Source organism: Rissa tridactyla, chromosome 8 (genome assembly GCF_028500815.1).
Source record: "Rissa tridactyla isolate bRisTri1 chromosome 8, bRisTri1.patW.cur.20221130, whole genome shotgun sequence".
In the NCBI taxonomy this organism is placed as follows: Eukaryota; Metazoa; Chordata; class Aves; order Charadriiformes; family Laridae; genus Rissa; species Rissa tridactyla.
Window position 1 is genome coordinate 3,676,360 of NC_071473.1, and position 526,088 is coordinate 4,202,447.

Consider the following 526,088-nt stretch of genomic DNA (forward strand, 5'->3'; position numbering starts at 1 on the left):
AAAGGATTTAGCTTTTTTTTTTTTTAGAGGCTTTCTGTACATTGAGACTAGCAGGACTGCTTTTTAGTGGAAAAAAAAGCATGTCTGTTTTGAAAGGGTCCAATTAGCAAGTCTCAGGATGCTCAGCTTACAGTGCTGAGTGAAATTGGAGCTGGACTTCTGCAAAAAAAACCTCCAGTACACTGCATACTGGAGAGAAAATGTAGTCAACTGAGAAGCAGGAAATAAGAGGAACAAAAAGAAAAAAAAAGTGGATGATAAAACCCATTCTCTCCACATGTTTTCATTTATAGAGTATCATGAAAACCTACTTAGAGGCTTTTATTTACTCTTAACCCGGACACCGGAGTGTTCCCTCAACATTCAACATTCATAACTAGAAATATTTCCTCTTAATTTTTATGACATTCCAATTTTTTACCTATTTGAAATGATGCACGGGTTGATGAGTAGTCTGGGGATCTCAGAACACATAGAATTACTTTGTTTTCAAGCAAAGGAGAGGGAGAGGAGAAAAACATGCAAGACTGGTTAGTATATGAAAACAGTCCAGTCGGTGTCAAAGAAGGGAAATGACATCACAATTAAACTCCAGTATTACAAAACAAAGAAAATTCTAGCAAACTCCATAAAGTTATACTAGGTAAATCCAAGCCAAACTCATGCCAAAGTTTTCAGTTGAAGTACAGACACAGATCCTCCCAGGGAGGTGGTGGAGTCACCATCCCTGAATGTGTTTAAGAGTGTTGGGGGATATGGTGTAGGTGAGAACTCTGTAGAGTGGGGCTGATGGTTGGACTCAATGATCCCAAGGGTCTTTTCCAACCTGAATGATTCTATGATCTATGCGATGACCTTTAGAGGTCCCTTCCAACCCAAACTATTCTATTATTCTATTAATCAATATATCTCTTAAACTCCACTTTCATATTAATATTCTTCCTTCTACAAAGGCAAAGTTTATAGCATTTTTTTTTTACCATATCAAACAATGATCTTCAAGGTCCCTTCCAACTCTAACCATTCTATGATTATATGACCAAGGGAAGAAGCAAGCACTGGGGCACAGAAGAGCCTTCCAACATCAAAACCACTCGCAGCTGCACGATGTGGGATGGACAAAGTACAGACTTCGTTCCACTGGAGAGAAGGCCAGTCTCCTTACGGGCCAGGTGCTTCCAGTAGCCTCCTACTCCACACTACAGCTGTGTAGCAATAAATCAAAGGCTCATTCATTCCATTCATTGTACTGATCTCTCTACCTAGTGCCAAATTCTCCTCCTTTTCCTGATGAAGGCAGGTGATCATTTAGCAAGAGGTCTCAGACATGCTGTGTTTTGTTCTGCTTTTATCTTTTCTGTCTCATTTTGAGCGGGGCACTGCCTACTGATAGCAGTGTTGGGCAGAGTTGTCCTTTCCCTAATGGAAGGGAAGACAGAGCAGAGGTGTCATCTGATTTCAGATGCATGCATATCTATATAGAGGACAAGTTAAGTGTACAGAGTCATATATACCTAGCTATATCTACAAATATGCACGCATTACATATGCCATATATAGGCTGTCTTTATAGATTAGACATGTATGCATAGACATGTATGTATATCTACAAATACGCATTCATACATGATTTATATAGTAGGGAATGAAAGAGTTCATACAGACTTTTTAAATGGAACTGTTCTCCCATACAACTTTAAAAAACAAAACTTAAAAGGATCTACCAACATGTATTTTCTGTTTTGCAGTAGCAAATCATAAAACAGGCCTACATATTACGGGCAGTACGGTGACACAGTTAAAACACCAATTTCAATTATAAGCCTGTTCACTGTTGTCAACCCCTCTAAGCATTTCAGCAGCATCTAATATATCCTGAGATCTTTAAATAGGGTACGATAAAACACATTGCAGAAAAGCGATCAGAAGATTGTGTATGAACAAAAAGCAGCTAGGCAAGAACAAGCCATAAATACCAAGCAGAGCCGCAGCCGGGGGCTGCCTTGGTGCCTTGGCACAGGGACACAAAATGGAGAAAACCTGTTGGGAGCCTTTGGTAAATTACGTCCCCGAGGGATGTTCCCCAAGACAGCACAAAAGACACAGAGCAACCTATGCACCTTTATGAGACTGTCACATGGAAGGTATTATAAAAGTGAAAAGCAGGATTGTTATTACCACTGGTACTGGCAGCTGTGCAAACATAAGGAACCATCTGCTGTCGTTTTATAAGTGCATGGGTGATCTGGGACAACAATGGGCTAAAAACACAATCTTCCAAAGTGAGTGAAGTTGGCTTAGTTTCTAACATTTCTGTCAACAAATCTGTGGGCTAGGATCATACTCTTGAGACATTCCCAACTTAGTTTCTGCATGTAGGTGTTTTATCAATGGTTTTTATGGCCATGATATTTAAGCCCTCAGGACAATAACTGCAATTCATGGATCTTAGGGGATGATGTGCTCAGACATGACTTTGTGGTAGATGCTGACCACCTCCACAACAACCACTATAAAAAGATAATGCACAGGAAAAAAGAACAAATAGCATATTTTTGCAGCCTAATCCACAGCAGTATCCCATCTAAAATTCATAAACTGTTTTGGGGTTTTTCTGCTTGCATTATATGTCACGGCAACCTATGTTGTACTAAAAGCACACAACGGTCTTACAGCACATAACACAATGTCGCAATTCCTACAACAAATACACGGTTATCTTGACCTGACTATTCACTGCCAACTCACACGTAGGGACTACAGGTTCCCGAGGAAGAAAAGCAGCTCAGCAACATATAGAAAATGGAGGTTGGGGCTCTTTATTACATATAGCAAGAAGCTACTTAAGTACTATTATTTCTTGTCAGTGTTGTTTTCTTGTGGAGGTTACAGCGAACTCTGGCTATTTGTTCTGAAAACAGACTAAAAATTGTGGTACATAATGGAAAATCACATCATACAAATGAAAGACTACTAGAGGCAGGAACTGATTTGTAGATCTCAGAAAACTAAAATTCATGGCTTAATACTGTGACTTGATACTTCCATGAGGCTTCGTATTTCCAAAGAACAGTACAAACATTGCCTAATTGATCCTCATGAATAATTTACTGTTGGAGATGACACTATAACCCTTGCCCTTTCAGTGCATCACCGTATCTTCTGCCTTATTTTTAAACTGTGGATTCTGCAAGGCATCCACATAAGCATGTTTTAATAATTTCGTAGACTTTCAGTTGTGGAATAGTCCACTACAACTTAGTGGAAGCTGCTTATCACAAAGTACTCGTTGATTCCTCCCCATGATGAAGTGTTCTGCTCACATAAATAAGTCAAACGCTTATCTAGCTACCTTAAATATGCTAGCTTTGCATGTGCACTGTATCCAGATAAGTATGCATATAAAATGCACAAAATCCTTTAATTTTTAAAAAAGCACTTCCCCAATAAAGTGTTGTGAACCTTTCAGTAGTCTCATTAGTGACTTTTCCTGAAAACACATGGAAATCATTGCTACAATTAATCATTTGCTACACAAACTCATTTCTACAAGAAATCAGAGGCAACAATTTAAGTAGAATTCAAATAAAGGATCAGACATTTATAGAGAAACACCCATAATTACATCAGATAGACTAAAACTTAGTATCAGGCATACAAACTCCCATGCTTCAGACCTTAAGCCAACTTTGTGTCTATTAACACAAACACCTTATGTTGGGTGGGTTTTTTTTCCAACCCGTCACCAATATGGTTTATACTTGCAAATGTCAGATAGAATAGAGCCTTAAACGAACAGCCACTTTGATCTGTCACGGCAATTCTTAGCTTCTTAAAAACGTAGAAGAGATTTTGCAATATTCACTGTGAAAGCCCAAATCAACTGGAATCAAGTAGTAGCACAGTAATTATTTTCGTTTTAAATGAATGCAAAATAGCATCAATAGTGTTAACAAGTTAATTGAATTTCTAATCCAATTTTTTTATTATTAAACGTGACAATTGTGTGCAACACACTTAATTCACTTTCACTTAATTGGTACCTAAAATGTAATAATCATGTTACCACACAAACCTTTTTATATGACAATCATTAAATGTTCTTTAGCGTACTGTATATTTTTTGAGCTACATGTATATTTTAATAAAGCTGAGTGAAAAATTTATAGGAAGCCTTTTTGCATCTTTTCAAGCATGAAACTGCCTTACTACAGATGAAGGACTACTCTGCAAAAGTGCATAATGCTATGACGGCTCCAGAATTATGCAGAAAACAGTGCACTGTACAAACAGGGAATAAAAAAAAAAAAAGAGGGGCATTCTACCTTATGTTCATATACTTCACAGGTTTTTCCATTAAACTAAAAAAAAGCCTTGATGTCTGTCTTTCTCCCTCCTCCCCTCCTTCATGCACAATAGCACAAACATGATGTGGCACACACAGAGTTTCTCGAAATATAAACTTTTTCCACCTGCAAAGTAAATTATAAATTACAGCCCCTGGAGGCTAACTACTGATATTCCCTTAACGCACAAGGCCAATAACAGTATATAGTTTCATGGCTAAATAGTAAGCCTGTAATTTAATCATAGGGTCCTGCTGCCATTTATAAATTGCTCCAGCTTTTATGATGTCAGCATCGCACCTTCTTTTGAAACGCAGAACAGTATTCAGACATAAAACTTGTATTATTCTAAATGTACAAGGACTGTAAGGCAGTATCCACATAAACATTAACCCAAAGGGAATATATTCTTTCTGGTCTGAGTTGCTGATGCAGTTCACCGGGTTGAGACCTGTTTCCTGAAGGGTGGCAAGGCAGGTAGACTTACCTTATACTTAGAGGCTAAGACCTAACAGAAACCAGACAAAATACATCTTAGATCAAAGGCCACCTTCCTCTTACAGCTCTTGCAAGATCTTGGGTTTTGTACTGGGAGAAAAGGGTGTCTGAATTCTAGTTAGCCTTGTAGCGTAAGCCAGCACCTTTCCCATGAAGCAGTGTTTTCATGTGACATATTTAATTTTCATATCCGGCATAAAGTTACAGTTGGAAAACCATATGCCCACAAGTTCAAGGAAAGCCTAAAGGAACCCAATGGAAAAGAATTAGGTCAACAAGGAAAAGAAGAAAAGCAGTGAAAAGAGGGGGTAGGAGGGAAGACAAAAAAGAAAATTTATTTCCATTGCTGTGGATTTTTTTTCCATAAGAAGAAGTACTCAAACAGTCAAAGTTCAGCAAGTGCAATGTGCTGTATTATGTGTAAACATCAGCCTCCTTCCAAATACATCATGGTATTGCCAGCTGACACCATAAGACTACTACAGAGGGTGGGGGTTTCAAATTCTTTCAGAAAGAATGTGGTATCTTTATTACAGCTTTATACATTTTGTGCGTTTTTAATAAACATTAGGTTTGCTAGACTACTACCATAATAATAATTTTTCTAATGAGGAACCTCTAGTGAGAGGGTTTATGGGTTCTTGCTACATGAACAACACTACTTAGTCTTTTAACAGTTAGAGGAGACGAAAAAGATGGCATTTGGCACAGTTCGATAGTTCCACTGTTTTCTTTATTTAGGAGTTTGCACTGACATGCTACTGCTCTTCAAGGAATTTTTTTCCAGGTCAATTCCAACATAACACTTCAATAGCAGCAGAATTAGCATTGTCTGTCTCTCACCCTCCTTTCCTCAGTGACCTTGGACGCTGGTGATAGAAGCTGCGAAATCTAAAGAAAGGGGGACTACCCTGAGAACTGTGATGCCCAGAGCTTTAAAGAAAGTTTCCCTGAATATGAACTGATTCTTACTTCAGATTAATAACCAAGGAGAATGTATGATGAATGGATATTATGACTCTTGCAACTGAGAAACTGAAGCATAACTAAAAAAGATAATAAATGAGGTTAACTCCACGTGGTTAGCATTGTGGCAGGAGCAGTGGGAACCACCGCCTCATTCTAGATAAAGTATCTCTGAAGGGAAAAGCATTAGTCAAACTTTACACTCAGCTCCATCCATCTCGGCTGTCTTTGAGGAGGCTGAACATCTGACCCACCATTTGACATACTGAATTGTAACTGGAAATACATATCTCTGCTTAATTTTCTGTGAGGTTATCTATTCAAGAGTCTCATATTCGGTCCTAAATCTGAAGACCGTCAGGATATACATTCTGCATTTAAGTATCCAAGGTATTCCACGTAAGTAGAATAAATTTGTACCTAAATTAAGATAAAATCCGATTCTAAATAGCTTAGACCTCACTCTCACTGCCTGCCACATGGGTGCAAAAAGGATTGTAAAATGCTGCTACCGGGATTCCACTGAATCTCTTTCTTTCTGTAGACGTGTTTATTCCACACAGGTGTGAATGACTACAAAACCAAAATACAACAATTCCAAAGAACTTGTTTAGTTACTATTATCTGCAAATATCTTTCCTGCTGCAATTCTTGTATTCTTCAGAAATTACTCCATTTGTACATATACTCATACATATATAGCTGATAGAAACATAGGAGAGAAAAGCTTTGTTTACTGAAATGAATCTCATTTTGAAGCAGAGTCATAAGGCAGCAGTTGTACTTCTAGCATATACCAATGACACAACTTGCCATATTTCACAGCTTCATCAACATACAGTAAAGGTCTTTCAGCTTTATGTCTAAAGTAACCATAGAATCATAGAATATCTCAAACTGGAAGGGACCCATAAGGATCATCGAGTCTAATTCCCTGCTCCTTGCAGGACTAACTAAAACTAAACCACGTGACTAAGACGGTCGTCCAGATGCTTCTTGAACTCTGACATCTCTCCTCCCTTTGACATATTTTTGGTTTTTGTGTGAACTAATATTTTTATTTTCTTCCAGGCCACTGCAGAAACAAGTCAAACCCCACTGCTTACATTCTAATCTAATGCCAGCTGTTTTCATGTAGACTGGCTGTCAGCCAGCCTCCTGACGGATTCTTCTGTGGTTTATATGAACAGAGGTCACAGACTGAAGTTCTGCGGAACTCAACGTACTTCAATATATGCTTAATAATATAGCTCCAAGATAACTGTGCAAACATTTCTCTTTCCATGTTCCTCCAAGACAATAAAAGGTGAGTTGGCCTCAGTATAAATTCTGAGGTTTTAGATGGAATGGCCTAGGTTTAGGTTTTCCTCAGAATTTCCTCACAATTTCAGAATAGCTCCCTGCGTCTGTTAGTACTAAAATCCTCCGTTACTCACTTTAAGTATATGGAAAAGATCCTTTAAGTCTCTGATGATTACAACACTTTTTAACAATGCTCTTTTTCTTGCTGCTTCTTTTCTGATTTAATCTTTTTGCCCCAAAATGTCTTCCTGAAGGATGCAGAATGAACAATAGAAACATCATTCAATCCAGTTTGCATACAAAGATGATTTGACTTTGTACCACTGACACTTTAACAGGTTGATGTCACTAAAATTAATAAATTCCATCCAACAGTTGGACCCAAGCCACAGAAAAGTGTTATGAAAATGAATGATGTAGCATATGTCATTCATATATCAGGGTAGGAAGAATCATTGTTTTCCACTCTACAGAATGTCCAAGTCTAATCAGATAACATGAGACTTCCTATTCCGGGAAGGACATCAGACTGTCAGGAGATTTTCAGTGCATGAGAAAACTGGACAACGTGGTCAAAACAGGCAACTTATCCATGTCTTTACATTTATAAGAAGTATGTTTGTAAGCATATTCTCTCTCTCCACAAATACCATCAACCTGCTTTTCATAAACCTTAGGAAGCCAAGCATTACCTTAATGATACAAATACAGAATCCACCAGTTTTGTTTCCTTGATTAGCTAAGGTCAGTGGGAACACAAGGATACTAGGTTAAAACTAAGCCTTAAAAATTATGTTAGAATCCATCTTTATGCATAAAAAAAAAGCATAAGGAGTAACTATCTCTTAAAAAATTCTTATAATAACACATGCTTTCAAAAAAATATAACTGAAATGGGCACGTAGATTATTTTCTGTAGCTGGATTTTTTGGACTTTAAATATAAAATCCAAAAAATATAAACCCACTATAATTATAAACCCAGTAAATATTCTCAGGTTTGCTCTACTTTCTGAAGTATGGAGTCATTCCATTCAACTGCATCTGAGCCATTTAAAATATACATACTATATTATTGTGCTGGGCCATTTTTGTGTCAGTAAATTATTTACAAGTAAGACAATTGTAAACACCAAATTATGGCCAGAAGAACAGGTAAGTCAGAGTTGCATACAAACACTACTTTATATACTGAGTTTATGCAACGTGTCTCCTTGTCCCTGTAGTGACACGCCAGAGGGTTAGAGGAAAGATACCTGGTGTTTGCTTACTGTACAAAGAACTCAACAGTATCATATGAAGGAACTGCTTAAGCTTCACTGGTGAAAGAAATGGAATCATTTTACATCAGAACACCAAAACATTCAAGCAGTCAAAATTCTGGGTTTTTTTGTTTGCTTCTGGTTTTTTAAACTGGGAAAAAATGTTCATGCTTGATGATCCTAAATGTCTTCAATCTCTTTGCAATGAAATCACCCAAAGATATAAATAAACTATTCTAAATAAAGTTCAGACTGACTGCAGCATGAGATATGTCTACTAATGTATGTGACTGTCAGCCAAAATAAATTAACCTCCAATAGAAGTCATTTTCATAAAATTAATTATTCCAATGTCAGCTAAAAGAGACAGGTGCACTCTCACTGTTCCTTCACCTAGACTTTTCAATGAACTTCTCAAATAGGCTGCAGTTACAAAACCTTAAGAACAGATCTATATTTGAAGATATTCTTTCATTGCTTTTTTCTGGGCTGTGAGGTTGGTTGCTTGGGGGATTTTTTTTAGTAAACTAAAGGATCTAGAAAGAAAAATAAAAGCTTCCTGAGCAACTTATATGTAGTACAAGTTGCTATAAAAACATAAGAGGAAACTCAATGACGGAATGAACAACATTGAGCCTCATGCACTAGAACATGGAACGGAGATACTGGCAAGCATCACGACTCACCTCAGAGATTTGGCTCATGCCTCTCTTCTGAAAACTTGCCCAAATTTAGTTACTGGAAATCTTTGAGAAATGAGTTTCTGTATCTCACCAGAGACTTTTATTTTAGCTACCAATGCCTAGATTCAATCCACCTTGAGAATAGGATAATTCAGTTGGAAGGGACCTGCAATGATCATCTAGTCCAACTGATGGATTGCACACACTACAGTCAAACCTAAGTGGACTCCCCAGTGCAGTTGCAACTCCTGGCTGCTATGAACCGTCTGCTTCTAAGTTGAGGCATAAATGCTTATTCAGAGCTTGCATGAGAATTCCTGCGTACCAAGTTACCGTGCTATCCAGACATACACTAAGCAAGTATGACCAATCCTCTGCACTGAATGGAGCATGAAGCCCATGGGGAAAAAAAAAACCAAAAACAACAGGCATGTAGCTGAAGTCTGTGTTTTGTGGAGCAAAACATATGGATAACTATTAATTATAGAGAAGCAGATCACAGTTTCATAGTTAAGATGGAGTTGTATTTTGCACTTGTAAAAAGGATTCCAGCTGCTTGCTACATCTAAAAAAACGTGAATTCTAAAATTTGCAAGTAGATCTATTTGTTATTTTCTGAGGTAGAACTGATTAAAAACAATTAAAAACTGAGTTCCACATTAAAATGTAATTCAGACTGTACACACCTACTGCTAAATTACAGGTAAAGCTCCAAACTTTTAGAGAGGAATTTCAAATATAATGTCCAGTGTTATAAATCTCAGCATTAATAACAGTACAGAGCAGACCCAAATGAAATACAAACGTGTTAAGAACTGGATATGTATTGTTAAGGCATCAGAACAGTTTCGACTGGGTTGCTGCGGCAGTGACAGAATGCTGCCGGAGACAGCTGAGAAACACACACAAGTACCTGAGCTGGTGCCAATCCAAGCTAAAACAACCACGTGGAGCAACCATTTCAGGTCCTCAGCTACTTCTGGTTCCAGAGATTTCCTGGCCTTTCCTGCTGTACCGGAGGTCTCTGCTTCTCATTCCATTTCACGGTGTGGCATGCCCTGAAGTAGAAGAAAATATATTCAAAAAAGAAAAAAGAAAAAGAGTATGCTTACAACTCAGGTTTATCTAAAGTAGTGCTACAAACATATTTTCCTTGTAATGATGTACTCAATGCAGAGGTTCTTAACTTCTTTATTTTTTGCTAGAGTGACAATGCTAGGTTTCCTTGCTGCATACCACTCTGAAGTAGGCTGCAAAACTCTAGATACATTTTCCTCTGTTGGCATTCTTAAGTTCCACTGAATGGCATTGCTGACAGGCTGTTCAGTCCTCTAACTCTGCTTCCATGCCTCATAGATCATTTTAAGCCCAAATATACTGATGTAATTTTCTAGGTTTGTAATTCTTGTTTTTGGAATAACTCTTACATTTTTCTGGCATAAATACGTACCCTTGTTTGTGTGTATTTTAAGTATGCGAATATGTATTCTCAAACTTAGTTCCTTCCTGGCTTAGTGTTTTGTATGGGGGAGGTGTGTGTGCAACAAAAATTGCTTGATCAACATAATGACAGTTTGCAAGGGATAGCTATAAGCTGCTTGTGGAGGGTTTGGCCTAACAGTAGTTTGTATATAGGAACATACATTAAACATATGGGTAGGGAAAAACTGTAATGCTCTAGGCAAGGCTTTGCTACGGAATAAAGATCCATCTCCTTCTGCACAGAAATACAATAGTTTCCTAACATCACAACATTCCAAGAGAGAATTGAAGCATATAGTATTCAATTTTACAAAACTGTTGAATTGTGCACTTGAGACAGTAAATATGGACAGCACGATAGACAGACTTTTTACTCCAGCAAAACTATTTTGTGTTGATATTCTGTGTCCGTGATGCATCCAAATAGCTGCCCTGGGGCAAGACCCCAGTGTAATCAAGCTGTCAAGTTTAACACAGTTATTCTATGAGAATAACTTAAATAAATTAAAGATCATGGCTACTTGCAAAGTAGGCTATTCACTATTTTACAGGCAGTTCAGGCATTTTTTTTTATCTCTAGAACAGCAGGCTGCCATCATATATTTAGAGGGTTAGTTTCACCACCAGCAGGATAAACAAAACAATGCTCCCCAACCTTTAAATCCCTTTCCTGTCTATGTCTTAACAAATTCAAGGCAGAATGAACTAGTTGTACTGTCAGCATACTAGAGGGGGTATGAATCCTATCAATTTGTTGGACTAAACCACTCTGTTCAGACAGACCTTAGGATACAGCTTCAGGTTTACTTCATGCACCTGCCTGCTTCATTATTTGGAGAATAAAAAAGGCTTTTGGGAAATTAATATCTAACTTAGCAAAGTGTAAGTTGCAGGCCATAGAAATATTATTTCCTTATTTTAAAGCATTTACATGCTCTTAATTCATTTGCATCCCAAAGGTTTAACATTATTAAAGAAACAGTCCCACAACCTCTTAATGTGCTGGATTCTGCTGATGTTCTGCCTAAGCTGATACAACTTACTTGGAAATAAAATGTTATTTACAAAAGAATATTTTTATTTCTTGGTTGCTATAATTTTGAAGCAACAGATATATAGCTGTATTGTATTTCCCTGAGCACTCAAAGGAGAACAAAGACCTGAACTGTAAATGGTATGTAAGAATTTCCCAACACTAGGTATTTTGGTTGTGTTGTTTTTATAGGTGGGAAAATACAGACAGCAAATAGTAGTAAATTTTGTTTTCTAGAGCAAAATGTGAAGTCAGCTTCCCAAAGCACTTGCCTTTCTCAGAGAAGCAAGGAAATCAGGGTAATAGCCTGCCACGTCCTGTTGGTTCAATGGACAGCAATGGTACAGAGCTTTCAGTCATTTCGATGTTGTTATGGGAACTACAGAATTAGAGATCTGACAATTGCAGGTATCAGTAAAAAAAAATATACTATTTTTCTCCAAATTCATTTTGGTTGGTCACTCTTTTCAACACTCAAAACCAATAGGTACTTGATATAGAAGTCACACCCATTCCTTTCCGTGCGCTGCAAATCATGGCTTATATTTGATCATAAAGACTAATATAAAACCTTATTTCCTCTTCTGTGTGATACTGTCAAAACATTTTAATTCTAGGCTTGAACACAGCTTGCTAAATAATGTACATTTCTTTTTTCTTGTTCTGAGATTAGAATGGTATATGTCAAAACAGCAGTCTATCGATTAAGTCATTACTCAACATCAATAAGATTGCAAGAATCAGATCCTTAGTATGTCTATTTGAGGCATGAATTTGAATGAAGGGGAATAAAAGAAGCAACAGTTCAACAAAACTGCTGAACACATACTTAACTTTAAACTTGTTCTTAATTAATATATGGCACACAGGCCACCAAAAATATAAGCAAGTCCTATTCTGCAGCAATATCCGGTTTACAAGTGAGTGTCCTACATAAATCAAACTACAGTAGGAGGCAGTCATAGTAAAACACAGGCAATATAGAGTTTAATTAAAGCAAGTCTCTAATGATGTCATCAGTAAAGTTTGTGCTTTATAAATAGCAATTTACAGCAATAGCAACCAGGACTGCAGAATTATTAACTTAATCCTATTCATCTGCTCCTCAGTATAAAGCTTTCCTATTTAAGTTGTGCATTATAGTCCATCATGATTTTAAACAGCATAAACATAACAGGGATAATATACCTGAGTGTCAATACATAACAAGGTTTTAACTGTGATATTTGTATTGAAGGAAGAGTGCACCTGAAGGATATCAAGTTGTTACTTCATGGACAGGCATTACAGGGTTCTGAGTAAACAAGAAATCTAAACTAAAAACTATATTCACAAAACAGTCATAGTCATTGCAGTGCTCATCTCAAGTTTTAATTTTCAGAAACCAATAGAATCCATAACTGCACAGTAGGTGTTTTAACTATTTATACAATGTACAGAAGAAAATCGAGCACCTCAACATAGATTTCTGAATAGCCAACAAGTTGCCAGCCAGTTGAAAATATTAGAGAAAGATGCACGTCTCAAATTTCATTTCTTTACAGATTTTTGACTTCTGATTGCGGATTCTAGAATATGCTCATCTTGGTTTAGGATTGATAGCCTAGAGTATTTCCCTAGCTTAACTTCTATTCCTTTTAAAAAAAGGGAACAGATGCCCCTGCTTTTCTTAAAGAAGAATGAAGTCTTGTAAAAATTTGTCAACACAATGCAACAGGAGTAGATCAACAAAATGAAACAACTGGCACTAAGGACCCAACATCTACACGTGTTTCACAGGGATTTACTTCAGATTGTTTTTGTCTGATCCGATTAGTTGAACACTTGAGCACCTCTTTCTGTTTAGTTTTATCTGAAATAAATCCCCCTCACATGAGCTAAGACTACCCCATAATGCAAGCCAAAACATATTAAATACGGACAGCTGGTAGATTCACTTCAAAAGCCCACTCCTGATTCAAGTGAAAATCCTACTGGACATAGATACCAATGCCACCACAAACTAATGGGTGAAGCATCTACAGAAGAATTAGCCTGAAGGAATCCAAGGCTTTTTAAGGTTCCAAGAGTTTTATGGGCAGCATTCTGCTTTGCTGTTGAAGCTGCACAACTTTATAAGAAGGATCATCTACATCAGAGAGAAAGAGAGGGCAACACGGAGCATGATTCTGCACCCTCGTTACAGAATTTGGCACTGATTTGGAAATGTGAATTCCAACCTCTGCTCCAAGGAATGTTTGTGAATTTCATTCAATGGACATTTAAACATAAGAAGCAGCCTTTGGAAGTTTGAAATTGTCCCTTGTCAGAGATGACAGCAAAAGAAAGATCCTGATCAAGATCAAGCGTGCCTACTTCTGGGCATATGTAAAAGACAACTTTTAAATGCCTTGCAAATCTTACTGCTGAAACCTCATGCACTTCAAGTGAAACTTTTGAAGAACACACTTCTAAACTGGACCATCCAAGGTCTGCACAAGTTCCTTTTAGGCATTTCTTCTGGGGTCTTGGGACAAAAGCATAGCTATGAAGCATGTAAGCAGGAAAACAAGTTCATGTAGAATTTATTAACTTGGAAGCCTACAAATATCTGAAGCTACGCTTTTTAGTTACTTCATGTTTGTGCATATTTATATCTCCTCTTTCAGCTCCATGATGTCTTAGAAAGTAACAGAGCAGGAACTGCCTTTTCATGACACCATTTTTACACTAGTGAAACTCCACTGAATTTAGTGAAATTATATTGGTAAATAAAATGGAGACTAAGGTCCAAAAGGTAAAATCCTGGGCCAGCTGGTTTGAGTGAGTTCTCCAGAACAGTTGAAATCCCTATAAATTGCATGAGAGAACTTAAATTCAATCATACGTTAAAAATAAATAGAGGCCAGCTTACTCTATGTTGGTCACATTGTAAATCTAGAGTAACTGAGTTCACAGGGACTAGTTGTAGAAGGAAGAACTCAAAGCACACAGAATAGCAGAATTCTTATTAATTGCTATTACCCTTAAAACAGCATTGATTCCAAATGTTTAAATACATTGAGACACACCTATGGATGAAAATGCGCTGATGTTCTTTATGTGTGTGAACATGCGTACAAGCTTTGCACTTTGTTAATTTTGTGTCTGATTAATGCAAAACTTGCAAACCCATATTTTGTAATTGAAGTTTTTTGTCATTAGAGGCACACTGCTAAGACACTTCACAAATATGTCCAATTTCATCTGTGAAGAATGACAGACTATAAACAGCACATTAAGCAATTTGAAAATCATTTGGGGAAAAAACTCAAAACTTAATTATGGAGTTCAAATTATTGAAATTGCTCATGCCAGTGTTAAAAAAAAAAAAAAAAAAAAACACAAAAAAACCACCACTAAAAACAAAACAAACCCCCCACAAAAATCTTGAAACTCTCCAATAGAAATTATTGACCCATTCTTGCGAAGCTAATCTAAGAAATACAATTTGTCTTGAGGCTTTTCTTAAGAAAGTAATAATTTAAAACTGTGCTGGTCTCCAATAAGTAAGGCTCCAAGACAGTTTTGATCCATTGATGAATTCTTCCTAATATATTCCCTGAGGAACAGTTTTCCTATATCTATTAGACATTTACAGTCTTTCAGGATGTGCTGCCTGAGATGCTCTATCACACTGTATTAACTTGACAAGGTAATGCGGCGCTATCTTTTATTTTCATAGAAAGAACTGTGTTTGACCTTGGAACTACTAACAACAGTTTATTACCCCTAACCTCACTAGAGGGACATTCTGATATATTACCGCGAGTTAGTACACTAGACATACGATATGCATAAGATGCTCGTAGGAAGTTACAGGGAGGTTTACTCAGGACGAGATCCCACATGGAGATTATTGTTTCTACCTAACAATATTGCTAGGTAGAAATATTGTTTCTACCTAATCCCCAGTTCTCCAAAGAAAGGCAAAACAAAACAAAGGCACTCCATAATGATCTAGCCATTTATAACATACAGTTAACAGCAGAAAAAAACAATTCTCATTTGTTGCTTAGTGGCTTCTCCATGCTGTCCCTATCAGCGTGGAATCATGGTACTAACTCCTCTTGCTATCATAAACGATCTTGAACCCTAGATACAATTATTCTTCTTCCAGTATACACACTTACACACTTGTGGTGATAAAACAAACTCCAGGCTCTCCCCCCTTATCCTGCAACAGCCTCTGGAAGGGTACCTTGAGTATTACTGCACTGATTAAAAGATCACAGCTACACTGGGCACAGTTGTAAAGCTTCCTGTGCAACAGATTTTGTGAGTTTATGCATCACAGTAAGCTTCCAGGAATAAGAGTTATTTGTGCATTAATCTTCATCTTAATAACCCCTTTGCTCCAAATAAATTAGCTATACTTAGCCGTGTCATAAGACGATATACTGCAATGTGCTAGAAGGAAAGCTTCCCTTTCATTTTTCTTTTGCAGAATTACTCTCCACCTAAACGTTTATCAGGGAGCCAAGGCAAAGCGTAACTAGTCAGCACAGGAGTACAACTAAAACAAGGGTTCTTTTTTGCCCTTTTGATGTTCTTCTAGGGACATATTTATGCACATTACTTAAAAATATATATTAAAGTAACTAAAAATAGAATAATATAAAATGCTTTGTACTTGAAAAAATATACATCTGCAATATTTTAAGCAGCGATTTAAGATGTATTGCCCTTTCTTTTTTTCACAATTTTTATGATCACCTGTGTCACAGCGTATTTTAGGATCCTTTTTAATGAGTTTTTGCTGAAATAATGAACGCTAAGTGACTGTAAGCCCCTGTGACTTGTTAGAGAGATCAAGCAATAACAGTAAGCAAGGCACAATGTCTCCAACCACGGCACAAAGTTCTGTTCTAGGTGACATTCACTGAAACTCAGGGTGTCTGCTTAAATTAAATCCTGCAGAGATGTGCATCTGCTGGAAGTTAAGCATGTATATATTACTGCTGTAATACATAGGATTTGTCCCTTGCCTGAAGTTGAGTACGTGTATTAAGTTCTTGCAGTATTAAGGCTTTAGTTTGGATTTATATCATAACGACAAAGGGCAGAATTCTCAATATTCTTTAGAACAGATGTATGTAGTGAAAGTGGAAAGGCCACATCTATGAAGGTTTTTCTTGATCTACTGCAACTCCCTGAGACTTCAAACACCCATAGCAGGATTCAGACTCTATCCAGGTATCCAAATGATTAAAGCTACTCATTTTGTAAAAAATTAATTATGATCGAATGAGAGAACTCTCTGAACATATGGTTTTGAGATTTGCCAACATCCAAGGCCAATTTATTTTTTATTAATCCGTGTTTGTAAGATGTCTGAGATATTGTGTAAATCTCCTTTTGAAAGGCTGAAGTCAAGAGTTGAGAAAGAAAATCAAGATGCGGGCATTGTTCAAAGAATGCCACAGAGCAAAGTTTCTCTTGTCAGATAAGAGAAATATGGAGATTCCAAATTACCTTTTTTTGAATGCATTTTACAGATTAATTTAACTGGAAATTTGGTTTTTTTAAGATTTAATTGTAAATGTACTTCCTTGCCAGCTTTGCTCTTGTCCCCAAAGCAACTATCTTGTTTTTATCTTGACAATTCTCTCAGAATTTTGCATTTTTTAGTGTCTTGTTTTCTTTCTTTGTTGCATATTAGGTGAATTCTTTGGGTGCTACTGTGATCAACAAAGATGGCTGGATTCAGGTGAAACAGAGAACAATCAAGTACTGTGCAATGGCAAGTTCTTTTCCTCTCTTCTCCCTGGAACTAATGGCTGAGCTCCCATTAATAAGGTCAGAATTTTACTCCAGCTGGTGAGGTGACAGTTTCTCTAAGGTTTGATAAAACAATGTTAGTATATATTGCAAACTCTCACTAACTTTTAAAGATAAAAAATGTACACAAACATTTCTTATTATTTTTTTCTTTTTTTTTGAGTTAGAATACTAACACAACTATTATTTTTATTGGGAAACAACACTGAACATCGAGAAATGTCTAATCAGGAATAGCAAAGATTCTACTTACAGATTATTTTCTAAACAAGTAACAATGTCTTCTACAGACGTTGCATTTCTAGGTAAAGTATTCAAACATCAGTTACCAATTGGAATGGTCCAAGTGGATAGATCGGGAAAGCTCATCTGGCAAAAACTGACAATAAATTAAACAGGTTAAACTCAATGTAGATTATTTCATTTCAGATGTTAAAATCCCATAAATTCTGAACTCCAGCATATTACAATTCACATTACTCAGGAATGATGGCATCCACAAAGGGGTTTATAATTCTTCAATTTATGTTCTCTAATTTCACACTTTCAGTTGCCTCAGCTGAGCTTTTTCTAAGTGTCACCGTACAAATGCAAATTTACTGTTGACAATCCCTGCTCTTATTTGTAGTCTGAAATAATTTAGCATCATTTTTCAACTGTGGGCTTTATTTTTTACCTTCCCCCCAAAGCATGCTTTTCCTGACAGATTAAAGATCTATCGGAATATCATTCTCCAGGAAGGATCCTGAGTAACATCAGGACAAAAAATACCTCCGACAAAGTTCCCACATACATACACTTCTTCCACACACGTTTCAACCAGATGATGATTTTCTGAAGTTTGTTTCAGTTTATCATTCTAATCTAAAAGGGTGAACATCAGATAACATGCCTTTTTAAAAAAAAAACATAACCATGCAAGATGTTGTGGCCAAATGACAGTGCTGAAGTCAAAGTACATCAAATCAAACAATGGTAGATTATCTGTCAACCTTGCAATCTCATCGAAAGCACCAGCATGCTGGTTCAATATCTGTTTTCCATAAAAATCATATCAATCAGCACTGATTGTTAATTGTGTTTCTACTGTTTTCATCTTAACCAGCCTTTCAGTGCATGAGAGCTGATCTTCAGTTAACGTCTAGGCATCATGTTTAACCTTAAAATATTTACACAACACTGGGTTTTCTTTCCACTCTTCTGGAACTGAAAATGACAGTTCAAAAATCATTAAAAAGAATGCTGCGAGTTCTCAGAACTTCTCAGGCAATTCTTTGAAGAATCCCTCGTATATCCAGGCATTATATTATAGTATCCAAGCATTATAAAATTGAAGGTATTTTGCATTTTTCCTTGTAACTGTTATAAAGTATTAATTTTGACAAACGAAGAAATACATCACTATTTCTTTCCAAACACAGATGAAAAATACACCAGAGTGTCTCCGTAAGGGGTAAGGACCTCCTCAAGACCTTCCTTCAATTTGTTTAACACTAGTTATTAATATTTAGGCTTCTATACGTTTTTAAGGTTATAAACTTCCTAATTTAGTTCAGTTCTGAGTAAATGAACCCTAGTTACAACTCAATGTTGAAGTTGAACCCTTATCTGCTTAATTTTTATCCTTGAGAGGAGACTTTAAAAGCTCCTTTATAAGACTGGTATGAATAGCAATGATACACATTCTCAGCAAAACGAAGTAGCCCTTATTCTAATCTTACATAGGGACTGATCTGGAATCCACTATAGTTCTGGGGGAAAAAGTGACATAAATTTCCATGGTTTTTTCACCTTACCAGTATAGACCAGAAGTAACAACACCAAAATCTGTAGAGTTGCATCAGTTCAACTAACACGTTAGATCAGAAGTAAGTTCTATTTCTTTGTAGCAATCCAGACTGGGCTGAGCTTTACTTTATTTCACTGTTAAGGCAACAGGAGCCCTGTCCTGATTACCAAGTGCTTTATATAGCATGTCGTCTTGCCTTGTAGTTTGTACTTACAATTTCCTCTTGTACCTATGAGAGCACTTCCCAAAGGAAGGTCATATTATAGTCATCTTGAAATACTTAAAACCTGATGATGATATGCATACAAAGCCAGGAATGAGATCAGATTTAAATATTAATGTGAAGATTTACAGAGGGTTTTTTACAATATATTCATTAAAAAAGACAAAAAAACTGTAACATTTATTGTACTGCAACCATCACTTGGTTTAAGTTTCATGAAGTTTTCTGTATCTTGCTAAACTCATTACCAAAAGAAAAATCTCCAATCTTTTGCTGTCCTGAATCCTTGTATTAGTAGAATCATATATATGTATAAACCGACTACAAGAGTTAGATCATATTATAACTCACTAACAGTTATTTTAAAAGTGTATTTACATTCATCCCATATAAGCGTAGCAGGTTTTTTTCCATTACTGTGAATTATTTACATCAGAAGTGTTGATTCATGAAACCTAGGTTTCATCAAACTTGACCTATGCGAAATGCATGCATCTGATGTAGTTCTCTGAACTATTGATTTTTCTGCATCCATCTGTCTTGCACTCACTCTGTTCTGAGTACTCTCTGAAGAATAATGCTGGCATCTGTTTTAAGTATAAGCATTCCAAATTACTGCATAGATGCGTTACAGAGTAGTTAAGAAAAATCAGTGGTTCCTATGTAAATAACCCCAAAGCTTTGCTACTTTAAGACATAAATTTCTTTTATAAAGATTGTTTTATTTTATTGTACTCCAATATTTCTCCTTTACTTCAGCTACTGCAGTCAAAACTATCATAATATTCTGCTGCTGTTTAAATTTACCACTGGTGTGAATTCCTTTGTTGTGGGTGGTTTTTTCAAGGAATATGCATTTCATATTGTGTTTACTACTGAAAAGTGAGAATTTTAATCAAAATCAAGTAAAAAGACCTTAGTACACTTTTAAATACATTTTCACAGCTTTCCTAAAAATGGTGTGAGGGTGTCACCCAAGTGGATCACTTAGAAAATATTTCAGATTAGCCTTTTAAAATAACATTTAATTGCTATGGAAATTAAGATAAAATTTCTGTAATTAGTATGCATTCTTCCCTTCTGAGCACAGAACAGCAATAATAACCTTGAGCTAAAGCTATGAGACTGGTAAAATGTACTGTCCGTGTCCACAGCCTGGATTTCTACAAAATTAATTTCTGTTAGTAGAATCACGATAAGAGACCTGTGGAAAAGAAAGCTCTTCAGTGTTAATCTGGACCCTTGTCCTATCTTGAACAGATTCAAAGATATAATATAATTGCTTTTGATCATCTTCTTAAAAAAAAAAAAAAGCGCTCCTAAGGAAAGGAAGAATTGCAGTGCTGAGAAGAACCAGTCGTGAAAAGCAGTGAAGCACTGATTAGATGCCAGTTGAATTACAGACAGTCAGTCAAGAGAAGGGGAGAGTTGACGTACACAAGGATGCAGCCAAGGAGAACAGTGGTGACAAATAAATTATTTTAGCTGCTAAAGATAAGAACCTGCTGGTGAAGATCCTCTGCACCAAATAACTGGGGAAAAATGTTTTGGGACAGCTTTAATTTTATGCCAAAATAGCAGTACTAGTAAAAACCAGCTGGCATGCTGTCTCACTCACATTAATCCTCTTACTTCATCTCCCTGAACTGACACAGTCTGGTCCATTTTTTATTTTTGCAAACCAGAGTTATGGGATCTGATGTCTCAACTTCAGTCATCAATAAATCTGGAAAATTCTTGGGATTAATAAAGCCAAAATGTCATTAAAAGACAAGCAACCGTCTCATTATGGCAGAAAACTCTCTGACGAAGTCCCCATCGTGGCAGATTCTTTTAGATTTGAATCTTAATTTAAAACACTACTAATCAATAACTTTTCATATCCTATGGAGAAAAAAATAAAAGAATTTTTAACTACAGTGGCCAACGCTGCAATCACTGTAAATACCTTCTCTGTATTCTCTAAAGCTTACTTTCTCATTTCATGACCTGTGTATTTTATATGATGGGCAAACTGTAGACTATGACAGCAGTAATATGGCTGAGATGTTCAGCTACATCTCCTTTAGTAAATATGATTGCTCAAGCCCATGTGGTAATTGTTCTCATCCTCCTTCTTGTTAGTTATCTGTTTATCACATTGCAATAAATGGGATTTTTCTTTTAAGGTTATTCCACTAGAATCATGTTGATCAATTCAGAACAAGGCAGGATTGTAATAATGAACTAATTCATCACATGTATTACTTTGCATTTCTCAAGTAATTACAGTATCTCAAAAATATGTTATTTTTGGAATATGATCTCCATGTATACATTTAACACTGTTCTTAACAGTAATAATGTAATCCCATCACAAAATGTTCAACAGATGTCTTTGCTTACTTAAGACAAGGTGTTTATACTGCATCTGAAAATAACCCATGCACTTGATAAAAACACAATCTTCTATAACACTGTTCAGGGACTGCAAGAATGTAGTTTAAGTCTTCATAATATTTCTGTGAGTAAGCATACAGGAGACAATAATCAGTTCACTAACCGTTGAACTAGCATCCTCTCTGGGCAAAACCACGGTCATATTAGAGTATCTTAGTACAAGAAGATCAGGAAATTAAGAAAACTGTAACCAACAGAAATCACACTGGATCTTGCATGGTATACAATGACTTCAGTCTTTTGTTTTGGCTTTTTTTAAGTATCAAAGTTACCGCTTTGAAAAATGGAAAACACCATGAAATCTAATCTCATTTCCAAGTGCTTAACATTTTATGTTCTACCTGAAACACGTCCTGCAGAAGCACTACCTTTTAGTGTTGCAGATGGGTTTTAATTCAGTTCTGGAAACAAAAAAAAAAGGGGGGGGGGACGGGGGGGGGACAGGGGAAGCAGCTAACACCACACTCCCTATAATCTGGTGGTGTTCTCTGACAGTCTTCTAGCTAGTGTGATGAAGTCTAAGTTGATGCATTAATGCATTTCAGAAGTGATATTCATTTGCAATTTCATAGATTTCTTTTGTACTTACAGTTTCCGGTTCTGCTTTATTTTTTTTTCCTGATTAACTAGAAGGTTGAGAAAGTTACCAAGATGGCACTCATAAGTATAAAGGTTAGGTACAACCGAGTGAGTTAGTCTTTATCCAAAGTCCTCCCTAGTATTTATGGGCAATTTCAGACACTCCTCAAAGTGCTCAGGTCACTTATGCCTGGGGCATCATCTGAATCATGAAAGGGCAATCCCTGCAACCCATGGCTGGATACCCAGACCAGCTGGTGTTTGAAGATACAGACTTCTTAAAATAAGATCTCTCTCTACATTCTAGCCAAACTTGTCTAGAGTAGAATCATTACAGCCCCTGTAGTCTTCCTCTGGGAGGCTCTAAGAATGTTTTCAAACGTTGACATTTCAAAAACGCAGAACCTGTTGTCTTGATCCTTTATGTTACTTCGCTAACTCTCTACTCCATAAAACACAGCAGGGCAACGTGGCTAGGTCATTGTGAATTTCTTCTGATAGCTAAATAGGAAAGGCTGTTGTTACATTGGGATAATACAGAAGATGGGATAATTCAGAAACTACACTAGCCCCTTCTCCTGACTGTACGGACAGCATCCATATCAGCCTAACTGTTTTTGAATATAAACACAGCCGTGCTTCAGCTCTATCAGGGTAGCTCTTAGACTCATAAAAGCCATGCACCATACATTTCAATCTATTCACTCTGCCCTCAACTTTTACCACTGTGCCTTAGAAGTGTACCTTGTCTGTTCCCAGACTCCTAAGCACAATCACATTAAGCAGCAAGTGAAGGAATTTAACTCTGAATTTGCTACCATTTCTGAATTTAAAATCAGACCTAAGAGGTATATAAATCTAATTCTAATTTCTTTTATGTAAATTCAAACCACATGGAGAAAACAAAAATCTGTCATTCTGTTTGTTTTGGGGCTTTATAACTGACACCCTATTAAGTTATTTAAGCCCAGTAAAATTTAATGGGAGTTATTCTTGTTCTTGCAACAGTGTTCACTGCAGAAGATAGTTCCAGAAGTGTGGTGAAGTCATTGTTTAATGTCTCCCCTGAGACTTCCAGCTATGTAATGTGATATTTTTTTTGCTTCTCTTCCAATGTTTATTATTGATGCAGAAGCATATTTACACCATAAAAGCAAAGCAGCTGGCTAGTGACCCTTGGGAATATACCCTTGTTAAGGAACATTTTAGCCCCCTCCCAATAGTTTACCGCACTCAGGTTGATTTTGTATGCTGAAAAACAATTCCATTTCAACGCAAGCTACCACATACTCATTGTTTTCTAATGCTCTAGCCCTCTTGGGAAAAAAGGAAAGGCAACATAACAATCTTCTGGGACAACCATGTGGTAGTCAAAGCAATCACTTGCCCTGAGTTTTGCACTTTAAGTTTTTGAGTGAAGGAAAATAGAAGCGTAAGAACAAACCACCAAACAGTGTTTTCAGGGTATCCACGCAATCTTTACCTTCTATAGAAAACACTTGTACCTATAAATTAAAAACGTTAATTGTTCTATGCTACTTATGATTAAGATCTTCCCAGAATATTAACTTTTAGGTTACAGGAGTATGTCGTGATTTCCCTATTAAAGTGTTCATCTCTCTCTATTTAATTTTCAAAGATTTTGGTAAGGGTTTTTTCTTTACCAGTTAAATTTTTCAGGTAGAGTAAGTCATCTTCCAAGAAAGTGCACTGGCAGCAAATATCACAGAATACAAAATTAATCGGTGATTTTTAAATTTTTTTTTGGTAGAAGAATCAATGCAAGATAATTACTTGACTTATACAGGACTAAAATAGGTGAGCAAACCACAGCAATTACCTTGGCCTGGTTCAGTGTGGAGGAGAGCCAACTTCCTTTTCAGGGAGAGGCTCTTGCTTATACTTGTGGCTGTGGCAGCCAGGGTCAGCTAACCCAAACTGACCAATCGTGTGTTCCTTCTCAGCTGCCATGCTCAGTATAAAAGCTGAGGGACCAAAGGGTCCACTCTTCTTCAATGGCCCTCTTTCTTCAATGACTGACAGCCAAGGAGGACTCTGTCTGTTATCTGGAATCCAGTTCCCATCCATTGCTGAGTCTAGTCTGGAACTTCCCCAGTGCCTGCTGGTAACATCTTCCTGGGAACTTGATACGGTTTTTTTGTATATATTGTATCTATTTCATTATTTCCATTTTATTATTAATATTTCATTAGTTTTGCTTTTTCTAAACTCATAAATCCCTCTAATCCTCTTGTTCCTCTCCTTGGAGTGAGAGGTGGGGGAGAGCATCTGTTGCCTTGTCATTGGCTGGCCCAGCCCAAACCACGGCATATCTGATTGAAAGAACTTCATGTTTGGTATAATCTACCCCCCAGCTGAGTACTAACCATCGGTGACTACAAGAACCAGAGGCTACATCAAGAGACACACTAGATCAAAACAACCTGCAGTATCTCTCAAAAAATAATATAAAATTACTTGTACATGAGAAAGCTCTCTCTAAAGGAATTTAGATAAATGCAAAATGCTAGAAACAGTCAATAAGCTATACTCTAGAAGATATAAAGTCTTGTAAAAGGAAACTAAGAATTAAGGTTTTACAACATTGGCAAGATTTTCCTCTGGAAGTAATTCCACTATTCCATTTTCTTGGCTAGAAAGCTATCTTTCACTATATGGCCTGTCTTGAGTAGCAGACTCTACTATTCCTTTCTCTTTTGTCTCACCACTTATGTAAATAAAATGTCCCACCATACTGTACTAATTATACAAAAGTTTGCAGCCTGTAGCATACTTACCACATTTACACCTCACTGCAGAACACAACAGTCATTGGAAAAAACCTCAACCTCGTTTTTTTCCACCTTTAAATGAAACTAACTACCTTACTGCTTTTCTTTTAAAATTCCTGAAAACTCATCCCCTCCCTTTTTCTGTCTTTATGAGCATCAGATTTGTTGGATTTACTTTTTCAGGTGGGAGAGATGGTCTCCTACTAGTCTTCTTGCTTTGTATTTAACAGTTTAGTTCCTCACTTTTTGAATGCATGCAGGAGAGTGAAGAAGCAGGTACAGAACAGAGGTAGTAAAATGATGAAATGCTTTTACCAGTCTAGATAACAAGACTTCAGATATTTTTTTTCTGGTTTGACCACTATTAAGTACAGTTATTACAACCAAGGCAAATCAGGGAAAAAAAACCACCACTACAAATGTTGTCCTCTGGGGCATGTCAAAGGGATATGGTTATTGTTTAAAAAAAAAAAAATTAAAACATTTCAGCCAAGATGTGGAGTTGGCAACCATAAAAGATAGTACCATATTTAAGTAATTTTTAAAAAGCAAAGCCTGAATGATGAAAACATGTTAGCTTCCTATTCTTACGTTTGCAGGTTGAACGGACTTAAAGTGCTACAAGGAAAAGGTATTAATTCCAAGAGGAAACAAACTTTCACTAAAGTGAAACAAGGTAACAAAAATCTGTATTTCTTTTCTGTAGCATCTTGGTTTTAAAACTTAGCAGTTTCATGATGACTCTCTCAGCAGACTTTAGACATTAATAGCATAACCACTGCAAATTGCTTCCCTTAGAACTGATAGGAAGCACTGAGCACTTTCTTAGAGATCAAACTGAATTTGAAATCTTACACTAAAGTTTCCATCAGCAGCCCTATGATCCTTTGTTTACAGTAATTAAAAAAACAAAACCAAACCAACCACCCAACACACAATTAAATACTTTCCATTTCCAGTGAAGCTAAATCAGTCCCACCCAAAATTACTGCTTAAATAAAAAGTTTCTTCATGCTGCAGTAAATTAGCTGCTAGTAATGGCACAATGGGGGTTACAAACAGATTGTTACTTCCTTGAGGTCAGTTCCCAGCACAGCTGAAAACAATCTAGGTTCACTTTGCATTGTTCTCAAAGCGGACATATTAAAGGGAAAATCATAAGCACTGGGTCCTGATATCTGTAGATAATCATTCATGTGGTCTGCACACAAAAAAAGGAAAGTGTGATGTGAGAGATATAACAGAATCGCTATTTACCCTCTGATGACCACAAGGAAGAGAGAGTTGCTGAAGTACAGCTTGTATCTTTGAGTTACCAGGAAAAGGTGACGGAACAGGCGAAGAATTTAAGTTCAGTAATTTCTTGAGCATAGGAACAGCGGGCTTTCACACACAGGGAAGCAGGAAAGGCAGAAAATGGATGTCATAAACCTTAACCTATTAGAAAAAGCAGGCACCAGGGTAGGTGAGAATCTGGCAGATGGGATTTACCTGTGAGATGCAAAGTGAGGGTCAAGAGGAAAAAGGGACTGGCAGTTTGTGTGGGTTTGGTGGTTTGGGTTGGAGAAGGTGCGACTCAGGGGCGCGGGGCTGGTAAATGTTGTTCGCCTGGGCTGGGGCGGTGCGGAAACAGTGAAGACACTTTACCTTTTTTATGCTATGAAATAACAGAGGCGTGAGAAAAAGGTGATTTCTTGAATAATATACCTCAGTCAGAAACCCATAATGTCAGCCGTTAATAACATGAAAAAATGACCTTGCGTTTGATGCGATAATTTACTGTGTTTGCCTGCAGGGCTCCATTATAAGAGACAGCTTGTCGAAAAGGAGAGAAAATAAAATAATAAAAAAAAAAAAAAGCAGAAGCCGGCTGCCAACCTTCAACTCAAACATTCGCTCAACTCATCGAACAAAACCACACCGAGCTCAGAAACTTTGCTGTGCTGCCAAACCTGGCGGGGCTGAATCTACCGCAAGGAGCGGGAGGGCGGGTTGAATTCGCACCTCCGGGCCTCGCCGCGTACCTGCCGCCTCCCTCCCTCGCCGGCTGATGGAAAGGGTAGCCGCCGGCAGCGCTTGTGCCGAGGCGGCCGCTCCTGGCCTGCCCCCTGCCCGCCGCCGCCGTCAGCCGCCGTGAGGCGCTTCCCAGGCCTAGGGGGCGCCGCGAGCGCGGGGACGCGGCGGAGCGGGCCGCCGGGCGCGCACGCGCGCGGCCGTTAGCGCGGGCGCGCGGCGGTGCGTGCGCGCACGCGCGCGGCCGTTAGCGCGGGCTCGCGGTCAAAGGCGGGGGGGGGGGTGTGGGGGGGGTGGTTTGAGGACGGGCGCTCCTCCTCCGTCTGTCGGTGGAGAGCCGGTAACGAAACCTGTACTGAACCCCCCGCCCTGCCCGCCCTCTCCTGTCAGTCCCACAGACAAACCCTCCGCCCGGCAGCCCCCTCCTCGGCTCGGCGGAGGGTGTTCCCCCCCTCGGACCCCCAGACACAGCCCCGCGGAGGTGTAGGTCAGGGGAAGGTGGGGTGAGGCGGGGCGGCGGGGAGTGGGTGTGTGTGAGGGAGAGACGTGGGGGGAGCCGGGCGGCGAGGAGCGCGGCTGCCGGCCGTGAGGGAGGTGAGAGGGACGGCGGACGCGAGGTGGGCGCCCAGGGGGGTGTTAAACCCGCCCTTGTGCTGAAGGAGGCGAGAAAAGTTGAGGCTGGCGTGCGGGGAGCGGAGGGGGGAAACCGACGAGATTTTTATTCGATCAACTTCGCGCGTAGGTGCTTTGTTTTTAACTTGCGTTGATCCTGGGTGCGCTTCTTTTATAACTACTCGTATTCTTTCTTTTTAATAAGGAGGGGGGAGGGAATCTCCCACGAAACTTTTCCCTTTACGGAAGGCGGGACTGAAACAATACCCGACGCATTGTTCAAATGTAAAACCTTCAGCGCTTGCTTTCTTTTTTTTTTTTTTCCTCCTTTTCTTTTTTTTTCGGTGGGGTTTTATTGCCGCCGCTGCTGCTGTTGTGATAGCTCTTTCCCTCTTGTGTTTACAGCTTCTGTGAGGGAGAGACGCTCAGAGGAAGAACCACGATCCCTGGGCTGCATAAACAAGGAAAGCAGGAGTCCATCCGAGCAAAGCGGGAAGGATTTCACCTTGTTGCTGTTTGTTTCGGGAGATTTTCCCTCCCCCCCCCACCCCGGACACTATCCAGCTGAGCGTTTGTTTCCTCGCTGCGTCCGCAGCCGGCCAGAAGAAAAGCGCTTTACATGTTAGAGGTGATTTTTTGTCGTGGTCTCCCTGCGAGAAAGAGATCAGCACCAATCTTCGAGGAGGAGGGAGATACGATCAACTGAGCTTTTCCCTACCTCCGGCTGAACGTGAGAGTTCAAGTGACATCGCCGCTGGCCTGTGGCTGACTGACTGCACAGCAAGCTGGAATCACAGCCAGAGATGCTCAATTTACCTGCTCGAGGACCCTTCAAACCCTTCTATTGACGGTAGAGATTTGTATCCAAAGGAAAATCGGATTAATATAAACTATGCAGAGCTTTGCGGGGATATCTGGAGACTACCCTGTCTGCATGGCTAATCTTGAAATTGTGTGAAATAAATCCTTAGCGCAAGGAATAGCGAGATACTTTCAATTAGGTTTGTTTTTTTTTTTCCCTGGACGCTTCCCCCTCCCGCCCCCCCCCCCCCCCCCCCCCGAGAATTTAACACTTCCATCGCAAGGTTTTTACAGGAGAATGGGACGCATGCTGGAAAACTCACTACGCTTCATAAAAATCACAGGGGTAACAGTTTCCATCATCGTTGCGGTATGAAAGGTACTCTTTGGATTGTCTGCTGGTGGCTAAGATGGATCAGTCTTTCTCTGTTTCTGTTAGCAATGTGCTGAAGGATCCGGATTTACTGAAATACTGACGCCGATAAACTTACCCCCTCTCTGTTGAAGGCATTGGATGTGACAGTGCAGAGAAACATGTGTTTCACATTTCTGACTGATTGTTTTGGTGCAATCAATACCTCCACAAGAAACATTGACTTAAGTGGCGATTATCATACCGGGAGCCACACGGAGTGCTCCTTTCGGGTTGCATGCAAAGTGAGCACAAATCAAAGAGTCCGCCGTTTCTGGGAAGTGGGGGCTTCAGATCCCCCCAAACTCCGGGGCAAAGGCAGCGGGCGATGTTCCCAGCCCACCGAAGAGAGCCCGGCCTCGGGGTGCGGAATGAGCAATGACCAAAGCGCTGTCAGGAGTGGCAGGCAGTCGGATCGGATGGGGATCAGTGAGGCAATAACCGTTGGAAGAAAGGTGGATCGCGAAATTATTGCCCGAAGGAATAGCAGGCGAGGCGGAATGATGATAAAGTTGAACTTCTGTTTCATCTTCTGTCGGGGATGGTGGGCGTTTCTGTTGCTTCAGCTCCACATGTTGCAAGTACTGGCACAAGGTAGGGCTAGAGACATTTTTGTTTATAGAAATGCTGCATCTGCCTTCTAAGAGGAAGGGAATCTCGCTCGGGTGCAGAGAAACCCTTTTACTTTATCCTTATCAGAGGTAAACTGCGGAATTCGCACTGAGCTGATTTCATGTAGGAATGGTCGTTTCTTACACACAATCGTTTCTTTATGGAACAGGGATTTGCAAACTGTACCTACATGTTTTTTTCCCTTTCTCGTCCTATCCTCCCCCTATCCCCACCTCCCACTGGGAATCAAAAACCCTACCGGGACCAAACCTGCTTTTTTTATTTACTTAAATACGTCCGTACATTTATGTTCCTTTAGGCAGCGAAAGAGTTAACTGCTGGTTGTGTGTGTGCGCGCTTAAAAACACTGTGCACTGAGATAAGTTATTAGGAGAAGGGGAGTCATAAATCCAGCGACTAGAAGTAAATCAGGCATGTAGGAGGAATTCTTTAAACGTATGAGTACTATTCTATGTGAACCTCGGTTCGAGCATTGTTCGTTTCTTTTGGATTGCCAAGTAACATTTACCAGAGACAAAAACTGCAATTGATTCCTATCTGAGCATTTCCACATCAGAGATCCTTGCAGTCAAATGAGTCACTTGTAAACGAAGGGTCAGAGTCGACCAATAGACTTTAAATATCAAGTGTCAGTCACTTTGCATGTAAATTCCCTTCTCAAAAAATTGCCAAATGTAGTCTAATTCTTAATAATCCTTTGACAGAGTAAACAATAAATGGCAGGCAGAAGCATTACAGTTGGCTGCGCCAAATAACATGCTGAACAAATGCAGCTTTCACTTTTCTTTGCTGGGTTGAGTTTTATTGCTGTGTGCATTGTCTGACTGAAGTGGTATGTGTTGGACAATGCAGAACTGTATCGTGTGGGACGATGAGTTACTTATTAAAAACGGAAGTTAATACTCTATGAAGGGGAATGGTCTTTGTGTTTTAGTTCTTTGTTTTCAAGTATTTCATAAGGAACAACGGTGCATTCAGTTTTAATAACTGGATGGGCTTGTGTGTTGAGGAAGAGGGGTTATAAGCCAAGTCTGCTGTAGTTTGTCTGCTCAGGATTTACTACTGCATCCTCGGAAAGTTTGGAGCCGCAGGATACAGAAGAGTTTTAATCCAGTGTTTAATAATGGACTCCACCCTCATAAACCTTTTCCAGTGCTTTGTTTATGCTGTCGCTGCTATTCCAAAACTACTTATGCTGAGGCCTGCAAGCCCTAACAGGGTATTGTTATTCTGAAACAAGACATACCTGAAATAATTCTCTCTGCAAATTAAAATTCACATCACTTTTCTCTTTCTTTTGGTAGTTGGTGTTGATAGATTCCAACATGATGCTTCATTTTGGAAGACAAATGCTGATGATTCTTGCTGTTTACATTAAAAATGCAAAAATTTTTCATGTAAGGCAGTTTTAAGTGCCAGTGTTTCAGGAATCAATTTAGATGCCATGTAAAACAGTTTTCTCTGGTTTAATAGTAAACTAGCCATCTTGTTGGATTAAAAAGTGAATTGAAACTTTTATTTAGCACATAGTACAGAAAAAATTCTCCATAGCATGTTTGAGATTACTAAGCGTTCACAGTGGTATCAGTTTTAGTTTATATATTGCTCATGGAGTTATGTAGTGTTTACAAACTCTCCTAATGAAATGTCCTAACACCAAGTTAGTTTTACCCATCGATATTTAAGAGGGGGAGGGGAAGCAAAGAGAATAAGATACGCTGTTTCTGAGAAATATTGGTGCAGATAAAGGTATGGGGTTTAGAAGACATTAAGCAATGAAAGATAAAACAATTATATACAGCGGAAACAAAATACGTTTCTATTTTCCTATAATACAGAAAACACAAACCACAGTTAGTCCTGTAAAAATTCTTTGACACGTAAACCAGCATGGAGGTCTTAATGCAGAATGCTTCTATTAGGTTTTCCCAAAATTTGTATTCATTTAAAACTTACAGTTCTTTTTGCACTTTGAATTCTAATGGATTCTAATACATTAATCATTTTTATGCAAAAATTTACTTTAGAAAGAGATGACAATTTTTATAAAAGTCGTTCATGAAAATGGAAATTCCGCTACAGCCACAGAAAGTTTTTAATAGAATGATGTGGTCGTATGCATGAGAGAATTACATGACTCCAATCTTTTTATGTGATAAAAAAATGAACATTCTAAATATATGGGTCATGGATATTTTGAATGAATCATAATACCTATGCTATAACCGGCTAATGCTTCTATAACAGCTATTTAAGCATTAAAGAAATAAGAATTATTTTGGGCATACTGAAATGCACGCTCTTATTTCATAGGAAACAGATTAGATAAAGTCGTTGAGATTATTTATTTTATGATGTAAGGTGAATGGAAGAAAAGGTTTTCAACGGCAACAGGTTGGTTGAGTATTCTCTAGACTTGAACGATCATCCATGTAAAAGCAGATCTAGAAGCGAACTGTAGATAAAACCACTTGTAAATTCATTTTGTACTTAGCTCTTCAGCTTTTCTGTCTTCTCGTAGTTGTGTTACATAATTAGATATAACGATTTATTTGATTTTTTTTTTTTTCCTTTTCTAAGTGAATTTAATTATTATGAAACATACAGCGGTTTATTGCACTGAATAGTAAAGCATTCTCTTCAAACCTTAGTCTTGTTAGTGCAGACCTTCTCGTGATGGGAGTGATTTTCTGGGTGGAAGAAACATACAGATGACAGAGGTTGTGGCCTGTCCCATGAACATAGCCTGGAGCGCTACCACCGCTTCTCTTATGACTGCAGATCTGCAGGGACTTGGTTCAGACTATGTTTGTCTCTCACCCGGCTTGCTACATTGGCCCATCTGTGAATGGGAAGCTTGTCAGAAAAATTAACCTGTAAGAGGATGAAAACTGTTGGACATTTCTGTTTACTCAGTTCTTTATGCCTCTGGCCTCTGCTATGATGCCTCTTTTCATGGCATTTTTGTTAAATTTGAGTATTAGGTGCTAGTTAGCCTCAAGCCATTGTGTGTCTTCAAATAGTGATGAGATGCTAATTGATAATCACTGTAATTATCAAATTAGAATTTGCAAGGTGATGGTAGAAGTGAATCATTTCGACACAGTAACTAACTATTGTACTTAGGGGAACATTATCCTGCAGTGACCTCCAGCTCAGTGGTCTAGCATGCCTGGGCATAGTCCTGTTGAAAACAGAGCTCGTTGCAGGATTGGAATTTATTAGTTATGTATGAGATTAACAAACACTGATGCCTACTGAGGTACAAAATGTTTACTAAAATACTAGAATATTTGTATGGAAATAGAAAAATCCTGTTTATTTAAATAGGTTGGAAGTTGCTAGCGGCTACTGTAGGTGCGTCTTAATGGATTTAAGTACCTTCCCAATGTCTGTCTTTTGTTGAAGAGTGAAAGAATACTTAGAAAATATACTTCTTCAGATTGATGGCTGTTGTTCAGAATGATTTTAAAATAGATAAAAGCAGTGCAAAGCTTTAAGCTTCTACAACAGGAGATGGGTATCTTTAAATATTAAGAAAGAGAAGCTTGTCTGATTTTTCTTAGCTTTATATCAATGGAAGTGTAATCTTTTTATGCTACTTGATCAAATCTGTAATTCGGAATTCTACATGTACCGGAATGTGCATTTAAGGTGATATTCATATCTGTTATGCTTTGACAGAAGCCCTGACATGGAAGATAGAAGAAAATATTTCTGGGGTCCAACTTTTTCCATTCAAATATTTGATCTAGTGTAACTTATAAACATGCTAAGTGTAGTAAGTGTTTTCAAGCAATTTTCAAACTGCATTAGATGCAGAGATGATAAGCAACTTGCATAGAGTATTTAGTTGTTGGAAGGACAGAGAGAAGGTTAAATGTGAGGGCAATACTTATTGGAGTGCAAAAAGCATTCTCAATTAAATGTAGAATGATGCATTTCTAATTACAAAAGATTCTGTTACTGTTTATTGGAAACTCATTAATTTGTATTGGATTTACCTCTTGTGTTTTATGTATGTGCTAGTTTTTAAACAGGTGAATTCTTTGTGTATATAATTATAATAATTAAAAAATTATTTGGAGGAGTAGAGACAAGCCTAGTCTAAACAGAAATAGGGTGGAGAGAGTGGGCTTTGTCTGTGGCCATATCACGCGACTTCTAACTCTCTCTACTGTGGTAAATCTGTGTTTGGCTTATATGCTTAGGTTTAGCTGAAAAATGACTTATTCTCAAGACTTCTCAAGGCAAGTTCAAAGAGATATGTATACATGCCCATTAACATTTTAAGTACAGTGTTTCAGATTGTTTCTTGAGAGTGCAGTGTAATAGCACTATTAGAGGTGAAGGAAGACCATATGCAATAGGTGTTTATCAACTTTGTCTTCATGCATTACCAGAAGATGCTTAGACCAGGAATTACCTAGGTATGGAGAGAAAGGTTGTGGCAGTTCAGGCTCAGAGTTACGCTGTGTGACTTTCACATCACTTAAGAAGAACGGAAGAGAATCTATGTCTGTGGCTTATAATCCTTGAAAGGTTGTTCTGAAAGGTTCTGTCATCTCTGTGCATAGTCATATATTTTGAATGACCAAGACAAATATTGGCTAATATTTTAAAGATTGTCTGACTGATTAAACTAACCATAGAAATTTTAATAAACAATCTTAACGTGAATTATTAGGAGAGTGTTAAGTGAAGGGCTTGCACTTTTGTATGCCTCAGAGGGGTTTTTTTGTTGTTATTTTATTGTTCTTGCCAGCATATATGTACAAGTCTTGAACACGCTCTTGATTCAAATAAAAGATTTTCATGCATTTAGCAACTCTGTGTACAGCTTTACCTGAACATCCCATTCTGAATGGATTAATTATTTGGTGCACTTGGATATTTTTGCAGTAATGAATCTGTGGGCAATTAGATTCCTCATGGAGCAAAATCTTGTTCATGCTGAGTTCATTGCAGAAATAGACATTTCTTCCTCCTTCTGCATATATACATATATAATATATATTTAAATAGGTTTTAACAAACAAATTGATGATTTGTTGGTCCTTTCAAAATTGTGTTTTCTTGAAGTTATAACATATGAACTAGAACAACTTTTATAGTATTTGTGCAGAGATTAGAAAATGCCAGAACTAAGGTAGTTTGTGCATCTTTAATCTGAATTCTTTATGCATGTGCATTATGATTAAGTTTAAATGGATACATATTATTTTACTGTTTCCCCTAGTCAGAACCAAGACTGAATACTGCTCACTGAGCAGTTTTTCAGTATTTTGTTTTCTTGTCAGTGCTTGGCTCCATCTTTCATTTACTTCAAATTTTTTAAATTCAGCACAAGAAGACTGTGTGGACTAAAGAAAGAACTGTTAGCAGCTATAGTGGCATTGGATTAAAGTACTTACTTACAGTTATTACAGCTGGAAAGCAGGTGATTGGTGAGACTTGGTTTCTGTTTCTGACTATTGAGTGAGTATTTTCTAGTGAATAAAGACTCTTTGCTCCATATGCCTCAAAGACGACCCTTCACCACCCATATAGCTCATGCAGAACAAAAATATAACTCCATGAAATGTCTGTTTGCAAAGAACTTGGGGTTTCTGGAATTACGTCTGCTTGTGATGTTGTTGGACTTGTTACATACCATTTCAGACAGTTTCATAACTTTCATTCCCTAGGATTCTTCTGATAAGTGGCCTCACATGTAGCCTAGTTAAATTTATTAAATTGGAGATGTGTAGTAGTTGGCATACTTTCTTATGGGAAGTGTATTGTTTTCTCAGTTTATTGGTGCTAAATAGATGCAATGAATTTTTTTTTCCATGTAAGTAAAACTTTCTGATTCCTTTATGGACATCATCTTTGAAACGTCACAGCCCTGGAAACTTCCAGTAGGTTCTATAGGAATTAGTTCATGTAGCACTTGCAGGTCTGAGTTCAAGGGGTTACGTGGCTGAGAAGAACCTTTTATTTTAATGTGCATACTAACTTAATTGCTTTTAAATGTATATGACTGGGTTTGTAAGATTTATTCATTCTACAAATTTGTGGTTTCTAGACATACACAGTATTTGTATACTGTATCTTGAGCATAAGTATTTTTGGTTTACTAAGAGGTTTTTTTTTGTTCTGCCCTTGTCAAGAAAAAGAATAAATATATTGCTAGAATAAATACTAATCATACATTTTATTTGTGAAATGCCCCGAGGTGTAATACAAATGGCACTCTCACTAATATTAAAAATGTAGATCTAGGCGTTTTAAGGGAAGTGTTTCTAAAGTTAATTTTCAGCTGTTTAGCTCCCTGAACTAGCTCAAAGTGCGGTCACACGAGCATCAGGGACAATGCAAAAGAGGTGATGAGATTGCATGGCTGGGGGACATGACCCTGTCAACCATCACTAAGATCAGGTTAAATTGTTAGGAGAGTTTTCAGGCTCTCTAGGGAATGTACACTGCCTAACTTACAAACATGTAGAGGCCACTGTTCCTGGGTAGAACATAGAAAGGTTAGTGCCTTCAAAGGGGTGGTTTAGAAGACTTAACTTTGGATCTCTTCTCTGAAAGACCCTTTCAGTGAGTTTCTCCCTCCTTTAGATGGAGTCTTCCTAAAGAACGTCTTCCTAACCTAAGCACGTGAAGTAAGTGCTAAAGTTAGGTAAAATGAATATTCCCCTTAATCCTCTTATATCTAAATTCTCGAGACCAATAATGGAAATAATATTTGTTTCCTAAAAAAATAAATTTTGTAACTTAAGTTGAAAATGCCACAGTTATTACTTTTTAACATTTGTATCTAGTATGCAGATTCAGCAGGTAAAAACGGTGGTATGAGTTCCAACAACACTGATAAAAGGAATTCTTTAACACTACTTCATGCAAAATGTGGAAGTGCATTGTACAATCTTATGTCACACCATCCAGATAACTTTTGAAGTGTCATTTTTGATAAACGATAAAGCATTTGCAGTTTTTAAGCAGATAACTTGAATCTTTAATCCTGTTTTTCACATTTCTATGCTCTACTGTGGCAGCCTGAAGAGAAAGTTGATTCTGGTAGATAAATTATTGTCCCTTAGGTCTCTTTAAACCACTTTATGGTCTTTCAAGCCATAAGCCATATATTTTTCTAATAAACTCCTAGGTCTAACAAGTTATCTAAAAAATAATTTGTTGGGTATAGCCCTCTTGGACCAGAAGGTAGAGAATAACGATACATAGCTCCAGTACCTGTTGCCAAAACAGACCCATATTGATTCCAGGCTGAAATTGAAGTTTGTAACTCATTATTACACAAAGAATCAGAAGATCTCGTAGACGCCACTTTTATCCTCAGATTCATATTTGTCTAACTTTGTATATTTATTAGCAGAGAATGTTGTGGCTTTGATGGATGTTTTTGGCATTGAGTTCATAGGAAATCTACTCAGTAGCAATGCCACCTTTTAAAGGAAGACACTAAGAAAATAATGGAACTATAATGCAAATATTTAAATTGTTCAGACATTTAGAAAAAAAATGCATTTTGTTATACTGGTACTGTTTGCTCCCCTAACATTTGTGTTAAATACAGACTCAGTACAACACAGGCATTGCTATCTTCCTTGCACATTGGGGAATGTCACTTGTTTCTTATTTCTTATCTGTCAAGAAGGGCAAAGGACATTCATGACTAAATAATTCTGAAATAACTAAATGGTATGAGGTGATTGGAAAAGAAATGTATGGTGCCATGGAACACATGGCAAGTGGCACACTGCTGTAGTATTGAAGTGGGTCGGAGGAGGTAAGGGGAATTCTGTCAGTATTTCTAAATGTGTGTACTGATTAATGAAATTTAAGTCCTCTTGAATCTGTGCATGTAGAGGTACAACTAACTCTTCTTGCAGATTGCTTGGGGCTGTTTTCTTTCCTTCGGTATTAAGAGGTTGAATAAACTCAGATTCTAACCTGTCATGCTAACGTAATGTTTGGAAAATAGCACCCTTCTGATATCTTCCCTGCTGTCCCTGTTGTTCAAGAGAAACTCTTTGTCCATGAACAAATATGTCTTTTAAAGTCTTCATCCACTCTTTTTTTTTTTCTTTTTTTTTTTAATGATGCATAAAAACCTTTTACAGTAGCTCAGCTAATAATGCACTAGAAATACCGTTGTCCCATGATGAAGACTGTCCCATTGTTCGCACGTATACCCATCTGTGTGTCTCACTGTTGTCTTCTATTTGCTTTATCTTTTTGTCCCAGATTGATAGAGCTTCTGCCACAATGTGCTTCTGGTCTCCGATTATTGCTCCTACATGCTATTGTAATACAAACAATGCCTACTGCTAGTAAAAGACTGAGGTGATACTTTAAAACCCCTGTTTCTATATGCGAAATGTAGAACTGGTACCTTAGTTATCCTCTAACTGGACAAAGTATAGCTTTTCTAGGACACTGGTGTTATCTGAAGCAGGGCTTTTATTGTGCTGGAAGACCTTGTTCACAACAGATAATCATAAAGATTGTTTAATGGTAGATTATCCCAGGCATTGTGTTTCAAAAATGTTAGATAAGACAAGAGGCAAGAGATCAAGAATAGTAACTCCTGTGTTTTACCTTTTGCTATTTTTATTGCCATGAAAAAGTTAGATTTGTTTTTGAAGAGGGAGTAACTGAAGTTACTTTTAAAATTCCTTTTAATACATGCCCCTTCAAAACGCCAGATTTTAAGGTAAATGCTACCAAGTAATTTTCCATTTCCCTTTATATTTTTTTTTCTTACAAATGTAGCTAGTTACTTCTTTATCACGAGCAACACTGGACATGTCATAAATAGAGAAAAGTATGTGGATTATTGTTAAAATCGTTTCCTGCATTGGCATGTGCAACCATCATTTTAAAAATAATATATTTTAAAAAGAAAATAATATTCTTTCTAGTTATGTTAAACTTTTTTTTTTACGTTCTGTGCCATCTTCTTGCTTGGAACTAGCGTGCAAGATTCTTAGCTTTCAAGAACTACTGAGAGGTCTGTGGGTTGTTTTTTTTCCTTTTGAAAAGAATACAAATTTTATATAATAACTTACTGAAATTTGTAGACTGAGAGAAGGTGTTTCCTATTCACAGTGCCTAATCATGCTAGTGCTCGTTATCCATACGACAAGGCTAAAATTTCACTTTTAAGCATTTCTGTTAGTGAAAATGGGAGAATAGGTTAATTGATTCTACCTTAATTCAATTAACAAAATAAGCTGGTGATGCTATTGTTTACTGAAGTCATCAGCAGAAAAATTTCAGGTGATTCTGAGGATAAATCTCCCACTTAGCCACAAGTTTGAAGTAGCAAAGAATAACAGCAAGGTTGATTTCATACCTGTGTTGTTTGAAAACTTATCTTGAAGTCATTTATGTAGTACCTAACATCTTCATTTCAAGTTCTTCTATACTAGTGTTGATAGCAGTCTTCCTCAGATTTAATTATTTTAATTATATATGATTTATTATTAGCATTTAATGGGTCAAATATTTATGCATATTTTTCTGAATCTTCAGTTGAGAATTCTGAGTTAATGAGAGTCATGTCAAATTCCAAAGTTTTAAGTGCGGGTAATTCAACATTACATTCACTATGTAAATGTATCATAATTAAAATGATGCCTTGTCAATCCCATTCAGGTTTCTCATGAGTATAATTTTCAGCTTTTGTATACTGGATATAGCTATGTTTTCTGCTATCTAAAACATGAACAGACCTATTTATGGAATACTGGTGTCAATAAAAATCTGCAATGTTAACTGTTGTGCCTGTTAAAATTGGAAGAGTGCAAATCTTATTAATTCTGTTAGGGAAATCCATGTATGATCTAAAACCTAAATTTTTGACATTTTCAAATTGTTGAGCTCCACTATTAAAAAAAAATAATTAATGGAGCCGCCAATGAGAAAATGTAAGATGGCTCTACAGTTGGACCATCCTAATGTCATGGGCAGATGGATACTTTTCATCTCTAACAATGCAGAATGTGAGCTTGATGCCTGCAAAATAGCTTTCACCAACAAATGTGGTATCACTTTCACCTTGACTAAATAGAGAGATAAAACTTTTTTTCAATTTATTTTACACATTTGACATTATGCTGAATACATCTGTTTTAATATTTCCTTTCTATAGGCAATTTCCTCTGTAAGTTGGCAGTCAGTGAAGAGAGACATAAACACCACTAAACCACAGGCAAATGAAACTAAAAACTCATCAGAGCACTAAAAACTGTAGGCAGATAGAGCTTTTAAAATGACCTCAGAAACAGTGGTGGCTTCTCCTAAATGGCCGAGTCCAGAGGAAGGATATTCTTTGGTCTAGGTTCTACTGTCACTAAGTAGGATTGTGTTTTCATTGCCCTTGAAATTGTTAGTTTCATTGTGATGGTTAATAAATCAATGATTAAATCAAAGATCAGTAAGCAGGAGTTATTTTTCTATACTTAAAAATGACAAAATACAAAAGCTTTCACCCACTGGCAAGTATAGCAATAAAGGGAAGTGATTTATCAGTTAGAATTGGTGGCAGGTGAATCAGGAGACAGTGTCTTTAATCTTCTAATTTTAATCTATGGCTCAGTTACATCAGTGCCAGCGTAAACTCTTCAGTTTGGGAAGAACCCCTCTGCTAGAGCGTGTTCTCATCTCAGCTAAAGTGACATCCCCAGAAGTTTTCAGTCATCACGTGCTAGTGCAGCTGGGTAATAACAAAAAGCTTAGCTCCTCTTGATCACTCTGCTGACTTGGCAAACAAAAGAAGAGAGTAACTATCAGTTAGTGCTTGTGCAGTCTGGTCAAAAAGAGTTATTAGTTTAGCAACTGATCAGTGATATTATTTAACATCTGTCCTGACGGTTTAATACGAATGAGGTCAAAGTTTTCATATGGTATATAAAAAAAATAAAGTGCTGAGTATTTTTGGATTTCCATGCTTACATGTGGACAAATGTTCTTACACGTAAGAACAATTCTTACAAGCATTCTTAGTGTTCCAAATATCTTTCTATAGAGCTGCTGGACATTTTAAATACTGATGAGCCAGCTTGTGTGCAAATGTTCTCTATAGTGGAGTCAGAGTTAGCTGTCACTTTATTAGAATTAATGGCATAACTACTCATGTTTACTTGAAATTCATTCCAGCATGAAGTTATTAGGCATAGGTGCTGTGGTAAATTATGGCATACTGTATATTTTTTTAATAACCAATTAGTGGGTGTTGGGCACATGCAATGCATCTAGTTGTCACTCACACTTGAGATGAATTTAATTAGCATCCGTATCTGTTTACCAGAAGAGTTCTGTTGGAAATATTAACATCTGACAAAGACAGTGGATATTATCTGACTCGGGAAATAAAATGTTTGCTATTGTTTGTTTTATTACAAGACCAGATATAGTGCTGTTCTGAGGACATGACTGCCTTGACTGAAAGAGCTCCCAAAACCAGTACTAGAGTTGCCAGATATGGGTTTCTCATAATTCAGTCAAATCTTATATTCTGCACAAAAGGTAAATGTCAATTTCATACATATTTGCAGCTCTCAGTCATTTTTCCAGATATCCAGCAGTCTCAGTTGCCTTGAAATTCTGGAAAAGTGGCCACATGCTGAATAAAGTGTGCATATGCATCCTTGGCCAGATGCTGCCTTAAGGCAAATAGAACACAAGATGTAACTATTCAAAGATCACATAGTAAGCTGACAAGTAGAATGTACTGTACATACGAAGAACTGTCCATAGTGATTGATACGTTGGGGATTTTTGAAGGCTTCGGTATCTTCAAGCTCTCTGAAGTCCTGTTACTGTTGCTGGTCAGAAGTTCTTTTCTGATTTTTGTAGACAAAGTATTACATCTGTATAGAAAGAAGTTTTACATTAACATATTATTATTGGGCATATTAGTGCTTTGCATAATTATATTCTCCAAAATTACATTTTAATGCCTCTGCCCTATTTTTAATAATTCTTTTTTAACAGGCTATTTTAACGTATCTGAAAGAATGTTTTGTGTCAATTGGCACTGAGTTAAATAATTGCACTCTTAGAGTGTTTGGAACTGTGACCCTCAGGGTGCAGTGTAAGAAGGAAAATATTGTTCTAGCAGTAATTTCCACTCTCAGTTCCGTCCACCCTACTCAGTTGCCTTTACCTGCCTCTCTAAATTCTGCTGGCAGAAGCAATGGGGAGATAAAGCAAAGAAAAAAAATGTGGAGCTAAGCTACAGAAATAGTATGGATAGCGCCCAGCCTTAACTAAAGTCATCTAACAACATCTCAGTTCTTAAAATGCTCGTTCTGGAGGCCACCGCCTTCCTTTTGTGAGGTTTATTTGTTCTTATTTCACATACATTTATAATAATGCATTTAAAAATGTTTATGATATTTTAAGTCGAAAGTTTAAACTTTGTACAGTGTTTGAGTTTTAAAAAACTCATTCTGCTATGTGCAGTCAATCCACATTTAATTATATGGACCTTTCAAACTTTTTTCTTCCACAAAATTATTTGGCTATTTGCTCTATATTAGAGAAGAACTGGAATATATTTTAAGAATTTTAGCTTCACATTTAGATCATAGTTGTTGCTGTTATATGCATAATATTCCTTTATAATCTTTTGTAGTTGTCTAAAACTATGTGAAAACAATGATATTGAAGTAATTATCTAAAACGTTGTGACCTTGTGTCTCTTCTTAAGCCAAATACAAGCATACAAAAGGGTGGAATGTTTCTTTTTTGTTTCAGATAGAGACATTAATGTCAGTATCTTGTATTATGTGTGATGCTGTAATTTACTGGAGGGGGCTATAAAATTAATTAATGTGATTTAAATGCATATATTGCAGAATTTTAGATCTCTAAGCATAATTTCTGTTTATGACTCCATCTAAATGTAGTTTCATTTTGTACCTTGTATATTGACTGAGAGAAACTATGAAATTGCATGATCTTAAATGGAGATCTCAAATCTCATAAACCTGCATTGTGAAATGTAATCATGTTAGAGCCAAAACACTCGTGGTTATTCAATTACTTAGTCGTGCTTTTTCATTTCACTCTGTGTGCAGCAGTTCTGTCAGAAACAAAGAGTTCGGATCTTTCAGACGTACCATCTTTGAAGAAACAGCTAAAGGCAACAGGTTTCAAGCGCTTTGAAACCTTTGCTCTTTGAGTTCTTTGTAAAGTATGGTCTATCATCACTACTGGTTGTTTATTGTGTGCTTTTAAATTTGTGGGGAAAAAAAATGAAGTGCATTATTACATATTCATGTCGCACAAAAAGGTCTTTTTTTTTTTTTTTTTTCCCCCTTATATAGTACCCTTCTCCTGTATTTTAGAACCTGCAAATGTTATTGGGCTAATTACAATGAATCCTTTTGGTAGGAGGAAACTAGTGACCGTCTAAACTAATATCATAAAAAGGAAGGTTAAGATTTGTGTGGCTTGTTGAACATGATAACTAATGTAGTTTTACTAATATAATAACGTGTTGTATAAATGTACATGATTTTAATTTTAGCCTATATTCAGTAAAGCTTATATGTTAGAAACATTCGCTGATATGGTGATTCTTACTTTAAAATATTTTGAAAGGTTATAAGCTTTCAACATTTGTATTGCTATTATAAAATTATTAATAATTTCTCTTTAGGCATTTAAAAAGCTTCAGTTGTGTTGGGACGGTTTTAAAACTTTTTTGGTAGAGGAATTAATGTGTACAGTAGGATTTACTAATAAGCATTACTGAAGTTATACAGATTAATTCCAATGAAGTTCTTTACTGTCAGTGTGTAGATTGCTCTCCTCTTCTTACTGTCACCCTGATCTAATTTTTTTGTGTATAAGTAAATGTGGGGGATTTTGTGTGTGAAAAAGGATGTGCTTCAGCAGGTTTCAGGAACTGAAAAATTAGGCTACCCACTCACTCAGATTGGCAATGGAAGTAATACATTTTACAGGTAAAAAATTAGTTTAGATGTAGGGATTTTATGATGCAAATATTTGTCTTTTGGGATACATAGTTTTCATAGCAGTTCATAATAAAGCCAAGGAGTCCCATGTTTTGGTTTTGTGGGTTGGTTTTTTTGTTGTGGGTTTTGGGTTTTTTAATGTTATGTTTTGGCTCTATGTAAGAGGCTTAAGAAAATAAACAGTCAGGTTGTTGCGAAGATCAATACCGTGAAAGGTTTTTAAACCATGAAAGGTTTTTTAAACAGAAATTTGGTTTGAACCCGGAAAAGACATGAGACTGTATCTTCATGAGTATGCTAAGCAAAAAAAAATTAGTACACTTTGACAAATGTTGCTTAGCAATGTTCACAGAGCAGTTTGATGTCTCACCAAGTTAGTAAAAGACAGCCATAATCTTCAAACTTCCACTTGAGCATGTGTCACCTATTTAATAACATTAGGTATTTTTCCCAAGTCTTAAGTCTTAAATGGAGTTGCTTGTGAAGGTATTTTAGACAGAAACAGCAATACTGAATTGTCAGTTGCATTTTACTGTACTTGGTTATTCCAGCTCTGTAGATCCCCAATCATACGAAGGCAGTATTTATTCTAAACTCTCTCCTTTCCTTTCACCAGATCTAAAGAAAAGATGTGTGTTCTCAGTAACTCAAATATTTAGATTTATCCTGCTTTTAGGTGTTTCACACTGCAAAAAAAAATATAAGTTAAGCAAAAGGATCTCCTCTAATTGCCATGATTTTAAAAATCACTACTGTAATTCAAGAAACCTTATTTCCTTATGTATCTTTCCCCTTTCTGTAGAAACTCCTTCTTATACAAACCAGCATCCCATATTCCTAGAGCTTTCCCTTACCCTGGCTCCTTTTTTTGCTTTATTTAGTTTTTTGTTGGGTTTTTTTTGTTTTGTTTTGGGTGTGGTTTTGTTTGTTTGTTTGTGGTTTATTTTTTTTTGTAGCTAGTGCAGGGACTTTTGTGAGCAGAAAGGATGTCCTGTGCAGGAGACAACAGAGATACAGCATAAATGGCTTTTTCCACACAGGAAGATGCTGGATCTTTCTTGAGTTCTTATCTATAAATTCCCGATACTGTCCATTGGGGCAGAGAATAGAATACATATCTCAAACTGTGAGTTACAGGGGAAAAATGTTCAATAGGAAAACCAGCTAACAGCTGCTGGCTCTTGCAGAGGGTTTTTCTTAGAGCAACAGCCTCTGGGGACTCCAGAGGGAGAGCGCTCTGCTGCAACCCTTGAAGCCTTTGCAGTTACATCTCTTGCGCCCTTCAGCATCTCAGGTTCCACATAGTCTAACCTGTTTATCAAAATGGACATCGAACCTTTGGGTCTGCATGTAAGCCACAAGTTAGTGTGCATCAAACAAGGATTAGTGTTGTGACGGTTAAGTATGGGACATTCCCTCACTTTTTTGAAAAGGACATGTACTTACCAAATACCGTCTCCTGGATCCCCTCTGACCTGTATTGTTTATAAGACTGGAGATAGGTAGAAGAGTTTTATTTGACTGCTGTGATTAGCATGGCGGAAGAATCCTTCATCATTTGTCGTCTTTAGTGTCTCGATGGCTGTTTGACCATCTTGAATCCTATTTCTCCTCATGCATCATCCACATAATCGTTTATTAAGTTCTGAATAATTAACCTATGCAAACTCTTTCAAGGCAAAATAATCTGAGCAAGTGCTGGTGAAGCACTTGCACAGTATCAATATTGTATTGATATTGCAAATATAATTCATTCATTCACTTTTTGTATCAATTTGACAATATGACATAATTTAAAGGAAGAAAAATAATTTAATTAAGCATATTTCTGTATTAGTGAACAGCTATTTAGGGAAATTAAAGTACTTTCTTAGCTATGAATAGGTCGAAAGAACTGTGGAACAAAAATACTCTTGTAGCTGTACTGCTTGCTTCCTGGAAACTATCCTATTAATTCTATTACAGATTATTAGTAGAGCATCATAAAGTGCGTATGAAGACAAGATTACTCTCAGTCTAAGTGAAGAAAATTGTAAAGGCAGAAGAACCAAGCTTTTGAAGATGGTTTGATCAGAGTTTACTAAAGACTTTATCATATTGACTCGTTCATATGGCAATGTTAATGATATAAAAATATGCTACTCGCAGCTTTGGATTCTTTAAATGAAGGCCACAGTAATAGGAAAAATCATCCTCATCATCAAAAGGAGGTTTATAATTTTTTTTGGTACTTTTCATTATTAATCTAAAGTTATTTTTAGTCAGTTTTCACATTTTGAAAACTTTGTCAGAGAATTGTAACTATTTGTGAGGATTCTTAAACTATGTTCCTACTAGGCAAAATATATATTTAACTAGCATACAGTTTCCTCTGGCAAGCTATTTTGATATTGACGTTAAATTAGGTTAGCTAAATTATATATTATCACCAAAGGCAATATACCAAAATACATGTGGAATACATTGAAGTATAAGTTAGTCCATCAACTTTGTAGAGAACTGAGTCTCTGGGAGGCAGACAAATATTATTCTGACTTTATTGGTGCTTTGAGAGTTAATGACCCATAATAAAGGTAAGTATAGCTTGCTAATTATCCATTAGTTTTGTTTTTAATAACATTTTAATTTGCATATTGGTCTTCTGCTGAAAACACATGCTTTTAATTGTTCATCTTCAATTAGCATTACTTTTCAGATTTTTAAATAGGTTTTTAAAAAGTGGTTTAAAAAATTTGTCTAAATGAATTGACGGCCCAATCAGAAATGTGCAAAAGTAAGCTCATGTCAAAAATACTGGATTTAGCTAGAAACTGAGAGTTATATATTCAGTTCTTGTCCTACGTGCTTTTCAACTTGGAATGTTTTGGTCCATTATGGCCGTGCCCAAATTGACTGACTTTTCCGTCTTATCTTGGACGAAACGGATTATTGTTTAGACCCTAGCATTACAGTTTGAAAGGATAAATTATTGATTGTTGACATTTTGCACAATATCAGATGTTACTCTCTCTAAGATCTTTCCTACAGGATGGAATTTAATTTCTTTGATCTTATAAAAGTAAAGTAGAAAAGCATACTTTAAGTTGATTTGGAAAAAAAAATGCTTTTACAAATAAAATGATTTTTTTCATATTTGCATTACTTAAAATGCATTTTTTTGTCTTATAAATATGCTAATCTTTTTAAGCTGCTTCTGGTATGACATATGGTATATAATTTTGTTTCAGTTCTTTGACATCAACCTAGTTACTGTTACATAAAAATGTACAATTGGCAGGGAAAATTAGTATGTTCAGTGGCATGATACTTGTAAGACTTTTGAGAAGTATCTGGGGTATTCATCTGTGTTAGAAGTAGACAGCTGCTTGAAGAGGACTTGTAGATTCTGTTAATTGTATGTTTGTTCCTTTTCAGATGGCACTTCTTTTGGGCCCCTTTGGTCTGATGGAAAAACTGCAGATAAATACTTAGGAATAAAAGAGCAAAGCTCAGTTAAACATATGTTTATTTTTTAAATAGTTTTATATAAAAAAAGGATATTTAACTTAGAAGAAATTAAGATTATTTTCTTAGGGGGATGGAGCAGTGTCCAGAAAGACTTGTTTTGTGGGGTTTTCTTTTTTTCTAAAAGATCAATTGAAAGTGCTCCTTAATCTATCAGTCAAGGCTTAGCCACATGTAAGCACAATGTTGTCTTAGGAAATGACGCAAAATTAAATTATAAATTCAAATTTTGGAGCTTTTTACTAGTGTAGAGCCAATGAATAAAAAACTTGAACCAAAGGAACAAAAAAACTCCAGGAAAAAGAAGCTGATTTTGCCACCATGCTGCTGTTTACATGGAAGGAGATTTGTTTTTTTTTTTTGTTTTTTTTTTGAAATTTAGTATATTCTAACTGTCTGTTGATCTACCTCTGTTTTCTATTTTACAGGGCTGTGCAGAGATAACTTATTTCTGAATTGAAAAGCATTTCAGGCATTTATGTATAAGCAAATGATTCAGCATTGTAGACAGGAATCTGAGTCTTGCAGAACTAGGATTTCAAACCTGCCCTTTGTTAACCTTTAGCTCCAGCTAAGCTTACATCTAACACCTTCTACACCTTGTTGATAGTAGCTGCTGAGAATCTCAAGTACCCAGCTCTTCTCAACTAACACTGAATCTGGATTTTTGAATTGAACTGCACAAAGCACATGTGAAACAGTTAGGTATAGCATATGTACCCACTTGTTACATCTTGAATGTTAGAATATGTTAAAAATAGTTGCCTCATTGTTAAGTGCTTTCTGTTCAAACTAGAAGCCATTAAGTATTGTTACGTGGATACTTTTGCCTTTTCTTACAAATGTTTTCTCCATCTTAGCAACAAGAGAGATACTTCATAAGCCAGAGAAAGACAACTATAGGTGGTTTGACTTGACTGTTGGTGTTAAAGGGTTCTTTGCTAGAAATGGATACTAAAGAACATTTCCAAGAACTAATTCATTATTCTTGGTTTTGGAAGGTCGGTTTGATTATGATTTTCATTTAGCTAAATTCCATCGTTGAGCAATGATTCCATACAATTTTATTAAAACTAATGAAATGAATACTCTGTTTATAGGCCAAATTCAGTACAGTACTTCAGCAAAAGCTTAATTTCAACTACATGAGAAGTGATATTATTGATGTCAAGCATGCTTTATCTCACCAAAGTTGCATCATCATTTGTATAAAAAACCCTCCCACTTATTTGAGTCCTTTCATAATGAAAAGTTTCTGTAAATTATTCTTAGTAAATGGAAAACATCATATTAGTCTTGCTTGGCTTTGTTTGCTCTAGAATTTTGGGGTAGTTGAGTAATTTTGAGTAGTATGTAGAAACTCTTATACTTTTGGGCCATTAGTTTAACGTTAGCTATGCAAAACGTGGCAGAAGCATCACTGAAGTTTTACCTCATGTTTTGGCTCCGTAGTCAGGGAGTCTTTTCTTTTTGTACTAACATCTCTTGTCTTGTTTTATCTTAACACGAAGCGATCTGCACTTAGTAAGATATAAGCCTCAGCTAATCAGAATTTGCAGCTATCTAGAGTAATAGACTGTTAAGGTGTGGCTGTCGTTCACCTGTCAACTTTGGCTCTCTCAGCTTAGGTGAAGATCAAGTGTGCTATCTGTCAGGGCCTTGAGGATATTAGGTCTTAATTTCCCTGACCAGCCTCACCAGTACCTTCCACCCAGACCCTCAGCCCCTGGGCCCAGGAGCTCCATTTCAGCTCAGGGCTGGCTGTTCAGTCCCTGCCTGAGCCCTGTTAAAGGTGTGCCTGCATCCTGCCCTGCCTCTTGGATAGACCTCTGGCCTCTGTGGTAGGTGGCTTGTCTCCTAGGTGGGTTCCTCAGAGGTGCTTTATAACTTGTGTCTAGTGCTACAGACGCTATCTCTGTCCCCATTTTATTTTGCTTCTGGCTGGTCTACCTGGGTATCACTGTCTCGTGTCTTGTTGGGGACTGTCAATGGATTATGTGACCAGCACCTCCCTCTGCCTGCTGTGTTCAAGTGTGGTGGGGCTGCACCCTGGGTGGGGAGGGACACCCCTGTGCTGGGGTCACACTTGGCTCCTGGGAACAGCCAGCCCTGGCTGCTGCTTGACACTGCTGCACATTCAGTATCCTGTTCTGGGGTGAAGGCTATGGTAAAGAGACTTTCTTAGCATTGGCAGCCAATGTTCTTCTTCTTGTCCTTTTTCCTCAGTGGTAGGAACACCAAACACAGCGCTCTGGCTCGGATACGGTTCCCTGGCACCAGTTCACCTTTCCATCTCCTCACACCTGCTCTGAGCCCCTGCCCATCAGCCCGTCTCCCTACCTTGCCTTGTTGAAATCATGCTCTTCCAGTCTAACCCTTCCCCACCGTTGCCATAAGGCTATGAGCTTTTTATGATTATCTGCTGCTTCATGACTGAATTAAATATGATTAATTTTGAGTGTGTTTTTAAAAGCTAAATTAACTAAAATACAATGATGCAGATGCTGCAATTCACTGACTCAAAGAGAAGAAAAAAGCAGGAGGGCTGGAAAGGGATTCAAAGGTTCAACAGTATATTCTCCTGGGCTATGGCAGGATCAATCACACCAACACATTCCTGACAGATATTTATTTAATCTGTTTTCCAAGCACTTCAGTAAGGGAGATTCCAGAGATTCCATTGTCAATCTGTTCACTATTTAACTATCCGAGCTGTAAAGACAGAATTTTCTTGAGTTCAGAGTCTAATTGCTTTTGCTGCTACCAGTACTCCAGATTGCTAAAGTAGATGGTATTTCAGACACCTGCTATACGTAATCCTTTTCTGTTTCACGGCTTTGATGAGCCTATGCTTCTTGCATGGAGATTTGAAGAGAACTGAAGTGAGCTCTCTCTTGTTACTGAAGTAAACAAATATCCAAACGGTGTCCTCAGCAGATTACTCTGCCAAGTTTTGGGAGACTGCTTGGCAAGTCATAAGAGTGCTGAGGAAGAGTTAGCAATTAGGACTGTCATTTAAAAAAAAAAAAAAGAAAAAAAAAAAACTACTACAAAACCCCAACTTTCTGGAGGCACTTGCACTTTTGCAGCCCTTGGTCAGAGACTGCGGTGATGTTTTATGCTCCTTTCAGACTTGATTCTTTTCAGTCTGTTGTGTTCTCAGTATATCCTCGTCTTTTAGGTCAGATATCATTCTGGGATATCTAACAGGAATCCTTTAGTTCTGAACTCATTTGCTAAGTATCAGGCATGCCCCAGCCCCAGTATACCTCAGGGCTGCTCAGCTGTGGAGGCAGCACCAATAACTTGTTCCTTAAGGTAAAATTAAGATGTAAAATTTCAGCTTTTAGGGCCTGAAATCTAGCTTCATTCTCCTTGCTGTGTGATAGTTGAATTAAGCATTGCCTGAATGCTTCCAGGCCGGCTATAAAGTAAATATATTGAAGTGTAGAGAACGTAGGAGAGTTCAGTGTTTGATGAAATATTATGTGTGTTTCAAGTAAAATTACACTGTTTTGTTCCTTTGGCTTGTAGGTTGGTATTTTTTTTTTTGCCAAGGAAATGCTGAAGATATTTAATTTGGAAGACGACTGTTTGGATGTTTTTATCTGCAGGGAGGAGGAGTAATTTGTATTGGAGGAGGAAAAAAGGTATCAGAGTGGGGTTTAAAAAAATGAAATGGAGCGAAAGAGAAGAGCAGAAGTGTAGTCTTTTAGAATGGGATGGGGTTTTGTTTGTTTTTTTTTGTGAAGTAGAAAGCTATTTGGAGAATAACTGGAGTCCACTTTCAGGAGAAGCCAAAAGGTCTGAGACCCAAGGCAAAGTCTGGGATCCCAAATTCTGGAGAACACTCAAGAGTAGGAGAGTGCAAAGGAACCAACACATGGAAGATAATTGTTTGCTTACATATTCGTATCTCATATACTCTTTTCAGAGTGACTTTTTTTTAAACCGTGAAGTTATTTTGTGCTTCAGTTGTCCGCTCTAGAAGAGTTAGTGAGCTGTATATCAGAACAGCTACAGGTTTGGAGCCCTGGAAGAGAACGGTGTTAGTTTCTGCTGCTCACGGGAGGTCTGTGAGGGCTGGGGCTCCGTCAACCACGGCGCTCTGCTGAAAGTGTCGGAAAGTTCGGAAATTGGAAGGAAATGAGCACCCAGCGCTGGAGCCTGACCAGCCGCGGGGGACCCGCGGGGTGCGGAGGTCGGAGGCGGCGGGGCCGGGCCTGCTCGGCGCCCGGAGCCCGCGCCGCCGCTGCCCGCGCCTGGGAGGCGGAGGCGGTGTGGCACCGGCGCCAGCAGAGGGCGCCAGAGCGCAAGGCGGGCGGCGGCGCGGCGGGGCGAGGGAGCGGCCGGGGCCGCGCCGTTCGGGTGCCCTTTAAATTGGGCGGTGTCAGCCGGGCGCTCGTCTCTGCGGGGGCACTTGGAGGGGTAGGGAGTGGAGGCGGGTTTGGTCCAGCCCAAATGACCACGAGATCCTTTCGTGTACTTGCAGGTGGACGTTTTGATTAATAACTACATGGTTACTTTGAACAGAGCGTATGAGGCTATGTATGTTTAAAGTTAGGAAGATGAACGATTTTATGTAGTCGAATGTATGAGTAGGAAGTCAAAATTTGTAAGAGAACCCTTAAGACAATGTTTTAAAATTCTTTGTCCAGTTGTGAACAAGATTTTCTTCTCCCTTCAATCCAAGAGCAGTATAGACTAATCCAACAAATGCAAGATTATCATAATCCATTTGATTTTTTTGTCATAAAAACACGTTTGGTTTGTGAGAAGAGACGTTTAGCTTGTTGAAGGATTTGGTGAGCTAAGAATTATAGACAGCTTTTTGGGATAACCGATAACTTGTTGTCTATCCAGTTATCTCCTTAAGAGAAAATGATCCTTGAAAATGGTCTTTACATTTCAAGGAAGGCAATATTTCATGCAAGATCCTGTACTACATTCAATATACAGCTGAAGTCTCAGTAACTTTAACAGGGTCAGGGTTTTATTGGAACTAGTCTTTCCTATTATCCTTCATAGATCTCTGACTGTCTGGAAGAAGCAATGAAGGATATACAGTGCAGGTTATTTCCCTGCCTCATGGTGTCTAAGTGAGCAAAGCTGCTGTTGTACTTGGCAGTTCAGTTCAATTAGTTTAGAAAAGATTTTGTTATAGATGGACATCAAAGCTGTAATTTTAAGAGAAACAACCACGAGGAACTATGCATTTACCCAAAGTGTATCTGTTTTTCTAAATATCCTGTGTTTCCTCAGTATTCACCATGTATCCGATCTGATTACCTACCTCCTGCCTCGTACTAAAATTTATAATTTTTTTGATGTTAAGTGAGATGCTTGAATAGAAGTTTCAGCCCACACCCTTTTCTTTCCTCCTATGCCCCCACAAATTATGAGGGTTTTTCCTTTCTGGTAAATAGCATCTGAAGCACTCAACTCTAGGGACTTCTAACAGGTGATAGACCTTAGCATTCCAGCTACTGGAGGATGAAACAATACTTTGTGTGTGGTTGGTTTGGTTTGTTAACAACAGTAATAGATTAGTCACATAGCTTTTGTAGATAAGGCTTGAGTAATTGAGCCTGCTGGCAGGACCTTCCCCTACAAGAAGGCTTGTCCTGTTTTATATATAACAGACAGTTTAGTTTGCCTTTATCTTGGTAGGGGGTATTTTTCTTAAGGTCCTCAGTTTGTATTTTAAGGGATTTTCTCTTTTTATAGTATCCTTCTAATTTTATTAATATTTAATTAAAATAATGTTTCAATGTTTAGTAATTCCAGTTGCCTTCTTTTTAACACACAAAGCTTTCACTTTCTTGAATCACTCTTTTACTCTTTTTTTTCATGTATTTCTTGGTATATCTGCCTTTAATCAGCTATTTGAGAACGTACTGCTGTATCTCTTATGACCTTTGAAGGGATGTCGCTTCCTCCCTTTCTGTACAGGAAACTGACGTGTTAAGGCCACTCTTCTCATAGCTATATACAAAAATGGTCAAGCGTATTTTCACTGTGTCTGGCATTTAGCGCAACTAAAGTGATTTATTTCTTTTTGGAGTTTGGGCACGTATTTTACATCCAGCTGTAAATGTTATTAAAAGCACCGGTGATGTTAGAGTCGTACCTATGGAGATTTTGCCTCCTTGGTAGACAAATTGCTGCTGCAGTGTGGGTAAGCTGGTTTTGGTCCCTGTTTTGGTTGACAACTCAAAAAATTCTGCTCATAATGTAGAAACCTTTGATAACTATCACACTTTATATGGTTTCTCTTTGGGTCAGATTTTTCAAAGTTTAACTTGACGTTTCAGCAATATCTTGTCTTTCATTGCTGCTTATGAGAATTCCAAAAAGTTATCTTGAGTCTACAGTTTCCCAGACACCATATTCTCATCTTCTGAAGTAGAAAGCGTGAACTGTCTTTCTGGCTGTTTTCAAGAAAGAAATTTATGGCAGCAAGACTTTGATGTTTTTGAAATGTTATAGAATTCTTTTACCTTCCTGAATAAAGAGAGGAGTACTAATAGATATCTGGTATTCATGATGCAAAGATGATTTATGTAAGGTCATTCTGCATTTTTACTTCACAGTCCTGAAACGGGCTGTAACACCTATGGAAGTTCTGGATAAGATTTTTTTATCTGCCTTGCTTACCCTCTTCTAAATAGCTTGTGTCAGCAGACCATGTTCCATAGAATTCAGCATCTCAGATGCATATCATGCTCTGCCTTTTTTATCACATCTTCTTTGGGTATTATATTGGTGTGAGACCACTGAATAATTTGTCACGAATCAACACGATATTTTTTTTTTCTTGAAATTTAAGAAAGAGTGCTATACCAATTAAGAGTCTGTAAAATAGTAAGCATTTGAATTTGGAGCTGTGACAGATAGAAAGCATTATTTCATGAAGAATTAAGATTTAGCAATTCAACATCACACACTTTTTTTTTTGTCTAAAAAGTGTATATTTCAAATACAATACACTGTTTTCTTTGTTTTGTCATCTCGTGGGGTTTCTTTGTGTTGTGATGGGGTTTGGGAGCTTTCTGTGAGTTTTAAACTCGTAAGCTTCTCTCTTATGTACTGGACATTGAGAGTGGATCTGACAGTATTAATGAAGTGCAAAAGCTAATTTACTATATTTTGTCTGAATTTAGCCTGGTATCCACTCAAGTGAAGAATTAATCTTGGATATATGATGATATATAATAGTCTTGCACTTGGGAGCGGTGCAGTTACATTTCTCTTATTTAATTATCATGTCAACGAGAGGAGAGTTGTCTCCCTCTTCATATGGTGTGGTAAGGTTATATCTTGAATTTTTCATGCATACAAATCTGAGCGTATTACTGCTGTAGGATTGAGAAATCAGAGGACAGAGCACATACAGTGTTGGAGCAGGAAAATTAAATATTTCAGTACCAAAATTTCCACTTGCTGTTTGAAGATGAAGAAAGGCGGATAAAAGTATGTTGCCATAGGATGGATGCAGAGGTGAAGATGAGAAGAAATTGTCTAGAATAGCATAATAGCTTGTAATTACAAGGGGAAGGAAAGATAAGGAAAGAGATTTGGTTTATAATTCTGGGATATTTTTCATACTGCATGTTAGAATTGTGCTAACAGTGCCATCTCAAACTAGGTGGGACAGTATGTTGGGATAAGCACTTGAGAAAACATCCATAGTAGAAAATTATTGACTAAAACCCACTTTTCATACCTAATGGCTGTTTATTTGTCTCCAATTAGTAGTTGCAAGGATGATATTTTTATATGTACAAAGGGTTGCTATTTTTGGAAAAAAAGAATTCAGCAATTTAAGGAATGAGATCAGACTTTTTCTCCTTAAACTAATGCCTCCCAACACTTTGTTCCAGGGTTCAGATGGAGAATTAGCTAATCTGTATTGAAGCCCTTCAAAAACCAAATAGTGCTATGCAGTCTCTATTTCTTTTATTTATTTATTTGTTCTGAGGAATCCTGCTTGAAATATCCATTGTTCGTATGGCAAAGAAATAAAATGGAAAAATAGCTTTACTGCTTTTTGCTATGCTCGTCATACTGCTATTCACCCCTGGTCTATAGGCAAACAATTTCAGTGATTTTTTTTGTTGTTGTTGTTAAATTATGATTATCCTTTTAGTTTATTTCAATTTAAGAATTGTCTTGATGAGTGGAAAACTCTTGCACAGCTAAATGATGTGGTGTTTTTCATTCCCATTCAACTAATCACTGAAGAAAGGTGAAGGAGTTTGCGACTTTCAAATTTCAAGACGGTCCTGAAGAAAAATGGGATAACAGTTTAATTGTGTGATTAGGTCACAGAAATAGTTATACATATGTTTATACGATGTTAGTAGTTGTCAACTGTCTCTTGGAGTTAATGGGTATATTGGGGACACAGGGGTTTGACAGTGCTGGAATAGAAGCTGAGCCTTTCCCAGCTGTAAGCGGTCATCTCTTCCTTCAGTCCAGTGGTATAAGGAGGTTAATGTGCATAACGTATCCAAACTACGTGTATCTGGGAAGATTTCTTTAAATGGTCATCGCAAAAGCTCTTGACTATCTGTGGTTGTGTGTGTAAAAGAAAACAGAAATCCTGGGTACAAGAGGGAAATAGTCGTAGAAGCAATATGGCTGTATCCCTGGCAGGAAGTTGTTTGGGGGAAAAAAAAAAAACTAATTTCTGTTAGACAGAGATGCTATGTAAGGAAATGGTTGCTTTCGTTTTCTTTCTGTTCTGCCCAAGGGAAAGTTATTTGGTATATATACACCTTTCTTAGAAACATATCTGACTCATCTCAACAGTTACTTCCCCCTATCAGAAACAAACAGGCAGGAGAGTTGCTCAACCATATGGGCAAAGGGGGCACCAATATACTCTCTTTTATTGGAACAAACATCTGCTTCGAAAGAATGTAAACTTGTTGTGATTTAATAAATATCTTAGTTCCCTCTGACTGACACTGTGCATGATGACATAGCTTCTGAACACAGAAATCTAAGAATTTGTAATGTGTCCAATTTAAAAATCCGTAGCAAAAGACATGTCTGGCTCTGTTTCAGTCTATCAAGCAGAAAAGAAAAAAACAATAATCTTGCAATAGCCTTTACCAAGATTATCTACAGTTTTCTGAACTGGTATGCAAGCATAATAGCCTATTTATGGAAGTTTTGATTTCTGATACTTAAACAGATTAACTTTAAGTAGTATTTCATTCTAAACTTAATTTACCTGAGAATACATGAGGTTATCCTAAAGCACTAATATAGAGATTGTTTTAATAAATACAGTTGCAAGCCCTTTTCCTAGTTTCATAACCTTTCCAATCATAAGGTATTATTTGGTCATTCAGGCTAAGTGAGGGAGTCATTAGTACCCTCTTTAATGATAATTGAAACAACAGAAAACACTGCCTGAAGTACAGGCCTATGTGAGGGGTTAGTTTGAGAGCTAAACTGTATGTCTCTGTGGGTTATTTTTTTTTCCTGGAATTTGGAAAACATTGCTTGCTAACGAGTTTTAAAAAGAAAGGCCAAAAAGCAGGCTTAGTTCAGTCTTAAACTTAGTGAAGTGTAAGAGCTGAGAATAGCAAGGCTTCGTACAACTAATGTTTGAGATCTTCAGAAACAAGGGAGTTGATTGGATCCGCCATGTCCAATTATCCTGTGCTACATAAGAAAACAATTTTTCCCATCCCCTCTCTCAAAAAAACCCTAAAATTTAAGCAGAAATATGATCAAAAATATTAAAAATAAAGCCATTTATTTAAAGATATTTAGGAACATCTACATAATTTAGTATTCTCTACTCTCTCTTGAATTGATCTGAACAATAATTGTAGTGTTTGGAGAAAAATAATGACATCAATTGTTTTAAGTTATTTACCCAAGAACAGAGTTTTCTGATAATCACTCTGTAATATGTTATTATTACCACTTTATAAGATTTTTATTGTATTAATTTTTACACACCAAAATTGTTATTAAAATACCATACTTATATCACTCATTCCTTGGGAGCATTCATAGCAGTGCTGGTAGTAATCAAGAAAACTGGAACAACTGCGTTAATCGAGTCTTTTTAATGTAGTTACTCTATTTCATGAGTCAAATTGCAAAACTTGCAACTCCTAAAAACTAGTATCCAATGGAAAAGTAAAGAAAAACACTGGAGAATCACACCCAAATTAAAGTTTTGGTGTTTTGTATGGCTTCCAAAGGTGTTGCTTGGTAGCCTAGTTGTTAGCTGGAAGAAAAGTAAATCGGTTTTGGTAGTGCATGGGTTTTGCGAAATGTTTATTTTTCAACAGGGGAATTATCAGACAGGGCTGGATTCCAGACAGCTGGGCAGATGGTTCTTTCTTTTCAAATGGGGTTGTGCCGACAAAGAGAGACAGCTATATAAATGTTAACCCCTAAGGGGTAGAGAAAATGCTGTCAATCTTCCCTCTCCAGCCACCCCCCACCCCAACTGTCCATTTGAAAAGAAAAACAAAATAGTGGTTTTGGTATAATACTGAAAAAAATATGTTTTTCAAATGTAAGTTTTCAAACTTTGCCTCTTCAAAAATACCCGTGTTTAGAAATGTAATGCAGTTGATTAGCTGGTGTTTAACACGTGGTTGTGTGGATAATGAAGCATGAAAAAAACAACTCTGCCTCAGGTCAAGTACGTATCAATTGCAGCATCATGAAGATGCTAATATATATTTAAGAGAAGTGGTTAGTAACTTGCTGCAAAAGTGATTTGTGCATGGATTGTAAGTAGATTTATTTTCTGATGTTTGAATTAATTTGTTTCGTACACGTGACCAAGACTGAAAGTTTGAAGTTTGTTGCCTAAATATAACTACTTTAGGAAATAGACCTAAAAACTCGTGATCTTGGAAGAAGAATTTTAAGAATTGCAGAGGTTACCTCTAAGTGTCAGGATTTAGTTTTCTTTGTAAGGCCGTTATTTAAAAACAAAACTTTCATTCTTTGAAATTCTTTGACCTTTAAAATAAATTTCAGATATTATTCTGTGCCCATTCAAATAATGTTATCATTTTTTCTAGTTTAAAAATAAAGCATTTTTCTTCTTATCTGGATTTTTTGGTGCACTTTTATTTAGATAATAGAGGCTTGACTAACAGGTGTAGAAGAGAAATTTAATTTTTTGTTGAGAAAGAGAAGTTTGAGATACTGCAGACAGAATAAGCAGCTATTGTTTGTCTTTATTTGTGAAATAGAATGAGAGAGGAAAATTATTCAGACAAACGTTAATGCAAAGTTTAGTGGTTCAGAACAGTGTTTTGTATACGGCAGTTGAAAAATAAATAGATAATGCTTGTTCGTGTTTTTTAACATTGCACTCATTTTGATTGGCAATAAGCAAACTGCGGTGCACTCCCAGTGTTCGACTGAGTCTGAGCCCCCCACCTTATGCAAAGAAAAGAAAGGCAGGGTAGGTAGTCTTTAACTCTCCCCACATATGTGTCTACAGTACATATTTATATGGGAAAATGTTAATGAGATCTGTGGACAGGGTAGTAGCAAAAAATTAGAACGATATTGAGAACAGAGCATAACTATCTGGCATATTTCAGAATATTTATTAATCTGCAGTAATAACTCTGAGTTTTATGCGACTAGATCTGTATGTTTTTGAGATCATGGGGTAACTTACTGCATCACAAGACATAACTTCACCTTATACTTGTGGTTTTTCTCTATGTACATGTTAATTTTGTCTCTTTAACCACTTATCTATTAATATGGGTCAATGAGTAACAGCTTGGAAAACACTAGGAATCTGGTTTTTTTCCCCAATGAGACAAAACTTCAGAAGTCAGAATGAAATGTGAGAGTGGTTAGGGTTGGATGGTGTTGCAGTCATGGTTCCTTGGTTTTCATTTCATTTGAGTAGGTATCAGCCTTATTACCAGACAACTTGCATAGTAAGAAGAATTCCATATATTAGCCTATTCAGTTTCCATTCTTTATATGTCTCCTAGAGCGATTGCTTATTAATTCAGATTTTTGAAAGATAGACTTCATGGGATGGATAAGTTATTTTTGTATTCAGGCACTCATGTCATGCCTTTTTATTTATTTATTTATTTACCTTTCCAAATGTTTCTAATCTAAACTTAACGCCTGGACTTTTAAAACAAAAAAAAGTATGTTGATGAAGAAGAAAGTTAATGCTTTATTTGGTTTCAATGTTCAATTAATTGAAAGTGGAAATCTTTGATGTGCACTGCTTAGATCAGTTTGGAAAATGTTTTTGAGCCAAATAGCTAAGGAAAACTGTAGCTGTTGTGAAGCTTAAAAAAATAGCTGCAGCTAGCACTTCAAGGTTGTTTCACAGTAAAAAGCTAAATTTGGAATGCTAAAAAAAATTAACATGGTGTGGAAACATCGCAAAATAATCTAACATAAACATTATTTACTGTTAGTATAAGGAGGAGGAGGGTTTATTGTCTAAATAATGATTTGGATGGAAGCTTAAATTACATTATATATGTATGCAATGAAGTTTTCTTGAAGGACAAATTAAAAAAATCTAGTTATTATGGTTTTACTTACAGAAAATATAAACAGTACAGAACATAGAAGGGAATGTTCTAGTTTTAGCATTATGTTTGTGAGTTTAAATGTCATCCTCACTAATACCTAGGTTTAATGTTTCATTTATGTTTTCTGTCATTTCATTGAGCTGTTTTTTTGGTATCTGGATTCTGCTAGCCTCGCGAACAGCATACTGTCTAAGAATTAACATTATATGAGTTATAACGTGGTATTAAATGAAGATAGCAAGGGTAGAATGTGAAATCTAGCCAATTACTTAAATATTAAAAACATTCTATATTAAAGTTCTTCTGCAGTGCTTGCTTTACACCTCTTCTTATGCTCTCTTGGCTTTGTAGCAGAGGAGTTCATCTTGTAGCTTTTGGGTTGTTCAAATGTCCCTGGTGTGAACTGTAGCCCTCGGATTGTCCAGCCAGCTCTTGGATAATCTGAATTCCTGATTTTTGAAGAAAGTGAATAAGCGCAGACTCCTGAGACTTGGATTCACTTGGAATCTGCCCACATTTCATCTTTGCGTTTACACCCTCCTATAACATTTTACTAATTTATTTTCTTACCAGGGCTTCTCTTACTCTGAGTGGCACCAATCCCCACCAGAACTTTATAACGTTCAGTAAATTCTTTCTAAAATTTCCCTCTGTTGCTAAGCACGAATGGAATGGTGCACCTATGCAGTTCTACCTGCAATGGCTGCATCCTTAATATCCTTTTCGTTATTTCACCTTCATAAATTAGCTTTTTTTAATTTATGTCTTTGATTTTTTTTTATTATTGTAATTCTTTTTTTTAGTGAGGAGTATTCTGCTCCAAAACAAACTTGAAGATTTGCTTACATAGCTTCAGAAAGGGTCAAAGTGGGAGAAGTCCCGAGTATCTCAGAGACTATGCAAATGCTCTGTTGTCAGTCCAGTTGTTCCAGTTCTTGCTGCAGTGTCTAATACTCCCATTAGAGTATTAGACACTAAAAAATAGGAGGAGAAAAGGACACCAAGGGAGGGTGAATCACCTTCTCAGGTCCTTTTCTTTAATACAGTAAAAAAATGCCCCAGAAAATATGACATGTATCTTATATTGAGGTAAATATAAGCAATTGGTTTTTTACACTGTTACCACAGCAGTTACTGTACCTTTTTAATTTGCATATTTTTAATTTACTTGAGTAGAATGAATTCTGAGAGTTGCATCAGCTCATTTCCAATTTTATTTGGTTATGTTAGTTATAACTGTGTGCTTATATTTAATGTAAGACACACCATAAATACTAATAGATTTGTTCTGCTAGCAATATTTCAAGTCAAAATGTTTGCATTTTGGATATAATTATATTCTTTTTTGAATATGTAGGAACAACTAAATGAATGAGACTTGTGAGTACAAATAAAATAGAATTTAATGTAATATCAAACATTATAGAACATCATTCTATTTTCAGATAGCCTTATAGTCTTAAATTACTTCAACAATCAGTGAAGCTTTTCTTATTCTGGACATTGCTGCTTGACTGTTTTTATTATTTAAAAAGCCACCTTGACATTATTTTTGGCCTACCCACTCATTTCTTTTATTGCACAAATTATTTCTGCAAACTGTTTGTCAGCATGTTACGGTAGCATACTCTGAATTTAATTTAACTCATTGTACTAGTAACCAGTAGCCAGCACTCTCTATTCCTCCTTTGTTTTCAATCAGTTTTTCTTCTTATATCCAGTAGACCTCTTGGCTGTGAAAGTGCCTTTTTAAGATCAAATTGTATCAACTCGCTTACACTTGAGCTTTTCTCTCCTGGCCTTGGTCTACAGTAACGTACAAAGTCAGATGGAATGACACCAGGTAGCATTTTTTTATATATGTATGTTTTTTCATTTCAGACTTAGACCGTGGTTCTTATGCTTCGACGCTGCAAATATACAGGGATCATTTCATTGCTGTAGGAGTAGAGTTTAGGCCAATTTTCTAGTGAAATAAGTTGGCACAGGGCAGTGTATAGAAATTTGCATTGGCATAGCTTTCTGTACCTGGAAGAATAATTTTGGCACCTTTAGCAATTACTATGTATATTGTATTTGGAAGAAAGAGCAAACATCTTCTTCCTAGGTTATCTTGGTAGACTCTTTGCTCTCTAGACTTCCACTTGTTTTCAAGTGTTCCCTACTACTTGTAAAGTAAAACATTGTTTTACTTTGTTTTGCTGTGTGATTGTTACCAAGAGTCTCTCGATTTTGATTTCTTTGATCTATCCTAAAATATTAAGAAGAAACACTTGTATGTTCTTAAATAGAGAAACTGGAGAATTCATCCTAAGTTTTGTTGTTTGGTTACCTACAAAACTTTGGTTGGAATCAGGAGAGAGGTGTTGGGGTGGGTTGGTTTGTTTTACTTAAGATCAGGAAAAAGGAGATGCGTGTTTTGTCTTCAGTGTTAGTAAAATTGTCCCTTGATTTTGTGAATGCCTGTATCTGGCTTGGTAACTTTTAAGTAAACATCTGTTTCTTAACTTTCTGAGACCCCATTCTCAGGGCTTATCCTTCGCTTTATCCAAAGAAACAGAATGCTCTTCTTGGGTTAACTTTTTTTGTATGCAGTTCCCAATCCAATTAGTGACCAATTAGAAATGAGAACACTCTTTCTTTCAGACTTTTAGTTAAAAATAATCGATAGGATGTATGTTAAAATTTCAAGTCACATTATTTTGATACATGTGTAGGTCTTCTGTTTCTTATAAAGGTGAAGTATTGTGGCAGCAATTGATGGTTGATTGTATAGAATTTAAATCTATTTTTTTCACATCTGAACACAATATGGAATCACGACTGTTGCTTAGAAAAGCTTTCAGTATATTCTGAATGAGCGAAAATGTAGTTTACTTGATGACTGTACTAGTAAGTCAGTTAGCAGAAAAGCTAAAAAGGCCATACCCTCCAGGAAGAAGGCCTGACCTTCAACCAAACCAGTGTGATGTCTTTCAGCTAACTTGATAACTGGCAATGCACTAATGAAAGATTTCTCCAGTACCTTTATTTTTCTGTAACCAGGTTGTCAAATAGGCATTTTTCCTTTATTTGTACAATTTAATATTATTTCTCCCTTTTTTTGTGCTGCTTTGTTTAGGGCTCTTGGAGCTTCGAGAGATGATGAACTAACTTCTTTGTTGTAAATAGACCAACTCTTGATAAATGTAGAGGGAGTTCATTTTTTTATTTTATTTTTTTTTATTTTTAAATAAAAAAATGGAACTGAAGAGTAAAAATGCACCACATTCTCACTGTGTACAAATAGTAACCCCTTGGGCAGGGGAAAGGAGAATTCTTGTCCTAGGGTGGTTTTCATTGAATACCTCTGAACATAGGAGTCTTGAAAAATAGTGTCAAGTCAAGAATCAACTACACTTTAAGAAATATACTTGTTTTCATTTTATGTTAGCATAAGTTCATGCAAGTTGTAATCTACAATGTGTACATTCAGAATTCTTTGATTTATCAAACTGGCCAACTATGGATTGCTTTCAAAAGGATCCAAAAATTTGAGCATCAGATATGTTTAACAGCAGATAGGCCAAATTTTTCATCTAAAACCTGTATCTTAAAAAATAAAAATAAAAATTCAAACTTCCAGAGTTTTGTTTCTTGGCAATGTTGACTTTTTCAATTTTGCCATGGGCATGATTTTTCTCTCTCCCCCTCCCCCCCTTTCTTCATTTTCAGCGAGGGATAGGAAAGTATGAAAATCCATAGAGTTTCCTAATTAATGAGCTTTCACTTCAGTGATGGAAAGTGAGGTAAACCTTACTATTGTGTGGAAATGTCATTTTGTGCTAAATTTCTGGAGTTTTGACATTACACAGAGAGAAACGCTTTTGGGGAGAAAATTTTCCTACTTCAGCCTGTCTTTTGAAATGTTAATGGTAGAAGTAAGGCTGTTTCTGAGCAACAGTTGACCTCTTAAAAATACAGCTACTTGGAAAAAAAAATCCAATGAAAACATCTTGTGGAGAAGCTGGGCACATCAGAAAATACCACTGGAGTAAGTGAAAATGTCAGTTCTATTAGTCCTTTGGTTTTACTGGCTCTAGGTCCCTGCGCTTGCTCCTGAAGTTTTATGCTGAATGCTGGAGGCACTGGGTGGGAAGTGAATGTTGCTCTGAGGTGTTCCTTGGATGAATGGCTTGGGGCAGTGTTCTCTGAGGACACAAATTTCTCAATTACCTATGCAACATTCTGATTTGTCCCTAAATAATGAATAGTGCATGTCGCCCTTCTTTGGGTGTTTCATCAGACTTCACTTCAGCTTTAAAAAATGTAAATATTGTTATTAAGTGTGCAAGCAGTCTGGGGAAAAGACAACAAAAGCTGAAATGAGATAAGGCAAATCAGAAGCCTAGGCAAGGTTCAAAATGTGTAATTATAGAGAGTGTCCTCCCTCTTTCTTTGAAAAGCCTTTTATTTGAGTGCAGTATTGCAAAATTTAGGTTTGAATGAGTAGTTTGTGGCAAAAAGTTGATTTTATTAGTTAGTGTTTAAAATATCACAGGTTTCAAAATGAAAACACTTGTTTTATTCAAGTAACAAAATTAGATGAAACTGCTGCATCTTAGCAAAAGATACAATGATACTTGCAGAAAGATTTCCTCTGAAGAGCACAAATGGACAAGAAAATGAATTCATCCCTGAGAAGGAATCATGAGACTTTGGCAGCAAAGTGTCTTAAAAAAGAGAGATCTTGAAGACACTTCATTTGCAGGCAGTCAATCTGTTCACCTGGGATGAGTGCTTTGTTCTTGCAATCACAGAGATCCTTAGAAAAAGGAAAGTAGAAGGGAGAAATTCACTGACTGGGAACAATCTTGCTAGGCAAAGTCATTTTCCTTTCTGAAGTGTTTGACTGTACAATCGGGGGAAGAATAGTCCAAGAAATATATTTTTGATCAATAGAAACACAGGAAAGCTGTCTGAAAAGTCTTATACCTGTTTCTCCCACTTTTCATTCCCTTCTATTAGTTCATGAGAAGACAGATACAAATTCTCAATTGCAGAATTTCATTAAACTTGTTTCTGCCAAGTAGAAGCTCAGAACCTCAGTAGAACATGTGAAAATGTCGTTGGTCAGCAAGTTCCAGACGTAATGGAATATCTTGACTTTATAAATTGTGGTATCTCACCTGATTTAGGAGTTGTGATTTCTGCTAGCCTCTAAACATAAAGTAAAATGAATCCGTGTAGCCAAATGGAATAGTGTTATGAAGATGTTTTGGGATTGGCAGGGGCTGTAATACTTGATTGAAGCCCTCTGATCTTCTGTGAATCTGTGATTATTTGAAGGTGGTACCAAATAAATGATGAACATTTTTCTACATTTGAGTAAGTCATTTAGTTTTACGTTGATGTAAATTACATGAAAATATGTCCTGAAGCGGTTTAAAGATGCAAGAAACGGGACCAATATTTGAGTTTAGTACAATCACAGTAAACAAATTGTTGAAAGTGTTTGTTCTAGAGTGAAGTAGTTAAGGATTCATAGGAGTATGAAGTTGCTGATTACTGCCCGCTGGCATTGTACTTTGTATTCTAAGATAATAATGAAATAGGCTTTCTGCCTTAGCATTCTTTACATTTATGAATATATATAAATGAATAAATTTCATCAACTTCTACAAGGACAGTGAAGGGGCTATGACAGCACTGAGCCAGGAACCTCAGAGGTTTACATAAACATCAGCTGCCAATAAGTGATTAAAAAATGGATCTTAGGGCTAGAGTCGAGGGGGGTGGAGAGAAAAATCATGTTGCAAAGGTATAAGAGCTTACTTTAAAATCTACAGTGAGTGTTTTTTCTGAACTTAGTTACTCGTTTTTCCTCACTCATACTTCTAACTCAATGTTATGAAAAAAATGTGTTAAACATATCATTGAATTATTGTTGCTTATGATATACTAACACTCAAAACACCATCTATCAGTCTTCAAAGGAAGATTCCAGTACTACTTTATAAGAAATTTCTGGTTTATATATTTTATATATGAATATTTTGCATATTTTTAAATAATTTTTTGTTCAATCTTAAGAGATGGAGGATTAAGTTCTTTTTGACTCTTGTGCAAAGAGTCATTGCTGCTTAGCAAGTATTTGACCTGATAGTATGCTGAAAACATAAGTAAAAATCATGGGATTGTAGATGTCAATAATACGAATATGCATTTCATCGTATAAGTGGACCAGGGCAAAGGCCGAAGACATGGGGAGGATCAGATCTGGTTGTATTTGTAGCACAAAGAAAATGGAGGTAACGAGCTGAGCAGATGTAGGCAAACTATAAAAGGTCACAGGATAAACTTAAGTTCAGAATATATTGCCTTTCAGCAAAACATTTCACAGAGTGTTCACTGGAAGAAAATTTCCCTTGTTCAATTTGAAATATAGTAAAGTTATTTGATATTAACTGTATCGTGCTAGTTTGTAACTCCTTACTTGTAAAGTGATTCTGTGGCAGTCCATCAGTTTGCAGCACCTATGTAAGGAATGGTCCCTAGAGGTACATCAGATTACAGTGTGGTTTTAATTACTTAAAAAATTTGGAAGGAGTATGTACTTTTAAGTTTGAAAGAAACCTGATGCCTATATACCTATCATATTTTGATCTTATAATCTTAACCTTTAAATCATCAATATAACCAGTGAAATGTAAGACAACAGTCTTTGACCTTTCTGTATTCTGTTAGTCTTTAGGGCTTAAAAATCAACATACCACAGTATGAAAATTAGCTGTATTATATTGGTTTGTCTGAGCAACCAAAAACTGATAGCCAGAAAGCTGTAAGAGCAATTTAGTTCTTTTTAATAATAAAAAAAACTACAAACAACACTTTTATATTACGTAGGATAAAATGCTTAGAATAAATCATTGACCCTTTATTTTCTCAGGTGAATGTTTGTGTAGTTGATGCTTGAATTTTAATTATAGTAACACTTAAATATTTTTTTTTTCTTACTGTTATTTTAGTAGTAGCCTAATCTTTTTCTTATTCCTGTAAGGTAAAAAATGCTGTTAGAATCTATAATTTAAATTTCTGCTACATTATTAAAAAAAAAAAAAAAAGTCGTCTTTCTTGAAATACTTTTCTAATGAGGTCTAAGCAACTCTTGTTTGTCTCCCTGGTGAATTTAAGTTTTGTAGAGAATCTTGGAGAACGGCACTTTGAATATGGAAAGGCGAGATCTCAATTGGTTTCTTTTCTTATAGGATTTTTTCCAATTTTTATAGTATCAGGTCTTCCCTGTCAAATTTAAAAAAAAAACAAAAACAAACCAAACCAGAAAGTCTCCCCAACTCCCCCCGACTTGTGAAAATCTCTTGAGCCTGAAAGATGATGATTTTCGATGAAGTGGTGAGGTGATGTGGCTGCCCTCTTGGTGCCCTTCTGCTGGTTGAAAATATTTACTCATAGTTTGTGTAAAAATATTTACACATATTTTGTGAAAATATTTACACATATTTTGTGTTGCTGAGCTGGAGGGTGTGAAATGGTCAGTTTTCAACTGTTGGCGGTTAATTCACATTGTATAAATAATTCCTTGTGTTTTGGACAAGTATCTGCATACATCAGTGTGCACTCCTGAAACATTTAGGTCATGTTTTTTGTGTCATTTAACCCTTACTAACAGACAGGGATAACTTTCACCCAGTATTTGCTGTACTGAATAATTCTGACCTTTTGGGCCCCATGGATGTGTGAAAATAGGTTTTTGCCTGTTAAGTATTGACACATTCATCTACTCTGCGATTTTTTTGACTGGGAAATTTTGCTTCCTTTCATATGCAGTTCTTGACAGGACTGCCACTCTCCTCTGTTTCAGTATTTGTTTCAGTTCAGTTGCAGAATGTTACAGAAAACATCGTAGTTCTTAAAGCTTGGAAAAGTCTTGCCAAAGTTTTGAAACATTTTTCCAAAATTTGCGTGTTACATCAGAGATCATTTCAGCCAATGCTTATTCTGTGGAATAAACTTCTAGTTTAATTTTATAATTCTTCCAATAATTTAAATTTCTGTTGTCTCTACCATTTGAAGGAGGTAGATACTACAGCGATGCTAGTGTATAGTAATAGCAGGACATCTTGGGTAATGGTAAGGGAGCAAGAGAAGGGAGACAGTCATCAAGAGAGTTTAATAGAGTCCTTCCCACTGTTCCTTACCAAAGGAGTTGAGCTGGAAGTCAATGTTGTGGCTTTATTCTCTATTTGTACTGACGAGGCTGGTGCTCGAGTCAGGGAGAGGGAGTCGGCCAAGGTGCAGTGCCCGGACTAATACCTGAGGACGGTCACCCTGAGCTAAACTTCTCTGCATTCATAGTTTCTGCCACACAGCAGTGAGCGTATTGATTTCATATATTATTTTTCAGAATAGGTAACTCTGGTTTTTATTTTCCTGTTTCTAAACTATTTTACTTCTAACACAGAAGCCATTTAATTTTCCAGAGAAAATCTGCGTAGTTCTTGTTATTTTATATTGTCTTCAAGTCATTTAATGGAATCCAAGTAGCCTGTGCCACCATATTGCCACTGATTGTTTTCCTTAGCTAGCTAGACTAAACCTAACGTTGTGTTCTTATGTGCTCCACAGTCATGCTTTATTTTCCTGTGTAGTTATTCCTAATCCTCTTTGGGCCACATTATTTATGAAAAGAAGTAGCTACACCATAATTTAATGTGCTTTAAGACTGGCTTTTGAAAAGTGTGATTTTTAACATTTTTGAGTATTTGTTTGCAGAAGTACCTACAAAAACGTGAGGTGGTCGAGTTTTATCCGAGCTGTCTACCATTGAAGCTACATTTAGTGTGCTGTTTAAACTTTGTGTTTGCCGATCTTTCTAACACTCAGTGCTTCCACCAGGGAGTCCCATTACATCTTTCGGATAATGCTCTTTGTACAATAGCAAACTTTATACTGAAACATAGCCACATTTTTAATAGATCTCAAAGGCAGAATTTAATTATGAAGTTACTATGTGCATCAATAAATGAAAGAAAAATATAAACTTAATAGAAACTAATAGTTAGGAAGGACAGCACAAAACTTAATGGCTACTTTTGTGACTGTTTCCAGTCTTTCCATGTGATCTCATTGATTTCTCTCAAATTAGTATCTCCTGCTATAGAACCAGATGTTATCTTCGCGTAATTATGTATGCAGCTTCTAAATTCTTTTTGGAAACCACGCTAACGACAAGATTTAGTTCTTAAGTTTTACTATAAGATGTACTAAATTATATATTCATAGAGATATTAAATTTAGATGAACACTCTCTCTGGGTTCCCTTACCCTTGTTTAGACATACTGACTGCTCTAGGGCCTTGAAGGAACTTAATTCAGCTCTTGAGCAGGTGCTAATTCTCAGAAAACAAATTGGCAAGTAAGCATAAATTTAATTTACTATATTAACTGCAGAGGGTAAAAGTCTTGCTGATGTAAATACAGTGCTATGCATGATCAGGATTCCTTAGCTTGTCTTCCTCTTCCTGGCTTTTTTTTCCCCCCAGAGAGATATCTATCTATATATATGGAAAAGTGGACACATATTTATGTGTGTCTCTATATATGTGTGTGTGTCTGTCTCTTGCATTTGCCCAATATTCCTGGACACGGTTACTCCTTGGTAGCCGGAGCTGGACTGCTGCATACTGGACAGGCCCAGGCATGTGAACTGTGCTCATCGGAAAAGTTTACTAAATTTACTTTGGGACACCACTGGACATTTTGTGCAACTTCAGTATTTGCTATGTAGAAAGTCTAATATTTTAGGAAACTATTTTATGCACTCCTGTCTATATTTGAGTCATGCATACTGAGCAAATGCAGAACTTCTGGGAAGCTTTGAAATTATTGCATTTATTTTGTGCAGTGCAGTGGATGCCTGCATCTTTCCATCTGGAAGACTCTGTGGAGCTTAACTGAGCCAGCTGTGCGCCGTAATCTAAGTATATGGCCCACATACTTTACATCTTATATTGTTAATCGAGGTGAAAGATTATTATGAGTCATGGAAGACTTCTGTAGAGATACAATATAATTGTATTAACTTTGAACCAGTACTTCTATAGAAAAGTTGAATCTTGCGCCTTCAACTAGACAGCTCAGTAAGCACGTACGGCATGAACAGTCAAGTCTGGGGAAAGAAACATACTTAAAGAATTTCTGGTTCTATGGCTTGTTTCTTATATTTCTGCAGTGAACCCTGTTTTATAGCGCTTCTGTGAAGACCATTTGCGTTAGTATTAACTTTTAATGGTCCTAATCAACCATAATAGAAAACTCTTGTGTGGTACATATTACAGCAGTCTTGGCAACATCATGTTTTCAAAATTCAAAGGGTGAAGCACAGGGTGTTCTGGGTTATGATAACTTTGCCTTTTGTTTTGAACGTTTGTTCACAATTGTTCCATAAAAGGTGTTGTGTTTTTTTTTTTTTTTAAAAGGATGGTGTTTGCATTACTGAAATGTAATAACTACAGAAGTCACAATTAGAGCTGCACAAGGTTTTTATAATCAATGCATAGAAATATACAATAAAGCCATGATAAAATATATGAATGCCTTTGTAGAGTCACAGTTTTGTCCTTCTAAATATTAAAATATTAAGTTTCATATTCCTGCTTTCATAGCAAATTCTAATAATATTCTGTAATTATTTTTTATCACTTTAATATTAGCATTTGCTGAAATGTCAATCCTCTCTAGAAAGTAAAGTAGATAAACAGTAGTGTGATAACAGTGATTTTGGTCAAAGACAGGAACTTGGTGAAAGCTTTCCATACATTGTAATCGATTTTATACGGTTTTAATAATTTGGGAGGGGTGAGAAGTGGTCTTAAGCTGTGTATGGCTATGGAAGGAAGTAATATTAAAAGATGAGATGTCTTTAAGAAATATTCCCTTCTAGTACCCCTTTGCTGTTCATATGATGCAAACATACGGGTATTTGGTTTGAGAGGATGAGAATGTGGGTTTTTTAGTATAAAGAATAAAGGGCAAAAATATTGTTTTGTTTTTTTTTAAATGATTGATATGGAAAAAAGATAAATACAATTAAAATACTGGAAGTTTGAAAGGTAGAATTTCTGGAATGCTTGTTTTAATGAGTAATTTTACTGTAAGTTGAACTTAGTAACGCTTGCTTAGGATATTACTATCCATTCTGCTTATGCCTGCCGTTACTCATCTTGTTCTTTTAGGTGTGTTCCTATAGCTATTTCTGGGAGTACGCTCTGAACTGAATCAGGAAGCTGATTTGATTTAATCATTCCCTCATTTCTCTTTTTTTTTTTTTTTTTCCTCCTTCCCCTTTCCCTACCTGGATTAGTTCCCCAGTCACATTCACAATGCAGCCCTACAAAGAGTTGTGCAGTACAAGTGAAGGGCAGGATGGGGACAAGGATGAGTAGTAGGGTAGGAGGAATGGAAAACCCTTAAGTCAGCATTGCTACTGAGGAAAAGGTATGTGGAACCTTACCCTTATTTTAAATACCACAGGTTCTTTCAGTAATTACCTCTTCTGTAAGCTGATTCACAAGACTGCAGTACATGTAATGTAAAACAGGAATTATCAATGAATAAGATTAACAACAGCTTTTTCACACTGTCATTCTGGTAAAATGTGAAAACCGTAAGCGTAGGGCAGTATTTATCAAAACAGAAAGATTTTTTTTTTTTTTATTACAGCAGTGATTAAAAAGCTTACAATAGCTTAAACTAGTTTTTCCTCATGATTTTTATGGAGATTCACAGATTTATTTTTCATTTGAAAAAATGGTTTGAAGGTTATGGAAGCCCTTAGAACTGTCAGTCTCTGATAAGCTAATATACAGAAGAAAAAAATATTTTGTAATAATTAAGTATCAGTTAGCTGTAACTTAAATGAGTAGTGTTTGACATAACACAATGGCCATAATGTTAATGTCTTTAACATGACAGTGTTTTCAGTACCTTACTCTGCCTATGATTTCTGTACGTTCAACTGCCTAAAAGTCAAATCTAATATTAATTTGAGAGGTGGAATAGCCTAAACTAAACATTTGGTAGAATTGCCATTGTTTATATGAATTTTTGAAGTTTCCTATTTTGGTTTTCCTGAAGTAAGGTTGAATGTTGTGTGGAAAGAAATTACCAGGAAGTTGTTACTGAGCTATGACAAAGAGGCTGTGAACATCATAAATAAAAATATTATTATATTTCTTCACGTGAAACAAGAATATGCCTTGTTAAGGCAGTTTGAAGTGTATTTTTTAATATGGGGATAGTTCATGATGAAGATTCTGATTGCTAGAAGAATGAAACGGATTGATTTTGTTCTTAAGCCATTTCTTTCCCCTGTCATCTGTTCTTTAATTATAGAAGTTAGAAGGCTCAAAACTTAGCTCTACAACAATCTGTTCAGTGGATTCTGCTGGACGTTCCAAGAAACGTGAAATGAATTTAACCGATACCTTGGAATCCTAATTTTCCCCTTATTATCAGCTGTACTCTTAAGAAAAGTGCACTTTTTTGCCCCACAGAAATGCCCAGAGGAGACTAAGATTGCACTCTCTGGGAAGCTTTTATTTCAGGAAAACATATTTTGGGTACTAATTATAATCTAGCAGAATTTTGACTTATAGTATTTGGTTATGTTTGCACAAAGCATAATGTAGACTAGCTTTGTGTTTGTACTCTTAATTTGCTAAATTCTGATGACCCAACTCAAGCGGAGTTATTACAGGTAGTACAGACAGAGAGGGATCAGGATTCTGCAGCTGGAGGTTCCTCCTGTATGTAAATAGTACTCACTGAAGATGCTTTTATAACTAGATAGTCTGTGATTACAGTTTAGGAATGGCAAATTGAATGGTGAAATCCAAAAATGGGACAGAAAAGTGACTGTTCATAGGACATTTGGGGTTTTTTTTATAGACTCAGAAGGACGATTGCCCAGTTCACGTTATTATTTAAATTTGTACTTAAGACCAGCTTTGGAATTACGGTGGAGCTAAAGGCACATAAACCTTCCAAATTAGTCCCTGCTTCCCATTTCCTTGCCCTTCAGCACTGTTCCTACTGTAGCATTGTGGCTGTTTTCCAGCCCTACCTGTTTGAGGGAGCAAACTGCTGTACAAGAGCTTCTGGAGGGGGTCTCGTACCCCAGATTAGAGCCCTGAGCTGAAGGTCTGTTCCTGCTGTGTCACGCATGACACTGTGGGCAAAGCTGAACTGGCATTAGGACTGTGTCTAGTGATGCCTGAGTCCTGGGGAAATCAACTGGACTTTAATGAAAGGCTTTGCTGAACGGACAGACTTAATAATGTATTAAAGTATATGCTTAGAGTATTACTGAATTTGCATCTTTAAAAATGGCTCTATAAAGAACTCCTTGGAATTTCTTAGCATGCTCTTCACCCACTGTCTTTTGTTGTGATTTTACACAGGGGGGCAAAGTCCCTTGCCTGTGGTGGGGCATTGTATGTGCCATGATAATGTAAGTTACAGAACCAATGAGGAAAATGGATCTCCTCAGGTACAGAAAGCAAGCTCTGTTCATATTTATGTCTTAGTCAGGAATTGAATTTCTTAAATACTTGTTCTCATCTATTTCTTTTGAATCATTAAAACTGATAATTATTTTTACTTAATAAGCTGGTGAACAGTTTTTATAAGTTATGGTAATTTTTATAGAGTATTTGTGTAACTGGTTTTGATCGCTATTTAGTGTAATTCAGAGGTATATATTCAACTATTCTTTGCTTATTTGCCAAAGATGGAGAATTAGTGTCTGATTATGCTTTGCACCTATATGAAATAGGTGAAAAAGAATACTAAATTGAATTGTTGGGTTTTTTAATGACTGAACTTGCATGTACTTCACATAACTGAAAATAGCTACCTAGTATGCAAGTCAGTGGAAAATTCGCTCTGTTATTCCAGTGCAGTTTCAGTGCAAACTTCAGTACATCCCTAATTATGGAGTCACATAATATTTGCCATCAGATCCATTTGTCAACTCCATTTGTGGTTCGAAGTTACAGATGTCAGAAATTTGTACATGTCATCAATTCATTTGTCATAGTTGTTGTATGTTAACATTAAAATCAAGTTAGCTAACGTTGACATCTAAATTGCTATCTTTAGGTTTCAGAGTCAATAACAGATTTCAATTAATTTTGTACTGATCTGAGATGTTGTGTCAGAATGATGCAGATATAAGGAAGTCAACCCTGGTTTATACTTGCTTCACTTGTTGGTTTTCTTCAGAAATAAATCATGATGAAAGTGTAAAACAAAGGTTTCCCAAATGTAATTTTCGTGATCGAAGGTTGATGTTGATGCTGGAAGGCTAAGAAAGAGCTCTTCAAGTTATAGCATGAGGTGGATTCTGACTGGGAAAACAAAAAAGAAAAAAGGGAAAAGTGCGGGGGAAGAAAAGAAACAATTTTACCTATAATGTGTTATTGTAAGCTTACCAAATCGTTACTCTTTTTGTAGTGAGTGTATAGTCATTTAGATTATATAAGCAAGAAAGCTAACAGTTACAATTATATGTTTCTTAATTTTTAAATGTAGATTTAAGATTGTTAGCAGGTTATTACTTGTATTTATGTCTCAGTACAAGATAGTATTTTAATTACACTTTAGGGTATTGCAAAAAAACATTTTGAATCATGATGTTTTGAATGAATGTTATATTGCTCAAACAGAGGACAAGCAAAACAAATTTAGTAACTTGTATCTGTAAGATTCATAATGAGCTTTACTAAAATTTAACACACAATGGAGTTTTATGGTGATGCTTTTCTTTGTTCATTGTAACCAAAGTAACATGTGTGCAACTGGAAGAAAGGTACTGAAATGGTAAGAGACTGAGAGGTGGGTTTGCAGGCTGAAAAAAAAGCTCATTCTTGTCAGTGTAATTACATGACTGGGATCAATAACTGCAATATCAACAACTGCACACCTGGTAAATGGTCTGAATTTGACCAGTCACACCATGTCTGAGTCCTTTAAGTGTTGAGATAATTATCACTAATTTTTTAAATCAGAGGCAAATGTAAAAGCTGTGCTAGAATTTTGACAGAAGAGGCTTAGCGTGGCTAACCTGCTGATCTCTCTTCCAAGTGTAAAAATGTTGAGCTTTCAGCTTGATTGTTTAAGAATGTACAGACAAATTAATAGATTTACTGTACTGTACCTTTCTCAGGAATAATGAGGTCAGGAGTTTGCAGAACATCATGGTTTCTTTTTTTGTGTTCTGAATATAATTCAACCAAAGTAGTTATTTATGTAAAGCTTTTCAGAATTCCAAAAAAAGAAGTGTGTCTTTGGGAGTGGGGTGGAACAACCAACCAAAAAATTCCCCAGAATGTCTCTGATGTGCAGGGAAACATGATATGTATATGGAAACTTGAAGTTGTTTTAAATATATTAACCTTTATTTACACTTAAAAAATACATATATGCATTTGTGAAGTTACCATAAATTTTCTCTTCTGCTGGAAGCGCAGGTGTTCCTTTCCCTGATCATTGAGCTCTTGGTTGAGTTCATAGAGCACATGTTCATTCTATTACCCAGTGCCAGGCAATTCCTCTAGCAAACAAAAGTGGGCGCCCGTTTTAGGTGTCACCAGTATGGCAGAGAGCCCAGCTCATGAGGGTAGCTGCTAACTAGCTCTGCTCCTTCGCCATCCCGTTATGTTCTGGCTGTTGACGTAGCCATGCTGATTTGGAATGGGGGTGGAATCCTTTTGTGTGTATTCCGACTTGTACCAAAGCTGATCTCATTACTGCTCCTCATTTATATACTACCTGCGTATTAGTTTTTTTTTTTCTTTTAGTGGCAAAAAAACCCCCAAACCAAACCACCTAATACTTGATGTGTGGTCTACAAAATATCTGCTAGCGCGAGAGGAGAGAAGGTCAGTCATCTCGTTCCAATTCTTTTTTTTCTGCTTCTTAATACATTTACTTTCCTACCACACAAGAGGTTTCTGTTTTTGATCCTGGGATATTGCATAGTCAAAAACTGGATGGGGAATTGTCTGGGAGAGTTGTCAATAAGATGTGGTACTTGTTTTAAAAATAAATAAATAATGTAATGAATGATGTAGTAAGTCTCTTAATTGGGAATTAGAATCTATGTATCTGTCAAGGCCCGTCCCTGCTAGCAGCACAAATGAGTAGAGCAGACAGCTGAGGGAGGAAAAAACAATTTGAAAACTACAGTTACGATAAGCCAACATGCAACTTTGTTAAGTAGAAATTTTGTTGTTAGTTTTAGTCACACATTCTCTCACACATGGCTACGTGCCACTGCAACTTCCACAAACAACTGCAAAGAGAGGAAGACAATCCATGGATAATCACAATTTCTGTTTTCAAATGTGTCTTATTGGTATAGAATTCTGCTGAATACGTACAGCCAGTTCCAAGAGAGAGACACTTAACACTCCCTGGGCTCTTGGTGTACCATGGCGGATCAATGTCAATCAGACATGCCTTTTTATGAAGCAAGACAGCTTGGTCCTACTGCCACAACGTTGCTCCCACTATTTTATAGTAAATCTATTGCCCTCTGTGGAAGCAAACTAATTTTTTCACTTCTTTTGTAGTCTGTTTTGCCATCCAGAGTGGGATGTCTCTTCAGGAGAAAAAAAAAAAAAAATTTAGTTTTTTAGGTTGAATGTTATAGAAAAGTTTACAATAGTTGGTTTAAAAAAACCCAAAAAAGTACACTAGCGCTGGATGTCCAGGAGTTTATGAGGTCGCTTGTGGTTTTTCCAAATTGCAGACTTGAAGAAATATTCTGCTCAGTAACCTGGAAAGAAAAAACATATTTCCGTATGGATAATGAGAGGTATTCCTATGTAAAAAAAAAAAAAAGTATGTCTTTTACATACTCAGTAGCAACTGAGTAGGGCTTGGGCACTTTTGTGGGGGAAGAAAGGGAAGGAGAACACAGAATTAAGAGGTGCTGGTCAGATAAGATAGCCGAGCCCAATAAATTGAGTGAATTACAAAGAACTCTTAACATTTGAATAGAATTATCTATGGAAGACAGTTACCAGACATTAACTTTTAGCAATTGTCAGCCAGCAGGGGGAATTCACATGAATTCACTGTGATTCAACTTGAAAAAGAACTAACGTGAGAAAATTCTGTTAAATACTTGCCCTTCCAGTAGAGTGAAAGAAATGAAATCCAGGACCGTGTGGGCGGGAAGGCAATACTGCTAATACCCATCTGCATTTCAGTTCTCTATTCTGTAAGAACATGAAAATCCTGCATTCCAGACAGATCATGTGTGTTGGTTTGAAAAATGTCCTGAAATGGATAAATTTTTGGTCAGAATTCAGATTCTTTTCTGAATCCGAAGAGCCAGAAAGGAAGCAACTGCTAAAGACAAAAACATTGACTTGTGGAGTCCTGAGTTTTCGTGACAAAAAATCATATGTGGGGATAGATCCCGGGTCTTGTGGTGCACACTCCCTGTTTCTATGGTGTACGCATTGTGTGAGGCACAGAGCTGACACATCCACCCTTCCACTGTCCTGCAATGAGACAGTGGGAAAAAGAGGTGCTGTTCCAGGTACACGTTCTGTTCTCTTGGTTATAGAAGCCTGGAATTCCATCTGTGCACAAGGGGCAAAAGAAATAGAAAAAAAGACTTTTTTTTCTAATTGTTAAGGTACCCAGACATTTTACAATGTTAGGATGCTGATATGGAAAAAAAAATGAGATATCCATCAACTGGTGAAGGAAATAAAGGGTGAAAAAAGTAAAAATTGCATTGCATGCCTTAATGTGTCTTCCTACTTGTGTTAGAAAAAAGTTAGCTTATATCTAATTAGAAGTTAACATCGCAATAATTTTGTAAGGCAAGCATGTGCACGCAATGAGCTGATGTCGCAGGAAGGAAATGACAAGTGCAGAAGAGCATAAATCAACCTCTAGCTGAGATCTCTTGTTTTTCAACAGTGCGTGAAGGCTCTATAAAAATTTTAACCCTAAAGTAGTTCTTAGTTTTCAGATTTTCCAAGAGGATGTTCGTAGCTTTGGAAGTCATGAATTGGCTCAAAAGTAATTCAAGATCTTTGAATCGATCTAGGACTTGGTGATATTACATGCAGTTGATCTGCTTGAAGCAGAGGATTTGTACTCGACTGAAGTCAAGTGAGCAGCAGCTCTGCACTGATTTAGTGAACAAAGGAGACCTTGCGTGTTAGTAGCAGCAAAAAATATCAGTAATGTAAAAAATATGTATGTCTTCAATAAATGTCAAGTTTTAAATTATACTTTCAGTGAATATTTTAGTATTTGTCTTATCAATTACTTTTGTGTTAAGTCTATAATTTTTGAACTCTGAGGGGTGTACCTTGAATTGACTCTTTGAACTTAACGAATTTTAAACAAACAGAGCTAAAGGGGACTAGCTAGAGTAGTATTTACTTTTCTGTTTGATGAATTGCCAGGACTGGGGTGCTAAAGGGCATCACAAAGCAGGTGGTTTCAATACCTTTGTGTTCTTTCTGTGTTTTTATTTGCAACTCATTAGTTCCTGTTAAAGCAGTAATACTTTTTTGGATGCAGCTGAAGTTCTTCGTTCTTAGTCAACCTCTGCTGTGGTTTTTCTGCCTATTTTAGTGTATTTTAGTTTTATTACAAGTCTTGACAGCCTAGTATTTATCTTGTGTTTGCTTAGGCTTCAAATTCCGTTGAAAATGATAGGTCTATTTGATTTGAGAGTATATCTTACCTTTCACACAACTTATTGTGTGGGATGAGAATGTGGAAGGTTGGAGTACTTTTACAATTCATGTTGCTGCAATATCTTTTCTTCTTCATTTCATATGAAAAAGTTCATGCCATTTGTGTGGCTTAAAAGCAATTGCAATGAAAAAGGTGAGTCTCTGCAAGAGCTTGCCAAGATTCATTTTTCCAAGTACTCTTGTTTTTACTCATATACCATTGTTTTATAATCCTTATTGGAGAGAGCAGACCAAGGCCATATGATATAAGTACTGGCTTTTTTTTGTGCTTTTCCACTGTTTTATATTCACTAACAAACTATTCTAATATACTGGTAAGATCCTAAAGCCCAGAAATCCTTTTATCCCCTCTTTCCTCTTTCTTTGCGTATTTTTTTTTTTTGGTTTTTGACCTATGCTAAATTAGTAAATACATTGCTCTTTGTCATCAGGTAGAATCTGCTTTTTCAAAAATGAGGAAGAACGTTCTGGCTGATTTTTTTTTTTTTTTTTTTTTTTTGCAATGCGGCTTCATCTCATTTTTACCTGAAACTCGCAGAAGATTCTCCAAGCAAATTGTGTTTGGCACAGATTTAGCATTGTGGCTGCCAAGATTAGTCATGAAGGAGATGGAGCGCTACACTTTTGCCATTATTACACAGTGAACTGTACTTTAATGTTAGTAGCAGTCTACTGCTAATGTTTCTAAGGACATGGGTTGAGTTTCAGACAAAAATGTTGTTATCCTGTTTAAGCAAGCTGAAAAAACAATCTGCCTGTGAAAATACCTTGGGAAAACTCTTCATTTGAGAATCTTGATTGCTGTATGTTATAGCAAAGATTGGTTGGTTGATTTTGATTTTTTTGTTTGTTTTTTGCCTACCATAAACCCTTTAAAGATTTTTTTCAAAATATTCTTTATTTTTCTTTGAGAGAGAAATAAAACTAGATTGGATCCCAAGGAGTTACACATTACATATAACAAAAAATACTTAATATAAATAGTAAAGCCAGTTTAAACGCTTTCCTCATGGTTACTGGGCCATAAAAAACTATAATCAGAACAAGCATACTGTAAAAGCAGACTCTTGTTCAAAAGAATTCTTTCAGTTCAGAAGGAAGCCATCAGTAATTGTAATACTTAGCAATTATAGGGAAATCCCTTTTTGTTTGAAATGGTTTATAAGCTCGAGCTAATCCTTCAATGGTCTGTGGAAATAAACTGAGGCAAAAAAAAAAAAGGTCAATTCAACCAAAACTAGAGATTAACGACAGTCAGAACCGACAATTAACTCAGAATTCTTAGTCTTATGTCTCTGGTAAGACTCAGAATCTCTGGTCTTGTATACCATTCTTCCGTGTTTTTAAAATTAATATTTGGTACACGTTACTAACAGGATTAATAGAGAAAGGTATGAGAACTTGTGATTTTGGTAGACTACCTGCTGGCAAGTCTTGCTCTTAGACAGGAGGCTATGAACGAACGAGTGTACTTTGTGTTGCACAAGTGTATTTTATTTGAGTTTTTGGTTGAGCGGGAGGTTTGCTTGCCAGACTGGGGAGGCATTGCTAGTGATGATTAAAATGTCATATAATATATTTTATAAGTCACTTCAGAGGGTACCATTATGACTAAGATAAACTAAAAAATAGGGGCATTTCAGAGAGTTAATGTATAACACTATTGCATTCTCTCAAGTCAGTAGATTCCACACAATATTCTCAAGCATATATATAAATAACTTAGACTTATACTGTATGTCATTGTACTCTGATGTGGGCATCTCACTGCAGTGCTGACCAACCTGGCTTCCCCCAAACTATTAAACTGAAATATTGCTCGGCTGAACATACCTCATTAGAAACAGAAACCACATTATTTAGATAAAAATTTACGACAGGAGATGACTGAATTTACTCTACTACAAAATTGTCAGAAAGTTAATGATAGCTGAGATATCATGAGATAAATTAAGATGATAGTCTATTGAAACAGATTAACAGGCATACCATATAAATATCTAGAAAATCTGTTTTCTATATAGTTATGAATTAGTCTCAAAAATGCTCCATACACTTCTAGTATTCATTAAGAGAGATCTTAAAATGGTTCTGCCTTGTCATTTTTAGTATTGAGGGGTGTTATAACTTGGTCATGGAAGTTAACCTTGTGTATTTGTTTATCTTTGTATTTACCTTTCCACTGAATTTCATTATGGTTGCATGCTTCTCTTCTTAAAGCATTGAATTAGAGCCTAAATGGGAATAAATAGCAAGAACTTGAAACAGTTCACTTCTCTTTAAAATAAAGGAAGCTTGAAATCATGATGGGAGGCCTCTTATTGGATCCAATATTGTCAGAATGCTCTGGAGCTGTGAAGGGAGAAAAGACTGCCTGAAATTTCAGAATTGGTGTATAAACCTGCCGGTGTAAATACTGCCTACAGCCTGGCAGCTTTCACGCAGGCTGTGTTGGACAGGTGAGATCATGAATACAGTGAAAAATAATGTTTTTGAAGTCTGTTGCACTCCATCTGACAGCTGGCTCAGTATTGTTTCTAAAATGCTACAACTTGTGAGTGAGACTACACAGCGGCCAGAAAACTCTATCTATTTCCCAGGCCAACCTTTCTGGTTGCTGTGCTCCCCTCCGACTGCGGAATCTGACCGGTTATATTTAACATGCTATGACATGAAAAAAAAATAAATTTAAAACCTCATGGTTACAGTTGTCCTTGTGGAAGCAGACTGATGCATTTTTCATAGTTTTTAATAATCTCATGAAAAACTGAAATTACCTCTTAAGCTCTGCGCTGTCATATGGATCAGGTACTCCCCTTTTCCAAGCAAATGAAGCAGGTCTTGGCCTCCTCTGGCAGTTCAGTGCTTGGGTCCTTTAGATCTGCAAAGTACTGAGTAGAAAAACATCTTCCCCAGGAAACTGACAGTGCTGATGCATGATCTTTGATCCTTTTTCTCTCTAACCACTACAAGATGTTCTGCTAAAACATATGCTTCTCTTTTTGCAGAGCCAGGTGTTCTGCATTCCATTGCTACTTGATTTTTCTGCTCATCTTCCACAGATAATGCTGCCCACTTCCTAAAATAAAAATAATAAATACTGCAAAACTTTTTGTTGTTGTTTTTGCATTTTCTCTTTCTGTTTCATGGTAAGGGATTGTGGGTTTTTTTGTTGGTTTTTTTTTCTTTTTTTTTTTTTCTCAAAACCTCTTGCGTGTTGTCCTCTCTTCATATCGTCTTCCTTTCTGCAAAACAGGAGACTTCAGGAAATTGGTATTTGAGGAAAAACATGGCAATGGAGAAAAAGCCAGGTAAAAGGAAGTCCTGCAGGTGGTCTGGCTGTGCTATAACTCATTGTCACTTCATTTTCATGAAGAATGCTTGTTTGAGTCTTTATTCTTAAAAGAATAAAAATAAAATAAAAAATGTGGACTTGTGTGCAGTATCTGCCTGCCTTCTGGGCAGCGCGCAATGTCCATTTCTGCTCTGATGGAGTTTTGTTTTCTTTTGTAGAAAGAAACTCCCATCTCGGGTCTTGGTTTGTTTCTGCCGCAAATGCTGCTGGCAGTTTACAATCTGTGGCTCTTTACTAATTCCAGGCGATGTCCTTTAACACTTCAAATCGAAAGGATGGAGATATCTGACCTATAACTTCTTTTTCCATTTTAGTTTGGTTTATGTGATGCTTCTAATTTCCCTCTTGTTTATGAAAATTGGTTTTCAACTGGCTGCTTGTAAGTAGCAATGGATTCTGGAGTATAAGGTGACAGAGGGAGGTAATAAGGCTAATTTACTCATTTGTAATGTTTTTTTCTTCTTCTCGAAAGAATGTTCTCTTACTAGTACTTTAAGAGATGTCATACTGACATCTAGCATTTTAGATTTCCAGTAGGACAAGAAATATCTGGATAGGTAGAAACGAATGGATGGAAAAGATGGAAAGATGGAAAAGAAAAGATGGAAAAGATGGCTTCCCCCCTCTCCCTCCCCAAGGAGAGTAAGAGGAAAACTCCAATGACACCAAGAGATTACATATATAATACTAATAATGCAAACCCCTGTTTCTTTGTGGGTTTTTTTGTCAGTTTAAATTATATTTATTGTATTTCTGTGCATTCTCAGCACAGACCACAACACGTGGAAAAAAAAAAAGGTGGTTCAACTGGCAAGAGATTTCAGCTCCTGTTTTGCAAGTAAATGAAGGGGAAGTTCAATTGAAAACCTTCCATTTATTAAGTCAGTAATGTGGTATTAGTTTTTTCATTTGTATTAGGTTTAGATGAGAGAAATTATTATTATTGGCAAAATTTTTTTTATCCTTTGTAGAATTTGCATTTATTAGAAAAAGCCACAACCACAATGTTTTTTAATGTTAATACAGAAAGAAAGGCAGTTGTAAGTAGAGAGGTGGGCTTCCTCAATTTTATTTAGTAATCTTGTTACAGTTAATGGAACTACTTTTATTTTACATCAACTACTTGTGTTTCGAGATTGTTCCATTTGTTATTGGTCAGACCAGATAGTCTACTTTTATGTTTGAAGTAGTAATTACATTTTTGTGCCTCAAGGCTGTGGTAGGATTTTGGCATCACTGAACCTGAGATGGTTTATATCTGTGTACTTTGACTTTCATGTTAAGAAATTAATCAAGTATTTTTGGATTTGTTTTTAAGATAAAATTTCTCACTTATTTAGTGAAAACACTAGTGGAAGTATGCTATGTATACTGTACAAGTTTTACATCTTGTTTTATGGAGCAGTGTGATTTCATTTAGAAATGAATTTGTTTTACTTTGTGTTTATGCAGGATTAGCTATATTGTGTTCCGTTGTCCTTTCACAGTTACTTTCATAGAAGGTCTAAAAGATAAATCTTGTCACGGATATTTGTGTGTATGATTATTGTGATTACTCCTTTGAAATGTGGTGATCCAAAAAAAAAAAAAGTATTCTTTGCAAGTGCTTTGGAGCATGTGAAATTAGTAGGAACTCTTAGTCAAATTGATCATAGAATAACTTTAATTTATAGAATAAGGCACTGACTGTGACATCTAAGCTATAACGGAATTATGGTGATCACTCAGAGAATGTGTAGTACTGGTTAATGTCAGCTATAGTGCACTTCGTATTCAGTTTGGTGTCATAACGTTCTTAAAATGTTGCAGTACCAGTGCTGTATCATGTCCCTTCTTACCCAAACAGAGTATTTTAGAATTTTGTTTAAGACCACGGCTTACCAGCAAGTTTGTATTATTTGGTGACTTTTTAATGTGGACAAATGAATATGATAAGTCGTCTTCTTTCTGTTGTGGCTGAGGATTGCATATGGTTCCAGCTTTTCAGCGCATGTTCACATACTAGCTTTTCATTTTTATCTTTGAATTTTTGAGTCCTATTTATGACACTGATATTCAAAGAGTGTCTTGATGTTTGAAGATGTGACTTCTATATATAATCAAATAAAAATTGGCTTCCAAAATTTCTATCAGTGAAGAAGCAGAGTAGAAATGACTTATTTATATTTAATCATAATAATCTAAAAGATAACCTGAATAATATTACTTTAAACTACTGTAGTGATATGTGTTGAGTGTGCTGAATACAAAGAGGGATATGAGGGGCATTCAGAATATAAGATACTTTTAAGCAAGACTTTTTGAATGTAGAGCGTACTGATCTGGAATGGGTGGGTTTCACTTCTCAATGACATCTGTGGGCAGCATCATTGTTAATTACTAAGTACTTAATGGAATCCTTTGGTCATCTCTTTTGTAAGGCCCTCAAATCATGTCTTTCTTGTCATAGAAGTATTCTGTGCAATCAGCTCCTTAGGGGAAAAAAAAATATCCCTACAGAAAACAATAAAAAGTAAATATACTGGTACTGCCATTAGTTCTGTTCTTTGGGCTTGGATACAGAAATAGATCTCCGTGTGCTAAAGGAAACTTTTTAGCATATTAATAAGCTTATGTTGCTTGTTCTCAAAACATAAGGCCTCTCATTTTGAACACATTGAGTTATTTACAATGGTCACCACATCTAATCCCTCTCTGTCACTTTGTAGAAGTTTCTGAATGTGTACCATGTATTCTATGACTCCACTGGAAATGTGTGCAAGTGGTGAAAAAAATAGTGTTTTCTAATGAAGAAAGTTATCTCCTGCTGAGTAACAGGGGCAAAGTTGAAAATTTTGAAATCAAATAGTATTTATTGCTATTAGTGTACTTAATCCCTCAATAAACTCCACATATTAAAAGAAAAAAATCTCTCTAAGGGATCACTGTGTTTCTGTTTAAGGTGCAGTTACATCTGTTTGAGATGAAAGTCACAGAGGTTTGTTGTTTCTGAAATATGCTTACAAATAACTGACCCATAAATTACCGTAATCAATACAAAATTTCTTGGAATGCTGTTCAGAGAACATTATGTATGTAATCATGACAGTCAAGACTTATCCAGTTGTTCTGCAGAGCAATATTATTAAAGCAGAAGGTGTAGGAAGTTAGGGCATATTTCAATCTGCTCCCCCCGTGTGAAGCTGCCTGCAGATTATTATCTTTTTTTTCCTTTCACAGAATCCTTTGTGGTTTTCAACCTAGAGCCAGGAATGCCATGGTAAATAAGAATTCGTTAGCCTTCACACAGGTTATGGCATAATATAAGTTGATAGCAATAGCCCCAAATTCAATTAAAATATATAATTTCATAAACAAAAATAATAGGCTGCATATTGCTCAGTTTATTATTAATAGCATTCTACTTTTTCAACAACAGCAGCCTTAATCTAATAATAATACATAGCAATCTAATATATAACAATCTAATATTAATAATAAAATATTACAGAATTAAAGTGTTCAAAAATATATATTCAGATACTGTAACCATGCCTGTGTGGGCAGTTCATTATGTCTATAACAAGTTCAGGAATTTAGATATGATTTCTTTTGATCTTTAGTATCCCACTTTGGATGGAGAAACTCCACAGTAATCAGCTAGGTAGAAAAACAGAGGAGAGTGCAGAGCTATACGCTTTTGAAACAGATTGATTGTGAAGCAGCGCAACTTTTGAATCCTGTTTTAGGATTAATTGAAAAAGCAGTAGAGTTGTATGGGAGTGTAGAAGTCAAAATCGACCTAATAATTCTCAATGCAGCAATAAAAACAAACACAGGTAAGTAGATGAGAACAAGAGCAGTTCCTGAGATTGGTTGACTTGTGTTGCACATTATTATGGTAGAAGAGAATGGAAATAGGAAAGGCAAAGACAAATGTACGTTTTTTACTCTTGCTAATATAGTGAAACAGCTTCAACCTAGTTTTTGGAGAGTATTTTTGCGGTTATAAGGTTAGAAAGATTTATTTTGAAATGAAAGCTTTAGAATCTGTAGAAAATACTTCATCTTTCAAAGTACAATTTTGGGGTCATGTCATGCATTTGGAGTGTGAAAATTCTTGCTAGCAGGTGTAATTCTTACACAAGTAACCCCACTTTAATTCTGCTTTGGCTTTATCGCTGCCATTCATATTTGGAATTGATGTACATTTCTGCCATGTCAAAAATAGATGAGAATAGTTTTGCAGTTTTTCTGGGAATAGCTGATCTGTGTTTCTGAAAATAATGCTGATTGTTGTTAATCAACTTGTCAGAACTGAATAGTTTTCTTCTTTATCAAACTGAAGAAAATTGGGACACTAAATAACAGTCTGTGCAGAACTAGGACACTCTGTTTGGAGACACAGCTCCAGACACTGTAGAGGATTTTTTTGACAGATAAGCTGTGTGCTTAAAGAGATAAATGTTAATCTAATACATTGGAAAACAGGCAGATTACAGTGTACTGCGATGCATTCAAATAACAAGACTAAGTTCTATGCACCCGCTAAGTCTGTTTCATAAAACTCCGCAAACTTACTGTGAAGACCACTGCAGCAGCTGGTAAACTGTATCTCATAGACTCTTGATATGGGATCCAAACATCAGTAGAATAAGCAACAGCTTGACTAGCATTTTTACTACAGAAAACTAAATTATTTTTTGTATTGATTGTAGGGCATTCAAAGATGATCAACATAGTGCCTTTGTTATCTGTCTTCTCAGTTAGGCTTCTCTGTCACTTTGTTTTTCCAGTTTCCAGAATATATATTGTCTATCCCTACTATGTCCAGAATACTGATGCTTGATATAGTTGTATAAGCTGATCATTTGTATCCTGTACAGCATGTGATTTCTTCAGTAAAAGGTTCACATTAGCGCAGACGCTGAGTACAATACCCATAGCAAACTCAAACTTGTAAAATGGTAGTTTAATACTGTATTGCCTCAGGCGTATATGATAGGACATGTTAAAGAATGATGGCGATTCAAAAAGGAATTATAGAAGCTTCAAGGTGCAAGAGCTGTTCTTGTCAGAATAAGACATGTTCTTTTACGGTTAAAGCCAAGGTAAGGAACAGTGAAAATGAACTCACTCAATCAAGTTATCTGGTTCTCTGGAATTATTCTTAAATGTTATTAACTGAATATAGGTTTGGAGATGACTTTTCTTTAAGAGTTTTGTGGTTTCTTATACATAATAAAATGTGTTTTAACTTCTATATATATATACACCCCTGACTACAAAAGAAGATTTCATGTGGAACTAGCTGGTGGAGGGAAAAAAAAGTGGCAATCTCCAAAAGCAAGGATACACCATGCTAAAATAATTACTATCATTTAAACTGTGGAAGCAAACCCAGCTATTTTTTTGTTCACTATTAGCTGTGTGACAACTGATACGTGAAGAGAACACGTGCAGGTTCTCGTGCAGTCATTTGTCCTTATGTTCTGGCTCCAGAATTTGTGTGGAATGTGTTAATATAATATGCAAGTACCGAGTTAGTGTACCACTGTACCTGAGCTAACAAGGCTGCTGAAAGTCTGCATTGCCTTTGTCTGCCTGTGGAGTTCCCAACTGGAACTGGTTTCTGTTTGGCTCAGAACACTGGTGGAATACCCGTACGTACCGAGGTAGCCTCTGTAGTCATTTTAACATTCCATCTTGTTTACCAGACAAGAGGCAAAATAAAGATCCATGGTAAAATCCACTGTCTATTAGAATACTAGGTGTATCTCAGCAAGACCGGTCCCACCTATAAGAATAACAAGATAAATAAAAATAATTGATAAGGTAACTAGTTCTGTCCTGTTCTAAACTGGATCTATTGATCTGGAAAAAATAGAAGTCTGCTGGAAGTAATAACCGCTGAACTTTGATCTGGATGTTTTAGTTTAATACAAGAACATACCACGATCTTGTGAAGATTCCTGCTATAACTGCATGAGAACCAATTAGAGAAGAGTCATTCGAGCCCCCAAAAGCATTATCAATCCAGGCAGGAGTTTTTAGGCTTTTCCAAAGACTGTTGGACAAAAAGAAGCTGTGGAAGCAGTTGTCTGCTTGCGTTCCTCACAAAGAATTTTCTGTTTTTTGTTTGAACGCACTTACGCCTTTATGGCTTGACACAAGCATTAGCAGGGGAGCAGCCAGGTTGTAAATGCTCTTTCAGAGCTGCACAGCTTTTGCGAAGGTGATACCAAACTGCTACAGGGAGAGTAGAAAGATTGCTTGGTATGTTTGGCTGTTAGATTGAAAGGGTGATTTCAGATGCTAATGGTGTCTTTTTATATCTCTTGGCCCAGCACCAGAAAGGGTGTGGTGAAACCGCTCCGTAGGTGCTGAACCTTTCTTTACCATGTGCTGCTGTCATAGCTGGAACCTCCTGTATAAACCAGCTGAGAAAAGGCGCCTTACCTGTGCCGCTGTTGCAGCAGCAGGGGCACTGGGAGCCTGGGCGCTTCTCCCCATAAACCGGTGCCTTCACAGGTTTTGTCATCCCAGGGTACCCGGCACTGAACTTGCAGTAACTTCGCATCGAGTGAGCCTGCTTCCGTGTCTACCTTATAAGACAAACCTAGCAGCTTTCCCGTGAATATTATTAAATGGTAAAAAACCCTCCATTGAAAACTGAAAAGAAAGATAGAGATGTTCTGCCTTTTGGTTTCTGCGTGAAGATGTGGTAAGAGTCTGTATGTCTTTTGGTTTCCAATAGAGTATTCTACAGCGCTGGCTCTCTCTTTTATCTTATTTATTTATCTGTTTTTATTTTTTGTAAAGAGTAGTCGTTTTAAGAAATGGGAACTTGGTTGCTCTAGCATCGTAGAGGGGTACTGTCTCTCATCTTTTCTGGGACGATTTATGAACACATGGAAACACAAAATACAGCAGATCTTTTTTGTATAAAATACAGGTCTGTTGTGACATATAAAAGGTGCAGCACTTCTTAAATTTTGACTGTGCAGCATCTTAGAAGCAAACATTGCGGAGATAAATTATAATGTTCATATAAGTATATACCTGTCTAAATTTAACACTGAAATAAAGATACAGTTGCCTGAGTAAGTGACTGGATTTTAAAGATGCTGCACACTGAGAATTCACCTTGACTGAAGTGCTGAACTGAAATCACAGCCATCACCACTTTTGCATTTCCTCATCTTATGTACATACTTCACTTCAAGATGATCACTCTCAGATAATCAAAATACTTACAGAAGTATTTGGAGGAGTCGAGGTATATTTCTTGAGCTTGGGCACAAGTGTTTGAAAATCCTGGCTGGGTTCATGTCAGCAGTGAAATAACCAAAGTACAGGTTACAAATTCGGGTTGGTTTCTAATTCTAAAATTTCTAATTTTAATTTAATGAATACCACTACAACACTGAAGTACTACTGTTCTATAGTTTCTTCTTAACTTTGCTATGTGATTTTTACCAGTACTAATTTCGTTTCAAAAGTTTTGTTACATGCAAGATTCTTGGTAATTTTAAAAGTAATGTAATATATTAGAATTTACAAAGACTTTGGAAAGTTAAGTGCTTCTCCAAGTAGCTTGTGATTCTGTTGGTAGCGTAAAAATTATGTTCAGATCTCCTCTTGAAGGTTTCTCATTAGCATTTGTGAAATAAACCAGAGGTAAACATTATTGTGTCACTTTTCTACAAAATATTTGGTGAGCATTTCTAATTTGTAGATTCATAGTTTCCCATTTCTACCTGTAAATGCTTAGTTGCAGAGAATATTGAATAGAACCTTTACAGCTGAGAGATTTTCGCGTATCACAGATAAAGATCTCTACATAGCCAGCACCAGCATTTCATCTTAGTACATAAATCAGGGAAACAGTCAATATACTGAATAAATTTAAAAGATGTGAGAAACTTCATATGCCATTCCAATTTGATCTTTACCAGATGATGTATATTATAAAATAAAACATACGGATATTACTTCATGCAACTACCTTGGAAAAATGGTTTTGACTTACAAATATTAGTTTCTGTCATAAATTATATTTATTTTTCCTGCAGGTAGAACTCAGGGTGCCAGGAATGTTCTGGTAAAAGTTAAAATTACTCCTATGATGACAGCAAGTGACAGACTTCATACTATTGCCTTTTTTAAAGATTTGAAGTTTCAATTTTAACAATGCCTAGAATAGGCTTTTGAGGAGTGACAAAGCTCCAGTTCTTTGCTTGATGTAATTTTCAGGAGAACGTTTGACTCCAACGTGTGGTTTCAAAGATGCAGCTCGATTTTTCTCTAGTGTAGTGGAACAGCCCAGCATGGTACAAATGCTGCCGTGGCTACCTTTGCTTTATTTCTGCAGCATTACACTTCCCTGTTAGAGGAGTAAAGTGATTTAAGGAGGAGGGAAAAAAAAAAGTTTTAGCTTCTTAAGACAATGTATGTATTTTTGGAGCAAATATGTCAGCGTTTTATGTTTTCACAAGGCATTGTACATTAATTATATTGTATAAAGAACAGAAATATTTAATATAGACATTTATTCTTGAGTGAAAATACTTGTTATATTTTATTGCCAAAGAGATTCATGGTAACTGACCTTGTCTGAATGCTGACAAATAATATCTAAGAAATTATTATTTGGATCTGTGCATCCATCCTAGACTGGAAAAGCTTATCTTAGAATACATTATTTTAAACTTACTTTCAATTTTGAATGAGAACTAATATACTGAGTATATTTTCATTTCATTGTCGGCATGCTAGATAAAAATAAAATATTACTTGTTAGCCTGAATACTGTCATATAGCCGTTCAGATTTAGTATTCTAATGGCTGCTGACCCTCCTTGATGAGAAACGGAGACTGAGAAATGTTCTCAGACTATTCTTCAGTAAGTGGCTGCAGATTTATTTAAATTGTTTGAAAGTCATCTCTAATTACAGGTAATCATAAAGCAAATGATGATAAGAAAAAGGTAGCGTTTGGTTGAATTATCAATCATTCTTTTCTAGTGCATTCTAATTAGATTACCAACTGTTCTTTCAGAAGAAGTACTTTCTAATAGGAATAAATATCTATAAAATTACATGCTTGTTTACCTGTGTTTGTATCTTTACTTCTCTTGTTTTTATATACTTAAACCACTGCATTATTATTTAAAGGCAATGTAACATAGGCTACTGGAAAATTAAAAAATATGTGATATGTTAATTGTACCTTTTCATGTCAAAAGAATTTGGAAGTCTCTCCCACATTCTGTGGCTGGTTATTTACCCACAGTAGGCAGGAAGCTTGGAATAGGTAACTGTGCTCTGCCACGATGAGGAAAATGACTAGTATTTTGGTAGTTTCTACATTTTTTGAAGCGTTCACTCTTTCAGTTATTAAAGCAAATAAAAAGTGTTCTCCCCAAAGAATTAACACTTCCTCTTGCCAAAAAAGCCAAACAACCAAACCCAAACCAAAAAAGCCCAAACGAACAAAAAAGAGCCACCAAACTTGTTCAAATGTCTGCACTGATGTTTTGCTGCTATAAGAGACCATGGGTGGTGATTGATTGTACTGTATGGCCCACAGAACTTCATGGTAAATATTTTATTGAATAAAGCTTTGTATTACAAAGGTACTATTCTGGTTGCAATTATCAAGCTGAAATCAATATCACTTTCCCAGACTGGAGCCTTATATGTAAGGGTATTCTTAAATACAATAGTATAATCAATAAACAACCGGACATTTTCTATTTTCAGTAATTAACTCTGTTATTTTTTCAAGGGACCTTCTGCTTTCTATGCTATTAATAAGTGTTCTACTTCTTCCCATCGTACTTACTAAATGGAGCCAAAAAGCCTGGACAAAATTACGTTCTGGTTTTGAATACATTTAGTCATCCACTCTTCCTCTTTTATTTCCTTCGGTGGCAAATAAATCTATCAATGCTGAAATGAAAGTATTAGTTTTTCTTTTAAAAAAGATAAATATCAAATGAATTTTTGGACAGGAACTGGAGAACCTCCTCCTCCACTTTGAGAGAAAGCCCTGTTTATTAATGATCCCACTGAAGATCAAGTTTATTAACCTTTGTGGCTGCTGAAAGCACACACAAAATGTTTGCGTTTGCGTTTCACACATATTAGGTAATATACACTCCGAAGCATTAATTTAGCTGCTGTTCTGGGAGTGACTGTTCAAAAGGTTAAGGCATAGCTGCTTTATGATATTGAAGTCAACACTATATACTCTTTAATTTCACTGCGTCAGCAGATCTGACTTTTTCAGGAATTTTGCAAGTGTTGCAGCTGGTGCTTCTAGCACAGTCTGAAGCCTTTTTCAGGGTAGTTGCTGTTGGGTACTTGAGGAAAGCAATCACATACCGTCCGAACCTTCTCTTCAGGTGGTACAACAAATCCAGTTTCCTCAGCCTCTTCCCGCACAGTGTTTTCTCTGATTTCCCACTGTCCTGGTGGTCCCTCTATTGGACTTGTGCAACTTGGTCCATGACTTTTGTGTACGAGGGAATGAGAAGGTGGATATGGTGCTCCAGATGTGGCTCCCAAGTGCTGACTAGAGAGCAATGACCATGTCCCTTGGCCTTCTGGCCAAGCTCTAACCAGTAGTCTTCATTTGCACTTGGTACTTCTCCAGTAAAGGGCTCCAGCTGTATGGAAGGATGAGACATTTCTCACTTTCCACTAGCATAACCAAGACTAAACAGGTTTAAACTGTCTATGTTGTAATAGCCTCATATTCTTGATGAATAGGCTCAGCAGGATGTCTTCTCTGCCTTGATAAAGGGTGCATCTGTTATCATTCTTGCTGTGATTGTTTAAGAACAAAATTAAAAACTTGACTTCATTTTAGCGTCTAAGAAAAGGATGCACCAATGACGGAGATATTGTTTTTGTTTAAAAACTATATTTTTAAATATTTTGATATAAGACAACCAAAAGTAATTTCTTACTTTGACCTTTATATCAGTAAATGTTGCCATTGCTCTGATTATTTTGTTTTAATCACGATTTATTTTAAAGTGAACAAATGTGAAATTATTGTTTTGAAAAATGGAAAATATCTATGGTAAACTTATATTCACCAAAAATAATATTTCTTCTATAATAAATTACAGATAATCCATACATTGTCTTCGAACCTGGAAGAAAATTGTTAGTTCTGAGAATAAACTCCCTTTACTTTCCAGGAATGACAAAATAAATAGCAAAACCAGAAAATAAAATTTCTTTAGAAAGTAGTGCATCTACAACTTTTAAAGACAAAACCAAACTCTCGGGTTTTTTGATCAGTTAGTGAAACTAATTGAATGAAAACTCAGATTAAGCATATATGCCCACAAGTGCTCGTGTGATTTGTAATAACCTACAGGAAAAATGTGAATTTCAGCAATTGTCTTTGTGACAAAACCCCATCCTTTATGTAAAGACCAAGCCACCAGCCTGGCAGAACTTTCCTGGCGGATACAGCCGCCAGTGCAGTTTCTGTAATCAACGCCTTACACGGGGTAACAATCATTTTACAGATTCTGTGTAAGGAAATGATGCTGCTCTGCTGAGTATGTTAAGTAGCAGTGCTTTTCTCTTCCAAATGCACTTCTCTAATTTGAAAAGGATGTTCTGTTACTTGGCAGGGTGGTTGAAATTATACAGTTCATAAAGAAAAGATATATTTTGAGACATTGTGAATGTTGCTACCGAAATTGTTCCTCAGATCTGAACTCAGAATATGAAAAGTAACTATAGTACTTCATAAAGAATATATTTTTTTGGTCTGATTGACTGCTAACTTGATTTAGTAAAATGTTTTAGTATGTTTTGTTACTAATATATATGTTTTTCTGACAGTAAAAATGGTTACAAATTTACCTTAATCATTTACTTAATTTTCTCATTGGTCTTTTCTAGTATATTTGTTCAGTTCCATTTAACCACAAACCAAATATATGGTACTTTTGAGAGCTGGTAAAAAGAATTATTGATGCATTGTATACCGATAAAAGATATTCTTCCATAATGAATGGACAGAGGAAAAGAAAGAAATCGTATTACCCAAACAGCACTCCCAATTTAAGATCTCTGATGCAATTTCTTTTAAAATGGTCAAGTATCCTACACTGGATGCCAGTGAAGTGTATTAACAAATGTTTTAACACATACCAGTCACCATGCTTAAAGTACTCAAGTACTTAATTATAAACCTCAACAGTATTGTCAAACTAGCCAGACTTTGATAAAATAGCGTTCTGTAAATGATTGGCTTTATGGATTAAGGTAGTTTGGTTGATGGCTTCTACATACAGGTTAAAGTGAATTTTTGCTTATAATTGTGGAAATAAGTTAAATATAACTATTCTCAAAGTCTTTCCAAAACCACTGTCTATATGAAATTATTTAAATCATATTGTTCAATAATATGTAATTATGGCTTTTTTTAAATGGGCAGAGCAGAATCAAGAGCATGATTTTCAGTATTAGTGGAAATCACCAGTTGTGTTTTGAAGGAACTTTTGTACCACCCTTTACTTGAAAGGATCATGTTGTAAAACGTGCTTTTCTCAGAGCTAAGAGGGTGGTTTTCTTGTTGGTTTTCTTTGGTTGTTTTTTGGTTTACGTGCTTGACTTTGACAGTAGACATGTGGGGTGTAGTTAAGTGACCTAAGCACTTCTGTCATCATTTCTGGGATTTCTGTAGGTAATGGTGATCTACTCCCGTTTTATTTTCATTCACATAATAATACATCCCTAAATTCAGTTTAGTAACCTCATCTCTCTCACTTCTTGTGTGTGTGTGTGTGTAATCTCACTAAAATTATTCATATTTTATCCTGATTTGGGGATCCTGCTGTCTATATCTGACTGCCAGTCCCTCAAATCCCTGGTAACATTCTCTGCCTGTGCTGATTGTTCCCATCTGTGGCGTGGCACTAGACTTTTATACCTTGGATAAAGCATTGTCCCTCAGTCTTCATGGAAACCGGGTGACGCATCTATTCAGGAACCTGCTTAAGTTTTATCATGGCCTTTGCAAAAACCTGTTTTTCGTATTCCTGTTCATATGGAGAACCATATGAACATATCCTGGCTCCAAGGTATTCAAGCTACTTCCCAAGAGCTAGGTTCTCAACTGCTAGCCCACCTGGCATATGAAATTATAAATAAAAGTGCTGTGGATGTTTTTTTGGAAGAACTGTCTATGCCTATTAATAACACTGAGGCACTGGGTGTGTGAGGCCACGAGGGTGTGAAAGTCCAGGTGATGCGCTGTGGGTCTGTGTCCGTGTGACACCTGTTTGATGGTGGCCTCTGTGTTGTCATGGGGAGATGGCTCCAGAGTAAGGCCATTGAGACTGTGGGCAAGGAAATCCGAAAGGAATTGTAAAAACTGGGAGCTTCCAACGTTTCCTTTGCTTTTCAGAAAACGCTGATATAGTCAGCGAATATGCTTGCTCTTCAGGACTGTACTTGAATTGTTTTAATGCTGAGTTAGTTGAATAAATCTTAATACAATGTACCTGTATCCCTTAATGAAGTTTTAAACATCCTTATGAGTCGTTCCGTTACTTGTACAACCGTTTTCTAAGGATGTGCTTAACTGAATTTATGTCAGATGGGATTTAAAACTTTCATAATATATGCAGAATAAGTGTAATAGGTTTTGCTTTGGAATATGATAACCAAGGGACATTTTAATTCCTCAAGATAATCCAGCGTATATAATATTTCTGTCTCAAACTGGTGATAGAATCTTCAGTTCCTCTCTCTTCCACCAACCAAGAAAAAGATGAGAAGTGCAGAAAATGAGTATTTTACAGTGGATACTCCATTTACATATATTTCCTGCATATAGGAGCATAAAGTTTTGAAATGTGTAGGCAGGTAGGACACTTGCAGAAATAAATACTGTAAATGCTTTTTAATGGCTTAACATAAATATGATGTACCTGACTTAATACTGTAGTGTCCACATTTCTTTTGCATGAATGTTAAATTTGTGGGTACCCTGGAGACGAGACAGAATTTTATTGGTGTTTTTTGGGATACAGAAATAAATTAATATTTGTAATCTACATTGCTAGGAAGAGGGATAACAGAAAGAATTCCTGAGGTTTTTAAAGCATTTTTAGCCTTGAAGGTTGTTATTAAAATCAGAGAATATTTTACTTAAAACTAAGAATTTTTCTTTTCAGACTTAAGAAATTCTTATAGGATTTGGCTATGACAAGTGGAGTTCACAGCAAATACTGACATTTTTATAGAGAAGGCAGATGGAAAGAGGATTTTAAACAGATCTATTCTTATCTTTGGTATTATATATTAATAACTTCTGCCCCATCCTTTTGGGTAGTGGGATGGAGTTAACTTTCTTCATAGTAGCCCATATGGTGCTGTGTTTTGAATTTGTGACTAAAGCGGTGTTGAGAACCCACCAATGTTTTGGCTGTTGCCGCGTGGTGCTTGCCCAGTGTCAAGCCTTTCTCTTACTCTGCAGACTGGGGATGCAGCTGGGACACCTGGCCCAAACTGGCCAAAGGGACACTCCATCCCATAAATCGTCATGCTCAGCAACGAGAAAACCAACCCCAAACCTAAAAAAAGCCAATGTTGGGGGGTTCAGCCTTCCAAGGTAATTGTTGCTTAGAGACTGGGGGGCATCAGTCTGCTTGTGGGAGGTGGTGAGTGGTTGTCTTTGCATCACTTGTTTATTCCCCTTCCCCATTTCCCTCACTTATTAAACTGTCTTTATCCTCACCTATGAGTTTTCTCACTTTTGCTTAATTCTCTCCCTCATCCTGTTGTGGGGGGAGTGAGCAAGTGGCTGTGTGGGTGCTTAGCTGCTGGCTGGGGTCATCCCACCACAGCGACTCACTCCATAACCTACAGAGAGAACAGAAAAATAAACCAGTACTCTTTGATTTTTATAAACAGAATAAGCAAGCATCAGAGAGATCACATGTGATATATTTAGTCCACTATCTAGTTCGCTGGAGTTGCCCCAGTGGAGAAGCTCAGGTCTTGCAGCTGGCAGGATCTGGTTTTGTTTGAAACAGAAATGTGTGCCTTAGTGTGTTTTTTATCGGTTATGAGATCTTGCTCTTTCCCTAGGAAGTGGGATGTAAATATCATAAATCCAGTTTACAAGGAGAGTGAAAAATCTGACCCTAGATGTGATGGACACTAGACATTATTGGCTTTATTGGTATTGAAATAAATTGTGCGTAAGGCGTTTTTTCTGACAAAACCTTTGCGTTAAAGAAACTTGCATTATTTCTGTGATAAATAAACTGGCTTTCCCTATTTTGTATTCTACTGTTGATCAGTGCTTTGTATTGTTTCCCTTTTGTTAATAAGTAGGTAAACATCTCCAAATCAAAAGCTTGGTGCTGAGTTCATTGATCTTTGGGAAGCCTTTGATTCCTGACAAAGGAATCTTTCTAGCTACAAGATGTTTGGAGCAAAAATTCAAGTGAATTTGAAGTGTGTGTGCCTCATCATGCAGCTCAGACAAGGCAATATACTGTTAAGAATTAAATTTAATTTTTTAACCAAAATGGTTGTTGAAGAAATAAGAATGTCTTTTCTTTCCATTTCTAACCAATTAGAAAAAACACAATTAATACACAATATTGAAAGTATGAGAAATTCTGGGTCTAAGTATTTTGCGCACTAAGATGCATTCGGGTTACTTGCTGTTTCTTGTTCTGTCTCACTGACATTCAGACTATTGGCCTTGCATGCCGAATTAATTAGGCTGTACATAAGAATGCATAGTTAAACTCAAGTGGCTCCCACTTCTTTTGATCATAACTTAATGTAAAATAGGAATATAAGTGTGGTTATGCCTGTATTTTATACATTGGTATAAGGCTATTTTTACTACAATTGATCTTGTGTAAGGTTTAGCAGTGATTTATGAGAATATTTGTTATGATATTAAAAAGAATAAAAAACATCCTCACCTTTTATGAATGTGCATGCATTATAGAAATGTACAATTTATCTATCAGACTCGGGGCATTATTTAATATCTGTATGAATTATAAGGAAGAAATGTGGTGACATTGGAGGCAGTTGTGGCTTGCAGAGCTCTGGGCTGTAGTGACAATGAAGTGAAAAAGGAATTGCTTCATCCTTTAGTCCTACTGTTATTCATCTTGCACATGTAGCAGTGGTTGGTATAAAGAGGGAATAAGCCGTTCCAAATAAAATAATAGTGCTGGTAATGGCAGCCAGGAGAGCAGGCGTTTATGGGACCTGTGAGCTGTAGTCCCTGCTCACAAAAAGTGTCACAGACAGCCTTGGTCTGAGAGCAGCCTGACCTTTGGTCTAAACTACTATGGCAGTGGTGTGTTCTCCGCAGGTTTTGCTTTTTATAGGTTTTAAAGTTCAGAAGTGTTAAGTTTAAATGAGCCAGAGGGATCCAAGTTGGTGCAAATGAATTATTTGACAATTTCATGGGGCTGTTATGACTCCTCAGACTTATGGCCTGCCATTAGAAACTCATCAAAATGTATTTATGAATCTTAATTTCATTGAACTGTCTTGTGTTGTTTTTCTGCTTTTTTCCTCTGAGAAATATTAAGCCTTGATAGTTTCTTTTGTATTAGTAAAATGGCATATATTAATGTTTGAGCAAACTCATTGACACACAATGACAGATTAAAATGTGCAATTGAAATTCTAGTTTTTAAACTTGCTATTTTCCTGAAATAAATATCTGACATGTTTACTAGACCAGTGGTTCTTAGCTGTTCTTGTTCCTTTCAGAAATGACACATGAGTTGCTGCTTAGTATGTGCTTTTCTCTTGCCTTTTTCTGGACCCCATGAAGTATTCGCTACACAAAGACTGAAAACAGCTACATACTCTTTGGGGTTTCAGGAGCTGAGTGATACTTTAAGAATGTTGAGGGGTAAGGGTTTGCAGTTGCTTGTGGATTTGGGTTTTTGTCTTTTTTCCTGTACTATTTCAGTATTTTGTCTGTTGGGGTTTTCTTTTGTTTTGTCTTGTTTTCCTTAGACTCCCCAATGGCTTGCTGTGTCCTCGCACCCAGCAGACTAGAGGAATGCTCGCTAGAGATTGAGCAAAAGATGGATAAGTTTCAAAAAGAGGTTTAGTCAAGCCAGCTGAGATCTGTATGATCTGAGAGCTGAATAACTTATATCCAGTTTGAAATGCACGTTGTTGTGACAAGATGACATTACAGTTGAACTCTTAAAATATTAAGATCGTTTGTTAAAACATAAAAGGAAGTACCTGCAAATTCAAACTACTGTAAAAATATTTATAGTGTTTACAAACAAACTTACCAATGTTGCTTTGACTTTTCAAAAACTCAGTTCATCATACTTTATGTTGTTGGAGCAATTTTAAAACAGAACATCATGGAAAAACTCCCGAGTTCCTTTATTTTGTAGCCTGCCTAAAAACATGGCAGAGAATTCTCCTAGGAACAGTAAATTCCACTCTCATGCTATATTATGCTTCCTTTCTGTGATTTACTTTATGTATTCCTGATTTATTTATTTATGCTTATCTAAAAAGGGCTGTGAGCTGACAACTGACTCAGCAGTAATGGGACAGCAATAATCAGAGTAATTTAGTAAAATACATTTTTTGTTTTTCAATGTAAACAAAACAAGGTAATCTAAGGGGAAAAATGTGAGTCATCAATGTGAAGTTCATTCGCTAGCAACCTGTCATCCCACTTTCTCAAGAATATTTGTCTGTGCTTCTTCAAAGGATTTTTTAGATCTTTTCCTTTCTCTGCTGTACTGGAGGTCAGGGCAACAGCTAATTTTCATTCAGTTGACAGCGGCCCTAGCACCTGCCGCAGGTATGGAGTACTAGAAGCTAAATCAAGCTCAGTTCCCTGGGAGACAGTAATTCAAGTCCTTGTATTATGCTAAGGAGGATGAGTGATGGGATACATTATCAGAAGGGGATTATGAATTTGTATGTTGAAATAAGTTATTGAAAGCTCCTGGTGTCTCCTCCCCGTTCCCCCAGCCCGGGGAGGATGCTGTCCCAGCTGAAGGCTGTGCCATCCTTTCCCTCAAGACTTAGTCCAGTATTTGAATGCAGAGGAACAGACCAAGCTTGGAAGGACAAGGAACCTCTCTTCTATGCGTTTCCTTGCTGTCTTGATTGTCGTTTGCTTGTTTTGGGAATTCTGTAAGTGAGCTGTTGCTGATTTTTTTTTTCTTCTCTTTTTTTGTTTTTCTGTACTCATTTGATCCTGGTAAAGATGGTCTGAAACCCCTAAAAGATCAGCTGTCCTGTATCGGTTATTTAACGAGATAATTTTTGCATCCAGTTGTTTCCTAATCTAGCTACAGAGTGTCTTTTTTTCCCCCTGCAATTTCTCTATGCTGTCATTTGCTCTTGCTCTTTCATGCTCATTCTCTGATGTGCTTTTGTTCTCTTACACTTGCTGTCTGCCTCTTGCAAGTTGAGTTCTCGGTTGAGATGTGATGTAGTGGGGTAAGTGCCATCGATTTTGGGGGAGAAGGAGCTGTGTGACTGTGACTGGTTCATACTGGGCTATGAAAAAGTTGTTGCGTGGATTAATGACTGGATTGGGGAGCAGAGAAGGGGGGCAGATGACACAGGGCTTGAAGCATGCATTTCGTAGAAAGCACTGTGACTTGGAAGGGGGATGGCCTGCAGTGAACTCACAATGAGAAGCCAGCAGCTGGAGAAAGCAGAGGCGCACGCCTACATGTATATATTTTGCTATTTTAAACTACCAGTCTCCAGAACCAGAGAAAAGGTAGAATCTCAAGGATTCTACTGGGTGCCATGTTAGTTTCCTCAAGCTTCAGGATAGTCCAAGATAACTTTCTTGCCTGTCGCAAGCTCCAGCTTGCTCTGAAGCTCACAGCATCCCCGCTGTGAAAGACCAAGTGCTCCACACCCTGAGGCAGCTACAGCTAGGGAACAGTATTTGGAAGGTAAAATAAATATCAGTGGTGTCCTTGCTGAACTTGAGAACACTCATTAAGCATCTGCTTTAATTTCTCTTTTCCCTTGCTGGCATACAAACAAGGATGCAAACTGTCTTGGAGAGCTGGTGTTAATGTACAACATTAAAAAGTGAACAACAAAGTCAACCCTGCATATGGTACAGGTTCTTTTTGCTCAAAATGTTGGTTAGTCTTGATAAGAACCTTTCAAATGGGGACACCCCACTGGTTTCCCAGTGCTGTAATGCATAGCCAGTGAAAATTCTGTGAAGTATCACTGAAGACAATGAATGTTATCTTGTTTTTCATCTTGGATATAAGGAATATTTTAGAAGAGAAGTACTGAATGCTGGATACATGAAGAAATTTCCTTTCAAAGCTGACTGAACAGTTAGGAGTTACAGAGTTTGTGCTTTGTGGATCATGCTTGAGATTGAGTGCTATTCCAGTAACGAGGTTAATCTTGCCATTAAAATTAACTGTGAAGCGTGATATTTACTTTGGGTCTATTCTGAAATGTAGGAGTGCATCTACGATGAAAGTGATGTGTTATAAATAGTAGTTCTTACAATTAATTCTGAATCATGATACACTTTTTTTTTATTTCCCCAGTAATACTTACAAGCAGGGTTTTTGTTTAGATCTTTTCTTGCTTCTGTCCTCCCCACATTGTGCCAGGCTTGGTTTGTCCTGAATCACTAACACAACAGAACAAAACGCAAAACAACAGTCAAAAACCCCTCACATCATGTCTTTATTTCAAACTTCAAGCAAGCAAAAATGACTTGTGTTCCAGGTCCTAAAAGCAATACTCTGAAATGGTTTCACACACTTTGACCAGCAAAAATACACAGAAAATTATATTTTAAAGCATTTACAGTAAACCCATGGAGATTCAGAGCCCAGCAGTATGGTACATAACCCTTCTGCTCTTGAAATATGTTGTGATATGAGCCAGGCTGTGTCACCTTCCTTCAGGGCTGTTGTCCCCGGACCATTCGTACTTCATAGTATAGCCAGAAAGTAGTCCTGGCCCTCTGGTTAAGCTCCCAGACATAAGTCTGGCTGGATTCTACTGTTACAGTCAAGTCTTCTGTTTTTTCTGAAGACTAGAGTTTACAGAAGCTGTGTAAGCTGTTTACATGGTTGAGATTCATCAAGAGTGTTATATTAATGCTCTGTTCATCTCTAAAGCTTGTATGGGCAGTGGAATGAAGGGAGGAACCGCTGTTTTAAAGCTCTTGAGGTAAGCTTAGCAAGTTTCATGTGAACCTATTGTAACGGAGTATTTTTTACAATTTAGTATTAATGTAAAGAACTGCGACCTCATCAAGTACACTTTGGCCTATATACAAAATAGTTGAAAACGCCCAGGTATTCTTAGTAAGCACTTTGCTTTGTCTTCCTTTGAAACCCGTAGTACAGAGTCAGGGATCCCGTAGAGCTCTCTCCTCCCATTTATCAGTTTCAGTGGTGCTATAATAAGTACTCTGCTCATAATTCAGGTATTACTTCAGTGTTCAAAAAGTAATTTAGGTGTTTCAATGAAAAACGTGCTGCAGGACCCTTCCCAATACATCCGAACAGGAAAAGGGCAGCGGGGGGAGGAAGTTGGAAGTGCTCGTATGACTGGTGCTAATATGACTGTGGTGCTTGCTGCGCTGATCCTGAAGGTGTAAGGTCACCTTTCATCATGACAGAGCTTTAGAGTAAATCATGGGCATGGATGTTGTGTGAACTCACTTTGGGGAAAAGAATTATGTAAAAACAATGAAATCTTGCAAATGGTTTCAGTTAAGGAATAAACATACAATAAAACATGCAATGCAGGGAAAGCTATTAAGCTTCTTAAGCGTAATCTCAATGTCATTTGTTTGTTGGCCGCGTACGAAGGGCAAGGACTCATTCTAGTGTTCTGCATGCTTGGTTGTGCTGCACTGGTTGTCTTCTTCCATTTGGAAAGGATGGTTTTGGTAGAAAAAGATTTTGGCAGGTGTCCATACTCAGTTCGACTTCATGGCACATGCAGATCTGATTCAGAACTGCTGTGTGTGACCAGGCCATTAACGCAGTTCAATTGCCGTTGGCTTTTTAAGTTTTAAAAGTTTGAGATACAGAGAAAATCATGACAAAAGTGTTACATAAATGCTCACGCAGAAATCCTGCCTGGAAATGTAGGTAAACAACACACGTGAGCCTCCGAAGGATAAATGGTAGTGCAATATCTATGAGATAGGGAAGAATAAGATCAGCTCAGATTCTAATAGTGAATATGCGATTAGAATTAGTTTGTTAGATTACCATTATACTACAAAAAGGCAATTTTAATTGATTATTATGTAGCACTGTATATTTTTTTGGTAATTGTTTATATTAAATGCATAGTGAGGTTAATCATCTGCTCAGTTGATTTCTTAATATCCTGAGGGATTTTTGCTGTTGTTCTTTAAGTATTTGCTTAAGCAGTAGTGCTAGAAATAAGAAACAAAAAGCATTTTATCTTGAACAGAAACGGTGCAGTGATTTGAATTTTTTATGTTTCTTGTCCTTTCTCAGCAGTTGTTACTTACGTTAGCACATTTCTTTATTTTAGGGAAATTACTGACAAATATGGCTAAATTCCACAATTAGCAGTTAACTCCAGGGTAGTGGAGTTAAACAAAAAAAAAACCAACCCAAACCCCCTAAAAGTTAATAGTCAAGATTTTTTTTTTCCAAATCCATTGACCTTTTTGAAGGTTTTTATACTCTGTTCTGCTGCCTGATTACTTAGGGATTCACTGAGCAGTTTCCTTGAAGGCTATTCTTTCTGCTAGCCATTGGCATGAAAATGCATCTGTCTGAGCAAGACCTCTTTGATCTTCAGAGAGCTTTGTAAAGATAGATTAAAAAGAAAGCTATCAGGCATTTTTTCCCAACGAAAATACTGCCTATGATTCCAAGTCAGATAGTGTTTTGGGGGGTTATGTTTGTTTGTTTTTAGGGAATTGAGATTTGCAGCTGTGATCGTAGCTTTTTTTTTTTTAAAAAAAAAAAACCAAACAACACAAACCTGAAAATACAGAAATGTGTATGGTGCCCTTTGGAAAGAAAACAGAAAAAAACAAACCAGCCCTCTATGGAACATTTTATGTTAGTTAAAATCCAGAGGGATGATGAATCTAGTACCCTCTGGGCAAAATTATGTTTAAAAAGACTTACAAGGGACTTGATTCCAATAAACTAATTAAAACAGAATATGTCTCTAAGTAATCTGAGTTTAACTTTATATCGAGGTGCTGATGTTCATATAAATCAAAATTTGCTCTTGGAAGTTATAAACAGATTCTGCTATGCTTACAGACTGTATTATAATCCCAAAAAATTAAATGACACAGTAATTTGCAGCTGTGTAGCTCCAGCGCCTTTAATTTGAAAATGTGCGTTTACATTTTTGATTCCCTTGAGACTACATATTTGTATTGAAATTTGAAATAACCCGTGTTCCTGTTTTACGCCCCTGAAATCAGTCACTCCTACTCAGTAGTTGTGAATATCTGCTTGAGGGGCGGGAGGGGAAGGATTTTTAAAGTAACCTAACCGTTTGTGTGGTGTTCAGCAGGGGTAGGCAGCAGAAATGCATCGTGAATGATTGCCGGAATAGTTAGAATTTTCAAATAGGTATTTTTCTTGCAAAAAATCTTGACATTTTATTGCAGCCTGTGTACTTCGGACATGTTTACCTATTGTTGCAATGTAGCCACTACCAGTCAGATACCAGTCATGAATTTCATTTGAGTGTTGGTACCTTCAGTTGTGCTGTTCTGAGACACTTGGTCTGTGGAACCTAGAGTGTCTTTTTTTTTTCGTTTTTCAGATTCTGTAGATGCCTTTTTTCATCACACTGTCTTCGTTATTGCTTTTTACTTTAATTACCGATGAGATCACTATATCTGTTGCTGCTTTGGCTCGGAAACATAAATGAATCCAACTTCTTGAGTGTAAAGACAGGCACAAGAACTGTGTTTAAGGTTTACCAAAAGGGACAGGTTAAGACAGGATACAAAATCCGTGTGGGTGCTTATAGACCATACCATTTCATCCAGTTCTTTTCTGAGTGCTGATATATCAATTCAGTTTCCTCATCTTCCAACAGAATGCCTTAGGCAACTAGCTATAGGCTGGTTTGGTTGGTCTCATATTCCAAAGGTTATTTTTGGGTCGCTTTCCTGGAACGTGTGTGCCATATAGCAGGAACCGTCTCAGCAGAGCTACACAAGGAGATAAATATTACTCAAAGATATTAGGTTTTGTCTTCCTGCTATGGAGTTTAAAAATATTCTCCATTTGTTTTTCTGACAAAACCAATGTAATTTAATCAGTGAAATTCATCAACTCACTAATCACTCCCTCTAAGTCATTAATTACTCAAACAAAACACTGGTTTCAGAACTAACTTCAGGGTTACTAACTGTTACTAACATTTTCCATTTTGAGGAACAGCTCCTGAGATTTTGAAAAAGAAATAATTTTTTATAAACTATAGCTGTATTTTGCTTTCATTTCTCTGATTTTGTTATAATGCAATTGCAAGTTAGGGAAATCTGCAGATTATTACTCACTAAAAGGAGTTTTTATTACTTCTGATGTATTACAGGTTTTATTGTCATTAGTATTACTAATTAGTTAACACAACTATTTTGATTTTTGTGTATAAGTGCTTATTAATTATTTTATCATGAGAAAAATGAGTGGGGTCCAAGTGCCCTATTAATTCATTTCAGCCTGAAAAATTTTCTTATAATTAGTTTGGCAAGAGGAATGAGTGAAATTAGCTACTAATGAGAAGGTAAGTATAGTAATCTTTTCATGATATAAAACTGTGATTGTCAGTAGGTAGTAATAGGAAACGAGAGAATATTTCATGGGACCTAACTTCATTGTGTGAAATCATTAACATCATCTGATATCGTAAATTGGGTTATTTCACACCTGTATTTCTATCAATGACTGCTAACCCTCCAGCCACAGATACTGATAAGTTTTTGCTAATTAGAGAGTCATTAATGAAGTAAAGAATATGAGCAATCAATTATGGCTTGTTTTGGTAATCCAAACAAAAACTTAATTGCATAAATTTGTCTTGTACTTTCAAGTTTTGACAGTATATTTGTGAAACATGGCAAGAATGTCAACACTTTGTGAGTAGCAGGTGTGACCTATACAAGTTTTTCTCATGTTCAGTTGCAAATTGCTCGACTTGGGATATGCAATGATAGATTAATGGCTTGTTAAAATCCACTTCTTTATGTAAACAACAGCTTCACATTTTCTGATCTAGTTTGTTCTATTTGCATCATTTATATGGTTTTTGTGAGAGATAACTTGCTTATGATGATGATTTACAAGTTAAAACAATAGTATTTAAACAAAGTTAAGCATTTCCTCACAGACACCCCCTCCCCCAAATTCAGAAGTATTGTTCTTATACGTAAGAACTGCACATCTTGTGTTTTCTTGCTCCTTTTCTGTCTAGGTCTCTATGGTAAAATAAGGTTTCATGCAGATTGCCTTTTATTTACATTTCTTTAAATTTCCTCATGTTAAAAAATAATAATAAAAGTTACCATTCCAAGAAATGGAATTGTGATCAATTCTTTTTAGCTCTGTTAGCTGTGCAGTGGTAACTCAGCTGAAATGTACCTTTCTGTACAAATAAAGCTCCGTTATTTCTCCTAGGTAGTGCTGAAGTGACGTTTCTTCATGGTGTACTTCACTCCCACTAAAGTCTCTGTTGACTAGTGAAGTGTACAACTGCTAATAGGTAATGCAAAGTAGGAGAAAGATTGTCTTTGGGTAGGACCACGTTCAGAATACAGTGGAGCTTTTTGTGTGTAGGAGCAGCTCTGAAGTAGCTTTGAAGATGCTGCTCGTTGTAGGGTGCTGGCAAGGCAGCTTATGGTATCAGCCGCAGGAGCTGGTTGAAGGAAGAAGTCGAATAGGGATTTGTAGCTTGAATAGGGTGCTCCGTTCAGTATTTCTCTCCATGTACGATTTGTGTGCTGTCTAGAAATCGGCTTCAGCCCACTGTATGCCAAGATAATAATGCCAGCCTCCTCAAATGAAAATAGCCTTTCTGATGAATAAACATGACGTGAGAGAAGGTTGCTGTAAATATATTGCTTGATATTAAGTTGGTTGAATTTGTAATTGTACTTTTTCAATTTATCTTGGAGATAAAAATGAATAACTTTTGTATCACGTTACCAAGTGTGACTATGATGTGAGTATATTCGGGAATGGTGAGAATAATTGCAACTTTTTCCCATACTCAGAAATTTGTGGATATCTAGGTATATAGTCTCAAATGCATCTTAATAATTTTCTAATAAGTTCTTTCTCCCCTAATTTGGGTGCTTGAAAGGCTTGCAGTAAGGGTGTGTGTAGGTAGGTAGGTAGGTAGATAGATAGAGAGAGAGATAGACAGACAGACAGACAGATAGATAGATATTTTGAGGTCATGATACACTGGTATTACTACTACCATCTGGAAGATATTTATACAGCTGACAACACTGTATTGTAGTGGAATTTTTAACCTTACTTTTGTTATTAACCGATTAAGACTCAAGGGAGGAAGATGTTCTTGTCATTGCACAGTCTTTTTTCAGAGCAGGATTTCATACTAAATAGCTCAGGTAAGAGCTTGTTCTGAGGTGAATGCCCAGAGCTGTCATAGGATGCTGGTAGTGTCCTTGAGAACGTGTCTTAGGCATCAGTCCCTCACTTCAGAAGATCTCTTTCCAAATAGTACTGTACATATTGTGTCTGCTAGGCATCACCACTGGAACCCCTGACAAGGAGTTGGTTGATTTGAGGGTTATTTTGGTCAAAGAGCTAGTAAATCTTCTTTCTGTTCAAAAAATTGTTGCACCTTTACATTGTTCGGAGTTTGAAAAAATGGATTCTGAAAATTAATGTCTAAATATCTAATAGTTTTTCACTAAGCATTTCATAGTTTGAGGATTTTGATTGTTAAACAACAACTTTTTGTTGAAATAAAAGGTAGGGACAATTCTAGAAAAGCAACTTCTTTTTTAATGAAGCCATATCAGTTATTTACCTGCTAAGTGTAAACTGATGAAGAGTTAAGGGGTATTAAGCCCCTTAATATTAGACACTGAACTATGTCTTAGCCAGAGATGCACAAGAGAAGCTTTTGCAAAAGTAAAAAGTCACAGAAAATGTTTTGTAACATGAATATGCTTAGCAGGAAGCTTGAAAAACACTCTTCCATTAAAGCCAATTATAACCATTGGGTATGAAACAACAAAAAAGGTTAATATACTTGAAAACCCAATTGCTAGATGGTTTTCTGTAAATGCTGTTATTTTTTAATTTGTATTGAAGGAAGAATGCTGTATTAACGATATATATTTCCTTCTTGTTTGTATTCTTTCTTCTAATATTTGGGTTTAGGCTCCAATTAGCTGTGAAATCTGCCTTCAGTGAAATTACCACCAGCATAGCGTGGGCTCCTCAGTAGCTGCTTCATTCTGTTGCCACTGGGCTGCCTTAGCTGGGCTTAGTAACTGAGATACTGAATGTCTCTTAAAGGGACTAGGATAATTTAGGTTAATATTCCTCATCATCAAATGTCAATTAGAGGAAAGAGTAATGATTCTGTTTACTTCCCCCATTCCTCCTTATCTTTTAGAGGACAGCTGTCTCTCCTGCTGAGGTGTTTGTAGGTGTTCGCTACTTTCTTGTGTTATTACATCCCAATGTGAAAATAAGCGTTGTATTACTGTTTTTATAGTCTGATTGCCTGCTTAATTGGGTCTAAAGAAATAGTTCTAGGTTGTCCTGTTTTCTTTGCCATCTGGGAAGGACCTCTTGTAGATCCTGTTTTTAAGTCCTAATTCGTTTGCTCCTAAACACCAACAAAGTTCACGAGCACTTATCCCTACAGAAAATAAATGTCTCTGTGCCATTAAGGGTCCCGATTGTATTTATCAAGCTTCGTATCTCAATTACAGTCTGACATCCCTTTCTCCCGCAAAGTAAAATACTCAGAAGAGCTGCTGCTTTTAAAAACCTAGCCTAGAAAAACCCATAGGGATGGGAAGGTCTCCAGAAGCAGCTAGAGCCAAACTTTTGTCTGCCAGCCATTCAAGAAATATCATGCTGTTGTCCTCTGCAGATTGAGCCAAAAGAAACCCTGTTCAAAGCAAGGCAGTGCAGTATATCTTCCAATAATCCCCTCTGGAAGCTACAGAGCCGATTGATGAATAAATACCACAAGGTGAATATCAAAGATGTCCTTTATGTTCAGTTTACCAGACACAAATGGAAGGTAAGATAAGGATATGCCTATGCTACAAATAGGATCTGACCAGCGTCACAGCCTGTGAAGGCTTTTTGGGTCCAGTTTTAAAGTAGCTAACTTAAACCAGCACTAGATTAGCCATCAATGGCTATAGCAGCCCAATATTCTGCATAAGATAGCCACCAGAGTATTTCATCAAGTTCTTCCACAGATTTTCCAAATCCCAGCCACTTTGTGCTCCTGTGGGTTTGCTGTTGTTGGTACCCGGGCTTGCAGGTTAAAAGGTGTGCGAATATACCCTGTATTGTCAACGTCCTTTGGCATTTCAATCACAGCTTGTAAATCACCTCTTACATTCCAAAACTGAGAGATGGAGCATGGAGAAGCTCCTTCAGTGCTGCTGGAAGCCCAGTCTCCTGCCCAGCCGTGTGCTGCTTCGGCACTGTGAGCTGTGCTGTGCCATGCCCACGCTCAGGCCACCGGCCTGAGACCATGCTCCTTGCTTTGTCCCATAACCTTTCTCAAATTTCAACATCCCATCAGTCTTTCAATATGATTAAGTTGCTGATTTACCAAGCAGTGTTTCAGGATTATACCTGCTGAATGTAAGGGAATAAAGTTATTGACTCTAGAAAATACTCTTTTCTTTTTCATTTCTGTCTCCCCTGAATACCTTACGTATCTCCAACCTCTCCATTTATTAAAAGTTAAACTATCTTTTGTGTATGAACCTCATCTCTCCACCTGTGAATGAGTACTAAAGCATTTTTCTTTGTTCTTGTATCACAGAAAATATTTTTTTTTCTTAAATTCCTGCTTCACTTCTCAATCCTGTGGAGAGAACTATATTAGGAAAGCAACTCTGAAAAGAATAGCAGTTGCCCTCTGAAAAGCTTTTTGTGGTTAATACCTACGGAGGAGATGAAATACTTCTAAGATTTTTTTTTTCCAAGTATAAACTGGCGTAAAAGTAAAACATATTTCTACCTTTTAGTTAGGTGCTATATCTTAATACTGACAATTTGTCTAGTACTTAATATCCTCTGACCGTTATGTACCTTAGGCTGTTATTTAGAACTCTTTCTTCCGGGGAAAAAAATTTAACACTGTATTATATTATTATTCCTTTTCTTTTTTTAACAAGCTAAAATGGGAGAAAAATGGTGGTAACTATATAGAAGTAGAAAAATTTTGTTTTATCCCTGATTTATATTGCATTTGATGATTAACGGAAATAAGAAGTGGAATAATAACTTTATATGTAAGATTGCCAAATTATGAAGTAGCTATTTTATGTTTTTTCCAAAATAATAGGAGACAAGGTTAAATTGAAACTTTATCAAGATCAACTAAAATCAGTGGCCATAATTATATGGACCAGAAGTTTCATTTTGTAATATAAATCAGCATGAAAACTGTTTTTCATGTTTTCGGATCTTAAGCAACACTTAACGCACGTAAGTGGCAAGAACGTCTCTCGTGCTTGCTGCAGGAGACCTGCCCTGTCTGCAGCCCTGAGCGCATTATCCACTTTGTTTAGACTTGAAGTTTACATTCCAAAGCTATGAAATCGAAGGAAAACCTTTCCACTGAATTTAGCAACCGGGTTGTATATTCTGCTATATTTTTCATAAATGCCTCTGAGTGACTTTTTTGCTCTACGTACTTGCAGTGCTTTCCTAGGATGTCTGCCTTTGCTTAAGGGAGAGGTTAGTGAGGCATCCTCTGTTCCGTATCCTCAGTACTTCATTTGTTAATCTTCTCTCCCTCTACCCTGCTCCCATGAAGACACAGAATAAGATTTAAACAATAATTTAGTCTTTGAGATTACAACATACAATGAATACCTGTTCCTAGCTCACGTTTCCTCTAATAGTGTTTATTATGAATCTAATAAACTTGCAGTATCTGAAAAATCTGCAAAATTTTGTATTGCAAACACATTCGGTATTGAAGGTGCCTACTTTGCTATTAAAACCATATCATTCAATAAATATATGGCAATAGGTAACACAGATAAAACATTCTCTATTAGCTAAGCAGAGATAGACTTCTATGTTTTTTAAACAGTAATATTACACCCATAGACTTATGAAGTGTAGCTCTAATTTTCTTCACATGTGGTGAGAACATTTATTAATATCAAAGGATGTATAGTTCTAATTTTTTGTTTTCATTGTTTCTTTTGTTCTTTGAAATAATGAAAAAAAGGACATGAATGGAAAAACATTTTATTGAGTTATTTACTGTATGTAAGTTATGGACTAAGTGTCCCATTCAAACAATCTTTTAATATTATAAAGTGTTTCTGTAGTCAATTATTTAGTAATACTCAGGCCATTAAACAACACAGAGCTACTTATTCTAAACCATATCTTAGGGAAAATTCCCAAATACATCAGTTTCTTTCAGTTGAGTCACATCAGTTACGCTATTTTTCATTATGGTATTAGGGAAGCAAAGCAAGACTCTAAGTGAGGCCATTAGGAATAAAAAAAAAAAAAAGAGCAGCAGATTTTACTTTGCTGCAATTTGGTATATATAACCAAAACTGACGTTTAAACACCAAAGAAAACATCCGAGTATTTTCAAACCTTACTTGAAGAGAGTTTGTTTTAGTACTTGTTTTTAGAAGTGTTTAACTTTCTCTTAATTTCTTTCCTCCTAGTGAAACAGTGAGTGTATTACCATCTCTACAGTAGCAGTAATGATAAAAGTAATGTAGCTTGGTAATCATTGCTATTCTAGAGTTTCTGGAGCAGCAGGAGAGATTATTTTACAAGTGGCTGTACAATGCCAGTTATGATATAGCAGGAACTTGCAATTTCTGTCCCCTTCAAAGAGATGACATTTAATTATGGTAATAACTTTACTGATAGCTGATACACAGTATGGTGTGCATTAAAATTATACCGCCTGTGAGAAATTACATCAAAATGTTGTTTGAAAACACAAGGAAAGAAAATACCTCCCCACGGGAGAAAATTGTTAGAAATTTCTTTTGACTAAAGGGGTAATATGGCAGTTTTATTTCTTGTATCTTTTTGCAAAGGTGGCAAAAGATAATTTGACAAACGCTGTCAAATGTGGTAACCTCATCTAATTCCTTCACTGCGCATCTTAATCCCTGGTGCTCTCTCCTGGGAGGGACGGGCTGGGAGCGCGGGGAGGTTCCCATGTGCCGCCTCTGCGGCAGTTTCCCGCTGACAGATGCAGTGACCTTCTCAGCCAGACAGCCCCGTCCGGCGTGACAGGCCAGCCAGCTGCCTTCCATCGATCAGCATTGATTTAAAGAAAGTGATCCTCCAAAGCTTGGTGCTGCTAAACCCCCTCGGCTAAACAGGCATTTCATTTGGACGCTCGAACCTTTAGGGTGTTTTTTCTCTCATTTCAATCTGATTTGTAAAACATAATCTGAAAATGTGTCTTCTGGTGGTAAAACGCTATTGTCTTTCCAAAAGATAGCCTTAAATATCTGAGGCAACTCAAATTCCAGAAAGGTAAGAACAGAACTGGAGTTCACTGCGGTTGAGATAGCAAACAACTGGTCACTGGTCCTGAAGAGCGACAGGATCTTTTCAACAATTTTCCAAATAAAAAATAAATATTTTACCCAGTTCTCCAACTGGCACTATTTTCATGTAAATATCGAGCAACCTGGCGTAGTGGGAGGTGTCCCTGCCCGTGGCAGGGGGGTGGAACTGGATGAGCTTTAAGGTCCCTTCCAATCCAAACCATTCTATGATTCTATATTTGTAGATACTTCTGTCTACAATATAAAAATATCTTGTAATATTACAATAGCTGTAACTAATAGGCACAAATTTGCTGTATATTCCTGTGTATTTTTCTTATTTATTTTTCAAACAAGAAGTAAATAAATGGGTTTTTAGTTGTAATGTTCTTTACGTTTACAATGTATTTGACATTAAAACTTGATAATTTATTTCACCTTTTACATTTGTAATTTAAATATGTTACTTAACATTTCATTAAAAAGGTATTGCTTTTAATAAAGTATAAATCCTACACTAGAAATTCTGCAGCCTATATAGTACAGAGACAGTCATGGAGAAACCTTGTAATGCTGAATATATAAGTTCTCTCTGGTCTGAAATATGCCTAAGCAATAAATAAGAATCGCTTCAATGAGAACTAAAAATCTGCCATCTCCAGGGGCTGCTGCTCCTGTAGGGTGATGCTGTACCAGAGAATTTGCCACAGACTCTGGTACCTGGCTGAAGCAGCCGAGCAGCCAGCGCAGCTCAGGAACTGAACGGGCAGGGGCTGAACTGGGTTTTCGTTCCCAAGGATCATTTCCTCAAGTTCACCAGGCGGACAGTCCGAAGGAAGACGGCATTTTTTGCTCTTTGTACCTCTTTTGAGGATGAAGCGGTTTAACATCCAGGGGTGTCAATTCAGCACTTTGCAGGAATTCTAGAGGGAAGATTTTCAGAATCGCACAGGGAAGACCCAACTCTCCTTCCTATCTTCTGAAAATCTGTGAGAACTGGGGAGGGACTTGAGGTATGTGACACTGTTGGGAGTGTGATAGAACTGTCGAAAGGGAGGATGTTTGTCTCAAACAATTTAAAGCAGAATAACTTAATACTATGTGTCATTTGTCTTAATAGTGTTTTATGTGTGGTCTCAATGGAAAGAAGGCAGCACATAAAATATTACATGAGTAAGTATTTATGTGATGAATTATATATTTTAAAGGAGCCATTAGTCAACTATGTAGAGGGAACAGTTCAGGTTGGATGAGGAATGAGTGGCTCCAGGATGAATTCAAATAGAAATGAGATAAGCATTGGTGGCCCCCTAGGTTCAAGAAGAATCTAGAGTCGTAGCGTCCACTGATAAACCTTCCAGTTGGTACGGTCCTGTGCAGATCAAGCCTGACTAGGAAGGGAGGGAGTTTGGTGGTATCACTGTTAAGTATCCCGGATGCCTGGCTTCAGGCAAATCCATCGCGGAGTTATGCTGAGCACTTGACTACCCGGGTTGAATGACTGGAGCACATGTTGAGAATTTTAAGTGAAAGTAATTAAGCAAGCATTAATTTTACGTTATTAGGCTGTGGACGAATCTGGATGAAGGTGACAATTACAAAGCACCCTCTAATCTGAAGGTGATGAGTCTGAGTATAGCAGTTCTTGCAGACAACCCTGAGAGAGTTGTGTCCTGAGCCTCAGATAAACCCTGAAGTGTGAGACACACCAAATATTAATTCACTAGGATACCACCCTCTTTCAAAGACCTCCCCACCCCATGTGTTACTTTATGGGTATCAATTTCTAGGGTTTAATTTTTCAGTCTCATCCAAAAAGTGACAACACAGTCCTTTTATTGTTATTTCATGTGTTCCTTGGGGAAAAGAGTTATCTGGGAGATCTCTGGAAACACTGTTTATCCTAACCAATATGAAAACAGAGTGGATAGTCCTAAAGGACAACATTTTGAGAGCTGTCTCAAGGCTTCTCAGAAGCTTAGGCAAAATATGCGTGTGCAGAAAGAAAAGTTCTTTGCAAGAGTAAGGTGGGTAATAGGAGGTAGGTGATCTCCGTGGAGTTTTAGAGTGGGTGTGAGGAGTCAGGTGGGATATTAAGATGCTCTCGAAAGAAGAAACATGGGAAATGAAGAGTCAGGTTATGGAAACAGTGTGAACAGAATATTGTGCCGCATTTATTAGTGTTCAGGAAAGTACATACCTCTACTGCTGCCTCTTGCACAGGCAAGTGGTCAGGGTATCACATACTGAAAATATTGTACTTTTCCCCGAGCACTCATTTGCTAGATGTCAGTTACCTATTTTGCCTAGACCGAAAGTCCTCTCTAATCATAATCTGTTGTACTATATTATAGTTTTGCCCCTTGCCCCCCCCAAAAGATGCAAAAGTCTTGGTGCTATAAATGTATTTTCACAAGAAAATGTGTAGACATCTGAAACTTTTAAAAGGAGATAACTGAAATCTGCAAACTGTATTTTCAATAGGGATGATATCAAATAGAATGGTGTTAGAACAACTGCAGAGTAGAACTTGCAAGTAAAATACAAAAAACCCTGCAGAACAATGAGCTAGTATTAGTTTTGGAGATGGCATGGATGGCTAGACAAAAAGCATTTATGTAACTACAGTGAGAAAGGTTTTAAGAAAGGAGATTACATAAAGCATGAAAGGCACGGAATCAATGATGATACAAAAGTAGACCAGACACCAGACTCCTCTGAAAGTCTGTTAATTGTTTAGAATTTTTTTCCTTTTTTTTTTTCCTTTTTTTTTTTTGGGAGGGGGGAGGCAGGGAGTGTCTGGGGGGGAATGAAGAAGCAAGACCTGAGGAAAATGTAGCTCTGGGTAAGGAGAAAAGAGAGCAAGTTAAGGTGTCCACTTTCTGAAGAAGGTTATATATGCCTCCTTGTGGAAATTACTGACATTACTCATTTGTCTAAATAGAGTTAATGAGCATGTAGGAAGGCATTCTTATTGTCCTCAGTGGCTGATAATTGCCTGTACTCAAGGTTCTCTGGTTCTGTAAAGCTTGGAACTAATACCCCCATGCTGTGACACTTTGTTTTGATTGTGCTGTATCATCAGATTAACCATTAATTTGACTGTTGAAAAAAGAGTAGAAAAATGCAGAAGAGCATTCTTAGTCACAGTGATTGGATAATTTAAACTAATATGAAATTCACGTAGGTTATGCAATGGTAGTCTTAAGTTAAATAATCAAAGTATTCCAATTTGCCTGAGAGGAAGAGGGTATAGATTTCCCCAGACTGGTTTACGATGTTTGTGTTATGAAGTTTTTTGCGTACAGATGATATAGAATGGGAAGTTCAGGGAAGGATGCATCTCTCCCTGAAATAGGCCCTACAGTCACCAAACGTGAAGGTAAGAGTTTTAATCTTCTCTGAAGTGAGACGCTTACTTGTAACGTGCAAGGATAAAGCCATCAAAGTATCTTGAAGATCTTACGGAATCAAAGTTCGGAAACCATAGCTCTGGGAAGATGGTATTTTTCAATTACTGTTGAGTCAACTAACATTTGCCATGAAAATCAAATGTTTTCATACTGATTAGAATTACTTCCTGGAGAAGTTTGTATTAGGTATTAAAAGTATCATCAAATTTTGATCAATATAATAATATTGACCAAAAAAGCTTTGCTTGTTTGAAAATTAATATTGCAGTTTGCTCTTACTTTTGCTGAAATCTGCAATGACCTCAAAGAAACTACAGTAATTTGTATCACTGAATCACGCGATTCTAAGCGATAACCTGAAATCCCACAACAGTTTGTGGGATTCTCCAAACTAGTGTGATCCCAGACATTTCAAGAGCAATTCTATTTAATCGCCCGACTCTGGCTGAATTTCAAAGAGAAGTTCACTCTGTGTGTGTGTTGCTTGATGTAACAGGTGGGTCTTGTCATCCTGCTGATCTGATTATTTGTGGAAAGCTACTGCATAATTGTTTGAAGTAGAAAATTAACAGTTAAGAGAGCCCGTTCCTGTCAGCCTTCCCACTCTTCAATTTTAGTTCCCAGGATTTTCAATTTTCTACCCCACTTTTTCTGCCAGATACAATATTGCTACATATCTTAAAAATTAGTGGCTTTTACTTCTCAGACTGAACGCACTGTGAAGTACTTTAAAACTAGTAAGAGTGAAAATTATTAGCTAAAAGATGATGCTTCTTGAGATCTCATCCTTTTAAAACGGCTTTTAGTAAATTCAAATGTGTACTATTCAAAATGCAATGCATTTTGGTTTTGAAAAGGCACTTACTGGGGTTTACAGTTTATTTTTAGAGATAAATAAGTATTGATAATGTTTAATGACGATTACACTGACTCACTAAATGTGCCTTCACTTTGATAATGGGTGGTAGGTATTTTTGGAAACCTGGGGCACGTCTGACTTTCTTCAAAAACACTGAGAGCAGCATGTATTGCGATCCCTGTTTTGGGATCCCTAACTCACCCTGGTTTAAAATACATTCTTTGTCTGCACAAGAAAAGGTCTCATCACAGGTGGTTTTTTGGGTTTTTTTAGTCTTATTATTCTTCAGTTGCTGATTATCTGGTCCAGCTGAGTTTTATGAAATTTTTGAGTAATGAGTAGTATGAAGTCTCCTAAAAACTAATAAGTTCTTGACAGTGTGTTGTATTTAAGACTTTCAGGTTTGTTATAGAATATATACTGACTAGAAATTTAAAGTTTTAGGCATGGATATTTTTTGTTTTCTTTTGTTTGTTCTTTTTAATGTAAACTTTTATGTATGAAATACAGAGTGCGTGAAGACATATTGTTTAAAAACCCCCACATATAGCCTGTACTATATTTTCCTGTAATTCCAATGTTGCTGGCCGTGTTGAATGCTTTGTTTTAGGTATTGATGACATTGTTTAACCTACCGTGTTGGATTTCTGGTAATTAAAATTACATAGCATTGTTGGGAAGCTTATTGCAATCATGTCCTCACTTGCAAATGATGAATGCATATAAACTAAAAATATTTAAATGATACGTAATTGCTAGGTTCTTGACTCAACAATTTAGTTAGCTCTAGGGAGAGGGAATGAAAAAGGAAAAATGTTCATTAGGGCTTAGGGATTCAGCCTGCTGTATTAGAAGGAATTGGATTATTCGGTTTACAGTGTTCTTAACAGATTCAATTTCAACCAGAGATAATTGAAGTGTCGTCAAAGCTGTGTGCATCACTAAAACATACAGAAAGACATACTCCCATGGGTTCAGTAAAACAATATAGAACAATGTGGAGTAGCTTTTCAGAGATTTAACTGCCATTACGTTGAGCCTGCTTTTAAAGTATATTACAGCAAACTTAGATGAATGCCTTCCTGTGTAGTTTGCAGAGAATGAATATGTTTAGGTTGTTTTCTTTCATTGTTGAAGGAATCTGTTTAACAAATTATTGAATCTAATGCCAAAACTTCTGACTTTGTAGTAAAATTCAGTCCATGTTTCTCATCATTATATTTCTAAAATTATTCTAATTTCTTTCTTAATATTCCCTATAAAGGCAGCTTTGTATTTTAAAACTATATTTTAACACGATGAATGATGCCATATATAAAATGTAGTTTAGTTACCGTTTATTGCTAGATCAAAATACATGATTATTGAAAAAGATGTGTTACCGAACCCTCCAGTCCACCACCTTTGCACAGGGGATTGCCTCTGATTTCAACCAGCTCCCTGCCCCAGTCTCTGCTGTGAATACACCACTGCCCTGGCTTGTGCGCTCTGCGGGTTGTTCTTGTCAGCTGGCCAGATTGTAATGCGGCGTCATGACCCATAAACTCCTTTCATGCTGTAGTTCAAAACAGACTTAATCATATTTACTCTTGTTTGTATGCTGGAGGAGGTTTGAAGAGGACTATGTAGGCTAACGTGTAGCAAAAAAACAGGAAAGGAAATTCCATGAGGTCAAGGTGGAATTAGGGTACAACAAAAAGTTGGCATTTCATGACCATTTGTAAGGGTCTTACTGATGCCAAGGTACTGACGACCAAGGCCTAGATGATGTGAGCACAGAAAAACTCGCCTGTTCATGCAGGAATCACAAGAATTCTGGGAGAGATGCAGGCAGAATAAGGTGTGATAGAAGTGAAAGAGAAGTACTAAAATGTTTAAATAAGCTTTGGAAAAGTCATCTACTCATTTGGATGCTTGCTTAGCCCATGAAGTTTCTTTCTAGCTGGTTGACTGTATGTATTGCAAATGTTGGGGTTAATTGTGGATTCTTCCCCCGTATTTTATTGGGTTTTATTGGATTTCACATTCTATTGGGTTTGTTTAAAACAAATGTAATACAAGTAGTTCTTGTGAAAGTAACTTCAGGTTTTTCTAGTCTTTTGACCTCACGCCAGAACATAATACTTCTTGTGAATTCTAAGCTTTTTTTTTAAACGTTTTTTTAAATCTAACAGATTCCCACTGTATTTATTTATAATGGACATCAACAGCATTTTAGTAAAACATTGATTTTTTTTTTGTTCTTTAGCTCTGAGCGTGAAGTCATTAATTTTTATAGAAACTTGTAAAATATTTTACATTTTGTAGTGATGCCTAAGTTTATTAACAAAACGTTTTATCTTCCATAGAATTGAAGTACTTAATGTGTTTTTTGCCTAAAAGATGTAAGGAAAAGCTTTTCTGATATCGACAGAGAAAATCATCCACTAAGGCCACTTATTAACAAAACCAGATTATTTTCATAACGAAACAGATTATTGCTTTTAGAAGGCTCCTTAAACACCGTTCATCTCCATGGAGAAGGCCAGGGAGGAGAAGCCGTTGGAAGTGTTGAACACAACACTGGCACAAGAGAAATGCAGTGTGTAGTATCGCAGTACATATTACATCTGTAAGGAGAGAAGTCATACGTGTTGGTTTATTTTGTTTTTTATAATTATTGAGGTAGGCAAGGTTATTATTGCAGAAGCTATGCTAATTTAAATGATCATAGTTAATATGGTATGAGCCTGACAAGGTAAAGGCAATAAGAAATGGATTCACAAGATAAAACTTGGGGCTTTCTGCTGTTTTCAATTCAGTGATTTCAAAGCACTTTACCAGGATTAATATTCTAAGCCTCCACACAATTCCTGGGAGGAAGTTAAGCATTATTCACGTTTTAGAGATGGGTAAATGAAATCCAGAGAGGTTATAACCCGTACAAAGTCACACAGAGGCACTGGGCCTCTGGAGAACGCGGGAACAGACACAGAAATTTTTGCATCTTGTTACCTGCTGTTACCGTGTGAGTAAAAGATCACCTGGCAGATACAAAAAACCCCTCTGAGACTCAATAGTTTAAGTCACTTTTAACCCATGTAATGGATTTGTAAGTAAGAAGCAGCAGTTATTTCATGCAGGTCTTTAATTCCTAGTGAGTTATGTCATGTCTGACCTTCAGTAAAGTTGTTTTCTGTGTGGCAGCGTGCTCACATTATTGAATCATATCTACAAAGATAAGACTGCAAATACTGGAGTATCCTGGTTCATTGGCGCTCAGGTGAAATGTCATTTCTTCTGGCACTTTGCTCTGTAAGGAGCAGCGAGCTAGGAGATCAAAAAGCCTCTTTCGAACTCGTCCTATTACACTTGGTATGTCTCAAAATTTTGCTTCACTATGGGGACAAAAAGACTAAAACAATGAAGAAACTGGGACAATTTCTGTCTCTTTATTGTAAGATGCAAAATAAATAAGATCGTCGGTACCCCCATCTGCTAATTAGTGAGGCTGGAGTAATCAAACTGCAGACTTTGGCAAGAGGGGTTTGCGTGGCTGTTGTTGTTTGTATGCTTGACAGAAATTACCTATTTTCCTGAACGCGCTGGTTTGCTGTGTGCTGACTGTGTAGTTTTCTGGCTGTAATGCAACAAATCTATTTGTTTATATATGCCTTTCCCAAACACAGGCACTTTGAGATTATGCATTGATATCATACTCTGGTATTCATATAGGTACACTGTAATTATATTCTTTCAGGTACGTGTTTGAAAAATTAAAATTCAGTTCTGCATGAAAATGTGCAATATTATTAATGAATATGCTTTTGTTATAATTAGTGATGCTCTTCAGACATATTGATTCACCTGCTGGGGAGATCAAATTGCCATAGCATTATAGTTTTTCCTAGTCTGTAGGAAAATCAAATAAATGGGATAGAAGCCTGAGGTATTTTGGACAAGGTAGGATCGTGCTTAGAGAAATGAAAAAACAGAGATGACCTTTGAAAGTACTCATACGGAGGAATTAATGCTTTCTTAATATCTCCTCATTTGTGTTCTTGTTACAGGCTCGTTATTCATCAGAAATGTTTTGATGCTGTGTGGTATTGCTTTCAAAGCTGAAATATACAGAAGTAGCTGAAATTAAATAATAATAATAATAATAACCACCCACTTTGCTCTGGCAAAGTGAACCTTTTACAAATGACATAATGCTTCCTTGGTTACCTTTGTGTTTCAGGATGTATAGTATGTTATTTTTGTAGCTGGAAAGAATAAATATACCTGCATTAGAAAGCTTTCCTTGAATCTCCGTAAGGATTCTTTTTGTACAATATCTTTTTATTGATAATTCTGTCGTTAGTTACAATGAAGTGATCACTGGAGGTTCAGCTTAGCAAAGTACATATGAGTTGGCCAACTGATTTAAAGAATTATTTATTGTGCTTTTCAAACTATTGCATAATTGGCTAAAAAAGAGAAGGTATGCTATTGAAATCAGCTCTTACTCTTACAGAGGGGCAAGGAGTGCAGCTGATGCTTATGGAACAAGGGGGCCACCTTGAAGAGCAGCACCTTGAAGATAGGGGTCTCGCTAATGTGCCTGAGCGTGGTGTCAGGCAGAGGTAGGAAGGTGGTGGCTGCCCTGGGGAGATGATGATCCGATTTCAGTGGACAAAATTACAAATTTTTCAGATGGCAGAACATTCTCTTGCTCAATGTCATTCATATAAAAGGCATTCTAATGAGAAGAAAAACATGTTAAGTGAAGTGTGCAAAGTCTTGAGCCGTGATTACTGACTCTTGCAGTTTTCTGGCTGATGATATCCAGGTTTACAAACCCGTGTATGTGATCAATAGCCACTGCCAGCCATTAAACTCCAATGTGTCAGAAGCAGCAAGTAACATCAGAGGGTACAGTAACAGTGGATCGTAGCCATTTCTTGCTTTTGGGGATCGCCGTTTCTGAACTGACATTCAGACATGATGCCCGAGCTCTGGTGCTATGTCTGAGTTCAGCTGGAGCTTCTCACAAGTACTTTTCCAGGGAGGAATCAGGGCTTCCAGCTCACACTCGGCTGCTGCGTGTGACCATGTGCCTGTTCCTTTTGTGTACAAACTGGTGCAATCACATACCCTGCAGGTGGTAGCACTACTGCGTTAAACACCCCAATTAATGAACTAAGGGGACAAAAGGTGAAATTTTCAGCTGTCATCTAAAAATTTGTTGTGACTGGTTCTTGTGTTTGTCTTGAGCCAGTATTTTATTGAGTGCTTACATTCATTGTGAGTATAGCTTTATACATACATTTTATTGCATACTTTCATAATGACACATAGGTCTGTTCATCTAATTCTTGCTTTTCGATTAGTGATTATTGCTAAGTTTTGAGAGGTAGGATTAAAAAATATTTGCCTTCATTTACAAGGTCAGTGATTCGTGTTTAAAGCTGGCTCTTACACTAGTGCTTCAGCCGTACTTTTTCTGGTACTAACTTATGGCTAGTCACTACTGACTTGGCTATTGCAATCAGCCTGATTTTTAGGTTGTCTGAATCGGAAGATAAACATTGTATGTCACAAAATATGAAGTTTTTTCAATGAGCTGACCCGTCCAGCGGCGGGGCAGGGGGCGAGTGATCTCCACGCGTTATAACTGAGCAGCAGTATTGCTTCAGCAGCCTTGCTTCAGAACTTGTAATACCCTTTTTAAAATATGGGCTCTGATAGAATAGGATTTGTTTCAGTCATGATGTGGTAAATTTATCCTTGGGGATATCAGGCAGGAGGAGTTCCGTCAACAAGTGTCTGCCTTTCTGTCAAGATCTGATTAGTTGTGAAATTACAAGCAGCATTTTAGACATGGTTACAGTAAAGGTTACAGGCACACGTTGGATCTGAAATTTCATTTTAGAGCAAAAGGTCCCCAAGGGCTGGTTTAATTTATTTAATTATATTGTACAAGACTTGGGTAATAGTTTTAGATCAAAGTATAAAAAACCAACTTCCAGGCGAATTTGTAATATAATTCGAAGTGGGTAAATTGCTAAACACTCCGACAGTTTTGCTTCATAGGACAGAATGATACAAGGATATGGATTGCAATGATATAGTACAAGTGCAAGCCTTATATTAAAATCATAAATAATAAACTAGGAAAAGTAACTTGCTTAATTATAATGGCAGCAAATCTTCCTTGAAAAGATTGTGCTACAAAACTGAATTAAATTGGCCTAGGAAGCCCCCAGGCCTTTTTAAGCATTTCTTACCCGCCTCGGTAGCTTGAACGGGGAAGATGGGCTTTAGGTCTAGTATTTTCATAAAATAATTTTATTTCAAAGGGTTCTCTATCTGTAGCGCAGAAGGAATTATTTCATCAGTTCTAGGTCTTTCCATATGAGGTGTGTCATGGTGATGGGTGAAACTTTCTTAGACTTCCATATTTCCCTTGTTGCATACCTTGAGTGATACTTCTTTTCAGTGTTCCCGCTTTCAGCTGAAAGTTCTGTATCCATTTTCCCAGACATGATGTTTTAGACGTTTTTTCTAGCTATTTTGCAACCACATGCCCAGTTGTACTGGGCATCTGCAAGCTGTTCGCTTTTAGCTCTGTGGTTAGCAACATGATGAAAATGACTCAAAACCAGCATCACCAAAGCAATGCATTAATTACTCATTTTTCTAAAGGTACAAAGTGCATACGCTAAGAACCAGAAAGCATAGAAAAATTTACAGGTCCAGATCTTTCTTACACCATAATCTTTCTTTGCCAGTTCTTCTGATTTACCCTTAAGCAAACTATTTTCAACTCTCTTGCTAGAAGCAGTAAACCGCTTGGTTGGGGCATGCCGTTCTCTGCATGTTTCCTTTCTAATCAGTCAACATTGAGTGTCACGCACAGCGTCATGTCTGATTACTAATACGCTTTCAAGGCCAAGGCTTCACTAATGGTTGTCATTTCTAAAACTTGACAAAGGAGATGGATTATGCGGGTGGAGGCTGGCGATAAATCTCAACTGTTGTATCTGGTGTTTGCGAGTCTGACTGTTAACTGAGTTACTGTTTTACAGTTCTTACATTAAATCTTGTGATCCACAAGTGTATGCTACATCCATCAGAAGTTTTTCCAATTCATCACGCATGGTCTTACAGCTTCTTTTTATAATTTTTAAAAAATAGACCAGCAATTTCATTGAAGCCTTGCTTTAAATAAAAGCACTAGTACACTTTGCCGTCAGTGTTCCTAAGATCAATATCCCTCTGAAATATAGTGCATTTTCCTCTGTTTCATATTTAAAGGACAGTTCTGTTTGTTTCTGTATTGATGTGCTACTTTTTCATGGATTTCCATCCTGCTTTTTTAATCTACTTGGCAATACAGCAGTGTTAGCTTTTGCTCAGCTGAGGTAAAAGTTATGACTCATCTAAGAGCTGTCTTCCTAATGATATCTCCCACTTCAAATTATTCCACCTCAATAAACTATAAGTACATTGGATTTTAATATTGAGGTTTTGTTCTTGGAACAAAAAGAAGCAGCATACACAAAAATTACATCAGCTACTGATAGCTTTTTCTAAAATAAACTTTATGACCAGTTTCATGAAAAAGGTTAAAAATGAAAGAAAGTAGTTGCAAATTGAGGAATATTGCCGAACTTGGTTTTCTCCATGGTAACTCTCAATGCAATACTAAAATTTTTCATATGGATATATTAATTTTACAGCAGAAATAATAGTAACTATAGAGCTACAGTAGAACTTCTTTATGCTAAAACAGACATGGCTTTTCTCTTGGAGGACAGAGTGAAAAACTGAAGTGGTACCATCTGCTCCCTGGCTTCTGAGCTCGTCAGACAGTCTTCGAATTATCTTTTAGTTCTTTTGGCCATTTAACACTAAAACCATTCCCGATTAACACAAAAAGTTGTTTTGTTGATTCTCTGTGTTCACTGGATCAAATAGTATTCACTAAGCTTCTTGCACAAGCCAAACAGCCGCCTTTTGTTTAAATTTTGCGATATCATGGCAGATGATAAAATCTACTACAGTTTCCAGATTTATAAAATTCTGGAAACATCACACTAAGCCTAGAACAGGAGAGTCTTTTTGTTGTTCACAGGCACAAGAGTTTAAATCTGCAGATGGCTCACCAATTTTCAGATTTCTTTATTTAAATAACTCTCTTAAAATATTTGCTTAGTCTTGCAATATGCTGTGTAACATCAACGATTTAGTCAATGGTCATGATTATCATTTGTGCTAAAGTCCCTTTTCATTATAAAAGAAGCATTAACTGGTGGTTAAATGGTCTGTTCTGTAATATATATATATAATTTCCAAATGGATGTGAAAAACTACATGTGGTTTTTTGCTAGTTTATTTTTTTTTTGTCCTTATGAAGTTTTTCCTGAAACTTTTTTTTTTAAGGTGGTGGGTGGGGTGGGATCCCCTCACTGTGTTTTTTTTACATTTACCACACAAGGCTTTATGTTCTTTTTTTCTTTCTGTCATTTGAAATTCAATGTTTTGAAGGACCTTTTCTTACTACTTTTCTCTATCCTGCTGCTTAATCTTTCTGTCCCTTTTAATAAGCTGCTTTATTCTAGGCAGTTCCCCCTCTGAAGCTAAATAATACCATATTAGATTTTCTCATTATTTTGATAATAGTTAAACTTCCGAAATCTTGGGTTAAAGTAGATGATTTTATAGAAGCAACAATATCCAAATTGTGAAAAGAATTCCATGCTGCTATATTAAACTGTTAAATCGTCAATATCACTTGTGAAGTATTACAGACTATGTTTAAATGTTACTAGCAGAAAGCTGATTATTTTAAGGATAAAAGTTTTCATAGTAGCTAGTTTGAAAGAGATGTTGAAGTGGATGGTCCAGTTAATAAAATTTAGTTAAATAATTGGATTTGTTTAAGAATAACCTAGAGACAGGAAAATAATTTGATTCTCATTTGTTTGAGGTAGAGGCTTCAATTTTAATTTTCCTTAAGTTCCTGAAAATCGGTAGCCAGACCCAAATTACTGCTTCCATTAAATATAATCTCAGCAATTATCTTTTGTGGTTGACGCAGTGGCTCACCAGACAGTTGGCCCAAGAGCAAGTAGGAACCTCCTGCTGCATCTCGTGATTTCTGTGGGCTGCCAAAGTGTCAAGGGGAGGGACTGAGGGTTGAGACAGGGCAAACTGTGGGTTCGATGAAGAAGGAAGGCAGAGGGATGTGGAGGGGACCTGGTCTTGTGTGCAGGACTGGACTAATGGTACTGAGGGAGTCATGAATGACGGGGAAGACTTCGGGGTTATTGGTATTTGAAAATGGGGGGATTTTGTAGACACAATCGTGTCCATAGATAGTTGGATTTTATTAATTCCCTGACTGACAGAACAATGTGCTTGCTTTGCAATACTTTTCGGTGTTGTACTTGAGATACTGGAGGATGTGTTTGGCTCTGTGTTGTTTTGCTCTTTTTAATTTATATCAGGATTTTTTGCTTGCTCTAATGAACGAACTCCAGCTGTTGGATTCCATATGGGAACTGAAGCCAGCATAGCTCTTCCTGACAACTCGTGCCTGTGCTGTGGAAGCTGAGAATGAATCAGCATGAGAGATCTGGGAATGACAGTCTAACATAAACCAGATGACTGTCATCCATTATTTGGGTGGCAAGGAGAGATAAGAGGGAGGAAAGTTTGCTTTTCAAGCGGGGTTAAAGAAATGAACTTTTTATATCAGTGCAGTTTGTGGTTCTAATTTGGAAACAATTTACAGTCACTTGGGAAATTCTGTCTTCAAGGGTGGATTTGAAGGTGTGTACTAGGGGAAAGGAATGGTCATAGTAGCTTCCAGTGGCTATGGTAGCTGCAGGAGGAGGGGAAAATAAATTAAAAAAGGGGTGAAGAAACCAAACAAAAAACCCCCACCAGCCTGCACTTAGTTATCACCGTAATTAAAGTAGTTACTAATGGATGTCTGTACATATCATCTGACAGTCTGTAAAGTTTGAAGAAATAAGTAGCAAATAAAAAAATAACTTAGTTTTGTAAATACATATTTTCTATTTCATGCGTGCTTATTTTTCTCTGATTTTAAAGACCTGCCAGTTTTCACCATGTTTAAAACCAGAGACACCATGAAGAATGTAGTTGAACCAGTGACTCTATTTGGATTTAGGAATTTCCATGCAAAGTTCTGGGTCTCAGGTTAAAGCAAAGAGAAATTGTCTCATATATTTTGTATTGTAGAATCATAGAATTGCCCAGGTTAAAGGGACCTTTCAGATCATCTAGTCCGACCATCAACCTAAGTTTGACAAAAACTGTAGGAGAATTAAAGACTGTACATATCACAATCAAAATTCTTGTGAAAATTTACCATGACACTCCTCGCTATTTTGGAGTATTTTCAGTATTCAAGCCAATGTTCCTTTAAGAATTCAAGTTTGATTTCTTGATCTTTTTTCATCTCAGAGATGAGTGACTCCTCTGGGACACGGTCTGCTTCTGATCCTTCTCGTTCTGTTTTCCATCTCTCCACTGATTTTGAGCTAACCTGATTTCACCCAGCGTATTTCCCAGTCACCCCCTTTCCATGCCTTTCTTGTGTTAAACGTACGCGGTGCCTCTGCTGATCTTCTCTTTCTTTGCAGTTTAAATTGACGGAGCTGGTTTCCCTACAGCTTCCCCACGTCTTCTCCAAAGCATGGGGATCTTTTGAAGCATCTTTTGTTCTAGTACTGATTTCTTTCAGGCAGTGGCAGTACTACATGCTGTGGACCCTGTTGATCCATGCTGATATATTTCTTTATGAATTCATGTGTAATTTCAACCCTTGATAGTAAATGGATTCATAATGTTTCCATTGAGATATATGTATAGGTATACATGTATGTAACTTCTAATCATTGTATCAGTGAGAGAAGGATGAACTGATACACTGTTATTACATTTTCCCTTAAATAGCCTGTTTAGACTAACAAAGGTTCCCAGGAAAGAAATGATTAATTTTAATGACATTTATAATTTAGTAACTGGAATGTCTAATTTTCCGAGAGAAAAAAAAGTCTATTTTCAGTGTTGGGTAATGAATAGAGAGCAAGTGTTAAGAAGAATGAAAGCATTAAATGTGTATCTTGTTACATAAACCTATATCATTATCATGGTCTAGCTACTGCAATTCATTTTGCCTACGTATGTTTACTTTTTATAGGGCATATTTCACTGTGGAAAACTTTTTCTTAATTGCTGGAGTTTTGAGCTGAAATATTTTATGCTGATCGGTGCTTGAGGGTAAATTTTTTTTGAAAGCTTGAACAAGAATTAATAGTTCAAGTCTTTTTGCATGGAGACATATATAGCAAACCCATTATTGCCATTAAAAATGAAAAACTGCATCTATTTAGATGAATTATGACAGTTTAAAATAATGTGTATACAAAGATTTATTTTGAACTCATGAAGTTTATTTTCATTAATGATCCAACACTGTTTATTAGAACTGTGCAATATAAATACTTTATAATTCTTATCCCTGATGACACCTTCAGAATAAAAGAGGTCTTTTTATTCGCATAGTTGCTATGGGTATTTTTATTTAGGCCTGTGAGATGTCTGGTACCTTCCGTGTCTCTTAGTTCACTTTCAGAAGTGTTCAGTAAGCAGTGAAATGCAAAGTGGACATCTGTTCTCAGGTGGTTGATGCTCAGTAGATGAAGCAAGCGCAGTTATTTGATACATCCTGTAGCTATACTGATGATTGTTGGTGTCTGAAGGCACAGTCGGATTACAAAAAGCATATTTGAGTTAAATAGATCCAAACGAAAATGCAGAATCACTGATGCAGTATTTTTTCCCTGAACAATGAGGAGAAAATGTAGATTTGAACGGTTTCTTAATTTAGATTTTCAAATTCTACCAATGTGGGGACTTTAGCAACAACATTCACAGTCAGGCCACCCTGAAATGAGTTGTGTTCCCCTGAGGGAGGAAGGGGAGGAGAAAGGTGATCCATTGAGGTTTGTTTCCTACGGGATACAGATGCAGATGTAACCATAACTGGTCATATTTCCAAAAATTTTTTGTCAATAGATGGATGCCACAAATGGAGTCCTCCAAGTGGGTTTTGTAAAGGAAGGAGCTAGTATGTGGCCTTCTGCAATGGCTACCAGGAAAACAATTGATCTAGAATCTACTCATGGGAAATGTAATCATAAATTAAAAGAAATTGCTAAGTGTGCCTCTCTTAGTTTAGATTTAAAGATCAGTTGTGCCAATATCTTGACCCACTGAGAATGAGAAACACGCCATATTTCAAAGCTGTTGCTCTTCTCTCTCTTTCTGCTTATTGGGTATATTTTATATTTGTTTACTGTAAGAGGGTGGGGAACATATGGTTTTCAGTTTTCAGCAGAGTTTATAATTCCAAAGAATAAACAAACAGCTCAACTTCCTTGACTTCCAGAATTTTGGGGTTTTGTGCTTCAGTAGCATTTTATTGTTTCACTTCTCTTTACAAAAAAGTATTTCTCTTATAAATGTGTTTGATAATATCAAAAGGTGAGTTTCAGTTTTAAATCTTTTGGGAGAATTTAGAGCTCTCAAATTCTCTTGTACAATTTAAAATAAATTTTTACCCTAGAAGTCCACGGATTCCATCCATTTTGGCTTCCAAATAGTATATAGCTGCCAGAATTGAATTAATTAATATTTCCTTTGAACCTTGGTGTGCACTAGAAACACTCATTAGAAGTAAAAGGCTGGAAGTTGTGTGGTAGCTGCCATGGATTTTGTAGTTTCTTTATCTAGTATATTGATACCCAATTTTAAGGCTCAAAAACCCCTCTGTTACTGATGCGGATATTCTTGTGACATGTGAACAGCTGTTATCAGACAACGATTTGCAGTAAACTGTTGTAGTAAACCAAGGAATTCACCAAGATTTTTAAAAAGTCCGTATGGAGACTGGCTTTCCAAAAGGAAACCCCAGGTCAGAGTTGCACAGGACTTTCTGAGTTTTGTGAAGTTGATACAAACCCATTTTCACTCAATAGTGTTTATTGCTACTTGCTAAGGTTATGTCAACACAGAAAACAGAATCCTTCACTATTATGCCCTGCTTTAAAGAAAACCAGCATTTTTCCCAGCAATGACTCTTTCAAGACTTTCAACTTGCAATGAAAAATAGGATTAATTACCTTGGAACAAAGACATGTACCATTAGTCATGCAATGTGTGCCATTCTGCTTTTTACTGGTTGCTTCTGACTTTGACTCAGATTCTTTTCCTCTGTGTAATTTGTATTTGTTTGTTTTTTCCATTTTTTAAATACTAGACATTCTGACGGGAATTCAGGAAAGCTGAATTTTCTTATTTTTTCAGAAGAATTCCAGGGTGCTCAGTGGAAACCACATGCTGCTAAAATCAAATAAACATTGTGTTTTGTACATTTAAGAAATACTGTGTGCACAATATAAACAGGACATTTATTATAATCTATCTTTGCTATTTTTTCTCCGCCAACTATGCAAGCAAAGCAACAAGGTAAAGGTCCCTCATCCATAGATTTAATCTTTCTTCAGTTCAAAGCTTTGTAAGTAAAAGCAACCATCTGTACAGGACAGCTGTTGAAATCCCTCTCTTACAAGCATTGTATTGGTGCCAAAGTGGAGCTTCTTGCCCTAATATCATTGCGCCCTCATTAAAAATAAGCAGCCCAAACCCCTTCTGTGTTATCTTGGAAATCCATTAAATGATACGGTAATTCCTGTTACAACAATAGTCTTCTGCAGCGGTTCTTTATGTCGGGCCTCAGTGCATAGGGTTCATTGCATTTGCAGCCAGTGTATGTTTAATAGGGATTTGAGTGGGTTTTTTTGATGTTTAAATAATTTTGTGAATATTGTTTTTATCAGTTAGGTCAACTAACCATGCATTCATTCATTCTATGGGCAAATCATAGAACTATACAATTCAAGCAATTGTTTTTTAATCTCTGTAATACATTTGTTCTCTCTATATAAATTTCAGTCAGGAAAAGAAAGAATTAAAATAGAAAAAAAATACACATGTAAGAGCATGTATTTTCATGAAAGAATAGGCTTTCACTAAGAATGCGAAAAAACCTTATTCAGGTATTATCAAAGAGAACAAAAATAGAACATGAACAATATGTAACAGCAAAGAATTGTTTTTAATATATTTGGCTGGTATTCATTTCAAAGGTATAAGAATAAGGTTCAGATATATTTAAGAATCTTTAATGGAATTTTCTTTCAGTTACTTAATAATGCAGAGTATTTTTAAGTACCTGGGGCAGGGGAGAAGCTAGGACTATACATTTGATTTTCTCTTTTACAGTGCTTTTCTTATGTCCTTTTCTGTAGTATTCTTACCTTCTCCAGTATCTGTCTTTGAAATCAATTTTGGATGTCAGGAAAAAAGTTAAAGATGTTGGCATAGTTGTCACAGATCAGACTAGGATGTCTCATTAAACAGAGCAAAGAGAGAGTGCGAATCACCTTTAATTTTCAGATTGGTTGGTCTTTAATGTTAAACTGAATGTGATTGATGCCTTGCAGAGTAATATGTGAAAATATTTACTGAAACTTCTCCTAAGTATTTGAAGGTAAATTTCTGGGTCTTATTGGTATGAATGATTTTGGTTTCTTGTGTTCTCCTTTCTTGGCTGATGGCCTCTAAAAGTGAACTTTTAGAACAAATGTAGAACAAGTCAGGCATGCCCCCGTTGTGTTGATAATATCAACTTGACAAATGTATTCTGAATTTTGCCTCCAGCCATTAAAATGGAAAGCGAAGTCAGAAGTGTTTTATGGGAGGTTTTTTTTATTGCTTGTACCAGCAAGTATTGTACTGATTTTGTCAAAGGAAAACGTAATTTTTATAAAGCACTTGCCCTATTGACTCCCAACTAGAACAATATATTTTAATCTATCATCATGCTATTTTTACTGCTTCATTGTTTTATTTGCCATAATTGCACTTTTTTGGTTTACTTCTAAGCTGATATAAACTAAAGGCCAAAAGTCTGAACTAAATAAATATTATGTTAATGCTAATTTAGGCTGACTGTTTATTAATAGGACTTGTTTTCTATTCATAGTGAAGAGAAATAACAGAGGTTATTGTTGAACTTTGTATACACAATTTTGATTATTTGGTTGCGTAGACAGAGGAGCAGGTCAACTCTGGTCATGCTTTTTGTCATGTATACCATTTTTATTAATTTTATTTACTTATTTTAATAATAAATTGTTTTTGAGGTACATTGTAATACGAAGAAGAAGGATAGACATCATCAGCTTTTGTCATATAGAATGGGTTTGCAAGAAGCACGTGTAGAGAAATCTCTCACTTAATTTAATGTATGTTACTTTAATTTAGAAATCATCATTTTTGTTGTGAGGCTGCTGGATTGGCCTTTGTCCAACAAATGTTTCCTGTAGCCATGGAACATGTCGATTTAATATGTTTTCACATTAAAACGGTGTCAAAATAAGTACCTGTTGAGTATGGCTAAACAAAGAGAAAAACAACTAATTTGCTTCTTAATGAGCCAGTAATAATGTGCCAGCATTTCAGTCTATTTACTTTTAAGAGTTTCTGGAGCATGTATCCAGAAGATCTACTCTGTAAACAAGCCTTTTAAAATCTATGCTAGGAAAAGACATTTTCATAAACTACATCAATGAAAGCTCTGATTGTGAAAAATGTATGAATAGGAGTTATTTGATAACCCCTTAAAATAACAACTGTGGGGAATTTGCAATATATCACAGAAAGTTACGTGACATTTGGCCAAACTGTTCTCTCATTTTTTGCCATTTAGATGCTAATTCCTTTTAGAATAAGAACAGGTACGTTACAGGCATTTTTTCCTTCTTTTTCTCTTGGTCACACCCTGAGGGACGTGCCCAGGAGGCTGCCCGCTAACTTCGCTGGCTGGGATCACTTTAATTTCTGCCCTGCAGAGTGTGTGTGTCCTGCCTCGCAATTAGAACTTGCAAACGGAGCTTTGTTTGCAACGTGTATCAGAGTGTCACTAAAGGATTACAACTCTGTTCTGGTTCGGTGACCTCCTCCAGAATAGCTAATCTATAAAAATCTGCGTTTTGTGTGTTAAGCAAATAGCTACAGGCTTTCCTTTCTCTTGTAAATCCCCTTTTGATATTTAGGAAACCATTTTCCAGGTATTTCTAGAGGACTCTATTTCTGTAATTTGCTTGTACATTTTTTTTCTGTTAGAATTGGAACGTGTTCGTATGCGCTTCAGATAAATGATTTTATTGTAAAGTTTTAGGTTGGAAAAAACTGGAAGTATACATAGATATTTTTTAGTCATGTATCTAACTATGAGAGGAATTGTAGAGTCAGAAGAGGGAGAGCCATAAGTATTATTTGTGAATCTTGAACCTCAAATAGCCCAGGCTCTTTTCCAGCTGGGTTGGCATTACGTGTCTGGTGAAAGGTGAAGCTGACTTTGTTGATCTGGTCTCACCCATTGCTTTCCTAAAACAAGTTAGCGCTGGTGTTAGACAAAGAGCTGCTCTTTGTTTAAAAATAACTTGAAGTTGCCAGTCCTTTCAGAGAATGTAATTATTTCCTCTGGGGAAAAAAGAATAACATGCCTTATCTACTCAAGGAAAGCATTTAGGATGCCCTTTCCTGCTTTCTTTGTCCTGCAATAATTTGCTTTTTATAGGAAGAACATTTCTGCTATCAACATTTTTCTCTGGTGGAGCCTGGTGAAAATAACCTCAGTCTGTATTGTCCTGTCGTGCTCGTCTGCTAAATACGTGTAATATGTCAACTATATTTGTCCCTTTCTCCCACGGAGTTTAATAAAGGAAATTATTTTGATTATTAGCTTTTAGATTTAACAAACAACGCTGGTTTGGGTTATACATCCATCTGGTCTGGTTTCTAAATTGTCAGCTTGATGATGTATGTGAATGTATACAGCAGAAACAGATGACTGGAGGGACTTGTGAAATCCTGCAGAGAATTAAGTCGGCAGATTGTTTCCCTCAGTGAGCAATTTTATACCACTTGTAAACCTGCCCAGGGCTTCCCTCTTACAGGATACAGGAATTGTTGTGGATCGAGGTTCAGGCTTGTTCCATATTCCTTTTGAATACACATCTTCAGTATTGCCAGGTCGTCAAGGTCCAAAAAAGAGTAGAGGTTTGCTCTTCATTTCTCCAATGCTGCTAAGCAGGATTTAGCAAGACTGTGTATTTCTTTGATTAGGCTCCATCAGAAAAGATTGGGTGCTTCTGAGTTGGATTACATGAGAGTAGGCTTATGATATAGTATTATAAGCGTAACATGGAGGAGTGAGGTGGTTGTTTTCTTCTTTGACAGCTTGCATAGTATTGACCAGCGAGATGGGCCTAAGCCTTGTGTTGTGTTTCTGGTGGTAAGTGGGGCGTGTTAGAGCTCTTGCCCAGTCACTCACAGGCTCTTCCTGTCCTCTGGCTCGTGGCTTCAACTTGGACACAAAGGTTACATGTGCAGAAATCTCACATTTCACTTGGATAATATTTTCTCATCTCTTTTAGGTGATTGAGGCCTTGCACAAAACTCCACCAAACTTACAAACCCAAACTTCACTTAAAGCAGTTGGGTCACTTTCTCTTTTATACCCATACTCCTTTTAACAATTTAGGAGAATGATTTTTGTGAAGGGAAGTCTTTTGTCTGATCGTATGAGACAAAATACTCAAACTCTGAAGGCAATCTCCTGACTTTTCTTGCATTAATTGGCAGTCTCATTAAAAGTATTACACTGTCCTCCAAGACATGCCTTTGCTAGTAAACTAAGTGGTTTAAGTTTTATTGCTTTAAAAATTTTGTTTAAATAGAATTTCATCTTTTTCCAACCAGCTTTGAGGGAAAGTTTATTATTGATACTTTTCCTTTGACTTAGACTCAGCAGTTTTTTTCAGCCGTTCCGTTTTGTTAATTATTTCATAAACTTGCTAATGTGACTAGTAGATGGTAGTCATTACTTGGTGCTCCTCATGAGTATTGTCCAAAGTACTAGAGCTAATGAAGTAGCGCCTACTTGTGCTAAATTTAACGTTGTGGTGATACAACACAGAGTTGTCTTTTTATTTTCTAGTCAGATAAATTGCACTAAAATATAATGGTTACATTAATTACTTCCAACGGGTAACACTTTTTCAAGTTTACATTTCTTAACCTTTTGTAATTTTAAAAAGCTCCTCCTGATGACAATTTTTTTTTATGTAAAAGGATTTTATTGTCTGTTCTGGGATTTGGACATAATATATTGGGTAATTATTACTTCTGTCCTGAGAAACCTATCCATACTAGAAGGAAAACAATTTTCCTTCTATTTCAGTACATAATTATACATTCTGTACATATACACACTTCTGATAATGGGTTTTAACCAATATTTTATTGATTTGCTGTTGTTACATACAGAGTAATAGTTTTCAGTTCTTTGGAATTTCCTAATTTTAACGTACTTAATGTCTTCTTTTACAAATGGCACAAATAAATAATGAATATTAATAACACTGTGAGCTGTATATCCCTTCAAGATGTTCAGGTGCATTAGTGTGAACTCTTAGAATGATTTTTAACTGAGTGGTTTCTTTTATTACAGTTCATAGTGCAGTGAATGCAATCTTCGAAGTTGATTTACAATCACAATTTTACTTGTACATCTTTTAAAATATTAAGCACATTAACCGTAGCATATTTGCAAATAGTGATTATCAACTGTGCTTTATTTATATGTGATCACCTAGTAGCATGTTTAGATAGAGTTACTATGTGCCAAACACAGGAATATGGTACTTCAGTAAAAATATACTTAAAGTCTGGGAGGTGCTCCTACATCCTATAGGATACACGGAGTTATTATAATAGTTCTGTACGCAGAGCAATCTGCTTATGATAGCTTCAGGCCTTGGTGTTAAAAGTGAAAAAAAAACCCCATCAAACTGCAAAAAACCCCAAAGAAGAAACCCAACCCCCCAAAAAAATCAAAACATGAAGAAAACCTCTCAAAGCTTAATAAAGTTATGCCATTATTTACAAAACACTATTTAAGTTCCTCTCTACCTAACTGGGGTTTAACCCTGTCTGACTTACAAATAAATCTTTTATTTTTCCTTTACATATCCTTTTGATGTATGTCATCCATCAACGTTAGCAAGAACAGTAAATGCATTGATCTATTCCTACTCTTGGCAAGTTAAATAACACTTTATATAAGAAGTATTGATTTATAAAATCCAGTACATGTAATTAACATTAGAACTGTCAAAAGTTGAAAACAGTATTAACTCGCTGCTTATTTATAACCCAAAGAAAATTAAATAAAATATCCAGATTAATAAACTAACGCCTTTTTTTGCCTTCGGATATGTCAAGCTGAGTTATGTTTTCAAGAACAGTGATATGTTTCTTCCAACTTCTGACAAGAAGAAATTATGTGTTTGGTCCGTATTGTTGAAAATAATTCTGTAGTCTCTAGATCTGTGTATTATCCCTGAGGTGGTGACAGAATTCCACTTGGATAGTTCTGAAAAGGCTTAGTGTAAAAGACGCAGAAATAAGCGACGATATTAGAGAAACTTAAGGTAACCAATTTATGCCAGGTTTTCAAAGACCCTTTAACCTGGCCGTTGGTTAGTCCAGCTCCTGTGCATGGCGGTGTGTGAAGGTGTGGCTCCCTGTGCGCTGGATTAGCCACTTGTCCACACAAATTCTGCAATGAGATACTTGGGGAGCTCTGCGAGGGTCGCTTCATGCTTCTCTTCTGACTCAGGCGCTCACCAGGTGCCTGCTCCAGAGTTTGCTTAAGACAATGGGAATATTTCGGTTGAGTTCTGTGACCTTCTGACTGTTCTTTGGCTGTGTTTTTTGTCCCAGTTCAGCATCAGATAAGGATATGAACAATCCTGTCTCTGTTGCGTACAGTGTACGAAGCTGTGCTTGCCACCCTTGAATTCAGAACCACCACTGAGGTCCTTTGAATTGACTTTGTTGAGGCAGGCCTTATCCAATTTATAAACCTATTTACATTTTTCAAGTTTAAAGGGCAAAAAAAGAAAATTACATGTTACATGTAAACAAAATAACAATGGCAGTAAGGAGTGGGCGTTGTTTTTTAACAAAGGTTTCTGCATGAATCATTTTCCCGTCGGTCCCCTTCATCAAAGGAGATGTGTGTTTATATCTTTTGTGGATATTCATAGCTGCTTTGCTATTTAGAAATAATTCTCTCCTTGAAATAATAAGTAGGTGGCCTTACATGGCTTTCAAGTCTGGCGGTGCCTTTTCTGTGCCATTATTTCCTCCTGCTGCACTCGTGTTTCTCTTCTGGTACTTCCAGACACTCAGCAGCTGTTTACCTTTTAGATTTAATTTATCTTCTACAAAATAACTGAGAATGCCTCTTATACCAAGGACGAACTTGTGGATAGCACTTTTGTGTTTTTTTTCTGTTCTGTTAAATGTTCAGTAGGGTTTCATCCTGCCTTTATCCTCGTGTCGGTTGGAATATCCGGTGGCTGTAGGTATCGATGGATAGACCAGACTGGCCCGAGAGTGCCTGGAGATTATAGATTATGTCGTAGCAGCTTCCTTGGTGTTAAGAGAATGAAGGAAATCCTGCTATATTGGGATTCTCTTCCTGTAAGGCAGTTTTGACTTCCACCTGCCGTGTGCCGAGATTTGAACAGTAACAACTTGTTTCCTCGAGAGCTCAGCAAGTCTCTGTAAACATGATGAGATACGAAGAGAATATAAAAAGCATGGAAGTTATGCTTGCTAATAAATTCACCCCAGAGAGGCTGCAGGTTTCTTTGGAGGTTTTGTCTTGGTTTTGATAGCTAACAGGTTCTCTATTCTTTGCCCACTTTGTACGCTATCATGCCTTTTACTCTCAGTGCCTTTACAACTTTCTTTAAGATATCGTCATGAATATTTCCAAAAATAATTCTGCAGCCTTTTTCGAGGACAAGCTACAGTAAACATAACTTAAGAACACCATCTGTAGCCTCGTGATTTTCACTCTTACTGCAGATATTCCATGAATTCATGAAGCTATGGATCATGATTGCCTTCTGATATACAACAAATCAATATTTATTTTGCTCCGACTCAACTGAAGTATTACAGGAGGTCAGAAAGTGGAGCCAAAACATGAGGTGTAGAAATTAAATGGGAAAAGGAAACCTTAGTGGGACTTTAGGTTAATACATCAGGAGCTGCTTGAGGCCCAGTTAAAATGATATCAGCTCTTTTTTTGTTTTGTTTTGTTTTTCTCTGTGGCTGGTCTGCTAAAGAAATTGATTTTAAGAAAAGAATGATATAAATGCATGTGCAAAAAAATTTCTCAGCATATTTGGGGATAACCAAGAGGGTTTTACGTTGAATTTTAAATGGATTGATGTTACCAAGCGCTGTCTTTTTTTCTGTCAGAATCCAGGTCCTGTAAAAATTCTCTTTTGCACTTCTGTGGGCCCTCCTCCTTTCAGTTCTGTTTTGAGAGTTTCTAATAAAACTCAGGAAATCTTTTCTCAAAGGGGAATTCTTCAAGACGTGATCCTGGAGTGATTGAAAGGATTGTCTTTAAATAGATGACAGAGCGTTAGGGAGTAGATTTTATGAATGCAAAGAATAAGTTATGTTTAAGGAATTTTAAACAACCAGTGATAGTAAGATTTTCTTTTTTATCATAAAAAAACTGCTCTAGCTTTTTTTCTGGTGTCTTGTCTCAGACTAATGTGCAAATATATTTTTGTGGTCCATCTAAAGCTGTTTGTAGGGAAAAATAGAAGGCAGCAAAGAGATATAACAGGAAATGTCTGTGTCTTAAAACAAGGTGGAAATATAAAAACAGGTTTTCCTGTAGTGAGTCATTTTGTGGTGTGTGCCTTAGAATTGTAGAGTTTTCTAAGGGAATGAATTTTGGTGTTTGTGCTTTCAAACAATAGTATGTATTAGTCAAGCTTTGGGAAAAACGTTTTATCTGTTTGCGTCAAGAAATGGGGAGCTTAGAAGCAAAATGGAACCTGCAGTGCCATTTTGGTAGTTCTGAAACGGACATCTGATGCTTCAATTGAAAAAGAAAAAAAAAAAAAAGGAATTTTTAATTAAATCTACTTAACTACCAATGTGAAACACTCATTCTCGCCACTTGGGACTCCTGTTCTATTGAATTGTTGAAAGCTAATCATAACTATACATTACAGAATGTTTAGTTTGCCTCTTGGGATAGCGTGCAACAGCTATGCAATCTTAAGTTCAACATTTCTTCCATCCAAATCAAATGTATGATTGACAATTACCCAATAACTAACTTGCCAATTAGTTATTTGACCTATTCAAGGCGAAAAAAGTTACCCATTGAAATCTTGTCTCCCAGTGACTGTGCATTTAAAAGAAATAAATGTCACTTATTCTAGAAATATGTAGGTTTCCTCACAGAAATTGCTGACGCCTAAAACAATTGAATTCCATCCTCAATTAAACCTTTAAAAGCACTATCCATCAACCTCAGCTGATACTGTATTTGCATTTAGAGATTACAGTAGAGGTATCCAACAAGCAGGTTATCTTTCTTATCTCTAGGAGGATAAAAATGGGTAGTGTGGGCTCATTTACTTGACTTATGAAATTGAGGAAGAAAGACTGATTTAAATACAGTTGCTTCAGTATTATTCCAATATAAAATCAGATATTGTCTTTGATAAAAGTTCAGGAAATCACTTTACGGGAATGCTTTATACCATTGTGTGAAAATTCTTAACTATGGTAGTATATTTGAAAAATAACCTGAAATTTTAATGAAATATTCACTGTGATGCATCAATCCTTTCAAATCCAGGCTTAGAATGAAGTAAAATGCAATTTAAATTTAATTGTTGTACTTGGTGATTTATGTCACACTTTCAACCAAGAAAATTTGAATCTCAAATATCCAATATTTTGGGTAGAATAGCCTTCCTGCAAATCAATATGGTTAAAGTGACCGAATGCTCTAATGTATGTTTGACATTGTTGACAGTTTTTGAATAGATCATGTACTAACTTTCACAGCATCTCACCAATGCATTTTAGAAGGTTTGAATTTAAAACAAGATTGATTCAAATATATCTGAGTTCAATCTGACTTCCTGGTGCATTTCCCAAGATTTACTATGTAATAATTCCTCTGCTATTCTTATGCTACAGAAGCTATTGAAGTTCATTTCCGCAAGAGAATACAACTTGCATCCAGACCTAGCACATGTATGTATGTGTATCAGGAACTAAGATAATAAGATTAAAAGGTCCTTTTGAAAACGAAAAAGAGAAAAATCTTTCACATATCCAAGTTGGGAATAAGAAGAAAATGGTCCCAATTCCCCCAAAGGCTGCAGTTCCCGGCGGTCAGTCGGTCCAGAGCAGCTCGTTCCCGACTCTGAATGTCACAGCTGAACTTTAATCTGTTCTTGATGGGATTCAGCTGTCCACACTTGTACCTACTTTCATTGCATTACTGAAAAGATTCTTCCTGTCTTTACTTTGGGTTTCCTGACTCTAGTTTCCTTTTTAATTTAACCAGGCTTCTGTATTATGCATTCAATCCCCTAGGTAGACCTTTTAAAATAACTCTTTTTATGGCAGTTATCATTAACCTACCTGAAGATGGCTCACATCCCTTTTCCTTGCAAACAGGGAGAGCAAAAGCATTTCTATATTGTTGCTTTTCTCCTGAGCTGATCTTTCAGCCTCTGTATGTAATTTATTTATCTTGTCTCATTTTCCTGGAAAATTCCTCAGAGATATTCTGTTCTTTATTTTTCTGTGTCAGTTGATTTAGACATCCATATGAAGAAGGGGCGATACGAAGAAAGGGTGATGTGCATCATGCTTTGACTAGGGACTAATAAGATAAAACAACATAGGTGTGGTTTTTAATAAACCAATTGTATTTTTGTTTGGATTTATTGAAAAACATATCTCAGTCAAAAATTTATTTTCGAAATCGTATCTGTTGGGTGAGCTGAGCAATGGAAAGACAGTTGCTCAAATGATATTTAATAGTGATGGAGCTATATTTACTCTGATTTGCTCATTTATGAACAGGTTACTTTTAATATTCAATATTGGCTCACCTGAAAATGACTTAAAAGTAGAGATACATAGTGAAGACAAATAGCAATGGCATTGGGGATCTCTTAGCCTGTTCTCTGCACTCACTGCTTTATTCTTCCTCTGAGTGTGTTCAGGAATACAGTAAGTGATTTTCTCAAGATGTGAGAACGTGATTTTACCTGTAACTGTTGATATCTGACGTTTATGGTAAAAAAAATACTGAGATTTTAAGGGGGTAGTTGCAGTGCTTTTCACTGCTGAAGGTGATGTGGTACTTCTCTGGCGTATGGTAACTTTCCTTTTCTCAGTAGGATAGAGGTGTTCTGGATCAAATTGCATCTTTAATTAAAATACATTAATTCCTGAGGGATAGGACTGCGGGACTGCTTTCAAGATCTTGTAGCACCTTGTAGTAATTGAAAGGTCTATTTAATCTGACTTTGGTTTATGTATTGTACAAATGTAAGCTGTTAGACGGCTAAGAATCATTAGCCAAATTTCGTTAATGGGTTTAACAGAAGGTATGTTTGAGGTCCCTGAGGTGGTTCTTTCCTCAGTTTCTGAAGTCGTGTTCATTCACGCTGTCCTTACAAGAATAGGTTCCCATGGTTAACCAATGAGTAGCAGCTCTTGGAGTTTTTGTTTTCATTCCCTTCAGTACAGTCAGAACTGCCTTCTCCTTTCACAGATTGTATTTGTAAGTTCGTGCCTGAACATGGCTTTCAGGGAGAAGAGGGTACGAGCCAGCTCTCAGCTTTGCTGTGATGCATCTCGTCTCCTAGGGCTGGGCAGAAGCCTGGAGTAGATAACAATTGCATACAGCACCATTTTTATATTTAAATGGCAGCATTAATCCAAACAAAAGTATATGGGCATTGTTGAATTAGGTCCTGAAACTATATTTTGAGATAAGATCCATCTAAGCTTTGCATGTACCAAAGAAAGAAAATAGACAGGCTAACCTGGCAGTATAATGGAACTCTTGCAGTTTAGTGATGCACAAAAGCAAGGCAGACATGTTTTGGAGCAAATTTCCAGATAATTTTGGGATATTCGATCCTATTTTCCTTGAGATTTACGTAAAAATAAATCTGCACCATTCTTTTACGGATACTAGTCAGGACAATAGTGAGTTTGGGAAGCAGACTTAATGAAAATTTGTAGAAGCTTTATACATGTGTAGATATGTATCCTTTCACTCATCCTTGCACTCCTCAGACAATTTTTTTTATTATTATTTTTATTTTTAAATCAGCATAGCTGAATAGCCAGAGAGACTGGAAGTGTTAACACGTTTAGCGTTTAGAAGAAAGCAACAGTGTATAGCACAAATGCTTGCTTTTTTTTTTTTTTGGTAGGCAGAAAACTATTTGAGCTGAGAATATTAATTCCACTATTTTATTATTCCTGTTTCTTTTTAGTAGCTTTTTGCTCCATCCTTCAAGAGAATAAAAACTTGAAATGCATTCATGGCTTCTAAACCCTTGATTGGCCAAGGTTAGCCTTATGGCGAGCCCTTCCTATACTTAATTAATAAAGTGCAAGTATCTTGTACCTATTAAATGACCCCCTTGTGTCTTCCATCCCTCAATTCCAGTTCTTTTTGAGACGGCTTTCATTTTTCCTGCCAATTTTCCTGTTTCCCTGGGATACTCTAGAACAACCAAACTTGTCCTTGTAGGTCCGGTATAAAATTCTGCTTCCCATTACGGTTTCAGGATGTTGAAGCTCAGGGTGACCCCCCCTTTCGATGGCATGGCTGAGGTGGGAGCAGCCTGTGCAGCAGAAATGCCAAAGTCATCAAAGCTTTACTGCTGCCTCTCGTCATGGAATCTTTGCTCAGTATTTTATTTTCATTTCTGCTTTCAGGGAATATTTAGTGAGCTCTGATTACATAATTGAATTTGATAAACTGATGGTATGTGATTGATGAGAAAGTCAGGAATAAAAGATTAGAAGATAAAATTACTTCAAGGGTTTAAGTAAATCTTCCAGAGAGCTGGGGTAATTTATAAAGCATGCTATATTCTTTATAAAAATATTCCCGTGGGTCTATTAAATTTTAGCTTCTACCAGAATTGGATTGAGTTTTGAGAATCGTTTTCATGTAATACCAGCTTGATTGTGATACTTTAAATGGGAGATAGCTCTGAGTGGGTTGTGGCATCGCTGGGTTTGGAATATTGGAGTAGGAAATGTAGGGCTGAATGACAGACTTGTGGGCAGCAGTCTTTGTCTTTCAAATAAATCATTTGTTCTTGGAAAGACGTTAGGCAGAAGCAGTAAGTGGATAATTCAGAGTGAAATAATGAAGGAGGTTATGCTGCTTGAGTCTTTAAATCACTGAAAAACAGGATCAACAAATTACTCGGGTAGAGGTTTATAGTGCAGATACTGCTTTCATTGTAATCTCCCTGAATGGCTCAACTTTCTTCAGGAAGGAACAGTTTAACAGGCTCTATATGAGCCTCTATATACCAGCAGGCAGATGTCATTGTTTTCAGGGGACGTGTCCCTGATCGTTTCCATTTACCAATTGGGCTCTGTTACAGCCCCTTCCCCTAAATACCAGCACAACTCCCTGCCGCTGCCTTTTCATCTCCCAAGGAAGCCTGACACCTTTAATCTTCCAAGGGTAGAATGTCTGTCTCATAACTCCTGCGGAGACTCCTGAAAATATATGTGAGGCCTCTGAAAGGATTTAACATTTCCTCACCTGTTTAGAAATATCTTTGTAAAAAATTGCTTTTTGCTCTGGGTAAAATAACTGTATTTCACACTAACATTGTCTAACTCTGACTTAACGTAGTTTTAAAATATTGGTTTATTTTACTAGTTAGGAGAAAATGGGAATTGAGAAGACTTCTTCACAATATTTACAGTCATTAAAACAACAAAAAGGATGCTTTGCAACTCTAACTATTCTAGGATTCTATGAATATAATCCCAGTCATGTAATAGAGTGGAGAAGTGTAAAAAAACATCTTTGGTTTGCCTGGGACTCCCTGGTAGTTTGGAACTGTCCCTATTTTCTCATACGTTGAATCGTCATAGCTTCCTGTATATCCAATTTCAAGAAAATATTACTGATCTGCACTGGCCACTAATCAATTTATTTGAAAAACAAATCATTTAAAATGCTACGAAGCAGAAAAGGGCCTTACCTGAAAGTATGTTTTTTAATTCAGTCTGTTAGGTCAGATTTTGTGTAACAAGTATTGCTTTAAGATGATGTGCTTTTTGTCTGCAGAAATAGAGCTTTCGGAAGTTAAATTCTAAAAACTAGGGAGACAATTTGTCAATACAAATCATCCGATGTGTATGCAGCTGATGGTCAACTTTAGAGCCAACTGTAGCAAATAGTTTGGCGACCGGTGACCTGTGACCAGAGTCAGCCCAAGCGCAGCTGCTCCCCTGGGACCTGCGCGTAGGCTGATAATGAGCCTGTGTTGCCATGCGGCTGCTGAGTAATAAAAGTTCCCTGATAAGAGGCAAAGCGAAAGATAAGGGCTTAAAGGGGTTGCCATCCCCAGGCTGAGCTGCATACCAGTGCTGTCCCAGCCTGCGGTGGGCACCTGGAAAGGGCACCTTGAGAGCCACCGACACCCCTTGCCTTGAGCTCCTGCTTCCCTAACGCCTGGGGGTGCTCCCTCGTGGCTGTCAGCTATTACAGATCCCAGTGTGTCACCTGTGGATTCAAACATTTCAGCCAGCCTTGAATAGTACGTGAGGTCACTTCTCCATAAGCTCTAAAAGATAGTTTGAACTCTTTAAATAGTAAGTATAAAAATACCCGAGCGTAATCTAAAATAAGTTTTAAAAGAACAATTAGCAATTTAATTGAACGGTTAGTTGCACTGGGACAACTTTTGTGTATCTTTATTTATTTATTAATTTTATATATAAAATGCACACACACACTGTACTCCTAAAAGGCAGAGTGCAGCAGCATCTACCTCATAAATATTATTCCCTATTTCGCTTTAAATCTCTGACTTTGAATGTAACGTGTGTATTTTACATATCTACATAAATATGTTAATTTTGATTATAGAAGGTATTTGTAAAGTTCTCAAATTAAGTCTGTGGTTCCTCAATAGTTACAAGTAGAAATTTGATGCGTAAAGTGTGAAAACCTTCATCTCGCGGAGGTGACAAGGGGTGGGTCTCCAACTGCTGTAGACTTGTAATAAATCTGCATTTGAGTGGAGCTTCGGTGATTTACTAGTTGAGAATTTTGCTGCCTGGAGTATTTTGAGCATTTGTGATCCACGGGAGTACAAGAGTTTGAGACTACGTGTGACCCTTGAACAGTATTGAAGTACCCTAATTCAAAATCTGTTAGTGGTTTCAGGTAATGTAATTTAACACATTTTAGCTGGCAATAACGTTGAAAAACACATTAATCTTGCGATTTTGTGAGGTGTTTTTTTCTAAACTCTTTTTTCTATCAAAATTCTTCATTTACCCTGAGACTTCTCCTGCTGTGATAATCATTTCTATCCAAGATTACTCTTCTGGTTTCTATTCAAGAAATAAAAAAAAAAAGCTTTGAGTGGATTTAATCCTCACAGAGGAGAGGGAAAAAAATAAAAAGCCAATGGAGCCGTTCACGGCCTGCCACAGTAGACAATGCTGAAATTCTTATACGTACAGGCGATAAACATGGACAAAAGCTTGTCTGCATGGGCACTTGTCTTCTAAAGAACTACCAAGGACAAAGGGTGTCAAGGTCTTGTGAATTCTGCCTCTGAAGATGAACCTTAGTTATGAATATAACAGTGTAAGCCTTAACTGCGGAATCACGTTGTCTCTTGTTTTACAATGGTCGTTTTGAGAAGAAATGAGCTAAATATCGGTAGCTTATACTGCACTCACTTAAATAGCTTACAGAACTGTTTTCTCTCTGTTTTTCAGATGATGTTGCACCATACTTCAAGACTGAACCAGGCTTGCCCCAGACACACTTGGAAGGAAACCGGCTCGTCCTTACTTGCCTTGCCGAAGGCAGCTGGCCCTTGGAATTTAAGTGGTTACGGAATGACAGTGAAATAACCGCCTACTCCAGTGAATATAAGTAAATAAAAGCTATATAATAGCCTTCTCTAAGTGTAATTGCAAAAAACCGATCAAAACAAGACACCACCACTCCCAAATCCCCAATACCTCAAACCAGCTTTGTAGATACCGATACCTTGACAATGTTTTTCATCACGAAAAACACTGGGTTTTGTAAACATATAAGATCTCTCTGAGACAATCTCCTTTGCTAAAAAAGATACGGCACACTTCAAAACAAGGGTCCTAACATACAATTTTAAGTACCAACAACGCTTTTTGCTGGAGGTGTAGGCTTACATGTATTTGTAATAACTAGCAGGCATATTCCTTAATTAAATCTTACATACCGTGTGCTGCTCATCCTTGAACAAAGCTAAGCTCAATGGGACTATGCTTTTCAATAAGAGCTAGAAGAACATGGTCTATCTTAAATTGCATATGAAACTTTTGGTTCCATTTCTGAGAATGCAAAAATTAACTTTAACAAACTGTTCTATGATTACGCATTTTGCTCCCAGGACCTGACTGACTCCCTCCCCCTTCCTCAGGACATCCCATCAAGCAAGAGAAAAACCAGACTCTGGCTAATCAGAGCTGCGTTTCTGCCAATAGGCAGCAGATGGCTGGGCAAATACCAGTGTAAAACAGCCAAGTTTTGGTTGCTTTTCTTTAACGGGAGCATTAGCTGGGTCTCTCCCTGTGCAATTCACAATTTTAATAACCTTATAGAAATTCAGTATTTATGCAACTTATTTGTTGCTTTCAGATGTTGTTGAAATTACCTAGGGAATTCAGAAGTTGTAAGGGGTGGGTATGTGACAGACAGAGCCCTTGTCTAACACTTCTATCTTTGGCAAACCACGCTAAATACTGCACTTTTGAAATTACATTGCTTAAGGTAGGGAAAAGTTGTGCTCCATCACTACAGACAGAAATTACAATATAGATTAGTATGAAAATGCAGATAATGATATCAAGTTCTGTATTGTTACACAAGAGAATCCATAATTACTTTTCTCAAAGATTTTCAAAATTGTAACCTAACGTTATTTCTACTTTTGATATTATTTACATTTACCAGAGCAGAAGGGAAAAAAGTTCCTTAAATAATGGTTTAAAATTTTTTTGGGTCATTTAGCACATAAAGTATTTGGCAACTATGTTTCCAACCAAACATATAGTTCTATGTGAACTTTCCTAGAAATTCAAGACTTTTGATTTACATGAGACCACTTAGTCCTGAGTAATTGCATCTATTAATGGTTGCTGTTTTCAAGCGTTGAGATACACTGATACCTCAAAATGGGCCATATAGAAGAGATTTGTGAATACTTTCTAGAAAATAAAAAATCTTTAATAGCACTATTAGTCACAGAGGGTTTGAGCGTCACTTTGTCTAAATGCCGCTTGTTTTGATCAACAACAGCAGAGTTTGTTGCAGTTTCCTGGCAGAAGGAGCTGACAACAGCTCTTAACCGCGTACAATGCTGAGAAAGAAAGACAAAGAAAAGAAATGCTGTGGGAGGACAAAATACTTGAACAAAAAGCGAAGGTTAGAACTCAAGCTTTGTAGATGTGCTACTCGCTGAGAGACTTACATTTCAGGATACTAGGAGAAACCTGAATAAGAACGTGTGGCATTTTGAAGCTAAGATTAGAATGCCATGGTATTTCTTAAATAAGTGCACAGACATGCAAAATTGTAATTGTACCGTGTATTGTGGGATAAGTTAGAATCGGTGTATTGGAACACCTTTCCCAAGCTGTGTGTAGATGTTTCCCTATACAGGACCTTATTTCTTATCATTGGATTTAGTTTAATCAATGTAGGGTCATGATACAACTGTATTTATTAATTTTACATTTTTTATATTGTTCTTGTTTCTATTTTTAACTAAAACATCTGCTGCAGAGGTGATTAAGAAGATGGGAAACTACTGGTTAATAATAATAAAATAACATTGATAGAAAATATTAATTTAGAAGTTGCAGTCCTACTACTGCTACTATTCCACAGTCAGAGATAAGCCAAACGGGATTTCGATTCTATAGAAATGCAAAGCTTTAAGCTTCCAAAAAGGATTATATGGCATAGGTACATTAGGATGAATGAAAGCAAGGAAAATATATGCTTAGACATAAAAATTCCAGTTGCAAAATTTAAACTTTGACCCCATAATAGTTTGCTCTGCAGTTCTCTTGGGTAAATATTCTGTTTAAATGCATGAATCTTTCCTGTGTAAGTGACTTCTGCTGCAATTTGAATCATCAATCAAAGGTTTTTGGCAATTACTATTACTTGGTGTGTCTCAGTTAAAGCAATGTCTATATTGTAACAGGCTGAAAATATTCAAAGCTTATTATAACACACCGAGTGAGTAAAGAACTAATTGGAGTCTTTGAATTTTGACATTGGTGACCCTGAATGAACAGCTTTTCTTTGTATAACGATGCTGATTATGTGCACAGCCTGGCTTTTATAGTGACTGTGCATACACTAGTTTGTATTAAGAATTTATGAAACAGCCTTATAAATTCTTTGTGATCTGAGATACAGGTAATGAAAACAAATCAATATTGCTGACTGCAGTAGCAATTTCGGTTATGTCTATAACTTAAGAGTCTTTAAAGTTCAGGCAGTCGCGTTTTTTCCTTTTTTTTTTCTTCTTTCTTTTCTTTTGAATTAAGGTCTGGACCAGGTGTGGCTTCCATATTTGCTTTTGTGGCCTGAAGATATTAATTTATTTGAATTTAAGAAACTAAGGTTACGTCTAAGCAGCAGAACACATTTTAATTTTATTCTGTATAAAATAAAGTTGTATCGGTTGATGTGTTAAGTCCCCTGTTAACAAGTTTGAATAGATAATAAGTGATATGACTCTCTAACAAAATATGTCTGGTTTTAATTCTGTCTTCACAATTATGACTATTAAGAACCTGTAGCCTATAGGTTCCCTTTTAATTCTTAAAGCATTTAAAATTAAAATGAGAGTGTAAATTTGAAATTAGGAATGAAATATTGGGAAGCTTTAAGAAAGCATTTACCAGCATTTCCCCTTAGGTGTTTAATACCACTGCATCCTTACGCTCTAACTCATTGCAGTCCTGGTCATGGAGCTTCTTGTGCCCTGAAAGACTCCCCATGAAGGTTTCTTTTATGTCACTTTACATCTTTCTGTAGAAACTTTCTAAACAGCCAGTTTCTGGCTAGCTGTACCCAGAGAAACTGTCTGGTCTGACTTTCTAAAGTATGTGCACAGATCCCCAGAAACCTCAAATAGCCTCCTGGCACCTCTACAAGGGGAAGATCTTCTGCCTTGAAAGTTAGAGTGTAGACAAAATTAAAGCAAAACTATGTCTTGTCTCTGTAAAAAAAAATGTATTAAGGTTTGATATAAATTCATTCCATGGAAGAAAGTCTTAATTTGAATTTAGAAATTACTATTTGTATCCTTTCTTGCCCATCCAAAAATAAATAGAATGGTGAAAGCATAGGACAAAAAGCAGTATTTTGACTGGTATGTCAATAGAAAAGTATATTTAAAAAAATAATCAGGCATACCAGGTGCATAAAGACTGTTTAAAATTGCAAAGACAGAATTAGAAATTCCATTAATATCTATTTATCTCTTGCCCAGCTTTATAATTTTCAAGTTAGTCTCAAATAAGGTAGATGTATGTTCTATCCCTCTTTTTTATTTTTGTTATTTAATTCTTCTAATTTTGCTTTCCCTAACTGCACATTGTTACCCTGTAGGTCCCCTGAGAATCCAGCTGCTCAGTAGGTTTGGGCTTTCTTGGAATTTCCAAGGTAGATGGGATTTTCACTGTAAGCTTTTAAAAGGTTTTCATTTCTTCAGGCAACATATTAAGAATCTTTCCTGCTGAAACATTAATAAGTCAGAAAAGAAAACCAAAGTAGGACACTTCTGATCTAATTGATTTGTTTTGTCCTAGTGGCAGAAAAACTAACTCTGCATTGCTCTCCTAGCACAGATGAATACCAAAGAAAGAAGCCTTTAATTTTGGCTCTACTTAATAGAGAAGCAGAGGAAAAAATGTTAGTCAAGTACAATACTAAATCTTTATGGGAGGACGAAAAGCTTGCTAAGCTATAAACTATTTGGTGAAATGAACTGTAAAAATGAATTGTCGATATTTATTTGTCAGAATCTTTAAATTTTTTTTTTTTTTTGGTAATGATGTTTTGCAACAATCATCTGCCTGTCAGAGAAGGAAATTATTCTGTAAGGAACTAGAGAACCCTTATGTCCTATTGATTTCTATCTCATGCTTTGTATTTTCACCTATTTTCTCCCTCTATTTCCTATGGCACCCTCACCAGGCAAGAGGCAACCGGGCTAATTCAGAGTTATATACTCACTGGCCAGCAAGTATTTGTGTGCTGATCGTTGGGTTTACCGTAACTCCCAAACAGAGCACAGTTTTGAGTCTTCCTTATCTTCCCAGTACAAATTGTCATAATCCCTGGAGAAAATTTGCCCGTTGCTCCAAAGGAGGTCAGGAAGAGTCAGCTTCGGCCCCACGCAGTCAGGCAGCACCATCGCCTGCAACCGGTGTACGGAGGAGCTGGTCTCTCCTGGGAGACACAGCAGATTGCGAAAATTTGTCCCTGGTGTTGGGCTCTGTTTTAATTCACTGTTTTAAGTTGTCTGACCTATTTGCTATAGTGTATTTGATTGTAATTATAATGCAGTGATTATAGTCTTCATTTATCACTTAAACTAGATTTCTTTTACCTCCTTTGTTTTTATGCTGTCTGATCCTGCTCAGATATTAAGCTCTGCATGTGGGTGTGTATAGTATGTGTGAGTATGAGAAGAGATGCTTTCTTCAGTGGAATTAAATTTTGGAGATTAAAATTCAGCAGTATTATTTTTCCTTATCTTTTCATAAAGACTTTCATTAATCCTACCATAATATCTCTGGAAGGTGACCGGGGGAATATGCGCTTTGATTAATGTTTGTTTAATGCAGGATTATCTATAGTATTCGTGTGTTTTATTCCCATTAAAACTGTGCCTATCAGCTCATTTTCATGTTGATTAATCAGATATAGTTGAATGAGGAAGGTGAGCATTAGTGGACTAAGTGACTTTTTAAGTATAGTGAAGGACAGAACAAGTACAACGTCCAGTGCCCTGCGTCTGTTCCAGTATTATTCTGAGTTACCGCGGTCACACGGTGTAGGAAACATCAGTTTGTCATTGGAGAGCTTTGATGTTTCTTGCGAGTCTTCCTAATGCCTCCAGTTAGATTGTAGTCGTCTCGAGCCACCTCTGGACAAAATACCAGGTGTCTTTCCCTTGTGAATGAGGGCAGATATAACTAAGGAAAACATTTAAGTCTGTATTTAAAGAGATTTTGTGGAGAACTAATTAGTAATTACCAAATGTAGATATTAAGACTGAAAAATATTTTATGCATTTCAAGTATTTTTTTTCTTCTCTATAGTGCAGACAATATTGTAGTCAAAGACCAGAGATTATATGAGAATGCTGTTTGTAAGAAAAAATACAATACAATAATACAAAAATACAATAAGCATTTGAGTCGATGTGTAAAATATTGGAGGAGAAATAAGAAATGCCATATAAAGGAGCATTGATCTGCCTTTAGGAAGAAGTGGCCTATAATTGTGCATTTTGCTTTATAGGTACATCATCCCAGCTCTGCAGAGGTCTGATGCTGGCTTTTATCAATGTGTCGTGCGGAACAGGATGGGAGCATTGCTGCAAAGAAGATCTGAAATTCAAGTAGCATGTATGTATGAAGGGAAGTTATTCTGTGATTCGTTAGCTAATCGATTCTTTTTGTGGGTAAAAAAGCAACATACCAATAATATTTGCTAGTCTGAAAAGTTATCAGATGTTATTTTAATACGTTTTAAAATTATTGCATCACAAGACGTTTTCCCACTTCCTCTAGTCTTCTGGGAAACAGTTCAAAGCTGTCCAACGTTCAGTCCTTAGAGCAAGCTTTGAGCCGTTTGGAGCCAGCAAACCGGGATCATCTGGAGATAGCTGTAGCATGAGGAAACTATTATACCTTTTCCTGAATACGCAGGGATTAAAAAAGGCCATATAGCGCAAAATAAACAATCAATCAAACCAAAGCGCAAAAGCCCAGAGGACAGCAGAGGATATCTGAAAGCAAACCCTATGGTGGAGATAGCTCAGATCTCAGGTCATAATTCTTGCGATACAAAAGAAGCAGTTGTTTCCCAGTAAAAACCTTGCTAACGGAACTTTAAAAGTCTGTCTTCAACACCTTTCAGAAACAAACCCTCCAATGTTTGGACCTCCTTAGTTTGTACTACAGATTTTTCAGAGTTGTCCCATAATTTGGTGTGTAACTTCCATTTGGAAATGTTAAATTGATTTTCTCAGCAGTTAGTGCTAGCTAACGTGACCTAAAAAATGACCGCATACTCTAATTTTCTTCATTTTCAGTTAACATATAGAAAAGATAATCCAAATAACTTGTTTGGAAATAATAATAAAATTAGACCTTATTCTTTTTTCAAAATAAAAACATAAAATTAAAAAAAAAAAGACAGATTTGTGTACTGCATGTAAGCAATCCGATACATAGATCAAATTTCTCTTCCTCAGGGTCAATAACTGGAAATTCAGTAGTCGTAAATGTCACTTGATAAGTGGAATTTAGATAAATTGAATTATTTATTACAAACCCAATTCCAAGTAACTGAATCAAGTTAATCACTATGTAATGAGGGAAATTACATGGGATTTCTTGTGGTTTTTTTTTTAGAAAAAAGACGGTTGCAAATAATACTGTGTAAGTTTTAGTACCATGTTCACCACTTCACTGTATTACAGTAAATTATGTTACTACATCTGTGCTGTCAGTCGTATCAGCAATTTGAAGTTTGATCTCTCAGTGGTACTGTTTCACAGATGCTGGGAGCTAATGTAAAAATCCACCACTGCTAAAATGGGGTTTTTCTTTCCTGCCTTCTACCAGCCCTTATGTCCCTGCTGTTTTCTCCTCCTAGCGATGCTGTGCTCATGCTGACGCATGTCAGACCCTTGCAAGTGCCCTTCTGGCTATTATCCTTCTATTTTAGTGAATTTTATCAGGTCACAGAGGATCTAGTGAAACTGGTGCGAGTGAGAGTAACTGAGTGGGGTGGGGGACCTCCAGCCAAGCGAGCAGGGGAAGGTGGAGCAGGGGAAGGGGAGGGGAAGATGAGCCAGCGGCGTGCCCAGGTGGCCAAGAAGGCCGGGAGCATCCTGGCCTGTATCAGGAACAGTGTGGCCGGCAGGACTAGGGACGTGATCGTCCCCCTGTACTCGGCACTGGTGAGGCCCCACCTCGAGTGCTGTGTCCAGTTTTGGGCCACTCACCACAAGAAAGACACTGAGGTGCTGGAGCGTGTCCAGAGAAGGGCAACGGAGCTGGTGAGGGGTCTGGAGCACAAGTCCTGTGAGGAGCGGCTGAGGGCGCTGGGGGTGTTCAGCTGGAGAAAAGGGGGCTGAGGGGAGACCTTCTCGCCCTCTACAGCTCCCTGAAAGGAGGGGGCAGCCAGGGGGGTGTCAGTCTCTGCTCCCAAGGAACAGGCCATGGGACAAGAGGAAATGGCCTCAAGTAGCACCAGGGGAAGGTTTAGGATGGATATTAGGAACAAATTTTTACACTGAAAGGGTTATTAAGCATTGGACCAGGCTGCCCAGGGAAGTGGAGGAGTCGCCATCCCTGGAGGTTTTTAAAAGACGGGTAGACATAGTGCTTAGAGATACGGTTTAGTGATGGTGTTTGTCAGAGTTAGGTTGATGGTTGGACTAGGAGATCTGACTCAAGACTTCTCTGTCTGAATTAAGCAGTTTGTTTATTTGTTTGTTAGTTTATTTATTTATTTTCACTGATAAAGATATCGAGACAAAGCAAAGCAGTTCTTACATAGACTTGGGAAACTTTTGGTATTGAACCTATAGTGACCTATGTGGCTTCTCTAGTGAAACTTCTCGGTCAGACTTGCACTTTATTCCCACAGAAAAAAGTGTTCTACAACTTTGAAATACTTTCTTTCTCCTCTCCCCAGGGTGGCTACCGATGCCCTGTGATTGTTTTCTGTATTTTTGATCTAAATTAATTGATTTAAGCTGTGTGGACATAAAGAAGTACCTGATATTTTACCATAGTTTATTTTTGATTATTCTTGAAAACGTATTGGAAAGCAGCATTCCAAGGGGTTACTAAGGTCGCCTTATCCAGTCATCAGGAGTTAGGGGGAACAGAATGTAGACGTTTAACTCAGAAGGGTTCACAGGAAATGAACTATTTTTGCCACTGGATAGCGGCTGCTTCCCAGGACGCTTAAACTCAAGATCTCTAGTGAAAAACTGAAAGGCACAATTAGAGTGGGCTTTGAGAAAGATCTGAGGTATTTTCCATGTCGAAGATCTCTGAAGTAGCAGGGAACTGCTTAAATAATGTAAAAAATGTTCTCAACACATGCTAACGTATTACTTAACTTAATGGGAACAGATATTTGTGAGAAAACTGCTGAGTAAATCTTAATTACAGAATGGGCTTAAAAACTCTTGGATTGTGAAGACTAAAATAATCATATGACAGTGAAGTTAATTAGATCCACCTACGCGGTTTGAAACTTCTTTCAAGTAGATGATCTGATTACAGATGTAAGAAATACGGAGCAACAGAGGAAGTACAATGCTGATTATGTCTGAATAAATAACTTGAAAATCACAAAGATGATTAAAGCTTCTTTAAAATACCATGTGTTTTTAATTTCTGCTCTTGTTCTGTCTCTTCTCATCTCCTGCCATCCCCAGACCTGACAGTAGTCTTCTGTGTTTCAGTGTGCTTTGCATCCCTCTCTGCAGCACAGAACTTGTGAAGAACCCTGTGCCCTGTGGTCTTTAAAAATAAAAAATGGGGGAATTCAGTGTCAGAAGCCAGAATAGTTCTCTGTGTGTGTCGGTTTCTTGGTTTAAAGCAAATTAAGATGCATACAAGTTCTTTGGAGGGTGAATAAGTAGGAATGGTAGGAATGTTTATTTTATTGGTAGGAAAGTGATACAAAATGCAAAAGAAAAATGAGAAGAAAATGTTAAACGTTTACTGAAATTTTTAGAAGGACTCCATAGATATGTAAACTTGTCTATGAAATAAAACCTTCAGCGACGGAGGTTCTGCAACTGGAGTTTTCTTTCTTCCATTAAAATTTTTGTTAGGAGCTGATGCTTTTGTAAATGTCAGAGATCTAGATGCACTATTGAAATCGTAGTATAGTGCCAGGAGGACTAACAGCTACCAGCATGACTCCAGCCTTGTTATTTTGAGAGCCATTTGGTTTACTTGCGTAGATCTGACTGGACATTGGTTTGACTGCAAGTGATACAGCTGCTTGTCTATTTGTGTAGCTATGGACAAAAGGATATAAAAAAATTGGTGACCAAAAAATTGATAAAATTATATACACCATTTGCATTCCTTTGCATTGCACAGGAATTTCTTTTATATTGTGCGAGGATTTATTTAAAAAAAACAACAAACAAACACAAAACCAAACACTAAACCTCAATTAAAATGTCATTTTCAGCTAAAACCAGACTCAGTTATTGCAAAGGAACGCTGAGGCCATGCAGTACTGCTGACCGATGCACTTCTTGTGTGCACCAGCAGCACTTGGCTTTGCCTTATGCCTTACTGCTCATAGAAATCTGTATTAATCAACACTGTCTCATGATCCATAGTGTCATATTGACTAATTATAGCAATGCCAATGACTATCGTAAAACACAGTTGTTTTTTGGGGGAGAGAGACAAGAACTTCCAGGACTCTTAGTATCATTTTTTCTTTGCAGACATGGGAAATTTCATGGACACAAACCAGAGAAAAACAGTGACTCAAGGACAAGCTGCAGTTCTGAACTTCCTCCACATACTCAGCTACCCAAGACCACAAGTGACATGGTTTAGAGACGGGCACAAGATAATACCAAGCAGCAGAATGTAAGTCAATTCAAAGCTCAAAATACCCCCACCCTAAAATATGATTAATTACATTTGATAACGCAACTTACATTTTAAGTACACTAATTAAGGTTTAAAGAGAATAAAGTAGCCTTGTTCATACTAACTTTGTGATAAATGACTATTTTAAGACCATCTCTGAACTTCCTAAGCAGTTTGACAAAATAATTCATGTGATTTTAATGGTCCTGGTGCAGCATAAGGAAGTAGATACACAGAATGTCTGCACTTCCTTCACGCTATTCATTTTCGTGATACGTTTTGGAAAAGTAAATGCTCATCTCTCAATTACGTTTACTTGAGTGGACTGACTAAATGAATACTGAGATTTTTCTTTTTTAATATATGAGTCTGATTTTTTTTTTTTATGTGGAGTTATGCTTAATACTATTTTCCCCACGATAAAATTCTAGATATTGCTTATTTTTTCCTTATCTTTTCAGCCTGCAATGATAGTTTTATTTCTTTTTGACTAATTAGCTGCTCACCCACTAATGGCACAGTACTTGCACTTTGATTAGTTATTATCTCAAGGTGTGCTCATTTATCCTTTCCTGAAACAGCTATGAAGCCATCCTGTGTTTTTACCTGCACAGATTTATTTAGAGACTGAAGGGGTCAGCTGTAATATTAAGAAATGTAGATAAAATCTTTTTCTACTTGCCTAATTTATGAGGAAACTATTGAAATGCCAAGAATGTTGGTGGTTATTTTTATCTGCATATTATATTTTCATGTGTTCAAAGGGATAGATGTGCTTGCAACTGATGGTAATGGGATATTGCTAAGTTCCAGAAGGATGGGGAGTCTTAAGAGGGAAAGAAAGGGAAAACTCTTCTTGGATTTTAATTTTATTCATCTGTACTGTACATTTTACTGCTGCTTATGTGCATTTTTTAAACCTGAAAGCTAGTATTACAGGCTTTTTGAAACTGTTAAAATTAGTATTGCAGGGATGTGAAGCAAATATGTAATAATTTATGAATAATTTAAAGTAATTTGAGGGGAAACAAGCTGGAAGATGAAACAATGGGTTTCTGGGCAATCTCTTGAAGAGGGCTAAGTGACAAATCCTGAGTTATTAGCCATTAAGAATCTACTTTCTCCACTCCTGCCACATTACAAATTTTCTTTTGTCAGTGCTGAGAATACACAAATCAAAAATTTGCAGATGGTAAAAAAGCCTTGTTATCCAGGTATCAGACACTTTCTTGGGAACGGCTACTGGGGAACAGAACAGAGTGACCTAGGCAAGCATGCAATGGCTGAAAATGACATTTATGTGAGTTCTCTTACAGTTTGGGAAAACTGCAAATGTATCTTTAATATAAAATCCTAATATTCATATGTTATGCTTTATCTTGTGGGGAATGCTGGGGTAAAATCACTTGTAATTCATAGCTCTTACAAATGGGAACATTGTAAAACTCTGTTCTATGGTAGGGGTCAAATATACCTAAAGTTTTCCACATATGTTTTATTTCTCTGGTCACAAATTTTGTCTGAAAGGAATTTGAGGATATTTGTCTGGCCTGTGTAGGAATTTCTGAACACTTAGGCAGTAGAAGTACACATGCTGAAAGCCTGCACCTCTTTGGAAGTTTGATATATATCGAGTAGTGAGGCTGATAAGTTCAGGAAGTGACAGGTTTATGGTACGCGCACCAATCATCAGTGCAGAAGGTCTGCTGCTCCCTCCAAGTATTGGAAAAACCATATAGCATCCACTCACATAATGCTGCCCGTGAAATTCGGGAAGCAAATATGGCAGCCCTAAAAATCCAGGAAACCTGAGACAAGGAGAGGGTGCCTATAAAACTGTGAGAAGTGTAAAAATATCTTACGGGAACTCCGTTTCTTATCTGTGGAGCAATTTGTGCGTTTAACACCATGTTTTCAGTACACAAAGAGGTGTCTCAATTTAACTGATCAGTTTAGCACCTGATCCAGTTAGACTGATGCATCAATCTGACCGGATAACCTGCTAAACTGGTCAGTTAAATTGATACAACCACCTTGTATGGATGCTCTTTAAACTGATTAAAAGTACCTTATATTGCTAAATCAATATAAAGCTTTTTTAATCCTCTTAAACAAGCTTACAATGATTTGGCCAAATCAATCAGCTAGCCTGTCAGCTCTAATAATGATTTCAAAGTGTGACATCGCTGCGGTGTATGCAGACTGGGGAAATCAGCGGTGCTACAAATGAGGCCAGCAGTGGTGGTTATGGTACCAATAACTTCTCATCAGTGCCTCTTGAATACAGACAAAGTTGGCATTGGCCCATATTTTATCTGCAGCAATTTTTAAGAGAACAATTCGTTTAAATAGTTGGTCAAGTTAACTCTTACTCGTGCAAAAGCCTTAATGTTTGGGTCGGAAGGGACCTTCAAAGGCCATCCAGTCCAACCCCCTGCTGTGAGCAGAGACATCTTCAACTAGATCAGGTTGCTCAGAGCCCCGTCCAACCTGACCTGGAACATTTCCAGGGATGGGGCAGCCACAGCTTCCCTGGGCAACCTGGGCCAGGGGCTCACCACCCTCAGCATAAAAAATTTCTTCCTGAGATCTAATCTCAGTCTTCCCTCTTCCAGTTTGAAGCCATTACCCCTCGTACTCTGGCTCCCCTTCCTGATCCAGAGTCCCTCCCCAGCTTTCCTGGAGCCCCTTTAGGGACTGGCAGGGGCTGGAAGGTCTCCCTGGAGCCTTCACTCCTCCAGGCTGAACCCCCCCAGCTCTCTCAGCCTGTCCTCACAGCAGAGGGGCTCCAGCCCTCCCAGCATCTCGGTGGCCTCCTCTGGCCCCGCTTCAGCAGGTCCACGTCTTTCTGATGTTGGGGGCCCCAGAGCTGGAGGCAGCGCTGCAGGGGGCTCTCACCAGGGTGGATATTCCTGAATCCCGATGACCAGGTGTAACAAACCTGTAACTTCCGCTTTCCCTTACTGATCATTGCACTGAATAAGGTCAGTTTTTTAGGCTGGGAAGAAAAAAAAAAAAGATTCAGTGGGTAGTTTAGGTTTCACCTTTTTTTAAAGTCAGAATGGTAATCCTGCTCTGTGAGTGCGCATGGCTGTGATATTTTCTAAGAGAAAGTTTCCTTTGAGACATAGGTAATTTTTTTCAAACTGCATATTCTGTTTAATTTAACTTGTAGTGCAACTCATGGTGGAATTTTTGCAGCAAATAACTATGTATTAATTCCCATTTTAGTGGTGTTGGTGCCATAATATTTTGTTAAAGCCCCCAGATAAAAACAAGAATAGCATGACAAGTTCTTCCTAAATGAATGGGCATGTAATGTCAACAAATCCCTGTATAATGTATGAATGTGAAGCAAATGGCCTGCATATACTCATGGGGTTGTTGCCATAGTTTATGACTTAAGGCAACTAACAAATCTGCAGCAGAGCTAGTGTGACATGATGGTGTGTATTTAAAAATTTAAGTCTCAAAATTCCCCCCCTGCTTAGTACAGTGTGCATTTATATTCATTTTGGCTTTTGTGCATTATCTGTCACCGAAGCCTCAGCTTGATATTTTCAAGGGCTGTTTCTAGAGCATCGGGAGGAAGCTGTGCACATGCTAGAAAAGTATGAAGTGGAGAATCAGAAAAGACCAACAGAGAGAAGATCAACAGCAAGAGAAAATAAGTAAGGAGAGGAACTAGTGTTTGGGATCTTTTTTATTATCATCTTACATGAAAATTTCCCAAGAAGTTTTAGAAAAGGCTTCACGTCACACCGAGACAGATTAATGTTTTCCAAATAGACCAGTAGACTAATGTGGAATTGCAACTGCACTGTTATCCAGGGTCTTGACCGATGGGACGATTTTGCCTGTTCCTCTTCACATCTTACGGAAAACAATAGCCTCTCTAAAGGTAACTGCATCAAAAGAAATTGCTACTCTGAGATGTCAGGTCTTCGGCTCGCCTTGCCTGGGTGTACTTCATCAGGCTTAAAAGCAGAGCGCATTTAACTTTCTTTACACGAGGCATGTACAGTACCTTGAAGAGGCACAAAGGACGGTAGCACTGTCAAGGTCTACAATTGCCTTTCAGTTGTGGTATTGAGAAATTAAATTCTTAGTACTCTTGGAGGATTTTTTTACCTTTTTCGAAGTGAAGGACTTTTTCACTGAAAAGGTTCACTCTAGCCATCAATTCATTTATTGTTGGTTTCTTCTTTAAGAAGAAAACTTCTACTATGGAGACATTATTACTGTCTTCATTAACTTTCTTACAGTGAAACTATTTTTTTCCGCTAGTAAGCTGCAGTTAGATGAATATTAACTCAGGTCTTATGTTAGTGGAATTATGTCTGCCACAAAATAGGAAAGTTAATCTTTGGCATATAAAGGCATTTCTGGGTGTCCCTTTCAGCTGGGTGGACATTTTGTCGCTTAGTTCACTGTTAATGAACCAAAACACCTTACAAATGCACTTCATCCCACCAGACAGGGAAGATGAATTGCCTTGCATTTAGGTATACATGAGTTTAATATCTATTTTTTGCAGTAAGAGTGATTCATTTTGCATTTGAATGTGTATGGTCATTACTAACTCTTGTAGAGACTAAATGCGCTGACAGATCCTGGAATCAAAGTCCGTTAGGCACAAACTACTGTCAAATACGACCTGCTGGGGTTTTGAACACTCACAATACCTTGCAAATAAGCAAAGCTGGTGCAGATTTACAAGTCATTTGTTAAGTAAAATTTTAAATATATTAATGACAGTCTCAAAAAAAAAAAAAAGTAGCTGTGGCTAAATAGGCTTTAAAAGATGAGAAAAATTAAAGTATCTAAGAATAATATGTCAGATTTGGGGCTGACGTTAACATTAGATTAGGTTTTGCCTTGATGACAGCAGCTCACTTAACGTGCCATGTATACATTTGTCACTTTAAAACAAACACCGCTTCATTTTCTACCAGCAGTTCTAGTGACAGCAATGCATTTCTCTGCAAATACTAGCCCGTCGTACAACTTACGTTAGTTGCACATAATTACTTTTCACATACACAGGCTAATACTTTAATTAAAACGGTGATGATTAGCATTACTGAACAATAAATTCAGAGACTGTCAACTCTGCAGTGTATTAGCTGAGCAATACTTTAAAAAAAAAAAGTTTGCAGATCTCTTAAGTCTGCTAACTTTATAAAGTGGAGTGACACCTCTCAGGAGGAAGAGACGTGACAAAAAATCTATAAGCTGTTTTTATCTGTCTGTAGCTTTTACAGGCTCCATCTTAATTTTAAAGTCAGTACCTGAAAAAGAAGAATATTTTGTAGAATTAAATTATTTCCTTAAACTGAAAGTCATTAATATCCTGTTATTCATTTATTTAACCAAACTTCTCCATTGAGTAATTTCAATTTGAAGGAGCAGGCGGCACTAGGAATCATCTTACGTGAAATTTTACTGTTATCCCCAAGGCCCCTGTGCGTATGAAAGACTGTAGGGAAATCTCCCATCATCTCTTCAAGTGCTCAGTTTGAGCAGTCCTGGATGCTGTCAGTGGACTGTTTTGAATGTTATTGTCTGCTGTGTTCAGCAGAGGGAAACGTTAACACCTCAGGGTAAGCAAATCCCAGGATTATTTTCTAAAGCTGTTTGTCATGTCTAGCTTCAGCCTCACTGTTTTTCTCTCTGCTCATAATTTGTTTGCCACAGGTTTTAAACATATGTTTCAAAGATGAATTTATTCAGACATCTTAACTTTTCGGGTGCAATCTCGTGTGTTGGTTTAGATGAAGGGGGAGGGAGGCTGAGTCGTATTTGGGGACCACGTAGGAGCAACACAGCCCGTCACAGGGTGGAAGAGGGACAGCAGAAAAAACCTGCTGCCAAAGAACACGCCTTTTATCGAGGCTCATTTGGAAAGGGATTCCTCCCAAAAGAGGTGCTCCGACCGATGAGACGCGAGGCACATTTTGGGATTTGACCAATATGTTTCATTACAAATTTGGACCACAAACCACAGAGGGTTTTTTAATATATATATATATATATATATATTTTTTTTATAAGCCAGGGGAAGAAGTTGCTGCCATTATGCTAGCACTGTAAAATCCATATGTTTTGATAGAAAAAGAGTGGACGCGTGGAACTACTGTTGTGTTTTAATGGGCCTCAGCTGCTCACAGTATCTTTCAGCACAATCTTCAACAGCTGTAAATTTCAATAAAATTTTAAAGATCACCATCTAACAGGAAAATCTGACTGTTGGATATTGTTTTTCCTAAGATGATCACATTTAAAGAACAAAATCATTTTATGTGCCACTACCTTTATTAATCATAGATTTGGAATTTGTAAAACAAAGGGAATGGAAGTGTCACTGGAAGGAAACCTTTTCTTGCTAAGTATGATTTAGTTATCACAGCTTGCAGTAGAAATTGATTTATGAGCTTGTTGCTTTCTGGGGACAAATGTACTTTAAGAGAGAAAATATGGACTACAAAAAGTGTTATTAGCATTACTCTTTGAAAGTGAACTTACACCGTTTTTTAAAAATCATATCCAATTTAGAGGTGGGTAAATACGAGGACTCCTTGTCATCGTACTTTTGGGCTCACTTCTTGCATCTGCTGCATTTCCTCGTCAGAACTAATTATGATATTAGGGACAAATCATTAACATAATCCTTAAACAACTAACGTGCTTTTCTGAAAAAACTTTTTTCTGTCCATCTTTGAAATACTCTGTCTACAAATGGAAATATTTTAATATGCAGCCAAGATAAGACTATTTAAAAGCATTGCGGTCATTCTTAAGAGCAAATATGCAAAAGAAAACCATTGCTTTATGCTCAACAAGTGACAGTTGTTCACAAATCCCTGGGGAAAAAATACCTCCTATGACACCTCACATATCTCTGTTTTTATGGAAATAGATACAAAATCCTTGTGACTTATCAAATATAGCGGAAGATAATGTCTTATGTTTACCAATTAACTTTTATTAATCAAAACTGAATGAAGTAAAATGTATCTGTCAGTACTTCTGGCTGTATACTACAAAGGATTATTAATTTTCTTTCTATGCAGAAATGGACAAATGCTGTCTTTCCTCATGATTCTAGTGGATTTTTAGATGATGTGCAAAGGTGTTAAGACATATAAGTTTGTAATTTTATAATACAGATTTATGCAGAGTAATTTAAAAAGCCTACCATTTTGTCAGATTTAGTTTCCTATTGAAAACTGTTGTGTGATTCAGGAAGAAAAAAAAACCACAGAACTTTGCGCTCTGGGGATGTATTGTGGCTTTTGTGGTTGATTTGCATCAAGTCTACTTTGTTAACAGTATTCAACTTGAATTTAAAGAATTTGGTACATGGAAGCAAATGCAAAGCAGACCTTACATTAATTAATGTTGCAGAGAAAGGAGGAAGCTGGCAGCCTGCCTATGGCTTATCTCTGATCCGTAGTTGTGAGTGGAATCTTTAGCTGGTTTGTATTTGGCCTTCATCTAACAGATTCCAAATGAATTTAAATGAATTGTAAATGCCCTGTCTGGGGTTCCATGGGTCTATCTGATCTGTGTGGGAGGGGTGGTTTTTGGAACTGCTGAAACTCTGTGAAGGCATCTTGTAATTAGAAGTGAGAAAAAGCAGGCAAACTCTGCCAATGTTCATATGAAATCTATTTGTCTGCTGCGTGTTAACACTACCTTTTATTTCTTAATATATGCCTCTGGCTATTTTTATATAATACACAAATCTGTTGTTTTACATGTCAGGACCGATTCCAGACATAGACAAACAAGGCGTCTGTTTACTGGGGTGACCACAGCCACCACTTGCTCGGCTTTATTCTCCTTGCTTTTCCCTCCTAACTCCCGTCACTAAAGCAGGGAAAGCGTAAAAGAGATCAACCTACTTTTCATCATAGCAGTGGCCAGTGGAAAGGATAAGAAAGGGAAATGCTGGAGGAAATCCATGCCTCTCCTTCCCTTCCACCTGGCTGGTACATGCTGTCAGCACAGAAATGAAGGAAACCATAGTTGGGTTAGGACAGGTGCACGTGTGAAGTCTGCGGATACCGGTGGGAGGTGGATTGTGTTGTTCAACCCTGATGGAGGAAAGGAAAGGCACAGAGAGGAAGTTAGAAGATGCCATGGCCTGGAGAAACGGTCACAAACCCTAGGAGGAGGAGAGGGTGGATGAGGAGGAATTGGGAAGACTGTGATGTGGGAGTGGTGGTTTTCCGCCTCCACTCACATGGCAGTGCCAGTGTCCTGAGAGCGTGGCCTGTGCTCGTGCCACTGTCTTATTGTGAAGCCCCATCGCAACAAAAGCCAGCCTCCCCAAAAGAGGGAGGCTGGAGGCCCCAGAATCTTACTGACTCTCTCAATCCAAACTCCCACCACAACCCCCCATATTGCCACTGATCCCCCCCAGACATACGTCCCCTCTGAACCTACCCTCCAGTCACTGGAAAACTGAACATTGCCACATTTTGTCTTTGTTTGTAGTGGCTTATTTGTAGGATTGGAACCTAATGTGTAATTGACAAATAAATTCATAGCTCAAAAGGCGGAAGTATCATCCAGCAATTTCTAGCTTGTATGTTCCTGGCTACTTGAATTCTCAAAATACAGGTGTAAAGGAGACCTTATTTAGGAAAAGCACTTGAAAGCTTTGAAGCTAAGATCTGTGCAACAACATTTTATGTATTTTTCTCCAAAACCTCAAAGGCTATTCACTTTTTAAAATAGAGTTTTGCTAGCTTTTGCTCAATGATTTTTCAAGAAACTGCATTTGCAGTTGTCATTCAGCAACTGATACCATTTGCAAGAATTTTAACAGCTCCGTTGCTGTCTGCCAGCTGCCATGTGTTCTTTTCCTACTCCCAGCATAATACCTCTTCACTGGAAGAAGAGTGCAATACTTTCATAATAATCACCAGTTCAAATCACTGATTATTTTAAAACATCAAATTTCATTTTTGGCAATCCATCATCCGTTTCCATGGGAACGGAAATCGGCCTGAGCAGCGACAAGAAGCAGAGTTTATTGGGATACTTATAAATTTCAATGGCTGTTGTTAGACAGCTGCATTTTCTGTTTACCCAACAGATATTGCAGCGACAACCTCCTAATACACTTCTAAAATTCTATGTACATTTAATTTTAATTTATTTATATTTTTATTCACATTTTTCACAAGTTAGCAGAAATGTTATGATCAAGGAGAGCGAAAATGTCAATAATCTCCAATATATGCAGCCAATATCGGATGTTTCCATCAAGTGTCCTTACTACTTTTTTAACTGGGACTGTGATAAGGAAGAATGGAAAAATGCCCTGCCTTGAGGGGGCAAATGGTATGTGGAGGCTCCCGCTTTTAAGGGTGTCAGGTATCGTATTGTCCCTTGGTAATCTTATCCCAGAGTTTCTGCTCGCCAAAATCTTATTTCCTCACAAACTGTGTCTGTCCCAAATCTGAAGTGTGTGGAGGTTAGTGGAAGTGCCTCAAAAATTCTCAGTTCTTCCTTCTGCGTGACACCGAGCCTAGGTCATGTAATCCACTGTTGCGATATTTATCACAAACCCACTTTCTAAACTAAATATCTGCCCTCACATCTTTGTGTTGGCTTGTTTATCAATGTTTTATTCACGTTTAGCACAATTGTGAAGAAATCAAGCTGTATTTTCAAAGAGATGGACTTGTCTGCATACATACGTGTAGCTAAAACCCTCCTGCAAAGAGGGGGGTGATAAATAACCTGGTAAGTGGCAACTAAGGGTGCAGAGAATATTGCGCAACCACTTGGCTGGGTCCTAGATCTGGCATTGAATGGACCCAACTATGGTTTCAACAGCATTATCTGAAGAATAAATGAATTTATTTTCAAGAAACCTTTTAGGAGATGTAGTGAAAATACCTTGAAGAAATCTTGTAAATAGGCCTTTGTTGTATGTTGATGATTTTAAAATTCCAGTACAAGAAATAAGCTAATATGTCACTGATAATTTAATAAAAACAGGGAGTTATCAAGATCTTCTTGTTTCAGTGAAATAAAGAGAAGTGGCGGTTTAATATTTTAATGCCTGATAGCTTCTAATCCATAGCTGTCAGTGTTAATTTCACTACGTAAAAAACTTTATGGTACTGAAGGTTCACTAATCAAGATTCATAAAGGTACAATTTCAGCTGTCATCCTCTTGTCTCTTTGGGAAGCCACTTTTATTCGGGAAACAATTCCAGAATGGAAAAAAATACCAAGCATGAAGTTGAAAAACTAGTGGGTAAAATATACCTTACTTTCTCTTATGAAACGTATAGAGGAAATACTGGATGAATAAAGGATCTGAATGTAATTTCAGATGTTTTTAATTATTTAAGCAAAACTATTTCATTGGTAGGAAAATCTCTGATTGAGGAACACCTTTTAGAATTCTCTTTTTCTTGCTGGGAGATAGTAATGAATTATGGGGTCTCTGAGACTGCTGTCATCTGCTCTGAAGCCTGCTGCACCCAACGGGGTATTCACTTAATCTGTTCTAATATATTCTGTGACTGGTAGGTGTGAATTTTAATCATTTCTATAGTAAAATGTGCATGATCATCAAATGCGGTACTTACTTTTTTGTTCTTTTGATGGGTTTGTATTAGCACGCACAGATTGTTTTACACCAGAAGCAAAGGGGACACGTTGTATTTGCTGCACTTTGTTTCCTATATAACTTGTGTAATATAAAGAGCATATACGTGATGTAAAATGGTCAGACAGTAAGACAACAGATCTAAGCTACCCAGCCAGATGACAGATGATTTGCTAATAGTTTAAATTTAATTCCCTAATACTTCATTTATGCCTCTGAAATAACATACTCATAAAACCTTCCTTTGTATAACATCAAAGTACTTGCCAAAGGTTTGCATTTTCTACTCGCATGCAGACCTTAAAAAAAAAAAGCCCATTGGGTCTTTACTCACATGCAAATGTTGGATATCTTCTTTTATTAAACTGCAAAAGGGATTTACCAGAGTTATGAAAAGGACTCTGAGCTTGTGCTTTATAAATGCTAATATAAAATCTAGTATTTTAATAAGGTTTTTAAATTTACATTTTTAAGTGTAGTGCATTGGGTGAGCTTTGAAGGTGCACCCTCTTCCTTTGACATTTACTTTCTGTTCCAACAGTTACTCCTTTAATATAGTCACACTTAAGAAGCTCTTTGTACTTTAATCTTTTAACTATTATAGATTATTTTACCCTGTGTTATGCTAGCCAGAACGCGGAGGGGAAGGTATTCCGGGCAGAGGCATGGAGAGGCTGGAGCATGTTTGGGTGGGGAAACAACAGTCTTTAGAGCAGGAAAGGTTTGCCTCCCCAGCTCGTGTTGTGATAGCAACGAGCAACCTGTGATAGCAACGAGGGGCTCCTTGGCAGCGTCCGGGGTGAGCGAAGGGCCCAGGTCTTCCGAGTCAGTCTCACTTCAGTGGCATCGGTGGCATTTTAACTTAAGTAATTGTAGTGAGAAGAGTCAGTGGCAATATAACTGAAGGGAGTAAAAATGGAAACCTTTCTAGAATAGCTCAAAATAGAACAAACCAGAAGAGAAGATTTAGTTGCCTACTCATTTATATCAGAATTGTTCTAGGTCATTTTGGCACGTGAATGGCTTATGCTGCTCTTTCCAAAAGCCCAAGTTAATGCTTGTTTTTCCTTTCAGCCTTCTTCATTCACTTGTCATGAGTAGATAAATACTGCTCTGTGCTTTGCAATTTTGCCATATCACAATTTAATCATTCAACAGCAGCCAATTATAGAAACATCAGGATAGTCCAGAATTAACTCTGCCAAACTCTGAATCGACCATTTATATGTAATGTTTATTTTTATCTCATTCAAAATTCGATTCAATCTCATTATTTTGCATCTTATTCTATGAGAATGCAGTTTTCTTAATACCAGCTTATTAGAGTTTTTGAAAGTTCTAATGTAGAACCATTGTACGTCATCCATTGTAGTGGATGAAGTTTTCCTTCATCCGCTCTTTTGTTGATACAACTTAGTAAAATTAATAAGGGTATTGTATAAGTTCATTTCATTTTTTAATTATCGTGAAAACTCAGATTCTCAGGGAAAATTTTGCGGTATTCTTGGCAGGCTTGGGCACTGAATGAGCCCTTGAGTCATTTTGCTTACTGTACTGCAGGCGTGATCCCTGCATAGTGTTTTCATGGAAGAGTGCTAAACCGTTTACTTCTCTTTAAGCATGGGATGAACTTACTGCATTTATTTGCATAAATATTTATAGGATCTGATCTCCGTTTGAAGATCTAAAAAACATATTTTAGTTAAGCATTGTTTAATTGAATCAACAGTTTTTGCAAAATAACCTCATTCCTACATGCAACATTTGAAAAAGTTGCTAAGTAGTAAAGAAAAGCAACACAGCTGGATTTTAAAGGCGTTTACAACACAATCACTTGACTGTACTCTTACTGGTACATTAAAAATTTAGAAGGTCTTTTACCTTTTTACAAATCTCTCAACTTCCCTTCAAGGTTACAAGATAAAAATAATTGTGTTACAAATATCAACTGCTTAAAACTGAAATTAGATTTATACTTTCGTAAAATTCAGGCCACTGCTTCTACATCAAGAAGTCTTATTTCTGTAATGACTTCTGTGTAGAGTGGTCAAAGATTTGTGGGACTGGAACCACGTACCTGTGTTTTCCAGGTAACGTTTTGAACTAAATGTTGTAATGAACAAACTATTTTCCTATTCAGAATACCGAGCAGGAGTGAACTGTATCACTGGAAATCTCTGCTCTGATTTCCTTGATTTATAATGTAGACATCTGCCCATTAGTGTTGTAAATAGTGAAGATAGTATTAGATGCCCTAAATAAGGACAAAAAATATCATAATGCCATTACAGATATCTATTTGCATATACTCATATAGAATGGTCAAATATAATTGGTCAAATCTGTACGGGATACAGATAATCCAGAGAATGACAAGGAAAATGTCCTAATATTTTTAGAATACGCAAAGACAATTGTGCCACTTCTTGTACTTTGTGCATCTTAGTTATCTTCCTGGCAACTGGAACAAAATTTGCAGTCATTTGCGACCGCATTAGCAAAGCTTTATGGAACACAGTGTTCGAATCATGAAAGACATAAAGAAAATATCTGGAGCTTGGGTTTTGGTTTTGTTTGGGTTTTTCTTTACCATTAGTTGTATCAGTGATATGTTCAGTCAATTTACATAGATGTTTGTTTGTGTGTTTGCACTCAAGCTTTGGAATATTGCAGCTCCTGGAAGATTTTCAAATCAAATGCTCTAGGGGCAGGTAACCACCTCTTTTTCCTTTGGTTCATTCTGTGTTACTGTTAACACTTATCTTTATGAAAGCTAAAATAATGGTAAAGGTAATGAAATCTCACGCTTCAGGGCGTATGCTAATACTTACAAATCTATTTCACGTTTTGTGAGATTAATTAGTTAATATGCATACAGCATTTAGAACACGAGTAATTTTAAAGTTATGCCAAGAATTGCTACAGACTGATTGTCTGTGGAACTCAAGAGTTAATTTCTTCTGTATACACTCCAGAAATTAAGAGCTGGTTTTTTTAATCATCTATATTTTTTACTGACAAATCATTTGTCCCGAAAGAGTAACATATGCTTCACTTACTATGTTTAAAAACCAAATAGTCCTGGTTAGTTTGCTCATCATGGCACAACTTGAAGTTCCGTGCTGGCTGTGTCCACCTGAGATGATAGCCTTCTGGTGGTCTCTAGGAAGCACCTTAAATGCTTTATATTCATATTTCACCTGCACACTACACACTAGGAACCTTCACGCAGTAGTCTAGACCTCGGACTCGGGCCCTTCAGTGGGTTTTCTTGCAAGGGAGCGCTTGTATCCATCAAGAGATCCAAAGTGGTTTAAGATGAACGCTGTGAAATTTCCAGAGCCTGGAAAAGGGGATTGGTATTTGAAAGATGAGAATTGAAGCTGGAATATATACGCAGAATAAAAAAAGTGGGTGTCTACAGGGAAAGGTTGGAGTGGTTATGGTAGATCGGTGGTAGGAAGTCAAAGCCAACCAGTTTTCACTTGGTGCTCGTTCAATGGAGAAAGGCTGTTCTCAATGCACTAGTAAATAGAGACAGAACAAGAAAAAATGCATTGAAAAACTCATTAACCTTTACTGAAATTAGAGGAAGGGTGGGATGTTTTAACTGATCACTTTAGTTTTTCCTCCTGAGAAGGTGCATATAACTTAGCTTTGTAAATCAATCTGTGTGGATTTGCACTTGAAAAAACACATTCATAGGAAATTTGCGCACCGTTTTATTTTTGATTGGTAAATAGTTCAAAATTAAATTTCTAATTGCGAATTGGCATCAAGTTTAAGTATGTTGAAACAAGCATTTCTCTACAAAGCTTGTTTTCACTGAGACTGAAATGGCTGATACTTGCCTTGCACGTTGTGCTGGTTTGTTTTATTATTTTTCCTGGAACTGTGTTTGCTGTCATTCGCAAACAAGAGAGATCAGTCTGTTATTTACTGAGGCTGAGTGAAAACACAGCATATTATCCAGTTAGAAGACACAGTACACAGAGTAAGCAGATCAGGAAAATGTATTTCAATGCCAGCTTCATTAAGTCGATAATCATCTCAATATATTCCCTTACAACTTCACCAATTAGTAGCCATAGTTTTCTTTTCGTGATTATCTTTAATCAATGGTAGAAAAAAATCCACAAAAAAAATTCTATGGCAATTGGAAGCTTCCAGAAAAATGTTCTCACATGTGGAGCGTTGAAGCAGTAAGAGGCACAGGACCAAAATTTGCTCGTTAGTTCTGGATTCTAAAGGATGGGATTCAGGACAGGTGGTATAACAGCAGCTCACCTCCAAGGAATCACACCTGAATTTCTGTCAAAAACCGTATGTTTATTTGGAATATAATCTTGTTTCCTCAACAGCAGGACATGGCCACGTGCAGAGACTTTGGTGGCCCAATTGGACTGGTGTCAGAGTTTAGTATTCTGCGACTGTGCTTATCTCCCCTGGCAAGACCATGAAGAATTGCTTCTGTTCTTGAAAAGCAGTTAGTGTGTTATTGACTTTGCTCACACGCTAACTTTTATGCTGGGGTTTCATTTTTGGCTTCTGCCATTTTAGTCTAAGTTTCTGAAGGCATTTTTCATTAAGCTTCTTCAGAATTTTCAAAAATAGATTTTAAAAAAACCAATAAATCTATGATTTAGAGAATTTGTGATTAAATAATACCATAGCGAGATCTCCATGGAAGAAATACCCCCTTGTGAAGTCCCCCTGAAGTGGAATACAGTCACAGAGACCTGCAGCTGGCTCTCACCTCTACCGATCTCCTCCACACCTCCTACAGATGCTCATGGACCAGCCGTTCCCTTGTTGTACCCAGCCCGCGGGCGCGGGGCTGCAGCGGCTCTGGCAGGTCTGTGGCTGTACTGGGTAGACCACTTGATCGAATGGTGTCCTCCTCTGCAGGAAGAAACTTGTCTTGGGCTTAAGGAATTTAAATAGATGAAGTGTCCAGAAAGGAAGGGAACAGGCAGTGCCAACATTGCAGTGCTATTGTTCTAACCTGGGTGTCAGTTATCACGATAAATTGATGGGATGTTACGTTAAATATTTTTATTTCCCCACCCCCCCCCTTTTTGTTCCTTTCAGGAACTGTTTTCCATAGTGCTTATGAATCTTGGCTAGAGATCCCTTGGTGTTCAGAGAAGCATTCCTGCCAGGAGTTTTCTAATGGGAAACCCGGACTGTGATACACATGCCCACGCTCGGTGTTTAAGGCAAGCAGCCTCTTACCACACAGACTGTAGAAAGTTTTGAAGGAAGGTAATGCTGCCCTGAGGACGAGCTCCCCTCCTCAATAGCAGTCTGAATTTTGGCCTTGGATGCCTTTATCATGTCTGAAGAAAAGAGAAAAGAAATGCTGAACACTATTATCATGTCAGTAGATTGAATATTGGATATCTTTGAAAACTTAATGAAACAACACCCAAATCTGTGAAAACGTCCTTTTTTTCAAAGAACAATTTTGTTTTATAAGTTGTTTTCAAAAATTATTGATGAAAATATTTTTGGCTAACGTATTTCAGTCTAACGTATTTGCAGTTTTATTCTGAACCCAGACAGTCATCTCTGATGGCATTGCTTAAGTAGAGAATAATGTGTCCGCGGATCAGCGACAGTGGAGACGAGACAGGCTAATAAGTATTCTTGGAAGCATTACTGGCTGCTATGGCGTCCAAAATATGGTGTGCGAAAGCCAGTTCTGTATCTCGTGGGCAAGACTCCTGGCTTCGTAGTTGCAATGTTAAACATCTCTTGTTTTGAGGAATGATAACTTGCAAGGACGTTAATTTCAGAAGAAAAATTCAATGGTACAAAACTTGCTATTCACTTTATTCCTGTCTAGAGATGAGGAAGAACCTCCTATTTCCTTTTATTTATCATAGAGGATCTCATAATTGAAGACAAAAAAAAGTCAAAGGTGTCTACAGCTGTACATACCACACGCATTAGGCTGATTTGAATAGAGTAGATGAATTATTGATACTACAGTCTTGAACATCTTTTATTCATTCTATATAGCTATTCAAGGTATATTATTATTTTTAGATGACTTTTATCAATTTTAAATAAATGTTTATATGAGATAAAGTGTTAACAGTATGTTTTGTAACGTGTCATAAAATTCGCTGAGCATCATCTGGATTGATTCACACCCAGTATGAAATATACTGATAGAGCGTTTCCTTCCAATTTCTTGTTTTTCCGATCATGTCTTTTAATTCTCTCTTCCTAATATATTAGACAGGTTTTCTCACTGTGGTGAGCCGAAAGGCTCATGGACTACAAGAAGCTTCAGCATTTTCCTATCCTCCCTGCTGCTTTGTGTATTCTGTCACTGGCATATTCACTTAATTATATGACAGGCAATAACTGCTCTCTGAGGGAGTAAAAACAACTGTTGAATTCATTTTTAAATTATATCATATTGCTCTGTTTGAAACCGATTTTAAATAAATGTTGAGGATAGAACTATTGATGTGGTTTTTAAACTTTAAATTTCAGTTAGTTCAGATCATTTTGAATAGTCCTTCAGCAAGAATAAATCAGTTTTTATAACTTATAACTTTCAATTACAGTCTTCGGAGAGAATAACAGCGTGTTTCAAGGAGCTGTAAAGTACAACAACAAGGAAACGTTACTGTTTCATTTGTGCAGGCTTTAAGCTCCTGTGGAACCTAACAAGAGTTTTTCATAAGGAAGCACATCCTAGAGGGATCCTTGCGTGTGTCAGTCTAGGTGTGGCTTTGATCTAGTGTTTGAGCCTTCACTTTGGGAACTTCCTCATAAACCTTATGGGGGGATGACGCTGACCTACTTTGCCGCATTTTAACTGTTCAGTAAAAACGGACTGAGAATCACAAGCTGTTAAGAGTCTTCACTGGTGTGCCACTGAATTGCCTGAAAAGATGTTTCCTCTGTACGAATTGCGAACTGGTGGCTCCGATGAAGGAGAAATTTCAGGCTTAAGTAACAGCTGACTCTATTGCAAGGTACTGGACAATGCAAATGCTTTAAAATGTAGCAAGACCAAATTTAAACTAAATCAGGTATGGATCTATTGTTAGATGCAAGCTAGAAACACTTATTTAGAACAGGCAGAAGTGTCCTATATTTAGAATTTGGAATTAGATAGATGGATAGGTAGAACACACACAATAGTGTGGCTTAAATAGAGGGTTTACCTGGTAATTTATTCTAAGTGTGTTAAAGGACCCAGCTGATTGGTTCTTATCTGTGAATGTTAGTTTTTAACAAATTTTAACGATCCAAAGGCTTATATGACTGCCAGTATAATTCCAGTCCTTCAAAAACACCCAGAAACAACGACTGGAGTGGCAATCTCATTAGAGTCCCTCAGCCCTGGGCAGAGTAGCTGAATGGCTCAGTTGGCACCGCAGCCGCAAAAAATGGTAAATTCACCCTATTTTAGTTCTTTAGAGTGTCGTTTACTGATTTGCTTCTGCCTGAGCTTTGTTTCTGTGTATGCAGATTTAGCTAATAAGATAGACTTTAGAAATAATATGGAAGTACTAGAGTCCTTTTTCTCTCCTCTTTTTGTGATCCTTTGGCCTGACGTTGGCACTGACTCAAACAGCACGTACCGGGAACTGAGCACGTGTTGCTGTCATTGTATTTTTTTTCTGCTGGACCAGGGCTATTCGAGGTAAATTACGTCCCCTTAAGAGTCTCCCTTGGTCCAACTCTAAGATGACGGGTGCTAGGAGAGAAAAGAGTAACCACATTCATCACAGCTGCTTATTATGTAGGTTTTCCTCTGACCCATGGGACAACTCGATTGTTGAAACTATGGTACCTGGATTCATTGCTTCCACCATTGCTCTACTGGTGAAGCAGAAATGAGGAAGCAACTGTTTGAAAATGTTGTCTGAAATGTTTAGTATTAATACTCCTCTGAAACACCTATTTTTTCTTTGCATTCTCTGGCCTCCTCTGTAGCATTAAACACTTCAGTAACTATTTTTTTTTCCTGTTGTGATAATGCCATATTCTACTACCTAAGGATTTTTTTTTTTCTAGAAAGCCCTTATGTCTTTTCTTTTTCTCACAGACACAAAGGGAGATCAATGGAACTTATGAAAAGTTACTAAATTGGCATATGCAACGTTAATTCCAGGGTAACTGTGTTAGAGGTTGACCTGATATTTTTTGATTTTAAATTAAGAAAAAAATTAGCATAGATAGCAATAAGATGTGTAAAGGATAATATTTTCTCCAGTGAAATCCCATTCAAATTGTCAGGCATACAAATTTACTTAAGAAGAAGGTGAGAAAATATTGTCCTTTAAATCAACTTCAATGAAATGGTACGGATTAGAAAAGCAAAGCCGTGAACAGTAGAAATATGATGAATTTCCTAATACCAAATGCAATTTTTTTTCCTTCCTTCACTCCTTTTGCCTTTCTTTCCCTTTTTTCTCTGACTTGCAGTGCATGCGTTGTAGGGTTTCATTATTTAGTGCATAAATAAGTATTTTACCGTTTGCAGGTGATTTTCAGAAATTTGCTAGCTTAGATTCATATCATGGAATTCAAATATCGGTACTCTGCTACTCCGGCAGCCGGGTTGCTATTCTAAGGCTTCTAGTGCTTTGCGCTTTTACATGGCCCTTGATGAAGGGGGGCCCTTTTGTTTCACAGATCTTACTCCCCTTTTCTGAATAACGAGTTGGGAATTTTAGGATGTGTTTCAGATAGTTCAGTAGAATGGTACCTGAAGTAGGGTGACATATATCCCATCTCCCCACAGGCCTCAGGAGTTTCCCACATCATCAGTGTGTTCTGCTTTGCAACCCTACTAGGTAAAAAAAGACCAGTTCTCCACCTCTGTGTGTCTATTGTAATAGTCTTTGAAATATAGACTATGAGAGGGCAAGTTTTGTACGTGAGTTTGAATTATGTAACATGAAAAACTAAAGAAAAAAATATGTAAAATGATATAGGGAAATCCAATCATTTCACTTTGTCCAAATTTTCAAATGATGGACTTCCATTGAACACTAACTTCTAACACACTGTCTCTTATTGCTCAGTATAATCCAAAATAATTGCACATATAATTAGCATTCAATTAACATGAGTTACATTTCTCCAACTGCTACTAACTTTGAATCTCCATTTACAGATTGTCCTAACTTGATAATAATATCCGTCTTTTATGGTGTCTAATTGGCTTTTAGAACAGATAAATTAGGTTTTCCATTAGAACATCAGAAATGCCCTATTGGCTGAGACTAATGGTCCATCAAGCCCAGTATTCTGTCTTGCCACCAGCAAAATGAGGAGCTCTTTAGGGAGAGGATGCAGCTGTTTCCCCTTGTTCTCCTCCAGCATCCAGAATTTTTTGGATTAGGGATGCTGGAGGGTTCATTCCTGCCCAGTTCTTTCAGTATCTGGTTACAGACTTGCTGTCCATGTGTTTGTCTAATCCTCTTTTTAAACTGATGATACTGTCCGCCTCCATAATTTACCAGTTTTTTGTTTTTATTAAATATTCTTAAAATTATGTTACAGCTTTATGTAATCATAAGTGTGATTTCTTTGGCACAGATTACATAAGGAACATTACCAACAAACTAGAGGATTGGATGTACCTTGCGCACTTACAAAGCAGGAGGGTAGCGTATTCACAGCATTATGATTTTTTTCTTTAAAAATTGAGACTTAGTAAAAAAAAAATGGAGGAGAATTTAATGTAAACAGTGAACTATTTCAATATGACAACACAGATCTATGAAAACACCTTTCCTATTGAATATCTGTAGAAATTGTCTAGGAAAGAGACTGAACATAATACCACTGTGGTAACATTCACAGATTATGCTAATTTTGATGGCGTGCTAAAGAGCTGAAGCAAACATCTGGAGATGTTAGACAAGGTAAATACAGGATGGCATTTGGTTGAAAAATGGAGGCTCTCTCAAAAAAGGAAAAAGAAATCCTTGGCCAGTGATTTAATGATCAAGAGGTAGCACTTTCTCTGGTAGAGGAAGAGCGTTTGCGTCCAGGAGTTCTGCAAGGAAAAAAAAAAGTAAAAACTTTTTGTATGATCTTTCAGGGTATTCATCTGACTCTCTAAACTTGATTCACAAAGAGGGCCATATATGTTTCTCTTATTGCTTTCATCATTTCTTCTAGGCTGTTTCACAAAGGGCTAAGTTCGAAAAGGTTTCCCGGGTGCGGTGCTGACAGCCTCTCCTTATAGATACGGCTCTGCATCAGTAATGTGGGAATGCTTATACCTGCATCTTGAAATAAATTGTCCTTTAATCACTAAAACCCAGCCTTCTTTTCAGAGTTAGGCTTCGCCTGTCCCTATGCAGATATTACTGATATAACTTATACATCACAGCTTTTGCTGATACAGAAATGCCTTTAAACCTCTAGCTGAATTTACTGTGTTGGCAAAAATTCTAAGCCTTTACTAATACAAGTGGAAGAAATTTCTTGAACTCTCTAACTGTACTGTACACCAGCTGAAGCGTTTTCGCAATCTGCCCTATCATCACTGCGTTGAGCTGATTAAGGATTAATGTGTTATAAAGACATTCCACTTGGGAGGGGGATTAGCTATGCCTCAATCCATAGCAATAACTCATGAATCATCAAAAAAGGCACTGAAGAGCCATGTTTAGCATGGAATATTTTCTTGGGTTAAAACACCGTTCATCAGCTTCTTCCTCTACTAAAGAGATTCAAACTCTAGCAGTCTCCTGGGTTATTTGGCTGTCAGCTACAGGACTGGTGAGTATTGAAACCGCCCTCCTCAGTCATGGAAGAGTAGTTTACAACAGAAAACTAAACAAAATGCCACTTTTCTTATCAGGAATTTATTGAATACTTCCACACCTGACGATTATCTTCTGTGGTAAACAGCAGAGACATCTAAGATATTATTAGGTAAACATTTCTCGGCAATGTTATATTTACTGTTTTCCTCAGGAGGAAGCCTTTTGGGCCATGAGACTCCACTGAATTACAGTTTCTTTAAAAACAGGGCTTGTAATTGCAATTAAGTATCTAAAATTACAGCAGTCAAAATCCAATTTCATAAAACATTAAATTGAGTCTGCTTTAGAATGTACTTACGCAACGCTAAGAAAGAGAGTGGAATGAACTATAAATTTTCCCTTTTAACTTGCCAGCAAGAAAGCTACAATACAGTACATTTGCAAGATCTTGCACAAAAAAATTCCACAGCATGTGCTTGTATGAAATCTAACTCCAGCGAGTGTCATCACTTCTTGTTCCTGCGAGGAGCAGGCTCACGCTAGCAGCGAAGATCTGGAAGGTTATGATTTCCAAGTGCCCGTACGAAAAAGGGTTTGGATCCATAAGACATTTAGCAAAATGTATATTGATCAACATCTGGAGACAAATAGGGTCCCGCAGGAGGATGTTAGCTGCAAAATAAAAGCAAAGAGGATAATAAATGCAGATTATAAGTAAACAATAAGATTAGAGAAGACATTTCAGCTGTGAGCTCTTCTTAGGGCTATGAGAAAATATATTCTGTTTTTTTTTTCCACAGCCTAAAGATGGTCTCATAGCCCAAGTGTCATCTCTTATCAGGCTCTCTCTGCTAGTGCAAATTAACCCTTCATTCAGTGTTTTTACATGTTATATCAACGATGAAAATTATATGAAATTGTTAGTTTTTAATCTTAGCAACACTTGGTAGTTTTCTGAACAGTCTTAAGTAGTTAATGACTTCAGAGATAAATGGATTGGTTTACACCACTCGCTTACAAGTGTAGTCAGGATCAGCAAGATGTACAACAGAACGTAATTACAGTCAGTGGCAAATGGGCATGTTCTGTAGCTTCTGTTAAGCCCCAAATGCAAGATTTTTTGGACAAATTTGTTTAAATAACCTGAACAAGTTTATTTCTGCCCCTCTCGAAGTCTCAAATATCTTGGGAGTCCTCTCAATGGATCTGAGTAACATTATTTTTTAATAAGAAATAAGGATGAACTGTATGATAAAACTCAAAGAAATCACAGATTGAAAAAATGGATGTAAGATTTCCAGTGAATTTTGGTGGTATCAGTGTTTTTCATATTTATATACTTTTTACTTTTAACTTCCTGATAAAACAAACCCATCAATGTCCTTGGAGATTTTCTGGATGTGTGAGTAGAACACAAGAACTGTTTGTTAAAAGCTTTATAACCTCTTTCCTGGCGAAGGATCATTAAAGAGGTTTCCTCTTCTGACTGACATTCCTGGGAATGTGTTTTTTAAGCTTTACAAGAGTGGCATGGCTGTGATAAGGAACAAGAACGGGTCATTTACTGTGGTTACAAAGAGACACTGATGCTCCCTCTGTTGTAGGACATTGATTTTTTCATTCTGGCTTGCATCATAAATAGACATTGAGAAAAAGTACCACTCAATGATTGTTTGCATGGCAAAAGAGAGTTGAGATGCTTTTCATTTAAAAGGGAATCTTGTTGCTGCATTGATTTTATCTGACTGCTGTTTGTTTCTGTGTACAGGTCTAATGTATAATCAGAACCACTAAGCAGGGAACCCAGTTAGTAAATCGCATTATATGTTGTTTTACAGTAGCAGAACATATAACATCTGTTTTTAGAACTGTAACGTAGAATTTGGCTTCAATTTATCCAAATAGCCATTGAAAACGTTAACAGTTAAACAGATGGTGACCAAGAAGTGAAAATTCTGAGGTACATTCTTTTCTTTTTTTCCCCATTAAAGACTGGGTGCAAAAGATTTCTACGTCTTCTCTTCATGTCAAAAATGTCTGTTAAATTAGGGAGACGTTTCATCTAAATACTTTAATCATTGTAAGTGTTTGCATTATAGACAGAGTCATGCTCAAATTGTCACATGGAATTACACTGCTGAGAAAAAACAACTTCCCATAAAATGTCTTAGCAATTTGCTATCTCATCCAATTTTTCATGGTTTTTTTACATCTCTTGGGAAGAATTTTCACTTATTAAATAACACGTTCTTTCTGGTGCACCAAAAATGGTGGGTCTGCCTTCATTGAGAGCAAAATTATTCCTACTCAGGAATCCGGAGAGTATCTAGCCAGTACAAATGTGATAAGTGTGCTAAATTAATTGTCATTCAGTTTCTTCTAATACAGAAAAGTCCTTGAAGCAGAGTGTCACAGGAATAAAGGAATAAAGAGCTGAAAGTAAGCAACCACTTAAGAGAGATGAGAGATGCATTTCTCACCCGGATAAAACAGATGAAAACCTGTTTGCAAGGCTTCATTGACATTTAAGGAGAAAAGCCCAGAGTTAGAATGAAAGATCATGTGCTAGAAAGACTTAAAGAAATGGAAAATATTGAAAAGTGCAATAAGAAATACTAGGATTGATTTCTAATGCTGATCATTTTTACTTGAATAGTCTCCACCTTTTTTTCCAACCTTTTTATATTAATTCTTATTACTTCCTTATCAATTCTTTCATGTCTCAGTTTTCCTTTATTTGCTTTTCCTTTACCTTCCACGTATTTTCTCTATATCGTTCCATCTATAATTTCTTCTGTTCATCTTCCCCTCCCATTTTTTGAGCACGATCCATAAATGTGCCTTCCTTTCAGACGGTCTTCTGGTGGATCAGATCGTATTTGCAGTAATCAGCCCAGAAGGAATGCAAAGGCCCCAGCTCTGCAGGGATTCCCTGGCATCGTTTTGTTTTCCCGCAGACCTCTGTACAGATTTTTTGCTTTCCTGAGCTGCTTTTTTTTCCCAGCTAAGGCAAAAGAAGACCAGATCATTATAAGACTCCTCATCGTCGTGGTACCTGAGTAGTGATGTTCCAGCTTTTCTGTCAGTCATCCCATTTCCCCCAAAAGTGCTTTTATCCACGGAGCTGAATTCTTCAAAGTTTGCGCTGAGTTGGTCCATAGCGGCAAAGCAGCCGTGGGGTTTGTGTAGCGGTTAGCAACTTGGTCTCCAGAATGTAAGCTTTCATGTTTATAAAAAAAAAATAAATAAAGAGCCGCCAAACCAAAAGCAGTCTCTCTTTCCTGAAACTTCTCTTCACTAGTCATGTCATTCAATTTATGGCTGATCTTGTTAACTCACTGACAAGCCAGACGCAAAAGCCTCTCAAAACTGTGCTGTTGAGGAATTGCTTGAGAGCTCGTACAGGCGGAGACACGGGGCAGACCTCCACCAGAAACCATCCCTCAAGAGCTGTTTGCTTGATCTCATTTCACATTGCAGACAGATTAACAGCGTGCCATAATCAAGGGCTGCTGGTCTTCCAGTGGCTTCTTCACATCCTTCGGGACACGCCATTCTGTGACCCCACTTGACATCCCTCTGTTACCGGTTCCTGAACAGTCCCAGTGGCCGGTGTTCCGCTCTTCCCTCTGCCTGGATCCCAGAGCCAGCAGCACTTCTGCTACAGTGTTCTCTGACTGCTGGGAAATCCCTTGAAAACCTCTCAGTTTAGTATCTTACCAGCAAGTCTGAGTCCAAAACTGCGAACACACTTCCCTTCTAGAGGCAGAACAAAATCGGAACTGTATGAGGAAGACCGTGCCTGTTAGGAATCTAACATAGAAACTGAAGGTTGTGAAATTTATTAACTATTGTGTTTGTTCTTTCCTCACTCCTGTTACAAACTAAGGCATGTTAGCTTAAATCCTTTCTGTTAGATGTAATTATAAGCCTCTGATGAGCACCCTGAAGTTAGATAAGTTCATACGTTTTGCTTGGTAAGGAGAGGAGATTAAAAGAACAGACACAGTCAGCTGTCGTGGCTCAGGTGACTAGTGGAGACTCTCTAAGCTGCAGTAATGAATGCGGGTGTATCAATAAAGATGAAAAAGCTATTGGTAGCTGTATCGGCATTACTGGAAGACTATTCCAAGCTAACAAGTTGTTTCTGGTTTTCTAATAGGTATGTTTATGAATGCTGTTTGATATGTTTGGAAAACAGAATCCTTCCTTAATGCAGTCAAATATATTGTATTCTGAAACAGGCCAACACGTAGGTGCCTTTACCAGCTGTTACAGGATGCACGTGAGCCATCAGTGAAATGAAGGCAACCATTTTCTGTAATTTTAGAGGTCAATGTGGCACAATCTACTTGATTTAGATTTTATCAGGTCCTCAGAGTACTTACTATTTGGAGAATTTCTTCCCTCATATTCGTTTTCTGATGGTTAATGTGATGAAATGAAAAGAAGCCCCTTTGAGGCTTACAGTTGTCATGATGACAGGTTTGCTCTTCCCTTTGCATATTCTGATATGTTCAGTCGCGATTCTGTTGTGCTCAAATGCAGTCTTTTAATTTACTTTGTAAGTGAGATTCCCCTTCCTCTGCATCTTCACAAAGGGCTTTATGTAGATAAATTTCGCATCTTGCAGTCAACCTGTCATCTCCTACAATCAGAAGGTAGAAATCAGAAGAATATCACTTGAACAATGCATCTTTAGCTGATCTAAATAAAAGATTGTGGAGATAAAATACGAAATTTTTACTAAGAAGTTTTTCTAATATTTGTTAAATAGTCTTAGAAGGAGAAGTAGGCTTGGAGAGTTGTGGGCAGGTTGAGGATAGAGCCCAGAGGTGGATTCTAAGGAGAATGAAGGTGCGCGTGAATTGTGTGCGGTGGTGCTGACCTGTATCAAATAATTCTCAAATTATAGTAACATCCAATAGGAGAATAACTGCTTATGGCATGGGGCTGGTGTAACCTGGAATAGATTTCATGGTGTGTTGAGGACTATTCATGAGTGAGGTACTTTTAAACACGAGAATAGAAAGCTGGTTCACAATACAGCTGGTATTAAACAGGACTCCTAAAACACAAGACTGAACTGTATCAGTTATTCATTTATGCCTTTAGTCCTTATCTTATTCATGCTTAGTATCACCAGCTTATGGTGGCAAATAGTTCGACTTGACAGAAATTAACAATTTCCATGTTGTGGCCAGAAATATATAAATTTCCGCTTCTTTTGCAGTGCTTCAATACAGAAATTCTTCATAAGAGTCTACTGATAAGCTTACAGTAGAACTTGAATGCTCTTGTTCATGTGAAAAGACATAGAAACTTCCTGACTTTAACATTGGTTAATTTAAGCATAAACAGATGTAGTACTTAAAGATTTTTTTTTGTGTTGGTTTTCCTTTAATGGCACTCATAACCCTTGGGAAAGGATGGTAATTTTTTCATCAAAAATTCATCGTCATTCAGAATAAGGAAAAAAAATTAAAAATCAGTTTTTCACTGTATGCTTTCTTTAGAGTGGTAGTTGATGAGACTGTGTTTATCAGCAGCACCCTTTGCGTGTTATTGCATCTTGTAAGAACATTGTGGCTTTTGCTCCAGGTAGTTCTGTTCCGGTACAGTTTTAAGGTTAATGCTTTCTAGTTTGAAGCAATCGTAGAGCACTTACAAACATTTATCTGGTGGCTGTTCGTTGTAGGCCACTCCTACAAGCTATTGAATGCTTTCAACTCTGTCTAGAAGTTGAGGGAGCTTAGGAGTTCCCCGTGTAGGACTCTTTATTAATCAGGTTAATAGAAGAAAAATAGCTTTCATAGAGTTGCTCCAGGTTACTAAAGGGTAACAGAGCAGGTCGTTAGTAATGATGTCAGATAATGGAAAAATATGTTCTGTGCATGAAACTATGTATCAACAAAAAGGTCAGTATATTATAGTAGTTAGTATATTACAGTAGTTACATCTGGGCACCAGTAATATAATCAGCAGGAGTTAAATTGACTGAAGTAATGGATTAGTGTTCAGTCAACTGAAGCGTCATAGGAAATCTCACCTTTGCTCTTTCTCATCCTCCAAAATTCAGGATCTGCATACAGAAGGGACAGTTGGCTAGAATAATTACTATCTCTTAAAATAGGGGTGTTCTTATTTGTTGCTTTTATGAAATATTTGTTATGCTGAAGTTTACATCCGACCTTTCTTTGGAGCAATTTTCGCAGGTAAACATGACTTCTCAGAGGAAGACAGATGCTTCAGTGTCCTGCCCAGATTCCCCTTAAAGAGAAGATAGCAAACACTGACTACTTCAAAAAATATACCAGGGTCACTTAGGGCTTAGGCTTATGTTCACTTTCAATAGGTTGACGTGGTTTAAGAAGTTACTATGCCTTTTGGTATCAGTGTCCCTGCTCAGCTAAAGGCTGCCATCCTAGCGCAGAGCTGGCCGTAGGAACACTCCCCAAGTGCCTAAGGGCAAAGTCTGCTGTCCTGGTTTAAACCACAGGGAAAGATCTGAGCTAATAAGTTTGAATTGACATTGTACAAGCAGAGAGCTGACCTGTGGTTTAATAACCTCTGCCTGGGAGGCAGGGGAGGAGAAGTGGCGTGTTCAGCCAAGCTCCGGAGAGGCCATCACGCTCCCAACTACTTACCAACCACACAAAATGAATCCAGGAGCCTCTCTGGCATGTGATATTTTGCACCCTCTTATTGCTGCCTGTAGCTGTTCAGCTACATTTTAACTTCAGGTTACTTGCGTTATGTTCCAGCATTCTCTTATGTACTCAATTCCCATCTTGATATCATATCAACAACAGCAACAAAAAATAGCAGTAAATTCTTAGTTTTAGTAGAAAGTAACTCTGAACAGATTACTTGGCTCACAAGGATGCTCAAGCCAGAGGCCTTTTTAAACAAGTGAAAGGATAGAATACAAACATTCTCTGAGCTAACAAAACAATTCAATTGATGCTTTGAGATAGACTTCACGAGTTTACCTGCCTGTTAAAAGAATGTTTACATGCAAATAGGGTCTGGATTAATTCTGCTACTTGTTGTAAAGACTCAACAAGTGTATCTAGCATATATTTACAGGAAAAACTGAATTATAGAACAAAATTTAGAAATTATGACAGTCTAATGTCATTCTCTGCTACTAGTGGAATCCCTTCTATACTTTGTTAGGCTCGGACCTGCCGCATTGATTGAGGGAGCCAAGGTGAATCTACCTGACACCTAGAAGAATATCATCTAAGCAGCCATCAGTTCTTCAGTACTTTGTGTCTCTTGCCATTTATTTCCAGCTTCTCTGGTTTTATGAGTGTTGACAGTGACTCGAGTTACGAGTCGGTTGCCTGAAGGTAGTGTCTGGTGCCATTTTAGACAATCTGTACTGTCCCACTTGCCTCCGGCTGCAGCTCCAGGAGGACCTAGGTCTCCATTATGTCTTGTGTTGTGTGTACTCTACCAAGTGGAGTGTTGTATCCCCACTCACCTCGCATGGTACTAGATGTCTGGTTTTAGGCAAGTGCTTCAAATCTTGGGAGGAAATCAATTTAAAACAGGTTAAGAAATCTAAATCCAAGTGTCTGGATGTATACATAGAAGTATAAGCTCCTATTACAGCTGGTGAAGATGTATTCTGTTACCAAGCTGGCTTGAACAAGTGAGCAACTAAGGAGCTAATTAAAGAAGAGTATGAGAACAAACAGTGAGGGTACTAACTTCCTTAATCAGGCATTTAATTTACCTCTTCACATGTGCATGTCCTGCGTTACAACCATGTTATACTCTTGCACATCTCACAAGGAACAGGGTGAGGTAGAACTAAGGACTTAAATTAAATCTAAGTGGATACAATTTACACTATGTTACATATAACTTCTGATTTGTGCACAAAGATACTGAATTTGCTTACGGAAAAGAATGTGTATGACCTGGTATAGGGCTCATACTGAATTGAATGCTTTAAAAGACTCTGTGGCCTCTCAGTGTACAAAGAAAGCCTGAACTGGCATAATAACATTAAAAAGAAGAGGAGTTATTATCACACCAACCATCTGTTTCTAATTCAAACCAATAGAATGTATTATGTGACTAGACTGAGCCTTCATCCAAATTCTTGCATTTATTGAGAGGCGTTGTGAGATTTCAGAATTTTGTCTGTTTTAGACAAGAGCCTGATAACCTTATGAGCTGGGAGAGTAGGAGAACATCGACAAAGGTAGAATGGACGTGTTTGCTGGTTTTTTTTCCGAATCAGGACCTATGATATTGATTTCTTGACACAATGCAGTAACATCTAACTAAACAATAATTTTCCTCATATATGTCATTTTAGGCAAAGGCTATAGGTGTAAAAGGCTGGAAGACAATTTTTTTGGGGTGATGGGTAGCACATTGGTACTGATTACTCCTGATACCTTTAAACTGTTTCAGTCTATATGACGTTGTCTTTGGAGAGAAAAGAGCTTAGTCATAAGGGTGCCTGGGAGCTACTCCACAGAAGCACGGAACAGTCATCGTAGAGGCATAGTTAGCGTGAAAGTATCAACAGTGTCATTATTCGTTTGCATCTGAAATAAACTGTATTTGCTAATTTCAGTGGTAGTACCAGAGTTTCATCAAGGATGCTGAGAAATGTTAGAAGCTTTTACTTTATTTACTGGTATAACTGCAATATACAGAAAGGATTCCTACACCATTCCTTTCTCCCGCAGTTGTTCTTCCATGCGTCTCCACGTGTGCGTATTAATTTGTAGTGCAGAGAAGCTCTAGTCGCCTTATCATTTTCAGCTCTTATTCTCTGAATGCAAGAGAAGAACAAATACAATGTTTACAAGTAAGTTGGTTAATTAGTTTAAATATATGCATTTCAAATTGACCTTATGAGACAATGTGCGGGTAGCAATTGAAATAAAATCGCTACATTGTTTTCCTTCCAGCTTCTACAGACATTTAACAGTTTTATGTTCCTACTTTTCTTTACCATGGAAACCTCTCGGCATCAATGACATTGTGATCCTGTCAAGGGATTTATTATTGTGGAAACAAGAAAACAAACAAAACATAAGGCACAATGAAAAAAATGGGTAAGGAGAATATTTTGTAGGCCATAGTTTTATCATTCTGCACCTTAGTCGGATAGTCTCATGTAAAGCCCTGGTACAGAAGGTCAAAAAGGAGGACACCACTCAGTATCAGAAATGGGGAGAACAAAGAGGTTGCAATCTAAGAGAAATAGTGAGATTTTTGCAACAAAGTTGATAAATAGAATACCTCTTGCAGCACAGACGGTGATTTCATGCCCTTTACAATTAAGAATCACCTTGTTGGACCAGCTTTCCTATAAAAAATTATGCAGGGAGGTTTGAGAGATGTCAGACGTTTTGTGAGAAGGAAATGGTGAATTCAAGTGAAAACCCTCTAGATGAACAGTGAGAGCTGTGAAGAGGGTTACATACCCCTCAACCGAACAAAAAACTTCTGCACTCTGTTGTTCATCTGCCTGTGTTGACGCTGTTTCAGTGTGCGCTCTGAGAGCTTCAGAGTGACGTAAAAAATGGAACATCTTTGGGAGAGCGATTGCAGCGCCGTAATTGAGCTCAGTCCTTTTTGCTAGGATACATGGCCCCCATCTTCCTGTAGAACGAAGTGAAGAATTCCTGAAGCCGCATGATACATGGATGCCACGGCGGCAGGTAATGCCGACAGCCAAGCTGCGATGCCCCAGGTGCGACAGGTTGTGTATTCCCAGCATCGCCTCTAGGTCCCTGGTGTCTGGAAGCCGTTAAACTGAGAGGGTTATCGAGCATTGGAACAGGCTGCCCGGGGAAGTGGTTGAGGCACCATCCCTTAAAGTATTTAAAAGAGGGGTAGGCATAGTGCGTAGACATATGGTTTAGTGATTGTGTTTGTCAGTGTGAGGTTGATGGTTGGACTCGATGATCTGAAAGGTCCCTTCCAAGGTGGGCAATTCTATAACTCTATGATTCCATGACATGCACGGGCCGTGAATGGAGAACAAGAAACTGAAATTCAAAGCAGTGATTCTGAGAAATCTTGATTTTTACTGGAGCTGACAGGGTTTTTGTTCCCCCCACCCCTCCATCCCCAGTTCTAAACAAAAGTGGAAATTATAAAAACTACAATATCTTCTTATTTCTTTCTTGTCTTTTAAATTTTACAGTTAAATTATGTGTTAAGAATGCTTTAAAGAAATATATTAACATAAGGTTAAGGTCACCATAATGTAATGTAGATACATAGAAGAAGCTGTGTTAAATTCCAAATACCTTTAATCTGTAATGTAATTAGTTTGATTAAGACTGGTTATCTCTGTTAATTAGCATATCTATTAGAAGCATTCACTGAAGTGCTTTTCATGATCACAACCAGTTCTTTATGAATTTAGAAATTCTTCGTTGTGCCCGTTGCCAGGTTAACTGGAAAAAGATCAAATCTCCTGAAAGACGTGAGGCACCGTCACTGTGGTGTAAGCAGCGCTCCCAGAAGAACTGGCAAATGATGAAAAGATGAAGGAATGGGATTTGTTTAGTTTTAGAAGATTAGGAAGGAACATGATAACATTTTCTAGCACATATTAGATTATTAAGTGGATGATGATCAGATTTTCTGTTTAGCTGGTGGGGAAAGGAGATAGAACAACAAAAATCATCATAATTTATTGTAAGGAAAATTTAGGTTAGGTAGATTTTTTCTATCTGAAAAAAAAAAAGGATGCTAATACTTCCCTGCGAGATCTTTTGACATATCCTTTACAGGTAATTCTTGTAAGTGTGATAAGACAAATTTCTCTTTGGAATAATTTAGGTCTTGCTGTCATGCTCTGAACTGGAGGATGTGCCTAGGTGGTCTCTTATGGTTGCTCTAGAAATAGCTGGTTCTGTGATTCATGGTTTTGTGGTGAGGGGGAACAGGTTATTATTCATAGGCAGTTCTTCTGTCAAAAGTTGGGACAGGAAATTTAGGAAGGTGCGTGCTTCCCAAAACCGGTGAGTTTCTGAACTTTAGTTATTTCTAATGAATAAAAGGCCCAACAAGCCAACTAAAAGTAGGAGAATAAGTAGATAATTTTTATGTAGGAATTTTCACATACTGCGAGCATAATTAAACAAGTGTGTATTGGAAGAATTGTATATTTTGGGTTTTTTTGTTTTATTAAAAATGGCCGAGCTAGGAATGCTTAGCAAAAAGCAATGCAGGAAGGTACTTTGTAGATTTTTGCTTGAGGTATTTAGCATGTATAGAAAGTTTTTAATTTTCTTCTACAGTATTATTGAAAGAGTTTATGAGGTGCTTTACAAGTTTCTCATGGTTGAAAGGCTCAAATTGACTCTGCTAACTTACCTCCCGTGAGACTGATTCTATACTGCATAGTGTAGTAAATTTTTACAATCAATTTACTTAATTAATTTAGTAGATCAATTTATTTTTTTCTGTGATGTATTCCTTCAAGGGCTTTAAATTTCTTTTTTTTTTTTCTTTTCTGACTGTATTTTTTTTCTAAAGCTTTCATGACTTTCACTTTGATATTTATTTACTGAATGTACAGACTTATCACTTTAATATATTATTCCTTTGTGGTTCTAATGGATTAAATTAAAAATACATGTTAAAAAGTGTTGCAAGTCTCATGCCTATTAGTATTGCCCATCAGGGGCTCAGGGAATTTTATGGCTCTACATGAGTCATGGGTCCATGTTCAAAAATCTGGACGACTTTGGGGAGCAAGTCACTTGATGTGTACATTTTCTTAAATATTTTCTCCTCCCAGTTCGTTTCCATTCCGAAAATATGTACTGCTACGCTTTAAGGTTGCATCATCCCTGTTTTCTCTCTGTAGGCTTTTAGTTATCGAGCTGTACAGGAGCTATAGGAGGAGGCTGCCTCTTCTTTTGACTTCTCTTTCTGAATGAAAGCGATGCAATATTTCATTGGAGACATAAAAATAAATATTTTTTTTTCTGAACAGTTATCAGTTCCATAAGGATTGAGATTAGTGAAGTAATCCACTAACTGCCTTGCAATTTCTTTACATTAACACATTTAAAATCACATCTATTTTAACTTATTTGTTCTATCATTTCATTTTGTGTCATTCTTTGTTTCTGTCCTTTCCGCCTCAAGCCAGCTCTCTTTCTTCCTTTCTATCCCTTCATTCCCTCCCTCCCTGTTCCTACACACTTCCTTTTTGTATCTGTTATAAATTTAATTTTCTTATGATACCGAGGACTCAAAAGAGGTTTTGTTTGCTTGTTTGGAAATAATACATGTGTTTAATTCTTGCATATTACCTCGCCCCTTTTGCATCTTTTTTTTGTTTGTTTGTTTTTTTGCCAATTGCAGTTAGCAGCATTTATCTATATTTTTTAATTGCTGTGTTTAACAATTACTTTCTTGAAGGTACTCAGAAGATATGTTTTAATTAGCAGACCAGATTGACTGAGTGCATGGCTGGACATATTTTTCTCCATTTCAAAGCAGGTGGTTTTCCTGACTTCTTCAAACCCTGCCTGCCCAAAAGCAGCAGGGCATCGTCCAAGAAAAACTCGTTAGTTGGCTAAGCCTGCCTTGTTCTGAACTTGTGTGTGATAGATGATGGCTTCCCTATAACATTAGCTTAAAAAATTAAAGGCTCAAGAAGCATCTCAATCAACTTCCATATTTCAATTGATACGCCTGAGCAAGCTGCCAAAGTGCATTATTTAGGTGAAACCTTTTTATCTGGCTCCATGAGAATGAGCGCCATTGACTGAGTAAGACGGATTTCCCCGTTGCCTATGTCTTCAGAAGTGAGGCGATTTACAATTTGCGTGTTGAGAGTCTGAACTATTTGAAAAATCAGTTGTTTTAGGGAATTCAGTCATAGATTTTTAGTGCAGGAAATGGCAGGTGAGGTCGGGCATTCTTCTGTCTAAAGTGATACTGTCAAAAACCTTCCTCTCCCAGGACAGGAACAAGATGAGCCTCCAGCACCTCAATGGAAAATGAGGCTTTATAAATAAAACTTCATTGCTACGAAAAACAGAAAGCAGTTTGCATAAAATAAACCCTCCTCTATAACAATCTTTCTGCACGTTATCGTGTTTACAGAAGAAGTTCCTGGGGAAGTTTAGGCAAGCATGTGGCTGAAAAACATTTATTTCTGAAAGCCATCTGTCATAAGAAATATAAAGAAAACTCAAAACAAAAATCTGATTCAACTGAATTTAACTACTTTTTTCAGGTAACTCTAAGTATTTCTCGGAACTGGATGGTGCTGGCGGCTCATGTGGTATTCATAACTGAGGGGGGTGGATACTACATGTCTTGCTTCCTCGGGCAAACTTTGTTCTACTTTTCTGTCAGAATAATTTTAAACCCACGTCAGGTAATTTAGCACAGATTAATCTTTCCCTCTATTTAGGAATCTAGCAGACTGTTGTAAGTAGTGAGGAAGAAAAGCTTTTAGAAATGAGGCTAGAAATGCTAGCTTATTATAGAGTGAATCATTTTAATCAGGTGCTGGAAGAATTCCACCAGCCCTCTCTCCACAGCCCTCTGAGATAAGCTCGTGGAACTTCTTTTGCGGGGAGGACGACATATGGGAATAAAACAATTCTTTTCCACGCCGTTCCTCCCCTCGCTTGCTTCTCACCAAAAAAGTTTGGTTATGCAGAGATCACTAGCCGTTATATCGGCATGACCTGGTATCCAGGCAACCCAAAACCTTGTCAGCGGTAACAATACACAATGAATAACTCCGGGATGATGAAAGCGGGAGAGTCTCGTTTGACAAGATAGCACCTGTTTCGCTCTGAACAGCCAGTGTTGAAATAATGATGGCATTAGTCAGGGGAATACAAGAGGTTCAAAAGGGTTTTTGTGACTTTGAAAGCGAATTGCAGCACAGGGAGCCATCACCAGCTTCCTCTTCAGAGATGGGTTGTTATGATGTCTCCTGTTTATTTGGTAGCCAGTTTTTATGATTTTATTGCTCTTAATCTCTTTCTGCTCTCGGCTACGGCTAGTTGCGGACGTGCAGAGGCTTACGTCTCTGAAGTAAACTGAGCCTGTTCTATATCGAATGTATCTAACAATGTGCATTATTAATAAGCTACGTGAAAAGTGCGATGTGTAATGAGAAAGTGATTACATTGCTGGCCATGATTTTTCAGTTAGGGACTTTTCCCCAGGTGTGCCACACAGCACTTGGGTCATCTCGGTTAGCTGGGACACTGACTTTTCTCCTGCTGAGTATGACCGCTTACCTGGCAGGTCAGGAAATCCATAATCTCCTGGACTGAAGAAAAAAGAAGTAAGAGGGGTTTCTCACGATACAAAAGTGGAACATGTACAGAGGGGACTGAAATGATTCAAAAGACTGAGATCTGGAGGAGCAGTGGGAAACATGAAAGCAACGTACAGCAAAGGAACGGGAAGATGGGAAAATTGTAGAAGCAACTCAGTGGGGAAGCAAAATATGTAAAAGTGAAATATTCAGATGGTGGAATAAAGCAGGAGCGGTACACTACAGTGGGAAATGGTATGAAAATGAATTAGTCAGGCAGCAGCAGTATTACCTTAATGGAATTTAATTCGGGAGACTGGACGGCCATGAAAGAGGTTTGGTGGCTCACTGGCCTGGGAACCAGGGGCTCGGAGGGCATCTCACTTCTTGCCATTCACTGAAGCCTCATCAGGGCTCTGAGTGACCAAATTCATATACATATGATGACAGATTGGTAAACTGTAAGAAACAAGTTTATGATGTGGGATATCTATAACAGATAATGCTGAAGAAGTTTGGTTTTTTTTAACTCTTACTAGCAGCTATGGACACGTAGGAAAAAAAAACCAAAACAAACAGTAGTGAAAAACACTATATTCCATCCAGATATAATCTATCTAATGGCTTTTTTAAATTAAAAAAAAATAGGCAAAATGACAAAAATTAGTAATAGGTAGTGTATTGAATTGCAAAATAAATGTGGGATGGAAACACGCATTGAACAGAAGAGTAAATAAGGAATAATAAGCTGCCATCTCTTTCCACTTCACCTCCGTTTAATGTCTCTCTTACTCAAAGAAGTTAATTAAGGAGAAACTGTTTTATCTAGGCAACTTGAAACTGGAACCTTAAGTAAATTGACTTTTGACTTGTGTTTGCAATGCAAAAGATGAATGTTAAACTGGATTTTACAATCAAAAGAACATTGAGAATAAATAATAATAATTAAAGAAACACTCCAAGATTTACTTCCCCTCTTGTTGTCTGTCATCTCAATTTGGTTTCACCCACTTCACCACCCTTCTGTCTCCTGACACTGGCTGCTCTTGGCCTCCAGAATGCCTCTGGGAGCTCATGGCTGATTTCAACGAAAAGTTGACAAGAGGGAGAGATGTCTTGAATTCTAACAAGTTTTGATGATAATGTGAAGCTGGATGGAAGCAGGAGACCGATAATGCATCTAGTGTGAGAAAAGCTACAGCCCTTTTTAGACATTGGAGAATCCATGTGGGAGCCCAGCCTGGAGGTACAATCTGAGAAGGGACAAGGCTTTATTAGTTCTCTGCCCATGGAGCTGATTATTCCCTGTTAACCTGCTACCTAGGCTTTGACTATTCTACTGTAAAGTATTTTCTTTTTTTCTCTGTTCTCTGTACATCCTAAACACAAGTTGTCTTTCATGAAACAGTGAAGAAAACATAGGTTTTGGACAACCAGAAATCAGAATGGTCAAAAATTCGACATTGGCAGCCCAGAAGGCTCAGGAAGGTGAACAGAAGCAGCTGAAATCCACTGAAACCACTACATCAGGAACTGAAAGGAGTTTGGAACAAAATGATCCAGTGACTGCACATATGCATGAATGTCAGTGATTCTATCAGTTTTTGAAAGTTAGAGGTAAACATAAGAACGGGCAAAAAATGTACAAAACAGATGCTCTTTTCAAAAATGTGCTGTCATTTTTTCACCCATTAGTACAGCTCCTTATGACCAAATGACAGATCTTCTGTCACGTTCTGCCACTAGAAAAAGCAACAACCCAAAGTATCATGTGTAATGCTTCAGCTTTGTCAAAGGAAGTACAGTAATACCACTCACCTATGTCGTCAGGGACTCTCCCAGCTCGGGGCACAAAAAGGACAGTGCAGAATGCGGGAGGTGTGTTTGGTGTTTATGTCTCCGGGGACACGTCTGGACTTCGCGTAGCATTTCCCGTTTCCAATTTTAGTGCTAGATCAGAAGGTTGTGACAGTCATTGGGTCTGGAGGAATAAAGGTGAGGTTGCATGACAGTGGGGTCCTCTTCAAATTAGCAAAAATATGTTTTCTTGCAAGAATTTTTTCATATTGTCTTGTCAGTGACTGAAGGAAGCTTTAAAAATCCATTTGCCACACAGATATTATGGTAATTAGTGGTAAAATACTTCTCCAAACTTTAAAGGAATTGAAATTTCAGTATAGAAAGATAATGTAACATTTAATATACTAGAACTTTTAGGAGGAATAAAGGGATGGATATGAAACTGTTGCTTTGGAACCGCATGATGTAGTAAATCTCGGTATTATACTCATTGATACTGAAGATTTCTTAAACTGAGCAAATGGTAAAGATTGACTTTTCTCCTAGAGGGACTGGATTATGTTTGTCTGCTATTTGGAGCCGAAAAAAGCTGAACAATTTCAGGGATAAGCAAAGAGAGGGGATTTTGTCGATGAGTTTGCAAGCACTTCTGTCTTTAGTGGACTCAGTGGAGCCACAGGAGCACAATTCTTTGCAGTGTTGTGAGCTTCGAGAGTAGCTTAGTATCCAGCCAGCTTTGTGAATCTGCATTAACTTTTTTCAGATAGAGGAGACAATGGAGAAGCCTTGTGGTAAAAAGGGAATTAATTTAATCTATTTGAAAAATCGAAGTCTCGCTAAAGAAACTGAATATTATTAATAGAACAGTCTTTAGAATGATCATTGAATTTATGGGATGTAACAAAGAGAAATGCCAAAGAACCACAAAAAGAAAAGGAAATTTGGGTTTTTTTTAAGAGGAATCCAGTGTTTCCTCTGAGTTGGAACTGAGTCAGTCTCCCGACAGTATTGATCAAATAGCAGATGACTGAATTTTGCTCACTCAGATGAATGCAGTGTGTTATGCATTTTGGTAATATCAAAGGTTGTCTCACACATTAATGTGGGGATCTTTACTTTATTAAAATTACTAAATTATTTTCAATTAGAGAAAGGTCAGCTGCTGAGTTTCAGGATTTTTCTGCCCGTTTGTTTGCTTGTTGGAGATGGGATTGTTAGAACAGTTTTTAATTTTCAGCTTTTATGCTTAGGAATGGATTCTCAAAATTTATGATATAATTCCATTTATAGTAGTCTAAAACTTGAATATGTCTCTAAGATCTGGAGAAGTGCCTTTTTGTCTTTTTTTGGTGACATTTTCTGGCATAAGAGTGTTTTTTCCACTATTTACTTATAAAATCATAACGATCAAATGTGAAATCCAAAGGAGAAATTGTTGAAGTAAATCTTCTTTACTCCTTTTCTGTAGACCAAAGAACAAACACATTAGTTGACAATTAGTAGACTATAACTCTCAAACAATCAACATACATAATTTAATGACATTACTTCAAGAGGGCTTGTGGGTGTTTGGCACCTCCTAGGCTTCTGGTGACTGTATAAAAGTTACTCGCGTTGATATGTGTTCAGAGATCGACATCACTGACAAATTGCCCCGTTTTTCAGTGACGCGGGTAACGTTCTGTACGTGAAGATTGGCTTCGTGCACTGTACGAACAAGCTAACCAGAACTTTCCATGTATGGAAAGTACTGTCAGGGTGTAGTGAGATCGGCTTTCCCTCCTTATTATTTCATATACATTGGTAATACAAAATATGCAAACTAATTTTTCATCCCTCTCAGTTTGAATGCTTTGTGAATTCACACTTTAGTAATCTGATCCGTCTCAGACATAGAGTCCAAATATCATTACCTGCAAACTGCATGTCCTCCCGTTCCTTCGACGTTGCATTTTAAAGATTTGAGATTAGAGAGTTAGCTGGTGCTGCGGGGATGGAGAAAAATGGTTTTTTGAAATTCAAACAGCTTTTCCCAGTGCAGCTGATGAAAGCTTTTTTGGAATCGGTTCTTTCTGCAAACTGCCTTCCTGTTTGCCTCACCTAATTCACAGCGAGAAAGGACTAGAAACGTCTGACCCAGGAGTTTGTTAACTATGCTTTCTGCTAGTTCTCTTTTGCACAAAAATACCCCGGAAAAAGGTTATCGGGTCTTTAAATCTGATCATTGAATTTAGAAACTTGTCTGCTCTTTAGGTGTTGCTTCCTATTGGCTACATTGTAAACCGCTGGAGAGAAAAGATTTGTCTATCTTTTGGGTCTTCTGACCCAGTTTAAAGTCTGATTTTTTTAAGTTCAAGAATTTTGTACAGAACAGCTAGAAGCAGCCTGGGCAGTACAGAAAGAGTGATGTTTCACAAAGATTTTACTTTTGTTGTTAAATGGTCAAAAGTCACATGCAGACCACAAAGAAAAGCACCTTCTCCTTGGCTTGTGCTCTTACAGCCAAGATTTTGGGGGTGGGAAGAGGAACTGTCATTAGAATTGTGAATTTTGAGGAAGATCTTCTGAATATGGTTCTGGGTTCTCAGGAGATAGAACCCGAAGCTTAAACTTTATCTAAAGCTTTACTTGAAAGACTAATATGTAATTTCACATATGATGTATGTTACTTTGTTGGGGTTTTTGTTGTTGTTGTTTTTGTATAATGCACAGAAACGTTACAAATGCAATCACCCTATTTTTCTATTCGCCTGTTCTCGTAACTGTGGGTCCCAGTTGGTACGGTGTGCTAGATTCCTTCCACGCACATCAGTGACCTGTACTGCAAGGAAAAAGCCACTTCAGTTTAGCGAGCGTGCTTATTAAACTCAAGGGTTTGTGCTAATATTTTGGTGCAGTTTGCAGTCCGTATGGGGGAGAGGAGTGGTGGATGGTGCCCACTTGCTCCTGCATTCTCCTTTTGTGAAATTCTGTTGCGCATAAAGAAAAAACAGGAAAGTATTTGTTTAATATGCTTTTCTCTGCTGATAAAATATGCCTGAATATGTAAACGGGAACTCTTGAGGGTGTACTATCTTATCTACAAATATTTATTTCAACCTTAAAAATCCTTTTCTTCTTATCCTTAAAGCCTTTTCCAAAGTACATTGTAGTCTTCAGCAGTATGTTCTGATGAGCTGTCAGTTAAAAGCTGGTTTCTGTCTTTTACCTTTCCACCCAGTTCTAAATAAATTATACTGCTTTTAGTGATAGTATGAATTTATTCAGAAGCGATCACTGAAGAGTAAGACTAAATAAATCTTTTTTTTTTTTAGCTTTCCCGAAAATGTTCGTCTGACCCTTGTAGTTTAGTCAACTATTGATTCTGTCTTCTCTTTTGTTATCTGTATGCATTATTCACACAGTGCATAAATCTCTGCCTATACGTTAATATTATTCATAATTAAACTCTAGAGAGTTGATGAAACTAAGGATGTCTAAATAGACATGTTTTTCCCCAGTTAATATTTTCATCCTGATTGACAGTGATAAGATTACTGTGAGGATGCTGATTACAGGCAAAAACAAAGAAAAAGACACTTTGGAAGGTAGATACGGTAGATACAACGTCGGCAGGCAAGTCAATTTAAGTTACTCTTTCTTAAGATTTGAAACTACTAAAGTAAGCATCCTCCAGAGACTGGCTGGGCTTTTTTAGAAATCTTCTTGAGTGCTAAGCTGTGCTGAAAAGACACACGAAATATAAACTGATCTTAAAAATGGCTGGAATATAAACTGGATCCATTCTGCTGTTTATGAGACAATGGGACTGGTTAGGGAACAAGACACTGGATGACAAATGATATCCACAACTGGAAAACATTTTTTTTTCTATTTTATTTGAACCTAGGAACAGGAACTGTATTCAGGAGCAGTAAAGCCATTATGACACATTATTTTCCAAATGGTACATTTTTTTAATCTGTCTTTGTAAATATTGCAGAAGAAAAAGAGAAATTTGGACCCATAGTAATGATTAATAATGCAGTAAGGCCATTTACTTTTAAATAGCAAGTTAGGTATCTAGTTAGATGTACCAAAGATTGGTATTTTGGCTATTTATTGGTATTTATATTTAAGAAAAATATTTCGGGACATATAATGTTTTTAAATACAATCGTATGTCCCAACATATTTTGATGTATCAATACTACATATACATAAACATATGTTTCAGTTATGTCTAGCAACATGGTTCAGTCTGCTCATCCAGTGACTGAAAATTAAACTTCCATCTAAAGACCTCCCTCTCTTCTTCCACCTTTCTTCCATTTTCTTCTCAAGGCCCAAAGTCCAGATGGAAGCAACGGAAATGTCTGAGCGCCAGGTTCAGCAGGATGGTTCAGATTTGGTGGTATACAGTTGCCCGAATCTATTTGGGAAAGGCTGGGGCTGTTTTCCTCTGTCTGAGGTCTCTCCTACCTGCAGGTTCTGCCTAGGAGGCAATGAGGCAAGAATGCTGTATCTTGTGTCTTCATAGTTTAGCATTTCTTCCAGATCTTGAGCCCTCTGCCAGAGCTACCTATTTAAAATCTGAGCCTTTAACAGGCACAGTGACATATGTGTGTGCGTCTCATATCCTTACCACAACGTGAATTATATTTGTCTGGGATTAAAGACATTAAATGCTAATTTTGCTTTATGTCCCACACATACATTCTTTATTGCAAATTGCTTCATACCATGATCTCCAGAACACAATTCCGCATGACACTGGCAGCAGAAAACTGATCTTTCCATCGCAACAGTGCCATGCATTTGGAGCAAGCGCAGCCTTTACCTTCAAATGCTCAGTCATTATTGAAGGGACCTGGGGGCATGGTATAAAAATGGAAATTTGATTAATTAAGGTGTGAGAGGTGAGGCAGTTCTTTCTGATCACTTATGTCCTTTCCTGCACTGGATTCCCGTGCTGTCTTAAAAAATAATTGTATCTGCAATATAAAGAGGGGACGTGAAAGCCAGGCGGAATTGGGAATGTGTAGTTTGACTTCCCTCAGGACGTCGGTTTCAGAAGAAGGATGACTCTGCTGTGTCAGAGTGGGACCAAGATGACGGTACATTACTGTCTGAATCCCTCTTTAGCAGATACTTGTAATTTTATTAACCATTTTTTCCCAGTTGTAAATACCGTCATTGTCACAGCAGCTGGAAGTGTGAAGAGTAGCAGAGGAAACATAATATCTTCTGGAGTCTGAACAGAAAAGCTGTTACTTTGAAACTCAGGAGAATACAGGCTTGTATTGTATAACAGGATTACTCTATATTAACTGGAGTGTAGAACCACTCAGAAGCAGTACTCCACAGAACAAAGGGAACATCATAAAAATAAACTGCTTTAAAATTCTTGCAAGAGAAAAGCTTTAAGGTAAAGAATGATAGTAATATGAGAAATCATGTATTGGTCAACTGCATCGTTTTCCCTATTTCTTCACTGAGACTCACCATCAATGTGTTTTGACAGCAGGTTTAAATAGAAAAATTACATTGCTGGATAATAAGATCTTGGTTCAAGGTACTAGGCACAATATACTTATACCAAGATACAGTCTTGTCTCACAAAACTTAGTGTCAAAAAAATAAATAATCAGTGTTGGGTATAGTAATGGTGTACATGTAATTTAAATTCCATTCTTTTGTGTTGTTATCTTACACATATAATTTGTTCCTAGACAAACCTTTGCTTCACCGCAAGTAGCTTTCAGCTTCTTGGAAATTTACAACAAAAGTGTTTTCTCCTTGCATGAATGAGTAAGGATTTCACACGCCGGAATCCAGCTGCCTTGAAAATAGATTTCCTAGTGCTGGTACGTCTTGTAGCATTGATGCAGTTATCTGTGAGGCAGGGAATATACTGCCATGCATGCAGATTCCATTCTTCATCTGTTTTGTTATGCAATACAGACCTAGAGCACACTGAGATTCTCCTCCTGATGCTTAACTACCGTAGTAATGACTGCGGTGGTGACTGTCATAGTCATTCTTCTGGCAAAATTACACAAATGATAAGAAATCCCAGTGATATGAAGCTGTTCTTCTAATAGTGACTGTAATGAGGAGAGATAAAAGGGACTAAACACAGTCCTCAGAGTTTTGTTCACTAATTTATCCAAAATAACATAGGAAACGCCTATAAGCAGCATATAGTAAAACGTAAGTGAAAAGTAATGTACATTTGCAAAAATAATTTGAATACATACATAGTAATGGGGCTTTAAAGTTAGCTATTAATACAGGATAAGGGAGGACAGCAACCGGTGCCTTTAAAATATGAGTTCTCTGCTTGGGACTGGGATGTGAAGAATTACGAGGGGTGGCAAAGTGGTGGCTCAGTGGTTGTGCTGACGTTGATTTTGGCATTCTGTGCAGGCAGTGATAGTGCGCAGGGTTCAGTTATCAGAAAGTTTATTGCTAGTGAGGATGAAAAAAGAAGCAGAGGAAGAGCTCAGCTTAATTTTCAGCTTAATTTTGAATTTTGCTATTCATGATCATAAAAAAACCCCAACCTTTTCCATTATAAACAGAGAAGTTGGCATCAGAGTGTAGTTGACAGATAACATGTTTGGTTTGCAGAGTTGACAGATCCGTTTGCTATATCTTGTACCATCCTTTTTTTAGATCAGAATGGCATTTTGTATAAAAGTAATGAGTTTATAATTATATAACGTAAACAGAATAAGGTTGAAGGGTCCATTGGGTTTCATTACTTCAAAGTGCTGCAATGCTTGCACATTATAGACAAAATTTTACCACTAAAAACAATTCACGTGAGGCATTAGCAGGCAAGAACACAAAGTAGATAAATGCTCTCAGACTAAGGTATCTGTTTGTTTTGTAGGCTTAACTTCCTTGACAATGAGAAGAATTTAGCCTCCCTTTTGAAGAGGTGCTTTTAGTACATGACACTTTAATAGAATACCTCGGTGTAATATTAAATTAACAAAGACAATGCTAAATTATTAATGTTCTTTCCCCCCTCCCTTTCTCGTCTGTCCTTCTGCCCAAAGCTACCCTGTATATTGACTTTTATGAAATAAACATCCAATCTGTCTTGCAACGCGGGTTGACGTCCATTGCTGAAGTAGATTTTGAATGGAAAAGGTACCGATGTTGAGACTGCCGGGCTGTCCGTCTTAGGCTGGAGCAGAGAATTGCATTAGGGCTGCAGTTGTTTAAAATGAGCCTGTAATAAATCCCTGCTCTCGTGTGGGCGCGTGCTGTAGGCAAATCTGGCTGCGTGTTACGGTCTCCGGGATTACAAATGATCCTGCGGGGCAAAAAGTGGGGATAACATCAACTGCTCTTGTCGGTATCAAAAGTGGTGTGTAGCTGGTGATTTTGGTTGTTTCAATGCAGTATACTGAAAATTTTTAATTCAAGCTAGGCTCTAGAAGCTGTAGCTGTTACTTATGTTCTGGAAGAATATTATACAGTACTGGCAATTTTGAAAAAGTCTCAGCAGTATCTTTCAGATGCGTAATCTATGGTCACTTGCTAGTAGTGTTTTTTGATTATTGTAAAATAGTTACATGCAAGAGATAAGCCACGTGTCAGAATTCGCTAAGTATTTGATGTCTGTGAACTCAGTAAGACCTTTTAGACTACGCCAGAAGGTGAACAGTCTAACACTTGTGAGAGGTAATGTGTAAAAATAAAATAAAAGCACAAAGTCTTTTTCCATATGAAACTTCCTTACTTTAGTAGGTTTCAAAGCGAGCGGCTTTGCAGTGTTGCTCAAGCTATTTTCCATAGCTCAAGCTGCACCATGCTATCAAATAGGGTGGTGACTTTTCATCACACATCATCAAAATACCACATTGTAGTGACGTAACTCATCAGCGACAGCTGTTTCGTCAGGTTTAGCACAAAAAGAGCTTTTTAAGTAGATAGAGCTGATGCCAACAGCCATCTCACATTCTCCTGCTATGTAGAGAAAAAATTGTTTTCCCTTAAACATCTGGATTTTTTTTTCCTTTTTAGGTGGGTTTTTTTTTGACCTAATTAATTGTGGATTCTTGTTACTACTTGGAATTGGAAATTGCGTAGTGGCCGTTAGGGCTTCTGAAACTCTTCCTCAAGATGTCTCAGACTTCCACTCTTATTGGATTCAAACATCACCTTTTTATTTATAAGAATGTAGATCTCTAGATGCTGTTTTAGTTTCTGAAATGGAAATTTAATTAAATGGCCATATAACTTATTCAAGATTATGATGTGAAACAATAAGAGGTGGTTTTAACAGGAAGCAGGGAACATGAGATCATTGTGCTTTGGGATCCCCAGGATCTAGGCCTTGCCAGAAGACATCGGTAACTGCACTCTTGTATTTATGTATTCTGGGTCTGTAGAGTGTGGGTATGTGTATAAGAAAAAAAATCAATGATTTTTTGAATTAAAATTAAAAATGAGAAGGATATAATCTTTGAGTCTAAGACGTGCTTGAAATATCTGGAGTTTATGCAGCTTATTTGTTCATTCATTGCGATGCACAGAAATGTACCTTTGATGAGCAGATACTTTGAAACCACAAGGTCTGAATCCTTTGAATATTCCTTCCTAGGTCAGGCAAGGGGTTTGGTTTTAATAGAGCTGCAGTAAGGATGCAGAACACAGCCCCTGGTTTCTCATATAGGATACAATCATCTCGTATCGGTTTTGTTTAATATCCTAATTGTGCAAAGTATTAAATCTTCTTGACTTCCTTTAAAGTCAGGAATTGTAGCATCTGTCAACATATCTGACAACATTTTCAGAATTCTTGTCACATTCTGCTTTAAAGAAATGATAGTTTATAATCAGCTTTGGATAAAATGTTTACTGAGTCTACTTTGCCGTTATCTTCTTATAGTGTCTATAACAACTCCTGTTCCCTTCTTGCACCTTGTCTTAGGAGACTTAATTTACATAGAGAATAGCAACTGCCTGCTGCCTGGTGCGTGTGCTGCGTACGTGTAGATGTTGTATGAATGGATGAGGTAAGTAGGATAGTGACTGCAGGAGTAATTCTCATTCTGAAACATCCCAGGAAGCCAAAGGATGATCTAGGAACCCTGGCAGCAATTTAGGTAAGTTCACGTGCTGTGCCTCAGGCAAACACTGATTAATGAAATGGCACAATACCCAAGAAGCTTCAAAATCTGCTGAGGGAGGCCATTTATGACAGATACATTGCGCATTTGGACATTAATTGTCTGCAGCAACAACGCACCGGAAAGTTCCTTATACTTATGTATTTCTAAGGCATAAACACACATGCAAGAAAAGCCAAACCGTGTTCTTTTCTTTCCATGTGGAGCAGGAGGGGACACAGGTGAAGTGATACCCCTCAGCCCTAGTTTCCCAGCCCTGCCCCCTTCTATCATCGTCTATTTATCTCTACTCCCAGGAGCCAGCCTGGCTGGCCATCATCTCTTGGAGTCAAGCAGGAACGTCTGCTCTTCAGACACGTTCAGGGGACAGACAGGCTTTTTGGGCTTCCTGGCAAGATTGTTGAGGCACAGTTACTTTCAAAACAACAGTAACGGGGAAAAAATAAATGTTAGAAGAAGACAGAAAGCTTGATTTATTGCAATTCATTGCTTGGGTCCCTTAAAAGCAAAAGCTAAAAGGCCTAGCAACTGAGGGAACTGTGATACAGGATTTTTTCTGACAAACTCTGCATCTGTAAGAAGTAGTTCCTAAATCTGTAGCAGTCTGAGCTTTTCCAGAGGCAGGGGAGCTGATTCAGCAACGGGCTTAATCCTGCGTTTAAACTGAGGAGAGAATTTACTTCCAGTTCTTGGTGAAATGATGAGAATCTGTACACTCCATACTTTTTGAAGTATCTAATTAAAAAGTGGAAAAGGCAGATAGCTTGATTTTGTTACAGTAATAACATTCTGGCTCATCTGTAAGACCAGTTATGTGTTTGCCTTTCATCTGCATGCTCTGATCGATATCTGTAAGCCAAAGCAGTTACTCCAGTCTCTGCAGAAATCCCCTCTCACGCCTGATATTTCTGCTGCCCGTCTTGAAATTGAATTCCTCTCAGCACCTCTAATAACTGTATCACAGTGGCTGCATGTGGATACGGGTGGTCTTTTGCCTCTTTCCTTAGAGACTTAGGACTTTTCTTTTGCAGGCCAACTTCCACAGAATTTCCAACTTGTAGTATGTGCATTTTAAAGTCTATTTAAATCCTCATTAATTCATTCTCCATTTTTCATATATAGCTACAACTTCCGTTTTTGCTATCGGAAAGCAAGTTCTATATGGCATGCTCTGTGTTTGCAATACTAATTTAAAAAAAAAAAAAGTGCTGGGCGGAGATTTTGGGAATATCTAGGTGTTTTTCTAGGCTGACAGAGAAACACAGAGGTGCTTGTTTGTAGCTGCAGACCTGTTGAATGCCGTGTAGAAAGTGTCGTTGTTCTGTACTCCTGTAACCCACATTTGCAGAAATCATTTCAACTATTAAAAACCCCTCAGAACTTCTTCTGAAAAAGTGTAAAGCTCAAAGCAGAGAAAGCAAAGAAAGAAAGTGTAATGAAAACATTAGGACTTGTCCCGGGAAAATTGATATTTATAAAGAGAATACAAAATGGTCTGCTACTGGGCGTGTCACACTTTAGATCTATTTATGCAATTGTTTGAATCTTATGAATTTTGCTTCTTTATTGAGTGGCCAAATGAAGCTGGTCCACTATCAGTTAGGAGAACCAAAATTTAGCTTTAATCAGAGAAGATACAATTGGTATTTTCCCTACTTGACAAGAAACGTATTGCAGTTTTCCATTTTTATTTCTGTTTTTCTCGAGGGATTAGATTAATTCATGCAATCATATAGAGACTGCATACATATACATATTACTGTCAGCTTGTGTGCATAATAGAAGGCGGCACAAAAGCCTAAAACATTAATCATATATTTGCTCACTCTGATTTTGAAAATAATTATGACTTTGTTAAATGCTAGATAAAGGTTCATAATTCAGGAACAAAACAATTATTCTTCCATATTAGGAAAAAAAAAAAGATACTTTCTCTCTTCAATAGTTGTTCCGGAAGAACTTTTTATATCCCACTTTGGTGAGCTTTCCCTGTAATACTTCATAGCAAATCAGTTAACTCCTTTCCCGTGGAAAATTCCCAGCGATGGCCCCCTTGTGCATTGCTGATACAGTTGTTTCAGAAGGTGCGCAGGAATACTTTGACCTTGGGGTTTCTAACAGAAATCAGTGTCTGTAATGAGGAGTAATAGTTCTTTTGAGACAAAGTTTGCAAAGGTGTAATTTTTTCTAGTTGGGGCTTCACTCTCATCAAGTAGAATAACTTCGGCAGTATTACAGAGTCGGATTTGGATGGAGCCACTAATTTACCTTCAGATTTGTAGTACTTCCACCCTACTTTCGAATTTATTAAATCTAATATGTATTGCAAAATGCTACTGAGAACTGCAGTATCATATCTAAATTTAAACTTTTCTAATGCAACCTGTTTTTCTTCTGCCTCTTCTACGTGTGTGACTTAAAAATAATATCTTCCCATTTGCCCTCATTAACATTGCATTTTCTTAATTCCAAGTTAAACCAGCCTGTGGTTTTTATAGTCACAATGCTTTGTTTGTATATTGGTGCTAAAAATAAATTTAAAAGGGGAACAACAGAACAGTGGCATTGACTGTATTAAGGTAAGTAATTTTAAAGAATAAATGCAGAAGAAAACTACTTAGTCAAGCCCTTCCAGAAAATGAACTATTTAAATTTATTTCCCACAGTAAGAATCTTTGAGTACTATCTTTTCAGCAGCTCAATTGCAAACACCAGGAATTGGAATGAATTGAATTGGAATGCTTCCACTTATGAAAACTAAGAACGGTCTTATCACATGAGATGCTTTCTATGGAATGCAAATGTTTACCATACATCATTTGAATTTTTCTCATCTGTGAAATATTTCATTGAAAATAAAAAATCCCCACTCATCCAAATCCTTCTTTTTGAAAACGTCTAGAAGGACCAGACGAGCAGTCTGGATTACGGCCGTACACCATTGCTATTCAGTGGAAGTCAAACTGCAAAGACTGCAGTAAACAAAAAGTTATCATACGACCAATGCTAATATCAGCAGTATCTAAACCGTAGGAAGTTTTACAAGCTTTACAACTGCTAGTTATCTAGTGTATGCATTCATATTATTGCCCTTCGTGGCGTGGGTTTAGAATTGCTTAATTGATTCATCGTCTCCATAAAGCAAGCAGCTAATGAAGATTTGCTTATCTCACGGAGCCAGTGCTTTTGAAGAAGAAGGATCCCAATTTGGTCTGTCCTGATGCTTTGAAGTTCTGAGTGGCAATGGAATGCTGCAGAGTGACAAACGGGATATTTTAGGTGACTATAGATTTTTTTCATTAGACTTGGAGGCATAAAAGAGGCTGGAACGAAGCAACAAGTTGGAGCTGTTAGTTTCAAAATTGGGGGAAGGAGACAAATCAAATGCAAGGCTTGGTGAAAAAACCAGCTTTTCTATATTCTTAATCAAATGGATTTCATATCAGTATACTGCATAATCTAAGAATTAGTTCTCCCTTTCTGCATCTACTTCCTGGAAAACCCTGATAACAGAGATATTTTTAGAGCACTACATTCTCGAATTAGCAGATTTTTTAGAGTTCTAAAATAATATTTATGCAATTCAGTCAGGTATAAGAAAACTTTTTACAGAAAGAAACAGTGAAGATATGTAATTGAAAGTTCAATATTCTACTATTACATATTGTAAGAAGGATAATGATGCCATTATTTTGTCAAAGGTATGATGAGAAAAATCCCTTTTCCATTCTGTTTTCTTTTAATTTACAAATATATTTACAAGGAAAGTATATATGAGCTCATAAATGCACAAACATGTAGTACAACTCTTGTACTTCTTAAGGTAATGCTTAGATCTGTTAAACTTTTATGAATGGTACAACAGTGCACCAGGTAATACATATTTTATGTGAACAGTACACACATTACCAAGTAACGTGCAAAATAGTCCACAATTATCTGCAAGCCTTTAAATATCAAGTGGTAGAAGGCCATGTATTGGGCTAACCTCAAATGCTACAAATAGTACCGTTAGAAAATGTTAAATCGTTCATTGTGTTGCAAAAAACCTACCCACCAAAGCCAATGCCACTGTTGTGACCCCCGATAGCGGAGCTGACTGGGAAATGGGGAGACTTTGCAAATAAGATTGCTCTTCAGTGCCACGTTCAACATCCTTTTTTTAACACAGAAGCATTCCCATTCTTGGCCCTAGAGCACTCCAAACTTTATTGTGTGTCATTTGAAGAAATTCCACAAACAACTAGGCTCCTGTAAACGGCCTCTTTATATGTGTTTCGTTACTTTAATTAGTGATGCAATTCTACTGAATGATTGTCTGCGTGTGGAATTTGCATTAATATTTAGCACGTAACTTACCTAGGTGTTTGGGGGGGCTGTGCTGCTCCTGTGCTGCTGCCCTTTGCTGCTGTTCTTTCCTGCGAATAGCAACAGCAGAGGTTTATCAATGTTTTAATAGTTTTCATAACTCTAAAGGAGAACATCAACAGGCTTTTTTAGTTCGAGAGAAAGAAATTGACAGTCAAGAGACCTCGGGCAATGGTATGGAGCACGTTCTTTGTCATGTTCTCCTGCTGTACCGTAACTGGAGAAAACATTCACAGATTCTCTTCAGATTTCTCCCTCCTTCCCCACATTTTCTAAAGCAGGGAAACAGAGACTCTGGCTTCCAGACGTGGGACTTGGTGTGTCATCATCTTCTGGCATCACCCGGGGCATGCCGAAAACTCTCCCTGGTTTTAATGTTCCTATCCCGTCTGTCCTGATCTGGATGTTAGGAATCATGGGATGAAGAAATCTCTTCTTTCTAGCAGCTACTCTAGCAAGCATCTAATTTACTTTCTCAGGAGCTCCCAGAGTCAGAGGTTTGCCTTGGGACTCCTCTTGAATGGCTGGAGTCATCCAGAGGGAGAACTGTGGGCAGGTGCAGCAAAGAGCACGCAGCAAACGCTCACAGCACCCATAGCTGGATGGCTCGCAGAGACACAAAAGCCATGGAAGCATTATCAAACATGATTTAACTTCAGTTTAAAGACGTAAGAGGCTTAATTTAGTTCATATTAATTTTCTTTTTAACTCTATATCCTTCCAAGGCCACAAACCATATCCTGAGGATCAGAAGTGCTCTCCAGCTAGCTAGAATGATAGAGCATTCAGTGTTGCTGAGATAATAAATCGGAAATAAGTAACAATAAAAACCATGAGAACACCATGGTGCTTTTGAAAACAAGCAATATTTCATCTGTATTACATATATAACCATCCCTTTTACTTGATGTCATACCTTAAATATATCTTAATCGTTGGCCAGGTGAAGTTTTTCTAGGTTATGTAGAGAACCTAGTGAACAATTTTGGAACTGGTAGCACTTGTCCTGGGGAATAAATGCAGAATGAGAGCTTGGGACGCAAACCACCAGGAAATGTCATGCCTATTTTTAGGAAGGGGAAAATCAAATCTGGAAATTAAATGTCAGTCAGCTTACCACTCATTGCTGGAAAAATACTGTAATAAGAAACCAAAGAAACTAATTCTAATCTCCTAAACAAAAAAGAAAGGTCATTTAACAACCAACGTATATATGCCAGAAATGGATCGTGTTGAACACTTCTGCGGTTTGGCAGCAGGCGCCGTAGGTACGAGCGGAGCAGCAGATGTCACGCATCTTAATTTCGGCAGGGCTTTTGATACTGCCTCGTAAGTTGTGGGGAAGCCTGATCTGCAAGCAGTTACTAGGACAGGGGTGGAAAACTGGAAAATTGTACTTTGGGAAGAGAGATCAGCAGTTCGCTGCTAACGTGAAATAAGTTGTAAGTGCAAGATTCCCATCCTGAGACGATGAGCCGACCAGCAGCCTTGGAAGGTGCTTCTCCTCCTTTAAGTTTGCAGTGATGAAAAGGTTAATATTTGGACAAAGTCAAATTTTGAGCAAAACCGTTAGCAATCTTACAAGAGCCCAAGCTGCGGACAAAAATTTTAAATAAGCTGTTTTTAAAATACCTGTCTTTTCTAGTATAAAAACCAGATACATTACATTGTAGCGCTCTCCATTCAGGTAAAGATGCACCGTGCAGAATGTAATAAATCCATTGCCAATATATACTGTACTAAAGCCTCAATGCATACGAGAAAAATCGAATAATTTTTCACCTTTATCTTTATGCCACACTGAAAACTATATGTCTGGCCCCTGTTATACTACGTTGCATACTAAAATCTGTCTTCTTTATATGGTTGCTGGCTGCATGGTTTATAGAAAAGTAGTTTAGTAGAAACGACTATGTTTTATGCTATGCTGACACTTGGTGAATCATGCTTCCTGCTATTTCTTATTGCAGAAATGTATCTTTTGCTTGTTACTACTGAAGGATGTTTGCGTGTATCTGAAGTTTTTTAGACTTCTTAGAGACCTACTACAACCAGTGTAATTGGAGGTAGTGATTTATCGGTAATTCTTACAGATGATGATGCAGAACACAGCCGCAATTGACCGCTCAAAGGTTACGTTTTGCTTTCTTGAGGTCACGGTGGTGGATTATTGTTTCAAAAAGTACTGAAAATTGATGTGCGGTGGCTGTAAACGTACACAGTTTCCAAAGCTTTAAGATTTAAATTTGCAGAAGACTCACAGGATGTTGTCCATCTATTTCAACGGCAGATCCTTAGGAAAAAAATTATGTGTAATTTCTTCTTAATACATGAAAAATACCTGTATTTTAAGGACATTAAGGGCTCTGAGTAAGCATATAATCATTAAATATTCACAGTGTACAACGTTTAATGGGCACAACATTGAATACGCCCAAGAATAATGCCATAATTATAGCTCCTGTAATAATTATGTTTTATTGTGGCTTCCTTACTCTTTTTATCCCACAGTTGGTATAAGCTTTTAAGCAGATGCCTTGGTTTTGCCCTTTGCAGCTTCCAGGCAGATCACTGCTGTGTTGATTCTGCAGTCACTGTCAGCTATTCAGCAATCTCATTTTTCTTTTACTGTTTTGGCAGAGTTGAAATGCAAAGTTTTTAACCTTCCGCTTTCCTGCTACTTGTTTGGCTGTTGGAAGCAAAGCTTAAAGCTTAAATTAGGAGAGCAGGCATATCCTCAACTGTAACATGTTTTTCTTCTCCCTGGAGCTCTTGAAGCAACTGACTATTTAAAGAATGAAACGCAGTCGGTGTGAGGACACAAATAAAAAGACTAGAGTAAAATATAATTTGAGTGGTGTCTTTTTTAAATAACAGTAGCTTAGATTCCGTAACTCAAACCTCCAAACAGAAAATTGTCTTGTAGTACAGAATATATTATGTATTTCTTATTATAGATAGAGGTTATATAGAGATATATTCTACAGATATAGATATCTTTCTCTGTACCTATTCTACAGACATAGAATAGAGATGTATATCCAATATATATTGCCTATATGTCCTGGAATCAGACGTTCATGTGGACCTGTATCCGGACCGTGTAAGCATGGATTTCAGTTCTGGATCTTTCTGCTCTGAGATGATGGGAGGACTGGAATTGGTCATGGAAAGATAATTATCCACAGGACTCAACGCAGTGCTGTGCAAAGTAGTACAGCCACCAAGAATTAATGGGATCTGGCATGGCGTGGACATCTTTACAAAGGTTCCTCCTAAAAGACTGAAGCTTATGTGGTATTGTTTGTTCTGTTTGCCCACACCTGCCATCTGGTTTGTTCCTGCAAAATCTTTTTGATTCTGTGGTACGAAATCACACCCACGGTGCAGAGGGTACAAATAGAAGTTTCCACAACAGTTGTGGGAACTGGGTGCTGGGTTAGAGGAGAAAGGCCCAAAGAGGAACCCTGCTGGTGGAAATCCTGCTGCCAGCTGGGCTCACCTGGGCTCAGCTGCTTGTCCTTATCTCCACACGAGCTGCAGGTGTGACCCCTCGCTCAGCCCCACGCCCAGAGGAGGGGAGGAACCTCAGAGCTCAGAGGGTTTGGGCTGGCTGCTGGAAAAGCTTGGAGAGAGGATCGGAGGCAGAGTGGAAAGTCTTCCAGGGTGTTTTGTGGCTGGTGGTGATGGAGGAGGTAGTGGGGCTGTAGCATCAGATGTTACCGGAGGTAAGGGCTCTGCTTGGTTATTATTTTTTGCTGGTGGTGGTGGGAAGATTTAGGGGCGTGAGTTGCAATTTGTGAGAGAAAAGGCCTTGTTAGTTCTGCTACTCCAAAATGGCGTGTTTGTCTGCCGAGTGTCAGGTGCCGCTTTGCGATGCAGGCTGGGTTCGTGCTCTCAGCGCGGTGCGACGGAGCAGCTGGACGTTCAGGGCTGACTGCTTGGCCCCTGCGCCACCCTGCCCTGTCAGGTAATTTCGGTTCAACAACAAACACGCATAATTTTGCATTTGCTGGTACTGCAAGTAAATGTTTGCGAAAAATAAGGCAGATGTGGAAATGTTAGGCACATAGAATTACAATTGTGTTTCAGCAAATATTTTATGTCTCTTTTTTTTTTTTTTCTTAAAGTATACCCTTGGTTGAAAGCAGTCCCAAGGACCTGTTTTAAACCTACATTAAGTGGATGAAATATGGTTTAAAGTAATAAAGCATTGAAATTCAGAGCTCTGGGGTTTGCTCATTCATCTTCACAGGTCATCTTAACATTATCCTTTACATATTGCTGCAGGCTCCCGTAAATGGGTTCATTGGCGGTTTGTCTCGGGGTTGGGACATGTACCGTAGGCTGAGCATTGTGGGCTGTGTGTTTACAGAGTCACCACAGTGTCACGGGCTGGAAGCGTGTCTAGCAGAAGATGCTGATGGGGTGGGAGAGCAGGGTTTCAGGTGGCTCAGCAGCTCTAGTAAACTTCCAGCTGCTTTACATGGGAAAAAGAGAATTGGGTTTCTTAGGAAAATGCTTTACCTCAATGCTATTCCTGCCATGGAGATTACAAACAAATATTATTCTGATACATCCTTGAGGCATCGGAGATTCCTCTTCTGAGTGGCAATGGGAACGTAGAAAAAAATTCCATTACTGAAGGGTTTGATTTTGGTGGAGTGTTTTTTCCCTTCTGTTTCCAGTGCTATTAGTGAGGAATCTCTTTAAACTGACAGTCCCTCTGCTGCTTTTGGAGTGAAACCATTGAGATGGTGCTAGTGGTGTTGGTGCTCCTCTGCTTTTGTAAGATAGCTCTCATTCTCCTCTCAATTATTCCTTTTCAGTTGCCACTCCAGTGACGGGTAAAGAAAGAGGGAGGAAAGGGTGCGACTTATGTTCGTGACCTTTTAGGTGAAGTCATCTAAACTGAGAGCACTGAAATTATCTGTAGAGCAATATCATTAGGTCTTAAAACTTGATTCTGTGATTATAACAATCCCTACCTTCGTGGAGGCACTACTAGCTCATTTAGGCACTGGGGAACAGAATTTAAAGCATCTACTTCAAAAACTCAGGCTGTTGAATGAGCTGAAGGAGGAACTTCAGTGCTTCAGTTGACAGAGGGATCAATGGAGAAGCAGCTCTGCCAATCTCCTGAGACACGTGGATGTGTGTTTTAGTGCAGATGTGTGCCCTCTCTCCTGCTCGTTCTCATACACAAATACTCAATTAGAAATGAGCCGTGCCATGACTTTCTCTTTCCCAGTGGTCTCTGACTTTGCAGGGAGTGTATTGAGCTGGAGTGTAGATTTATATATAGCGAGTAAGTGTGGGCCTGCGTTCCTGTGTAATTGTTTTAGCTCTAAGAAAAGTTACAGTCCCTGGGTATGGATGTGTTCAGCTTCTGTTCTGGGTTAAATATTAAGCACTTGCACAACGTGCTTTTGCTGCCTCAAAACAAGGCTACTATGTGAACTTATTTCTCTCCTTTGTATCAAGATTCTTGTCGACAAATGAGGATTCATCTTATTAAGTAGTACAAACCTGCAAGAAACTGCCTTTCTGTTCCATTATTATTAATAAGTTAACGAGACTTGTTGCAGATGGTAACTTTTCTTATTGTATTACTTGATTCAGGTAGGGCCGCAGGATAACCAAATACATGTTTTAGCTATTATTTTTTGGCTAAAGAATATTGGCAAGAAAACAAGCCTACCTAACCATCCTGCATAACATTCCTGTTCCGTATCTCCTGTCCGTTAGCTCTGTTTCCAAGGTCTCATTCTGCAGTTTGTACATCGCTATCGTTGGCCTCACTGCTCTGGCTCTCTCACGACCCTCTTTTGTCATTCTCTTGTACCATAGTTTCATCTTGGGAGATAAGAGTTTAATTTTAACGTTTCCTGTAGCCAAGCAGCCTGCAAGGTTTATTTGAGCATTGTTTCTATTTTCCATCTTCTGAGTTCAGTAGACAGGATTAAGGACTTGGAAGTTAAAAATGTAGACGTCCGTTTAATTAAAGGGTTTGGCTGTCGGCGTTTTATTTTTCTTTCTCATTAGCATTCCGTTCGTTCTGTTTTCTCTCCCTATCTCCCTGTTCCCTACACAGTCAGCTCGTAATAAAAGTTGGTTCTTGAATGTAAAGAAGTGTGTTTAATGCACCTGGGAAAAACATGTACAGGAAGGAATTGAATTTGTTTCTATCTAACCTAGGTAAGCTATAATGGAATGTTTCATTGTTTATCTTTACAGTAATAATCAAAGCATCCTTTCAATGCTCATAAGGATTATTTAAGAAGAAAATTAAGTAAATGTATTTATTTGGTTGTTTTCAACAGAAAAACAATCTCCTATTTTAAGTTTATACCCCTGCAGCCAAGTGATAAGGGCATTTTAATGTTTTCCTGCATCTATCTTTCCATTTTAATGTGTTGCAGGATTAGGGGATAGCTGATGCTGCCGTTACCTAAATGTGAGCAAGTAGAGATCCTCATTACAGGGCGAAGTGGATAAAAAGAGTCAGTAACTGAAGGTGATGGAACTGTTGTGTCTACTGTCCATTAAGTCGGTAATAGCACTTCTTCTCCAGATGAGGGGAATCGCAGGGAGCAGCATTTTGCTGCGTTGCAGGAGCAAATCCCTAAAACCTCTGCAGCAGAAGTGCCTGCAAGTGAGGAGATAAATATGTGGAGACAGATTGCAGCAAGGACTTTGGGGGCATCAGAGGTTTTCTGTTGTGGTCTAACTATTATGTAACGTCGGCAAGATGTTGAGCATGCTGTTCGCAACCCTGGGAATATAAGCTAGGCTGGTAATACGCATGAGCGTTTTCCAGGATTTGTGAGTTCTTTTGCCATGTAACTCATAGCTGAGTGTTTCTTCAGCACTGAAAATAAAAATGCTCTGCAAAGCATATTGTAGCCATAAAATCAAAGAAACCAAACTGCATCTACTGACACTTCAGGGTTTCATTTGCCTGCCCAATAGGCACAGTGTTTATGGGCCATCCAGCAAATGTAAACAAGGCAGTCTCTCAGATGCATGCTCTCTATTGCTCTTCATTAGAGGGAACTCGTAGTGCTTATAGCTTCAGTATGGGAGGGAAGGGAGTTGAAGTTCTTTGCCTTCTATGTTGCCTCTGGGAGTATTTCTGAAGTAGAAGTTGTTGTCATCCTACCGGAGGACTGCCAAGATTTACTACGCAAGCTTTGGCCTTCTGACTTCCTTAAGCTTTACAACCGGGAGTCCTGAATATACGTCGCTGCTTCACCGCCAGGAAACTTGTGTCATTAGACTCAGAAGTCAAATAAGTAGTAAGTCATACAAACGTACCCATGCGTTGATTTCAACTAATTTAAAAGTAAATGGAGTCGATAGGTTACCTAGCTACCTGGTTTTGGCAACACCACCCAAGTTGAAAGCAAAAAACCCCCTGTGGTCTGTTGCTCCCTTTAATCACGCGTTACATTTTAGTTGGCCACTGAAGTGTTCTTTATGAGTTTTGGAGTCAAAGGCTGCAGCCGGGTTTCAAATGCAACATACAAATGGATCCCAACAGGGACCTATGCTTCTGAATGTCTAAAGGCTGTCTTCCAGGATGCTTTATTTTAAAAGACGCTAATGTTCACGCTGAGGTTTCATAGATTTTAATATACGCCGTATAATTTTGCCTGCAAAAGGGATGATCAAATGGTTAGGTTTAGATATTACCATCTCAGACTCTTACATTAATCCTCCCGTAACTTTGCGTTCCACCTTTTGGAATTCTGTAGCTTTGCTACACAACACCTTTGTGTTTCCCTCATCTATTGGAAAGAGGTATTTCTCCTTTTCTTTCTGAAAAATTTTCAGCTTGTATTATTTTTGACTGGTAATGTGTACCTAACTGAACAGATAAAATGCTATTGATACAGCAATATTTTCCAGTTGTTTACTGTGCTCTGTTTCAAAGTATTGACAGGAAACCCTGTTTGAGTAGAAACCGTAACACAAAGCACTGCTGTGGCGTTATACAGCTTTCCTCTTATTACGAAGTTTCCAGTGTTTGGCTTTGGATGTATGTTCAACGTATGGCTGAACGTACCCAACCTGGCTTTGCTTTTATGCACTGCATGGCCTTTTTATGATAAAATAGGGAATCACTGCTTCCTTTTCAATTTCTGCTGAAGTTCTGCTTATTTGTTTGGCTTTTTTCAAATTGATGTTTTATGTTTTACTGTCACTACCTTGAAGTGCTTTGAAATGTGTGCATTAGTGGCATTAAAAAAAGTCTGTGATTGACTGGCTTCAAATTTCTTCCGCTGTATTGTTTTCAATAATAACCAGGAATTCACTGAGTCTGTGGTAGGTGTGTTTGTTACTGAATGCACCCGTACTCGGTACGAGGGGATTCTGCTAAAAGCGGTGGTGCAGCACTGTGGGTTGGTTGGTAGAAGGCTGGTCTTTGGAAAGCGGTGCTCACCTGCCCGGTGTGTACAGTTCGGGGGATGTTAAAGCAGTTGAAAATCAAAAAGCAAGAAGTTGCTTTGCCTGAAGTTGGAACAAAATGCCTGATAGTCACACTGAAACACGAGGGGGGAAAGTAAAGAGTATTAAGATTTAGCGCTTACATAATCCTCTCCATCTTTTGAGTGCTAGAGGTATTAACTATTTAAGCCTCTAGATAAATATTTCAGCATAAAAAGAAATACAGACACGTATTATCCTTTTTGTCTCTTGGCAAAACATACAACCCAAAAGGCTAAATAACTCGCCCAAGGCTACGTATCGCTAGCAGAGCCTGGGTATATTTGGCTCCTGAGCCTCTGCCTACCAATAGTATATGTTTTAATGGTGTGTGAGTAGAAATAGCTACATAAAATCCCTATTTTGACTTAGACAGCAAACCTGTATAATAACATTGTACAATGAATTTGCAGCAGTAACACAAACGCTAGGCTCAGCAAACTGCAGCCCTGTACATAGGCAGTGTTAGCTGTTGTATTGATCCAGGCCACTAAATCTTTAATTATCTTTCATAGTAAAACTTGTCTAAATAAATTACTCTATTGCTACCCAGTACGGGCTGCTCTTTGGCAGCAGCAGAGGTTGATGCTTGGGTCATTTGCTAGCTTTTACCATATCCATGCTCTTTGTTTAAAGATTTGGTACCATTAACAGGAGAAGTAATGCATCGAAAAATTAATGGACTACCAGATTGTTAGTTCTGGAGCATGGCATTCCCTACTACTCCTCAAAACAAGTGTGTAATAAGTTATGGCTGTACAAAATTTCCTGTCCCTTGAAAGTCTCCCATTTATTTCAGCATACTTGTATTTTTGGGTCACCTAAATGAGTAGAGCAGCTAGTTCGGTCCTGTTCTTCTCACTTGCAGGGCTGGAGTGGTAAGTTTGGGTGTAGTGTTTGTAAGATGGATATATATTTTTCTGGCACTAGAAGAAAAACAAAGTCTTTGGCTCGTGTGGTAATAAACAGTGGCTGCAGGTGTCATCCTCTTGAGGTCTTCTGCAATGTGGCTGTTTCGCCTTCACAGATACGCAGCTGCCATTAGGTTTTGTGATGGTAGCCAGGTGATTTCAGTCAATGCTCTGTGCTCTCGGCATGTCGGTTTTAAATACACTCATGTGCGTGTATTTAGCTGGTGACGAAAGGCTTGTTTCAGCTGAGAAAGCTGACCAAACATATTGCAAAGGGATTTGCGTTGACCCATTGGAGATTTGAAACTTTATTTCCAGTGTGGATATTGCAGTTGCTGTGATACCTGGTCTCGGGTCAAAAAAAAAAATAATCTGTGTGTTTACACAGCAACAGCAGGGCCAGATCTTACTCTCAGCTACACCTGTGCGAAAATGGAGATGGTTCCCGATGAGACGTGTGTGGAATCAGGAACAAAACGGCAGAGCTGGTGCCGAGGCAGACTCGGGAATGCGAATAAACAGGGGCTGGGAGCATCTAACTAGGCAGAGCTGTGGCGCATCTAAATGTATCTCTTAAATATGCTGGTAAGAGGCTGAAGTTTTCTTTGTCGCTGTTGTATAATCAATTACCTCTTCAGTGCGTTGCCCTGTGACAGGGCCGTGCTGCTGCTAATTTGTTTTATAGTTAGTGCAGTTCACAGTCATGCCTTACATTCGGTTTTATTCTGTAGTATAGATCTCGGTGAAATAATGGGATGAAGATGCAATATTCAGGAGGAAGCTCTCTAATACTTGACTACAAACCACTATTACCACATACCATTATGCTGACATGTTTTATCAGAAGGGAAGATATAATTTAATAACAGAAGTTTTCCTTTCACAGTGTAGGAAGCGGGGGGGGGGGAATCAGTGTTTAAAAAAAAAAAAACAACACCACATCACCTTGAATAATCACTTCAGGAGAAATATCATAAAGTGGAGCAATCTTCATGTCTGTCTGTGTCTGAAAATTGAACTATAAAATCCCAAATGATTACAAATAGTCTTTCTGCTTGCTGTCGCTGAAGTCAGCCACCTGTGTACATCAACAACCTATAATACTTTTTAACTGCAATGTTTTGTGTAGATAACCCATTTGCATTAAAAATTTTCCACGATTCTTCTTTCCAGTGGTTGCTAGCTCTGTCCATAGCAACAGGTAGTGATGTTGCACGTGGAGTTCAATGGCTTGATTATGCGATAAACTGGAGAGAGACAAGAAAACAGATCCTCTGTCTACAAATCCCGTGAATGCAGCGAGAGTTTTGTAAGAAGAGGAGGCTGGCAAAAACTGACTTATTTTATTCCAAGTCTTTGGTTTCCGTTGTTGACTGAGACATGTATTTTTATCTTGAAAGTCTGGATTATTCTTCTAGTTTGAGAACTGCTGTTGCTGGAGTAGCACACCCAGGCAAGCCATCACTGGGCTTCAGTGAGGTGACACCCAAATGCTGTGATTTCAGCTTACGTAGCTTCTTATATCAGCTCTACTAAGTTTTATTGCTTAAAAGGTAACAATAATAAACACTACCACCACAACAACAAAAAACCCCCAACAAACACCCCTCTTCCCCCCTCCCCCCTTCCCCCCCCCCCCCCCAAATACCCCAAAGGGATGGAATTGTGTGATAATAATTAAATTGCATTGAATAAGCTGCTGAAAACCCGGGGGGGATGGGGAGAACATTTTAACATAGTGCACTTATGAATATTATTCCTTAGTTTGTTACCGGAATTGCTTGTTCTGGATTGCTAGCTTTGTGTCTCACTGCGAACATCGCTTCCATGGTCAGTTACGTAGCCGTTATCTTGGGGTTTGTTTTGTGGCTTTTTTTTTTTTTTTTTTTAATCCTAGACCAGTAATTGCTTGATACGAGCATGATTTTAAATATATATTTGGGATAATTCATCTGAGTATCCTTTCTGAGAGCCGCTATCTCCAAAGGCTAAAAACGAGCTTTTCTGAAGGTGAACTGCTAAGATTTTTATAACAAGACTCAATATTCAATGATTCTGCTTAAGTCTGAGATACTTTTTTTTTTTGTAACAGTCCTGTACATATCTGAAGACACCTGTGACAATTTTTTTCAGTTTTTGAGCATTCTCCTGCTTGTCACATTTTCTAGATTAGCCCTTGGGCTGGGGGGGGGAGGGGAGAGGCTGGTTCTGATGTGGTTTTGGGGTTTTCTTTTTATTTTTCTTAAGTAACCCACATGTTTAAATCTGATAGCCGAAACTGAGTGGAGGGCCACACTGAGTGAGAAACAGCATCATTTTTTAAATTTTCCGGTGATAGCCCCTTGTGAGGTTTGTCCTTTTTGCAGTCAGTTATTCCTTCTCAAATATGGTGTTTTGAATTTTTCCATTGAACTGCAAACCTCGGTCTTGTGGAGAGGCTCCAACAGAACTTCTGCATTTGGAATTCTAATTCTGTTTTCCAGAGTCTCTGGGACTTTATCTGCAGATTCAGTTAGTGAAATCTATATTCAGTCAACAAATACCAATGAAAATATTAAATAATGCCAGGTGAAAGACAGACCCTGTGGGTTTTTACCTGATGTAGCTTTCCGGTCAGGTAGTGGATCACTGGTGACTTGTCAAGTACAGTTTTCCATCGGCTTCTGTTCCAGCCTTATATTCGCTTTACGCAGAAGAGAGTTTGTGTAACGTGATCGTGAGCAAACATGGGGAATGACGCCTCTAGCCTCGCTAAACCAAGACCTTGCAAGCTCTAAAGCTAGTGCTGGAGAATAGGGAAGCCAAGCTTAAAACATGGGAATTCTGCAGCTTCTCTCATTTCTTCCTGGAAATACATCTGCTAACTCTGTCTTCCTTCATTTCGTGATGGCATTCAACCTCTGCCTGCCAATTAGGGCTGTCTTGGTTGTTCTTGTGTGACCTTGGGACGCTGTCGTGACTAGAAATCCCAGTCGCTTCCCAGGAGCATGTGTTGTGCCATGGCACAGCTAGACAAGCGATCCTATAAACTAGCATCCATTATAAAATCGATGCATTAATTTGTGTAGTTATACTTAATATTCAGCGGCTGTGTAAGTGTAAAATTTTTATTAATAGATGGTCGATTTGCAATAACAATATACCTGGAACCTGAATAATATTTTGTGAAACTGGCATCCAGTCGCACAGCTCTTAGTACTTTGTTGCCATGGCCGTGTTGCTCTGTAGAACACGGGCTGATATTTTGCTCTGTGATTGAGTCCTGGAAAACGGGGACTGGTTTTGGGAGACGTGTGTTTAAATAATTCCCCACCAGAATTGGAAGATGCATGGGTGGTGAAATGCTCGCTCTGTTAAGCCAGGCGTGCGCTACTCCGAGTCAGGATTTCACTCGAACAGCTGTGTTTTTAACCGCAATGTATCTGTATGTTTTTCTAAAAGGGGAAATCCGTGGGGGAAGTCTTTCAGTAATTATGTTGTTATTACTCCATAATCTCTCCCTTTTCTGGGAACATCGCCGTTACTGCGAGGTGTCTGGCTCGTGGAGAAAGATCGGAGCTTGCTGTGTAACGTGGACAAAAGTTTTTAAAAAGGGGAACAGAGTTTTTCTGGTAAAAAATATCTCGTAAAGAGGGATTGATACTCATTTTAGCTAGAGATAATATTAGAAAAGAGGCTTTATGAAGGTCTTTGTACTAAAATATTGCACGCGGGTTCAGGAGCAGATGGCAGCCTTCTAAGAGAAAGCCTAATCAGGTTACTCTGATTTTCACTTTATGATGTTTTTATAAACTGGTATTATCTATTTATTGTGTAATCTGGTAGACTAATAACCTAACAAATATCTGACTTTTGGGAATTATCTACTTGTAGAAGACTAGATATTGGTATTTTCACATAAAAGCTGTTATTAATGGAAATCCACCTATTTAAGGTACTGAAGAGTTAATTTGCAGCATTTTAATAGATGATGCAATTTTCAGCGCGGGAAAAATTTATTTACCTCCAAAACCTTTGTCTTAAATGCCTTAATAATGGTATCCTCTTTGGAAAATTCTTTTTACTTGCAAAGGCCTGACTCGTGTTCCACTGCTGTTAACAGAATAATTTCTGTCAGCTTTAGCTTAAATTTAGAGATTATTTTCACCAAAAGTTTTTACATTTAAAAGTAAAAGCCCTACTCGTCTTTCATATCAATCCGCGCCAGGCTCTGGCTGCTTTTGTGGTAAAGGTATTGCTGAGATTCTTGTAGGACACCATAATACTGGCTCCACCGTCCCAACTCCCCACCACGCGGACGTGCGCGTTGCTGTTTGTATATCGGCTGCGGTTCCCTACGGGCTTCCACCGAGCTCCAGAAAAATTTAAAACATTCTTCTATTAAAACATCAGATTTAAAATGCTCCTTTCCCTGTGCTTAAGGAATCCCGAAGGATCACTCTGGTTAGTTTACTTGCCGGTTGCTCCTGTCTTGAAAATGTTAGATTGTGTTAAGTTTGATATTTATATTTCTCACGAATTCTGCGCCGGGTATGAATTACTGACAGGTCCGCTCCATCTGCTGCAGTCATCTTCCTCAAATATGCTGCTAAACTGAGCAGCCGGGAATCAGATTTTCCTTGGAACATTAGAGTGGTGCTGTCATAATTTAAAAGTTATATCAGACAATGAAAACAAAAAATAAACCCGGGAAAAACATGTTAAGCCAATTTTAGGGTGCTCCGTGCAGCTGTTGCGCAAAAAGTGGCTGCAACCCTGGCAAGGGCCAGGGCATGAATCTTCAGATGGCTTAGAAACATTGGAATTAATGAGTCCTTAAAACATGACTAATTGATTTTCCTGATGCACAAGGCTCATCCTTGATCTAAATAAAGCTCCCAGAGCCTGCAGCCTGTGAAGGCTCATGTCTTGCTCTATACCTGTCTTTGGTTAATGGAGTTGAAACATTCCATTTTTCACAGAACTATTAAGATATCAATAACTCACTTTGGGGGTTTTAATTCAAGATTAATTTGACTATGTAATTGATGACCCCAAAGAGTGGTCTTCAGTAGTTACTTTGTCTTCCAATTCTTTTTTTTCTGTACAAATGAATGTCAAACTTTTTGTGCTGTTTTGAAGATGTGATTTATAATGTTTAGCCCTTTCGCACTGATCTCTTTCTGTTCCATTATACTTATGTTCATTTAATCCTTAAAACTTATTGCATTTTGCTCACAAATGTTACATTTTTCTCACATTCCAATGAAGATTTGTGTATTTCAATTTAAAAAAAAAAAAAAAATCTTCATTTTGAACAATTATCTTAATAAATACATCTTAATTTCCTCTGCTCTCGATTAGTATGCAAGGAGTATAACAGTTCAATTGTCAGGATTTCCAGTCAGGTTGGTACAGAGAGCAGCAGCGAGCACCTCGCCAGCCTTTGAGGATCGCCTTTAGAACTTAGGGTGCAGTTGCAGCTGGCATCAAAGCAGTCTGAAATACATTTCAGTATTTTCAAAGAATGTTTCTAATGCTTTCTTTAGAACAAAAGTGGAAATGACTGTAAATGTCACTGTCTTTTAATATTCAATTATTAGGGCTTCATTGGAACTTTATCTTTATTTGCTTTATCAAATGTCATATTAATTGCATTTTATATCCCCGCTCTGTAAATCTATCACAGTTTCTTTGATTAATTTTCTAAGTCAATTAAGCTAGTACAGGTTCATTGAATAAAGAAAAAAGTCATACTGTGATTTTTTTTTTTAACAGTTTTTATAATAAAAACTGTCAATAAAGATAACGTAAACAGGATCTTTAGCTGGTGTGTGATCAGAACTGAAAATATTGCTGTATATATTTTTCGGAGATTTTTATTTATTGGTACCTACTGGTAGCTTTATAGACGTTCTTTGTATCCACATTAGAAAACTGAAGTGATATGACTAAAACACACACAGCATTTGAACACTGCTGTGTTCTCGCTGTCGATTTCTATGCCCCCTCCCCACGTGTAAAAGCTTTGTATGCTACAGTAGGGATGTGTGATTTTCCCCTATTGCTTTAAGTGCTTTTTCAAAAGCAAAATAGTTGTGAATTATTAATGTTAACCACACCATGGCAAAACAAGAGGCAGAAATGTTCATTATTGGTTGATTAGCGTATGGGTACTTTGACTTAGCACTGATTCTTTTGGGGGCCTATTGATGTATGAACTCGTTTCATCCAGTATAATAACTTAATGTGTCGTTTCAACCTCATGCTCAAGGATGTGACTAATAGCACAGCTGAACTCGGTGGGGCTTCTCATCAAGTAGCACAAGGGAAGGTAGGGCTCTCTTGCTCCAAGTCTTGCACTCGAATTTCCAAGTCTGTGCCTGGCCCAGTCTGCATTAGTGCCAGCTCTTTGCTCCACAGCCTTTCCCTGGAACTTTACCTCTTCTTTTATTCTTATCTGGTATTTGAGCTTCCCGTCTCCTGTTCAGTTAAGCCCTTAAATTTTTACGTTGTTTCTAGATTAAACCTTTATCTTGTATAGTCAAGAAAAGACCGTCTAATACCTGTAAAATGTAAAGTAACCGACCCTATTGCAGTGCAAATGGGTAACGCTGCCTACAGGGGAGTTTACGGGGACGTAAGCAAGCAAGAATGCAAACAATGCTTGCAAACAGCCCTAAGCAAGAATAGACTTGTGTTAGACAATGATGTTTATGGACCCCTTCAGGCCCACACCAGTGCTAACAAACAGGGTTGTGCTTTCCTACCTGCTTTAGAAAAAACAAAAACATTTCCCTCCCTACCTACGCAGGGATCAGCTGTGTACATCAGTTAGGCTCTAACTTGCTGATGTTCTTGTCTGTGATGCTGTGATAAGTGGTGATGCCATAAATATGGAAGGTTTGCCTTCTGAGGGTCTGCTTCCTTTGATTTTTACTTTTTTTTTTTTTCCCACTAAACTAGGCAGTGTTATTCCCTGAGTGTCAGTCCTTAATAGCATAGCTTTCACTTGTTGAGAAGGTTTTCAATAAAACTGACTTTGCGACATACTGATGTTTTCCAAGACTGTTGTCAACCCATAATGGTGCAGTTCACAGGCTATTGGTCTCTGTTGTCATTTGCCATGTCTTGTAACTTCTTATTGCCATTTAAATTGTTCTTGTTGCTTATGTTGTAGCTTTCTGCATATCACCATAAACATCTTACATGATCTAAACAGAGAAAAGGCCTAGAGACATCAAAGATCTTAAGTACTACTTGTGAATGTGTTTGGCTTTGTTTCTGCAACATCTTGGTTTAGATGACTAACGAACATCGGATCAGTCTGTCAAGTCTGAAGCGTTGTATGATTTTTGCATAGTGGAGATCATTCTTCTGGTTTCAGTGGGATCTTTCTTTTTCCTAAACAGAGCCATCACACTGGAGAATCAGCTGGTCATCCTTGCAACATCGCTGACCGACGCAGGAGGCTACTATGTCCAGGCAGTCAATGAAAAGAACGGGGAGAACAAGACAAGTCCATTTATTCATCTCAGCGTAGCAAGTGAGTACCCGAATTCCAGAGAACATGCTGTCGTACTGGGTTTGCAGGCAGTATCCGCAAAAGTCTGCCCTAATAAAAAGAGGCGTGCTAACAAAGCATCGGACCTTTAAAGGAGGTCAACTTTTCCTGGTTGTTTTGGAGCACGTTGAGCTCCTTGTGCAATAAGAGGGACCTAAGAGAGTACGTGCCCTCCACAAATCACCCTCAGAGCCTTTTGTCTGATGGTTTATTTTGTGCGAGGCAGGTACATGATGATATCCCTCGCTGTTTGTTGTGAAGTTGTGATCATAATTTCTTTTTAATGCAGGGGTTTATAATGTATTGTTTTCCATTGTGAGCAAGTAAACAAGTCACTCTTCTGAGCGCAATTTTATTAATGAGCCTATTCCCAGGCTATGGCATTATTTTTACCTGGAGTTATCACAGAGTCCCAGGGAACATGCATTTCATTGTTATTACTTATTATTTTACATTAGGCAAATTGTATTAACAGCTACCATTACAGGGGCATTCCATGAGTAGATTTTACAGCAAAGGGGAGGCAAAAGCAGCGGAACGCTGGGGTCAGAAAGATGACTGCACAGTAAATATACTAACGTACACGTCCAGCAAAAATATGCATGTGTAAACTACTGCAAAACACTTAGTAAGTGGGTTTGTATGAAAAAATAATATTCTAAACACTTAGGATGGTTTGACTCCTTTTCTGAGGGCGCTTGGTAAAGGTGTGTTTAGTGTAGCAGCGAGAGAGGGAGCGCGTTCGTCTGCTGTGTGGATGCGGAGGGTTCTATTTCCGATTGTAGAGCCGAGGAAGAGATGACCGGGGAAAGTGGTGATGACACTACCGGCTTCGCTGACAGGCCGCTCTTATGGTTTGGGCTTCTAGAAGGTGCCAGACTCGTCTCTAGATCAGTTGCCATGATGAGATGCCCCAAATCTCTTGAGCTTGGATACCACTAGATTTGAGACAACCCCTATGGCTCGTTTCCTTCCAATAGCAGAACTTGGGAGTCCGGGTCTCTGGGAGGGAAACCTGGCAAACTGCTTTTGAAACATGCTTGTGTTTGTTTGTCAGCAAATCGTCAAAAAGATCATGTTCCTGTGAAACGTTTAATGTCTAAGAAAAGATGATTTTTCTGCTAAAATTCCTAATTGGATTTCAAGGAAAGGTGTTCTTGCACAAACGATGGAAGCCCCCGTTGGCGGGACCGGGGCGGCTGAGGGCAGAGGCTGTGTGGTAACAGACAGCAGCAGAGACAAACCTGTGCCTTCTTCCCGGATATGTTTTTAAATTAAATGAACTTCTCGGGGGGTTTGTTTTATGTGTATCTTTCTGAAGTGGAAATAACGTTCCAAATCCACTTGTGAATTCTGGCTGTACTGTGGCATGTAGATTGTAAACATTATTATTTCCGACAGTATAAAGAGGTTTGCTAGCACTTTAGTAATTTCATTTTTAAAGCAAATTTGTATTGTTTGTATTATGTGACCAATATTGTACTTCCCACTTTAATTTCATATCTTAATTAATGCTAGAAATAGTCTGTGATCATGCATGCATAACAAGTGCTATGCAAAGCAGAAGGTAAAAAAGAAAACACTTCAAAATGCGTACTGACATGATACCATGAATGCAAAGTCTAGCTGGAACGTGAAAAATAGGAAAGATTAAACTGGATAAAAGAAAATGAAGGATGAGGCAAATCCAAAAACGGATTTGCTTGTTGAAATGAATATTAGCCAATGAGGTTTTTAAATTGTCGTCTCGGTATCCGGGGCTATTAATGCTGTGTGTGTGTCGAAGGCAGGCGCTGGCCATAAGGCATCGCGGTGTCTGTAAAGGAACCGAGGTTAACGTGCTCCGTCTGAACTTTGATCTGAGGAAGAAACGTATGTGTGATGCGTTAGATAGAAATGAATCAACCTTTTTGGTCCCGTAACAGAAAATAATCAGGCAAAAATATAGCCCTGAAGCAATATGCAGAGAATGGTCGCAGAAAACTGATGTATTTTGGAAGAGCAGTAGAGAATTCCAGCAAGTGGTTGGAAACAGACTGTTAAAGGTACGTCCAGGTATGGAAGGTATCACATTGAATCATCACCGTCTGAATCTTATCAGATGTTAAGAGGGATGATGCTTGTCACTTTCCATTAGGATATATATAAAATTTAAAAACAGTTTAATCAAAATCAAATAAACCACAAGTAAAGTGGAACATCCAATCTCTGTGTGAGTAGATTATATATTAATTATTGAGTACAACCTTGCTACATGACTCAGCATACATATTGCCGCTTTTATTGAGGGCAAAAGGGAAAAAAAAATAATGGATAATTCCCAGGGCAGTCAGCCACTGAGAACAGTGTTAGATATGCATAGCTTGTTATTCCTTGAAGGATATCGGTGTCAGAATTGCTCCAGCTTGTAGGAAAAGCACATTTGCAGACTGAGTCTAAGAGCTGAGAAAGCTGTAAGCTGTCCTGTTCTGGTCTGAAGTACAAGACTTGACAGTAGGAGAAAGATACAGCCCTGAACTAAGCAGGAGAGGAATTATAGGACATTATATTGCAGGTTAAAGTCAATGCCTGGAATTGCGGCTGAAAGTAAATGGAGTTTGAGCGATGTCTGGAAAACATACTAAATTGTCCTTCAATTAATACCTGCATTTAATACGTGTTGAATAAGAAAATTAGGGGATGTAGAATGTGTTTCAAAAATACAGTCTAAAAGCCCCAATCACGATGAATTCTCTCGTAGCGCTCTGAGTATTAAAGGTAAAGACAGTTTGTTTCTTGTCGGTCTAACCTATAGCTCCTTGAGTCCCAAGCGGCATGAAGCCTTACATCCCCCCATCGCCCCCTGATTACAAACATAATGCATGGAAGTTGGAAAACGGCTTCAGAAGAAAGCCTTCTGGCTTCTCCGCGTTGCTTGGGTTTGCTTTTCTCTACGTTCTGAGGTTGGTCAGGTTGAAAATGTAGGCGTGAGAATGCTTGGGTTTAATGAAAATTAACAGATCTTTAGGATATCTTGGCGTGTTCGAGTAGGTACCTGTTACGCGTTACTGTGTGACAGTTTGTTCTGTAAACACGCCTGGCAGTAAGGATGAATTAGCCAAGGGATATGGTCACCCCCTGGGAAGATCCAAGTACTCGAGCAGTGTTTTGCCTTAACAGCTGAGTCCCTGCTTGGTTAAAAACCACGTGTCTTATTTTGGTGACCCAGACTTTCAGATTAGTTAAGCTCACAGCGTGAGGTCCAGTCCAGCCGCGCATGAAAACAATGGTCATGTCTTTCAAGTGGACGTATTTGCCCTGATTTCAAGGGGATTGGATCATCCCAGATGTGACGGGCTCCGGTGAAATAAAAATGATGTCCAGCAGTCAGCGTACTGGGAATAACGTCACATCTGAAATTAGTATGAGATGCCATAAATTAGTCCTAAATATAACATTTCTTAAAATCAGTTGAACTGTATGTTAAGCTAATAAAAATCTTGCCTTTTTATTTTTTAACCAGGTGTCCCATCTTTCATGTTAATAACACAAAGTTTTGGCTAGGAAAATCAGAATTTCTGAAAGTCAAGAGTTTGGCAACAGAAAGAGTAACAAAACTCAGTTTGCGTTTTGACTCAAACCCATCGTTTACTCCCTGTTGGAAATTCACTGTGACTGTTTTGGAGGATTTCAGTATTAACCCCTTTGCTGGAACTTCCCAACGTAACCAGAGAGGTGTGAGTCGATCTATCACTGAGCTGTCACAAGCTTCTTAGACACAAAGAGTACTTTTCAATAAAAACTACTGGGAAATCCTTCTTGTTCTCTCCTGTTTCCATCTATTCAACAACAGATTTGGTGATAATATCTTAAACCAATCCTTAATTCTTCAGGCTTTTTCTTTTGTCTGTGTTCTGCCACAGACAGACATACACTGCAGCCCAGACGGTCAGATCTCTTCCGAAAGACTCTGGCTTGTCAGGGGGATAAAGTGACGTTCTTTTGATCTTCCCAGTGTTGGCAGGACACTTAAAGATCGAAGTGTTCATTAAAGTAAGGCCATCATAAAACTCTTTATTTCCTTGAAGGCCATACTCTGTGTATCAGCTCAATTTCTCTGACACTCTGCAGCAAACCTCTTATGGTTGTATATGGGGGGGAAAAAAACCCAAAACCCCAACAAAACAACAAATAAACAGAAAATACTCATAGACGGTGCTCTGCTGTGGGCTGTGTCACTTAGGCTTGAGGTGGTTTTGGGGGGAAAAGGAGAGCAGAGGCGTTAAGAGCTGCTTAATCGTAAGAATTTCTTATAAGTCGATAACTTAAGAGGTGGGTTTTTTAGAGGGGAAAAGAATTCATGGGGAGCTTTTTATTACTGTGAAGAGGTGGCTGAGGTATGCCACAACGTACACACTGCGTGTCCTTGTTGCTTTATTACATGACGACACGGCAAGACTCTGTTGCCACCTCAGAAGAAGTTTGAAAAGCCCTGCTGAGATTTTTCTATTATCACCTTGAGTGCAACGCCGTAGATGTGAGCACCGTTTACTGGGCCAACCACCGTAGATGTTGGCCCAGTCTTAGAAACTCTTACCAGTACGCGCCGCTATTTCTGAGGTTAGCTGGAGTGTTTTCTGAAAAATTTGAGTGTCCCCCGGTAAATGATTTAAATGGCAAGTTTGCCAAAGGTGGGTATGGGTAAGCTGTTCTGACAGCTCAGATACTCCTGCTTCAATTGGTTTTGCAGCGCTAATCATCTGGAACTGCAATTCAGGGCCTTGCTTCTGGACCTTCTTGTTAAGCTGTGAAATATTGAGATGCATGTCGCTTCGATAGATTTATTAGTAAATTAGATAGTCTCAAGATCTATTCATAACACTGGGAGATACAGAGTGTTCTGCAGACTGACGTCTTTTTCTGATGCAGCCTTTGTGAAAACAGAAAACAAGATTGATGAAAATTTTAAAAACCTTGCCAGCTAGCATTTCTGAAGAGTCAAAGATAATAAAGCCAATTATCATTTAATGAAGATAAATTTTTCCCTTGAGCACTGGCAATGCTTAAAAAAAAAAAAGGCAAAAAAAAAAAAAGTTGGGGACTGAAAATTAAACTCCTGGCTTCGTTGCATTGCAATTAATTTAAAATACGAGAGTGTCACGTTGCTTTGCCCAGCTTCCACTTGCAACAAGAAGAACATTATTCTGTTAGGGCAGACATAAACAGGAGGCTAAATAGGCCCTGTTTGTCTCTGGTTGGTGCCTATTTTGTTCTTCAATTTAATGTATCAAAACATAAATTTTACAGACGGGAAGAGTCCCATTTCAGACTTGAAGGGTACTGATTTTGCACTGAAAGTTTTTGTTCGCTCTTCTGTTATAAAGAAAGATTCTCATGATAGCACAAGATGCTTAGGTCACTTTCAGTGTCTGTAAAAATAAAATATTCTTTACGTTGTTAGGAAAGAAAGTGGGGCAAAAAAGTGCCATATTACCTGTAGGTGCATTTGGTAGAATACTGCTTTTGACATCCTTTTGTCAGGTTTGTTAAGAAGACAAGTTTTCGGGAGACTCTGAGCAGACACTTTCCTCTCTGGAAGAGAGCATTTCACTAACATAATTTTCCGTATTAGCCATCAAGGATTGCTCAAGTCAGCAGACGTTGAGGATCCTTCATGGATATGCTTGAAGCATATTGCTGCATGAATCTTTCATAGCTAGTTCCAGCTTTCAGGTGTAGGCAGGAGGGGGAAAAAAAAAAAGGAATGGGCTGGCACCCCCAGGGAATAGATATTTCTGTCCTGAGGTCAAATGCAGAAAGTTGTCAAGCTGTTTTTAGTTCATGCTGAGGGAATGTACTTTGCTTCGCCTCTCTGGGTCAGTGGTGTTGAGGTGAAATAAGTGCTTCAATTATGTTTGCCTTTTTGGGTTTTGGTGGGTTTTTTTTCCCATTTTGGTGGCGGAAGGAGAGGGAATATGGGATGAAATGAAATTACATTTCTGTGCTGTGATGGTACTGTACATGCCCGAGGTTCTGATCAGATACTGAGGAAGTCCAACATAGCACAGCTCAGCCCTCTCTGCACTGGTTTTGAGTTACTCTTTTGAAGTAACAACACTTCTTCCCTTTCCTGTTTTCTACACAGGCTTTGCTTTCTCCTTGGCAAGCAGAGTTTCTAGGAAGGAGACCTTAGTGGCAGTGTCACGGGTGCTTTCATGAGTAAACGTGTGCTGTTTGCTGTGACGGCCACTTCAGGTTGTTTTGTTGTCCAAAATGTTAATTTGAAGGAGGCTGTAGAAGTGTTTGGGATTTTAAACTGAACCTTAAGGATAAATTCTCTTGTAAATGCCACCTTTAATACCCTGGAAAAAGACTGTCTTGATGCGTCTTCTTCAGTTGTAGCTCTAATCTGCTCTAATACTAAAGGGCATAAATGTTTAAATGGAGATGTCTGTTTCTTATTATTTTGAGAATAGATTGAGTGCAACTTGACCATGCTTTTGAGACATATATATGTATAAATTTAAAGCCAAATACATTTTAGTAACAATTATAGCTATAACAAAAAGGACTAAATTGACTTGGTGGTAAGCACTTGGTTTTGATAGATTGGAACAGATTTTAGTTTAATCTTTATCCAGAGCTAGGAGTTTCAGTGAAGGCTGATATTCTCAATGGTTTGCCCTATTATCTGCTGCCAAAGGGGTGCTGTATTGCAGTGCAGAATCTTTTCATATGCATTACCAAGAAATAACAGCTGATGTTCAGGATTTATCAGCGTTCTTGGACTCCCGATTTCATTGTTTTTTGTTTGGTAGTGAGTGTGTGTGTTTGTTTTTTAAAGCTTCAGCCAGATTTTTTTCACAATTCTCTACCTTTCTTCTTAAAGGCAAACTTTCCTCACTTTTAACTGTAGTGATACAGAGGGGAACCTGTGGTTAAAATGATAGATTGCTAAACGGCAGGAATAATAAAGATGAGCCGAAAATCCTCTGTGGCAGCTTGAGCTTTTATTTGCCCTTACCCAAATATTCTATCAGTGCTCTTTCTGATAAAAGAAAAGTTGGTCTGCAATTTCTGCTTTGTCTGGGCTAACTTTCATAGCGCTTATTGGCACGCTTCTGCATCTGCGGCACCCTCTGGCCCAGGCAACTGGTGTCTCCTCTGCTAGTAGCTTTTTGGAATGGAAAGATAATAAAATAAACTTTCCGTAAGATTTTTTTTTTTTTTCAATCTTACTATTGAAGAGCACCTAAACAGCCAAAACTGGCATAAAACATATTTAAATATCTGGCACGTAATTTTCATCATGTTGCATCAACAAATGTAATAAAGCTTTAAATACATGGTTTATGGAAAGAGTAGTTCCTTCCTCCTCTCCCAAATGCACCGGTGCAACCCTGTTGTTATGGGGACTCATCGCTAACTGGTGAAGCTGGGGAAACGCACCCAAATGGAGTATATGTTCCTTCAGCATATGTACATACATTATGCATACTGCTCTGAAAAAAAAAAAAAGGCAAATGCAAAAGTTTCTAAAATCTAACTCATTATTTTAACATAGCTTCTTGTTCCACTTGTCTGTTCATAAGGTTTGGGGGTTTATGTCTGTAAGAGGTCTGGAATAGACACACGCGCGCTCTCAAAATGCTGGTTTGTCTCCTAAACCCTTTATTTATATCTGACACATGCAATTAATCTCTCCCTATCTCTAATCACTTTTGCTGTTACATTCATCGGAGTGATTTGTATCCTATCTCTGTCACGGCTCTGTAATTGATATGTGGAGATAAGAGATTCTTAGAGGACACAAACAAGGAAAAGAGAAAATTGAATTTACCTTGCAATCATTTTATAAAATGTGACATACATCAATTATACATGCCATTCAGGAAAATGCCATCTTGAACAAACTGTGATGATTTGTTGGAAGACCAACATAAGAAAAATGCCAGAAAACTTTTCTGGACAGAAAAGTATTGCTTGTTCAACGGAAAGACTTTCCAATCTCACTGATTCACCTATGATTTTTTTTTAAGTAATACTGTAGAATTTACAAAGACAATATCATTTTTGATCAGTGTTTTTCCTCAGTCTGTCTTATTCCACGCTAGAATGTTAGTACAAGATGAAAGGAAGCTGCTGAAGTAAACATTGTTTTGATCAGACATAAAAAGATGATGTTGGTTACTCAAGATTGAATCATCTTTCGTTGGCAAAAATGGCAGTATAGTCCAATTCCAACTTAACTGCATTTTGCCATCAAAATACTTCTCTTTAGTTTCTCTTTTCAATTTCACTGCAGAGAAGTGAAATAATTTTCTAACTCTTTTTTTAAATACTTTGTGCTCATGATTAGTTCTAATTGTAGGCGTGAGAGTAATAGCTCATGTCCGTAATTATAAGTTTAAGTAGTACTTTGGGATCTTTGAAAAGCTTTTTAATGTGTACTGATAATAGTACAAAAATTAATATCTGGTATATAGATATGTTAAATAATATGATAATGGTAATAGAAATCATCAAACTCAGAAGATTTAAGTCAAGCAACAGCCAACGTTGGCCGCTTCCTGGGACTGTAGGACTGGCAGAAACAGTCTTTTCCCCAGAACTCTTTATTTCTTTGTTATCGCCCAAGATAGACTGTTCTTTCTAAAATCTTGCCGAGGAGACGGAAGTATAGCCATTTGTAGGCATTTGTAAAGGGCTTTGCATTTCGGTTTGTGCAAGGATCATAATTCTGAAGCTTTAAAAGAAAGAGCTACTGGAGACTCGCATATCGATTCACCCCTTTTGAACGTTGTCTTTTGATCTCTCGTGAGTCCCGTTCTGCTGTGCCCTGCTCCTGGGGGCTTTTAACTTGCTGCCTTGAAATGTTTTGCTTTGTTTCCCATCTTCACAAAGTTGGACTTATTTAAAGTACGATTTTCATTTGTGTAAAATTGCTAAACCTTACTGAAGGTGCTTCTTACCGAGAAAGTAAGAATCTGTAACTTACTGAAAGGAGCTTTAGCCTAAACATGCTATTTTAAGAAAAAAAAAAAATGTATCATATTTAGAGAAAAACATATAATATAGGGCTGTGACAGCTTTGTGCTGCTGTGTAAGGAGACAGGTTGTACCGGCTGGTCTGTGAACAAGAAGGTGAAAAGACCCAAAGCTCTTGCTTGGGACAATATTGAGGAGCGTACGATTTGGTATGAATTGGATAAACTTGCAATATGTCACTTTTTTTTATTTGTAGGAGGACGACTCACTCTTCAATGTAGAAAATAAGTAATTTAGGAACTATTTGATGGTGTTCTTTAAACTGGCATTATGTTAGGCAAGCTTGAAATGTCTTATAGACGATATAGGTAAGGAATAATAAATACACTTAGAACAGATGTTTATTAGAATAACTTTTGCACTTACGCAGTTACTGCAAAAGCCTAAATAAGTCTAAAGATTTTATTACAGATGCTAAAGGTCTGCATGGCAGAACCCCCCCGCCAGCACATTTACAAAGACTAATTTTCATCTCAAACGTATGGTTGCTTGAGGGCTATGATTTTTAAAACTCTTCATATTAAAGATGTTTTTAATTTCTTCTCAATATACATCACAGAACAGGGAAACTGAATAAGGATAGAAACCCCTCATGTGTCTGTGTCATCGTCCTGCCAGATAGACGTCTTGTGTCTAAGTAATTCCGAAAGTGCACTCAATATCCTGCGTATGAGCAGAAGTCAAAAAAGCAGTGGAGAGTCAGGATGTGCAAGATTCAAGGTCATCTGTAAAACTTTAAATATTCTTCTTTGTAGAGAAAAGTTACGATAAGGCATTTAATTTGATTTGTTGCCGTTTTGTTCAGTAGAAAGAAATTTTAACAAAAAAGTCTAGTATTGGAAACCTTTTTAGATTTTAGTAAGGACTTGCTATGAATTTTAAAGTAATGTAGGATAGTTGGACTTTGCTACTCCATTCGTAATAGGAAGAGAAACTCAGACTTGACTGTAACCCGGGTCGCTTCACCTGATGGATGTAAAAGCTGCATCGATTTCTTGTCCACTTGGTTGTACCCTGGGAGCTATAAATCGCCAATCCGGGTGCTCGTTATCCTTTGCTTTCCTACTACTTAGTTTCACGCATTGTCATTTGCATCTGGGGAGTGGTTGGGCATCGGAGTAATCCAAGTTCTGGGGCTTTTTTTCCTACAGACTGTGCTGTAAAGTGATAGAAACACCAATTTCTTTTCATGTGCAGACTATTGTCTATGCTTTTAAATCCCTTTAAAAATAATCCATAAACTGAAACTATGCTTTTTTTTTTTTATGGTGGATAAATCATTTTAGCTATGGAACGTGGGGGGAAAAAGTTACAACCCCTATAATCTGGGAGAACACCATTGTTAAATAGTGTGTCTTTAAAAGACTGTAAGCTTTCGGTGACAAACCTGAAGGAGTACGGCAGCTGGGAAGGTGCGGACAATACCCTGGTCTCTAAGGCCCTACTCTCTAAATTCTGTCCAGCTATATTTGCTGTTAAATATGTTTACAAGCTGAGAACAAGTAGCTTACTACCGCTGTGTGTAGGGAAAATACTGCAGTGGGCAGTCGATTGTGCTAAGAAGGAAAGACAAGAAGAGTTGAGCACGGAGGGTTTTTTCTTCCCCCCCCTTACACGCTAAGGAGGGATAAAAAGAAAACGTTGCTTATTTGCTGCGTGTTGGCTATATTGCGATCCACTCTGCAAAGCCGTGTGCTCATAAACCAGGCTTGGTAAGGACGGTGAAGGCTTAAAAAGCCAGAAATGTTGTGTCTTCTGTAAATACTGGGAAAGAAACTGCACACCCAGTGCCGCCTTCCCCGCTCCTTGCGGGTTTATCAGATGGCTGTGAGTGATACTGTCAGAGCTATTAAAGAAAGTAATTGGTAGTGAGTGATTAAAATTGCAGATGGCCTTTTCAAGGTGATTATGACTATTAAATCAAGTCTGTAAAAGCTAGCTAAAAAGGCCCATGAAACTGAAAAGTGAATATGCTGAGGATAATTGCACAAAACGAGGATCTCGCAGGCGTGCTATGTTCACCCAACCCCCCCGACCAATCAACCAACCAACCAACCACAAAAACCCCGAGATGCAAAATAATTCAAGTGGACCTATTGTATCAAAGGAGCTGGAACTAAATACCTGCCTCTTTCGGCTGGAAATCCCGCTATGCAGGGAACTTTACTGCATCGCGCTCCTCTCACACGGAATGTTATCCCCGGTCCGGGGCTGTCAGCCCTGAGCAGCGATGGGTCTGCAAAGTCCCCTGCGCCATGCGACGCTCTGTCACTAGCACTGATCCTTTCCTCTTCTTTTCCAATTACAAGTGATTATGACAAATGTTCCTTTCCATGTCACCCCGGAACAAGGCCAAGAATTACTGGGGAGTGACTTAATTTCATTTGGTGAACTTTATCTCACAAAGGAAAGGCTATGTGGGAATTTTTTTCTTTTTTTTTTTTAGCTGAAAAATCTAAGGTTCATTTTGTTCCGTAATTTAAAAAGGAAACTTGACATGCAAACAAAGTTAAAGGTAGAGAAAACTGAAACATGAATGTCTTTGTTTTGAGCCCTGTTTGTTTACATGTATATTTTAATTCAAGTGCGAAGAGCTTTCACGTACGTCTAAATAGCTGGTGAACTTAGAGCCTGAGGGATTGTTTTCTTGTGCATATTGTGATTACAGACCCATCACTTTTGGACCAATTCCGTGCTTACAAATAGAAGAGTTTTGTACGGTTGCTTATACTTCAACGTATTACTGTTGTATTGATCTCAAACCTCATGCTGACCTACGTAATCTGCTCTTAAACTGTAAAACACCGTGGGATTTACTGTGAAGATTTATATAAATGTGTTTTGCAATTGTTGTTGATTACCTTTTGGGTGAGAGGAATCATTTGTTTAATCATTTCAGGAGCTTCTTCCCCTTCAGACAATATTTCTGCTTACCTGAGTTTTGTGGTCGTTGTTACGTTACTGGTTTTGCTGCATATTGATTATTCATCTAGATTAATGTTATTTCACTTATGGATATTTCCTTGGTAAAATTGATAGAGAATTCTGCTTATTTCACTACAATAACACTTATTTCTAACCATATTGGCTTAGGAACTGGTCTTTGGCCTCCTTGACAAAAACGTCTGTACCATGCAAGTGTTTTAAAAAGCTATTCTAACAATAGTACTCAAATTAGGTTCATTGCTAGTCAATGCAGCAGGCATGTTTGTAAGGGATAGGTGGTGTAAACGGATGCTCAGCACTGCGGAAAGACAAGTTCCACCTTGTAATGCAAATAGACAATACCAAAGAACGTGTGAGGAATTAAAAAACAAAAAAAAAAAGAGGAGGATTTTTTCTCTTGAAAGAAGCAATGAATTAGAATATGACTATGTTATGTTTTTTCCGCCCTCAAGACAACATGTGAGTTTTAACTCTTCAAGAAGTGTCTGGTATGAAATATAAGCACAGCAAATGTGGCAGACTGCTATTGAAAGAATCTTGATGGAATTTGGGTTATTCACTGCCACTTTTCTTTCTGAAAAGGATATGGGGGGGGTGGGGTTTGGGTGGTTTTTGTTTGGTTTTTTTTTTTTTTTTTAATATGACTGACATGGTGTGCTGCAACTCTGAGGGCCTGGGACCCTTTGAATCCTGGTGCTTTTGGCCATGTCATCAGCAAGCACAAAGGCTGGCGTTAGGCGTGAGGAGGAGTGAAGACCGTCTTTGGTTCAGCTCTGCCTGACAGACCTGCTGGGGTCTTCCAGCAGTGTGAGACACCCTAGCGATGTGCTCACGGAGGAGAGGGATGAAATGCCACTCTTTACCTGGAGTTTATGGCCAGCAGATGCAGGTAGATAGTGTTATTCTTGGCTCATTCTTTCGCTGCGCGTGCCGGAGGATAAGTTCTTAATTTTGTCAGAATATTTCTGAGTCCTGAAACGTAAAATATACAAGTTATGGATTTACTGTGAGTATTGACAAAGCTGTCTTCCTACAAGCCTTTGCAAGCACTGTTTCTTTGAGGTGACTTCTTTTCAGAACTCTATTTTGCTACTTTTAAAGCAGTAAAGATATTTTCTGGAAAAGGAGACTGTGTTTAAAGTAGAGGTTTATAAAGTCAGCTGACAGGACTTTAATGCAATATTTAAAAAGTTGGGGTTTAACAGGTTGGTTATCCTGTTTCAGTTGTGTGAATCACGTACTTCATTTCAGTTTCACTTCATAATGTCACAAACAACCGCGATGGCTTCCTAGTCTTTACACGTGCTTCATAACACAGTACACAGTGGAATGGCAAGTACAAAACTCATTTGTGTGTTAATGCTGAAGGTACTTCGTTTGTCATAAATGTTTATCCTTACCTGGGTGGTATTTTTTAAATATTCATCAGAAGTGAATGTGATTTACCCACGTAATATTGGTGCTGTAGAAGTTTGTCAGTCATTTCTTTGAATAAGAATTTTCAAAAGTAAATTTAACCTTCACGGTGCAGCTGGAACAGGCTGTGGCTGCCCCATCCCTGGAGGGGTTCAAGGCCAGGTTAGACGGGGCTTGGAGCAACCTGGGCTGGTGGGAGGTGTCCCTGCCCAGGGCAGGGGGTGGAACAAGATGATCTTTAAGGTCCCTTCCCACCCAAAGCATTCTGTGATTTATGGAACATTTTGTGAATGAGTGCAAACAGCAAACTGGCTGTGCTGACAACCCCTCCAACTCCAGAAGAAACAGTCTCTGGAAAAACACTGGTCTGTAATCAAATGGCTCTGCAATTTAGCTCATTTTAGCAGCCTGTTATGTTTTTCAGACATAGTTATTAAAAAAAAAAGGGGGGAGGGGTTACAGTTATTATAGACAGTGTGTGTGTTGTAAATAGGATGTTTTGTGAAATCTGGCAGCTTTTGAAATAGATGACAGAATCCCCCTTTTCTAGGGGTACAGAGGTGTGTTTGGAGTGGTCTCCACATCCTTAGCTGTAGTGGGCTTGTGGTTTGAATGAGGCAGTGGTGAGCCGAATTGAACAGCTGGCTCAAAAAGGGAGAGAGGAGGGCATCGAAGTTGTCTTGCGTTTACTCTGCCTTCTGCAAATTCAGCAATCTGAAGGGAGGGGGCTCGCCTCTCGAGCCAGCGTTGTGCCTTCGGATGAGCCCTTAAGAACAGTGTAAGATATCTCTGCTTTTCATCCTTGGTCACCATGGGAACTCTAAAATCCGTGTTTTGGAAAGGAATCCTGGGTTGCAGTCTGTGGAAACGTGCAGAGCTCACCGAAACTGCCCGATAGGTGACACGAAATCCCGCTGAAAAGCGCAGCTGGGGATGGAGGGCAGGCGTGCGCCGCAGCACAGGGACACGGCGGCTTTGCCGGCGCCGCTTCCCTCGGGTTGTGGATCGCGGTTCCGTGAGCTTTGCAGAAGATGGGGATGGTTTTTTGTTTGTTTGTTTTCAAGTATGTATCGCGTGCAATCCATTCACAAATTACAAAGTAAGCTTAGGAAAGAACAAGAATCCTCTGTAAGTCACAGCAGGTTACTAGTGTAAGTCATTATTGTTTTGCTCTGAACTTTACCAAACAGAATTTTGAAAGCAGCACAACCAAGTCATTTATGCAGTTAAGGATTTATGGGAATGTGATTCTCACTCACAAGGGGAGTGTGTGTGTGAGAAGTCTTCTTTACAATACGCCACCATGATCCTGAAGTAATTCAGAGATTGATTTGTAAAACATTCTGAATCAATTAAGGCTTTAATCAGCAAGCGGCAAACTTCAGATGGCTTGTGGACTAATTTTACCATCTCCCATCAACATGAACCTAAGCTGGAAAAAGAAAACAATTAAGGGGATGTAATTATCTGTCCTGATTACTGAATTAGAAGAGTTTGTGTTTATTCCATCGCTACGTAAAAGGAGAAATCTGCTTTGAAAAATAATTTGAGACAGCTACTAAATTGCCGAGGGTTTGCAGGGTTCAATGTAGCCGTTTGCTAGGACAGTTTTGGAAATAGTTTGTAGTCGACAATGATCACACAAGTCCTGGGTATCGAGCTTTGGAGCCTGACAGCTCCGTACCGTGCTACACGAGGTCCAGTGCTGGGTCTTTTTCCTCCCTGTGCTTAAAATGAGTTTGGATTTTTCAAGGCAGAGTCTCATCCGCAGTTACGCATCCAGGTGTCTGTCTGGTGCTTATAACTTGTGATCACAAAAAATCTTGTTATTTCTAGAAGCCAGGAATTAACGTGTAAGTTCCCATATGGTGACAACCGTTCTAGAAAGCAGGGAGGGAAAAGCATCTTTGCACGATCACATTAGCGGTCTAACCGTCCTGTGGTGGTGTCTTCCTGCTACCAGGTGGAATTACCTGAAGTTATTGGTATTTTCCTTGACTTAAAATGAGAATGGCCTATAGAAATATACCGAACTTATTGCCTAATTCTTTCTCAAACCAGACTTCTAGGTCTGGTAGGATTTTCGTTTTCAGCTTAGCAGAGAGATAAATGCAGATTTGTGACAGGTTCTTACTTACCCTTTATATCGTCCCAGATCTGATCGGAATCCACAAATTGCATAAAACCTCTCGTAAAGCCCCAGCTTACAACGCTAGTGTAATTTCTGTTTGAATATTTAGCAGAATGTTAATCCCGACGTATTTAGCTGCCACTCTGAAGGATTGTTGCTGCATTCTGTGCAAAGTTCAGAGTAAACGCCCAGAACTTGGTGAGTTATAGGTCAATTACAGTAATTGGAAGGAAAAGTAAACAAGAAACCTTAGTAGTATCCAGCAGGAGTGATACCTCTATTTTTTTATTAATGAGCAGCCAACAAGCCTGTCAGCAATCACTGATGTTGAAAAATGTGCCATATAACGTACTCCTGTAAATGGTGTCATTTGTACATAGTGTGTGTGTCTCTTGATAGTACGGGGTTTATTAGATGCTGTTGGATGAAATTTTCAGTCAAATGAGATCAAAACTATCTCCTTAAGAAAACTAAACTTTATTTAAGCAGCAAGAGATAAGGCTTCCTCATCCACATTAACTTTACAGAAGGCTGATTTTATAGTGTTGGTGATACTCAATTAATGGCTTAGTATATTTTGAAACTTAAGTTATGCTATTATGAAATAAACTAAAAGTACAGTCACTGTACAAATGTAAATTACATCCTATCTGCTAGAACACACTAGTACAAAGGCCCAACCAGTCTCTCATTTACACGGTATCACGTAAATTAGAGTTTAATAGTATTGTAATTTATGCAGATTTAATAAATATATTTGACTTTTGGAGCAATAAAATGGGTTATGGCATTATCATAAAGGTAATTATTACTGGCGTTGTCTGCTGCATTTCATTTTTAAATTAAGAAAATCCGTAATGGTAGGTAAGTCTGGGAGAAATATATGATGCTCCCTGCGGACCCTTAGTGTTAATATTTGAGACGCGGTGCTGTGTGCTCTCTGGAGTTGCTGGGTTATGTTGCTTCTGGCCAGATCCTCCATCAACACCACCTTCCTCTCCAGAGACTAGAGTTGCCGTACTTACGCTATTTGCCTTGGTTACCTAGGCTGGCTAGATAACTAAGTAAATCTTTGCAAGGAAAAGTCTTTGGAGACATTCAGGTTGCCAAAGCCAGCCCAGCGCAGGGCAGGAAGGGGAGAAGATGGCTGCCTTCTTCTGGAGAGTGTGATATTCTGAAGAGTCAGATGTTTCTGTAGGTAGAAGAAATGACCGCTCGCTTTACTGCAGCTATGTAAGCTTACGGAGTGCCGCAGAAGAGATAACCATCAGTGTCGGGTTTCCTTGTATGGCTTCACAAAATCTAACAGAGCGCTTGTTTAAAGCTGGGAACTCGTTGCATTTGTGGAATGCTGTGTAGAGTGCTGAAAATGGGAAGATAAGGCCAGGGACATATCTCTAGGCTTACATAAACACATCCCACAAAGAACAGTTTTGTGAGTAGGAGACTGGAGAGAACAACAAATCACAGAGTAAAATAGGAGTTCCAAAACAAAGGTACGCTCTTATCTGCAAGAACGTACAAGATAGTTTAAATTAAATTCCTTTAAACTCGTCTGAGGCTTTAAGTGCTCTTGACGAGCTGTGTATCTGCTTATTGTGCACTCTGAGGTCTAACTGGGCAGAGATTTCTTGACGTATTTGAAGGACTGAACAAGACGCCCTGTTTGGCATCTACAATAGAGATGTGCTTCCTTCCCGGCCCACTTGAGCAGCATGGGTGTCAGCGTGCTTTTGTCAACGGTATCGTGAACAATTATGAAGGTATCACGGAGTCGCTGTGAGAAGAGAGTCAGGAGTTCCGTGCCTGGAGTAATGTTCTTGTTTTAGTGTCATCCAAAGTCCCTGTTCGGTGTCGCAACGTTCAGGTACATACGTTGCTGTGGAATTGTTCTGTGAAGAAGGCAGTTCACGTTATTCTAGCAGTCTTCCACACATGTTCTTAACAAAGGAAATAGAGTGTCTGAGTAATCTTATTTAAAAAAAAAAAGAATTCAGTTTCTCTAGGGATGTATCTATTGCGTGTTTTTTTGGGTTATCAACCTGGAATTCTTACTGATCTCGACTATCTTTACAGTATTCCAAAAAATTTCTCTTTTCATAGCTATCGCTTCTCAGAGGATTCTGAAATTATTCATGGAAAAGTTCTATTGGAGCAGACTGGCCGCGGTAATGTTTCACATAGACTGAAGCGTGGAAGGAGAAGACATCTGTGGGAGATCAGGAAACATCTAGAGCACATGTATGTTGAGGAAGAGAGTAACTTGCAATAGGCAGAGAACTGGTGGGAGGTAGGGGCTTCTCTTCTGCCAGAGCTGGCTGCCTCTCCTGTGGTGACGGATAGACAGCGTTTTGGACAAACGTCACATCAAGAGATGAAAGAACAAGTTTCTTAGGGAAAGAGGCGTGGGAAGGCTGCTTTGCTGATGACTTGGGTAAAAAGGACAGTCTGCAGTCAGTCTGCTCCCCGAGTAACCAAAGGGCAAAGAAATGTTAAATCTGACTTGCCCCGGAGACAATGAGCAGATTATTGAGAACGGGGAGTTTGTGCGGAGTTACTACCTCACCCGGTGAAATAGTACTAGTGGTACAGGTTTTATGCTTATCATGACTCTCACAAAGTTTCTTTATTTACTAGCTGGGTCCTGCTGTATGTCAGCAGACGTCTTGTCTACAGGAAATCCAGATGGTCTCCCTTCTCTTCCCTCTTTTTCTCCTACTAGATGCAAAAGGTCAGAAGAAAAGCAGCGATGGGAATTCTTGCTGCCAGCACAAAACACTCTTGACTCTGCATCAGTACCACAGACTTTAATTTCCTTTACACTGAACTAAGGTTAGGCTCACTTAAAGGTCATCCTCTGTGCAATAGGGTTTGTTTTGTTTTGCCATTTGTTTTATTTATTGAAAACAGCATCTTTCCTGAGAAGCGAAGTTGTTTTCCCTGCTACTGCCTCCCTTCTTCTTAAGTTGCTTTTGAAAGGTGTTTCATTACTTGCTAAGCTCCAAAGTGATTTTTCTGATAGTGACAATATCAACTTGCAAAATCTTTGAGCTGGGAGCGTTTTTATATTAGAACTGCAATAGCGCGTGTTGCATAAAGGGACGGTGACATTTGGAATTGACCCTGCCCTTATTAACTCCAGTTTTGACAGAACCCTGAAATTATCCCGTTATCTTTCTGTCAGCTCCATCAGATTCTGGAGATAAAGCCCACCATGCATTGGACGTGACCAATGCTCTCACGTACAGTTTTCTTTGGAAAAGCAAATGTTTGGGTTTATTTTACTACTCTCCTTTTATTTTATTATTTTATCATTATTTTATTTTATTCTACACCTTTTGGCATCCTTTTTCAAACTTGATGAGACAGTGAGAAGCCATGGTGTCTTTTACGTCACCTTTGGTACCTGGATGCTCAGTAACTTGTTAGAAAAACCTCACTCTCTGTCTGTGCAGGGGAAGAGGCAGTTCCAAAGCGACACTTCCAGAGCTAGGTATTTCTATGAAGGTCAGAGACCTGGAACTGTCTTTAGGAATAGGCATAGGAAACTTTCTCTGAGTCTCCTTCTTCCTTCCTGCTTCCCAACCTCCAAAACATGTGAATTTTTTGTTGTTTGCTTGTTTGGATCAGACCAGCTGTTTTCCAAGGTAAAATGTATATGTTTGTGATTATGAATAAAAAATGGGGCGGGGAAGTAATTAAAACACGGGCTTTTTAATGCTGCAAAATCACATGGGAAAAAGCTGGGAGCACAAGAACGTGCCAGCCTTAGGATTAAGGATGAGTTGGTTTATTGGGTGATGGAGTTCTCCTCTGGGCAGGCGTGGGAGGATTTTGTTAGATATTGGTCTTATTATGTAATTGCTAAATGTGTTCGTAGCTCCAGATGGCTGGATTTAAAAATAAAATTAATGAATTATCTTTACACACTTCTAAAGTCCCCTGTTAATAGCCAGGTATATCCAAAGCACTACATAGAGAATAATTGATGGGCTGCTATGAAGTAAGGGGAAATAAATTAATTGTAAGGGTTCTCCTTGCTCGATAAAACACTGCAGAAGCTTTGAGTCCACAAGAATTGTTGAATATTTTGGATGTTTTTGTTTAAAAAAAAAAAAAAAAAAAGCTTCTTTGAGGCCAAATGATATTGTTGGTGTTCTGCTTTCTGATGTAAAAGTGAAGTACCCTGAAAACTGTATTTGGCAGGGAAAATGTACGTGGCCTTGTATTAAAATGATGTCTGGTATGTGAAAGAGCCTTGTCATGAGGGTGAGTTTGGCTTAGAGATTGTATTGTTAAAAGTTAGAACCCATCCATGTTTGACGTTTTTTTCATGTTGTAATAGATGTCGGCTGCTGGAGAGAAGGCTCTCCTCACACCACCCATTCCGAAAATATCTAAATAGAATATAACAATGTCTCTGTGTGCTCCGAAGGCAACAAAGGCGTACTTCTCTCTCCCACTTCATTCCAAGGATGGCACTTCCTCCCTTCGTCCTGAGGGCCAATATTCCTTAATTAAAAAAAAACCCAAAACAGAGCCCTATTCAACTCTTTCGTCTCAAACCAAATGCCCGTAAATGAGAGATCTGTCTGCGTAAGATGCAAGCACAAAACGCTGAATAGAGCTTAATGGTCACAGCAGAAGTTTTAAAAGGAGCGGTCCTTTGTTCCTGTGTCAGAGTAGAGAGCTATGACTCCTGTGATTTCCAAACCCCTAGTTACGTCTCTCTTAACGTGGCTTTTCCTCTTACTGTGCAAATATTCCGCTTGTTTTTTGTCTGCCATTGCTAGAGTAAGGCTCTAAAAGTGGAGACAAAGGTGGGGAGAAGCATGAAGGTTATGTGTGGAGAACGTGCTTTGTTCCAGAGTCTCGGGAAGCTATCTGGGTATATCTCTAAATTGGAAAAGGACCTGGCGTCCTCTGTTTGACCGCTCTGTGCCATTCTGCCTCTCTTCACACAAATGACCGGGCTTAGTCCTCGTGTTCGGTCGATAGGTTCTGCACCGTCTCTTTGTTAGTGGTTAATGTAGCGTGTTTCCTCCTCTTCCTCCCCCTCCCCGTGTTTAAAACAAACATTGCCATGCTTGAAGTGTTTCTCTTGCTTTTAGAAAGTTATAGCCTGAGATGGAGCAGAGCGGAGATCTGATTAAAGTGATTAAAACTATATACAGAATGGATAATTAACCTTTGCCCTGGCTGTCATGGGGAGCTGATGCATGGAGCTGATACTGTATCTCTCCATGGCAGCAGGCGTATGCTACATGACTTATTTTTTTATTTTTTTTTCTAGAGAACTTAAAATCGCTTGAGATAAAGAGCCAGGAGAGAGAGATCAGGGCTGTATTAATCCTCTCAATGGCTTTATAATTTCCCCACTATTCTGCTGCTGATAATCAAGAAAAATAATGCTGGCTTAATCCTGGACGCCAAGGTCAATCATCCCTGAGCCTTTTGATAGTAAGGATGTCATTATGAAAAGATTTCTAATGAACGTAATTTTCCTTGCATACTCCAGGGCTGGCAATATGTAAGAGATTTCTTGTTCCTGGAGGAAGAATATTTCTTGGTTGGAGTAGTAATTGGTCCATTTTGGTCATTCTAACAGCTGTTTAGGGCAGCAGGATGGCCGCAGCAGACAACAGCTATTTTGGAAAATGCTGGGGGAGAGAAAGTGCCACCAGTCGGCCAAGGCTTGGGCAACAGCAAGGGAGAGGCTGTGCCTGGGCAGCGGTGGGTGAACAGGAGGGCAAAGGGACGGCAACAAGTAACAGTGAAAACATATCCCGATTCTCGTTAGGTCTTGATGTGCTGGATAAACGCGCAAACTGGAGAGGGGCTACCGGCCCCTGGAATATGTTTTCTGGTATGACTTCAATCTGCCACAATTTTAGTTCTCAAAAAAACCAACCCCCCAAAAACCCAACCCAAACTTCAAAAATATCTTTTTGTTGTTTCCGAACTAGGCTGAAAAAGCTTTTAAGCTGTTTTTTGAAAGCTGACATTCTGAACACCTTTAAAACGCCGACTCTGTAAATAATGCTGCTTACCATCACATTTAACTTAATTCTGCAATGCTTTCAAGGTTAGAAATGGTGAAAGATACGTCTGTCACTGAGACTGGAGTCTAAAAGTGCTAAAAAGCCAGAGCTGACACTCGTACAAAAGTTGATGTTAACAGTGGGCTCATCTCGGGAGAAAACGTATCAGCTGTATTTGTGTTTGGAGAAAAAAGCGTTAGGGGGTTTTCAGTTTTGTCCCTGTGGCCAACATTTCGGTTATTCCTATGAGATTATTCTGTGTTCTTGCTTCTCACATTTATGCTTGATAACATCTAAAAGTTAAGAAATGTGCCCAGGATATTAACACTTCTGCAAAGCAAACCCTTTCTTCTAGAAGCATCTGCCAGGACTTGCTAACTTTTGACTCTGGTGCAACCCACAGCACCCAAACCATGAAGCCTCCGATTTAAAGTCAACGGGAGTTTAAAAAACAAAAAGAAAACCCCGGGGCATCCTCCATTTACTCTGGTGCAACCCACAGCACCCGAACCATGAAGCCTCCGATTTAAAGTCAATGGGAGTTTAAAAAACAAAAAGAAAACCCCGGGGCATCCTCCATTTCGCACGGATCCTCAGCGTGCCAGTCTCCATCATCGCTAACTTCTTACAGCAGATTAGCTAAATGCAACATGAAAAGCCAAATGCGCGCTAGAGCAGAACAGGGTAAAATCCATGTTAAGATTTTCAATTAGTCCACTAAAAGCCAAGAATTCAAAGGAAAAGGCTTTTTATTGCACAGTTCTGTTGTGTTTAGTGCTATTGGGTGAGGGTTGTTCTGCCCGGTGGGGTACCTGGGCCGACCCGTTCACTCAGTAACTGCTCATCAGGTCTTTAAAGCACAAACTTTCAATGTACAGGTGACAAACCTCTTCTTTCTGGAAGTATTAGGTTTTATAATATTGCATAATTTGACTCTTCCTTATGAGGACAAAAAAAAATAAAATCATTATTCGAGATACTATTTGGGATTTAACCATTGGGTTTTAGAGAAAGTGCTGTCAAGGAACTTAGATTTTTCTGAGATAACGTACATTGTTTTATCTCCATGGTGGAAGTTCTCGGGTTGTTTCATAGCAGTCATTTCATCCAGGGGCAAGATGAATTGTACATTCTACAACGTCACCCTTTTTTTTTTTTTTTTTTTTTGTCTGAAGATGGTGTTTTGCAGCATCACAGCCAAAAAAAACCACCAAAAACCAAAAAACCCAAAACCTAATGGTTTTTTGAGTGATGATTTTGATTTGGCCAAACAAACGGTAGTTATTCTGCACAATACGCTTTGAATGCAATGTTTTGTGAGTAGATAGTCTTTGAAATGAACCCAATTACATAAATAGCTGAAATATTTACAGTGCCTGAGAGTGGCTGCGCCATAGCCCTTTTGTTTTTTAAATAACGCGCTTCTCATTGTCCATAACATTCTATATGGGAACCTAGGTACTGAAAATTATTCTTTTTTCCACATATGCATGTTTTTTAAATTTGTTTTAGAAAATGAAATGGATGTTAGCAGTACTTATGATCTCATGTGTGGTATAGAGTTGAAGCCCCAAACAGCAAGCCGTCCTTATTTGATTTACTAGTTTTGTTGTAGCAGCACCTTCAACCATAAAAAATGTGCAAGCTCTGAACTCCAAATCATTTCCATTGAAACGTAGGAGTTACACTGAACAGAAATGACAGGTGCTTAGTGTCATGTCACAATCTTGATAAGTGACAAAAAGGGGGTTTAATTATTATTGTTTGATGGGGGGAAAAGATTTCTTTTATCCAAATTTCTCTGTTTAGCTATTCTCACTTCCTTCCCCTTTGAGAAGCAAATACCGCTGGAAATTAGGCTACTCATTTAGAGACCTACCTCCTGGAGGAGTTTTGCTTTAGGCCATAAATGCCAGTTGCTCGTTAATTCCCCAGAAGTTCCTCGGAAGTGCCAGGGGCCAAGGCCATCATTGCTAATCTAATTGATTTGTTTTGTTATTAAACAAAACAAAAACGTGTTACTGTTTTCCCACGGAGTTCTCATCACTTCTGAGCAGCGTGATGACGAGCTGTCTGAACGTGGCACCGGGCAGGCAGGGATTCCTCAAGGATTAATAGAGACTTGGGCAACCAGTGAGGTTTCCTCTTCTCCTTTTCAGCCTGGAATCTGGGTTATAATGAAGAAATAATGTTCCTGGAAGGGAACACCGTTGTAAGGTAATGGTGTCTGGCTAGAGAACTTTTGAGGAAGAGAGAGATTTCTGAAATACGAAAAATTTTAGTTCTGGCCATATTAAAGCAGGTATTAAACTGCACAAGTAATAGAGCACTCTGCATTTGGTCTGATAATTTCTGGTGCAAAGTGAAAGGTAATTAAGTCTGTCATTGTTATCTTGCCAGTATTAGGATGGTTAAAAGAGCCATGTTTATACTTTATTTCACTCAGGGGGAGGATGGGTGAACAGGAAAAATAAAGCTTTCTCTGCAGGGTTTCATAAGGGGGTGTATTCTTACAACCAGTCAGGCTTCTAAGTGTTGGCAGCTGCTCTCTTTAATTGCCAGTAGCGAATACAGGTCACCTGCCAACAACCCGGTGATCTCAGAAGAATTAATAATCATGGAGTCCCAGGATGGATGAGGCTGGAAGGCTCCTCTGGAGTCCAAGCCCCTGCTAGAGCAGGTCACCTAGAGGAGCAGGTCGCTCAGGACCCTGACCAGTTGGGTTTTGAGCATCTCCAGGGATGGAGAGTCCTCAACCTCTCTGGCCAACCTTTTCCAGTGTTTGACAAACCTTTCAGTACAAAAAAAAAATAATTAAAAATTAAAAAATTCCTATGCTTAAACAGAATTTGTTATATTTCAGTTTGTGCCTGTTGCCTCTATCGCTGGGTACTGCTGAGAAGATAATACCCATTTACAGTTGTTTTCTCTGCAGCTCATTATGGAGACAGTGGGTGAAGCTCACGTTCAAAGCAGACCGAAGCCAACGCTGCGCTTGTTTTCTTATTGTCATCACGTGCTAAATTCTGCTCTCCTGTAGCCCGGATGTTATTGGCAGCATTCAGCACTAAAAGCAAAAAAAGAAACATAATGAGCTGTGCCCTGCAGAGTACTTATGTTGGATAATTGCACTAATAGACACCGTGGATTTTACAAAGGCTTTTGCGGATGAAAATATAGGGCACATTAGTGAATAAATCAATGGCAATACATTAATAGACTATGGCTCTGTTCTCCACTCGCTCAGTGAAACTACTTGATAATGACATTTTGTTCAGTATATCATTTCAAAACAATAGCGGTCTCATCACAATTGTAATGACTTTGATAAAACGTTGCATAAATGGAAGGCTTGAAGTTTGACTGTTGACGGATTTGGGGGATTTCAGTATTTGTGGAGAAGATTCCATTAATACTGAATATCCCAACAGCAGCATAAAATTTGGACGTTTGCCATGTGAGATCTTCAGCAGTACAAAGTAGGTGTTCTAACGCCTCGGAAGCTGCAACAATAATATCATAGGGGTTGTAATATCCTTGTTACACTTGGAACTTTGTGTATCTGCTGCGAAGTAATTTGAGTTCGATTTACCTGTCAGTGTGTGCGTAAGTAAAACTGGGGTAGATCTGAAAGATGAAGCAATTAAAGTACTAATATTTTCTTTGAATTTAAATAGCACTTATCATTCAAAGATTCCCAAAGCAATTTACTGTTATTAATAATAAGGCCTGATTCATATCTAATGCTTTTCATCAGTATGCCTCAAAAGTCTTTACCAAGGTGCATGTCATTAATTCCAATATCAAAATGAGGAAACCGATGCACAGAAAGATAAAGGTGATTAGCCTGAGATCACTTAGTTAGAATCAGGGCCAGAAACAAGGTTAGAAATCACATTTTGTAATTCCCAGTCCCATGCTCTTCTCACTTAACAAAATTGACTCCTATATACAACACAAGGATAATTATTTTATTGAATTTTTAAGAGCTGTGTCAAATAATTTCTATTAAAATACCTCAGTATCTGTCATCTTTAGGGGACAGGGGTATAATAAAGTAAGGCAGAAGCACTTAACAAAGCAAAATTGATCTGCATTGGTCTGTTGAAGGATGATTATCAACAGTGGTTGTGATTTGATCTGGGCGATATACTTGAAGACCAGTTGTACTCATTCTGAAAGATCAGTGAAATCTGCATGTACAATATATTATCTTGAATTTTTTGTGTTCCCATCTTGAAAAGCATCTGGTGTTTTGGAAGTAATAGTCCCTTTGTCCCTGATCCAGTAATCCCTGGCATATGACACAGTGCACCGGGCGTTCTTATAGAATCTATTAATCAGAGGGTTAAATTGTTTAAAAATAAATACATAAATAAAGTGAAAAATGAATGGTGTTCACAGATTTCAATGTAGACAAAATATTTTTATTATGGATATTCAAGTGAACTGTGAAGACCATGTCCAGCGTGCTGTCCACGAGATCACCGAACAACTTATCTTGACGCTAGAGAGCAAGAAGAGAAGTCAGATCTTGCTTTATTTCCCCTTACCAGAAAGCAATAGCGTGCATACAGATCTTAGTTCCTTAGTTTTCAAGCTGGGGACGGCTATTTTTGGTGACTTGGAATCATACTCTTTCCTTAGTATTTTGCTGGTAATGAGAATGTGTAGTAGAATATCTATATTTTCAGGAAGTATTTGAATCAGCTTATTTTTTGCAGTGTATTTTCCTCATTTTTTTTTCTATTGCTGGACTGCATTGACTGGTACCAACCAATTATGGGAGAAATAGATATTTCTAAGTTCATCATAGTGCTATTTACTTGCAAGATGCAGCTAGCACACAATGATGCTCTTTGGCAGAGTCTAAACACTACATTGGAAATCATAGGGAAGAGAACATAAACCAGAAAAATAGCGTGCTGGAAATTACCTAATGAGCAAAGAAAAGCATCAGTGACCAGAGTTTTTATGGATGCAATTCCCATCAATGTTAATGGGAATCGCTGATATAAAACCCATCTCTGACCTCCACCCTCCCGCTTTCCCTACACACATCAGCCTAGGTTGAAATTGCAAAATAAGGATAAATTATTAAGGAAGAACAATTTCTATGTGCTACTGAAGTATTGGCGTTTTGATTCGCAAGCAATTTTTTAATTGTTTTTAAGAAATGTGGAGAAGGTAATGATTACTGTTCAAGCTCCAAATTAGGCAAATAAATGGCATATTTTAATATGTCGTGATAATGATATTGCAATGTATCAGATGATAGCAGTGTTTAATATTAAACTTTTGGGGCAAGAAGTCACTCTGTGTCTTTTCTGTGTTGACCCCAGCTGGTCTGATCTGACTGTGGAAGCCGAGATTGCCCCGTGGAAGTTTCAGCCCAAATCTCAGAGAAGTTTCATATTCCAGCATAATTCCTTTTCTCCTCTGGTTCTCCTCTAGGATCCACAGATCCACACAGAATGACAATTCTCTGGTGTAGCCCTTTGCTGGGGAAAGGGGAAAGACATGCCGCTCGCCCTTCTTCCCCGCTCCAATGTTGGTACCAGTGGGGCCAAGTGGTCTGGTAGAGCACACACCGTAAGGGCTACGGGTGCCTTGGTCGTGTTGGCTCCCCATCAGTGTTGAGAATCCCTCACATTTAGGATGATGATAATCTCATGGTACTAGTTGTCATTAGTTCAAACTTTGAAGTTTCTCATAAAGGTGAGAAAGTTACCTCAGATAGCTAGATGATGCTCTAGAGAAAAATATGCAAATAGCCCCTTGTGGTGAGCATGCTCTATGAGACGATGCCTCTGAACATGCTCTTCATATACGTGCTATACACCAGGCAAATATGAGAATGGAAAGAATAAAAGGTGAGAAAATATCACTGAAAACTGCCTGAAAGGTTTGGCTGACGTAAGGAGGACAGCAAGGAACTGATTCTCCTATTTCTTGTACCAGTTCAACTTGTTTATCCTTGTTTGAGTTACTTTTTAATTTGATAGAGAACATTTTTGAACTCTGTTGTTTTGAACTACCTCTTCAAAGGTGCCCTTTGAGGCTGTGTGTATCTCTCCTCTAGCACCGGGGGTGAAAATCAGCATCAGGATGTGACTCTCTTAGATGACCCTGGGTGAGTATAGGTCACCATTTCTTTTTTCCCTTTTTTTTTTTTTTTTTTTTTTAATCGAGTCACTACCATCCAGCAGATATGCTGAAGCAGCCTGGACTACCTGAAATGTCTATGAAATTTCCACCCCATTCCTTGCAAAGCTAATTACATTGAAGTAAATGTATACAAATGAAATAAAAGATTAGAGAAAAGGGGTGACTGGAGGAGTGCTTTTGTTTTCCTGCTTCCGAGGTATTTTTGCTCCGCAAATGCGCATAAGGAAGAAGACCCATAGTCTCTAAGCTGTTTATCTGGAGTGAAGTCATCTTTGCTAGAAAACCTGACAACTGGTGTTTGTTCCCAGGCGCTCCCCTGGTCCCTCGCACACCCGTCACCGATGCAAAGTGTCTGCTCCTAATTGACATCGTAACTTGTATCCTGGACAGATTTAATTTGGCAGGTTTTTGGTTAGCATTTGGAAACCACAGCAGCTTGTTTGAGTATATATTGCACTTCTCCCCACAAAGCATAACAAACGCGTGGCTATTAAGGCCGGGGTAGTTTCTAAGCAGGAAGATATAGTGTGTGTGTTTGGGCACCGGGGAGAAACAGGATGTGTGGGGATTCTCAAATCAGAGAAGCAGCAAACGCTCGCAGGTTGCAGTGACAGACTCTGCAGATGACAAGAACACCAGTTCCAATGAAACCTTGCCACCATCATTTGTGGAAACCCTGATTACAAATTTCTACACGAAGCCCTTGCTGTGAACATTCATAGATTAAACTAGACAGCTCCTTTTCCAGTTTTACTTCATCTTTGCTGTGTTTGCTCCTGGGGCCATCTACAGCACATTTTCTGAGATTTAGAGAAAGAGTGAGAAATTGCAGTGCATGTAGCGCAATAGGAACATTCTTCAAGATACTGATTTTTATGAAAAAGGGGAGAGGATGGATTGAACGCCGGTCTAGTTATAATTGTAACCACAATATTTTTCAAACTAAAGGCTATTGATTGTGTCCTTGAACCAGCAGTGATTGTTTATATGAAGCTTTATGTTAACCATTAAAACTATTTTAATATTTCTTGGTCCAATTAGATTCTTCTATAGATGGCAATTAAGCAAAAGGGTTGCAGTCAGTTATATTGATGTTAGATCAAACCTGCAGCGGTGCTAATCTAAAAATTATGTGCCTTATTTATTGTGTGGCTTGTGTGTCACTTGTAATCCAGAATTGCCCTAATTATACTACGAGATTATGCGTAGGGAACATTTTACCTTCTGTTCTGTACAGTACAGGTACTTTTGTAATTATATTTTTAGTGATCTGTTTCATAACAAATCACACAATAGTTAAGGGGTGAAATGAAAAAGGATTCTGCATCTCATTGAACTTCCATGTAGACTTTTAACTAACTGTGTAATATGTACTGATTAACATTAATGCTAGAGCAAGTAATCTTGTGGAAAATACAATTAAAATTATATCATGAGCTGCAATTTTCTTTTCAATCTTGGACTTTACTTCCTGGATCCCAAAATATCATCCAGGGTATGGGTTCAGTACTCATTCCGTAAAATATCTGAACCTCCTGGTGTTCCTGAGCTATAGTTCTGTTGGCTTTGCTACAGGTCAGTTAGACACCAGTAAGTTTTATTTTGCCTTTGCCGTTAGTATTAAAAGATTTTATTTAAATTAAGAGTTTCTGAAAGTTGTTCTTTTTATGCTATCATCCAAATCTTTTGAAATAACTTCACAATGTTTTAAAGAGTTGAACTAGGCCTTTTTTTATATTTGTGACTGATGTTATCAAGTAAAGTATGTACCAAACTAGTCTGTGAACAGAAAAAACGGAATTATTTTTTTTGTTAAAGTAAAAAAAAAAGTAGGATAATGTTTAGGGTATTTGTAGAATGTTAATCTAGGAAAGAATTGTTAGGCATTTACAGCTGTTGGACAAAGTTAACGGGTTGAAAGGGCGACCCGAGTTGGTCATGAGAGTGAGAAGCAGCTTCTTTTCTCTCCCAGGGTACATCAGTTTGAAGTTGTGGCTTCAGCTTGGTACTGAGAATGGAAACGTGTAAGATCCTCTCTTCTGAGCACCTCAGGGAGAGAATGTCATACACACGTGAGTACACTGGGAACAGGAGCGTCAGGTGACAGACACCGGGCTGTGACAACGGTGAGAGAAGGGCGTTGTTTCGGACTTCATGAAAGGGTAAAAAAAAAAAAAGTATGGTTCAATTGTTCATCTCATCATCAATATGGTTCATCTTAAATGATGACAACTAAACACTAAAGAACCATTTTTGAGCAAGGACACGTTTTTCTATGTTGACAGTGACCTTTTTAAATTAACTTTCACCTAAAGAGTGTGGAGGCTTAAAAAAAGCCTTGGCTGTTGCATTTGTTCCTCAAAACACGTGTCTCTTCAGCATAACGAGGGCTTGGCTATCTCACTGTCTGTATTTGGCCATTGTATTGAGTTGTGAACCTTTTCACGCTTGATAATCAAAATGCTGATTTTTCTTATATTCTGAGATGTAATTATACTTTTTCTTGTTCCTTTATATTTATTTGTTAACAACAAGTAGAAGCTAAGCATGTTCTTTTAGTTATGGACGTCCCTCAGATGTACATCCCAAATTGCACCTCCGTGAGCTGGGAGGTAAAATTTCTTTGAAAGCAAAATAAGAGAGCAAATTTGGTTAAAAAAAGGAACGTAAGGCATTCAGAAGCTGAAAAGCTGTCCAAGAATGTTGTTTGTTTATCCTAAAAGTAGCAGTGGAAGAACTATTTTGCGTTGTAGGAAATGCCCGGCACGCTGCCTGCCTGGCTCTTTGGCTGCAGCATCAGCAGGTTTCTGTGGAGCACGCGGCACTTTGTGTCTGCGTTCAGCAAACAATGTGCAGAACTGCAGGATTAGGTTTTTTTCTTACATTTTCAAAGGCAAAACAAAAATAGACTGTCATACCCTACTGTTACGTCACTCCCCAACAATAGCGTTTCATAGCCATCTCTTGTAAAACGATTGTTTTTCAAGCAGAGTTACAGAGACCCAAATTGTTCTCTGCCTACAAAGGCGTTGTCTGTTTTCGGGTGAAGTGACTTTGCTGGCAATATCTCTGCCCGTTATAACGCCAGGCAGCAGCATTAAAATACAAGGCTATGGGAATGGAAACTTTAGATGCCTTAATTTTTTCATAGCGTTAATTTCTATGTTGTATAATGGAAGTATTTCATTAAGTTTCTCTGTCACCCCGGTCATGTTTCACCTTTGACGCTTCGTTAGCGATTCGTTTTTGCACCCATCTCAAAACTGAGGTCTTGTGTTTCAGCCCTTTCCAAGGACTTGCTTTCTGTACCTTTCTTCTCCAAAGCTTTTATGTTCCTCTTGGTTTTCTTAATACTCAAATGCCGAAATAATAAAGGGGAATTTTGTAAATTTCTTGGTATTTTGAGTACACATTTTATCCAAGATATTTATTTTTATTAGTTTTATGTAAAAGTTGGTAGTGCAGAGGCTCATTTTACCTGAACTTTTGCTTTTTGCTGTCGGTCCTTGACATGAGATCAAATAACCAAAGGAGCAGTAATCTCTTCGTTGCTTTATGCATATCTTCCTTAAAATCTTGACCCCTTCTGCTTCTTTGACACCATCCTTGCTTGATTTCTTATCAGTTTAATCACTCTTCCAGAGAGCTCCCACCTTACCCCAAGAAAGCTGAAATAGGCATATCTTTTTTTGCCCTTCCTCCTAATCTTTGATATTTATCAACTATTTGTCAACCGCTTTTGAAAACTCAGATTTATCTTGCCATAGCAGTTCTTGCAGATCCTGCCACACCTCTTCCTCTCATTCTTTTCTGATTCCCCAGGGAATGTAAACACGCTGCTTGTCCCAAAGGATGTCATTGCCTAGAAATTACTTTGTCATCTTTCTAGATCCCTCGTATTTGTTGTAGCTATTATTTACAAATTTCTCTTACTATTAATAGACCTGTGATGATACAGCCTTTCAAATAAATCTAAAACTCTTTTGAAAGCTCTCAACAACTCATATTTCAATTACTGCAATGCCTTTTTTTTTTTTTATGTCTAAAGACTTCCGAAAGCTGATCTTGCCTATTGCTTCGAAGTTTACACTCACGTTTTGTGTCCCACAGTTTATCTCCCCCTTCCCCACTTTTGAGGTTGTTTATGACCTTTCCCATCCTGGAGGCAGCAAGGGGAGATCAGCTCCTGGCTCCAGTCAGCCGTTTGCCAGCCCGTTACCCTCTTGTTCTGTTTTCAGAGTCCCACCTGTGCTAATTCCTATGCTGCTCCTGACTTATACTCAAGAAAAAACCTGAATCCTGTGAATCTGCCTCATTAGTACTACAGAAACACCTTCTGGAAGTGTTTCTGTGCTGGGATGCCTACAAGAAACTTTGAGCATGATCCAGCAAGTTAATATGCTGTCAAATAGAGTTGGGTCATTTCCTTCTGCTTTCTTGTTTGGCTATATCGTCTTTGGGAGTCTTATACTTGCTCTGCGAGATCTTTGAGACAGTGACAATCTGTTTCATTTTGTTTAATGAACTGTTACTCCGTGAAGTCCTGGTCCATGTCCTTGACAAACTCCATTCCAGTTTGAGTCTATTCTGTGCCTTGAGCTGGAATTTCCAATATTTGGGGAGCACAACTAAGAAAGTGGCTCATCTAGATAAAACTTTCTTTCACTCAAATACATAAATCATTTAATTGCTCGTTCTCTGCAAATCCCACCAGTACAACACAATACTAATTATTTTAGGTTTGTGATTTACATGAAGCTTCATTTGTCTTTGTATTCTCATGTTCCTAAATCCTTTCTTTCCATTTTTAATCTGGTGTCCAGGAACGGCTAGGTGTGCTACTTAATGCTTTGAATTTTGTTCATTTATACATGCATCTGCTTCTTGGTATTGAGTGTAGCTTCTAGTACAAACCCAATTTTTTCAGAGATTTCTTGCATTTACTTTCTAAAATATTTTCTGGTGTTTTATCTGATGGAACATTATGTAAAAAATATGACTTGAATAGATTGTATGCAGAAGTAAAGAGAAAATATGAGGCTATGACAGACTGCAAACAGAACTTTGCCAATTTAACTGAATTTTTACAGTTTTATAACTCAAGAAATGCTTTGAATCTCAAAACGGAAGCATTTTGAATAGCTCCATAACAGCATCTAATTGCTCAAGCTATTTATAAAAAAGAGAAATTGTAAAACATAGAAGTTCAAAAACTAGCGATTGCACATGCCCAACAATCTTTTTCAACAATAATTTCATAGTGATTTTTAGCTTGAGGACTTTGTGCTGTGCATTTGTAGCAGCCAAATTGACACGATGGAGTGTAATAGCTCCAAAGCAGCTATTACAGTCTGTTGGGTAATTAAAAGCTAAATGGAACGTTGAGAAATGATCCGTACAATCGGATTGGCTAATTTCTTCACTTTTGTAGATTTAAGTCACTCAAGATGATGTTATCATTTTTTTAAAGTGGGTTTATATTGTTTAAACCACCATGAAACTCAATTCAGCCTCAATATGATGTTAAGGAAGGCGTCAGGCTTTCTTGGTTTTGTAAATTTTATATATATTATCTTCACCTCATGAAACGCTTTCACACTTTTGTTGTCCACTGAGCTCATAGTAGAGAGGATATTTTATGTGGAAATTCCTAAAAATATGACACAGCTTGTTTGCCATTACTGTCACTAGAGGGGCAGAGCAAAGATAACAGACTTTCCTTCAGAGTGATGTACCTGTCGACAGAGCATTCCCCACGCTGCTCCGGAGTGTGCCCTGCGCTTGGGCTGGGCTGAGAGTTGGACAGGTAGACGTGGCACCCTCACTGCCACTTGCTTTTCTTGTGCTTAGTCTGTCTCCAGATGACCATAGTGCTAAATGGTGAGGTTATTGTAGCGTTTATTTCCATCGATATTTGAAGCATTTCTTTTGATGACAGGTTTCTTAATCTGAAGTTATATGAGACCTTATAGCAGCATTCTAGCACCTAAAGGGACTACAGGAAAGATGCAGAGGGACTCTTTACCAGGGAGTGGAGCGAAAGGACAAGGCAGGTAATGGTTTTCAACTGAAAGAGGGGAGATTTAAATGAGATCTTGGGAAGAAATTCTTTGCTGTGAGGGCAGTGAGCCCCTGGCCCAGGTTGCCCGGAGAAGCTGTGGCTGCCCCATCCCTGGAGGGGTTCAAGGCCACGTTGGACGGGGCTTGGAGCAACCTGGGCTGGTGGGAGGTGTCCCTGCCCAGGGCAGGGGGTGGAACTAGATGATCTTTAAGGTCCTTTCCAACCCAAACCATTCTGTGATTCTATGAAAGTATGCAATGGTTTGATCTGACCTTCTGTATATAACAGGTCAGTATATTTTGCTGAGATATCCTATGCTAAGCACAACACCAAAGTACTTCAGTCTTTCAGCAATTAACTGGGAATGCGTCACAGGAACAGAACATGAGACAAGAGACGCCGGAGTACATTTGAGGACCCTCCAATGGTGGGAAAGTAATTAGATTTGTGCTACAGATTCTATTCTTGCAGAGACTTTGGCTGACTTCTACCTTTTATTTAAGTAGATTTAGATATATTTTTCAACTTTCTCAGTTCTCAATTAAGGTATTGAAACAGGGAGACAACAGGTTTCATTTATAAAACCCAATTTTAAAAGAAGATAGTGGTCCATTAGAAGTTACTTCTCTAGTTGCTCTTTTTGACCAAGAAAGAGCAAATGTACAATAATAGGAGTCATGTTGGAAAGAGTTCCCCTTTAGAAGGGCTGTCTCAGGGGATGAATGAAAGATAATCGTGGCACCAGAGGTGAAAAGGATCTTAATGCGATCACGGTTACAGTTACTATCTTACTGGTATTAAACCTTGTTGTCAAATTAGTGAACATCAAAAGAAAAGAAAGGAGTGGGCGGGGGGGTTGTGTGATGCCACTGAGCAGGTTAAAACACATTTCTGCATTGTTCAGCCAGTTGGTATTTTCTTAGCCACAAAATTATGCTATAATATGAACTCTGAAATGTATTTTTATAAATTTATATGGATTTTATATATATAGTCAACATAATTATAGCAGTGATTCTCAAAACGTTTTTGGCCATAGGAGAAGAGATAACTGCTGCAGGCAGGTCTAGTCCCTTTGGACTTTATTTTGACTTCAATTTTATTTCCTGTAAGCCATGAACCTTTAGTTGGAAGTTGGATTTATACCTTAAGATAAAACCTGTGGTTTCATGTCCTGGCTTTAATGATGCTGCTGTCACCTTCCAAAGGTGACCCTTTCTGCGGCAGGTAGTCTTATGGGTCTTCACCAACTTTCCCCCTTGGGAACTCTTCCGGCGAAGCGGCCGCTTGTGACTTTTAGCCTGAAAACTCCAACCAAGCATTAATGCTCATGAGCTTCCCCTCAAACCATGTTCTCAACAAATCTCACCTCTGTCAGGCATTACTCATCCAGCAAACAATTCCTTCACTTCTAGACAACCACGTTTCTTTAAGAGATGGAGTTATCATGACTGGATTTATATACAGATAGAGAATATACACCAAATCCTAAGATAAAATGTATTATTTTGTCTCCTGAATTTAAATGGATCAGTACCAAAACACGCTGGCCGAGGATCTGACCCGTTATGCCTATATTTAGTAGTGCCGTTTTAAACCTGTATGCAGACAAAGAGCAGATCTTGGCTTCTGTACAAGGGTGTGTGTCTGCACATGAGAATGAATATAGTCTTGTGAGCGCGGGTTTGAAAATCTATCTTTTAATTGCGAATTGGAAATGCAGTTCCAAGGTTTCCTTTTCTATCCCAGGCACTAAAATAATGATTGCATTAAAGACTTTTGTTAGTGCGTGGGCAGACAGAGGTGGTAGACAAGTTGGTGGTCGGGTCTGCATTCGGTATCTTTGGAGGTTTATAATCCCAAATATTCAAAGAAGTGTCCTAAGGAGAAGGATTTTCCTGAGACGAGGATGGATTGGTTTTGAGACTTAAAAGTCCAGCGGACCTCCAACACGAGAATGTCTTTTTGTTGTAACTTATTTTCTGAATGAAGCACACGAAAGTACCAGCAAATACTCTACAGGTATTAAATTGTGAAATCTTCATTCTATTTCAACCAAATCTTAACTTCTGTAGAAATAAATAGTTGAGGGTTTGGGGTTTTTTTTTGAGATCTTGCTTAGAGTGGCTTTCTTTTAATTATTTTTGAAATAACATTAGGTTATACGCTTAACTTAAATCTCCTTCCAATGAGTATCTGCTCCTACAGCTTTACTTCTCCTAACTAAGCAGTTCTTGCCGGCTGTTGTCAGTTCATTTTGTGGGTCTGTCCATCTTGACTCTACCTGATGGAGGGCCGCGTCATTTCTTTTTTATTGATTCTAGGGTCCCCTGAGGCACGCTCACCCTTGTAGTTCAGCAACAAGTGCTCTGCAGCTCCATCAGAGTTTCCACAGAACGAGCTGTTTCTGTTTTATTAGTCTTTATTAAGCTACATATTTTTGCTGATCCGTAGGTTGGACACTTCAAATAGGCATCATGGTGATGCTGCCAGAACTGTACTTGACGGGTATTTTTCAACCTGTCTAGACTTAGCTTGGTTTTAGTATCATTTCAGACAGCTATTGCAGCCATAATTATTCTGCAACACAGGCTACCGGTTAGACAACCCATATTTCAGGATGTAACCATGGTAGGTGTGCATTCAAACTTGTTAAAACTCTCTTTGACTCTAACTACATTTAAAAATGGTTTCAGCCCCAGTTGCAAGCCCCAGAGGGAACCGGGCTTTGCTGTCTCTCTCCTCCAGGACAGCACGCACTACCTGCTTCCCGAGTTCTTGCTAGCCTACAGAATAAATGGTGAATTAATCTTCTGTGACTGAGAGAAACTTACGGTACATGAAATTTAGAATGCTGTCCAGACCCTTTCAAAGAGGCTTCCATCTCTTTCAGACCTCGGGCTCTAGAAAATTGAACCAAAAGAATATATGTTGTACCTCTGACAGAGCTCCTGTTATTAACTATTTCTCATCCTTTAATTTCTCGGAGTCAAAAACCTAGTGCTGATGCAGTCCAGTATTCTGCTCAGAAACCCGCTCTGAGGAGCGCTGCACCCGCGCTGCTGAGAGAGTCACCTTCAGCAGCCTGGCCGTGACCTTGCACGAACGCTTGCCTGGAACTTCTGCTTCAGCGAGGACTAAATCCCTCCATCTGCATTATTATCCCTCCCTAACCCGAGTCCTTGACAAAGCTTTGTGTTCAGACAGGGAAGGACAATCTCACCACTAAGTAACCTGCTTGTCTAATTCTTCAGTCTTACTAATTGCTAAAGTTGTAATTTTAAATCCGACTGCTGGTATCAGAAGGCCAACTGCATGGGGTTAGGTGGGTCGGGACCTGCAAATTCCAGCATCTTAATTTGACCTTTGGCAGTTGACTCAGTGCAGTTTTTTTCCCCTGTCTTTTCTCCTTAATTGCAGTTGCAGCTGGGTGTCTAAGTGCTATTACAAGAACTGAATTAGAAAAATGGAAGAAGTTATTCCATGGTGCCTTGGCTCTAGAAGTAGCTATTTAACCCTGTGATTTTGTGAGAGCCATGCATGAAATCCATGCCTCTGATGTCTCGTCTGTCATATGTACTTATAATGCTGAGAAAGAGCACTCTCAAAACGATGATAAAAGGAAAGCTTCAGAATTGTGATAATTTTGACACATCATTACTATGATTGACATGATAAATAAGTCAGGTCATAAGGAATAATGCAGTTCTAAATCCCCAACCACATAAGCTTGCTGAGAGGGAAAAAAGGGTCTATTAAATTTTCTGTATAGAGATTGCAGTCAGCGGTGCATAAACAATACATTCTATAGCAACCTGTTCATTGCTCAAGTTGTTATTGGCAGGCACTGTGGCATTTCTACAGTCATTAAAAGAAGCTATCACTATTAATCTCCAGTCTCAAGGCAGACAGGTTTAACCTGAAGCTGATCATCAAATAATGGTAACACATATTTGTGCTTTGTTGAATGTGCCCTTTCATCTGTGGATGCCTTTCCTGTAATGTTATGAGAAGGGTTGAGGATTCTAGCCTTCATTATAAAAGTTAGTAAGTTAATAACATGTCTTTTTAGAAGACTTTCCCCCCCGAAATGAGGGGTATTAATGCAGGGGAGGAGTTTTTATGAGACTTGGCAGCTCATTCTATCCATCCCCAGCATTCAGTGTATCGCTTACCTCTGATTTTCTCAGTCCTTGGTCAAGTTAAAAACCAACGCTCTAAAGCTGTCCAAATATACGCAGATGTATACGTGTGTGTGTGTTCAGAGAGACAGCTCGGAGTGAACTCTGTCAGCGAGCGGAGGAATAACTCAGTGGCCCAGGAGAACGTCTGGAGAGGGCTGGAGAGCATCTAGATCGAATTCATGTTAATATTCCTCCACTACAAGGTATAGTTTTTTTGATGAATTGCTGAATCGGGTCTTCAAAGGTATGTCAGAGCGTAATGTACTAACTAGTAATGTAACCCTTTTCTTTTGAGTGGCCTAGGGAAACTAATCTCACCCTACAGATGCATCTGTAGGTACGAGATCCCTGGGAAAGGGCAGCTGTATGGATGAATTCATCACTTGGTTCCTTAGAAAGCAGTCCTTGAAAGAACCAAAACATTTTGATTGCCCTTCTCTTTTGCTTCCCCTTCCTCAAGGAAAATTGTATTTTCCTCTGGGAAATACAGGAACCTGTCACCGCAGACAAATGGGAAATTGTGATTTATAAAGGTTACAGAGAGAAAATTCAATTTATTTTTCATTCTTTCTAAAGAGAGAGTCATATTCCTTCTCGAATATCCCTTAACATCCTCTCAGAAATGGGATGACATCTGTCGTTTAAGCTCCCTAAGTACTCTTGTCCCAGTTCCAACTTTTGGTTGTGGTAATCAAGTGATTAGGGAGAAACAAACTCATCCTAAGTTATGTCTTCAGAAGCCATTTTTATGTGCAAATAAAAAAATTGAGTTCCTCCCCAGGAGACTTCCTTAACATAAATTATCTTTGAAGCATCTCGTGTCAGCGGTGCACGTGGTCCAGCAGCGCTGTGCCCGCAGCCCCGTCCCCCTCGGCGTGCTCCGCCGGCTGGGGACACGATAGGCTCAAAAGCTAAGCAAAGCTACAGCAGCTCACCCAGCGTCCCGTTTAACCCTTTTGGTTTGTGTCACTGATCATACTGACGGACGTAGGCTGGAAAATAAATTTAAAATTAACTATTTTGACTCCCATCATTTTCTTGTTTAGTTTTCAGAAGAATGCTCTTTGAGGCAAGAGATATTGCTTGCCATTGGCTAGCAAGGGTCAGTCTTAGGCTTTTTCAGGGGTCAGGTAGCTGGTCCTGATGCTAATCCTGGTTTGTTTGGATGCTGCTGTATTTCCTTTCATCATCTGTACTTAATTTTTTGGAGCTTCTAATCCATTGCTATGTCTGAGCAATAAGTTAATGAGGTCTGAGATTTTAAGAAATACATTCACCTGCCTTGCTACCATGTGAAAGTCACAAATCCTGAGCCTGCTGTTATGTACTGGCTGTCAGGGAGCAGCAAGGGCAAGCTGCTCCGCAAGAGCCCGGAGCTGAGAGTGACAGCGAGGTCCTCCCTGACAAGGGACACAGACCTGCACTGTCTGAAGAAGAGTTATGCCCAATCCTCTCGTCGCCACCAGATGAATCCATAGTGACAAGGCAGGTCCAAGGTAAAGCCAGGAGGTCAAGTCAACAAGGTACAAGGTTGGGAGCAAGTCATACCTCCCACATAGCTCAGGCAAGGAGCAGGCTCCTGAGTTGAAATGTCCTCTGTCAATGGGTGGAGGCCCTGCATTGAGGTATCTCACAGCTCTCTCTCATGCAGCTCTCACAAGTTGGCAGTTTCCCCGTCAGCCTGGCCCAAGGTTACACAGCTGCACCCCATCAGAGGTGACCTTGGCCACAGGCAGCAACACCCAGGAGGGAGGAAAAGGCTGCAGAACCCGCTGGCGGACTCTGAGCGCCAGTGCTGGCTCTCTGGCAGCACTGGCCCACGTTCCAACTGGGGATGATGCTCCTCCAACTGCTCTGTGGAAGTAAATGGCAGCCAGGAGTTGATTTTGAGCATTTGATGCTGAGTGCATCTTTGTTCAGAGGAGAAGTGGGGAGGCAAAGAGCTGCTGGTGGTTTGCACCTTGGAAGGACAGGGTTCAGAGGCTTGAGAAGAGCAGTCCCGCCTGCCCTGGCCTCCTTTGCTGGCTCACTCTGAGGGCAGGCAGGGAGGCCAAGTGCTCGCTAACAGCAGAATTACACAGCAACTGAATGTTCTGCAGTGTTTCAGGCTGTTTCCCATTTTGGCATTTTTATTTTTAAGTATGTTGAACATATACATTTGATCTCTTTGGAAAAGTATAAAAGACAGATATGGCAGAAAGTTACTGTAGAGATTGAGGAGAGGGAAAGCAGATTTTTAACACTAGAATGTAACCTGCTGTTTGAATGGCCTTAACATAAGCTATGATCTAGGGTTTAGACACTCATTTGTAATGCTTGTAATAGCTAAAGCTCAGTTAAATTGGCGTGATGACATGCGCCAGAGTCTGCAGGCAGCTTGAAACTATAACTCTGAGAAATGCAAATTGCCTGGTTTATTCTCACGCTGGCATTGCCTATGATAAAACCTGGGAGAATAGACTGTCTTTTTTCCCCCTCTTCTGTCTGCTATTGACCAGAGATGCTATGAGTAACCGTCCAGCGTTGTCTGAAAATTTGCAGTAGAATTTAATTTAGGTTGCCGTATCACATTAACAAATCTTTCAACTGAGAAACTGCCTTGCGAAGGGAGCGTGAGAAGAGGAGACAGCTTCAGAGCCTGCAGGATCCCCATGGATATTGTACAGCATCTTCTTCTTCCGGTTGGAGATTGGAAAGAAAAGAAAAAGTTTTGCATCCTGTATTTGAGTGTAGCCTAAGACGTCAAAAGGTCGTAATAAACAGGTCAGACTTTTGCCTGCTGTAGCCTCATCTCGGTAGTGTTTGTCCTTGGCTCATTTTCACCACACGAAAAATGGAAATAATGGTCCCTACGTCTTCCGTAGGGGTCTCTGGTGTGCTGGTAGAAGCAGTTTTTATTTTTCAAGAGCACTTTCTACTTCTTACGCTTCCTGGTGGTAGTAAATTGTACTGTTTAATGTTAGGAGTAAAGGTTTTGTGCAGATTTAAACCAGCTTTTTTAAATGTTCCACTTTCCCTCTTTGCTGGGTTTTACATTTTGTGCATTTGTACGCATAGAGGGGCATGAGAAACAACAGAAAAATCTCTGGCCTCTAAAAACATTTGCTTTAAAGCATTTTCAGTGACTCCAGTTATCCTATGTGGGATAATAGCATCTTGCGAACAAATCTATGTTTATTTTTTCACGTTGTCTTTTGCATTGGTTATTGCTACTAATTGTGGTGATCGATACCTGTAAAATACACAATTTTATGTCCATCCTGCTTGCATTAAAAGAAGGTTCAACCATTGGCCCCTTTCAAAGACAGCTTTGAGTATTTGAAAACGGTTTGCAGAAGATTCTTAATGCCCGTCAGAAATCTGGTCATTTTTAGCCTGCCCATGGTCAAAGTTGAAGCTTTTGAATTTTTCCCTTTATGTTATTAAAAAAAACCCAAACAAACAAAAAAAACAAACCACAAAAATTTCCAAACACACCAAAAAAACCCTCCAAAAAATCAACAACAAAGCCCCATCCTCAATTTGTGCGTCATTGCTTGCTGGGTTGAGGCTAAGCGGTAAGCAATGAAAGCATGAACCCAAGGCAACTTCCGTGTTGTGTGAAATAAATTACTTTATTAAACATATAAAATCCTCGCTATATCTATGTGTATACCACATGAGAGCACGAGGCAGCCCCAGAACACTGCAGGTATGTAGCCTGGAAATGCTACTGGTACCAGTAGCCGCTCTGCCGCTTTACACTGGGAATTATGGCCTTGCCTGTATTCCCTTCCAGGTATCGAGTTCTGGCGTGCAGTAAATGCTTGAGTGTGAAGAGCTTTATTTGTAAGTTATGTTGGGCTCTGTTACAAAGCTGCATTAAAGCATTTTGCTGAAAAACCAAGTAATCCTTTTCTTTTTCAAAAGCGCTAAGTGAAAATGCATTGATTTTTATTTTCTTTCAGCAACTTCAATAGCTCAAGATTATTACTTGTTTTAAGAGTGATAGAGAAATGTCAAAAATGCTTCAGTTGTACTTTCATTTTTATATATCACCAGGTTTTGGTTTTTTGGGCAGGTTTTTTGTTGTTGTTTGGGGTTATGGGCTTTGGCGGCAGTAGGAGGGAGAGATTATGGTTTATTTCAAAAAGCTGCTTGTATTTCTGAGCTTTCTCAGAGATTGTGCGGTTGAGTAAGTAACGCATTTTATTGTCTTAAATTTGGTCTGTGCTGTAAAACTCCTTGGCTCCTGAATAGCCAATTGTTCTGGCACACCTTAATCTCTTCTTTATAATTACTCGTGAAAGAGCAGAGGGGAGAGATCAATGATGTGACACTGCGTAGGGCGTTTTCAGTAGCCTCTCTACAGAGAGGCCAGCGCTGGCTTTTGGTATTACGTATGATTTATTAATTTAGTGTTTTCTTTCACTGAAGATAGGTACGGAGGCACTGAGTTTGCAGAACTAGTACCACAGTCAAAAAAGCTGGATACAAGTCCCAAAGCAGCACAAGGCAAACCTGGCTCGGCAGCGGAGGCTGGTGGCCATCGCCTGCAGGACTCTGGGTCCAGCTGCTGGCTACAGCCAGCTGTTCCCATCCTGGCCTCCAGTTTTGATTTAGCTGCTTGGTATAATTTTAATCCTTATCTAAATGCATCTGATGCGTGTGTATAAGAGATCTGTCCTTCTTCACTCGGTGTAAGTAGTTTCAGGAGATCGTATGTCTATGAGAGAAACCAAGTGACAGCGTTGCGTTGCCAAGTGGACCCCGCAACATGTTCTTGCTGGTTTGGGTGCTCCGACGTTTGATAGTTCTGCACTAACACAGCCCGTTACCATCCTGATAGCAGATCTGAATAAAATGGGTTGATAAAATCTAAACAGCGTTGCTGTGTTCTGCCTAATCACACGCTGCCAATTAATTTCGAACTGATAACCCAAGGACATTTTGGAAAGTGACAGCATGTTTCTAAACCTAGGGGTGAATTTGCTTCTTTTTAAAACAAAATGAAATAGATGTCACTTGTATCTCAAGTATACATATTCATGTACAATGGTGCGTTTCCTAATGTACCATTTTTCTCATTTTATCTTTCATTTATTCCCTCTAATTTTCCTTATTAACTGTAATTCTGTTGTGACATCCTAGTGTCATATTATGATGATAGAAATTTCAAATAAGAAGCAGCAGCACGAAACGCAAAGTTTCGTATGAGCTGGGAGACAAGAGCACCCTGTGGAAATAAGCTTCTGGTTTTCACTATCAAGGCAACGAGCCCTTGTCACGCGCGGGAGAGGCTGTTTCCCACCCGCGCAGCGGGGAGCAGGGAGCCAGCCCTCTTCTGAGAGGGGAAGGAGCCAGTGCAAGACCAAAAAGACATCGTACTCTTAAACTCCTCTCTTATCTGGGAGCCACAGATAGGAAATCATAAGTACATTAATGCAAACAACATTTGTACTGGCCAAGTAAGGTACGACTAACAATTTATTTTTAACAATGCCAACATTGCCCGCACTGCAGAAATACTAACAAAGAGCCTCGAGTAATAACTTCCCCTTAGATTTCTTTTTACAGCACTTGCAGCATTCTCTGAGCGTGCATTTAGGTACTGTGTATAAATAGGCAGATACAAAAACCTATTCCATCTTCCAGAGAAGAGAGACGTTGGTTTATTCTCACTTCAGAAAATTAAACGCTTATCCATCTGCGGAATTATTTTTGAATGAATAAGTTTGTAGACTGTCTTTAGCTGGGTTATTGTTTGCTCTTTTGGAACATTCTTTGCTTTCACAGTTGTTTTGTTCTTGCTACAGAGGAAATACAGCAATGTGTATTTTTCTCCCTGCTGAGGTCTGAGGCAACCTTATATTATGAAATAACCAAAGATTGATAATCACAAAGGTTTCAAAGGGAAAGCCTCGCTTTATTTAGAAGAACATCTGTGCTATAAAGAGGAAGAAAAATTCTTTCTTTTGATAGAGAAATATTTCTTCGGATCCTGAGCTCTGCTCTGTGCATCGTTTTGCCCCACTTTTTTATTTTACAGTACTCTAAATATATAAATGAAATTTCATTTGCTTCTGAATCTCTGTGACCTGAACAACTCTGCTTTTATTAAGGGTTGTATCCCTTTATAGAAGAAAGCGGAAAAAGTAGCATGTTATGGTCAGGGGGATGGAGAACTTTAGACCAGATGGAGCGGACCTGAGGCCCCTGATAACCTATTTCTCAAAACATTGTTTTGACAAGTCATTCCATATGTTTGCTTGAGTTAGCTGTTGGAAGAAGGCTGTGGGGTATCTTCTTGTTTTTTTCAGATCTGCTCTCTTTATGTAAAGACTTGGAAACAGCAGACCTTTGGGAGCAAGGTAGCAATCTGGATCCCCAAACATGTTTCTCATATATATAAATAGAACGCAGGAAGGGTTGACCTTGAGCTTAAAATGCTGCTCAGCGAGTGCATCTTGGTTTGAGTAGTTCAGCTGCAAAGAACAAACCTGCCTATTTAGTTCAATGTTATAAATATCCGTAGAAGTGCTCTCCTTTAAGCCTCCATAAATTGTTCCGTGCCCGTAGCATCTAGGATCTGAGGACGGGTTTTTAAATTTGGTTAATTTTTTTTTTTCCTTTTTTTTCTTTTGAAGTTCAAATGACGTTTATATGTAGCAAATTGTAATCCCTGTTCTTAGACTGGATCTGCTGGAGAAAGAAAGCTTTGATCGACACCTTGCTTACCCAGTAACTGCGAAAATGTACTTGCATGGCTTTAACAGAGCGTCTCTTGAGTACGCTTTTTAGATAATGATGGCTGAGTTGGTGGCCTTACATGTTTGCTGGCACCAAATCCCTGTGACACAGAAGCCCTTCCTTTCATTCTGAAGGATAAGTCAACTGTGGAACACTTTCAGATCCGTGGAACGCTTTCGGATTTGTCTTTTGCTTATTCTCAGTGAGGAGAGGCTTAAATTCTTTTTTTTAATCTTTTGGGAAGTTCAAAGATTTTTAAACAAGCAGCCAGGTACAGTAGGTATCCAGGCATAAAGAACGCTCTAAAATCCAATAATATTTATTATTTTTCATGTATTTGACAGGTATCCAACAGCATTCTCCCAAATCGAAGTTGATGCTAGAAAACCGCAATTTTTTTTAAACTTAGAGCCCAACTGAAATTTAGTATTAATTTTAGCTTCTAGCAGGACCATTTGTCAGATGATCAGTATATATGTGCAAGCGTCTGCTTCCAGTGGACTGCACCACAACAGCAGCTTCATTTAAAAAGATGCTACAAAGAAATAGATTTTAGAAAGTCACATGTGATCAATTGTACGTATTTGTTTTATGCTCTACAGAGCATATTTAATCTTAAAGCTTCCCTGTGAAAATAGTGCTTCAATTATTGTTGTCATAAAATAAATTATAATTTCCCCCAAAGTCACTGGAGATGCTTTTCTTTATTAAGTCTGGTGAAGGATAGATGAGAATGTCTCTTTTTCTTTCTTTTTTCTTTTTTTTTTTTGCTACCACCCTTTCATTTCTAAGTAGATGAGTGTTAAGAGCGTTTAAACTTGTTACAAGTAGGAGAAGCAGCAAATAGATTGTTAGTTGTGTCATTTTATTTGTGCCAAAGTAAGGAGTTAAGACACGGATTTATTAAAAAAAAACAATGAAGCCACGTATGAAGATATAGTTGAAAATAGACGGCAGCATTTTATTGTCTCCCATTTCTCTTTCTTTCCTGCTGCTTGACAATAAGCCAGAGTCTGCTGGTGAGAACTGCAGTGTCTGAAATAGCCGCAGTTCTCTGATTTGTGTGGCACGGCCGCGTCCCCAGCTCCGCTTTCCTCCTTCATTTCTTCTCTCGGCTCTTGTCTCACCACTGAATTTTGCATTTCTGGACGTTATGATTAACTGACAGTTCTGGTTTATTTAGCATCCAATTGCTGGTGTGTGGTTTATTAACTTAATTTACCTTTATTAAGAAAGCAAGCAGTAAATATCCAGATACGTGAAGCGCCAAGGCTGTAAGACGTTAAAAGTTCCCTTTTGTCCTCCAGAGAAGGCGACTCTTGCCGTCTGCTGCAGAAACCCATGAAACCCCAACCTGTTTCCCTCTCCTGAGTACGCGCCTGTTTATATTTAAAAGGACGCTTCTCTTACCATGCACTAAAATACATCGCAAAAAAATATATAGCCTCTTCAAAATCATTTCCACTGGTGAGTTATTTCAAAATCTTTTTTAAAGGTAGGCGTGTTTTGGGTTATATCGCTAAAACCCCAAAGGTTCGGATGCTGGCGGCGGAGGCGCCGCTCGCCACTGCTCTACCTGCCGCCTCTCGCATCGCTGTGGAGCTGACGCTGGGGCTAATGGATCCACTGCCCGACCGCGGATATTTTTTTGTCCCCCTCTTTTAACTGCTGTTGAATAAGATTACACACTCTATCCACTTATATAGCCGATATTAAAGCTATCTGGTGAATTGAAAAGCCACCTGAGTGTTCTTTAGCTAGGATAGCTCGAGGCTATATATTTTTTTTCATGTTAAAAGCTCTAATGATGTGCTGGATGATAAGGTTCTAAGCAGAAAGAAACCCCTCACTGTGCATGGGGGAAGGTCGGGTCAGTGACAGAGACTGAACTTCCAAATTGCTCTTTTTGCACGAGGAGCTGTGAGAAGGGAATTGCAGAGTGTTGGAGCAGAAATTTGGTCTGCTTTTGAATTTAGCTGCTGAATCATCACAGGGGCCTTGTGTAACTAAGCAGTGGCTTAATTTCCTTAAAACTACATGGGACAACAGTAGAAATTTATTTCTGGAGAAATATAAAGTGGGTTTGTCGACCTCGGGTCATAGAAGAGCGGAGGAACAAGGCTGTTTTGTGGAGGGCTCACCCCCAAACAGCAATTGCTGGGTCACCTGCACTTAATGGCTGTAGAAAAAGGGCAAAACTGGGGAAAAAAGCCAGATCTGCTATCCCTGCCCCAGTTTATGGACCAGAACTGGTGAGAGACAAGCTGGAGGGACTGGGTCGCCGTGGACCACCCTGGCCACGGTGCCTCTCCTCGGGCGCTGCAGTACGTGTTATTTACAGAAATACATTTTCTGTTTGTAAATCAACCGTATTTAGGCCTCTGTCTCTCATTATGCCCAGGAGCAGACCCTAAAAACTCTCTACAAGGTTTTAGGAGCTTCTCAACCTGTATTTTAGGCTCTGTTTTATCTTCTAAAATATATAAAGCTCCTCTTTGCTGTAGTATCTACACAGAAAAGGGTATAAATCATCCTGTGGATAGAGTTGAGCTCTCCTTTAATCTTTCACTAGGGCTAGAACTAGCAGCTCTTGCAGTCTGTGTGGAAGTCCTTACAAAGGGGGAAAAAAGCTGTTACAAACGCAGCTGTTATTTGTTTAAACATTTGGAAACATTTATAGTGTGATGCTAGCTTTTTTTTTCTACCCTTGCTCCTATTCTTTTGTTTGTATATACTTCAGTGAATCCTTTCAAACTTGTCAGACAAGAAAAGTTTGGCTTGTTTAGCTAAGTAAAATTAAGACTGTGAAGGAGTACGCTAGTTTTCTGTAAATGCTTTAGGATGTAAACATCACAGAGGGAGAAAACAGCTCTTTAAGCAAAGGGACAGCTTTGGCAGAGGAACAAATGGGGTACATTGGCCATGAATACATTTAAGCTGGAAATTAGGAGTGTTTTTAGGGGGTTGAGCAACAAAGCACTAGGGAACTTTCCAACAAGAAAAGTGGAGATAAAAAAACTCAGTATTTTTACCCCAGGCCCCAGTACATTCAGAAAGGTACGTATGTATGTACAAATGTATGCATTCAGGATTGCAGGACAGGATGTCGGAGAGAGGGAACTGGCCCAGGATGTGTTTCTGGTCCTCTGCTTCAAACACAGTTAGCAGGAGGCTCCATACACGTAAATATCTCCTTGCCAACATTTTGCATAATTAATGTATTTTTCCCATTTTCTCCTTTAAAGCTCCGCTTCTGTAATATATATTTACTTAAACCAGGAACGTGACCATTTTCACTCTCTTCAAACCGACCAGCAAGTGCCCGAAGTTAAGTGCATTTTGAACTGCTTGCAGAATTGCAAGCTGGTCTGGGTAAATCACACATTTTGTAGGCTAGTTTCTTTGGGTAATTTTATTTTTCAAAGTGAAATGCATCAGGAGTGGTGTTGTAACGTATACGGCATCCCCCACGGGCCCGGGAGGGGTGGGTGGAAATGGAAGGAGGGCAGGTTCTCAGGCACTGCTTTAGGACAGGGGCGATTCAGCCAAGATTCGTTTATGAAAGGCTTCCTCAACAGTTCTCGATGAAATCTTTTGTAATTGCTTCTCTTTACCGTATCTCCCCCCTTGTACACTGGGTATTTTATTTGTGATCTACTTGCTGTATTTTATTCTGTTGTTTTGTTTTGTTTTGGTTTTTATCCACTTATTTTTGTTTGGCTTTTTTTGGTTGACTTGACTTGCGGTGGGAGTGAGTCATGTGTTTGATCTGATGCAGGCAAAGCTCAGTCACGTTGACAGAGTGTATTGAGTCCCTAAGTGTAAATGACCTAGATCATTCACTTGTTTTGCTTGTATTGTGTTTTGTAAACCTTTTTCATGTCTGGTGTTTTATTCATATGTCACGATGTCTGATGTCGAGATGAAGACAAGGACTGTATATATAAGAATCCACTTGCTGTGATTGATTCAAACAACTAGGCCATTTTCACTGTGAATTTGATCCGCAAAGCTAAGATTTTGTTTTGTTACTTATTTACTCTTTTGAGTGTAAAGTCTAGTTTCTCAAAGGTTCAAGATCAGAAATTATGTTAATATGTACACGTTCAAGGAATCTTCAGATATCCTCAGGTAGTGAAAAGTCATTATTCTTCATACACCAGCTCTGTACCATTAGATTGCTAATTATTTTATAAATACATATTTTTGACTCAAACTCCATCTGGAGTTTTAATGTTATTCATCAAACTAAACAAACGTGACCAAGAATCCTCCCAGGAAAGTCTCTGTTATTTTTCTTTACATCTAGAGATCTGTACAGTGCACAGGAGTGCACAGCAACACCACGTATTTCCCTTTTCTTGAAAACAAATAAAGTCCTTGCCACAATAAAACTGAAAAAATGAAATTGTAACTATTATCTTGACGCTTTTTTTGTTGTATAGCCTGTTAATCATCATTCTGATATGTAGGGAACAAATAGACAGGCAATGTTTTAGGGTAGAGTTTTATGACTGAGAAATACGCTTCTTTTTTTTTCTTTTTCCCATTATTTGCATAATGCTGCTCTCTCGTGCCCGCAGGTGGTTGTCAGCGTTTGCTCGCCCGTTGATCAGGTTCCAATTCCTGTTGTGCATCTTGTACTGCACAGGGGAAGGGAAATTAATCTATTATTGATCAGGATCCAATTCCTGTTGTGCATCTTGTAATGGCAAGGGGCATTAATCCATTATGGGTTCATAATCCAAACCATCTCCAGGTTGTACCTGAAAAAAGTGAAATGTATTCCATTAGTTTGTACTTGGAAGGTTGTGGGTTGTTTTGTTGGGTTTTTTTTCCCCTCAAGCAATCTTGAGGTGCGGTGTCATTGTCATTTCTCCTCTTTTCTCATATTCTGTGTTACATAGGCAGAGATTGCACATTCTTGATGCCATTATGTTGAACTATTTATCTGTAATATTTTTGCTATTTATATTGGACTCTTGTCTCCTATTCTGCTTTTTTTCTAATATAGGTATCCATAATTCGGTACTATGAAGCTTTGCACGTGTCCTGCATAGTAATTGCGAAAGCATTTCTGCATACTGTGCAAGTCTGAAAGTCTGTAGGAAGTTTATGGTGAAGGTTTTCTAATCTTTTTCTCCCAGGAAAACTTATAAATGGTTTCGAAGTTTTGTTCAAATATTCGGTTTCCCCATTAGCTTGAGGGTAGCGTGCTGGTGATCCTTTCTGTGAAGTGTTTTTCTCCCATAGACAAATTTCATAATGTGAAGAAGTAATTCCGTTTTTGGATACTGATTCCTGTGGGATTCCTCCTTGACTGCAAACAGGACAGGGAGAAGTAATTGCAGCAGGAACTAACGCTAAGGGTAGGGAAGACTCGCAGTCAACAGCGCGTGCCAGGCTCTACCCCGTATTAAGGAAACCAGGGTGATCTGGGTGACTCTTTAGGCGATACTCCCTCCTCCTGCTCGTGGTCACCTGGTTGTGGTAAGTGTCTCTGAAGACATTTAAGGGTTGGGACCTATAAGCAAGCCTCAAAAATATGGCTTGTCATTTTTCTCAAGCCTGAACTCAAGCTATTACTTCTTTTGAAGAGATAAACGCTTTCTCTCACGTTTTATTAAGGCTGGTTTGCACTGTATCTCTCCAAGATGAATTTGAGCATCCATTGAAGTAAAACTCTTAATATTCTGCACCACAAACACAGATATAGATAAACTTTGCATGCCATAATGTAAAATCTGGGAAAGAACGTAACGTTTATACATTTCTGAAGGGGAAAGCACCTTTTGTATCTTCAGTCATATGGCCTGAGTGAGATTTCATCTCTGTTGTGAAAATTAAGCACCCAAGTGGCTTTGATACAGTCTGTGATCTTTATAAGCTGTAAATTATAATATTTAAAATTCCCTGTACCTTACATAGCAATATATGTAGCGAGATAAAAAACACTGTCTTTTCAGAGATGATAGGGCAGTCTACATACTTATTCTATTTAAAAAACAGGTTAAAAATTCTACAGCTCATCAGTATTAAACAATTAGTGTTATAGACCACTTGGGACAGGTTTCATTCTTGGTCAGAGGGCAGGAGGGAAGGGGGAAGAGCAGTGTGACCCAAGACCAGCCTTGTGCAGTCATATGTACGGCCACTGGTGATAAAAACAAATAGACTGTGCAAGAGGTGTTCACTCTTTCTCTCTTCCCTCGATATATCTCTGTGCAGAATTGCCAGATCCTTGAATGCCACAGTCTGGAGAGTTTATGTTTAGAGGACAGAAAAACCCAAGATCTTTTCCTTTCCATGTTCTTTCTTTTTTCTAAATTCTTGGCTCTTTTTTTATTTCCTCTTTTTTTAAAAAAAAAAAAAAAAGTCTAAAATGGAAAAATAATACTTGTGCCGATTTACCTTAATATTTTGGGTGGTAAATGGAAGCAGTTCACCAAGTACTTCATGAGCAGCTGGGGTTGGGAACCACCAAAACAGCTGCAAGATAAGCTCCCTCCACTTGTGTGCCAGAGCCTTTGGTGTTATTATGCTCGTCAAGTAGACACTGATAATAATGAAGGCAGTGTCTGATGAGAAGGTTTAGAAGCAGTGGGAAGACTGGAGATATTGTGGGTGCTGTGGCTAAAATAGACACAATGTGAAATAAAGGCGAGCGCGCTCTTTTTTGGAGAAGACTCTCTGTTTAGGTTAGGACTCTTGCTTGTGGCAGTCCTTCTGTCCAGTTGTCCATTTAAGACTAGCATCAGATTAAAAGCACTTCCCTTAAGTGTTCTTCAGTGCCGTTCATCCTTGTCTCTGCAGCTCCTGGTGTCCCTTGGCTACAGGTCTGGGGTCCGTGTTTTCACCTAATGTTGCTTCACTTTCTCAGCTGAAAGGAGGGGTTCTTTTCTTTCAGAAAAGATAGAATACGGGTGGGAACAGTGGTTCCCTCTTAGCAAATTCATCTCACTGTAACTGTTGTATGCATTTGTATTGCCCTCCCATGTCAGTGCCTTTTATAAATATTTCCTACTAGTGGATGTGCATTGGGGAAAGCGAAGCTCAGTCATTGAAACAAAGGATACATGGGAAATCGAGCAGCTCTTAAACAATGTGAAACATCTATAGGGACCATGGGGTGGCAGGGAGGGGAAATGTCCAGTGACGAATGCAGAGAAGCTGCCTGAGGGAGGGAGGCAGGGAAGGAAGAGGTGGTGAAAAGCCAGAAGGCAACAGCGGATGCCTAGAAAACTGGGACAAGAAAAAGTCTGATGAAGTAAAAATGGAACAGTGAAAAGAAGAAAAAAAAAAAAATCAATTGTTTTCTACAAAGGATTTTCAAAGATAATATCTGTTTACTAACAATGACATTCTCCATTGCAGTTTAGCGTAGCACCAGTCAAGTAAAATCACGTCAGCGTACTGCGTTAGGAGGTAGGAGAGGGATGGAGTGGCTTTATTGACAGGTGGGATTAGAAACTTGGAAAGTCTGGGTAGTTTTTCATTATGCGATTGTTTGAATAGCTCTCTACCTTCCACAGCCAGACTGAAGTCTGATTTGTTGCATCACATCATCAGAACAAAATCACAGGGTTACTCCTTACCTAAATTAGGAGCCTGGCTACTCTGACACTCCAGCCTGTGGGTTTCTTACCAAAGGGTGAAGTTCTGAAGGGATGGGGTGGACACGCAGGTCCCACGTTACAGCCCTATTGAGATTTTTTGCTCAAAAAGAAAACTAAATTCCTCCTTTGATATTTTGAGGAGCCACAAAGCAAAGCTGCAAACTACACCCTGCAAAAGGAACCAAGGGAATGTCTTTGTTGAGTTTTATTTGGCGGGATCAGGGCCAGAGCGAATTATGGCAAGTGGTTTCTTTGTGCTGCAAAGGGAAACTTAAGCTGTCTTTGGATATGAAATAGATAATACTTTGAAACGTTGTTGTTTACTACACATGCTTGTTATATCTGCAGCTGACCTTTGCAGGGATTTGACTTAGAATCCGAGCCCTGACCGCTTTGCTGAGCCCTCTGTATCACATCTGTATTAGTTCCCCCACTCAAAATCTTTATCAGCAGCCTGCTTTTAATAGCTTTGTTTCAGGGACGGTATGAAATAAAAATAAGCACTTTCTGTGTTTATGTTCTTGTTACTGTTAGTAATAAAGTCAAAAAATTCTTACGTTTTCCTGGTCGCAGGCAGATCAAGGTGCACTTTTCCTTCCCCCGCTTATCTGCTCCGCGCACAAAGAGCCATTCGCGTAGGGTGAACTCCTGGAGGTTACAGCAAAGCTGCCTTCTGTTCTTCGGCTGGTTTTAGTGGGCTTGAGCCTTTCTTCAGGGGAGCTGATAAGCTGAACAAGTGGTTTTCCTCTTTTCCAGATGGAGAAAAGAAATGATTATTGCCAAATTAGTAACTTGTGTGTTGATCTTTTAGCATTTACTGTTGCAAACCTTCATCTTGAGCAGAAGCAGTGGTGAGCGGTAACGCTGAGGCTATTTCTGCTCATCAGCAACGAGCTACTAATCTGATGGCCACTTCTTTTCTATTTTTTTAACTATTAGCTGGAAAATTCCTGCCATGAATACCTATGAGACTACCATGGAAATCTTCTTAGAAAGTACATTTCCTACCTGGTAGCATCATATTTCCAGGAATGTTGTTGAGCAGAAGTAAAATCCACTAAAACCTTGGGTTTTGAGGTCCCACGCGAGTTGCATACGTTTGCTGTGTCAGGTCAACAGAGCATATTTATGGGAAGAAGTAAATATGTGCTTACCACTTCCTTAAGTACTATTCTTGGATGCTTGAATTTATTCAGATGTGCACATGGTATTGTTAAATATTAAAATTATGCTGCATGCTTTTGTCTCCCACAGTACGCTATTTGCTATCAATTACAAAAATGTCAAACGGTAAAAATTTTATCATTCCCTATTCAGAAATCTGTGAACATTGTGAACTTTCTGAGCTCTGTTACCAAAAACTTTGTCCATCCAATAAGTGAAATCGAATGTCAAATGGCTTTGGGCGTGCTGGGTACGAGACAAGCAAAGAATCTTCGGTTCATTTTCTGTTCTTTAGGGAATTGTCTTAAAAGAGAACGTCAGGGTTCAGACCTTGCACTTGCCAGTTTCCCTTTCTGCTTAATAAGTGGGGGTTAGTCTCCTCTGCAGAAAACATTTGATGAACTGGCTTGCTTTTGCATCGGTTTAGTTTTATTTTCATTACTTTTCCCTATAATTCCTTTATTGGATTCTGTGTCTTTAGAAAATTTTATTACTCTGTTATTCAAGCTAAAAAATAGCTAATTTTTCTTTCCCAAATGAGTTGCTTGAAGCAAAGTACCTATGAATACATGGGTATTTTAATTCACTTACTAAATGTATACAGAGAAAATTTACAAGCGGCCTTTTTACCATTTTTTTAGTGTCTGCTGACTGTTGCATAAGCTAAATTATTTACAGTATGATGCCTCACAAAAGAGTAGCAGATTTGGGTTATTTACTTTCCTGATAAGAAAAAGGGATTGAAGTTGCTGTGATATGCTGCTTTGTTAATTTTATATTTGTTCCCCAGTGTGTAAAATCTTTTTAAAGAACTAACACGAGTATTGGCAGACTCTTTTGAAATGGTGTGGAAGTGGGAAGATTAAACAAAACATGAAAAGGTCTTAAAAATATAAGTCAGCAGAGTGTTTGAGAAAAATAAAAGTGCTCAACAATAGAAAACCTTTAGGATGCTTAATTTATTTGCTCTCTGTTTGAGAGTGGCCCCTGCGCTCCATCTGGGAGCAGTTCCTGTGAGTTCCGTGTTGTGAATGATCCGGGCCGAGAATGTTGGAACAGTGTGTTTGTACAGTATAATGAAAGCCATCGAAAATGGGCTTGCCGAAGATCTCCCCTTAATGAGGAGATTAAAATCCACGGTGAGGTTGAAGAGTGAAACTTGCAGCTGTGTCGCTTGGTGAGATCCTTCGCCTGGAACGCGTCCGTCCTCGCTGTTTGTAGATGTACAGAGTCTTCACAAGGTTTTCTTCTGCCCCCGCAGGTGCCACAGACCCGTCCGACACCGTGGCTCCCGTCATCGTCATCCCTCCCCAGAACACCAGCGTCGTAGCAGGGAGCGGCGAGATCACGCTGGAGTGTGTGGCCAACGCAAGGTAAAAGCAGCGGGGTTATAAGGAATTAATTTTAATGCACTGTCCTCTACTGAGAAGGACATAGGAAGTTATTTTCATTATTTTTATTATTTTAATGATTGAAGCAGAATGCGGCGTGTAGCTTGCTCTTCAGAGTAACCTCACGAATAATCTTGTTTGTCCAACATTACTGGATTAAACCTATTGATTTTTCTGGCCAAATACCGATAGAGGCAGAGTTACTCTCCCACCTGTTACTCCCACAGCAAGGAAGGGTATAGCGGTGTTCAACCAGTGGACATTATAAGGAGAAAGTTGTGCTAAGGGTTAATAATATTTCAGCTGTCCTGCCTACTGACATGAAAGGTGATATTGTTGAACAGCCTGTGCTTCCTAGTGAATAAATTAGGGAGGATCTCCTACGAAGTAATTTATTACAGATGCTCTCATTTTACAGTGATTATCGCTCAACTGTTCGTAAGGCACCATCATCCAGAGTTCACAGCATTCCTCCTGCGTTTGCATCTAGTTGGCCTTGAATAGCATTGAATTCCAGTGGAAGTGAATAGTTGAGGTCCTTGGATGAGAAGACGACCAACTGATTCACCGTCCTCTCTGAGGGCAGAGATGTTCTTGATATGGTTAATATTGTTTTTGTAATTGAGTTATAATGAAAGCACTTCCCGTGCAGCTGATTCCCATAGCACTATTTACTCCTTTTGCTTAGAGAAATCAAATTATTAGCACTTAAGTTCTATTGCTGTATGAATTAGCTGTACTTGCGTAATGCCACTTGAGTAGTCTGCAGTCTTGCTGCGTAGAAGTTATGTACGCATTTACTGCTTAACAGCGAATGTCGGGATAGAGCAAAACTTAAAGTTTTATAACCTGGATCTAACTGCCAACAAGGCTGTTCTCTAATATATATGTTTTATTGTTGTATTTTTGTTGTGGTTCTGTTTTTAAACCTCGGCAGACCTCTGGAGCGGCTAAGCATGACCTGGAAGAGAAATGGAGTAAAAATAACCAGTGGCATCAGCAGTTTTGGGAGACGGCTCACGATCACCAACCCAACCTCCGCTGATGTGGGGATGTATTTCTGCGAAGCGAAACTGAGAGACAGCACGGAGGAGCCGGCAAGAGCGAAAGCCTTCCTTTCTATAATGGGTAATTCTCAAGGCAATGTGTTTTTTAGTAAAACAGGCTCTGGACTGAGGTATAATAGGAAATAAAATTGATATTTTAATATTTCATTGACCTTACATTTGAACCTTTCTTCGGAGAACAGAACAAAGGAGATGAAGGAGGGTTATCTTCCAAATTAATTCAGCTGTTCTTTCCCATGAATATAAATTCATCAAATAGATTTTTTTATGTTTTTTTTTTAAACACTGATGTGATTCTGAATCCCCTGTGAAACTATACATTTAATCAGAAGTTGGCGAAATATAGTAGTAAAATCCTTATTGGGCAGCTTCCACATCTTGGCTTTTAGACGCATTAAATCCTGATTAACTCCCAGCTTGCTTACATCTAGTTTTAATATGTCAAGTGCCTGTATTTCCGAAAGAAGCCTTTTAGGAGCACTTCTGCACGTTGTCTGTTGCGGGTGCCAGTCAGGGGGCCAAGGACGTTCCTGAGTGCGCAGGCAGGCAGATATCATCACTGAGGTAACAAAAGGGAGAAGAAAATGCCATTAAAACCGGCGGCACGTGCTAGACCTTCGACTCCAAGGAAACTTTGGATTTATTCTTCCTAAAGGGGCATCGGTGCCCGTTCACTCCCTGTTTCCACCATCGTCTCTGCGCGGGGTTCCGCTGCAGCAAGGCGGTTGCCGTTTGGAGATGGTAGTGCCTGTGCGTGCCGTATCCTGATGTAATAACACAAAATTGTCTGGAGTTTTTTAGGACTTTCAGAATATCAGGGAAGTTTTAGAACAGAGACATTTAGGTGCTGTGAGGCAGAGCTGATTGTGCCAAGTCTGGCTTTTATGTAATAGTCCCATAATAACTGTGCAAGTGTCCTGGAGAGGTTATTGCTCTGGCAATGGTACAAGCCTCGGCGTCGATCGGAATTCATGCACACGCATTTCTGTAGTGCATTGCAGAGGGGATTCGGCACACCATTCTCTACACTCTTCTAGCCTTCTGAAAATACGATTTTAAAGACTCTGCTGTATGGTCTGTATTCTACTAAAGCAATTTATAGCGGTTCATGCTAAATGGGGAAACAGCCCTTCTCTCTGCAAAGCTGTGCTCCAGGTTCATTTGTAGCGCTGTGTCTCTATTATATTTATTACCTACTGGATGAAGTTTGGTTCCAGTCTCTTTCTTTGTGCTCTGTTTCTCAGAATTATTACCTCGCGGCTTCCCTTGCCTTTAAGGAGCAGAGACGGATTTAACTTATTTATGGGTTTGGTTTAAACTCTTCCTTATTCATAAGATTTTATTGTAACTAGTTTAACTTTGCTGCTATGCTGTCAGATCCAGCCTAATGCGACACTTAAAGCAGCCTCTCCGTTAACGTAGAAGGTTCTTAAATACAGTTACAATAAAACTGAGAAACAATCATTGGGGAATCATATTAAACCAGCAGTGCTGCCTTTCTTTAGTAGCTTATCTGCTCTCTTATTTTTAAATGTTTTATTTATTTCTTATCCAGTTTTAGGGGGCTGTCAGGGAATGAAGTTATGAAAAGGCCTGTAGATAAGAACAAGCAGATGAAAGAAAGCAGAAACAAATTGGTTACCAATTACTTTTATTTCCTTCTGATGGAACAAGACACTTCAGTTGCAGGTGTTTACTCAATGTGTCAGCAAAGCCTGATAGATTTCTTTATTTATGAGTTTCATGAGCTGCAGGATGGATCTCTAATTCTAAACAGGAAGCCAAATCAAAGGATTAGTAGTTAATGCATAACTTCTATTCAGCCTTAGCACTCTTGGATGGATCTGGCCATTTTTTAATTAGTCAAGGGACTGGTTCTAGGAGGAAAGTGCAGACAAGATTCAAACCGAAGGATTTTTGCAGTGTTTCCCTCCTAGTCTGTTGGAGTAGCTTTGCAGAGGATCAAGTATGCTTGTCCATTTGCATGCATAAAATTATTTGTAGCGCGTACGTGTTGATGGTGGCCTGATAATGAGCTGCACTTCTTGAGAGAATAACACAGTGTGGACTTAATAAGCCGTCTTGACTAACAGGGAAAGGAAATTGTGGTAATAGAAGAGGTTCGTTTTCAAAATGATTGGGATAAATCAAATGCAGACCCTCAATAGTATGGTAATGAGAGCTTTCGTGGATTAATGGAGAAAAATATTTTGCTATTAACAGATAAAATAGGGGTAGTGATAAAAAGGTGCATCAAAGATGAAACAAATACTGAAGTAATCAAAGCTTTTTTACAAATACGTCAGTCCTTGCTTTTCCTAGCTAATGGAAGTCACACAACTTGAGCGTGGGCTCAGATGGTGACAAGAGCTTTATTAGAAGGCAGCGAAACTAAGTACGAAAGCACATACTCAGTTCACATTATGATTTGTGACCTACAATATTGTCTCTGGATTTTTTTCCGAATATTTCTGAGAGTACATCTCAGTTTATAAATTAAAATCACAATAATATTTCAAAAAATCTGAATCCCTAATGTAATAAAGTAGCATTGCATAAGGAAGAAGAAAACCCTCTAGTCTTGTGCTGCAGTGCAGTTTTCTCCTGACTGTGGCACAGAGCTTCCTGACATCTTCATATCGTTCCAGCAAAGATAAACTGAGGTGGTTCCAAACCTTGGTTTTATTAGCTGCAGTTGTTATAAATTTTTAAAGGGTAGCATGTTCCTCAGTTGGCAGAGTAACAGTTTGGGAAAGATTTGTTGCAGATTAGATAAGAGCACATTTGTTTTATCACTAACAGTTTGAAGATTAAGTAATTTAAGGAGTCTTCTCATGAGCAAACCAATTTGAAAACTGAGCTAATCTTAAATTCTTTTGCTCCCGTTCCGCAAGTTCTGGTAGCGACAAATTGCGATGGTCATTTTTTAAGTGATTGTTCTATGGGAAATTATGAATTTTAGAAGCTTAAGAGAATGAGGAATGAAACCCTTCCACTACATGAAATCCGTACTGCTCTTTAAATCAGATGCAGTCAAAGTAAAACCTTGAACAAACTGAGGAGAAAAGCAATTAGAAGAAAGGCCTGGTGTGATGAGGTATTGCGCAGAACTGAGTGTTGAAGCCCTGGTGGCCTGTCCAAAGGAGTAGGATGGAATAAATCAGAATCACAATTGACAGCTTCCCTTCTTTTTGGAGCGGTTCTGTGCCCGGAAGAACTGCATTAATAGACATTTTATTCTCACCTTGGTGTTTCCTAGGGAGAATTTTTACATCCCAGCTAGATAGATTTCTTTCTGAAAACAGGACAATGGTTCTCATCAGGTATGGACACAGCTTTATGGGGTTCAGGAACACGCCAGAAAGATGATAACCTTAGTATGGAGGCCCACCTGGCTAGGCCGTGAGCTGGACTGTCGGGCTACTCCTCCTTCACTGTCCTTCTCCAGGAGCAAGTGTGGAGATGCAGAAGGGCCTTCTTTGTGCATTGCCATTGTTCGTGAATTTGCATTGACTGTATATATATAACTGCCAGAACAGAAGTTATTTTCCTCTGCTGCTCGCCATCTCCCTACCTTGTGCTCAGATCTCTGGAAACAATAGCTCTTGTGGCTCTAGCTTAGACATTTTGAAATACTACAAATGATGTCTTGAAAGCAGAGGAAAGTAATTTTCCATGGTGATTGTGTTCATGTATTGGGCTTAAGAAAAGACCATGACGATTGTGTTCATGTACTGTGCATGAGAAAAGAATAAGAGTTTTCAGGAAAACTAGAATACAAAGTCTTTGAACTTGCCTGAACTTCAAAGTAGAGAAGTGTTGACCACTTTTGATTTGGCAAGGTTCTTGAGATGAACGTAGCTATGTTGCCTTGGCCCCAGATGCACACGGGGCCTATACCACAGTGCGGTGACGGGATTTCTGGGAAGTCCGGTTCTGTATCTGGCATTCAGGAGAAGTTCCCCCTTCTTTCGGTTCTGCAAACAGGAGACGTGTGCTCCCTGCACCACTGTGAGGTTTTAGAACACACAGACTGCAGCTCACAGTAGGACTAGGAGTAAGAAACTAAGAGAACCTTTTCATCTCTCTCTGTTTTAACCTGATATTCATACAAAGAACAATCCTGCTTCAAGGAACATGTTATACCTGCTTATATGGTGTGGCTTCTCTTGACCCGTACAGCCTGATCTACTGTCTGGGGTTCCGGACATTGTACTTACAAGGGGCTATCAAGTTTGGAGTTTCCCTTTCTTTTCAGGATATTCACCAAATAAATTAGTTTACGGTAATGCTAGAGAAAGGCTTCCGTGTTTAAGGCTCGATTTTCCTCTTAAATATGCAGGCCTGAATTTCTGAGTGATGCAGGAATTTCAGCTTTGGAGAAGCCCCTGGGGCTTTCTCTGTTCTTTCTGACTTTCATGTATGTATCTAGGATTAGGTCACACATCTCCAATGCAGCTTGAAGGGTATGTAATGGATGCTGACTGCTATCTTTTGAATGTTAAAATCAGTGACCATGTAAGTCTGCATGGGGGAAGTTAGAACAGTATCAAATTTTGCAGGCTCCCGAGGGCTTTGAAGAGAGGCTATCTTTTCAATGATGTCTGTAGTGCAAAAAACCCCCGAAACCCTCAACAACTATTAAAAGCATACATTTATATTCAAATATTCTTTCCCCTTTGCTTGTTCTTGACCTTTTAGTTAAGATCAGTCAAACACCAATACAATATCTGAACAAGACAGTATCTCTTTCTTTCAGTCTAATATGGATGCGACCTCCCTCGTTGCCTAGCACGCTGCACTGCCAGCAGCGTGAACTCCGTGTACTGGGCCCTTTCTTATTCTAACCATTGTGATTCTTTAATTTCCCCAAAATTTAAATGTTTGACCTGATACCAACTGGTACTGTCATTCCTAGAAAATGCTATGTCTGGGGGCTGGTGCCTGGCATGTTACATAGTTTGGAAGACATTGTAATTTTGCCACACGTATTAAATTTCAACACACGATTGTTGCCTACAACAATAAATGTTCAAATTCATACTGTGTGGTTCAAACTAAGCTTCATAAATATGCAGTGGAGTCATATGTACGGACAGCCAGAATGCCCCCTCAGAATGCCATCTGACCCCTATAAATATTGCTGCATTTTTATGGCCTCTCTGGGGTAGTTCTTCACCGGGTGGTGTGTAGCACCCAAATTCAGATACCCTGAATTTTTCACTTGCAATTTGTGCTGGGGCTGCAGACCCTCAGGCACACACCCGACGTGCAGATGATACACCTGACTCATCTGGAAAGCGGGGAGCCTAGTTTCCAGAAGTCTAGCACCTGTAACTAGAGCCGTTTCTTCCGCAGCCTGGGTTGTGTTGAAGCCATAGACACTCACTGCAAAGGACCTTTTGAGCATCCGTGTTGCTGGCGTAAGACGCGTGCACGTGGAAAAGCAGCACAGCTTGGATGGAAATCGCTGTTTTATTTCCCTCAAAGCCCTAGGAGTATACCTACACCAATAGTGCTGGGATTCTCTCATATCTTAAATCAACAAGACTTAATTTTCCGTGTATATTAGACTTGGGATGCCACAGCAGTGTTGTCCACGTGGTATTCTAGATCTTTCAAAATTCCCTTATGAATTAGCCTTTTCTTCCCACCCAGGCTTGTCTCTATGTCCAGGCAGCAGAAGCAGGTAGTTTACAATCAGTAAATTGTAGACACGCTTCTGAAAGGTTTTCTATACCTGTGCTTATCAGACAAGAATAAGATCTGACCCCTCTATGGGCAGTTCTTGCCTCAGCCTCTTGACCCCTCTATATCAATTGTGGCATTTGGCAGGACTTCCAGCTCCTGGAACAGCTGTGAGAGTTGAGTTCAGCAGGCTGTAGTATAAGGGAAAAGGTGGGTCTGGGCTTGATGAAGACTGGAAATCGTATCTGTTGGCACACCTACACCCTGAAAGTCCTCTGGGAGTTGCCTCTGGCCTTTAGATTGCATCTTTCTGCTGCTCCTGCTCTTTTTCTGTCTTGTCGGCTTCCATTTCTCCCTGCTTCTTTCAAAAAAAGCTGATGCGAATCTTCATTTTATACCATCACATCCCGCTTGCTAAGTGACAGTTGTCACTGGCTTCAGGTTCCTTGTCAGGTAATTCATTGCCTGATACCTGCTCACCTAAGCATCTCTTAATGTAATAAGTTTCTTTGAGGCTGGCATAACAGCCTGTACGGGGTTTAAAGGAAGGAGCACCATTTGTAGGATGGGATTTTGGGAGGGGCACCAGGAAAGCAGGCTGTATAAATACGCCACGTATAAGTGCAGCAACCACGTGCAACAGCAGCACGTGAGCAGTGGTCGTGGAATCACTAGTGTCTTTGAGGGCACGTTAAGTGCTTTGCAGCTGGACTGCAGGCCCAAGTTGAAGATAAATCTGCAAATTTGTCACTGGTGTGTGAGTATGTTGCTGACCTAGGAGAAAGTTTGCGAGCCGGTAGCTGAAGGTTGCCAAGTTTAGAAATTGGCCCGTTAAGGTCAGAGTGCCTTATAAAGGGGAGGGAGGGGGGAAGATGGGCAGTCAGGAACTCCCTAAAAGTAGGAAAATACACTTGAACCTCACTGACCGTAGAGACGTCGGCAGAAGAAGCCCAAAGTTAGAAGTGAATGTCTGGATGTGGGGGGATGTGTCTGGATGCTGCCTTGACCCTGGGCCGCTTTGGCCACCTTTCCCCTTTGCCTTGCCTCACGATCAAATTAAATTGCCATAGAATAAAAGATTCAAATTTTATTTTGAGAGATGGGTGGATGGACGGACGCTGGCCTGTGTCCCCCCAGACCGATACAGAGATAAGTTAGGACATTAGGCTAAAAGTTTGGAATTTCAAAAGATAACATTCCGAAAAGTGGAGCGCGAGGAAAATGTCAGCCGAGGCTTGGAGTGTGGCGTGAGAAGGAAGAGTGTGCTCGGAGTTAAAACGCGGACTTAGATGAATTGCAGAGGACTCAGCAACTTAGTTGATCAAACGTGTCAAACACTGTGCCATCAGTGAATTTCAATTAAACATTCAGCTTTTCAATTTGTTGTTTAGATTAACGCATGAGATCATATGCAATAAATCACAACTTATTATGCATGTTTATTAATAGCTTTATATTTAGGCAGTGAGGATCAATAATGTTAACACATGTGTATTATTAGAATATAATAAATCAGGTAGCTTGTTTTATTGGTTTTGCTGGGTGAATGAGTATTCCAGGCTATTTTGCAACCTCACCTCCTCCTCTGCACAGGATTTTGAAGACTAATATTGATTGACTTTATTTGGAATGAATACAGAATTGTAATATCCATTGGTGCTCAAATGAGACCCTAGCTCTGTACGCTCAAGCAAGTATTTTATTATAGTTAGTGGGTAGGAGTGCTGGGAAAAGGGGGGGTTTGCATCCTAACCCAGCGCTTACTGATGGGCACCCACTGGCGTGCCGTGTCGGCCCTGCGACATGATAGCGACGCTTGCTAGACGACAGGCGGTAGCAGGAGAAATATGATTTTGGAGGATAAAATTATGTGATTTTGGTTTTATTCATGAAAATATTAACGCGCTATCAATAATACAAACTGCACGTCTGGTGTTCAGACGGGTTTGGGGGAGAGATTTGAGAGAAGGTCAGCTCTGATGACCTTGGATCTTACTGTAGCTTACTACATTGTTTTCAAACACGCTTGATTTCCTTAAAATGAAAACACAAGTAACTTGTTCTCACAAGCTACTTACATTGTCTTTTCTGTATTTTCTAAAACTTAGCGGAGTTTGTCTATGCTACAATAGAACTCTAGTTATAATCAAATAAAATGCTTCTAAAAACAGTACTCGGATGATAATTGCATTGAACAGACTATGACAGTTTTTAGTTACCGTGATAATTACTGCAACCTTTAATGCCTGTGGGACTTTGACATGATGCTCTTCAATTTTATGCTGCATAGAAGAAAGAGTTACATGACGGCATACTCTACAATTTCTGGAATCTTGTCTTTGTTTAATTAAACATCTAATATCTTTTCTTTAGTCCTAATGATAAAGTGTGGATTTTTATGATTATTACTATAGCTTCAATTAAAGCATTAAATCTGTTTGCTTTCCAGAAATAAAACAGTGGACAAGAATTTTTTTTAATTATGCCGCACTTATCCTCTGGTGTCGGCGCTCTGACGTGCTGTGGCACTTTATCCGACATGCTTCGCGCCTTCGCGAGGTGGAATTTAGTTTAGATACTGAAACAAACTATCCTATAAAATGCTACGTTGTAAATATAAACCTTTATAAACCTCTTGGGAGGGCCCTTCTGAACGAAGAATTAAAATGTTCCATGATTCAGACCTATAAAATGAAAAGTAGCCCCGGCTCTGAGTATTAATTTGCAGTGCAAACCCCTAAATCTTGCATCATATTGACTTGACTCTGGAATTCATGCTCAGCATAGCAAAAAATTTTTGGCTTTTCAATGATGCTTTTACTACAAAAAAAAAAGCACCTCCATATAGAGGCAAACTTGGACAAACTAGTCTGTAACTCACTGTATTAAATACAACACGTGTGGAGACTTTATATGATGAATATCTTCACATCAAGACCTATTTTCTGTTTTGCCCTGGCTTTGTTCATTTATTTTTCTTTCTTTTCCCCGTTCTAAAGAACCGCCATATTTTACGGCTGAGCCCGAGAGCGTGATTTTGGCTGAAGTGGAGAAAGATGTGGACATCCTGTGCCAGGCGATGGGTGAGTGGCAGACGCGTTCCCACTTGGATGAATGATATCTGCACATTCTCTGCTGGAGAAAGCATCTTACAGCAACTTCGAATGTTTTGAGGCCTCTATATTATTGCTAATTATTACAGATCCCAGGTACAAGGGAGAGAAGGTGGCCTTTGCCCTTGGGAAATTGGGTGGTCCTTGTACCCAGGGTTTAGGTTTAGACATGAGTAACGCCGGCAGGTTCGGGTTTGGCTGTGGGGCAGGGCAACTCCTGCTCCTCTCCCCCGTGTAGCCTGCCTTTGCTTCGTCGTTGTCGCTGTGTAACAGACGTTAGTGTCGCGAGCCAGAAAATTAGCTGAAGTGCAAGTATGGTTATGGAACCCATCATTTGCAATGCAAACAGTCAATATTTTCAACAATTCGAATGTTCTTTTTTCTAAAAATTACGGAACTTTTATACTGAATAGAAACGTCAGTAACTCTGATATTTAAGCGTAGTTAAGAATTCTGCAGGAGGACTATAATTGGCAGGTATTTTAATAATATAAAAGGCTTCAAATGTCTAGAATTCCACCTAAACCAAAATGGTTTTTAAGATTTAGTTCCAGAGAAAGAGAAGCAGCACCTGTTTAAGCACTCTAGTAAGACAGGACTTGCCACAAGAGCGGGTTTGTCCGTGTCACTGAATCGCTACAAGACTTTGGCAAGCGACTGAACTTTTTTGTCGTCTCGTTTTCCCTGATGCTGAGTTTAACAGGCAATACACGTAAAAGTACACAACCTTGGTTAAAAAAACACCCAAACCCAACTAACAGCTTGTTTGGGTCGGTTCCTTCTCCAGATCAGAGCCGATAAATATGTTCTTTATCGCGTGATTATATTATTTCCACTATAGTTTAAGCATTCTTTTCTGCTCTGTGTAGGAAAGAGTCAATACTGCCTTTCTAGAAGGAAGCTTTGCAAATATGTTAGTGCGCATGTGTTTCAGAACTAGGCAACTACTTGATGAACCTCTGGACTAGCTCACTGTCACTGAAAAAGCCTATCTGCTGTCTCCAATGTTTTCCATTTATTACAAAAAAAAAAAAAACAAACAAAAAAATAAACCAAAACAAAAAAAACCCCCACCAACCCCAAACCTAGAGGAATCAGGGAGAAGATGTTGGCTTGTATCTCTTGCTTCTACCCTAACCTCTCCTTTGAGCAGTTCAGCTCCCACGGGGGCTAATAGGGCACTCTTAGCCATTTTCAGTAGATGAGGTCTAATTGGAGCTATGGGAACCCTTACTAGACAAAATTATTTATGTCTACTGAACTCTTCCAGTACTGGTCTGACTTGCTGATGCGTGTGGTGCAGGAGCACGGTCACCTTTCTTCACGTGGATTGTTTTTGAGTATCTGTAACGCAGACTCATACGGGGCAGGTACTAGTATTAAACACAGAGTTTTGATCCAGTATTACACAAGTCTGGCAAATGTTTCTGTCTCCCTGCTCCGAGCGAGGACCTGGAATAAAGCGCATGGGGAACCGTGAAGCTGCCCGGTACCTTTGCTACAAGCAGGAAGACAGATTGTATTTCCCCCAGCCCCATAAAGTTCTCTGCACAAAGCCATTTTGCCAAGTCTTGGTGCGCTTTGAATGTGTGAGAGACAGATTAATTTCACAGTATAAGCAGAGATTAACTGTAAATAAAATTGGAACTTGCACAGCCCGGCTTTATACTTCCCCGTAATGGAGTTTCAGTGTATCAGACTGCGCAGCAACCGTGCTCTGCTGTAGAGCTTTCCGTAGTTGCCGATGCTGCCTGCATTTTCAATGGCTTTCCTTTAAATGCTTTTTCTTGTTTGCTTATAGAAAGTTTAGAGCTGCAGGCAGCGGTGGTGGTATCTGGGGAGTGCAGTTAATTGGACTTTAGTTCTACCTGTTTAGACAAGTAGGTGGAAAGATGCTTTTGGGATTCCCCAGTAGCCCACTGGGATCTAGAGAAGGCTGTAAAAAAAAAAAAAAAACAACCAAAAAAAAAAAAAAAACTAAAACCAAAAAAGACACAGTGTGTTTTTAGAGTCTTTTATCCAGGTTCTTAAGTAAGTTAAATTTGGCAGAGAGTCAAGCATCTGTTGCACAGACGGGGGAACTGAGCCTCGGATTGCATAAATTATTTGCCCAAGGTCACAGAGAAAGTGGCAAAGCCAGAACCAGAGTCTCAGTTTCCTGAGTTTCCTCGGTTTTCCTTCTCCTCCATAAGACTAGATTAATTTGTCTGTGAAAAATGAATAGCGCCGCATACATGCTGAGAAATAAGCTTTTTTTTAATTTATTATTACTAGTCTTTTAGGCCGCTCTGTAATCTCTCAAACAGTAAGGTGGGGCTGATACTGCTGGGAAAGGTATAGTCCAAAAGGTCTTTAAAAGTGGTTTCCTCCGTTCATAATTTTTTCATCAGAAGCGTTTAGAGAGGCAAAGGAGCAAAATTCCTTTTGGGGGTGTGGGGAGAGGAAAGGCTGTGGGGTAGGAGAGGGGGAGACGAAAGGAAGCTGGTTTTAACCATTTTTATAGGCAAAGAGGCAGCAAAATGATAAAAGAAAATGTGTACAACTTGGAAGACAAATCTCTCTGGGAAGATCACTAAAGCCCAAATGAATGCTGCTGACAGGCATCAGAGTGCTTAGATAAGATCCTATTATTCAGACTCATAACTTTGAGTAGAGGAAGATATCCGTAACCGAAATGCAGAAAAATAGAGATGGTAATACTCAGTTTGTCAGCTGAGTTGGTGAGAGGAAGGTGTATCTCTCCGTGATTATAGGATTAGAAGGTTTGCTAATACTGTTAGTAGAATGGGATTTATGGAATGACACCAGTGCTAAAGGTTTGAGTGTGCTGAATGCAGGATTTCATTATTTCCTAGGTGCCTATCAAGTCTAATGTGTGGGAAAATGGAGTTGCTATTATTTAAACTTGAAATCATTTCCAGGCTTCTCAGCATCAGGAGAACTATTCCATTTTGCATCATCTGTTTCTTCATTACTCAGTGATAATTTGTATTTGCCCAGGAGGATTTTCAAGAGATGAATAACACTCTCACCGAGAATTCTGAACATTGAAATTTACGCTAATTCTGTATATGGGCTGTTGTATGAAATTTAAATTATGCCTATTGCAAGCTGCTACACTACGTCTATTCTCTATCAGACAATGCACTCTACATAGTGGATTTCTCCCTGAGATGATTACCTTCTAGATTACGAGTACATTGTATTTTATCAGCAGAACAAAAGCATCACAGGTGATTGTAGTAAATGATACATGTTTATAAAAGTAACAGCGGCAATTGAATGTTGTTTTTCAAGTGTTCCATGCATTGTTTATATATTCTTGCCGGGAGTTAATATAGCTTTTGTCTGTATAAAGAGAATAAGTACACTGAGGCAAGATATGAATGGAAGTATAATACAATAGTATTTAACTTTGGGACTTTTAAAATCATAATAATGATAATATAGATCTTCCTGTAGCGCTTTAACTCTGAGAACCTTAAGTCATTCCCGACGTTGCGGTGAAATTCATTATCTGCAGATGCTGAATTCGTTAGTGACCTCCCTTAGTGCTTCTGTGATTCCCCGCTTTCCTCCAGTTGGGCAAATTCCACTCACCCAGGATTTTAAGTCCATAGTTCCTCACCTTATTACAAGGGAATGTGAAAATTTTAAGCGATATGTGTTCAAATTAGCTACCGATTATGAAAACGCTGTCTTTGGGGCTGAGGTAACTTCAATCAGCTTGACACCCTCGTGATCCTGTGATTATCTAATCGCATCATAAAATACCTGCTTCACTTCAGACCCCTGCACAGGGCCCTCAGCGTTTGGTCAGTTGGGGATTGCTGGGGTGTATGGATAAAACATTGTCCGATGCGAGGGGTGGGACGGAACAGCTGCGTACGGCTGTTCTAGGCCCCTGACATCGCCCAGAGAAAAGAGAATCCTACGCTGTTTGTATGTACTAAATTTACAGCCCCTTCATCCCAGCTGGCTGGGATACGACTGCAGCAGCAATACGTGTGAAATAACCGTGTCAGGGTTTGTAGAACACGCACATGAAAGAAAACAGGAATAAACGGGACTGCAAGTTATATCTAGGGGAGGATTTTTGTTTCTCCTAATGTCTGCATTTTTCAAATAACAGGTGAAGCTTGAGAATGAATAAAAATAATAATAATTTAAAGCTATCCCATTGTTGGCAACGTGTTGTTTGTACATCAGCTCAAACTAAGCTGCCAAATTAGGACTCGAATACAGCCATGTAAGCACTTCATTTTTTTAATGTGTAATTTGCCATTTCCTTTTTATTTTGACATCTTAGCTGCAGTAGCAGAGAAGAATCTCATTTGGGATGGAACGGTCTTATAGACGTGCTGCATTGCCACACTGCTGCTGGTTAAGTAGCATGATTCCGGCTTTCAACATGAAATTGCTGTAAATCTTATTTTGTAGTAGCATGAAATATGATTGGGTGAAGAAAGTAATTTCATAACATGTTTTCTCAGCATTCCCCCTTTCACTGTTTGCTGGTTTTATTCCCACATGCTCTGCAGTGTATTATTACCATTGATAATGTAAGATGCAGCCTCCATTTATCAAAAGCAGCTTGTAAAAATATAAATAATTGGCGTAGAAGGATGGGAAACCAGGGATATGACCATAACAGTGCTGGGTATTTTCAATACTTAAGACGTGTTTTGCAAAGACTAATAGTGAAATTATTTTTTTTTTTCTTTATAGGTGTTCCCATTCCCACCCTGGTCTGGTACAAGGACTCCGTTCCCCTCAGCAAGCTGGAAAACCCTCGCTACAAAGTACTGCTGAGCGGTGGGCTGCAGATCCGTGGGCTGCGTCCCGAGGACGCTGGAATCTTCCAGTGTTTTGCAAGTAATAAAGCCGGGGAGATACAGACGTACACCTACCTGGATGTGACGAGTGAGTAAGGAGCCGGGGTACGGGATCGATGGGTCGTCCCGTCATTTCTGTAGGTGACCCTACATCCATCGGATTTCTCCACCGCCCTGTGCTTGTTCAGTTCGACTCACAGAACCCCGATTTTCATGGAGTGTAGCTGCCCCGGCTGTAGGGTACCCCAGAAATGCCCTCTGTGGCCCGAACACAACCTGCTGAAGCCGGTAGGAAAGCTTTCCATGACGTTAGGGACTGGAGATGAACTCTCCTATTTCACGCTACAAAAGGGAGAGCTTAGTGAAAAGAAAAAAAAAAAAAGGAAAGGCTAATTGCGAAATAATTTTGTCTTTCCTTTACACTTAAATAACTTAGTTCTACTCTAATCTAATTCTGTTCTGAATTTGAGCTACTGCTTCATGATTGTGCATTTTATGTGCCTTTTGTCTACAACTATATTTAGCAGGGGAAAGAATGAAAGTTCGAGTTAAATGTATTTTTTGGGGCCAAAAAGTCTGATTAAATGGTTTTGTTAATGAAGTACACTCTTCTCTATGGAAGAATTACAAATCCTAGTAGTCTCTTTTAAAAGCAATTATTAACAGGCATTTCTGTAATAGTATAACTCGTCTTCAGGAAGCAGATTTTTAGCTCGAGAGCAGCTTACACATGCTGACCATAATTCCTACTGGCCTCAGAAAATAGATCAGCCCCAGTTCAAGATATATCTAGAAAAATGCAGAAAAAAACATAGTAAAATGCAACTCGGGGAAAATAAGAGAGAAAGAAACTTGGGAAATGTCTTGGATGAGACTCAGGTTCTAAATTCTTTTGGCTGACATTTAAGTTTCAAAGTTAATGCCTTTCTCAAGTTGCTTTTCATCGAAAAGAACTCTGTTATGAAGATGAAAGAAAATAATTTTGTTTATCTAGATTTCTCGACTTCCCCCCAAACACTCATTGTGAGCTTTATCTTCCTTTTTTTGTAAGCTGTCTTACCTGTACATGTACAAGCACTGATAGATTTTTATTTTCCATGTAGGTAATAAACTGGATTAGACAATTCCTAGGAGACGAATAATGAAAGGTTACAGTCACTGCTGAAAGGTTTTCATGTATTATTGTCGTGTCCTTCTCCATGATCAGCTCTATAAAAGTGGATGTAAAGTAGTCCGTGATGGTAGGTGAAGGAGAGCTGATAGCTGATGCATTGAGTTTTTTAAATTTTTTGATTCTAGACGTTAAACCAGCATTTATCCAGCCTCCAGAGGACACCACCGTCACGGAGGGGATGACCGCGGTGCTAACCTGTGCAGTGTCAGGGGCTCCAAAACCCGCCATCTCATGGAAGAAAGGTACCCGGTTACTAAGTTGCCGTGGAAAAGCATTTCCACCTTTTCTTGTCTGTTCCTATTACTGAGATTCTGCCGATCCATTTGGTGCGTATTTCTTCATTTCTCGGGTTCCGCGAGCAGGGGGTTTGTTGTGGGGCTGTTGTGAGCCGGTGGCCTGGACAGGCTGTGGTAGTCTTTTGGAAGAAGCAGAATTGCTGTGCTTAATCCGAGCAGCCTACGCGACACTGATCACGCTGCTTTTCTCTTCTGTGTTTCAGGAAACCGGATCTTAGCCAGTGGCTCGGTTCAGATTCCTCGATTCATTCTTCTCGAATCTGGAGGGCTCCAGATAACACCCGTTTTCCTTCAGGATGCCGGCAATTATACTTGCTGTGCAGTCAACTCTGAAGGAGCTCTGAATGCTTTTGTGATGCTGACAGTGTGGAGTAAGGATAATGCTTTGTTTAAATTCTAACTTTAATCAAGTATTAATCAGTTTTTGTTGTATGCTCAGGAAGTTTTCATAATTGTGCTTTGCTAGTTAATAGAGATACTTGTATGATTTAATAGGAATAATGCATCTATTTTAGGAAACCTCTCACAAATACCCTTTTTGTTTGGGTAATTATGCATGTAAACTTTGGTATTTTGTGAAAGGAAGTGTATTTAAATAGAGCTTAAATAGAGCTAGATTTTTCTCAGGTTTTGCCTCGGCAAATCTCGCATTGCAGATGAGACCTTTTAACTTTTGTAGATTTGGGTTTTTGCAGTTGGTTCCTGCCTCCGGGAGCCCGCGGGCAGCACAGACCAGCCCAGGCCGTTGCCAAGCTGTGGCCACACTTACAATGGATCTGATTTTCCTCGTACCTTTGTATTTCTTTGTGGCCCCGGGCACTGTTGGAAGCCAAGCTAAAGTACAGCAGACTTCAGCTGGTCTCTCACGCTACAGATCGGCACGGCACAGGGCAACCCATGAAATGATTTTGTCCTTCGCCGTTTGCCCTTGATCTCTATATTTTTATTTCTTCTGCTGGGGGAAAAGAGTTTGATCCAACAGTTTCACCTGTGTTACTCCTAAGTGAGTTAAATTTAAGCGTAATGTGGTTTTTTGCTATTAAAGGTAGGAAATAATGATCCCTGAGCTGGGACTGAAAATAATTAAAACCGGGGAAGATGATGATGTTGGGGGCCTCTCTTCTTTCCTCTACTTGAAGCACTGATTATGCTGCTGACGTGTGGTGCATATTTGACATTTGTTAATCCCAAAACTGTGCGAGTTAAATCAGCAGCTTTTTTCCTTTTGAACTTGGGAATACCTGAAAACAATACCGGTAGTAAACGTAAAGTACTTGTGTCATGTTGCCATCGTATTTCTATCTTACCGACAATATAGATTTGGTAAACATGGCAGGGTGTTGGAAACTGAATGATACCCAGGTGTATGGATCAAGTAAAGGAGATCCTTCCTATTAATTCTCAAAGGCGTGGTTCTTATACGGGTTAAAGATAGTTTCTGTTCATCGTACTGCATTCAAGGGGGGAAAGAAAAGTGAGTATAACCTAATGTTTGTGTATCAGCAGCACCATTATCAAGCTAGAAGGCATACATACGTACACCAGGAATAATGCTAAAAATTCCATGCTATTAGAGTTAGCTTTTGATTTTGCTGATGATTCCTCTTGTGCATGTATGAGATATCTCCGTAGATGCTGATTATCTCTGTAGGGATTTGGGACTGATTAACATTATCCACATATCTTCTATACTCATTCTTGTTGTCTACCTGCTTCAGCTGATGCTATCTGCTGCTGCTACTCTGTGTTAAGCATAATAGAGATCTTTCACACCAGATCTGGTTGCTGTAGTTACAGCAATTATTGTGTCCTGGGTCTCCAGGAGGTGCTTGAATAAAGACGTTTTGAAACATTTCAGTAAACAGCATATCTTTCTTATACAGAAAATTCAGACTACCAGAAGCTCCTCCTCCTGTAACCTCTTTCCTAGACTTGACAAGATTGTAGGGCACCATTTAAGTTCTCCACTTTCTGGATGTTTTTCTAGTGTATTCTTCCTGTGCACTGATTTTCTATGTTTTTGTTTTCGTTTCCTCCGCTCCAAAGAGCGTGAATTGTTTCCTGACTCAATGTATGTTTGGATTCATTCATAATGCATTACAAACATACTTGCTGCCTTACGACTTCGGGGAGTTGCCGTAGATGCTTCCCACAAGCCAAGTGAGAGTTAGAACAGCTTTAACACTCCTCCTACCCAGATCACTGCCGACTCGACTCGTGCCCTCTGCTGCTTTTGCTTCTCTGCACCCCGCAGTGTGTCACCTCGTCTTGACACAATGACATTAGAGGGAGGGGAACCTTCACAGCAAAGACTTGAAGAGGAGTGGCCTGCTTGCTTTGAATGACAAATGTTCAGTTGCCTGCTCTCTCTGAGTGAATACCCAAGTCAAAGTGCTGTAATTTCACCTGAACTATGGCTTGTGTTCCTTTCAGATCGCACCTTCATTGTCCACCCTCCTGAGGACAGCACTGTGATCAAAGGAACCACAGCCACTCTGCGATGTGAAGCAACTCATGATCCTAGAATTTCAATCAGGTTGGTGGTGTCAGTTCTCGTTTGTGTGGTTAATCTGAGCTTAATTTTATAAGCTTTATGAATAGCATTAGGTGAAAAGTTTCAGGACCCCAGATTTTAACACCAGACCCCTGATTACTGCCTTATAAGGTTGTACACTGTATCATTAATCATATAAATCCCATCTTCCATTTCAGCCTTATGTATTATTTACAATGAGCTATGTTCCACTTCATGACTTCAATATAGCCTTCCATGATTTTACTGTCAAGGTTAATACACTATCAATAAAACCAACTTGTCAGAAGCCGATAGTTAATGAGAGTAAAAGCCAAAGAGAAGGAATAGGATTTCAGAAGTGTTTATGTTGGGGTGCTTGAAAGCAACACAAGAGATGCCCATGTTCTTGGAAACAACCCAATAGCTAGGGGCTATATTCTGCTTTAACTGTGTAAAGGAAAACAGAATTTGTCTGAACTATTAAAATTTGTACTAGAGCATTTAGAGGAAGCTCACCATTTTAAAATAAATTTACCACGAAAATTCATGTAGCCTGAAAGCAACGCAAATGAAAGAAAACACAAGGAGTAGCTTGAAGGCTGCTAGAAGGGTGAACTGCAGGAAGAACTTTGGAAAGAGAAATACAGGCATAGAAGTTTCATGTAGAGATACCTAACTGTAAGACCGTGGGCTATACAGTCTCTGACGTGTTGGTATGTGTGCGTTTTAATGGAAGAGCTCTAGTAATCCTTGTCGCAGCACTTTAAGGTGTTGGTGATTATGGCAGCCTGAGGTTATTACAGGTTAGCAGAGACGGGCCAACACCTCAGCGGCTCACTTCAGAGTATGATGTTCTGGTTTAAAATGCTGATGGAACTGCACTTCAGAATGTGGACATGAGTACATCGCTTTTTCCGTGTAAATTATATAGTATTGTTTATAAAATATATAGTAACTTGGACGCAATTACATGTCTCATTCTGATCGCTGATCTGAAACCAAAGTTTGTAAAAGGCACTGTTCCTGAAAGTAACCACAGGGGGCTGGGGTTTGTAATGTGTGATTACAGAAGGAGGTATCTTACAGCACAGTTCAAATAAATCTCTTGTGAAGTTCTCCTGAGTAATATTAACTGAATCATTGTCATACTCAGGTATGTTTGGAAGAAGGACAGCGTTGTGATAAATCCATCCAGCAGTTCCAGGATCACCGTAGAGAAAGACGGGACCCTCCTCATCAGCCAGACATGGTCAGGTGACATTGGCGACTACACCTGCGAGGTCATTTCCTTTGGAGGAAACGACTCCAGAATGGCTCGACTAGAAGTGATGTGAGTGTTCCATCTTAAACATATACAATGCTTGGTTTCAGATGCCCTTGGGCATTTTCCATGCATCTCATTTCAGGAGATCTGGGGAGTCTGTAAGTTTAATTTTTGGTGTGTTTTTTTGGTAGGGGAAATTAGGCTTGGTTCATTCTTAATTAAATTGCCTTGAAATGCCCTCCCTTTTGCATGCTGCCACACTGCTTGGACTTCCAAGTAACTGGAGCCTTGGAAGTTACTTCCAAGTAACTGCATCTCTCTGAATCTCCACGTGTACGTGTCCGTCTAGTTGGATGGTTGAGCTCAAGGAATAACGATTAAGAGGTTATAGTCCACCTGAAGCCAGAAGCAAGTGGACTGCCGCAGGGGAGTCTAGGTAGACATGTCCTGCTCAGCATTGCTATCAGCGGTCTGGAGGAGGTGTTGGAGTGCACGCTCATCAGGTTCATAGGTGACGCAAAATGGGTAAGGGACAGTTGAGATACATTCAAGGGCAGGGCAACCATTCGGAGGGACTTAGGCTGAGAAATCGGCCAATGGGAACCTTATGAAATTCAACACGGAAAAATGCACCATTCGCATCTGGGGAGGAATAACCTTTTGCAGTAATAGAGTCTGGGCACTTCTGGCTGGTAGCAGCTCTGCTGGAAAGAACCTGGGGATCTTGGTAGACAGCAGCTGGACGTGAGCCAACTGCATGCCCCGGCAACAAACAAGGCTAACAGCATCCTGGGCTGTATTAACAGCAGCATAGTGAATTGTTGGACTTGATTTTACCCCCTTATATTTGACACTTCAGTTGTCTGCATCTGGAATACCGTCTCCAGTTTTCAAGACCAGGCTGGGTAAACTGGGCTCATCTCATGGCTGACCCTGCTTTGAGCAGGAGTTTGGACCAGAGACCTCCTCAGATCCCTTCCAACCTCAATCCTTCTGTTATCCCATGCTGTAGGGCTGTTCCATAAAGCCCAGGTGCTGAGCTGTGATGCCAAGGTTATAGGAAAATGTTTTCCTTCTTTTAGTATGTTTTCTCTGTAAACATATATCAGAATAGCTGGTCCCTGGACAGGTATTGCTTACTCTTGCATTCTCTTTATACGTCATTTTTCAGGGGAAAACTTTTTTTACGTATGCCTTTCTTTATTCCTAAGGATCTTTAAACATTTTCTTGTTTTTATTTTTAAAGTGCAGTTCAGTTCTGAAAAAGGATTATAAAAATGTCATTACGGGGTTCCATATTTTCTATTTCTGTCATTCCACTGGGGTGAAGTGCTCTTCCGTTTTATTTTTATCACTAAAAGCAACAACTGTGGGTTTGGTACGTGTGTAGAGCAGACCAAGTGAATAAGAAGGTAATGTTTTACGTAGACTTTTTTTAATTATTATTTGAGTAGTGCCGCATGCTTTAATTTAACTAAAATTGCATCTGTTTCTGCTGGTCGTGCCTGATGTCTCTGAGAAGATGGCAGCTTCTGCTGTTGGCAGTGTAATGGGTTCACCTCCGAGGTTTGCTATGCAGAGGGCTGTTTCATACAGCATTATTCTGACAGTGCCAAGGCTAGATCAGATGCCCATTTTCAGAGAGCGGTCATACATTCTTTCTCTAATTAAGCACTCCTCAGCTCTCCTCCCTGAGTGCATTTTACTGCTGGTTTGAATCCAAGAGCAGAAGACAATTCAAAATATATTGCTGCTATATAACCATACTTGCTTTTCTCCGAGGCGGTTTTTGAATGGAGGGCAGAAAATTATGGAGTAAAGACTAGGAAGAATGTTAAAACCTGGACTTTGAAGCAAAGCTATAAATATGTGCTAAACACTTCAGCAGTCTGACCGTTTCTTAATCCTTAATAGCAAAAAATGCCCTACACAGCCCAGTACAGCACAGGAGATGTATTTACTTGTAGCTCTCCATTGACCACTGAAGAAGAGTTTTATACTCCATAAAACTGGTGCTGGGAGGTAGCTGGGAGAGGCACATCTTGTGTGCGTTGCTGGGGCTGCCTTTCTTGCACCCCGGCCTGTTCCAGTTGTGTTGGCTGGCTCTCCATGCACTGGGACAGGCTCTTGATCCTGTATCTCCGCTTTCCCCGATGTTCTGTTGCTGATGGTCTATAACCTGTTTTTCCTGGAGGAATTAAAGAAATATAGACCCACTGTTTTAGAGGACTAAAGTAACTGATAAGTCACTCAATCATACTGTGAATTGTGACATTTTATTTCAAAGTAGTGCTGCAGGTAGTGCAATAACGCCAAAAAACATTGCATTCCTTTGCAGCTTCCATCATTATCATTTGGCTCAGCAGCACAAATCTGTGAGAAATAGAGATACATGATACAACAGAAGTGAAATGAAGAAGAAAATGTGTGGAAAGGAAATGTCTGAAGTAAAGCTTAAATTAAATTCTAGCTCGTATAGCAATGACAGATCTATAACGTTCCCTATTCTCCCAGATAATTCTCTTGTGCAGAACATTAACAAACAGGGCATGTACATTCCCATCGATGAGCACTTACACTTCAGTGCCTTGAGTAGCACTAATGTCAGACAAATGTTCAAAGGAGGCCTCTCAACCAATTATAGACTGGAGCAGTCTACCAATGGATAATACCGTAGCCTCCCCAGCTTTATCTGACGACTCCAATTGTCTCACCACCTCTTTTCCCCCAGGAACCAGCATGTCCCTCCTCTACCTCTAGGCATGTCAAGAGAAATTTCCAAAGGCACAAATAAGTTTGTTACTGATTTCTATTCAAACTGATTCAATTCAAAACCATTAACCTTCAGGGTGACCTTCAGTTATTTAATTTCTGAGTGGTCTGATTTTCTAATCTGTGAAAAGAAGGAAAGAAAACTTTTTCTTCCTTTGTCTTCCCTTTTGGAAGACAGGCTTGGGGCAAAAGGTACTGTTTCTTGCTAAAAGAACCTATGCTGATAGCACAGCCTCATATACGTTGGTGGTGCAAGCAGGACGGATCATTTTTTCTCAGCGTGTCTATGAAGAAATAAAATATTTGAAAAGGAAAGCCAGAAAACTAATGAAGAACTTGCTAAAGTGCAGCCAAAGGTTACCTTGCTCATCAATTTTGCACTGATGGTACTTGGGCACAGAAACTAATTGCTAGTCAAGATACTCTATTCATTCATTTGTCTTCCCTCTAAATGTGTTTATTCTTCATGTACATCACTTGATTTGATTTGCACGAGGTAAAACATTTGCAAGTGATGTTTCTCTTCTTCAAGAAATAGGTTTTAATTTTTTTACTGATTTTTTTTTCCTAGCAGAGCTGCTCGACAGCAAATACAGAAACATTTGCAGATCTTTTGATGAGGAGCTTGTGCTTCTCTTGCATTCCTCTAAGTCATAGGATTTGATCCTGAAAATAATTGTATGTTATGAAACGTTCCAGCTTCAGTTAACTTACTCTTATAGTCCTGTAAATACCATACAGAAGAAAATACATACAGAGGAAAAAACACTTGTTCCTAAAGCTGCATAAGCTGAGTTATCACAGTGTCTCACTTACCCGATGGGAAACTGTGCTGATTCTGGCTCAAAGTATCCTGAGGGTTCTCTGTATATAAAATATGCAGAATTACTACTATCTATGCCTGACGATACCTGCTGCTCAATATCAGCCCGTCTGCAGTCCATACTAAAAGATCTCTTTGTTGTATGAATGTGACTGAAACATACAGTAATGCTGCATTGCTGGAAAATCAAAGCCCTGTACAACTCTCTGTTATGTCATAACATATAGTAAAATCTTTTAGGCTCTTTCTCCATGCAAAAATATGTGGAGGACAATGTAATACAAAAATAGACAATTTATTCCTGGCAGCAAGTTCATCTTCTTTCAGTTTCTTTCACCAGAGAGAGAACTATTATTCTGTCTTCTTCAAATGCAAGAAAGGGGAGCTAACCACTTATAATAAAACTCAGCAGGTTGCCCAGAATGCACAGTATTGCCTTTGTCAATCATTTATACATGAATTTTGATACCCTTTTTACTAGAGTATTTCTAATTGCTGCTTTTTCCAATTTCTTCCCAATACATCCCATTAAAAAATAGCTTGATTGCTAAAAATAGAATCAATGAGACCAATGCAGAGTAACAAATCAAAATGATGTCTCATTGCAACCGTACCCTTATATGGATCCCATATCCCTCTGTTCCGATAGACCATCCCTTTTCCTTTCTGCGGGGAGTGAAAACAGGAAGGCTGTCAAACTTGAAAATATGTTATTCCTTCCTCACTAAAAAGAAAGCTTCTATTTACTTTTCCAAGCCATATTGAGACGTCATCCAAGAAGTAAGGTTCACTGCTTGGTCTAAGTGCACTTGATACTCAAAAGAGAAATACCACTCGGAAAGACAGTTGTGTCTGTTCATCAATGAAGATAGATCAGAAATGCAGGTGGTTTTAGCAAAAAGAAAGCATAAAATTCAAAAACCTTTCCCAAGTCCTCTGTAGATTTGAGCTTGTGGTGACCACCAGAATGAAATGAGAAATAAATCTCTGCGCTCTGGGCCCTGGCAAGCCTTTAGTTTCAAAAATCCACCTCATTCTAGGCCTGCAAGAGGCAAAAAGCCTCAGAACTAATGGATGCCTTGTAAGAATCCTTCCTGTGTTTAGAAATTGGAGAGCGTTCTTTTGCAAGAGAAACTGGAAAGTCCTGAGCAACAGATGACACGTTTCTGAATTGAAAACATTATAAACTTTTCTGAGCAAAGCCATCAGGGCTGAGTGCGTTTTTAGGCCTCCTGCCTCAATTTCTTACCACGTTATCGGGTCTAGCAGATGAACCACCTGCTCCTGAGCGAAACTTATATGGTGGACCTGATTTAGGAAATAATTTATGAAATAGGAGCGGGGCTTTTTATAAACTGACAAGAAAACTTGTTTAATCTCCCTTGCCTTTTTAGTAATCCCCTCTTCAGTCACAGTCTCTCTAATTACCTGCTGTTGGACAATTTTTCTCAGAAATCTCTCCAAACCATGTCTGGTTTATTTCCCTCAGCAAATAGTCTGCTTTTAGCTAATTTTATAAAACACTCTATGTGTTTGCTGAGTGAATTTTTCAGCTGCCCTCTGGCAGTGATGAGCTGACTCAAAACATTAGGGTTTCTGTTCTGAACATGTATCATCTGCAACTAGCTAATATTTCTCTCCTAGGTTGTCACAATGACTTCATGTTCTTTTCTTGCAAATCCGCTATTTTAATTGCTTTGTCAGAGTTCCCTCGGGTCACCTTGGTGGCTATGCCATTAACCCTGGGCTTATCTATCAATTACAGATTTAAAAGTGTCTGTATATGTATTTTGCTGTCTTACAAAGTAAGTTATGGAAAACTTGCCTCCACACAACTCTTCAGCATTAGAGGAGTGAGGTCTTAAGATATCCTATACTGAAAAACCTTCAGATATTTCCTGTTTGGGACTTTAGTGAACAAAAGAAAGATAATAATGCTGGAATTAAACTTCCGGTGTCCAATGAAGGGCTGTTCTGTGCCATGTGTGTTATTGTCCCAAACCTCATCCACTTTCTTGGTGTATCAGAAGTTCAGCAGTTCTAGTCTGAGGTCCTTCTCATCCCGAAGAAGGGATTAAATTACCATTCCCTGCAATGATTTCTTGTATGTTAGCAGCAAGGAAAAGTAATTCTTTTAAAGGAAAAAAAGAAGCAATGATCTCTTTTGGGAACGTGAATATTCATGATGGTGGTGCAGGACTCATTTATCATCCCTTCCACACAGTATGCGGTACCAAATGAGAAGGAGACAAAGTGTAAGTGCTTGCTAAAGTAGGAATTACTATTTATTAATCTCTGCTTTTATATGCTACAAAGAGAGAAGTACACTTCTGTGCTGAAATGTCTTTGTAGTTTTAAATATTTATTTCTGTCCAGGTGTGTTTCTTAGGCACTTGTTATGTTTGCCTAGAGGGATTTAAATCTGTAACTACCATCTGTTGCTGCTTGGTGTGGACACATATGGCTAAAGAATATGATATTAGTGAAGGTAGGTGTACTGTATGGCCGCTGCAGCTCACGCTACTCAATCTCTGCCTGAACAGAAAGTGCCCGTTTCCTTCACGCTGAGGACTGATTACCATTTTGTGACAATCTAGGAGAATAATCAACTAAACCCAAATCCTCGGCAAAAAAACCCCACACGTTTAAACTCAGTTTGTGCTTTAAAAAAAAAACAAGACGAAGGGAATGTTCCCGCTCCTCCAAGAGACTTGTACCCTAAGGAAGAGACCGAGCTGTAAAGTCTTCCTTGGTCCTGTAGCCTCAGTCCTCAAATGAGCTGTTAATTCAGCCCTTCTATGTGTATGGGGAAACAAGATTAATTAGTAAATGCACACCCTGAAGATATCCTTAATATGTTCCGAGATTTTTTATTTAGTTCCTAGGAAAGGAGCTATGTGGGGATGTTTGCTGTGAGCTCCCCCTCAGCCATCCCTGTGTGAGCATCGTCTGCTGGGAGAAGCTGGAGCCGCAGCCCGGCTCCGAGCTCTTCCCCACAGGGCCTGGAGACAACGAAGCAGCGACTGGGACTTCCACGAGCCGTGTCACAACAAGAGGTTTCACTCTCTTTCCTTCAGTAATTTCCTTTGCCAGCTTAATCGTAAAAACACTTTTCCAACCAGCTTGCTTAGGACATGATGATAAATTGTAGTGGAGGTTTAATGTTTATTATAATGTAATGTTTCATTCAAAATTAAGTAGCACGCTCCTGTAGTCCCTGGGTAAATGGCCGTATCTCAAACTCCGGATCCACACGTTCCAAACCACAGGCTTATTCTGCCGTTTCCTCCTGCAGGCCGGCTGCCCTCCTACTCTGTTTCCAGGTCCCCATCTTCCCTAAACTTCTTTATCCAAAATTTTGCAGTGCTCTGTTCAAAATCTGCCCGGTACGTGCTCTTTCCCGTGCCTGGTGTTCCTTCTAGCCCAAAGTGGCCATGCCCAAGCTGTCTGTGCATCCAAAGGCGGAGCTGGTTGCTGCGTGCCCAGACCTCGGTGAGAATGCAGTCAGCCTACGCTCCTCGTAATCAAGGCACCTCAAGCAAGCGATTTAATGAAGTTAAGATCTGAATCACACCCTGAGGTGTCACTCCATGTCTCCTACAGAAAGAGCGTGGGGTGACCCTGCTGCTGATTTGGTTAGGAGTTAAAAGTCAAAGGAGCCAAGCTGAGACTTTGAGTCTCAGGTTTAGCCGTGGGAAGCACCAACCCTTCTAGCCTGGAGAGAGGGCTAGGCGAGTGTCTTCCACTTGTGTTCTCTCCTTATCTGTGTGGGGTTTTGCCACTCCTTGGCTCCTCCAGCAACCTTTTCTTTTTTCCTCGCTAACTCCACAGCGTGTAGCCATCATAAACACATAAACAAAAGCGTACACAGTTTTAACAAAAATAATAAATCTATTGTCTGGCTCTCCATATGTTCCTCAGTCTTCCAGTAGAAACCCAAATCCAGGACATATTTATTGTTCTGGCTTAAAGCCAGAGTCTGTATTTACTTTTGTGAGTGGCTAAGGAGCTGCGGTTTTTAAATAACTATAAGCCTTCAGTAGCATGATACATTACAACCAGAAATTACTACGCTTTTAAATTAAGCATGTGAAGTACTCTTGTGGCTTTCTGCCCTGGCCAGAGCAGATTAGCGGTGGTGTGTGCTGAGGAAGGGTTACCCTCGGCTTTCCCGGGGAGGAGCGGCGGGTTGAATGGGTGAGACTGGTCCTCCTTGCTTTTCCTCCACTCCGAGACCCTTGTCCTCCCCAGGAACCAGGATGACGAGGGGCAGAAATCACGCAGATGTAATGGCTGAAGGGCTCTTATCACTCAATGCAGATCAGCATTTAAGGGATGTAGCAGAATTTAGTTTTCTCACTGCACCATGCAGCCTCCGACTTTCAGCCAATGAGTACAAATGAAATGTTTTTCCACAAATTGCCTTTATGTGTAGAAATTACACGTTTTAATTGAGCTGCTGTTTTATTTTTGTTTTTTAATGTTTCATTTTGTATTTCCATGGGGTTTCTGCAGGCGTTTTCACTACATTTTCTGGTTGGGTGCTTCCAAAAAAATCCTTATTATAGGAAGGAAAGATTCTACCCATGGCAGGATAAGCCTGAATCCGCGAGTAAATCAAGCTGTTCTGTAGCCTAAGAATACATATGGTAATTTTGATTAGTAGCTCTATATGGATAGTGTCAATGTCTTCTGCTTCCTTGAGTATGAAAAATTTTACGTGAAATCATATCTCCCATGTGTTTTACTGTTGATACGTATTACCGCTGTCACATTGCTAGGACATCATTGTAAGAACGGGGAAAAAAGTGAGAGGGGAAATTTATTGACCAAGTTGTCTCAATCAAAAACAGTATGAAAATTGGCTTTTTCCCCACATTTAACAACATTTCCATTAGCTGTTCTAAGCATCAGCCTTGGGACTTTCGGCATAAATTATTTCTCTTTTTTCCCAAATAAGATAAAATTGTGGCGAATTCAGAGATGTCTTTCATTTATTTAATTGTACAATAGCTGCTGGTAGTTTTATATGTATCACCGTACGAGTCTGATGCCGTGTGCCTTTAACTGCCTGTAAGACTGTAGCTGAATGAAATGTAGATTGATTTTTCTGTGCTGTTTTTTCTCCTTTTCTCTTTTCCTTAATAGCGAGCTGCCTCATTCCCCTCAGAACCTTCTGGCCACTCTGAATTCCTCGTACAGCCGCAGCGTGATGCTCTCCTGGGTGCGTCCCTTTGATGGAAACAGCCCTGTTCTCTACTACATGGTCGAGCTCTCTGAGAACAGTGAGTAAAGTCAAACCTGTTTCAACCTCATGTTCTTCTTAATTATTCAGCCTTCTTTCAGCCCCACCTTTCACCAGAGCTGCTAAGAAAATGTTACCGTTGCTTGCTAAATGAGAGATGATGCGCACGCAGGGGAAGCCCTGGGTTTTACGTTCAACTATTCACCCGCTGAAAGAGTTAATCAACAAAAAGAGGCCCAAAATGGTGGAATTGTATACAGGAAAGTTCCACCTCCACCATTGCCGAGCTGGACTTAGGCACAACAGCTCCTTCATCAGCGCTTCTATTCGACATCTATAAAATAGCAGTAGTCATATTTCATTTCTTCCCACTGTTGTCTTTTATGGGTTTGTAGGTATCCTGATGCATTTAGAGCCCCGATTTTACCTGAAAAATGCAGGCAGTACGATAATATAAGGAACCCATCGTCTGTCAGAGGAACAAAGTTGGATGTCAATAGGAGCTACTACCTTATACGTATATGGGTTCACGTATTTTCTCCTCTTTCCCCACATTGTCATTTTACACCCTTCTTTTAGGTAGGTGGTTGAGGATGCTTAACTGTAAGCTATCCAGATATCTGGCTTCGTGGGTTACAAACCTGGTCGTTGTGAATTGCCACTTCTCACCGTTTTGTCATGCAGTGTGTCTGGCCCTTTGCGGCTCGGTTTGCAAGGTTATTCAGGGACGCCGCTAATGCCTCTTTAGGAGTTGATGGAAAGATGAGGTTATATGGAAATCGGTCACCTTGGCAATACTTTCTAATCTCCGTCACCCTCGGAGCTGGAAATTCAAGCCTAACAATTGATTCTTGATGAAAAAATTAAGAGCGTCACTTTTTCTGACATGTGGAAATTAGCCACTGCATAACTGAATGTGAAACAGTCCTGATTTCTGATTGTCTGGAGAGTAGCATTTTGTTTTGCCACACAGAGAGCTTGAGATGGAACTTGAGCTTCAGATCACATATGACCCTTTTGCTTTGCAGGCTGGAGTGCATAACTTTTCAGATGCGGAGGTCCCAGAACTGATGAGCTTGACATCTGTTAAGCAACGTGCGGTTTTCTAATCCTAGCAGAAATCCCAAGGACTGCTGTCCTTAAAACCGTTCTTTTCAAGCAAAGGCTCATGATCTTTTTGTAACAAATGATTCAGAAAATTCAGTGTTCTGCACTCACACCCCCTCTCTACCATTTTATCACCACCTTCTTTTTTATGGTTGCCCTTCTCTCCTTCCCCTCCCATCGACTACAGGCCAGTAACAGCCTTTGTGCTTTTCCTTACCCGTTCTTTCACTCGAGGACGTTACCCTTGTGTCTCGTGTTTCCCAGCGGGTTTGACAATGACAAGGTAATAAACTCCCAGTCCGGGAACGCGATGCGCTGGAGCTGTATTTGCACGGAGGCAGCGCAGAGCTGGCAGAAGGGCTGCACCTGGGTCCTTGGGCTGGGCTCTGCTGATTGAGAAGAGCCACTAAAAGAGGAGGCAGCTCACTCGGCGCCAGGAGAAGTTTGAAAGGTCTTCAAGTGCCTTTCCAGCAAGGACGCTTTGCAGTTGTTCTGGTATAGGAACGGGGTAAATACGCCGTCGTTTTGAAAACGCTATAATTCGTTCACTGAAATTTGTAGGAGGCTCAGCAAAAATCAACAATAGCTCGCCAGAAATCGTGCAGACAGTCCCTCGGAGCTCCACAGGATCCTGTGAACCCTCGTTCACTCCATGATAGATCCAAAAATTTTGGCTGATGGCGTTGCAATCTACCACTGAGAGAGTCTCATTACCACAAATCATAGGTGTACGTACTTCAGCAAGCTTGCAGCTGCGAAAACCAAAGGCAGACCAGGACTGTTGTGAACGGAGCATCTTAATTCCCAGAAATATTCTAGATCTTGCTGTCCTTTCAGTTTTCATCTGTGTCTTTATTTGCTTTGCTTTTATGTACCATCTCAAATAGTTGCTCGTAGAAGTAGGACAGAGATAAACCCGAGCCCTTGAATATTTCACTGTTGCTTTTCTCTCTCATTTCACATATTGTTGCTCAGCTTTACGGATGCCAACAGAATAGTGGAGCAATGTCAACAGTGACTTTGGTTTGGAAAGCTGACTTTGACGTCTGCATATTGTCACTGTCTTGTTTTGGTTTCTTCTTTTCTTGAAGTGTTAGTTTTTTAGAGTTATTTTGATCTCAGCAGTGTGCGGTTAATATTTAGTTTCTACAGACCTCCTACTCCTTTGGAAAACACCATTTTTCCTTTGTTCCCCCCCTCATCCCATGGGATGTTTGTGAACAAAGGTGACGTTTGATCTTGTTTGGGTATAGTTTTGTCTGATATGACTGTGCAGAATCTCTCTTCGCTTTTCAAAGAAAATTTCCATTCAGGTTTTCTGTCTCTCCCGTTTGTGCCATAGAAAGAGCCAAGGAGCGGCGTGTGCCTCCCGTCAGCTCATCTTCTCGTGCCCAGAGCTCTTTCGCTGTCAGCAGCAGCACGATATGCTCAACACCCTAATCCCCGTTTGCTTTCATAGACGTAAAAGTTAGGGAGGGACACCAGAATTATGAGTTATTTTCCAGTTAGCAAACTGCCCAGGAGACTTTGTTCTTAGTTCTGTGGAGTTTTCATACCTGGGTTTTGCTTTGCAGCTACAGGTGCCCAAACGTAGCCTAGTTTTGTTCATTTCTTTCGCTGTTTTGCTTTGAATAATTTCCTAATAGCTTTGGGATCCATTGTACATTTTGAATCACGTACCATACATGAATGCATAATAACGGTATCTGTTTCAGAGAAATAGCTGATGAGGGTTCAAAATAATGAGTGTAAATTTCAGGGGACTAATTACTAGCTGCATTAGAGAGAGGCGTGTCACTCCACCTGGCATGGATTAGAACTCCTTTTCATTAATATCAATTCAGTAAAGAGATATAAAAATCCTATTTTAATTAGAGGAAAAAACAGTGGCAGATCGTACACATAAATTGCTGGAAATATGAACGACTCTAGTCACCAAGTCACCTAATTTTTAAAATGAATGTATTTGGCACAATGCAATAATTCTCAAATTACAAGTGTTCACAGTAGACCGTGTCTGTGGGTGACTTGAGACATATGGCCTTAAACATTTGGGGGCAAATTTATAATCTAATTTGAAAAACACAGTTCCAGGGAAACACAGTCATTAAGTATTCCTGCCCACACAGAGACAGGAATGCGAACCTTCATTTGAAATAGGATTTTCAAATAAATAGTCTCACGCATTGCTGTCATCTGCCCTAATATAATTTTGGGTGTTTCATGACCTGTTTAGCCCCTGTTGCGATATACCTAGGAATTCCAATGAAGTATCTTCACGGAGTTAGAAGGGGATATGCTTATTTTATTCCAAGAAGGTTCAGTTTTCAGGGATTAATCAAAAATTATTCTGAATAGTCTTTTATCTGAAGAAATGAGTTAATACTTAAAGAATTCTGCCGAGTACAATTAGGATAAAAGCCCATTTTTATAGTATTCTGGGATAGCTGTGCTGTGTGATGTAATGATATAACTCAGATTCATCCTGTTGTGCCAACGAGGAGATAATAAAGGCTCCTGTGAAAAGCATCTATACGTGCTTAACTCAAAGCCTGTGAATTGTCATACTGAGTTTGGTAGGAATAGTCAAATGATAAAAATTGACCACATTGATAAATCTGTGCAAAAATCAAAGTAAAACTGTGTTGTTCGTTACAGCTGTGACTCAGAACGAGATACGATAGCGTTAAAAGGTATTTGATAGACCTTGTTGAAGTCCTACCAAACAAAGGATGAACCATTTAATTTTTATTTGAACTTTCTGCAATGTCATATTGTCATGAAGATTTGAAAGATTAATTCAGTAAACTCCTGCAGTACGGCAAATTCCAATATACCGTCTATGCAAAAACCCCTGGAGAAGCAAGGAGATGGAAATGTACTCCAAACCTGCAAAAATCAGTTTTCTACTTTAGATCTAATCTGTAATATCAAGTTAGAAATGATTTTTGAGGAATTTGCAATTAATGCATGAATTGTGAGGTAGGGAGGGAAATAGAGAAGAAATGTCTCTTGGTGAGTAAGCAGCGTCATTGACCGCACCACAAGCACATCCAAAAATTTTTGACAGAACAAAAGTCATTTCTAAAACCCCCCAAATCACATTGTAAACTAGAGAGTAGCCTGTGAGCTGCTTCATTTCCAATAAATTCACTTGGAGAGGCAATCAGAGTTAATTCAAAATACCCAATATCCTTGAGACGACGGACAGCTAAACATGGAAGTTTTTCAGACAGCGGCAATTACAGCGGCAGAGCGAGCAAGCAAAGCCCAGAGTACATTCTGGGCAGCTTAAGTTAAATGAAGGATTAGCACAGTCTGCTCAATCTAACAGAAGCTTATTTAATAGTTTGACCTGGCGAGTCTTTTGTCACCATGGAGCTTCTCCAGGCTTCCTGGGACAGGCGAGTGACAGCCAGCCCGTCCCTAGAGGAGAAGGGAGTTGGTGTAGAAAATTTTACGGCATGTTTCCGATGTCAGAATTGTTATTCTCTATGGTAAAACAATTTTCTGTACAATTCTGGGGTTTGTTGTGTATTTAAGGAGGGAGAACAGCCTTTCGAAAAGTTTAGTTTATTGATTGCCAAAAAAAAGACTTGACATTTAAATTTTAAAGATACTCTGCACGCTCACTGTATCCACTGCTTCGTGAGCGAGCAAACCCTCCCCAAACCACTTTCCTTTACGAATCGGAGTGCCCAGGAGATGAATAGGCTTCGTTTATATTAGTTTTCAGTTTAATCTCTCTTCCTGCCAGATCTTCTATCTTCCACCAGGAGAGGAAAAAGAATAAATAAAGTATTCTACAGATGCAGCATATAAACAGAGCAAAGCCCCAAGGTGCTGAAGAGATTAATAGGCCCTGTTGTTGAATCAAACTGCTCACTACATTGAGCTGCTTGGGTTAAGCACTCTCAGGTGGTGTTTACACTAGCAGTAAACAAATGAAAAGCTTTAGGAAATGGACCACTACCCAAGTAGCTCATGCAAGGGTATGTCACTCTCTCGTTGGTGTCTTCTCTTCCATTTTCCTCTGGAAGCTGCTTCAGGCAATGTACTAAGTCAGCCATACCTTAACGTCGGCTTACCTTGATTTGTTGTTGTGCTCTCTGGCTGAAACAAGGTGAACAGTTGTTTGTGAAGTCTCAAGAGAAGCTTGATAAAATTCAGAAGGAACTAGGTTGCAAAAAACTCCTAACCGATGCTTTTCTAGGTAGCATAGGTGTGCTTCCTCTAAGGTCTTCCTAAAAGAAGCATTCCCAGCATTCAGCTAAGATGAATTGCCACCAAGATCTTGCAGCCAAAGTGACTGATGGTAAATCATCAACAACTGGCATGGATGGAACTCGACTGCTGTGCAAATGTCCCTCTCCAGCACTCCCAGTATTCTGCTGTGTCAGTTCTCCTATTAAAAAAGACTTTGTTCTCGGAAAGTCGTTACTGGAATAAATATATTTTGAGTAATTCAAAGATGCAGTGTTTATAGCCCAACTGGCATCACGCCCCAGAGGACTTAAACTTGCTAAGGAATCTGCCAGAAAAGCACTAAATTAGTGGTTTACATCTTGGTGTGAAGCTTAGCAGCCTTCCACATTTGGGACATCTCATCTTCATTTTCAGGCAGACGTCTAGGTGACCTGCCAGGAGCTTCAGTGCACTTCTGATGAGCAACATGCACAGATACGTTGCCAAAATCTACAGCTAGCTCCTCAGTAATTTCCAGAAGTGTTAGTAATTTTGAGCAGGGAGCATGAAAACAGCTGGTATTATTTAAAAACCGAACAAATCTTTAAATTGGCTGATTCCATTGGTGTACTGTTGCAACACAGACCAAATGTCACCTCTCCCTGACTATTCCAGTCATGACTTCGGGGAGAATATGTGACACCAGGCTACGGAGAAAAGAAGTCAGGATATTTAATTTTTCAACATGTTTCATTGCTGAGCTCTTTGAAAACTTGAAAATGTAATTTGGGCATCAGAGGAGCTCGGTATGTCAAGTATGTGAACCAACAAGGAGGGTTTTGTAGCGCTGCCAGGGCTGTTTATACCAGAGAATCTTCCTAGGAAGTTATTAGACCAAATGCCATATACTGTCTCTAGAAAAAACTAAAAAAATGCAGATGTAGAATCCAGAGCAGAAGCTTTCTCAGGTCTTACAGCAAAGGGCTGATTTGGCAGAGAGAGTCACGCTTCTACACCTGCTTGCACGCTGGGTAGGAAGATATTCCGAACTGCCTCGGAATTTCATTACGGTCCTTCCACCGGAGCCACTCAGGGGTGTGGCGGTGTAATGGCCTGCCAAACAGATGGGTTGTGAAATACACAGCCCATCTGTCTTTATCATGCTTGTTTCCTCTTTTATTAAAATGTTAATGAATATAGTTTTTATTTATTATGCCATGACATGTGCAGCATCACTTTCCAGTAGACAAATGTGCAATCTGCATAACCGTGTGGGCTGACAGGAAGGTTTCTTCTGCTGAAAAGAAACTTCTCCCCAAAGTTCCTCTGAGGAAAACAAGCACAAAGAGCTCTGAGCAGTCAGAGGCGTTTTCTCGCTTCTGCGGGGCTTTTAACAAGCGCTTCCATCTCTTTTCACATGTAAATTATTCCAACAGATTCTCCCTGGAAGGTTCACCTATCAAATCTTGACCCAAAGATGACCGGTGTCACTGTGAGCGGACTAACTCCAGCCCGCACCTACCAGTTCAGGGTGTGTGCCGTTAACCAGGTGGGAAAAGGCCAGTACAGCTCTGAGACCAGCAGGTACGGTAAAAATAAATACCCGTGTACTAGAGGTACCATCGCCTGGAACTATCGGGAGGAAAAAACCCGCCGATTGTTCGTGAATGAATAAAATAAAGTTATCTTGTGCACAATAATTGGGGAACGGAGCAGTTAGCATTACCCAGGCCTCTGGAGAGTGCTCTGCAGCTGTCAGTAATTGGTGATGATGGCAATTAGGCGATGCGGGATATCAGCCCGCGATGGAAGAGGTGCCCTCGCATTTCCAGAGTATCAGTTGAGGAGAATCTTGGAAGTATTTTTTCGCTGTTGTGCTGAGCCGCAGCAGTTAGCCCAGCAAGGAGCACAGCGTTCGCCCGATCATTGCAATGTCACTTCTGGAATTCACCCAGATGCGACATAGAAGGATGGCTTCATCAAGTTTAGTTTCAAATGCATCCCCCTTCTTCTGTGAACCAAAGCTTGCTGCGAGCTTGAATTGCAGAAGAGCTGAACTCTAAATGGCTTTTTCAAAATGTAGGAGTTTGATATGAAAAATATTGAAAGAGCTGAAAGAAACAATTTGGAAGGAGTCACAGACACTGGACCTGAGCTCTAACTCATTCAGGCTTGTAATCTTTTTAAAGAGTTGTAGCAGCCTGGGTGATTCAGAGAGAATAAGGTTACCTCAGCTGTCTGTCTTGTTGCTTGCTTAACTGATTTCCTATTATGTTGATTTGTTGTAACTATTTCATGCATGTCTTCAGCAGTTTGATCAGCGTTATATTTCTTTCTAGTCAGCAGACTTTGATAAACGAAACCGGTTCACGTGGAGTGGATACATGAAATAGAAATGTTATCTATCGTTTATTTCAACACCCACCTCCATCACGTTCTTTTGTACTTAGGCTGATGCTACCTGAGGAGCCCCCCAGTGCCCCACCGAAAAACATAGTGGCCAGCGGGCGCACCAATCAGTCGATCATGGTCCAGTGGCAACCTCCTCCCGAGAGTGAACACAATGGAGTTCTTCATGGGTACATCCTAAGGTAAGTAATTTCCTAACCTGGAAGGTCTGGAGATGGATCCGTGTGTGCATGAGGGAATTCAGAATGGTGTGAGTTAAGAGTATATTAAAAAATATTTCTAATTTCATTAAATATATTAGTTGTTACTTAAAAATTCTGTGTCTGCCCTGGTTTATTACAGATGACAAAACACCTCTGTTCCAGCGGCCACAAGGGTGCGGGCACTTCAATTCCAGCCTGTCTATACTAGGTACCGGCAGCTATACTGGCTGCTCCGAATGGGCTGCCGAAGCGGCCTGGCTCCCTGCAGAGGCTCTCAACACCCAGAGAGCTTTTTTGCCATTTTCAAAGTGAAGTGAAGCACCAAGTACTAAAACCGTTCACGCGGGGAGTTGGTACAGTGCAGCCTATGCATTGCAGACGTTGATTTGCTTATTACAATCTCAGCTTCCTGCTGGAAAGGTTAATTAAATTTATCAAAGACACAACAGGGCTCCTGCGCTATGGAAGAGCAAAAATAGAATCAATAAACTTCAGTTTTGTGCCAAACAAAACGTAGAGAGGGAATGACAGGTCAGATGCATCATGGCAGACCTTGATTTGGTTTTGAAAATCAGTCAGTTGAGTAAGATTCTTTCAGCGCCGTCTCTGTGTGTTAATGAGAAACCAATTCACGCAGGTAACTGGGAATTCTGAATAGATCCAGTCTTTCTGCTTACACAGGATTTATTGTGTTGGAAAGCGTGTTGCCACACTGAGAGACTTTGCAGAGTATTTCCCTTCTGTAATTTTTTGTGACTCGGTTGTTCACGCCTACCCAATTCAGCCGCAGCTTACGTGCTCCTTTGGCATCCTCCATATCCTGCAGTGCTCGCGGCCAGCTGGGGCCGCACCTTTAGGAAGGGAGGCTTTATCTAAATTAGAGTTTTTGTGGGACACTCCCAATCACTGCACCACCACTGACACATTTCCAAGTGACGGTTACAGCCTATTGTAGGCAGGCTGCTGACATTTTTAATGCAACATCCTCCAGACCTGCTAAAAGATAACTAAACGCTACAGTTTAAATGCCAAAATCCTGTTCATGGTGTGCTACTACTTTTGCTGGCATGGATGGAAATGCTTTTGTGATATTAAGAGCGTTGGTGAGCTCTCAAAATAGTGCTGGAAAGTTCCTTCTCTCTGCAGGCAGAGCTGAAGTCTGTTAATCTCCCTGTCACCTGCACCGAGCCCATTACGGTGGTGAGAGCCTTGTGCAAGAGCTTACAGTTTTAAGAGCTGGGCTCAGTTTGAAAGCTGTGCCGGTCATCAGGGACAGGTGGGAAAAGGTGCTGTAACTTCCATCCCTGGAGGGGTTCAAGGCCAGGTTGGACGGGGCTTGGAGCAACCTGGGCTGGTGGGAGGTGTCCCTGCCCAGGGCAGGGGGTGGCACTGGGTGGGCTTTAAGGTCCCTTCCAACCCAGACCCTTCTATGATTCTATGATTTTGTCTAGTGCTAGAACCTTGTCGTGAGACTTGGGTACCCATTTGCACAGGGTACAAGTGGTGTTTGCACAGTTCTCTCCTTCAAGCTGGTCTACTCAACGACAGGATTAATTCCTTAGCTATTCCAGCTGAGTCTTACCCAGTTGCAGCATTAAGTCCTTTGAGAAAGCAATCCCTTAGCAACCTACTTCTGGCAATCCGTTCTGGTTTCTCCATATAGTATTTTCAATAATGTTTAACTTAGGTATTTCCTACAACAGCTATCAGCATAATCGATCCCTGTCCTCGCGCTAACTTTTCTTTCCTTTTTAAGAGAGTGATCGTATTCATTACACTCAAGCTGTGAACATTTTTGATGTCGACATGTTTTGTCTTGATTACAGAGCAGAGAAACGATTTATTCAACAGGAATTTAAGTTTATCGTGTAATAGCACAACTGTCCCAAGTAATGAAGCAGGCTGTTCTTCCAAGTTAAATTGTGTGGTCATAGCAATGTGTCTGCACTGATTTCTGTAGAATTAGGGTATAAAAAAATGAAACCCACCACGCATCCCAGAAACCTAACGCGCCAGACATGCAAGGTACTAAATTGATGACACACCTGATCTTTAAAAGTGAAGGTGCGCTGCACAAGTCATATGGAGTATACATCAAAGTCCACGGCGAGAAAAATCATGAAGACATGACATTTGTGAACTGGCCTCCTTCCTCTGCCCTTTTTCTCGCTGGCAGTATTGCATTTAGAGGACTGCCATGCTAACAGCATAAAAGATTAAATCACAGGAGCACTCTACACCTTGTCTGCTAGGTGTGAGACAAAACATTGCCGCACAAAGGAATGACTTTGCCAGGAAGCGTACAACCTTCACAGGGGACCAAAGAAAGGAAAAGGTAGATTTTGCATAAAGTAGAAAAGATCAAGACATTCCATAAACTCAGCTGAGGGCTGATGTTTCTTTATTTCCGTTTGTGTTTCACAAATGGAATCGCACCAGTGTGGCGTTACGAGTATTGAGTATGCCAAAATATGGTCAGGCAAGCAGCTCCTCAGCAGAAGATAGAGGGGTTGGCAGTGATTATGAACTGATCTCTTTGTAAGAAAACTTTAGAACAAAACCTGTGGCTGAGATACACAAAGTTGTCTAGTTGGAGAAATGGCACCGATTTAACTTAGATGAATTTAAAATCAGACTGTGAGGTGTCAATGAAATCGCTCTGTGTCGGTAAGCTTTTGGTGATGACTGTGAAGCAAAAGATGAATAAGAGTGCGTAAAAGCTATGTGGTGAATAAAAATACAAATGTCTCCATAGTTGCCTTTTTCATGGAATAGCGATGCCTTGTGCCCCTTACGTGGTCTCTGTTTTTCTGGTATTTTGTGAATCAGCATACTGCAAGCATCCATTGTACCGTTTTCCTAAAGGAAGGAAAACAAACAGTATTATTCACATTCACAGATTTGCAAGGTTTGTTTGTTTTCTGTAATTTAGTTCTTCTCCATAGCTTTTTGGCCTAAAGAGACACATCAAAGGGGCTCTGTTTTCTGCAATACAGTGTTTACGTGGGAAAATATATTCTGCGTTTCAGCTTCCCATGTCTCAGCAGAAAGTTTGTCGGGCTGTTTACCACTTATCCATGTTTCTACAGCCCTTCTGGTGGAATTCCGAAGCTTAACCAATCCTTAAGTCTCAAATATATTCCGTCCTTATTTTAATCGTGCTGTGAAGTCAATCCTGGTGGAAGCCAGAGGTGGCAATGCCTGAGATTCCAGAAGGTCAAAGCCTTCTGAGCTCTTCCTTTCAGATTTCAGAGGAGAAGGAAGAAGACATTTCTCAAGCTGATTTACAGCAGCACCCTGATAAAAATCACATCTGGGCGATTTTTTCTATTAAATCACAGCTTTTACTAGACAAGCCACATTTAAAAAGCTGTAATTTTTTCTGCAACCATAAAAATGGATAAAATACCCGTTTTGTTTAGCCCTGAGCGTGCAGTCTCAGTGAGATCAGATTATAAATACTATAGCAGTCAAACACGATACGGTCTTATCAGGAGTTAGTCTGTTTCTGATTATTTTTCATTACTCTCTGTATAATTCTGCTGTAAATTTTGCGTATCGCCTCTTCACAAAGGAAACTATTTTGCTAGTCAGGATATTTGCTATAATTGATACCATCTAATTAACCAGCACATTTTTCTTCCCATATGGTAGGTATCGCCTGGCCGGCCTCCCCGGAGAATACCAGTATAAGAACATCACCAGTGCGGAAATTAACTACTGCTTAGTGAAAGACCTGATCATTTGGACCCAGTATGAAATCCAGGTGGCATCTTACAATGGAGCTGGGCTGGGAGCGTTCAGCAGACCTGTGACAGAGTACACGTTACAGGGAGGTGAGCAAATCGGACCAGTGTGTCCTTTAGAGTTAGAATTTATAGCCCAGCTTCCTCAGGAGGAGGTAGTCCCACCCAGCAACTTGTAAAATGAATGGTCAGTTCAGTCAAATTTGATAGACAGCTTGGGGAAGGAAACACCTACAAATTTGAAACGTCTAAGTAGAGACAAGAGGAGACTCTCCTACTATCTCTGTTGTGGAAAAAGCGGTGAGCGAATTCAAAAATTATCAATTTTTGTTGACGCTCGTGATGACACGTTACTGCACTCGCAGGTCGGAGTCAGCCGCAGCATAAGAAATAAATAGAAATAACTAGAAATGCTGAAGAGAGCTGGGGTCCAGTGGAATGAATTTATAGGACGCGTGACAGGCAGGGGCTGAGGTTACTCTGCCAGGAGAGTCGGAGAGAATATGGCAGGGAACTGGGTTTACCCTGGTCAAGAGATGCAGTATGCCACATATGCAATGTAGGAGACAAAAGCTGAGTAAACCAGCTCCGTTACTCGTGATAACTACAGAATACCTTGTTTTAGAAATATGGAATGAATTGTAAGGGAACTGTAGGGAGAGAGATACAGCCTGTGGAGAAAGAGTGTTTTGTAGCGTTTCAGGAATGGTGCAGACATTTGCGAAGAGGAAGATAAAACGATCTTTAAAGACCTGATTTTTATGTTTCAGCTCCCCCACACCTTTCTGGTAAGTGCTTTAAGAAGAGTATAAATTACATCAGCAAAAGGATATGTAATTACTTTTTACGACCAGCGTAAGGCATGTTTACACCTCTAGATTAGTATAAAGATCCATAGGATAATTAAGTACCAGGCCCTTACAACTTTCATATATTCCCATAATTGCAGGATTGTGCTGGATTCTGGCCACTGGACAGTACACGGTCTCTACTTCGGTTGTCATAAAGCAATTAAACTATTTTAAAAACCTGCAGTTTTACAGTACATCAGTTAATTTACAATCAGTGAAGAATACGTAGTTGTTTGTTAATTGTTACTAGGAGTACATTATAACATGATTGGATTTAGTTTCAGATGTGGGGAGATCTTTAGGAAAAGATTATTCATATGAAACACTAATTAACCAGAACAATTACAGAAGGAAGCTATCCATATTTTGTCCTAGGGCATGCAAAGTCTCACAGTTTAGACGAGTCTAGACACACTCAACCTCCTTCTAGGAGTATTTATAGCAGACCTTGAAATGTTTTTCTTAAAGTCTTCTCCTTGCAGCCAGGATTAATGTTTTGTATCCCACTAAAGACCAGATCTCTGCTGAGAATTGGTTTGCACACAGAATTTTAATCTCTTTTGTGAGTATACTTGTAATTCATTACTTTGTTTATTTGCACACTTTAGGCTGTCATAGCACCTTACCCTTCCATCTATTGAGACTCGGGTTTGGGCTTCACACACTTTTTCTTAAACCCTGCAATTGACTCTAATTTCCCTTGATATTATGTGCTGTTATTATCATCCTTTATTGATTGGCTGTCTGCTGTCATTTATAAGGATATAAATCCTCTGTTATAAATTAAGCGTAGTCAGTCTTGCGTTCATACTAATCAGCAAGTGTTTAGACCGCAGGACAGCCTGCAACAGCCTGTTTGTCTTTATGTAGTTCCTAAATGCTCATTGGTGGGTAGACATAGAAGAAAACCTGGATATTTCCTTTTTATTTTATAGCAGTAAATAACTACTTCACGGATGGTGCCGTCTCCTAAAGAATGCCTTGCTGGGTTTCTGCGCAAAGGCATACGGTCTACTCTAAAAAGAGTTTGAAGCCTTTTTACATTTACAGTTGAAAAGGGTGGCTAATTGGTATCAGTATCATTTGAAACTGGATTGATATCAGGTCTCCACATGTAGTGCACCACTGTCCGAAACTCTGCTCCTTTATCTCTCTTGTAGTTGGGAAATGACAGGAGAAGCCAGTGGCTGTTTCTTGCTCTGGAATGTCCTTCCTAAACCAAACCACCGGGAGTAAGAAAAAGCCCTGTGTAAAACTGCCTTGTAAATCATATTCTGATTTTAATATGAGCGGAGATAAATGTCAAAGACACACACTCCCATCCATCCCCCCTCTCCTGCTACCACTGCCGCCGCCTCTATTCTGACATGCATTAAATGATGTGAGCTATGCTGGCAAGAACCTGTCTGTCTGCAGATGAAAAATACCTGGAATACCTCGTATTAATCAAGTGTGTTATGCAGTCAAAGCCTGGCAGGAAATGAACCCCGGGAGCAGATCAACCCATTGGCAGGAGCCGATCAGCACATTGGCATCTTCGTCATAGGGAATATTGACTGGCCATACAAGCTGTGGATTTATACCAGACCCTAGTCTATTAATCCCGTATTAGTCCTCTGGCATCGCTTTAGCCACCGATAACTAATCAGCTACTCAAAGCTCTTCAAAAATCACCAACTTCTAGAATGTGGCCAAACTCGCGAGGTGCTGAAAGATGCAAACTCGTAGAGAAACTGGCACATAATGTCAGTCAGATAAAATGTCAGAAAGACTTACTGGCGAAGCACTGAACATCCTAGCACTGGGGTCAGACAGTTTGACTGTCTCTAAATCTTGAAAGTCTTTTCGGAGTGATATTCAGCCTAATCCTTTGATGCTCTGTGTATATAGGTCTGTCTTCATCGGAGTTTCTCCAGCTGTTCCTTACTTTGATGTTACTTTTCACGGGGATTTGCGCCAGCCTTCTGCATAGGGCGATTTTTACTTACTTAAACAGTGTCCTGCAGGACTTTTCATTGCCATATGAAAAACTGAAGTTTCCCAATACCTTTTCATATAAGAGTAGCTTTGTGGGATGTATAAATGTCTTTCTGGATGGTGATGATGATGTATGTCCCTCCTCTGCAATATTATACATGTTTACCTTTTCCTGCAGGTTGAATTAAGAAAGCAGAAGCTTCCATCCTTTACTTTGAGTCTGTCCCTTTTATCTCACTCGCATGAATACTTCTGAACTTCTCTCTCTGTGAAAAACTCCCACCACTCCTTAGATTTAGGCAAGGCAAGATTTATAAGAGATATATCTTTTATTAGGCTCCTTGTATTGACATTAACCAGCTTTTGTGTCTACTTTAGGTGCTATGTCTTTCTTTTAATGCACACGCCAAAGGCCAGTCTTATGTGCTAAAGTTCATCGTTCTCAACATGTAGTTTGATATTGGTTTATTTTCCCTTCTGTGCTGTGTGTGGACAGCTTGAAAGACCAGGAAAGTCTGAGCAAAAGGCCCATCCTGAATAAGTCATGAGACTAGTGAGTTTTGATGGTGTGGAGAGAAGGATAAAAGCAAGATGAGTCTGTTCAGCTGAGTTCAAAGTGGTTTCTTCGTAGGCAGTAGGAGGTGAATCAGGGAAATTTATAAGGACTGAGACAAAAGAGCTGGAGAAAACTCTGTTAACTCAAAACTTCCTACTTCATGTAGGAAATAATCTTGAAAAAGGAATCTCTGAGTAAGGAGTGTCCTTTACAAGCGTTCAGTTTTATCTCAGTGAAAAGAGATTTCCCTTAGTTTCCCCTCCGGCTTTCTTGGCAAAAGCATCTTGAAGATCCTTGTTCACTACTTTTGGGGAACATACCAACAGCCTTGAAGCATCCATGGCCAAGTTGGGCCCAACTGGTCCTGCTGCTCCTGTGCAGAACCAGTGTGGAGTTGTAGTGGCTGGATTTTATATCTCTCAGTTTTGTCATTGTTAGGTGTCATTTGCCATCTACTGCTTTTTTTTTTAAAAAAAAAAAAAAAAAAGATTTCACAAAGGTTGTGAAATTAGCAGTTGCGTTGGTGAGGTCCCTCTCCTCCAGCTCTTCCGTAAAGGGTAAAATCTCATCCTTGTGAGAGTCATGCAAGAAAGGAAGAAGGCATTTCCCAGCTGCAAGAAGCAAGAACTCGTCAGTTAGTGCCAAATCTCACACTACTGAATTTCAACTATCGGCGTGTGTAGAATTGCAGAGACTTTTTCTGTGCACCTGCTGCAGTCGGTAGCGCAGCAAAGGATGTCAGCCGGGAGCGTGGGGGAGAGAGAAGTCTTCCCAGGAGGAGCCGCCTGCCTCCGCGGCAGACTCTCCCCACCGCTCCCACTGGGGATGTGCAGCGCAGCACCTTGAGCCAGTGCATTAATGGAACAACCAAACCTTCACAGGGAGAAAAACCTGCAGTTCCCCGAGCCTGCCTTATTGAGACATGGAAGCTGCCACCTCAAAGGTCAGGAGCTCCGGAGGAGCAGGAGACTTTTCTGTACGCCTCCGTTGAAGATCTTTATTTAAGACCAGTAGTCTGGCTGTCAGAATCTCTGCGGGGTTTACATGCTATTTGCACATAGCTAGAGACAGCGTAATTACATGTACACATGCTTAACCTTAATGCCTTCTCTTCTCTCAATTATCTCATCAGCCAAAGCCTTTTAATGGCTTTTATCTAGAGTGCTTCCATGACCTTTTCTACTTAGAATGCTGCGCATTACCTTGCAGTCCCGGGGGCTGAGCTCTTAACAGATTTCCAACCCTGTGAACTTTGTCAGGAAGAAAGGAACAGTTGGTTTTGTCTGACCAATTTGATCTGCAATTCCGAGAGGACTCCCAGATGGGTCTCCGGTGGGAGGTGGTACAGGAATTCTCGCGAACATGATGAAGCACGGGTTTAAAAACCGAGCATGTAAATGCTTGGGGATTACTTTTGAAACATCTTTTTGATGTTTGTAGCTTCTGTACCACTCGACAACAAGACACTTGTAGGAAGAAGATAGATATCTACCACTAAATTAGGAAATCCTTTACGTTGACAGTCGCAGTTTCAACAAGTTACTGACCATGATCTTGGAAAAGTGTTTGAGTTTTGAAGTGACCAGAAGGTCAATTCTGATTTAGCTTCTGTCAAACTTCTTTTCTTTTTTTAAATGCAAAACTGTTCAGATACCCAAGGAAGTCTTTAATATCAGGACATAAAAGGAGAACTTTATACTGGCACTTTGAAGTTAATTTGAGATTATAATGCCAGTATTTTACTGATTAAAAATATAAAAATGCACTATATTATGTCTTCTGCAGTATAATTAAGCTTATGCATATCAGATGGACCACATTCTTTCCGTCTTTTAAATGCAGTCATTGAGATGCAGATGTTGATTTTTCAATAAAGATGTCCAAAGAGGAATTGTAGTATAAATCATGATTTCCAACATTCTGAAGGTTTTACGTTTTCTGTTCATAATTTTTACCATTTTTCTTCTTGTAGCAGGTACTTTTTGTGTCATGATGGTTTATTCTTGTTTCAGGAAATTACCTCCTTATGAAAGAAAAATATTTCCCTTTTTAAACAAAATCTACAACTGTAGTAAACCTATCCTAAAGTGCTTGCCTGGGCTTTTTTGAGGACTGTAAGGGCTGCAAATGAAAACTTGGAGCTTGCTGATGCAGGTTTTTTCCCCTCTCAAACAATCTGCAATATTTTGAATAGTATCTAAAAGACTCATCAGACCCTTAGAATAAACTCCTTGTGATATTGGAATCACTAGAAATTTGCTATTCATTGTACAGCATCCACGGGGTCCTCCACTGAGGAAAACAATGCCCACAGAACTGAAGCAGCAACCTACGTGCTAATCTGTGTTTCAGGAAAATGATAAAAGGAAATGATAAATGTCTTGCTGGGACTGGTGGTACCATTAAATCTCAGGTCACCTGTATGCGTTTCTTATGCTGTGGGAAAAACAGACTCTTCCTACCACTGCCAAAGTTCTGTATTTCTTCAAGTCTGGCTGTCGGTGGGCAGAGTAGGGGTTACGTATAGATTTTCTGTACAATAATTGTGTTACAAAGTCAACCCAGCACATATAAATGGAGTTGTAATGTAGCAGTTCAACAGAAGGAAGACGGATGAGTGGAGAGGATGATGCTCAGCTGATTTAGCCTTCATGACAGAAGGAGATTAATCTATCGATGATATCCAGGTGACTTCCTGATAACAAACTAACTTGAAGGCTTCTACGACAATTTTCTTCCTCAATGACAAATCTCTGGCAGAATTTCTGAATATGCAAATGTGCAGGAAAGTAAGAATTTTGGTTTTTAAAAAAATCTTATTCACGTCAACCGTTAATTATACAAAGCATTGCACACAAAAACAAACTGAAATACATTGTGGGGCTGTCATCATAAACAGCTTCATGAAAGGATGTGAATAAGAAAAAATAGATTTAGTAGGGGAATGTAGCCAAAACAGCTCATTATGACTGTAAAGTGACTTTAATACATACGATTGTATATCAGGGTGATTTGGTGAATCTCTTAACTACAAAAGCTTTATGATGTCTACAGATCATTAAGATAACATTATAGCCTTCCAAAGGCACACAAGGAATTATGACACATGGCAGGAAGTAGGACCTAGATTCCAATGAAAATTTAGAGTAGTATCAGATAAATTCTGGTTTTAGAACTCAATAATTACGCATAGTTCATAAATTGTGACATCAGCTTTTAAATTAGGTCAAGAAAGTTCTAAGTAATACTCAGTTTCTGAGGTTAAAAAAAAAAAACGCGCAGAGCTAAATTTTCAAGCCGTCGTAGACACCGGGGAGTTTGAGTGTGACGCAGCATGAAAGTGGCTGTTCTTGTCATTTCAAACCTGACATCTTTGAGCATTTCTCCATTTTTCTGTGTTGATGTTTCTAGGTTGTGGATGTCTTTGATAAGCGTACACTGTCCTAGCTCTGCTGGCCGCAGTCTCACTACGGTTGCACACCAGTTAAGAATAATGCCCCTTTATATCTCTTTCAAACAAACATAGCTTTTGGTGGAAAAGGGGCATTTTTACATTTTTGAACTTAATGTCTTGATTTCTTCTCCATACAGAGACTCATCTTCCAAAAGTACTTTGAAGCTTTAAAAGTTTGTGACCTGTTTTTGAAAAGTATGGAGCAAGCCACCATTTCTCAGCGGGAATTGTGGATACTTTTTAGAAGCACAGGTCATTTGGGCTTTGGTAGAAATTTTCTCTTGGCTGCAGAAGGAACAAAGCTTTCCAGGCTTCAAAACCACTTGTACATAGTTCCTCTTTTGTAGAATACAAATGCACGTGGCTATTAATAGTAATATTTTTGAAGGTTTATTAAATTTATTTTCTGGGATTCAAAGGGTGTTAGTCTGGGTTTTTTTATACTCAAATATCAGCTGTTTTCTTAAACTTACTATAAGCTTGGTAATTTCAGAAAGAATAGACCTGTCTCTTAGTATTCTTTCCTCTGAGAACTGTAGAAATGACATCCTAAAGCAGTAAGTTGAAGAAATTGCCTGGAAGATATTTAAAGATACCTCATGTTAAATGGCAAAATATTTAGATGTAATTTTTTGTTGTTTGAAGGCAGTATGCCTTTATGTTCCACGCTTTCTTTTGTATTGAGAAAACATCTGTCTAATTAAATACTTGGCATAAAATGTTTATGCAACTTTTAGTAGATTAGAAGATATATTGGCTCAGAATATATATAATCAATTCAATATACATGAATGAATATCATATCAAGATAAAACGAGAACATCTCCAGTTCCCAAGAAAAATCTTTATTGCATGTGATATGACTGGTCCTAATTTTTTAAGCAGCTGTAAATAATAAACAGATGCTGTCGCCGGATTATAATTCACAATTAGAGTTTTAACTGTACAAACCCCATGTTTGCTTGTCTGATCTGGGGAATTGTACGGTATTAAAAGACGCAAGAAATTTCTTTCTGAAACTGTTCAGTCTCTGTGCAGTCATGGATAATTGAAAGAGATGTGTTCACCTATCATTACCTAGCTTCTGTCTCAGGCCTTTATGAGAAACTCATCTGTGGAATAATAAGCTGCAGCAATCATTTCATCCCCTGGAAAGAATCTCCGATGCAGAATGAGAAATTAACCCAATTACCCTTCTTTCCAAATCATTGCTGGGTACCCTTTCACAAGAAGTGCATCCTTTTCTCAAGGTTGTTATAACTTTGTGACCGGCCAGAGGCAATGAATCGCTTTTCTCTTTTGTCCCCCCATCCCTCCTCCGCTCTGTTTTACTTCCCTGCCAACCGGGAGCAGTGCCTACAGCTCCACCCCAGAACGTGCAGGTCGAAGCCGTGAACTCCACAACCATCCAGTTCCTCTGGAACCCTCCACCCCAACAGTTCATCAATGGTATTAACCAAGGATACAAGGTAAGGAGAAACATGATTTCTGTATCTTCAAATAATGTTTGCCTTAACGGTCCTGGTATATAACAATTAGGAGCTGAATCTAATAACCTCTGAATCTCCAAAGTGACTGTATATTTTCAGGGGTATCTTACACGAGTGAAATGGAGAGAAGTGGGCAGTTGTTGCTGCTAACATTTGCTAATCTACGCAAGTTCTGCAGCAAAGGGAATTTGTCTATGGCTAGATTTCCTTTGTCATTTACTTGGAGAGTCTCCAAAGCCAAAAAGCAGTTCAATGTCAAACAGTTTGGGAAGTCAGCACAGGAGATATGTCGTGGTGCCACTGAAAATCAACCTTGAGATTTCTATTTACTCTAATGCAAAATTCCCGTTCATTTCATTAGGAACCAAGACATCACGCTAAATATTTGTCTCAACTTCCCCACGGTGATGATTTGGGAGATATAAGAATGTAAAATTTATTAATCATGCTTGATGACACGGAGTTAGCGTGATAAGTCCCTGTTGATGGGGCAACTGGCAATATCTATTACAGTACGCAGAGTAGAGAGTGCTTAACAGAGCACTTGTTGGTACTCTGGCCAGTGGAGTGTATGCTAAGAAGGTAGCTGGAGTGGTTTATTTCTGTCTCTCAGGAAAGGCTGCTTAATAGAAACTCCTTCAACAGTTCAGCAGTAAGGGCATAATAAACGGAGGGTTTAAAAACATTCCTGGAATGCACAAAGAGAAATCTCGTAGGAATCACAGGGCAGGAAACGGGAAGACGGGTACCTTTTACGAGCAGGGAAGGAGGAAGGTTGATTTAGGTGTTGGGTGAGCTGAGAGGGATGCGTTGTTCAGAAGATAAGCTGTGAGTTGAGGGATTGTAGGTGGATTTTAGAAGTTTTGGAAGACTTGAGACTTTGTAATTCTCTGTAAGAATTTCTCAAAGTGATGGAGAAACAGACAGGTATGCATGGGAGCTTTAGTATTTTTCCCACCTATACATTTCTCATAAAAAAACTCCAGTGGTTTCAGAATCCCGCTGCTGAAGTATTATATACGTGTAGATGGGTTTGTCTTTTTTTTTTTATTTTTTTATTTTTTTTTCCCAGAGATAGAATCAGCCCTCAAGACTAGGTGACTGGCAGGGCTGCAAGAATATATCCTGACACCTCAATACAACAGTAGTACTTGGCTTCTCTTCAGACTCTGGAGAATAAAAGCACTTTTTGGGCTCAGTGGACTGCAATGCACTATAATTTGCTGGTGCAAGTCCAAGCACGGTGAGCTCAGTCAGATTTGCAGAAGTCATATTTCAGATTTTTATTCTTTATTTTATTCAAACAGAGTTTCAGCCTCAAGATCCCTAGTCTCATCGCATAGCTACTTCTAGTTTATGTTTCAGTTTCTTCAGCAAAGGTATAAAATAACTGAAATTGTAATTTGTATCTGTCAGCGGTCAGTGAAAACTTTTGAAATGATCAAAATTTCTCGTTCCTTGGATTTCTTTGATTGCAGTAGATTGCAGCAGCTTTACCGTTTCTGTTTCTCACGGGGACTGTGAATTGCTGTACAAAGTGTGTGTGAAAACATTTCTGTCAGTTCCTCCTTTTGCATAGTTTTTTGTATGATGTATAAATTACTAGCAGTCGAAGCTAGGCCTTCGCTTTTCTGAAGGATTAAACGCATTTTTTCCTTTAACTGACGGAATTGTTCACTTTTATTTTTCACACGTTTCCTGAAGACGGTGCAATGAAATTTATTCAAAAAAGAGTTCAGTCCGCCAAAGTTATAAGTGCCAATTGTAATCCGCAAAGGTGATTTAGAAAAGAAAATAAAACTTACTATTCCATCAACCATTTTCCATTTTTATCTTTTCTTTGAAATTTATTTGCATTTCAAGAAGTTGTAAAGTGCACCTTTTTCAAATATGAAATATTCCTAACAAAATTACTCCTTATAGTCCCCTAACTGTGCTTTCTGATTATCAGAAACTATAGACATTGGCTAAATGTCTCAAATATGGCTCATTTATTTCTGGCATCTATTCATGTTTATGAGCCTGAAATCAATACAAGTAGCACGATTTACACAGATACCGAGTAAGGCCTAGAATTTTAACATGCTTGTACAAGCCACAAGATAAGGATTTTTTGACACAATAAAAATTTCATAAGCGCTTTAAAGCTTTAGACCCTTAAGCCGTTAGGGCGCTTTCAAAAATTGTTTTAAAGTTTCAAAGTCATTTGCCAAAAATGAATTTTTTAAGTCCTCATTTAGGTACCTACACGTAAGGTATACTCCACTCTAAAACATATTGATCACCCAGAAGATCCACTGAGATGAGTGAAACCTGGAAGAACTGAGCACATCTGACAAGCACGCTACTTTAAATGCGTGAAAATGTCTTCAGCAGTCTCACTTTTGGGACCCAGATGTTGAAAATTGTAGTAATCATCTTTACAACCATTTTCTATTCTTTCCGTTGTCCCAGAACCACTTGAATCATTCCCAGTTTGGATATCCCCAAACCACCGAACATCGTAATACTCTTCGCCAGTTAGGCAGGGCTGGTCAATGGGTGCCGGGGGGCTGCGGGAGGGGAAGGAGATTTCCCCTCTCTCTCTCCCCCTCTATCCCGCTAACTTCCCCAGCACATGGAAACTTTAAAGGAACCCCAAAATAAGATACAGCGTTTGTCTCAGAGTAGCACTTGAAAGTACTTTTCTTCCTTCGGCTTCCTCTCAGCAGCACAGACCGTCCAGGCTGGTCCGAGCAGCCCAGAGAGAGACGAAAGACTCACGTCGTACAAATAATCATTCGCGATAATTTTGGCATTGTGGAGTAGCAGACAGTGAGAGCTGCGATACCTCCACGGTATCAGTGTATCCCCCATCGCTAGTGAGTGTTATACACATCCCTCCAGTTATCAGAGTAACAGCGTTACATCCATCTGTTCAGCGTCAGAGCCGACAGTAGTTTAACAGCATTGCTTGTTTTTTTACAATCAGATTAAGATGGTTTTGGCAGCCAAGCATACTTCGATTCCAAAGAGACACAACTTCTAACGAGATCTCACCCGTGTTGAAATTTTCTAGCTTCTAGCCTGGCCAGTGGATGCTCCAGAGACTGTGACTGTGGTCACCATTGCTCCAGACTTTCATGGGGTTCACAGCGGCTGCATCACCAACCTGAAGAAATACACCACGTACTACACCTCGGTTCTCTGCTTCACCACACCTGGCGATGGACCACGAAGCACGCCCCAGCTCCTGCGCACCCTCGAAGACAGTGAGTAGTCAGCGCTGGTAGAGAATCTCAGGGCTCGGATTTCGTTTGGTTGGACAGAAAAGCCAGCAGTTTCAAATCTAGGCACTTAAAATTGGATCTTGGGTTCGCCATCAGTTTGTCATATCTTGTCAAGTTACTTTGCATCAGACAATGACCTCAGCCAGTTGTCCGTGTGTGTTCTTTTAGCCTGCGGCAAATGAAAGGCGTTCGATTTTTTTTTTCGTTATGGACTAAACCTGGATGAATTTTTTTACATTGGTCAGAAGCGGAAAGGTTCATAGTCTGGTTCAGCTAGCCCACAACGCGTTCTTTATGTCTGTGAGCCCATATGATCTTAAATCCGTGTTCAGGCATCCAAATAAATATGAATTGATCTTCTTAGGAGCTGAGCGCTGGAACTTCCCGTGGAGGTCAATGATTAATTTATGATTGTTTCCTTCTGTTATTCAATATATTGAAAATGTCTATATCTATATTATATTGCAACTGTTTGTATAAAAGAAGCAGAATCATAACAGTGCAGTAACTTTTATTCTGCAAAACTGGAGTCAGATTCACAGGATGAAATAAGAGGAGCTGGATAGTTTAGCATATAAATTATTTCCTCCATCAGAAAATGTTTTGGCCTCTGTGGCCCGGTGGAAGTGTTTGCTCAAGACATATTTGGGACTCGCAAGTCTAGCGTTGTTTCTGATGCAGATAATTAAATTGCGGTGACCCTCATAGCCAACTGTGTGTCCATGGTGATCTTGGCTCTGGCCAGCGCTTCGGTATCTTCCTGTCACGGAGCATCATAAACACCAACGCGCATTTTCAGATCCAAATCAAAATAAAAAAAAAATATCTACTACATCCATTAAGGTGTTGTTTTTAGAAATACTATGTTGCCTTAATAGGGGTCTTTTAGGTTAGTCGGTGTTCCCATAAAGAAAAATCTGATTATCATTAACGTTGACAGAAGTGAGGCTCCAAGTGCTAACCCAGTTTTTCCTGAGATACTCTTGAAAGAATGTGAAGAAAATTAAGTACTTTCCCATGGATTTTCCTTTCGTGGTCAGTCTCCTCCATCTGCTCGACCTCTGTCCCAAGAGCAGGCTGTAGAATTAAACTAGAAGATCACTACCAGAAATCTATGTGAACTATTAATATAAACTCTTAACGTGTTTGACTGGGGTTGAAGCAAAAGGCATGGAGGAGAGAGAAACCTGAGTTAGGTTCCTGTGTGTAGTATTAACTTTTTTGCCTGTTTTCCTAAGGAAATGAGGCTTTTGACAAAGGTGGTTTGTAAATGTGTCTGACTGTCTTAGGTCCATCTGTCTTAGGTCCACCTGTCTTTCTCCCTCCAATGACGTTTGAACCCTGCGGCTAATTTCAGTGAGTACGGAAGAGTAAGAGACCAAAGATATGAGACTCCTAAGATTTCATGAAAATTAATCGGCTGGGAAGAGGAAAGAGACTATTAAAATTTCTGCTGAAGGAAAGGCTGCAGAAATGAGCCTTAAGAGACTTTGTGCCAAGGGGGAGAAGGGGCACAGTCAAGGCAGTGGGAGCGTCTCAGGGAAATGCTGGGATCACGTGCCATTTTAAACACAAGAATATTCCATCACGAAACATAAAACGAGAAAGCCAGGCTTATCTTTTGTAAAACATCTAAAACATTTCTTGGTGTACGCAGCTGTATGCTGCTTGGAGATGAGCAGGAGGCTTTTTGTTTTTTTATTTTGGTCCTTCAGAATCGCTTTCCTTGGTTTTCATGGTGACTGAGAAGTTAAGTGCAGGATGGTATAAATGCATCTTTGTGGAGAACTCGTTGAATCAAAGTTGCTTCAGGATTTATGTGGTGGGAAAAAAGATTTGAAAGGACTGTCACTCGTGTTCTCAGGTGATAATTTTCTGTCTGTATAGCAAAGTTAGGCGATCCTTTAGAAAAAAATAGTGCAAACAGATCTGTTTGCTGATGAACTATGGGTCAAATAAAACCCGACATCCAGTCAGAAGCAACGTGTCTTGGCGTGGAGTAACCTGCACCTGTTTTTCATTATGACACTAAAAGCCGACTGCAACTGCAGGCGCTAATTGGAGTAAAGCTTTGCGAGTCTGCGGTTTGCACGTCTGCAGATACGCGGTCCCGAACGGTGCACAATTGCTGTGCTCTTGTTGGGCACTCCTGAGATCGCTACCAGATCAGCAATTCTTTCTGTAATGCTTTGGCTACTAGATAGCGCAGAGTGCATTTGGAAATATTCCTCGCTAGGATTGCAGAATTGCAAATGTGGTTGTAGCCGACCTACTGGCAGGCTTTTTTTTTTTTTTTTTTTTGGTCATAGCTGGAGGGGAATGAGAAACCGGACTAAAGTGAAGAGGAAACAAAATATGAAATTGCAGACGAGAAATTGCCAACTGATGTCAGTGGAGCTGGAGGATACTCGGGCAGGGATCCAATGACAGAAGCACAGTGAATATAAAGTGAACAAAAACTCCTTTTTCCAGTACATCGATTGAAGAGAGAACAGCAGTTGGATCAAAAATCAGTCAGGATGTCTTCCTTGAAGATCAAAATTGAGGGAGGATGGCATATTCTTGACAGTCATTCCATTTTATGCTCTTTCATTGCACACTAGGGAGCTGAAATTTTTAAGAGCTCTTGAGCTACATCATAAAAATCCTTTAAAAGTTTCACACACTTGTATTCATTTTACAGAAGACAGTTGCCATTATGCTGGACGTTTTTAGAGTTGTTTGGAGGGAATCTGTCCAAGCAGTGGCTCGGGGACTCTGCCCTTGCTTTGACCTTGCGTAGCCACAAGGCTCTTCCCAGGTGAGGGGGTGCCAGTGGTGCTGCTGCAGCCCTCGGGCCAGACGAGCTCCACGCAGCAGCACAGGTAGATGCCACACGCCGTCGTTGAGGGTAAACAGCAAACGCAATCGCTTCCAGGATTGCCAGCTGGATTGTTCTAATTAGGTTAGATCAAGAATAGAGGCAGAGAACAAGTTGCCTGCAAGTCTCCTGCTGCCACTCTCTAGTTCCCCGCACAGCCGGGATGATGACTGGATAAAATAATTTATGTGATGATAGCCAGAGCGCTTCTTAACACCTTGCAGTCTCCCCTGCAGCTCTCGCTGATGTTTCCAGCAGGCTTCCCTTGGCCCGGCTCAGTGTTTTATTTCTTCAGCCCTAACCTTGCCACATGAACGGGATCAGAAGTACGTGGGGTTCTCCTGCTAACAGATTTCCTTTTCTGATTGCCAGAGCCAGGAGCGGTGGGACACCTGAGTTTCACTGAGATTCTGGACACGTCTCTCAAGGTCAGCTGGCAAGAACCTGTAGAGAAAAATGGCATCATTACAGGCAAGTATCGGCTGCTATCTCCTTTTTTTTTTTATTTATTTATTTAAGTATGTGTATCATTGCAGTGAAAAAATGTTGGCGTAATAGAGCATTTAGGGAGAACTGGCTACTGGCTTCCTGGTCCCTCTTTTGGGTAATTGAAATGTCAGCTGGGGCACGTTATAGAAAATACGGGTCCAATTACTGGTTGCTCATGATTGTGGTCACTGAAAAGGCAGTCTGTATTAGAAATCAGCTCCCCGTGGAGATTCTGGTCTTGTTAAACCTTCCGAGACCTCCACCTGTGCTAGTAAATTTCTGAAACTTTGTGAGACGGTGTTTGGCCTTTGCCCCAAAGGTGGGGGGTTCCTACGTGGAGTTTCCAGCTGCAAAATCCGGGTTGGCGTTGCTAAGATCCGCAATCAAGCCGGAGCCTGAAATCAGCGGTATCCTTCATCTGTGATCAAGTGGTCTGGCTGTGGGCTGCGTGACAGAATTTGCATGTCATTACTTAATTTTGTATGAACCGTCACAAGGGTTCAGAACTCTCTTGTTCCTCTTTGATGAGCTTGCCATTTGACAAGCTATTTATCTATTTGCTGTATGCCAGTGTAGATACAACACCAGCAACTTCATTATTTTTCATAAAGGAAGCTATAAATAGTTGAGAAAAACTAGTTCTTATCAACAGAGGCAATATTGTTTTCAGAGGGGAAACTATTACAGCTGCACAGGATGGACATTCCATTTAACAAAGGCTCTCAAGGTTTTAAAGTGCAAGGCAGCTCCCAAATTTTAAATTACTGGAGATAAAAATCATAGTTGGGAGGGGAGAAGATCATTTCACACGAATCAAAATGTTTTCTTTTGGGAGCATTGACATTGAAATGTTGAATTTTTATTTAAAAAAAAAAAAAGTATTATAATTTGTAAAAAAAATAATTACATTTTAGGAGTTAAAAAAAAATAATCAGAGTTTCTGACTCCTGAACATTGAAATGTTGTATCAGTCTAGTTTCCTGGAGCATTTTAACTTTGACAGGTCTAATTATGTTGGTAGGACTTGCACTTGTCAGTGTTTGTGTGTCTGTAACACGCACCATTTGTACAAGTGTCTTCGGTGCTGTTTATAGTGTCTGTGGAGTCCTTACGCAGCCCATCTTCTGCCTTTACGCCATAGTGACCTTCCTGAAATATGCATTGATTTAAGTGGTTCCAGAACAGAAACTAATGTCTTCTGAAAGCAGAGCAGTATTGATTCAATGAAGATGGCCAAAGCCTTCAAGCCCGAGGGCTTAAATCTAGGTACCTAAATCCAAGTCGAGCTATCTGATGATGTAATACTCATCCTTGTTAAGCACAAATTAGCAGCACTGCGCTTAGTGTTGCAGAATCGCTTTGCTAGAAACGAGCTGCTGCCTCCCAGAATGGGTGGAAACCCCGTGGAGCACGACGATGGACCATGTTATACTTGGGGCAAGTTGTTTCAGAAAGAATTAACTCCAGAAGCCCTATTGTTCATGAAGAAACACCAGTGTAAAAGTGCCTGGCAAAGTTTATAAGGAAAAAGAAACATCTTTAATGATGCAAATTACATTTGGGCCGGAAGAAAAGAATAGAAAAATTGTTCATGCCCTGAGTATCTCAAAGGTTTATAGAAGGCTGCATGGGGATCTGAGTGCTTAGGGAGGCAATTATTCTTCATTTCTGCTCGTTGATATCTTTACTGGACCTTCTTGTTCCCTGTGCCGGGGCTGGGGGGAGGCGAGGCGAGGGTGGTGCCCGGCAGCCAGCCCGCTCCGGGAAATTGCCCATTACTCTTGCTGTAAATTTCAGTATCTTCCTCCTTCTCTCAGTAAACATTGATTTATGAGGACCTGGATGTAGACGGACAGTTTGTGATTGGGTGTACCGCTCTCCTGTAGAGAATTTACTCCAGATCAACGGAAAATTATTTCTGAAACTCCTCTGGTCATTAGTTTCCGTTAGGCAGCGTTTTGCGGCGAGGCTGCCATGCCGGAGCGTGCGGGAGGGCTCTGTGGCACCTCTCCTGCTCTCCCTCACGCTGGAGCCGGAGGAAACTCCCCCAGCCCCGGCCGGCTGGACTCCCCCGCGCACATTTCTGACAGCCATCACGTCGGTAAAACAGAGAGCGCATTTTTACCAACCGCATGTCCTAAAGTTCTGCCCATCTGTCAGTCATCGTGGCTTAAGTGCTACTTGGGGGTACGGAGGATGTTGTTCCTTTCCTTCAGCATTTATTTTTTTTTTTTTTCATCTGTTTTTGTTATGCATGATTACATTTGGCTTTGTGTCTGCTCGGTATGTACGTATGCATTTTCTGTTTGCGTTTTTTTTTTTATATGACTAGAATTTAACTGTACTTTGGGGAGTGAAATACCCATCAGTAAATGCTGCCTCTTTGCCTTTTCTTCAATTTGCATGGGAACTCAGGATATTTTTCCTGGTGAACGTTTTTTCAGTAAATGAGTGCATAGAGACTATGTGCCTAATGGGTGGGAAAGCTGGGTCTCATCCCTCTAGTCGCAAGGGAGAAAACATAACATTTTCAAAAAATAATCACCGACATTTGATGTATATCCAAAGCTTATCCAGACGGGAGAGAAGATATCTCAGTCACTCAAGATTGCCTAGTGCATGGTGGATGGGATGAAACTTTCGATGGTTTGTAAGCAGCAAATGGATAGGAAGAGCGTTAGAAGTCCTCCGATTATTTTCTGGTTATTTATTGCTTTGAGCAACCCATTTTGTTTTGTTCTGAGGTGACGCTCCTCGATTCCCTCTGCCAGCCCATGCGTAGGGTTCAGAGCAGGCGTCGCAGGCGTGTCCCCAGCTGCCGGGCAGACAGATGAGCCGTGGCACGGCCCTTGCCCAGGCTCTGCTCCATCCATGGCTGCAGACGGACGTGCTGCCGGCTGGGGACGTGGCTGCCAGGTTTGTGTCCTCTGGGAAGCGGGGAGAGGCGCAATCGTCCCTTCCTTGGGCTCGTTCTCATTCTTCCACATCGCCCTGTCTGGAGCAAACGTGACATCCACGGCTTTTGGAAGAAAGGGGTGTTGGAGATGGTCGTTCTATTTCCAACTGCTTCGTGTCTCTTCACTGAATAGAGTGGACAGTCACCCCCCATCTTTCTGTTTGCCCTCTATTAGTAAAGTCCTTAAACTTTGTCAAATCTTCGTACAGATTGTAATCCTGCCCGTGCTACGTAAACTCTGATCACTGGTAAATAATCCTCAAGCCTTTTCAGAGAACCTCAAAACATCACAGTGTCTCTGAGATATGGGTAAATTACTGACTTAATTAGTTCCCATACAGACAGTTAGTTAAACCTGGCTCCAGATGAGCATTCCGGAGTTTTTCCCCTGCCCCTAGGTAGTGCGTAGTCAAACAGGCGGTTACGGTGTAGCTGGAATGGTTGAAGTATCACCTCTCTTTATCGCTGCCCCCTCACCTGAAACATCATTAGTGACTACGCGAGTACTCCGAGCCCATTTTCATGCCAAAAAAGGTTAACAGGATTCTCTGTCAGTGATGGCAGCCCTCACTGGAGGAAGGATAATGCCCCACTCGTCTCGCAGAAATATTTGTCTCACCATGCTTTCAGTTCATGAGACGATGTTTCCCTGTTGATCAACACCATAAGGTATTATGCTATGTCAATTTGTATATGTTAATCGACTTATCATGTTTGGGTTGTTTTTTTTTTTTTTTAAAAAAAAGGAAAAAAAACCCCTCATGCCCCCCAGCTGGTCTGAATTCCTCATCTTAGATGATGGGAACAGGAAGCCAGTAGGGAGTTTCTCTAGCCAGCTTGCCTGGCGCATGGTTCACTCGGTGGGGTTCCTTTCTGTTAGTCCTTTTCACTCACTTCCATTTCACAGGCATTCAAGAGCTACGTGTACTTTTTTTCCCTCCCCCCCTTGAGTCAAATCACAAAGAAAGCTGCAATCAAGCAAACTTTTCAGACACGCTCTCTGGAGACTGCCACAGTAAGGTTCAAATGGGTTCAAACGAGAATAAAGTGGGACTGGGCAGGAGGAGGACAAGCAGATTTGGAGGTAAAATTGAGCAAATCAGACAGTAGAAAGTTTCAAAAGTTCTTGGAAGGCAAATGGTTATAAAAGTGCTAAAAAGGAAAGCCTGGTTACAAGAGAAGAAACATGGAGGTCAGGGCGAGTGCAGTTTTGGACAATACATTGGCTCCACTATGGTTTTGAATGAAAGGATAATGATTCACCCTGCTAAAGGATTTGTGCAAGGAACAAGCAGTGGGGAGTAGAGGTTTTTCGGTTCCTAGAAGATTCCCACAATGTTCCTGCCTGATTGTTATTGTCGGATTTGTAAGTATTTCTAGATATAAAGCAGTCAAAGTTACTTCAGCCTGGAAGGGGAGTAGCCCCGCTAGGCACGTATAGATTTTTTTAATTAGATATTCTAGCTGGTGAGATATGTTACATTTTCCAGTGTTTCTTCCTGTTCACTTCGTGGAGTTCGCAAAATGAAAGTCCACCCTTCTGCAAGATTATCCCCAGGTTTCCTAGCCATTTCATAGCAAGCGCTGCGTAGTCATAGAAAAAGAGACAGACTGTTGAGACTCCTTCTCCTCCCCCATCTCTAATCTGATGGGCAGATGATACCCCATGGGGAACCTGCAGCAATTGCTTCTTGGAAATAACAATATTAGAAAAACACTCGAGTACTTTTAGCCAGTGTTTACTTCAACTTTTTTTTTCCTGCTTATAAAAGGTGTCTATAATGGAGCAGAGTAGGAAACAAGTCATACCACCGTTTGACCACGAGCAAATCTTGCAGAAGCAGGAATTTACCAGTCTCTGGGTTATTGTATAACTGTGCTGTAGAAGAAAAACTAGACCCTCATCACTGCTACGGCCCCCTGACTTCTGCGTGATTGTTTTTCAGGGTACCAGATCTCCTGGGAGGTGTATGGCAGGAACGAATCGCGTCTTGCCCGCACGCTACCCAACACAACGCTGGAGTACAAGATCACGGGGCTGTCGTCTCTCACCACCTACACAATCGAGGTGGCAGCTGTCACCGCCAAAGGGAGCGGATGGGTCACGTCCTCCACCATCTCTTCTGGTGTGCCCCCAGGTTGGTAAAACTCCATGAAACAGATTAAAATGGGCTGATTCTTCATGTTTCTATGTTCCGAAGGTCACAAATCACTTTGGTTCAGTAACAGTAAAAATGGTTGTATTTATAAAGCATTGGCATTCTTCACCACAGCATTAAAATTTTATGTATAGAAGAGTTTAAAACATTAACGTGAACACGCTTGCAATTTGAAATTATCGGAAAGTTGAGGTTGTTTAATACAAACACAAAAAAGTTGTAGGGATGGCAGAAGGAACGGACAAAGGAATGAAATGGATACAACCATGTGTGGGGGATTTCAACTTCCTGGATGTCCGCTGGGAATACTACACAGCAGAGAGGGAACAGTCCTGGAGGTTCCTGGAGTGTGTGGAAGACAACTTCCTAACACAGCTGGTGAAGGAACCTACTAGGGGAAGTGCCCTACTGGACCTACTGTTTGTTAACAGAGAAGGTCTTGTGGGGGATGTAAAGGTTGGAGGTCATCTTGGGCAGAGTGACCATGAAATGATAGAGTTTTCAATTCTTGGTGAAGGGAGGCGGGGAGCCAGCAGAACTGCCACCTTGGATTTCCGAAGGGCAGACTTTAGCCTGTTTAGGAGCATGGTTGAGAGTGTCCCTTGGGAGGCAGTTTTGAAGAGCAAAGGTGCCCAGGAAAGCTGGTCATACTTCAAGCAGGTGCTCTTAGAAGCACAGGAGATGGCCATCCCCATGTCCCGAAAGACGAGCCGACGGGGAAGAAGGCCAGCCTGGCTAAATAGAGAGCTTTGGCTGGACCTCAGGAAAAAAAGGAAGGCTTACATTCTCTGGAAAAGGGGCTTAGCAACTTATGAGGATTATCAAGATATAACAAAGCTATGCAGGGGGAAGATTAGAAGGGCCAAAGCTCAATCAGAACTCAGCTTGGCCACTGCAGTTAAAGATAACAAGAAGAGATTTTTCCAGTATATCAACAGAAAAAGGAAAACTAGGGAAAATATAGGTCCGCTGATGAATGAGACGGGTGCCCTAGTGGTGGAAGACACAGACAAGGCAGAGTTACTGAATGCCTTCTTTTCTTCAGTCTTCACTGATAAAGCCGTCCCTCACGCATCCCATACCCTGGAGGCAAGGGGGAAGGTCGGGAGAGAGGAAGATTTTCCCTTAGTTGAGGAGGACCGGGTCAGAGACCACTTGGCCAAGCTGGACATTCATAAATCCATGAGCCCTGACGGGATGCACCCGCGAGTGCTGAGAGAGCTGGCAGATGTTATCGCTAGACCACTCTCCATCGTCTTTGAAAAGTCATGGGGAACAGGAGAGGTGCCTGAGGACTGGAGGAAGGCTGACATCACTCCAATCTTCAAAAAAGGCAAGAAGGAGGACCCAGGGAACTACAGGCCGGTTAGTCTCACCTCTGTCCCTGGGAAGGTAATGGAGCGACTCATTCTGGATGTCGTCTCCAAACACATAGAGGAACAGGAAGTTATTGGAAGTGGTCAGCATGGATTTACCAAGGGCAAATCATGCCTGACCAATCTGATAGCTTTCTATGATGTTATAACGGGTTGGCTGGATGAGGGGAGAGCCGTAGATATCATCTACCTTGACCTTAGCAAGGCTTTTGACACTGTCTCCCATAACATCCTCATTAGGAAGCTGAGGAAGTATGGGCTAGACGAGGTGACAGTGAGGTGGATCGAGAGCTGGCTGAGTGACAGAACTCAGAGGGTTGTGATCAGCGGCACAGAGTCCAGTTGGAGGCCTGTAACGAGTGGTGTCCCTCAGGGGTCAATACTTGGACCAATTTTGTTCAATATATTCATTAATGACCTAGATGAGGGGACAGAGTGTATCCTCAGCAAGTTTGCTGATGATACCAAGCTGGGAGGGGTGGCCGACACTCCAGAGGGCCGTGCTGCCATCCAGCGTGACCTGGACAGGCTGGAGAGCTGGGCAGAGAAGAACCTAATGAGGTTCAACAAAAGCAAGTGTAGGGTCCTGCACCTGGGAAGGAAGAATGCCAAACACCAGTATAGGTTAGGGGCGGACATGCTGGGAAGGAGCTCTGAGGAGAAGGACCTGGGGGTCCTGGTAGACAGCAAATTATCCATGAGCCAGCAGTGTGCCCTTGTCGCCAAGAAGGCCAATGGCATCCTGGGCTGCATAGGGAAGACTGTGGCCAGTAGGTCGAGGGAGGTCATTCTCCCCTTCTACTCTGCACTGGTGAGGCCACAATTGGAGTACTGTGTCCAGTTTTGGGCTCCCCAGTTCAAGAGGGACAGGGAACTACTGGAGCGAGTCCAGCGTAGGGCAACCGAGATGATTATGGGACTGGAGCACCTCCCTTATGAGGAGAGGCTGAAAGAGCTGGGACTCTTTAGCCTGGAGAAGAGAAGGTTGAGGGGGGACCTGATTAATGTTTACAAGTATCTAAAGGGTGGGTTTAAGGAGGACGGAGCCAGGCTCTTTTCAATGGTTCCCAGCGACAGGACAAGGGGCAACGGGCACAAGCTAGAACATAGGAAGTTCCGTTCAAATACACGGAAAAACTTCTTTACAGTGAGGGTGACAGAGCACTGGAACAGGCTGCCCAGGGAGGCTGTGGAGTCCCCTTCTCTGGAGATTTTCAAGACCCGCCTGGATGCAGCCCTGAGGGATGTGCTTTAGGCAACCCTGCTCTAGCAGGGGAGTTGGACTAGATGATCTCTAGAGGTCCCTTCCAATTCTGAAGATTCCGTGATTCCGTAATAGAGAATCTCTTGACATTTACAAAGTAACATAAGAATGAAGCCTGAATCCATTCAAAAAGTGTTGCTTTGGGGGAAAAATAGAGTCTGGATGCTGTTAAAAGGGAAGGGTTTTTCCATTTATAAGTAGTATAACTTATGTCGCCTATGAGAGGACATTTGTCCAATGAAACTAAAATCTTACTTACAAGATTTGGGAGTTGTGGCCTGAGAAAGATTTGGGGGGAGGTACTGCATTGCCTGAGTTACCATCTGGGCACCTGTACACTTAGCCTTTTTGCATTTTGTTTTTAAAATTGTGCACTCTTCCTCCTCCAGTATAGAAAGCAAACTAAAAAGCCGATTCTTCCCTCAAACAAGCAGTTTCAGTTAATTTATAGGTTATACAAGTAGAATTTTGCAAAGTGGAGCAGTTAGTGTACATCACTGATGGTAATCCAGTTGTTCCCTTTTCCGGTATTTTTGAACTTTTCTGTATGTCTCGAAGTATGCTTGCCTTTCTTTTCCCTAATCGTAGGTAATTGTGACAAGCTGTAGACTAAATCAATGCCAAGCTCGCTGTTGTTAGCCAGATAACAGCATTATCCTGCTTGGGCAGGGTTAGTTTATCGATCATAGTTCCCACAAATGTGAAGTAAGACTCAAGAAATAGCATGTATTCGTGCATACGTGAAATATATGCCAAAAAGATGCCCGTTTTTTGCCTGTTGCATTTGCACATAGTACAACATTACGAATGATTACCTATGATAGTACTAATTTCCATTACTTATGAAAGCGGGTACTATTGGGAATTTATTCTAAACAATCTATATTTAACTTGTTTGCTGGGCTCGCTTTTGTTGATAATTCAGATAATATTAAAAATGTAAATGTCCCTATAAGCTTAGCTGATGTGAGGCAAAGATCTGATTGCGGCTGCAGATTTTTCCCCGTAGAAGGTCACCGACGTCATTCAGGCATCAGAAATGCCCTCCAAACCCCATCTATTATAACAAAATCTTCCCCATAGACTACCCCAAAATTTGAATCTGTTCCTGTTGTTATTACTTCTTAAAGTACATACAACTTTAACGTAAGTAAAAATTATTGTCATTTAATTCTGGAGAAACAGAAGTACAGTGGAATTAGGTGACTTGGCAAGTGACTGGCAGATCTGGAGCCGGGAAGCGCCTTCCCCCTGAGCCACCATGCTTTGTCGGTTATTCTAAAATAGTAGCTGTAATTCTGGAGATGGGCTCTTTCTTTTCTCATTTGATCTGTAAAAATGTGGTGCCCGCTCAGAGCAGCTGCAGGAGTAATGCTGTATGTAATACTCTGCCAAAAAGAAAAAAAAAAAACCAACCACACAGTTATTTGGTCCATTATAACCGTTACCAAAGTATTTTATATGCTGAAATACTGAACGTCGACCTGTGTTACTGGGACATAGACACAGAGCACTTCCACCTCTCATTTACGTTTCTGTTTCTTCAGAACTTCCCGGTGCTCCATCCAACCTGGTGATCTCCAACATCAGCCCTCGCTCCGCCACGCTGCAGTTCCGGCCGGGGTACGACGGCAAAACATCCATCTCCAAGTGGATAGTCGAAGGCCAGGTATGTTCCCGACAAAAAGCTCTAAATGAGGTTTCTGAGGGGTTAAAAAGGGTCTAAATAGTGAATTGCTGTTTGTTTGCAGTTTTTGTTTGGCTTTGGATGAAAGCTCTCCAGTAAATGGCCTGGTGGTAGCTGTTCGGGGGGGTCCTGGAAAGGTTGGAATGCAAGGGAGCCGGAGGGGCTTAGCTGAGAAGTGTCCGTGCGGTGGCCAGGGAGAAAAGGGTCGTAGGAATGCTGTAACTTCTGTTCACAGAAAGAAAAATATGATATATAATATATATGTGTGAGAACGCTTAATCTTTAAATAATTCACATGGATTTTTTGTAAGGCAGCTGTGGTTATGTACAGAATAACACCAGATGCATCATAAGCAACACATACAGCAGAGCATAAGTCCATCCATTTATTTAAAAGGGGGTTTGAAACTGTGTTTAGGTTCTGTTAGTTGTATTTTCAAACCAGATGCAAACCTCGAATTGTTATCTCACAGAGTCAGAAGTATCGGAAGAATTGGACTGAACAGTAAAGACACCCTTCTTCATGAAACTAGGTGTATTTTTCTCTCTCGTAATGGAATATACTGAGGGTTTCTACCCAGGCCTCGAGATATAAAACCGATGAATTCTCCTCTTCTTCAGCTTTAAACAATATCCCTCTTTCTGCTGTCATTATGCCTTGGAGGAGTTATATATTCCTCATTTGTTCTCCTGACAGATGAGCTTTGCTTCTTCCTTTCCACCCACAGATCTTTATAAATAATATAATCTGTTTTTAAGACCAAATGTTGGACTTCTTAAATCACCGCACCACTTAGACATGTTGATACAATCACTTCACTGGGTAATGAGATTGTTGTGAACAAGTTGGTACATTTTGTACGGTTTACATACACATTATTGCATATTACAGAAGGAAACACCGAAATCCTGTAATATGGTGGCTTGGCACATTCCGAGAAGCATTTTTGTGCTGCAGCGCCACATTGATATTGCTAGGAGTTTGTCAGTTCTTTCATCCCAGGAGCTGCAGAATGCCACTGAAGTGAAATAAATTTGAATGCTTGAAAACCGCAGTGATAATTACCAGGAAGTTCATCTGCATCCTTGAAGAGCCCCAGGTACAATTAGTGATTGAGGGGTCCATGGTGTGCAGGGAGGGGGGGGAGGACCTCTCTTTTTCACAAATCCTCATCAACATCTTACATGTCAGGGGTTAGTGGTTCTGATAGATCCCGGATCCCGGAATATTTGCTCCGTATGGCGAAGGAGCACAGCCAAAGTCTTTGCGGAGTCTGCACGGTTCTTTTCACCCTACAAGTTTCTTCTGCACCATACCTCGCTGGTTAGCTTTGGCGCAACAAGAAATGTTGTTCCAAGCGGATTTCATTTAAAAACTCAAAAAATCAAAAAATCTGGCTCAGGTGGTTAACAAAAATCTTTTCAGGTATGCAGAGGAATTGGTGACTCCTTAAGGATAGAGCAAATCCTGTTTCCAGGTTGACAGCTGCGTATAATCCTTTGTTCACAGCCCCTTTCTGCCAGCACTCCACTCGAACTCTCGTTCTCTCTTAACGTGCAATTTCACAGCACCTTTAGCCAATCTAAATCGGAGCTCTCACTGTCCTGCTCCCGTTCCCTCTCCTTGCGCCCTTCGCACGTACCGAGACTTTCTTACTCCTGCCTTCCACATGCACTGATCATGGCATGATCAGACCCGGAGCTGCTACGAGACCTGATCCAGCCAAGAAGGGAACGAGTTTCAGAGAGCTCGGCCGCCCGCAGAGGCTGCGTGTGGTCGGAAGAGCTCCATCCCAGGGGAGGGGAGGGGAGGGGACCGTGGCTGCGGGAGCAGAGATGAGGGCAGGGATGTCTCCCTCCTGACTTGGATTTGGCTGCTGTGGACCTGCCCTCTGGACTGCAGGGGTTTTTCTGCCTACCTTTGAAAGACACACGAACTTTCACAAACCAGCTGCCAGTGACACCCCAGTGTTCACTTAGGCCTTTCATGTCATTTTTGTTCCCAGCAGTGATACGTCTGCGCTGGAACGCAGGCTGCTGTTGCAACATCGGTATTTTAGCGTAGACAACCATAATTGTTCCTTAAAACTATGTTAGATCGAAGGGCGGTGGTTACACCCACCTGCAACAGTATTTTCTAAACAGAAATATAGCGAGGCTTTTTTCCTTCTGGATCTTTCATTCACTGGCCCGTGTGCAGCTTTTAATAGCACTGTTAATTGCTTCATGCCTTAGCATTAAATTAAAAGCCACTTAAGGCATGGTTTTGCATACTGTGATTTTAAAACAGGTGGTATTGCGGAGTGATAGGATCACATTTAACTATAAAACACTAATCTGTATATTCTTAGTGTACTTTGCAATTAATCAGTTGAATTAGAGAATAAAGATTCTGTCCAAGCAGGTGCAGGGACTACATCTCCACCCATTCCTAGATTTTTTGACCATTGGCCTTTCTGAAGGTTTGCACCAAGGTGCAGAGAAGCTGAAAACAGATAATAGTTTGGGAAAAAAAATATGTTGTGGTGTACTAAGACCTTGTACAGCTTGATCTGTCCTGGAAGAAGGGGAACTAGGTCCGTGTCCCTACACAGGGCTGTGCTGCTGCTGTCGGTGGCTTCAGGACAAAGCGTTTTACTGTCGTGCACTTCATCTATGTCCCACTCGATTTGTACGGCTGGGGGATGGCTTTGCGTTGGACATCCCTGGCATACTGTGTCTTCTCTTCCATCTCTACTGGGAGTACACCCTTCAGTCTGAATTTCTGATCCTTACAGACAAACTACTTTATATTCGCACACACAAACAAGCTGCCACCAACATATTTTTTCTTCTTTGTGCCTTTATGTGGGCACAAAGCTTCCTTGATAAGGGCAGGTCTAGAAAATGTGCCAAGTATTGCGTTTTGGCTAAGTGCCATTTCTGAAACCTGATGCTTCATGAACAATTTGGATGAAAAACACAGCTGGGAATTCCAGTTGACGTGAAATTTTGTACATCTGGCCTTGGCTTCTGCTTTTTGTGCTGGGGTGTAAATTCACAGGAACTAATTCTCAATTATGTCAATGAACATGAGAAGGAGAATCAGGTCTTTAAGACTTTAATGTTGGTAGATACTGAAATATCAAGCGTTAAAAATCCCATTTCTCTGTTTCTAGTGAAGCTACATTGTGTTCTTCTGAAGGGATTTCTTAAAAATCACGAGGCTGTTTTATTTCTGTCTTTCCATCTACACTCAGAGGACTGGAGGAAACTAGATCTCTAAACAGGGAACTACAAAAAAGTACCAATGCTAGTTAAAAAATATTTCCTCCGATGTTGTTTTTCCATTACATACAGTATAATCTAAAGAGAAGAGGGTCGAATGTAATATAAAGGTTCCGCTGACGCTTGTTCAGAAGGACCAGCAGTAACTGTCTTGTGGGGTTGACACTCATAGGTAACATGTTCACCCCCAACGAATTTCAGTAAATCCTTCCAATCACCCTGTACTCTCAGGTGCAGTTAGAGTACATATTGCGGACATTTTTCCTGGCAATTCGCAACCAGGAATGGCACTGAATCCCTGCTGGTGGTCCCGTGGTTTTGCGTTCGCACTCTCTATCTGCTGCGGTCCAGTTTCAGCTTTCTCATGCTGGATTTTCCCAGGTTTTTGTTGGGAAAAGTACATAAATGACATTCACCATGACTTGGTGGGTGCTTGGTCTACAGCACCAAGCTTTCCAGAGGGTGGCTAGAGAAGCTGGGCTAAGCTCTGCTGAGTTTGGTGTGTTTTTCTGGTGATCAGTGTCACTGTGAAGACGGCAGAAGACCTGTGGAATGGCTGGAGGCCACTTACGAAGAGGTGTTGCAAGTCATGGAGCCAGGAGTATATGGGCTACTACAGAGAGGTTTTGCTTATAGCCTTTCTGCTCTTTTTAGAGAGGTTTTGTATGAATATCCTAGTGAGAAGCAGCAGAGTTTCAAAGTAGTGAAACCTTTAAGGTATTATCACTGTGTTCACTTGTAAAGCTCTGGGTTGGGAAAGATGTCGTAACTTTAACCATGAATTTATCTGGTTTTGTGGGTTAAGTCAGTGACCCAGATAGGATTCATCCATTGTACGAGGTGATTCTCTTGGTGTCGTTTTTACTTCGGAGCTGGTAAATAAAGTGTCTGAAACTCTGACAATTTTATGCTTTTGCCAATCTTTAAATCAAAAATGGCTGAATCGATTTAAGGATTTTGTAAGAAAAAAGATTGCACCCAGGCTGACATCCTGTGAACCGAATTTCTCCCAAAGCGATTTCAAATGTGTGAGTTATGGACCTCTATAATGAAAACTCTGACATATCTTGAACTATAGTAGAACACAGGGTGCCTCTCTAATGTGCAGAAACATTGTGTTTTCCTTTCCTGCAGTTAGTACTTCATAACTGTTCAAAATTTTGCAAGCATTACTGTCTTATACAAAATATCACAGCAAATGACTTTTTTCATTCCAAATTTTAATTATTTTTGGTTTCTTTTAAGTCAAAATTCTGCAACTTTGCACAGAATAGTGCATTCCCTCAGAAAATGTTAAGTCACTTTATAAAATATGTAATGCTTTCCGTTTTAGAAATGGAGAAACTAATGCATAGAGAAGTAAAGGGTTCTGACATCACTTCCAATATTGGTTTATACTGTCTCATTTCTGTAATAATAAATGAATATGCCCTTTTATTGAATGTAATGCCTTGGGAACAGCTGAGAGATGGGAATGAATATGTGCTGACTTGTGATGGCTGATCGTTATCGAGAATTATGTGGAGTGTCTCGGTGGACATAGGTGTTTTTATTGTGGCAGCCTGGGGCCTCCTGGAGCTTGTGGCCCTATTGTACAGAGAACTGGAGAACTGTTAAGATGCAGAAGGCATTTCTTAAGGAGTTTTTATGCCGACGGTAACAGAAAAGCAGTTGGTGTTCTCATCTGCCTCCTAAAACAATGCACACAAAAATATGTGTGCATCTGTCAACAAACATCCTCCTTGTCTGAAGTTTGCGTACTCTGTTATCCAAAAAACAGCTACAAGAAAGAAGCCTCCAAATTTATTTTATGCAGAGCGGCTCATGGTGGACTCTCTTGCCCCTCAAAGGACTCTTTTATCCTTACCACTGCCCGTGGTTCTTTTTGCCCCATGGGAATCCCTTTGTACTCTGATTCTTGAAACTCATACGTTTCCTCTGATCTGACATCAGAGTGTTTCAGCAAAAATAATTTCCTTTTCCTTCAAGAGCCTGAAACTTGGAATCTACTATAGATCTTGTGGAAGTTAAAAATATTGAAGTCCATCACTGACGGTTCTCTTCCAAGACTCATTTGTGAGATTATTGCTAAATAAGTGACACTCGTTTTGAGTAGCAGCGACCTCGAATTGCTTGGCCACACGAGTTCAGAGGTCATGCAGAAGACCCCAGGCTGTTCACCAAGCTATCCCGTAGCCAGTCACCCTTCAGTCCTCTTGCTTTGGAAAAACTCCCCACAACAGAAGCACACTTAAATGATACTACTGATTTCAGTAGAAGATGTAACCCTTTGAGTTAGTTTCTCCTGGCACCAGATCCTGGGAACATTACAAGGTGTTATTCTAACTAAAGCAAGTTCCTGATCTCTTTTTCTTAAAATGTTTTGCTGAAGCACAGAACTATGCCTGTGGCTGCTATTTTTTCTGCTGCCTCTCTATCACTGCCTTTCAGCAGAAAATTAGTCCAAAAGTGGTTAATTGGGACTCTCTGTGCTGCCGTTTGCCCAGTGTCCCCACCTCCCAATACAGGTAGTGGCCACCTGTTTACCAGCTGGTTCCTGAGCTTGGGTACAACCAACGTGCCCAGCTTGGTTGGCAACTGCCATTCCTCGTAGGCTGAACCCATCATTCCTAGCAGGGAAGAGGATTCAAAACCAGAAAGCCATCTCCTGGGATAGCTTTCGAGGGGCTTGCCATAGCCCCGGGCACATAGAACCTTTCGCTGCTTCTCAATCAGTAAAAGATCCTTAATATTTCCACCTTTGTAGCCAGCTGGTAAACGTCTATCTGCAAAGCAGGCGGGGGGTTTTGGACACCTCTCAAGCTTGAGTCAATGTCAATTGTTCACAGCTCTGTGGGCCTCTGGGTCTGGACCATGTGGTCCTTAATGTGTATTAATGACCTGCCTGCTGCTGCGTAACAATTGAAACCTGTGGTCTCTTTTTTCCTTTTTTTTTCTTTTTTTTTGCTATGCAAGAAATATTTTAAAAAGCTCTTACTGTTCTTCCAATACAAAAAGACGACTAACTCACCACTGGAGATTATTTGCAGCCTCCAAAGCACTATGAATTGTTGCTACACAATTACTGCAGCACTGTGAGGTGATGCTGTTAAGAGCAAGGAGTTTTGCAAAAATAAGCATTTACCATAGGCTTTCTACTGTATTAATCAAAAACGCTTTTAATAAAAACTGTTCTATGTTTCCTTGACTGAAATCAACCCTGTCTTGCTTTCTTTGTTTATGTAGGGTTTGGGTTTTTTCTTTAGTCTTTATCATCTCTTTGTTCTCTGGGTTGAGTTTAGGGCCATGCTCTTGTAGCAAGCAGGCCTGTCTCGACTCGTTTCCTTGAGGCTTCTGCATCCATGGACTTTACTGAAATTTCTGGAGCGCAGTTGGGACTGGGAATTTGGAAAGGCCCATAATCTTCACTGACATCTGTTTTGTGTGTTGTTTGGTGTCTGGCACTGCCCTTGATAACCAACAAGACCGAAAGGCCCGTCAAGACTTGTGCAAGCCCATCCCTCCATGAAAGCAGTCCTCTGCTAGGAAGATCCCGGCGCCGCCTTCTCACAGTGCAATGCAGAACTTATTTCTTTGGCCTAATTTTCCTCGTGTCATTTCTTCATGCACAAACATAAATATGCAGCACATCAACTCCTGGGTGAGCAAAGAACTAAAACATCTATAAATAAATCAGGCCGCTTCTCCTGAAGGGGAAAAAAAAAAAGGAGTGAACGAAACTTAATTTTCTATTTGAAGTACTTGGGATATGCGAGATACGTTGGGCTACATTGCCTATCGAGTGCTTTGACGGTGTCTATGGCTGTAACTAGTACACAGAACTCGTGAGGGATCTGTTTAAAAAAGATTAAAGGAAATAGCTCTTTACACAGTGGATCGGGAGCTTCTGGAATTTGTTGCCACGGCAGTCTGTGCGAGTAGGTAGTGTCGGTAGGTTGAAAAAGGATTAAGCGTCTTCGTGGATATTAAGTCTGTAAATAGACACTGAAGGGAACAGCTGACTGTGTACCTCACGTAGCCCTCAGCCGCGACTGTGGGTGCCAGGGTTGGGTGAGGGAATTGGAGTGCAGGTGCTGCCCTTCGTGGTAGGGTCGAAACACCCGAGTAGAAGTGCACGGTGCTAGGGAATTATACCGGGGAGTCTTGGCCAATATCCTCTGGGGCTCGGCACTAGTGAATCTCCAAAGCGAAGCCCAGCCATCTACCACCTCTCTTCTGTCTCTTTCTCCACACTCCTGTGGCTCTTACACAGCCCTGCCTCCTGATGCTGCCCTCTTCCAGAGTCCCAGGCCAGACTCTGGCCTTTCCATCATGATCATCTCTTGTTGACTCCCCTTTAAGTCCTGATTCATCTTCATTTTAATCTCCAGAAAGCTGTATGGCAAGTGACGCTCTCAATTCTCATCACCATTTTGTCTCTTCTAACACTGCCGTAGCCAAGGGACTATGTGATTAATTAATACAAAGGATTGCACGTGGAAAAGCCTGGTCTAAGTGCAGACCAGCAGATGAGGTTAAAACACGTTTGTTCATTGACTTTGTTCTTGTTTCTCTGTCTTCATTTCTGTGGCTTTTTGCCTCCGTTGAGACTTACTTGGTACGCATCCGTTCCTGCGAGTTATCATCAAGGCTATTTTTCATTTTGTTATATTACTACTTGATACTTTTGTATTGTGGCAGCGAGATTGGACAGGGTATTAGCGCTCTCATGGCATTTTTCTGGAACAGATCTTATCAGAGGATCCCAGCGAAGTCCCAACAGGTACAAGGAAAGTTGGCTAACTTGGGCTGTGTCGTCGCTTTGCAAATAACTAGTGCCTTGTCACATAAAAGTGAATATTCACTTGATAATATGTATTTAAAAGCATTAGTCCTTCCACTGCGGTGATGACACACATCGCAAAAGAGGTTATATGTATAAATCTTCATGTGTATATATGAAGAACTCTCTATGTATAGTCTGCTTTCTGCTCCTTCTTACCTTTCCCATGTGCAGGTTGGTGTACTGGGTGATGAAGAAGAGTGGGTGAGTCTTCGTGAGGTGGAGAATGAACCTGATGCTCAGATGCTGGAGGTACCGAACCTTACTCCTTACACTCACTACAGGTAAGAACAGCAGGTAATTAGCTGCAGCATGGAAAAAAAATCAGTAAAGAGCAGCGTGGAACAGGTTTCCTAATCAGAAACAGCTGCCTGTGTTTTATAATCCGAACAAAAGGGAAAAGGTTCTCTGTTTTCACAGTTTATACTTAAAATTACACGTCTGGTATTGTTAATTCTAATTTACGTACAGTACAGTTTGTAACATTTAAATGGAAATCCAAGTGCACAGTGAAATGCTTTTATGAGCAACTGCTGTCCGGCGACTTCCCTCCTCTAAAGGGTGCACCAGCGTAACACCAGTCAGCGACAAATCAATTGTAGTTAAGCTGGTGCAAACTTGTAATTACATATTTACATCAGTTTAAACATTGTTTTATTGATTTAGCTTTTGGTAGCACCACCAGTTAGATGAAACCTTTGTTTATAAGAATTTACCAAGTTAAGCTTAATAGATATATGCAATGCTTAAACTGATTGAAGTGAGCCTACATTATGGGTGCACCCCAGTTAAACGCCATTGATTTTTAAATCAATTCAGTTCAAGTGATGCGTTGCTTTAGTATAGACAAGATTTAAGAATTTGAGGTACTCGATCCTAATGAAAACTACTTTCATGAAATAGCTTGCCAATGTAAAGGCTGGCTGCAAGGAGATACAGTGGCAAGTGTTAAATCAATTGCTAAAAACTCGTCCCTTTTGCCTTGGCTTGAAGGGCCTTTTAGCCAACCCAGGCACTGTTGTGAGCTAGTAGTAGGTATAACCAAGTAAAGCTCATAGAATTTACAACTAATTCAGTACCGGTACACTAATTTTTTTCCCTTAGAAGCCTAGGAACATACTGAATTTCTGACAAACTCTCCACTGAAGCGGTTTCCACCTCATCCTCAAGAGCTAAACGTTTTACTAAAAGCTCTCTGAAAAATTCTGAACTCGAGCAGAGCTTTCTGGTGCAGAGGTTTAGGAAAATTATCTTTGGGTGAGAAGATTTTTCTCTCCTAAAGGTGAATCCTTAAAGCTGAACGAGGCAGAGGCGTGAAGAGTGAGGCGCGGGTTGTACCAGAGTTCGGTGCTCAGCGTCCGTGCAAAATAAGACAGACCTGCACCCCGGCAGGGGCAGCTGTGCTGGTTGGATCTGGAACCGTTCACGCTTCCAGTTCTCCTCTGATCTTTTTTCGTCATAATTTGTAGACTAAAGCAGCCCCTGGAATTTTGCCTAGCAGTTTTTGTTTGGTTGGGTTTTTTTTTTCATTCATGCGTACACAGATATGAGCTTTTTGGGGGTTTTGTGTCGGTGTAGAGCAATTTTAGATAATTTTTGAAAACCTAGAAAGTTGTTGCTAAATGGATTTGCGGTCCTCCGGTCAGCTTTAGTCGTTGCCCACTGAGGAAATACATCATGAGAGCTAATTATCTGACCGCATCATTAGCGGCCAGCTTCTTTTCTGTATTTTGTGCCAAAGTTTGAGAGTGAAATCAAGGACAGTATTTGTTTAATGTGTTTCCTTCAATGCATTTTCTAGGGAGATCAGAGCAGATAAATAAACACTGCTGTGTTGACTGGCTCACCCTTTTTCCAAGCTCGGTCATCAGGTCCAAAAATTAAGTGTTTAGTATGAACAGGTCATATATTTATGTTCAAGTGCTGGATGCCTCTAATTGCTTGTGACGAGCGAGAGTATCCGAAATGTACAGCACGTCTTAATTATTTTGTGCTTCCTGAAAAAAGATTTCTCTAAATCTCTTGTGACCCAATAGGGATTTCTATTGTGGAAGAGATGGTTTTGAGCAGACAGGGTATTTTTTAAAGACGCATATCCATATTAAATAACTTAATCTTTCTTGTGCAGGAAGGCTGAAAATGCAGCACAGGGGAAAATCAGCTTCTTTCAACTAGTAATTGAGGGGAAATGTTATCACTAGCCTATTTTTTATATTGACAGGGAATGAGAATATCCGAAGTTTGATATTTTAATACCTTTCTGGATGTATTGTACAAGCATCGCAAGAGAAAATCACTTACTGTTAGCATAAGCTCATCAGACTTGGTATAATTAACATAAATTTCTCACACAAATACCTAAGTTTCTAATAGACTCTAAGCTAATCTCATTTTCATTTTTTTTAATACCTGAGAGGATCTGAAAGCGGTTACCATAAAGCAGCGAATACAATGGGGACCTGCATGCAACGACCTTTGCGGAACGTTTAGAAGGACCTAATTTGTATTTTTCCATCTTTTCCCTGTTCTGAAAAGAGAGGTACCATTCGCTGAGCTGTTCCAACACGTGCCCCATCTTTCCTCCCCTCAAGGTTCCGGATGCGGCAGGTGAACGTGGTGGGCGCCAGCCCGCTCAGCCAGCCCTCCCGTGTCATCCAGACGCTGCAGGCCCCCCCGGACGTCGCCCCCGGCAGCGTCACCGTGCGCACGGCCAGCGAGACCAGCCTGTGGCTGCGATGGGTGGTGAGCCGCCAGCGGGGATGGGAGGATTTGGGATGCGGCTGCTTCCCCGGGGGGTCAGGCCAGCGCTCAGGAACGCCTTTTCCTTGCATTCGGCATGAGGAAAAACAGCAAAATTATTTCCCTTTTCAGAATAGTTGGAAATCTGAGACTTACCTTAAGTGCCTTATTAATCACTTAAATTGCCTACTGACACCACTTCTGCCACTTCATCAGGGGAATATATGCCTGTGTGTAAAACCTTGGCTTTTCAGACCCTCTAGTTTCACAGCCTGGGTCAACGTGTGGGACGGGAATATAATACTTGAGCCAATGTGCAGTTTCCTAGGGCTCAGTTGTTTGCTTTGTACAAAACCATCCCCAGAAGGTTCACACCGGCCATTGGCAACCATCCCGCGGGTCCCGAACAGCTGTGCTTCAAAGGCAGCACAAAGTTTGCACGTTGCACTCCTGTAGGAAGATTATATTTGTGTGAAAGGGTGTGGAGTTACGTGATAAAAAGTGGAAAGAAATGATTAATTGCGAAGATGCAGTGATTGATGACATTGTTGTGCCCCTTTGACTGTCTCAGTTACCTGCGGAGTTGCCACGTTGGGATTTATTTGGCAATTAACCGGCTCCAGAATGGTTTTTCTTCTCCCCCGTTAGGCAGAATTTTCCACTGGGGTTACTGTGGTGTGAAGTTGATGAAGCACGGGTTTCCTTTTGCCCAAATGTTAGCTTTTCCATGCATAAACTCATTATGGCTGGAAGTCAAAATCAAGCTAGAAACAGGAGAGTTTTTCTCCCATCAAAAAGGAATGATTCCAGTTTCTCAATGGGACGCTGCGCTTAATTCTGAACCATGAAAGACCAAGCCATCGCACTTGAAGGTGCCACCTCACTATCCCTAGAAAAAACATGGCAGTTCATTTGATAAGACCCACAAAACTCGCTCGTGGCTTTACCGTGTGAATAACATGCCCACGTTGTTAAACCTTTGCTACTATATCCAGACCTATATATCCTCCATCAAAATTAACTCAGGGCTGCTTTAAGAGACTTTAAAACATCTTTAAGGTTGTGTTCCCTCGCTGTGCTGCCTGGAAGCCTGTTGTTCATGAGTCCAACTGCGCGGGGTTCAAGAGGAGCACCAGCCCCAGCTAAAAATGACCCGATATACCTTTTTCATGCTTAATAACATCAGTATTGGAAAGTGTTTAATCTCTTTGTTCGAGACCTGCAGGTGAACCTGTGTCCCCCTGGGAGCTGGGAATTCCTTCCTTCCTACAGAACAAGGGTCACATTTCTAGCCCTGCTTGCCTGCGGGATACCGTCTTCTAAGCTGTGAAATGCTAATGCGTATCAAACTTTCCCAGTGCTTCAGAAACGAACCATGATGCCATCCGTGGCATCATGGAGTTAGTTTTAGGGGGAAAAAACTCTAAACTTCCTGAAGTAGGCTAATTATTTCATATTTTAATCTCTGAAATTGCTTGGGGAGTTAGAATACTGGAATAAATCTCTGCTGATAAATGAGTAGGCAGAGAGTCAGTAAAGAAAGTAAAAAATGTACGATAAATGAATTTGTCACATGCTTCAGCAATTTATCATTCATTTCCATAATTAATCACAAAGCTCCGAAATATATTGTATTCATATCATCTCCGTTGATACACCCACAGCTAATGGCATAGTTCTGGGAGCATATCAGTTTGGTTCAAAATTAAGGTAAAAGTTAAAAGAAAATTTCAAGCAACACAGAAACGTGGAGATCGTGAAACATGCATAAAACAGAAAATCAGCCTCTTGATCTTTTTTGCCTTCGTATGGCCTTATATGAATTCGGACAACCTTGATATATAGTTTGGAAAGCCCTGGCTATGTCTTCTGTAGAGGAATATTGTGCTTTGCTTTGTGTCGTTTGCCAGCCCCTCCCCGACACGCAGTATAATGGCAATCCAGAGTCGGTGGGGTACAGGATCAAGTTCTGGCGTGTAGACGTGCAGTCTCCCACCCTGGTGAAGGTTATTAATGACCGACTGGAAAGAGAGTACACCATTGAAGATCTGGAGGAGTGGACGGAGTACGAGCTGCAGATCCAGGCTTTCAATGCCATCGGGGCAGGACCGTGGAGCGAAGTAGTGCGAGGTCGCACACGGGAGTCGGGTAAGTCAAAGCACCATGTCTGCTGGGACGGACACATCCGAGAACTTCAGCATTTTCTGCCCTTTTGTTCAGGGTTTTGTTTGGGGTTTGGGTTTTTGGTTTTTTGCTTGTTTGATCCATTAAATCTAAAATGAATGAAAAAAACACAATCTCTAGAGGCACCGAAGGCGAAAAGACATATAGATGTTTGAGGGAGTCGGTTATTTGTTGTATTCCTACCCTCTTTTGATGTATAAACCTGCAGGTTGGTCATTTAAAGCAAACAAAACAACCTCTCCCCATCCCTGTCCCTGTTTGGCTGCAGTACGGACAGCACAAGGAGAAGCTGCACGCAACCTTCTGGGGCTGAGCAGGTCTCTCGGGCATCCTCCCCCCCCCGCCCAGTGCCCCATCGCCCCTCATTCGCCCCCTTTCCCTGGCTGCTTCCGGGCTCGGGCGGATTTTCTCACAGTTGTGTTTATCTGAAATTTAATTTCAAGCACCAAATAGTTCTAAAAAGCCACAAGTCATTTTCGAGAGCTGATTACCCATATAGAAATAAAATAATTACCTGAGCTTTTGACGACCCGTTTTCAAAACTGCCTTCTCAAATTGTGTGCACGAGGCTATGTAGACATGACCTGCACATAGACCCGGAGCACGAGTACTGAATTGTCCATACCAGCACAGAGACTCCACGCGTCAGAAGCAAGCTCTCAATCTCGGGCACGAGGAAATTATCGTTAGTTTAGGAGCAACAGTGAAGACAGATCTTGAAAAGCTGCTCTCTAGCTGTTCACTTCCACAAAACCTATTTCCAAAGCTACCCTACGTGCACCTGATAAATTAAAATTGATATTGCAAGTGAATAACAGAATGGATGACATATATGGCTTAAAAGCTTAATAACGAAAGCTCTTCGCGAGCTGTATTTATGTAAGGTTCAACACTGGTATTTTTTTCTTGTTCTTTTTTCCTGTTTTTCGTCGTAAATTTTTTTGTTGGAGTTCAATCCTGTGCGTACCCTGCGCTTACAGACACACATTTGCATGTCTGTGCGCTCTGTACCGCGCAGCGTTGCGTGGTGGGAAGCGCGGCCGGATTTGGTCTGCTGCTTCAGATAACTCGCCTTTGAACTAGCCCAGGAGAAGGCTAAACAAAGTCATCGCCCTCCATTAAAGTGTTGCTTTTTGGGAAGTAGTAATTGGAAAGCTGTTGCCAGAGGTACTTTAAACAAGGCGTGCTTGTGCTGGAGTTAGAGATAGCATGACCCAGACAGAATAGTTTTGAAGGGCTCTGTGTCATAATAAAAAGATACCGCATTCTCCACTTTCTCCTTTCCGTTGCTCTTCAAACGCTTCTTTTGAAACGTAGTAAATACTAAGATTAAGTGATTTCATAAAACCTTAGGATTATAGTGCTCTTGCTCAGCATCTAAAGATCAGAGGTTACGTGTGTGTTTGGCATTTTCTCTTGGAATATTAAAAGAAGGTTGACTTGAAACTGATTGTAGGAGGCACACAGAAACCGGGATCAAAATAACACAAAGCTGTGATCTAGGCCATAAGGACTCATTTGTTTTTTTTCATGTGTTTTCTTTGATACTAACATCTGATTTCTTGAATAGAGCGAGTCAGGGCTCAGACTTGTGGCTGTATCTTCTTAGATTTAGAATACATAAGAAGCGCTGGCGTAGCGTCAGGCTGCGTGAGAGGGCTTCAGGCACTCTGCAATTAACCCGTATGCACAGACAAATGGGGTTAAAATGCAAATAAAAGATACCTAAAGACAGAGAGAGAAAGGTCAAAGCATGTTTAGGTCTGTCTTCTGAACTGTGAGGAGAATTCTATTTATCGCTTATGTTTTCAAAGTATTTAAAAGCAGGTGTCCTAAATATTTCTTTTTCCGTTTTGTGGATACAGAGTTTTCCCTGGTGCTGCAGATTGGAAACACCCCTCGCAGCTGGCCAGAGGTGGCTTGGCCAGGATCATGTGGCGGTTCATTGGCAGAACTCAGGGTTCCGTGTTTTACACCATCCAAGGAGCCGAAGGAATTAGAGCCCGGGCACTAAATCAGCTCGTGGTACCTACTGAGAGTGCGGCCACGGGAGTCCAAAATAAAGCTGGACTTGAGCACTTCTGTTCATTCTAGGATCATACCACTAACAGCTGAGCGCACATCTTGAAACCAATGAAACCATGAGAGAATAAATAATGCTGTAGCTTTTGGTAGCCCAGGCTTGAAAAACAGTTGGGCAAACCTAAAATGAAAATCTGGGATAAGGTCGCAAGTGGCTGATGGAGGGAGGTGAATTAGGATTTTTAAACAGGACAAGTTTTATCAATCCAAGATGTTTTTATATTGTTAGAAATCATATAACTCATTAAATTTTACAGCGTAAAATAACTGCAGAGTTACGAGCTCAGTTTCCACTCAATAAATTGGCAACAATAGTAGGTACAACACAGAGAAAGCAAGAAAATGCGAAGACCTCTAATGTGTTAGAACAACCTTGACAGGGCGGCTTCCTTGTAGATACAGACTCTCTTATTTTCAAACAGTTCATCTCAAATGCACCTAACCCAGTGCCTTAATATTTTCAGGGCTCCTAATATTCAGCTACGTGGATGCGTACACTTGTCTTACAAAAGCAGCCCCAGTAGAAGCACGGTCACGTATCTATGGCAAGGATCAATCTCTTGATGTTTCAGAGGCTGACCTTCATGAAGCAGTTACTGCGGCGTGATAAAGCATCGCTTGATAATTCAGATGCGGTCCAATGTCACTGCAGCGATTCGTCAGTTTATACAGGCTGAGAATTTGGCCTGCGGCATCTAATTTTATAGGCAAAATGGTTGTGTACTGCAGCTATGCTACTTTTGCCACGAACCTTGCTCTAAATTTGCACTCCTTAATTGACGTCAGATGTACAGTATACCAGCCTAATTTGTACTTTCAAAAAACACTAATGGATGTTCAGCTAAAATGAGCTGCAAAAGTGGAGACAACTGCCACATCCCACTATCCAGCTTTCTTAGAAAGCCGGAATACAAGCCAGCTTATTAAAAGCTGCTTTTGGCCCAGTTAGAGACATAAAACAACATCATTTGCTGTATATCAAATACAGCTATGTCAGATGTAGAAAGAGGATGCACGATCTTCGATGCCAACAGAGATAACCTTAAAAACTTGAGTTCTCATTGAAGTTCCAGTGCAAAGTGCCAGTAACTCGCTAATTTCCTTCGTTTGATCTTTTAAAGTACACGGTGCGGCTGGCAGTTTGCTGGATTAGCTCATCGTTTAGTTGCAGTGTTTCCGGTTCGTTTCGTTAAAGCCCTGAGAATCTTTTGGACGCTGTTGCTTGGCTTCTGTACTGTTCTTGGGGGTTACTAATGAGAACTCGGCTTTGGAGCTTAGAACAAAGTCTTCAGTGCAACAGTTGAGGAAACCAGCGTTAGAGAAGGGAGCTTGCAGGGGAAAGAGGGATCTCTCTTAAGCCACTAATTAGTCTTAGCAAACTATAATTTCTTTGAATCAGGATATCCTGAGAGAGGAGAGGGGTCGGAGAAATGAAGGTTACGTTTCAATTTGTTCTTAAAGGGTCGAGCAAAGTCTGTTACTTGATAAAAGACTGGCAACGATAAGATCCACAATATCGGTTGCAGGTGCTGTGTTCATACATCCGTATTAGAATAAAAATCTCAAAACCAGTATGAGAACGGGAGAATTAAAGCGCGCTCAATGAACGCGAGTATTTTTGCCATTTAGGCATTGGGCTCGGATTCCTTTCCAGGGAGAGGGGACATTTAGCTGCTCTGGCTGTCGCTGGGAATTAAGAGGAGTCTAAATAATCTATAAAATCTAATAAATCTTCAGATAGCCCATTCTCTCCTTTGTTAGCTTTCGAGTCCCCCCCCCCCGCCAGCAGCGGGATCCCACACACACCTCAAAGCAGTTGGTGCACGCGGGGCCAGCCCGGGCACAGCCTCCAGCCTTTGTCGGTTCGGGAACTCTCGTGGCTGCCGATCAAAGAGGAAAAGAAATATTTGTAAAATAATAAACTTTTTTTTTTTTTTTGCTCTCTTGAAAGGCTTCAAACCAGATAAAATAAAAATAAATGTGGCTGGAAAAGGCTGCTTTCCTCTACGCATTCTGGTTTCCTGTGACCCACCTCCACCCTTTCTCTCTCCAGAAGTGATTCATGTGGGAGTAGGTCTTTGTGAAGATCTACCGATAAAGTTATGGCAGCTATCCAAAGACATTCATGGCTCCTGGCAATCTATTTTCCTTTAACATAATTATATCCTTGTGGGGGATAAATCTAGGAGAAGATTTTTTTAAAAAAAAAAAGGCACTTCAGCGTTGGAGGGGAAAAAAAATTGGATTTTTGTCTGCTGCCGTGTTGTGAGATGGTGCTCTGTTTCTCGTGTCCCAAATAATTGGTAACAGGGAAATTGTTTCAGAAATGACTATCTCTGCGGTTAACCTTGAGTGCACAAGGGTGGGGGGCGATGCGTTTTTGGTTGGGCTTTTTTTTTTTCCAATTTATATTAATTCTGGTGTCATACTCATTATCTCGTTCGTGTTGCTAGGAGCTTCAGGAGCTCGCCTTCAAAACAGCAGATCTGTTCTTTCATTCGGACAGCCAGGAAAGCGTTACTTTTTGGCAGAGATTTGTGCTCCTTTTTGTGATGCATTCAGGACCTAATCAAGCCTTACTGTCCATAAGCGCTTGTGTAACACAACTCGGTGAAATGTTCTCTCGAGGCCTGACAGGTGTATCATGCCTTAGGAAAGATTGTACCCTTCAGACGTTGGAAATGCCACAGGGAAAAAAAGAAAAAAAAAACACCAACAGAAAATGCAAAAGGGCAGCGTAAAATGTGAACTCTTAAAAATAGCCTCAAATTCTGCTTGTGTAACACGGCATGCTATTAAGCTTGTCCACAAAAGCTCGCAGTTGTGTGGTTGTTCTGCGGTGGTTAGTGTTTTAATGGCATGAGAAAATGCAAGTTTGCTCTTCTCTCGAGTCAGAGAAAATTACAGTGTTCCTGTGCCATCAGTTCTAATGATGTTTCTAGTTTCATAAGAGCCAATTTTGCGACATAAATGAAATAGGCATATCTTTCATTTACACCGTATCAGTCCCTGAAAATACACCTTGCGTTAATGTATCCGTCTATAATTGATGTATTACAAATGCTGAGCACTATCACATAATCAAAAGTCTTAGAGGTTGAACTTCTCACTGAACTGGGAGTGCAATCCAGTGCTTGAAATTATTGCTAACTCTAGACAAGATGCTATAATTTCCTTTCAGATAATATAGAAAGCCAGGGCGGCGCAAAACTTCTTGTTAGAACAGATCGTACCCTAAGATAAACTCCCATTCATCAAGATTTCTAGCTTTTGGCATAGGGAAATAAAATGCATAGGAAAGAAATACTAGGAGATAGACTTCTGCAGAAGCCCAGCAATTTAAACTTGATTCTAATGACTACAAATATAGAGAACTTGAAATTTATTCATACCTGTCTATATATACTATCTGTAGGCACTGATTAGTATTAAATGTTTAGCGCTCTGCACCCATTGTGATTTCTGAGATGAGATGACGAGAAGTTGTGAAACAGGCTGAAATATAAAGATGATGTAGAATGAATCAAGAGAAGACGGGATTGTCTAGAGCCTATTCCAGTTCTCTTGGATTTGAATGCTTTTCTAGGGGAATTTGGAACTATCCCAAGCAGATTGGGAGATGGAGCAAAATGATCTGGTATGACTTACCTGTTTCTGCTTTTTGGTAATGCCGTGTGATTCCAGTTCCCTCGGCTCCTCCTGAGAACATCTCTGCTGAAGCCGTGAGTTCAACCCAGATCCTCCTGACGTGGACCGCGGTCCCTGAGCCCGAGCAGAACGGTCTCATCCTGGGTTACAAGGTATGCAACTGGAGTTTCGTGCTTACTTGATCTTTAATGCATCACCTCCATATGTTTTTTGCATTTGTTGTTTATTATTCATCTGCTGGATGTTTATACTGTTCCTAAGTCGGACAGGGAAGATATAGGAAGTGTGCTGGTTTTGAAAAGGGTGATTGATGAATATAATCTCATTTTATGTTTTGTGAAAAGGAGGAATCTAAAATGCCTCTTTTCAGTCCTCGTGTAACAATCTTTTTCTTTCTATCTTTCATTTATTCTACAGATACTTTTCAAAGCAAAAGATTTTGACTCCGAACCCAAGAGCCAAATAGTACGAGGTAACCACACTCAGTCTTTCCTGCTCTCTGGCTTGCGGAAATACGTGCTCTATGAGATCCAGGTATTGGCATTCACTCGTATCGGAGATGGGGTCCCCAGCTCTCCTCCAGTCATTGAAAGAACCAAGGATGATGGTAAGTTTACAGATTTCCAAAATAAGTATCTTGTTTGATCCAACCTTTTAACACCGCTTTCTCTTAGTGATAGAACTGTAGACAAAAACCCAAACTAAGGCTATTTGTTAGGGTTTTTTGCAACTTTGAACGCAAAGGACTGGATCCCTCCCTAGTATAACTCAGCACTATTCCATCAGTCAGGGGCTGAGGATTTGGCAAGACCACAGAAAACCAGAGTTCGCCATTTCTTCTTTCTCTGCTGCTGTTGAAGAGGAAAACATCTTCAAGAACAGTATTCCGAAGCTCGATGTAGACAATTTCTATTGAAGACAATTTCGAGTCCAATTATAAATTCCTATTGCAGTTCAATCATGCTCTTTAAAAAACAAATAAAATAAGAGTACTGCAATTGAAAGCAATAAACAAATCTGGGTCTGATTGGTCTGAAGGAAAGATCGGAAATTGCAATTTCAGTTATCCGTTTTAATTATTTTTTTCTGAAAAGAATAAGGCATTGACCCTGGAAGATGGTCATACCAGCTTGCTTTTGCAACTGCCTCCAGCGCTTCCCATGAGCTCAGGGGCTCCCGAGGGCAGTTTGCTGTGTTGAAGGAACCCAAGGGAGCTCCTGGCCCTGGTGCTGACGGCGCAGGTCGCTGTGGTGGGAGCATTCCTGACGAGGGGGTTTTACAGAAATTTAGTTCAGCTCTTAACATGTTTTTGGCTTCACAGATGCTAAAGTTATTTTTCAGTTTCTGACAGGCTGAGAGAGCTGGGGGGGTTCAGCCTGGAGAAGAGAAGGCTCCGGGGAGACCTTCCGGCCCCTTCCAGTCCCTAAAGGGGCTCCAGGAAAGCTGTGGAGGGACTGTGGATCAGGGAGGGGAGCCATGGGATGAGGGGGAAGGGTTTTAAACTGAAAGAGGGGAGATTGAGATGAGATCTCGGGAAGAAATTCTCTGCCGTGAGGGAGGTGAGCCCCTGGCCCAGGTTGCCCAGAGAAGCTGTGGCTGCCCCATCCCTGGAGGGGTTCAAGGCCAGGTTGGACGGGGCTTGGAGCAACCTGGGCTGGTGGGAGGTGTCCCTGCCCAGGACAGGGGGTGGAACTGGGTGGGCTTTAAGGTCCCTTCCAGCCCAAACCATACTATGATTCTATGATTCCTTAGCTTCTCAGTGTTAAATTAAGGTTAACATCAGTGTGAGAGGCTTCTGTTTATTGTTCCCGATGAAGATGAACAACAACAACAACAAAGTCTCTCTTTTTTTTCATCAAAATCTTTTCAACAGTAATGGAGTAAACATTGGTTTCTAGAAGCAACTTCATTAAGGTTGGGCTGAGAACACACTCAGACTTCTGGCTTAACAAGTCATTTGCTATGGAGTGCAGGAAGGAGTAAGAGCATACGGGGACGGGAATGGGGACAGCAGTTCCCTGACATTTGTTTTAACCGTTTTCCCAGCACACTGCCTGTGTGGGGACTTGGCTTTTCTTTGAAAGGAAACAAAGAGCAATTCCTGTTAGCAGAACTCTGCGGGGAGAGGAAAAGCACTCACTGAAATGTACATATCAGACTATAATGAGAAATATTTAAAACTGTTTGTTTTAGATAACCCCATTATAGCAGTTCCCTCCTTAAGTGCGTGTTGGCAAATGATACAAATTGTTCTTCCATCTCCATACCCCTGACATAAATATGTTGTGTCTCCTCTGGGCTCGACTTAATTAAAAGTATCATCAGGGGTAATGCAGGTGGAATTTGTGCTGAAGGGGAAATTTTGCAGATGCTAATGTATGAATTAGCATCTCCTCACCTTGTGAACCTGGGATGGTCAGTGCAGCCACCAGCCATCTGTATTAATGTGCATCTCACCTGCCTCCGGTTCTCCTGCTCAGACCTGAGTGTTTAAAATGCACATGTGAAATCGGAAGGCCGTTCAAAGCTGGCGCGGATGACGCGGAGAGAGGAGTTATTATTCAATTCTAACAGGTGTGAAGCAGATTAAGCTGACACATAACTCTCTGTAAAGGCAGCTGGGTGACTCGTTTCACAGCCCGTAAGCCGTTATGGAGCGGTGGTGCAGCAGGGACTCCTGCTGCGCTGCGGAGAGGTAACGCTGGCAGAGGTCAGAGCATCCTGCTCAACCCATTTCACAGGTGTGATAAAACACCGTAGGGTGCATTGGTTCTGTGTCGTGTTTTGGTGTCCATGGTGAAGACATTTGGTTCTGGACAGGATTCCTCAGAATAAATTTGTATTACACGTGTACGTAGGCCCTCCTAACCATCTACTGATTACCGGTGAGATACAGCTTGGGCTGCCCTGTGTAAGGTGAGCAAAGAACTTGTAATTCCTCTGACACGCAATGCTTGCTAGCATGATCTCTGGTTTTCTTTCCAGCCCCCGGGCCGCCCGTGAGGCTGGTGTTCCCCGAGGTGAGGCTGACGTCCGTACGGATTGTTTGGCAGCCGCCGGAGGAGCCCAATGGAATTATTCTGGGTAAGAAGGAGCAGCAAACCCAGGGCTGGGAGAAGAGGGCTGGAGACCAGAGCGAGCTCTGGCTGTTGGGTTGTCCTTCCCCTTGCACGTCGGATTAGAAGTCACACGTAAGGAAATTCATAGCTAAATAAAGAAAATATATTGGTGTCAGGTGAGAGACATGGTACCCTGCGGTGAGGAGGCTGGCTCCGTGGCGTGTGTTTTCCTGAGCCAGAATTACATGCCATTCGTGGCACTCCGTTTGGATTGTCATCTCTCTTCCCATCTGCATTTGGGATGGTGACCCGCCTGGCTGCTGGGCAGCGTGCCTGTAGAGCTGCAGCAGGGGAGAGCTGGATTTTCCCCTCCTTGCCCACACTCGCCTTTGCTAGCCATGCCCAACATTTCCGTTTCACGTGCGCTTCCATTTTATTGCTTCCTTTGGATAATACTTTCTGACAGGTCGCAAAGAGTTAACTCACATTTGGCTTTTCGTCAAGGGAAATAGAGGCAGCAAGGCACGACAGGAATTTGTGAAAAACCTTATCTTCCTGCTCTCGTAACTGTTGGGTTGCCTTTGCAATACGTACACCAGCTGCTACTTGCACTTAAAACGTGAAGACTTTCACAGCGAAAGAATCCGTTCTCACCTCTGAAATTAAAGTAGCTAATAGTTACCCGGCCATTTTGTGTTCTCTGCTGATGTTAAACACATTTTATAGTAGTTCGAGCTGGCGAGTAAAGATTTGTCTCTCAGTTCTGAAAACAGAAGCAAAAGCTTTGGGTTTTTGTTTAGTTCTCAGTCTGCCAGGCTTTTCTGCTTCTAATTTCACTGCCGTCATTCAGGCTTGAGTGTGGTCTTTTAGCAGTATTTCCTAAAGCCTTCGCTGTTGGGTGGAGGGTGCCTACTTCAAATGCTGCTGCGTTGGTGGCATCCCTTTAAATAAAGGACCGACCTTGCGTTGTGTTTAAATCTTGTATCAAGAACTCAAAATGTTGGCTCAGATGTGTAGTTTCCCAAAGTGATCCTGATGCCTGAAGATGTAGGGAAACGCCAAATGGGATCCAAAGGCAGCCGCTGCAGGGATTTTCTGAGCCCGAGAGTCTGTGTGGAGCTTGGCAGCGGTTCGCTGCCAGACAGATCCACACAGGGTTTCTCTGCAGCTCAAGGAAGCGTCTCTTCCAGGTTGTCTTGTGGGTTTGATTTGTTGCTTTCTTTAAGGAACTGCGTGTCCTGGAACTTGCTCTCGGTAGAGACTGGGATTTGAATCACAGGATGTGGTTAAGGAGAAAAAAAAAAAATCATTCGGTAGAAATGATGAGAAAGTACAAAAGAGATTTTGCTCTCCCAACTGTGTTCCGATGTCTCACGTTGCTGCACTTTGTCAGCCTTATTTGCTGAAGTTGCAAGCTCGGTGGAGTAGGAACTCTCTTTTATTTCATCTTTGCACGGTGCTTTGGCATCCCCTTCTTGGTTCGTTCCTCCTCGTTGCCTCTGTGTTGATGATAAAATCGTACAAATGCAGGGTTGGAAGGAAAGGGGGAGGGTGACCCATAAAAAATGCCTGGCATGTTTAGCATGTAGAGTGGTGTCTCCGATGTCTTGCGTAGTCCATTCCCAGTAACACATCCCAGGATACGTGATACTGCCCTGACTTGGCGCTTACCAACGCTGGTGTAACTACGTAGGTCTACGACCCACTATTAATTCCTACCCTTTTTCTGCGGTACGCTTCCAGGTCGCTCAGTCCCTCTTTTATAAGCGCATTGGGCTTTTTCTTTGTAAGTGTGACAATTCGCAGGTGCCTTTATTGAATTTCGTCTTACTGATTCCAGACCATCTCTCCTCATTATCAAGATCACTTTAAATTACACTCTCGTCCTCTAAAGGGCTCGCAGCCACTCACGATTTGGTTTTATTTTTTAAATTTGCAAGTAGACTGGCAATTCCTGCAGCCAAGATCATTAATGAAAATATTGAACAGAACCACGTTCACGACTTATTCTCGTGAGACCTTACTTAGTATGTTCTCCCAGTTTGTTAGCAAACTACTGATAACATTTTGTTTTGAGTATGTTTTCTAAGTATTCGAGTCAAAATGTGCAGTATTTTTCTTAGATTCTGTTTCTCTTGTTTGCTTTGGACAGGGCTGTGTGCAACCATATTAAAGCCTTTCTTAAAGTCAATGTGGATCATATCTACTCTTCCCACCTGGCCAATTACACTGTCAAAATGGAAAATAGATTATTTGATATTTATTATTTGCTCCAGACAAATTCATATTGGCTGTTCCTTGGCACTTTATTATCCTCATGGATGCTTATATATTGACTTTTTCCTCCCCCCCCCCCAGGATCTTTCTGGGTATTGAACTTTAGCTTGATTTGTCCATATTTCCTCTGTTTTTTCTTTCCCCATTTTAAAAGATGGGGTACTCTGTTTGCCCTTCTGTAATATGCTGGGATGTCACCTGTCCTCCACAACGTCTTGAAGGTAGTCACGAATTATTTGGAGATGGCTCCAGCTAGTTGTATAAGCGCTGCAGGGCAAATTCCATCAGGCCTTTCTGACACAATTACATCTAGCTTAACTAAATATTCGTTAACCTGCTCTCTATTCTTGCCTACATCCCCTACTTACATTGTTGTCGGTTTTAATTTCTGTTAAGTATCTAGTCAGCATCAAGGTTTTTTCTGTGAGAAAACGAAGCAATGGAGGTATCAGCCTTCCTCTCTTTTCTGTCTCACCCAACTTGTGCTCCTCTCTTCTTGCCGGTAGTTGACCCATCCTCTTTCTGTCTCTCGGATTTCTAATGTATTTAGAAAATCTTTCCCATTACCTTTGATGCCCTTGAAGTTACAACTCCCTTTGCACTTCAGCCATTCTGATTTTGTCCTACACGCTTGTGCTGTCTATTTATACACTCCCTGAGACACGGTCCCATTTCAACTTTTTGTCCAATTCAGTTTTGATTTTCAGGTCATTAGTGAGCTCTGAATGCAAACGTATTGGCCTCTTAACATCTTTTGTCTGCATTGGGATAGTTGTACCTTTTTTTTGGTCTCTTTTAAAACTGTCAGCTAGCCTGAATTCTCTTTTCCCTTAGAATTCTTTCCCAGGGGACCTTACCTTCCAATTCCCCCAGTCCATCTCTTTGAAGTTCATTGTCTTTATTCAACAGTTCTCACTCCTTTATTGTTTTTTTTATAGTAGAAACATTGAGGTTCGTGGAGGAAGTAGTTAGCTGCCAATGTCAGAGAGAAAAAGTAAAAATTACTCATGCCGGGTACTTCTGTGATCCTTCCTAAGAAGTGAGGACTCCTTCAAAAATAGATAAAAACCAATGTGTAGCATTCCAAGCAGAGGTTGCAAGGTTGTTGTACACCTCTGTCCCTGTACACCTCTGTCCCTGTACACCTCTTAAACCTCATTACTGTAACGAACTTTCAAAACACCGTTGTAACCCCCACAGTCAAGTGCCCTGATGTAGAGCTGTTGGAAAAAATAAGTTAACATAATTTTGCACAGTGCCCTTCTATTCACTAGTGGGGCTGGAAAGAAAAAATACTTGCTTTGCAAGAGCAACTTATGTTCAGAGCCTTTGAACTAATGTTCCGGCTCTGCTGGCTTTGTCCTCTGAGTATACAAGCACCTTTGCAGCTAACATTTTTGTAATCTATATCAAAACATGTTCTAGCATTTCAGAGAGAGATTAGCAGGATGAAATACTGGCAGGCACCAAGAGGGAAAACCACTGGTTTGTTTAAATATTTTACTGTGGAAGACTGCTAGATATTTCCGTTTCTCCTTTTGGGAATGTTACGGGAACCATCTGAGGCTTCACTCTGTCTTCTCTTCTGCACTCCATTTAGCTACCACCCAACGTAGTACCTTCAAATACCATTAAAGAAAAATGATGCGTTAATGCGCACGTGTGCTTCTGGCTAGGAGCTTCCCCTGGAAACAAGAGCTCAACCCGCATCCTTCCAGGCCCTGGTTAGTGTTCCTCATGGTATCCTTGTATTTAGCGTTCACCTGAAGCTTATTGCAAAAGACTGTAAGAACTCCACTGAGAATTAGAACCAAAATTGAATGTAATCCATGTTTGCAAATTCCGATTTTGATCCTAGGCTCCATTTGCACACCCGCTGGCCCTTAAACAGATAAGCAGTAAAACCAACAAACTGGATTGCTGCTCCAGTAGGCAGACCGTAACCTCCCGATACCGTTTGGCTTTCCCTAAGTTCTGTGACAAATTAATAAGTGTTTGTATCTCTGCTGCACCGTGGCCTGCGTGAACGGGTGCTGTCAGTTCTGAAGGGCTTTGTGTGGTGATGAGCTTGAAAGCTTTTTTATATTCATGGTGCGTTGTCATCTTCCTGCCTGTTTGCTTTGGGGAATCCACTGGTTGTGTGGCGATGACCTAACATTTAACGGGCGGTTCAGACTGTTGCCGTTTATTGAGTTCAGAAAGCGTAGCTCATGAAACGGCTCGCAGTTATGCAAGAAATACTTAAAAAGATGCTAATGCAAAAATTAGCATAGTTTCAATGAATAAATAAACTCCCGGCGAGTTGATCTTTCAGGGATTTTTTTTGATGCTGTTTTGGCACGGTGAAGCGCAGAAGTCCCAGTAGCAGAAGAGATTCGGGATCTAATGCTATACGCAAAAAAAAAAAAAACAATTAAGAAAACAATATGAATTCTTCTTATTGACTATCTGGATGCTTCATATTGTGGAAGATATTCCTTTCCCAAAAAAGTTTGCTCTGAACACCTTTTAAAGATTTTTACTTTCATTCATAACCTTTCATTTTTTTTTAATCTATCTGCAACATCTTATTGTTGTAATCTAGAAAGGGAAGGACGCTTCCTTACTCCTCCACTGCATCAATTGCAGTTATTGCTTCTTATAGCCCTCAAGCATGCATTAATTTCTATTTGAACACTTTCCATTTACCTCTATTGATTCGCCTCGTTTGATTTCACTTAACATTTCCTGTCTTCTCCCATCCCTTCTTGCCGAAATTCATCAACCTAATAATTTTATCTTTCTGATCTTGTGTTAGCCCTAATTATTATCCAAGCTGTGGTTTAAATAGTGCATTGTCTGTGTCACTCAGAAGAAAAGAAAAACGATGCTTTTTATGCCAGTACGTATCCTGGCTGTCCCAAACTGCCCAGTAGGAGAAGGTGATGTAGGGAATCAAAATGAAGATGCTGGGTATCTCCCAGGTGGGCCGTAGGCAGCAGTAAGAGCGAGCTGAGCCCAGGTGCAGAGGTTGGATGTGCCCCTTTGAATCAGACCGAGGGAAGTGTTGAGTGTCTGAGGAAATCTGTAAAGGTGACGGCTCTGGTTGTGTGTAAACTCTGCCGGAGATATCCAGGAAAATAGATGTTTCAGCCAACACGGCAGTTGCAGGAGAGGACAGTGAAGGCTGATACTGTTTTTCACGGGGATGCATTGAAAGGGAGTTTGTGGAGCCTGTCAGTGAGACAGGCTGTGACAAGTGATTTCTTCTTTCTCGTGGCTAAATTAGTTTTTACACTAGCCAAGGAACCACTCTTGTGTAAGTTATTATAATGGCCTAGATATGTACAGGTTCCTTTGCCTAATCTGAGTGTGTTTGTAATTGGCTTTCCAGCATGAGTACTACCATTTAGCGGTAAATAGTTATCTTTCTATTCCCTCCTTACATTTTAACTACTACTGTATATTTTACAAAGGTTTAGAAAAGAGAGGAAATTGCTCGACAAGGATGTGTCCCAGATATCATGCTTATCTTTTAATAACCAGATAAATCAACTTTTCTATTCTTTTAATATTCTCTGTTTCCCTCCAGGTCTTGTTCTTTACGTCTCATGTCCCTTTATCAAACTTCTTTAACCATCTTAGTTGCTTCTTCCTTCATCTTTCCTGCTGCTGTAAAAATTTCCCCAGTGCTTTTCTTTGACTGCTTTTCCCCCTTACTGAGATCCTGCGCCGGGGTTTTCACTCACGCGTTCTTCACATTGGTATAAACAAAAGAAGATCGCAGCGTATCCATTCCTTCTCCCCATCGCTAGCTGGCTTTCTGTAGACTTTAAAAAAGATCAAAATACTACAAGACTAAAGATACAGAAATACTTTGGTGAAATATATTGGACCGGTAATGGGGGAGCTGGTGCCGTGGATAAAAGGAGGTAGTTTGCAGGTGGGAAAATGAAAAACGTTCAAAGCGTAAGGCTTCGCTGGGGTCTAAGCGTGCTCAGGGCTCTGAAAAATCAGGCCACGTTTTATCTAGCAGTCTAATGCCATCTACCCTGCTGTGAAAACGCTGCCGTAGGAACACTCCCGACCCACCGGGCATGTTCCGTGTGGGGGGGTCCCCGGCAGCACGAGGTGAGCCCGGGCGCTGGCAGCCTTTTGCCGTGGATGCCCATTTCCAAAGGTGGCTGCCCGGAGCGCCTGAAGGCACCGCGGGGAATTGGCTCTGCCCAAACCTGTCTGTAACCGCAGCCTGCGGGAGCTCCGGCCAAAGCCACATCTGCTCGGAAAAGCCACGTCGCTCGTGGAGGTGTCTGCGGACTCGAATTTGTTCCCGGTGAGGCAGCCGTGGCTGTTGCCCCACATCCCCTCGCAGCTGCCGAAGGAAAGAAGGACAAGGAAAGGCCGGTGCGTCTTCAATGGCGCTGTGAGAGTCAGCGCACCAAAATTCATACCATCTGTATCCCAATTAAATTCCACTGTTTGGGACAGCGTGCGCCACGCGCAAGTGTGGCATTTGGTCAAGGGAGTGCAGGAGCTCTGTGCCTTTTCTGTGAGTGGGCATGTGGCAATTGTTGCATATTCAGAGGGAAATAAATGTCATCGATTTTGTCTAATAGCCACAGGTAAGGAGAAAACCTCAGTTTTCACGCACTGACCTTCACGAATGAAGCGCGCCAGGTTTGGCTCCCCTTGTCCTTGTTACAGCCAAGATGAGCTGGGAGTTCAAACTCTAGCTGGGATACTAATTCCAAGCGAAAGAGATGGTCTCAGGTGCTGCAGACCCCTGTGTCATTCGGAAGATGAGCAGAGGGTTGGCAGAATCGTGTCACGACTCCTTTGTTTTCAGCTGGTTTGATTTGGATTTGTTGGCTGCCCTCTGCCCTGTGTAACTCCACGAAGCGTTTAACCAGACAACTGTATGCAGCCTGGGCGATAAAGCCCCACCAGTTCTGGTATTAATTGATTTTGGAAGTCAGCAGCTGGACTGAAAGTTACCATCGAGCTCCAGAAGTGAGAGCCTGATTCAATCGCTGGGTTTGCAGAATGGATTGGAACATTTGGCAGATCCTCTTTGGGGGACAGTTGTTGCTAGTGGTGCGTGAGAGCTCTGGAAACCCTCCTTTGCACAGCTGGGTCATTAATAATGCAGGCTAAACTGCGAACTCCTAATTGCCAGGCAGGTTGGAATGGGGGTTATCACTTACAGGCATCAACAAAATTGATTATTAAGCGCCGCATGGTTGAAGCAGGACCTCACAGCTTGCAGGCTTCTTCCTCGGGCTGTGGGCAAGGGCAGCAACGTAATGACAGAAGGAGGATTCTTTTACCGGCAGTTCTGGCACTCGCTGTACAGTTACAAGGGAGAGGGAGAGCTGAGAAAAAGGCAAGTGCAAAAAGCAGGAGCAAGCTTTGACTTGGGCGGTGTGAAGGCTCTGCATGGTTTGGGCAACCCAGCTGCTCTGCAGCTGAAGAACATTTAGTCTGAGCCAACGCTGAAGTCGTGAGAGGGCAGAAGAGCGTGTGAGCGCGTGGGGGTGGAAAGCTGAAACAGGCAGCGCTGTCTTGAGCTGCCTCACCCAGGAGAGACTAGTCGCCCAGATTCTGTTCTTTTGCCTTTCCAAAAAGGTGCCGGTATGCTCAGGAAAGATTAAACTGGTTTTGTGTCTTGTTGGTGTAAAGGGTGGAAGGTGAAATCAGTGTCACGGCAGATAACGTTCAGCAGACCCTTGTGTTTTCCACTGTGTGTGATTGCCCTCGTAAGGTACGGCGTCTGGCTGGGGGAGGGCTGCTTATAGCAGAGTTTTATGGCATTAAAAGAAATAAATTACTTCGTTCTGGTCTCAGATAAACAAGTAAATTGATAAATCAATAGCTTTGGTGCTTTTTTTTTTTTCCCCCCCAGCTAGAAAAAACTCCTAACCTTTTTTCTCCTCTCTCTTGTTGACGCTGCGATTTCAGGGTACCAGATTGCCTACCGTCTGGCCAGCAGCAGCCCGAACAAGTTCACGACGGTGGAGGTTGGCTCAACAGTCAGGCAGTTTACCGCTACAGATCTCGCCCCTGAGTCAGCGTACATCTTTCGGACATCTGCCAAGACCAGGCAGGGCTGGGGGGAGCCTCTGGAAGCCACTGTGATCACAACAGAAAAAAGAGGTAACGCTTGCAGCCACGGGTTGAGGTACTTTTCTGTTGCGTGCCTTGGAGCCTGCGCAGCGCTTAGGGGAATTTTAATAACAGGCTAGAGCCTGTATACCTCCTCCTTCTCACCCCATAAACCTGCCCCAAACCGTTGCAACCTCATGATTTGAGAAAGCTGGTGAGCAAGACAGACTTTTATGAGACACAGTTCTTCCAACCTGCCGGGCTGCTGGAGATTGATTTTTCCATCAGCTGCTATATTGGCCATACGCAGCTCCTTCTGCAGCCAGAGCTTTTTTTTTTTTTCAGCTCTCGTTTTCTGGAAAGTTTGCAATCTTAAGAAAGTCAGTGATGGATGAATTATATTGATCAGGGAACGCAAAATGAGAGGCGGTGGTGTTGCAGGATTTTTCCACGGCTCCTCCATTGTGCCTGAGTCCTGACCTAACGCGTTAGTAATTACTCTGGCCTTTCACTGCTGCACACGCGGGAGGAGTGTTTGCATCTGGATTGCCCAGGACGTTTCTGCTTCTTGCATCAGCCATAAAATGGTTATTCGCATTCAGAATCCCCAATCAAATTCTATTCTGTAGGGAACCTACTTGAAGGAAGCAGGAGTTACATGTGTATAAATGAAACCAGATGCTTAGATACCAGACGTGCCTAAATGTGAAAGACATAGAAAGTATTGCAGAATCTGCTCTGTATCATTGCTTGTTTCTAATACTTTTGCCCAAGTAACTGCTTGATTCTCCAGTCTTAGAACAGATCTTTAGAGCTGCCAGTTAGAAAAATTATTATTTTCTACTTGTGCATGAAGATTTTTTTTAATTTTTTTTTTAAATTCAGAGCTAAAAGGGACTATATTGGTAGAGAAAAGGAGTGTGGACTTTCCTCCGGTCGTGTACTGTATGCCATGTTCTGCTGCAAAGCACGTATCGGTGCTCTTGAGCTGGCAAAGTCAAAACTGGCCGGGGTAACTTTACCAGCAAAACTCCCCCTGTGGATTTTGTGCCATGTGCCGCTGTGACCCCTTGTGCTGTCTGGATATTGGTCTTTAAGAAAACTTCTCCCTCAAAAACTAAAACCATTCAACTTCTGCGATTTATAAAAATCACAGTTCAGAGAGCAGCAGGTTCCAGGTGACTAGCACAGACCTCCATAGACGCCATCCGAGTTTATTAGCCCTTTTGCGTGTGTTTGTGCGCCTGGTCTTGGCTCTCGCTCAAATCTTGCACTGTAATAATACAACCAATTATATTTACTTTCGGTTCTTAAAATGTGTCTACTAAGCAATCTCTTATTTTTAGTCCTTTCTACACCTTACAAGTTGTTTAGTGGAAGAGCGAGGATCTCCCATGCTATTTGCCCACAGTGTCTTCCTTATTATTTTCCTCTAACACTTCCCAGAAGGGAGGACATTGGCCTGATGTTCAGCCACCAGCAGCGAGGACCTGGGGGGTGCATTTCAGCTGCTTCTGGCCTGTCTGGTTAGCCTTAAAATTCCCACTGGCATAGCTCTCCAGGTCGTGCGCGGCCTTCCCAGGGCATTTACAGTGCAGTCCTCAGAGAAAGAACCTCTAGGGCTGTGTTAGGAAACTTAAAGTGCCTCTGTTAAAGATACTGTCCATCAAAGAGATTTATCAGCTCAAGGTTTCTTCCAGCCTTGTCTGATTGCTGTCAAAGTGGAAGTTTAAAGTCCAACATGTGGAAGCTTCAAAAAAACCCACCATGCCCAATAAAGTGAATACTCGAAGCTCGGCGCCTCTCCTTTTCAATAAAATATGCTCAGATGTCCCAGACAGCGCACAGGCTGTTGCTGGAGACACAATAGCTCAAGGCAGAACTCCCAGCTCCGCTGCGGGAACAGTGATCCCTTGTTGCTATCAATGTTTTAGGGTTATCTTGAATAGACAAGTTATACTGTAAAATGAACCCTTTCTCTTTTTGATGGATGGCTCGGCTGTGTCTCTATGCGTGCTCTGGAACCGAGTCCCAAGGCGCTGAGAGTTAACTGAAGTGATCCCTCATGTAAAGTGTGGAGAGAAGAACGTGCAATCTCACATCAGCAAGATTGATATGAGGGGCCAATAAAGAAATTCATCCGGTGCAGCCGTTCTGCTAACAAGTAAATAAACAAACCGACCTGAAACTTGTATACATGACGATAAATGTTCTAGAGTGAAAAGATGTTTAATTTCCATTAATAAAAATGCATCTAATATCATTGTAGTCTTTGATGCTAAGGTAGGCAGGCAGGCACAAAAATTCCCTTGAAAATTAGCAAAATCAGTCACTCTTGTCCTCAGAAATTCCTTGGATAACCCCAATATAAATCTTTACATTTTAGTGATTTATAGATCCCGAGTCGTATTGTAGCTGGATTCTCCAGAGGTTTTTCTGTTCTGCTTTGAATCTACATTGTGCTGTGACACCCTTCAGAACAGTCAACGCCAGCGATCAGGGCAGCACCGAGTCAGAAGATGTAAATGTAGCGAGAAATTAAACGAAATCCTTTGAGTCATACGGCCTGGCCTTACATTCCTGCACAAACAGCTCACCTTAGCATTTGCTTGTGGCTAAACTCCCATAAATAAACTCTTTATACTAATGGGTTCGTACAAACAGTCAGGAAGTATATCTTGCAATACAGGAGATTTTAAGATCTCCCATCAGCGGCAGAAGGAAACCCAATCAAGGGAGGCTTGACTGCAAGATCTGACCTGCCCAAAACTGCGAGCTGGTGAAAGCTTATCAGCGGAGAGTATTAAATCCCTGCACGACACTCGCTTCCTCTGCTAGAATAACCCTGAATACCTGTCTCAGCCTGTCAGTGTAAGGCACTGACCTTTCGCGTTGTGCTCCGGCTCGCGGGCTGCTGGCACCCAGGGCTTCCTCCAGCTAATGGCTTACAAATCTTTGGGCACCGATGTCAGGAAGAGCGTGCTGCGGAGAAATGCCAAAACATACAGGAAATGGTTTTAGGGGATGGCAGGGAAACGAAGCGCTCGCCATACGGAGCGGTGAGGAATCGGGCCGGTGGAGGTGTGTTCATGGAAACAAGCGCTGATGAAGTTGAATTGAATTGCTTCTCAAAAGCAAGTCACTGCGGTGTCTCCAATCAATTTCTGCTTTATTACATGCCACACATTTTAATCAGAATCAATAATCTTCATGATAAACAATTAAACAATTATTCCTCACTCTATAGAGTTTCTCTATTGAAATCGATGGAGTGCGGAGACGCAGTGACGGGAAAGGAGATCTATATTGAAACAGTTGGGAACTGGCATGCTTACACCTGCATTACCATTCCCTGCCTCGTCTAAAAGGTGCACGGTTAATTACTCTGGAGAGATCTCCCTCAGCGTTGGCGCTGGCTGGTTTGACTTTGCGGGTTCAAGGTTAGCGGGTAGGAAGGGAAGAAGCGGGGAGGTCCGGAAGGGACCTGCAGCAGGTCCTCGAGCCCCAGGTCTAGGGGGTTTGGAAGGCGAGCTGGGGTTTGGAAGCAGCAGCAGGAGCTGCTGATGGTTCCCGGTTCCTTGCCAGAGAGAACTGGTGCAGGAATTCAGTACCGGCTCTAGGTCACGCTCTTGGACTCTGCTACACACCAGCATGTTCCAGCTCATCCCTTCCTCCTCTTCATGCCCCGACTGGGGAGCAGCTGGTGGGAGAGGATGCTGCGTAGCACCGAGAGAATGTAACCCCGTGGTACCGAGCAGTAAGCACGGGTTAACAAGCGAACTAGTTTACAGGCAAATTCCGTCAAAAGAGCCGCAGCAGTTGCAAGCACAGCTGAGTTTCATTGAAGACTTCCTCGGTTTGCTTGGCTTCTGGTCCTCATGATTCTTCCTTAACCACCCAGGCTAAAAATCCCCCGAGTTTGAGGTCTGTTGCTAGAAAAGTGTATATTCAGTGGTCACTTTTTATGCAGGGAGATAAAATTCAGTCTTACTGCTCTTCTTTGCAGTAGAAGGTTAAGGAATGGGATGGCTTGTATACTTCATGGGGCACACCCAAAAGTTCAGTCTCCTGTGGCATTACCGCTGTGAAAATCCGATCAGGCCATCGCATTCGATGTTAGCTTGAAATTCCTCTCAGAGCAATACCAAATTATGGTTTAATTGCAGAACGACCAGCACCTCCCAGGCAGCTGATGACCCCCCAGAGTGACGTGTCATCACGGAGTCTGCTGTTGAAGTGGGTCCCTGGAAGCGACGGATCTTCACCAATCCGGTATTTTACCGTCCAAGTGCGAGAACTGCCAAATGGAGACTGGCAAACGTACTCCTCTTCCATCAGCCACGAGGCAACATCCTGCATTATCGAAAGGTACCGTAGCATAGAAATTCCCACCATTTCCACTTCCAGCAGCTGGGAAACCAAAGCAAGCCTCACTCAGCTTCGCAGGGTTTTGGGGGGAGAGAGGTTAAGTGAGGTCCCTGCTCCCATTTTAGAGGCGGTGTTATGAACAGCAGTTGGGAGATTTGCTGAAGGTCATGCAATAAAGCTAATTAAAGTTGGATGGCAATGCATCTTTTTGAAGCCCTCCCTGAAAGCTCAGCACGGTAGATAACACTACTCCGGCTAAACCATGTGTGGCAACACGATGTTCGGTAAAATGCAACTGGTTAAAAATCCTTTCAGAAGTGACTGATGTTAAAATCCACTCTCAATGCTGCATTGCAGTTATCTCTATATAAGCTTTTCTAGATGAAATGGGAACCGTTTTTATCTGTATTTTCCATACTGAAGTTTATAGATAGCATCAGAATGTTTAAACTTTGTTATTCAGGCTTCATTATATCCTCAGCAATGCTGTTGTAATTAAAGTCCTTGTAACATCTGTGAAAGCAACTGAATGTCTATGAGAAGGCACTTGTTTTGCTGTCCGTTTCCTCTATTGACCAGCTAGTACAAAATCAGATTATTTCTAAAAGGCCGGGAGCTTTTGGAGAATCAAGTATTCAAAGCATTCAGGTACAGATTTTTCAGGTCTGTGATATATGGCAGCCAGAAGATACAGACACATCGCTATCCTTTTGCCTAACTGCGCAAAGAAAACTTGACAGTTATAGAGACAAATATAGATGTGATTGATTGACCTTGGGGGTGCTATACCACCCTAATTATACCCAATGTCTTTCCATTCCAAACCTGTAAAATCAAGGAAACCTGCTGTGTCATTTAGACTTGACATGGGCATCACTGAAAACAAAAGATCGAGAAAGATGATTCAAATTATTCAAGTTCACAGAATCGTGGAGCGTGTTGGGTTGGAAGGGACCTTTAAAGGCCATCTAGTCCAATCCCCCTGCGGTAAGCAGGGGCATCTTCAACTAGATCAGAAAGTTGCTGTAGGTAAGTAAATGGTGTCCTAATAGGGTGGAACTACTGAGGATATTTCTTCTCCCCCTTGCTAAAAGCATTTTCCTGTGAAAGTCCGGAAAAGGAGTACACGCGTGATGCGAAAGTGCTGCCCATCAGAATGCATTATCCCTTGGTGTTTAATCATTCCTTACAAGTAACTTTACTTGGGATTGTAGTCAGTGTTACATCTGCCAGCTGATGGCTAGACGCTACCAATTAATTAGCTAAATCCCCCGTAACTTACGGCTCTGCATTTCTAACCTCTGCTTGCAGCCTCCCCCACACCTTCCCCTGCCAAGCCAAGGCAGAAGAATCTCTGTGAAGGTTATGTCAGCTGGAAATCACTCTCTGCATATCTTAAGCACTGCATAGATAAAAGAGCTGCAGGGAACCTGTTGTTACTGTCTTTATTAAATAACCCAGGTAATAGCATTAATTTGAAATTCAGTAGGAATAAAAGGCACTGATCAAAAGCCGTGGTCTCCAGGATTAGTGGGAAGGCTGGCGCTGTGAGTGCCAGTGCCTGCTGGGCACTGGGCGACGCTGGGCACGTTCCCTTCCTCCTCTCTTCCTCTCGTCCCCACCTCGCCCTGAGCTGCCCCACAGACCTGCTTTCAGGATCTCTGGGGCAAAGCACCTTGAAAGCCAGATGTTTTCAGCCGTGCAAAACTCCCGTAACAGCACGGCTGGTCCCTTCCAACAAGCCCCAGTCGTGGGCTGCTCCATGAACTGCAACTCCGCGGCTGCTTTCTAGAGCCCGATTCAGCTAGGAATTCCGCGTATGTTTTCAGGATCTCAGGCCAACGGCATCTGAGGAGATGCTGATGGCAGGAAGGGTGTGAACACCCCCGTGTCCCGGGGAAGGCTGTGAAGAACAGGCGAAGTGGAGGAGAGACAAGCTGCTCCGTGGCTTTGGTTGCCAAGGGGCAGGTTCTCTGTAGAGGCAAGTTGTGATGGTGTGGGGAGATGATTTCATCCCTCAGCCTTATTTTTTACATTCCACAGCTTGAACCCATTCACCTCCTACAAACTGCGGGTGAAAGCAACCAACGACATCGGAGACAGTGACTTCAGCGCGGAGACCGAAGCGGTGACAACCCTGCAGGATGGTAAGCAAGGAGGAGAGGCTCCTCGGGGGCATCGCCGGGAGAGGGCCCTCCCCGGCGCTCCTGGGTTCGCTGGGCCCACTGGGATGCGTTCTCCACTGGGAATGTGGAGGGAAAATTCAACAGCGAACGCAGTTTTGTTCGTAGGAGATTGATGCAGGTAGTAATGAGATGTGGCTGAATTAATAACAGGCAGCCTTAAGTGTCCTGCTGTGCCCTCTGATAATGAATCATACTTTCAGGAGCCTCAAAATGGAATTAAACTCCGTTTGATTGGCTTCCCAACTCTGCACTAACCATTATCTTTGCAGAAATTGAATAATTTACAAGAGATCATTAAAAATAAATGCAGAACCATGCATACATTTGAAGAAGTTTCTTCAATTGTTTTTACTCGCAATCCACATCGGTCTGCAATGTGGCAAAATGGCTGAGCTATAAGTAAGAAAGAATATGAAGCTCCTGGAAACATGAGCTTTTAATCCTGCAGATCAAGGCTAATAAACTGTGAATGACATTGACAAGGCTTTTATTTTTAGCCTTAGAGATCAGCGTCTAATTCCTTGATTGTATAAAGTCAATGCCTGAATGCAGAAGTAGCTCTGATGTCTTGAATGGAGAAAGGAGCCCTGCAAGGTGTGAAAAGGCATCAGCATTTACCCTTAGCCTGGGAAATGGGGTAATACTGGGATACAAAAACATATATAAGGTGCTAGGAATTTAACATATGTATATAAAAGCCGGAAATAGTCAGTATTTAATACAGTGCAAGGGGTGACTAGTTAAATATGACGTCGAGATGTAAAAATAGGAAACAATTTTGCCAAGGAATGTTTAAAGAATGTGATCTTGAAACCAGAAAAACACAGGACAGAGCTCAGGAGTATCCTAAGTTAGACAAGAACCCCTGTAACAGTCGAACAATGTGCCTAGAAGCCTTTTAAAGACAACCTGACTCTCCACCTTCCGGCTGTATCGGTGCAGGCTGTAACCGGTACTAATGAGGCAGCACTGACTCACTGTTTCGGAATTTAAAATTTTATTTTCAATTCTCGTTGAATTTAGCTACAGTGAATCCAGAGCTGTGCTTGGCCTCCTCACAATGTGGCGGGGAAGCGCCGTGAAAGCTTCTCGCCCCCTTAACAAACTGAACATTTATTCTGCTGAGCAAACCTGGTGCTGCCACTAGAGCATCGCCCTGCGGAGGGCTGTCAGCTCCTGATAAGCCTTCCCTTCTCCGTCCTTGAGCTGCTATAGTGTGTGTATATGGCACAGGAATGGGTTAACCTGTGGAAAATCCAGCTATCCTACCTAAAATAATCTATAATTATGCGATACAGACTCCTAAAAACAAAGTGGGCTTGCCCCAGCTGTGGCAAAAGCGTCATGGAAAATTTGGGAGCAGTTTGCTCACGCTTTCAAGCACACACACAGCTGGTTTATCTTCCTTTCAAACGCGTATCCAGTTGTTTGTGAGCGGCTGGCACGCTGCGGCTTCCTCCAGATTTCTGCCCTCAGCTTTTCTCTTATTCTCGCTCCAGCGGCCAAGGCCACAGGTAGAGCAAGGGATGCAGGAGCAGTGGCTGGCTTCTGCCTGGGATGCAGCATCCGTGTCCACCACGTTGCTTTTGAGACCCACCACGTAGCAGCTGGAATAGGTGGTTTTCTTCAGAAGCCAAGAAAGAGAATCTGATGCATAAGCTGCTCATTTTTCACCCTGTTGCTCTAACTGCTTTGGTTACCTTTATTTCTTGTTTAGTTCCAGGTGAACCACCCAGTTCGGTGTTAGTAACTCCCTACACGACTTCATCTGTCCTTGTGCAGTGGCAGGTAGGTAAAATGAAAAATTTTGATGTTTCCGGAACAATTTTTTGGTTGCTTTGACTTGTTGACCTTAATGGTACATTGCAAGGGACATTTTCCTGAGCTGGAAGTATTGTAGTAAAGTTGAAGGACTGCAGTTACTTCCTTGTTTTCCTGATGGAGGCATGTGTTTTAGTGATGGATGGAAATTTCTGGCAGTTGCTTTTACTTTGTGCCCCGTGAGGTAACGGAGTTTCTGTAGCGACACCCGAGATCATTACTTGTACAGAATCTCCTGCCGGTATCAACAGACGTGCATCTTTACATTGAAAACATTCAGCAGAGTGCGGCACTGGTAAAGATCAGGTAATCAAAAGCTCGCCTTCGTCCGCACCGCGTACTGCCTCCTTCAGCCGCTGAAATAATCAGAAGCCTATGCTGTGCCTGAGATCCTGTTCCTACCTTTGAGGAACTCCCCATGCCCTTTTGGCCCTTTGAGGGCTAAAACTTGAGATTTCTTCAGAGGAAAGAAAGGACGTTTGAGCTCTCCGCAATATCTCCGAGTCGGATGTGAAAGCATTCGTGCCAAGTCTGCGTTTTATATAGGCGTTTCGTCTGCCTGCCTTTATCTTTCAATACTGGCCTCCTGGGAGACGCTGGAACATTTCGTGGCCCGGCGCCTGAGGCTTCTTTTTGCGGAGTGAGCATTAATAGAGGAGAACCCAGTGGGGTACTGCACGTTATCCGTAACCGATCCCAGAAAGCCTCTGCCCACCCTGCTCCCCAGACAACGTCCCACACACATAATAAGGATAACTTTGGACAGATTGCATTACAGTGAAAAATGTACATGCGCGTTTACAGTACAGATGGGGCTCCTTGCCTCTTTGGAAGAAAAGAATATATATGTATGAGGGTCTGTTTCTTGCTATACGGCAGCACTTTAGGAATATTCCTGGCTGTGCTGCTGGGTTGCTGGCCCACGTTCACGCAGCGTACTACTAAGCAACATCATTGCTTACAGCATGTTGAGCAAATAGAAAAGATGTCGAACAGCTTTACCACAGGAATCATAGAGAGATGTAAATCTACCGCCCCACCTACAAATAAAGCCCACGGCGGAGGAAAAAAAAAAGGTCTAGAAAGAGAGGACAAAGAGGATGCGAGGCATGATGTAGTGCAGAAATGAACCTTCCCCCAATTGACTGATTATTGGTGTGTAGTTAATGTGAAATAGGTGGTTGTTTAGGTAATTGGATGCTTTTTATTTCATGAAAATGAAATGGGGTTGTTGTGCCAGAGCCATCTCAAGGGAGTTGTGGGCGATTATATGTCATTACTACATGTGTATTAATAGGTCCTGGTAATTCAGCCGTACTATATTTTTCAAATAAACAAAAATCTTCAAGTCCCACAATAGCCTCCAATTAAGAGGAAGTTTCACAGCAGTGTCGAAGAAATAATGTAAACCGAAAACAGCAGTCAAGCTAAATGGGAGAGTAGTTTTCCAAGCAAAGCTAAATTTTTAACTTTGAGCCGTGTTAATAATTCACAAAACAAACTCCGCTTGCACTATCTGTGCTTTCAGCTGCTTGGTCCAATCAGTCCATTATTTTTAAATTTAAAGTAGGAAGAAAATGAGTAATTTCCATTGAGGTCTGTTGTATCAATAATGCAAGGTTACTTGAAATGTTCTGGAGGATGTTCCAGTTAACATCAGGATCATGCCCGGTTCTGCTTCTACCGTAGGGATAACAATTATTCAAACTTACATTTTAGTCTTTTTTTATTTTATTTTTAAACAGCACAAAAATGTTTCCCTTCCTTCAGTACACCATTGCGGGCTGCCACTCATAATCATTTTACCTATTTCAGCAGATCCCTCAGGCCTTCCTACAAAATCCTAAATAATCCATTACATCAAAAGCAGAGTTTTGTCCACGAAAGACAGATAGGAAGGGGAAGACCTGACCTTTTAGCAGAGTACCCTTTTCAGGAAAGAATCATCATTTCCATGGCAAGGAGAAAGACAGTTTTCAAGCCATTTATTTTCTGAGCTTTCCTGCCCTAAATTTAAAGGAAGGAAAAATGGAGAATCACACGAAAGCGTAAGAAAACAATGCTTGCTATCAACAAATCAGTGTTGTACCGCAGTGAGGAAATCAGCTTTATCTGTTAGGCAGCTATGAGGCAGAGCAGGGACTGCGACAGTCTTTGTCCACTTCAGTAGTGTTTTCCTTTTAAGATTCTGTAGGATATCGCACCTCAACTTCTTGTTTTTAATTAAAAAGAAAATAAAAATTAATTGTTGGAATAGGAAAATGCATTGACTCTTTCCAAGACTGTCTTCCTTCTAGGTAATAATTAACTGAAATACAAATCCATGTGACATTCATGGTATTTTTGTCATTATACGGGGTTTACTTCCGTGCTGGATAGGCTTGGTTTTCTTGCGGCCTTTCTTCTCCTTGGCGGTGACGCGCCCCAGGTGTATCCTGGTGGGACGGTGCCTTCCCTTTACCCCGTCTCTGGTCCACGAGCGATCGCGTCGTCGGGCAGCCCTGCAGAAGGCCGTCGCTTTGTTTGGTCTCTTTGCTCAGTCCCTTGAAGAAGGAGCTCAGTCTGAGCCTCCGAAAGGCTGTTGTACAAGAGGTTGATTTATTTGCCTCGTAAAAGGGAGTCTGAGAGGGAATCTGGTTGCCCTTTTTAAAATACATCACGGGAGTAAACACCCTACAGGGAGAAGAACAATTTAACCCAAAAGGCAATGTTAGCACAGGAACAAATGGTTATAAACTAGCTATGAATTATTTAGATTAGAAATTACATGAAGGTTTCTAACCACCCAAGTAGAGAGGTTTGGAACAGCTTTCCAATAGGTATACCGGGAAGCAGAAAAATCGGCTTGTTTTCTGGTGGAGCTTGCTCTGTTTGTGAAAAGGACTTCAAGCAGTTGTTTTCTGCAGTTGTGAGGACCTGCTCTGGATGATTCTCAAGGTCCATCACGATCTTTTGTTCCGAGATGGTTCTGTAATGAAAATGCTAAATAATAGTGAAAGGTGATCGGAGCTTCTCCAAAGGATGGAGCACAATAACCAGCACGAAACATGATGACGAATGAGGTTCTCCAACCATGCAGAGCAAGTAGAGCAAGGTCTCGGGACCGTTTTGATCATTTTCAGCAGACTCTGGGCAGCACAACTGCAAAAGAAGCAGGCTTCTTGCAAGAGCAGTTTGCGCTCCTTTTCCTGGCAGCTGTGTGGCTTGCTTATACTCTGGTTCACGTAATTTTCTTTTTTGGTTTCCATCAACTGAAATCTTTCTACTTAATTCCTTCCGCCCTCACCCAAAGCAAAGTCCTTCACACGAGACAGGACAGCCCTCTCTCTCCTCTTGCCCTCATAACGAAGTAATGGAAAATTCTTGTCACTTCTGGAAGCAGAATATTAGGTTATTACTAAATATCTTCCTCCTTTCCTGTAAAAATATTCTTACTTTCTCCATTAAAATTACATGTGGTATTACCTTCTATTGTGACAGTGTTTCACACCGGCGGTTAATTTTTCCACAACAGACAGAAGGTTTTCCTTAGTAAAGTTCTCAAGACTGCTAGGGATCTTTCTGGATTAAAGGCGAGATCATCATTAAAACCCTTTTCATTTATACTTTCAGCCCCTTAAATTTCAGTACAAGAATCTTTAGAAGATAAATGGCTCACGACACCTTTTCTTCTCTGCAGTTCTTAGCCTGTATTAGACTCACGAAAGCCTTTTATTTTCTCCCCCAAACGTGAAGAATCCCTTTGCTTATCTTTATTTAAGCAAGCCATTCAGAGAGAAATCTCCTTTTCGGTGTCCCGGCTGTGTACCTGTGTCTGAAGGAAGAGGCGAGGGGCTGCTGAAGAATCATTTCTGAGCCACCGTGTCTTTGAGCATCTTCCTCCTCTCTGCGCCAGCCCGATGGCCGCGCGCACCACGCTGCTCCGCGCTGTTACCGAGGAACCTGGGGTTTTGCCCGTGGGACTGGACCTGTCCAACACACCGGAGTCCATCATACCGCGACTCCTCTCTAAATGCCCCTCTGAGGCTGTTAGACCTGTTTTCGTCTTCCTAATTAAAGGCAAAATACACCAACGCTTTGTTATTTTCTCATCAGTCCTGCAGTAAAATAACGCCAAATGAAGAATGTTCTATGAACGGTCCCCAAGGAAAACAGACACTAAAGGAATTCTGTCTTCGACAAAATAATTTATTTATTTTCTTCTCAAGAAGAAGTAAAATACTGGTCTGCTATTGCAGTGTTGGTGGCCTGCAACATGCAGTTTCAGGGACGTGTTTGTTTATATTCTTTATCACACAGGAGTTTCTGTGGATCGAGAAGGAAAGGAGCTTCGCTCTTGGTGTAGTGCATCAGGTGTCAGGTTTTAAGTAAAGAGCCTTTTGCAACTGCCACAGCCGAGTGAAATCGTCAAAGTTGCCTTTAACTTGTGTTTTTCAAATGGCACGACCTTTGACTGTGCGTATTTTTTGACGGCTCTATTCCCCGGAGAGCGCGGTGTCCCTTTGCCCAGTACCGGCGTCAGCCGCTTGCCCGTTGCGACGGATGCTTGTTGCGATGCGCGTCTTAACACGCCTGTTCTTAACGGGAATGTTTTTCAGCCACCCAAAACTGAGAGTCTAAATGGCTTGCTGCTGGGATACCGGATCTACTATCGGGAGCTGGATTACGACGCTGGAGCTGGAACAGAATCCAAAACCATCCAGAACCCCTCAGCTTTAAGGGCAGAGCTCACACGTAAGCCTGTGTTTTGGACGCTATGATATCCCGGAGTGGTAATCCCTCTTTAGACCAGACACTGTATGCCCTTTTGCCCCATGGAAATAACACACAATTATGGCTAGAGTGCTGGGGATAATTTCGCTTTTACACAATCAGGGTGAAGATGCTGAAAAATGCTAATAAGTCTGATCAGCATCGTTTGTAATGGTGCACTCCAATCTATGCCAGCGTGCTTGAATTGATGTTCTGTCCCCCACGTACCCTCTGATTTCCCGCTTTCTGCTCCCTCCATTTCACGATTACCCTGGGATACTTTCTTCGGCCATCAAGACAAATAAGAGAGGGACTTCATTTTCCTCAGCTGGGAACCCTTTTCTTTCTCGCGATGTTCTAGTAGTTTTTATAATTAACATTTTGGTTTTCTTTTTGCAGTATAAGAAAACAGCTGAGGAGAAATTTTAAGCAGAATTTTTTTTTTTTACAATTGCAAAGGGCTTGTCCCTATTTTGGAAGGAAATAGCAAAAATGAGCAAGAATTCGAAGGTGCATGTTTGCCATGTTAGCCACTGTGGTTTTTGGCTCACCTGGAAAGAAGGTGGAGAGGGAGAGGAATAATAGAAAAATGAAAAGGATTTTTAGACAAAGGCTAGAAAGGAAATCAGAGGGAAGAATAGGCAGAATAAGATGATGGGAGGCAGAGATGTGAGCACTCGGTAGCCCGAGAGATACGGTCCAGCAATGAGTCGTGCTCACAGAGAGATGAGCTTTTGTCCCGTTTGATGTCAGTGGAATATTCAGAATAAGATAATACGCGCTCTAAGAGCAGCAGAATAGGATTGAGTTGAGGCTATTTTAGTATCTTACATCATCTTCCATGTTTTCCTGAACCCATAAAAGTGGTTTCTACAAAAGCAAGCGTGATTTTTGTGGGGGTGCGGAAAAAGTGGATGCTTTAAACATAACGTGAGCACCTAATCTGACCTCCCGTATATCCTCAGGGCTGAACGAGACTTCTCAGACTGTACAGAGTTTTACCAGGACAGAGTAGAGATGTAAAGCTTCTGTAGGTGTTGGTATGCATAAGGCTTTTTTTCCGGACAAAAGCTGAATGAGTGACGATGTATATTATCATAAAATAACGCCTTTGGATACCCTCTCGTCTCACAAACCGGGGAGCCTGTGAAACCTCCCGATTGCCTCTCTCCCCTCTTCTTAGCTGGCCCTACAGCTACGTTCCTAAGAGCTGTGTAGTAGGAAGAAAACACGCTGTACCTCTCCAGGGGGTCAAGAGAGAGAGAAAGGGGTGGAGACAAGTGTATTTTAAGATAAATTTCCCTCTTTCTCCTTGTAATATGACAATACTTACCTTAGCGCACCTCTGTTCCTCACTGACCTGTGGTTTTGCACAGCTTAGCATATTATTACAATTCGCTCACGGCAGGAATGTTGAATTCTATACCTGAAACTGTGGGAAATCTAACACACATTTAAAGAAGCGGGTCCTGTCCTATTGTTAAGTGTTCGCTCTTTGTGGCCCGTGTTCCAGGTCTTTACTCTGCAGCTCTTTGGGTTTCGAATTCTGCATGTTGAGAAATAAGGATGTAATACAGTGTTGAGAGTTTCCCCCCTAGAAATTGTTTCGTTTTTACTCATTTGTTCTATTTAATCTATGAGTCAGAACATTTCTGTGTTGTACGTTTGTGAGAGTCTCTGTTTGAGGAGGAAATGAAACAGTCCCGTGTGAGCGAGATGCTTTTCAAGTGTTACGAGAGAGTGATGTGATTTTATTGCCCTTCAAGGTATAGTCCTAAAGCTCAAACTGTGTCTGTGTGTGCTGCATCATTTGCCCCTGTCTCTGCTGTACATCATTTGCAATAACTATTTCCTTGCACTGTAACAAGCTTTCTGCTTTGCTTACCCTGAATAGCCCAAAGCAGCTTCAAGACAGTGAACAGCAGCTCTGCATTAACGACGTATGAATTAACACGTAAGTGCACATTGCCTTTAGATGAGACTCTTTGTAATGGTTCAAAGTACACTATAGGCAAACTCCTATGGTTCTCCTCAGTGGATCTAGCAGAAATCAACACAGATTAATGATTCTGCTTTCCCGAGCTTCTTTTTCTTTAAGCCTTTGCTCTCCCTACATCAGGAGACATTGACGACGCAAGTAGGTAGCTGTTGTAAAAATGTGGCTGCTGGGAAGGTAAAACATTATTGACTGTAACAAGCCAGTATTGCTGATGCTAAATGAATTTTGATTCGCTTGCTACATATTTTGCAGTCCATCTGAGTTTAGCTGTATCACATCATTAGTCCTGTGATTCAAGCATTGCGATGCTCAGGCATTCCATGGAGTAGGAGGCCAGTTTAGAGAGGGCCCAATGAATTTATGTGCATCTCCAGAGGTGTTTTCAATTGGAAATGAATGAAATAGCATTCGACAGAGTTAAAAGGCAAGTTGCTTTGTGGTGATGATGGTTCACTAGATAGGTTTTGCCCAAGGCTTTTGAGTCACAGATTGTGATGGGCTAAAAAAACAAAACTACGGAGCCCTATCCCCACTGAAACTCGCATGCATGAACTCTCATGTGTTCCATTTTCTTCCACATCCAGTTAACACTAAAATCTCCCTTGTGGCTTTTCATGGCAGCAATTAAGGTTTCCCCTCTACAAGCTGCCCGGTACTATAGCCTATGTATCTTCCTATTTTTTGTTTGTTTGTTTACGAACTCGGCGTCGTTACTGCTGATTTGCTTGCTGCGTGTTTCGCAGTCCGCCTGAGTTTAGTGATATCACATCAAAAAGTTAGTAATATACCAGATATCATTTACAGTATGTCTGACCGGGGAACGATGCTGCGCTCGGGGTCAGATATAGGAGCACAACATTTGTAAACACTTCCGTGAAAGTGAAATTAGACAAACCTGCGGGATCAGACTTATTGAACCTTACCAAACCGATGGCATACTGTCAGCCACGGAGTTAAAGATACAATCTGATTCATAGATAGCAGAGAAAAGTATTGGCAAAGGGAGAAATTTGGACCCCTGGCCAAGCGTGTCTTAATCAATTCAGCGCTCATTTAAAGACAGCAGTTTACATTATTGATCGCTCTCGTACTCTAATTTCACCATTAAATATTTTTTAGATGATAAATATTTCTGTTAGGATTGATTCTTTCGTCCTGAAAATGCAAAATCTGAAATGAAACTGCTCAGGCGCTGCCTCCCCTAATGATGTTGACATGATTTTACTCCACCCTCGTTTGCATCTACTAATTACCCTCACACAATTGGGTTTTCTGGATGTTTTCATACCGCTCTCACTGTCCTAGCTCATCTGTCAGAGTGGTTTCTGTATGTCAGCAAAGAAACTGGTTGCCTGGTGGCCAAACGGAGTCCAGGCTTCAAAGTCTCCTTTCTCTTTGTGATCAAAGTTCAGGCTGCGGTGGCTTTGAAGGAGAAGGACACCCATGCGGTACTTTGGATGAGACTCCAGATTCCCCGCTGCACATCATCTTCTGCACTCTGCATCAGCAGCGATGTTCTTGAGCGGTGCAGACGCTAAATGAACCCCCAGATGAAAGTCCCTAGGATTAGGCAAAGCCTTGAAGCCATGCTCGTTCCTATCAGTAGAGATCAGAAGGAGTCCATATGTTGAACAGTCAGAGCAAAGTCCTGCCTTCTTCTGTCATTAAGAATGACCTAGAGATGTTCCTCTAGCTAGTTACCCACCAGGAATGAGTCCTGATTCCTCTTCCTGAAGCAACATTGTGAGGAAACACTAGAAAATCCTGCCATTTCATTGCAAAGATCTTCCATAATTATGCAAATCCTGCCATGATGTGGGAATTCGGGAAGGATGGAAGTAGACATTGCACTATTGTACTGTTCTAATGCTGTGTTTCACAAGAGAGAAGTCGGGTGATAAAGAGGTGATGGAGTCTAAAAGATGTCTGTAATATAGCATAAATAATACTATATAATATAATATTTTACTTTTTCAGAGTTGAAGAAATACAAGAGATATGAAGTGCTGATGACGGCATATAATGTAATTGGTGAGAGCCCTACCAGCACACCAGTGGAAGTCTTTGTGGGCGAAGCAGGTAGGTAAAAGGAAAATTAGATTTTTTGGTTTGGTTTTTTTTTTGAGTACTGGCATGTGTTAGTGTTCTCCTGATAATATTTAATATTTGTCCAGGAGAGGGATGATTTGAAAAATTCCCTACTCATGATCACTAACAGGTTTTTGGAGCGTCCTCTCCGGGAATAGGTTGGCGCTGGCAGTTTCTCGCCATTTGAAAGCCGGTTGGTCTAAATGAATAAGGGGAGAAAGGGCATTTGAAAGAAAGAAGAGAAAACATTTTTGGAGTTGCAGGAGGATGACTGTTCATACCAAATTAGCTTGAGGGAAAAATTGACTCAAGTTAAAGAAGTGAAAAGTGGAGGACAGGAAAGCCACAAGGGAAAAGCGACAAAACTACAAAACAAGGGAGACTTGGAAAGCTGGTTCTTTTATTTTATAGCTCTCTGTGTAGAGATACTGCCTGTGCACCACACCGTGCTGTATTTTTATGCTCTTGAAGTCAAGAAGACGTTGTGTCCAGTTTAACGCTAGCTTCGGAGGCGCGGGCGGCGGTTACTCTTAGGAACACGCAGACTCTGCAGCTGCATCCAGGCTCTACAGAAGCTGAGGGTCAGCGCCACTACCCGTGCCTTTACTCATTATCCATCTAGTGGGTGAATCCAGGCTGTATTTATGAAATCTAACTTGCTAATCATTTTAAAATCCCTTCGTTGGATGGCCGGAGGTGGAAATCAGGATGAGAGTTAACGAGACACTTCTTTGAGCGCGTCGTGAAACGGGCGATTTCGCAGAGCCCAGATAACCCGCAGCCGAGTCTGTTCTTCCCAGTAACTCCGGCTGAGAAGCGCAGGGCTGGAATAGCTGATGTCTTCCTCACAGCCATGGCAGCGGTGCCGTATTTATGGTGACCCCAGCTGGAGGGAGGCTAGCACCGAAGTGGTTGTTAGTTATGGTATCAATTTCTGCAGCAGCATCTTTTGAAGCTCAGAACAAGAATAGGCGACACGCTCCCTCCTGTTGTTCCGTCTGCCGCCGTGAACGAATCTGATTATGCTTCTGTTCTTCTGTCTCAAGGCTAGGATATAGAAGCTATCAAACCCAGCACTAATTCATTTTATTATTATTCATTAAGTATTCTATTGCTCAAAAGTAAGCAAAGCACATTCCTTTAAACTCTACTGCACATTTTTTTAAACTCTACTTAACCTTTTCATTTCAAATATGGTGTAACAGTCACTATCTTTCTCTGAAAACGTCATAAATTAATCAGAGCAGCATGGTTCTGGAGAGACAGCTGGCAATATTTACATTTTTTTCTAGTTTGCTGCTCCTCCGACTTACTTCTGCAACTGCAGCAAAGAAAGCCCCAAGTGGAGCCAACTGTATCTGGCTTCAAAAGACATTTTTGTTTCAGAGCTAAATATCTCACTGCTGCAAATGGAGCCAGCTTGTTCGTTTATACACACGTACGCAGCACAGAAAACCGGCTGGGGAAAAGAAGGAAATGCCGTTATATCGTGTCTTTTAATCCCACGGTCCAGGTCTTCCTCATCGTAACTGGGACAGGGAACAGCGCAATGGAAGGAGCTAAACTTGGGAGGAAACTGAGATACCCAGGAGACCTTTTTTTTGTTTTCACAGGCGGGGCGGGTATATCTGAAGCTGTAGCATGACTCAGATGGTTTTTTAGAGATACCCGATTTACCTCTGGTTAGGGATGATCCAGGTTCACGCGCTAGAAATGACGAATGTAGGATCTTCCTGCCGATTTTCACTCTTGTTGTGTGAAGTTATTACGCTTTGTTATATCACTGCCTCTTCCACCTCCAGAACTGGCTGTGATTTATCCTGTGAGTAAACTGATTGGAGCTGGTATTGCAATTTAAGTTTTAAATTGATTTGTGACACCTTTGAGTTAAAGCGTGCTGCGGAAATACAAGGTTTTGTTGTTATTGTTTGCTTGATGTTCTTACCCGCGGTACAGGCAGTTAAGCAGCAAGCTGGAAAAAATGGGTCTGCTTAGCTTCGGCAATGGGGCATCCATGTTAAAAACAGGGAAAACCTTCCCCATAAACAACGAGTGCTGACAGCGCAGGCACAGCACCGAACGCAACCTGACTGAAGAGGACCAGTCCCTGGTCTGAAGGCCCCGGATAACTTACGTCTCAGGACTGTTAAACGGTGCCTTGTTCTGCCGTAAGGGTCGCAGTAATTCTGGGAGGTGCAAGAACGCTCCTCTCTCGGTTGTAAAAAGGAATATACAGTCGGTGCCTTCGGGGAAATGCGCTGGGTTTGAGCCAGCTCAGCCGAAATACCCCATTCTGTGCAGTTCTGGTGGGCGTTTCATACAGCGTGGGGAAGCTGGAAATAATACTGATGGTTGATTGTGCTGTTCGGCTTCTCTGTCTGGTGCAGCCAGACAAGCGATGCAGAAGGAGGAGTATCTGTAGTTCCTTCCTTCCTTCTTGTTAGATTGGAAGACTTTCCTATCATCGTATCTGGATTTTTACAACAAAAGCTCCTGTAGGCAATGGAGTCCCCTGACAAACTTGAAAGAAAATGCCATTAAACCCAACCTTCTGGCAGTTTTGCCAATCAAATGAGTAAAAAGCACTCGAACGGGGAGTTTCTCTCGAGCCCTGGGGTGCCGTTGAGCTGTACCCCAGCCGACAGCCCCCTCGGGCAGCCCAGGCACTCGGATCTCACCAGCCTCTCACTGATGGGCAGGGGGCAATTTTGGGAGACAACAACCTGCTGGTAGGCAACGGGTCAGAAGTGAGTAACAGACCTCTGTATCTTGACTTGCCTGGTGAATAAGGGAGCTGGATGCAAGTGTTTTGTGGTTTTGGGGTTGGTTTGGGGTTTTTTTTTGTGGATTTTAGGTGTTGGGGGGTTTTTGCTACAGGTAGAGCAAAACCTTTTTCTTGTTGCAGTAGCCCATGAGATCAAAGCCCGGGCCAGGGCTCCATTTTGAGTTCTGCCTGGATATTTGCAAAAAACTCGCTGGTGTGGAGAGGAATTCTTCCCCGCATCAGGAGAGCGGGCTGTGCGTCCTTGGGCTCGGTGCAGCCGGGAAGGATGCGCTGCCTGTTCAGTCCGTGTCCTTCCCCCACCTGCCTCAGGCGTCGGGATCCCTCTCCTCCGCAGACCAGAAGTTCCTCGTAACGTCGCCTTTTTAGAGCCGGCTGCAGCTCTGCCCTGCTCATTAGAGAACCACGTGTATCTCCCGACAAATGACAGAAAAATTGAAAGCCGCCACTTGCAGAAATTAGGAAGGGAGTTGCAGCCCCGTCGGCAAGCCCCCTTCTCGCCTTGTTAATTCATTTAACAGTTCAGCTGTCAGGGATGCCGGCTTTGATTGGGAAGGCAGCGAGTGTTGCTGGGTACCGATATTCATCCCAGCCCTAAATGCAGCTGCTACCAGAGGTGCTGTTCTGCTCGACTGAAATTAAGACTCTGTTAGAGCAGCCACTATATCAAGAGCATTATTCTACCAGGTTGCTGTCACAATCTGATTGTGCGGTGGGCTCCGGAGTTCAGGAGACTCCACTACCTGCATTTTAATTAAACAGAAATCAGAGGTTTGGGGCAGGCGTGCTTCACCTAATTTGGGAAGGTGAATAAAATGGAAGGCGGCAATACAAATCCTGTGCTAACGAGCCTGCAGCCTCCGGTGCTTCTCCCATATACTGCAAAGCTGTTCTGGATGAAAAATAATGGAATTCATAATTTCTTCCAGCAGCTGCTGCTGGAGGAGAGCGCGTGTGTGCAGAGAGGAGGCAGCAGAAGGGGTGAAGTGCACCGAGAGACACTCGCCTGTAAACAGGTTGTAAATCCATTTGTGTGAAGTGGGGAGTGATGTGTGTCATTATAACTGATAGTGACATTGGTGACCTTCAGAATCCACAAGAACTGATGAGGCTGGTTTGTTGTTGTTGTTGTTTTTAATAATGAGAGCTGGTTCTGCAATGGGAAAGGCAAAGAGTAAAAAGAGCTGGGAGACAGAGATCCCTTCTTAGAAGTCCTCCGTTGAAATGCTGCCTCGGTTGTTCCATCATCTTTCACAAAAGGTTTCCTGGTCGTCTCACTTTCTTCACGTGAAACTGCAGCTTGGAAAGGAACAGGAGCGGGACAGAGGGACGACTGCTTCTTCCCTCTCTTTTCTTACCATCTTCAAAAACCTGAATCTACCTCTCGGTGCAGAGCTAGCAGACACCAAAGCAAATTTCTCACTGTTATCTGCAATTGTTTTCATCTGCCCTCCTGCCTGCGGCTCCGCAGGTCCTCCTGGAGTTCACAAGCTTTATTTTGTCCACCCGTAGCTGACACGTGGAGGGAAGCTCTGCTCTGCCAGTACATCAGGGGAGGCACTCAGAGCTGCCTGGCCATCTCCGGCATTTTCCAGACAAGTAATAAAAACCATATGGAAAGCTCCAAGACCAAACCCAGCGATTTAGGTTTGGGAAAGAGAAGACAAAATAGAGAGAAGCAGCCATGCTAAGGAGAAAGAATCCTTTTATGGAAGCAAAGACTTGACTCCAGGCACCCCTTTTTAAATTGCTTCTAGCGAAGAGCTCTTGTCCCTTCTTACCTGGTTATGTGTTCTGGCAACGTCCCTTTGTCTCCCCTGCTAACGCCAGGGAAGGTTGTCAGAACAAGCGCTGCTTTGTCCTTGCCCTGGTTTCAGCTGGGTGAGAATTAATTTTCTTTCTAGTGGCTGCTGCGTTTCCGATTTGGTATGAAAGGAATGTCAATAACGCATATAGTTTTAGTTGTTGCTAGGTGATGTTTATAGTCTTCAAGGGCCCTTTTCAGCTTCCCATAGAAGCTGAGAAGGAGCATAGACAGAACAACGGAATGGCCACGGGAATATTCCATACCGTAGACGTTCGTGCTGGGTATATAAATGGGGGTTGGCCAGGGGGGGCAAGAATCCGTGATCACCGGTCGGGTCGGGCTGGGCAACGGATTCACTGGGCGGTGTGCGTGATTTGTGTCTTTATTCCTTTAGCAACCCTAGTTGCTGTCTTAGGTTAAACCACGACAGTCCCTGAGTGTTTTCATCTCTTTCTGCAGGCCTCGCTCTTTTCATACGTTCGTACAAAATACCCTGCGTGGTGTCACCTCCCCGTCGTAGGTCACTTTCTGGAGAAGGGAGTCCCTCAGCACTACCTTGCCGCCCCCCCCCCACCTTTCTCATTTTAGCACAGAAGCTTTATCTCCTTCCCTGCCCCAAATGTAGCCGAGAAGACGCTGTGCAGAGAAGTCCCCTGTGCCTCCTCGTTAACAGCCTACAAGAGGAATGACAACATTTCGACGCATTAGAGCTGGCAGCTTCAGTCAGTCTGCTGTGGCCCCCTTGGCTGTTTTCTCCTATCTGTTTGGGACACGTGGCCGCGTCTCTCGGTGGCTGGCTGTGCGTATGCAGATAGGGATGCGTTGCTGCTGGCACAGCTCTGGGAGAACTGGGTGGGCATTTCCACCCCAGACGCCACTGGAGAGGGGAAGAGAAGGATTATCGTGGCCATTTCACATTGCAGTAGTCTAAAACCTGTCAGCCTAGGGACAATATCTATCTTCCCTTGATAAACAAAAGGGGTTGGAGGGAAGCTATTGGAAAGTAGTATAATAAATAAATTATTGGTTTTGCTTGCTCACACTTTGAACAAAGGGGCTGACCTTCCTTGGCGCTTTAGAAGCTCCAAGCCTTTGAAACACTAAGGTATTTGCCTTTTAATTGTTGACACTTCTGAACATCAGCAAAAGGCTACTTTTGGGGGACGGCAGGCTGTTTGAAACGTGGATTTTCCTGTTCCCCTCCCCTTTAAATTTAAAGAATCTGTAGAGCTGTTCCGATATCATGCTCATTTGTGAATGAGCTTTACGCAGCCGTCCTGGGAACGCCCCGCTCCAGGCGTGACACTGAGTTCTCATCCCGTCCCCAGTGTCTTTCTCCTTAGGAAGGAGAAGGTCCCCTCTGAGCTCAGAGTTAAAGATCCAAGCCACGTTCTCCAGCAATGCGCTAAAAGAGCAGAGCAAAATCAGAGCAGAGCAAGAAAGGGAAGCTATAGGAAGACGGAGAGGGGAGTGATGAGTCGTTTCCTGTTTGGACTGGGAAAGAAACCTTTTTTTCAGTTTCTCTTGCATTACTGGAAACCTTTACACCTGTATCCTAACAGCATTCCATTTCTGAGAGCAGGATCAGCCACCACGTACATCCCATCAGCATTTTGTGGCGTATTTTAAGCTCCTCCAGACTCGCTCTGTACACGGTTTCCACTTGGGGCTTGTCTGCAGCAAGTCCAATTTGGATTTGTTGTTCCCCTCAATGCAGCTCCACTGGTGGTAATAGCAGTATAGATGGCACTCGGCTGCATTATCTAATCCTGCAGGGCCGTGACAGGATAGTAAAAAATAACAAACTAAAGTGTGCCTACATTAGAGCATTAGTCATTGCTTGTGTGTTCCTGGTACTGCTGCACTGCTGGGCAATTACGGATATGAATTTCTAGACAAACCTTGACTCCCTTTCCTACTCAAACTGGCCATTTTTTTTTTTTTAAGGGGTAGTTTCACGTTCTTAATCCGTTTACAGGTGAGCACAAAGGTTTCATAATTAAACTCCCAAATTCAGTAGCTTAGCTCAGTAGCTGCTCTTATAACGGAAAGGCAGAAAGTAACTGTGCCAGTGTGAGTCTGGAAGAAGTGTCCTTAATGTCAACGTGTCAAAAAGACATCCCTGCAGCTCTCTGGAGACTGAAATCTAATGTCAAGGCAGGAGGAAGCAAAGTCTAAGTGAGAGTCGTACTGCTGTCAAAGCAAGCTATTCTACCATATAGGAGAAGGAATTTTAAGAGAATGCACTGGAAAGCAGCGTCCAGATTGAGACATAGATTTGATGGGCTTATTTGACATCTTTAATTCTCCATTGACAGTCCAGAAGCTCCCTAAAATGATTTGCAATGTTTTTATGCTGCAAGTAAAAGCTGAATGCGCGCCTCATTAACAGCTCATTAAGTTGTTAATATTGGTCATAAGCAGCCTTTGGTACAGCACAATGCTTTATACTGTGCGGCAGCTCCTGCTTCGCTCTGGTTTAATTGCCTCTTTTTATCACGTCTCAATGTAGGAAAGATGTTTCTGTCCAAGCAAAAATATCATCGGTTTTTGATCAGCTGAGCTTGCTTCTCCCCGCCGCTGCGCTTGCTGGTGTGGGTGGTGTTGGGCTGCGATTGCCACGCGACGTTTTGCTCGGATGATGAACTCCCATCTCGCGAACCCAACAATTTGATGTCGATTTTTCAGCGCTGACTGGAGCCCCAGACAGGCTCTCCCTACTCAGATTCACCGCCGGGACTCCTGTCTTTGTGCTGTGGTTGGTGCAAGCAGCAGTGGGAGCGGTGGGACAAACGAGCTGTTCTGCTGCAGCGTTATATGGCCTGCGAAGAGCCGAGGGCAGGGACATCCCCGCGCAGTACACAGAGGGCGGGGGGATGAGAAGCCTCATCATGTATGCAGAGCCTTACTGAACTAACAGCAGAGCTACTCCATTAAAAGCAAAGGAATTAACCTTCCTTTCAAAAACATGAGCAATCAGTAGTAAAGTAAAACGGGCCATAAATTGCATTGGTAAAGAAGTGGGGAAAGCCCCTGGCTGATAACTCAGATTCAAGCAGACGCAGGCTGGAGCTTGAGTGTTTTTGACTAAAGGGTAACATTTGCAGCCAGATTTCTCTTTCCTCTAATTGCGCAGTCCTGCTCTGCTTGTTTTCAGTCATCCTGGGATATGTCAGCAAAATGTTGTAAGCATTTTCATATGGGTCTCAACTCCCGTGGCTTTGCCTCCTCTGTACGGCTTTGCTGTGAAGCCAGCTGTAGAGAAACACAGTTGGTTTTCTTTTCCGACATCTGTTTGCTGTATCCGTCGTCAATCATGGAACTGGAGGCATTTCAGGTTGCCTGGTGTAGACTGAAAACAAAAAAGTTGCCATTTTTTTTCTTAGGAAAGTATGAATTAGCAGTATTCCAAAACGTCTTGGCCACAGCAATCTGGAGCCTGAGATGATACGGGCGAATAGGACCGCAGTGATGAACTCAGGGATGCTATGACTGCAAAATAAATAAGGAAAGAGAAAACTCTCACTCAAAGCCAAGAAAATGCAAATTTAATCTCTCTCCCCCGAGGAGCACAAGATCACGGCCCTCCACGGGATCCCTGGGGTTCTCAGACCATCGCAATCTGTAAATCCTAAATTAGTCCCTCATGGGGCTCAGCTCCCCAGACTTGCGCTAAAACCACAGCGAAAGGTTGTCGCAGTGGCAGATCTCACCTGCTCAGTTGGACTTCATTCAATACAGCTTTTAACATTTGGTATAGGGCAAACCCCGTGGAGATTCCCCCTAATTAGTTGGTGCGCTCTCTTGACTTGGGTGGAGCGCAAGGGGTTGTCGGTGCTTATTAGGCTTCAGTAGGTGCTGCCATTACTGTTAGTGAAAATTAAGTGGGTGCTTTCGTCAGCTGCCATGAACTTGTGATATTATGATATTGGAGTGTGGGATGAACAAATTATAATGAGTGGAACACGACTATAAGAGGAGGAGGAGGAGTCTCGAGAACCAGAGAGCCTGGGGAAATAGTCCGAAGTAGGTAATTTTGCCTCTGTCTAATGGTGTAGCCTTTTCTAAGAGAGTTGAGAGCGGTACTTTCCCACTCGGTGCTTCTCCCGGTGCACGTCAGGGAGGATCAGGCCAGAGTATCAAACACCGAGCAGTTCTTCGCCATCCCTTGCACCCTTGAACAACCTTCATTCCTCCTGGGGGGCGAATCCTGCGCTCCGGAGAGCTGACGCTGCTCTCAGTTACACAACATTCACGCGGGGCCGGCTCCACCAGCTGCAGCGGAGCTAACCCTAATTTGCATTGATGGAAGGGAGAGGGGATTTCAGCTTGTAGGTTTACGCCCGTATGTTTGTTTGCGCATACCTAATGCTCGTCAGGCTCTTGCTGCTCCTGCCCATGGGTCCGTCTCTGCTGACTGACGGGCCGCCTGCCTGCGTGTGACCATATCCCTGTTGACACAGAAGAAACAGAGGAAAAAGCTCATTTTACTGTTTTCCCCCCGTCCTGTTTTAACCGCCTGCGTGCCCTTTCCAGAGGCAGCCTGACGGTTCTGTATGGACTTTACCTCTGGGCCGGGCGTTCTCAGTCCCTTGATGGATAATCTCAGTATGCAATGTGATAGCCTGGTTTAGGGTTGCATTAGCTAAGTAGAACTGTGGACTTCAGCAAAAGAAAAGTGTGTAGTTTTTGTTTGCAGGCTCTAACTCTTTCGCACTACTGCTCCATGAGATTCGCCGCGCTTGTAGGTATTGTAATGCGATCACAGGAACTTCTTCTGCATCACTCGGATCGTGTCTCTCCGGTGAAAATCCTGGATCGCACGTGGCTCGTTGGGAAATCTGAACCCCGTATTGAAAGATTAGTAATCACAGCAACAGTGTTTTCACCACCGCTGGAAGAGATGGTGAGGGACAGGATGAGAATTACTTCTGCTTGAGTCACTCGCCAGTTTATGAAAGTTCCTCATGAATAAGTCATATCCGTGGAGGTTTCCTCAGAACATGATTGCTGCCTCAGTTCAAAAAAATGGCATGGGCAGATAACCTCCTAGAGTCTGGGTCCGTGGAAAGGATACTCCCTTTCTAGTCCTTGTTTTATTTCAACGTTTTTCCGATATGTGCAGTGAATGTCATTCCCTCCCTCTTTCCTCCACCCCCGCCTCCCTCTCCTACCTCTGCAGATGCTGAAGACGTGCACAGCCAATGCTGGGAAGCTTCCCAGTGCTAAGCAAAGAAGCTGGGGATGTTACATTGGGGTATCATTTGCAGCTGCTGTTATTTATGCTTTTTCATGACTTTAATGCCCTTAAAAATTTGATGTGGCAAAACACAGCTACTGTACTGAGGGTGGTATACAGGGAGGGGGCCAAGTGTTTGCCTACCCAGATAATATCACACAGAGTAAAGCAATTGCAGGTGTGCTAGATTCCCAAAGTCCCCATCCTGACAGCTATTCGCTTTCTCCTCTCCACCCCTCCTTCTCCACTGAGGTAGGTTTGTCTGTTTATCTTTCTATTTTCGCGTCCATTAGATTGTGCTCCCTCTCCAGCAGTGTTCACGAGGGTGAGAGAGATGTTGTTCAAGTTCTTCTTGTATTGACTTCCATTGGTCTCTCTTACCCAAGGAGCGTTTCCATTTCTCTTGCGCTGATCTACGCAACCATGTAAATCAAGACATGCATCAACATCTCTGGAAAAGGGTTCTCTCCTGCTGAGACCCAGCTTTTCCAGCTGCTTTAACTGCCTCCCCCACCCAGTAGGAGGTTGGGCTTCTCCAAGATGGGGGAGACCACGTTGCTCCTTTCCTGAGACTCATTTCGAGCCGCAGGGTGACGCAAGCCTGACAAAGTTAATAACTGGCAGAGCACTAGGTTTTGGTGCCGAATTGTCATGCGTGAATAAGAGGGTAAGAGGACTCAGGGCCAAGGTTAGCGAATGGAGTTGCGTTGGAGGGGTTAAGACCCACATCCTTTTGGTGTATTATTGCATCGGAAATACACCCGAGTAACCCCAGAAAGAGCATCCCTTGGAAAAAGCGCACACATAGGAAACGCAGCCTAGCTAAAAACAGCCAGAAATTGGTGGGAAACGTCTTTTACATTCTAAATATAGCTCGTGCCACTTTGTCACAGCGGAAGGCAGCTTCGCAGTAGCTGTTTTTGAAGCACAATTAACTAATTGTTATTGAACTAATCAGCATCGCTCACGCAGCATTCCTGATGGCACAGAGGTACTGCTGCACCGGGGAAGCGTTCCTCGCTCCCACCTCTCTCTCCCAGGCACTGTAAGAAAATGGCCAATAAACACTGAAGGTTTTTCGCTCGTGCTGCTTTGCCGTCGTGGAAGGAGTGACTACAAACAGCTGCAGATACGCCTTTATGCTCTTTCTTGGGAGGTACCTGTCCTTGCGTTCCTTCTCTAAGCCCACGCTGCAAGAAACCCCCTTGCGTTTCGCTTTGCCCGTTCTGCAGATGAGTCCGGCTGTTTTATCTCGTGACCTTCTGTTTGTTGCGTTGTGTTTGGCTTCTGTAATCCACTTAACTGTTGCGTATCTACGCCATAACTTGAGGGCAGTGGCTGCAACGGGAGAAGAAACAATCTGTTCTCCTTCCCACTGCAGGGACAGAACTTCAATACGGCAAAGACGGTTTAGGCTAGGCATTCAAAAAAAAAAAAAGGAAAGAAAAAAAAAAAAGCAACCTGAGAGTTATTTTAAGAGTTATTAAAATAGGGATATGCTGGCAGAGTTTGTGTGGGGATGGCAGGGGAATCTGGAAAGAGGTCAGTGACGGAGATTACACAAACATCTGACCGGCCGAGCTGATCCTGGGGTGTGGGTCTGAGCATGTCTGAGCCCTCTCCAAATCCTTTCCAGCTCTTTTTTTCCATGACCGTGTGTGCCAGGAACCAGCACGTGAACTCTGGAGGCTCGTGCTTTAATTGTCAGCACATGCGACACTGGGCATTGCTGTGTCTTCTCTCTTGTTACTCTGGAGGTAGATAAGATTACAGCTGATACGTGAACACGCCGCCACCATCCCTCCATTATAACATGGAGACACACAGATTAGAGGCTTTTTAGGCCTGGAGCTGTCTCTTTGTTCTGTGTTTATGCAACACATTGTGCAATGAGATTCTGGCCTCTAGGTGCTAACACCGAAATGCAAATATATTGATTACTAGGGAATAAAAGCAGGCATGTTCACAAAAGCATGCTTTGATGAACTGGGGGGAAAAAGCTTGCGAGACAGGAAAGGATCAGAGGTCTTTAGAAAACAGAAATTTGCTCGGGATTGTTTGGAACTACGGGATCAAGCTGATGCACAGAAAATCTTCGGTCTCTTTCACTGCGTTTTTCTCCTCGTTTTCTGCCTGCGTGTTTATTTAAATGGCACCAGTATCGGGGAATCTTGTCCCAGACTTGTCTGTGAATTTTCTGACGTAATACTGGCACTATAGAAACAATTAGAAAATCAGCAGAGGAGAAATCCTTTGCTACCCAGAAATTGGAGCAGATATAACGGCAGCAAGGAATGCTTCGTAAAAGCGGTTATTAAGTTTACCCAATGAATCACAGGGATTTGTAGCCTACCTGTGCTCCAGAGCATCGTGGCAACTGTCCCTAAGAAAAGGAATTGTAGTCTCGTATTGATGAAAAGCTCTCGGTGCCACGCAGCCCAGGCGGCAAATATCCCGAGCAAGCAGCGAGAAAAGCTCAGGTGAACCTCAGCGATGCCCGGCGCTCCGCTGCGGGCAGGCCACGGAGGATTTTAAGCACCTTCTTTTTAAAGGTTATGAGGGTTTGCAAGCTCAAATTGACTGCAGTGTGATCCGAGGCTGTCCAGTACGACTGGAAAATGAGGGCAGTTAATATGTTTAAATGTGGATTTTGATGCGTAACTTTCTTCGCGGGCTCGTTTTGAGACTCTCTTGCGTTTCCAGATAGATTTGTCGTCTTTACGTGATCCTGCCAACATCATCCTAGTCCATAGATGGTGATGGTTTTTTTGCTAATTACTATACAACCTGCTCAGCATTTACCCTTACTTTTTGCCTGAGAGAGGATTTCAAGGAGACCGTCTCAAAGGTGAATTGAAATCAGATAAGAAAATAAATGTTTACAAATATCTGCATGAGATTCCAAGGCGGGATACGTGCGCAGAATTAGACATCTTGAATACATACTTTTTTTTTTTCAGGGAAAGTGAAATGCTTTCCACCTGCCAAGAGCTGAGTTTGGACCCTCGGGGGTGCGTGTCCCTCCTGCTATAGTTGATAATGTCACTAACACCTCCAGCAGTGTGAGGTATGCAGCTTTAACCTTGCTTTTTATGTATTCCCGATTTCAACAGCCAGGAAAAAATTCAGAGCTCAGTAATCTTGAACTGCGTTCCTAGAAGGTAAAAAGGCCTTTGAATTCACCTTTAAAATGCGCTTGCTTTTGTTGGCTCAGGCTGTCCGTCAGTGAACGGTTTGGGGTTTCAAACAGGTGGAGTCTTTAGGGATGTGTTTCCTCCTTTTTGAAGTATTTCGTTTCACCCTTAACGTAACGCGCTGTCTGCACGGAGCCGCATCAAGCGTCAGCAGCACTTTCCTGCTGTCCCTTGCTGTCAACAAGAAATCTGTGCTCAGGAGAGGAGGGACACATCAGCCTTTGAAAGTTGAACTGAGGGACAGACTCACAGGGCACAAAACCAAACAATTTGCATCTCGTCGGGGCTCTGGGGTAGCAAAGTGAAATGTCTTTTTCCACATTGTCTCTTTTTTTTTTTTTTTTTTTTCTTCCTCCCATCAAATTTTCCACCGCCGTGCCAGCAAAAGTGCAGCTCCAGCAGCGAGCGTGTCAGTGGAGAATGATCACTGGCAGTTTTTAACCATTGTGTTTCTTAGACGTGCTCCAAAAAGGATTTGAGAGAAAAAAAAAAAAAACCAACAACGGTGTTTTTCTGGCAGCAGGCTGCCCGCGCCGGCTCTTCTAATGGTCGCATCTCGGAAGCGGCAATTGTTCCAGGCTGGCACAGGGGATCCAAAGAAAAATTCTACTGTAGATGCCGCTTCAGACCTGGGTATTGAGAGCACTTTGAAGCTGTCGGTTCAGGACAGACAGCAGTGTCACTCCCTAGGAAGAAAATACACTGCTAAAGTGATCCATTTTCTTCTGTGATTGTACATATTCCTGTTTCTCTGAGCGCATCATCATCTGCAGATCTCCGAGATGTGTTTTCGGGTTCGTACAGCGTGATCGGTTTGGCCTCGCGCTCTGACGTGTGCTGTGAAAGTCTCAAAATCTTGAGCTTTTTTTTTTGGTCCTCAACAGAACAGCCCCGCGTCGCACTGAGCCCAGCCGGCGGCCGCTGCCGGCGCCGCTCCAGCCAAGCGGAGGTGACGGGGCAGCAATTCGGCGAGTGAACGAGCTGGATTTTACTGATGGTCATTGTCACCTCACGCATTCGCTACCTTTAGCCAAAAAAAGAAACAAAAAAATATAAAACCCAAATAGTTTTAACTGAGCACTGGGATAAAGGCTATTTTCAATTTTTGCCTTTCACGTTTTAATTGTACAGCAATAATTTTGCAATAGAGTTGCCGATGGCAAACATGCAAAAGACATTAACTTTATTTATGTTTGGGATTATTAATGTGGCTGTTAAAATACCTCCAGTTAGTTTTGATTGAATTGTTTTTTTGTGCGATTCTGTCGTTTAATGGAGCGGTAAATAAGAATTTCTGATAATGAGCCCAAGCATCTGTCACAACAACCTGGCGCTGATTATTAACATTTCCATTAACGGCAGGGTGGGCAGTGATAATATGGAAACCACACAGTTAGAACAAAATAAATAGTTGGTGTCAGGCTGAGTGGGTGTTAATTACTATTTTATTTTATAACTCTGGGGGGAGGGGAGTATCGGTAGAAAAGTGTGACTTATGAAGGTCATTCTCTCTAAAGAAAGAAGTCTCCAGAGGAACAGAGAACCGGGGCTATCTAACTCGGGGAGTGAATGTTTTATCGCTTCTATTTATGGCCCATAAAGGGGCAGAGAGAAAAGAGGCGGCTTTCTCGGGTGGCCTGGGCGAAGGCTACGGCGGCGTGAACATGGAGAAAGGAGAAGCCTACCCTTTGCCCTGCCTTTCTCTCCCTTCTTCTGGAGTTTGAACAGGACACGCTTTGGCACCTTTTCTGTAAACAGAACATGTGCGGGTTTGTTACAACCCGCCGGAGGCAGAGACAGCAGGGCTGGAGAACAGAGCGGCCTTGCTCTAGCCGCTGGGGAAGAAAATCCACGTGCACCGAGTTGGATCCAGACAAAGGGAAGGATGGTGTGACCCAGGTGCGCTCAAAGATTGGTTTTCTAGCACAGCAGAATGCAAAGAAGGAAAGCCATCAGGAGCCAAAGAGGTCCAGCACGTGTATGTGAAGGTATAATCAAGTGGCAAACTAAAAGTCATTTTGTCATACATAAAATATTAGTTGAATTGATGAGCGTCTGACGGGTTTTGGAGGTAATTTCAGGCAGGATTTTGGCCCTGAGTCTCGGAGCCTTGCGAACAGGCTGCTGGGAGGGGGGGCAGGGGCTGCGATGCTCCCAGCTCCTCTCCAGAGCGGTCGGTCAGGGCACGGTGTCGCCACCAAAGGCAAGCCCCAAACGGTACCGTTAGAGAACGAAGACAGACTCCTCCTTTCTTTTCCAAAAGTCCCGGCAGGATTGAGTGGATTTGGTGCCTAACCCAGCCTGCGTGGGACAGAACGTAACCCCGTCGGAGGCTGGGCTGCTCCCCGGTCGCTGTGTGCCGCCGACCCCTGCGGGGCTGGCTCTGGTGGTGGCCGGATTGTGGCGTAAACGGAGTCTGTCCTGGCTCCTGCCGCAAATGGAAAATCGCAACCTGGTTATGAACCAGTTCTGCTTGTCACTGTTAATTCTTCTGTCCTCCTTTCTCTCTAGCACCAGCGCTGGCCCCGCAGAACATCCAAGTAAACTCCCTCTCTGCGAGCCAGCTGGAGCTCACCTGGGACCCCCCGCCTGCCGACAGCCAAAACGGGAACATCCAAGGCTACAAGGCAATCCTCCTGTTTCTACTGGTTTCGTTTATCTCGCTTGGCATTGCTATTACTTGTGAGATAGCTCGACTAACTACAGTTGCCCTCACCGCGTAAGGCAAATTAAAACAGCGTTCAGACTGCAGGATGGGAACGGCACTAAGTCCCAAACCCAAAGGAAAGAGAATGAGATTTGTGGGGGGAGGGAGGGAAGGAAAAGCCTGTTGCTATTTGTGAAAAAGGAGAGCATGGGGAAACAGGGTATGCAGATAAGCGGGCAGCTCCACTTAGGCAGGCAACATATCTGCTCCAAAAAGCAACAGGCACTCAAGAACTAGGGGCAAGAACTGCATTGAAGAAAATTAACTGAGCTTTCTATCTCTCAAATGTTACAAGCCATTAGGAAAAACAGAACTTTCTCCAAGCGAGAAGCCTGAGCCAGGTCAGATTTCGGAAGAATTATTTCATTTCCTTAACTTAAACAAAATTAAATCATGGTATTAATTGCATTTGCTTCACAGGAGATGAGCACGTTGCAGAGGCATGTTGTTTAGCTTCTCCAGCATGAGAATGGACCCTCAGAGAGTGGAAATGGGCAAGTCTATAAACACTGGAGCTTGGCTTGGGTTCAGTGTCTGGCTCTGCCTCTCTCCACGAATTTAGGTCCATAAGCGAAGAAAAGCCAAGCCAATGTGAATAATCTGGCATCCCTTCCTGGCAGGAACAAGCATCCTTATATATCAATTCATGTTCTTTTCCTTTTGTACGTATATAGATGGCTCTAACAGCTTGGCTTGTAGAGCTAAGGTGGAGTCTTGCCTTGGCTCGTTCTCTCAACTTTCTGGCTTGCTTTGGCCTGTTGTAATGCTCTTGCTGCCAGGCCTGTCCAATAAGTAGGGCTGGCACCACTTTCCTCTTGGAAACGAACTTCTCCAAAGCCTAATTTTATGGCACCAGGATAAAAATTATGTAAGGGAAGAATGGGGAAAAGTACCTCAAGGAACTTTAGGGAAAGTCTTTATTACCCTCTTCAGGAGGGCATTTGCTTGGCTGTGCTGGTGCTGTGAACGCAAATGGTGAAACTGTTGTGTGCACACAGAGGTGAATTATGGACCATCGTATCAGGATGCCAGTGCTGACAGGCAGCTAGCATCTCAGGGAGAATTTAAAAACTGACCTCTCATCGCTGAACTCTGGCAGCTCATATCTGCTGTCATTAGGCCATATTCTTCAGCCTGTGGTCTATTTTTGAGTGACGTACTCAGCTACGCTGTCGCTGGACTCGGGGGAATTTGCCAAGGGAAGAGAAAAGATTGGGCACGTGGTGAAAAGCATTAGTATCCCATTGAATGGAGGAGCGTAGAGCAAGACTGCGCCATCTTCTTGATCTCTTATAGCTGCAATGCCCAGATATTTTCTAGGTGTAGGATATACTGAAACATCTCACTCTCTCAACAGATTTATTACTGGGAGAGCGACGTCCAAAACGACACAGAGAAAGTGAAGGTCCTTTTCCTCCCGGAGACAACCGTCCGGCTCAAAAACCTGACCAGCCACACGCGGTACATGGTCTGCATCTCCGCTTTCAACGCGGCCGGGGACGGCCCCAGGAGCAGCCCCTCGCAGGGCAGGACGCACCAGGCGGGTACGGGACCGCTCTCTTGTCCCAAAGCACAAACTTGGTGATGACCAGCATGTAACTGGGCAGTGGGCTGAGAGAAATGGGTGGATGCAGGAGGGAACCGGTGTGTAGATTTAGCCTTTGGATGGGTCATTACATTGTAATGGGCTTGGGAGGGGAAAAAAGGGATCAAATAAGTGGACCATGTGGGAAAAGGAGCGATGCAGGGGAAACGAGAACATACTGGCAGAAGGACCGGTCCCTTCACAAGCTGGTCTGGAAGGTCTGTGGGTCTGGTTCTGGCCTCTGCTATCACATCTGAAAATCTGAAGAAACTCATTTCCGGTGCCTTCCGATTCCCCAAACAGTCCTGTGGGAGAATTTTTATGCGTTTTATAATCCCTCCTTTTTTTCTGAAGCCACTGGTCAGACTGAGGTGTTTCTGTGCTGGACGTGACTGTGGTGGGGAGCGCTCCAGCGCAGGGCGAAGGCAATGCCCTTGGTGGCGGCTGTGACGAGGAGGTGTGCCCTCGGGCTGTATGCTCACGTAACGCCCTCCTGAGGGTCTTTTCCCTCCTGTGTCCTATCTCCTTGCTTGCTTTTGAGGTTCAGCTTTGCACCTGAGCGGCGGCTCTTTTTAGGCCAGGCTGTGTTTCTGATTGATCACAGGACATTTGGGTACAATTGACAAATCCCATTCTCAGCTTGTTTCCTTTAGATTCAGGCTGGGCAAATAAACCCACGTTTTATAAGATATATGTATATCAGATAGACTGCTCCTCCTGCAATTCAATCCATTTGTGATCCTTTCAGCACCCAGTGCTCCCAGCTTCTTGGCGTTCTCTGAAATCACTTGCACTACGCTCAATGTGTCTTGGGGAGAGCCGACAGCAGCAAATGGAGTCCTGCAGGGTTATCGAGTAGTCTATGAGCCTTTGGCTCCCGTCCAGGGTAAGAACGACCTCCGATCATACATATTCATGGGGAAATGACAGAAAAATACTGTAGTATCTTTTATCTCTGCCCAATTTCCCACTCGCTCTCTGCCGTTTTCCAAGAGAAGCCAGGTGGCAGAGGGTAAGTAAAACAATTCCGCTTTTGCCAAAACTGCTCAGCAAACTATAATATCGTGGAATATAGCTTTTGTCTGTCCTCTCTCATTTTCTTGCACAAACTATATTCTGTGTGATTTGAAAAGTCATTTTACTGCCATCGTTACCTGGTGTGGGCGAAGAGGAGACTCCGCCTGAGAGTGCCTGATCGTCTCCCCGCGTTGCGCTTTGGAATTGCTGAGTAGGCTCCATCCCAGAATAGTCGTCAGACGCATTTGTGTTGCTTATCACATCATGTGTCACTTCTGTTATCGCAAAGATTGCCCGGGCATCAAATGTGCTAGTCGTCACTGGTACCGCTGCCGCTTTTGACAGGGGAGAATAACTGCGATGGAGATTTAGTTGTGTCTGTTTACACGGAGTTTTCAAGCAGCGTTTTTAACCCAGCACCAGATTTAAGCTGGACCACAACAATGTGATGGCCGCAAATGTTTCATTAATTTGCCAGAACAGCAACAGAGAAGGATTTGGCAGTTTCTCTGAAAACAAATGTAAATTAATTCCGAAGGTGAATTAGAAAAGATTACAAAGTTTGTGGATGGTCTTATTAATATTTTTATATCCCTGGTAGATCGCCAATAGTTCAATAGGATGTCCAACTTTGGCAGTGTGACAGCAGGGAGAGTAATTTCAGCCATTGCCAATCCATTTTAAACTCCTTTCCAAAGAAATAAGGATATCAATCACTTGTATTTGCTTCTTCTGTAAGGAATAAAGATCTATATTGCCTGAATATCCATGTCTTGTGCCCTGAGAAAGTTATATTCAGGAATGAAAACATGAGTATAAAAGCACTTTCAGCCTTTACGGTGGGCAGGTCTGAGCACAAAGGGCTAATGCAGAAAGCATTTCAGGTTCTGACCAAGAAACGTGCGCAGGAGGTTTGGGCTGTTCGGGCATTTCCTGCCTTTTATTCATTCCTACACAAGGTTTAAGAATACATTTTTTTTTTTTTTTCCCCTGAAAATATGGAAGTGTCAGATCGTGTTTGCTCTGCGTGCATTTGACTTAACGTCCTCAGAACCTTTGTTTTCTTTTCTCCTCTTCCCCACCTCTGCCTGTGCTATCTCTAACTCCAGTTTGTCTCTCCTTCCCCTGTAGAAGATTTCTGATGGGAGCAGGGAGGTTATGGAGGGCTTTTCCTCGGATTTCTACATTTTTGCCTAAATTTATTTCCCAGTTTCTACCCGTTTGCTCTCGTGCCGACATTTTTCTTTCAGCAAACTTATTTATTCTCCTGCCATGGTAAGCAATGCCTCCTTCCATGCCATCATTTTCCTCCAAAAGAAAAGCCGCGCTCCTTTACTTAGAGAGCGAGGTAGAGCCAAACTCTTTTGAAGATGGAGCACGTAGGGGTGCGGAACGGAGGCAGCTGCCAGACCCCACGGTCCCGGAGGGTCCTTCCAGCCCCAGGTCTCGCCTTCCTCCATGTCAACACTACAGTGGAACAATACGGATGGGCCAGACCCCCTCTGGAGCTTTTTTCCTGCACCTTTTGACTTTTCACCCGTTCTTGGTGTTCGGCTGCGCATCCCCGCCGCTGTGACACCTCCTGCCTTCCCACGCACAAGCCGCCGCTTAAAACCTGCGCATTTTGCAAAACTTTCTTAGCAGCGATCTGTTCTTTAGCACAGCCTTCTCCCTGTTTGACCTTTTATCGTTTAGGCTTTACAGTGCTATGTTTTACACAATAATAGACAACAAAATTGCCCTGGAGCCTTTTTTAACAGTTTCTTTTTTTTTTTTTTTTTTTTTTTTTTTTTTTTGAGCAGAACTTCAAATGACAAATGCTTCCTGATTTGTCTCGGAGAAATGAAATAGTACACCTAGGGAAGGAGGGAGCACTTTTACTGCTTCCTCGTTAACCAAGGAAAGATTCCCTGAGTTATTAATTTTATCTGGGAGAAAACTTTGAACAGAAGTTGCTTGGACATTATTCTTTATTTAACTGATAAAAACCAAACGAAACATCTTGATTTGCATAAAATAAGCATCTGGATTGAAAACATCTTCCTTCTGCATTTTTTCTGGAAAGACAAACTAGCAATCTGCCTTCTCTAGTGGGAAAAACATTTTCCCACTTCCTATCTTCTTGATTTGAAATGTGTTATGTACATCTACAGAACCAGAAAAACGCCCAAAGGACTCTGTAAATTTGAACTTTCTGTTCTGTAAAATGTTTTATAAATCAAATTCTTTCCGTTGACTTACTTTTCGAAAATTTCCATGAAAACTAGATATTTTTTGTTTTCAATGCACTCGTTGCCGCTCTGCCCTTTATGCAGCATTGAGAACCTAAACGTAAAACTATCTACGAACCTTGATGAAGGAAACAGCGCTGATTTTAATTCATCCATGCGAGGAAAATTCTTAGAGAGTGAGAAGAGCGAAACACAAGTCACAACCAGCCTTGGCCAAGCTAATAGCGCTTTGATTGCTTTGTGGCATTTATAGCCACAAGTTACCTGGGAGATATACATCCTTCATTCCGCATTCCCGTGGTAATGGTGGAAATGACAGGATGAGATGAAAGGAAAGACCCTGTCCCTTGTTTCCTCCTCCAGGCAGCGTTGCGGGTTACTCGGCAAAGCAGCAGTGGAGAAGGGCTTGCTTAGGAAGCAATCTGCAACACGCGCTCCTCTTCGTCTACCTCCTCCTTTCTTCCCAGAATAATTAGTGAAGTTGCGTGTAGTCTCTTGGTAATTTCCCAGTTGTATTGTAAGGTTTTTTCTTGTCAGTACCCACTTATCAAGCTTAAACTCTAATTATACTTATCAGTGCTGAAAATTGGCTATTATCACTACTTAAACTCCTGCTAATTGTAAGAAATACTTTCTTAGCAAACTGTTAGATAATTTTACTTGCCATCTAGATGTAATAAGCTCCACTTGATTTCTTTTTTTGCATCGCCACCTTTTCTTATTTTTTTTATCCGCGTGGCTGTTCCAGGGGTGAGTAAGGTGGTGACTGTGGATATTAAAGGGAACTGGCAACGCTGGCTGAAAGTCCGAGATCTCACCAAGGGCATGACCTATTTATTCAGAGTGCAAGCCCGAACCATCGCCTATGGACCTGAACTGCAAGCCAACGTCACAGCTGGGCCAGCAGAAGGTAAGTGGAGCCATAAAACCATGTCTCAAGCCAGATCAGTTATAGAAATGCGGTCCAACAGCAGGGAGTAGCGCACTCAGGGCTTAACTTGAATTTCCAAGCCAAGGAGAAGTTGAGTCACAGGAGCTCAGGACATGATTCAGTGGGTTTCGCAACTGCCCATGAAAAACGTTTTCTTTTTCCCCTGAAATGTAGAAGTCTGATGTGAATAAACAAAACGGTGTGAATAAATCATAACGCAAACGGGCTAGCCAGGGATTTCAAAGCTGCAGCCTGACAGCGCGGTGCATAATTCTGACTGCGCTGCTCCGTGGTGGAGTCAGAACCGAATAACTCTGCCGAAACCAGCAGAGGTTCCTGGATGTAAGACCAGAAAGAATTTACAATTACTCTCTCCTGACACTTTGACTTATGTACTGGGAAAAGTCTGCGAATGTCCTGTTATGTCAAGAGGAGCAACTGGCTGAACGTCAGCATTCCCTGCTCGGTTCCATGTCTGCACCAAAGGAGCTGGTTTTCTTATTTGATCAGTGATTCTGATAAACAGATAATCTAACAAGGTAAATGCCTTCTGATGATACCAGCCTGTCTGGTAAATCACAGAACATCAGTGCGATGGTCACAGTTCTGAATTTTGCTTCGTTATTTCCAGCTCAGGGAAATATTTGCTCCCTCCATCAGAGCCGCCTTCTGGGTGCCAGCAAGCTGTCGTTTTGTCACGGTACCTTCCATAGCCGTTATCTGGGACAACAGCACTGTGGATCCACCGTCTAACTCTCGCGCCCCACCACAGGCAGTTTAAAGCAGGAATCTTCTCTAATGTGGCCACGGCTTCCTCCCGTAGCGAATGGGCAGGCGTCTGTCCCCGCCAACCTCCCCCTCAAACGCGGAGGCTGGTTTCGCCTCTGAAGTCGGAAATAGCAGTGGCAACGTGCAAATGCTGCAGATATGCTAATGGCTAAAAGGGGCGTGTTTTTCTCTTTCCTTCTTAATACAGGCACCTGTAAACCCCAGCTATTGATACGTCACTGCTGGTACTAGTGAGAAATTTAGGTCACTAGCCCATTGAGCTGGTTTATGTTGTATGTATGTTGACCAGTGCCTATGGATAATTATTTTTCCCTATATCAGTAGAAGAAATGAAGAATACTGCAGTCTGTCTCTGATACCACCACCGTTTGCTATTCTCTTTTCATCCTTCAGGTTCTCCCGGCTCCCCTCAGGAAATTCTGGTGACAAAATCTGCTTCTGGGCTGACGCTGCAATGGACCGAGGGAGATTCAGGAGAAAAACCCACAACTGGGTATATCATAGAGGCACGGCCCTCAGGTAAGCCATGGGCAACGCAGAGAGCTTGGTGTCGTGCGTTCCTTTCCACTGAAACCCATCCCTCAGAGGAGAGGTTGTTTGTCGTCCCGGTAAGGCAATGGGTGTTTGTGAGAGAACGCTATCGCCAGCCAGTATTAAGCCGTCGCTGGTTTATTCTGCGGTTTAGGAGATTTTCTCCTGTTTAGGAGTAGTCACAGAAAATTACCCTGAGTGCTCTGGCTTTCACTGTGCTACATCACTGGCAAATCATCTAGCTGATGCGCTAATATAGCTAATAATTAAAACTCACTTAAACGCTTACAGTATCTTTCATGCGCACGGACCAATAAGTGCGTGCAAACTGTATTTTGAGGACCGCAGATAGAAATTTGTCCTCTTCTGTAGCGGATTACAGCAGCTAGTTACGGTTTTACTGTTAATAACAGGGCCAGGACTTCAGCACCACGTACACGTCACTTTCCCCGTTTGCTCTGCAGGGAGGGCAGTGCGGGGGGAAAGGAATCCCCTCACCACCACGGTTTTCCTTGGTGCTTTCTTGGAGCTCTTTTGCTTCTGGGATTTGCATCTTACTGAAGCTGCTCCATGCTTTTTCCAGAACATTTCCCCAATGGGACACAGTCATTTGGAACGTAGGCGTATGCTCCAGCCTGTTCCCAGCTTCTCCCAGCTTGGTACCCCTCGCAAATTCAAGAAGCGCATACTTTCCGGTAACCGAGTCATTAACAAAAAAGAGTGAATGCTGCCAGACCCCTGAGTAGTCTCACTTGATAATTTCCCTGCTCTCAGTGATGACGACAGTGAATGTTGATAACTATTTGCCGAGTACAGTTTTGCAGCTGGTGATGCATCTACCAGATACTTGTTTCACGTAGGCCGTGTTTGAATGTCACGATGTCAAAAGCTTTGCTGAAGTCAGGATGGATGATGTCTGCTCTTTCTCTTCTATTGACAAGGTCTGCTACCCTGTCGCAGAAGGAAATTAGACATGATTTATACTTGACATATCCATGTTGGCTGCTTGTTCTTTCCTTTTTTACTTCTAGGTGCTTGCACGTTGCTTGATTATGTATTGATTAAATGAATGCTTATCTGTTTGATCATATGAAGGATCCTAACTCTTTCTTGTATGTGTCTTGAATGTAAGGTTGCGTTTAAAACCAATGATGTTAATTACGTTTAACTAGACCAGTAAGAAAATTATTGCCCGTGTTTCTGTGGTCATCACTGAAGATGCAGATTTCCATACTTGCATCTGTCAGAATTTGCTCCGTCGTGAGGCTCTGCCGTGACCCTAAAGTTTCTTCCTAATTTCTGTCATTTAACCTGACAAGTGTTTTCAAAACAAAGTGAAGGAAAATGTGTACCTTCTCAAAGCACTGGAGTTTCTCAGAGTGATCAAGGGGTTTTTTTAATTAAAGGCATGCTGCCACTGCGCTCCTGTTCCCCTTACATCAACTTAGTGATTTCTGACCGTATTTCTTCAGAGGTAAAAAACATCCTGTCTTATTTGAACAGCATTGTTTAAATAGCAAGTTAAACCAAAGCTGTTCATCGAAGTTCACTTACCAGCTTACGCTTCCCCAACCAGGTTTTTTTTGAGTCAGAGTGTTTCCACGGGAAACCTGCAGCCCACGTACAGATTGTCTGCTGGAAGTTCGACTCCTGTGAGTGGTGACGTTGCAAACTCACCCGGTGTTCCTGGGCTTGTCTCACCGATGGGTGTGAACGAACGTTTTACAGTTCACGGCCAAGGATGTAGGATTTGTGGCCCGCTCTTTTTGAGTAGGAAGAAAATAGTCCCTCCAAGGCAGGTCTGAGCTGCATTAACCCTGGGTCGCTCCTGCTGGCCCCACTCCACTGATCCTGGAAACACACAGACGAGGTCTTATTCTCCTGCTCTTGCAACCTGACTGTTGAGGCATTTAATTCCTCTTCAGATTATTTTAATCCTATTCATGCTGCTGTAGCAAATGAACTGGGCATTTGTATGCTGGATTCTCATCCTTCGTTCTGGTTGCAGCTGTAGGAAGCGTGAAATGTGATCCAGGAGAGGGGACAGAGTAATTGGAACATTTGCTTATTTCACCCAAGCACTGGCTTCCTTTCTGTGCCGCTTTTCTTCCTCGTCTCTGCACGGAGGAGTTTGAAATCTGAATTACGAGCTTAACAAAAGCAGGGAACTAATTCCTCCTGTCAGGACTGGTCATTCAGAGCAGCTTCTGTTTTAATATAATTCTAAGATTTTGCTTCTGCACGTTGATTTATATGGGTAGTAGAGCATGGATTGGAGCAACCTTTGTTTTTAAGGAGTTGTTGTCCAAGAGAAGAGCAGTTGACTTGTGCCCTTCACATAAAATCAAGGAAGAAAAAGATATTCATCCTCCTGAGATCAAAAAAGGGGCATTGAGCAGACAGATGAAAAGCTTTAGCTTGTTGCCAATATTTAAATGCAATACCACTACCTTAGCGTTTCACATCTCAAGTGTCATCTATTATAGGCCTCATTACCCCAAACGTTAAATGCTGTATCATCTCATTTTCCCTGCAGTAGCTCCCTGCCAAGACTCTTCCATCAGAGGAGGAGGGTGGCTTTCTGTCAGAAATGGCAAACCCTACCCCCCTTTTGTCACTTCCCTTTGAATTTTTCGGTGCCCTGCTGCGTCTCCCAGGGCTCCCGCTGCCCTGCTGGGTTTAGCAATGGTGGCAGCAGGCAGCTGAGATTGTTCATTTGATCTCTCCGTTTCTTTCCTGGATTTATGGAAGGTGACCGGGCTGACTACCTCCTCTGCATTCTGAATGTACTCAGACACGGGGATGGAGCAGGCGAACCGATATTTTTTCCAGAGTGATCTGTGCTAGAGGAAGACATTACAGAAACAGAAGAGTTTTTCTTTTCCTTCAACTTCTCTGACCCCGGAGAAATGGATTCCAGCTTAGCTCCTTGTGCATTACAAGAAATGCAATTAAGCAGCCTCCGTCACCGCCACCGTAAGCACTCCCTCGACATCAACTAGGCTGGCTAAGGAATGGGTATCAGATCCTGTACTCGGTTTTTGCATACAGAGGAAAAGTCAGAAACGGCACAACGATGATAAGGTTCCCAGTGCTGCCAGAGAGAGTGGAGAAGCTGGTTCCACCCCTCTCTTCCCAGTCCCACATCGCATCCAAGGCTTCTCTCTCTGGCCCGTGCTTTAATGGTGGGCATGCAGCCTGTAAAGTACTAAGCGGTCTCACGCAGCCTTTCCTTCCCAGTATTCCCCTATCTACAAAGCGGGAGGTTTTGCGTAACACCCTAGGGATGCGCACTGCCAGGAGTGCACGTTGACATGTTGCTGCCGAGCGTGACACTTTCACGCGTATCTTTGCCTCCTGCGGTCACCTCCAGCTGCCATGTAGGTGTTCGGTCAATCCGCTGCATGGCTCCTGTTGCCTCAGTCCTCTGACCCAAGGCAAGCTGATATCGATTTCCTCTTCTGCCTTCTCTCCCCATGATGTGTGTTGGGTTTTGTTTGTTTACTTTTCCCAAGCAGGGGATGACTTAAGCCCAGTGGGAGAGAATTGCATCTTAACATGCTTCCAATAGTAATATTTCAGGCACTCTGGCTGGCATGAACAGGCCGGTTAAACCTCAGATCGGCCACAAATCACGAGCTTAGGACACAGACAAGTCAGGAAAGTGTTTTCTTTTGCTCCCCAAGATGATCAGTTCCATGAAGGCAGCAGACGTTTTGGGGAAGAACCTGTCTGCTTCAAGTAGGGATTGTCCTTCCCAGAAATGCTGGTTTTCGCTTCCCTCACCCCGAGGGCAGATCTCGCTTTAGTTTCCTTTCTGGTGTCTTGAGCGATGTTTTTATGTTTTCTTCCTTTTCTTTTTATTTTTAAACAAATGAGGGAGCGCAGTGTCAAACATGGACACAAACCAGCAAAAGTCAGTAAATTCGAAGTGAAGGGTGCAGCTGCATCGCCGGCATCTGCCATGGGGCCTTTGGTTCGCCTCTGCTCGCGAGCGACATGCCGAGGCTGACAGGTTGTCAGCCTTCACTTCCCATTCTTGTCCTTCTGCTGGTTTGCATGATAATCCAGCCCTTTGCCTCTGACAAACACATCCACGTTTTAATTTTGTCCTCTGTAGGAGGAACACTACCCGCCTGCAGCCGGCCCTTAACTCTCAGCAGCTTCTCCCCTCATAAACCTCCTAATGTGTAATTAGGAGGACATTTTACGGCCCGGCTCTCCTCTTGCTCCAAGAGGGGAAGGCCGGTGTTTAAGACCCGAATAGCTGACAGCTTTCCATCTCCCCAGCCGCGGCACGGCGGTTGTTTGTTAGTGGCCTGAGTTAGCGGAGCTGGCAGCCTTCGTTACTGACTGACAGTTTTATTCCGCGTGGAGACCCCGATTAATTGCCGGCGGAGCCAACCTGGCCTGTGGGTGCTGCGTGTGGCCGCAACCTGCAGAGCTGCTCCCCGGTGGCCGGGAGGGCGGCCGGGGCAGGATGGAGGTGATTTCACCTTCCCCCATCATTCAGATCTTCTCCTGTTCACATTCTTCATCTCGGTTGGATGAAGAAGTCAAGGCTGGGCGATAAAGAGCAGGAAATAAGGCTGGGGCAGGGTGTGGTCAAGCATCAATAGAAACAAGAAACAAAGAAAAACTAATTTTTTTTGAGGAAGCCTCCCTTTTCTATCAGACATTTAGGCCTTTTTTAAGAAGCCGAGTGCCCAGTGAAAGGCAATACGAAATGAAGAAAGGGACAGATGTTATTGAAGGGAAAGCACTTGCGAGCAGAGCGAGTGCATCCCCGCTGCCAGCTGTGCTGCATCTCCCGGGACATTGGCCAGGAATGGGCTGGGGCTGGCTGAGTCCGGAGTCACCTCTTTGCGGGAGTCCGGAGCTGCAAACTTTGCTTTTCTCAGTGGTTTCTACGAGTTAATACCCAGTTGATATCCCAACCACAGCACGTGCATCTTCCCTCCCTAAAGTAAGTGGAAAATACTGTGTACAGTGTACTAATGATTTGCTACTGAACTTAAAGGCCAATCTTTGCTATCACAGGTGACCTTCTAATGAATTCTCTTTCAGCTGAACTTCTAACATTTAGAGCAAACCTAGTTTTGAGGGATGGGGAAGAGATGCAGTGAATGAATTCACAAGTGTGTGTTCAATATTTAATCTCAAAGTTCACCACTGAAATAAAACGCTCTTTTAGTTTGGATATATCCAGTTGCGATCTCTGTCTACAAAGAGGGGCCTGAATTTTCCAGATGGAGAGAAGATAAATTAATTGAGGCTTTGGAAGTAAAAACGTTGTTGCCCGTGGCTTGGGAAGCCACAGACCACACTGCACGCAGTGTTTTCTTGGAGTCAGCAGTGGGGCAGACATAAGGGTGTCCCCCCTTCCAGGCTGCCACCCTGCAGGCTTCTGACCCCTGTTGTTGCATCAGCACCTCTCTGGGATCCCAAGGATCACCTGTCGGGTCCCATCTTGGCGAAGCCCTGTTTCCTACCCCAGGGGAAAAAAAAAAAAAAAAAAAAAAAAATTTGGGCAAAGATTCTGCCCGTGAATGAAAGGGGGATGGGCCAGAGAAGATATGGCCACCAGCCGGAGCATCTCCAAGTCCCTCCAAAGAAGCATCCACTGCCCCACAAAGAAGCATTTGCTGCCCCACACCATCACCACCACAGAGAGGTGGAAATGCAATGTTTCTTCTCAAGGGCAGTTTTCCCAACGTATTGCAAGCTTTACGGGGCCGTTACACTTACACTTCCTTTGTCTGTTGGGTATTCTGCACTGTGCACCCTGACAGGTTTGAGAAAATGAGTGAGAAAGCGCGTGTGTGAACAGTTGTGTTCGTTGCAATGAGTGTTGAACGTTCATTTTTACTGTTGCCTTTTCTTCCCCCATTTATGTGGCTTTCAATGCTAACAAATTGCTTTTCAGACAATTCACAATGGGCTCAAATTCTCTTATTGCTGTTTACAAATGTGTTTATGAAAGCTCAGGCAATTCTAGCAATTATGGCAATATTTTATAGTCCGAGATGCATCTTCCTAGCATTGGTGGTTGCAACAATCTAACTGTGAAAACGCATCCCTCACTCCACCCCCTTCAAAGAAACTAAATCCCAAACTCCCTTTTTATTACATTGTAAGTTTACGTGATAGAAATAATCTAGCCTTCCATTGCCCCGTAAAAGGGAAGTCAATATTTTATCTCTTGTTTTATAGCCATTGTAATATCCAACTAATACATAACAATGGTACATTATGATAACTTCATTATACTCTGATCATGCTGGTGAATAATGTATTGGTCTGAATTTTAAGCATGACAGAAAAATTACCTATTTTTATTGTTCTTCGGTATTTCTCCAATGTAGCTGAAACAATAACATTTCAGCCTGCTTTTTGCATCCACTGGGACTGCCAATCCTCATGATCGGAAAAGATGTGGTTTGGGGGTTGTTAGTCATTGTGTGTGTCGCTCGACGTGCAGCACGGTACAAATTACCGAGCCAATATTTACCGATGCCAAAGTTAAAACCTTCACGTGGAAATGCACCTGCAGTGTTAATCAATCCATCGTCGCCGCTATTCCCTGTTGCACGGAAGCGGGCTAAGGGCCAACTTTTGCTCCGTTACACCAGCACAATTCTGGAATCGCTGCGGCAGCCTCCATTAGTTTACACTCAGATAAACGCAAAGCAAACGAGAACAGATTCCTGCCTTCCATTGCCGCAGCGGAACAAGTCGCTAAGGGTAGTGCTGCTGGCTCCTGCTTTATTGTCACCTTGATAACACCTCAAGCTACACAAGTCACGCTGGTGCTGGAGTCTGACAGTGCAGAGGGCTTTCTCTCCTGCGCCGGAGTGGTATCTATGCAGAGGTCGTCATCGGATTCCCGTTGCTGTGGGACACGCAGGGAAAAAGAGACGTTGCTCGAAGAGCTTTGATAACTAAAAGTAGAAGCCCGATGGGATCCATGTGAGGTCAGATCTGTAAGGGCTGCGCCGGCTCAGGCTAGCTGGGAGCTTGGCCCCGTCCGTAGACAGTAACTCCATTTTGTCAGCCAAAGCGCTGGGCGCCAATTGTTGCCAAAATGCAGTGCGTTTAGATTAATGTTTGATTCCTGCACTCAAAATTATCGACCGGCATTTTCAATTATAGTTGGTTTTGTTCTTACTGGTCACAGCATCCATCTTGGTGAAAGTTCTTTCTATTGTAGTCAAGCTGAATATAAGATCGCGGGTATGGATCAGGGACCAGAACGGCGCCTGGTTGGAATCAATGGCAGTCCGGCTGTTGAGAACCGAGATTACCCCCTGCTGCAGCTCCCTCATCAGAACGGCATTGTGTTTCTAGCAACTTCGAGAGCTTTATAATACAAACACAAACTCATTCCTGTTTAAAAATGCATGGCACGGACGTGCGGTGCCTGCTGTCTTGCTGTGCCGCGGGCCAGCACGTACGAAGGACATATCGCTAGTGATACGGTGGAGCAATCAGCACTCCAGTGACACCAGTCCAGCAGGCACCAGTTCATGCAAGGCCACGGTACTTCCCGCCAAGACCTGAATTTTACATTACTTTGCAAAGCTTAGCCTACGCGCTTGGATAGTGAAATCAGCTTAGCAATGCGAAAACCAGGCAAAATATGTGCAATTAGGACTCATTAATGTAGCAGGTTGCTCTGGGTTTACTTGCTGTGTCAAATGACAGGCATGCTGACGTGGTGACCTTACCTGGGCAGGAGGGACCCAGATGGCTGGCGGCTGCTCCAGCCAGCTCGGGTCACCGTGGGTGCTGCTGCGGGTTTTAGAGGAGACCTCTTCCATCTGGGCTATTTTAAGACCCCCATCACGAATAAATGCCTTTACAGATGGGGTCTCGCAGGGCATTCTGACATTTGTGCCTATCACCGAGCAGCCTTCAGGTAAGCATGTCCGCTGCCTGTGCTTGAAACACCCAATTAACGCCAATTTTTTTCATCGAGCAGAAGGAAGTGCCAAGTCACACAGTTCATGCCTTTTCTCTCCTGGTTCCTTTCCTAGATGAAGGACTGTGGGATATGTTTGTGAAGGACATCCCTCGCAGCGCTACCTCCTACACGGTCGGCCTGGACAAACTCAAACAGGGTGTGAGCTACGAGTTTCGGGTGGTGGCTGTCAATGAGTTTGGCTATGGAGAACCAAGTGTTCCCTCTGTGGCAGTATCAGGTAATCGTGGATTTTTTTAAAATATCTTTTCCAAGGGAATTTCTTGGGGTTGGGAGGGAGGAAGAGGAAAAAAAAAAACCCAACCAGGTTCTCTAATTGCAACAAACCATCAAGGGCAGCTTGTTTTCGCTTGTTTTAGGATAAAACCAGAGTACTAAAGCAGTGAATCAGGGCTTGTTATTACAGTCTACTTTACTCTCTAGAGGAAAAGTGTGTGTGTGCAATTTTAAAGTTTGACAAAGAACCTTCTCAGGAATTTCATGAGTATTTATATGCAAGACCTCTTGCCCTAAGACTAATTTACACCGTCTACAATTCATTTTCTTTTTCTCCTCTCCTAGGCCGTTGTTTTGTTTACTCCGCTTCCTTCTTTTTATTCCCAGGGTTCTCTGATAAACATTTTCTGTGCTATTTTGTATTTAGCTCTCAAAAAATAGAGCAGTGTAGTTTCACAAAATTATTCCTGATATCCTCTGTGCTGGCAGTTCCAGTACAGCCTGATGCCTCCGGTCCCCCTTCATCAGAACAGCTCGTTGGTGATGCTCTCGGGCTCTTCCCACCCTCCCCGCTTATTCCCAGTAAACAGGGCTATGGCCTAAACATGTTCCCAAAATCCCTTTGAGCAGCCTGGCACTCTGGTTTTCTGAAGGAATTACAATACCTTAAAAAGCAAATTCCACGCAGCTTGCCATGCCTGGGCAGCTGGAGTTCTGCAGGCTGTTGTGAAGCGGAGGAGCTTGTCCTCCTGGAAGCTTTGCTGGGATCTCCTCTTCCCCTTGCAGAGGCAGCTGTACTCCAGGTTGCTTTGGAGCAACAGGTTTCATCCTTGCTGTGTCAGCAAAGACCGACAAGAGGAATAGAAGAACCTGATAAAGCGGCTTTGTGATTCAAAATTCTGAAGAGTCCTGAGAACCTGGCAGTGCTCCAGTATCTGGAGTGGCTTTTATCTCTTTGCTCCTCCAGTGAAAAGCATAAACACCGTTCAACAGTTACCCAGCAGGCAGGAGCAGTAAATGCTGCTATCGCCATCACGGTTGTGTTTGTCCTTACACAATTAACCACTTAGCCCGTGAGAGCTGTCTATGGATTTCAGTGAGTGCTACCCTTGCTTTTCTCCTTCAGGACAAGGGCACAGACAACCCACTTCAAACACCAAGTCAGTGTTTTTGCTCTCTGTGGTTTCACAGAGGCTGTAGCACAATGCAAAGGGTCAGTAATTGCTTCAGTCTTTCCTTTCCTGGAAGACATTATTCCTCTGAAGCTGGGCATGCAGCTCCTTGTGATGCTTTTTATAAATAAAACGTTTGTTTGTAAGTTCTCCACTTGAACAGAACTATTTAATTCACCTCCTTTTGATGCCTCAGTGTTCATCTCAAATTGCTGCATGAAAGCAAGAGGTTTCTGTTGAGACTGACAGTCATAAAAGTATAAAGCGTTTCAGGCTGGCCACTTCAGCTAGCAGAGGGAGGTATAAATTGCACTGAATCTGCTCAGCCCAGCATGGCTTGTGCAGTTTGCCTTTAGGACTTTATTGGCCTGGACTGGCCTCCTAGCAAAGAAAGATCGCGGCTGCTTTTCGCTGCTGCAGAATACCCAGTGGTCTGGAACAAATCTGAGCTCCTATCGCCTGGCTTACAGCAGGCCTGTGTTTAGATCCAGGGCTCAGGACAGGTGGGGAAAGAAAGTGCCTGGGTTCAGTGATGGCGAGGGGTTTGGTTGAAGTTGGTCTCCTGGCATCATCCGTTCCTACCAGGTGTTCTTCTACCCTATGGACTACAGGGAAATTATATACCGCTGCTGGCTCGTGCTCCAGCGGCAGCATTTTTTCACAAAACCGAGGGATGCTGACAAAGAGAATATCACCGCAAGAAAATAACAATACTTACTACTTAAAACCAAGACGGGCAAGATGACTCTAGAAAGGGGAAGTTAGTATCATTTTGCACCTCCAGTTGAGGTCAAATGGGGTAAAATGACTTGAGATCACAGAAAATCCAGGGAACTGAATTGATAACCCAGGTGCTGCACATGAGGGTTGGCTAAGCTGCTGGGGGAATGGTATAGGGTAGCAGTGAATGTTGGAAGTTAGAGTTAATGGAGGTACTGAAAGACGCTGCACCCGGTGTACTCTGTTCCCTGGCACTAGCTGCGTTTTTCAAAGAGCCACCGAGCAGCAGTTTGGTGGGGCAAGCCTCTTAAAAACTGGAATAGTCATGGGTTGTGAGAGATATATTAGTAGTTCCTTTGACCCGGGGAGCATTAAGCATACCGCAGTAGTCAAGAAATGTAAGCATGCGGAGCTGTGGGAAGAAACATCGCTCTTTTCATTTGGTGATAACACCTTCTTAGCTAAGGGGCTCTGGAGCGCTGCTCTGGGTGTGTGAAAGATGCTTGTGGAGATGCTGGAGCCATGATACGCTCCTGCTCTGTTTGCCAGTGAGAAGTGTCAGCAAGCCCCTCGGAAGTCTGACTGCAGAGTAGACAGTGCTATCTCCTCTGAACACCTCTCTCCTGAAGGCCGTTATAGATGCATTCCTTCACTGTGGGGAAGAAGGAGAAATTTTGAAGGGGCATTAAGAGGAGTTGTTATTTGTTTTTTGCTCTTTCAGCACAAACAGAAGCCCCTTTCTACGAGGAGTGGTGGTTTCTGCTGGTGATGGCTCTCTCAAGCCTGATTCTCATCCTCCTGGTGGTGTTTGCATTGGTCCTGCATGGCCAGAGCAAGAAGTACAAGAACTGCAGCACAGGTAAGACGTCGTCTCTGTGCTGTCCATACACTCTCAAGAGCTGTGGGAATTAGAAATGTCTTCCATTTGAACCCCTGATTTCCTCAGCGTGGACTCTTTTTATAGGTATTTTGTTTGGCAAGAAGACTCTGATCTTTTTGCCGTCTGGTTTGGTAGAAATGCCTGTAGCCATACTGCGCAAAAAGTGCCTGATCTTACCAGGGTTTGGATGCTAACCAGCCATGGGCTTGCATAGAACGGCATCTGGAAGTCCCAGGGACTGTAGCACAAGCCAAGGAGTCTGGGTCAAATGCTTGGCAGAAGACCACAAAAAAGGAACGAGCTGAGGCTTCATTTAGCTTTGTCATCGTTCCCTGATAGATGGGGAGAAGGTGAAAGATTCTGCTTTTCCATGGCTGTACCCAATGCAAATATTCTAGGTCTGTATGCCTGAGGACTATGACAACTCCTTTACATTAAATAGAGTGCTCTGCATCGCACATGCATTCCATAAGCTGGGCTGGGGGCCAAGCAGCTAGGAGGTGTCTTGGTTATCTGGACCTGTTAGCCTTTAAGACGTAATGAACATCAAGCTTTGAATTTTCCTTTAGTTACGATTTCTACCTGTCTTCTTTCTGAAAGGAAAGAGGAGCTACCAGCTTTATAACTTGGAATGTTAAAATAGTCCCCTTTCAAAACGCCCAGTTCTTGAGCTCTGAATATTGTTTTTACTTTTTCTTCTCCTGATATAATAGAGTCCTGGAGGGCTTGTTCACATGTGTATTTCTCTGATATCCTCCTCCACCTCCGGCAAGAAATTGCTCTGATGCCAGGAGGTGCCAAAAAAGGCACGTTAATGAGTAGGATCAGGTGGATGGGTCTTTGCGCTACCCGTTCTTAGGGATTAATGTAATGAAGGAGTCTTCCAGGCAGTATTTAGTAATTCAGTCCCAAAGTGAAGATCTTTTCTTTCTTTATAATTCACTTCTAACAAGTGTTAGAAAATCAGATTTCAATCCCGTGAGATATGAGATGTATGAATACCGTGGCGTTTTACCAAGTTAATACTGTTACATATTTGTATGCATAGCTCATAGGAAACCTCTCATCTTCTTAGTTTTGCTCGGTGTTTGGGGGAGACCCATGAAAAGACAGGTCTGACCTGGACTGTCGGATATCGGTGTTCACACCGAGTCTTAATGTAGCACTGAAATTGAAGCCGAGGATAAAGTACCTGTCTGCTGCAAAGTGGCAATGTGCAACCGGTCCTTCTCCCCGGGACACGAGCTGAGCTCACACCTTTGGGATTACAAAGAATGAGCACGGGAGAGAATAAGCTCTTGCTATATTTGATCACAATAAATAATATACTTTGCTGTATTTTCCTCCTTCTTCAAGTCCCCCGTCCTCCTCCCTGCCTTACATTGTCCAGTGACTTCTCACATCTATATTTTACCCTCATTACAGCTCTGATATCTTTTTCCCATTTGCTATCCACTTACCCTACCTATCTGTGCTTTCTTTCCTGCCTCTTTTTTTTTTTCCTTCTTTTTGTGCCTTTCCTAGTTTTGCTTTCTCTTGCTTTTCTTCAGTCAGCATGAATGGGATTCACAGCACATGATTTAGGACATCTTCAGTGGCCACCTGAATTAGTCACCTGGTTTCTACTTATAGTCAAAAGACAAGAATAATCACTTTTGGAGCACAGTTCATCTGCGCTATTTTAGATATTCACCTCCGAATGAAATGCATCCATCCATGACTCCTTCTTTTCCCCTCTTTTGGATCCTTCTTGCCCGTTCACGCTCCTGATAAGCTCCTCTCCTCCACTCTCACTGTTCTCATTGGCCAGTAAGAATAGTAAAGAGATTTTCTAATAATTAGTGATGACATAAAACACAAAGAAGGAAAAGTTATCTCTTACAGTTGTGTTTGGAGGAAAAGTGCCTTTGTTTCAGCTGAATCTTTGATTGCCCAACTCCAGGTAAAACCATCTCCAATGTGGAAGAGTCGGTCACCCTGGATAACGGAGGCTTCGCTGCTCTGGAGCTCAACAGCAGACACTTGAACATCAAGAGCACCTTCTCAAAGAAGAATGGAACCAGGTAAGAAGCTGGGAACACCACACTCTTGGAAATGGCTTTTAATCTGGCTTCAAGCAACTGTTAAATAGGCAAAGGAGAGAGACTGTTATCTGGAGGACCTAGGGAGGGCTTTAATGCCCAAGTCACTGCCCCAGGCTCAAAAAAGCTTGATGAAAACTCAAAATCTTCTGCAGAGACTTTTTCACCTCACCCCACTGGCCAGATCCAGAAAAGAGGAGGTCTACATATAGTTTTTGAAGTCACCTTTGCTTCCCACTTCATTCCTGTGTATGGTTGTGCTGTGAACTTGGGCTGCGAAGGTTTCTGCTTGGTTTCTCTCACTTTCAGGTATCACCAAAGCTCCTGCCTACTGGCATCCCTGTTTGGTATCTAGTTCGCCGCAGCTTTGTGAAATCATAGGCTACATAAGATTCTTCACGCTGTTCATTCTGGCTTCTAAGTATGATTTAATTGTGTCATTTCAGAGAAATGACGACGTCCCATACACTCACCCTTTACGTTTCCTAGGTCTCCTCCTCGCCCAAGCCCAGGGGGGCTGCACTACTCTGACGAGGATATCTGCAACAAGTACAACGGAGCCGTGCTGACCGAGGGCTTGGGCCTGAACGAGAAGCCCTTGGAAGTGTCGGAGTCGGAGGTAAGGGTTTCCCTTTGCCTTGCCAAACGTAGCCCAGTCGCTGCAGGTGCTCATTTCCCTGAGGAACCCTGGCAAGTTCCGAAGTTCCAATCCCATACCTGCATTATACTGTGGCGTCATTGTCTGTCTGTCTTGGGGACTTTAAAAAGTCCGGTTCACCAGGCTGGTCGCATCGCATCTTAAAATTAAAATGTCAAAGGAAAAAATGCCAAGCAGGACCCAGCCAGGGCAGATTCCAGACCTGGCCTTGGCAGATATTCATGGTTTTCCAGTGTTACGCAGAAAGACAAGTGCAATCGGTCAGGCAGTGGGTGCTGACACCTCTGGAAGGGGCTGCTCTTCCACTTCTGCCTGGGGGTTGCAAACTTGGAGCGCTTTCGGGAAAACATATATGTGCTGCAAAATAACCATCTGGCTGCAGCTACCCCCTGGATGAGGGGGGACACACTTTGGACTGTTGCACTGACTGAAGTATGGGGTGCGGTTTGAAGTTTTCACAGTGCCTTTTTGAGACAGCTACAGCAAATGCCAGGATTCAGAAGAGTGGTCTTGCGCGGTGAGAACTGCTGCCGGTTGCAGAGGATGTAAGTGGGGCATGAGGAACCTGCGGGGAGCACAAGGCCATGGCTGTGAGAGCCCAGCATTCAGGTTTCTGAACATCCCAGCCCTCAGCCTTAGTCTAAGTCAAGAGGAGCCTTCTCCTCAGGTCGCCTCTAGACTCTGTTCTCCAAGGAAGGTGGGTCTATGCCGGCATCATCCATCTTGTGTCTTATGTCCCGTTTAAGAAGAAAGTGCCTGTGGTCTGTAAAAGCCCCACAGTGGCCAGGGGTGAATAGGCAGGCTTCCAGGCATATCCAGAAAGGTAAATCTATTTCTAAACCCGCGTGTTGTCAGCTGAGATCCTGATGAACGCGAACCGACAGCGCAAGAAGCGAGCAGTGGGCCAAACCTCTCCAAACCTGACCCTTCTAGGGAGAATAAATCAAGAGCAGCAAGTAGTGAAAGAAGATGACAGTTTTCATCTGGAGCTTTTCTGCACCTGCAGCTACAGCTGCTTTTCCTGGCTACCTAGCTCTCACCTCCTGCTAATTACCGCGGACAGCCCGCTGCTCTGTGCTGCCCCGTGGCCGACCCGTCGTGCAGGCAGCTTTCCTCGGCGGAGCTCAAGCTGCTGTCTCTGCCATGCACGAGCGTTCCCTTCCAGATTAAACTCATAGCGCTTTGGTCATGTCACTGTAACAACCCAGCATTAAACCTGTCATTAAAACAGTTTGCTGAGCATGATCATGAATTTAGCACTGGCACCTTTTGACATTAATTTCAATGCCCCGTGTGGTATTTCCCGGTAATGCGCAGAAGTCGACTTGCAGGGTGTCATTACCGCCGTCTCTGTGCGCTGTTTGTACAACAGAGAAGAAAGTGATTTTTTTTTGTTTCTTTTTCTCAGGCTATTATTAATATTATTTATTTACTATGTACTGCAGTCGAGCCTAAAGGTCTCAATTGAGATTCCGGTGGTTTTGTCATCTGCGTGTGCATGTGCGTATGTGAACAAAATGTGCCTCCTGTTTTTCCTTGGGGCTTAGATATGCAGCCCTTCTGTATAATGTCTTTGATGCTTGTTTTTTCTTGTGGTGGGGAGTGCTTTTAGGCATGAAATGTTAATACGCTCCCAGTAGAGGTAGCAGTAGGAGATGCTGCCTTTTGATCAGCCTGAAAATGCTGTTTATGTTGACTGGTGCAGACAGGAGGTGAGGGTGGGCTGGGCAGAGGTGGGGAGAGATGTTTGACCACTCTCTTTTCAAGTATTCCTGTACCTATTAGCTCTTCCTGTTTATCATTTCTGTTCTTTTTGCTTCTATTCTCAAAGGAGATCTTAACAGACCAGCTCTGTTTTCTGAGAATTTCGGAATTTCCATCTCTCCTAGCAGGCAGAATGTTTCCCATTATACGAAGAGTTGAAGATATCTTTTTATATAAGAGCTCTACATGGGTTTGGTCCTCTGCAGCAAAGGGGGACCTGAGGCTGTTTTTCCTCTAATACGTCTTTGCGTGGATCTCAAATTCCACTTCATACGACGCGTGTAAGAGCAGGCAGGGCCAAAACCTGCGCTTTTTGCTTTCAACCCACAATGTCAGCTTGCTGCCGCTCAGTCTTACCCCTGTTGCCTGAGGTGTCAAGACTTTATATGGAAAAGAAGGAAGCTCACTGGCTTCGAGTCTCCTGGGGTTCACTGAACGTGAAGAAGTCTGCGAGAAACCCTCGGTTTGACTGGCTGCACTTACAGCTGCCTGGGAGCCTTCCTCCCAGCTCCCTCCTGATGAGGAGAGCAAGAGAGAAACAAAGAGAGAATGGAGCAGACCAAGCAGTACTCTCAATATTCATAAATCAAGCGGTTAACTTACTCCATGTCATGAGAGCCAAGCACCAGTACTGTTAATGAGGTTAAAGTAGTTTAATTGGCAGGTATGGAGCAAGAGAGTGCTAAGAGTGTAATTTCTAAATGATTAATAATAATAGGCTTTTAGATAATGAGTCAAGTGGACGAGGCTCTGGATGGATAATCTGAAGAAATTTGGTGTTCACCACGTACAGAAATTTGATGATGTATCTGCCATGTCACTCAGCCACGGAGGAGCGGTTTTACAGGAGGGGAAGGGAGGGCGGCGGGCGTGGGTGTTTGTTCTCACCTGTCCTTGTGGTCTCCCAAAAACTGTTTTCAGGAGATAGTAGTCCCACAGATTGCCCACATCATCGGTCAGTGCTGAATGCCGGCCACGCTCTGGTCTTCCCGGCTGCTCTCTGCAGTCTGACTTTTGCTTTCTCAGCTCTGTGGGAAGATATTATAAATTTCCACTTAACGCTTCGTAGGGAATATGATTTAATTCGTTTCCGATAAAGTTCTCCAGTGATTTTGACAAGTTGGGCACCGCGTGGAAACCAGCTGCAGGTAACACATTAAATTAGCAAGGGTTCCCATGTCCGGAGAAATCTCTTCGCTTGCTAGGTCACCATGTCTCTCTTACAGCATATTCATTTACTGTCAACCAAAAGAAACTGCTGCCATCTACATTTTTAGAAATAATCTCGTAAGGTTGTTCCTTATGCCGTCACTTTAAAAAAATATATATATAATTGGAACTATTTTTAAATTCCGCATTGACTAAGCTAGCCAACTCTGGTCACCGACTTGCCTCTGAACAGCACGTGTGCATTTCGTGCTATCAATGGAATACTTAAATAGCCTCCCATTTTCTGTATTTGTTGTTTCGTAGGCATCCATGCACCTTTGGTTGACAGTCTGTAATGTCACCGCACACCCAATCACGCTCCAGCCTATGGAGGTTTCCAAGGTAACAAAGCCACAGTTGCAGGGAAGGGAGAAAACCGAAAACAAAGCAAAAAGCCCTGCAGCATTTCTATTTACTCAATAGTTTAAAAACCACTAAAAAGTAATCCTCCAGTATAAGCTGTCTGTATTGTCATGCAAAACAGGTTTATCTTGCTACTCCTTGATTTTCATCAGGGCGGAGAGGGATGTGAGATGGCAGTTTAGAGAATTCCTTGCTGGTAAGGGTGGTTATTAGCACCTTGTTCCGAGCAGACCTTAGAAACATGGACAGAATAGTCAGTTCCTGCCTCTTCTGAAAGAAACACACAGAAAACATGTTGTATCGACGCTGACAAGTAGGTTACCCTTTCCAGCATCAGTGCTAATGACGGTGAAGGGCTGAAGTTACAGCAGCTATATATGTTTCACCAAAGTCACTTCTGAAAGGCACTGGCCTTATTTACACCAAATTAGTGTTTCCTTTCAGTTGGTATAATGGACTAATTAGTGGACAGATTATCAGCAGGTGATATTGTTTGAAATTCCTTCTTTCTGTTCAGGGCAAGTCCAAGTGACACTGCATTTCAAATGGCAGCAGCCCATCTAAAAGAGTTCCCAGTATTTCTCCTCTTTAGTCTGTTGACTTCTGGCAATGTCAAAAGAACTTGGCTTAGGGACAGAAATTATATTAGGTTTTTGGGTGAGTATTTTTCTGCTAGCGGTGGACAGAAATCAAGTGGCTGCATCAGTATTATTATACCTATCAAGTCACGTGCCGGTCTTTTGGATACAGCTTTTCCCAGCTTTTCTTCTTAGAGCTTCCAGCCTTTTGGTCGTCTTTATGCTTCTATATGTCCATGGGGACACTGAGAAGACCAGGAAGGAGCCACTAGAAGTTTGTGGGGGTTTCTCTCTCTATGTTCATGATACCTCAACTCAGATGTGATCCATCTTTTCAGCAGGGGCTTGTTTCTCTGCGGGGTGGCCAAGCATGTCCGAGTCAGAAAAGAGAGATGGTGGATTGGGGAAGGAGTCAGAAGGTACAGTAAGGGCAGTGGTTGTGTTGTGCCTTTGATGGAGGGAGCACATCCATGATAGCCACAGAGGTTCACACCTTCAGGTGAGTGATCCGTAGCCACCTGCCTCTGCTCAGGATGCAGAGACTTTTCTTCTGGATGCCCACATCATCGCTAGCTTCCCGGGCACGTTTTACCTTAACGTTAGATGATGGAGCGGGATGTTTGGAGATGCAGGCTGGTGCAAAGCGCAGCACCCTGGTCCTTGATAAGAACAGAGGAAATACGGGTTTGGGGATCTTTCAGTCTGCAGGTAGAGTTAGTTGCGTCTACAGCTGAGGACCAGCTCTCGCTGCCGTGTCCTGCCGCACCGCCACATCTGCAGCCATCACAGGCACTCTTGTCGGAGCCCCGTGCAAAAACAGACAGGGCAAAGCTGGCAGGATGTTCCCTGCAGCGGTGCCAAGGCTCCGGAGCTGCTCTCTGCCCCCACGGGCTGTGAAGCAGTCCAAATCTGGGGATATTCCAGGCATGCCACAAAAACCACCTGTTCGGGAAGGTCTTTGGCGGGAGTCGGCTGTTGGCTTCCCCAGGCTGGCAGCTGGCGCAAAGGAGCAGTTTTTCTAGGAGATAGACTTGCTGAGTTCCTTCTGGGATAATTATTTAATGCTGGTAGGGTTTTGTTGTAATAGTAATTACTTGTCAAGGCATCTGGAGCTTTGCGTTCTTAAAATAATCAAACCACATAATTCCAAAGAGCCAAAGCGTGGGTAATAGTGGAAGGGAAATTTTGCAAAGCTGTAAAGGGCTGAGCTTTGCTCGGACTTTTGGAAGACTCTGGGAAAAATTTCTCAGCTCTGTCCATCACCCTCTGTGCTGGAAAATGGGCACGAAATAGCATCGGAGCAGCTATCTAAGCAAAGAAGTGGGATGATGGATGCGGTGCCCTTTTCAAACGATGGTTTGCAAGGCATTTGAGGGTTGTTCTTCAGAGACCATTAAAAGGGAGCTTTAGAGGAGGAGAGACTAGTTGTGTGGCAGACAGGATCAAGAAGGATGTGTGTTTGCTGCGCGGTGTCATAGATCAGAACGATACCAACCTTTTGAAACTAATTGCAGCAACTAACAGTTACGAGCTGCACTTACCCGTCTCTCTCTTGTATGTCTTAGGCAGCTACTACTTTGATATTTAATTGCCTTTAGAATCAGCTATGCAGATTATCGGGGAGGGGGGGAAAAAAAAAGGAATGAAAGCTTTTGCACGCTCAGACCAGAGATTTTGAGAGAAGGCGTGAGATATGGAAATGGCTGGGTAAATGTTTGTGTGCTGGATGGGATGTGGCTGTTATTGGTGGGAACATTAGCGGGAACAGAAGGAAAATGTGCGCTTAGATACCGTGGCCAAGGCTTTGCCGTGGTGTCTGTTCTCGGAGGGGATGTACGAGCCCTCTGCGATTCCCCCAGCTGTATCACAGCAGCCGTGCTTCAGAGGAGGGGCAGATGCACGAAGCTTAGCTGGTCTCACTAGAGCTCCCGCTCCATATTGATATGAGCTTTGAAGCCATCCAGCCACCGTGCATAAATGTTTCAAGGGGTAAGATCCGCTCTGAACACAGGGCTGTGCCTGAGCCATCCCAGGAAAGCAGCCCCTCCTGCCTGGCAGTTCTTCTGTTCCAGATTTTTGCATTCTCTTTCTTCCGTCGCCGCTGGTCGTGTGCCTTGTCGTACCACCAATAATCAGCTGGAACGTACAGAGAGAGTTGTGATTGTGCTTAACTCCCTTTCAGTGATATAACTAATTTTCAATACTTAATGGGGCTTGCAAGCCAAACTCGGAGTACTACGCAGGTGGCCTGGTCTGACCACCACAACCAGCAGCAGGTCTGGCTAACTTCAGCGCGTTTGCAGGGAGGAGGTTCTTTCTGTCCTTGCATCAGAAGGAGATATTCTCCATAACAACTCTAGCTGCAGTCTTGTCGATTATGTGACCGAAAGCTGTTGGTTTCCCTGTGACATCTCTACACTTCCCCGCATCTCGTGTCAGAATAGGAACTCCTAGCTCCTGCCGCAGCGTTCTGCAGCAAATTAAAGGGATTTCTCCGCATCTTTTGTCGCCGGCGTTTGTCGGGGGACTCTCCCTCTAGCAGCAAAGCCTGGCGAAAACAGAGCACAATGCTTCTCTACATCCAGCTTTTTTTATTACGTCCAATGCTTTTCTACAGTCCAGCATGTATTACGCTTGCACTACAAACCATCCTACACTAAAATTACAGCTTTTGTCAGCTGGTGATATTAAACTTGTCTCTAATTTCTTTTTGAGTGGAACAGGCTAAATCACAGATGCTAATGGCTGATTTTTTTAATTATTTTTTTCCCCCCACCCCGATGCTCCAGGCCACTGACTCGGATTACGAAGACGAGCTGCCAAAGCACTCCTTTGTGAACCATTACATGAGCGACCCCACGTACTACAACTCATGGAAGCGGCAGCAGAAAGGGGTGAAGCACCCGGCGTCCTACAGATACGAGGAGTGCGCCGCCAGCGAGACAGAACCCTATTTCCAGACTGTCATCACGACACAGAGCTCAGGAGGGGTTTACACCCCAACGGGACAGCCCGCGCCCGGCTCCCGGACTCCAGTGACAGGGTTCTCCTCCTTCGTCTGAGACGGGGCCGGAGGCTGGAGCCGAACAGCCGGCGGCCCTCGGAGGGACCCGTCGCAGTGACTGTGTGCGTGTGTGACCGGTGCGGTGACCTGTGGGTAACTTCTCTATCAGGGTAGAAACGGATGGGAACACGAACGAGGCTGGGGTTTTTGTTGGTTTTGGTTTTTTCTTTTTCTTTCTGAAGACAATCAACTCTAAAAATATGGAGCTGAACTAGCTGAACCTTTGTTTTAAAAAAAAAAAAAAAAAAAAAGGAATTCTGAAAAAGTGATGATTTTAACCATTTGTGAATAGTAGGGGTTTTTTAACCGCTTTTTGTAACACTGCTTCAGGAAGCAGCTCCCATGCCCTCCCCTTCCCTCTTTCTTTCTCTCCCCTCCTCCTATCCCCCATTCCCGAACAAGGAGGTGAATTCCCTAGATGCAATGAGTGACTTTGTGATGTGATTTGAAGAGAAAACCCTCCCAGGCTCCTTTTTCTTTCTTTCTTTCTCTCTACTCTTTTTTCCTTTTTTTTTTTTTCTTTTTACTTTTTCCCTGTCATCAAGGTCAAGTAGAAAAATACAGAAAAGGGACAAATTTTTACGTGAAAAAGCAGACGCCCGCTCTCTCCTCTCCTCATTGCTGCTCCGCGCATTAGGAGCACCGGCTGATCGACTTCGGCTCAGCTGTGTCACTGCGTCTGCTCTGGGCTCACTCCCGCTGTAGTTATGCTGAATTACTGACCTGCTTTTCTTCCCTGTTCAAATGGGACTTGCTGCATTCTTTAAATATTCCAACTCCAGGGCCTTTAGACGAGGAGATGGCCCACAAAGAGCACTGTAGGCAGCGGTGGGTGAAGCAAGTGGGACGAATTCAGATGCAAGGTCAGTTTATTTTTGGTGTGGCTCTCATCCTCCCTCCCGGACTGCGTGTGCCATCTGAATCGGTCATTTTTTAAAAGTCAAAGGGCACAACCCAGCAAGCCAGAGGCATCTTTCAATTAAGATTGCAGTGACAAGCTAGAGAGTCTACTAATTGATGAGGTTTTTGGTTGTCATAATTATCCTGCCCTGTCAATAGAAGTTGAGCATCCTTTCTCACCCAGCCTCTGCAGTGCTGCTTACTGATCTGTAAAAAAATGCACATAAAAAAATGCTGGGTTGGTTTGATTTTATTTTTTAAGTACAAAGACACGTCACACAGACTGGGTGAGTTTTGGTGTCCACAGGTGCCTTTTATTGATTCTTCAGCTTCATATCTGGGAGAAGCAACAAAGTGTCTCCAAACAAAGCTAACCAGGTTTTTCAAGCATTAGGGTCATGAATTACCGCGTGCGCATTTACAGGCTGCTTTTGTGCACTTGAAGTTACAGCCTTTGGAAAGAAGAGAGGGGATTTTTAGTTTATTTTCCATCCTTTTGTATAGCTCCCTTTTTGTATTCTTCTTTTCCATCCTTTTTCCTGACTCTGTCATGTTTAGCAGCAACTTGTTGACTCGCAAGGAAGTCGTCAGGGGTTTAAAGACTCCAAGTCCAGCCCTTGGACCTAGCAACAGTCCTGGATCACCAGACTTTTTACCGCAAGAGTTTGAAAGGTGAATTTGGAAGTAGGCAAGTCCTTGCCGCTCCAGCATCTGCATTCCCTCCCGGGTGGCCGTAGGTCAGCCTGAAAAATCGGTATCCCGCTGCCTGCCGATGTCCTGTCAGGGCACGCGTGGGCACTGTTGCTGTTGCAAATTGTCCCTGTCCTCTCTGGGGGAAGGCGGGACAGCTGTGGCACCGGGTGGTGGTGGCTTCAAGGCAGGTGGTTGAAACCAGCCTGGGGTTGATCACAGTGGCTGCCTGTTCCTGCCCATGGGGGCTGGTTAGGAGTAGCCTGGTGGCACCTCACCTGAACGGGTGAGGTCCAAGGGCAAGCTCAGCCCTGCTGCCACCTTTCTTCTTGGACAGGGCAAACGGTCTCAGAACTGCTTTTACTCTTTGGCACCGCCTCTGAGCGCTGCTGCTCTTGGTGCATACACATTCTGGATAGCTTTGGCGCTGGATTGCTGTTCCTCTCCAAAGGCTCCAGAAACAAAAGAAGTTCAAAACCAAAAACTCCAGTGGGTGTGTTTAAGGGCTTTTGAGCTCATTAGATGGCGAGAGATATGCAAAGACACGGGCTTGAGCCAAAACCCTGTGAGCCATCCCCCTCTCTGCACCTGGAGAGGATGTGTGTGGGATGGAGAAGGGGCTCCAAAGAGGGTGACGTGAAGCTTACTGCGAAGAGGAATGCAAAGCAAACAAAAAACCCACTGCCTTCTCTGCACTTTGACTGTTCTCTTAAGCCATATGGACTTTGCTTTAATTACTGAACGGACAAAAATTTGTTTTCAGTCTGCGTTTTTTGTTTCTTAGACAAAATTACCTACATGACTTCCTGGTTTGTTTTCTTTCTCCTTTGTTATTTCCTGCATCAGATTACATATTTTTAAACACCTTGTTTTATATCCATGTGACCTAGCAATGCAATTGCTGTGGGAGTTTTAATGGCGCTCATCCAACAGGTATGAGAGGTAGTGCTACAGGAGGAGCCTTTCAAGGACCTCTAAGGACTTAGGGATATGGATTAGTAGAAAGTAGATCGAACACCGAAGAGTTTGCTCCAAAGGAAAGCATAGTGCGAGTAGCTCGGTATCTCCTGAATATTGCCAGACCTGAACTGGTGTAAGGCGCAGTTACTCCCTGACCTAAAACCACATTGAGCAAAAAGGCAAGGAAACCATGGGGAATAAAGGAAATGGACTTTGTGGCCACTGCTCCGCTGAAGGACAACACGGGGAGCAGCGTGATCTATACAAAGCGAGAAGAGACTATTCTTTTTTTTCTCAGAACCATCTGCAACTAAAAAGCCTGAGCTTGCCGGGGACCTGCTGAGTTGGCTGTATGGCCCTTTTCTTCTGATTGCTGCCGAAATAACAGGTTAGGTGTGATTCCTTTAGGACCTGTTGATCCGAACAAAGGCATTTCTGTTCCATTCTAGTCCACGCTACCGTCACTCTCGGTTGTGTGTTGTTTAGGAGATGGCTTTTCTTACGTGTGGGTTTATGTGACTTAGGCAGTTGCAGAGTGGGGAAGAGCACTGCCCCGCTTACCCCCAGGATGAGCGTAGGATGCGTGTTCTGCGGCCCTGGATCCTGTATAGCTACATGCATGATGCCTCTGCCTTCTTGATAACACACTGCGCTCGGAAAATATGATTAATGGGTAGGTTTTATTTACCTCAGATATCAGGTAAATTGTTCTATCTGGAAGGAAACACTCCATCAGTTAGCAAGAAAGCTCTATTTCATAGCTGTAATCTTTGGGAATCACAGCCTTGAAATACGACTTTTAAACATTAGTTGTCATGTTACAGTAACTTCACCCATCAAATCCGCTTCTGTTTCCACCTTCCTGTTTAGAACAGTCTTGAAAAATGAAGGCTTATATTTAAAACGCCTTCTTAAGGTATTGTATTTGTATCTATTTATTTACTTTCTCCCGTTTCTCAGGTCTCTTGGTGGCTGTTATTAAAAAATAAAAACAGCGTCACGAAATGACCAAGGGAGACGTTTCAGGGAACGGTTTAATAGGGGCTCGTTTTTCATGCAATAGCCATGGAAACACCCAATTTCCTGCAGGGAAAAAGTGACCAAGTCTTCACCCCCCTCCCAGGGCCGAGGTGACACCTGCCACCACCCTCCGCGATGCTCCTGGCATTCCCAACTGCTCCGAACCCCAGGCCGTCCCTATCATAAACCACGTGGAAAAGTGCAGGTGAGTGAAGGAGCTGTGCTGCTCCAGCCCACTCTACACGGAGCATTTTTATCCCCCAAAAGCCCGTGTCACACGCGGTGTGTCTCCCACCCTTGGGTGGGATGTTTTCCTTTCCCATGTTTTAACGCTCCAATGCTGGTGCAGGACCAGCGCTGCTGGGGTGCGGGCGGCAGCGGTGAGAAGGGACAGGAGAGGGCACTCTTTTACTTTCGTCAATGGCAGACTCCTTTTTTTGCCACATCCCCCCCCCCACCCCCGGGAGTCCCCTGTTTGAAACCCCTTGGTGGGGAGGGCAGGGAGAAGCAAGAGCACAGAGCGAAGGATTTCATCAGCATTTACTAAAGGAATCACACTGCGGCCAGCGATCCCACTTTTGGAAGCAGTTGGCGTTACTGGAGAGAAGAAAAGATACTATACAGAAAAAGAAACTAATCCATTACCCAAAAGGATGGGTTTTTTTCCCTTTTCATTTTGAGTGTTAAAGCCGGTGATGCTTTGCAGATGGGCCAAGATCTCATTCTTCCTGCTTATACCCAGGTCTCTGCCAGAAGCTGCTGTAGCAATTGTTTAGAATAAATATCCGAGTCTGTCTTGACATGGGGATACATTTATTATCCCTGTCATTGCTTTCCCTCAAGAAATCTATTGGGTCATCCAAAGATTATCCAATCTGCTCTCCCGAAAGGGAGGAGAGATGGCTGTTTATACATACAGAGCGCTGGTGTCTTCTCCCACTTGCTGTTTTCAGTTAAGCAGGGCAACTTGTTTCAGAAGGGCCCTTTTCTAAAAGGGATTTATCAGGAAAAGTTAAAACAAAACAAAACACACAAACAAACAAAAAAAAAAAGAACCACAGGAAAGATAACCTCTGGCAGGGCCATTAGAAATCTTGAAGCCCTGGAAACCCGTGGTACGTAAGACTGAATATGATCCCAAGACCTCCTATCTTTAGTGATCTCCTTTATCAGAAGCAGCCAGAAGGGCGCATGCGATGAGGGGGGTTATATTTGGAGAGGAAAAGCCACCACAGAACAGGTGCTGGATGGGCAGGTTGTACTGCAAACAGCTTCCTTCAGCCTGGAGTTCCTGCTCGTCCAGTCGCATTTCTTAGGTTGTTTTTATAGGGTTTTGCCAGCATGTGTGGAGTCCATACGTCATCACGGCGTTCCTAGAGGTCACGGGGGGAGAGGTACGTTGCTGTGGTGTTTACACAAAGCCACGCGCATGGCGATGTGGTTGTACAACATCCATTGAAACCCCCTTACGGAAAACCACCCTTGGATTAGGAGCACGTTCACCCCAAGACTGAACATGTTGGGCTGGGCATGGGCCTTAAATGGCTCCATCTCACAAGTCCCCCGTCAGTTCTTTGTATTTCTCTATTCCTTTTCTTCTCCCCCACATCTCCACCCCCAGCCCTCCCAGACAAATAAAGCTGGCTTGCACTTTGTGAAGGTGTAAAGTTTGCCGCTCCCAGTAGTAGAGAGCCACAACCGATAAGCACACACCTGACACATGGGGCAGGCGAGCTATGTTTGAACAAGGAGTGAAATTCCATTAGGACTTGAGATTCAGGCTCTGACTTGGAATTTTATCTTCTCAAAGCCGCCACCTGCCCATTTTAAACAAACAGCCCTAGAGCCACAAGACTTGGCAGAAAATTCATTATTTTGATGCTGTTTGATCACTGCGCACTTTCGTGGGGCTTGACTCACTGGATACAGAGACTGGAATGGGGTTACAGAGCTTTATAGTGAAGCGTTTTCCTGCATACGTCCGATTCTCGAGCTCCGGGCGTGAAACCTTTCTGTTAACGTGGTGGTGTTCTGCAGGTGGGGCACCTGGGCAGCGCCACTAGAGCTCCCCCCTTGATGTCGTTAAGCTCCCGGGCAGTGCTGGGATCTGTCACGGTGCAGCGGGAGCTCTCGGGCAGCAGAAAGGTGCAAGAACACGGTATTATGGCGAGTTTGTAGCCGGTCACTTTGCCACTCTCGGGATGGAGTCCGTCCTCTGGTTTGGTATCTGCCGCCAGTTTCGGGGTAGGACCACCTTACACAGCTGTGTTTGAGTTACCCTTCGGTGTACTACGGTTATCGGATCCTTGCTTTTACTTCCGTGTCTCCTTGGGGATTTGCCCCGGATTTTTGTTCCACGCCTCTTGTTAGCCTCACTTTCACCACTCCACTATTTTATATGAGAAAGTTACTTCTTCTTTTGCAAACTTGCTTCTAATTAAAAGAACCCTTTTTGAAACGTGTGTGTCCTTGGTACGTTTCTTTGGCGAGATGGAGGGTGGGGGGGAAATATTTTCCAGCCTCTTCCGTTATTTTTGGCTTGAAAGAAGTTTCTGGGTGCCTTGCCAGCAGGCTCACGAGTTAACAGCTCAGGATGCTGCAAATGGGCTGAAATCCCTCGCTGTTAGTTCTGGACTGTAAAATCTTATAATCCCCCGCTGCTTTTCAGCTAAAATGACATTCTCAAATAGTTTCCACCCAAAATTTGATCAGCCTTAAATATTTTGTTAGTTTGCGGTGATAAACTTCCTCCAGATTCTTAATATTGGAGAATCCAAACCCATTTTGAACCGGGAACCCATGGGGCCACCGTTTCGTACGGCTTTGTCCCCTCGCAAATAACATTTGTCCTCCTCTGCAGCATCGCAGCAGCCGTTAATCGGTTCCCACAAACGTGCTGATGTTGGGGAGGCTGGACCAGATCCCAGCGGGTGGGAACCCGGGCAGCTCTGGCATTCCAGAGTGGTTGTCGGTGCTTTCCACCAGCTGAGCATCTGGCCTAGAGAAGTAAACTAACCACGGTCGTGTCGGCTACAGCTCTGGTGGGAGAAATGAGGGCGAGAAATCAATGTTTTCCAAGCGGTAGAGGTGGGGGGGGGAAGTCAAACTGCTAACTTGTGTTTTCCTGCTCCTGAAAGGGATATTATAAATAATGCAGTGTTGTATAAATACAGGCAGCCCTCCGAGGCTGGTAGCTCGTAATAACCCAGAGGTATCAATGTACCCGTTTTGAAGATGAAAATCCTCACGCCGTAGCGTTTCCTGAATGAGACGTTATTCCGCAAAACTGCCGCACAAGAAGTGCTCTTCTGAGGTCGGCCGGCTCCGAGGTGTATCATCCTCCCGCTTCCAGCCCTTACCCTTCTCAGGACGTGTTTCCTCCATGCGTGTTTTTGCGGTTAGGAGTGGAGCGCGGACATAAAAGCAGGAGTGGATGGGAAATCTGCCACGGCATTTGTAACCTAAACAATAGCAGCGAAAACAGCTTGGCCTCCCGCCCTGCCCCGAGCAGCACAAGCAATGGCTTGGCTGAGTCGACTAATCTGGGCTTTCATTACTGACCCTTTTCCTGCTATTTGTCTCATTTGTTTCCTCTTCTTCCCCCTGCGTTTTTGCTCCAGGGTTATTTATTTTTCTCCCTGCTCCTTTTTCTGTCCTTTTTTTTTTTTTTTTAAGCCTGCCCATTGGGTTTTGGTTGTGGGGTTTTTTTTTTGCTCTCCTCCTCTTGCCTGGCCAATTATTTTCATTTCAAACCTGCGTTTCCCACAAAATCAAAAGGAACTGTATCTGAACACGCATTTTTTATTGGGTTTTTGTTCATTTTTACTGTGCCCCAGGAACAGGAGCCCTTTAGCTTTGCTGTCTTGTTCCCTCAGAAATGCAGGGCACGTCCTTCTAAGGGAAGGCAACGTGGCCGCGGGCTTCCCAGGCCGGTAGAGACCTTCATTAGGTAGTCAATTGGCACGCTCATCACCGTTCGTTAATGAGTTAGGATAATCCCAGGTCGGATGAGGCTGACGTGTGAAGTCATCCCGCAAAGTTTTACCAAGCAAATTTCTCAGCAGCCCTGAAACTGGGGGGAACTCAACGGCACAATCCGCAAATCTGCGCCTAGATACAGAGAAACGAGCAAACCGCGGCCTCCCGGTGCGTGACAGTGACAGTAATGTGTCAGCGGAGGAAGCGGCCCGCACCCACGACGTCATTCAAAGGTACTTCCCCGCATTGTGCAACTTCTAGTGGGGGTTAGTTGACCGTTCTTGCTGATGGGATTGGGATAGGCACGCTAGCAACGCAACAGCGCACGCAGCGGCCAAGCCACGGGCTGGTGGTTCTTCACCCTCAGCCTTGGTTATTTGAGTTCATACCATCTATTGCTTGCCCTTTGCGCACCAAAGGGACGGTGCAGATAAGGCTGAAAGGCAGGTCTGGAAAAAACCCCTGTGTTATCTAGCCTGGGGCCTCACGTCGAGACTGATAAAATGCCGCACAAACACAGGTGACCTCACCACAGCCCTGCCAAATTGGGAGGGATTAATCTCCCTCCTTTGGCAGGAGGAAATTGAGGCACAGGCTTTGCCTGTGAGACCGAGCCGTGGTTTGTGTGACTGGTACCGAGTGTGCCCGAGTGGCCTCGATTGTAAATGTCCTCAGCACAGGGCAAAGAAAACACATCTTTCTTACAAAACAGCAGGATGAGTTATTTTTGGGTCTCTATAAATTGTCTGTTTTCCAGCACTATCATTCATACCCTACCAGGGGAACATGACTGACCTAATTAAAGTCTAATTCCAACAGTACAAGACAAAACTTGTAAATACAAAACTTTTTTTTTCTTTTTAATTTGGGTTCTTTTTCTATATGTACGAGCCCATCTGATTGGTGTAAACTCCCCAGAGGTGGGGGGCAGGGGAGGAGCAGTTAGGAGTCATCCGAGAAGCTGAACTATGGAAAATTCGGGGCGAAGCAGGACAAATTTCCAGATCGTTTTATGAGACTGTGACTTAATCTGCTAGGAGGCCGTATCCGCTGGGATAAAACTTCAACGTAACCGGCTGGAAATTAGGAAACATTTTACCCCCCACCATGGAGAGGACTGGCAGAGGAAGGAGTCAGCGTTTCAATCCTCCATCCATCCAAAACCACCCGGGGTGATCGATGAAGACAATTTCATTGATCCATAGCCGACCCCGCACCACGGAAGAAATTAAAGAGGTGAGAAAAAGACGCCTGTTTTTCACGGAGCCCATTTTATGAAGCACACAAGGGTTAATCCAGCCAGCCAAACGCCTGGCTTTAGTTGCTATAGAAAACCCTGCCGGTGAGGTTGAGCGAGAAGCCTCCAGCCGTACCTGCCCGGTTTCTCAGCAGGGACTGTGCCCGGACACGTTCGGGATGGCTCGCGTCCAGCGCCAGCCGATAGGGAGCTGACGATGCTGAACGAATCACGAGCCAAACAGCAGCTTCACCAAACAGCTTCACCCTGCCCTTAGTCCCTGCGCGGGACGCGTCCTCGAAAAAACAACCGCAGCCCAGGCACCGGCGCTGCCGGAGACAGAAGCGATGGGCCAAACTCTGCCCTCGGGCAGCGAAGCCGCTCCGAGTGCCGGGGCCCAGCAGAGATCCTGGCTCTAAAACGCTTTACGCCCACTGGGCTGTTTTGAACATGTGTCCCGGTGAGATAGGGTGGGTTTGGAGGTAAGGCCATCACGGTAGAAAGGGCTGTGTGTCGCCTGTTTAGAGCTGATGTCTTCAGGGCTGTGTCATGACCTTGGGGTTTTTTTTCCTGGCTTGACTTCTGGTTTGGAAGCGGCTCGGCAGAAATCGAGGTACATTGCAAACGCGGCGATGCCATTTCACTTTCTGGAAAGCGCGGGCAGCTTCATCAAGCGAGCCCCAGTTACCAGCTGGGAGGGCTGAAAAGAGAGAGTTCTTCCCTGGTAGGACGTGAGACAGGCAGAGGAGAGGCTGTCCTTGGCGGAGCCGGTGTCCGAGCGCGCGCAGCGCTGCCCCCTCCCCGCTTTCTGTAATTGGTTTTATCCTGTAACGCCGGCTGGGGCTTATAATTTTCTATCCTCGCTCAGAAATTATAGAGCAGTGAAAGGGAGATGGGTTTCAGCTGTCGATGCTTCAAGGAGCGTTCAGCAGCGACACCGGATGAAAGGAGCGAGGTGGTGGTTTCGCTCCGCAGAGGTCGCAGAAATACCCGGGCACGAAGCGCTGCCGTGGTTTCGGGCTGGGCGAGAAGGAAAGCAGAAACCGGTGCCAGCCCTCGGTCATTCCCCCGCTGCTGGAGCTCTTCGAGGAAGTCGTACATCTGGTGCTTTCCCATTTAGGCCTTTCAAGAGGCTCGTTGGAGAGCAAGGCTTGTGAGGAAGAGCCAGAAATAAACAACTCATGACCCCATTTGTGGGATGAGAGGAATGTAAGAAGAGAATCGTTAAAGATGGGCCAATCAGTGAATAAAAGCCTGTTTTTTAACAAGGCTGATAATTTGCTATGTCTATTAGAAGACTGTTGTGTGTTACAACATGCCTTTTTCCATAGCGTATGGAGGAAAGGAAAACCTTTGGCTCTTCAATACAGCAGCTAAAGACAAAGCCTGAGATGCAGCAGAGCACATGTGTCCTGGGGGTGGTCTTCTACCCAGCGGCGTGTGGCCATGCAGGACCGCTCTGCCCTTGGCCTCTTTCAGTCCCACCAACCACACAGTGGTAAAAATCACCTCTCCTCTGGGGAGGACTCTGCAGTTTAATAGTTTTTGTACCTCTGCCTCTCTGGGAGTTTTCACAAACAGAAGGGGTTTTCTTCTGTCAGCCCAGCTCCTCTGAAGTTCTGCATAAGGTTTAATATCACCTCCTATGCCCCATCAATTCAGTCGTCGTTTCCCTGGTTGCTCTAAGATGTATTGACCCATCTTTACGGCTGTGACATTACCAGTGACTACGGCCAGATATCACAGCTCAATTCACCTTCTGTTTGTGTTAACCATGGTGACCATCAGCTTTTGAGTCCCCACGTATCTACTTTGCTTGGCCACCTGTCCCCTCTCGGTGGAGATGAGTGCAGGGTGCTGGCCGCAGCGGATGATGGTAACACAAACATAGGGAAAGTATCCGAAGCATGAAAGCCAAGCACTACTGCGATAAGTAGTGGTAGATAGCGCGCGAGTTGAGTTAATATTGAACCGGGATTGTTGCCAGGGGGGAGTGGCAGGAACAAACAAGCCAGGAGCCACCGCAGTGCGATGGACCACGTGGTGGCCACTGGAAAAGCATGGGAGGCACGCGGGGCCATGGCTTTGGTGGTGTCCAGGACCACTACAGGAGACCCTGCCATGGGGGAAGCAGGGCTCACACTGAGTCACTTCTCTACTCTCCCCAGGGTAGAAAAATAGATAGTCTTTTTATAGGACTGTGCGTATCGCCAGGGCTCCCGCGGTCCTCAGGTTTTCTTATTAATGGGGAAAGCAACAGCCCTGTGTCGGTGTCAGCAAGAAGGGGATGTCAGAGGGGCTGAGGCCACGTCTGCTAATGACTCGGAGGAGGAGGCTCCTTTTGGAGCACTCTGGGTCCTGCACAGGTGCAGACGATCAACCCTAGAAACACAGGGTCATAAAACCATATGCCCCGAACTTGGGCGACTTCCTTCCTTTTAATTAGACCAGGTGCTGAGATGCGGTGGCAGCCTCACCTTGCAGCACTTCTGCGCGATTTGCTTGCCCACGATGCTAAAACCCTTTAAATGTTGCCAGAAAACATGACCTGGAAAGCCTTCCCCTCTGCTTTATCCTTCCTGGGTGCCATTTCAGTGATATCCACATTAAAAAAAACGGCCTCAGTGAGTATACACTGCTGTCGCGTTTAGTCCAAAGGGCTGCGTAAGTATAAAAGCATCGCTTTAATAGCTTCATTTTGTATAAAATTATGCGATGATGGGTGTTCAGGCTTGTCCCACCTGCAGCTCTGACCCGTGGCAGCAATTTCGGTTGGGAGGTGGCATTGTTATCAACTACGGTTTTCTCAAATCTGTGGAGGCTTGAAGACAACGGCGCTCCGAGAGACGTCCAAAAACAAGACAAACCAAAAATCAGGTAAATAAGGAGTTTGCAGAAGTTCACGTGTACACCGTGGATGTGGTTCCTGGCAGGGATGCGGCAGAACCCTGAGCGTGATTCGTTCGTCCCCATGGTGTCACCATGACATTAGCAGAGCGTGTCGCCGCCGGGAAGAGGAGTGCTCCAGGCGTGAAACGCGCCAGGGGGACGGTGTCACTGTCCCCGCCTTGGCTGCATGATGGAGCACCACGGTTTCGATCGGGCTCTGCATCCCATCTTCTCCTTAGAAGAGAGACCTCTCTGGATCAGCAGATTGCTCCCGCTCAGACCTATTTTGGACAAACGAGTGATTTCCTTGCGTGTGACATTGCTGCATAGTTTATTTACTTTTTTTTGGGGGGTAGCTAACATCCTTCTTCTCCTCTGAAGTCTGGGTTTGCCTCAGTTTCTCTCTGAGAGGAAAGAAAATACTGATCCACAAACCTGCTTCCCGCTGAGAAATCGCAGCGGCTGTTAGCAGAAGGTATTGGAAAATCAAAGGGTTTATGCGAGGGAAGAAATGCAGCTAATCCCGGCCCGGGAGCTGCTGCCCTGGCACCTGGTCTCGCCTCCCACCTCTCATTGCAGTTCTCGGTGTCCTTCTGGTACGGGACCCTGTGAGGGGGAGAACCGGCCATTGGATGCAATGATAAAGGATAACTCTTAGGATGTGGTTGCTTCAAGGTGCCTTATAAGGGTGAGACGCCGTCAAATGGAGAATAAGGTTCCTGCTGCAGCCCTCTGCCACAGCGCGCTGCCGGGGTCCAGCTCTTCAGCCCAGCCTGGGGAAGCAGGGATCAGGCATGTTCCTCCATAAACAGCTAATTGATTACTGTCAGCCCCTGATTACACGAATCATCGAGCACATCAGGGCTGTGCAAAGCTGGGCTTATCTTGAGCTGTCATCCTACCAAAAATGGCAGCGCTGCTGCTTGGCTCTTCTGCATGGATGCGGAGGTGACCCTTGGACCTGCCGGTGGCTCGACACCCGCTGAACGTGTTTTATGAGGCAAAATAAATGTTTGAGCAGAGGCAAAAAAATGCTGCCGGCCTCTGGGCATGGCCACACATGATCTGCCTGCACCGACTGGCAGATAATTGCAGAAGCACTTGGGGTTCTTCAAGGCTGAGTGTGCCCAAGGCAGAAGAGCGATGCCTGGTGCCGGGGAGCGTGATGTGCACGTGGGCTCCTCAGCTGGGGCTCATCTCCCCTCGGCCATGTGGGGCTGCTGGTGGGCTCAGGGGATATGGGGAAGGGGACCGCGCTGAAGAGGAGACTCGTGGTCCTTCCCGGTGTGATGGGGGTGAAGCAGGCCATGTCCTGACCCATGCCCACAGCCACCCGCCAGCACGGGGAGTTTGCATGCCTGTAGCCAAACTGGCCAGAGGCTCCACTGCGCAGTCTGCCCGTAGGTGTAACGCATTTTCCCCGGTTCTCCGGTAGAAAACAACCGGTTCCATGTGTGTCTTTGGGGGGGACACTGAGCTGCCTAAAGCCAAACGACAAAAGGCCCCTTGTGCAACGCCATGCCTGAGAGCGAACAGAAAGCCAGGGGCAGAAGGGAAATGGGGACCCGTCCTGAAACGCCTCGGCCGGGGAGCGTTGATGGCTGACCTCCTCGCGAGCGCGGTGCTCACCGTGCCAGGGGATCGCTTGGTCCTCAGCACCTCCTGCCCGTGCCCCCGTGGCTTCCTGGGGCTCGAGCCACGGCCGGGAAACTCAGCAAAGCCACCGATCCGCGCAGTGGGACGCCAGGCGGGGCTTCCATCGGCTCAGGTGCGAGCACAGGTTGTGCCACCACAGGACCATATCCTTCTCCCCACCGAGCACGAGGAGCAGAGGGCACTGCCTGAGGATAACCGACCCCTTTCAGCCTGGGCAAGCGTTTCCCGGCAGGTCTGTCTCCTCCAGCCCCTTCCCTCCTGGACCCTAAATAGGAGGTGCGGTAGGACGAGATGAATAGGGGTGGGAGAGGGGGCACAGGGAAGGTACATCTGCACAGTGAGAACCCCCCGGGAGCTGGTGGGGGGGGGACAGTAGCAGCTCCTTGACCCTCCCGGTTATACCCCTCACTAAAAGCAACGAAGCCGGCAAAAGCAAGACTGGACGGGGTGAGGGGGAGCGGGTCTGGTCCAGCTGCCGTGGGAGCAGCCGGGGGCTCCCCTCGGCCCCACGGGAACCCAGCGGCTTTCGTGCGGGAGGGAGGGGTTAGGGACTCTGCTGCCCTTTCCTATCGCTATTTGCTTTTTGTCCTGTCAAAACTGTCCTTTCAGCAGTTTCAAATCTCAAGAGGTGTGGGGCTGGGCACGCTACTGCCATCCCAATCCTGGGAGAGAAACCTGCCCAAGGGTTAAAGTTTGAGCAACGGAGTAAACAAGGCGACTCCTCCTTCTGCATCATGTGAGCCAGGCAGAAGGTCAAGGGGAAAAAAACAAAAAATCATAAAGCGAGGCTGCGGCTTCGCAGGGGACCCAGTGCTCTCTGGGCAGGCTCGGAGGCACGATGCACCTCCTGCCAAATTTTTCTTTTGTCACTTGGCTGCTCCTCGTCGCTTTCCTTGGCCTCCTGGTCCTGTGAGTAGAGGCTGGTCCCCCAGGGAGACCAGGGAGGAGGAGAAGCCTGTGCCTGCAGCTGGGGAGGGGCTGGGACCATCACCCTTGGCAGGAAGCGCCCAAGGACTTGGGTTGGCGTTAAAAACTCATCCTCCATCTCCCTGTGCCACCTTCGAGGCAGAGGCGAGGGCTGATAAAGGGGGGGGGCTCCCCTGTGCCCTCCCCATGCTGGAAGGGAAGGAGGAGGCTGGGCTGGGAGAGAAATGGAAATGAACTTCTTAATTTTTTTTTTTTTTTTTTTTTTTTTTTGCTTTTCTCAACAGATCCAAAAGGAGAAGTAAATTCCCTGTTTTTAACCGCAGCAGGCTCTGGCTGCAAAGGGACAGGGCTGTCCCTGGCTGGGCTGGGCGAGCGGGGAGCGGGGCGGTGGGTGATGGCCGCGGGCTGTTTGCCCGTGTGCTTGTGCCAGCAGAAGCCCCCATTTAAACAGTTATGTTGGGAAAATTGCCCTTTTGCTTATGTCGCTCAGGGGAGCTGTAGAGAGCTATACAGGCAAAAACTTAATTTTGCTGTTGTAATTTATGTCCCCGCTCGGCTGCCATGCTGCTGTGGCTCTACCACCTGAGCACCGCAGTAGGTCTTTGCAAAGACAAACACAAGGGCAGGTCCCCGCTTGAGGACTTAATGCCTCTGAGACCTCTCTTCAGTCACCTGCGTCACAGATCTCTCATCTGTGGAACTAAATGAGGTCCATGAATAAAGACCTGAGGTGCCCGGGTACACCCAGGCCAGGCTACAGCTCCTTTCAGCCCTTGTCTTGGATCAAAATATATCCTGAATTATCTTGTATCCCAAGTGATCCTGCATTTGTTGCAGGAGGAGAGTATCCTCAGGAGGTCTGCTGCTGGTGGTCCATAATTTCAGCTTTTTCTGGGAGACAGGAACCAGCTGTTTAAGCTGTTCGCTGTGCTCAGGATGAAGAACTTTCTCTTTTCATTGTGTAAAAGCATCTAACGTGCTCTTTGCTCGACAGCTATGGGATATGGCCCTTCCGGGCCTTCAAGAAGCTGGGCATTCCCGGGCCGCGGCCTCTGCCGTTTTTTGGGACTTTCCTGGAGTACCGGCAAGTGAGTACCGGCAGCTGCTGCTCCGTAGCTGCCTTCCATTCTTATCTGGGGCTGCTTTTCCCATCCTTTGGGCATCTCTTTCCTCTGCCCTTGACTCAACCAGATGGAAATGGTTCTTTCAGGTAGGAAAGCTCTTTGGACCCACAGAGAACACAAAAATTACTCTTAGGGTCTGTTTGACCTGAATGAGGTGGTCTGCGTTTTTTCAACTACTTTGTAATTTAAGTTATTAGTTTCTCCCTGGATTTCTACCTGCTCCCCAGCAGCTGAAGTTCTGTTGGAAGTACGGAAAAAAAAAAAAAATATATTGGACAGATGCCTAGGAGTGCTGATCTCTGAGAGCTGCGTGTTTCTTTGTGTCATCCCCACGAAGAGGCTGAATTAGCCCCAGCGATGCCCCATCCAGCCACTTGCTGTTGGGCCAGCCTGAGACTAAGCCAGGCGGATAGATTTCTGAATAAAAAATCAAAATATTATCTGGTTACCAAACCTTAACTAATAAGTAGGTAGTAGCTGATCCTCTGTAACTCACTGCAAGTGCAGAACAAAATGTGCTAGCTTCAATGAAAGAGGTGTTTTAGCTTGTGTTGGCTGGGCTTACAGCACGCGTGTGGTCTCTTACTAATGGTTTAGTTGATGCATGGTGAGTGTTATGTGTCCCGTAAGTTTCATCCTTAGATGTAACGTCGGTTAAAACCCTAATGGAAACAAAGCAAAACACAGAAAAGCCATCCTCACTCCGGTTCGGTAACCGCAGTGGAAGATCTCATGAGGACAAGGCGGCAGCAGCTCTAACGCGTTGGGCGGAAGATGAAAGGACACCCTGGGATCGAGTTCCGCCTGATAACTCTGCTCAGGCTAAAACTGCGTACCCTGTCATGCCCCGTCTTCATTACATTTTTACCTCGGGTTAGGCTAGTGGAAGTTGAAAGTGCTTCTTTTTTTTTTTTTTTTTTTTTGTCCTCTCTGCTCTCTTTTTTCCCCCCAGTGCAAATGTCCCCTAAGTGTCTACGTGACTCTTAAGAGCTACCATGCACCACCCCCCCCAACCCCTGCCACTTTCAATGGGTCTGTGGGATGCCCCTCACTGCCAGCTGTGACCTGCTTTGATCACTCCTCGCTGACAAACTCTTCATTTCGCCTTTCTTCTTTTGCAGGGAATCCTGCAGTTTGATCAGAAGTGCTTTGAAAAATATGGTAAAATCTGGGGGTGAGTTTCTTGCTGCAGAACAAAAACTGCCTGTTTGGGGTGCTCTGCCGCCCCAGAATAGAATGGAAAAAGGTACGTTGCCACCATGTCTCAGCACTGTAATTCCAGCAGTGACAGCTTGGGAAAATCCAGGTTCACCACTGGGAAAGTCTCCAGCCAGCTCTCCAAGGCTTCTTTCCTGCTTGGATTTCATAGAATCGTAGAATGTGTTGGGTTGGAAGGGACTTTTAAAGGCCATCTAGTCCACCCCCCCTGCAGTCAGCAGGGACATCTTCAACTAGACCACGTTGCTGAGAGCCTCATCCAGCCTGGCCTTGAATGTCTCCAGGGATGGGGCCTCCACCACCTCTCTGGGCAACCTGGGCCAGTGTCTCACCACCCTCACTGTAAAGAACTTCTTCCCAATGTCTGATCTAAACCCACCCTGCTCTAGTCTAAAACCATTGCCCCTCGTCCTATCGCTCCATGCCCCTTCAGTACCGTGCAGGGCTGGGACGATGGTGGCCAGTTTGGGGGTCATCTGTTTGCATAAGCTTTGAAAAGAGCCTTTTTTTTTTTTTTTTTCTTTTCCCCTTTGGGAGCATTAAAAACTAAACAGCGGTGTTAGTGACCTCAGGGCCGGGGAAACTTGTTCCGCAGGGAGCCCGGGGAGCTCCCCTCGTGCTCCGACACCCGCCAAATCAGCGCGGCCATCCCTTTGTCTCCCAGCTCCAGAGGCATTAGCGAGGGAAGGCGCCGATCGCGCCCCAGCCACGCAGCCTGCCCGGAAAACCCCCACTGCGTGGTGTCAAACCGAGCCTCCTGCCTTTGGAGCCGCTCTTCGCCCGTCTCGAGCGGAAAGCAAGCGGCAGGCTGCTGCGGGGTCTGTCGTCTCGGTCCCTGCTTCTCCCCGAGCCGGGGCACGAGCTGCCTTTCAGCCTGCCGCCCCGCTCCGCCTGCCGCGCCGGGTGTGCGCTGGGGCCTCTCGTCGTGCTTCTCTTGAGAACCTCTCAAACCCAAGCAGAAGTGTTGTGCCAAATAAATCCTCGGAGGCTTCATGAAAACTAATGCATTTTTATTTATTATTTTTTTTTCTTCCCCCGAATGACTAAATGTTCTCAAGCCTCTTGACGATGGCAAGACAGATGAGTTTTCCCCCTCTCATTGCCTCGTAGGCCAGGCAGGGACATCTCTTTACCCCACAGGTAGGCTTTTCAGCGTGGATTTAGTGACTCCAGCTACCTGCTACAGAAACAGCTCAGACAGCCCAAGTGCAGGGGCTCAGCGTCGTGGCAAAAGCTGCCTTTTATCTAAACCCACGCTGCTTTGGCAACTCTTTAGTACCACAGACGATTGCTAGAAACGCTCACGCTGTCTGTGTTTGGCACTTTCTTTCCCTTTCTCCTGTTTTACTACGTAATAAAGCAGTTTCAGCCTCATCCCTTCGGCTGTTTTGTCAGAGGGGACTCAGCTGGCCCCAACCCTCTGGGCTCGAGCCGGCGATGTGCAGGGCTCCGACCGCAGACAACGCCGGCTGCTTTTGCTCCAGCTGACCGCGAGCGGTGGACTGACTGTGGGTTTCTCTTGGCTTAGGATTTTTGACGGCAGGCAGCCCGTGCTGGCCGTCCTGGACACCGTCCTCATCAAAAACATCCTGGTGAAGGAGTGCTATAGCATTTTCACCAATCGCCGGGTAGGTACCTAGTCCCGTGCTCTGCTCTCCAGTGCAGGGCGCGTGCGGCAAGAAAGAAGGAGTTTCTTCTTGGCTTCTGTTCTCCTTCTCTGAGCCCTTCAGCAAGTAGTTGCTCTCTGTTTATTGCCCCGGTTTATTGATGGTACCAACAACCTTGATGGTACCTCTGTTAGGGAGGTGTAGAGGCCACTCTGGCTGGGACGCTGGGACATCAGCCTGGATGTAACCTAGGGCTGATGCCAATTATGACTCTTACGCTTTTGTTTCCATTTCTGTTGTTTGCTGGTAGAGCTGACTTCAGGGGCCAAGTCGGCACTCCATGGTGGGTATTTTTTTGCATTTCTGTTGGGTGGAAAGGGCTTGGAAACCTTCACCCGTCCGCTTGTCTAACCCTGTCCCTTTTGCTGTAACGTTCTCCCTGTGCAGAACTTTGGTCTGAACGGGATCCTGGATTCCGCCATCAATGTGGCTGAGGATGAGAAGTGGAAAAGAATTCGCACTATCCTGTCTCCAACCTTCACCAGCGGGAAGCTGAAGGAGGTAAAGCAGAGGCCACCGGTACTTTGCATCAATAGCCAGGGGATGATTGGGCTGTTTCAGAGTACAAACCTTCCCCTCAAACAGGGAAGTCGCCCCGTTTGTCAAGACCACGTCCATTAGCACTGTTTGTTGGGAGCAGTTCAGCAACATGGCGCCTGTCTACCGTCATGGGGAGGGGGTCAGGAGAAGGGTATGGGGGATGAAATGGCACGCAAGGTGCTACAAGCTGAGGCTGTTGGCCCCATGACCTGTGTTTCCTTCTTGCTAAGCCTAATACTCAGACCAAGGGTGCCCGTTTTCCGTGTGCTCAGGAGCTATGTTCCTTTCCTGCTAGAGTGGGTGCTTAGCTGGAATGGGAGCTGCGTGTGGATTATGGGAGGAGAAGCTCGCTCAATCCTAGTCGAATGAACTCTGTGGGCTGGTTATTAAGATGAGAGAAAGCAATGCCTGAGGCCTGGAAATGATACCTTCCCCTTGCCTGCCCTCCCTCTGCGAGCCAAAGGCTTGGCAAGGCACAGGCGGCAGTGCGGAATTGCCCAGCCGCGTTTGGTGGAGGTGAAAGCGCCAACAGTGTCCTCTGCTTTGGTTTGCGTTTCAGATGTTCCCTGTCATTACTCACTATGGTGAAAAACTGGTGAAAAACATTGAGAAGAAAGTGGCTAATGGTGATGTTGTGAACACAAAGGAGTGAGTAGCTATGTGGGGCTGACAGGAAAGAGTTTGTATTCAGCGTGGGGAAAGGGGCACACAGAGAGAGGGTTTGGAGACCCTTTTCCACACAGATCCCTTGTCAGCTATGGCCATGGGCATGGTATGTTCCTCAGCGGTGGCCTTGCTCTGCTCTGCTCTGGTCAGTCTGGGTAGCTGTGCTCTGTTTCCCATTTCATTTTACTGGAGATACACTTTGAGGAGCGGGTAGGGCCTGTTCCAGAAGGCCCGCAAGATGTGGTGTTCTTGGATGTAATTTTTACAGACGGAAAACAAAATACAATCTTTGTTAACCCAGGCTGCAGTTCAGTGCTTTCCAACTGCAGCCTAAGTTTTTGGTGCTGAGAAAAATTGAGGGATGAATGCAACTGGGGAAGCTTGGGAGAATATAACGATGGTTACTGCCACATCAAGATAGGACCTACTATGTTAGGACTCTGCTCTGAGTCCTTGATTACAAGAGATTCCCTCTCTCAAGGATTGTTCCTAGATGGGCTTTTATTCACTACGCTGGTTGGGTTCATCTCATTCACTCCCTCTTCTTCTCTACCTAGCATTTTTGGAGCCTACAGCATGGATGTGGTGACCAGCACTTCTTTCAGTGTGAATATTGACTCCATGAGCAACCCCAGTGACCCCTTTGTCACCAACATTAAGAAATTCCTCAAACTCAGTTTCCTAAACCCCGTGTTCGTGTTCTTAGGTATGACACACCTCGTCTCATCCAGCCCTGAATCGATGTCAGAGGTGGTAACCACCTGCATTTCCTGGTAGCTCCCTTAGTAGCTTTGAGTCCTGTTTGACAAAGATGCTCAACACTTTGCAGGATTAGATTTACCCTCCCAGATCTGCAGAAATATTTCCTCAGGAAAACCACAGGCAAGATTTGTACAGCCTTTGCAGGTCTTTGCAGGATCCTCCTACAGGCAGAGACCCTGTTTGCAGAGAGGCGTTGGAGACCTTCTCTGCCAGAGAGCTGCACTTAGCGTGGCATTGCGGCCATACAGTGACACACGGAGGAGATTCTCAAGTGCTATTGCATGCCAGCTGTGGTTAGGTAAAAAGAGAGCTGAAGGCAAGAGAAAGCAATTTTTGGAGTCAGGGCCCAGATTTACCCCTCTCCTTTCTATGCTTTGTGCCAGTTTTGAGTTTCTTGGGCCCCTTTGAGCTAAAATATGTTGTTCTTTTCTCTCCTTTTAGTGTTGTTCCCCTTTGTTATCCCAGTGCTGGAAAAGATGAATGTTACTCTGTTACCCTCAGAAGTCATAGGCTTCTTCAGTGCAGTCTTCATAAAAATGAAGAAGGAACGGGAAAAGGGTGGCAGCAAGGTGAGTCCAGCGCACATAGCCTCTTCTCTTCCCTGTGCCGTCCTTCTGAGTGCAGGAGGGACCTGGTCACGTCTTCAGAAGCTGTGGCGTATCGCCTGCTCTCCATAACAGCTTCCAGCTCATCAAACGTGGGGAGAGCCAGAACATGCCCTGCCTAGGCTTCCACGTGGAGAAAGTACCTGTGTTCATAGAGGGTCTCCAGACTGAACCTCAACACGCACTGCAGCCACAAGCCTGCTGGTGGGGCTGCAAATGGAGCAGGCGTTTCAGCGAGGAGCTGGTGCGGGACAAGGTTTGCCTCCTCCTTACCCAGATCTTTTCTGAATGCCTCTGTTTCTCCCCAGAACCGGGTTGATTTCCTGCAACTCATGGTTGACTCGCAGAGCTCACACGACAGCTCCAAGTCTGCTGAGACCGACTCGTACAAATGTACGTCTTAAAATCTGTCCTCCTCTCGGTAGGAAGCATGGTAGTTCCTCATGCAGTTAAAGGAAGGAAGGAGGAGAGGATTTTAGACATTAATCCTACAGGAGATTCAAGGTCTCAGTAGTGAGGCTGTAATGATGCTTATCACATGTCAGCCAGATTTTATTATACCCCATTTCCTGGGATAAATCTGTTTGTGCGACAAAGAGCAAACAGGGCGAATACCTCCTTACTCCCATTTCTTATTTTATCTTCTCTGAAGGCCAGCAATGTTGGCTGTATTCCATAAAGCCCACAAAGCACATACGCTGCACATACCTTGGTCGTCTGTGAGCTCGTCTCTGTTCCTCATCCTAGGTGAACTGTGAGATTTAGAAAATAATGTCTCAGCCAAGGCACAGCCCCAGTCCACCAACCCCAGTCAAGGCTGGATGCTTGTAAGCTTTTGAGGTGCAGGGAGAGGGTATTTGTACGACACCCTGCACTGCATCCCGCGTCCTGGCAGTGCTTGGACACTACTGCGGTACCAGCGTTAAATCCTGTATTGTCCTTGTTACCGCTGACACATTATGCTTAGGGCCACTAATCCCTCAGCAGCGCAAGGCTCACCTCATGGCTTAGAGGAGCTGCTGGGCATCTCTTCATCGCTAACTTCTCCTGGCATGTGCCCTTATATTTTTTGGCCCAGGAGAATGGTCCCAGAAGATAGCAGATAATCAGGCTCAGGCTGCACGTACCTTGGCTGTGCTCTTAAAGAAAGCAACATGGTACTGCTGATCTTGACAGCAGTTTTCTGGCTGTACAACAGTGCCAGATCCACCCCTTTGTGGTAGCAGAAGGCTAGCTGATGGTTTCCTTTCCAACTGACAAGCAGTTATGAATAGTGTTACCTAGATTGAAGAGAGGGATCCTGAAAAACCAAGGGTTAATCACTGTAGTTTTCAGCTTCTTTCATGTGCTTCTATGCCTCTATTCAGCATTAAGCGATGAGGAAATTCTGGCCCAGGCTCTTATCTTTGTCTTTGCTGGCTATGAGACCACCAGCTCCACTCTCAACTACATAGCGTATAACCTGGCCACCCACCCCGACGTGCAGCAGCGACTCCAGGACGAGATTGATGCAAACCTGCCCGACAAGGTAAGGGAGGGTGGGGAGATGCTGGGGTTGTTCCCACCTGTGCCTTGTAGACCTCGAGCCAAAAGCCAGGTTGGAAACAAAACGGAGTGGAGGAAGTGCTGGCACTGGGACTTCCCCCTCTCCGGTCTCTGATGCCTGAAGGGGAAGCGTTGTGGGGGTGTTGGGGAGGGGGTTGGAGTCTCGTGTTTGTTGCCATCCTGATTCCTCTCCCCAGGCTACTCCCACGTACAACACCATCACGCAGATGGAGTACCTTGATATGGTGGTGAACGAATGCCTCCGGCTCTTCCCCATTGGGGGCCGGATTGAGAGGGTCTGCAAGAAGACGGTGGAGATCAATGGTGTGACTATTCCAAAGGGCATGGTGGTCATGATCCCAGTCTACGTGATGCATCGTGACCCAGAGTACTGGCCAGAGCCAGAGGAGTTCAGGCCTGAGAGGTGAGGGCCGGGCGGGGGTCAATAGCTGCGCGCTCAACCTCAGCCCAGGGAGTGGAAATAGCAGCAAAAGTGGGGAATGCATGATTATAACATTTAAATTAGGCATTTATCATTGTCTGACATCTAGTCCCAGCATTACCGTGAGGGGAGTTTTATGATCTACATCCATAAACTGTGCATGGAATTTAATTAACTGTATTGAAGGGAGCGACAGTGAGAGCAGCTCCCAGCAGCTGTAGCACTGAGGGGTTTATGGCCAGATATTAAAACAAGAGCCATTGGGTGACTGGCACGATGCCGTGCAAATCAGCAGTGGAAGGGCAAAGACGGGTAGGAAATAAAACTTAATTTTTCAACCCAAGTTATGAAACAATCCTTGCTTAGGAGCCTCTGTCAGACCCCGCGAAATGAGGCAACAGTCCAAGGCAGACCTGGGAGACCCTGGGCCTGCTAGTCTTCAGGTGACCACGAAGACGTTGAGGCTTGGTCCAGAGAGAGCAGGACCAGACCTGTGCCCTTGCACCAGGAGTTGAAATACCCCTGGAAGCTAACCCTGGTGTGGGGATGCGGCGACCTTTGGGACAAAACGTGGCAGCGGCATCAGGCAGAAGTTAGGGAGGGAGATGGGTGCTGCTGAAATCACCTGTGGACCCCTATGGTCCCCTTGTGTTGAATGCAGAAGGAACCACCCAAATGGGAGTACTCCGGCAATGGGCGGGTTACACCAGTTGCTCCAGTAGCTGCGTCCTAACGCCGGTTGGCAAACTGGGCGTGGGTGGCTGGATGGGAGCTCTTTCGGGATGACTTGCCTTGCTGGGAGTTCATCAGAGAGATGTGCTGGTGTCTCAGAAGCGAGATACTTCACTGCTGACTTAGCATGGCTGGGGTTTGTACCTGGACCTCATGCACCGGGAATGAAAAGCTTTCTGACATGAAAACCAACTGATCACTGAGAAGTATTACTGAAAATGCTCAGTGGCAAATTTCTCTGTGAAGCCGATTGTTCTTCCCTGTTTTTCATGATGAGGAGAGGAATGGCTGGCGTGTCTCAAAAGCAACCCTCCCTTTAGTCACGCAGGGGGAGAACGTCTTTGTGTTCGCGCAATCCTTTGATCTAAAGGGAAGACGTGAAGCTGTAGACCGGTGTGTTTTAGGGTTTGAAATCTGGGTTCAGTTTTTGAGCTGAGAGGGAGTTCTGAGGAAAGAGTAGTTATGAAATCCATTAGCATATTTCAGGTGTTCCCTGCTCACCTGATGCACCTGGAGATGCACAGCCAACTCCGAGCAGCAGGATAAAAGCAGAAGCATAAGGCATCTATTGAGACAGGAATAAGGGACTTAGCTGGGTTCTTCTAATACGCACAAAAACACAAAAAGCTTTTGCCTTCCCAGACCCCTCATCACTTCAGATCTGAAAGCTTGACGCATCCTGGAACAGTAGCTTTTTCTAACTTTATTTCCTTTTTGTGATCAGGTTCTCTAAAGAGAGCAAGGAGTCTATTGACCCCTACGCCTTCCTGCCGTTCGGGGCTGGCCCCAGGAACTGCATAGGAATGAGGTTTGCTCTCCTCACCCTGAAAGTGGCCGTGGTCGTCCTCCTGCAAAACTTCTCGTTCAGAACCTGCAAAGACACTCCGGTGAGGATACGGGATGATGTGGTGCGTTGTCCGCCCGTTAGTCCCACTGAGGTGGTCCTGCGCCCTCTCTTTTGCCTGCATCTCTGGGCAAACAGGGAATGTCTCACGTGCATATTAAATACCTCTCTTCCCCAAGGAGTTCAGAGACCACTGAACCTTCCCTGCAGACTCGGGTTTTACTACTTCACACAGAGACTGGGGAGGAAGATTTCACTGTGGATTAGAGAGGCATATGGGAATAACTGCATTTCAGTCTTCTCAGCTAATTTAAATGGTTCACCACACGTTACTGATACATTTTTTTTTAAGCCTCTACAGAAGCAAATTTAATATTGGTGGAATATGCCAGGCTGAGATCCCTGAAGTCCTCTACCTCTCTTTGGGTGCACCTAAGTTGTGGGGTGCTGGCTCCCCCACGGTGCCCTGTCCTTCTGCCTTGACCCGGCGTAGGAAAACCCTTCTCCAGAGAGCAGCAAGGGAACATCCCCCCAGCCCGCTCCGAGGCTGCGCTTTGCAACCCAAACGTGGCTATTCTGTGTGAGAGACACCAAAATTCATCCCTTATGGGCCACCAGGCAGTCTCGAAAGGGCAACAATTTTCGAGCAAGCGCAAGCTGAGCTAAATTTGAATTGGCGACCCCCTCCCCCTTTGAGGCTCTGCAGGATCCCACCAGGTTTGGGGTTTGCCCCAGATCCCCATGAACGCCGCATGCAGAACTGATGGGACAGGCCCTGCAGGACGGGGCTGTTTGACATAAAGTAAATGCAATGGCCGTTGGAAATGATACGTCAAGCAAGCCCTCCCGAAAGCACGGCGGCTCCCCGCCACTCAGAGGCAGGTAGCGCTATGTTTGGTGTTAGTTTCGACCCGGCTTTCTGCATCCAGTGCTGCGAAGGGCTGTGCCGCGAATACCTTTCGTTCACGAGGCGAGCTTGGGAAAGCAGAGCGGAGGGGGCAGCAAGTGTGTTCAAAGGACATTTGTTGTAAGAAACAGAAAAATCCTTATTAAATTATGACTTGGCACGGGCGCTCAGCTGGAATCTCTGCAGATTCAGATTGCAACTCAACTAGTAACCTGGAGGTGAAAGACTGTAATAGTCCATTAACAATGCAGTGACCTATCCACCCTCCCCCAACTCTAATGACATTTTTCTAGTCCTCTGCAATCCATAAAATTGATTCTTTTTATAACTGCCTTTAATTAAAAGGAGACAAGTTAAATATGTATTGTATTACTGGTGCCCATAGGTTTATGGGGCTCTTTCAGCCCTTTTTCCTACAGAAGATGTCATGTACATCAGATCAGAGCGGGAGGGAAAAATTCATGCCGGAACATCCCTTTGGAATATGTATGTGGAAGCTGCAGCCTCCTCTCGCTCCTCCACTGATGACACACTGGGCTTCGAGCCACATTGCTTAAATTGCCTGAAACAAAGCTTAGTGGGATATGGGGCTTTTAATGCAGCTTGTCGGGCTGGGGGTGCATTACCCTTGTCCTGATGGGGAGAAGGAGAACAGGGATACGAGCAGCGTCAAATTGACGGAGGAGACTTGGTAAAACACTCTTCCCTCCCCTGCAACTTGACTCCCTCCAACCCCAGTTTTAAATGTTCTTTTTATTGAGATTTCCAGCCCACCCCAAGGGAGCCTGTCGCTCTTCTGTGTGAGGATGCTTTTTCTTTGGTACTTGGCCTGAGCAGCAATCTAACTTTCGTTATTTCCCGGAGAGCTTATTGCTCCTCCACCTCCCATTGCGATCCAGCCCCCCTTAGCGCTGACACACTTCAGCGTTAAACCAAATGGCACCGCGGGCCCCTCCTCAGCCGCGGCTCCCCCGATGGATTTTGGCTGCTTTTCCCTCCACGTGCAGCCTGTTGGTCAGTGCACCGAGCTCTTCCCACCGTGCTATGCGAAAGTCAGAATTCACTAACGTGTTTATTCGAGCTGAGGGTGATTAAACCCCAGCTCATATCTGTTTTGCATGAGCAATAGCGATAGTCCTGCTATAAGTACATCTGTAAGTCAGGAAACGCACCAAAAACAAGGGGTGGCTGAGATGTATGTGGGCTGTAGGGGTCCTGTCAGTGTCATAACTGTCCTTTTTCCCAGCTTACGTGGCTATTTTAATATTTTTTTCCTCCTGCTCAAGGTCCCGCTGGTTCTGGACACGAAAGGTTTCATGCAACCCAAGGAGCCCATCGTCCTGAAGATGGTCCCCAGAGGCCATGCTGATCTGAAGAAGTGAAGGAAGCAGGAACGGATCAGGGACTCTTGTTTGATGGCGCCTCCTCTGACTCTCCAGAGGAGACCCAGACTGATGTGTGCGCTTCAGAAATGTCCGTGGTGCAAACCCCCCATTTCACAACAGGGCGTTAGGGGTTTGGCCCAGGGTAATTACATGAGCATTATCCTAATGAAAATTAGCCCCAGATCCCGCTGTTCCCGATCACAATAGGCATTTTGCGAGACCATTTGCACTCGAGTTATTTGGGCACTTTTTTTCTCTCCCTCTGAAGAAGCACTTTTCTCAGCAATTTGATTCCAGACTCTGTCAGTCTCTTCTGGCAGTGTAATTTAAATCAAGATAGGGAGAGAAAATTGCTCATACTTAAGTAATGCTACCCTTGCTCCTGTTCCTACTGCCTGCCGGGTGACTCCATATGTCTTCTGGTTTTATTCTCCTGGGAGTGCAGAGTTGTCCAGGGCTATTTCCTCAGCTGTGTGCTACGACCCTAACAAGTGTTAGAGTGGTCACATCCTTGCAGGAATGAATGCCCGTGGCAAAGTTTCTGATGCTGATTTATTGAGATTTTCTTATGATTTTAGATGGCTTTTGCGTGATGCGGATTGCAGATGAGTTGAGTGGAGCAGCCCAGAGACAAGCAGTTGCCCCGACTGGCTGGAGATGTGCAGAGTGGGAGAGAAGTGCCCCGCACGTGTTTCCTGATTGTTTGATTATTTTACTGCGGGCGTGCAGACATCTCCCGTAGGATGGATTGTCAACGCAGGCACCATCTATGCTGCTGTCATGACACCTTTTGGTCTCTGATTTCTATTAGGCCACTTGTAAGACCGAATTAACTGAATTAATAATGATGCAGAGTGCAGCACTGAGAGCCTTCAGGTGTCCTGGAGAACCCTAGTCTGGAAGAAAGGTGTTGCCTTTGGCTAATGTGAGCTGGAGGGTCTTGCTAGACTGCCATTTTTGTAGATTCTGGAAGACCTGTATGCTCACATTTCATATTATTCCTCCAGGAAGTGCTACTGGAGGGTTAACTGCAATAAAAAGCTCCCTTACCTCTTCTGTAACCAGCTGATGCCAGTCTCTGATTCTGTTCTTTCCTCTATACACAAGTGGATACGCAAGTGAAGGTAGATTTAGATTGGATCTCAGGAAGAAATTCTTTGCTGTGATGGTGGTGAGGCGCTGGAACACGTTGCCCAGAGAAGCTGTGGCTGCCCCGTCCCTGGAGGGGTTCAAGGCCAGGTTGGACGGGGCTTGGAGCAACCTGGGCTGGTGGGAGGTGTCCCTGCCCAGGGCAGGGGGGTTGGAACTAGGTGATCTTTGAGGTCCCTTCCAACCCAAACCATTCTGTGATTCTATGAGTCTAACTGTAGGTCTCATAAGTCATTGGCCAGACAACGATGTGGACTCATCACCTTTCCCAGATGGGCTGGGCTCCTTTGGTGGGATCCTCAAAGGAGATCCTCCCTCTGCCTCAAAAATCAGTGCCACAGAGCAGAGACAGAAGTTCTCTTTTGCAATTCATTCTTCCACTGGCCTTGTAGCATCACAAATTACTGAGGGTTTGGTCTCGCCAGTCTCAGCCAAGCATTTGTCGTTCTCTGAAAGTAGAGGGGTTCGATTCCAGCATCTGCTCCATGCTGCAAACCACCTGACCTCGTCCTGGGTTCAAAGTGCTCTCCATGCTCCCTCCTGAGCTCCTCATGCACCTACGTCAGCGCACCCTTCCACTGGAGGATGTCTTCTGCTTCCAAGCTGTCAAAGTTCAGCGCTGGGTGAAATACATGCATGTGCGTCTACAGCTAACCCAGCCACCACCACCTACAGTGCTGCTTGCGTTCCTGCAGGATGAAAACTCATTATGCCTCGGATGAATCCAAGTCACTACCTCATGTGTATCGTCAGTAGGAAGAGCTGCTTCTGGCGATGTGGAGTTTGAGGTACCCCAGTCCAAAAATAAATGGCTGAGCAGAAGCATTGCTGGTGCGAAGTCGTTACCATTGCGAAATTGGGCTTAGGAACTTCAGTCACTACACAGCAGTTTTCATATTTCTTTTATATTCTTAGATAGATAGATAGTATATTATTTTTATATTTTCTCCCTATATCTTTTAGGAATTGTATAGAAAACCCCCAAAGAGATATAATAACCTTTCTGCAATTTAATTTAATCAGGTTAAATTCCCCAGAGAAAAACACCCTTGACTGGAAGTGTAGGGGAAAAGCAGGGCTGCTTCTCTGGGGAGTCACCCATGAGCTGGGTGAGAGGGTTAGAAGATTCCCAACAGCTCTGTCAGCCACGGCTTCCCCTTCTGCCTTCGTCACCTTCAGCAGCGCGGCTCCCTTCCGCCACCAGTGTACAAAAGTGACAACTCGTCTTTGTTTTCAGCTGTTACCGTCCCCTTTTTAAAAGCCGTGGCACTGTGTTTGACTGTGATGGCGCATCTCAGGGGAGAACGGCAAAATACAGAAGCAGTCAGAGCCCTGGAGAGAAAACAGCCGAAAAGTGCCTGCACCGTCACAGCGGTTCATAAAAAGGGGCACGGAAAATCCTCAGGTCCCTGCCTTGAGAGGTGACCGAGAAGATGAGGGTGACGAAGTCACACACAGTGTCACAGGTCAGGGATGAATTAATAACCTCGCTGGGGCGAAGGCCGTAGCTTGCCCGGTGGCAGCGAGGGAAGGGTTTTGCCTCCCCGCTCCATGCCTGTGTTGGAATTAATCACTCCCATACAAATGTCAACACTACGGAAAACATCCTTCAGGATAATCTCTCTCACAAAGCTGCTTAACATTTTGGTAATATACAGTTCACTTGCAGGTGTCAAAGGATTTCAGCCTCTCTCATCTCTGTTCAAAGGCGTCTTCATCTGCCGGCGCCCCGCGCCGATGCAGCGGGCGCGCAGGGGGCTGCGACCGGCAACGCCGACGTGCCCGCGGAGAGGCCCACCGGCAAACGCACGGCACGGCTCCATCTCCCGGCACCTGCACGGGATCCTGGCAAGGGACGACACGATGTCGAGGCGTGCCAGATCTCCTCTTCGTTTTGCTGAATTCATCCGTGCACGAGAGCAGAGAGTGCGCACCTTCGCCAGCTCCCGCTTGTCCCGGGGGGAGGTTTGCCGTCAGATTTTGGCTTTGTGGAGTGGCTGGGGGGGACCTTGCAGTGGGGAGTTGCTCGGATGCTGTGAGTTTTCCAGCAGGCCCAGTACATGGGACGCTGCTTCTTGGCTTCATTCCAGGCCGAGCGGCTATTTGGAGGGTGTTCTGTGTCAACCCTTTCTGGGCCGATTTCCAGCGGTAACGAGCAGGCACCGCTCCCCCATAGCCAGAGGGAAATAAAGCTGGGCTCTTCAACAGCCGCGTGCCTCAGTTTACACACACGTCAAATTATTTTTAAAGTTATTTACAGTTTAGGCAATCGTGAACCTTATATATAACCATAAGGTAGACTGCGGGCCCACCTTATGTCATGCTTTGATTCAGATCACAGCAAGGTCACAGAGGGAGTCAATGGGTTTCCGTAGGGTGCCACCAAAGCAGAAGTGCTTCAGGAGCTCATCTAACGTTGGAACAGGCTACCCAGGGATGTGGTGGAATCGCCATCCCTGGAGGTATTTAAAAACCAGGTAGATGCGCTGAGGGACGTGGTTTAGTGGTTTTGGCAGTGTTAGGTTAATGCTTGGACTCAATGATCTTAAAGGTCTCTTCCAACCTAGATGATTCTGTGATTCTATAACATGCTCCAGCTGCTGACAGCTGGAAGCAAGTCCTCTACTCCCCCTAAAAAACATATAGGATGAATATAGCGCCCTCAGCACCAACTCCTCTGCTTCCCCTCCTATAGCGCAGCACTGTTCCCTGGCATAAACACAGCTTCAGCTCAGCAACAGCTCCTTCTGCACGGATAGTCCACCATCAAGTTGTGTTGTTCAAATCTGGCCCCGTTCGCTCGGGCTTCTATTATTTAGGCTTGTTTCAAGCAAGAGCATCCACTTGCACTTAACACGGTGCTCACTCGTTGAAGTCGTATCGCTGCTGGGCTTAACACGGGAGAGCTTTGTTGGCTCTTGGTCCTCTCCCATGGCTGCGGGAGGTCCCCAGGCCGGTCGTGGGTAGAGTGGTCGTTCCTGCCACAATTTGCAAGACGCTTGGAGCTTTCCTGACCCAGACCTGGTTTGCATAGAGGTTGTCTGTATTATTGCTGCTGGCGCTGTACCGGGCCCGCTGGTGAAGAGAGATAGGCCTCCAGAAACTCTTACTGAATGCTCGATTCAGTTAAAATCGATGGAATAATCAGCCCGCAGAGTCTGCCCAAAGGTCAGGAAGCAGCGATTTTTTCCTGCAGCGGCTTTGGTCCTGAGCTATTGTTTTAGGGTGAGGATTGCGAGCAAAAGCTCTCCAGCAGGTAGCTTATAAAAGTGTTATGACTGCTGGTATTAAGCTGACAGGCTAACGTAACGAGCGCATAACAAGCTCTCCTAAAATAGAGATGTAAATTCTTCGCAGCGCTTATTCCGTGGACAACTCAAAAACGCTCTGGGGATGGACACGGTGCAGGATGGGCTGGCGTCCTGCAAGCCAACATGCAGAAGAGCCTCGAAGAGGAGCCCACCGTCGTGGAGAAGGTAGAGGATGCCAGGAGAAGGAGTGCCGGGCCATGGGATGGGACTAGGTCGGATGACCCCCACTTTCTCACCCCATTCCATCCCACAGCCCCAAGTTTTGTCCCTCCCAGCCTCTCCCCACCCGTCTGTCGCCCAGAGACATCTCTGTGGCTCTTTAGTCCTGCCTGTGCCAGCAGCAGCCGCCTGCAGTGTCAAAGGACACAGCAACGGGGGGACCCGTCGTTACCCCTCCCGTCGCTCAGGCACGCGTGCGCTGTCAGCTGGACACGCTACATACCCTGCGCTGAATTTCCAGAAACACTTTGATCTTTCCTTTTTAAGCCCAGCAACTCAATCCCCCACAGAGCTAAGGTAAACGGCTGGGAGGCCGCTTCGGTGGATTCAAGGTTTCGAGTCAAACAGCAGTCATTTAACCACTCTTTTAAATTTCATATCATTTGAATGTCATATGTCAAACTGATGCTGCTTCCACTGAAGGCAAATAGATGTTTATTCCCCTCGCAGCTGGCCAGCAGTCTGACATTCATTACCGAAGCCTTGCAGCTGCCAGGGATTGAAGCTACCTGTAGGAGTACGTCTATCAAAGCCTTCCACCTCTTAAGGGTTATTCCCTGTAATACCAGCTCATACGTTTTGGTTCAGGCTCATTTTACAGCCGCCGTGGGTTTGCAGTTGTTTTTCCCTATGTCTGGGCAAGGTCAGGCATTGTTTTTTGCCCGTTCCCTCCAAAATTATGTTGTTGCCTCATTTTTCATGGCTTGTGCTGGGTTCAGACTCGCCGTCGCACATAAACCCCCGAGGTTTATGAAGTGAACGTTCCTCTGCGTGGTCTTACGGCCGTGGGCAGCGGCCAACACACAGGACAACCGCGCTGGTGGCCCAGCTGCCACATCTTGATGCAGCTCCATCCCTCCGTGGGGCACTGCAAATGCTGTTTCTGGGGAGTAAGTTTATGGATGTCGTGCAGCTTATTGGGCATTAAAATGTTCAATCAGCTGCAGAGGATTTTACAGCAAAAAATGAAAAAAAAAAAAAAAAAGAAAAAGACAAGCGAGATGATCAGCTTAGTTTGCATTTAGACATTGCCCTGAATGTCACAGAGCAATTTACACCTGTACAAAGAGTCTGCGGAGTTATATTGAATCAGACCTGGAGCATTTACAGCCGCTTTGCACGAGCATAAATGATAACATAAGGTGCAAAGGAAACAGCCAGCCGGACAATTACAGAGCGTCTTCACACGCCTTATTAATCCTCATTACAGCCCTCTGTGCTGAGACTCGGCATCTTCCCTTCCCCGACAAGGGCCGGGGAGGCTGTGGAGCCAATTTAGCCACCTGCCAAAACTGCGGCATCTGACTGCTGGTATCAACGTGTCCTTGCTCCCGGAAAGCTGGATGCTCCTTGCCGGTGTCTGAGACGCATCTTGCTAAATTACAGCGCTGGAGATCACAGCTGCCTCCTGTCCTACCAGGCTTCTGAGCAACGTGCGATGTTACGCTCAACTATACGTATGTCTTTTTGTCTGGTTTTTCCCCGCCCCCCCCCCTAAGTTTACCTGCGTCGGCATCTCAGGAAGGTGGGGTGAAGTTCACCTGAAAGGCTACGAGCCCAGTTCCTCGCCGGCGCTGATGCGCCCATGGAGCAGGTGTGGATGCTCTGTGTGTGTGTGTGTGTGTGTGCATGCCTCAGGAAACAGGAGAACGGTCTAAAAAAAGAATTATTCAGCCATTCTCGGAGCAAGAGGCTAGAAGTATCGCCGGCACGTGTCTGAGCCGTGCCTGTGCTCTCAGGTTAACGACCGAATATACAGCTGCCAGCATCGCTCTGTATCTACAGTAACGTTTCACGAGCGGTAGGATTGTTTGCCATAGCTCTCACATTTATGTCTGATACTGAAACTCCTCAAAAGAGAACACCTACCCAGCGTTTCTCAGCACTCCCAGAGGTCTCACCCTGTTTCCCATTCGGAGCTTCCTGCTTAAAAGCTGGTAGACCTGAACTTCCCCCACTGAAGATGACAAGACCTGGCGAGTGTTGAGCTGCGCGGACAGGAGACAGCCTGAATAGTTAGACCGGTCGTACGCAGTTGGGAGCTTAGCTGTCTAATGTTCTTTCTGGGATTCTTATTAATTTTATCTTATTATTTCATAATAGATATAACCCGTGTGCTAGTGCTGGCAGGCTGTAATTGGGCCTTGCCAGGGAATTACTCATATTTTTCATTCTTGAAGGAATGAAGAGCGTATTCGGTTATGCTAACGACCTCATTTGTGTGGATTCCATTCACTTGATATGTCTCGCTCGTGAAGTATTACAGCTAGAGCGCAGATTTCTCACTCAAAGTAAACGTCGGGGTGTCTCGAAGCAGATGCTCTCCTCTCCAGAAGATGCCTCCGCCGTGTTCGCCTCTCCTTCGGCAGCTGCACACTCGCCCAAAGGTGGTTTTTTTTTTTGCAGAACACGTTTTGCTGGTGGTGATGCACATCTTACCCTCTCGGTGTCCCAGGGTGCTGTGGAGACATGGAGCTCTCTGAAATGGAGGGGAAAAACATTTGTTATCTATTGCTGCTTTATAAATCCTTTCCGCCTATTTAGTAACCCTTGTTTGGGCCTTGGGCCTTTTGGGGTGGCTTGTAAAACACCGCCAGAGGTGGAGTGTCTACCCAAGTTCTCATCCGAGGAGTTTTTTAACTCTCCACAGGGTATAAATGATAGTTTCAGCCACGGAGAACCTTCCTCCTCGTGCTTACAATTACTCTCCTTTGTGTGTGTATCAAAGCAGGAGCAACACGTGCTCGTCAATAAAAGCCCTTTCTAATTCTTTTTTATCCTCCCCAGGGGAGTCCTTAGAGCCCTGTGGAACCCGGAGCGGCCCTTTAATTCCTCCCGCTTTGGTCCTCGCCGCTGCTTGGGGCCTGTTGTTGTAGCAGCCGCGCCGGCTGTGAGAAATGCTGCTCCTTAATCGAGCAGAGCGGTGGCTGCTGAATGACACAAAGCATTACCTGCCCACGGGGACCCGGCGTGCCGGCTGTTTCTGCAGCGTTATCAAAAATGTTTCCACGCATTTGTTTGTAAAATGTCTTTATCCAGCCAGGAGAAATGTCCCTTGAAGTCAACTAACCAAATAAATAAATAACGGTCAAAGACAATGCAGCCGGGGGAAAAAAAAAAAAAAACAACAACTTTCTAGAGGGAAATAAGTGATGGATTGGAAGAGATTTGAGGCTGTTGTCTTGTACAACTTGGCGCACGACGTGACAGAAGAGAGTACTCACCGCGCCGCTTCCTGGGCTTCCATTTCAGATGAAGTCCTAAAAATGCTGATTTAAAAGGGTTGGAAAAAAAAAAAAAAAACCAAACAAAAAACAAACAAACAACCAAATTAAAGTAGCCTGGTGTACACCGTGAAGATTTTCTAGACCTTCTGAATTTTTTTCATGGTACACCTGCTGGTAGCCGGGTCAAAATAAAGCTCTTCGACCAGGGTGCAGGAAGGATGCTGGAGCTGCTAGGAGTTTTTCAGTGCGTTCATGCACAAATGTGAGCAAAAAGAGGAATGATTTCACTTTTCACATATAATAACAGCAAACGACAGGAATCCTGACCTGGAATTTGTCTTTGTTTTCCAAGCGCATCCCTGAGTGCTCTGCGGAGACCGGAGGAAAATGTTGATTAATACCCCCATTAATGAAAATAAACACGGGCTAAAATCCCAAACACCGTGATTGCCTCTCAAAGCCATCCAGGGATAGCAACAGTGGCAATAAAGCAGAAATCCACTTTGGCTGCCAGGGGAGAATGTTTCCGTGCCCTTCTCCGTGCCCAAGCCTGGGGCGGGGGGAGAACACGCCGCCCACGGCAGAGCAGCCGGTGACCTTGCAGCGCTGGGATGTTTGAAAAGCCGTCTCGGAGATGCAGCAGACCCTTGCCGACCCCTGCAAAGGGTCTCATATTATCTACTGACCTGCGCGGGATCGGGATACTGTTCACGTGCGTGTTCGTTGGCTTTTTCCATCTGCGTATTTATCTCATCGATTTGACCAAAGGAATTACAGGATTGAAAGAAAATTAATAGTTCCTTGCCCAGCCAGCTTCTTGTTTTGATTCATTCCATTCTTGTCACTTTGAGTGAACTAAATAATTAATCATGTTACTGAAAATAATTAGGGCTAATATCACACAGATTACACTAGCCAGTTCTAACAATAATGTTGGTAAGAACATGTAAATAACCTGATATTTAATTATAATCTGGCTTGTTTAGTGATGTACAGGTTTGGGCCTTTCTCTCACTCCAAATTTTGGCCAGCTACATTGATTAAATGAGAACTTTTCATAGCCAGTGTTCAAATCATCAAATACTTGCCTAAAGCAATGCCATTGATCAAGTATATCATTTGTAATACAAATGTTTTTATTAGGAGGCTTTGTTCAAGATAAATGAAGGATCAAATTAACTGGAGATTGGATTGAGTAGAAAACGCTGCAGCTGGATAATTTCAAGCACTGAGGCTGAACATTTCTTTCCAAATGACGAGAAGTCATCAACTAAGTCTTAATATGAAACATACGCAGGCAGAGGCGTCTCCGTATTGATTCCTCTCATTGCTGCGGCACGCTTTGTACAAAACACATTCGGGTTTTCTAGGGTGGGCTACAAACCCATCACCTTGCTGCAATTAAAGCAGTCTGAGCGTTCCCTCAGGCCCAAACGAGCTGTGCCACCAAAATACCAACACGCACCAAAACCCTCTTCCCGCTCCCTCGTTTTTCATCCACGTTCTGCAGCCGCTGTCGCCTCCCAGTAAAACTCCTTGTGCACCTCCTCTCTTAACCCAAATGCCTCCTTTGCATCCAGAATGGGATAATAATTTTCCTCTTTTTAGGAAGGAAAGCCACTGGAAGAATGTCAGCACAAGTATTTAACTGTTTAACTCTTCCAGCATTCGCGGTAGCACAGCAGGATCTGGACGTGACGGAGAGTTTCTCCATGACCAGCCAGTGGAACATGACCGTGTGAGCAAAATGCTGTTACTTTATATATATACGCATTTTAATACAGCCTGAATTAGGAAAGCTATTTGGGATTACCTTTTTTTTTTTGGCTGTCGTGTAGAGCTGCAGATATTAAGTAGTTGCTTTCTGAAATAACTCTCCCTTCTCTGCATCCCTCTCCCGGAGCAACGTGTAAACTGTTTGCTGACACAGGAATTACAGATCTTGGAGGAGCTGCTATAAAACCTCCCAAGATTTACACCTCCTCCGTGGGCTGACTTCACAGGGAGAGGTTTTACAGGGGTTCGGGATCCTTTTGAATGTATCTCCAGAGGCATCTGCAAGAATCGGAGGAAATCCCTTGAAGCCCATCAGATAAAATACACAGAGTTAGGAAGGGAGCACGGAGGTCAGCTAGTCCCCATGGACAAACTATTTTCGGCTTATTCAGGGACACAAGGCCAAGTTTCCAACTCGTGCTGAGCGCTGGCTTCGTGAAGACCTCCAGATGCTTGTGGCCTTGCCCCAGCTCCAGCTTGGTCTGGCTTACGGCATGAAAATAAACGTAAATCTCCTGAAACTGCTGGGTTTCTTCTTAATTTGGGGATAGAGAGGAAAGTTCAGCTCTTACACCTGGATCTAAGCACTCCTGATGCCCATCCCAGCGCTCCATTGATGTTCCAGGCTGGTGTTCCAGCGGCGCGATACGCAGCGCAGCTTTTCGGGAGGATTGTTGCTTTATTCATTATTTCAGCGAAAGAAGTAATGAGCCCAGGTGGAATTACAGGTGGTAATGAAAAACAGGCTCGTTTTTCTCAGATGCCATTTGTGGCCACTTCAACTATATTTACATGTGTGTCTGTATACGCATGTATATGTATGCAAATACCATACGTACGTAATGCATATCTACATGACAGATATACAAAGGGTTACGCATATATATATTTGTCAGGTTACATCCATATTTTGGAGCTGCAGGCTCCGGGTTGTGAGGGCTCGTATGTTGCTTTTATGCCGTGGCCAATAACAGCTTATTGCCCTCATCGTAAGGTTTAAAACCCGTGACCATTACATTTGCTGAAGGAGGCTTAAACTTCGCTTTGGAAAACTGCAGTGGTATTGGTGCGAGGTGCATTTTCTCCAGAAGAGCTACAGCTATTGTAATAAAAACAAGCAAACAATCGAGTTTATGACTTATATTTAAAGAGACGGGGAGTGAGAGCAAATTAACCCCTTTACGCTGTAGCCGAGGCGGCAGCACAAGGACATGGCTGCCACCTGCCCAGGAAAATGAGGAACGAAAGCAACGGCATGTATTGATAATGGGTAACTCGGTACGAGTCAAGCCGTTTGATTTCTGTAGGGAACCCAGTGATTGAAAGCAGCACTAATGCTGATTAATCCCCCTCCCTCTTTTCTGTCTCCTGATTTCTAGCCGCTCGGCGCTCTTTCTTCCTTTCAGCTGATTCCCACTGCACGTGGGTGTCAAGACGCCTCACACTACACGCAGGGAATACGTGTAAAATCCCGCAGATTACGCTACTGCCTTTCTCAGCCCGTGTTACAGCTTGTACCACGGTGTTGATCTCTGCTGATTCTGAAACAACTTACAGAGTTAATTTAGTCTCTGTTTTAGTAATTCTCCACGAGAAAATTTAGATTTCTCATCACGCTTTTTGGAGCTGTTTTTTTTCCGGGTGGGATTTTGCAGCGTTGCAGCCCTGCTCGGTTCCCAGGGCCGTTCTCAGAGGATGGGGTCTGGTGGGACGGACACTCTCTCCAGCCGCTTTGCTCAGTCTGCTCCCAGGTACAAGGACAGATAAACTCCAAGGGGAGGTAAGTTCATGCGCCTCGTAACTGTCCTCATTTCAGGAGCGCTGACCCAGCTTGATTTCATCAGGAATATTTGTTTTGGTTTGGTTTGGTTTGGTTTAGCAGGCAATCTGATTTCAGGGGGAGAAAAGCACGAGCTAGTTTTAGAAATGACTCATGTTCGGCCACCCAAACAACACAAGGGCTCTGCGTCTCTCTTCTGTGTTGGGAAATCTCGGTTAAGTTCGACGTCCCGCCTCTGTCTCCGGCACCTCCTGGAAAAGTGGAAGTGAGTCACGGGTTGCTTCACCCACCAAGACCTTTACTGACTGCTGCTGTTGCAAAAAGAGATTTCCCCCTCTGGGGCAGCAGCTGGGCTGCTGTGTGGGGCTGAAACTGCCCGTGAGGGCAGAGGATGTCTGGGAGAGCGGCTGATGCAACACAGTTTCAGGCAGGAATGCAGCTGAGGATGGGGCTTGGCAGGGAAAGCTGCAAAGGGGAACGTGAGCAGAAGTTGCAGGAACAAAATCCCGATTTTTTTTTTTTTTTTTTTTTCCTAGCGTCGTTTTCAAAAGGAGGGTGACGTTTCTGGGGGAAGTGCCAGGATTTCTAGCACGTGGTTTTCCTTTCTGCGTGTCGGACAGGCCTGCCCAACAGGCATGGTGGTGAGGTTTAATGGACTGGTTTTGAGGAAAAGCGTTCCCAGTTGGCAAGGAGGCCAGGCTGTGTACGTTGGATAAGAGCAGGCACTACTCGTCTGATCATCTGTGTTCACATGCAGGTGGAGGAGGAGGAGGAGGAGGAGGGGGAGGAGGAGAGCTAACAGAGGTTCTCCTTAGGAAAGAACAATAAAAAGTTATATGGTTTGGGGCAAAATAGTTCCAACTTCTGCCTGAGGTAGACATGAAGTCTATATGGACAAAGAAACACGGTAAACGGTCACCATGGTCAACTGGTGACAAAGAGCTGGCCGGGAAGGGGGAGAGCCTTTAGTTGTCCAAGAGACTGTAAACTCTCACACAGAGGAGCACTGAGGATCAGCCAGGTTGCATTGGAGGCCAACAGACCTCAGATTTGGTCCTTGCTGCCATGAGAAGCATGATCTCAGCACTGTTGATTTTACACCTGCCTTCAGCTGGAGCAGGGAGTAACGAGGATTTCGTTACTCCGCATCCACTCCATCTGCTTTCCTGAAAATGTGCGCAAAGATTAAAGATGACAAGGAGTTTTCTTCCAAGAGACTGATATTTTGGGAGGGATTAAGAAATATAAGTACCCTCCTTTCCCCAGAGAGTGGGGCAGGCTGGCTGTGCCCCTCGGCTCCGCTCTGCTCCAGGCTGGCTGGTACCACGGAGCAGAACAGAAAATGGCTTGGGGGATTTATTTCTCTGCTTTTCCTACAGACCCCTTCAATTCAAACTCCAAAAGAAAACAAGTTCATCAAACGTCATCCCCAGAATATCCGTCTGCATCCAGGCGTCGTGAGCGTGAGAAATGGCTTGCTGGGCAATATTACAGCCGGTTTTCTCCTATTCCGCTCCATCTCCTGTCAGCATTCACACCCCCGTTGACAAACTGAATTTCACCTTGATTTCATCTTTCCAGATAACACAGATTAACTGGGAGCTGTGTCATTTTTTTTGTTTGCTTTGAAAGCACGCAGAAGGAGCAATCCTACAGGCGAGATACGGATGTTGCCTGAGAAAATCCTGCCCTCCTAGTAAATGATTCAGACCAACGTACTGCTGGAAACAGAGACACCAGCGGTACCAGCGACTTCCACAGGACTTTGAGGACATTACATTAAATGTAAATGCTTGTGTTGTTATGCTGTTTTAATACTGTTTTCGTGTCTCCCAACCAGCATCTCCTCCAGGGTTACCGTCTCCATCTTCTCGCGCTCGGCCTGGCACGGTTGGTGAGATGCTTCTCGAAGCGACCCTAGGAAATCCCTGAGCATCTCACGTGGCCTTGTGTGCAAGGCGAGGACAGTCAGGCCACCGCTCAGGCGGGCAGGGGCAGAGCTGGTGGCTTCGTATCCTGGAAGAAAAGCCAGGCTATATTACGCTGTACTCAGTATGTATTGCTGTATACACATACCACCGGTGAGAAGAGGTCGTTCCCTCTCACTCTATCCAGAGAAAGAGGGTAGGGAATGGAGGCTGTGATGAGATAAATGGTTATTATGAGGTATAGGCGTTTTTAATTAGCTCCTGCAGACTGCACCACACTGCTAATGAGCTCTTGCCAAGTTTCCTGTGATTCCTCTTTACTTTTTGTAACTCTGTAATAGTAACAATATAATAATTTTCTATAATAACCACGATAAAACCCAGATAATCCTTCTGTAACTCCTGCATAAGCTTCGTGTAATTAAATCTGTTGGTGGAACATTCTTGGTCTAAGGGGTGGAGGAATGCAGCCCAGCTCTGCCACCCGATGAAGAGGAGGGTGCGGAGAGCGTATTCCCCATATCCCTCTACCCCCAAAGCAGTGTAAGTCCAGTGCAAGACTGGAATAGGGTTAAAAAGGCAAACAGTTGTGTTTGGAGCTCGCATTAGCCCATCCTTGCCAAAGCAGAGGCCAGAATATTACCAAAGCAGTGAATTTGGTCCTGAAGCAAGAGCCTGCTTTGTGCCAGGAGGGTTGGTGGGGAGGCAGCTGCTGGGCTCCCGACGCGGAGAGTCGTTCCCAGGTGGGTGGGGAGGTGCGAGAAGGGATGAGGGGAAGGACATCACAGGAGTCCCGCTTTCATCTGTCCTTTAAAAGAAGGGGGAGTGTTTCTCAACGGTGCTGAGAAATGCAATTTAGATAAATAGCTGGCGGCTCTTATGAAGGGTTTACCCAGCCTGTTATCTTTCACTGGTCTGCTCTGATTGATGTACCCCAGGTGGTGTCATATGTGCTTATTCTTTTCTTTCCTTTCCTTTTAGTTAGGAGACGTGTTTTTCTATAATTACTCCTTTTATAAAAATCTCTCATGCACAAGTATATACACATTGCACAGGAACAGTCTCTCTGCACTTCAGTTGGGTGAACAATTGCAGACCTGCTGCCCTCCCTCCACGACCCTGGTGGTGATGAAACCTTTTGTGATGCTGCCTTTAGACGAGAGCCCAGCTTCTTACTTTCCTGACTCGTGGACGAGCCCGTAGAGTTTATTGTCAACTGCAAGAACCTTACCCCTGGGCAGAGAAAGGCAGCAGCCACCCACAGCAGTGCCTCAGACTGGCTCCTGCGAGGGTTTCTGAGCGTAGCTGGGGCGGGGAAAAGCCATTCTGGACAGTCCTATCACACATGCCCAACCCACAGTTTCACAGTCAACAGAGGTGGGGAGATAACAGAGATGAGTGACTTTCCAAAATCCCCATCACATGTTTCCTGGCTAGCGATTCCTGCTGCAACATGGCCCAGGTAATGCTGCAAACCTTGGCTCAGGACAGTGCAGTGGAGGGAGGTGAACTTGTAAACCAAACCTGCTGGCGCTCACTGACAGCCCCACGTGCTCACGAGCACCAAGACATGGTGGTCCAAGGTTAGTTGTGGTGATGCAGAGGACAACGGGTGCTGGCTGCTGGCTCCTCCTTGCGTTCTCCTGTGGCCAGCGACCTTCTGCTGGGTTTTGGATGAACATTTTGTACCCGTTAGCAGCTGACGGTGATTGGGATGTTTGGTCTCTCCATCTTCTCCTACACCCCCACATGAGTAATTAAGCAACACTTCAACTCCTTTGCTTTGTGTCTTTGTCCCTCTTCACCTGTAATGGCTTCATTCATCAGTCTGCCCTTTGTTTTGGCTGTGGTTTTGTGTGTACTGTGGGTTTTTCTGTCGTCTGGGTGCCCTGCATGTGCTGTGCTGTGCTGTGATCTCCATGACCTGTGAGTACAGGGACCATCAACACAAGGCAGTCCTTCACCACTTCATCTTCCGGCTTTTCTTCTCTGCTGGGTGCTTCTACACCCAGACTTTTCTTGCTCCACTGTGATCTCCTCGCCTCTGAGCATCTTTCTTGGGTCTTTGCTTTAACAAGTGACCACAAGAAGAGCTTCAGGGATTTGGGGGAGGACCTTCACATTCACCCTTTTGAGGGAAAGACTAAGGAAAGGATGCACATCTAGAAGACAGTGAAATGGATACGATGCCCCGAGAACAAAGGTCCATCTCATTAAGAGACAGGAAAATCCTAACCTCAACAGTAAACTCTGACAGCGTTTGGACATGTTCTGGTTGGCAGGGCATCCAGATTTTACTGTTTGCAAATTGGGCTCTTAACTGAACCAGGTGCTGAACAAGTGCTTTCCACAGGTCACTGAGTCCAACTTTATTCTAAATAGCACCAGCCTCAGGCCAAATTCACCCCTGAAATAAATGGCCTCATCTCTCACTTACAAAGCCACATGCCCTGGCGTGGTGCATCTTCTGCGGTAGCCTGCGGCACGAGGAAACGCACAGCAGGTTGATTTCTTCTTCAGCTCTCCTGCGGGCAATGCAGCCACGCACTGGGCCCCGGACGGGTTACTACCTTTCTGCTCCAGTTATTGCCGCAGTTTATGAAAGCCTGCAGTGAAAACATTGTACTCGTGTTAAGGGGAGGTGAAAGGACAGAGGAAGCCCAGCGTGAAAGTACTCAGCGTTGGACGGTCTCCTTCCTTTTGTTTGACCATCTTGAGTTTTCCTACGTCTCTCCCATCCTGTGCCGTAGGAGCCGCTGCCAAACTGCCACTCTGTTACGGTCTTTACTGCCTGCTATCTATTAGATGGACCCAATTTTGATGTGACATGCCCTGATTCCACTCCGCTGACTGCTGAGGCTGGTCTCTTCCCTAGCTAAATGCAAGCGCCAAGAGAAGCCCGCGTTTGGATGATCACAGAATTTGATCATCAAAAGTCCATCCCAGTTACCTGAAAGCTGACGTGTTGCTTTAAATTTTTTTTTTTTTTCCTCTTGCTGCTAAGAGGAAAAAAAGAAAAAAATGACTTCAAAATTAACTCGTTACTTAATCCTTACCCTGACAAAGGGTTTGCTGGGGTTGCTCATTTTCTCGGTGCCCACTCTGAAGTACTAGTGCCACATCCAGGCTGTCAGATCCAAACACACCGGGGAAAAAAGGGTAGAAGAGATAACAAAGATTTAGTGTTTAAGGCCTGAAACGGGCTATTATAATCTTCTGCTTCCTACCCGTGCACCGAGCCTGGAGACACTCAAGCCTCAACTAGACAGGCCCTCAATTGTCAGGCAGAGATTTCCTCCTGCTGAGGGTGGAAGAGGATCTCCTGCGGCCCCAGCGTGGATAGAGTTTCAGAGCCCTGTGCAGAGCATGAACCTGCCCAGGCACTCACGGGCCTTAACGACCCTCACCTGGGCTCTCCACCCCCACCCGTGGCCCCAGAGCCCATTTAAGCTCAGCCTGGAACCAGTTGTCCTCCCTCTGAGCCCAGCTGGAGGAGCGTGGGTCTCCACCTCAGGTGCAGCCGTGAGCCATGACCACGGGCCACCATCACCCATCTGAAGAAGGTGGCTTTTCTACCTAACGCCAGCCTGGTAAGGCCTTGCTCTGCTTAAGGGTTGAAACTGGTGGTTGTGTGGCTCGTGCTTCGTATGCCTGAGCTTCCTGCAAGGGTTGCAGAGCGGGGGAGCAGGGTGCTCTTGGTGTGGTGTCCAGGGAAGGATGGGGACAACCCTGCCCCAGCCATCTGTGTCCCCTTCCCAGCCACAGCCCTGTGCCTGAGCGTTGTACCTGCCACTCTGTGGCGTAGATGAGCTCTCCTCAGGCTGCTGCGCAGGCTTTGCACAGAGCTGAGACTACATCAGAAACCAGCTTTCTTTAGGACCTGGTGGTTTTGGATGTGAGCAAGTGTGGGACCCGGGTGCCCCTGGGCAGGGGCATGGGCAGCAGTGTAATTCCCATCTTACACACAGAGGTTCGTCCTTTCCTATTTACTTCTGAACATTTTTTCACTACAGTGTTCTTATGCTGCTTTAGGGCTGGAAACGCCAGGAATATAAATCAGAGCTTGTCGTTCACAGGCATCACATCCCTATACATTTGTGTATGCTTTCTGCTAAAATATCACACGTTTAGCAGTGAATCTTGGCTGTGATCAGAAGCTTATTGCAATCATTTCTTCCTTTTCTTATTTACACACCTGAAATACTGTGTTTAATCATGAATGGGTTTCTGACTGAAGGGCTCAGGCTGTTTGGGGAGTCGCAGCCTGCATGGCCGCTGTGCTCTGACTTAGCAATTTAGTTGCCTCTGTTCCCCTGGGTTTTACCTCTTTTCCCGCCGGTGAAGGTAGCGAGGGAGCACAGAAAGCCTCTCCTCCACTTCTTTTTCATGGCTAATATGAGAGCAGAGTCTAGTATCCCCCTTAGACTAAAAATCTGGGGAGAAAAAAAATGACATAAAAGGAATCTGTAATTCTAGAAGGATCTGAGGCTTTCTCTGGGGAGGTCGAGAGCGGGGAGTCCTCTCTTGCTGTCTTCCCCGTCAGCGCTGGTCAGCTGTGAAATGCTTCTAGAGAAATGAAGGCACAGAAAAGGGGCAGGTCTCGTTATCCCAGGCTGTCTGGTAGGAATCAGAAGGAAGGTATGTAACCAAATGATATTTTTCAGCTGCGAGCCTCCAGCTGCATGACATTTCCAATTATCCAAGCACATACATATGGATGCGCAGACCCCCGTGGCGCCAGCGTGCTCTGCGCTTCCGCAGCGGCCAAGGACGGAGCCCGGCACGGATCCGCCACCGTCCCCCTCCCCAGATGGGCACAAACAGCTCCCAAAGCCCGGTTTACTGGAGAGCGGAACTTAGTCCTCTGAGATCTCCGTACGCCATCCGGCCGCATGACGTTCAGCAGCTTTTTGAAGTGTGGTCCAAAGCCTCTGTGAGAGCAAAGATACAAATCCCACGGAGCTTTTCCCCCGCTGGTGCTTTAGCGCAGGACAGCGGGCAATTAACTGAATCCCAGGCAGACAAGTTTGGGCATCCTGTAGGAGCGGGCATGGGTTTCCCGCAGGGAGTGAGCGAGGATGCTGTTGTTACTTCGAAAGGGTTATTACTGGTTGGGAATTTATCCCTCTGCTGGGGTAAAAGCTGTTACACCCACGCGGCTGCAATGAGTCAGACCCCAGATAGCCAGCACAGGCTGCAGGAGCACGGCTGGGGGGGCAGCAACCCATTGTACTGATCAACCCTTGCTGGCAATGGGAAGGTTGGGGGGGAGATTTAAAGAATGCTGTCTTCCCAAATTTTCAGGAGCAGCTGCAGCACCTGGGCTTTATAAACTTTACAGTAAGGCCTGCTGATCAGATATAAAAAATAGATTAGATTTTTTTTTTCTATAAGCTTCATTTATACTCATCAGAGTGCTACAAGTAATAATACCAGGAAATAGATTTGCAGGCAGAAGTATGATTTTTAAGTTAACGATGTTCATTTAATTTCAGCTCTTGTCTCCTAGATGTGCCTCCTCCTAATGCTCTAAATAGCTCCTCTGCCTCTTTGATGTTTACACCCTTCAAATGCATAAAGACAGTTCTCTACAATTCCTCATTTTGCCAAGCAATACATACTTAGTGCTTTTCATCTCTCTCCATAAATCAATCCCTTTCCTCCAACAGGAGCTAGAATAGGATTATTTTTTTTTTCCTTATTAGATTTGTACCGAGAATTTCTTTTCAGAAACAGATAAATGATACAAGGTTTTTTTCATGACAAAGCATCCTATCATACATTATTAGCAAACACTTCCACAGTAGAGCAGGAATAAAAATAGAAAGTGGGCTATAAAAAAGAATGTATAGCAGGCTGGCATCTAATCTCGCAGCATGGTACTAAAAGTGGAGCGGTTCCTTCACATTTCTTTGCAGATCTTCAAGGAAAGATCCGGGAGGCCTAAGAAACGCTTAGCATCTCTTACTTAAGGATTTCGTTGAATTCCACGCGATCTTTGACATCGAGTTAATGAATTTTCTCCTTATTCAAAAAGCCCACCTGCTGCTTGCGATGTGTTTGAAGCTGCAGATCCTTTCTAGCCGGCGTAGCTGCCTTGCTGTCCCCGCGTCCCAGCACAGCGCTGCCTGTGCCCACCCTCTTCCACAAAATGTTAACCGAGAAACCACCTGAGCTATAAATTCTTTCGGATCTCGCTTATCTCAAAACCAGGGTATCTTTTTTTTTTTTATTACTGATTTTTCAGTAGAAGCCATCAAATGTGAACTAGTTGAGGTTCTCACCTGGCAGGCCGGGTTAACAAGTACATAATGGGCTTTTAAGATTGCTTCTTGTGACGGATCCTTCCCTGGGCTCGCACCCTCTGACTCAGGTGTCTGGCTCTGCTCTGGATGCTGCGGTGAGATAAGGCTTGCCCGGGGAAAATAGTCACCCTCGGATTTCCCATATTTCTGAAAGCAATTTTGGTTGAAGTCCAGCAAACCCTGCAAAAATGGATTTTAAAATGAAATTACAAATGAAAGATGAATACTCAAACGGACAACAATTTCAGCAGCTATTTGTCAGGAACAGCTTAGGACTTTGGACATTAGTCTGCCCGGGCAATTACTGCCCTGGGACAGAGGCACATGCGGGTTGTGCTCAGACGCGTGTTCGGCCCGATGTTCTTTCCTGCATCGCTCTCCTCGCTATGAATATGAGGAGCGAGGAAAGGAGAGGCTGATCGATGGGGGGTTTTTTTCCCCCCTCAATTGCGGCTGCAGGGCTGAATTGGAGAATGGGAACATTCCCCTGGGGCCAAACAGCCCAGGAGGGCTGGCTGCTGGCTCTCAAAGTCTACCTGGGAACCAATATAGAGAGGGGCAGAAGCAACGAGGTCTAAACCCCAAGCATTTTGGAGATGATTAAGTAAATGTGCTAAATAATAAGCTGTGCAGCTGCGGCATGTATTCAGGGAGGGAGCCTGGAAGTAGCTTCTATCATCTCGCAAAGGAGCAGGTGCTCTAAAGGAAACCAATATCTGAAACTTTTAGCAAAATGCCAAAGATCTTCTGCAGAGCTGCTGCCAGCAAGCAGAGGGAAGGCAGAAAACCCAACACAAAGCTGGTGTGGCTTTATAATAAACAAACCAAACTGGTGCCAGAAGCTGTCGGGCGCTGGGCTTTGTGACCGTGCATTTTAATTTCTTATTGTTCCTGCTGTCCTTAGCGCTGGGTTAGCACAGCGGTGGGGCCGACCGCTTCCCTGTGATGGCTTCTTGTTGGACGCCATTGGTACCGTTGCAGATTTCCGTCTTTTGAAGCACTGTGTGAACTCCAGTGCTTCCACCTCGGGGCTTGCTGGGTCCCTCTGAAGATGTACGCTCTGCCTTTTTGAAGTTTGCCTTTGCTCGCTTAAAACAGCTTTTGCAAACGTTTGACGTGGGGTGGTGATTACTAACTTCCAGGGCTGGATCTTTGTCACCCATTGTCGCTTCAGAGCAAGACAGTTGTAAGAGAAATGGTAGCAAAAGACCTCTTACACTGGACACTAAAGAGGACAGTGGACTTCTGTCAGGGATGACTTCTTGATGACACTCTCCATGTAAACCAAACTGCTGGTAAAAGCTGAGATCTGAAGCTGTGAAAGCCATTCATGAGTATCTGTAGAGTGTTGACCCATCTGACGCCCTGAGGTCTATGGCAGGTCCTGGGACAGGACCTGAGGACAGTGTTGGCAGCCAACCTCTGCCTGGATGTGTCAAGAGCCATCTCCTCAGGGTTAGCAACATTGCTCAGGGACGCGTGTCTAAGGGCGGGATTTCCAGTAGCCCAGCTCCAAGGACTGAAAGTACTTGGATACTTTACCTGGAGGTGAGACTTTGAAGTGCTAGGGCTTTCAGTTCTCAGTGCGGTTGGCAGTATAAATCCCTGCTTTCCATCTTAGAAAAAATTGGTTTATACCAACTTAAAAATAAAAGAATACTATCTTAAATATCAATAACTAATTGTGGTCCCCCTCAGCCAACCAAAACTTGACAGGTAGACTTTATAAGCTCAAAGGTCAATGCGTCAAAAATTTATAATGCTCTTTTGATCCATTTTAATTGTCTTTCCCGATACATGCTTGAAAGTCTCTGCCCTTCTGTGGGGAGGCTGAGAACTACTTGGGTTTTGCCATTCCTCCAGAAAACGGAGCTCTGTATCTGCTCGTGCTGGTGTTTCACAGAAGGCTTCGCACAGCAAAAAAAAATAACAGCTCGGAAGTGGTGGTGAGAAGGTTTCTTAAATTCAGGCTGTGGGTTAGTGAAAAGCCCAAACTGACAAATTCTATTAAAATCACACGAAAACCCTCCAAGACCGCAGTGGGTTTGGTATTTAGACGGTGGTGGTAAAGAGCGGCGGCATACCTCGGTGGTGCAGAGCAGGTAAATGCACCATGGTCCAGGCACTGAGCTCCTCACCCCAGATGCTCCCGGGGTGGAATCAGACCTGGCTTTGGAGAATCTCTCCAAAGGCAGAACAGATACCTTCTGCCCTTTGTGTGTATACGCATACATATGTGTGTGTGTATATATCTCTACACATGCTTGCTAAGTCTGTAATAGCACAAGCTGTCTGTGTTTGCCACGCGTTCTGTTTCTTAGGGCAACATTTAGACTGCAAATTCCCTGAAGAAAAGACAATCTTGCTGAGTTTCCAACACGCCTAACCCTCCCGGGCTTTCATTTCCTGACTGGCTTTTAATGTAATGTAAAGAACAGAAATAATATCTTCCATTAAAACTTTATTAGGTAGCTCTTCCACTTAAGAGGGCTGTTTCACTTACTCCCAGACAAATGAATCCCAGTCATTGCAAGCTAAACATGAAGATTCAGGAAGGGGGAAGCAGAAAGCCCCCCGCAGTCTTGAAAAGATGAGGAAAACCAAGAGTGGTGGGTTCAGTGACCTGTCTGAGAAGATGCACTTAGCTCAGTACAGAGTCCTGGGCCGGAGTTGTACGTGACAGGACGTGAGAGTACAAACAGCCAGTATGGGCAACACTTCATTTCTTGGCAAGGGGAATTCGCAAATGCATGTCCCTCACTCTTACATCCTGCTGATTTCTACTGGAGTCTGTTATAATTACTGGGAGCACCAGGCATCTGCTCGCTTCCGCGGATGTTGCTACGGCTACTGGTGGGCTGATTGATGTGCGGTTCCCACCGGAGAGCAGCCTGAGTGGCAGCAGCTGACCTTCTTAGGAGCATCCGTATTGCTCCGCACCTTCCTGCTGGCTTTTGCCGTGACCTTTGGATACGGATCGATCCCAGATTAGTGTTTGTTAACAATAAATACCCTAAAATTAGGACACAAGTAGACAACTTCTGAAAAGGTTAGACAAGCTTGGGGCAAGTTAGTGCAAGACCCTGCTCACCAAGCTGGCAGTTGGGCTGGGGGATCTGTTGTCCAAAAGTATTTTCCAGTCCTATTACCTATTATCAAACATTGGGACAGGCTGCCCGGGGAAGTGGTGGAATCACCATCCCTGGAGGTGTTTAAAACATGGGTAGATGCCGAGGGACGTGGGTTAGTGGTTGGTTTGGGCAGTGTTGGGTTGATGGTTGGACTTGATAATCTGAAAGGTCCCTTCCAACCTGGACGATTCTATTCTATGATTCCAGAGCAAAACCAGCTGGCCAGCCCCAGGATGGAGAAACTGTGGTGGCACCTGTGCCTTCTCAGCTGGGCTGCACAAAGCCCTGATATAACCCAGGGGATGGACTAGAACTTATTTTCCTGGGCGCTCTTTGGTGTGTTGATGGAACTAGTGTTTTGCCAAGTGAAGATGGGTAAACGCATCCAGCTGGACTGGACTGGCTTCAGTTCATAAATGGCAGGCAAGGTTTTTCACTTTCCCTTGAACAGTTACGCTGCCCTCCCCGTTTGCAATTGCAAACTTCTGGCTGCACAAATACATCAAAGTAGACTTATGCGTTATGTATATGATATGGAAGCTGCAGGCAATGTAACAAAAGACTTGTATCAAGACATTGTGCCCAGCCATGTAGGAAAGCCCACAGAGACCATCACCGATCATCAACTATGAACTGGTCAAATAGAAACTGTGGTCCATATCATCAGAGGTATTTTGTGCATGTTTGGAATGTCTTCAAGGGTTCAGTAACAAAAAAAAAAAAGCTCTGAAGGGAAAATTAACTGTGTCACGGGTGATATAAAGCTGCATCGGTACCTATAAAGTGCCCTAGCAATACAAGAGAATTGGAGTAATGAACAGAAATGCTCAGTTAGAGCTTTTTCCATATTTTATGCTAATCATTAGGGTAGAGCTGAAATTAGCTTTAATTGATATTAAGCATTGAAAAAACGAATCCTCTGGAGAATGAGTCTCTTTAACCTTTAATGATGCAGTAAATAAAATACCCTGTCAACATTTGTGCAATAGTAAGGGTTTTGAAAATTCCATATCTATATGGCGAGCGATTCAATATGCCTAATTCTCTCCATTACGGCAGATAAAGGTGATGTCAGTGCATAAATTCAGCTACAGGTTTTCCAGTTTCCAAGCTATCTGTCATACCCCGGTAATTCCCCACGCTGGCTTGTTAATTCTAACAGGGAGATGGCGAGAGGAAGGAAGGACTGAGAGCTAAACAAATTCCGCATGCCAGCTTTTTGGTTTGTGCGCCCTCTAACTTGTCGGCATCTGATGCCAGAGTGTCCATAGAGAAACTGCGCCTCGGTAGAGGGTAAAGTTAAAGGAGCAATGCTGCCTATTCCTCCTTTCAGGTGAAATATGCCTGAAAACGTTTCATTTTTCACTTTAAAGGCAAGGTGCAATTGCAAAAGACTTCAGTACTTTAGGGACACTTAGTTTGGTAATAGTCAGGCCATTCTTCTATCTGTCAGGGCTCAGCCTGGTATTGAAACCCCTAATAACTGACTTGGTGGAGCACATGAAATATTCCTCCGCTGTAAGCAGGAAACCCGTCTTTCATAAAATCCATTTGATCATTGCAATCAACTGGAAGCATTACATCATTTAGGCAAGTTACTGTAACGCTGATGGTTAGTCTGCTGTAGTTACCTGGGAAATAGAAAACAAATCTCCCCACTTAAAACCATTTTCGTCCTTTGTCAGGACTGATACAATAACCGTTCTCATATCGCGGGTTATAAGTCTCCTTTGGAAAGTTCCCACCAAGCCTTTCTGTATTAAGGGGAATATGTTTCTGCATACTTACAGAAGCCTTCCTGAGCGATGGGCCAATGCTGGTGTTTCACCAGGGGATGAGTCCGTTACGCTTGCACAGTGATGAAGGCCAGCACTTTGATAGTAGCGTCTCTGATGAGACACCGTTGAAAAATCTTTGAGAATAGCAGATTTTTTAAAAAATGTAGTTGCGGTATTGATTTTCTTTATTCTTTTACTTTTCATTCTTAAGGTTTGGGGGGATTTAGCGGAAGAAGTGAAAGAGAATTGGCCCCAAAATGAATTTCTACCTTGCGCTGTCTTCAGAAGCTGGGCCTTTGTCAAAGGAAAGAGCTATCTTGGGACGATAAGGCATCCCAGGCCTGCCAAAGATGTGTTGAAACAGTTAAAGTAATCAGAAAGGTCTAGATAAAGTAAATACGTTTTATCAGTGAAAACATTTGAAAGTAAAGTTAAACAGTGACGTCTGGCTTACAGAGGAAACAGCCAAACCAGTGAAACCAAACCTGGTACGCGTTCAACGACCAGGACCAGCAGACTCCTGGCCAAGTCGCACCCATTTCTGAGGGACGGCCGGCGAAGCAATGGAAAGCACTAGGAATGACGGAGGCAGCCCTTATAAGCAGAGTAATTTTATGGAGTTAAGACACAGAGGATCTAATTTTCTTCTAGAAGACTCATTACCATGATTTTGTTACACATTATTTATGGGCTGTTATGATAGTCCTGGCAGGTCATAATTGGCTGAAGCCAGAGAATTAGTCACATTTTTCACATTTGGAAGAATGATCTGTACAGTTACACTAATGATTTCATTCCCGGAGATGCCACGCGCTGGGCAGGGACTGCCGGTCCTGGGGTACGGCTGGATTAACCCCGTCTGGTTCTGAGCACCATGCAAAGGTCCTTGATTTTACTCACGAAATACCTTTATGTCAAAGCAGCTGTTTGGCCTGTAAGTGACTTGCAGCTTTCATGACGGTTTCCCCTTTCTTTCCCCTTCCTTGGATTGGGAGTTAGTTTTGCCTAGCACTGTTTTTCTATGGGGAAAATTCTTTTTTTTTTTTTTTCTTTTTTTAACTGTGCTGTGCATGCAAGGGCATTGCACTCTTCCCATCAGAGCTGGATGCTGCAGCGTTGCAACAGTAAGACAGGTCCAACTCTTCCACTGAAGGTTTTTTAAGCCCTGGTAAGAGAGGAGCAACAGTTTAAACTGAGGAAGGGCCTTACTGGCGGCACTTCCAACTGTGCCTTTCCGTGTACATAGCAAAACCCAAACAATTTTTCACAGATGATGAATCAGAAGGGAACACTAGAATTGTTTTATCTGCCTTTTGGGACAGCGCAAGCTGCTAAGTCTTGAATTAGAGCCTGGTGAATGTTGCTGTATCTTCCTGAAAAATGGACAGCTTTGATTTGGGGATTTCCAGCGATCGGGAGTCCACTGCGCAGCTGGCTGACCACTCCCAAACCCCTTAATTGCCATTGTTGTTAAAGAATGGATGAGAATTCTTGAATAATTTTGTACTGTGTTGAATTGTAGCATTTGGATCATGATCCAGTTTTGGCTGAAGCGGAAAGCGCGTGGCCGCGGGAGAAAATTATAGACCGTGATTTGGAAAATATTACCTTGGAGTGAAGGATGCTGGGAGAAAGTTAAGGGGTGACTCGATCTGGTTGGCAGCTCTTCTGAAAACCTTTCCCGTTTTGCTAGCATCTTGCTTGGTTTGTAGGTGTCAGGACCAGCACAATATGCTGGGGTCAACAGACGTGTGAAATTCAGATCCGGGAGAACTTCCCACCTCCTTTTTGATATTCCCTGTTTTATATGGTCAGGGATGGCAGAAGTCCTTTGGTCAAAGCATCATGCGGAAGGCAGGACCAGTCAATCGCGGCACCAGCCCATAGGGCCCGAGCCATAGACTGCTCTGGACCAGTTCAAGAGCAAAGCAGCTCGCAGCAATGCGTGCGCCCCATCCCTGGCTCTGGGAGGTGAGGTTCAGCTACAAGCCGCGTCCAGACAACTTCTCCAGGAGCGGTGGCCCTCCTGCCACGCTGTCACCGCCTCCTGCGAGCTGCTTCTGCTGCTCTCTGCAACCCATCCTCTCTCGCGCCAGCGCGGAAGAGGGTTGGCCAGCGCTGAACTGGAGGCAACCTCTTAATCAAACCAAGAGGTGGGAGTTACAGTGTTTGTAAAATACTGTACAAATGGGAGGGTTTGATCGCATTAAATGAAGGATCAGATTCATTAAATTAAGTGGAAAGCAATGTACATGGATAATTTCAAGGGTTGAGGCTGAATACGGTTTTTAAATAGGAAGTGATAAGCCGCTATACACAACACAGAGCAGCTCTCAAACATTTTTAATGACAGTATTTGTACACACTTTAGTTTAATTAACACATGGCACAAGAGAGGTTTCGTATCTAGGATATAGTCTCACACCAGTCAGCTCAATTATAACACAGGAAATTTCAGGCATCAATACACCGAGAAGAACGTCACCAGTCCCTGCCCAGCAAGGTCTGGCAATTTGAATTTCCATCACACCTCGTTTCTCTTGGAATACGACAGTAATTCCTTCTCTCCAGATGGAGAAGTCCCCTTAGAAGTGAGTGGATGATCAGCTTCTCATTTGGATTTACTTCTCGTTTTCTGCAATCAAAATTAAGGGGACTGTATATTGTCGCTGCCCAGTGATCCACATTACATTTCTGACAGCTATGTTTATTAGTAAATATGTAGTAATTGCTTCCAGAATTGCCTAGAGCTGTTCTTCTGTGTCTGTACACATAGGAGAGATTTCCCGCGATGTGCCACCCCTTTTGTTAGCACGGCACTCATTGGACACCGGGGAATTGCAGACACGGCTGGGTTTTACGCCTCTGCACGTGCGGTGTTGGTCCGGGGAACCAACTTCAGAACAATCGGCTTCTCAGGTGTTAAGAATCCAATCGAACTCAGCTTGAGAGGGATCTGCAACAACAAGAGGAAAAAACACACTTGGCGATAGGCAAATTAAACAAGCGGAGATTAAAGGAAAGAAACTTAGCCACGGTTTGGACATAATTTGACGCGTGGTGCCCAGAAGTGCACCTCCCGTGAAAGCGCAAAGCGTTTGGTGTTGGCACCCCCGGTGAGAAACCAGGCACCCGGCTCTTCATGTGCGAGTTTCAAAACGTGATGTGCTCCTCACCTGAGTTTCTTTGCAGGTCTGGAAGGTGAAATGTTGCAACAGGGCGGTGATGGCAACTTTGAGAGTCAGGAGAGCAAAGCGCATCCCAATGCAGTTCCTGGGACCAGCCCCGAAGGGCAGGTACGTGTACGGGTCTATGGCCTCTTTGTTTTCCTTACTGAACCTGGAGAATGACACGGTTGGGGAAAAGAAATTAAGGCAGGAAAATCAAAAAGCTGCATACCTGTATTACCTATCCAGAGATCTCTTGCCCGTGCCCTACACACTTGTCTGGGTTTTGGCTAAGGTATCTCAGCGTACCCCAGCAATCGAGTGATGTGTCAGAGCCCTCAGTCCAGACAGAATTTTGACTTTAATTCTGTCCATCCAGACTAGAAGTTGGGAGCAATGTGAAAATCTACACGCTCTCCCAAACTGACTGCTATTTCCTGTCTGTTGTATTTAGTGAGAGAGAAACCAGGAGATGTCTTTGTTAGGAGCGGCCTACGGCTCCAGCCTTGCTGGGAATAAGAGGCAGATACCAATTAATAATATTAAAAACACAAAATCCAAAACAAACAACCACAAACAACTAGGGCAAAGTTACTGCTTCCTTGAAAACAAAGCGGGAAGGCAACTCTAGAAGGATCAACTCTGATATATTTTGTAGCAAAGCCTGTGTGAAGAAAACAGGTTCAGCAATGAAGATCGTAGAGAAAGACGGCCCGCAGTTACAAAAACTCACCAACTACTCTGTCAGCAAACCCAAAAACGATGTACAAGGTGTTGCAAGGTATCAATGTTATTCTCTCAATAGGATTACATTGTTTGAAACCCCGCTTTAAGCGCAAAGCTCATTTTCTTCTTAAAATGACATTCCCATGAGCCTGCAATTTCTCACTGGTATTGTTTGTAAAAAGATAGGAAGAACACCATTAGGAAGCTCATCAGAGATTAATACTTAATTACTATGTGAGGAAAAAGCAGCACGATATTTCTTCCCTTTCATTAAGTTGTTGTTTGGTTTTTTTAATACCTTTCTGGTCTGAACTCTTCTGGGTTTGGCCAGTACTCAGGGTTGTGGTGCAAAGTATAGGGTGGGATTATAACAATGGTTCCTTTGGGAATGGTCACTCCATTTATTTCCACGTCTCTTTTGCAGGTTCTCTCAAGCCGTCCTCCAAGGGGGTAGAGCCGAAGGGTTTCACTCACTATCATGTCAAGATATTCCAGCTGCATCATCGTGTTGTATGTGAGAGGAGCCTGTAGGACAACAGGAGAAAGGTGACCAGGTATGTTGGCATGAGGATTGATCGGGGCGTCCCAAAAAGACTGCTGAGACCAGAGCATCCCCAACCCCTGCTGCCCCAAGCATGGCTGAGACTCACTGAAGAACGAAATGCAAGGTAGAAATTGTGTAATTGGCTTCATTTTCCATCCCTGAGTGATGGAAAGACCTGGAAATCCCCGTCCGCTTGTGCATGGATGCAGAGTATGGCAAATGGGTTTGTGCAGTGGGGTGGCCTGTGAGGTTTCGGCTGCCAAAACCAAATCGCTACAGGATTGAATTGTCTCAGTGTGTGTCTCTTAGAGCTCCTGGAAGATCCCAGGAGGAGGCTGTTTAGGAGCTAAAGATTTCTCATTGTCTTGGCTGAGCAAGGAGGACAGCAGAGTCAGAGGGTCTTCGCCACCACTCGATGTCCCCTTACCTTGTTGGGTAAAATGCTGTCGATTTCCTCCAGCAGTTTTTGCTGCACGTCGGGATGCGTGGCCAGCTCGTACGCCACGTAGGAAAGCGTGCTGCTGGTGGTCTCGTACCCAGCGAATATAAAGATGAACGCTTGCGCCAGGATCTCTGTGTCGGTCAGGGCTGTGGGGAGATAAGCAAAACCCATGTTGGCTGATGGTCTCAGCGAGGAACAGGAGGCAATGGCTGGGGTTGGGGCAAGTTTGTTGCGGATATTTGCTGATGACACATTTAAAGCTACTCTGTGATCTGTCTGGAAAAAGTCCGTTGATAGAGGAGCCAGGTGATTTCCTGGGTATGATTGATTGACATGGCAGTCCTACTCCCTGTCAAAGGACCCAGGAGAATCCCCTTAGGACCGGTGCTGGCAACAGGAGACGGAGATTTCTGCCTGGAGCTGGTCAGTGACCCACTGAGCCTTTCTCTGGGAAACAGCTCCTCATATTCTCCTCGCTCCCACAGCCCCTATTCCCGTGATGAGTATTTCGATGTCGTTACCTTTATCGTAGTGATTTTCTTCATTGCCTGAGTTCTGGGATTCGATCATCAGCTGCAGGAAATCTACTCTGCCCTGAGAAGAAAAGCAGGAGGGTTTCTTTGGTGACAGGTCCCTCAGGGAGGGCTCAGATAAGCAGTTTTCATAGCCTAAGCACAATTTTTAAACTGAAAGCATCCCCAAAATGCACATGGCTTCCTTGTTGTAAAACACAACACTTGCGTTTTATTTCGGATACGTACCTGTTCCTTTTCATGAAGGCGTTGGGTGGGACAGCAGTGTCTTGAATGAATTTTGGGAAAGAGGGAGAATTTTGCCAGGAAGCAGCTTCAATTTTTGAAAAGTGAGAGGGGAAGGCACAACCCTGAATGGTGGCATTGCTGCTCCTGCACTGCTTACTCTGCTCCCTTATCCTCTGCCTAATCTTCTTCGGGGAGTCTCTTACTTTGTTGACTTATTAGTTCTGCAAACCCAAGTTTAATGCAATTCTACCGAGCCTTCATCTGCATGTAGCTTCAGATGACAGATGTACAAAGTCCACTTGCTTCTCTGCCAGAACTGGTCAGATGAGGCTTTTCTGACAGAATTAAGTTTACGCTGAAGTAGAATTGGAGTTTTGTTGAGTTATTGTACTTTGGCTTCACCTTTGCTATCATCACCCTAATTATATTTCGCTTCAGTGTATCTTCTGCCACAATTGCTAGCAAATTCACACTCGCTTACCTTGTGAGTCTCCTTTTCACGATCCTGCCTAATTTTGGAGATGGATCTCAGGAAGAAATCTACAGCATCACTGGGGAAGATGCTTGCGTTCATCTTGGCCAAAATGGGAGTTAAAAATGGGAATACAACTGAAAAACAAATTGAGACTAAAATGTCACACTGTAAAGAAACTCCACCTCATGTAAGATAGCTATGGACGTTACTGAGGAAGTATTGATGCTACCGAGAAATTATTTCCTCTCTTGATTTCTTTACCTGGGCAAAGCCTGGGGTTTGCCTTTTTCCCTCTTTCTTGAGATAGTTTGTCTTGAGGCAACGCTCTCCCAAGTTCCTGTCAACTGGCCACAACTGAGCTGGGTGTAATAACTGCTCGAAGAGATGGCCAAAGTTTATGCCACCGTTTTCTAAGGACAGGTTACTTCTGTGCACTGCACAGCACTACAACAGGGATGTGGCTCAGAAAAGAAATACTGCAAATTCTGAATTCTTTTTCTCAGGATGAGCTCTTCACTGCCGTGCTATGCTCGTGCAAACATTTTCGAGTCGCCTTCAGAGCATTTCCTGCATTACAGAGACTCAGTTTTGAGCTGGCGTACAGATTCATAAAATCTACAGCATCAGAACCTCCTCTATGCACAGATCACAACTTTAAACCCCCCCCCCTTTTTTTTTTTTTTAAGCAAGGTATCTGGTCTTGATTTAAGGTCGCAAGTGATTTAAGGTCCATCACCATCACTGCTAAGCTACTGCACTGCTAGGAAATTGCATCTAATTACCATCCCCACTCAGCACTCTCTTCTGAAAAATGCATTTTGGATAGCACCACTCTCCTCAAGCCTCACAGCTGAACTTGCTTTTCAAACCTAGAATGATTTTTCCACCACTTATTTGGATATTGGCTGGGATGTTCCTATGTTTCTTACATGGTGGATGCCAAAGGCGGAGGGAGTTTTTACCCATCTCTCTTCCAGAGTTTCAAGAAAAAGCCAAGAGCCATTAGGACTCCCACCCTAGCTAGGGAAGTTATCTAAGCAATAGTTGGTTCATTAATGTATAGGATGCACCAGTCTGAGACGCTTGCTAAAGTCACACTTCAATAGTACTCTGACACCTGAATGAAGTTTTCAACACAAAAAAAAAAAAGGAATCATTTACATGTTATGATGAAGATTGGGTCAATAAAGTCAAACTTGACCAGCTTCCGCATCTCTCTGACAAAGGGGTCTTTGGGGTTGTTCATGGAATCGATGTTCACACCGAACGATGTGCTGGTGACGACATCCATGCTGTAGCTTCCAAAGATGCTGAGAAAAGGTGGAGAAGATAGACTATGGTTAAATATTTGGACCAAGTGAATGTATTTTTTTTTTTCCTAATACCTCTGTGACATTCAAATATAAATTCTCAGAAGGCCTCCCGCCCTGGTTTTGAAAAGGAAATTGGACATATGGTAACTGAAAAGCACTTATAGTGAAAGGGATAGATTTTTAGAGAGCTTTGGTTTCAAGCCTGCATGGGTTTTGAAATTGGACAGCTTTTCTGAGGATTTCAAAACAGCATGTAGCTACATGAGCAGGTTAGGGCAAGGACAGCGTGAGGCTCTCGAGCATTTTAGCTTCTTGGGGAGGGGTGGTAACGCGCTCTGCTTCAAACATGCCATGGAAATGGTCTTGTTCAACGCAGCACAGGTACCTATAATGGTACAAACGGCCCAAACCCTCCCCTTATGGGGTTTTTGCTAGAGGAGAGCTTTGCTGGTGTGTGACTGCTGGTGCGCAGCTGCCCTTTCTGCATCTGTGCTTTGAAATTGGGGGTGAAATACAGAGGTTTTGTTCCAGAGCCCATATGGGGGGCACAGATGAGGACGACACACCCAGGGCCACACTACAGCCTCCCTCCCTCCCTGCTCCCTCCTGCAATGGGGCAAGCGATGGACGAGCATCCCACAGCGCAGCTTGTGGGGCTGGGAGGCCGGCAAACCCAGCGTCCTGTGGTATAAGAAGGTAGCGCACAAAAGGTCTTGAGTACATACGGGGAAAATTTTGTTTTCCTGGTGGATTTGGGGTTAGCTTGGATCTGTGATGGAGCATTCCCCCCGCAAGAGTTCCCTTTAGAAGGCTTCTCTGTGGGTCTCTGCCTCTAGGAAGTTTCACTAACATCCCAGCTTAAGTTTTCCCTTCCAAATTTCCAGCCAGGCTTTCAGCTAACCCCGTTCCTCATTTCAGAGGTCTGGTTTACCCAGCGAGCGATCGGTGTTGCGAGAAACAAGTGAACCGCAGCACTTGCTAACAAGGTTTGCTGCTTATCCTGCTGCTCCTAGCAGCTACTTACTCCTTTATAGGTAGACAGTTGTCCTTTTCCACTCGCTTCTGAACATTTTTCACCAAAATTTCCCCATAGTGTTTTATTATAGGGAACATCTGTAACACAAACCAGAGATGGTCACTTAGTATAGTACATTTTACTCCTTTAAGACAGGCTCATGAAGACTACACGGAGTTTAATGAACATTTACAAATAAAATCTTTCTGCTAAGTTTTTATTTTAAGCTTTTTTCATTTTAAATTAGGCATAAATTAAACAAGCCATCTTAGTTGCCAGGCTCTGACTAAAAAATCAGACCCCTGTGACAATCTCAGCCTGGAATCACTGTCTACTGACTTTCCGATTTAGTTTGTACCCGCTCCTCTGTGTTTTTACCTCCTTTAGCTTCCCACTGGTGAAGGTCGGAGAGAGCACGGTACGAATCCTTTTCCACTGTTCGTCTTCAGCTAATGAGATAGCATTTTTCAACACCCCTGCTAGATCAAAACGCTGGAGGGGGGAAAAGGCAAGGTGTTAACCCCGGAAAAGATACTGGTTTCCTTGCAAGGATGGGAATGTAGCATGCAAGCCCCTGCCCGGGCTGTTTCAGAGGCATTAACTACTGGTAGCAGGCCTTACAAACAGCCTCTCTCGAGATGCACATACATAAATAATCCCCTTTCCTGCAGTAAACCAGCTGTGAGATGACATTTCCACATCCAGAACGAGTAACCCAACAAGCCCAACACCCGTATGGGTGTTACCCCACACCTATCCGTGCATCCCAGCTGGTGGCACGTGTGCTGGCTGGACCCTTACGGGTCCCTGTATGCTCACACAGACTCAAAGCCATGGCTGTGTATCTAGGTGGGAGAGCAGAATTTCTCCGATGTGCAGGCAAACAGCTTCGTCTGCAGTCCCCAGGCTGTAAGGCAGGGGAACAGTGACATACAGTGGCCATTTACAGTAATCCCTATAGTGGCCCTATGGGGAGCCCTGCTACATCCTTGTCGCCTCCTGTACTTCGATTTTTGGCCTCTGTGGTATACATCGCGACGCTTCTGCTCTTACCCTCCGGTTGGTAAAGGTGGAGTAACACTCTTTAACCAGCACGGTTTTAATGATCTGGGGGTCCATGACAGCCACCACAGGTTGCCTGCCATCGTAAATCCTGGTGGGGGGAGAAGAAGAGATAAACAACCCCAGACAGTGGAAGTGTGCGGCTTGGCTGATGCCTGTCAAACAAAATGCCTTAAATAAATGCTCCTCCATCACCAGCTTTGCTGTTCTGCAGATGCCTACGTATAGAAACAGAGAAACTGGAGATAGAAAAGGACTCCCAGGCCTTCTCCCACCTGTTTTTCTAAGTGATAAAGGGGGCTACACACCTTCCAAATTCACTGGGAAATGAGCAGGGCTCAGTCCCTCAAAGGAGCAGATACTAAATGAAGCAAGTGTCTTCACTTTCTCCCCCGACTCTCTGTGTTTTTCCAGGCACTTAAACACATTACAGTATTAGAAGGAAACTTGTTTGACCCCTTTCAGGCTGTTGAATTGGGTGTCTGGAGACTTGGGCTGACAGCACTGAAATATCCTTGGAGATGAAACTCCATCCTTGGTTTTGTCTTTTTAATCTGGCAGTTCTGAATGCCTTCCTGGAACAGATGTCGATTAAGCAGATTTACGCACTCTCCTCGCTTACGTGAAGATATCTTTTTCTAGACTCCGTTTTTTAAAGTTTCTACAGGGATCAATGGATGCATTGTAGAGGATAAGCAAGCTTGTAGACCAAGATATTTTGGCAGTGATCAAAGCTATAGGAGATACCCGGAGCAGAGCAATAGCAGCTGCAGCAGCTCCCACGGCAGCAGGTAAGGAGCAGCAGCACGAGGAAGTCGGTGGACTTTGATTCTGCTGCTTCTCTCAGTATTGGGAGTTCACTCACATTGTGTTGATAAAACAGAGGAACTGGACCTCCCGGTTCCAGATTCTCCCTTAAGCAAGTAGCAGTTTCACTGCTGTTTTCATTAGGAGCAGGTGAGGGCCTTTTGTTATCAGCTTTAAAACAGCTTTCGTAATACAGGTCAAAGCAATTTCCATACAGCATGACATTGGCACAGCCCTGCGATCATCAGGCTTTAACGTAAACCACCACAAGTACCCTATTGTTGCTGTACTTGTCACACCGCCGGGACCGTCAGGGGCGCAGGTAGAGAAAAGGGAGCTTTCCTAATGAATTTTTTCTCCCCTTTGTATGGATTCTAGTTTTATCTTAAGAAGAGAGCAGTGGTTCATACTCACCCCCAGACTTTCCCGTATTTCTGGAAACAGCTATTGTCAAATTCCAAGAAACCCTGTGGAGAGCAATTCAAAAATTATCGTGGAGAGGATGCAGCGGAGGGGATGATGCTGGAGACGCTGGGTTCGGAGGAAGATCTGTAAACTGATGTTCAGAGCTGCCTTCAGAGTTCTCCTCCTCTCCAAAAGCATCACGAAGGACAACATAAAAGTACGTCGTGCTTGCGAATGAGCTGTTTGCCAGGGCGCTGGCGAAGGGCAGCTGTAAATCAGCCACCCACGAGTGCTCGTTTGGTGATGCTGTAAAGGCAGGGCCCCATGGTCTGTTACCGAGCCCTTATCCCGCACGGGCCTTTGCACAACCTGTGCATTGGAGCGGAGCTTGGCATTCGGAGATAACTTATCATCGCCATGTACCTGTTTAGCTACAGCTGTATGAGCAAGGGTGGGTATTTCTGGAGCCAGGAAAGCTGTAGTCACTTACTTTGCGATATTCCAGGCACGTCCCGAAGAAAGGCAGAGGTCTTGGCCCAGGAATACCCAGCTTCTTGAAAAAACCAAATGGCCAGATCCCATATCTGTGGGACAGAAAAGACAAGTGCTACGCCACCATGGGATTGGGGCTGCAAGATCTCCTAAACCCAGAGACTGCAGTAACGTCCCTTTGGCCCTACGTAGTAGAGGAGGTTGGTCCAGGAGCTGGAAAAAAGTGGCCCAAAAGACAATTACCCTGTAAAAAATATTTAATAAACATGGCAAGCCACACAGAGCTTCAGAGAGATCACTTTGATGTCAAAGCGGCTGTCTTCTAAAGGCACAGGTGCTCCAGTGGACACAGGACCTTAAAGCCTTTAGCAAAAGCCAAAAGGAGGAGCTCATTGCCAACTAAAGGAGAGGCAGAAAGGGGAGCTGGAAGAAGGAACACCAAGCTTACGTGTTTTTATTGAAGAGAAATGAAAGCGTTGCCAGAAGTGATGTCCCAAACAGGGCTTTTGTCAAGCTGTACTTTAATTTCATTTATTGTTCTCCCTCCCCTTAGCCCGGCATTAGCTCAGTGGTGCATCAGAAAGTCGTCTTGATGGTTTTCTCTTCAGATTTTATTGACAGCTTTGCAGATTTCTTTCCTCTGAAGCACCCTTTTTGGCAGCTGTAAAGTTATTACTTCTACCTTGGGGCCTTCTGTTTCTCAACAAGGGCCTGGGCTGCGGCCCTTTGAAGCTTGTCTTTGGCTGTGTTGAAAGAGCTCCTCAAAATATTTGTTTTTAGTTAGTAGCTGCAGCTTCCCAACTGAGCAGTTCGTTGCAGAAGGGATGTAAAACTGCAAAGATTTGGCAGAGGGATGTTAGCAGAGATCCTCTTTGGGCCGCGTGGCAGCAGCCGCACAGCCAGCATCCCGGGGATGCTGCCCCGAAAAGCCAGAGTCGAGGCTGAGACTTTGGGGGGGAGTGGGGGGGGGGGGGGTGGTCCCTTGCAACTAGTAATATTTTTCTAAATCTGGAGGGCCCCAAATGAGATCAGTCCCCCCAGCGCGTGTTCTGCCACAGCACAAAAGCAGCCCCTATCTTATGGTCCAAAAAGAGCAGGCAAAACCCAAGGCCTGGGGTGTTTGCAGGTGCAGAAAGGTTTCACAGAGCTCAGTTTGTCAATGTTCAGCCTTTCCTGGAAAAGGTTAGTTCAGTACTAAGTATAAAATGTTTGCGGATTCTCATTTGTAATGTTTATGGGCAGCCGGGGCTGCGGGAGTACGAAGAAATGTCAGGCCGGGCTGATTACAAAGCCCAGAAACACTATAGGAACGTAGGCTTGGCTTAATCCATTTGAAACACGGCCAAGAAAACGCAGCCTAATGCTCTTACGACTAAAATGTGACATGGTTTTCCGCAGGTGAAGAAGGACCATTCAGTTTAAAGCTAGAGAATAATGATTACTTCTTACCATGGATGTGAACCAGAAATGCCTGAGACTCTTTCACGTGTGAACTGGAACAGGGTTGCCCCAGATGGACAAGAAGCATCTGAACAACCTCCCTGAGCTAATGGGTGGCGAAATTTCTACTTTAGCTCAGAAATCAGTGCACAAAGATCTGGGCTTTTGTCCCTTTTGCCACAGCAAAATTGCAAGTGGCTGCAGAAGGTGGGAGTCTGATAATCAGCAATCTCCAATGGCCACAGAGTTATTGAAATATGAGGGTTTGGGTCAATAAGGATGGGGGTTACAGCGGGTTTTTTGTTGGTTTGTTGGGTTGGTTTTTTTTGAAGGGTCTGCCCCAAGCAGGCTTTTGAGTGATCCAAATCACAGGAAAGGGCCTGAAAAACAGGGCTAAAAGTTTCGGAGGTTACTGAACTGCCATGGTTGGAGCGTTGCCAGGGCAGACAAGTGGGTTGTGCTCGTGTGCAGCACATTAATCATTAAGGTTTATGGCTAGCAACATGCTGTCTCTGCCTAAGGGCTCGTCAACACTACAAAGTCTGGCAGTCCAGCCTTGCTGGCAGGGGCTGCCAGCAGAGACACTGTATGTCCCAGCAGAAGGGGGTTTTCAGCCAGCCCTCGTACGCTGCAGCACCGAACGGCATCAGCAAAACGGGAGAAAGCATTTTTCTCACTGGCATGGCTCCTCTGAAGCAGTGGGGTACGCTTCTGCCTGATGGAGTTTGTCTGAAAAGCCGGGAGCAGAGAGCTGACCTTGCTCCGGGCTTCATTGCTTCCCGCAGCGAGGGTGGGCTGTGGGGACGGGCACGGGATGTTGTCCCTGCAGGCATGTGGCAAAGCCGACTTCTGCCAAGTGTCCCTCCTGGTCCAGGTGCCCACGCGCGGAGCATCGTACCTGGGCACTACGGAAGGAGTCAGGAGGAGTGAGAACTGATCCTACGAATCTCTTTTTCTGGTGTCTTTCTGCTGCTCTCCACCTTTGCAGGTCATGCAGTCGTATCACCTACTGCCTGCTCCCCTCCATAGGGCAACCTCAGCCAGGGAGGCACAGCCTTCCTTAGACGCTATTTCTGTGGAAAATGACCTAACGGATCACAGTCCTCGCTGAAGCCAGCACCCTGCTGGTAACAAGTGTCTGGCACCGCTCTTACTCGATTATTGCTTTGATGCTCAGCAGCAAGATCTTAACAGAGCACAGGAACACTCCAAACCCTGGAGCAAGATCACGCGTCCGCATGGTCTTTAGATTCCTCTGCTCCTTCCCAGAGCCTTGTTAGAGGCTGGAAATCTGGAAATCACATCTACCTGTTTGTTCTTCATCAGACTAGTCACGTGAAAAGAAACAACAGCAAGAGGAGGAAAATGGCATGAGCAAACAACCAATAAAGAATATTTTACTCACACTATCACGAGGGCTACGAAAACGAGCAAAAGGGCCCATGTCTCCACAGAGAAGGAGGGAAGAAGGTTCATTTTGGTTCTTCTCCGGTTGGCTTTGAGTTCAGTCTTGATGTGTTTGTCCCAGGTCAGTGGGAAACAGGAGCGTTTCGCAGCGTGCGATCTTGTGTGTCCAATCATATGATTTAGGGGCCGTCCTTCTGTGGCAAAGGAGGAGGAGTGGAAGGCAAAGGTAGCAAAGAATGCCAAATTGAAAAACATGATCCTTGGGATAGATAAGCGCCTGGCAGAACTGTCTGAGGTTCAAATTATTTAATACGTATGTTGCCAGGCATTTCAGCTAGTGTCCCTGTTGTACTAGAAAGTAATAACTGACTTCTTATTGAGTAATGCTCCTGGGCTCCTACACCAAAATAAATAAAAGCAAGTTACAATGAAAAGGTAAATCCCAAAGCAGAGTTGGTTTACAAAGGGAAAGAGAAGTGAGAAGTTTATTCCTATCTTGTATGACAAGATCTTTTCTGGCAGCTGAATGAACTTTGGCAGAACTTTACAGATTTTGTTTTAAATATCTTTCTTTATGTGTTGTGAAGAGCAAGCGCTGCCTGCTTCTGCCTGCGGTGGGTCAGAAGTAGCTTCTAAGAAAAGCAGGAATTTGCCCCCTATAAAGGCTTTAGAAGTCCACCTGGTTTGCTGGCTTGTAGTCAGGCTGTTTGTAATACGTAATCAGTAATACAGTTTTGTGACTGTGAGCAGCTAAAGCATCACCATTTCCAAAACACCGGCTCATGGCTCATGAATAAAAACAGCAGCCACCCTTCTGCAGCAGCTGGCAAAGAGACACAAGCAAAGGGAGGACGCAAAGTTTGTAACGGTTCTCCTGCAGGGGTGGTGCAGAAAGGGAATAATGGGTGTGCTAAGAGAAGATTACGATGGTGGAGAAAGCTGGGCTATTTGGATGGTGTTTGTTAGTGGCCATAATGCTAGGGCAGGAGGCTATGTGTTTGCATAGACGTCTACTGCAGCATCTTTAGGGCTTCATTCACAATCCCAAATGAGCAATTCCTTTCCTATTGGCAGAGCCTGCCGTCTTCAAAAGGGAATTTACTGACTGCAGTGGGTACAAATAACTGGGTGGTACAAATATTTAGCATGTCGAATGCCTCGTGTCTCCGAGGATGTTGCTGGGATGGATGCTGGGTTGATTGATAAGTGGACGCAGTCCACATGGCGATAGGAGACACGTTCTGAGAGTCATCATCTGACTCAGCAGCATTTGTATCTCGTTTCCCCTTTGCCTGGCCTTTGCTCTGACCTTCAGAGACAACTCGGTTCCAGATTATTTTGTAATAAACGCAGTCTACTTTAGTTTGACATGAACAGGCAAGTTCATGACATAGTTGTATAAGCCTACGTCGGGTCCTACCTTGCTTGACTCAGAGATGTTGAAAGAGCATGTGATTAAATAGATGCTTTCCCATTCAAGAGCTTGTCATAGCAGTGATTGTTTCTTCCAGGGTTCCCCTTTGCACATTTTGACATAGCCTTGAAATCTGAATTTACCGGGCACCAAACGTTCCTGACTCACCGTGTTGGGAAACAGGTTCTATACAGTTTATTGATGAAATAAGACTGCTGTAGGGATCTCCATCCTCAGTAACAATAAGCCTCAATCCTTGTCCTGCTTGGGTCATTTTTAAGGGTAAAAATAGCCTCTTGAACTCGTTAAAAAGAACAGATAGGTGTAAAGTTTTCTTGCTGGTTTTGCATTGGGGTCTTATGGTCCATGGTAAATGGACTGTGCCTATTGATCCCAACAAACAGAAACCCGCCATCCCCTTGAGAAAGCTGAGACATAAACCAAAAAAAAAAAACATCTCCCTTGATTAATCCATGCCAGAGGAAAGTCAATGACCCAGGAACAAGTGATCGATTTTTCACCTCACACGCAAATCCAACTCAGAGCTGGGTTTATGTCCTAGCTTACCCTATGTTAAACCTGTAAACCCCAACTTCGGGTTGTGGTGCTCCCTAAACCACTAGCTGTCATGTTTGAGAGGTGGCATTATCTTCATCCAAGGCTGAACTGCACCTCAGAAAACAGTTGGGAAGGAGGAGAACCACACGGCCAAGCCCCCGCCCACCCTCAGCCTTCCCAGCTGAGGTCTCTGCCTGTCTGGGTGCAGCTGCACTGAGCCGCCTTGATTGTGCCTTCATCCTGCCCAAGTCCTTTAGATGCGTCTTACTCCTTACCACCATGGGCTTTTAGGCCTGTCCTCTGCTTCCCCTGGACATTTTGAAATGCACTGCATCCCATGATGGGTTTTTGGCGAGCGTGCCACGCCAGGCGTCTCGAGCAGAGGCAGGAGAAGGTGCAAGCCCAGGTGGAGGTGCAAGTATATCTGTGGGAACACCCTGCTAGTGACACAGCGAGTCCCATTCATGGGTGACAGTGTCACGCACGATGTGTGGTACATGGTGGATACGCAATGGTCACCCTTGTCATTTAGGCTGCTGCACCGTATGGTACCTCATGTGTTGTCACTGTGCTTCCAGGACGGCCACAGGCTGAGAGGTTTAAAAAGCCAAAGTTTGCAGCAAATTCAGAAGAGAACTGAGCTGCTTTTCCATTTCTAATGCCCCTAAGTAGCTCAGATTAATGGATTAACGGCTTTCAGGAAAGCAAAATAACACCGCGTTGTTATTTGCAGTGTAATGAAAGGAGTGCTCCTAATCCAGGTTGTGAACAAGGTGGGATGGAAGGAGGGATTTCTTGTATAATAATGACCAGGGGCTGGGCAGTAAAATGGAAAAACACGTATTTCTTCCACAAGCTGTGAAACCAAATGATGTAGGGTAAGAAAAACACTGTGGAACAGCAATTGTGACTGGGCCACAGGTGTGGAGAAGAAAGAGCAGTTCAGAAGAGAAAGAGCTATTGGCAAAAAAAAAAAAAAAAAAAAAGCCACAGTGGGTAACATTTTGTGTTTGTGATGAAAAGGACTGTGAGGGTGTAAGGAGAGCCAGGCTGGATAAGCCTGAATCTTTAGGTCTAACTCACTTTAGAGTACGATCATGAAAGAGGTTCTCCTGAGATACTTTGGGGAATTTGTTTTAGGTTCGCAGGGCCGGACCGGTTGCAGTAGAGACTCTGCAGTGCTGCTTGGGGTATAAATATTGCTGGGGAGTTGTATCATTATGGAGTACTTTAAACTCTCCAGATATGAATCGTAAAAAATGCTACTAATCGTGTGGAGCTCAGATAATCTCCATATGGGAGGCGGCAGTTTTCTGCACTGGAGAAACACCAAACTGGCAAGCAGTGGAACTGGTTTAGCTTCAGCGTTGATAAGTAATTTAAGATATTCTAGAAGAACAGTTAAGAGTAAAATTACCGCGGGCTGAACGAAATGCATTTGTTTAGTTTAATGTTAAGTAGAGGTATAAACAAAAATAAGCTTCTAAGTAGGGCGCCCTTTTTCAAGAGGACAAATTAATGAAACACACCAGTGGAAGATCCCAGGGCCTTCAATGTCGACTGTGTCTAATCTCCTTTTTCAGTCAACGGTGCGAGTATTATCAGCCAGCTGTACGCCGAGAGTCTTGTAGGAACAGACTTTACACCCAACTGGCTGAACGGCTACATTAAAAAGGATGCTTGGAATAAGCCAACCAGGTAGGAGGTGGAGAAAAAAACCAAACCACCCCATGATTTTGTAGTTCAAGGTATACTCTTATATCTTCTGGCTATAAGATCTTCTGGGATGGGAGCTCGTTTCTATGCCCGATTCGGAGCAGCCCAGTGCTTGAATATACTGGCTCGCTGGGGTCCAATTAGGGTGGTCCGGGTGGCACTTCTCACCCCCTTGGAGACGTGCCCCAAAAACCTTTGTTTGTTTAGCCTAGCTAAATGATAGCTGGGCTGAAACGGTGGTTGCTATGAGAAAAATGCCAGGTAGAAGAGCTATTTAATCAAATTACGGTGTTGGCACAGAGACAAATGGGTATAACCCAGCCACAAATAAATGCCAGGCTGGAAATGAGCACGGCCCTGGCCTGGAAAGCACAGGAGTCCTCCCATCATTGGGGTTAAAAGAAAGAAATAAAAGCTCAGATAATGTGAAATGGGGCTAGATAAGACAGCTGATGGTGGGAGGAGGGAGCAATACATTAAATTTACCAACGCTCTTCTGCCAGAGCAGTGTGAATTCACTTTCTACGTAGGCAAAAGATGTGGGGAGGCAACTATTTATTTTCTCTGATACGCAGTGGTTTAGTTACCCAAAGGAAAATACTTCATAATGAAGGCTACGTTTTGTTGTCAGTGGTTAAAATATTGATACAGTACTGCTGGATAAAAAATCAATGTATTTGGAGGGGTCTCTAATGATACTTTATGTAGTTCTGTGTACAGATGACGGATACCCTCCTGCACATAGATTTCCTTGGGATTTAAAAAGCACACAAAAAACCTCAACAAAAAAGTAATTAATTCCCCTGGATGTTTTGTTCCATATACTGAGCTTTGGAACTACACAGAAACTAGGACATTTTTCTGATGTTTTTTCAGTTAAAGTAATATTCCTGATACATACCAATCTTCCTTCATAATCTTTACAATACATCATTATATTCCTTTTCGTTCTAAGAAATGACAGCTACAAAAGCTGTTATGGTAAAACTGGATAGCTAATTAACTTGGAGCACTGCATTCTTTTGCTCAATCCAGTGCAAATGTCTGTTTGAGGTTCTCTCACTTTAACCTTATAAAATGAGTTAGAAAAAATGAAGTATCCCGCTAGCTCTGCACATGACTTTTTACCTGCGATGCCATGAAAAGACGGGGTTACGTCCCACAAGGGAGCAGCAGCGACAATCCTGAACAAGTATAAACTAGAAGAGATGTATTTCCAGTAGGAGGTGTAAGCTCATCTTCTTTCCTGGGTATTTTAGGGAGGATACCTTGATGGGGAAGCCGCATGCGAGTGCTGCTTGGTTACGCCATAACTTTAGCAAAGTCCTTCCATACGTGTCTGAGCACATCATTGCCCGAGCAGACTTCTGCTTTGGTGTGTCACAGCCCGGTGAAGTCAGTGCACTTGACTCATTCAGAGCGATGGATCTTTTAAAGGGTGACAAATCAAATTGTTCATCCGGAGAACAAGGATTTTGTTATGCAAAGCACTGCATGAGATTGTGCCCAACGCAGGAATAGCGTAATGTCTTCAGTCATTGTCCCTGCCACTGCTGCAGCTTTCCGCAAGGTGACCTGCTCTGACGGCATCTCAGCAGGTTCAGCTCCACCGTGACTGTAGTTACGCTAGTTAGTAATGCTCATGAGACTCAAGTATTTGCAATAAAAGAGACCAGAATCCTTTCTCAGTGTGCTTTTAGACCACAGATCACTCGCCTTTCCATCCGCTGGCTAGGGGGGGGTTTGCTTTCTTCGTTGCTCTTTGGTGGACCCGGATAGATGAGGCCACCTCTCATGATGAAGGTGTGCAAAAGCAGCTGATGTCAGGGCTGTTGCGCGTGGAGATTCGTGGAAAGGGCTGTACATGATAACGAAGACAGTTGAGTTTTTTTAATGCAATTCACCTAAATAGGAGCGTTTTCAAATTGCTGCTCCCTCGTCCCCACTCCCTCTGGTCAGCTGCTGATCTGCTCCCAGCGACCTGTAATGCTAGAAAAGGATTATCTCGAGGTTATTTTCATATCACATGTCAGTGCATCCTGATATATCCTTCTCCTCTTCTGTTTTCTAAACGGCATTTCCTCAGGGTCTAAAGTTTCAGCTTTAAGCCAGACCTTTTTTTTGTTAAAAGTAAATGGGATTATTTTGAGAACCAGCCCTTAAAATTGTCTTACGTGAGCAAAATGCATGGGCATTTAGGTCATCTCAGCTCTGCAGGCTGTTGTTTGAATCACTCTGTGATAAGTCCTTTTTAGTATGCATTTGCGTTAAGATAGTTACGCTGTAAAAAAAAAAAAAAAAAAGGAGAAAAAACATTGTGTCATCTCTATTGCAGGTTAGAAATGAGTCTGAGAGGTCAAATGAGTTTTACATACCCAGTGGCATGGACCCGGGTCAAAGAGTCCCTGGAATTGGTCTGTCTGAACTCAGGAGCTCGTACAAATATGTCCTTTGGGATGTCACAATTTCTGATCTCAGCTCTGCATGTGAAAACATCTCTCTCTGCCCGATTTGCCCCTGCAGTTTACCTTGTTGAATATTTAACCAGTTACTAGTTTATGTGACAGTATTTCAAATCGCTGAGCCTGGAAACCCCTGTTGGAGGTGTGGGAGAGGCTGGGTCCCGCCAGAAAGAAATCCCACCAGTCCCAAGAAAGTAGGCATCTCGTTTCTAGAAACCAGGGGACTTTTATTTGCGTTTCCTGTGTTTTTATGCAATTCTGGGCCCCTTTAGCTTTTGATGTATCCGCGCCAGCTCCCACTCCCTGGCAGGAGACACCTCGGCTGTACGCAGAAATGCTTGGCTTGGCCGACGAGGGCATCTCCCGCCCCAAAGCCCCAAATCTTTCGGGCGCTTTGAGGAACAGAGAACTTATCTCCGCAGCAAGGACGCTTGCGCTGCCCCCAGCTTTGTCGGCTGTTTCTGCTGCTCTTTTCATTTAGAGAGAAGTGTGTTTTGGAGAACAGCTCGGCGTGCTCTCATCGGAGAACTCCGGCTGTAGTTCCACGCTGGCTGGTACCGATGTCTCGGGGGTGAATCCAGGTGCAAATCTGACAAGACACATATAAATGGCAAGGACAGAAATAGTAGTTTTAAAACACAACTATTCCTTTAGGTTGATGCTCCTGCCCGGCAGCAGGGCAGGTTCTCAAGGAAAAAGCAGAGGTAGGGAAAGCTGTTTCAAAACTTTTCTCTGGAATTTTGTGACCTCATCCTGTAATCCTTACCCACCGGGGAAATCCTTACATCTGTGATCTGAGTTACCGGTGCAGAGTGTCGGAGTGAAGAGTGGGAATCAGACCCTAATTAAGAGATATTGATTGTTACAAACAGTTCAGCCCGAGGCCCTCGTCCACCTTCAGGCCGATTTTTGCATTTCAAGAATTGCAGAAATAAGGTGAAGTTCAGCAGCTCTTGGAGCTGGTGCTGGAGCTCCTGCTATTTCATCCCTTCACCAGGATGGTTCCTGGTGGCCACCGTGCCGTTAATTCTCCATGTTAACTGAGGGAAGGGCCCCTTGGAGCCCCCACCACACACTTTCCTCTCTCACGCCAGCACCAGCAGCAATTCCCGCTCTTCCCAATAACCTTCAGCTTCCCAGAGCCTATATGTGTGACAAAGACAGACCTTTAAAATGTTGGACAGAGACCCAAATTGAAGGGCACTGTGATAAATTCTGGCAGCGGTTTGACATGATGGGAAATTCATTCCTCCCACATAAATTATTTTCTGCACTTTTCAGGCTTTAGCCTTTTACTGTGCATTTTCAGCAATAAACAGTGAAATATGACATTATTTACTTGTGAAGCACTAATAATGCGTACACGCCATAAAACCTGATGATGCTCTGGAGAGCTCGCAGTCACCAGCATAAACACAGGGAAGACGGAACGTGCCGGAGCCCCTGCGCGGGGATGGCCGCGGCTGCTTCCTTGCTTTATGCCTCCCTGAAGCATCGCTTATTGCAGGCAGCCCAATTTATTCCCTGCTGACTTCGCTCCCCGCACACACGGGATGCCCTCTGCTTTCGGGTTCATCTCCCCTGATTTTATAAACATCCCTGAGCTACTTGATTGCTACCTGACCCGGCTGGTTTGGTGACACGTCCCCGGAGGAGCCGAGCTCCACAGGGGCTGCGAGACGGGGTAGAACCTGAGCCTTGCCAAGTGCTCTGGGGCACAGATAACTCGGCACGGCTGGCTGCAGGGGTGAAATGTCGGAAGTGATTTTCAGCATGGATAATGCGCGTGGACAATGCCATAATGAAGCCCAGACACTTTAACTTTCCTGCGTGATTTTGCGGTGTGGTTTGGTTTGTGGTTTGTTTTTTTTTTTCTTGAGGCCTTTCGTGTTGATGGGGCTTGACTTCATGCTGTTGAACTTTGGGTTAGCTTATCCCGGCCTTGCGTGCTGACATAGCCATGCCCACACCGTGTCCTTGTACCGACACCGTGTCCTTGGCGCTCCCGTCCGTGGCTCTGCGGGCTGGGAGCTGGCTGGGTCTGCAGAGCTGCCTCCTCCTGGAGAAGAAGCGGTCAGTGGGATGCCTTCGTGACATCCCAGTGGTACCGTTTCTTTAGTTACGCCGAGCCAGGGAAGTTAAATGAAATTAAAGGTGAAGCCTGGACTGCCCCTGGGTCCTGGCGAGGTTCTGAACCCAGAGAAATTCCTCCAAAACCCCATTAAGGGCTTGGGTTAACTGCGTGGGGTAGCTAGGTCGTTCTTTGTCATCCCTTTGGGCTTTGGCAGCGTGAGGAGCACGGTTTGGTTATCAAACCCTCGGAATGCCTGAGAGGCGAGAGCCGGCAGCGCGGTTAGCCTGTCCGCGAGCGGGGAGGAGGAACCTGGCCTCCTCCAAAGCAAATACGAAGCGCGTTTGGCCATATCTGTTATCATTATCGGAGCTGTCAGCCGAGATTCAATACGGAGCTTTAGATGGATGTATCGAGGCCGGTTTCCACGCTGACTTACCACAGCAGCGAAGGAGCCAGCTCCCGTCTCATTTGTGCTCATTTAATCCCATTGATTTCGCCGGAGCTAAGGGTGAGGAGGAAGGCGGCGGCGGGCTCTGCAGGCCACAGCTCCGGGTGCCGGCTCAGCCCGACCCCCTCGTCCTCCTGCACCACCCCCGGGAGACGACGGGTGGGATTCGGGGTCTCGTACAAACCCCAGGACAAAGGCACAGGGATGCGCTCTTCCAGAATAAAAAGATTTTGCCCTAAATCAGGTCGCTGGGAAGCTGGACCGTAACCCTCTCGTTTTCTGAGTTCTGTTATTCTCCCTCTGCAGTACGTTCTTGCAGCTTAACCGTTTCGCTCCACCTTAAGGTTGTACCGAGAAAAGGGAGACCGTTCGCTATTTTAGAAGTGAAGCCAATATTTCTCTGTTTTCCAGCCCGTTCCACAGAGCTGTGCTTAAAGAAGCGGGGCCGCGTCAATTCTCCTGCGTATTATAAAAATATTGTGTCGGGTGGGGTGCTGTGGGGTGCTGATTTACCCCAAGTACCTAAACATTTCTGTAGAACATGAGAACATGCAGGAGAGGCAGTCAGTCTGTTCTAGGACTACAGCTAGAGTTTTCTGTCCAGATTAATTAAAGGGCGGCAGAGGCTGCGAATGTGATTACCTCTTCTTATCTTGTTCCAAAGTCCATGCAATATCTACAGTGTTTCAAAGTTATATGTGTTCTTTAAAAAATCAATAGCAGTGGAGTTCTCATTATCATCAACCTACAAATAAAGTTGTATAAGAAGCAGAGCAGGGAAAACATTGGTGTGGACACAGGGTTCGCCTTTACTTTTGCAAGTGGATTTTCCTCATAAGAAAAACTGTTGAAAATCTCAAAAATTACCAATGCAAAACAAAACAAAAAAACCCATAACCCACCGTTGCCACCTCCTATAGGCGACGCTTTAAAAGGCGGTTGTCTGGGCACTCAGGATCAGGTACTTGAAGTGAAACAGCTGTTGGGTTTTTGGCTTGGCCACCAAATTCCAGCCTGTGAATTCTTCTGGATCTTTTTCTCCATGGACAGGGACAGTTTAATAGTAGGTCCCCACAGAGGACCCGGTAGGACTTTGAGAGAGAGACGAGTTCGTTCTTTGGCCCCGAGAGCTGAACACAGATACCTCAACTCTTCCTTTCTCCCCAGGCACGTGGGTCTCAAGTAGTTGCTGCTGTTCAAATCGTTCTCATTAATTGAGAGTGTAGCATTGGAGATGAGGGGAGACTTTACACCTGTGAAGGATGCTTTCTCCCATCCAACTCACAGGGAACTCGCCATCGCTCCACTTGTGCCCTCCGTTGCCACCACCGCCAGCCGGACCTTCGGATGGAGGAAGGCAGCTTTATTTTACCCAAGGGCTGTGCCGATTTGGGGCATCTGTTGGTGGCTCAGAGCCAGGCTGGTGGGTTGGGCTGGCCCCCTCCAGCCGCAGAGGGGTGCAGGCATTGCCTCTGCCATCACATCTCTTCCCAAAGCCACTGCCACAGCCCTGCCGGCTCCGGGGCTGTCACGCTCTGCCATCTGCAAGCAGCAGGGTCAGCAAAGTTGCTAGTGCCCTTTTAGCCTGCTGTGATAAACACACAGCAACAAAGGTTTTTATAACGCAGCTCAGAGCAGGATCTGCCCTTCGTTATCCAAACGAGGTCGAATGTGTGCCGGCACATAGCTATGAGTCACGGCAGGTTTCGATTGGGATTTCTGATTCCTGAACAAGGACTGATGGCGCTCCCCGGTAGCTCCCATTAATCTTCTTCCCCGCGAGTTCTGCATGGCTGCAGTTGAAGAGGTTTTGTGTTTGCTCTCACTCATTTGCACAGAAGGTGACGGTGCGACGGGGCTGACAGCCAGGACACGGACGGGAAGGATGTGGTCTGGGTTTCAGGCCGGGGATTTCACGGCGATCCTTTGTAATGCTTCAGCAGTGCCTTGGAGGAATGCAGCCGCAGGGAGAGGTCTCGGGCCGTGCTCGTGAGACGTGGTGGCTCAGGACAACTTCTCCAGGGCTGAAGGAAGCTGCTTCTCAACGGTGAGGCTAAGGCGCCCCGTCCTCAGAGAATTTCTTAGCACGACAGCAGTGCAAATAACTGCCGGCCGCACCAATACCGGTGTCCGGGAGCAGCAAAGCCACCTGTGCTTTCCAGCCTGGGAGGCTTGCTGCTCAAAGTTGTGTGGTTTAGGTCTCTCCTTAGTATTTCAGGAAGCTTTCAGAGCAATTAAACCTTTAGTGATCACCCCTCAGCTCTTTGCGCGGTGGCTTCGCTTCTGCCTTTGTTGCAGACGAGCTGCGTGCCTGTGTATAAACTGCCTTGAACACACCTGGGACATGACAAAAATGCATCTCCCCCGCTCTCCTCCCCGGACCACGCTCCGCCAAGGAGAGGAGAAACCAGCAGCTCTGGGTTCACAGTCCCGGGAAGCCGAGGGAATTAGTTTTCTATTGAACCTTTCATTCTCCAGATATCAAAACACTTTGTGAAGTCGGGGCCTGTAGGGAAGCAGAGCTGCTATTTATGTGATCAATAAAAAGTTTTACACGGAGCCTTGGATGCTCACAAAAGATGGGAAAGAATGTAGCTGAAACAGCTCTTCACATGAAAACAAGATGTTTATTGGTATTGAAACACCCTGCTAGGCTGAAATCAGATGCCAAGCGAGGTGAGCTCAAGCCAGGATGGTTCTCGTTGGGGAGGGGAGAGGAGCAGGCTGATTTTTGCACAGGGCTAGCTAAAATTTCCCTGTCATTATGTGCAATAATAGAGGGATAAATGCACAGCATGGTGAGGCGGTTGAGGCCGGAGCCAAGGGGCACAGAACCAATAACATTTTATATATTTTCCTACCATATGAATTCTTCACGCTTTGAAAAACTTCTCCTTGATTTTCTTCTTTTTTTTTTCTTCTTTTTTTTTTTTTTTTGAGGCAACCGCCAGTAAAAGAAACTAATGGGTTAGAAACCACGTAAGCAATCTCCCACTGAGCTTTATTCCCCACAGGCTCGTTGCATCAAAGGGAAAGCAGCAAAATAGGGCGACCAAATGCTACGTAACAATGAAAACGAGTTGGCTGCTGCCTGCTCTGCCCCACGCTCGGGGCAGGTCACGTTGCCCCCAAGGGCTCTTGGACTCGTGGGGACGGTGGCAGCCCCCTGGGCCGGGGAGAAAAGGGCACTTCAGGGCTGTACACAAGGCAGCACAGCTCCTGCCTGTGCTCTGCGTTCCTCCTTCCCCACTCCTTCAAACGCAAATACATCTCTCCGGCTGCCCCACTTCTTCCTGGGCCACCTCCATCCTTGGAGAAGAGGTTTCTTGCTTGCTGCAGTTCTTCTCTCACTGCGTCTGAATCCCGTTTTCTGGCTGGGAGGTGCAGCGAGACAATTTATCCTATGTATCTCCTGCCCGCCCCTTCATCAGGAGGGGGAATTTCATCCCACTCGTGATGTCTTCCTTTCCTCACTCCACCTTACTGACCTCAGCAACGTCCAATTAGCGAATCTGGGCCTCCTGTGTGCAGAAGATATTACTTCCACCTCATTTCAAGTTTACCACTCTGCTGGTTTTTGTTGTGCTCTTTCCAGCACTTGGTTAATTTTGCTCCATAATAATGGGATCAGTGTCTTGTAATGAGCGCAAACAGCAGTGCCACGTCCTGGGAAATGAGACACGGTGGGAAAACAGATACTGTCCCCAACGCTTCCTAGGGGACATCAGCCCTGAGGTTTCAGAGCAGTCTGGAGGGGGCAAACGCTGGTTATTGCACACAAATATAGCCCATGGAAAGTGCAGCACCAAACTTTATGCTCTCGGTACGAAGCCTTGCAGTCAGCGCAGGGCAATAGCAGCAACACGGTACGCAACTTTATCAGAGGCTCTGAAAGTTGGAATAAGGACTTTATGCCGGATAAACTCAAGGCTTTTTTGCAAAGGCTCATCCTTACCCTGAATCCTGCCCTCAGCCGGTGCGTTTGCTCAGCAGGGTGGGCAATGCAGCTCGGGATGTCCTGCACCCAGGCACCACATCTTACCTGTGCTTCTCTCCGGAGACCTCCTCTCCCACCCTGTGCAAGCCACACACGCGGAGCCGCTCTTAATTTTCTGCGTTACCTGCCCACAAGCAGTGGGGCTGGTAAGGAGCTCGGAAAAGATAGGGGGAAAGAGCACTAGGATATAATACATCTTATTTACAGCTTGGAGAATCTGCATTTTAGAGCGAGACGCCATGGTTAAAAACCGGGAGAGAAAAAGGGGCACCTTGCAAAAGTGGGGGTTGCCTGGGCAACATCAGCATCCGCATCCCCGCATCTCCCCAGCCCAGCAAAGATCCTCACCGTGGTGCTTCCCTGCACGCTCCCACTTACCCCTCGCTCCCTCTCACTCGCGTCCGCGCCTGCTCCTCCAAGGTGAGCGTACAGGGGTTGGCACGAGAAGTCTACATATGCCGCTGGCAAGAAATGAATCTTCCTTCGGTCTTGTGGCTTGTCTCGCCTGCTGCGCTCTGCAGAGCCCCAGCCCTGTGCCTGTGCTCATGGTGGGCTTCACCCCACGCACTCCCCTTCAAGACGGAGCCGCGTGCCGTTGTGCCCTCCCTGTTTGGAGCTGAACCATAGATCCTGTGCATCTGGCTGCATCTTATCTCAAAGTCACATTTATGTAGTAGTTAGACTTGGGGACAGATGTTTTTTTTCCCCCCTCCCCTGCTTTTTTTTTTTTTTTTTTTTTTTTTTTTAACACTGTAAAAGAAAAACACACTCATCTTCCAGAGTGGGGAGTTCTCTTGACAGCGGAACAGTGTGATGGATGTGCCAGGGCATCATTTCATCAGAATATCAAGCCATGAGGTTGGCTACTGCCATTCATTCTTGTCATTTGAATCCTCTCGATGTGTAAGATGACATTAAAATCCTGTAAGAGAAAAGTGCTGCATATCTCCTTGTCAGAGAGGACCGCGCCGGTTCATCCATCCAGCCCCAGGGCAGCGCAGGTGGAGGGAAGCTCTTCGTCGGACCGTTCGTTGAAGGTGAAACAAAAAAGTCTGCGAGTACCTCATCCAGATCCAGCTCCACTTTCCAAAGGAAGAGAAGGACGATTGCCACAGCATTTGTTGTTTGCGGTTTTCTCCACCCCGGTAATTAAAAAAGTTGGGGTTTTCCTTTCATCTTGCCAATGGCAAAAGGGATTTGTCTTTCTTGTGCCTTTTACACTTCTCTGTTTTGGTTTGGGTTTGGTTTTGTTTTTTTTTTTTAACATCTTGAGCAGTGGGCTGGTGGCCAGATTTCTGAAGGTGTTTAAGCATCGACAGATGCAGCTGGGTACCTGGAGGGATTTTTCAAAAGCATCTTGCTGTAATTGTTTATGATACTCTGCACTTCCCATCACGATCGCTTTGGTAGCATCCCTATTCCTTCCAGCATTGCGTCTCCTATTGCAGAGCCGAGTTGGATTTTGCTTCTTTTCTTACTTTTAGTCCCCAGAACTCCAGGAAACTGTAGGAAGGGAGAACAAAACGGGCAAAACTTGGTGCGAATGGTTACACTTGGGTAGATTTCTGTGTCCTTATATTGATGGGACGCTGAGAAGGTGCACATTTACAGCAGCAGAATAACAGTACGAGCAGAACCTTTTCATAGATGGGATCTTGCACTGAGAAATGTGCAGAGAAATCAACTGCCTGCCCGCTTTGAGATGCAAAATATTCTTGTGTTGCAACGTCATGGCCAAATTCACCGGTGGATTTTTCAGCACTCGTGCGTTTTCTTTGAAGCAGCAGTTCATTTGCAGAGAGCTTCCTTGTCACTTTTGCCCGCTGTAAATTCTGGGGATCACGTCTGTGATGTTAGTAATGATCAGGTTAAAATCGGAGTGAGGTTTGCAGGCGGATCCGCCGAAAGTGGCGATGCGGGACAAGCTGCGGGAGCCATGGCAGCCCAGGGCTGTTGTTAAAGAGCGAAAGGGGCTGCAATTTCCATCCTGCAGTGCCATCTATAGCGCAGCGCTGCGCACAGCAAACACCACTGCAAAAACCAAACCAGAAGCCAAAAAAAAACCAAACCCCCAGCTGAGGCAGCAGGCTGTGAGAAACCTTAGTGCAATGAATTAAATTGTCAATTTAGGGCCCAGGGCCCGTGTGGATGGGGTGGAGGAGCTTGGGGTAGGGTCCCACCTGCCCTCCTGGTTGGCTGTCCCTAATATTTAGGGGTTTGCAACACAATTTCATCCTCTCCAAATCAATACAGAGATGGCCAGCTTTCTCCGGGGGACAGCTCAAGATATACTAAATCAGAGGCGTGAAACTAAAACCCATTTTGACTCTGATGAGCAAAGGGAATTTCTCTTTATTTTTGATTTTTGAACCAGATGTTGCTTTCATGCTCTGAAACCTCTGAAACAGTTGAATGGATTTTCTTCAAACTCCTCACATGCACAAAAATTCACCTTTGGGCTGCGAACAAGCTTAAGAAATTGCACTGTGATGGAGATTTTTTTTTCCCCCCTCTTCCTTTTTTTTGATTTGGAAAGTTAAAAGGATCCTAAAATAGAAGCTGAGAATTAGATTAAACGTCTCTCTGTTAACTCTTAGCACTGCTCCAAGTCTGCAATTATCATTTCTTAAGGTGGCTGGCTCCCATCCTTCTTACGCTTCCAGCTGCCACATTTTTTATTAAAATAACTGCTAAAATAACTCTGAGGGCCAACACACCTTACAGCAGCTTCCCAGTGTCTGAAGGGCGCCTACAAGAAAGCTGGAGAAGGACTTTTACAAGGGGAGGTAGTGATAGGATGAGGGGTAATGGCTTCAAACTGAAAAAGGGGAGATTTAGGTTAGATATGAGGAAGAAATTTGTCCTTAGGAGGTAGATAAGACCCTGGCCCAGGTTGCCCAGAGAAGCTGTGGCTGCCCCATCCCTGGAGGGGTTCAAGGCCAGGTTGGACGGGGCTTGGAGCAACCTGGGCTGGTGGGAGGTGTCCCTGCCGAGGGCAGGGGGTGGCACTGGATGATCTTCAGGGTCCCTTCCAACCCAAACCATTCTGTGATTCTACAGTTCTGTGATCTCCGTTCAGAAGACGCAGCTTTGCTGAGGAAACTAAGAGGAAGCCCCGGTTTGGCCCAATTTCACGTGCTTCCAGAATTGCCCCGTGAAACTGGGGACGGAGAGGGAGGTTGCAGGACCTGGGGAGCCCTGAACTGGGAGCAACCCCCTGTGTTCCTCATGGTCCGCCAGCAGCCGTTGGCAGGAGGGGCAGAGGAACAGTGCGTCAGCATCGAGTGCCATTTGGTGTTGAAATAAGTACCATGAGACCCGCAATGCTAGCAGAGCAGAAAAACAGCACAGCCAGTCCACCAGCAGGAATGGATAAATACAGGCACCTTTCCTGACCTAAGGTGTAGTTATGTCATATACATACCACATGTAGTTATCTAAGAAACCTTGTAATACTGCGGAAATCTGAGGTTTGTTCCCATCGGTTCTCTGTTTTTCAAGATCAAGCTCAAGAGCAGCTTCCAACAGGAAGGTCGTGCGGGATGGCTGATCCCAGCAACAGCCTCATGCTAATATTCATTAACGGTCTTGGGAAATACGTACCCAGCTTACTGCAGTCCATTTCTGTATATCTAGGGAATATCTAGGAGCGTTGGACGCTTGGGAAATGTTTTCATTGACAAAGGATGAGCCAAAATCGTCGGCTCCTGCTCTCACCATTGATTTTCAGTGACCCCCATTTGTGCTGATGAAATGTTTTGTGTGAATAACTACTCCCAGACTGAACACGGAGCAGGCGAAGCCCTGTGTTGGTACGGGAGGGAAGCAGGGTGGGCTTCTCCGGTGTTCAAATAAGGGATTTCAGACACCCAAGAGAGCTGGAGACTGAGGGGGAGCCGTTCGTCCCCTCTGGGAAGGGTTTGGTGAGAGCAGCCCTTCGCACGGAGGAGCCAGACAGGCTCTGTGCATGTGGATGCGTTAGTCAGCTTGGCCACTAGCTGTTTTAACAGCAAATTATATGCTAAATCAAGCACTGGGAAACAAATTGCACACTCAGCTGGGCTGGAAGGCCAGCACCTGGCACACACAGCTTTTCTCCATGGAGGCACAACCGCCTCCCGAGGGACCTGCTGCCGGGATTTGCCTTTAGCAATGCTGGATGGCTGGAGCAAAAGCTGGAGTCTCAAAGGCAAAAGGTTGGGTTTTTTTCCCTGCGTCGTGTATTTTTCCTGGTTTTCCTCTAAGGAAAGTGCACGCCGTGCAGCTGCCCGCTGGAGGCTTGGCTCGGGGAGGAAGCAAAGCAGAGGGTTTGCCCAGGGAAGGGCTGGAGCCTGCGTGGCTAAAGTCCTCTGGACCAGCCAAGATGTCCCTGGAGGGCTGAGATGCAGATTCCTGTGTCCTCGTGAAGGGGCAGCATCTCCTGCTCTTGAGCGGGAGGCAGGAAGGGGTAAAACAGAAACTCCCTTTAGCATCTTACCTAAAAAAATCATCAGTAAACCTCCCCTGTTTACACCTACAGTAATTCCTCCCCTTGTTCTTGCAAGCCCAGTTCAATTTTCTTTTTATTCTTGTGCATGTATCTGCAAATAACCGATTACTCGTGTTAGACCCTGCCAATAAATTGTATGCTTTTTATTTGTTTCCCTTCCTTCCGGAGTCGGTTTGCATTAAGTACCGCCGCAGCGTGCAGAAGGGCTTGAGGCAATGCCTTGGTGGCCGCATAAAACAAGTTATTATTGAACATGGCCCCTCTTTCTCACAAAAAGAGCCCTTGGAAGATGCGAGCAGCTGCAATGTGTGTATTTTCATGACCATAAAAACTCTGTTTTACTTTTATTGACATTGAAAAGCCCTGGATAGGTGCATTTCTCATCCAGCTGATTAATCTGAGGTTAGAGGCCACCGTACCAACGATTGCGTAGATATGTACCTTTGTGCGCATGGAAGCGGTGTATCTCAACCTCTTTCCAAAAGGAAATCAAAGGCACAGTGTTGCCAGCACGGAGACACAAAGAACGCCCTCTCTTTTTCATCTGAGACTCCCGCGCAGGCTCACTACACCCACTTAGGCTCCTTTCAGCTCCCAACATGCCTCCAGGTTGCCTAGCAATCCTAACAATATTTTATGAGACCTTATTCCAGAGGCACATTTTGCTAATGCCAAATTTTAGCTAGAAGCTCCAGGAGAAGCGCGGAGGAAGGTTGAGGTAGCATCACTCTGACTTATTACAGCCAGGAGAAAAAAAATAATATAGCAAATTATCGTGATGGTCATTTAGCAATAAGCTGTTGCATCGTACCCCGTGAGCCAGCGCGCTGCCGGGGGTGGTCTCCGTGCCATCAGCCGGCTGTAGCAACACAACCCCATACCTGGGAATGTGCCGAGACTCCAAACAGGCACCTCCAAAAGGAACCAGCTGCCAGCATCCAGCGTGCCCACTGCAGGTTTCCAAGCAAATGTCTGATGGGAAGAAGCGATGAGGGAAAGCAACTTCTGGCTGAATGCGACAGAAAGGATTCGGTATAACCAGCTGTTGCCATCCTAATGTTGGGCATCTCTGGGGAAACCTGCCTCCATCACCCGGGGTCATGCCTAAGGGTGACCGATGCTGGGAATTCAATGGGCTGAAGGGATGGCGGGCTCCAGCACGGCTCAGAGAGCTTGGGGAGAGCTGCGACCAGGTCAAGGGAGATGATTCTGCCCCTCTACTCCGCTCTCATGAGTCCCCACTTGGAGTACTGTGTCCAGCTTTGGAGTCCTCAGTACAGGGAGGACATGGACCTGTTGGAACGGGTCCAGAGGAGGCCACGAAGATGCTGGGAGGGCTGGAGCCCCTCTGCTGTGAGGACAGGCTGAGAGAGTTGGGGGGGTTCAGCCTAGAGAAGAGAAGGCTCCAGGGAGACCTTAGAGCCCCTTCCAGTCCTTAAAGGGGCTCCAGGAAAGCGCGGGAGGGACTCTGGATCAGGGAGGGGAGACATGGGACGAGGGGGAGCGGTTTTAAACTGAAAGAGGGGAGATTTAGATGAGTTATGAGGAAGGAAGTCTTGACTGTGAGGGTGGTGAGCCCCTGGCCCAGGTTGCCCAGAGAAGCTGTGGCTGCCCCATCCCTGGAGGGGTTCAAGGCCAGGTTGGACGGGGCTTGGAGCAACCTGGGCTGGTGGGAGGTGTCCCTGCCCAGGGCAGGGGGTGGCACTAGATGGGCTTTAAGCTTCCTTCCGAGCCTAACCATTCCATGATTCCTGACCACTGGTCCCCTGCTGCCTGGGCTGGTCACCCCGGCGAGGCCTTCAGCAGCTCCCCGAAATCAGCAGGTTCAGGGTTGTGTGCTCCCAGGTCCTGCGGCAGCGGAGTCCAGGTCTGAACCCCAAACAAACCTCTAACCCAGGCATAAATGAGCCCTTGGGGTGAGACTCAATGTTTCTGAAGGCTACAGAGCTCCCATTTTTATCCTTTAGTTTGGTTAATATGAGCTTTGTCTAAGACCCAAACTTTCTATATGTTACTTCTAGTGGTTGGGGTTTTTAAATCCTACCTTTAAAAAGAAAAATAAAGCCCTTAATTTCATCAAAGATTACTCCATAATAGTAATCTCTTGCTAACATAAACTGAATTCAATTCAACCATTAAACTCCTATATGATTATTATTTTGTTGATGAAGAATGACCTTTGGTTAAATTCAGCAACCGTTTCATTTTTGTAAAACATGTATTTATAAAAAAAAAATCAATGGACATGTTTTCATGCTTTCTTATTTCTCTCCCTGGTTTTGGAGGGGTTTAATTTTTTTCAATATCCAGGGTGCACAAGTGTTTTTTCTAAGCAGGTAAACACATCCCCTCCTGCCTGTAAAGCAAGAGCATTAGCACAAGGGAACGGGTAAGTGAATATTACTCTAAACAAAAGTGAGACCCGTTTCATTGATTTTTTTCATTGGCCAAGCTGAAGGACAAGTAAATTGAACTTTTTAAATCCTTACACTTTTAATACTGTATGGTATTATATAGTAATGTAAGTAAAACTGTTTATAGCAGATGTTTTTCTAAAGTTGACAGTGCGCCCTTAAAGTGACGCCTGATGATTGGAAATCCACGGTTTTCCAGCATTTACAGCAAATGTCCCTATCGCACTAACATGTCTAACTAATGCAACCAACCGAAAAGGGGAATGCAGTAATGGGGAAAGGAGAGAGTGCACACTTAATCCAGGATTTTACTGGAAATATAATCAAAGGTTAGGTTTGCCGAGTGCTTTAGAGGTGTCTGGAAAACAGCAGGACATTTGCAGGAGGGCGCCTCCCCCAGCAGCTCCCTGCTGAGATGCTCCAGCGATCCCGAAGGATGCTCGGGACTCACTGAAAGCAAATATGGTTTACAAGAGCCTTTGCTAGTCCTTACTTCATGGATAACCTGTAGACAGCCAAACCCAAGAACAGGTCACAGAAACTTCAGATTTCCTCTGCTGGGATGCTACGCAGCAGGCGAAGCCCGGGGCTTTCCCACATGGGTCCCTGGGCACCCGTGTTGGGGCTCTGCTCCCTTCTCCTCTGCCCTTCGTCCCTGGTCCCTTATTTGAGAAAAACCAAAGCCTCATGAAGACCAGCCACCACATCCTTCTTCTAGGTCTAACCCAGCCAGGAGGGTGTCCGGTGTGTACCTGCGTCCCTGGGATGCTCTGAGCCAGGAGACCTGGGCAGGGCGAGTGAGGCTGAATCCAGACCTTCTCCTTTTCCCTTTTTCCTGGCATGGCTGGGCCCAGTGGAGTTCTTTTCCCATTCGGACGGAAAGCTTTTGCCATCCAGCAGGTTGATAGGTGATAGCTGGTTAAAAGAGAAAAGGAGGTTGTTCATTTCTGGAGGGGGAATTTGTTGAAGAAGCACTTGAAGGCAGCCATCCCCGGTGCCCAGGATAACGCGGGGTCCGGGCTGCTGGGTTGGATGGTCACGACATAGAGGTGACATAGCGAGGGGGTTGTTTACACGCATAACCCGCCGTGGGTGCTGGATCTGATTCCAGATTGCCCCGACCTTCCCTGTGTTGTTTCTGCCTGTGAAAATATAGGAAGGAAGTCGGGATCAGGTGTGACCACTGTGGCCTTGGCAGCCCATTTCGCTGGCTGTATATCATGATATATACGGCGTGAATCACGCTAGAAGGTTTGGGACAGTAAACATGCAGGTCCTGTGTTTTCTGTTTGAATGTTTTGTAATAATACAGGGCAAAATCTGTAGCTTTAGTGGCTCCTCCAGCTTCTCAGGCAGGTTGTAAAGCAAGATATTTAAGATGAGCTGTTTCCAACCCTCCAGACAACACATGGAGCTTGTTTTCAGCAGCGACAGGCGGTATATGCTACAGTTGCTCATAAAAGTCCAAAACCATATTCCTTTTTGGGCTGAAATGCTTCGTGTTTGATATGAGATTTTATACTTATTGGTTCAGTTGAGCTGTTGAAAAGTATGTGAGGGTTGGTTTTTTTTTCTCGGTTTACATCAATGGAAAGTGAGAAAATGAGCTCATTCAAAAATGACTAAAGCAACTAATTCAGGCCTCGCTTATATTATGTATTTCACCGAGGTCTAAGTTTCGAGCCAAATTGAAAGAAAGTTAGCTGAGCGGGTTTAAAGCTCGAAGCACACACACCAGTGTAAATTTTACAAATTATTTTAACTGCAACCCGTGAAATGGTATTGCTTTTGTAACATTATCTCTACAACAAATGGTCTTGTTCGAGGCTTTCCAAAATGGGCTATCATACATCAGACAGTCTCTGGCATGGAGTCTAGAAAAGCGGCAGCATTTCTGCATGGGGAATGAGCAGATCATATAATATCTTAGGGAATGGCAGAGTCTGGGCATCAGATGTTCCTGGGTCTTTATTGTATTTCAGAGAACTTGCTGTGAAAATATATACTTGATAAGTGTGATTTGAAAAAAATTCCCTGTGAAACCTAAATAAACTGCGACGGAAACACTTCCAGCATACTGGCGTTTACAGTCAACAGGATCACAGCTGATTTAAAAATGAAAAAAATCATTACTAGAGCAAGAACAATCTTTCCAGGCTGTGCTGCTCTTGGCGGGGCGGGGGGGGCTAACAGATGCAGCATCTCATTCAGCCCTCTCTCGCCAGGCACCGAGGCCGCTGCTCAGCACCCGGCGCAGAGCACCCAGCACCTTGCAGGAGTCAGCCCGGACCGCGCAGGGTTTAAGCGATGCCCAGGTCCCCCTGTCTGCATGTCCTTTTCTGTCCCCGGCACCGTTCCCTTCAGCGTAGCAGCCTGTTGGCAGCAGGAAAAGAAACGGTGGGTTTGCATCCTTTGTGAGCTTTGGGCACCATGAGCGCTCCCACCACGTTTCTGACTCACTGGTGGTGTTCTCTTCAGCCTTCTGCTGATTACAGGCTGTGCGGGAAAAGAAAGAATTCCTCTATCGATATATCACCTCCTCTACAGGCAAGCCCTTTCTTATCAGGCTATCTGGATTAAAACCTGGCTCAGAGCTGCCGTGCAAGATGTGTAAAGCTGTTCTGATTGAGAAGGGGTATTTATGGGTGTCCCAGAGGGGATTAGGGCTCCGCTGGGCTCCCTGGGCCCTCAGCGGCAGGTCGTATCCTCAACATCGTGGGTGCTTTCCTGCTCAGAGACCCATGTCGGGGATGTGGCCTCTGCAGGCCAGCAGATTTATACGGGTTGTCCCAGATCAGGGCCGAGGGTTGTCACTGGAGAGACATAAGGATCAGGGTTAAAAGCACAGATCATGCAACAGAATCGGGAAAACAGGTAGAAATCCCATGGGAGGCTGGGTTAGACACTGTGCGAGTGCGCGTGCGTGAGACAGATACTATCATGCGCCTGAATATGTTTCAAAACAATGACTTGTTATTTAATTTCTTGCAGCCGCTTGGTTAAGAAGAAAACCCTACCAGACTCCTATAAATGCAAACCCCTTTTTTGCTCCTGTGTCACAGCGCGGTGATTTCCCTGAGACAGAAAGCAGAATTAAAACCCACCCAGCTGGAGAAAGAAGCGAGGCTGCTCCCGAGCGCAGGTGCGTTGGGGGAAGTCGCTCAGACAGATACGGGGCACGTTGTACGTCACTTACATGGCTTCAAATCACTTTGGACAAAAACCCACAACAGTGTTTAAAACCTACTTGCTGGCTGAGGGAACGGGAAAGGGAAAAGGGTTGCAGGGAGCTGGGCAGGAATTTGAGGGAGCACTGCCCTCTTTTTTTGTGTTTTATCTAAGTGTTTGTGTTACGCAGGTCCCGAAGCCTCCTGCTCGCTTGCTAATGATGCGCACTTTACATCAGTGGAAGCCCTATCGCCCTTAACCCCATCAGATGGGCACCGTGCTCAGGAGAAATGCTGGACTGGCCTAACATGGAGCCAGCAGTCTCTTTTCCTTCGAGTAATTGCTTTCCTTCACTCTTCTCCTCCTCCTTCCCTGGGTCAGGGCTGTGCGCATTAGGCGAGCTTTCCTTGTGAGCATCGATGTGTTGTCTGGCTGCTGGGTAAACGCATCAAGCGGCTCACGCCCAGCGCGCAGCTCACATCGCTCCTTTCTGCCGAAGCTGCTTTTCAATTACGCTTTGGTCTGGGGGCAGAACAGATTTCCTGCAGCGTCGAAGCCGGGCAGCTTCTTTGCTGAATTGGGGCTTGATAAATGTGTGTTCACTCTCGTGCATCAGAATAGCGAGCAAGGGCCGTACAAAATGCTATAGAAATGCAGCATTTCACTTACAGAAATTAAGTGTTTTTAAGCAGACGCCAGTCAGCAGATATATGCAGAAATGTACCCTTTTATCACTGTTTTTGCAAGATTTGTGTTTGCCCAATGCGGTGGTATCTGGGTGACCATAACAACCCATTACATTCATTTGCCCACAACTGATAACGCAGGACAGATTCCTGCCCTATATGTCTGTATTGAGACAGTCAGCGATGACTCGCTGCCAAACAAATATTTGACAAAGGACAGTCGGGTTTTGCACCGCGCTCTGAGTAACGCCGACTCTGCCCCAGCTCCTTTCTGCTCTCGCTCCCCCGTTCCCAGCTGCTTTGTGTGGATGTTTCATTTCTCCTCCTGGTTCACATTGCTCAATGGCACAGAGGCAGCGGAGCAGGGCAGCATCTCGAAATGGCTCAGGGTGCCTCCCCAAAGTGCCAGGAGGGATTATTTCTGTACGTGCCCAGGCAGCCATGCTTGGACAGGGTCTCAGCGTCATACCATGCTAGTGCCCAAGTATGCTCCCAGCTGGAGCAACCCCACAGCTGGCCAGTTTGGATGGCTGGGGATGGCCAAGGTGCCATTCCTGTTTCCAAGCGTTGCACCGGTGCCTGGGCACATCGCAGGGGTGGCACAAGCACCGTGTTGTCCCCCTCCCCAGACCCAGCTCCCACCCTCCGGCTCCCCACAGCTCATGGTTCCTGGCTGGTGGCTCGCGGCCATCTGAATATTTTGATAGGCAACTTGTAGAGTCAGGAAGTTTGGCCACACCTGCAGACACATCCATCCAAAAAAACCCTGCCGAGGAAAACAAACCACTTTAAAGTCAATCCAGCCATACGGGATGAGATTAATTTAATTCAAACATTTTGGAGTGCATTTACATCAGGCGTTTACACTGGGGCAGCCGGCTTGACTTTAAGCAGGATTAGTTGGCTGGAGGAGCGCAAAGCGCTGCCTTGTCTGAAGGGCCCTTGGTGCGATGCTGTCGCCGGGTGGATTAGAGCCGAGCAGAGCCCTCTGTTCCTTACAGCGCAAGGAGCTTAGGGAACGGACGCCACAGGCAGACAGGCTGGTGAGACGTCATGCTAAGCACACCCCATCAGGCAGCTTGGAGGAATCCTGTTTCTGTACATTGCTTGATCACATTTTGCATGAAGCCAGGATTTATCTCAGCAGCAGTGCTGGCTTAAGCAGCAAATTCCACCCAGAAGAAATTTCCAGGCGGAAAGAAAAAGACTTGTTAGAAAAAGAATCTCACCGATTGGTGCGGCGGGAGTGTCTCGGTGGCTGCAGCGTGACCGTGACACACATGGACGTGCCCGTCGGCATCCCCAGCTCCGCAGCCCTGGAGCAGCGAGGCCGCACCGAGTCCGCCCCAGGCGCTCGGGAAGCCTCTGAGCAGCAAAAGGATCTTCCAGCCGGCCTCACGTGCCAGCCCCGGGGTTATTCCCTGGCTGGAGCTGCAGAAATCCGTAGCCTGTATCCAGTGTGGGAGAGGTAATGGGACCCAGCCCTGGCAGCGACACGCCTCTTGGCCCCACATCAGACAGGTCCACGGGGCTGCCTGCGACTCCTGTATTTAGAACCACCGCCCCGCTCCTGCCCATGCCGGGTTTGGCTCCTGCCTTGCCGGCAACGCGTTTTCCCATGCAGCCGTGGAAACCTTCACTGACAACGTCTGGTAACAGCCTCACACGATTTCTTATCCTTTGGGGGCCCTTCTGGTCAAATGACATGATTTGGAGTTCTAGAAAAGCCTTAGACATGAACTAAAATCTCTTTCTCTTTTTTTTTGGCAGGTCAAACGCTGCTCTCACATGAGGTCTCACCTTGCCTGCTCCCACACACGTGCCTGCCAGCTCGGGTGCCTTTTTAAGCACACTTAGCAGCACTCTCATCCCGGTGTGAACGGGCAAAAGGCATGAGGTAGCTCTCCCGTCAGGCAGTGTGCGACTCCAGCTCTCACCTACCAGCTGCCCACATTTTGCATTCTGGCCACAAGTGTTTGTTTGCTGATGCTGAGCGATTTGGGGCAGGAGAGGAGCTCAGGCAGACGAGTGCGAGCAGAGCAGCTCCCCACCGGTTATGCCACTGCTGTGTGCCGTGACCCCACTTATTTGTTCCTCGCCGTTTGAGAGCACCATTTCATCTATAACTTAATTCCAGGCCTCCAGAGTAGCCACTTTTTGTGTCCACGTCCGTCCTCCCCACGTCCCCTCCAGGGATGCCTTTCCTCCCTCTCCTGCCCTGGGCTCTGCAACCTTTTGCTTTGCCCGGCTCAGCTGAGTCTTGCTGGAGAGCAAATGCTGCTGCGTAGAAAGTGGTATCGGCGTTTTGTTAGATGGTGCTTTTCTTTCTTCCTCTCGGTTGGTATTGAACTGCAGTGGCAAAGAGCACTCATTCTGAAGATGATGTCTCGGGTGAGATGTCTAACTCAGGTCCCGACTGCTCAGCAGTCATTAAACATCTCAGGGAAGGTGTTCCAGGAACTTGGATGTTAACCTTGTGGTCCTGGACTGATTCCAGCTCGTTTAATTACAGCCTTCATAGCTGAAATTTGCTCTGCACTTTTGACCAGTTATGGGATATTTTTTTTCCCCGTCTCCTCTAAGCCGCTGAGCAGCCTCGCTGCGAGCTGCCGCATTCCCCACGTGAGCCGAAGCA

General features: G+C 41.7%; 3 protein-coding genes across 5 annotated transcripts; 2 read left to right on the forward strand and 1 right to left on the reverse strand.

Moving 5' to 3' along the window:
- The first annotated feature begins 28,882 nt into the window (after positions 1-28,882).
- SDK1 (sidekick cell adhesion molecule 1) lies at positions 28,883-440,691 on the forward strand. 2 transcript variants are annotated; one of them, XM_054210555.1, is made up of 45 exons: positions 28,883-29,624; positions 145,990-146,149; positions 151,811-151,917; positions 156,009-156,156; positions 223,925-224,058; positions 278,821-278,932; positions 279,888-280,078; positions 288,705-288,788; positions 293,547-293,741; positions 294,953-295,069; positions 295,327-295,494; positions 297,557-297,659; positions 298,792-298,968; positions 307,646-307,782; positions 314,471-314,618; positions 315,485-315,625; positions 319,301-319,482; positions 327,584-327,699; positions 330,779-330,971; positions 334,222-334,320; positions 339,241-339,432; positions 343,641-343,762; positions 352,065-352,174; positions 354,482-354,632; positions 356,540-356,777; positions 362,580-362,695; positions 362,961-363,150; positions 365,529-365,627; positions 373,817-374,011; positions 378,127-378,328; positions 380,372-380,475; positions 382,232-382,302; positions 386,934-387,069; positions 388,982-389,041; positions 391,064-391,165; positions 406,708-406,823; positions 408,261-408,447; positions 409,237-409,374; positions 412,485-412,646; positions 413,850-413,975; positions 422,024-422,188; positions 424,798-424,935; positions 426,899-427,019; positions 427,527-427,656; positions 434,399-440,691. In XM_054210555.1, the coding sequence occupies exons 1-45, from the start codon at positions 29,153-29,155 to the stop codon at positions 434,669-434,671; spliced, it is 6,828 nt and encodes a 2,275-aa protein (XP_054066530.1). In that variant the 5' UTR covers positions 28,883-29,152; the 3' UTR covers positions 434,672-440,691. The 2 variants fall into 2 exon arrangements, with proteins under 2 accessions (XP_054066530.1, XP_054066531.1); XM_054210556.1 differs by lacking the exon at positions 388,982-389,041.
- A 3,028-nt stretch (positions 440,692-443,719) lies between these two features.
- LOC128914111 (cytochrome P450 3A29-like) lies at positions 443,720-462,428 on the forward strand. Of its 2 annotated transcripts, none has more exons than XM_054212684.1 (13): positions 443,720-444,071; positions 449,925-450,018; positions 451,176-451,228; positions 452,801-452,900; positions 453,327-453,440; positions 454,039-454,127; positions 454,703-454,851; positions 455,349-455,476; positions 455,821-455,905; positions 456,880-457,040; positions 457,255-457,481; positions 458,956-459,118; positions 461,269-462,428. In XM_054212684.1, exons 1-13 carry the CDS (start codon positions 443,989-443,991, stop codon positions 461,362-461,364), a joined length of 1,542 nt encoding a protein of 513 aa, XP_054068659.1. In that variant the 5' UTR covers positions 443,720-443,988; the 3' UTR covers positions 461,365-462,428. The 2 variants fall into 2 exon arrangements, with proteins under 2 accessions (XP_054068659.1, XP_054068660.1); XM_054212685.1 differs by lacking the exon at positions 443,720-444,071 and adding an exon at positions 448,773-448,912.
- Positions 462,429-488,302: 25,874 nt separating this feature from the next.
- Positions 488,303-500,193, reverse strand: LOC128914308 (cytochrome P450 3A21-like). The gene is made up of 13 exons (XM_054213121.1): positions 500,026-500,193; positions 497,179-497,272; positions 496,698-496,750; positions 495,468-495,567; positions 494,793-494,906; positions 494,424-494,512; positions 493,248-493,396; positions 492,093-492,220; positions 491,372-491,444; positions 490,836-490,996; positions 490,163-490,389; positions 489,148-489,310; positions 488,303-488,927 (listed from the first exon to the last, which is right to left on the reverse strand). The coding sequence occupies exons 1-13, from the start codon at positions 500,094-500,096 to the stop codon at positions 488,829-488,831; spliced, it is 1,521 nt and encodes a 506-aa protein (XP_054069096.1). The 5' UTR covers positions 500,097-500,193; the 3' UTR covers positions 488,303-488,828.
- Positions 500,194-526,088: the final 25,895 nt, after the last annotated feature.

Bases quoted from the DNA above. Each gene is read 5' to 3' on its own strand.
- SDK1 (XM_054210555.1), top strand. From the start codon at position 29,153: ATGTGTTTCACATTTCTGACTGATTGTTTTGGTGCAATCAATACCTCC. The intron at 327,700-330,778 runs GTAAGGAGAAAC...GAAATTTTCTAG, and splicing joins GTATTAACCAAGGATACAAG to CTTCTAGCCTGGCCAGTGGA. The intron at 427,657-434,398 runs GTAAGGGTTTCC...CCGATGCTCCAG, and splicing joins TGGAAGTGTCGGAGTCGGAG to GCCACTGACTCGGATTACGA.
- LOC128914111 (XM_054212684.1), top strand. From the start codon at position 443,989: ATGTCTTCAGGGCTGTGTCATGACCTTGGGGTTTTTTTTCCTGGCTTG. The intron at 453,441-454,038 runs GTAAAGCAGAGG...TTTGCGTTTCAG, and splicing joins CCAGCGGGAAGCTGAAGGAG to ATGTTCCCTGTCATTACTCA. The intron at 455,906-456,879 runs GTACGTCTTAAA...GCCTCTATTCAG, and splicing joins TGAGACCGACTCGTACAAAT to CATTAAGCGATGAGGAAATT.
- LOC128914308 (XM_054213121.1), bottom strand. From the start codon at position 500,096: ATGAACCTTCTTCCCTCCTTCTCTGTGGAGACATGGGCCCTTTTGCTC. The intron at 491,445-492,092 runs GTAAGCGAGTGT...TTTTCTTCTCAG, and splicing joins GTGAAAAGGAGACTCACAAG to GGCAGAGTAGATTTCCTGCA. The intron at 490,997-491,371 runs GTAACGACATCG...ATCTCCCCACAG, and splicing joins AGAAAATCACTACGATAAAG to CCCTGACCGACACAGAGATC.